Source organism: Scyliorhinus torazame, chromosome 1 (genome assembly GCF_047496885.1).
Source record: "Scyliorhinus torazame isolate Kashiwa2021f chromosome 1, sScyTor2.1, whole genome shotgun sequence".
Taxonomy (NCBI): domain Eukaryota; kingdom Metazoa; phylum Chordata; class Chondrichthyes; order Carcharhiniformes; family Scyliorhinidae; genus Scyliorhinus; species Scyliorhinus torazame.
In genome coordinates this window covers 81631398-82208113 of record NC_092707.1, presented here as the reverse complement: position 1 = coordinate 82208113, position 576716 = coordinate 81631398, and the positions used below count along the sequence as shown (strand labels likewise).

At 49.4% G+C, this 576716-nt stretch overlaps 1 protein-coding gene across 2 annotated transcripts; it reads right to left on the bottom strand.

The window, feature by feature from the left end:
- Positions 1-186426: 186426 nt before the first annotated feature.
- On the bottom strand, positions 186427-519128 carry znrf3 (zinc and ring finger 3). Of its 2 annotated transcripts, none has more exons than XM_072497116.1 (9): positions 518365-519128; positions 339523-339648; positions 262861-262935; positions 231091-231222; positions 213992-214099; positions 209680-209847; positions 207442-207544; positions 197877-199565; positions 186427-186860 (listed from the first exon to the last, which is right to left on the bottom strand). In XM_072497116.1, the coding sequence occupies exons 1-9, from the start codon at positions 518581-518583 to the stop codon at positions 186805-186807; spliced, it is 2676 nt and encodes an 891-aa protein (XP_072353217.1). In that variant the 5' UTR covers positions 518584-519128; the 3' UTR covers positions 186427-186804. The 2 variants fall into 2 exon arrangements, with proteins under 2 accessions (XP_072353217.1, XP_072353207.1); XM_072497106.1 differs by having other exon boundaries at positions 213992-214102; positions 518365-519127.
- Between the last annotated feature and the right edge of the window lie 57588 nt (positions 519129-576716).

Genomic DNA, 576716 nt, shown 5'->3' with positions numbered 1-576716 from the left:
CCTTTGAAATAAAGGCCAACATTCTATTTGCCATCCAGATTACCTGCTGAACTTACATGCTAGCTTTTTGTGATTTATGCTCAAGGACCCCCAAATTCCTCTGTGTTGCAGCTATTTGAAGTATTTCTCTATTTAAATAATATTCAGTTCCTTTATTCACCATCCTGACTTGGAACTATGGGCGAAATTCTCCCCCAACGGCGCGATGTCCGCCGACTGGCGCTAAACACGGCGCCAATCAGACGGGCATCGCGCCGGCCCAAAGGTGCGGAATGCTCCGCATCTTTGGGGGCCGAGCCCCAACATTGAGGGTCTAGGCCGACGCCGGAGGGATTTCCGCCCTGCCAGCTGGCGGAAATGGCGTTTGTTGCCCCGCCAGCTGGCGCGGAAATGCGGTGCATGCACGGGAGCGTCAGCGGCCGCCGACAGTTTCTCGCGCATGCGCAGTGGGGAGAGTCTCTTCCGCCTCCGCCATGGTGGAGGCCGTGGCGGAGGCGGAAGGGAAAGAGTGCCCCCACGGGACAGGCCCGCCCGCGGATCGGTGGGCCCCGATCGCAGGCCAGGCCACCGTGGGCGGCACCCCCCGGGGTCAGATCGCCCCGCGCCCCCCCCCAGGACCCCGGAGCCCGCCCACGCTGCCTGGTCCTGCCGGTAAATACCAGCTTTGATTTACGCCGGCGGGACAGGCAATTTCTGGGCGGGACTTCGGCCCATTCGGGCCGGAGAATTGAGCGGGGGGTCCCGCCAACCGGCGCGGCCCGATTCCAGCCCCCGCCCAATCTCCGGTACCGGAGACTTCGGCGGAGGCGGGGGCGGGATTCACGGCGGCCAACGGCCATTCTCCGACCCGGCGGGGGGTCGGAGAATGACGACATATATTGCCGTTCCTTCTCTGTGGCTGGGTCAAAGCCCTGGAACTCCGTCTCTCACAGTAACATCCCATGAACGAATAAAAACAATTTTGAAAATGACAGCGCCAATACAATGCTTTATTAAGCAAATACAGCAAGTTACACATGTGAGAAATTAAACTTTGCATGTGAAATTTGGCCGGTTTTTTAGCTTTCTATCTTGTATTATACTCACACATTATTACCCGCCTTTATTTTGATTCAGAGTAAATTCAAAAGCAAAGGGATTATAAAAGCAGAAATTCTGGAAGAACTTTTCCATGGTTCACAGGGCAGAGATCCTTGCTGACCCATGAAAAAAACATCAGTTTCATTTTGGTCCCATGTTATTAAAGTTTTTTTTTACTTGAAACAGAAGAACAGAAATGGTTTGGTATATTTTCAGGAAAATTGAGCATGAGGGTTCAATGGGGAAGGTTGTCATCACGTTGGGTAGTTCGCAGCAAGATAACATTCCTGGACAATCAAAGAATTCACACAAAGGGTAAAGACATGTGGAATAAATTACAGGGGTGGTCATTGAAACAGACTACCTAAAGGGTTCAAGAGGCCACACTGTGAAGGCTCATGACCATAAATCCCACAATTTTATTAAAAACATTAAGATCCCCTCGCGAATTACTCTGTTTCTAGCTTCTTGCATGGGGTGCATGGGGCCCATCGTGTCTGCACCGGCTCTCCAAACGAGCACCATGACTTAGTGCCATCCCCCTGCTTTTTCCCTGTACCCCTGCACATTGTTCCAATTAAAGTAATCATCCAATGTCCTCTTGCGTGCCTCGATTGAACCTGCCTCCACCACACTTCCAGGCAGCGCAGTCCAGACCCGAACCACTCGTGTGAGAACGGGTTTTCTCTCATCCCACTTGTTTCTTTTGCAAATCACTTTAAATCTGCACCCTCTTGTTCCCGATCCTTTTATGAGTGGGAACACTTTCTCCCGATCTGCTCCGCGCACCTCATGATTCCCCCTAAAATGTAGATTTTTCAATAAGCCGTTCCCATTGACGGTGGACAGGATTTCAGGTGTTGGTTTTCCAATGCCAACACTGACCCTGCCCGCCCAATCGAGAAAGGTAGGCCTTGGGAGTTGGGGAGCAGGATTTTCTCTGCAGACTTCAGGGCCCCGTTGTCAGGCGCAAATTGGGCTCAGGAATCACATACATGGTGAACAGTCACTCAACCCTGATTTTCCTGATTTGCGTGATAAGTGGTCAGAGGTTGACCATGGGATCCAATTAAGGGCAGTGGACTGTCAAAGTTGGAGGGCCTCGAGCACTGAAGGAGTAGAAGCTGGCCTTTTAAGGAAAGTGAGGGAGAGAGTGTCTCAAGATAGAGGCAGACTCTCTCCAACGTTCTGAATTGTGAAATAAAAAATCTACTTGGGGTTGGGGGAGAGGAGCGAGGCGGGGTTTTGGGCAAGGGGAGGATTTGCGGCTGAAATGAAGCAGGCAGGGAGGCCTGCCTGGAGCTCTGCCCTCTCTGGGAGCTGCGACCAGACAACTACACTGCCCTCCACTCCCTCTGGGGACCAGTTGGCCTTAATAGGTCCATAACAAGGTAAATTGTGCTATCTGTCACCTGCTCATAATAGCCCTTCTGCCACAATGCTACCACACTACTCCCCCCAACCATCCCCCAAACTTACCTCCGTAAAATATCTGTGATATTGCCCCTAAAACATTTCAGTTATACCCCAACTCCATGTTCTTTTAAGTCAACCTGCAAACCTCTGCCAAAATAGGCTCAATCTCCATTGCTGTGTAGTCTTGCCCACTTGTACCTACTTGCCTTTGCATGTGTTTGTATGTATTGTGCAATTTTTAAATGAGCTATCGTAATACATAGGGTGGATTCTCCCTCTCGCCGCACCCATTTTTTGGTGCGACTCACCCCCACCGGCAGCGGGATTCTCCATCCGCGGCAGCCGGTCAATGGGGTTTCCCATTATGGGCACCCCCAACCCGTTGAGAAATCCACGGGCGTGAGTGTGCTGCCAGCGAAACGGAGGATCCTGCCAACGGAGAATCCAGCCCATAAACTCTCTCAGATTATGTTTGCTTTTTTTTCCTACTTCTGCCAAATGACCAGTCTTGTGTTGTGAAGATGTTGCCTTTCTTGGAGGAAAATAGCTCCAGAGGCACCATAAGACCATAAGTCCATAAGACCATAAGACATAGGAGCAGAATTAGGCCACTCGGCCCATCGAGTCTGCTCCGCCATTCAATCATGGTTGATATTTTCTCATCCCCATTCTCCTGCCTTCTCCCCATAACCCCTGATTCCCTTATTAATCAAGAACCTATCTATCTCTGTCTTAAAGACACTTAGTGATTTGGCCTCCATAGCCTTCTGCGGCAGAGTTCCACAGATTCACCACCCTCTGGCTGAAAGATCCATCCTTATCTCTGTTTTAAAGGATCGTCCCTTTAGTCTGAGATAATGTCCTCTGGTTCTAGTTTTTCCTACAAGTGGAAACATTCTCTCCACGTCCACTCTCTCCAGGCCTTGCGGTATCCTGTAAGATCCCCCTCATCCTTTCTAAACTCCAAACAGTACAGACCCAGAGTCCTCAACCGTTCCTCATACGACAAGTTCTTCATTCCAGGGATCATTCTTGTGAACCTCCTCTGGACCCTTTCCAAGGCCAGCACATCCTTCCTTAGATACAGGGCCCACAACTGCTCAGAATACTCCAAATGGGGTCTGACCAGAGCCTTATGCAGCCTCAGAAGTATATTCCTGGTCTTGTATTCTAGCCCTCTTGACAAGCATCCAGCAGAGGGCAGTAGAGCGGAGCTGCTGATTGGCTATTGCGGGGGAAATTTGCATACGTCCGTGTGCTCACCCTAACTTGAAGGTGGTTTGTGGAGGAGCTGTTGTCAAGTGACACTTAAACCCAAAACACTTCTTCAGTGTTTCCCTCCCTACCCCTCCTCTAACCAAAAAAAAACCCAACCACTGTAAAGATCAAGAGGAAGGCTCGACGGCAGGTAGAAATAAAAAGAAGTTGAACCGTGACGTCACAGCCTGCAGGTAAGGGATTGGCTGGTGACTGGTAAGTACTTTTTCTTTGATTTTCCCTCAGGTGTTATCGTGCGGGGTGCAGTGGTTGCTGAGTGATAGCTTGCTGAGAAGGGGAGTGAATAACAGGTAAGCTCTTTCTTTCTTTTTCTTTCTTTATCTAGAGGGGATGGCAATGTTCCTCCTGCAGAATGTTTGAGGTGAGGGACGCCGTCAGTGTCCCTGCTGATTTCATCTGTGGGAAGTGCACCCATCTCCAGCTCCTCAGAAACCGCATCAGGGAACTGGAGCTGGAGCTGGATGAACTTCGGATCATTCGGGAGGCAGAGGTGGTCATAGATAGAAGCTTCAGGGATGTCGTTACTCCAAAGAATAAAGATAGATGTGTGACGGTGAAAGGGGCTGGGAGGAAGCAGTCAGTACAGGAATCCCCTGTGGTCATTCCCCTTAGTAACAAGTATACTGCTTTGGATACTGTTGGGGGGGGGGGGGGACTTACCAGGGGTAAGCCATGGGGTACAGGTATCTGGCACAGAGTCTGTCCCTGTTGCTCAGAAGGGAAGGGGGGAGAGGAGTAGAGCATTAGTCATTGGAGACTCCATAGTTAGGGGGATAGATAGGAGATTCTGTGGGAACGAGAGAGATTCGTTGAACCGTGACGTCACAGGTTGGTGTGTTGCCTCCCAGGTGCCAGGGTGCGTGATGTCTCGGATCATGTTTTTGGGATCCTTAAGGAGAGGGGGAGCAGCCCCAAGTCGTGGTCCACATAGGTACCAACGACATAGGTAGGAAAAAGGATAGGGATGTAAAGCAGGAATTCAGGGAGCTAGGGTGGAAACTTAGATCTAGGACAAACAGAGTTATTATCTCTGGGTTGTTACCCGTGCCACATGATAGCGAGACGAGGAATAGGGAGAGAGAGGAGTTGAACACGTGGCTACAGGGATGGTGCAGGAGGGAGGGTTTCAGATTTCTGGATAATTGGGGCTCATTCTGGGGTCGGTGGGACCTCTACAAACGGGATGGTCTACACCTGGACCAGAGGGGTACCAATATCCTGGGGGGGAAATTTGCTAATGCTCTTCGGGAGGGTTTAAACTAGTTCAGCAGGGGCTTGCGAACCTGAATTGTAGCTCCAGTATACAGGAGGTTGAGAGTAGTGAGGTCATGAGTAAGGTTTCAAAGTTGCAGGAGTGTACCGGCAGGCAGGAAGGTGATTTAAAGTGTGTCTTCTTCAATGCCAAGAGCATCCAAAATAAGGTGAGTGAACTTGCGGCATGGGTTGGTACCTGGGACTTCGACATTATGGCCATTTCGGAAACATGGATAGAGTATGGACAGGAATGGTTGTTGCAGGTGCCAGGGTTTAAATATTTCTGTAAGCTCAGGGAAGGTGGTAAAAGAGGGGGAGGTGTGGCATTGTTAGTCAAGGACAGTATTACGGTGGCAGAAAGGACGTTTGATGAGGACTCGTCTACTGAGGTAGTATGTGCTGAGGTTAGAAACAGGAAAGGAGAGGTCACCCTGATAGGGGTTTTCTATAGGCCTCTGAAAAGTTCCAGAGATGTAGAGGAAAGGATTGCAAAGATGATTCTGGATAGGAGCGAAAGCAACAGGGTAGTTGTTATGGGGGACTTTAACTTCCCAAATATTGACTGGAAACGCGATAGTTCGAGCACTTTAGATGGGTCCGTTTTTGTCCAATATGTGCAGGAGGGTTTCCTGACACAGTATGTAGATAGGCCAACGAGAGGCGAGGCCATATTGGATTTGGTACTGGGTAATGAACCAGGACAGGTGTTAGATTTGGAGGTAGGTGAGCACTTTGGTGATAGTGACCACAATTCGATTACGTTTACTTTAGTGATGGAAAGGGATAGGTATATACCGCAGGGCAAGAGTTATATCTGGGGGAAAGGCAATGATGATGCGATGAGGCAAGACTTAGGATGCACCGGATGGAGAGGAAAACTGCAGGGGATGGGCACAATGGAAATGTGGAGCTTGTTCAAGGAACAGCTACTGCGTGTCCTTGATACGTATGTACCTGTCAGGCAGGGAGGAAGTGGTCGAGCAAGGGAACCGTGGTTTACTAAAGCAGTCGAAACACTTGTCAAGAGGAAGAAGGAGGCTTATGTAAAGATGAGACATGAAGGTTCAGTTAGGTTGCTCGAGAGTTACAAGTTAGCTAGGAAGGACCTAAAGAGAGAGCTAAGAAGAGCCAGGAGGGGACATGAGAAGTCTTTGGCAGGTAGGATCAAGGATAACCCTAAAGCTTTCTGTAGATATGTCAGGAATAAACAAATGACTAGGGTAAGAGTAGGGCCAGTCAAAGACAGTAGTGGGAAATTGTGCTTGGAGTCCGAGGAGATAGGAGAGGTGCTAAATGAATATTTTTCATCAGCATTCACACAGGAAAAAGACAATGTTGTTGAGGAGAATACTGAGATTCAGGCTACTGGACCAGAAGGGCTTGAGGTTCATAAGGAGGAGGTTTTAGCAATTCTGGAAAGTTTGAAAATAGATAAGGCCCCTGGGCCGGATGGGATTTGTCCTAGGATTCTCTGGGAAGCTAGGGAGGAGATTGCTGAGCCTTTGGCTTTGATCTTTAAGTCATCTTTGTCGACAGGAATAGTGCCAGAAGACCGGAGAATAACAAATGTTGTCCCCTTGTTCAAGAAGGGGAGTAGAGACAACCACGGTAACTATAGACCAGTGAGCCTTACTTCTATTGTGGGCAAAATCTTGGAAAGGTTTATAAGAGATAGGATGTATAACCATCTGGAAAGGAATAATTTGATTAGAGATAGTCAACACGGTTTTGTGAAGGGTAGGTCGTGCCTCACAAACCTTATTGAGTTCTTTGAGAAGGAGACCAAACAGGTGGATGAGGGTAAAGCAGTTGATGTGGTGTATATGGATTTCAGTAAAGCATTTGATAAGGTTCCCCACGGTAGGCTACTGCAAAAAATACGGAGGCATGGGATTAAGGGTGATTTAGCAGTTTGGATCAGAAATTGGCTAGCTGGAAGAAGACAAAGGGTCGTGGTTGATGGGAAATGTTCAGAATGGAGTCCAGTTACTCGTGGTGTACCACAAGGATCTGTTTTGGGGCCACTGCTGTTTGTCATTTTTATAAATGACCTGGAGGAGGGCGTAGAAGGATGGGTGAGTAAATTTGCAGATGACACTAAAGTCGGTGGAGTTGTGAACGGTGCGGAAGGATGTTACAAGTTACAGAGGGACATAGATAAGCTGCAGCGCTGGGCTGAGAGGTGGCAAATGGAGTTTAATGCAGCAAAGTGTGAGGTGATTCATTTTGGAAGGAATAACAGGAAGACAGAGTCCTGGGCTAACGGTAAGATTCTTGGCAGTGTGGATGAGCAGAAAGATCTCAGTGTCCATGTACATAGATCCCTGAAAGTTGCCACCCAGGTTGAGAGGATTGGTAAGAAGGCGTACGGTGTGTTAGCTTTTATTGGTAGAGGGATTGAGTTTCGGAGCCATGAGGTCATGTTGCAGCTGTACAAAACTCTGGTGCGGCCACATTTGGAGTATTGCGTGCAATTCTGGTCGCCGCATTATAGGAAGGATGTAGAAGCATTGGAAAGGGTGCAGAGGAGATTTACCAGAATGTTGCCTGGTATGGAGGGAAGATCTTATGAGGTAAGGTTGAGGGACTTCAGGCTGTTTTCGTTAGAGAGAAGGAGGTTAAGAGGTGACTTAATTGAGGCATACAAGATGATCAGAGGATTGGATAGGGTGGACAGTGAGAGCCTTTTTCCTCGGATGGTGATGTCTAGCATGATATAGCTTTAAATTGAGGGGAGATAGATATACAGATGTCAGAGGTAGGTTCTTTACTCAGAGAGTAGTAAGGGCGTGGAATGCCCTGCCTGCAACAGTAGTGGACTCGCCAACATTAAGGGCATTCAAATGGTCATTGGATAGAAAAATGGACGATAAGGGAATAGTGTAGATGGGCTTTAGAGTGGTTTCACAGGTCGACGCAACATCGAGGGCTGAAGGGCCTGTACTGCGCTGTAATGTTCTATGTTCTATGAATGCTAACATTGTATTTGCCTTCTTAATTGCCAACTGAACCTGCACATTAACCTTGAGAGAATCGTGAACAAGGACTCCCAAGTCCTTTTGTGCTTCTGATTTCCTGAGCATTTCCCCATTTAGAAAATAGTTCCATGCCTAAATTCCTCCTTCCAAAGTGCATAACCTCATACTTTTCCACATTGTATTTCATTTGCCACTTCATTGCCCACTCTCCTAGTTTATCCAAGTCCTTCTGCAGCCCCCTTGCTTCCTCAATACTTCCTGTCCCTCTACAGATCTTTGTATCATCTGCAAACTTAGCAACCGTGCCTTCAGTTCCTTCTTCCAGATCATTAATGTATATTGTGAAAAGTTGTGGTCCCAGCACAGACCCCTGAGGCACACCACTAGTCACCGGCTGCCATCCCGAAAAAGACCCCTTTATCCCCACTCTCTGCCTTCTGCCAGTCAGCCAATCCTCTATCCATGCCAGGATCTTACCCTGAACACCATGAGCTCTTAACTTATTTAACAGTCTCCTATGCAGCACCTTGTCAAAGGCCTTCTGGAAATCTAAATAAATCACGTCCACTGGTTCTCCTTTGTCAAAGTTCCTTGTTACCTCCTCAAAGAACTCTAACAGATTTGTCAGACATGACTTCCCTTTGACAAAGCCGTGCTGACTCAGTCCTATTTTATCATGCACTTCCAAGTACTTAGCGATCTCATCTTTAATAACAGACTCTTAAATCTTACCAATGACCGAAGTCAGGCTTACCGGCCCATAATTTCCCGTCTTCTGCCTCCCTCCCTTCTTAAACAGTGGTGTTACATTGGCCACTTTCCAGTCCTCTGGGACCATTCCTGCCTCCGGTGATTCCTGAAAGATCATTACCAATGCCTCCACAATCTCCTCAGCTATCTCTTTTCGGACCCTGGGGTGTGGTCCATCCGGTCCAGGTGACTTATCCACCTTCAGATCTTTCAGTTTCCCCAGAACCTTCTCCTTAATAATGGTCACTGCACTCACCTCTGCCCCCTTGTTCTCCTGGAGCTCTGGCATCCCACTGGTGTCTTCCACCGTGAAGACTGATGCAAAGTAACTATTCAGTTCGTCTGCCATTTCTTTGTTTCCTATTGTTACTTCTCCAGCCACATTTTCTAGTGGTCCAATGTTTATTTTTACCTCTCTCTTCCCTTTTATATATTGAAAAAAACTCTTCCTATATTCCTTTATATTGCTAGCTAGCTTACACTCATACTTCATCTTCTCCCCACTTATTGCTTTTTTAGTTGTCCTCTACTCGCTTTTAAAGGCTTCCCAATCCACTAGCTTCCCACTAATCCTTGCCACTTTGTATGCCTTTTCTTTAGCTTTTATGCTGTCCTTGACAACCCTCGTCAGCCATGGATGCCTTGTCCTCCCCTTAGCATGTTTCCTCCTCCTTGGGATGAATTTCTGTTGTGCCTCTCTAACAACCCCCAAAAAACCCTGATATTGCTGTTCCACTGTCTTCCCTGCTCGGCCCCTTTTCCAATGAACTCTGGCCAGTTCCTCCCTCATGTCTTTGTAGTTACCCTTATTTAATTGTAACACTGTTACATCTGATTGCAGCGTCTCCCTCTCAAACTGCAGGGTAAATTCTATCATATTGTGATCACTGCTGCCTAAGGGTTCCTTCACCTTAAGTTCCCTAATCAAGTCTGCCTCATTACCAGACAGTCGTTAGTATCTTCCTCGTGTAACTATTCTTCTGTCTTGATTTAAGACAGATGATATCACCAGGCAATGTGGCCGGACTGGGTATTGGGACGGAGCACAGCCCTGTCCAACAATGCACCAAACTCCAGCTGCAGGAACACCGATGGCTTCCAAAGCCCCCCTTTTCTCCCTGCCATCCCCCACCCTACTCCCACCCCACCCCTCTCCCACCACCACGATGAAGCTCTGAAGTCAGTGCAGGAAATCAAATCCTATGGGCTACTCAATGACTCCAACAGCAGAGCCATAGAGAATCGAAATTCAATTTTCACCTAAAATCTGTCCTGATGGACAAGTCGAGGAACTGGCCAAATGTGGAATCACTTGGGCAAAATGGAGTTCTACTATTCTGTACCACACAGCATTAGTCCATCAGTCCATACAGAGGTGGGCCTAAATATCAATCCAAAAATATGGCTAGGCTTTTCATTAAAGTTTGCGTTAAAATATTGTTGAGATTTGTTTTCAGCAATCCTGTTGTCTTTTGAAACAGCTTTAATGAGATCAGTGGAACTTGCCTGAAGAGACGGTACAGCAATACACTGCTCTTAGATAATAATCAAGAAAAGGTTAGTAAACAATTGAAAGCTTGAGGCTCTTTCCACTGAATCCTAAACACAGTTGAGAAAACATTCCCCCTTTTTTTTAAAAACTCGTTTAGTTTTGCCCGCAGCTTTGATCAGACATAAACAAATAGCATTTGTTGGCAATCTTTAAGAAACAGCATTCCCTGAGAAAATAAAACTCCATATTTGCAGTTTTATAGCATTTCACAGCATTACCCATGAATGTTATGTACCTGGGGCTTAGCAGGGAATGATCAAGATAATTTGTTCGAAGTTTATTTGAACGTTTTTGAGCATGGGTGAGCTCGATATCCTATGACGTGAATGAATTGAAATAAAGCTGTAGAATTGTAATTACTAATGCATTCCAGTGAAATTTCTTTCTCTGCCGTTTTAGCTCAAAGAACTTAATAGCACCTTATCAAAGTGCTTAACTGTTTGGATTTGTTTTGAAGCAATATGTCATCAAATGCAATAAATGACAAGCTAATCTATTTTCTGGTGGTCTGGGTTACGGCATACATTTGGGCTAGGAAAGGTGGGACAGTTCTAAGCTCTTCTTGAAACAGTGCCGTGGCATCGATCATGCCATGTTATTATAATGATATAAAGGCATCGTTTGCTCATAAGGGATTGTGTAAACACATGGGGTGCGATTCTCCCCCCCCACGCCGGGTGGGAGAATCGCCGGGGCGCCGCGCGAATCGCGCCACGCCGCCCCGACCCCCGCATGTGATTCTCCCACCGCCCCCCCCCCCGAAACCAGTGCCGCGTGATTCGCGCCGGGCCGCTCAGAGAATCACCGCAAGCATCGAGCGGCGATTCTCCGGCCTGAATGGGCCGTGCGGCCGCTACGACACGACAGGTTCCTGCCGGCGCCGTCCACCCCTGGTCGCTGCCGGCGGGTACTCTGCGGGAACGCTGGAGGGGGGGGCGGCCTGTGGGGGTGGGAGGGGGGCCCCTTCACCGGGGGGGCCTCCAATGCGGTCTGGCCCGCGATCAGGGCCCACTGATCGGCGGGCCGGCCTCCCCCCCCCCCCCCCCCCGCCCCCCGAGCCTACCTCCTTCTGCACGTGGCCCCAGAACACAGGCGCATGTTGGTGAGGGGCCAGCGCACGTAAGAAGTTCCCCGTGCATGCGCAGGATGGCGTGGCCCAACTGCGCATGCGCAGGTTGGTGCGGCGCCCATTTGGCGCCGTGTAAGGATGCTGGAGTGGCGTGAGCCGCTCCAGCGCCATGCTGGCCCCCTGTGGGGGCCAGAATAGGTCGTGCCCGGGCCCTGTTCGCAGGCACTTAGTCCCGGGAGCGGAGAATCCCGCCCATGGTGAGTTCATTTCTTTCAAGACTAGGCTCGTGAGAGCAGATATACATGGATACAAAGCTTGTGTGTATACGCTCTGCTCAAAGGCAAACATGAGAGTGAATTGTGTGACACACTTCCTTTCTAGTGATGTCATGCTGCTAGCGCTCAAAGGCATATTACAACAGGTTATCAATCTGTGCAAACAGGGCCTCAGTTTAATGTCTCATCTGAAACAGGGCACCTTCAATAATGCAGTGCACCCCCAGCAATAACACAAATGTCAACAAAGGTGATACGCTCGGATTCTGAAGTGGAACTTGCACCCATGACATTCTAAATCAAGCAAGAGTGTTACCAATGGAACCAAGTTGACAATATTAATCTTGTTCATTTAAATGATCTAATATCTTTATTAAAATAGTGAGGAGAGAAAGTTCTTAACCATGTGTTGATGGTTGCATTACTAATTTCCCACTGTAGAAAGTCAACCTCAATCTGAGAGACCTTAGCACTGTCCGGTAACACTGTCTTCCTCAGAGTTGCAAAATGGAGAACCTTGCATTCTATTTCCCTCCCCCAATTATCACTCCTGCTCTTCTGGAGGCATTGTTGTCGATTTTAGTTCTCAGTAAAGGCAGAAAATGAAAGTTCGATCACAAAATCAGCAAAAAGAAAATTTGAAGCGGCTGCATAACAGGCGGACTGTCCACGACCACCTGCTTTCTGACCAAACCTCAGGTTACAATCTACCCCAATGACTCTTGCTAGGGTACTGTCCCACAGGTTCCCCTCTCTACTTGTTAAAGCATGTTGGCTGCTTTCCTGGCCGAGATTGAGGTGAACTGAGGTGATCAAGAACCAAATCATCATCTGCTTGGAATTATTCTCTCTCTAGTATATGGTGTCACTGGAACACTCTCTGATTGCTCGTCTGCACCACGCAGTGTAAATCACTCCCAGAATCTTCTGAGTTTTGTCTATTCTACCCTGCTTTCCTGTCTGCTCTCAATTAGGTCTAGGTTTTTGAATTACAATTGAATTCTAATTTTAGAAAGAAAGAACTTGCAATAGAAAGAATGCTTCATTTCCTGAAGCATCCCAAAGCATTTTTTTAAATTTAAAGTACCCAATTCCTTTCTTTTTCAATTAAGGATCAATTTAGCGTGTCCAATCCACCTACCCTGCACATATTTGGGTTGTGGGGGTGAGACCCATGCAGACACAGGGAGAATATGCAAATTCCACACAGACAGTGACCCGGGGCCAGGATCGAATCTAGGCCCTCAGCGCCGTCAGACAGAGTGCTAACCACTGTGTCACCACGCCGCCCAGTCCCAAATCATTTAACATAGATTTCATAATAATGATAACAGTAATCTTCATTAGTGCCGCAATTTAGGCTCATTTGAAAAAAAAAATTATTTTAGCGTACCCAACAATTTTTTCCCAATTAAGGGCCAATTTAATATGGCCAATCCACCCAGCCAGCTCATCTTTGGGCTCTGGGGATGAAACACACGCAGACACGGGGAGAATGTGCAAACTTCACACAGGCAGTGACCCGGGGCCGGGATCGAACACGGGTCCTCAGCACCGTAAGCAACAGTGCTAACCACTGCACCATGCAGAGTAAATCACTCCCAGAATCTTCAGAATTTTGTCTATTCTACCTTGCTTTCCTAACTGCTCTCAATTAGGTCTAGCAAGTAGACTCATAGCATGTACAGCACAGAAACAGGCCCATGTGGCCTGGTCCATACCTGAGTTTATCCTCCCACCCTATTTCATCAAACCGTATCTGCATATCCTTTGTCCCTCCTGTACTTGTATAGCTTCCCATTAAAAGCAGTTATGTCAGAAGTCTTCACCATTCCATATCGGACAAAGTTCGATTCTTAAATCTAATTTTGAAGTGCATATATTGTGGTTACAAGAATCTGGGGCGTCATTCTCCGACCCCCCGCCGGGTCGGAGAATGGCCGTTGGCCGCCGTGAATCCCGCCCCCGCCCCCGCCGAAGTCTCCGAAGGGAGAAAAGTCGGCGGGGCGTTAATGGCGCCGCTGCCGCGGAGAATGTCACGGGTCTGCGCAAGGCAGCCGATTTTCGGCCTGCCGATATTCTCCCTTCCGGATGGGCCGAAGTCCCGTCGACGTGATGACCGTTCACGTCGACGTCAATCAAGCCTCCTTTTCATCGGCGTGACCCGGTGCTCCAGGCTCACGCTGACCAGCGAGGAGGTGAGTGACGGCCTGGGGGTTGGCTCTGGGCAGGAAATGGCGTGGCCGCAGACTGATTGCGTGAGGAGAGGTGTGTCTCGGCTTGTGTGTGTGTGTGTGCGGCGGGGGGGGGGGGGGGGGAGGGGCGGGGGGGTGGGTGGTTAGAGTGGGCTGGGCTCCGGGGGAGTGCCGGGAGGGGGTCCGTGCCGGGGTGGAGGTTGGGGGGGGGGTCCGTGCCGGGGTGGAGGTTGGGGGGGGGGGTCCGTGCCGGGGTGGAGGTTGGGGGTTGGGGAGGGGGTCCGTGCCGGGGTGGAGGTTGGGGAGGGGGTCCGTGCCGGGGTGGAGGTTGGGGAGGGGGTCCGTGCCGGGGTGGAGGTTGGGGGGGGGGTCCGTGCCGGGGTGGAGGTTGGGGGTTGGGGCGGGGTCCGTGCTGGGGTGGAGGTTGGGGAGGGGGTCCGTGCCGGGGTGGAGGTTGGGGAGGGGGTCCGTGCCGGGGTGGAGGTTGGGGGGGGGGTCCGTGCCGGGGTGGAGGTTGGGGAGGGGGTCCGTGCCGGGGTGGAGGTTGGGGGGGGGGGTCCGTGCCGGGGTGGAGGTTGGGGAGGGGGTCCGTGCCGGGGTGGGTGATGGGAGGGCAAATGAGTTGGTCCACCTGGCCAGGTGCCAGCCTCCAACAGTTGGACCCATGCGGTCCATGCCACCTGGCTGGGGGGAGGAGGGGATATGGGCAATGATGACATGTCGTCGTTCCCCTCCCCCCACCAGGCCGTCATGTTTTCAGACCATCCAGCGATGTTGGCCGCCGTGGTGGCAGCCGCTCATGTCTATGTTGCCCTGGATGAGGAGGAGGAGGAGGAGCGTGCCAGAGAGGCGGCGCAGGCTGCCGCAGAGGGACAGGCGGCAGCCGCACAGGCTGGAGGGACACCTGACCGACAGGACGAGGAGGGGGAGGAGGACGTCGCGGCCCCACGGCAACGGAGGCACCCGAGGGCGCCCCGTGTGTACCGGCCCCGGCAGTCATACCAGGACCTCACGGACCGGGAATGCAGGAGGAGACTCCGGATGAGCCGGGAAACCGTGGCACACATCTGCCACCTGCTGGCACACCTGTCACCGCGTGGCACTGGCGGGGGACACCCTCTCCCCGTGTCCGTCAAGGTTACGGTGGCCCTGAACTTTTACGCAACGGGGTCATTCCAGGCACCGAGTGGGGACCTGTCCGGCATATCGCAGACATCGGTGCATCGGTGCATCCGGGCAGTGACAGATGCCCTTTATGCCATGGCGCACCGCTACATCCGCTTCCCCGTGGACCGGGCCAGCCAAGATGCCCGGGCCGTGGGCTTCTCTGCCGTTGCCGGGTTCCCCATGGTCCAGGGCGCGATCGATGGGATGCACGTCACCGTGCGGCCACCTGCAGAGAACAGGGCCGTGTTCACTAATAGGAAGGGGACCTATTCAATGAACGTACAGGTGGTCTGCGACCACCGCATGATGATCCTGCACGTCTGCGCCCGTCACCCAGGCAGTGTACACGACTCATTCGTGTTGTCGCGGTCATCCATCCCCGGCATGTACGAGGGACGCCATCCCCGGCTGAGGGGCTGGTTGCTGGGCGACAGGGGCTACCCATTGCGATCGTGGCTGATGACGCCTATACGGAGGTCACGCAATGAGGCGGAGAACCGCTACAATGATGCCCATGTAGCGACAAGGGGAGTGATCGAGAGGTGCTTTGGCGCGCTGAAGATGCGTTTCAGGTGCCTGGACCTCTCTGGGGGCGCCCTCCAGTATCGGTCAGATAGGGTCGGCCGCATCATTGTGGTGTGCTGCGTCCTGCACAACATAGCCCAGCAGAGGGGCGATGTGCCGCAGGCAGAGGAGGGCGGAGTGGAGGAGCAGCAGGAAGAGGCCCAGTCCTCCCCAGATGAGGGGGATGGGGGGCAATGGTCAGGGCAGACGGGGTAGACACAGGCGGGTGGCTGTCCACCGTTACCGGCTGGCCCAGCGGGCACGGGACAGACTGATAGACGCCCGCTTCACTGACTAGATGGGCGTGGGAATCGGGTAGTATGGCCACAGACCGCACACCATGACAACAGCCGGCCACCCACACCCCCCACCCATCCACCCACCCAGCACCCTCACCCCCCTCCCCAACCCCACACACCCCACCCGCATACACACCACCCCCCCACCCCCAATTGCCGATCCACCGGCGGCACAACGGGCCGGGCTCACCCAGTTGCGGGTGGACGCGTGTCTATCGCAGGCCATGGAGAATGATGACAACCCGCCTCCGATGAGCTCCTGGCTCTACATCGTTGGACTATGTCTGACCCATGGCCACAGTACCACCATCCACCCGGACCATCCCTGCATGCGGCTGTGACACTGCAGCGCACTGTCCCGTCCTCTGCCCGGGGGATGTTGGTGGCGGCCCAGGGGGAAGGGGGCAGACTCACCTGGGGCTGAGGTAAGACCACCCCTCACACACACACTTGCGCTCAACGTACATGACACCCCCGCACACTTTGGACAGAGCACAAAGGCAGCTTCGGTAGGTGTAACATTGACTTTAATAACCAAAGGAGTTCATGCACGTGCCCTAGCCCCTAAAACTCATCTGTGCCCTGCACCCGTGCCAACTTACTCAGTGTCTAATTGTTTGGCCTTACGGGCCCTTTGACTACGTCTACGTGGTTCCCCAGACGGTACAGCAGAACTGGAGGTGGACTCCTGTGATTCCTGCCCTCTGACACTGGATCCCTTTGGCGGCCGTTTCCTGGGGTGTCCTGGCCTAGATGGGCCAGGCTGCGGCCCGGGCGACTGGGATGGCGAGCTGCCAGCCTGTCCTGCCCGTTGCCCACCCGATGCACCTGGGACGGAAGGGGGGGAGTCCGAGGTGTCGCGGTGTACCGGGACCTCCCCTACAGAGGGAGCCGGGACGGACCACACCACCTCCTCCTCCCTCGGGGTGCCCGATGGCCCCCAGGCCTCTACATGGGTGGGGGATGCGAACGGACTGGCCATCCGACGCGCCCCCGACATCTGGCGCTGCCAGTCCTGGAGGCCCGTGCTGGTATCGACAGGGGTCTGCAGGTTTGCAGCCATGGAGCCCAGGGGGTTGTCGAACCCTGTCTGCGACAGTGCGACGCCAGCTCGCACATGGCCACTGGCGCCGATGCCCTCAGCGATGGCCTGCTGAGACTGGGCCATGGCCTGCTGAGACTGGGCTATGGCGTTGAGCGCCTCTGCCATCTGGCGCTGGCACTGGCTCATGGCCTCCTGTGAGAGGGCAGCCATTTCCTGGGCCACAGACGCCGCCTGCACGGAAGGCCCCAGGCCTCGCAAACCGTTCCCCATGTCTGACACCGTCGCACCCATTGCCTCCACCGCGGACGCCACCCGTGCGGTGTCAGCCTGGGTGGCACGCATGACAGGGACCACTCCCAGCTCCTGGACGCGGGTGGACTCTTCCACCTGCGACCGCAACCGCCGCAAGCCACCCGTCACCCTATTCGCTCGTCTCCGTGTCGGTGGTTGCATCGGATCTATGTGTGGGTGTGGTAACTGCAGGAACCCGGGATCCATCTGGGCGGCAGATGTTCGCTTGGCCTGGGCTGCCCTCCGACCGCCCGGTCCCTCTGCTGCTCCTACCTCCACCTGCTGTACCGGGACGGCTGTGTTGTGCGCACCAGTGAGTGTACCAGACGCCTCATCACTAAAGTGCCCAACCGTGGTGAGTGTTTCTGCGATGGTGGAGGGTGTTGGTGACAGCAGTGGCGTTGTGTCGTGCTCTTCGTCCCACTCTGAGTCCATGGCACTTTGGGGTGGGGGTTCGTCTCCACCCATCCACTCTGAGTCACTGTCCGGTATTTCGTCTTCCCGGGTAGGGGTGTCCTGGGTAGTGCTGTCCCGGGTAGTGCTGTCCCGGGTAGTGCTGTCCCGGCTAGTGCTGTCCCGGGTAGTGCTGTCCCGGGTAGTGGTGTCCCGGGTAGGGGTGTCCTGGGTAGTGGTGTCCCGGGTAGGGGTGTCCTGGATAGTGGTGTCCTGGGTAGTGGTGTCCTGGCTCGGATGTGACGGGGGCCTGTGGCTGCCCCCCTCATCGCTGTGTGGTCGCTCCCGCACGTGACGGGGGTGTCGTCTCCCTGTTGCTCCAGGTCTCTCCGTCTCCCGTGGTGTGCGAGGGGCATCCTGCGGGCGTCGCATGCTGGAGGGTCCGGGTCTCTCCGTCTCCCGTGGTCTCCGAGGGGCATCCTGCGGGCGTCGCATGCTGGAGGGTTCGGGTCTCTCCGTCTCCCGTGGTCTCCGAGGGGCATCCTGCGGGCGTCGCATGCTGGAGGGTGCGGGTCTCTCCGTCTCCTGTGGTCTCCGAGGGGCATCCTGCGGGCGTCGCATGCTGGAGGGTGCGGGTCTCTCCGTCTCCTGTGGTCTCCGAGGGGCATCCTGCGGGCGTCGCGTGCTGGAGGGTGCGGGTCTCTCCGTCTCCTGTGGTCTCCGAGGGGCATCCTGCGGGCGTCGCGTGCTGGAGGGTGCGGGTCTCTCCGTCTCCTGTGGTCTCCGAGGGGCATCCTGCGGGCGGTCTGCATCTGCGGGGATGGGTGCCTGGACGTTTGGTCCTGCGATACACAATGAAGCATGCATGGTTAGACATCAGGCAGTGATCAGGTGATACGGGGGAGGGGGATATAGGGGAGGGGGGATATGGGGACGGGCTGTTGGTGGCTCACTTGCTCGTGGGGCCCCGACCTCTGCATCAGTAACCTCCCTCAGGTCCGCCAGCCAGTTCCAGGGCCCTTTCCTCGTGTACGGTCAGTGGCCTCTCATCAGCGGGCCCTCCTCCAGTCCTCACATGCTCCCTATTGTTGTGTGCGCACTTCTCCTGGGGGGGGGGGGGGGGGGTGGTGGCAGGGGTAAAAGGCAACAGTGTTAGGCAGGTATATGAATGCACGCCATCGGTTGCGTGTGCATTGCAGAGGTTAAGGTTAGGGCTGGATTCACTTGGGGATATGGGGGATATGGGGGAGGGGGGATATGGGGGAGGGGGGATATGGGGGAGGGGGGGATATGGGGGAGGGGGGATATGGGGGATATGGGGGAGGGGGATATGGGGGAGGGGGGGATATGGGGGAGGGGGGATATGGGGGATATGGGGGAGGGGGGATATGGGGGAGGGGGGAATATGGGGGATATGGGGAGGGGGGATATGGGGGATATGGGGAGGGGGGATATGGGGGAGGGGGGAATATGGGGGATATGGGGGAGGGGGGATATGGGGGAGGGGGGATATGGGGGAGCGGGATATGGGGGAGGGGGGATATGGGGGAGGGGGGGATATGGGGGAGGGGGGAATATGGGGATATGGGGGAGGGGGGATATGGGGGAGGGGGGGATATGGGGGATATGGGGGAGGGGGATATGGGGGATATGGGGGATATGGGGGAGGGGGGGATATGGAGAGGGGGGGATATGGGGGATATGGGGGAGGGGGGATATGGGGGATATGGGGGAGGGGGGATATGGGGGAGGGGGGATATGGGGGATATGGGGGAGGGGGGATATGGGGGATATGGGGGAGGGGGATATGGGGGATATGGGGGAGGGGGGATATGGGGGAGGGGGGATATGGGGGATATGGGGGAGGGGGGATATGGGGGATATGGGGAGGGGGATATGGGGATATGGGGGAGGGGGGATATGGGGGAGGGGGGAATATGGGGGATATGGGGAGGGGGGATATGGGGGATATGGGGGAGGGGGGATATGGGGGATATGGGGGAGGGGGGATATGGGGGATATGGGGGAGGGGGGATATGGGGGACGGGGGATATGGGGGAGGGGGGATATGGGGGATATGGGGGAGGGGGGATATGGGGGAGGGGGGATATGGGGGAGGGGGGATATGGGGAATATGGGGGAGGGGGGATATGGGGGAGGGGGGATATGGGGGAGGGGGGATATGGGGGATATGGGGGAGGGGGGATATGGGGGAGGGGGGATATGGGGGAGGGGGATATGGGGGAGGGGGATATGGGGGAGGGGGGATATGGGGGAGGGGGGATATGGGGGAGGGGGGAATATGGGGGATATAGGGGGAGGGGTGATATGGGTGATATGGGGGAGGGGGGATATGGGGGAGGGGGGATATGGGGGATATGGGGGATATGGGGGAGGGGGGATATGGGGAGGGGGGGATATGGGGGATATGGGGGAGGGGGGGATATGGGGGATATGGGGGAGGGGGGATATGGGGGAGGGGGGATATGGGGGATATGGGGGAGGGGGGATATGGGGGATATGGGGGAGGGGGGATATGGGGGATATGGGGGAGGGGGGATATGGGGGAGGGGGGGATATGGGGGATATGGGGGAGGGGGGATATGGGGGATATGGGGGATATGGGGGAGGGGGGATATGGGGGATATGGGGGAGGGGGGATATGGGGAGGGGGGAATATGGGGGATATGGGGAGGGTAATATGGGGGATATGGGGGAGGGGGGATATGGGGGATATGGGGGAGGGGGGATATGGGGGATATGGGGGAGGGGGGATATGGGGGATATGGGGGAGGGGGGATATGGGGGATATGGGGGAGGGGGGATATGGGGGAGGGGGGATATGGGGGAGGGGGGATATGGGGGATATGGGGGAGGGGGGATATGGGGGAGGGGGGATATGGGGGAGGGGGGATATGGGGAATATGGGGGAGGGGGGATATGGGGGAGGGGGATATGGGGGAGGGGGGGATATGGGGGATATGGGGGATATGGGGGAGGGGGGATATGGGGGAGGGGGGATATGGGGGATATGGGGGAGGGGGGATATGGGGGAGGGGGGATATGGGGATATGGGGAGGGGGGATATGGGGGATATGGGGGAGGGGGGATATGGGGGAGGGGGGATATGGGGGAGGGGGGGATTTGGGGGAGGGGGGATATGGGGGATATGGGGGAGGCTCACCCTGCCTGCTCTGACGAGGTCGTTCACCTTCTTGTGGCACTGGGTGCCTGTCCGTGGTGTTAGGGCCACAGCGGTGACGGCCTCTGCCACCTCCCTCCACAGATGCCGGCTGTGGCGTGGGGCAACTCTGCGGCCGTGCCCGGGATACAGGGCGTCCCTCCTCTGCTCCACCGCGTCCAGGAGCGCCTCCACATCGCGTGACTCGAACCTCGGGGCTGAGCGACGGCCAGCCATCAAGTCGGGTGTTGCGGTCGGCTGTTCCGGTCGGGTGGGGGGGAGCTGCGCGGCCTTATGAGCCGTCACGCCGTGCAGCGCGTATGACGCTGCACGGCGTGAACCACTGCGCAAGCGCGGATCCCGTTACGTCGCTGCTAGCCCATTTCGGGCCGCAGACTATCGGCCCATTTTTATGACGTGACGCAAGTGGGATTTGCGCCGTTTTTTGCGCCGATCGGCAGACTTTCCGCCGATAATGGAGAATTTCGCCCCAGGTCAGAGACTCCGAATTCTGCAGAGAGTAACTCACTTCCTGACTCGCTAAAGCCTGACAACCATCCACAAGGCACAAGTCAGGAATGTCATGGAGTACTCTCCACTTGACTGATTGAGTGCAGCTCCGACAACACTCAAGAAGCTTGACGCCATCCAGGGCAAAGCAGCCCACTTGATGGGCACCCCATCCATTACCTTCAATACCCGCACCACTGACATACCATGGCAGCTGTGAGTACCATCTACAAGATGCACTGCAGTAACTCGCCAAGGCTCCTCAGACAGCACCTTCTGAACCCGCAACTGCTCCCACTAGAAGGTCAAGGGCAGCGAATACATGGGAACACCACCACCTGGATGTTCCCCTCCAGGTTACTCACCATCCTGTCTTGGAAATATATCGCTGTTTCTTCACTTTCGCTGGGTCAAACTCCTGAAACTCCTTCCTAACAGCACAGTGGGTGTACCCACACCACATGAACTGCAGCGGTTCAAGAAGGCAGCTCACCACCACCTTCTCAAGGACAATGAAGGATGGTTAACAGATGCTCACACAAGCAGCAGTGTGATAATGACCACAGATCTGTATGTAGGTTTTGCTTAAGGGATTGGCCAGGAGAGATCTAGAACAGGCAGCGGCAGATCTCAATATTGCCTGTGTCATACTGTTGCCAAAAGTTAAAATTGCCACGTACTTTTAAGTGCTTATATTTAAAAAACACTTTCCATGACCTAGGGCATCTGAAAACACTTTACAGTTAATGAAGTGCTTTTGAAATCTAGTCAATGTGCTAATGTAAGGAAACGAGGCCGTCGGTCCTCACAGCAAGGAATGAAATAAATAGGGATGGATTAAATGGCTAATTATACTGTTTTAATTATTCTTCCTCTTAAGCAGTCCATCAGGGTTGAGGATGATTTGCCTCCACACTAAAAATGTGTTCTCAGGTGACTGAGGAGTCCATGTATGATGTACAGCCTCCGTCACAGGTGAGGCGCAGGGTGGTTGGAGAAGTGGGTGAGTGGGTTGCCCGGGTTACCACATGCTCCTGTTTTAATTATGCAGGCTGGGGGATACATTTTTTAAAGAATTTCCAATTAAGGGGAAATTAAGTGTGGCCAATCCACCTGCCCTGCACATATTTTGAGTTGTCAGGTGAGACCCACGCAGACACGGGGCCGGGATTGAACCCGGGTCCTCGGCGCCGTGAGGCAACAGTAGTTACCACTGTGCCACTATGGCCGCCCTCGGTTGGGGGATACATGTGGGCTGCAACAAAAGAACTCGGCTTTCAAATTGCAGCAAATTACTTGCCCCAAGTCATGATTTGAAGAGTGTCACAAAATCTACGATGTACCTTAAAGTGCACAATTCATCTAATTTTCTTTTTATCAAGCTGCCCAGATGAAGATCGTTCCCCTGGCAAAACTTCTTCTTTAACTTTGGAGAGGAAGATGGCTGGATAATGTCGTAACGAACAAAAGGAAACACCCATTAATCAAGCAACTACTAAACTGAATCATTGAACAGAAATCACTTAATCTGGAAAAAAGGTGTTGCCAGGTAAGCCGATGTGTTGTCGGGGGTGGGGGGGGGGGGGTTAAATCTTAATTTTGTTCGGATTGAATTTTAAATTTGTGCATTAGCGAATGCTTGTTTTTTATTTATTGTTCATTAGTGAACCGGATGGGTTTTTACGACAATCAACAATGGTTTCATAGCTATCATTGGACTTTTAATTCCAGATTTTTTTTCTTGAATTCAAATTCCACCAACTGCCATGGTGGGATTCGAACCCTGGTACCCAGAGCATTACCCTGGGTCTCTGGATTACTAGTCCAGTGCCAATACCACTATGCCACTGCAACGAAAAGGGTTTCCTTTACTCCACAGCAGGTTGGTGTTGGGTGTCACAGGTAACTGTGGGTGTCTCTCTCCTGCAGGTGTTGAAACCACAGCCCAGAAGTGTCGCACTGGGACAGCTTCACAAGAGAGAGGGGACAAGTCTCACTGTTTATACCTAACCAGTGGGATCGTCCTTATGCCACACCAGTTACCTTGACTGCCACCTATGCCTGCGTGAGTCTCTCTCCTGTGATGGTGAAATGTCACACGGAATTACCCCACTAGTGCAACTTCACAAGAAAGAGAGAAATAGGGACCACTGTTTATTCCTAACCAGTAGCCTCTCTTGAGTGAGTGTGTTCGAAGCGCTCAAATTCCTTTTGGGTCCTCGACTACGGAATTATGTTCTGGCAATTATTGTGACTCAACCAGAGCAGACAGTGAAAGAAAGATGAGACTACAACAATGATAGATTTAAAATTAAATAATTTATTCAAGAGAATTATGTCCTCGACAACTCAGACTATAACACACAAACAACAGTTATGAAATACTATGTATAAAGCAAGAGACTAAACGGCATATCGAAAATTCTTACTTTTACACAAATTTACTTTAACGCCCGCCAACATAGATACATATATATCCACTCACCCATCCCAAACCTCAACAATCTACACTAATTGGGAGTTTCTGTGGGCTGAGGGTGTATACTCACCGTTCCCAGGAAGAATAGTTAAAACTGACACGGATGTCTCTGGCTCGTCCTCAAAACTGGCTGATCCGTGTGGTTGCTGGGCCGTGAGCCTGGTGTCCCTTACGGTCTTGGTGGTCTGTTCGCAGCAAGTGAAGAGTGCACCAAACAGGACAGAGCGAGAGAGTTCCTGAGTCCCGTATTTCTAAGGGCAAAAGCCTGAATGGAGCTGACAGACCCTTCCCTAGGGTAAGTTCCAGGTTTAAAGGCCTGCTAGTTGCTGACAGGATGACATTGATACGATCAGTGTCCCCCCCAAAAGGTTCCAGAATGTCTCTGGAGACTGCTGATCGCTTGAAAATGGTTCAGGTGGATGCTGGGAACAACTTGAATCGTTTTCCCATTTGGGTAATGTGATTTTGTCTGGCCAGGGCAACAATTGAGTTGCATTCCATAGTTTCTCTTGGAGTGAGTTTGGGCAGTTTTAATCTTCCCGCATAATTGTCCTGTTGGCTCTGTCATGACTCATGGCCCTGTTCTGAGATGACTGTCAGGATGTATATTCCGCTGTCTGCCTGCAGACATGATGGCCTGTACAGTTTGTCCTTTTAAAATGGAATATATCCTTTTCCAACTTTGTCCAGTTCATTTTTGTTCCAAATTAATTTCTGTAACTTACCACACTGCATCCCCGTGCATCCAGAGGCCTAATTAAAGATGCATTTCCAGCCATGGCCAAGTGATAGGTGTTGTATTTCTCTTCTCAGGGTTCAAACGTTGCTGAACAGGTGATTGCCAAATTCTTGGAAGGCACTTCACCTGTCCATCACTTCACTCATCCTCAGCTGCACTTCTCTGCTGCCAGCCCTCTCGTGGTATGAGAGCAACTTACACAGCTCCAACTTCCACCTCTGCTGCAGCAACAACAACACCAATAGCAGCAGCAGCAGCAACTGCCTTCTCCTCTGCTGCACGCCTGCCACAGGGTAGGTGGGGGGTGAATATCGAGGTGCAGCTGGGAGGAGGTGAGACACCAATACACGGGGGCAACAGGCTCTCCTGGCAGCTCACTGCTAATGCCTTCAGCCTCCTGGAACCCAACTCCCCTCCCCAATGGAGCAGGTTGGGATGCATTTCCACAAGCTGACAAGGGCCACCCTGCCCCTTCACCATCCCCGAATATCTGTGCCCTGTCAGGTAATGTGCTCCCTTCTTGTGCGAGGAGAGAAGGCCGAGAGGTGTGAATGTGGAGAGGAGGGAAGTATAAATCTGAAGAAGGTGACTATGAGGCATGGGTGCAAGAGGGCATTGGGTTAAGGGTGAGTGTATGTTATTCAGATGGGAATGTAGGGTGCCTATAGAGAGGGGAATGAGTGGAACTGCAAGGTGTGTTGGCCTGAGGGCTGCTGCTCAGGAGAATGCTGGGGAAGTCAGAGTGTGACACCTGAAAGTACAATGCCACTTACCATTCCCACCCTCCTGAGCTTCTGGGTCCTCTTGACGCCATGTGGTTGGAGGAATCACAATCCTGCTACTGACTATATTGGTCACCCCCTTCCTCCTGTCCTTGGGAAAGATAACCTCAGCCCAGCCCCTCAGATTCCACAACAGGTCCTCCAAGTAAGAGTGAAAGACCTGGAGGAGGCAGGCTCCAAGGTCAGCTCACCATTCTGGTGGTTGCTGCAACATCTAACATCCAAGTGCTGGTGAGGTTTCATAGGATCATAAGAATTAGGAGCAGAATAGGCAATTCAGCCCTTCGAGCCTGCTTTGCCATTCAATCAGATCATGGCTGATCTCTTCCTGGTCTCAAATCCACTTCCCCACCTGTTGCCGATATTTCTTTAACCCATTTTTTAAAATCAAAAATATCTATCTCTTTCTTGAAAACATTTAATGACTCAGATTCCACCGCACTTTGGGGCGGCAAGTTCCACAAATTCGCAACCCTCTGCGAGAAGTAGTTCCTCCTCATCTCAGTTCAAAATCTACCACCTCTCAATCTATCTCCGCGACCTCTCATTCTAGATTTCCCCACAAGGAAGAACATTGGTCTACGTTTACTTTATCAATCCATTTAGTATTTTATTTTATTTTCCTGACCCATACTGTTGCCCCTTGAGTTGGAAACCTTTGACAGAACAGATGCATCATTCCGATCACCCTTCCTAATTGTCCAGGGGCCCTGGAGGGCGGATAACAATTGATTTGCTCTAGTACACAGAGCAAGTGTTGAACACACAATTCAGAGAGTTGGGTTCTCCATCCAGAATGGGCCTGTCCTTCCCCTTAGGGACTAAGATGGTAAGATTTCCTGTAATGTTCCCATGTCTTCATTCAGCATCCAGGCATTCATTTGTTAACCAATGGCATTAGCGGAGAGTGAAACGGCAATGAATTCAGGTCTAGTCTTTCCCTGCTGGACCCATAAATCACTAAACTTGGTGAACTAAAAAAAAATACATCAATTAAGGAGAAAGATCAGTGATTCTTTCTCATTTTTATATCAGATTTCATGTCCCATTTGTGGTATTGCGAAGATATTTTGGGATTACAGTTGTGGTTGCTATTTGGGAAATGTTGATTATAATATTCTTCCCTTTTATTTTGGGCTGTACAATCTGAAATTAATTTTGTCTGCTGCTGCAGAATTATTGTAATTTCCATTGTGGAGGGGCCCATTTGGCCCATTGTGCCTCAATGCAGACAGCTCCATATTGGACTGATCTATTCTAATCCCAATTCCTTGCTCTTCCCTTTGATATTTTTTCCAGTGTTTCCCTAATTCCTCCTTAAATATCATGATTGCTTCAGCATTTGCACACAGGCATTTCCTATTCTAAACGATATTTGTGTGCGAAATTACCCTCCATCTTCCTCCTCTTTGAGCCCGTCGCTAATGATTGTGAGGAGTCGGGATAATATTCACTACTTACCTTCACAAATTCTTTAAAAGAATGTGAACAGTATGAGTATATATTTTACCCCCAAGGTGGAAGGTGGGAGGGTTAAAAAAAATGTTTAAAGGGATACTGACCCGACCCATTCACTTCTAGTTTTAAAAGAGGTGGGTTGTGGGTGGGGGTTGGGAACCAATAAGCTCGCTGTCAAGAGATTGGTATGTCACTAAAACATCTTTCGGATGTCGCATGCCTCCATTTTAAATCAGGTTTTATTCTTACGGTGTGTAGGCTGGGGCCATGAGGTAATTGTCTTTATTGAACTGCTTGTGGGTCAAGAACAATCGTGGCATTTACATTAAATCATAAAACATCTGTGAGGAAAGTAATAAAGATGCATTCCATGGCTCTTGCAATTCCCAAAATATACAAATTATCGATGCCTTGGAGACATAGTCATGAACTGATTAAGTGAAGAAAATAGCATTTTTGTGAATTCCTGTTTTGCTTTTAAAAAGAATGTCAAAGCAAAGGTTTATTCATGTGGCTTCCATGAATAGAGGGAGCTGTCCCGGAGGCAGAGGCAAGGTCAGGGCAGAAGTGTCCCTTTCCGAACATTGTAACTTTTTTTTAGAGCTAACTGATCTCCCACAGTCCAAAGATGTGCCGGGTAGGTGGATTGGCCATGATAAATTGCCCTTAGTGTCCAAAATTGCCCTTGGTGTTGGGTGGAGGTGTTGAGTTTGGGTAGGGTGCTCTTTCCAAGAGCCAGTGCAGACTCAGGGGGCCGAATGGCCTCCTTCTGCACTGTAAATTCAATGATAATCTATGATTAATCTAGGACAAAAGTTCGGCACAACATCGTGTGCCGAAGGGCCTGTTCTGTGCTGTATTTTCTATGTTCTATGTTGTATGTTCTATGTTCTATGATCTGAATGAGTGTGTGAAGGTGGTTTGTTAAAGCTTCAAATGATTGGACGATCTTGACTAAACAATAGTCAACTCAAGCATGTTCAGGTCACATACTGTGCATCACTCTCATGATACAGAATGATATCCTCCTGATGTGACCATCAATTCACGCGAGACGGAGAGTTGAAGTGAACAGTGGTTTTAATCAGCTAGAACTGTGCCTGCCTGCGACTGCTCTGTACTGAGAGCCGCCTGCAGGCAGCAGATCTATATACCTCCACTGAGGGGGCGGAGCCCATGAGGGCACCAGCATGATACAATGTGATGTAATGCAATACAATGGTCTATAGGTGGAGCCCACAAGGGCATCAACATAGTACAATGTAATGTAATACAGTCGTGAATGGTTGCCGTAATACATTCACCACACCTCCATTAATATAGAAGGTGCCTTTTCCTCCTCCCAGAGACAAACTTAAAATTAATCCTATCGTACCTATGCACAGGGTTCCGACCAATGGGGGCATCCCCTGCAGGCCAGTGGCTTTAGGGGCAACAACCAGAGCCTGATAGTTCTAAATTTGCTGAAAGGCTCATCTTCAGCCCACCAACAGGCAATGCAGAGCAACATTGGGCTCTGATTGGTCAAGACACCTTCGAGAGGGAAAACAATGCCTAAGATCACTGAGAGGCGATGGTGACTTAAAGGCAGAGCGAGCAGTAATGAGGATCTCTGAAAACGTTTTTTTTTTAAAGCACAGTAAGACGTCTTTACAACACCAGGTTAAAGTCCAACATGTTTGTTTCAAACACTAGCTTTCGGAGCGCTGCTCCTTCCTCAGGTGAATGAAGAGGTATGTACCAGAAACATATATATAGACAAATTCAAAGATGCCAGGCAATGCTTAGAATGCGAGCATTAGCAGGTGATTAAATCTTTACAGATCCAGAGATAGGGGTAATCCCAGGTTAAAGAGGTGTGAATTGTATCAAGCCAGGACAGTTGGTAGGATTTTGCAAGCCCAGGCCAGATGGAGGGGGAATGTAATGCGACATGAATCCCGGTTGAGGCCGCACTCATGTGTGCGGAACGTGGCTATAAGTTTCTTCTCGGCTATTCTGCATTGTCGCGCGTCTTGAAGAACGCTTACCCGGAGATCAGATGCTGAATGCCCTTGACTGCTGAAGTGTTCCCCGACTGGAAGGGAACATTCCTGCCTGGTGATTGTCGCGCGATGTCCGTTCATTCGTTGTCGCAGCATCTGTATGGTCTCGCCAATGTACCACGCCTCGGGACATCCTTTCCTGCAGCTTATGAGGTAGACAACGTTTGCAGAACCGCACGAGTATGTACCGCGTACCTGGTGGGTGGTGTTCTCACGTGTAATGGTGGTATCCATGTCGATGATCTGGCACGTCTTGCAGAGATTGCCATGGCAGGGTTGTGTGGTGTTGTGGTCACTGTTCTGAAGGCTGGGTAGTTTGCTGCAAACAATGGTTTGTTTGAGGTTGCGCGGTTGTTTGAAGGCAAGTAGTGGGTGTGTGGGGCTGACCTTGGCAAGATGTTTATCTTCATCGAAGACGTGTTGAAGGCTGCGAAGAAGTGGTCGTAGTTTCGTCGCTCCGGGGAAGTACTGGACGACGAAGGGTATGCTATTGGTTGTGTCCGTGTTTGTCTTCTGAGGAGGTTGGTGCGGTTTTTTGCTGTGGAGCGTTGGAACTGTCGATCGATGAGTCGAGCGCCATATCCCGTTCGTACGAGGGCATCTTTCAGTGTCTGTGGATGTCTGTTACGCTCCTCTTCGTCTGAGCAGATCCTGTGTATACAGAGGACTTGTTCAGAGGGGATGGCTTCTTTAATGTGGAAGGTGGAGAAGTGGAGCACTTTGAGGTTATCCGTGGGCTTGCGGTAAAGCGAAGTGCTGAGGTGACCGTCCTTCAATATGACCAGTTGAGGCCGCACACATGAGTGCGACCTCAACCGGGACCTGGGATTCATGTCGCATTACATTCATCCCCCACCATCTGGCCTGGGCTTGCGAAATCCTACCAACTGTCCTGGCTTGACACAATTCACACCTCTTTAACCTGGGGTTACCCATATCTCTGGATCTGTAAAAATTTAATCACCTGCTAATGCTCGCATTCTAAGCATTGTCTGGCATCTTTGAATTTGTCTACACACATGTTCTGGAACATCCCTCTTCATTCACCTGAGGAAGGAGCAGCGCTCCGAAAGCTAGTGTTTGAAACAAACCTGTTGGACTTTAACCTGGTGTTGTAAGACGTCTTACTGTGCTCACCCCAGTCCAACGCCGGCATCTCCACATCATTTTAAAAAAGCAGCAGCCAGATTTCTGATCCAGGATTAAGGAGGCCAGATGTGCCAGGCAGGCAGCCTGAGCCAACAAAGGGATCATTGAGCTTGCCTTGGGGGGTGCGAGACTGTGAGGGCCAAGCGAGGATGCAGGCGCTGGCCAGCAGGTCAACTCCCAATTCCCAGGCCAGGACTGAGGAGGGTGGATGGGCAACCTAAAAATATAGCAAAAGCAGCAACAATTTCTGACCCAGTGCCAGGGGACTGAGAAAGCCAAAAAGCCAGGCGGACAGCCAGTGAGCCAGCACAACTCCCGAGGACATTGCTTGAGTGTTGAACGACTATTTCACATCCATCTTCGGTCAAGAGAATGAGAATGTAGGTATTGGACTTCCGGTGATGGGGATGTGCTAAGCGGACGCAGAAAAGGTGGCACTTCTCCTGGCAGTTTGAATTTGGCACTTTTAGCCCCAAAATAGACTAACTATGTGTATGAAATCACCCCCACCCCCTCCCATCCTTCTTCAAGACCACCACAGTTACTGAAAAATGCCTGCAATTCATTCTAGGGGCTGAAAAGACGGCAGGGTCAGTAAGAGCCTGGAAAGGAAAGGCAGTCTGATGACGAGCTTGCGGAGTGGGACGGTGCTACTTGTATCCGAACAGGCCGAGTCGCCGAGGCACATGCCGGACTCCGATAAGCGAGTGGATGGGCCTCCTAATGCAGGAGCTCCTCAAGCACAGAGACACCATCAAACTAAAGATGATGGCAATGGTGATGGCAGAAGGTGCAGACCTCCTGTCCCCCTTCAAGGTGGCACTGGAAAAGACTGGAGGTGCAAGTGGCAACCATCAGGGAGCTGGAGAAGGCAACAACCGACCAGAGCGATCGGATTGCCTAATTGTATATGGTGATGGCAAGGTTGATGGCGACCCACGGGATGCTGAAAGGGAAGATCGCGTGCCAGGAGAACCGTACGCGGTGTCAGAATTTCCACAGTGTGGGTCTAACAGAGGGTATTGAGGACAGGTGCCCCATGGAGTAAGTGGCCCAGATGCTGGGGAAACTGGTTGGGGTGGGGTGGGGGAGAACGTCCCCAAATCCCCAGAGGTAGACAGAGCCCACAGATCACTCCGGCCGAGACCCAAAACGGGGGGAGCAGCCCTGGGCCATCATCACAAGGCCGCACCAGTACCAAGACAGGGAGAAAATCCTGAACTGGACAAGGCACACACTGTCCTGTAAATGGGAAGGATGGTTGATCAGTATGTACAAGGACATTGATGCAGACTTTGGCCAAGCACCGGGCTGAATTCAGAACAACCAAGGCAGCTTTATACAAAAACAAGGTGCCGTTTGGGATGTTGTACCTGGCTAAGCTCTGGGTAACCCTCCAGGGGAAGAAGCATTACTTCACCATGCCAGCTGAAGCAGACAAATTTGTGCACAGGCACAAACGGGGAAGGCAGCAGCAACAGCACTGACTATGAACTTTCAATAAAAGGACAATTGCGCGGGATAGAACCTCCACGTTTTCGATCTGCTATGAATCCCAGGAAGGAGGGGGTGAGAGGGGTGAGGTGCAGAAATGGGAGAATAGAAAGAGGAGAGGCGGAGGAACACAGCGGGTATGGGAAGGTAAAGATCGCTCCCGGGGGGGCACCACACTAACGAGCAAGCTAGCGCAGGGAAGGACGGGAGGAAGGGAGGCCGTGGCACAGCTCCCAATGGGAGAGAGTGCCTGGCAGAGAGGGGAGGAGAAGACTCTCGATAGGGAGTGATGTGTTGGGTGTTCTGGATCACATACAGGTCACCAACACTTGAAGTAGTGCAGCACTATTTTATTAAAAGGTTAACTATTTTCACATACTTGAACTGTGGGTAAATACGATACTAGCTTTAACTAAAGATCTTTGCCTTGTCCTAACCAGTTGATGCACTCAGCACATGGTGAATGTCTGTGTTGCAGGCTGTGAGCTCTGTGCTCCTAGCTAGCTGCTACTCGAATGAGCGGGAACTCTGATGCCCCCTGTCTTTATAGTGTGTGTGCTCTCACAGATGATTGGCTGCGGTGTTGTGTATGTTGATTGGTTCCACTGTGTGTCCATCAGTGTGTGTCTGCACCATGATATACTGGTGTATATTATGACAGGGGGGAGGAAGGGGGGAAAGATTCAGTGGGGAAAGGGGACAAGGCACACAAGGCGGGGGGAAAGGGGGTTAGACAAGCCTGGGGGGGAACCGGGGAGTAGGAGGGTGGGTGGGGGTGTGTGGGTGGAACGCTGACTATGACAGGGCGCACATGGCAACAACAGAAACAAGGGTGGCACAGTGGCACAATGGTTAGCACTGCTGCCTCACAGCACCAGGGCCCGGGTTCAAATCCAACCTTGGGTGACCGTCTGTGTGCAGTTTGCACATTCTCCCCATGTCTGCGTGGGTTTCCTCCCGTTTCCTCCCACAGTCTCAAACAATGATGAGTCAGAGTACAGGAGGGAGATAGAGAACTTAGTGGAATGGTGCAATGACAACAATCTCTCCCTCAATGTCAGCAAAACTAAGGAGCTGGTCATTGACTTCAGGAAATGAAGTATCGTACATACCCCTGTCTGTATCAACGGGGTCGAGGGGGAGATGGTTGACAGCTTCAAATTCCGAGGTGTGCGCATCACCAACAATCTGTCCTGCTCACGTCGACGCTGCGACGAAGAAAGCACAACAGCGCCCATACATCCTCAGGAAATTAAGGAAATTCGGCTGTCCACATTGATTCTTACCAACTTTTACAAATATACCACAGAAAGCATCGTATCTGGCTGCATCACAGCCTGGTATGGCAACTGCTCGGCCCAGGACCGTAAGAAACTACAGAGAGCCGTGAACACGGCCCAGAACATCACGCAAGCCCGCCTCCCATCCATTGACTCTGTCTACACCTTCCTCTGCCTTGGGAAAGCAGGCGACATGATCAAAGACCCCCCCCCCCACCCCACCCCCCACCCCCCCACCGCCCCACCCAGGTTATTCTCTCTTCCAACCTTTTCCATTGGGCAGAAAATACAAAAGTTTGAGAACACACACCAATAGATTCAAAACAGCTTCTTTCCCACTATTACCAGACTCCTGAATGGCCCTCTTATGGACTAAACTGATCTTTCTGCGAATCTTCTCTAAAGTTGTAGCACTACACCCTGTATGCTGCACCTGATATCTGTGTCTATGTGTTTACATTGGGTATTTATTTTATGCTCTATGTTTATTATTCATGCATGGGTCCTCTGCTATTTGTTATTTTTATCAATGACTAGGAGGAGGGGGCTGAAGGGTGGGTCAGTAAATTTGCTGATGACACCAAGATTGGTGGAGTAGTGGATGAGGTGGAGGGCTGTTGTAGGCTGCAAAGAGACATTGATAGGATGCAGAGCTGGGCCGAAAAATGGCAGATGGAGCTTAACCCTGATAAGTGCGAGATGATTCATTTTGGGAGAAAAAAATTGAATGCGGATTACAGGGTCAACGGCAGGGTTCTGAGGAATGTGGAGGAACAGAGAGATCTTGGGGTTCATGTCCACAGATCTCTGAAGGTTGCCACTCAAATGGATAGAGCTGTGAAGAATGCTTATAGTGTGTTAGCGTTTATTAACAGGGGGCTTGAGTTTAAGAGCCACGGGGTTATGCTGCAACTGTACAGGACCCTGGTGAGACCACATTTGGAGTATTGTGTGCAGTTCTGGTCACCTCATTATCGGAAGGATGTGGAAGCATTGGAGAGGGTGTAAAGGAGATTTACCAGGATGCTGCCTGGTTTGCAGGATCGGTCTTATGAGGAAAGGTTGAGGGAGTTAGGGCTTTGCTCTTTGGAGCGGAGGAGGATGAGAGGCGACTTAATAGAGGTTTATAAGATAATAAGGGGGATAGATAGAGTGGACGCGGTCCTCCTTGCTGACAAGGCATTCTGTGAACAGATACCACAAGCCATAGACGGATACAGAGGGCCGGTATGTCAAGGTTAGTGGTGTCCTGGAAGGGGCAACAGTGGAACTCGTAAACAATGAGAGGTCTCACCCTCCACGTTTTGGGAGGCACTGAGGGCAGTGATAGGGACATAAATGATTGCATACAAGACATTTAAAGATAGGAAGGAGAGGGCGGCTAGGCAACAGCTGGTCGACTTCATACTGGAGGTGGACCAGCAGTACTCCTTGGTGATCCTTGGCCCCAACCATGGAACTACTGACGGAGAGGAAAAAGCTACAAGTGGACTTTGACCTGCTCGCCACTGGGAAAGCAGTGCATCAGCTCTGCCAGACACAGGGGGCCTATTACGAGCACAAAGACAAAACTAGCAGCCTGTTGGCCCACCAGCTGAGAAAGCAGGCAGCAATGAGGGAAATAGCCCAGGGAAAAGACAGGAGCGCCAGATCAATGAAGTCTTTGCAACCTTCTACCTGGAGCTATATACCTCCGAGCCCCCGGAGGGGGACTCAAAGATGAAGCAGTTCCTCGACGGACTGAGCATGCCTGTCGTTTGGGAAGATAGGGGACGGGACCTGGAAACACAATTAGAACTGAGGAAATTCATGGACAGCATTAACTCCATGCAGGTGGGGAAGGCGCCGGTGCTGGGTGGATTCCCAGTGGAATTCTATAAAGAATTCACGCCAGCACTGGACCACACCTGTGGGCGATGTACGCAGACTCACCAGCAAGCGCTACCCTGCCACCAACGTTGACTCTGGCCTCAATATCGCCGATCTCCCAAAAAGACAAAGACCCGACGGAGTGCAGGTCCTACAAACCCATCTCACCCCTTAACACCGACGCTAAAATCCCGCCGGAAGCCCTGGATAGGCGACTGGAGAGCTGCATGCCAGAGCTAGTCGCGGAAGACCAGACACGCTTTGTCAAGGGCAGGCAGCTAACAGCAAACATCAGGCATCGGCTGAACATGATCATGACCCAATCCGGGGAGAGAACACCAGAAGTGATCATTTTCATAGAGGTACAGAGAGAGTTTGGGTTTGGACCAGGTTTCACCATCTGAGTGGAACTACTTTACAGCGCTCCTATGGGAAGTATATGGACAAACACCACCTGTTCTGGATACTTCTGATTGCACAGAGGCACGAGGCAGGGATACCCGCTGTCCCCTTGCTGTTTGCCCTGATGATCGAGCCACTGACGATCACCCTTAGAGCGGCGAGGAGACAAAGCATAGAGTCTCACTCTATGCAGATTACCTGCTCCTCTACATCGCAAACACCCTGACCAGCATGGAAAGAATAATGAAACTCCTTTTTTGATTTGATTTGATTTATTATTGTCACATGTATTAGTATTAATACAGTGAAAAGTATTGTTTCCTGCATGCTGTACAAACAATGCATACCGTACATAGGGAAGGAAGGAGAGACTGCAGAATATAATAGTTATAGCAAGGTGTAGAGAAAAGATCAACTTAATACAAGGTAGGTCCATTCAAAAGTCTGATGGCAGTAGGGAAGAAGCTGTTCTTGAGTCGGTTGGCACGTGACCTCAAACTTTGGTATCTTTTTCCTAACGGGAGAAGGTGGAATAGAGTATGTCCGGGGTGCGTGGGGTCCTTAATTATGCTGGCTGCCTTTCTGAGGCAGCGGGAATTGTCGCAGAGTCAATGGATGGGAGGCTGGTTTGCGTGATGGACTGGGCTACATTCACAACCTTTTGTAGTTTCCTGCAGTCTTGGGCAGAGCAGGCTCCATACCAAGCTGTAATACAGCCAGAAAGAATGCTTTCTATGGTGCATCTGTAGAAGTCGGTGAGGGTCGTAGCTGACATGCCAAATTTCCTTCGTCTTCTGAAAAAGTAGAGTCGTTGGTGGGCTTTCTTAACTATAGTGTCGGCATGGGGGGACCAGGACAGGCTGTTGGTGATCCGTATACCTTAAAACTTGAAGCTCTCGACCATTTCTACTTCGTTCCCATTGATGTAGACAGGGGCATGTTCTCCACTACGCTTCCTGAAATCGATGACAATCTCCTTCGTTTTGTTGACATTGAGGGAGAGATTATTGTCGTCGCACCAGTTCACCAGATTCTCTATCTCATTCCTGTACTCTGTCTCGTCATTGTTTGAAATCTGACCCACTACGGTGGTGTCATCAGCAAATTTGAAAATCGAGTTGGAGGGGAATTTGGCCACACAGTCACAGGTGTATAAGGAGTAGGGGGCTGAGGACACAGCCTTGTGGGGCACCGATGTTGAGGATGATCGTGGAGGAGTTGTTGCCTATCTTTACTGATTGTGGACTGTGGGTTAGAAAGTTCAGGATCCAGTCGCAGAGGGAGGAGCCGAGGCCAAGGCCAAGGCCATGGAGTTTGGAGATGAGTTTCATAGGAATAATGGTGTTGAAGGCTGAGCTGTAGTCGATACATAGGTGTCTTTGCTATCTAGGTGTTCCAGGGTAGATTGCAAGCCGTGGAGATGGCGTCTGCTGTGGACCTGTTGCAGCGGTATGCGAACTGTAGTGGATCAAGGCAATCCGGGAGGCTGGAGTTGATTCGTGCCATGACTAACCTTTCAAAGCACTTCATGATGATGGATGTCAGAGCCACTGGACGATAGTCAGTAAGGCACGCTGCTTGACTTTTTTTTGGTTCAGGAATGATGGTCATCTTCTTGAAGCAGATAGGGACCTCAGATTGTTATAAAGAGAGGACCTTAAAGGGTTCGGAGCCTTTTCAGGTTAAGCTTAACCTGAGTAAGAGCAAATACCTCCCTGTGAACCCGCAGGGGGGAGGAGCAGAGTTTTGGGAATGCCGCTCAAGCTGGCCCAGACCAAATTCCGTAACCTGGGGAACCAAATCGCCCATGACTGGACATGGATTCACAAGTGAAATTGACCAGTCTGGTGGAGGAAGTTAAGAAGGACCTGCAGATGTGGGGCTCATTCCCACTCTTCCTTGCAGGGAGAGTGCAGAGATCAAAATGAACATGCTGCCCAGGTTCCCCTTTCTGTTCATATCCCTCACAATCTAAATCCCCAATGCCTTTTTCTAGTTTAATATGGCGTTTTTGTGGCGGGGTGGGGGAGGACAATGGAGGAAGAGTGGAGTGGGTGAGAACGGAGGAAGATTCCTGTGCAGGGATGTCCCTCTGAGCCACAACCGCACTCCCATCCCCCCGGCCAGATACTCAAAAAGCCCAGTGGTAATAGTCATGCTCCGAACGTGGAATCAAATCAGGCAGCACTTTGAACTAACCAAAATGTTCACCACGCCCCCATCTGCAATAATCACAAGTTCATTCCTGCAACAATGGACGCTGCCTTCAAAAGGTGGAGACAGGACAAGGGGACACTGACGGGTAGGGACATGTACGCGGATGGTATAATAGTAACCCTGGGGGAACTCACGGAGAAGTTTCAGCTCCAGAGAGGGAATGACCTGAGGTACATACAGATCAAAACTTTCCTCCACAAGGAAACAACACCATACCCACAAATACCAGGACATTCACTATTAGAAATATTACTGACCGCGGGTAACCTAGGTGAGGGGAGCAGGGCGGACATGTCTGTGAGCAGAGGTACGCTCACCCCTGGGCGAGACAAAGAAAAGGAGAGGAAGAGCTAGGCAGGGAGATAGGGGGGAGGGCTCTGGATCGATGCACTGCACAGGGCAAACCTCACCTCAACATGCGCAGAGCTGAGCCTAACCCAACTAAAGGTGGTGCACAGTGCGCACCTAACCAGAACACGGATGAGTGAGTTCTTTCAGGAGGTGGAGGACAAATGCAAATGGTGCCAGGCATGCCCCAGGCTTATCAGGTACTGGACGTCCTTCTTTGAGGTCATGCCCAAGGTTGTGGGAGTGAGGGTGGAATCGTGCCCGCTAGTGGTGGTCTTCAAGGTATCAGAACAGCCAGAGCTCTTCACGTGGAGGGGGCCGACGCCCTTGATTTTGCTTACCTGATCGCCCGACGGAGACTCCTGCTTGGCTGGCGATCGGCAGCAGCAGGAATTTCTCAGGCTGCAAACAATAAAGTTCACCATCCGTGAGTCGGAAGAAGGCTTTCACAGGACGTGGAGGCCGTACACCAACTAGTTTCAAGACATGTTTGTGGCCAGCAACCAATAAAATAGGGGGATGGGGAGTGGGAGTGACAGGGGAGGGGGCGGGGGGAGGAAGCACAGAGCAAGTCAGGGAGCAAGGAAGCGAAAGAAAGGCCGGGGGGAGGGCATGGGGCAGAGTGGGGGGAGGGTAATAAGTGCACCCAACAGAAACACGGGAGGCAGGCAGAAGAGAGAGAATCTATAAGAGACCGGTTTGCTGGTAAATTAATTCCTGAACCACAATGTACATAAACCATTGTAAATATGTGTTTTAGCCAAGTCTGGCAATGTAAAGTCTGCAAGAGAAATATTTTAGTTAAGAGAGGCTATTGTTACAGTTGTCACCTGGAACTTCTCCTTTTGCTGATATATGTGTTGGTCTTATTTGGCCCTGTGAATTTGTGATACAAAATATGAAAAGCTCAATAAAAATATTTTTTATATAAGTGAATGAGGAGCTAGATATGGAACTCAAGGACAGGTAGATGGGCAAAGGGAGCGGGGTTGCATTGTTGGTAAGGAATGAAGTTAAATCGGTAGCAAGGAGCGATATAGAATCATAAGGCATAGAACCTCTGTGGGTAGAGTTGAGGAATCGCAAAGGTAAAAACACCCTGATGGGAGTTATGTACAGGCCCCCTAGCAGTAGTCAGGATGTAGGGCAGAAAATAAATCAGGATATAGAGAAAGCATGTAAAAAAGGCAATATTACAATAATCATGGGGTACTTTAATATGCACGTGGACTGCAAAAATCAGGTTGGTAGTAGATCCCAAGAAAAGGAATTTGTGGAATGTCTAAGATTGTTTTTGGAGCAGCTTGTGACAGAGCTGACTAGGGAACAGGCAATTCTGGATTTGGTGATGTGTAATGAGGCAGATTTGGTTAGGAAACTTAAGGTGAAGGAACCCTTCGGGAGCAGTGATCACAATATGAATTTACCTTTGATGCTCAATCAATTGCACAAAGACCAAAGTTGGGTACAACTGTGGCTTTATTACAGTCAGATGCGTGGCCTCCTGCTGCAGCTGGCGAAATGGCAGAGCACTGGAGGTCATGCATATTTATACAGTTCTCCTTAGGCGGAGCCAGCCAGAAGGAGCTTCCGGCGAACCTGTAGTGCAGGTCCTACCTTACATCTCCTATTACAGTGGTTCACCACATTCACCCCCTGTTAAAAATGAGTCCAGCAGGGGTGATGTAAAACTATATACAATTAGTGCAATTATGTGCAGTGGTAGGGAAAGAAAAGTCCATGTTGACGGTCTGGAGTCCGTCAAAGGTTCAGCCGGTCCAGTGCTTTGGTGCTTCATTGGGAGCGATGTAACGGTGGCGGCGAAGTCGGTGCTGGCGGTGGTGGAGGTGGCGCCGATGGCAGTGGTGGCGGTGCTGATGCTGGCCAGTCATCGGGGAACTCCGGGAGCGTGACAAAGTCGTCTTCGTCCTCTTGTGCAGAAAAGGGGAGGGGGGTGGTCTGGTGGGGTCAATATTGGCAGTGCGGTGGGAGGTGGGGGGCGCATTGGTGGGGGGGGGGGGTGTTTTGGGGTGGAACCTGATGGTGCCAGGTCCCTGAGTGAGACAGTATCTTGGCAGCCGTCGGGGAACTCAACGTAGGCATATTGAGGGTTGGCGTGGAGCAGGTGAACCCTGTCCACCAAGGGGTCCGCCTTGTGGAGTCGGACGTGCCTACGGAGAAGGACTGGTCCTGGAGCAGTGAGCCAAGTTGGGAGCGACACCCCGGATGTGGACTTCCTGGGGAAGGTAAAAACACGTTCATGGGGTGTTTTATTAGTGGCGGTGCACAATAGTGATCGGATGGAGTGTAGAGCGTCAGGGAGGACGTCCTGCCAGCAAGAGGCTGGGAGGTTCCTGGACCGTAGGGCCAGCTGGACGGCCCTCCAAACCATCCCATTCTCCCGTTCTACTTACCCGTTTCCCCGGGGGTTGTAGCTGGTCGTCCTGCTGGAGGCTATATCCCTGCTGAGCAGGAACTGACGCAACTCATCGCTCATGAATGAGGATCCCCTGTCACTGTGGATGTAGGCAGGGAAACCGAATAGAGCGAAAATGGTGCTGAGGGCCTTGATGACGGTGGCAGACGTCATATCGGGGCATGGGATGGCGAAGGGGAATCTGGAGTACTCATCGACCACACTGAGAATGTATGTGTTACGGTCGGTGGAGGGCAGGGGCCCTTTGAAATCCACGCTGAGGCGTTCAAAGAGGTGGGAAGCCTTCACCGGGCGCACACGGTCTGGCTGGTAGAAGTGCGGCTTCCACTCTGCACAGACCTGGCAGTCCCTGGTGACTGTCCTTACTTCCTCGACTGAGTAGGGCAGGTTGCGAGCTTTGACCAGATGGTACAATCGAGTGACCCCCGGGTGACAAAGGCTATCGTGTAGGGCCCGGAGTTCGTCCACTTGTGCGCTGGCACATGTACCTCGGGAGAGGGCGTCTGGGGGCTCGCTGAGTTTACCGGGGCGATACAAGATCTCGTTATTATAGGTGGAGAGCTCAATTCTCCACCGCAAGATTTGATCATTTTTGATCTTGCCCCGCTGTGTGTTATTGAACATGAAGGCTACCGATCGTTGGTCCGTAAGGAGAGTGAATCTCTTACCGGCCAGGTAATGCCTCCAATGCCGCACAGCTTCAACGATAGCTTGGGCCTCCTTTTCGACGGATGAGTGTCGAATTTCAGAGGCATGAAGGGTGCGGGAAATAAATCCCACGGGTCTGCCTGCCTGGTTTAGAGTGGCGGCAAGGGCGACGTCTGAAGCGTCGCTTTCTACTTGGAAACGCAGTGACTCGTCCATTGCGCGCATCCCGGCCTTGGCGATGTCTGCTCTGATGCGGGCGAAAGCGTGTTGTGCCTCGGCCGCGAGGGGGAATTGGGTGGACTGAATGAGTGGGCGGGCCTTGTCCGCATAGTTTGGGACCCACTGAGCGTAGTAGGAAAAGAACCCCAGGCAGCGTTTGAGGGCCTTGGGGCAGTGGGGGAGGGGAAGTTCCATGGGGGGGGGGGCGCATGCGGTCGGGGTCGGGCCCAAGAAGTCCGTTTTGGACTATGTAGCCGAGAATGGCTAACCGGGTCGTGCTGAACACACACTTCTCTTTGTTATAGGTCAGGTTGAGCAGAGTGGCGGTCGGAGGAATTTATTGAGGTTGGCATCGTGGTCCTGCTGGTCATGGCCGCAGATGGTGACATTATCTAAGTACGGAAAGGTGGCCCGCAAACGGTACAGGTCGACCATTCGGTCCATCTCTCTTTGGAAGACAGAGACCCCATTTATGACACCGAAAGGGACCCTAAGGAAGTGGTAGAGACGACCGTCCGCCTCGAAGGCAGTGTATGGCCGGTCCGACTTCTGGATGGGGAGCTGGTGGTGGGTGGATTTCAGGTCAATTGTTGAGAAGACCCGGTATTGCGCAATCTGATTGACCATATCAGATATGCGTGGGAGGGGGTACGCGTTGAGCTGCGTGTACCGATTGCTGGTCTGGCTGTAGTCCACGACTATCCTGTGTTTCTCCCCAGTTTTAACCACTACCACTTGGGCTCTCCAGGGGCTGTTGCTGGCCTCGATATTACCCTCCTTAAGCAGCCGCTGGACTTTGGACCTGATGAAGGTCTTGTCCTGGATGCTGTACTGTCTGCTCCTAGTGGCCCTTTTTACTGCAGGCTTTACAAACTGCAGTGCGGGCCGGGCAGTGTTGGCGGGGGTGCTTCTGCTGACCGCAGAAGTAGCAGCGGGGACCCCCGGGGTGCGCGGATCGGCGTGCGGCGCAGGCGTATTGGGAAGGCAGGGCCCTGGCTGAGGAGGTCGTCGACGGGGTCCAGGAGGGGTAGGAAGGAATAGAAGGGTGGGCAGCGTGGCGGGAGGGGTACGATTGTACGTTACGGGATGCGACCGTCATGGAGAGCGCCAAGGTTTTCATCTCCGCCAGTTCAAGCGTAGCCCCGTCCAGTAATCGTTCTCGGATGCGGTCCGACGCAATCCCCGTCACGAAGGCATTGCGCATGAGTAGATTTGCGTGTTCGGCGGCCGTAACGGCCTGACAGTCACAGTCCCGGACGAGTGGAATTAGGGCCCGCCAGAAGTCTTTGATGGACTCACCAGGTAGTTGCGAGCAGGTGGCGATACATGCCTGGCGAAGAGTGTGTTCGCCTTCTGCGCATAGGGTTCCTTAAGGAGTTCCATTGCTTTTGTGTAATTCGTGGCGTCTTGGATCAACGGGAACATGCTGGAGCTCAGTCTGGAGTACAGGACGTTTATCTTCTGAGTCTCCGTTGGCGCGGGGTCCGCCGCGTTGATGTAGGCCTCAAAACATGCTAGCCAGTGAGTAAAGTCTTTTCTGGCGTCGGGCGAGTGCGGATCCAGCTGCAGGCGATCGGGCTTAATTCTGATATCCATTCTGTGGAAAATCTGACTGTAATAAATTGATGCACGATCAATTGCACAAAGACTAAAGTTGGGTACAACTGTGGCTTTATTACAGTGGCCTCCTGCTGCAGCTGGCGAAATAGCAGGGCACTGGAGATCATGCATATTTATACAGTTCTCCGTGGGCAGAGCCAGCCGGCAGGAGCTACCGGCGAACCTGTAGTGCAGGTCCTACCTTACATCTCCTATTACAGTGGTTCACCACAACATTGCAGTTTGAAAGGGAGACTCTGGAGTCAGATGTAACGGTATTATAATTAAATAAGGGTAACTCCAAAGACATAAGGCAGGAGCTGGCCAGAGTTGATTGGAGAAGAAGCCTAGCAGGGACGTCAATGGAAAAGCAATGGTCAGGGTTTTTGGGAGGCACAGCAGAAATTTATCACAAGGAGGAGGAAACATGATGAGGGGAGGTCAAGGCATCCATGGCTGACGAGGGAAGTCAAGGACGGCATAAAGGCTAAAGAAAAAGCATACAAAGTGGTGAGAATTAGTGGGAAGCTAGAGGACTGGGAAGCCTTTTAAAGTGAGCAAAGGACAATTAAAAAAGCAAGAAGTGGGGAGAAGATGAAATATGAGTGCAAACTGGCTAGTAATATGAAAGAAGATAGGAAGAATTTTTTTGCAATACATAAAAGGCAAGAGAGAGGCAAAAATAGACATTGGACCACTGGAAAAATGTGGCTGGAGAAGTAATAATAGGAAACAAAGAAATGGCAGACAAATTGAATAGTTACTTTGCATCAGTCTTCACGGTGAAAGACACCAGTGGGATGCCAGAGCTCCAGGAGAATCAGGGAGCACAGGTGAGTGCAGTGGCCATTAAGGAGATGTTTCTGGGGAAACTGCAAGGTCTGAAGGTGGATAAATCACCTGGCCCGGATGGACTACACCCCAGGGTCCTAAAAGAGATAGCTGAGGAAATTGTGAAGGCACTGGTGATGATCTTTCAGGAATCACTGGAGGCAGGAAGGGTCCCGGGGACTGGAAAGGATGAGGGGGGATCTTATTGAAACTTACAGGATACTGCGAGGCCTGGATAGAGTGGACGTGGGGAGGATGTTTCCACCTGTAGGAAAAACTAGAACCAGAGGACACAATCTCAGACTAAAGGGACGATCCTTTAAAACAGAGATGAGGAGGTATTTCTTCAGTCAGAGGGTGGTGAATCTGTGGAACTCTTTGCCTCAGAAGGCTGTGGAGGCCAAATCACTGAGTGTCTTTAAGACAGAGACAAATAGGTTTTTGATTAATAAGGGGGAGAAGGCAGGAGGAAAATATCAGCCATGATTGAATGGCAGAGCAGACTCAATGGGCCAAATCGCCTAATTCTGCTCCTCTGTCTTATCGTCTTATGGTCTTTTGGTGAAGTACATTGAGTCAGGAACATCTGCAAGTTCAACAATATTGACGATTGAAAGTGCGCCTCTACAAGATTTTACCTCTGATGATGCAATTGATGATTTTGTGATGAAAAAGTGTGGAAGAAAAGCTATTTAAATTGCCTTGTCAACAAAAGATGAAGCAAGAAAATCATAAAAATGAGTCCCTCTTCCATATTCTGATTTTGAAAAGGGACCACTATTATCTGGTCTGATATAATGGCTATTGGTCACATATAGATAGTTCTAATCAGCATCCACCATTGCTCTCAAGACTGGCCTTTAGAAAGTCTCTTCTAGGACAAAGAACGGGACCCTGCCAAGACAAAGCCATGCCACTGATATTGGACTTGGACTCGCTGGGCTCCACTTGATTGGAGTATTTGCTTCTGCACTGGGCTTTTTCTGGCTCATTCTGTCCTACACTGGCCTGTTCTGCAGTCATGCCGTTGACTGATGTTTCTATCTCATTTCTCCTCAGCCAGTTCCATGTTTGCTCGTTTCGAGACGCACAGATCACAAAATTGACCATCTTCGCCATCATTCTGAGAACAGGTAGGCTTGGAATTCAATTCACCAATTACAGACGTGCTTTAATAAGTTAAAAAGCACTAAAGCAGTTCAGCATTGATCAATGGCTTGCATTCTGTGGGGTGAGGGTGGGCAGGGTCCGGAATGCTTTGATGTCATTGGGATGGAGCATTTCATCACTGGTGGTGGAGCATTGCATCATTGGGGCGGGGCATCACTCCACTGGGGAGCGGGATGCAATGCCATGGGGGGATGTGGATCCAGAAATGAAGGTGAGCTCGTGGCCCCCCCCCCCACCACAAAGTATAATTCCACCTCTGCCAACTACTCAGAAGGTTTAGCCGCAACATCTGGAGAGTTTGGGGGTTTGTCAGCAATGTTTCCATTTTCTTCTCTGGTACCATGTTCTGCTTCTCAGTCCTACAGAACCTCTTCAAGGCAGAAATGACAGCGATAGTTCACAAAAATGTTTTTCACCCGGACCACTGCTTCATTGTTAATTGCATTCAAAGTAGTTTGAAAATCCCGGCCATATTCCCTTATCCCCTACAAATCTAGTAGTTGCTTTTCAGTTGTCCAACCAGCGTTAATTTTCTGATTTGCCTCAGATTTGCCACAGAGGGATATAGATAAGCTGCAGAGCTGGGCTGAGAGGTGGCAAATGGAGTTTAATGTAGAGAAGTGTGAGGTGATTCACTTTGGAAGGAATAACAGGAATGCGGAATATTTGGCTAATGGTAAAGTTCTTGAAAGTGTGGATGAGCAGAGGGATCTAGGTGTCCATGTACATAGATCCCTGAAAGTTGCCACCCAGGTTGATAGGGTTGTGAAGAAGGCCTATGGAGTGTTGGCCTTTATTGGTAGAGGGATTGAGTTCCGGAGTCGGGAGGTCATGTTGCAGCTGTACAGAACTCTGGTACGGCCGCATTTGGAGTATTGCGTACAGTTCTGGTCACCGCATTATAGGAAGGACTTGGAGGCTTTGGAGCGGGTGCAGAGGAGATTTACCAGGATGTTGCCTGGTATGGAGGGAAAATCTTATGAGGAAAGGCTGATGGACTTGAGGTTGTTTTCGTTGGAGAGAAGAAGGTTAAGAGGAGTCTTAATAGAGGCATACAAAATGATCAGGGGGTTGGATAGGGTGGACAGTGAGAGCCTTCTCCCGCGGATGGATATGGCTGGCACGAGGGGACATAACTTTAAACTGAGGGGTAATAGATATAGGACAGAGGTCAGAGGTAGGTTCTTTACGCAAAGAGTAGTGAGGCCGTGGAATGCCCTACCTGCTACAGTAGTGAACTCGCCAACATTGAGGGCATTTAAAAGTTTATTGGATAAACATATGGATGATAATGGCATAGTGTAGGTTAGATGGCTTTTGTTTCGGTGCAACATCGTGGGCCGAAGGGCCTGTACTGCGCTGTATTGTTCTATGTTCTATGTTCTATGTAGATGGCTAGAATTCCTCCAACCCACCATCTAGTTTTTGTTTGATAGCACCAAGAAGTTCCTCCCTCCCTGAATTCCAACATAAATCACCATGCTGACCACAATAGGACATTCCTGTGAAGCATCCTCGTGCTTTTTCGGCACTAAAAAGCATTACATAAATTTGAATTGTTGTTGGTGGAGTAAAATTAGTAGATTTGCTCAGGAGCGAGTTCCAACAGCTTGGTGCATCAAGGAGAAAATCCCTGCCAATTTCATTATTTGGAATGTATCAGATGGATTTGAGTCAGTACTTATTATGTTCAGCTGCTGAGCCAAACATCAACAGATTTGATAGTTATTTTGGGAAGTATGTCAAAAATCAGTGTAACTGTGGAGAACTTCATGTCACCTAATCTATGCCTTTCTCTCTTCCCTTCCTTCCAGAACCTTCTGGTTTCTAAACACAAGCCTGCAGTCTCCAAATTGCCGCATTGTGATGAATCTCACCTTTACTTACCCTGGTGTCCCACACTCTTTTTCCTTCGATTTCTCAATTATCATAGCAGTTTTTAAAAGAGGTAGAAACCAAGATGTTATCTTAAGCAATGCAGATTGATGCAATTTCTACTCGCAGTCTAGTTGTTCACCTGTTGAGATCCAACTACCCTTCGTATGCCAGCTCCCCGTCTTGAATCCCATATTGCTCTCTAAACACCATCTGGCTCTTTACAGATCTCGGTTAGTCAATCAAATGGCTGTTGATCAGATCTGCTGGAGCATTGTTCTTCGAGAAGCTCAGAGCTACAGAGGGCAAACCTCTAGAGAACCATAATCCAGTCCAATAATGCCTGTTGAAAGTTATACATGAAAAAAGAATGCACCTCTGCTGCTCAAGCTCAGGACCCGCATACAGGTTCCCTTTGGAAAACTGCCTCCAGTGAATTAGCGTTCGACTTGGATTCACTCTGTGAAGGGAAATAGAATGCCGCATTCTGCATTAGAATGCTCCCTTGCGCTGATGAGATCATGCCAGCCTTATTTTGACATTGGAGTTGTAGGTGATTGTCAGATCTGTGGCTGGATGCTGCAACAAGGATGGTAGTGTTTGTTACCATGTAACCAACTCCTGAAATGAAAACCCCCTCATCCTGCAGCATGAACAGCTCTCGCTTTCATAACGTGTAGAACTGGAGTCAATGGGAATCAGGGGGATCAACGTTCCAACGAGTCAAAGCTAGCACAAAGGGAGATGGTTGCGATGGTTGGACGTCAATCATCTCAGTTCCAGGACATCACTGCAGGATTCCTTTGGTTAGTGTCCTAGGTCTGCCCCTTGGACCAGAATGAACAGATATTCAGAAACCGACTACAGGAGGTAAGACAAAAGCCTCAAACGAAAACTCAAATTCCTCATCTACGAGCAGGAATGTTTTCAGGAGGAGTTGGGAAAAGCCCAGAAAAAGCTGCTGAAAATCTCTGGGACAAAAGCGACTGGCTTGCTGGGCGGTGAGAGCCGCTGGGAAGGTCAGGACCAGTTCGGTGGCGGCGTGGCCTTGGGCTGCAGCCCAGGCGGTACATGACAGGGAGAGGCCGCTGGAAGCTGTGCGGATCAGCGAGTGGTGTGAGGCCTGCGTGATGTGGTAGCAGGTCAGCCTGACCTGGCCTGGGCTGGGCAGCAGGAGCAAGGAGATCAGAGGCTTGACCGAGCATTCGTCCAAACAGCAATATCGAGCCAAGGACGTTAACTACATGGGCATCGGACCAGCTCTTCCTCTTCCCGACTGACATTAGACAGAAAAAAACAACAACAAGCTAGTGCCCCAGCGTGGCGACACTCTGCGGGCTCTCCTCGACAGATCCTCTTCCTACATCTTTATAATCATTACTATAGTATGTTGTATGTTCTACGTATTCATGTATGGAGTGATCTGCGTGGACTGTAACCAGAACAATACTTTTCACTGTACTTTGGTACACGTGACAATAAATAAACCAAATTAAATCTTCAGCTGCTTCATCAATGACCTTTCTTCCATCATGAGGTCGGAAGTAGGGATGTTCACTGATGATTGCACAATGTTCAGCACAATTTGCAACTCCTCAGATACTGAAGCATTCCGTGTCCTTACGCAGCAAGACCTGGACAATATTCAGGATTGGGCTGATAAATGGCAAGTAACATTCATGCCACACAAGTGCCAGGCAATGACCATCTTCAACAAGAGATAATCTAACCATCGCCCCTTGACATTCAATGGCATCGTCATCCCTGAATCCCCCACCATCAACATCCTGGGGGTTAACATTGACCAGAAACTGAACTGAACTGAATTAATACTGTGGCTACAAGAACAGGTGAGGGACTGGAATTTTTGCAGAGAATAACTCATCTTCTGATGCCCCCAAGCCTGCCCATCAACTTAAGGCACAAGTCAGGAATGTGATGAAATGCACTGAACTTGCCTGGAGGAGTGCAGCTCCAACAACACTCAAGAAGCTCGACAACTTCCAAGACAAAGCAGCCTTCTTGATGGGCACACATTCGCCATCTTAAACATTCACTCCCTCCACTGCAGACGTGGAGTGTTAGCTGTGTGTACCATCAACAAAATGCATTGCAGCAACTCACCAAGCCTCCTTCAACAGCACCTTCTAAACCCATGACCCCTACCATCTAGAAGGACAAGGGCAGCAGACACATGGGAACACCGTCACCTGCAAGTTCCCCTTCAACCCACCCACCATCCTGACTTGGAAATATATCGCTGCTCCTTCACTATCGCTGGATCAAAATCCTGGAACTCCCTCCCTAACAGCACTGTGGGTGTACCTACACCACATGGACTGTAGCAGTTCAAGAAGACAGCTCATCACCACCTTCTGAAGGGCAACCAGGAATGGGCTATAAATGCTGGCCTAGCCGGTGACACCCACATCCCATAAATGAATTTTAAAAAAACAAAATACAACCAAACTGCAAATTCCTCATTTTAGTCAAACCCTGATGCAATTCATTTCATGCAGTTTAAACCAAGACCTGTCTGCTAAATGAAAGTATCTATTCCTGGCTCATTGCGTGAAATAAGTGAAGGAAAGAAAGAGTTTGCATTTATATAGCTCCTTTAATATGTCAGAGCATCCCAAAGTGCTTTGACAGCCAATGAATTACTTTTTGAAACATAGTTACCACTGTTACGTGGGATATGCAGCAGTCAATTTACACGCATCACAGTTCCACAAGTAGCAATACAATTGTGATCAGAGATTGTGTTTGCAGCTGAGGGGTTCATTTTGGGCTAAAACAAGGTTGAACTCTGTTCTGTGTGCAGGAGAGCCTAGAGGTCAATCTGTCCACAAATGGACACTGGGTTGACTGATGTGGCAAATTCAAGTATCATTTAAGAGATGTTTTCCTGATATGGGGAGAGAGCACGTTGTTATAGAGCAGAAGACAGTACGGGGTGAAATTCACCTTGCACAGAGACAAAAATGGCGTAATATTACCTACGCTTCTTCATTTAATAAGTTCTACTGACTTCCTGCCCTCGTCACAATTCAACCTCAGTGCGTTATATCTCATTTTGTGGAGAGAGAGAAGGGAGCTAACATTTTGAGGCTTTGTCAAAGCTTCGTCAAGGCCAGCATTTGTTGTCCATTCCTAGTTGCCCTTGAACTCAGTGGCTCGCTTGGCCACCACAGGGAGCAGTTAAGAATCAACCATAATTCTGCTGGTCTGGACTCACAAGCGCGAGTCTGGTGATATGGTAGCACAGTGGTTAGCACGACTGTTTCACAGCACCAGGGACCCGGGTTCGATTCCGGCTTGAGTCACTGTCTGTGCGGAGTCTGAACATTCTTCCCGTGTCTGCTGGGTGTCCTCCAGGTGCTCCGGTTTCCTCCCACAAGTCCCGAAAGACGTGTTTGTTAGGTGAATTGGAGATTCTGAATTCTCCCTCAGTGTACCCGAACAGGCGGCGGAATGTGGCGACTAGGGGCTTTGCGCAGTAACTTAATTGCAGTATTAATGTCAGCCTACTTGTGATACTAATTAAGATTATTATTATTAAATAGGCCAGACTGGGTAAGGATGGCAGATTTCTTTCCCTGAAGGGACACTAGTGAACCCAGATGGGTTTTCACAACGATCGATGAAAGTTGTCATGCGCCATCATTACTGAGACTAGCTTTTAATTCCAGAGTTGTCAATTGAGTGTGATTTGAACCCATGTCCCCAGAGCATTAGCCTGGGCTACTGGATTACCAGTCCAGTCACATTACCACTACACCACCAACTCCCCATGTTGCTTGTGGGAGCCTGCTGTGCTCACAAATTGGCTGTCGTGCCCGCTATATTATAACAGTGAATACACTTCCAAGTGTATTTTGTAAAGCACTTTGGGGCATCCTGAAAATGTGAAATATGCTATACAAATGCAAATCTTTTGTTGACTTATTTATTCACACACAATTGAGACTTCATAGCTATTTATAGAATGAAGAATTGTTATTTAGCTGCCTTTCTTGGTTAATTAAAGTCTAACTGATTGCTTCTCTAGTGTTGTTGGCCTATTCTGCATGCAATGTCATTCCCCGCCTTAGAGGTGACTGAACCTCTGCGCAGAAGCTCAAGCCTCACTGAAATGCTAAATCATTCAAAGCTAGCACATGCCAAATAATATGATGAACGTCAACCCACGCACTCAGTCTTTTTTCAGGATGACATTCAGTTGTTTGGATTGCAAGTCAGGTCACTCAGAGCTGTAGTTAATCCGCCATAGAGTAGCAATAGCAGGTCTCGGTGGAGGCAAAGGATTCTGGAGAACAGCGATCTGGAGATCATCTTGCTGCTCAACTAATATATGTAAAGGTAATTAGGATATCCCTCGGAGAGTGTTTTTTTTGTGATTCAGAAATTATACTCCGGCATCTCCAGGGACTCTGACTTTGCTGTTCCTCTGTGATCTAATGTTTATTCATTTTTTGATACTTGATATTGATTCTGCGATATCACAGGGGGAACCAAGATACCTCAGTGGTTGAGGATATAAATAAAAGATGCTGCTAATATTTGGGTAGAACAGTCCTGACATTCATGGAATGGATATTAATGCCTTTGGCACCTCTGGACTGGACTATTCCAAAACATCAATCTCCCATACCCTACCTTCCATAACACTGGCCATTTAAAACTCTACTGCATGGTCTTACTCAGATCAGATCCTGTTTACCCATTACCCATCTACTTGCTGATCTACATTCGTAAACAAAAACTCCGTTTTAACATTTTCATCCTGTTTTCAAATCCCTCCTTGTCTTTCCATAATCTATAATCTCCACCCCCGGCTTACAAATCTCTGAGATATTTGTACTCCTACAAATTTGGCCTCCTGAGCATCTCTAATTTTAATCGTTATGTCCCATTGGTGGCTGTGCCTTTGACTGATGAAGTGGGCGGCACAGTGGCACAGTGGTTAGCCTCCGAGCGCCAGGGACTCAGGTTCAACTCTGGCCTTGGGTGACTGTGTCGCATTTGTACTTTCTCCCCATGTCTGCATGGGTTTCCTCCGGAAGCTCCGGTTTCCTCCCACAGTCCAAAGATGTGCAGGTTAGCTGGATTGGCCATGCTAAATTGTCCAAAGCTGTGAAAGTTAGATGGGGTTATGGGGTTATAGGGATAGGGCGGAGAAGTGGGCCTAGTAGGGTCGGTGCAGACCCGATGGACTGAATGGCCTCCTTGTATATGTAGCAATTCCATGTTTCTATGGTTCTATGGACCTAAGCTCTGGACATTTCTCCTTCAATCCCTTTACTTCTCTTTCCTCCTTTCACACACTCCTTCAAACCTACCACTTTGACCAAGTTTTTGGTCATCTGCCTTAACAGCTCCTTTAGCATTTCGGTGTCAAATTGTATTTGATAGCTCTCCTGTGAAGTGCCTTTACTATGTTAAAGGCAATATATAAATGGAATTGCAACCACTGTGTCTTCAGATAAACACTAGAAAAGAACATTTTTCTGAGCTTTGGCGAAATAGCAGGGAGAGTAGGACTAATGGGATTGCCCTTCCCAAGAGTTAGCACAGGCACGACGGGCTGAAGAACTGCCCGTGTGTTTCTAGAATTCGAATATAGAATTGCCTTTAACAAAAGTAATGCTTTGTCTGCAGAAGATCAGAAATGAGGGAGGAAACTGCGTGAAGAAAATAATTTGATCTTTTTTCAAAATGTTTTCTTCATTTCTCAGCCTCTTCTGTTGTGTTCTTTCCTTCTGTGAGAGGGCAGAATAGACATTTTCTCCCAAACCTTTGTCAGACGTTTTGATGAAAAGCAAAAGGCCGGCTCTCCAGTTTTCCTTCTCCCTTGTGGAGAAGGATAGTAACACAGTCATTTGCAGTGAACAATGTTCAGGGATCGCAAAGGATAGTCTGAGCATATGTTTAAACTGCCATTGCGACCTGACCTGTGGTAACTGGATTTTACAATTTCCCTGTATTTCTGTTCTCTTATTTTTATTTCTTGAAGGTATTTTATTCCAAACATATGTAACATCAATAAAACACACAGTCCGTGAAATCACAATCCACAGTTTCTACATTTTTCCCCTTATATTCCCTTCCCTCCCCCTCCCCCCATGATGAACAACGCCTCAAATAATGTCATGAACAACCTCCAGTGCATCTCAAAGCCCTCCTCCGACCCCTCAGCTCAAACTTAATTTTCTCCAACCGGAGAAAGTCGTACAGATCCCCCAGCCATGCTGCCAACCCTAACGGCGTATCTGACCTCCAATTTAACAGGATCCATCGCTGACCAATCAGAGAAGTGGAGGCCACGACCTCCGCCCCCTTCCCCTCCAGCAGCTGCGAGACGTCCGATGCCCCAAAAATCGCAACCATAGGGTCGGCCTGACCTCCACCCCCACTATTTTGGATAGCCTCCCAAACACCGCCTCCCAATAGCTCTTCACCTTCTCACAGCCCCAGAATATGTGCGCAAGATTCGCCAGCTCCCTGCCCACACTTCTCGCACCCCATCAGCCACCCCCTGGAAGAATCCACTTATCCTCGCCCGAGTCATATGTACCCTGTGCACCACTTTGAACTGAATCAAGCTCATCCTTGCGCAGGACGAGGTTGTGTTCACTCAAGGCGTCGCCTCACACCAGAGCCCCCACCTATTTCCCTTCCCAGCTCCTCCTCCCATTTACTCTTGATCCTCACCACCTGTTCCCTGTCCTGCTCCCCCAACCACCCGTATATATCTCCAATCCTGCCCTCTCCCAAGTTGCTCCAACAGCGTGTTCTCTGTCTCATGGGGAACGTCCTCCACTCCTTTTGCACAAAGTCCCGCATCTGCATATACCTAAACTCGCTGCCCCTCGGCAGCTCAAACCCCTCCCACAGTTCGTCCAGTCCCACAGATTTCCCCTCCGAGAACATGTCCTTAACCCGCTCAAGCCCCGCCTCCCTCCACCTCCCATACATCTCCCTGGCTTAAACCTGTCCTTCCCACACAATGCCGTCAGCACCGACCATTCTTTCCAACTTAAAATGCCTCCTCAACAGGTTCCATAGCCTGATCGTCGACTGCACCACCGGGCTCCCCGTATACTTCCCCGGAGCTAACGGTAGTCACCAGGACCCTCAGACTGGAACACCTGCAGGACTCCTCTTCCAACCTGACCCACTCCACCACCTTCCCATCCCCTCTTTAGCAAAGCCCTCTTCACCCTCGATACCTTCCCTGCCCATATAAATTCCGAGATCAATGCCTCCGCCCTCTGGAATAAGGCCTTTGGTAGAAAGTAAACAGCAACCTTGGCAGCACATGGTTTAGGGTTGGTTTAGCTCAGTGGGCTAGACAGCTGGTTTGTGATGCAGAACAAGGCCAGCAGCGCGGGTTCAATTCCGGTACCAGCTGAGAATTTAGAATTCTCCCTCTGTGTACCTGGACAGGCACCGGAATGTGGCGACTAGGGGCTTTTTAAAGTAACTTCATTGCAGTGTTAATGTAAGCCTACTTGTGACAATAAAGATAATTTACATTTACATTCATCTTTACCACCAGCCAGCGTCAAGTGCAAAGTCCCACCTCTTAAAATCCCTCTAAACCTCCTCCACTAACGCTGTCAAATTGTGCATTGTAGGCCACTCACGCATCACCGGAATCCCCAAATATCTAAACCTCTGTCCAGCTCCCTTAAATGTGGGCGTCTGTAAATTGGCCCCTGCGCCCCACCGCATTCACCAGAAACACCTCAGTCTTCCCAGTGTTCAGCGTATACCCGGAAAAGGCTCCAAACCTCTCCAACAGGTCCATGATCCTGCCCATACTCTCCAGCGAAGCCAACCCAAACAATAACAGGTCGTCTGTGCACAGTGACACCCGGTGCTCCCTGCCCCCTTCACAATCCCTCACCACTCAGCTGACCCCCGAAGGGCCATCGCCAAGGGTGCAAAAACCCAAGATCACTTGACCAATCCAGTTAGTCCCCGGACGTTCCACGTCATGACTCTTACCGGAGGCTTACGCCTCCATTCCCCCCTATTGTCTGCCGTCATCCCCCAACAGTTCTGTCTCACTCAATCCCACTCTGAACCAGGCCCTTCCAAGATGGCCCACCTCTCCGCCCATGACCACACTCAACCTCCAAACTAAACCAGTCACGTCGCATTCCCCCCCCCCCACCACTCCCCTCTCTTCCCCTCCCCCCACCTTCTCCCACCACCACCCTGCATTTGGCCACCCCTCACGACCTCTTCCCCACCTTGCTTCCATTCACTAGCATTGCTTGTTAGCGTGGCAACGCTGCCCATAGGCGCCCCTTGCACACCCTCCCACCCCTCCCCATCAGTCCCCCCTTACCCTGCACAACTGGCCCCTAACACCCCTGAATAACAGCAAAACCAACAACACCCCCCAGAGGGGCCTGTCATACACCCCCTTCCATTGAAAAAAACACCCAAATTCACAAATAGCTTCCTCCCAAAAACAAAACAAAAAGTGGGAGGGGGGAGCATTCACCCCCCCCTTACAAACACGCAACTCCCCATAAAATCCCCCCTTCGGCAACACAAAACAGCCATAACACCCAACTTCTGCAGACTTAACCTCTCCTCCCACACCTCTGCTCTATTCTCCCCCAACATCACGGTCCCTTATCAAGTCATTTGCCTTCTCTGGCATCTCAAGGTGGTACTCCCAGTCGTCAAAAGTTACCCAAAGATGGGCCGGGCACATCACCCCAAAATTAATCTTCCATCTATACAACACAGCCTTGGCCTTGTTGAATCCCACATGCCTCTTTGCCAGCTCTGCGCCAATATTGCAGTAAATCCGGACTCGATTACCCTCCCACTCACAGACTCCCTTTGCCCTGGCCCACCTCAGGATATTCTCCTTGTCCACAAACTTGTGCAACCTCATAATCACCGCTCACGGCAGCTCCCCTGCTCAGCTTCTTCCTCAAGGGTCTATGGGCCCGGTCCACCTCTGGGGCCTTGTCCAGCATGTTCTCCTCCTCCAACCCAGCCAGCATCCTCGAAACATACATTGTGGTGCTCGTTTCATCCACACACTCTGGCAGACCCACAATCCACAAGTTCTGCCACCTGGACCTGTTCTTCTGCTCCTCCACCTTCACCAGCAGTGACTTGCATAGATCCCCAGACTCCCCACCTCTGCCTCTAAAGGCACGATACAATCGCTCAGGTCATACACCACCTTCTCCACCTCATGTGTTGTCACCCCTTGCACCTCGAGGCACTTCTCCATCTGATTCAACGACCCCGCCAAGGTGCCAGTGCTCCCTCAATCGCCTTCGACCAGTCACCGTGCATCTCCTTCCTCTGTTGCCAAATTCCTCCTTGATGAAGCTCATCAATTGCTCCATTTGAAGCTTTCCCACCAATGACGACCCTTCCCCCTCCGCCATTCCTGAAATTGTTGCTGTGCCACAGGTCCCCACCAATTTCTTAGCCAGGTCCTTAACCGTCTTCTGCTGGGCCTGATAGCCAGTAGAGATGCCAATCCTGGGGAGACCCTCTTCTTACACCTTCCGCTCCCCTTGACTGCTAAAACAACCCCACTAACAGGTAAAAAGTACCAAAACCAACACCCTTTAGCCGGAGCTGCCTTGTGTACGCCCACTAACACCATGCCCACCACCGGATGTCCCTGCTCTCTTATTCCTACAGCTAAGTCTCTCTCGGCTGTTTATAGACATCGTAATGGAGAGACCACTGGCATTGGCGATGTTTAATGCATGACTTATAATATATTGAACTGGGCTTCTGAAGAACTTGCAGCCCAAACCTGAATTCCATCACTCAGTGATTTGCGATACCTGTTGTTTGGGAGAAGAAAACCGTAATCGTTGTTAAAGACCAGCTATGGCCACCCGAAGACAAGTTCAAGTATCTCTCCCACAGATAAGTCACCACTTAGCGCAGCACACGTCCATCAGGCAGTTCAAGATGGAGTTCTTATTGGGGAAGTACAGCCCAGCAAGAATTTTAACATACAACAGTCCAGTTAAAAAACTGGAAGTGGAGGGCAGCACGGTGGCGCAGTGGTAGCACTGCAGTCTCATGGCGCCGAGGTCCCAGGTTCGATCCCGGCTCTGGGTCACTGTCCGTGTGGAGTTTGCACATTCTCCCCGTGTTTGCTTGGGTTTCGCCCCCACAACCCAAAAGATGTGCAGGTAGGTGGATTGAACACGCTAAATTGTCCCTTAATTGGAAAAAATGAATTGGGTACTCTAAATTTTTTTTTAAACTGGAAGTGGGAAGAATTTTGGAAAAAAAGATTGTTGAGGTAATGAAATTGCAACAACATACCATTTTTGCCTTTAAATTCACTGTATAAACACAGGTTACCAAGGAGCCCACAGTTAAAATGTAATGGCATGATCAATATGTATCACTTTTATAAAATTGAACATAGTGTTGGACAAACTGGGTGTCCGTGTTAATATATTTAGATGTGTAATATTTTCAAAACTGTTTAAAATAATATTTCACAAATTAACAGGGGACAGCTCATATTCTTTAGTCAGTGACATTGCTCAACTGGTTATTTTCAATTGAAATGGTACTCTGTGATCGTTGGAAACTGAGTTTGCCAGCTTGCAAGGCAAAAATTCCTTCAACGTGACTAAAATAGGCACTGCTAATGATTTGCCAAATTTACATAATATTGCAAGTGGCTTTGAAAGCAGTGGAATAGGGCACTTGAAAAGATAAGCGATTTCATTAGGGATGTGATCTAGTGTGCAAAGAATTGACAATTGATTTGAAATGAGGATATGGTCAAGCCCAGCTGCAAGCAGCTTGCTTTTGTATAAATTGCATTTGTGAGTTAATATGATTTTCTTTTTGAATTGCAAAATCATTCCAATCAGCTACCAATGGATTTGAGATGGATAGAAATGAGCAGATCCCTATTCTTAAGCAAGTGGCTTCTGAGTGTGATCATGAAGTGCCTTAGAGTTTGATGACATGATTGAGGTACGGGATGTCATATTGCACCATTTTACGTAGGCGCCACTCGGAAAAAGCCCCCCTTCACCCATCAGCCTTGTGCTCACTGACCTATGATGGCTGCCTGTCCATCAATGCCTGTGGTCTCACCAAACCCTGTAACCTCCTCGTCAGAACCCAGCAGCCCTTGAATTCTGACTGTCTGTACATCCCCAACTTCTTGCAACTTTGTCAATTTTGCATTAAGTTACCTGATCACTGCAATTCAGTACCTAGAGAATCATGGAATCCCTACAGTGCAGAAGGAGGTCATTTGGCCCATCGAGTCTGCACCGACCCTTTGAAAGAGCACTCCCCCCAAACCCACTCCCCTACCTAACCTGCACAACCTAACCTGGGCACAAAGTGGCAATTTTAGCATGGCCAATCCAGCTCACCTGCACCATCTTTGGACTGTGGGAAACCGGGGCACCTGGAGGAAACCCACACAGACACAGGGAGAACATGCAAACTCTACACAGGCAGTTACCCGAGGCCAGAGTTGAATCCAGGTCTCTGGCGCTGTGATGCAGCTGTGCTAACCACCTGCGGTCACACCTAAACATCTCCATCTCTCTCTCGCCCTTTAAGATGCTGATTAAAACCTACTTCTTTGACTAAGCTTTCAGACCATAAGCCCACAAGATATAAGAGCAGAATTAGGCCATTTGGCCCATCGAGCCTGTTTTCCTGCCGTTTGACACCTGTCTGAATGGCAACTTCTTTAGCCCATGTCAATGTTTATCCAAGTATATTCCTGTGAATCAGCTTGAGACACTTTATTACTTTACTATCTCTGCGTTATTGGAGCATTTGACCAGTTTACTGTATTTTAGAATTTAGCAAGTTAACGACGTTTGCAGAAAAGGCCAGTTATCAAAATTTTATGACAGGCCATTTTCAAATCATAATAGAATTAAACAAAATCAGTCAGAATAAGGCTGAAAAATACCCAAAGCCAAACATTTTTGCTGTTCCACTGTCAATGATGCAGGTTTGACGATGGCCAGTTCATACCAAGTAAATAAGTGTGAAGTAAATCAGTACTTTTAAAGAAGGTGAATGATGGAATTGAAATATGACCAAGAAATAAAAACAAATAATAAGACAACCACTCTTACTCAAACATTCCTCAGGAGCAAAATCCCAGATCCAAGCAGTGGACTTGACATCAAGCAATATGGAGAAATGAAAGGACAGGTGGGACGATGAAGCAGCGATGTCTCACAGAAGCTTCTAGAGGCAAAGTGGATGGAGATGGAGCAGCGGGAGAGCAGTTTGATAGAGTATTTCCAGAGTGGCTGAAGGAGCAATCGTGGATGATGGAAAATATTGTGTAAGGGAGTGAGGAGTAGTTTAGGAGCTCTTTCAAAGGGTACATTCAAGGATTTATGGTTGTAAGAGATCATTGAGGTCAGGCAGGCCAAGACCATGGACATACTTAATTGAGATTCATCTATTTGTTCTAAGGTGAAGAAAATTGATGACAAAGTATAAAGAAGAGGTAGACAAGGAGTCTCAGAAACCAGTTAAGAAGATACTGAATGGGTACTGTAAAGGGTTAAATATAGCAGAAGTCCTGAACAATAGGACAAATATTTCCTAATTTCCTTACAGCAGAAGAACAGTCAGTAGAAGTTGAATTTTAAAGAGCTAAATGTGGCAGACCATGAGAAAATCTTTGGTTCAAAAAGCTTGAAAATGACCATTCTAGTGACAGAATAACCAGTTCAGCCTTCTTATTTGGCAACGGTGGTCTCTTGATAGCTGAGCCAAGCTGTTTTTTCCTACTGTAGGATACTGGCAATGAGTGACCAGCCAACCCAGCTTTTCAATGGAGCAGGAAAGGATAGACCAATCAATCAGGGCTACAATTCATTGCACTCCGCTTCGGAGAAAACTGGAAGGCAATCTACTGTAGCACCAGCGAGACTAAAAAGAGAAAAACTATTGGTGCTCCTCGCTGGTAGGCTGCACGGCTTTACCAGTTTGAGTTCAATATTACACCTTAGCACACATGCAAGTCCTTAAGCCTTGGCTCTGATCAAAGTATGTGGGTTTGGGTAAATGGACACTGTATATCAGGCAAGCTGAAGGTCTACCTACCTGTGTGGACCTCTCAGCACCTTGGTTTGCAATTTCAAGCTTGCCAGTAGTTTTCTGTATTTGGCAAGTTTGGCTGACAAAAGACAATGGATAAGATAGTTAAAGTGAATGGCACAGTAATCCTCCAGGAGGGGTCATTTGTTCTTCAATTCTTGTAGTACCCTTCATATCCTACAGGAGTGATAAACGAGTATATGTCAGCTCCTTGGTATTTTTCCTGGGGCCAAATTGCACAAACTTTGAGACAGGGTAGGAGACCAGAGAAGGAGCACAGGACATGATGCAAGCCAAGCAAAGGCTGGATTTTCACTTCAGCAGTGGGAAACAGAAGTTGAAACAGTTTCCGTGTACTGAACCCAACACTTCGGTGGTGATGGTGCGGGGTGGGCGGGGGGGGGTTCTGTGTTGGCAACTCTAGGGATTTCCACAGGGTTGGGGGGCTGCCCCCTTACATGTTATGGAGAGAGGTGCTCTGTCCAAGTAAAGGTGCCAGGTGGGCGGGAGGGCCAACCAGAGGCCTGACAGCTTGAGAGGAGCAGCAGTATCTAAGAGATCAGCACTTTAACAAGGAGACACTGTCTTGCCTACTTCAAAGTATAAAGAAAGAAACATAGATAACAGCCAGGCCACCGCTGTTGCAAATAATAATAATCTTTGTCAGTGTCACAGGTAGGCTTACATTAACACTACGATGAAGTTACTGTGAAAATCCCCAAGTCGCCACATTCCAGTGCCTGTTCAGAATGTCCAATTCACCTAACAAGCACGTCTTTCAGGAAACCGGAGTACCCGGAGGAACCCCACGCAGACAGGGGGAGAACGTGCAGACTCCGCACAGACAGTGACCGAAGCCGGAATCGAACCCGGGACCCTGGCGCTGTGAAGGGGAAGCTCATGGGGGAATATCCATGGACAGTCTTTACCTAGCACCCAGAACCAGGCAATAAGACCCCGCTCCAGGAGTGCTAGCCCCATGCCGTCTTGTCGCTGTGTGCCTGCCAGCAGGCAGTTAAACTGTCTGCCAGTTGGCTGCCCAAACACAGGAATAATGGCCGGAGCCGGCAATGGGGTTAGGAAACTGGCACGTTATCTGGTGCTGGTATTTCTGGGCACTGGCTGCCTTAATTCCCACCTCTGGCCCACAAATCCTGCCCTTTGTACCTATATTTTAAAAAGGCCAACACACCTGACCCAGAGAATTGCAGACGCTTCAGTATTAGTAACAGCTAAAGTAATGGAGCATAAGAACAAGACCATCCAGCCCTTCAAAACTGTTACTCCATTCAGCTACATCATGGAGGGTCTCCATCTACCTGCCTTGGTTCTACTGGTCTTCCGATTTTTGACTGATACAAATATCAGTTTTGACATTTTCTTTTTTTTAATAAATATTTTATTGAAAATTTTTGGTCAACCAACACAGTACATTGTGCATCCTTTACACAATATTATAACAACACAAATAACAATGACCTATTTTATAAACAAAAAATGAATAAATAATAAATAACAAAAATGAAAACTAACCCTAATTGGCAACTGCCTTATCACAAGTAACACTCTCCAAAAATATAATTTAACAGTCCAATATATAATTATCTGTCGCAACGACCTATACATATTATACAGTATATATTAACAACCCTGAGAGTCCTTCTGGTTCCTCCTCCTCCCCCCCCCCCCCCCCCCCCCCCCCACCGCCGCCCCCCCCCCCCCCCCCCCCCCCCCCCCCCCCGATCCTGGGCTGCTGCTGCTGCTGCCTTCTTTTTTCCATTCCATCTATCTTTCTGCGAGGTATTCGACGAACGGTTGCCACCGCCTGGTGAACCCTTGAGCCGACCCCCTTAGAACGAACTTAATCCGCTCTAGCTTTATAAACCCTGCCATGTCATTTATCCAGGTCTCCACCCCCGGGGGCTTGGCTTCTTTCCACATTAACAATATCCTGTGCCGGGCTACTAGGGACGCAAAGGCCAAAACATCGGCCTCTCTCGCCTCCTGCACTCCCGGCTCTTGTGCAACCCCAAATATAGCCAACCCCCAGCTTGGTTCGACCCGGACCCCCACTACTTTTGAAAGCACCTTTGTCACCCCCATCCAAAACCCCTGTAGTGCCGGGCATGACCAAAACATATGGGTATGATTCGCTGGGCTTCTCGAGCACCTCGCACACCTATCCTCCACCCCAAAAAATTTACTGAGCCGTGCTCCAGTCATATGCGCCCTGTGTAATACCTTAAACTGAATCAGGCTTAGCCTGGCACACGAGGACGACGAGTTTACCCTGCTTAGGGCATCTGCCCACAGCCCCTCCTCGATCTCCTCCCCCAGCTCTTCTTCCCATTTCCCTTTTAGTTCATCTACCATAGTCTCCCCTTCGTCCCTCATTTCCCTATATATATCTGACACCTTACCATCCCCCACCCATGTCTTTGAGATCACTCTGTCCTGCACCTCCTGTTGCCTCGCAAAAGCCCTCAGTTGCATATACCTGAATGCATTCCCTTGGGGCAACCCATATATCTCGGTCAGCGCTCCCAGACTCGCGGACTTCCCATCCACAAACAGATCTTTCAGTTGCGTTATTCCTGCTCTTTGCCACATTCCATATCCCCCATCCATTCCCCCCGGGGCAAACCTATGGTTGTTTCTTATCGGGGACCCCCCCAAGGCTCCAGTCTTTTCCCTATGCCGTCTCCACTGTCCCCAAAGTCTTCAGTGTAGCCACCACCACCGGGCTTGTGGTGTAGTTCCTTGGTGAGAACGGCAATGGGGCTGTCACCATAGCCTGTAGGCTAGTCCCCCTACAGGACGCCCTCTCTAATCTCTTCCACGCCGCTCCCTCCTCCTCTCCCATCCACTTACTCACCATTGAAATATTAGCGGCCCAATAATACTCACTTAGGCTCGGTAGTGCCAGCCCCCCCCTATCCCTGCTACGCTGTAAGAATCCCTTCCACACTCTCGGGGTCTTCCCGGCCCACACAAAACCCATGATGCTCTTTTCAATCCTTTTTAAAAAAGCCTTCGTGATCACCACCGGGAGGCACTGAAACACAAAGAGGAATCTCGGGAGGACCACCATCTTAACCGCCTGCACCCTCCCTGCCAGTGACAGGGATACCATATCCCATCTCTTGAAATCCTCCTCCATTTGTTCCACCAACCGCGTTAAATTTAACCTATGCAATGTGCCCCAATTCTTGGCTATCTGGATCCCCAGGTAACGAAAGTCCCTTGTTACCTTCCTCAACGGTAGGTCCTCTATTTCTCTACACTGCTCCCCTGGATGCACCACAAACAACTCACTTTTCCCCATGTTCAATTTATACCCTGAAAAATCCCCAAACTCCCCAAGTATCCACATTATTTCTGGCATCCCCTCCGCCGGGTCTGCCACGTATAGCAGCAAATCGTCCGCATACAAAGATACCCGGTGTTCTTCTCCTTCTCTAAGTACTCCCCTCCACTTCTTGGAACCCCTCAACGCTATCGCCAGGGGCTCAATCGCCAGTGCAAACAATAATGGGGACAGAGGGCATCCCTGCCTTGTCCCTCTATGGAGCCGAAAATATGCAGATCCCCGTCCATTCGTGACCACGCTCGCCATCGGGGCCCTATACAACAGCTGCACCCATCTAACATACCCCTCTCCAAAACCAAATCTCCTCAACACCTCCCACAAATAATCCCACTCCACTCTATCAAATGCTTTCTCGGCATCCATCGCCACTACTATCTCCGTTTCCCCCTCTGGTGGGGCCATCATCATTACCCCTAACAGCCTCCGTATATTCGTGTTCAGCTGTCTCCCCTTCACAAACCCAGTTTGGTCCTCGTGGACCACCCCCGGGACACATTCGTCTATTCTCATTGCCATTACCTTGGCCAGGATCTTGGCATCTACATTTAGGAGGGAAATAGGTCTATAGGACCCGCATTTTAGCGGGTCCTTTTCCTTCTTTAAGAGAAGCAATATCGTTGCTTCAGACATAGTCGGGGGCAGTTGTCCCCTTTCCTTTGCCTCATTAAAGGTCCTCGTCAATACCGGGGCGAGCAAGTCCACATATTTTCTATAGAATTCGACTGGGAATCCATCCGGTCCTGGGGCCTTTCCCGCCTGCATACTCCTAATTCCTTTTACCACTTCTTCTCCCTCGATCTGTGCTCCCAGTCCCACCCTTTCCTGCTCTTCCACCTTGGGAAATTCCAGCCGATCCAAGAAGCCCATCATTCTCTCCCTCCCATCCGGGGGTTGAGCTTCATATAATTTTTTATAAAATGTCTTGAACACTCCATTCACTCTCTCCGCTCCCCGCTCCATCTCTCCTTCCTCATCCCTCACTCCCCCTATTTCCCTCGCTGCTCCCCTTTTCCTCAATTGGTGTGCCAGCAACCTGCTCGCCTTCTCCCCATATTCGTACTGTACACCCTGTGCCTTCCTCCAATGTGCCTCTGCAGTGCCCGTAGTCAGCAAGTCAAATTCTACATGTAGCCTTTGCCTTTCCCTGTACAGTCCCTCCTCCGGTGCTTCCGCATATTGTCTGTCCACCCTGTAAAGTTCTTGCAGCAACCACTCCTGTTCCTTACTCTCCTGCTTCCCTTTATGTGCCCTTATTGATATCAGCTCCCCTCTAACCACCGCCTTCAACGCCTCCCAGACCACTCCCACCTGGACCTCCCCATTATCATTGAGTTCCAAGTACTTTTCAATGCACCCCCTCACCCTTAGACACACACCCTCATCTGCCATTAGTCCCATGTCCATTCTCCAGGGTGGGCGCCCTCCTGTTTCCTCCCCTATCTCCAAGTCTACCCAGTGTGGAGCGTGATCCGAAATGGCTATAGCCGTATAGTCCGTTCCCCTCACCTTCGGGATCAACGCCCTTCCCAGCACAAAAAAGTCTATTCGCGAGTAGACTTTATGGACATAGGAGAAAAACGAGAACTCCTTACCCCTAGGTCTGCTAAATCTCCACGGGTCTACACCTCCCATCTGCTCCATAAAATCTTTAAGTACCTTGGCTGCTGCCGGCCTCCTTCCAGTCCTTGACTTCGACCTATCCAGCCCTGGTTCCAACACCGTATTAAAATCTCCCCCCATTATCAGCTTTCCCATCTCTCGGTCCGGAATGCGTCCTAGCATCCGCCTCATAAAACTGGCATCATCCCAGTTCGGGGTATATACGTTTACCAAAACCACCATCTCCCCCTGTAGTTTGCCACTCACCATCACGTATCTGCCCCCGTTATCCGCCACTATAGTCTTTGCCTCGAACATTACCCACTTCCCCACTAATATAGCCACCCCCCTGTTTTTCGCATCTAGCCCCGAATGGAACACCTGCCCCACCCATCCTTTGCGTAGCCTAACCTGGTCTATCAGTTTCAGGTGCGTTTCCTGTAACATAACCACATCTGCCTTAAGTTTCTTAAGGTGTGCGAGTACCCGTGCCCTCTTTATCGGCCCGTTCAGCCCTCTCACGTTCCACGTGATCAGCCGGGTTGGGGGGCTTCCTACCCCCCCCCCCTTGTCGATTAGCCATCCCCTTTTTCCAGCTCCTCACCTGGTTCCCACGCAGCTGTATCTCCCCCAGGCGGTGCCCCCCCCCGCCCATCCCCTCCCATACCAGCTCCCCCCTCTCCCCAGCAGCAGCAACCCAGTAATTCCCCCCTCCCACCCCCCCCCGCTAGATCCCCCGCTAGCGTAATTACTCCCCCCATGTTGCTCCCAGAAGTCAGCAAACTCTGGCCGACCTCGGCTTCCCCCCGTGACCTCGGCTCGCACCGTGCGACCCCCCTCCTTCCTGCTTCTCTATTCCCACCATGATTATCATAGCGCGGGAACCAAGCCCGCGCTTCTCCCTTGGCCCCGCCCCCAATGGCCAACGCCCCATCTCCTCCACCGCCCCATCTCCTCCACCTCCCCTCCTCCCCCCATCACCACCTGTGGAAGAGAGAAAAGTTACCACATCGCAGGATTAGTACATAAAACTCCTCTTTCCCCCCTTTTTAACCCCCCTCTTCGCCCCCCCACATTCGCCCCACCACTTTGTTCAAACGTTCTTTTTAATAACCCGCTCATTCCAGTTTTTCTTCCACAATAAAAGTCCACGCTTCATCCGCCGTCTCAAAGTAGTGGTGCCTCCCTCGATATGTGACCCACAGTCTTGCCGGTTGCAGCATTCCAAATTTTATCTTCTTTTTATGAAGCACCGCCTTGGCCCGATTAAAGCTCGCCCTCCTCCTCGCCACCTCCGCACTCCAGTCTTGATAAACGCGGATCACCGCGTTCTCCCATTTACTGCTCCGAGTTTTCTTTGCCCATCTAAGGACCATTTCTCTATCCTTAAAACGGAGGAATCTCACCACTGTGGCTCTGGGAATTTCTCCTGCTCTCGGTCCTCGCGCCATCACTCGGTATGCTCCCTCCACCTCCAACGGACCCGCCGGGGCCTCCGCTCCCATTAACGAGTGCAGCATCGTGCTCACATATGCCCCGACGTCCGCTCCCTCCGCACCTTCAGGAAGACCAAGAATCCTCAGGTTGTTCCTCCTTGCGTTGTTCTCCTGTGCCTCCAACCTTTCCACACATCGTTTCTGATGTGCCTCATGCATCTCCGTCTTCACCACCAGGCCCTGTATGTCGTCCTCATTCTCGGCTGCCTTTGCCTGCACGACCCGAAGCTCCCGCTCCTGGGTCTTTTGTTCCTCCTTTAGCCCTTCGATCGCCTGTAGTATCGGGGCCAACAGCTCTTTCTTCATTTCCTTTTTGAGCTCTTCCACACAGCATTTCAAGAACTCTTGCTGTTCAGGGCCCCATGTTAAACTGCCACCTTCCGACGCCATCTTGGTTTTTGCTTGCCTTCCTTGCCGCTGTTCTAAAGGATCCACTGCAATCCGGCCACTTTCTCCTCCTTTTTTCATCCGTATCCAGGGGGGATTCCCTTCTGGTTTACCGCACAGTGTTTTTAGCCGTCACAATTGCCGTTGGGGCTCCTATCAAGAGCCCAAAAGTCCGTTTCACCGGGAGCTGCTGAAACGTGCAACTCAGCTGGTCATCGCCGCACCCGGAAGTCCAGTTTTGACATTTTCAATTGATCAAGCCTCTACAGCCTCAACCCTAAACAGTCAACACTGTAATTTTAAGGTTTACCCACTTATCCCACTTAACCCCCAACTGCAGGTAATAGTTACTCCCAATCTCCTTAAGCACCTCAATTTGACCATTCCATAATCAAGAGAATATAAGATTAGCCTAAGCAGCCTGGACTCATAATTCACCCCCCTTAGCAACTCATGCTATCATTCTGGTTAATCTGCGCTGCACCATCTCCAAGGCTAAGATATCCTGCTCGAGGTACAATGCCCAAGCCTGAAAGTAATACACTAAATGGGATCTAATCAAAGTTTCATGGAAGCCATTATAGGGGGCAGGTTGTCAGAACACTTTAAGAAGTAACAATCAGCGATGATGTAGAGAATGCAGACCACTGCTTCAGAATCTCTCTGGTTTCCTAGAGCTATCGTAGACAGGAAGCTCGCTGCAGGGTGGATTTTATGGGGAGAGGTATTCCCTGCTGTTGTAGCATGAGGCGAAGTGACGGGGAAGTGTTAAATCACAACGGAGATTTATTTAACAAAGAAGAACTTTATATGCAGGACAGTGCAACATCAACATAGGACTCGTCCCCTCGACTGCCAAGCTTACTCTGACCAAACTCCAGTGGCCAGGGCCATACCGAGGCACCCGATAGGCTCAAGTTCACGAGCTCCCAGAAGTTTAAATATTTGATGGACAATTTCCCTGCTCCCCAGAACCCTCTGGAAAGTACTCCAACACTGAGTGAGAGTCGGCAACTTCAGAAGTTCTACTTATCTGAATAGTTACCCAGGAAGTAATTGACTGGAAAAAAAACAGTCTATCTACTGGGTAGCTGTCCAAATAACGCCCCCCCCCACTCCCCACTGAGCCTCCTGCATTCCCCACTTTCTCCTCCAACTCCCCACTGACTCCGCCTCGACTCCCCACTGACCCCCCCAACTCCCCATTGAGACACCTGCACACACCGCTGACTCCGCCTTGACTCCCCACTGACCCTCCTGCATTCCCGACTGACTCCTCCAACTCCCCACTGACCCCCCCAACTCCCCACTGAGACACCTGCACACTCCGCTGACTCCGCCTTGACTCCCCACTGACCCTCCTGCATTCCCGACTGACTCCTCCAACTCCCCACTGACTCTGCCTCGACTCCCCACTGACCCTCCTGCATTCCCGACTGACTCCTCCAACTCCCCACTGACCCCCCCAACTCCCCACTGACCCTCCTGCATTCCCACTGTCTCCTCGAACTCCCCACTGACTCTGCCTCGATTCCCCACTGACCCCCCCAATTCCCCACTGAGACACCTGCACACTCCGCTGACTCCGCCTTGACTCCCCACTGACCCTCCTGCATTCCCCACTGACTCCTCGAACTCCCCACTGGCTCTGCCTCGACTCCCCACTGACCCCCCCCCCAACTCCCCACTGAGACACCTGCATACTCCACTGACTCTGCCTTGACTCCCCACTGACCCCCCCAACTCCCCACTTAGATTCCTGCATTCCCCACTGACTTCTCCAACGCCCCACTGACTTCTCCAACTCCCCACTGACTCCGCCTCGCCTCCCCACTGACCCGCCCAACTCAACACTGACCCTCCTGCATTCCCCACTGTCTCCTCCAACTCCCCACTGACTCACGCCTCGACTCCCCACTGACCCCCCAACTCCCCACTGAGACACCTTCACACTCCGCTGACTCCGCCTTGACTCCCCACTGACCCTCCTGCATTCCCGACTGACTCCTCGAACTCCCCACTGACTCTGCCTCGACTCCCCACTGACCCCCCCCCCCCCAACTCCCCACTGAGACACCTGCACACTCCGCTGACTCCGCCTTGACTCCCCACTGACCCTCCTGCATTCCCCACTGACTCCTCGAACTCCCCACTGACTCCGTCTTGACCCGCCACTGATCCTCCTGCATTCCCGACTGACTCCTCCAACTCCCTACTGGCTCTGCCTCGACTCCCCACTGACCCCCCCAACTCCCCACTTAGATTCCTGCATTCCCAACTGACTCCTCCAACTCCCCACTGACTCCGCCTCGACTCCCCACTGGCCCCCCCCAACTCCCCACTGAGACACCTGCATTCCCCACTGACTCCCGGACTCCCCACTGACCCTCCTGCATTCCCCACTGACTCTTCCAACTCCCCACTGACTCCGCCTCGACTCCCCACTGACCCCCCCAACTCCCCACTGAGACACCTTCACACTCCGCTGACTCCGCCTTGACTCCCCACTGACCCTCCTGCATTCCCGACTGACTCCTCGAACTCCCCACTGACTCTGCCTCGACTCCCCACTGACCCCCCCCCCAACTCCCCACTGAGACACCTGCACACTCCGCTGACTCCGCCTTGACTCCCCACTGACCCTCCTGCATTCCCCACTGACTCCTCCAACTCCCCACTGACTCCGTCTTGACCCGCCATTGATCCTCCTGCATTCCCGACTGACTCCTCCAACTCCCTACTGGCTCTGCCTCGACTCCCCACTGACCCCCCCCAACTCCCCACTTAGATTCCTGCATTCCCCACTGACTCCTCCAACTCCCCACTGACTCCGCCTCGACTCCCCACTGACCCCCCCAACTCCCCACTGAGACACCTGCATTCCCGACTGACTCCCCGACTCCCCACTGACCCCCCCCCAACTCCCCACTGAGACATCTGCATACTCCACTGACTCTGCCTTGACTCCCCACTGACCCCCCCAACTCCCCACTTAGATTCCTGCATTCCCCACTGACTTCTCCAACTCCCCACTGACTTCTCCAACTCCCCACTGACTCCGCCTCGCCTCCCCACTGACCCGCCCAACTCAACACTGACCCTCCTGCATTCCCCACTGTCTCCTCCAACTCCCCACTGACTCACGCCTCGACTCCCCACTGACCCCCCCAACTCCCCACTGAGACACCTTCACACTCCGCTGACTCCGCCTTGACTCCCCACTGACCCTCCTGCATTCCCGACTGACTCCTCGAACTCCCCACTGACTCTGCCTCGACTCCCCACTGACCCCCCCCCCCAACTCCCCACTGAGACACCTGCACACTCCGCTGACTCCGCCTTGACTCCCCACTGACCCTCCTGCATTCCCCACTGACTCCTCGAACTCCCCACTGACTCCGTCTTGACCCGCCACTGATCCTCCTGCATTCCCGACTGACTCCTCCAACTCCCTACTGGCTCTGCCTCGACTCCCCACTGACCCCCCCAACTCCCCACTTAGATTCCTGCATTCCCAACTGACTCCTCCAACTCCCCACTGACTCCGCCTCGACTCCCCACTGGCCCCCCCCAACTCCCCACTGAGACACCTGCATTCCCCACTGACTCCCCGACTCCCCACTGACCCTCCTGCATTCCCCACTGACTCCTCCAACTCCCCACTGACTCCGCCTCGACTCCCCACTGACCCCCCCAACTCCCCACTGAGACACCTTCACACTCCGCTGACTCCGCCTTGACTCCCCACTGACCCTCCTGCATTCCCGACTGACTCCTCGAACTCCCCACTGACTCTGCCTCGACTCCCCACTGACCCCCCCCCCAACTCCCCACTGAGACACCTGCACACTCCGCTGACTCCGCCTTGACTCCCCACTGACCCTCCTGCATTCCCCACTGACTCCTCCAACTCCCCACTGACTCCGTCTTGACCCGCCATTGATCCTCCTGCATTCCCGACTGACTCCTCCAACTCCCTACTGGCTCTGCCTCGACTCCCCACTGACCCCCCCCAACTCCCCACTTAGATTCCTGCATTCCCCACTGACTCCTCCAACTCCCCACTGACTCCGCCTCGACTCCCCACTGACCCCCCCAACTCCCCACTGAGACACCTGCATTCCCGACTGACTCCCCGACTCCCCACTGACTCACCCCGACTACCCACTGACCCCCCCAACTCCCCACGTAGACACCTGCATTCCCCACTGTGGCGCACAAAGACTCCGTGAGACAAACAGAGTGAAGTCGATGAGGCTTTATTAAGCGTGTCTGTTCCCCAGCAGCCCGATAGTAAACTGGCATGCGGGGGAAGGCACCGGCTTCTTATACTTCGCCTTCAGGGCGGAGTATGAGGTCAACGGCCAACCAGGACCCGGGATCTGTCAGCCAATGACATTAGGGCTTCCAGTCCCACATGACCCCCAATACATACTACCACATTCACCCCTTGTCAAAATGAACCCGGCGGGGTGATGCTTCGTATGGTGGTAAGGGTTTACAGTACTGGTCCTGGGAGGAGAGAACAGTTACATGGTAGGACCGTATTGGACAGTATCGTCCTGTTACAACTATTTACAGAGGATATATGAAAACAAAATGTTCATTGGACAGTCCATCTTTGTTTTACATCGACGCCACGAGTCGGTCGGGCGGTCTGGTCGTCCGTGTCGATCGCCTCGGCCCCGGCGGTGGTGGTGGTGCTTGTACCAGCGTTGTCGCCTCCGGGAACCGCACGGTTTTAGCTGTCGGTGCAAAGGGGAGGGGGGCTGATCCTCCTGGGAAGGGGGCGGTCGCGGGGTGCGGCGGTGGCAGGAAGGGGGGCGGTTGGGTTGATGGTGCCGGGGGGGTGTGCGTGGTGCCGGCGGGCGCCAGATCCCGCAGGGAGACCGTGTCCTGTCGGCCGTCGGGGTACTCCACGTAGGCGTACTGGGGGTTTGCGTGGAGGAGGTGAACCCTTTCGACCAACGGGTCCGCCTTATGTGCCCGCACGTGCTTTCGGAGCAGGATGGGTCCTGGGGCCGCCAGCCAGGTCGGCAGCGACGTTCCAGAGGAGGACCTCCTAGGGAAAACAAGGAGACGCTCGTGAGGCGTTTGATTAGTGCTCGTACATAATAACGACCGGATGGAATGGAGAGCGTCCGGGAGGACCTCCTGCCACCGTGAAACTGGGAGATCCCTGGACCGTAGAGCCAGTAGGACGGCCTTCCAGACCGTGCCGTTCTCCCTTTCTACTTGCCCGTTCCCCCGGGGGTTGTAGCTGGTCGTCCTGCTTGAAGCTATACCCTTGCTGAGCAGGAACTGGCGCAGCTCGTCACTCATGAAAGAGGACCCCCTGTCGCTGTGGACGTATGCGGGGTAACCGAACAGTGTGAATATGCTGTTCAGGGCTTTAATGACTGTGGCCGCGGTCATGTCGGAGCAGGGAATGGCAAAAGGGAAGCGGGAGTATTCGTCCACTACATTAAGGAAATACGCGTTGCGGTCGGTGGAGGGGAGGGGCCCTTTGAAATCGAGACTGAGGCGTTCAAAGGGACGGGAAGCCTTAATCAGGTGCGCTCCATCTGGCCTGAAAAAATGCGGTTTGCATTCTGCGCAGATGTGGCAGTCTCTTGTGACTGTACGGACCTCCTCTAAGGAGTAGGGGAGATTGCGGGACTTGATGAAGTGGTAAAACCGAGTGACCCCCGGGTGGCAGAGGTCCTCGTGGAGGGCTTGGAGGCGGTCAATTTGTGCGTTGGCACATGTCCCGCGGGATAGGGCATCAGACGGCTCGTTCAGCTTTCCGGGCCGGTACAAGATCTCATAGTTGAAGGTGGAGAGTTCGATCCTCCACCGAAAGATCTTGTCGTTCTTGATCTTGCCCCGCTGTGCATTATCGAACATGAAGGCAACCGACCGTTGGTCAGTGAGGAGAGTGAATCTCCTGCCGGCCAGGTAATGCCTCCAATGTCGCACAGCCTCCACTATGGCTTGGGCTTCCTTTTCCACTGAGGAGTGGCGGATTTCTGAGGCGTGGAGGGTTCGGGAGAAAAAGGCCACGGGTCTGCCCGCTTGGTTAAGGGTAGCCGCGAGAGCTACGTCAGAGGCGTCGCTCTCGACCTGGAAGGGGAGGGACTCGTCGATGGCGCGCATCGTGGCCTTTGCGATGTCCGCTTTGATGCGGCTGAAAGCCTGGCAAGCCTCTGTCGACAGCGGGAAAGCCGTGGTCTGTATTAGGGGGCGGGCCTTGTCTGCGTACTGGGGGACCCACTGGGCGTAGTATGAAAAGAACCCCAGGCAGCGTTTCAGGGCTTTTGGGCAGTGCGGGAGGGGAAATTCCATGAGTGCGCGCATACGTTCGGGGTCGGGGCCTATTATCCCATTGCGCACTATGTAGCCCAGAATGGCTAGCCGATCGGTGCTAAAAACGCACTTGTCCTCATTGTACGTGAGGTTCAAGGCTTTGGCAGTCTGGAGGAATTTTTGGAGGTTGGCGTCGTGGTCCTGCTGATCGTGGCCGCAGATGGTTACATTGTCGAGGTACGGGAACGTGGCCCGTAACCCATGTTGATCAACCATTCGGTCCATTTCCCGTTGGAAGACCGAGACGCCGTTTGTGACGCCAAAAGGGACCCTTAGGAAGTGGTATAATCGCCCGTCTGCCTCGAAGGCTGTGTACTTGCGGTCACTTGGGCGGATGGGGAGCTGATGATAGGCGGACTTGAGGTCCACGGTGGAGAAGACTTTATACTGGGCAATCCGATTGACCATGTCGGATATGCGGGGGAGAGGGTACGCGTCTAGTTGTGTGTACCTGTTGATGGTCTGGCTATAGTCAATGACCATCCTTTGTTTCTCCCCTGTCTTCACTACTACCACCTGCGCTCTCCAGGGACTATTGCTGGCCTGGATTATGCCCTCCTTTAGTAGCCGCTGGACTTCGGAGCGAATGAAGGTCCGGTCCTGGGCGCTGTACCGTCTGCTCCTAGTGGCGACGGGTTTGCAATCCGGGGTGAGGTTCGCAAACAAGGACGGGGGTTGCACCTTGAGGGTGGCGAGGCCGCAGATAGTGAGTGGGGGTATTGGGCCGCCGAATTTAAACGTAAGGCTCTGTAGGTTACATTGAAAATCTAAGCCCAGCAAGGTGGGGGCACAGAGTTGGGGAAGGACGTTAAGTTTGTAGTTTTTGAATTCCCTCCCCTGTACCGTTAGGGTAACTATGCAGAATCCCTGGATCTGTACGGAGTGGGATCCTGCGGCTAGGCAAATCTTTTGTGCGCTGGGGTAGGTAGTTAAGGAACAGCGTCTTACCGTGTCGGGATGTATAAAACTTTCCGTGCTCCCGGAGTCGACTAGGCATGGCGTCTCGTGGCCGTTAATTAGGACCGTTGTCGTCGTCGTCTGGAGAGTCCGGGGCCGAGCCTGATCGAGCGTAACCGAAGCGAGCCGTGGTTGTAGTAGTGGGGTGGGGTCCGTTGTTGCCGTCCAAGAGGACGTCGGGGATGGATAAAATGGCCGCCCCCATACCTCGCCCGTAGATGAGGGGTCACAAGATGGCGTCGGGGGTGGACAAAATGGCCGCCCCCATGCGTCGTACTGGTCGGGGGCGGTCCAAGATGGCGGGGCCCCTCCTCCCCTCGTGGTGGTCGGGACCCAAAATGGCGGCGTCTGCGGGTCGCACATTGAGTGCTGGGGGGTCTGGGGGGCGCTAGGACCGCGCGGAGTTCCCGGGCCGCGGGCGCTAGGACCGCGCGGAGTTCCTTTGGTGCGAGCTCCAGGGCCGCGGGCGCTAGGACCGCGCGGAGCTCCCTCGCTGGGGACCGGCAGGTCAGTGCAAGCGCTGGGACAGTGAGGAGGTCCCTTGCCGGGGACGGAGGTCGGGGTCCAGGTGAGTTGTATTGCCGGCGGGTCAGGCGTGGGGCGCGGGACGGGGGTGAGGGACCAGGTCGGCGGCGTTGGCGGGTCAGGCGTGGGGCGCGGGACGGGGGCGAGGGCCCAGGTCGGCGGGTCAGGCGTGGGGCGCGGGACGGGGGCGAGGGCCCAGGTCGGCGGCTCCGGCGGGTCAGGCGTGGGGCGCGGGACGGGGGCGAGGGCCCAGGTCGGCGGGTCAGGCGTGGGGCCGCGAGCGCTGGCACCGCGCGGGGCTCCCTCGCCGGGGACAGCGGTGGTCGGGGTCAAGGTAGGTGGCGCCGGCGGGTCAGGCGTGGGGCGCGGGACGGAGGTGAGGGTGGCGTTCGGGATACGGAAAACCCCCTCCTCTCCGTGGAGAGTGTTGGCTGGCACCCAAATCGGGAGCGCCGGCGGCGGGTCATACATGGGCTGCGGGGAGGGGGGTTGGGGAGCGTAGGCGGCGTGCAGGGCTCCCAGTTCTCCCGGGGCCGCGGTGGTCGGGACCCAAAATGGCGGCGCCTGGGGGTCGCCCACGCTTAATAAATTGTGGCGCACAAAGACTCCGTGAGACAAACAGAGTGAAGTCGATGAGGCTTTATTAAGCGTGTCTGTTCCCCAGCAGCCCGATAGTAAACTGGCATGCGGGGGAAGGCACCGGCTTCTTATACTTCGCCTTCAGGGCGGAGTATGAGGTCAACGGCCAACCAGGACCCGGGATCTGTCAGCCAATGACATTAGGGCTTCCAGTCCCACATGACCCCCAATACATACTACCACACCCACTGACTCCTCGAACTCCCCACAGACTCTCCCCGACTCCCCACTGACCCCCCTGATTCCCCACTTAGACACCTGCATTCCCCACTGACTCCTCCAACTCCCCACTGACTCACCCAACTCCCCACTGACCCCCCCCCAACTCCCCACTTAGACACCTGCATTCCCCACTGACTCCTCCAACTCCCCACTGACTCCGCCCTGATTCCCCACTGACCCTCCTGCATTCCCCACTGACTCCTCGAACTCCCCACTGACTCACCCCGACTCCCCACTGACCCCCTGACTCCCCACGTAGACACCTGCATTCCCCACTGACTCCCCGACTCCCCACTGACTCTCCCTGACTCCCCACTGACCCCCCCAACTCCCCACTTAGACACCTGCATTCCCCACTGACTCCTCCAACTCCCCACTGACTCCGCCCTGATTCCCCACTGACCCTCCTGCATTCCCCACTGACTCCTCAAACTCCCCACTGACTCACCCCGACTCCCCACTGACCCCCTGAGTCCCCACTTAGACACCTGCATTCCCCACTGACTCCCCGACTCCCCACTGACTCACCCCATTGAATCACCACTGACCCCCCTGACTCCCCACTAACCCCCTCTCATCTCCCCGCTGACTCCCCCGACACCCCACTGACTTCCCCTGACTCCCCACATACTCCCCAACTCCCCACTGACTCCCCGACTCCCCACTGAACCTTCAACTCCCCCCAACACTCTGACTCCCACCTGAAGCTCAGCGTGTCCCTACTCTCTGACTCCCTCTCAGACATCTCACAACCACCGACCGTCTGAATCCCCCTGACCCAACCTCACCTCTCCACCCACTCTGCCACCTACCACCCTACCCACCATGTAACCCTACCCACCCTGCCACCTACCCTCTCTGCCATGCCACCCCACCCTGCCACCCCACCCACCCTGTCACCCTACCCACCCTGCCACCTTGCCTCCCACTACCCACCCTGCCACCCTGTGCAGCTGGTGTTCTGCCATCCTACCGTTACCCACTCATCTCACATACACTCACGAACACACAGAAATGTTATTTGAATGCCCCAAAGTCTTTCAATGTGTTAGTGAATGAAGTCTGACCAAAATACAGCTTGTAGTGCTGTATAAAGGGGGCGTGACTTGGCTTTCCCGATGATTCTGCCCTCGGGGGAAGGACTTCCAGATTGGGTACACTCCGCATTTCTGAAGAGGCTGGGTTCAGACATCTGGGCCAGAAATGTGGAGCCCCAGCACTATGTAAAACAAAATAGGGGCGGTGTGTCAATCTGACTACGATTGTCATTCTTCAGAAGATTCGTCACAAAATTCATGTGAGAAATTTCCTATTAGACTTGGGGTCAGCGAAAGAGAATGGCATTGGAAGGAGTTCCACAGGAATCAGAGTTTGGACTCCAGTTGATCTGAATATTGAAACTATCTGTAAGATTGTGCACCTTGCCACTGACACAAAAATAGGGAGCGTAGCGGAGACTGAAAGTGCAGCAAAGTATTGTTGAAAATATTTTATTGAGAAGGTGCACTGAAATGTAATCATATTTACATTAAATTATTGTCTATTGATTGAAAAATGGAGATACAGTGACAGGAATTAAATTGGTCTTCGTTCTCCCTGTCTCTTGCACTGTCCTACACAGTTTTAACTTTTCTTACAGGCACTGGTATTTGCTCTGTGCCTTTTTGTGGGGTTCTTTCTCTCCCCCCCCCGCCCCCCCCCGCCACCCTCTCTCTCTCTCTCTCTCCCTCAGTTCTGCATGTGCCTTTTCTTTCTCTCTCCACCTCGTGTGCTTTCACACTCTGTCTCTCTCCGTCTTTGCTCTCCAGACCAGGACCTTGAAGTGAACAAGTGGGATGTGTGTGTCGCTGTTGAACCCACCTGTTCGTGCTGCTTCCCCAGGACATGTCCCATGTGGGAGTCTCAGCAATCTGAAACGGGCTGTCCAGACCATGGCACTGGAAATCAAAACACCAGCAAGAACAGCTGAAAGATACAGGGAGGAACTGCTGTGCCTGTATTTCTGGCAAGAATGCAGCCTGTTCCACTCTCCTGGGAACTTCTGTAACGTTCACCATCACAGAAAGCATATTGTACACGGCAAGTTTGTACAGCACTGGATGACATTCCAATTACCACTTTACTCTGAATGTCTGCACAATACTGACTATCTCAATCAAAGGCGGGCGGCCCAGTGACACAGTGCTGCTGCCTCACGGCGCTGAGGACCCAGCTTCGAGCCTGGCCCCGGGTCACTGTCCGTGTGGAGTTTGCACATTCTCCTCGTGTCTGCGTGGGTCTCACTCCCACAACCCAAAGATGTGCAGGGTAGGTGGATTGGCCATGCTAAATTGCCCCTTAACTGGAATTTCTTTTTTTTAAATTTTAAGTATCTCGATCAAAGATAATATTCAACAGATTGCCCTTCTTTTGTTCAAGTGCAGTCAATGGAGGACATTTGTGATCCTCTTGTGGTGCCTTCTGTTGCTAACTTTCTCCTTGGTTCAATTGCTCTGTTTTATTACCTTTGCTCTCGAGTCGCCAGGTTACTTTATGATACCGCCACGAGGTTCAAGTCCGAGTAATGATCAACAACCCAATACACCGATTAGTAAGGTTCAAATCAAAGCACATTTATTATACACAGTAATCGCTACTCATGCACAAATTCTACGTCTAAGCTACTTCTACAACTAACAGGCCTATACTTAACTTCGGACTGGCCCACCAGGTCAGGGGATCAAATGGCCTTTCGTTCGGGTTCTGAGCCTGCGGGATTCGAAGTTGGTACGGATTGGTAGCTAGGAGCGTCTATCTCGTAGCGAGCATTGAATTAAGACTTCGTTCGGCAGTCACTGCACCGGTCACGGTCAATGTTGGTTCGTGTTGCTGGGTGACCCGGGCAGGACGCAGAGGTGAAGAGAGCGATTTAAACTTGGGGCTTAACTCTTATAGTCCCCAGGGGCTTCCCGCCTTTCGGGGAGGACCCTGTACCTGGTCCCAAGTGATTGGACTTTGTCCCAATCACTTGGTTCGATTTCTCCAATACTGGAGTGGTTCCCTGATCGATGGGCGGTCTTGAGGTGCTCGTTCACCTCCTTTGTGTTGGCTCCTGCTGGCGCCGGGGAGTCTGGCTTTGCTTTGTGTGTCCAAAATGTTACTTATTGTTCCCGGGGATTGCTCATCAGTATGCAGATGGCTGCTACATTGCCATGCTGATGGTCGCTGGTATTGATGTTGTCAATACCTCTGCCTTTGCAGAGGTAAATACACAGCAAACCTGCAACTGCTGGTTTCTGTCTATGTTGGCTGACTTTCCCATCAGCCTTTGCCGTTCACCATTTTGAATCGGGAGTTGGCCAATTTAGGTGGCTACACTTCTCAGGGCAATCCAACCTATCTGGAACTGTCTCCATTGTGGACCTTCCTGTTCCAGTAAAATAAATGCAGGGGGCTGGGTGATCGGTCGGTGAGAAGGGGGGGTTGTCAGTCTCCGCATTTTATACTCTCCAGTAATCAGGCCTTTGCATTATACAATGGAGCTCAAAGTATTATTGAAACCAGGCCCCAATAGTGAACCACAGCAATGAATGGCATTTGGAAGTTGCTCACCTGTGATGTATTTTCAACATCAGTTGAGCAGGATCTTTAATTATTGGCCTAAACTTCTCTGCCTCTCTCGCCCCCTTTAAGAGGCTCCTTAAAACCTACAATCATAGAATCATAGAATTCCTACAGTGCAGAAGGAAGCCATTCAACCCATTGAGTCTGCACACACCCTCTGAAAGAGCACCCCACCCCATCCCAATAATCCCACCTAAACTTGAGACATTAAGGGGCAATTTAGCATGCCAGTCCACCTAACCTGCACATCTTTGGACTGTGGGAGGAAACCGGAGCACCCGGAGGAAACTCACACCGTTTGGTCACCTGTCCTATCCCGCCCCCGCTGGTTGCCGAATTCTCCGGCACCGGATATTTGGCAGGGGAGGGAATCGCGCCGCGCCGGTTGGCGGGCAACCCCTTCCGCGATTCTCCGGCCCGGATGGGCCGAAGTCCCGCTGCTAGGATGCCTGTCCCGCCGGCGTAGATTAAACCACCTATCTTACCGGCGGGACAAGGCAACGCGGGCGGGCTCCGGGGTCCTGGGGGAGGCGCGGGGCGATCTGGCCCCGGGGGGTGCCCCCACGGTGGCCTGGCCCGCGATCGGGGCGCACCAATCCGCGGGCGGGCCTGTGCCGTGGGGGCACTCTTTAACTTCCGCCTTCGCCACGGTCTCCATCATGGCGGAGGCGTAAGAGACTCCCTCCACTGCGCATGCGCGGGGATGCCGTGAGCGGCCGCTAACGCTCCCGCGCATGCGCCGCCCGGCAATGTCATTTCCGCGCCAGCTGGCGGGGCACCAAAGGTCTTTTCCGCCAGCTGGCGTGGCGGAAATTAGTCCGGCGCGGGCCTAGCCCCTTAAGGTTGGGGCTCGGCCCCCTAAGATGCGGAAGATTCCGCACCTTTGCGGCGGCGCGATGCCTGACTGATTTGCTCCGTTTTGGGCGCCGGTCGGCGGACATCGCGCCGATACCGGAGAATTTCACCCCAGATGTCCTTATCTGGCTCAGTGTCAGACTGTGTTGGGAAATGTTCCGGTCTCTGCCATGGGATGTTTTACTATGTTAAAGATGCTATATAAATGCTGTTGTTGAATTCTACGTCTTTATGAAGATTTTTCACTGTGTTGCGATATTACACATGGGTCAATGCAGAAAATGACATGCGCCTTTAAGAAGCTCATCGTGACATCATTAAGACATCATTGTGTGTAAGGCTGGAGGTAAAAGGTAAAGCCTCCATGTTATATGTTCACTATTGCCAGTGATCTCCACTGCAGATGTCCACTACTTTGTGACTCTGGGCGCGATTTAACTAAAAACAGAGTCAATTCTGGGTGGGAATCGAGGGGTCGTTCCCGGCACTTGTAGCCCCATGGAGGCCTCACTTAGATGCATACCCTGAACTGAGGCGCTCCGATGAGCAGATCTTCTCACTCCAGGAAGAGATTGGGGGCGCCATATTTAAATAGCACCCTGAACCCTCGACCACCTGAGCTGACCCCTGCAACCCCCATGTCCAACTCACCCATTAGGGGGTCTTGAGGCCACTTCGCATCCCACCTTATATGGGCAGGGCACCCCCAGGCCCGATCCCCGCTGTAGGCAAACTGCCAGCCTGGCATCGGCCCTTCCATCCTGGAAGGGCCATCTGGGCATGCTGGCAGTGCAAGGAGATGGCACTGTTAAGATGCCCAGGTGGCATTACCAGGGTGCCTGGATCATGGTGGCATCAGCAGTGGTAGGCTGTTACACTTCCCAGAGGTCAATGGCCCGGGGGCTTCGGATCGCCTGGGGGACACTACCCGGGGGGCTTCGGATCACCTGGGGGACCCCCCCCCCTGTGCTTCTCAGTGGCGCGCCATTCGCTGGTGGCAGGGATTCTATCTTCCCGCTATTCTTCGTCAATAGGATTTCCCATTGAAGCCATCCCACATTGTGGGGACCCATGCAGGCAAGGGTGCGCTGCCAGTGGGAAAATAGAATCCCGATGACTGGAGAATTTTGTTTTTTAAAATTTGGAGTAACCAATTAATTTTTTCCAATCAAGGAGCAGTTTAGTGTGGTCAATCCACCTACCCTGCACATCTTTGGGTTGTGGGGGGGAAACCAACGCAAATACGGGGGAACTCCACACGGACAGTGACCCAGAGCCAGGATTGAACCTGGGACCTCAGCGCCGTGGGACAGCAGTGCTAACCACTGTGCCACCGTGCTGCCCTGGAGAATTCCTGATGAGTCAGGCATGTATTCACGGCTATGTAGCTGTTAGGACCCAGGCTGGGTCAAGGCCTGTTCAGAGCTGCATGTAGTTGTTGACAGTAATAAACTTCATGGCTGGAATTCTCCGATATCCTGGCCAAGTGTTGATGCCGGCGTAAAAACTGGAGCGATCCACGCCGGCGTCAACAGGTCCAAAAATGCGCCTATTCTGCACAACGGAAGGGGCTAGCACGGGCATCACGGGAAGCGCGGTCCAGAACAGCGTCACAGACGCGCGGCACAATTGACGCTGCACAAGGTTCCAGGACATCCGAGTAATTGTCTTCAAAAAGAACCCTCGTCAGTCTCATAGAATCCCATAATTTACAGTGCAGAAGGAGGCCATTCGGCCCATCAAGTTTTCACTGGCCCTTGGGAAGAGCTCCCCATTCAAGCCCACACCCCCACCCGATCCCCATAACACCACCTGACCTTTTTTATTTGGACACCAAGGGCAATTTAGCATGGCCAATCCACCTAACCTGCACATCTTTGAACTGTGGGAGGAAACCGGAGCACCTGGAGGAAACCCACGCAGACACGGGAGAACATGCAAACTCCACACAGACAGTGATCCAAGCCGTGAAGCAACACTGCTAACCACTGTGCTACCGTGCCGCCCTCAATATCTTGCTTAGCCGAGTTGGCATAGGGACAGATCCCTTAATATCTCAAGAGATCTATATCAAGACCCTCAACATATATGGTGGCAGCAGATTGCAAGAGACCATGCCAGCGTTGCACGTTCTTAAGTGAGAACTCCTCATAAAGGCTGAGAGGTAAAAGTTGGTCACAACCAACGTTAAATCAGTTATTGCACCAGCGACAGAGATCTGTGCTCCGAAAAAGACACTTTAGCCTGTGCCATCTCTCTTGACCACCATTCAACCCCTCAGGCACGGGTGATACGGGCCTCCGAAGAGTTTCGGAAATGGGATATAGCTCCATGTGCATTACTGTCCAAAGAGTCAGATTCTTGTGTTTAAAATAAAATTGTAAAAATAGCTAAACACCGAACAGATTCCAAGGATAAATATTTACTGCCAAAGTATTTTGTACCGAAGTACAGGGTAGCACGGTAGCATAGTGGGTAGCACAATTGCTTCACAGCACCAGGGTCCCAGGTTCGATTCCGGCTTGGGTCACTGTCTGTGCGGAGTCTGTACGTCCTCCCTGTGTGTGCGTGGGTTTCCTCCCACAGTCCAAAGATGCGCAGGTTAGGTGGATTGGCCGTGATAAATTGCCCTTAGTGTCCAACATTGCTCTTAGTGTTGGGTTGGGTTGCTGGGTTATGGGGATAGGGTGGAGGTGTTGACCTTGGGTAGGGTGCTCTTTCCAAGAGCCGGTGCAGACTCGATGGGCCGAATGGCCTCCTTCTGCACTGTAAATTCTATGCTATGTTAAAACTGTTTTATTTATTTTTTATTGTAATGTTGAATCCGGCTGGCAGACCACTCTCTTTCAATAAAATTGTACTCAATGATTTATAAACAGTTAAAGTTTTATTAACAAGAGGAGCTTCTGGTCATAGGTCATCACTCAGAAAATTGATTGAATTTGTCTAAACATTCTCTGATCTGGGGCCATGGTAAAGTGAAACTGCCCGAAACATTGCTGCTTGCGATTTGAAGTTAGCCTTATAGCCTCCAGGAATTGGTGCACGGAATGATTTTTTTCCCCTCTGAACCAGCTGTGGGATTTACAACAGCTGCTGGGAATTGGCTGCATGTGGATCTTACATCTGCTCACTATCGCAGATAATGAGCTGGAATGCACTTACTGTAAGATTAAAATTCTTCCCCAAATTGCACCACATCTCCGAATATGCGGCCAGGAGAAAAGAAAGGAAGAGGCTCATGAAATGGCTTCACTGTCCCTCGCACCACGGCCACTTTATTGGAATCTGAAATTGCTGGTGAAGTTGGTGAACCAGGTGCCACAGTCCGTGGGCAGAAGGTAACTCCCGGGGGGCTACCAAGAATTTTGGCACAGCGGTGATGGGGAGCCACAATTATATACCTCAGTCAAGAATGGGGAGAAGCTTGGAGGTGATGGGGCCGAACTCCACCTGCTGAGCTTGTCCTTCTCCATGGCGGAGGCCATGGGTTTGGGCGCTGCTGCCAAAGGAGCCTTAACAAGTTGCTGCAGTGCATTCTATGGGCACGGCGCACCAATGGTGGAGAGAATGAACTCCATCCAGGTTCATACCGAAGAGCTGCCTCATTGCATAGCAACACAGGATGAGCCAGGGGCCGCAGAGAGAGGAAGGAAAAAAGTATTGGACTTTTTAAAAAACGGAGATGAATCAGTAGCTGTTGATTGCCATGAATAACTAGCAAGGGCTGTTTACGAGAGGAACCAGAGCCTATTTAATGGACTCAAGTACGTTATGTACTGACAGTAGTGATATAACACTGGCCATCTACTTGTGAAATTGGTAGTGCATATTTCGCGGTTGTAAACCTTTCAGAATGTACGTCATCAAGGTCACTGAACTGACTGGTTCGTTTTTTACATTTTGGCATTGTCAGCAAATAGACCACCCAAATCAGAATTAGACAGTCATTATGACAGTCAAACTGAACAGTGTATAGCAATAACAGGCCACCTAGGCCAGTGAGTGGGCCACATGAGTGTCCCTCCTTCATCTCAGTGGGCTGCAAGATTGAAATTGGGCCTGTTCACCAACCATGACCCCATGAATAAGATTAAATACATTTAATACATGCCAAATATGTCATAACGAGTTAGAGAAAATGCTTAATCATTTATATATTAATAGACAAGTCATCAACTTCAAATGTAAAACAAAATAAATATTCACACATTGGACACGGAGGGAGTGCACGGCTCTCACAGTCAATGTTGTGAGCAATCAGCATGCACCTCACTTCGCTGGCCCTTGCTTTACATGAGAATCACTTCAGTCGTACCGGTAGGAAAAAAACTACGCAGCTGGAAATCAGCGGAATCTGGCAACCCTGCGCATAGGCAACGGTCAACAAAATGCCTCATGGGCCGCACTCAGAGCCCAGATGGGCCACAGGTTGCCTACCACTGGGGTATATGGTTATAACAAACATGGATAGGTATGTAATTTCAAAGTCAGAATTTTTTTCTGGGGTTGAAATTCTGGGGGTGATTTTTTAGCTCGCTATTGCCGTCAGAGAGAACACTCCGGAGACATCGCATTTCCCGATTTTCCCCACTCCTCGCCGGCGATGTCTCAACGTCCATGCCAACAACGAGTGGGAACCTCATTTAAATGGATCTAAATCAATTTTTATATTATTAGCGGGTCTCCCTGTCGCCCAAACCCCCTCACTAAATATTCCTACCTCACCGGCATGACGTCACGTTGGCTACACCTTTTCATAAAATGAGAAACAGTCGAGAGGTTTCCTCCAGGGGTGCAAATGTAACTAGAGCCTGTGGGGGAGGGGGACATGCCCTGGCACTGCCTCTGGCACTGGCCTGGCACAGTTTGGTACTGGCAGGTTGACACTGGCAGGTTGGCAGTGCCAAATTGCAGTACCAAAATGGTGGTGCCAATCTGTGCCCACTGGCACTGCCAAGCGGCAGTGCCTGGCCCAGTAGTGGGCCTATGTGTGCACCCGATGGGAGAGGTTTCCATTAATGTGCGGTGGGGGCTGGAGAGCGGGCTGTGAGGGGGGCGGGGGGGACTTCAAGGTATGAGGGGAGCGCACACTGATGGGGGGAGGGGCGGGGGGAACCGGCGATACCTCTGCAATCGGGGTAGGGAGTGGTCAGCCCCCGGTGATTGTCTGGGGGGGGGGGGAGGGTGAGCCCCTGAGCACTGTCCGGGGTGGGCGGAGTGGGGACTGGGGACTGTTCTATTTCAGTTCTGATTGGTGTAGTTAAACCCCTCCCACTCATTTATTTTCTTTAAGGAGGCGCAATATCTGTACAGTAAACTGTCCTGTGCGACTGGAGAGTTACCCACCAGGTTTCAGTCTGATCCTGACACTTTGCCAAATTCTGGCAATGTTCTGCCCTGTGTTGTTTTTCATCGGCATTCTTAAGTGGTGTTCCAGCTTTCTAGTCAGTCCCAGTTAGTCATTGAAATTTGCATTGTTGACCAATCATTCAGCAATATGGATGACCATCTCCTTAGTGCTGTGAAGGAGTTCCATCCTCAAGAAAACACAGGACTCTTAATTGGCCTCGAAATTGGATTGCGAGGTATCAGTTTTTTGGGGAAATAACTGGCACTGAAAGCTCCGTGTAGCGTGCCAAGTATGTCCAGTCGGAGAAGCACATGCCAAACTGGTTCGGATTCCCCAGAGTTGATGTAAACAGCTCCTCCCAATTTACTCTATCAAAACCCTTCAAAATTTAGAACATCTCTATTAAATCCCCCTTTACCCTTTCTGCTGGAGGGAAAACAATTCTAGCTTCTCCAGTCTCTCGTACTTCAAATGCTGAGGAATTATTTGATTTCCTTTTAATCTACAAGTACTCAGTTTAACAGTTGCTCCTGTGAAACCAAGGAGAGCATGATTTTTCAGTTGTTTTCCAATCAGCTCAGCCTCTAATCAACCTTTCACACACCTTCATACTTCGTTTACACTTTTACATGAAATTCCAGTGCGTTTTCTAAATGATGCCAATTAATTCCAATTAAGGTTAACTTGATTTGTTTTTTGAAAATGCGCTCCATTTAATAAAGTGCATAATTGAGTTGCTCAAAGTTGAAAGTGAAATTTAGATTTTCCCATCATGCACTAAATTATTGACTGGGAAAACCACTTGACTGCGTTCGATGCTGCAACTTGCTTCCATTTATCTTTCTTGACACCGCCTTATTCAATTACACTTTGGGAATGCCAATCCCTCCCTCTCTCTCCACCCCTTCACCCTCCAAGAACACTGCACTCCTCCAATTCTGGCCCACATGTCTTCAGTTCTCTGGGCTCAGCTTTGGAATTTGCTGCCTAAACCTTTTTGCCTCTTCCCCATTCTTTTAAAATGCTTCTTAAAACCTATGGACAAAATGTTAGCCCCCAAAATGGGGGGAGAGGTGAGGGTAAAATAGCTCTTCCCGCCCGCCCTGAGTGCTGTGCAATTTTACACTGGGGCAAGTGAGGCCTTAGCCAGCCAGCCAACCCTTGCCCCAATTGAAGTCCTTAAGGGGCCAATAAGGGTTGTTCCTGACCAGCCTCAATTTTCACTTTCGGGCTGGCGAGAGGAATTCCGGGGTTTGAGTGAAGCCCGAAAATAAATTGCGTTCAGGCCTCATATGGAAGGTTTGAGGGATGCCTCCATCACCAGCCCCCTTTTATCATAGGGCACCCCCACCACCACTTTAAGGTCTAATAGCCACAGGATCACCCTCTCCTCCTCAACCTCTCTGCCAACACCTCAATCCCTTCCTGACAACTACACCCTCCCTGCCTCCTCCCCCAACCCTGAGACCCCAAAATGTCCAGTTCCCGGAATCCTGGAATATAGTCTCTGGGGGCTGATTACAACCTCAATCCTGTCTACTGCAATCTCTGCTGCTGCATAGGCTCAAGTGCTGCTGGTCAATCAGACAGTTCTCTAAGGCGGAATTTCCTCCTGAATGAGGGGTGGAAGCCCCACCTCCAGCCAATTAACACTCGTTGGAGCATGAAATCATGGCGGGGTAGGAATACCACCGACTCTTCAGATGGTGGGAAGGAAATCTCTGCCATCCTAAAATTCCTGGCCTGGGGCCTGGCTCCTCCAGTTCCCCAGCTGCATGTTTCTGGGCAGCGCGCCATTCGCTGGCAGTGAGATTCTCTACTCCTGCCGCTTGTCAATGGGATTTCCCATTGAAGCAACCCCACGCTGCCTGGGAACCCATGGGTGGATGGGTGGGCGTGCACTGCTGGCGGGAACAGAGAATTCCAACGGCCGGAGAATTCTGACCTATGACTTTGACCAAACGTTTGGTTAACTTTCTTATTGGACAGAATCTTGGCACCTTGGTTTTCCTTGGTGTGGTGAAGGGGTCGGGGTGGTATAATTTCTGTGACTGTAGTTTAATTCCCAGCGTAAGACTTCCGGTTGCGGCTATGCAGAGCTAAGTCGCACGTTCAGCAGGTCCCGCTTGGAACAGAATTTTGGGCTCTTTTCAGGGCCCCCAACGGCATGTTTTCGACATTTCCCAGTGTGGGAAGAAGACTGCAACATTCCCCCGACAATATATGGCTTGGACCAGGAGCGGGCCAACTAAAAAAGTGGTGGTGAAGCCAAAGAAAGTGCGAGGGAAGAAGAGCAAGATGGCGGCGGGCGGGGACCAGGCAGCGTGGATGCAGTGGGCGCAGGAGCAGCAGGAGGTTATCCAGCGCTGCTTCAGAGAGCTCAAAGCGGACCTGCTGGAGCCGATGAAGGCTTCTATTGATAAGCTGCTGGAGACCCAGACGGCCCAGGAGGAGGCGATCTGCGAAGTCCGACAAAAGATCTCAGATAACAAGGACGAGATCTTGGGCCTAGCAGTAAAGGTGGAGGCGCACGAGGCGCTCCACAAGAAATAGCAGGAACGGTTCGAGGAGATGGAGAATCGGTCGAGGCGGAAGAATCTGCGGATCATGGGCCTCCCGGAGGGGCTGTAGGAGTCGGACGTGGGCGCCTATGTGGTCACCATGTTAAACTCGCTGATGGGAGCGGGGTCCTTCCAGGGGCCCCTGGAGCTAGAAGGGGCCCATAGAGTGCTGGCGAGGAGGCCCAAGGCTAACGAGCCGCCGCGGGCGGTGTTGGTGCGGTTTCATCGGTTCGCTGATCGGGAGTGCTTACTCAGGTGGGCCAAGAAAGAGAGGAGCAGCAGGTGGGAGAATGCGGAGGTTCGAGTATATCAGGACTGGAGCGCGGAGATGGCGAAGAGGAGGGCCGAGTACAACCGGGCGAAGGCGGTGCTGCACAGGAAGGGGGTGAAGTTTGGCATGCTGCAGCCGGCACGTCGGTGGGTCACCTACAAGGACCGCACCATTATTTTGAGTCCCCAGAGGAGGTGTGGGCCTTTGTTCAGGCCGAGAAGCTGGACACAAACTGAGGTCGGATGGGGGGGTGGAGCGTGGAGATGGTCGTGGATTGCTGTTGTTGTGTTACATTTTGAGGGGGGGTTCTTTGTTCTTGTTCAGTTTTGGTTCGGTGTGGGTTGTTAGGGTGGGTTGGGCACTGTTTTGGTTGGGTCTGTCGGGGGAGATCTTGGAGGGGGGCAAGTAAACGGAGTAGGGGGTGGATGGCCAGTATGGGGATGGGGCCCCGCGGGGGAGGGGGAGGCCCGAGTCGGGGGTGAGGGGACTGGGCCTGTAAAAGGAGCTGCGACAGAGGAGGTGGGGCCGGGTAGGTGGAAAGCGCGGGCTTTTTCCCGCGCTGAAGGCTGGAGGAGGAGGGGCCAGAGTGGGGATGCTCAGGTTGGAGAGGGGAAGATCTCAGCAACATACCAGGTGATCGAAGTCGGGCCACCTGTGCGCTGGCACATGTACCTCGGGATAGGGCATCTGGGGGCTCGTTGAGCTTGCCGGGGCGATACAAAATCTCGTAGTTGTAGGTGGAGAGCTCGATCCTCCATCTCAAGATTTTAGCATTTTTGATCTTACCCCGCTGTGTGTTATTGAACATGAAGGCTACCGACCGGTGGTGGTGGTAGTGGGGCGGAGTTGGAAGACCTGCCCACTGACTCCACCATGGCTCCGTTCAGATGCAATGATCGCCAATGTGGAAAGAAGTGTGCATTTGCATTGAATCATAGAATGATACAGCACAGAAAGATGTCTGTGCCATCTCTTTGAAAGAACTAAGCAATTAGATTCAGTCTCATGTCCCACATTACAACAGTGGCTTCACTCCAAGACTATTTAATTGGAGGTAAAACACTTTGAGATGTTCAAAGGTCATGAAATATAAATAGAAGGCTGTTTTTCTTCTTTTCTTTCATACAATAATTACTTTGAACTGCAAAATAAACACGCAAAGCAACATTTTAAATCAATATTTTTAAACACTCAAATTCTGCTTTTGTCCTCCCTTTGCTCTCCATTACAGAATCAGAATAACAGAAAAGTACAGTGCATAGAACATAGAAAATACAGCACAGAACAGGCCCTTCGGCCCACGATGTTGTGCCGAATCTTTGTCCTCGATTAATCATAGATTATCATTGAATTTACAGTGCAGAAGGAGGCCATTCGGCCCTTTGAGTCTGCACTGGCTCTTGGAAAGAGCACCCTACCCAAACTCAATACCTCCACCCAACACCAAGGGCAATTTTGGACACTGAGGGCAATTTATCATGGCCAATCCACCTAACCTGCACATCTTTGGACTGTGGGAGGAAACCGGAGCACCCGGAGGAAACCCACGCAGACACGGGGAGGATGTGCAGACTCCGCACAGACAGTGATCCAAGCCGGAATAGAACCTGGGACCCTGGAGCTGTGAAGCAATTGTGCTATCCACAATGCTACCGTGCTGCCCTTAAGAACAAATAAATCTACACTATATCATTTTACCGTAATCCATGTACCTATCCAATAGCTGTTTGAAGGTCCCTAATGTTTCCGACTCAACTACTTCCACAGGCAGTGCATTCCATGCCCCCACTACTCTCTGGGTAAAGAACCTACTTCTGATATCCCTCCTATATCTTCCACCTTTCACCTTAAATTTGTGTCCCCTTGTAATGGTTTGTTCCACCCGGGGAAAAAGTCTCTGACTGTCTACTCTATCTATTCCCCTTATCTTCTTATAAACCTCTATCAAGTCGCCCCTCATCCTTCTCCGTTCTAATGAGAAAAGGCCTAGCACCCTCAACCTTTCCTCGTAAGACCTACTCTCCATTCCAGGCAACATCCTGGTAAATCTCCTTTGCACCTTTTCCAAAGCTTCCACACCCTTCCTAAAATGAGGCGACCAGAACTGTACACAGTACTCCAAATGTGGCCTTACCAAAGTTTTGTACAGCTGCATCATCACCTCACGGCTCTTAAATTCAATCCCTCTGTTAATGAACGCGAGCACACCATAGGCCTTCTTCACAGCTCTATCCACTTGAGTGGCAACTTTCAAAGATGTATGAACATAGACCCCAAGATCTCTCTGCTCCTCCACATTGCCAAGAACTCTACTGTTAACCCTGTATTCCGCATTCATATTTGTCCTTCCAAAATGGACAACCTCACACTTTTCAGGGTTAAACTCCATCTGCCACTTCTCAGCCCAGCTCTGCATCCTATCTATGTCTCTTTGCAGCTGACAACAGCCCTCCTCACTATCCACAACTCCACCAATCTTCGTATTGGCTGCAAATTTACTGACCCACCCTTCAACTCCCTCATCCAACTCATGAATGAAAATCACAAACAGCAGAGGACCCAGAACTGATCCCTGCGGTACGCCACTGGTAATTGGGATCCAGGCTGAATATTTGCCATCCACCACCACTCTCTGACTTCTATCGGTTAGCCAGCTTGTTATCCAACTAGCCAGATTTCCCACTATCCCATGCCTCCTTACTTTCTGCAAAAGCCTACCATGGGGAACCTTATCAAATGCCTTACTAAAATCCATGTACACTACATCCACTGCTTTACCTTCATCCACATGCTTGGTCACCTCCTCAAAGAATTCAATAAGACTTGTAAGGCAAGACCTACCCCTCACAAACCGTGCTGACTATCCCTAATCAAGCAGTGTCTTTCCAGATGCTCAGAAATCCTATCCTTCAGTACCCTTTCCATTACTTTGCCTACCACCGAAGTAAGACTAACTGGCCTGTAATTCCCAGGGTTATCCCTAGTCCCTTTTTTGAACAGGGGCACGACATTCGCCACTCTCCAATCCCCTGGTACCACCCCTGTTGACAGTGAGGACGAAAAGATCATTGCCAACGGCTCTGCAATTTCATCTCTTGCTTCCCATAGAATCCTTGGATATATCCCGTCAGGCCCGGAGGGACTTGTCTATCCTCAAGTTTTTCAAAATGCCCAACACATCTTCCTTCCTAACAAGTATTTCCTCGAGCTTACCAATCTGTTTCACACTGTCCTCCTCCTGCAATCCGCGGATTGCAGAAAAGGCCCTTCGGCCCATTGATTCAGCACCTCCGCATGAAAGGCACCAGATCTGCCAATCCTAATGCTATTTGCCAGCCCTTGGCCCATAGCCTCAAATGTTAAGATGTGCCAAGTGCTCATCTAGGTACTTAACATTTTGTTCCCATCTCTCATTAAACTGCTGCTATTTATTCTAACCTAACCTATAATTTTAATTATTTATTTGATTTAAAATGATGAGGAAGCACACATTTCTATCTGTTTCCTGATTGTTGGCTCCCCACTGTTCATCCTGGGGACCACAGCATCAGCCAGAAAGTTGGATTTTGATTGGATAAGAACCAGGGCGGGATTCTCCGAAACGGCGGCTAAGTGTTGACGCCGGCGTAAACACCGGAGCGTTTCACGGCGGTGTCAACAGGCCCCTTGGCCCAGCGATTCACTTACCTGAAGGGAGCCAGCAGAGTGCCGGAGTGCTCCGCGCAGCTCCGGCTGCCGATACCGGGTCCTGCACTTCCGGCCGGGGGTCCGCGCAACATGGCGGACCCACACAACAGACCAGCTCCCACAAAATAGCCCCCCCCCCCCCGAGATCGCGCACACCCGCCGATCGGTGGCCCCCGTTCGCGAGCCTGGGAGTCCTGGAGGCCCCCCTTGGTGAAGGATCCCCCCCCGCTCCCCACCAGGGCGGCCGCGGACTCAGCCTGCAGCCACCACTCCAAATACCCGCCGAGTGGAACCACGTTAGAACCACGCCGGCGGGAGCTCGGCCAGTTGTCGGCAGAGAATTGCCGCGGGGGCCTCTTTCAATGGCCCCCACCAGCGCCACGTCGACTGCTCGCATGATAGGTGCCGATTCTCCGATGTCTGGAGAAACGTGGGAGCGACGTCGTGCTGGATTTCGGCGTCGACGCCAATTCTCCGCCCCCGTGCCGAGTGCAATTTCGGTACGGAGGCTCGGAGAATCCTGCCCCAGGTATTTTTCCCCCGAAATCATTTGAGAGTTGGGGGTTGACCCGGTCAACTGAGAACCTGAGTACATCTTTCTTTAAAACTCCCCCCCCCCCCCCCCCACAAACCCCCATCCCCCAACCAGAAGAGATGCCACTAATCCTGCAGCCACAGAACCCGGGGGGCATGGTAGCACAGTGGTTAGCATTGTTGCTTTTCAGCTCCAGTGTCCCAGGTTCGATTCCTGCCTTGGGTCACTGTCTGTGCGGAGTCTGCAAGTTCTCCTCGTATCTGCGTGGTTTCCTCCGGGTGCTCCGGTTTCCTCCAAAGGTGTGCAGGTTAGGTGGATTGGCCATGCTAAATTGCCCCTTAGTTTCCAAAAAAAAGGTTAGGTAGGATTACTGGGTTACGGGGATAGGGTGGAGGTGTGGGCTTAAGTAGGGTGCTCTTTCTAAGGGCTGGTGCAGACTCGATGGGCCGAATGGCCTCCTTCTGCAATGTAAATTCTATGATTCTATGACCCAGTGATGGCCGTACATGTCGCATTGTGTGTGGCAAAATAAGGGTTAAAAGTATTGTTGAATCTTCAAATCTTTGTTATGCACTTGGGGTTTTGCTAATAATCATGGACTGCTCCTTCTTGGCTCTGGTTTCTCCCTTGAGTGAGCTGTTCAATGGCATTTGTCCACTCAGCTGCTATCCTTCTATACTGAGATCAGTGAGCACAGTGCACTCGCCATCTCATCACTGCCAATCAATATGGAAACACATGCTTCGTTCTAATCTCATTTGTGAATGCATTTACCATTTAAAGGATTGAAATAATGTTTTCAATGGTGCAGCTGTCTATTATGTAGGTGCAGCAATACACCTGCATGGGCTATCTGCTTCTTCCTGAGTATTTGCATGTAGTATTTATTTGTCGAAACGTTTGTTTTTGTTCGCTCAGGTCTCTTTCAGTCAGGAAATTACAATGGCTGAGCTAATGGGGAGGGTGTCAGGGAATGTGGCCGTCACTGCCTCTATTCACATTGCTCGAACCGTATTTTTGGTGGGGAATGTTCTCAAGGTGAATGGAGAAAAGACAGGGAGATGAATCTGAGGTTCCAGTCCACCGTGACCTGATTAAACAGCAAGTTGGAGGGGGTGAATGGCTGCTGTACCATCTACATTGTTCAAACATTGCTTGTTGCTGGCGCTCTGCCTGGGTTATCGAGTCAGAATCTCCTGGCTCTCCAGCGTTCCACTTGGGGACACCCCTCTTGGGAGTTCCCAGGTAAGGGTTTACCTGGCAATTGTCCAAAAGTGCTATCTTCCCCTGGACGATTGTGCATGGCTGGGTACCATCCGGCCAAGCGATTTAAATTGCCAGTTTCGGATGGTTCTGCCAATTTTACTCTGATGGTTACTTTGAAAGAGTTAGAAAGAAAAGAAAAACACTCCTCTAACTCCAGAGTAACTCCAGATAAACGACCAGCCTGAGCCCTGTACGGGACACAGCACACATCCCGGACTCCCCAGGTAACCCCCCACATCAGCCCCACCACACCAACCCCCCCAGGGGACCCCCCATCCCCACACCACCCTCATTCCTGACCCCCCCCCCCACACACACACCCTCATCCCAACCAAGCACCCCTGCGAGTGCTGTAAAAAGGGGGCATGTCCTCCTTCGCTGCACCCTATTTACACCTCGCTGCTGGAGTCCCAGAGTTGCTCTGCTGTTCCTGCCTCACCCAGCCTGAGGGAGGAATGCGGGCCGAGACAGGAGCTATGGAATTCCAATGACGGTAAGTCAGTACGAAGTGGTAATCTGCCAGTGATTGCCACTCCGAGGAATTTCCAGTCCACTGTCTCTCCCAACCTATTGTGTGTGAAACTGCACATCTCCATTGTCCCCCCACTCGGGCAGCAGATGGACTTGGGAGTTAAGTGAAGTGAAGAATTAGCTCACACAGGCTGAGCTACCCTGGTAACTCAATGAGAATCCATCAGTGTGAATAGGAAATTCAAAGTCCATGCGGAGTTGATAACTGCATCCAGGGTTAAGAAATGAAGAATTGGCCATTGAACCCAGCTTCTGATCAATTTCTAATAATCCTGCTGGATGAGGTTGTGGGTGGACATGAACTGAGTACTGTAAACCAGCAGTGACTTATTCAATGTTGGCTGAATGAGAAATTGGTTCCGACATCAATAAGTGCAATTCTTTCCCATTTATCATTCAAAGCTGGGTTACCAGGGCCAACAATTGCATATAACAGGGGCAATTCTCCCCAAAAAATGACTAAGGGTGCAATCTACGTGCTGCGTCCCGCCAAAATCGGAGGGGTTGCAGCCGGTAGATCCCGGGAGAGGCGGTCCCGGGGCTCCGGATGGCCGTTGTACTTTGCGAGATCTAACCAGATCTTATGAAATATTGTGGGCAGGACGCAGGTTCAAACGGCTAAGTGAATTCATAAACCCTGTTAGCCATGCTGACACTGGATCTATTGGCCACCCAGCATCTATCGGCCTCCCTGTACAGTACTAGTCCCCACAAATGGGGACCAGGCAGAATGGCAAAGGGAGGGGGGGTCTCTCAGGTGATCGGAGGCCCTCGGGTGGTCGTCCTCCAGGCAGGATAACACCCTGGCACTGCTGGTGCTATCTGGGTACTTTAGCTGGCATTGTGCCTGCACCAGGGATTGGGCCCGGGTTGCCCTGCTTGTATGTGGTGAGATGCGGGGGGGGAGGGGGGGGGGGGCGCTCAAGGACCCCCAACAGCTTAGTTGGGGCATTGGGGGGTACGGGGCTTGCATTAAGGGTCAAGTGATTGGGACGCCATTTAAAAATGGCATCCTGATCTCTTCCTGCGGAGCTGCTCAGTGCAGGATATGACACTAAGTGCGGCATCGGGAGGCATTCCCCGCTGGGTTACGAATATAAGACAGAGTGCCATTAGATAGCGGAATAATTTCCAGCAAGACAAACAATGGGAACAAATCCGCTAATCCCGCCCAGAACGGACCCTGTTTTATTTTGGTTAGATCGTGCCCTACACGTCATTTTGCGTGGAATCGCGGGGTGATGTCTGCTGCATACAGGGGCAATCCAGTTGGCAATTCACCCACATGGCCATTTAATTTGGAGTTTTAGGAGATTCTCACTGAAATATCCCAGACATAGTGTGCGCGATTCTCCGGCCTCGTTGTGCTCTTGCTCAAGTGAAACGCTGCCGGTGAATAGCGGGAGAGGCTGAAAACAAGAACCAGGCACCAAACAGTTTGCAAAGCAACCGGCCGCTCCCGTAAGCGAAATCGCATCTCACCGAAGCGTGGCGAGAAACCAATTATCACCACTTGGGCCCTATTTTGATACAATTAATGAGAGCGATCCCATACCCAACGGCCTCCAGTCATTCTCAGTCTTCCCCAGCAAGTGGTCACGTTGGCGCTGATTGACTCATTTTGAAAAACTTTAACCTGGCGGAAGGGCTTCTGCAGGGAGCCGAGGAGGTGAGTAGCCATCTTTCCTCACGAGCAAAGAGCCCGGAGGCACTGGGCTTGCCACCCCAGTGCTCGGCGGGAGATGGGGGGACCCTCGGGTGGGGGAGGTGTGTGTGAAGGGAGGGTTGGAGGGCGTTGAAGGGAGAGAGAGGGGATGGAGGGAGGGTTGGAGGGTTAAGGGAGAGTGGTGAAGGCAGGTTGGGGGGCACATGGAAAGTTGGGGGGGGTGAATGCTCGCCTGTGGCAGATAGGTCTCAGTCGGGAGGGGCGTTGGTGTGCACTCACTCGTGCTGCCCGGCGAGGGTTGGTGACCGTTTTCTGGCACTGGAGGCCAGTCCTCCTGGTCACATTCCCAGCGCTGACGGCTGCCACGATCTCCTCTCAGGCAGCACTGGCTGCCCTGTGGCTGACCCTCTAGAACCCTCGGGGGAACAGGACTTCCCTCCTGGTCTCCACTGCATCCAGGATCCTCCCCAGATCTTGGGGCCCGTCTCCTGGGCATCATTATTGCGAGCTGGCTGGGGTTGGCTGAGCAAGTGCTGCTTAAATGCAGCTCGAGCTTGGTAGCGGGGGGCTGGCGAACGCAATGCCAATGTATCGGCTGGCGAGCCTTCATTTGCGACGAGAAGCCGTGGGGCCTCATTAAGTGGACCAATTAACATTGAATCGTGTTGCCAACCTCGCTGGGCTGAGCACCGGGAAGCTCGCGGCAGTTCCCACTTGCTACCACACTTAGAATGCTTTGCGGAGAATCGCGCTCACAGAATCTTTTCTGCAGTGGGGAACTAAAAACGCCGGCAGGACCGGCTCTTCAGAGATATGGGCACACTTTTTAAATGGCCCCTAATCTCAAAGTTAAGTTGAGGGCCACCCATAACCCCCCCCCCCCACCCATGGACAGCGTGACCCCCCACAGACATGGGCAATACTCCTCTCAGCCACGGAGGGGTAACCTCCCCACCATCACAACCCCCCCACACCACCCAGGCATGAGGGTGACCCCGCCCCACCCGATCTATCCTCGTCACATCTGGGATTCGCCCCCTCGCCTCCCAAGTGAGCATAGCCCGCTTAGGGGTTGCTGAGGACCCCTCACCTTTAAGGCCACCTCCCCTTTCAGGCCCCCCACCCGCCTGCTTCAGCCACTCCCCCCTTCCGCCCGCCCTGCTCATACCCCCCCTTTACTTCCCCTTCATGGCCGCCCTTCAAACCATCCTTCAGACCTTCCCCCTTCAGGCACCCCACTTATCCACACCCTTCATACCACCCTTCATCGTCATCAACTTCCTTTTATGATCATGGTCCCCCTTGGGCCCTGTCCCTTGGCAGAGACCCTAAGCACTCTAGAAGTGCCCCTTGACACTGCCACCAGCACCCTGGAATTTCCAACCTGGTGCCCAGTTGGCACTGCCAGGTTGGCACTGCCAGGGTGTCAGGGTGCCACATTGGCACTGCCCAGGTGCCAGGGGAAGTACCAGTGCGCTTCCCTGCCCAGTCAATACCCACCCGAGGACTCCAATGGCCTCCATGTTGAGGAGCTCCCCTACTATTCACCAGGAATAGCGGAATCGGCACCGGGCGCAACAGAACTACAGTAAAACAGTTAAGAGATGTGTCCAAAATTGTGATTGAAGAAATAGGATCAAATTGAACTGGGCTGTGATACATTCATCGTCAAATTCACCATTCACATCATCAAAGCCCACACATGAATAATCATTACTTTGTCAAAGCCTTGAGTCAACCTGGTTCACTGGTAGCAAACGGTTATGGGTTCAACCCCACTGCAGGACTTTGGCATAAAATCAGACTGACATTTCAGTACATAATCCAGGGAATTGTTTTTGAATGAAATGTTAGAGTGAGGTTGAGTCTGTGAGATGTAAAAGATCTCCTGGCACTATTTTGAAAAACAAGAAGTTCTCTGAGTGCCCCCGCTAATGCTCACCCCTCAAGCGATACCACTAGAACTGATTGGTTGTCACTCATTTCATTGTGGTCTGGACATTGGCTGAATAACAACAGCGACTGTTTAACTCACTGATCAGGAAGTGCTTCAGGGGTGTCCTGAGGATGTGGGAAAATGCCCCATAAGTTCATCTTTCTTCTTTCTGGCCCCAGTGTCGATCAAAATTCTTGTGAGCTGAACCACTGACTGGATCTTACTTGAAGTGCAAATGGGACTTTGGTCAAATGTCTGATGAAGTAACGGTGGTAGAATTGGAACAGCAGAGAGGATTTTCCTGGCTGTTGAGACACATCCAAATTCCTTACACATTATACCCTCCTCTCATTGAAAGGGATTTAGAAATAGTTACCTTTTTTAAGTTCTCTCATTCGGTATTTAATTTAATTGAACTCTGATCTCGCTGATCTAGCTGATCCCAGTTAAGGACCTGATGGTCACCTCCTATTGGTGAATATTTCCAAAGTGCCTAACAATTCAGGTAACACAGCAAGTGGGATATGAGCTGCTTTATGAGGTGATTATTATCAATTGATATTCTGGGGGGAAGAATCACAAAGTCGCAACATAAACACATTTGTTTTGAATGTTGGATTTTTAATGTTAATAATTCTGCCACAAGGAACAGCACTTGGGGTATATATTTCCCTCTGCATCTGGTGAAGAAATGCAGGGACTCTCTGGCTTTTGAAGTTTGTAGCTGTTGAGCAGATGAATGCCCACAGACTTGTACACTGCGACCCAAGTGCAGGCATCAATCTGTAATGTATAAACTGTCTGTATATGGAATCAATAATATTGTGCTAACAAAGGCATTTTTCAAACAAGTTAATTAGGATCAGATTAGTTCAATCTTGAGGGTCATGTTACCTGGCATAAATTCAGTTCTGCTTTATGTTATCTCATTATCTCTCATTTTATGTTGCCCATATAGACACCCATTATTTTATGCACTCTATTTGACCAAGTTCAACTCAACTCCACTGATGATTACTCCTCAGCCTATTCTGCTTCCTGCCCACATCACAGACTTGACTATGGGCTGGATTCTCCGGTCCACCAGCCATGTGTTTCTCGATGGCATGCTGTTCACTGGTGGCGGGATTCTATATTCCTGCAGCTTGTCAATGGGATTTTCCATTGAAGCCGCCACCCCATGGGCTGGATTCTCCGAAAATGGGGCTCTGTCCCCACGCCTGGGTAAAAACGCTGGCGCTGCACTCCCCAGTTTCCCTACGCAGAGAGCTCACTTGCCTGGCATATTCTGGTGGTGGTGTCCAGCGTGAGGTTGTCTTCCCTCAACAATCGTTCTCGTAGCGCAACATCCGAGATCCCATAAACGATTTGATCACGGATCTTTGACGACTGCAACTGTCCAAAATTGCACCACTGGGCCTTTAATCTAAAATCTGTTGCAAAGTTGTCGTAGGATTCCTGGGCCGGGATTCTCTGAAATCCCGGCCAAGTGTTGACTCCGGCTTAAACACCGGAGTGGTGTACGCCGGCATCAATGGGCCTTCTGGCCCAGCAATTCACCGGTCTTCTGAGGGCTAGCACGGCGGCGGAGTGCTGCGCGCTGCTCTGGCACCGAAAGGCCGCCCAGCACGGCCGGAGCGGGTCCGTGCAAGCGCGCAGCAGTCGTCTTCGTGCCAGCGCATGTGCGTGGTTGCCGTCTCGCTACAGCGTGGAGCAACATGTCGGGGACCTTACAGCGGGCCACACGGAAGGAGGTAGAACATAGAACATCGAAAATACAGCACAGAACAGGCCCTTCGGCCCACGATGTTGTGCCAAACCTTTGTCCTAGATTAATCATAGATTATCATTGAATTTACAGTGCAGAAGGAGGCCACCCGGCCCCCCCGAGCCCGCACCGGCTCCCGGAAAGAGCACCCCACCCAAACCCAACACCCCCACCCAACACCAAGGGCAATTTTGGACATTAATGGCAATTTATCATTGGCCAATTCACCTAACCTGCACATCTTTGGACTGTGGGAGGAAACCGGAGCACCCGGAGGAAACCCACGCAGACACGGGGAGGACGTGCAGACTCCGCACAGACAGTGACCCAAGCCGGAATCGAACCTGGGACCCTGGAGCTGTGAAGCAATTGTGCTATCCACAATGCTACCGTGCTGCCCTTAAGAACAAATAAATCTACACTATATCATTTTACCGTAATCCATGTACCTATCCAATAGCTGCTTGAAGGTCCCTAATGTTTCCGACTCAACTACTTCCACAGGCAGTGCATTCCATGCCCCCACTACTCTCTGGGTAAAGAACCTACCTCTGATATCCCTCCTATATCTTCCACCTTTCACCTTAAATTTATGTCCCCTTGTAATGATTTGTTCCACCCGGGGAAAAAGTCTCTGACTGTCTACTCTATCTATTCCCCTGATCATCTTATAAACCTCTATCAAGTCGCCCCTCATCCTTCTCCGTTCTAATGAGAAAAGGCCTAGCACCCTCAACCTTTCCTCGTAAGACCTACTCTCCATTCCAGGCAACATCCTGGTAAATCTTCTTTGCACCTTTTCCAAAGCTTCCACATCCTTCCTAAAATGAGGCGACCAGAACTGTACACAGTACTCCAAATGTGGCCTTACCAAAGTTTTGTACAGCTGCATCATCACCTCACGGCTCTTAAATTCAATCCCTCTGTTAATGAACGCGAGCACACCATAGGCCTTCTTCACAGCTCTATCCACTTGAGTGGCAACTTTCAAAGATGTATGAACATAGACCCCAAGATCTCTCTGCTCCTCCACATTGCCAAGAACTCTACCGTTATCCCTGTATTCCGCATTCATATTTGTCCTTCCAAAATGGACAACTTCACACTTTTCAGGGTTAAACTCCATCTGCCACTTCTCAGGACCCCCTCCAGATCGCGAGCGCCCGCCGATCGGAAACCCCTGACTGTGGGCCTGTACCCCGTGGAGGCCCCTCCCGGAGTCAGATCCCCCCGCCCACCAGGAGGTCCACCGTGGCCGCAGGTCCTAGCTACCAGCGGGTGGTACCAGGTTGGAACCATGCCGGCGGGACTCGGCGGGAGTTTGGCCCGTCGCCCGTGGATAATCGCCGCGGGGGGGGCTATTTCAGCGGCCTCCGACCGCGTGGGCACGATTGCCGCCGATTCTCCAGTCGCCGGAGATTCGCGTCCCGGCGTCGGAGCGGCATGGTGGGTATTTCCCACGCCCCCAGCGACTCTCCGACCCAGCGCGGCCTTGGAGAATCCCGCCCCTTGTCTTTTTTGGCATGGGAACGGAACACGTATCGTTCAAAAGTCTAATTTTTCTTAGGAGAACAATGAAGATCAAAGTGGAAAATCCCCTCATCGTAGCTCTATTCTTCATGATCAAGACCAAAAGTTCAAGTTCAAGTGCTTGAAGACCTGCTGTCTTCAGCAGCAACGCAATGTCACTGGCCAAAAGATAAAGTTCAACATGTTGTTTAAAACCGTGCCAGTTTGTGTCCAGATTGCCCGAGACTACCATGAACACCATTTGCATATCATTAGAGGGCCGACCCGGTATTCTCCGGTGCCTCCGGGATCCGCCAGGGCAATGCCGCCGACCTTCCCAGCCATGGCCTGCTGTGACTGGGCCCCGCTGAGGAGTGCCGCTGCAATGACCAGGTGGTTCTGGCACATGGCTGCCTGTGAGAGGGCAGCCCTGTCCCGGCCTCGGACACTACCTGCACAGAATGCCCCAGGCCGTCGCCCCCAATGCCACCACTGCGGACGCCACCCATGCGGTGTCGACCTGGGTGGCACGCATGACCGGCACCACCCCCTGCTCCTGCGCACAGATGGACCCCTCCACCTGCGGCTGCAGGTGCTGGATGCTTGCCGTCATCCCCTCTTGTAGCCCCTGGCTCTCTGGTTGCATCTGCACTGTGGCTGGGACTGGATGGCCCAGAAGCCGGGACCCGTCTCTACGGCAGCTGGTTCCTGGGGCTGGCATGACCTCCGACCGTTCGGCCCCTCGGGTGCCCCTACCTCCACCTGCTGTACCGGATCAGCTGTGTGGTGCACACCAGTTAGTGTCCCAGAAGCCTCTTCACTGATGTGCCCAACCGAGGAGACGGTCTCTGGGATGATGGAGGGTGTAGGAGTCAGCTGTGACGGAAAGTCAGTGTCCTCCTCCGACCCGAGCTCTGGGGTGTCCTGAGTCGCGGGCGGAGGGCTGGTATTCCGGCTGCTCTTCCCATCAGTGCCCGGCCGTCTGGTGGGGTTCCAGCTCTGGCACTGGCTGGGGGTGGGGGACATCGGATGGACCAGCTTCATCTCCGGCAGGTCCTGTAAGACACAAGACGACATGTGTGATTAGACACTGGGCCAGGGGGAGTGGAGGGGGAGGGAGGGTGCGGGGGTGTGCGGGATTTTTCTGTCATAAAATGGCACACTTCCTCCGCTGGCATCAACACTTAGCCTCAGAAACGCAGAAACCAGCCCATATATTTGTTAAACCAGTTTTTTTAATTTTAAAGACAAAAAATAATACTGTTAGACTTACAGGCTAATGATATCAGATGTAAATAAATATACTGATGATAATGTATTAATTTATTCCTTCCAGGGATGTAGTGATAGCATGGTTGTGTTGTAATTCATCGACTGACCACTAGGAGTTTCATTAGTATATAAGTGAATGTTTGAGTCAGGGGACTTCAAACTGACTAGGGAGAGAGGTTGCTTGCACAGGTTCATACTGTTATTCATCTGTTGTTTTGTATATATTTGACCCACAGTTAATGTTAATAAATTGTTTATAGCTTTAGCTACAAGTGTTCTTGTATTATAAATCAGGCCATCCGACAAGAACATTACACCGTCTTTTAGTGTTGGCGGGCAAGCCGATTGGTCAGGCGACATAGACATAGAACATACAGTGCAGAAGGAGGCCATTCGGCTCATCGCGTCTGCACCGACCCACTTAAGACCTCACTTCCACCCTATCCCGTAACCTAATAACCCCTCCTAACCTTTTTTTTTTGGTCACGAAGGGCAATTTATCATGGCCAATCCATCTAACCTGCACGTATTTGGACTGTGGGAGGAAACCGGAGCACCCGGAGGAAACCCACGCAGACATGGGGAAAATGTCCAGACTCCGCACAGACAGTGACCCAGCGGGGAATCGAACCTGGGACTCTGGTGCTGTGAAACCACAGTGCTATCCACTTGTGCTACCGTGCGACCTTTACGTTTTAGCTGTAACCTTGATTCAGGGTGGGGTGAAATGGCAGGGCTGAAATACAATCTTCAAAGGGGTCAGTGCCTGAGGTTTGTGTTTGAATGTGCTGCCCAGACATTGTGTGCAGAGAATTTTGGGGATTTATTTTGTTCAAGTCTGCACGACCTGAGGTAGCTCTGCAGCGGCTGTCCTTTTGAGGGGACACATTACCAGCGCTAGCCTCCATCCTCCGAGTTCTCAGCGCCCGCCCTCTACCCTCCCTCTGCCCATTAATTGGCCAGCCAGTTTGAAACTGCATTCCAGGGCTCAGGCGGCCAGAAGCACTACAGGGCCTGCTTAGTGCGCGCGCTTGACGAGCGCACATTTCAGGCCCAGATCTCAGTACCCTGTTTAAACATTGTGGGCGGATCCTTCCGCTGGAGTGCAGGCTGAGCCGAAAAAAAAGTTGTGTTACTCTCCAGCTGCAGAGCCGAGCTTTGTCTCCACATCTTGGTGCACTCAGTACAAAACAAATCTGGGGACATGGTTTTCATCATCATTGTGGAGAGTTGAGACCTGACAGACCCGGCTAGGCCTGCCCAAAACAGATTGCGGCACCATCTTTATAGAGTGCCACGATCTGCGGTAAAAATAAACTCCCTACCACCCACCCATGGACATGGGTTCCCCTCACAAGCATCGGAGAGACCCACCCCTACCCCCCCCCCCCCACCCCCACAAAGGCATCGGGACCCCCCCCACTGTGACCGAGGCACTGCCCCCTGGCACTATCCCTGACACTGCCATCCTGGCACAGGGTGACACTGTCAAGTTGGCAATGCCAGGGCAGGGACAGGGTGCAGTGCCAGAGTGCTGGGGGCACTGTCAGTCATGACCCCTCTCCAGGACACTATACTTACCTTGGCACCTCCAGCGGGTTACTGTCGACTGTTTCCTGCTTTTACATACCTGTTGTAAACCTCGCCGACGTGACCAAAACTGCACTCGATACTCCAGTTGTGGCCTAACCAGCATTTTATACAGTTCCAGCATGACCTCTCTGCTCTTGTATTCTATGCCTTGGCTGATAAATAATGGGCGGCACGGTTGTACAGAGGTTAGCACTGTTGCTTCACAGTGCCAGGGTCACAGGTTCAATTCCCGGCTTGGGTCACTGTCTGTGCGGAGTCGGCACGTTCTCCCTGTGTCTGCGTGGGTTTCCTCCGGGTGCTCCGGTTTCCTCCCACAAGTCCCAAAAGACGTGCTGTTAGGTAATTTGGACATTCTGAATTCTCCCTCTGTGTACCCGAACAGGAGCTGGAATGTGGCGACTAGGGGCTTTTCACGGAAACTTCATTGAAGTGGTAATGTAAGCCTACTTGCGACAATAATTTTTTTTATTATTACAAAGGTAAGTTTACCATATACCTTCTTAACCACCTTATCTATCTTCCCTACCACCTTCAGGGATCTGTGGATGTGGATTCCAAGATCCCTCAGTACTTTCCAGGGTCCTTCCATTCACCGTGTAATCCTTTGCCTTGTTAGCCCTTCTCAAGTGCATTGCCCCACACTTTTCTTGATTGAATTCCATTTGCCACTGCTCAGCCTAGCTGACCAGAGCGTTGATATTGTCAGCTGAGAGATTAGTGTAGTGGCAAGGGGAGGAAAGGGGAGGTGAGTAAAGCCTCACTTGGGCAATTTTCTACAGTGCGCTGATGTTGCATGAGTATCATACTCTGCCAATGCATGTTCTTTCCCCACTGAAATTTTGAAGGGGGTTTAATGCTATGGTATGGAATCCCTTACCCAAAGGTGGGTGATGGAGTGGGAGTAATAATAATCTTTATTAGTGTCGCAAGGAAGGTTACATTAACACTGCAATGAAGTTACTGTGAAAATCCCCTAGATGCCCTGTTTGGGTACACTGAGGGAGAATTCAGAATGTCCCAATTCACATCCCCACTCTCTGCCTTCTGCCAGTCAGCCAATCTTCTATCCTTGCCAATACCTTACCCTTAACACTATGGACTCTTAACTTATATGGCACCTTGTCAAAGGCATTCTGGACATCTAAATAGATTACATCCACTGGCTCTCCTTTGTCTAACTTCCTTTCGAACACCAACTGTCAGAAAGAATGTGATTCAGTCCTGGATGTGGTTACCCACAGCAAAAGCAGCAGAATCGAACCCCAGTAATTACTTGTGAATTCGGTGTTTCTGCAGGTGGGATGAATTTCGGAATCCTTTCCCACACACGGAGCAGGTAAAGGGCTTCTCCCAGTCTGAACCCACTGGTGTGTCAGCAGGTTGTATAAACAACCAAATTCCTTCCCACACACGGAGCAAGTGAATGGTCTCTCCCCATTGTGAACTCACTGGTGCCTCAACAGGCTGGATAACTGAGTGAATCCCTTCCCACAGTCAGAACAGGTGAACAGCTTCTCCCCAGTCTGAACATGCCAGTGTGTGAGCAGGCTGGACGAATCTCTGAATCCCTTCCCACACACGGAGCCGGTAAATGGCTTCCCCCCAATGTGAACTCACTGGTGTGCGAGTAGGCTGGATGAATTAGTTAATCCCTTCCCACACCGAGAGCAGGTGAATGGTCTCTGTGTGTGCGTCGATGAGTTTCCAGCTCAGACTGGGATCCGAATCCCTTCCCACAATCCGCACATTTCCACTGTACTGGGCATCATTGGCTTGCACCTGGAAACAGCCTGAAAATGATGGGGCCTACGGGAAACATATAGATGAGAGAAAACGGCATGGAGAAGGGAAGTCAAACCAGCTTTGAAGATCAATTGGCTTACAGTCAGGTAGGTCGGAATCAAACCAAACAACTGGACGATGGAGGAGAAGCATTGGGTCAGAAAGACAGGAGGGCACGATCAACTCCGTCGAAAGTAAAAATAGAACGATGAGAAGAGATGGTGCATCATAGTTATAGAGTCATTCCTGGGTTTGATTAGGGCTGCTTAAGCAAAAAAGCCATATTGGAAGAATTTGAATAGGGAATTACAGCAAAGATAGGAAATGATGTTGTAAGCATCTTAGAAAGAGGAGAGGTGTCGGAGGTCATTGCTGTAAAAACAGAGAGGTCAGTGGGGGGTTTTCTTTGAGAAAGGAGGGTAAAAAGAGAGCAGGATGTTGCCCGAGGAGAGAGGAACCCATTGATGATTTCAGCTAATATGCAAAGCAGGAAGAGAATTTGGGGTGGCTAAGAGTTGAGTGGGAAGAGCACTGAGGGAAAAGGAAGTGCCTCACTGCAGCGAGATAGTGAAGTTCGGAGCAAGAGTGGGTGCGAGCTCCTCACAATCATTGTTCAAGTTGAAGTGGAGGGGCAAAGGAGAGGAGATTAAGGAGGTGGTTGTTAGCTAAAAACAAAGGAATTTTGCTTTGTTCGTGCCTCCAAAAAAAGCCTAAACTTATCATAGAACTTACAGTGCAGAAGGAGGCCATTCAGCCCATGGAGTCTGCACCGGCCCTTGGAAAGAGCACCCCACCTAAGCCCGCACCTCCACCCCATCCCCGTAACCCAACATCACCTTTTTTGGACACTGAGAGCAATTTAGCAGGGCCAATCCACCTAACCTGCACATCTTTGGACTGTGGGAGGAAACCGGAGCACCGCAGGAAACCCACGCAGACACGGGGAGAACGTGCCGACTCCGCACAGACAGTGACCCAAGCCACTGGGACCTGGGACCCTGGAGCTCCGAAGCAATTGTGCTAACCACTGTGCTATCGTGCCGCCCACCTTTTGTTTGAGGACAGCAAATCACAACAGTACTCAAAACGTTCACGCATAATTGCTGATGGATGTTTCAGGCAATTTGCGCTCAACATGAGGGAGCAAAGTTGGGCTTGCACTATAGGAATGGCAGAAGCTGGGGACATTTGCTGGGATCCTGAAAATAGAGGTGCGGGAGCAGTTAAAGAGGTTGACTATGGCAGAGAACCTAAAATGGGGGGTTGGGGAGTTAATGAGGGTGCTTGTAAGGATATGGAGGCAGTATTTTTTCAATGAATAGGAGGGATGCACATGAATGTGGGTAGAATAGAAGATAAGAAAAAAAGTACTGCCAGCCATGGTCTTGTCAGAGTCTGAGGCCGCAAGGAATAATGAGGTCATGGAGGTGGATCGAGCAATTTACACGAAGAGCAAGACTGAAGAAAGAAAGAACACAAAAGGGATTCAGAGAAAGGGCAGCTAGGGGAATTGAGGTGAAGACTGAAATGGCCAAGGACAAGAAGTTGTTGTCGGGAGATTTTTCTTTCTCAGAGGGTCACTAATATCTGAAACAGTTGCCAGCTCTTAGAGGGAGAACTTAACTCTCAAGAAGTGCATGATGCGGGATGGCTGGAAAGACGAGAGGCTGAGATAATTATGGTTGTCACCCCAAAAGAGGTGACAATTACTGTTGTACAATGCCTTTAAAGGATATCAGCATGACATCACTAAAGGGGAAATGTGATCCAGTCTTAGTTTAACTTTTGTTTTGAGCAGAGCGGCTCACACACTCACACAGCTTTGATGTCTTCAAACTTTATACCCATGTATAACTGTTCTCTTGTACCTAGTCTTCATAAATAAACACACATGTTTATTCAATCCCTTATGACCGATTGGTGCCTTGTGTTTTATATAGCAAATAAGCTCAAGGGCTGATATCCACCTCTGATGTGCCTAGATGTGGGACACACATAGATGTATCAGTAGACCACGAAAGATCGAGAAGAGAGAGGATCACTGAGTGGGAACTGGGAGGTGAGGGCGGCACGATCTGTAGCTAGGGGGAATGGAAATATCCAATGTTCACTATTAAAATATGGTACACCTGCTATATGTGAAATCTCTGTCACATTAATCTTCACAGTGGGCCACCCCCTGTTGCGCTTTGCTCCCCCTAGCCCCCACCCCCTGGGCTCAATGGTCCAAGATCAAATGCCCCCGGTGCAGACCCCGTTCAGAGGATGGGTGTGAGCGCGCTGTCGGCACGAAGTTCGGATATGGGCAGGGTGCGAGGTGTCAGCCAGTGGATTTTGATGGGGTTGGGGGGGGTGGTGGGTTGGGAATTTGAGGAGTGGCAAGCGGAACTGCTGCCAGGAGCGAGGTAGTAACTTATCCTTGCAGCTCGGTGGAGGTCGTTGATCTTCGTCCGACATTGGATGGCGGTCCTCCTTGTCATGATGAACTGATAGCTGGTGCCACTGAGTCCCAGGCGACATTGGTGACCCAGCTGCTGGGCCTCTGATCTCCTTGGGGGAACAGGTCGTCCCATCTCGCATCTACAGTGTCGAGAAGCCTGGCCATGTCGGCATCCCCTCAGGGAGGAGCAGGTTTGCGCGCTGCCATGCTTGTGTGTTGACTGGGAGTGAGTGGTGAGGGAGTGTTTAAAAGCAGCTCCTCTTGTTAGTGGCAGGACACTGAGAGGCTAGTCTGGCAAATCAGATGGCGAGACAGATAGTACTGGCGAGAAGCTCATGGGGGCTTATTTCTGGCACTAAGTGCCGTTTAATATGGGCCGCGATCTCGCAATGTGGCTGTCGAGAAACACCCTGCCAACCGCGGCCAAAATGACACCGAGAAATGTTTCCATTTAATCGTGCCCCACATTTCATATGGTAAGTTCAGGCAGCTTGCTTCCAAAGGGCTGTGCTATGCACCTTTTGAAGATAAACGTATGTGAAGTTCAATTGCTTTGATCTAAACTATACGTTCTCCTGCATGGTACAACAAGTAGCGTATCAGAAGCATGTAATTGTTTAGGCTCCTCTGTCAAGGCAATTACAATAGTGGTGAACAATGCCTGTCAGTAAACCTGGAAAGACAGCTGACTCCACGATGAATGTACCTTTGTTTGTTCCAATCATGATGCTCTCCCAAGGGTTCGATGCCAAACCAATGTTCCATTCTACCAAATTCCTGATCTTAACAAAATTTCTTAATTCTCTCCAATTTCCTTCTTTACTTAAAGCAGACTATTTGACCCACCAGGCTCTGCTGGTGTTTTTTTTTCCCCTGGGCATGAGCCTTCGAGTCTAACCCCATATTTCAGTCTATTCCCTGGAAAATTAAGTACTTCTCTTTGCCAGTCCATTTAGAAGGGATTGCTAGCTGCTTCTACCGTGAACTATGATGGACAATTCCACATTCTGCTCACTGCTGAATTTCCTTTTCCCCTCTTCCCCTTTAAACCATACTGGAGTAATATTCCATGGGCCTCACTGTGGGTGGCCTGGTAGTAATTTTCACTGCTTCCAGTTCCTGCCTTTCAGTTCAAGACCTACGCTGCGCTGAAACGTTACATCCCTCAAACAATGTCCGCATCGAGGAAAGACTCCAGTTGCACATTATCTCAACGCAGTCGGGGATGTTTCTCGAAAACCTCTCAAAGTCAAAAAATAAATAAAAATTGGCTCTTTTCCTGGCTGGGACCAAATGATTGCCTTCACCCTCACATGTGCTGGGAATTATAAGTTCAGGCCTGTGATGACGGAGAGTGAATTTCAGTTTATGTTTACTGCCAGTCAGCAAGCATTAGCCCAGGTGGATGCCCTGCTTGTGGCAAGGCCCAAATACACCACAGTCGGCAATGGGCCTTCAAGGGTATCGCACAAAATACAGTCAGTCTGATGACCACATTCCTGACTGCTTCGTTGCCCACCTGCCACTTGAGCCATGGTACAACAAGGAAAATGAGACCTAGCTTTTGTTTGTGGCTTTGCCCCACTGGAGGGATGGGTTGGGCTCTCTTGGTCGCTGGTAGGCTCAGTGATTCATCCTGCCGACCCCTCTCCAGCCTGATGCTGCAGGATCCAGCAATGAGAAACAATTTAAATCTTTCACCGCGCTCATTGGACCAGTAAAAACATTTCCCTGTCAGCCTGTTACTGGGTCTTGCAATGTAAACTGAATGGATTTCACCACACTGGAGCCCCGCTGATTAATTTTAAGAAGCAGAGTCTTTTTTTTTTGCTGTCAATTTTCCTCTGCTAATGATTACCCTCCTCTGCTGAAGGCATGAGTTTCTCGCTGTTGTCGGATTCCATAGGGACTGGGTGCATTTCCTAGTACTTTGCCTGATTTAGCACACTGGGCTAAATCGCTGGCTTTTACCAGTGGTCCCGTACCAGCCTCCCCGAACAGGCGCCGGAATGTGGCGACTAGGGGCTTTTCACAATAACTTCATTGAAGCCTACTTGTGACAATAAGCGATTTTCATTTCATTTCAATTACCAATCCAGGAATGTGAACCAAGAACAAGGGACTAATTTGCATCTGCTTGGGCCGCACACTGCATCCACGGGCTCTGTACGTTGGCTGAGGCCCGCCCTGTGATGCTCCGTCCCCGACCGGCCGAGTTCCCAACAGCATGGGACACGTGTGGTCTCACCCGTCGTGAACTTAGCGCGGCCGCTGCGGACTCAGTCCTGCGCCGCCACAGTTGGGGGAGGGCCGATCCGCGGGCTGGGAGGGCTTCATTCGGGGGCTGGGGGCACTGTGGACGGGTGGCCTGGGTCACGAAGGGGGTTCCACGGCCGCTGCACGGACCCGGAAATGCTCAGGGCCGTATCGGCAGCTAGAGGTGGGAGCTCTACGCTGCCTCCCTGCTAGCCCCCAGCAAAATGTCAAATCGGTGGCTGTTTTGCGCCAGTTTTCCTGGTGTAAAACACCACCGTTTTCACGCCGGCGTGGGGACTTCGCCTCCCACCCAAACGGAGAATCCAGCCAGGATCTTCAGGGACTAGATACCCACAAGACAAGATTGGCATCAGTGGGGCTACCTCGAAGCAGGTCTGTAACATTAATACGCCCTTAGAATGTTGCTGTTGATGCAAAATCAGTGCTTGCAGTTAATCAAGGCTGAGTTACAGGCTGATGCTTTGAGTAAGATGTTTGCAAAAGTTTGTAAATCGAATGACGTATTTAGTGTTTACAGCCGCTTTGATCCAAGCAAAATGCTTCTGACCAAATTAGGATTCAAACTGGATAACGTTTGGCAAATAGTTGATCCTTTTAATCCTAATCTTGTAAAGGAAAATGTATAGACCACAATAATGACAATTGGCACCAATGGGAGGAATTCAAGGCCTGGGAATGACCAACCTTCACAGTAGCTCTGGGTTGAAATTTAGAGTAATTTTTTTGTGAGTTTCAGTAAGTTCAATTCAGTAAGTTTTAAAGTACTGGTGGACAAGGATAAGAGTGGTCCGAGGATGAATGTGCTAAATTGGGGGAAGGCTAATTATAACAATATTAGGCGGGAACTGAAGAACATAGATTGGGGGCGGATGTTTGAGGGCAAATCAACATCTGACATGTGGGAGGCTTTCAAGTGGCAGTTGAAAGGAATACAGGACCGGCATGTTCCTGTGAGGAAGAAAGATAAATACGGCAATTTTCGGGAACCTTGGATGACGAGTGATATTGTAGGCCTCGTCAAAAAGAAAAAGGAGGTATTTGTCAGGGCTAAAAGGCTGGGAACAGACGAAGCTTGTGTGGCATATAAGGAAAGTAGGAAGGAACTTAAGCAAGGAGTCAGGAGGGCTAGAAGGGGTCATGAAAAGTCATTGGCAAATAGGGTTAAGGAAAATCCCAAGGCTTTTTACACTTACATAAAAAGCAAGAGGGTAGCCAGGGAAAGGGTTGGCCCACTGAAGGATAGGCAAGGGAATCTATGTGTGGAGCCAGAGGAAATGGGCGAGGTACTAAATGAATACTTTGCATCAGTATTCACCAAAGAGAAGGAATTGGTAGATGTTGAGTCTGGAGAAGGGGGTGTAGATAGCCTGGGTCACATTGTGATCCAAAAAGACGAGGTGTTGGGTGTCTTAAAAAATATTAAGGTAGATAAGTCCCCAGGGCCGGATGGGATCTACCCCAGAATACTGAAGGAGGCTGGAGAGGAAATTGCTGAGGCCTTGACAGAAATCTTTGGATCCTCGCTGTCTTCAGGGGATGTCCCGGAGGACTGGAGAATAGCCAATGTTGTTCCTCTGTTTAAGAAGGGTGGCAGGGATAATCCCGGGAACTACAGGCCGGTGAGCCTTACTTCAGTGGTAGGGAAATTACTGGAGAGAATTCTTCGAGACAGGATCTACTCCCATTTGGAAGCAAATGGACGTATTAGTGAGAGGCAGCACGGTTTTGTGAAGGGGAGGTCGTGTCTCACTAACTTGATAGAGTTTTTCGAGGAGGTCACTAAGATGATTGATGCAGGTAGGGCAGTAGATGTTGTCTATATGGACTTCAGTAAGGCCTTTGACAAGGTCCCTCATGGTAGACTAGTACAAAAGGTGAAGTCACACGGGATCAGGGGTGAACTGGCAAGGTGGATACAGAACTGGCTAGACCATAGAAGGCAGAGGGTAGCAATGGAGGGATGCTTTTCTAATTGGAGGGCTGTGACCAGTGGTGTTCCACAGGGATCAGTGCTGGGACCTTTGCTCTTTGTAGTATATATAAATGATTTGGAGGAAAATGTAACTGGTCTGATTAGTAAGTTTGCAGACGACACAAAGGTTGGTGGAATTGCGGATAGCGATGAGGACTGTCTGAGGATACAGCAGGATTTAGATTGTCTGGAGACTTGGGCGGAGAGATGGCAGATGGAGTTTAACCTGGACAAATGTGAGGTAATGCATTTTGGAAGGGCTAATGCAGGTAGGGAATATACAGTGAATGGTAAAACCCTCAAGAGTATTGAAAGTCAAAGAGATCTAGGAGTACAGGTCCACAGATCACTGAAAGGGGCTACACAGGTGGAGAAGGTAGTCAAGAAGGCATACGGCATGCTTGCCTTCATTGGCCGGGGCATTGAGTATAAGAATTGGCAAGTCATGTTGCAGCTGTATAGAACCTTAGTTAGGCCACACTTGGAGTATAGTGTTCAATTCTGGTCGCCACACTACCAGAAGGATGTGGAGGCTTTAGAGAGGGTGCAGAAGAGATTTACCAGAATGTTGCCTGGTATGGAGGGCATAAGCTATGAGGAGCGATTGAATAAACTCGGTTTGTTCTCACTGGAACGAAGGAGGTTGAGGGGCGACCTGATAGAGGTATACAAAATTATGAGGGGCATAGACAGAGTGGATAGTCAGAGGCTTTTCCCCAGGGTAGAGGGGTCAATTACTAGGGGGCATAGGTTTAAGGTGAGAGGGGCAAAGTTTAGAGTAGATGTACGAGGCAAGTTTTTTACGCAGAGGGTAGTGGGTGCCTGGAACTCACTACCGGAGGAGGTAGTGGAGGCAGGGACGATAGGGACATTTAAGGGGCATCTTGACAAATATATGAATAGGATGGGAATAGAAGGATACGGACCCAGGAAGTGTAGAAGATTGTAGTTTAGTCGGGCAGTATGGTCGGCACGGGCTTGGAGGGCCGAAGGGCCTGTTCCTGTGCTGTACATTTCTTTGTTCTTTGTTTGTTCTTTGAGGCAAATGCTTCTGAGATAAACAGGAAACTGGAGCAGATTGCCACAATTGGACAAATCACTTTAATTTCAGCTCAGCGTCATTAAAGCAGTTGTTTGTCAGCCTCAATGCTAAGATGAGAAGCAAAGCGGCAGAGCAGGAATCGAACCAGCAAGAGAATTTGCAGCAGATTTGTGTTTATGGAATGTTTGCAATGCAGAAAAATCTCCTGAGGTGCTTCACAGAAACATAACCAGACAAAATCTTTCAGAAGCCAGCACAGGAGTATTGGAGGACTGTCCCTCAGTGTGGTTTAGAAATGGACATGGACTGTCAGAGCTGAAATGTATAGAGGGTAGAAGATTGGGCGTCTGCCTAGAGAGCACTGGAATCGATGCATCTGGAGGTAACAAAGCATAGATACAGATGTCAGCAGCAGGCAGACTGAGGCAGAGATGGAGGCGGACAACGTTATGAAGGTGGAAATAGCTGGTCTTTGTGTTAGGGAGGATATGGAGCCAGAAGCCCACCTCAGGGCGAAGTAGGACGTCGTGGTTTAGAACAATCCGGTCCCGCCTGACTGAGCGGCCAGCAAAGGGGGTGGAATCAGGGGCAGGAGAACAACATTGGTATGGGTTGGGGAGATGGAGACGGGTGTCATGGGGAAATTAAGGCAATGGCTTTGGTTTTCCCGATGATTACATGGAGAAATTGTGGCTCATCCCGGACTGGATGTTAGACTAGATGGCTAACAACACCAAGGCAATGGAGGGGTCAACAGAGGTGTTGGGGAGGTGCAGAATTCATGTGGTACATGATGCCACATCATCCAAAGATGTTGCTAAAGTCCAGCACATAAATGAAGAATAGGAGGAGGCCATAGATTGATCCTTTGTTGAACTCAGACTTAACAATTTCGGGGAGGGAAGAGTCCACTCATCCACTCCACAAGTTGTGCAGTGGAAGAGAGGCATTGAAGGAGAATGATCAACGATGATAAAGGCTGCAAACAGCTTTAGAAGGACATGGAGAGGTAGCTGACCATTGTCACCATGCACTTCCTGGGCACTCGAGCAGGAGACGGCTCAGGGCACAGACCTCATTGCCAGCCACTCAGACATTCACCATGTGCTGAGTACCAGACTACCAACTATGTTAATAGTTGATTGAAATAAAACTGCGTTGTACCATTCGCAACCGTGTTGGTTCGTCTGTGTGTCAGAGTACCCAACACTTCATGATACCAGGAGTGATTTGATACCTACCCACAAATCTGCCATCCTGCGCCATGGACACCGTCAGCACGCCACAGCCGTTGCAAGTCGCTGGAAACCTCGGCGTCAATTGGAAGCTGTTCAAACAGCGCTTCCAGCTCTTTCTGGAAGCCAATGAAAAAGAGAGCGCCTCGGACACCAGAAAGATCGCCATCCTCCTCACCACCGCAGGGCAGCACGCCATCCATGTCTACAACTCCCTGGTGTTCGCGGAAAGTGAGGACAAATCCAAATACAAGACGGTCCACCTCAAGCTCGACCAACACTTCAACGTCGAGGTCAACGAGAGCTTCGAGAGATATGTCTTCAGGCAGCACCTGCAAGGTAAGGATGAGCTCTTTCAGTCATTCCTTACGCATCTTCGCATCCTCGCGCAGTCCTGCGGTTACAACACCACCTCAAATTCTATGATTCGGGACCATATTGTTTTTGGGGTCACCTCGGGCGCCCTACGCCAGCAACTTTTAAAAATAAAAGGCCTCACCTTAGCCTCCGCAATCGAAGCCTGTATCCTGCACGAAAACGCGACTAGACGCAATGCCCAATTTCAGGTGACTGAATCGGCGTGGCAGGGGTCCTACGCGGCCGGATCGGTGAGCCAGGTGCCCCACGAGGCCGAACGGGTCCAGGCGATCGAGTTCCTCCCGGCCCGCGGCCCGGACGAGGGCGGCCATTTCGTGCGCTTTTCGAGGCCTCCCGCGCTTGTGCGCGCCAAAACCTACGGCGACACTGAGGGACGTGATGCGCAGGCGCGCTCGATGCAAGACCGAACCGCGCATGCGCAGTGGCGCAACGAACGCCATGACGTCACGATGTGCGGCAACTGTGGAGCTGCACATTTAAAGCGGCAATGTCCCGCAAGAACCCGACAATGCCTACGCTGTGGCAAGGTGGGCCAGTACGCTGCTTACTGTCGAGCAGCTCAACCTGTCAATCTTCCACAACTCCGAAAACCTCGCAGGGACGTGCGGACCATTCAGCCTCCCCATTACGAATTGTGCCCAGACGACATCCAGACCGGTGACACAGATGACCGAGACGTCTTCCGTGTTGCGGTCATTGATGGGAACCGAGTTAACACGATCAATCCGGGTGATTTCGGCGGCGTGAGAACAGCTGGTGAGTCAGTTTCAGCGGGAGCATTGCGGAAGGAGGTTGCTGGGAGGTAAGTCAACCTTTAAAAGCACTTGTCTTTGCAGGGGCAGGCCAGTCGATTTCGGCGTGTGAGAACAGCTGGCTGGTTAGTCAATTTCAGCAGGAGCTGAGAATTTTTCTTATTTTTTATTTTAAATTAGTTTTTTAGGCGGGAACAGGAAGTCGACCCGCGGACGTCTGGGAAGACCCTCACCAATAAATTCTGGTGGAGAGGAAACCCGAGACACTACACGTGTAGTGTCTCCCACCCGCCCTCCTCCTCTAACCTAATAATAAAACCCATTGGTCTGAGGTAAGTACCATATTTTATTATATTATTATTATTTTTTATAAAAATTTAATTTAGTTGTTAGCCAGATCTTGGTAGAAAGTTAGAGGAATGGCAGGGAAGGGAGTGCAATGTTCCTCCTGCAGGATGTTTGAGGTGAGGGATGCAGTTAGTGTCCCTGCTGATTTTACCTGCAGGAAGTGCTGCCATCTCCAGCTCCTCCAAGACCGAGTTAGGGAACTGGAGCTGGAGTTGGAAGAACTTCGGATCATTCGGGAGGCAGAAGGGGTCATAGATAGCAGCTTCAGGGAATTAGTTACACCAAAGATTGGAGATAGGTGGGTAACTGTAAGAGGGACTGGGAAAAAACAGTCAGTGCAGGGATCCCCTGCGGTCGTTCCCCTGAGAAACAAGTATACCGCTTTGGATACTTGTGGGGGGGACGACTTACCAGGGGTAAGCCATGGGGTACGGGCCTCTGGCACGGAGTCTGTCCCTGTTGCTCAGAAGGGAAGGGGGGAGAGGAGCAGAGCATTAGTAATTGGGGACTCTATAGTCAGGGGCACAGATAGGAGATTTTGTGGGAGCGTGAGAGACTCACGTTTGGTATGTTGCCTCCCAGGTGCAAGGGTACGTGATGTCTCGGATCGTGTTTTCCGGGTCCTTAGGGGGGAGGGGGAGCAGCCCCAAATCGTGGTCCACATTGGCACCAACGACATAGGTAGGAAAGGGGACAAGGATGTCAGGCAGGCTTTCAGGGAGCTAGGATGGAAGCTCAGAACTAGAATAAACAGAGTTGTTATCTCTGGGTTGTTGCCCGTGCCACGTGATAGTGAGATGAGGAATAAGGAGAGAGAGCATTTAAACACGTGGCTACAGGGATGGTGCAGGCGGGAGGGATTCAGATTTTTGGATAACTGGGGCTCTTTCTGGGGAAGGTGGGACCTCTACAGACAGGATGGTCTACATCTGAACCTGAGGGGCACAAATATCCTGGGGGGGAGATTTGTTAGTGCTCTTTGGGGGGGTTTAAACTAATGCAGCAGGGGCATGGGAACCTGGATTGTAGTTTTAGGGTAAGGGAGAATGAGAGTATAGAGGTCAGGAGCACAGATTTGACGTCGCAGGAGGGGGCCAGTGTTCAGGTAGGTGGTTTGAAGTGTGTCTACTTCAATGCCAGGAGTATACGAAACAAGGTAGGGGAACTGGCAGCGTGGGTTGGTACCTGGGACTTCGATGTTGTGGCCATTTCGGAGACATGGATAGAGCAGGGACAGGAATAGATGTTGCAGGTTCCGGGATTTAGGTGTTTTAGTAAGCTCAGAGAAGGAGGCAAAAGAGGGGGCGGTGTGGCGCTGCTAGTCAAGAGCAGTATTACGGTGGCGGAGAGGATGCTAGATGGGGACTCTTCTTCCGAGGTAGTATGGGCTGAAGTTAGAAACAGGAAAGGAGAGGTCACCCTGTTGGGAGTTTTTTATAGGCCTCCTAATAGTTCTAGGGATGTAGAGGAAAGGATGGCGAAGATGATTCTGGATATGAGCGAAAGTAACAGGGTAGTTATTATGGGAGACTTTAACTTTCCAAATATTGACTGGAAAAGATATAGTTCGAGTACAATAGATGGGTCGTTTTTTGTACAGTGTGTGCAGGAGGGTTTCCTGAAACAATATGTTGACAGGCCAACAAGAGGCGAGGCCACGTTGGATTTGGTTTTGGGTAATGAACCAGGCCAGGTGTTGGATTTGGAGGTAGGAGAGCACTTTGGGGACAGTGACCACAATTCGGTGACGTTTACGTTAATGATGGAAAGGGATAAGTATACACCGCAGGGCAAGAGTTATAGCTGGGGGAAGGGCAATTATGATGCCATTAGACGTGACTTGGGGGGGATAAGGTGGAGAAGTAGGCTGCAAGTGTTGGGCACACTGGATAAGTGGGGCTTGTTCAAGGATCAGCTACTGCGTGTTCTTGATAAGTATGTACCGGTCAGACAGGGAGGAAGGCGTCGAGCGAGGGAACCGTGGTTTACCAGGGAAGTGGAATCTCTTGTTAAGAGGAAGAAGGAGGCCTATGTGAAGATGAAGTGTGAAGTTTCGGTTGGGGCGATGGATAGTTACAAGGTAGTGAGGAAGGATCTAAAGAGAGAGCTAAGACGAGCAAGGAGGGGACATGAGAAGTATTTGGCAGGAAGGATCAAGGAAAACCCAAAAGCTTTCTATAGGTATGTCAGGAATAAGCGAATGACTAGGGAAAGAGTAGGACCAGTCAAGGACAGGGATGGGAAATTGTGTGTGGAGTCTGAAGAGATAGGCGAGATACTAAATGAATATTTTTCGTCAGTATTCACTCAGGAAAAAGATAATGTTGTGGAGGAGAATGCTGAGCCCCAGGCTAATAGAATAGATGGCATTGAGGTACGTAGGGAAGAGGTGTTGGCAATTCTGGACAGGCTGAAAATAGATAAGTCCCCGGGACCTGATGGGATTTATCCTAGGATTCTATGGGAGGCCAGGGAAGAGATTGCTGGACCTTTGGCTTTGATTTTTATGTCATCATTGGCTACAGGAATAGTGCCAGAGGACTGGAGGACAGCAAATGTGGTCCCTTTGTTCAAAAAGGGGAGCAGAGACAACCCCGGCAACTATAGACCGGTGAGCCTCACGTCTGTAGTGGGTAAAGTCTTGGAGGGGATTATAAGAGACAAGATTTATAATCATCTAGATAGGAATAATATGATCAGGGATAGTCAGCATGGCTTTGTGAAGGGTAGGTCATGCCTCACAAACCTTATTGAGTTCTTTGAGAAGGTGACTGAACAGGTAGACGAAGGTAGAGCAGTTGATGTGGTGTATATGGATTTCAGCAAAGCGTTTGATAAGGTTCCCCACGGTAGGCTATTGCAAAAAATACGGAGGCTGGGGATTGAGGGTGATTTCGAGATGTGGATCAGAAATTGGCTAGCTGAAAGAAGACAGAGGGTGGTGGTTGATGGGAAATGTTCAGAATGGAGTACAGTCACAAGTGGAGTACCACAAGGATCTGTTCTGGGGCCGTTGCTGTTTGTCATTTTTATCAATGACCTCGAGGAAGGCGCAGAAGGGTGGGTGAGTAAATTTGCAGACGATACTAAAGTCGGTGGTGTTGTCGATAGTGTGGAAGGATGTAGCAGGTTACAGAGGGATATAGATAAGCTGCAGAGCTGGGCCGAGAGGTGGCAAATGGAGTTTGCCCCCCCCACACACACACTGCCCCCCCCACACACACACTGCCCCCCACACACACACACTGCCCCCCCACACACACACTGCCCCCCCACACACACACTGCCCCCCCACACGCACACTGCCCCCCCCACACGCACACTGCGTACAGTTCTGGTCACCGCATTATAGGAAGGACGTGGAGGCTTTGGAGCGGGTGCAGAGGAGATTTACCAGGCTGTTGCCTGGTATGGAGGGAAAATCTTATGAGGAAAGGCTGATGGACTTGAGGTTGTTTTCGTTGGAGAGAAGAAGGTTAAGAGGAGACTTAATAGAGGCATACAAAATGATCAGGGGGTTGGATAGGGTGGACAGTGAGAGCCTTCTCCCGCGGATGGATATGGCTGGCACGAGGGGACATAACTTTAAACTGAGGGGTAATAGATATAGGACAGAGGTCGGAGGTAGGTTCTTTACGCAAAGAGTAGTGAGGCCGTGGAATGCCCTACCTGCTACAGTAGTGAACTCGCCAACATTGAGGGCATTTAAAAGTTTATTGGATAAACATATGGATGATAATGGCATAGTGTAGGTTAGATGGCTTTTGTTTCGGTGCAACATCGTGGGCCGAAGGGCCTGTACTGCGCTGTATTGTTCTATGTTCTATGTTCTATGTTCTATGATGAATGGTGTGCCACCCTGACGGTCAACCCAAATTCATCGCCCACCTACTAGACTGGACTTATGAGACTGTTTATACATTGAACTCATGCAACCACTGTGTTAATATGTTTATGTTCTTATCGTTACAGGAATTAGTTTTATCGTTCAACATTTCCCCGTTCTTTGTTTATGGTACAACCTCGTTATTGTGTCACACCCGACATCGCCCCTTATATATAGTTAAGCCCCATGTACATGCTGTAAATATTACACACACATACATTCAGCTACACTCAGTACACATCTCTATTTATAACCACGTAGGCATATAATCTTGTAAAAAGGGGGGATGTCATGATATTCTGGTGAACATCATAGCACATAGATACATACATAATGATGGACAGATCAACGGACCAATCAACACACACAACACGACAGCCAATCACAGACAAGAGCATACGCAGGACAAAACAGGGAACACAACACTTCCTGGGCACTCGAGCAGGAGACGGCTCAGGGCACAGACCTCATTGCCAGCCACTCAGACATTCACCACGTGCTGAGTACCAGAGTTTACTATGTTAATAGTTGATTGAAATAAAACTGCGTTGTACCATTCGCAACCGTGTTGGTTCGTCTGTGTATCAGAGTACCCAACGCTTCAGGTGGCACAGTGCTTTTTCCCTGGACTAGTAATCCAGAGACCCAGGGTAATGCTCTGGGGACCCAGGTTCAAATCCTGCCACTGCAGGTGATGAAATTTGAATTCAATGGGCTGGATTCTCCCAAAATGAGACTATATCCCCACGCCGGCGTAAAAACGGTGGTGTTTTACTCCTGAAATTCCTTGAAAAAAGTTAGACGAATTCACTGCCCTGCAGGGGGCTATCGGGGACTCGGAGTGAATCTTGCAGCTTTTGCTGCAGATACGGGCCCCTGCACGTCCGGGGTCAGAGGCCGCGCATGCGCACAGCGGCGACCTCCGGCGGCCGCGCCGTGCCCGATGGCGGGCTCGGACCCTGGAGCCATACCGAGGAAAGAGATCCCCCCGATCGGCTGTGCGCCCGAGCCTCAACCCCCGCACATTTAATCCCCGGCCGCCTATAAGGCCCCCCTGGTCTCCGACCCGCCCGACCCGACCAGGGCGGCCACGGATTGAGTCCGCGAGCATCCCGACCGGCAACAGGTGGTTAGTTCCACGCCATCGGGAACTCGGCCAGTCGGGAGCGGAGGGTTGATGAGCAGGCCTCTGGCAATGGACCCCTGGCGGCGCAGCGTACTCCACGGTGACGGTGATTTTTGGCGCCCGGAGAATGACTGGACGGGGCCAGGCCTGATTGTGGCGTTGGTCTGCAGAGAATCCAGCCCAATGTAAATCTGGAATTAGACTCTAATAATGACCATGAAACCCATCTGGTTCACCAGTATCTATTGGAGAAGGAAACCCGCCATCCTTACCTGGTCTGGCCTACAAGTGACTCCAGGCCCATAGCTTTGTGGTTGACTCTTAACTACCCTTTGAAATGGCCGAGAAAGCTATTCATTTCAGGGGTAATTAGGGGTGGGCAATAAATGCTGGCCAACAATTTTTAAAAGCCACAAAAATACCTTGGCCGGGATTTCCCCCCCCCCCCCCCCCCAGCCACGTGTTTCTCGGCTGCGCGCCGTGCACTGGCGGCGATATTCTACACCCTCCTGCCGCTTGTCAGTGGGATTTTCCATTGAAATCACCCATCCCGCCGGGGCAGTGCTGGCTGGGGTGCATGGTCGGCGGGAAAAGTGAATCCCGAAAACCGGAGAATTCTGGCCCATGTTTCACTTTGATTGGGACTTTTTCATAGCTGCGCCAGAGGCAGAAATGACATTTAACGTGCTCACACTAAACAATTGAATTCAACACAGTTGTTTGTCAGGTGGCAGCATTCAATGCCCCAATGGATTCATAGAAAATGCTGACACCTAGTGGATTACAGAGGGACTGTGGTTGGAGGCGGAAAGCTTTCAAAAACCGAGACAGGCCACAGACAAAATACTGGAGGCCTTTTTCTTTTTCACATTCTTAGCTTTGACATCGAAAGTTCAAAGAAGCAACATTAGCTCGGATGATTGAGATTGACTGGTGTGAATCATCTAGAATAAACTGTGGACAGCAACATTTAAAGGTTTCTGACTCCATTCATGGGCAGCAAGCGATTTAATGCATTGATAACATTTTTAAATATTACCATTTGCACATGAACCCCGAACAGAGAATGCTGAAAAACTCGGCAGGTCAGGCTTCTGCAGTATTTTGTTTATTTTTGCTTGATTTTATTGCATTCGAATCATGTTTGATCAAATTGTTTGAGGTAAATGTTCTGAGGTGATTGACGTTTTGCTGCCTTGATGTGGCCAGAATGACACAGGATAAAATTGGGAAGCACTTAGATAATCTAGGTTAACAGGTCGCTCGGAGAATTGAGCAGAATAGCTGGGACTGAGCAACATGGTGAGACTGCGATACTTCTAACTTGTGACATTTTAATTCAGCTCACACTAAAGATGAAACTGCCACCAAACCGCCCCCCCCCCACTGCCCCCCCACACACACACACATATTGTCTCCCCCCCACACCCCACACTCCCCCACACACACACTCCCCCCCCCCCCCCCACACACACACACTGCCCACCCAACACACACACACTGCCCCCCCCACACACACACACTGCCCCCCCCACACACAAACACTGCACCCCCACACATACACTGCCCCCCCCACACACACACTGCCGGCCCCACACACACACACTGCACCCCCCCACACACACACTGCCCCCCCCACACACACACACTGCACGCCCCCACACACACACTGCCCCCCCACACACACAGACTGCCCCCCCCACACACACACTGCCGCCCACACACACACTGCCCCCCACACACACACACTGCCCCCCCCACACACACACTGCACCCCCCCCACACACACACTGCCCCCCCACACACACTGCCCCTCCACACACACTGCCCCCCCCCCAGACACTGCCCCCCACACACACTGCCCCCCCACACACACTGTTCCCCCCACACACACTGACCCCCCACACACACACACTGCCCCACACATACACTGCCCCCCACACACACACGCTGCCCCCCCCCACACACACACTGACCCCCCCCACACACACACACACACTGCCACCCACACACACGCACTGCCCCCCCCACACACGCACTGCCCCCCCCACACACACACTGCCCCCCCCACACACACACTGCCCCCCCACACACACTGCCCCCCCACACACACTGCCCCCCCCACACACACACCACACTGACCCCCTACACATACACATTGCCCCACACACACACACACTGACCTCCCACACACACTGCCCCCCCACACACACACTGCCCCCCCCACACACACACACACTGCCCCCCCACACACACAAGCACTGCCCTCCTCCACACACACAAACACTGCCCCCCTCCACACACACACACTGCCCCCCCCACACACACACACTGCCCCACACACACACACACTCTCACTGCCCCACACACACACTGCCCCCCCACACACACACACACACTGCCACCCCACACACACAAACACTGCCCCCCCCACACACACACACTGACCTCCCACACACACTACCCTCCCCCACACCCCCACCACACACACACACTGCCCCCCCCCACACACACACACTGCCCCCCCCACACACACTGCCCCCCCCACTCACACAAACACTGCCCCCACACACACACACACACTGACCTCCCACACACACTGCCCCCCCACACACACACTGCCCCCCCCACACACACACACACTGCCCCCCCACACACACAAACACTGCCTCCCTCCACACACACACACTGCCCCCCCACACACACACACTGCCCCACACACACACACACACTCACTGCCCCACACACACACTGCCCCCCCCCCACACACACACACACACTGCCACCCCACACACACAAACACTGCCTCCCCCCCACACACACACTGACCTCCCACACACACTACCCTCCCCCACACCCCCACCACACACACACACTGCCCCCCCCACACACACACACACTGCCCCCCACCCCACACACACTGCCCCCCCACTCACACAAACACTGCCCCCACACACACACACACTGACCTCCCACACACACTGCCCCCCCACACACACACACTGCCCCCCCACACACACACACACTGCCCCCCCACACACACAAACACTGCCCCCCCACACACACACACACACTGACCTCTCACACACACTGCCCCCCCACACACACTGCCCCCCCACACACACTGCCCCCCCACACACACTGCCCCCCCACACACAAACACTGCCCCCCACACACACACACACTGACCTCTCACACACACTGCCCCCCCACACACACTGCCCCCCCACACACAAACACTGCCCCCCTCCAGACACACACACTGCCCCCCCACACACACTGCCCCCCCACACACAAACACTGCCCCCCTCCAGACACACACACTGCCCCACACACACACACACTCTCACTGCCCCACACACACACTGCCCCCCCACACACATAAAACACTGCCCCCCACGCACACACACAAACTGCCCCCCCACACATACACACTGCCCCACACACACACTCTCAATGCCCCCCACACACACTGCCCCCCGCCCCCCCCACACACACACACTGACCCCGCACACACACACATTGCCCCACACACACACACACACTGACCTCCCACACACACTGCCCCCCCACACACACACTGCCCCCCCACACACACACACACTGCCCCCCACACACACAAACACTGCCCCCCTCCACACACACAAACACTGCTCCCCTCCACACACACACACTGCCCCCCCCCACACACACACACTGCCCCACACACACACACACTCTCACTGCCCCACACACACATTGCCCCCCCCACACACACACACACTGCCCCCCACACACACAAACACTGCCCCCCCCACACACACACACTGACCTCCCACACACACTACCCCCCCTCACCCCCCCACACACAGACACTGCCCCCCCCACACACACACACTGCCCCCCCCACACACACACTGCCCCCCCACACACACAAACACTGCCCCCCCCACACACACACACTGACCTCCCACACACACTGCCCCCCCCACACACACTGCCCCCCCACACACACACACACTGCCCCCCCACACACACAAACACTGCCCCCCCCCACACACACACACTGACCTCTCACACACACTGCCCCCCCACACACACTGCCCCCCCCCCACACACACTGCCCCCCCACACACACACTGCCCCCACACACAAACACTGCCCCCCACACACACACACACTGACCTCTCACACACACTGCCCCCCCCACACACACTGCCCCCCACACACAAACACTGCCCCCCTCCAGACACACACACTGCCCCCCCACACACACTGCCCCCCCACATACTCACACTGCCCCCCACACACACACACTGCCCCCCACCCCCCCACACACACTGCCCCCTACCCCCCCACACACCCCACACACACACTGCCTACCCCCCGCACACACACTGCCCCCCCACACACACACAATGCCCCCCCCACACACACTGCCCCCCCACACACACACTGCCCCCCCCACACACACACTGCCCCCCCAAATACACACGGCCCCCCCCGCACACACTGCCCCCGCACACACACACTCCCCCCACACTCACAAACACTGCCCCCCCACACACACACTGCCCCCCCCACACACACAAACACTGCCCCCCACACACACACACTGCCCCCCCCACACACACACACTGCCCCCCCCACACACACACACTGCCCCCCCCACACACACTCACTGCCCCCCCACACAAACACTGCCCCCCCCACACACACACACTGCCCCCACACACACACACTGCCCCCCATACACACACTGCCCCCCCCACACACACACTGCCCCCCCCCCACACACACACACACTGACCCCCCCACACACACACACACTGCCCCCCCACACACAAACACTGTCCCCCCACACACACACACTGCCCCCCGCACACACACACTGCCCCCCACACACAAACACTGCCCCCCCACACACACACACACTGCCCCCCACACACACAAACACTGCCCCCCCACACACACAGCCCCCCCACACACACACTCCCCCCCACACACACACTGCCCCCCCAAACACACACTGCCCCCCCCACACACACACACACTGCCCCCCCACACACTCACTGCCCCCCCACACACAAACACTGCCCCCCCACACACACACACACTGACCCCCCCCACACACACAGCCCCCCCACACACACACTGCCCCCCCACACACACACTTCCCCCCCACACACACACACTGCCCCCCCACACACTCACACACAATGCCCCCCCACACACACACTGCCCCCCACACACACACACTGCCCCCCACACACACACACTGCCCCCCCCCCACACAGACACACTTCCCCCCCCACACACACACACTGCCCCCCCCCCACACACACACTGCCCCCCCACACACACACACACACTGCCCCCCCCACACACACACAGTCCCCCCTCACACACACTGCCCCCCCCACACACACACTGCCCCCCCACACACACACTGCCCCCCCACACACACACTGCCCCCCACACACACACACTGCCCCCCCCCCCACACACACACTGACTCCCCCACACACACACACACTGCCCCCCCCACACACACACACAGCCCCCCACACACAAACACTGCCCCCCCCCACACACACACACTGCCCCCCCACACACACACACGCTGCCCCCCCACACACACACACAGCCCCCCCCACACACAAACACTGCCCCCCCCCACACACACACTGCCCCCCCATACACACACACACTTCCCCCCCCCACACACACAGCCCCCCCACACACACACTCCCCCCCACACACACACTGCCCCCCACACACACACTGCCCCCCCCACACACACACACACTGCCCCCCACACACACACACTGCCCCCCACACACCAACACTGCCCCCCCACACACACACTGGCCCCCCCACACACACAGCCCCCCCCCACACACACTGCCCCCCCACACACACACACTGCCCCCCACACACACACTGCCCCCACACACACACACACACTGCCCCCCACACACACACTTCCCCCACACACACACACACTGCCACCCCCACACACACACACACTGCCCCCCCACACACACTGCCCCCCACACACACACTGCCCCCCCCACACACACTGCCCCCCCCACACACACACTGCCTCCCCCACTCACACACACTGCCCCCCACACACACACACTGCCCCCCCACACACACTGCCCCCCACACACACACTGACCTCTCACACACACTGCCCCACCACACACACTGCCCCCCCCACACACACTGCCCCCCCCACACACACTGCCCCCCCACACACAAACACTGCCCCCCCACACACACACACTGACCTCTCACACACACTGCCCCCCCCCCACACACACTGCCCCCCCACACACAAACACTGCCCCCCTCCAGACACACACACTGCCCCACACACACACACACTCTCACTGCCCCACACACACACTGCCCCCCCACACACATAAAACACTGCCCCCCACACACACACACACACTGCCCCCCACACACACACACTGCCCCACATACACACACTCTCACTGCCCCCCACACACAATGCCTGTCATGATATTCAAACACACACATCATGATAGACACACCAACAGACAAATCAGAACACACAACACCAGAACCAATGACAGAAAGATATAAAAGCACAGACACGACCCCCGGTGGTCAGTATTAGCTGCAGAGGAGAACCAGGACACATCTATTGCCAAACACACTCAGGGAGACAGCACGTGCAGAGTATCCAGAACGAACTGTATTATAAGAGTTATAATAAAATAGAGTTGTACCACATACAACTGTGTTGGCTCATCTGTGCACCAGAGCACCCAACACCACATGGTACAGGAGTGGATCGATACCTGCCGGCATACCTCAGTGTACACAGACAACCAGCAGTGCCCAGGCATGATGTACGAGCTCCCGGTTCCGCAGGCGCTCCAGTGCCACGGCGACCTCCACGAAAACTGGCGGCGATTCCGGCAAATGTTCGAATTGTTCCTGGTGGCAGCTGAACTCAAAGACCTGGATGATAGGGAAAAAATTGAATTTCTCCTCACCATCGCCGGTGCAAGGGCAAGAGAAATATTCAGAAGGTTCAGGTTCTTCAGGAGGCAGCAAAGGTACGATTACCAGGCAGTCCTGGGCAAATTCTCCAAGTACTGTGAAGAAAACGCAATCCAATCGGCACATAAAGGTAAGAAAAGCGGCAGTACTCACCTCGTGGCTGGGATCCCGGAGCCCGAATTCCCAGAGGCCGAAATCCCGGGCCTGAGAAAAGGCTGGGTCGAGGTCGGCGGCCATCTTGCTAAAGGTATAACGCTAGCACAGTTGCGCGAGAAGTGCGCAGAACCGGAAGTTTCGTTTGCGCATGCGCGAGATGCTGCGCATGCGCAGTCAAGAAAACGGCCATCGGTAAAGGAACAGCGATCTGAGCATGCGCAGTCGCTTCCTACGTGCTACATACCGAGCGTCAGGATGTCAGAGGCCCCAGACTGCACCAATTTAAAAGGGAAACGTCCCAAATCCAATTTAAAAGGGAAATGTCCCAAATCAAAAAAACAAAAATCTGTTAAAGCTGTAAAACAACCTTCCCTCACCTGGAATGACAGCACAGTGCCGCAAATTGACCCAGGAGATGAATTTGACCTCCGAAGAACCCTCCGACAAGCAGTTACCTACGCACAAGCCGATGATTCCGACCTTGAATACTTCGATGACGATTTTTACAGTGTTTCCGGACCTCGCGAGCCCAATGATAGCTCCGTGGTCCTATATGACTATGACTCGGACGAACCTTTCGTGTTGCACATTGGCGGCCCCCACATTGAATCCGACGCAGATGCGGATTCATTTTTCGGATTTGAGGATCTTCAATCCAGCAGATATGACGTTCCAATTTATCAGTACCGGATGATGCTGCAGCCTGACATTAACAGACAGGGAGCGGTGCAAGCACACGGAGAGTGCCCTGCTGCCACACAGAGCGTGGTCCACGTCCCGCTCAACGTTCCCGACTCTATGAAAGAAGACATGCAAGACTCCAGAGTGCAGTCCTCGCATGAACCAGAAGTGACTCCAGTGTCACAAGCTTCCACAGCAAGCTCGTGGACAGACTCCACAATTGCAGAAATGCAAGACTCCAGAGCGCAGTCCTTGCACGGACAAGAAGTGACTCCAGTGTCACAAGCCTCCACAGAGAGCTCGTGGACAGCCTCCACGATAGAAGCAACGCAAGACTCCAGAGCGCAGTCCTTGCACGAACAAGAAGTGACTCCAGTGTCACAAGTCTCCACAGAGAGCTCGTGGACAGCCTCCACGATAGAAGCAACGCAAGACTCCAGAGCGCAGTCCTTGCACGAACAAGAAGTGACTCCAGTGTCACAAGCCTCCACAGAGAGCTCGTGGACGGACTCCACGATGGAAGGAACGCAAGACTCCAGAGCGCAGTCCTTGCAGGAACAAGACCATGAGGGTCTAGCAACCTCTCCTGACCAACCAGCGGCAGACGATGCAAGTCTGCCATGCTCACGTGAACAGCAAGAAGGCTATAACAGCCTACCATGCTCCACTACACAGCAGCATGACCATGACGGTCTCTCATGCTACAATGAAGGGCACAGCGCTGAAGACTGTTCAAGCCCAACTGAAGACAAGCCAAAGGAATCGCCTCGTCCAAGCCCGAAGAATAAAGGTTTATGCGCTGACCTTCAGGATCATTATAGCCGAACAGAGATTAATAATGCTGCACGGCCACAGAAGGATGCTGAGGATTTGCTAACGAAATTAATTGAATGTTTAACTTGCAAGGAGCAGACTGAGAATTGCCAGTGTTTTAGTACGGATCGAAAAAATGGACAAGACATTGATCCTCAGGTAATGGAAATAACACAACCTGAATCATATCTACAGCAGGGACAAATGTCTCCCTTCAACACAATGCCGCAAAATCCCAACTTCGGAGACCAGCAGTTAGTCAGTAATGACTCTTCAAACCTTGAGGAGAATATTAATTGCATTGAACCTATACACACTCCACTGATTATTGAGCAGAACATTGGAGCAAGAATCCTGAGGACACCGACATCGAGTAGCCAGATAACGAATTTAAAACCCACAGCAGTTTCAAGTGAACCAAGTGTGCTTTCCACTAATGGTGAAGATGCAGATAAGGTCGACCCGATTATCCATTGTACCACACTAACCCCAGTGATTAAGCAGTTATGTATGGGGAGTATAATGTGGGCAATTGAGAACAGTAAAAGAGAGACTGTGACCATGCCAGTCCCAGCAAAATCAGACCCAGAGACCATGAAGGCATGTACATTAGACAAAGTTACATATGAGGTACCTGAGAAGAAAAGTGAAACGGAATGTTCTTTGGAAAATGGTACAATGTCGATAGGAACATTGGATCCTATATTCGAGACCATACATATGGGAGAATTTGGGGGTAATAAACAAGGTTCTGCAATGTCTGGGGGAAGATTTAAAATTCCAAAGAAGAAAAGCCCAAATGAAGGACAACGGCAAGACAATGACAGTCCACCGACATGGTGTGCACCACCAGATGAAAACTCTGACAATTTACCCAACCCTAGTGAACAGCAAGCTGCTAATGAGGATCTATCCACGGGATGTGAGACGAGTGACGACAGCATCCCACTTCCCATGCAAAAGGTGCAAGGTGACAGACCTCGCCTAGTGCGTACCGAGGCACTCGACGATCACGGTGGGACCACTGACGACTGCGGTGGCGGCGCACCGTTTCCACCCTCGATGGCTCGAGCCTCTCCACTGGTTGGTGCATTCCTGCATGTTCCGACTCCAGAAGTGCAGCTTCAGGGAATCTCGGCTGCCTCCAGTGAACCTGTTGGGACTCCGGACGGGGGGCATCGACGGAAGGCAGACCGGACTCCAGATGGGGAGCAGCCAAGCGCCGACTCTGATTTCCGCACGCCAGACCTTGCTCCGGACGGGCGGTGTCGCGGCCTCGGTGATGGCACGCTCAGGGTGACGGCGGATGCCACGGCGACAGGGAATGGATCGCGTGGCAGTCCCACTGGGTCGGCAGTGGCAACCAGCACCGGCGGTCCAAGATGGACACACCAATTCGCACCATCGCCAGACGTTGATGCGAGCAACAATTCTCTCTCCAAGGCGACATGCTTCGACGTTTCTCTGCGGAGTCGCCCTTCCGGCACAGCAGGTGGCCGGAACCAGCGTACACGGTCTCGGCCAACTTCCACATCTGGCACAGTCATCGCCTTGCATGATATTAGTGATGGTGCTACTTCGATGGCAACGACCCATCGGCTACAAGATGCCGTCCACCACAAACATAAAAAGAAAACAGACTCCACCTTGTTCCTGGCATGCAGGGCAGATGGATTGGTGCGTAGGCGCAATCAGCGGGCTTTGTGCCGCCTTCCACGCTCGCAACTGAACCGTACGCACACGCCGGATCCTCCACTGGTTCCCAAGGATGACTTCGTGGAGATGCCACGGATCATGCCCCTTCCATCGCCACCAGAACCAAACCACAGCCAGGGCACCACTAACAAAGATGTTGAATGTTATATTTGCACGAATGAAAAAACCAAGCACTGCACGAAGTACAACAAATGGTAAAGTAGAGACTTCGGCAACAGCATCACCTCCAACAGTCCAAGGTGAACCAGTGTGACCCCAAATCTCCACAGCTGAACCGGCTTGAGGACCAGCCCATTCTTGAGGCGGTCACCCATTAGACTGGACTTATAACGCTGTTCATACGTTCAAAAAGTCAAACACTTCTGTATTATAACCTGTTGTTGTTTATTGTTCCAGATATCGTCTGACCGGACCAATGTTCAAGTTTTTTTTTTTCTCTCGCATCCAAGTTTTGTTATGGTACAACCTTGTTAGTGTGACGCACCCGACATCGCCCCATGTAAATAGTTACGTCATAAACACACGCTGTACACAACACACACTCTTAGATGCACTCACGACACAATTATATTTATAACCACGTAGGCACTTATCTTTGTAAAAAGGGGGATGTCATGATATTCAAACACACACATCATGATAGACACACCAACAGACAAATCAGAACACACAACACCACAACCAATGACAGAAAGATATAAAAGCACAGACACGACCCCCGGTGGTCAGTATTAGCTGCAGAGGAGAACCAGGACACATCTATTGCCAAACACACTCAGGGAGACAGCACGTGCAGAGTATCCAGAACGAACTGTATTATAAGAGTTATAATAAAATAGAGTTGTACCACATACAACTGTGTTGGCTCATCTGTGCACCAGAGCACCCAACACCACAATGCCCACACACACTCTCACTGCCCCACACACACATTGCCCCCCCCACACACATTGCACCCCCCACACACACTGCCCCCCCAAACAAACACTGCCCCCCCACACACACACACTGCCCCCCACGCACACACACTGCCCCCCCCACGCACTCACACTGCCCCCCCCACACACACACACAGCCCCACCACACACACACTCCCCCCCCCACACACACACTGCCCCCCCACACACACACTGCCCCCCCCACACACACACACTGCCCCCCCACACACACACACTGCCCCCCACACACCAACACTGCGCCCCCACACACACACTGCCCTCCCACACACACACACGCTGCCCCCCCACACACACACTGACCCCCCACACACACACACTGCCCCCCCACACACACGCACTGCCCCCCCCCACACACGCACTCCCCCCCCACACGCGCACTTCCCCCCCCCACACACACACTGCCCCCCCCCACACGCGCACTGCCCCCCCCCACACACACACTGCCCCCCACACACACTGCCCACCCCACACACACACACATTGCCCCCCACACACACACACTGACCTCCCACACACACTGCCCCCCCCCACACACACACTGCCCCCCCACACACACACACACTGCCCCCCCACACACACAAACACTGCCCCCCCACACACACACACACTGCCCCCCTCCACACACACAAACACTGCTCCCCTCCACACACACACACTGCCCCCCCCACACGCACACTGCCCCACACACACACACACTCTCACTGCCCCACACACACACTGCCTCCCCCACACACACACACACTGCCCCCCACACACACACACACACTGCCCCCCACACACACACACACTGCCCCCCCCCACACACACACTGCCCCCCCACACACACAAACACTGCCCCCCCACACACACACACTGACCTCCCACACACACTGCCCCCCCCCACACAAACACTGCCCCCCCACACACACACACACTGTCCCCCCCACACACAAACACTGCCCCCCCCCACACACACACACACACTGACCTCTCACACACACTGCCCCCCCCCACACACACTGCCCCCCCCCCACACACACTGCCCCCCCACACACACTGCCCCCCCACACACAAACACTGCCCCCCACACACACACACACTGACCTCTCACACACACTGCCCCCCCACACACACTGCCCCCCCACACACAAACACTGCCCCCCTCCAGACACACACACTGCCCCCCCCACACACACTGCCCCCCACACACAAACACTGCCCCCCTCCAGACACACACACTGCCCCACACACACACACACTCTCACTGCCCCACACACACACTGCCCCCCCACACACATAAAACACTGCCCCCCACGCACACACACAAACTGCCCCCCCACACATACACACTGCCCCACACACACACTCTCAATGCCCCCCACACACACTGCCCCCCGCCCCCCCCACACACACACACTGACCCCGCACACACACACATTGCCCCACACACACACACACACTGACCTCCCACACACACTGCCCCCCCACACACACACTGCCCCCCCACACACACACACACTGCCCCCCCACACACACAAACACTGCCCCCCTCCACACACACAAACACTGCTCCCCTCCACACACACACACTGCCCCCCCCCCACACACACACACTGCCCCACACACACACACACTCTCACTGCCCCACACACACACTGCCCCCCCCACACACACACACACTGCCCCCCACACACACAAACACTGCCCCCCCCACACACACACACTGACCTCCCACACACACTACCCCCCCTCACCCCCCCACACACAGACACTGCCCCCCCCCCACACACACACACTGCCCCCCCCACACACACACTGCCCCCCCACACACACAAACACTGCCCCCCCCCACACACACACACTGACCTCCCACACACACTGCCCCCCCCACACACACTGCCCCCCCACACACACACACACTGCCCCCCCACACACACAAACACTGCCCCCCCCCACACACACACACTGACCTTTCACACACACTGCCCCCCCCACACACACTGCCCCCCCCACACACACTGCCCCCCCCACACACACACTGCCCCCACACACAAACACTGCCCCCCACACACACACACACTGACCTCTCACACACACTGCCCCCCCCACACACACTGCCCCCCACACACAAACACTGCCCCCCTCCAGACACACACACTGCCCCCCCACACACACTGCCCCCCCACATACTCACACTGCCCCCCACACACACACACTGCCCCCCACCCCCCCACACACACTGCCTCCTACCCCCCCACACACCCCACATACACACAGCCTACCCCCCGCACACATACTGCCCCCCCACACACACACAATGCCCCCCCCCACACACACTGCCCCCCCCACACACACACTGCCCCCCCCCACACACACACTGCCCCCCCAAATACACACTGCCCCCCCCGCACACACTGCCCCCGCACACACACACTCCCCCCACACTCACAAACACTGCCCCCCCACACACACACTGCCCCCCCCACACACACAAACACTGCCCCCCACACACACACTGCCCCCCCCACACACACACACTGCCCCCCCCACACACACACACTGCCCCCCCACACACACTCACTGCCCCCCCACACAAACACTGCCCCCCCCACACACACACACTGCCCCCACACACACACACTGCCCCCCATACACACACTGCCCCCCCCACACACACACACTGCCCCCCCCCACACACACACACACTGACCCCCCCACACACACACACACTGCCCCCCCACACACAAACACTGTCCCCCCACACACACACACTGCCCCCCGCCCACACACACTGCCCCCCACCCACAAACACTGCCCCCCCACACACACACACACTGCCCCCCACACACACAAACACTGCCCCCCCACACACACAGCCCCCCCACACACACACTCCCCCCCACACACACACTGCCCCCCCAAACACACACTGCCCCCCCCACACACACACACACTGCCCCCCCACACACTCACTGCCCCCCCACACACAAACACTGCCCCCCCCCACACACACACACACTGACCCCCCCCACACACACAGCCCCCCCACACACACACTGCCCCCCCACACACACACTTCCCCCCCCACACACACACACTGCCCCCCCCACACACTCACACACAATGCCCCCCCACACACACACTGCCCCCCACACACACACACTGCCCCCCACACACACACACTGCCCCCCCCACACAGACACACTTCCCCCCCCACACACACACACTGCCCCCCCCCCACACACACACTGCCCCCCCACACACACACACACACTGCCCCCCCACACACACACAGTCCCCCCTCACACACACTGCCCCCCCCACACACACACTGCCCCCCCACACACACACTGCCCCCCCACACACACACTGCCCCCCCACACACACACACTGCCCCCCCCACACACACACTGACTCCCCCACACACACACACACTGCCCCCCCCACACACACACACAGCCCCCCCACACACAAACACTGCCCCCCCCCACACACACACACTGCCCCCCCACACACACACACGCTGCCCCCCCCCCCACACACACACAGCCCCCCCCCACACACAAACACTGCCCCCCCACACACACACACTGCCCCCCCATACACACACACACTTCCCCCCCCCACACACACAGCCCCCCCACACACACACTCCCCCCCACACACACACTGCCCCCCACACACACACTGCCCCCCCCACACACACACACACTGCCCCCCACACACACACACTGCCCCCCACACACCAACACTGCCCCCCCCACACACACACTGGCCCCCCCACACACACAGCCCCCCCCACACACACTGCCCCCCCACACACACACTGCTCCCCACACACACACTGCCCCCCACACACACACACTGCCCCCCACACACACACACACTGCCCCCCACACACACACACTGCCCCCCCACACACACACACTGCCCCCCCCACACACACACTGCCCCCCCACACACACACACTGCCCCCCCACACACACACACTGCCCCCCCCCACACACACACACTGCCCCCCACACACACACACTGCCCCCCCCACACACACACACACTGCCCCCCCACACACACACTCACTGCCCCCCACACACACTGCCCACACACACTCTCACTGCACCACACACACACTGCCCCCCCACACACACATTGCACCCCCCACACACACACTGCCCCCCACACACACTGCCCCCCACACACACTGCCCCCCACACACACATACTACCCCCCCCCCCCACACACGCTGCCCCCTGTGGTAGTATGTATTGGGGGTCATGTGGGACTGGAAGCCCTAATGTCATTGGCTGACAGATCCCGGGTCCTGGTTGGCCGTTGACCTCAAGCTCCGCCCTGACGGCGGAGTATAAGAAGACGGAGTCTTCCCCCGCAGGCCAGTTTACTATCGAGCTGCGGGGGAACAGACACGCTTAATAAAGCCTCATCGACTTCACTCTATTCGTCTCACGGAGTCTTTGTGTGCTACACCCCCCACACACACACTGCCCCCCCACACACACATTGCCCCCCCACACACACACACTGCCACCTGTGGTAAACCACATTATTGTGTTCATTGTATTATATTCACTGTGCTGTGTTGTACATGCCTGGGCTTGTCCAGGCTGGCTCCGCCTATGGCTCCTCCCCTCGGGGCTTCTGTATAAAAGTGGCAAGTCTTCGCCTCCGGACCCAGTTCGTGTCCAGAGGCTGGAGGCTGCTGTTTAGTGTATTAAAGCCTCAGTTACGTTTATCACTCGTCGACTATTATTGATGGTGTATCAATTTAATACACTAAACTTCTAAAAATGGACTCTTCACTCAAGATGAACTCCTCACTCAACCCTGATCGCTTGCACCTGGACCTACAAGCAGCTGACTCTACAGAGACTTTTGAACATTGGCTAAGCTGCTTCGAGGTGTACCTTGCATCTTTCAACAAAGCCTTCATGGACCTCCAGAAGAAGCAGGTCCTCCACGCACGGGTGAGCCCAAGAGTCTTTAACCGCATCAGGGACGCCCCCTCGTACGCGGAGGCGATACCGCTGCTAAAAGGACATTGTGCGAAATCCGTAAACCTGGTATATGCTAGGCACCTCCTCGGCTCGAGACGCCAACATCCTGGGCGTCTTGCATATCCTCTGTCGAAACTGTGACTGCCGGGCGATATCGGCTACCCAGCGCGCGGAGCTGCTGATCAGGGACGCTTATGTCGCGGGCATGAACTCTAACTATACCCGCCGACGATTATTAGAAGGGGGACACTCGGCCTCCCAGAGACAGTGCAACTCGCTGGAGGTAGCCTCCCAGAACATGGGGACCTATACCTCCGACGGCGCGGCACCCTCGTGGGCCTCGTGTGCGCAGCCATCAACCGACCCGGGCGCGACGCAAGCCTGCGCCGCACAGCGGCCCGCCAACGCTGGAGGCCCGAAGTGCTACTTCTGCTGCCAGGGTACTCATCCCCGACAACGCTGCCCAGTACAGAATGCTACTTGTAATGGCTGTGGGAAGAAGGGCCACTTCGCAAAAGCCTGCCAGGCCCGAGCCTACCCTAAAACATCTAGGCCCAGCAGCGCTGCCTGCTGCTGATCGGGGCCTCCCCCAGCTGCCGCGCCACCTGCTATGTGCGACCCGTGGGCGCCACCTTCTTTAATCTCAGCCGACACGTGCGACCCATGGGGGCCGCCATCTTGGATGCCATCTTGTACCTTGCCCGCCACGTGCGACTCATGGGGGCCGCCGTCTTGGGACCCCTCCGCTGCCTCCCGGGAACCCAGCTCACCCGACCGTACGCTGACCGGTCTGCTGACTGTCTTCCGTCACTCGCCTCCGTCACACTGGACCAGTCCCGGCCGCACCACCTCGCAAAGTCTACAATGACCATCCGGATCAACGGGCTCAAGACAGCGTGCCTTTTAGACTCCAGGAGCAGGGACAGCTTCATACACCCAGATACGGTAAGGCACTGCTCCCTCCCCATCCTACCCGCGACCCTGAAAATCTCCCTGGCTTCCGGATCCCACGAAGTGGAGATCTGGGGGTACTGTGTCGCGACCCTCACTGTGCAAGGCGTAGAATACACCAACTTTAGGCTCTACGTCCTCCCCCCATCTCTGCGCTGCCCTATTACTGGGGCTCGATTTCCAGTGCCACCTCCAGAGCCTTACCCTAAAGTTCGGTGGACCCCTGCCCCCCCTCACCGTCAGTAGCCTCACGATCCTTAAGGTCGCCCCACCCTCCCCCTTCGCAAACCTCACCCCGGACTGTAAGCCCGTCGCTACCAGAAGCAGACGCTACAGTGCCCAGGACAGGGCCTTCATCAGGTCAGAGGTCCAGCGCCTCCTGCGAGAGGGGATCATTGAGGCTACGAACAGCCCTGGAGAGCCCAAGTGGTGGTCGTCAAGACTGGGGAGAAGCACCGGATGGTCATCGATTATAGCCAGACCATCAACCGGTACACGCAGCTCGATGCGTACCCCCTTCCCCGCATACCTGACATGGTCAATCAGATTGCGCAGTATCGAGTCTTCTCGACAGTCGACTTGAAGTCGACCAGCTCCCTATCCGCCCGGAGGACCACCAATACACTGCCTTCGAGGCAGACGGCCACCTCTATCACTTCCTTAGGGTTCCCTTTGGCGTCACCAATGGGGTCTCGGTCTTCCAAAGGGAAATGGACCGAATGGTTGACAAGTACGGCTGCGGGCCACATTCCCGTACCTAGACAACGTCACCATCAGCAGCCGTGACCAGCAGGACCATGACAAGAACCTCCGGCGCTTCCTCCACACCGCTAAACTCCTGAACCTCATTTATAATAGAGAAATGCGTCTTTCGCACAACCCGCCTGGCCATCCTCGGCTACGTCGTGGAACACGGAGTCCTAGGGTCCGACCCCGACCACATGCGCCCCCTCCTGGAACTCCCCCTTCCCCACTGCCCCAAGGCCCTGAAGAGATGCCTGGGGTTCTTCTCGTACTACGCCCAGTGGGTCCCCAACTATGCGGACAAGGCCCGCCCACTGATCAAGTCCACCACGTTTCCCCTGGCGACTGAGGCCCGACTGGCCTTCGATCGCATCAAGGCAGATATTGCCAAAGCCGCGATGCACGCTGTGGACGAGTCCATTCCGTTCCAGGTGGAGAGCGATGCGTCGGACTTTGCTCTGGCCGCTACATCAACCAGGCGAGCAGGCCCGTGGCTTTCTCCTCCCGCACCCTCCATGCCTACGAAATTCGACACTCCTCCGTCGAAAAAGAGGCCCAAGCCATAGTAGAAGCTGTGCGACATTGGAGGCATTACCTGGCTGGCAGGCGATTCACTCTCCGCACTGACCAACAGTCGGTTGCCTTCATGTTTAACAATACACAGCGGGGCAGGATCAAGAATGACAAGATCCTGAGGTGGAGGATCGAGCTCTCCACCTACAGATATGACATCTTGTATCGGCCCGGGAAGCTCAATGAGCCCCCAGATGACCTCTCCCGCGGTACATGTGACAGCGCAGAAGTAGACCGACTCAGGGCCCTCCACACCGACCTCTGTCATCTGGGGGTCACCCGCGTTTTCCACTTTATCAAGGCTCATAACCTGTCCTACTCAATCGAGGAGGTCAGGCCCGTGATCAGGGACTGCCAGGTCTGCGCGGAGTGCAACCGCACTTCTATCGGCCAGACCGAGCACATCTGGTAAAGACTTCCCGCCCTTCTGAGTGCCTCAGCATGGACTTCAAAGGGCCCCTCCCCTCCACTGACCGTAACGTGTACTTCCTCAACATCGTTGATGAGTACTCCAGATTCCCCTTCGCCATCCCCTGCTCTGACATGACCTCTGCCTCCTTTATCAAGGCCCTGCACAGCCTTTTCACCCTGTTCGGGTTCCCCGCCTAAATCCACAGTGATCGGGGCTCCTCCTTTATGAGCGACGAGTTGCGTCAGTTCCTGCTCAGCAAAGGCATCGCCTCCAGCAGGACAACCAGCTGTAACCTTCGGGGAAACGGACAGGTGGAAAAGTCTCCCAGTCTCCCGCTGGCAGGAGGTCCTCCGCAATGCGCTCCACTCTATCCGGTCGCTTCTATGTACGGCCACTAACCAGACTCCTCATGAGCGTATGTTCGCCTTCCCCAGGAAGTCCACCTCCGGGGTCTCGCTTCCGTCCTGGCTGACAGTCCCGGGGCCCGTCCTTCTCCGGAAGCATGCGAGGAGCCATAAAACCGACCCCCTCGTTGAGAAGGTCCTGCTGCTCCATGCGAACCCCCAATATGCCTACGTGACACACCAGGACAGGCGGCAGGACATGGTCTCCCTTCGGGATTTGGCTCCTGCAGGCTCCCCGGCGACAATCACCACCATACCCTACCCTACGCCGTCTCCCCCCACCTCCGCCCACCTCCCTCAGGAACTGACTCCCGCAGGCCCACCGAGGACAAGCACCACCACCCCCGCCCATACACCGCCCCCCTCTTCGCCGACTCAACATCTGGGTGAAGAAGATGACAACACGCCCCCGGATGCACAGTCTCGACGGCGGCGTCAACACCACAGCCGGGATTGAGGCGGTCACAGTGGAAGGTCAAGGCCCCCGACAGACTTGACCTTTAACACCACTTCACCCCTGCCGGACTTTTTTAAACAGGGGGTGAATGTGGTAAACCACGTCATTGTGTTCATTGTATTATATTCACTGTGCTGTGTTGTACATGCCTGGGCTTGTCCAGGCTGGCTCCGCCTGTGGCTCCTCCCCTCGGGGCTTCTGTATAAAACTGGCAAATCTTTGCCTCCGGACCCAGTTCGGGTCCAGAGGCAGGAGGCTTGCTGTTTAGTGTATTAAAGCCTCAGTTACGTTCATCACTCGTCGTCTATTATTGATGGTGTATCGCCTCCCCCACACACACACACACAGAGCCCCCCCCCCACACACAGCCCCCCCCCGCACACAGCCCCCCCACACACAACCCCTCCTTCCTATACACACACACACGCACTGCCCCGCCCCACACACACACACTGTACCACCCACAACTCACTACCTCTTCCACACACACACACTGTACCCCCCCCCCCCACACACACTGCCCCTCCCATACTGATGCACCGTCAATTACCACAAGACGAGAATAGTGGAACAATCGAGGCTTTATTGAGCAAAGATGTTGTGCCTCCTGTAGCTGGAACCAGAATGGCTGCAGCACCGGCGAGCACACACATTTATACACCGCCTACTGGGCGGAGCCAGCAGGCAGGGATTTACCCATGTACCTCTACTATAGGGGCCTTACCGTAATACATATAATATGCCACTAGTGGTGACTACCGCATTCACCCCTGTTAAAAAAAGAGTCCGGCGGGGGTGGCGGAAATCATGACAAGTTAAGTCTGTCGGGGGCCTTGACCCTCCTCTGCGATCGCCTCAGTCCTGGTGGTGATGTGGGCGCCGACTTGGTCACCTGTGACTCCGGGAGCCTGTTGTCCTCATCTTCGTCAGCCCTGAGTGGAACCAGTGGGAGGACGGATCCTACTGGGGCGGGGGCTGCGGTGAGGTTCGCTGGAGGGAGGATGAGTGACACAGGGGTGAATGAGGCAACCGGGGGGTGGGGGTTGGGGGGGGGGGGGGGGGGGAGCTGTGTCAGGTCGGGGGTCGTGGGTGGGGATCCTGCGAGTGCCAGGTCCCAGAGGCAGACTCTGTCCTGGCGCCCGTCGGGGTGTGCCACGTAGGCGTACTGCGGGTGCACACGTAGGAGGTGGACCTTTTCGACCAAGGGGTCCGACTTATGGGTCCGTACATGCTTCCGCAGGAGGACGGGTCCAGGAACTGTCAGCCATATTGGGAGCGAGACCCCAGAGGTGGTCTTCCTGGGGAAGGCAAACAAACGTTCGTGAGGGGTCTCATTAGTGGCGGTGCAGAGGAGCGACCAGATGGAGTGGAGCGTGTCGGGGAAGACCTCCTGCCAGCGGGAGACCAAGAGATTTTTAGACCGTAGGGCCAGTAGGACGGCTTTCCAGACCGTCCCGTTCTCCCTCGCTACCTGCCCGTTTCCCCGGGGGTTGTAGCTGGTCGTCCTGCTCGAGGCGATGCCCTTGCTGAGCAGGAACTGACGCAGCTCATCGCTCATCCCCGATCGCTGTGGATGTAGGTGGAGAAACCGAACAGAGTGAAGATGCTGTGCAGGGCTTTGATTACCATGGCAGAAGTCATATCGGGGCATGGAATGGCGAAAGGGAACCGGGAGTACTCATCAATCACATTCAGAAAGTACGTGTTGCGGTCGGTGGAGGGGGGGCCCTTTGAAGTCCACGCTGAGGCATTCAAAGGGGCTGGAGGCCTTCACCAGGTGCGCTCTATCTGGCTGGTAGTAGTGCGGCTTGCGCTCTGCGCAGACTTGGCAGTCTCTGGTTACGGTCTTGATCTCCTCAATGGAGTAGGGCAGGTTGCGGGCCTTGATAAAATGGAAGAACTGGGTGACCCCCGGGTGGCAGAGGTCATAGTGGAGAGCCCGGAGTCGGTCCACTTGTGCGCTGGCACATGCACCGCGGGATAGGGCGTCAGGGGGCTCGTTGAGCTTACCCGGGCGATACAAGATCTAATAATTATAGGTGGAGAGCTCGATCCTCCACTTCAAGATCTTGTCAATTTTGATCTTGCCCCGCTGTGTGTTATTGAACATGAAGGCAACCAACCATTGGTCAGTGAGGAGAGTGAATCTCCTGCCGGCCAGGTAACGCCTCCAATGTTGCACAGCTTCCACAATGGCTTGGGCCTCCTTTTCGACAGCGGAGTCCCGAATTTTGGAGGCATGGAGGGTGCGGGAAAAGAAGGCCACGGGCCTGCCCGCCTGGTTGAGGGTAGCGGCCAGGGCTGCGTCCGATGCATCGCTCTCCACCTGAAAGGGGACGGACTCGTCGACTGCATCCATCGTGGCCTTGGCGATATCAGCCTTGATGCGGTTGAAGGCCTGGCTGGCCTCAGCCGCCAGGGGGAAAACTGTGGACTGAATGAGTGGGCCTTGTCCGCATAATTAGGAACGCACTGGGCGTAATAGGAGAAAAACCCCAGGCATCGTTTCAGGGCCTTGGGGCAGTGGGGGAGAGGGAGTTCCAGGAGGGGGCGCATGTGGTCAGGGTCGGGCCCTAGGACTCCATTTTCCACTACGTAGCTAGGATGGCTAAGCGGTTGGTGCGGAACACGCATTTCTCCTTATTGTATGTGAGATTAAGGAGTTTGGTGGTCTGGAGGAATTTTTGGAGGTTTGCGTCGTGGTCCTGCTGATCGTGGCCTTAGATGGTGACGTTATCTAGGTACGGGGAGGTGGCCCGCAGTTCGTGCCGGTCAACCATTCGGTCCATCTCTCGCTGGAAGACTGAGACCCCATTAGTGACGCCGAAGGGAACCCTAAGGAAGTGATAGAGGCGGCCATCAGCTTCGAACGCAGTGTATTGGCGGTCCTCCGGGCGGATTGGGAGCTGGTGGTAGGCGGACTTCAGGTCCACTGTGGAAAAGACCCGATACTGCACAATCTGATTGACCATGTCAGATATGCGTGGGAGGGGTACGCGTCGAGCTGTGTGTCATGATTGATGGTCTGACTGTAGTCAATGACCATCCTGTGCTTTTCCACAGTCTTCACTACCACCACTTGAGCTCTCCAGGGGCTGTTGCTGGCCCCAATGACCCCTTCCCGCAGAAGCCGTTGGACCTCTGACCTGATGAAGGTCCTGTCCTGGGCGATGTACCATCTGCTCCTTGTGGCAGCGGGATTACAATTTGGGGTGAGGTTCGCAAACAGGGAAGGTGGATCGACCTTAAGGGTCGTGAGGTTGCAGACTGTGAGGGGGGTAGGGGTCCGCCGAATTTTGAAGTTAGGCTTTGGAGATGGCACTGAAAATCCAGGCCGAGTAACAGGGCAGCGCAGAGGTGGGGGAGGACGCAGAGCCGGAGGTTGCTGAACTCTACGCCTTGGACGGTGAGGGTCGCAATGCAGTACCCCCGGATTTCCACGGAATGGGATCTGGAGGCCAGGGAGATTTTCTGGGTGACGGTGTGTACCGGGAGGGAGCATCGCCTTACCGTAGTGGGGTGGATGAAGCTCTCTGTGATCCCGGAGTCAAAGAGGCAGGTCTTCTTGTGTCGATCGATCTTCACCGTCGTCGTCGCGGTCGCAAGGTTGTGGGGCCGGGACTATTCCAGGATGATAGAGGCGAGCTGCGGCAGATGCTGGGAGGTCCCGGGCTGGTCAGCAGTGGCTGAGGTAGCGGCAGGTGATGAACGGCCAGATGGGCAGGGGTCCTGAGTCGCGGTCCAAAATGGCGCCGAAGATGGCGGCGCCCATGGGGCGCACATGGCGGGCGGCATCAAAGATGGTGGCGCCTACGGGCCGCACGTGGCTTGCGAAGGGGAAAATGGTGGCGCCCCAGGGTCGTACGTGGGGGGTGTAGGAACGCCAGGCCTGGAAACAGCGGTGACCAACCGTGCCTCGCAAACAGCAGCGAAGTGTCCTTTCTTCCCACACCCGTTGCAGGTCGCGCTCTGCGCTGGGCAGCGCTGCCTGGGGTGTTTGTTTTGCCCGCAAAAATAGCACTTGGGGCCCCCAGGGTTGGCTGGCTGCCGCGCGGCGCAGGCTTGCGGTGAGCTGGAGTCGGCAGCTGGTGGGGCCCACGATGCCCACGAGGGTGCCGCGAGGTCGGGGGCGTAGGACTGGACGTTACGGGAGGCCACTTCTAATGAATTAGCGAGCTGCCTAGTTCCCGCAAGATCGAGCGTACCACTTTCCAGTAGCCGCTGGCGGACGTATGCAGACTTCATGCCCGTGACGTAAGCGTCTCTAATTAAAGGTTCTGTGTGCTGGACTGCTGAAACTGCCTGCCAGTCACAGTTCCTACCTAGGATGTGCAGGGCACGCCAGAAATCGTCCAGAGTCTCGTCGGGGAATTGCTGTCTCATGGCCAGGAGGTGCCTGACGTACACTTGGTTCATCGGTCAAATGTAATGTTCCTTCAGGAGCTCCATCGCTTCGGAGTAGGTGGGCGCATCCTAGATGAGGGGAAAAATGTCAGGGCTCACCCGTGAATAGAGGACTTGGAGCTTCTGCGAGTCCGAGGGTTCTTCAGCGTCTGTTCTGAGGTAGCTTTCGAAGCAGGCTAGCCAGTGGTCAAAGGTGGACGTAACGTTGTCTGCTTGAGGGCTCAGCTGCTGGCGATCAGGCTTGATGCAGAGATCCATCGTTTAAAACATCTTGCTCAATAAATTGATGCACCGTCAGTTACCACAAGACGAGAATGGTGGAACAATCGAGGCTTTATTGAGCAAGATGTTGTGCCTCCTGTAGCTGGAACCAGAATGGCTGCATCATTGGAGAGCACACACTTTTATACGCCGCCTGCTGGGCGGAGCCAGCAGGCAGGGATTAACCGTTATACCCCTAATATACGGGCAGTGCTGTAATACATATAATATGCCACTAGTGTGACTACCACACATACACACACTGCCCCTCCCACACACACACAAACACTGTACCCCCCCCACCCACACACAGACTGCCCCTCCACACACACACAGCCCCCCCACACACACACAGACTGCCTCTCCACCCACACACATTCACTGTCCCTACCCCCCACACACAAACACTGCCACTCCCCCACACACTGCCCTTCTCTCTGCACACACAATGCCTCGACCCCCCCACAAACACTGCCCGCCCCACAAACACTGCCCCTCCTCACACACACACTGCCCCTCCCCCCACACACACTGCCCCTCCCCCCACACACACTGCCCCTCCCCCACACACACTGCCCCTCTCCCCGCACACACAATGCCTCTCACCCCCTCCTCCCCCCCCCCCCACCCACAAAAAAAGTAGTTAAGAGTCAACCACATTGCTGTGGATCTGGAATCAGATGTAGGCCAGACCAAGTAAGGATGGTAGATTTCCTTCCTTAAAAGACATTTTGTGAATCAGCTGGGGTTAGCTCAGTTGGCTGGACAGTTGGTTTGTGGTGCAGAGCGAAGCCAGCAGCGTGGGTTCATTTCCTGGACCGGCTGCGGTTATTCATGAAGGCCTTGCCCCTCGCCTGAGGTGTGGTGATCCACAGGTTAAACCACCACCAGTCAGCTCTCCCCCTCAAAGGGGAAAGCAGCCTATTGTCATCTGGGACTCTGGCGACTTTACCTTTATTACTTTGGAAAAACCCAAACTGCCAAATGTAATGTATTCCATTTGTGATCCAAAACTACAAGAGGGGGAGCTCATTTTAAGCTTGAGTTTGTAAATGAGCCAGAAACCAGATGGCAAGTAGCATCATGGTTTGTTGACAACATGATTGCTGATACGCACACTGCAAAATCTCAGTCACTTCGGAAGAAGCACCATTTGGATGGAATATGGGAAGCCTTACATTGGGCGGGATGTTAGGATCCCTAATGCACTCCACTACCGCTGCGAGCAAGAATGGGGATTTTGGTGCTTAGCCAAAACTCCGATTTAGTGCAGAGGGACTGGAGAATCCCACTGACGTGAAGTAAATGAGAATCCTGCCCATTATGTTGTATCTTGACTTTCAGAAGTATTTGTTTGCCATAAAAGGCTTTAGATAAACTCAAGGCTTTGGGAATTTTAAGTACATCGAGGAATTGGATTTTAAGAAGCCTGGCTGGGGAATAGAAAACTGTAGGATCTGGGATGTGGGTGTCTCTGTCTCGGCCAGCAATTATTGTCTAACCCTAATTGCCCTCGAGAAGGTGGTGGTGAGCTGTCTTCTTGAACCGCTGCACTCCATGTGTTGTAGGACCACCCACAGGGTGGTGTCCTAGGCCCAGCCATCTTCAGCTGCTTCATCAATGACCTCTCTTCCATCATAAAGTCAGAAGTGGGGATTGTCATGATATTCAAACACACACATCATGATAGACACACCAACAGACAAATCAGAACACACAACACCACAACCAATGACAGAAAGATATAAAAGCACAGACACGACCCCTGGTGGTTAGTAAGAGCTGCAGAGGAGAACCAGGACAGAGCTATTGCCAAAGACACTCAGGGAGACAGCACGTGCAGAGTATCCAGAACGAACTGTATTATAAGAGTTATAATAAAATAGAGTTGTACCACATACAACTGTGTTGGCTCATCTGTGCACCAGAGCACCCAACACCACATGGTACAGGAGTGGATCGATACCTGCCGGCATACCTCAGTGTACACAGACAACCAGCAGTGCCCAGGCATGATGTACGAGCTCCCGGTTCCGCAGGCGCTCCAGTGCGACGGCGACCTCCACGAAAACTGGCGGCGATTCCGGCAAATGTTCGAGTTGTTCCTGGCGGCAGCTGAACTCAAGGACCTGGATGATAAGGAAAAAATTGAATTTCTCCTCGTCGTCGCCGGTGCAAGGGCAAGAGCAATGTTCAGAAGGTTCAGGTTCTTCAGGAGGCAGCAAAGGCACGATTACCAGGCAGTCATGGGCAAATTCGCCAAGTACTGTGAAGAATACGCAATCCAATGGGGACTTAAAGGTAAGAAAAGCTGCAGTACTCACCTCGTGGCTGGGATCCCGGAGCCCGAAATCCCGGGCCTGAGAAAAGGCTGGGTCGAGGTCGGCGGCCATCTTGCTAAAGGTATAACGCTAGCACAGTTGCGCGAGAAGTGCGCAGAACCGGAAGTTTCGTTTGCGCATGCGCAATATGGTGCGCATGCGCAGTTAAGAAAACGGCCATCGGTAAAGGAACAGCGATCTGAGCATGCGCAGTCGCTTCCTACGTGCTACATACCGAGCGTCAGGATGTCAGAGGCCCAAGACTGGATCAATTTAAAAAGGAAATGTCCCAAATCCAATTTAAAAGGGAAACGTCCCAAATCAAAAAAACAAAAATCTGTTAAAGCTGTAAAACAACCTTCCTTCACCTGGAATGACAGCACAGTGCCGCAAATTGACCCAGGAGATGAATTTTACCTCCGAAGAACCCTCCGACAAGCAGTTACCTACGCACAAGCCGATGATTCCGACCTTGAATACTTCGATGACGATTTTTACAGTGTTTCCGGACCTCGCGAGCCCAATGATAGCTCCGTGGTCCTATATGACTATGACTCGGACGAACCTTTCGTGTTGCACATTGGCGGCCCCCACATTGAATCCGACGCAGATGCGGATTCATTTTTCGGATTTGAGGATCTTCAACCCAGCAGATATGACGTTCCAACTTATCAGTACCGGATGATGCTGCAGCCTGACATTAACAGACAGGGAGCGGTGCAAGCACACGGAGAGTGCCCTGCTGACACACAGAGCGTGGTCCACGTCCCGCTCAACGTTCCCGACTCTATGAAAGACGACATGCAAGACTCCAGAGTGCAGTCCTCGCATGAACCAGAAGTGACTCCAGTGTCACAAGCTTCCACAGCAAGCTCGTGGACAGCCTCCACGATAGAAGCAACGCAAGACTCCAGAGCGCAGTCCTTGCACGAACAAGAAGTGACTCCAGTGTCACAATTCTCCACAGAGAGCTCGTGGACAGCCTCCACGATAGAAGCAACGCAAGGCTCCAGAGCGCAGTCCTTGCACGAACAAGAAGTGACTCCAGTGTCACAAGCCTCCACAGAGAGCTCGTGGACGGACTCCACGATGGAAGGAACGCAAGACTCCAGAGCGCAGTCCTTGCAGGAACAAGACCATGAGGGTCTAGCAACCTCTCCTGACCAACCAGCGGCAGACGATGCAAGTCTGCCATGCTCCCGTGAACAGCAAGAAGGCTATAACAGCCTACCATGCTCCACTACACAGCAGCATGACCATGACGGTCTCTCATGCTACAATAAAGGGCACAGCGCTGAAGACTGTTCAAGCCCAACTGAAGACAAGCCAAAGGAATCGCCTCGTCCAAGCCCGAAGAAAAAAGGTTTATGCGCTGACCTTCAGGATCATTGTAGCCGAACAGAGATTAATAATGCAGCACGGCCACAGAAGGATGCTGAGGATTTGCTAACGAAATTAATTGAATGTTTAGCTTGCAAGGAGCAGACTGAGAATTGCCAGTGTTTTAGTACGGATCGAAAAAATGGACAAGACATTGATCCTCAGGTAATGGAAATAACACAACCTGAATCATATCTACAGCAGGGACAAATGTCTCCCTTCAACACAATGCCGCAAAATCCCAACTTCGGAGACCAGCAGTTCGTCAGTAATGACTCTTCAAACCTGGAGGGGAACATTAATTGCATTGAACCTATACACACTCCACTGATTATTGAGCAGAACATTGGAGCAAGAATCCTGAGGACACCGACATCGAGTAGCCAGATAACGAATTTAAAACCCACGCAGTTTCAAGTGAACCAAGTGTGCTTTCCACTAATGGTGAAGATGCAGATAAGGTCGACCCGATTATCCATTGTACCACACTAACCCCAGTGATTAAGCAGTTATGTATGGGGAGTATAATGTGGGCAATTGAGAACAGTAAAAGAGAGACTGTGACCATGCCAGTCCCAGCAAAATCAGACCCAGAGACCATGAAGGCATGTACATTAAACAAAGTTACATATGAGGTACCTGAGAAGAAAAGTGAAACGGAATGTTCTTTGGAAAATGGTATAATGTCGATAGAAACAGTGGATCCTGTATTCGAGACCATACATATGGGAGAATTTGGGGGTAACAAACAAGGTTCTGCAATGTCTGGGGGAAGATTTAAAGTTCCAAAGAAGAAAAGCCCAAATGAAGGACAATGGCAAGACAATGACAGTCCACCGACATGGTGTGCACCGCCAGATGAAAACTCTGACAATCTACCCAACCCTAGTGAACAGCAAGCTGCTAATGACGATCTATCCACGGGATGTGAGACGAGTGACGACAGCATCCTACTTCCCATGCAAAAGGTGCAAGGTGACAGACCTCGCCTAGTGCGTACCGAGGCACTCAACGATCACGGTGGGACCACTGACGACTGCGGTGGCGGCGCACCGCTTCCACCCTCGATGGCTCGAGCCTCTCCACTGGTTGGTGCATTCCTGCATGTTCCGACTCCAGAAGTGCAGCTTCAGGGAATCTCGGCTGCCTCCAGTGAACCTGTTGGGACTCCGGACGGGGGGCATCGACGGAAGGCAGACCGGACTCCAGATGGGGAGCAGCCAAGCGCCGACTCTGATCTGCGCACGCCAGACCTTGCTCCGGACGGGCGGTGTCGCGGCCTCGGTGATGGCACGCTCAGGGTGACGGCAGATGCCACGGCGACAGGGAATGGATCGCGTGGCAGTCCCACTGGGTCGGCAGTGGCAACCAGCACCGGCGGTCCAAGATGGACACACCAACTCGCGCCATCGCCAGACGTTGATACGAGCAACAATTCTCTCTCCAAGGCGACATGCTTCGACGTTTCTCTGCGGAGTCGCCCTTCCGGCACTGCAGGTGGCCGGAACCAGCGTACACGGTCTTGGCCAACTTCCACATCTGGCACAGTCATCGCCTTGCATGATATTAGTGATGGTGCTACTTCGATGGCAACGACCCATCGGCTACAAGATGCCGTCCACCACAAACATAAAAAGAAAACAGACTCCACCTTGTTCCTGGCATGCAGGGCGGATGGATTGGTGCGTAGGCGCAATCAGCGGGCTTTGTGCCGCCTTCCACGCTCGCAACTGCACCGTACGCACACGCCGGATCCTCCACTGGTTCCCAAGGATGACTTCGTGGAGATGCCACGGATCATGCCCCTTCCATCGCCACCAGAACCAAACCACAGCCAGGGCACCACTAACAAAGATGTTGAATGTTATATTTGCAAGAATGAAAAAAACCAAGCACTGCATGAAGTACAACAAATGGTAAAGTAGAGACTTCGGCAACAGCATCACCTCCAACAGTCCAAGGTGAACCAGTGTGACCCCAAATCTCCACAGCTGAACCGGCTTGAGGACCAGCCCATTCTTGAGGCGGTCACCCATTAGACTGGACTTATAACGCTGTTAATACGTTCAAAAAGTCAAACACTTCTGTATTATAACCTGTTGTTGTTTATTGTTCCAGATATCGTCTGACCGGACCAATGTTCAAGTTTTTTTTTTCTCTCACATCCAAGTTTTGTTATGGTACAACCTTGTTAGTGTGACGCACCCGACATCGCCCCATGTAAATAGTTACGTCATAAACACACGCTGTACACAACACAAACGCACACTCTTAGATGCACTCACGACACAATTATATTTATAACCACGTAGGCACTTGTCTTTGTAAAAAGGGGGGATGTCATGATATTCAAACACACACATCATGATAGACACACCAACAGACAAATCAGAACACACAACACCACAACCAATGACAGAAAGATATAAAAGCACAGACACGACCCCTGGTGGTTAGTAAGAGCTGCAGAGGAGAACCAGGACAGAGCTATTGCCAAAGACACTCAGGGAGACAGCACGTACAGAGTATCCAGAACGAACTGTATTATAAGAGTTATAATAAAATAGAGTTGTACCACATACAACTGTGTTGGCTCATCTGTGCACCAGAGCACCCAACACCACAGGGATGTTTGCGGATGACTGCACAATGTTCAGCACCATTCACTGCTCCTCACACACTGAAGCAATCCATGTCCAAATGCAGCAAGACCTGGATAATATCCAGTCTTGGGCTGACAAGTGGTAAGTTACATTCGCGCCACACAAGTGCCAGGCAATGCCCATCGCCTACAAAAGAGGATCTAATTGTCGCCCCTTGAGATTCAATGGCATTACCATCGCTGAATCCACCACAATCAACATCCTTGGGCATACCATTGATCATAAACTGAACTGGACTAGCTACATTAATACTGTGGCTACCAGAGCAGGTCAAAGACTAGGAATCCTACAGTGAGTAACACACCTCTGGATCCCCCAAAGCCTGCCCATCTATAAGGCACAAGTCAGGAGTGTCGTGGAATACTCTCCACTTGTCTGGATGAGTGCAGCTCCAACAATACTCAAGAAACTCAACACCATCCAGGACAAAGCACCCCGTTTGATTGTTACCCCTTTCACACACAAACATTCAAACCTTCCACCACCGACGAACAGTGGCGGCCGTGTGTACCATGTACAAGATGCACTGCAGTAATTTACCAAGGCTCCTGAGACAACACCTTCCAAACCCACGACCACTACCATCTAAAATGACAAGAGCAGCAGATACCTGGGAACCCCACCACCTGGAGGTTTCCCTCCAAGTCACTCATCACCCTGACTTGGAAATATATCACCTCTCCTTCGCTGTCGCTGGGACAACATCCTGGAGCTCCTTCCCTAACAGCACAGTGGGTGTACCTACACCTCAGAGACTGCAGCGGTTCACGAAGGCAACTCGCCACCACCTCCTGAAGGGCAACTAGAGCTGGGCAATAAATGCTGGCCAAGCCAGCGACGCCCACATCCCGTAAATTCATTTTTAAAATCAAAAATGTCAGGGAGGGAGTTCCAGGATTTTGACCAGGCGACAGTGAATGAACAGTGATTATTTCCAATTGAGGAAGGTGAATGACTTGGAGGAAAACTTGCAGGTGGTGGTGTTCCCATATGTCTGCTAGGTGGTTGTGGTTATGGGTTTGGAAGGTGCTGCCTAAGGAGCCTGGGTGAGTTGCTGCAGTGCATCTTGCAGATGGTACACATGGCTGCCACTGTGCATCAATGGTGGAGGGAGTCAATGTTTAAGATCCTGGATGGTGTCGAGCTTCCTGAGTGTTGTTGCTGCTCCCATGCAGGCAAGTGGGGAGTGTTTTATCACACTCCGGATTGGGGCTTTGCAGATGTGGACAGGCTTTGGGGATTCGGGCAGTGAGTTACTCACCACAGAATTCCCAGCCTCTGACTTACCCTTGTAGCCACAGTATTGATGTGGCTGATCCGGTTCAGTTTCTGCTCAATGAAAACCCTCCGGGGATGTTGATAGTGGCAGATTCAGCGATGGTAATGCTATTGAATGTTATGGGGAGATGGTTAGATTCCCTCTGGTTGGAGATGGTCATTGCCTGGCACTGTGTTCCATGTAATCCCTACAGTGCAAATAGAAACCATTTGGCCCACTGAGTCTCACCAACCCTCTGAAAGAGCACCCTATCTAGGCCCACTCCCCTGCCCTATCCCAGCAATCCCACCTAACCTACACATCCCTTGGACACCAAGCGTGGCCAATCCATCTAACCTGCCCATCATTGGACTGTGGGAGGAAATCGCAGCACCCGAAGGATACACATGCAGACACAGGGAGAAAGTGCTAACTCCACAAAGACCGTAACCCAAAGCCGGAATCGAACCTAGGTCTCTGGCACTGCTGGTAGCAGTGCTAACCACTGTACCAATGTGGCACCCTTTGCTCATATGTCACTTGTCCCTTATGAGCCTAAGCCTGAATCCTGTCTTGCTGAATATGGACGCAGACTACTTCAGCATCTGAGGAGTCACGAGTGATGGATAGTATGCAACCATCCGAGGACACCCCCACCTCTGACCTTATCATGGAGGGAAGGCCATTGATGAAAGATGGTTTGGCCTACGACACTACTCCTAGGAACTCCTGCAACAAAGGAGCTATGTTGGGATGGGGGGGGGGGAAGTACCCAGTGGGATTGTCCAGAGATTGGTGTTGTTCGCTACTCGTGCAAATTGTGTTAATGGTTTGAACTCAGAAACTCAATGCAAACTGCTAGATTTGCAGATTAGACAAAAGTTAGCGGGGCACTGCGATCTAAACTGATAGTTTAGAAATTACAGGTTGAGCTGAACAAAGTATGTAAATCGGAAGACAAATGTGAGATATATTTTAATACAGGCAAATGTAAAGTTCTACAAATAGGAATGAAAAATGGTCAACTCATATACGTGTTTAGTGTTGAACTAGCTGAGGAAGCATTTGAAAAGACTTAGGAAATAAATAGATTTGTCACTAAACAGGTCAAAACAATGCAGAACAGCAGTCAACAAAGCTAATAGAAGGTTGATCTGTTTAGTCAAAACAGTGGGATACAAGTTAGTTTACTTTGATATTCATCCATGAGATGTGGGTGTCAGTGGCTATGCCAGCATTTATTGCCCAGCCCTTATTATTCTTGCTGATGAGCTTCCTTCTTTAACTGCTACATTTAGTGAAGGATTGGCAATATATTTCCAAGTCAGGATGGTGAGTGACTTGGAGGGGAACATCCAGGTGGTGGGGTTCCCATGTGTCTGCCGCCCTTGTCCTTCTAGATGATAGCAGTTAAGGCTTTGGAAGGTGCTACCTAAAGAGCCTTGGTGCGTTGCTGCAGTGCATCTTGTAGATGGTACACACGGCTGTCACTGGTGGATGGAGTAAATGTTTGTTAATGGGATGTCACTCAGGTGGGCTGCTTTGCCTGGATGGTGTGGAGCTTCTAAAGTGTTCATAGAATCCCTATAGTGCAGAAGGAGGTCATTCGGCCCATTGAGTCTGCACCGATCCCCCCGAAAGAGCATCCTATCCAGGCAGTCACCCAAGGCCGGAATTGAACCCGGGTCCCTGGCGATGTGAGGCAGCAGTGCTAACCACTGTGCTGCACCACGCTGTTGCAGCTGCACTAATCCAGGCAAGTGTTACTCTTACCCAGTGCAAAACACAACAGAAAGCTGACAATGATGATCGGATAAAATTCTATTTTGTATTTTCGAGAGAAATTAAGGACTGAAGAAGATTGCGTCACATTTTTTGAAGCTGCTAACTTTTTTAGGATGTTTGAGCAATTCGAAAGATTGTTTTTGTATGCACATCGTATTCTGGTACACAGTGAGTCAGTATGGTGCATAACTGAAAAAAATGACACTGAAGGCACATTTGGGTGTAATGGAGGAATCCAACCCGAACAAAAAGGACTAGTTGTAATTACACACATGGCTGCGATGAGTGCAATAAAATAGAGGATGACAAGAAAGCAAATGCTTTCCTCACCATGATGGGGGCAGATGGTTTTGAGGTTATGTCTAACCAATGTTGGTTGAGAGACCCCGGTGCTATGGAATTTGTTGAAGCTCATGAGATCCTAGACTCATATTATGACACAACTACAAAATAAATTGCACTGAGAGTTGCATTCCATCAAAGGAAGCAGTTGCCAAGTGAGACTATTACAGATCACATTCTCGAATTAAAGAACCTTTCTCACCACACGGATGTGGTCGGAACTTGGAAATAAACCTCAGAGACAAGTTGATAGGAAGGCGGCCTGCGATGAGGCCTCTGGCCCCGTGGCAGAAAGAGACAGTTGCAAATTGCAAGAGTTCATGTTGTGAGCCAGCAGGGGAGCAACACCAGTTTTCAGGGGGACCCATGCCACAGCATCCAAGTTCACAGTCTCAGAATCAGATTCTACCATTGCCATGGTAGCCAGCAACCATTCAAGTTCCCCCAATTCCAGCCAACGCCTGTGGGAAAGTCGGTCATATCCGGGTGGCATGTCAGAATAGAGGAATCACTAATGCTGCATTTTGTGGTAAGGCTCCAGGTCGTAGCCATGCACCAGTTTGTGGTCATGGTGGGTCTCAAGCAAGTTTAGACACCTGAAAATCCTTGAATGTACATAGGATAGATATGGAAATAGAAGCTGATGTTATCAAGCAGGAAGATCAAGAGTTGTATCCAGGTCAGACGGCAAGAAAAAAAAACCACATGGACGATGAGTGCAATTGAAGTCAGAGATTCGCAATTCACGTTCATCATTCATACAGTTACAGCAGTGCCTGTTATCTCAGGACAGTGCAAGAAATCCCCGTCATATTCCCTTGATGGATGTGAGAATGATTATTTATTCCGATAACATTCTACCAGTGTTAGGTAAAAGTTAGTATTAGAGTGTAATATTATGGTGAATCCTTTTTCTTAAGGGGCAGCACGGGGCAGCACGGTAGCCTTGTGGATAGCACAATTGCTTCACAGCTCCAGGGTCCCAGGTTCGATTCTGGCTTGGGTCACTGTCTGTGCGGAGTCTGCACATCCTCCCCGTGTGTGCGTGGGTTTCCTCCGGGTGCTCCGGTTTCCTCCTACAGTCCAAAGATGTGCAGGTTAGGTGGATTGGCCATGATAAATTGCCCTTAGTGTCCAAAATTACCCTTAGTATTGGGTGGGGTTATTGGGTTATGGGGATAGGGTGGAGGTGTTGACCTTGGGTAGGGTGCTCTTTCCAAGAGCCGGTGCCGACTCGATGGGCTGAATGGCCTCCTTCTGCACTGTAAATTCTATGAGAATTAAGGGGTAGTCCCATTCATATTCTCTTCCCACACCTAGTGGTGCACTAAGGCTGACTTCTGTCCATTTCCATAGCTAGTAATTCCCGGAACAAGTCGTTAGCCTGTTGCCAGAGAGCTTGAGGGGGGAAACAAGCATGGTTGACCAAGCGTCTCTCCCGCTCTTACCACAGGCCATTGGCATGTTTGGAAGGATTTTCATGTTTGACACACTCAGCCTGCTTGACTGTATTATAAACGCACCTACCTTGGCCTAGGGTGGAGCTTGGACAATGAGCTCCAGGCTCAGAGGCCCTCCGCAGGGGTGGGCCAGCATGGGAGGGTAGGGGGAGGCACTGTGGGGGCAACTGGGGGGGGCAATCATCACAGCACCCACCATGCCAACCCCTAGATACCAACCCCATTCTGGGGGCAACTCCTGTCCCTGCCCGTCTGCCCCACCGATCACCCATACCCCCATCAAGTGCTGAGGCCTTTGGTTGCGCGGCTGAAGGCATCACGAATAAGGAATTGGCAATCGTGGTTAAGTGAGCACTTGACACATGCCAGTGGGTTCCTGTGGATAGGCGGGCCAGATAGCATGTGGGAGTCATTGCCTAGCATTCTGATGCCTGGAAACTGTGTGGGAGACAACACCACACATACAGCAGCCTACATCGTAGAACCCAGGGGATGGGACACAGCTCTGTGACATTATGATAAATGTACAGAACTGTAAGGGTTAATGTCATGTCCAAATCAACCACTAGAGGGAGCTAGATGTAGAACTACATAAAATATCGATTCTTAGCCTTCTGGGAGAGTGTTGAGGAGAAGGCTAGAAGACAGGCTGTAGGAAAGATATTGTGAATGAGAGCAGATCATAATTATTGTATTAGTGTAGAGATTAGTAGTAGATGAGTGTGGATTATATGTTTATTATCAACTGTTTATTATATGGGAGTAAGTGTCAAATCCAATTAAGTAGTGTAAATAAATCTTTAGCTTTGTTCAATATAAAAGCTAGTTGTAGTCTTTGTGAACACTACCCCAACCATCCTCGGATTAGAACCACAAAGAACACCACAAACTCCTGGGACATGGCCACGGCCGGACGGTGGGCGGGGGCTGCAGAGAGGGGGGATTGCCTGGAGAGAAGGGCAAAGGTCCAGGGGTCAACCCATATTGCAGAAAAAAGTGACTGAGGCATTATAATGGCTGTGCAAAGAGTTGTTTAATGTGCCGTACAATACCCCATTCCCGATAGTGCCGCCCCCCCCCCCCCAACACCGCGGCCCCCAACTCTACCCCCTCCCCACCCCCTACCTAACCCCTCCCCCCTATCCCGGTTCCCTCAGTGATGCTCGACGTGCCTGGCCCTCTTAGGTCTACCATTACGTCTTGCTGTTTTCCCAGGATGCAGCCAGATGCTTACCTCGTCCCATGGCCATCGATGCCCTGGCGGGCATCCTATGGGGGTTCTGGGGCCAGAGGGCCCTGGCTCACTTGTCAACAGCACATGCACAGCCCTGTCCCGTGTGCTGACCCCGAGACGCAGCCTCGTCAGGGGGATGGCACCCGGGAGTGCTGGTGACCACCATCGCCGCCCCATGGGACGTGCCCATGTTGGCACTCTCCTACCTGTCAGTGCCCATGAGGTTCCTGGGCTTTACCATGGGATGGAGGGGTAGTTCGTTTGAGCCCCGGCTACCCCTGCATCATCTGGCTCTGCCAGCCCTGCTGATTCCCCACAGCCTCACCATCATGTCGACGTCTTCGGCGATGCTCCTCAGTGGCCAGGACACATCCCCCAGTGACCAGGCCATACTCTGCAGTGCCTCAGCCATGCCCACCTGTACCTGGGACGAGCAGTGCAGCACCTTGGCTATTCCCATCTGAGAGCGGGACATGTTCCGCAGAATCCCATTAAAGGTCGGCTTGGTACTGGGTGTCACCCCCCAGTGTAGCAGACATACTGCCGACACCCTCAGTCATGGCCATCACCAACTGTGTGACCCTTTGGACACCTTCACTAATGGTGCCGATGTCGTGCACCAGGCTCTCCACTGCAGTCGCCAGTGTTGGCCTCGGTGGCAGCCATTGCCGGCGCCATCTTCTGTAGAACTCCTCCAGTCGACTATGAATCTGCTGGAGTGACGCTGACATCTCCTTCTGAGCGTCCTGGCCGCTCCCTATTGTTTCCATCAGCCCCCGGTAGCTCTGTTCCAGAGGCTCAGCATCAGGCTGGGACCCAGTTGGGTCCAGGGATCCAGCAGACCTCCAACTGCTTTCTCTCCTGGGGGTTCCTGCCTCCACCAGATGTACATCAGCAGCAGTGTGGTGCTCACCAAAGAAGCCTGACCACTAACATTTCCCACTAAGGTGTGTGTATCTGCGCTGATGGCGGGTGAGGTGACAGCTGTGCCTCGGCTATAACAGTTGCATCCTCGGAGCTATCCTCCAAGATATTCTCCTCGGAGTCAGGAGAGGGGGTCATCCGGGATGTGCTGACGCTGTTGGCTGCTGGACCTGCGGGACAATGGAGATGTGGTCAGTGGGAGAGATGGGTCAGTCAGTAAGGCAATCACTACTCACATTTGACAGGTCCTCCGATGGGGCCCGGTGGCCCTTAGCACTGCGGCGTCCGCCAGCCTCCGCGTTGGTGACCACCCTGTCGTCGGTCACCCCAGTCATCTCCAGGGCCCGCTCCTCAAAGGAGATGAGGATTCTCAAGTCTGGCACCCGACCGCCAGTCTGGGCCCTCTCCCGCCAGTTATGGGAGAGCTTTTCCTGAGGGGATACAGAGAGGGCATCGTTAGCCACACGCATGGTTCACAGTTGTGAGGGCGGGTGTGAAGGGAAGGTTGTGGTGGAGGGAGGGTTGAAAGGGTGGGTGGATTGAGTGCTGAAGGGGGAGGGGGATGGAGGTGGGTTGGGGGGTCGCCTGTGAAGATGCTTCCTTGGCGGGTTAGGGGGTGGGACATTGGTGTCAACTCACCCGTGCTGCCCGGTGTAGGTCATTCACCTTCTTCCGACACTGGAGGCCGGTCCTCCTGGTCACACTGCCCGAGCTGACTGCTGCCGCCACCTCGTCCCAGGCAGCACTGGCTGCCCTGTGACTCACCCATCGGGACCCCCGGGGAAACAGGGCACTCCTCATGGCCTCCACCGCATCGAGGAGCCTCCCCAGGTCAGCATCCCCGAATCTTGGGGCAGGTCTCCTCTGCGCCATTGTTGGGCGCTGGCTGGGGTTGGCTGAGCAAGTGCAGCTTAAGCGGGGGGGGGCTGGCGAGCGCGGTCCCGGCGAATCAGCTGGCGAGCTGGCATTCAAGGCGGGAAACCCATGAGGCCTCGTCAAGTGGACTAATTAACATTGAATAATGTTGCCGGCCTCGCTGGGCCGAGGGCTGGGAAACTCGTGGCAATTCCCACTCGCTACAGCACTTGGAAATTTTTCAGACAATCGCGCCCTCGATTTTCAATAGGTGTCAATTTGGGCTTCTTTCCCCATGACAAGCAGATCGCAAGGCCCTATCTCTGGACAGTGGTTTAGTATGACTTCTATCCCCCCCTATCCAGAACATTCTGTTTCACCTGAAGTCAAAGAAAAACATTTAAAATGAACATTCTTGCTATAAAAGTGACCAGACTTCAAAATGATTTTGTTAATTCTGAATACATTGGATCATTCTGAGGAAATGAAAGACATTTTATTAAAGTGTGGTTGTCCTTTTGATTTGACTGTGAGGGATATTGGAGGGAAGGCCAATCCTATCATTGTCTAATGTTCCAACAGGGGAGACTGGATGGAGATTAGGAATAAGGGATTCTGTAAACTCTCATTTATTCTCAATGGCAGTCTCTCTTCTTAAAAGTTCGACCTTGACTGATGTCAGATTGATTTGCAATCTGTTACTGCTTTCTAAATATGTTTAACTGCTTCCTCTAATGATGCAATGAGATTTTCCAAAGAGGAACTACATGGACCGAGATGGCCCTTGACGTGTTGCTGGTCTCTGCCAAGTTAGATGGCTGGCACACTGTTACCTGCCACAACCGACCTGCAATGACTGGGTAGGACTCCTTTCCCTGACCATCATCCAGTGACGAACGCTAGATGTGAATATGTGTGGCTGCTGGACTCACCAGTGTCAAATAGCTCATTGACCATCCCTTTCAATGTCCACACATGAATGGCAGACAATTGGCTGAGCTCTCACAGAGTGAATTTCATAGTGTTGTATCTGACTGAACAAAGATAGGGAAGAACATTTGAACCATTCGTAAAGGAAAATGAATGATGCATTTAGAGGGAAGAAAGATAAGTACATAGTGAGGAGTGGGGTGGGGGTGGGGGCGGAGAGGGAGGAATAATGGGAAAGGGGACAATGAAAGAGGAAGGAAGGTACAAAATTGGCATAGCATCCTTGCACTGAGATGGCATAAAAGCCAGTCAGCATGAGCAGCCAGAGTTCAGAGGGAGGGAAGAGGGTCAGGAAGAAAAGAAAGCGCCACATCCAACAGCAAGGAGGACTGAGAGAGGCAGGACAACGAGGTTCTGTTATATTACACTTTGTGGTAGTATGTCATTACTCTTTGCCTCGTGAGCCAGAGTGATCTGATGGTGTGATGAAGTCTGTTAAACTATAATCTATGATTAAGTATTAACTAATGAAGTCCACGTGCTAATTCTCCCTAACCTAACTAGTCCTTGAATTGCGATCTCTCTCTCTCCTCTGCTAACACTACCCAAGATTCCCTGAGCTTTGATATTTATACTGGGAAGTGGTGGTGCCCTCTAGTGTTTACATTAAACTGAGATGTAATAATTAACCCTTTAGTGTCATGCCTATATACATATCATTACAGGCACTACCCTGTGGGAAAGGGATACAGACCAAAGACATCCTACCTCAATGTTATGAAGAACCAAAGATGACAGAGGCTATGCTGTGAGGTGCGGACAGACATGTGTCACATGGTCCAACAACAACTCAACCCACAATCCATCCAGCGCTCCCACACTCTGCCAGTGGCTGCAAAGATCACCATCACTCTCAATGTTTATGCCTCGGGCTCTTTCCAGGCTCATTTATCCCCAGTCGACAACACCCAGTTGCTTTAATGCTGTAATTAATGCTCTGTTTGCCCTTGTGGCCAAGTACATTAATTTCCTTATAGATTTGGCATCTCAGAAGCAGAGAGCTATGGCTTGCGCCCAATTAGTAGGCTTCCTTCAGGTGCAGGTTGTTAATGATTGTACCCATGTTGCCACAACGGCCCTTGCTCAACAAACAGACACCTCTGGCAACCTGAGGTTCTTCCGCTCAATCAATGTGTAGGTGGTTTGTGACCACAACAAGGTTTTCCTTCATGTGTTTGCAAGGTTCCCTGGTAGCTGCCACAACTGGGTAGTCATACTAAGGAGTTCCCAACTCTCTCGGCTATTCCAGTCACCTTCACAGATCTGTGGTTGGTTTCTAGTTGTCAAGAACTTGGCTAATGGCCCACTTTATGGCTCCTCAAACTGAGGCCGAGTACACCCACAACAACAGACATGTTGTGACAGGAGTACACTCGCGCAGGCCACTGGCATTTCAAAAATGCTCTTCAGGTGCCACCATCGCTCAGGTGGAGCTCTATCCCAGAAAGGGTATCAGGAATGGTACCAGTGTGTTGCATGCTGCACAACGTTGCACAGCGGATGGTCTCGAAATCGATGATGGCCATGGCATGGGGAGAGCTCCAACCTCTGAGGAGGATGCAGAAGATGAGGAGGAGAAGAAGCCCCTGTCTATTTGGACGATTTTGAAATGTGTGGTGAGTCCGCCAACGGCAGACCCGCTGGTAGACCGGGGACTGGATTCTCGCAAAATGGGGCTATGGGCCCACGCCGGCATAAAGACACAAACAAGCATTGCACTCCCGAGTTTCCTGAAGAAAATACCAGCCGATTCACTGACCTTCAGGGGGCGAGCAGGGACCTGGAGTGCTTCACGCAGCTTCGGCTGTGGATACGAGCTCCCGCACTTCCGGTTCCGAGTCCGAGGATGCGCACGAAGGCGGCCTCAAGCGGCCGTGCCAAGCGCCATGGCGGACTCAAACTGCGGAGGCATCTGAAAGCTGTAGGCCCCCCCAATCGGCCGCTAGCCCGAGGATCCTTCCGGCCCGATCTCTCCCCCAGCCGCCCATAAGGCCACGGACTGAGTCCGCAACCGCCACACGTGAGTCCAGACCAGCCATAGCATGTTAGCTCCACGCCATCAGGAACTCGGCCGGTCAGGAGCAGAGGTTTGCTCCGCTGGCCTCTGGCAATGGCACCCCAGCCGCGCGGCGTAATTTGCGAACGCGCTGAATTCGGGGCCCGGAGAATCGCCGGAGTGGCGCCGGGCCCAATTCCGTTGTGAAATTTGATTCTCCGCCCCCGCGCCTAACATGATTCTGCGGAGAACCCAGCCCATGGTTGTGTAGTCAGGGCTGACTGTGCAGGAGTGTCCTTGCGCAAAATTGATTCACATAAGGTCCTTTTATCTCAAACTAACCTTCAGCCAGTACCTGGTGGACACCTTCCAAGTAAGCAACATTTTACATTGATGTCACAATTACTCAGGAGAGTGCCCATCCCCACAAGGGAGAGAATCACCATCAATCAGTTTGACTCAGTTACAACCTCTGCCTCCTGCAAGGTAAAGTATGCCAAAGTGGTGAACAGAGAAGATGAGAAATATTTCCTGGAGCATACACGGCGTATTGAGCTGAGATGCCAGCACCTAGGCCAATGCCCCAAATAATGAGATAGAAGAACATATAAGTAGACAGATTTCTGCCTGTAAGAATAGGAGGACAATAATAGAACATATAACACAGAAGGAGGCCATCCGGCCCATCGAGTCTGCACCGATCCACTTAAGCCCTCACTTTCACCCTATTCCCGTAACCCAATAGCCCCATCTAACCTTTTTGGTCACTAAGGGCACTTTAGCATGGTCAATCCACATATCCTACACGTCTTTGGACTGTGAGAGGAAACCGAAGCAGACTCCGCACACTCAGTGACTCAGTGGGGAATTGAACCTGGAACCCTGGCACTGTGAAGCCACAGTGTTATCCACTTGTGCTACCGTGCTGCCCATAATGGCAGGAGACTTTAACTACCCGAATATCAACTGGGTTTCAAACAATATAAGGGGCATTGAGGGTGAAAAATTAATATACTGTGTCCAGGAATTTTCTTTTAATAACTCACTGGCCAATTTAAATGAGTATGCCACCTCTGTTACAGACTCCATCAGCAAATGTGTGGACGACTGCATGCCAAAGAAAGCAATACATATGTTGCCCAACTGGAAACCATGGCTTAATCAGGAGATTGACTCCCTACTGAAGGACTGGTCTGAGGCTTTCAAGTCAGGCAACCCTGACCGATACGAGAAATTCAGGTACAACCTCTGCAAAGCCATCCGGATGCCAAGAGAGAATATCAGACCAAGCTGGAGTCACAGATTAGCATTACAGACTCTCGTTGGTTGTGGCAAGGCCTAAACAATATAATGGGCTACAAAGCGAAGCCAAGCAGTATCTCCGGAGCAGCGCATCCCTTCCCGATGAACTCAATGCATTCTATGCTCAGTTCGAGCAGGAATCCATTGATCCGCTGTCGAGTGCCACAGCAGCCCAAAACACACCCATACCCACCGTCACAGCTTCCGAAGTCAGATCGGCCTTCCTGAAAGTGAGCCCTCGGAAGGTGACGGGACGGATGGGAACCTGGTTGTGCACTCAGATCCTGCGCGGACCAGCTGGCAGATGAGTTTGCAGATATCTTCAACCTGTTCCTAATCCGCTCCGAGGTCCCCACCTGCTTCAAGAAGACCACCATCATGCCGGTGCCAAAGAAGAACCAGGCAACGTGCCTCATTGACTACTGTCCAGTGGACCTGACATCAATCGTAATAAAGCGCTTCGAGAGGTTGGTCATGAAGGGCATCAACTCCATACTCCCAGAATGCCTTGATCCACTGCAATTCGCATACCGCCTCAACCTGTCCACAGCAGACGCCATCTCCCTGGCCCTACACTCATTCCCAGAGCATCTCGACAAGAAGGATTCCTACATCAGACTCCTATTGATTGATTACAGCCTTCAACACCATAATCCCAGCCAAGCTCATAGCAAGGCCCCAAAACCTAGGACTTGGCTCCCCACTCTGCAACTGGATCCTTGACTTTCTGACCCACAGACCACAATCAGTAAGAATAAACAACAACACCTCCTCCTCAATAGTCCTCAATACCGGGGCCCCGCAAGGCTGCATACTTTTCTCTCTACTGTACGCCCTGTACACAGACGACTGCGTGGCAAAATGTGGTTCCAACTCCATCTGCAAGTTTGCTGATGACACAACCATAGTGGGTTGGATCTCGAATAACGATGAATCAGAATACAGGAGGGAGATAGAGAACCTAGTGGAGTGGTGCAACGAGAACAATCTAACCCTCAATGCCAGCAAAACTAAAGAGTTGATCATTGACTTCATAGATTATCATAGAATTTACAGTGTGGAAGGAGGCCATTCGGCCCATCGAGTCTGCACCGGCTCTTGGAAAGAGCACCCTACCCAAGGTCAACACCGCCACCCTATCCCCATAACCCAGTAACCCCACCCAACACTAAGGGCAATTTTGGACACTTAAGGGCAATTTATCATGGCCAATCCACCTAACCTGCACATCTTTGGACTGTGGGAGGAAACCGGAGCACCCGGAGGAAACCCACGCACACACGAGGAAGATGTGCAGACTCCGCACAGACAGTGACCCAAGCTGGAATCGAACCTGGGACCCTGTAGCTGTGATGCAATTGTGCTATCCACAAGGCTACCGTGCTGCCGTGCTTCAGGAAGCAAAGTACTGTACACATGCCTGTCTGCATCAACAGGGCCGAGGTGGAGATGTTTAACAGCTTCAAATTCCGAGGGTGCACATCACCAAAAATCTGTCCTGGTCCACCCACGTCGATGCTACCACCAAGAAAGCACAACAGCACCTACACTTCCTCAGGAAACTATGGAAATTTGGCATGTCCACACTGACTCTGACCAACTTTTACAGATGCACGATCGAAAGCATTCTATCTGGCTGCATCACAGCCTGGTATGGCAACTGCTTGGCCCAGGACCGCAAGAAACTTCAGAGAGTCATGAACACAGCCCAGTCCATCACACAAACCTGCCTCCCATCCATTGACTCCATCTACACCTCCCGCTGCCTGGGGAAAGTGGGCAGCATTATCAACAACTCCTCCCACCCGGTTTACTCACTCTTCCAACTTCTTTCATCGGGCAGGAGATACAAAAGTCTGAGAATACGCATGAACAGATTCAAAACAGCTTCTTCCTCGCTGTTACCAGACTCCTAAACGACCCTTTTATGGACTGACCTGATTAATACTACACTCTTGTATGCTTCACCCGTACTGTCATGGTCATTTAGAAAAATATAGGGGAAGATTCAACAGAAAAAGAAAGTGTATGATAGTCACAAAAACCTGAACACTGCAGAAAGCCTCGAGGACTATGGAAAGTACAGATATCAAGTAAAAAAGGAAATAAGGAAATTAAGGAGAGGGCATTGAAAAAATATTAGCAAGCAAGATTAAGGAAAACACAAAAATGTTTTACCAGAACAGAAAAAGCAAAAATATAGTTCAGGGAAAAGTGGGACCTCGCAGAGATGAAGAAGGGAACTTGTGTGAAGATGCAGGGGATTTGGGAAAAGATTCAAACGATTTTTTTGTCTCCGCATTCACAAAGGAAAGGAATGAGGCGGATATAGTAGCTAGCCCAAGCATGTCAATCAGAAATACTGGGCAGCACGGTATCACAGTGGTTCGCACAGTTGCTTCACAGCTCCAGGGTCCCAGGTTTGATTCCCGGCTTGGGTCACTGTCTGTGCGGAGTCTGCATGGTCTTCCATTGTCTGCGTAGGTTTCCCCCGGGAGCCCTGGTTTCCTCCCACAGTCCAAAGATGTGCAGGTTGGGTGGATTGGCCATGATAAATTGCCCTTAATGTCCAAAAAAAGGTTAGGTGGGATTATGGGGATAGGGTGGAGGTGTGGGCTTAAGTAGGGTGCTCTTTCCAAAAGCCGGTGCAGACACGATGGGCCGAATGGCCTCCTTCTGCACTATAAATTCTATGAAAATAATCATAACAAGAGAGGGAGTGTTAACGGTGTTGGAATCCATGAAAGTGGATAACTCGCCAGGGCTTCTTTCGAAGGAGGTCATGGAGGAAAAAGCAGATGTTCTGAGGATTATTTTCCGATCTTCACCAAACACAGGGGGAGTGCCAGAGGACTGGAGGATTGCAAATGTGGTTCTGGTGTTTTAAAAGGGTACAAAAGGAAGCCCAAACAATTCTAGGCCTGTTAGTCTTACTTCGGCAGCAGGCAAATAGTTAGAATTAATCCTGAGAGATCAGATATACTGTCACTTAGAAAGGCATAGATTAGTCAGGGATAGTCAGCTTGGCTTTGCTAAGGGGAGATCATGCCTTGCAAATTTGATTGAATTCATTGAGGAAGTGGCAAGGAGGACCGATGAGGGTAGTGTAGTGGATGTTGTCTACATGGATTTGAGTCAGGTATTTGACAAGGTCCCACATGGCAGACTGGTCAAAACAGTAAAAGCCCATGGGATACTGGGTAATGTGAAAAACTGGATCCAAAGTTAGCTTTGTAACAGGAAACAAAGATTAATGGTGAATGGCTGCCCTTGCGAATGGAAAGTTGTTTCAAGTGGTGTTTCTTGATTAATAAGGGGATCAGGGGTTATGGGGACAAGGCAGGAGAATGGAGATGAGAAAATATCAGCCATGATTGAATGGCGGAGCAGACACGATGGGCTGAGTGGCCTAATTCTTCTCCTATGTCTTATGGTCTTATGGTGTTCCACAAGGCTCAGTGTTGGGACCCCTGCTGTTTGTTTTATATATTCATAATTTGGACTTGAACATGGGGGACACGATTGGGAAATTTGCAGACGACACAAAAGGACTTTATTATAGTGATTATCTGAGGTCCATTTGTGTAATGGATAGTGTAGAGGATAGCTGTAAGCTCCAAAATGATATATCTGGGTTGACGGAGTGGGCAGGAAAGTGGCAGATGGAGTTCAACTCGGATAAGTGTGAGGTAATGCATTTAGGGAGGTCAAACAGTAAAAGGGACTGACCTGAATAATAAAGGAGTACACAATAAATGGGATAGACTGAGAGGAGTAGATGAAGTAGGAGATCTTGGCCTTCACAGGTCCCTAAAGGTAGCAGTACAGATAGATAAACTTGTAAAGAAGGCAAATGGAATGCTCTCCTTCATTGGCAGAGATATAGAATATAAAAGTATGCGCAGTTCTGGTCACCCACATTACAGGAAGGACGTAATTGCTCTGGAGAAAGTGCAGAGAAGATTTACTAGAATTATGCCAGGGCTGGAGAATTGTAGCTACAAGGAGAGAATGGAGAGGTTGGGGTTGTTTTCCTTGGAAAAGCGAAGGCCGAGGGGTGAGATGTTGAGGTATGCAAAATTGTGAGGGGTCAAGATAAGAGTAAACAGGAGGAACCTGTTTCCCTTGGCAGAGGGTTCAAAATGGTAGAAGGATTAGAGGGGATAAACTGTTTTATGCAGAGGCTGTTGGGTGTCTGGAATTTGCTGCCTGAGTTGGTGGTGAAAGCAGAGACCCAAAACTCACATAAAGCACCTGGATCTGCATATTGAATGCTGTAAGCTGCAGGACTATGGACCATGTGCAGGAAGATGTGATTAGAAAGGGCAACTGGGTGTCTTTGGGTCAACATGGTCAAGATGGGCCAAATGGTCCCCTTATGTGCTGTATCTTTTCTCTGGTTCTATGATTCTAATGCGTGGCAGTGTCTTGCACCCAGAATGTATACTTGCATTATCCCTGCTGCCCAGCAACTATCGGTCGAATATAATCACTGAGCCTCCCTTAAAGCCTAGACAATGAACGATACAAGGGGTATCTCAGAGCTTGAGCCATTGAACATTAGAGACAGCAGAGAGGGAAGATGTCATCCAAAGAATCACAAATATGGTTATACCCTTGCTCCTGATGACTTCACCTCAAGATGGACCTCAGATAATCACTATAATAAAGTCCTTTTATAAGAATTTTTTTTCCCAGAAAGGCTTTTCATTATAACAAGGTAAAACAAAACAGTAACATTCAGCAAACAACATTTCAAAATAAACCCACCACATTGACCCCCCCATGAACAAACAAAACTTAACACTACACCCTCCAGCAACTGACGGTGACCAAATCCCTGAAAAGGGAAATGAAAGACTGCCACCTCAAGTAGAACCCTTCCACCGACCCCCTCTTGGTATACCTGACCTTCTCAAGATATAAAAGTTCCATTCGGTCACTCAGCCTGACTGAGGCACTGGGCGGTACCGAAGAATGTATTTTATAACGATGCCATTTATTTGGAGTTCGATAATGTACAAACGCACACTGAGTCATCTACGAGTGTATGTAAATATTTTCAAAACGTTCTCAAATGCGCTATATTCAGTGTGGAAGGTGTAACCACGGTGAACCCATTAGTGCTCAAGCTGAGGCAGCTGTGCTCATGCACAGTCCTACAATGTGAGCCCTGTTTTCCCTTGCAGAAGTTGGAGGCAGGTTGCCCACTTCTTGGTCAATATGGCAATAAGGAGCATGGTGGCTGGCCTTGGTAGTGCAGGCACCCATCGGATGCCATCTTTAGACTGCAGGGTCTGCATGGGCAGCCATAGCCACTGGCACATGTGGAGTAAATGAGGAATCTGGCCTGCACCCTTTTCTGACCAAGTCAGCGCTCCTGCATTCACTCGCGAGTGCTGTTGAATGTGTCTCTCCACGAGATAGGCCAATCCCACGTCAAACCTCGTGCGGCTGAGCCCCCGGAACAATGATGATGGTGATCCTCTGGGAACTCAGCCAGAAGTTCACACATCTGCTCCTGAATGGACAAATACTGTTCTCCAAAAGATGACTCCTAAAGTTCCACGTTCTTGCCCACTGGAGCATCATTGTGACTTTCCTCCCTCCTCCCAGGAGGTCTGTGTACAATTATCTCTGACTCGGACACCCCCTCCTGCAACAGTGCGATGATTTTCGCCCTGTGTCACAATGCGCTACATTGCTCTGGTGTCTGCGTTGGTGCAGTGCGGATTAGTCACATGTGACACTGCCACCTCGGACATCTCTTTCTGCTTGTGATGTCCAAGGGGTGATCTGGCCTGGGGAGCGGTGTGGGAGAGCTGGGCTGGGATCTGTGTGAAATACAAAAGGCATTGTTTAGGTTTGGCTCTTCTCATTGTGAAAGCTCTCTCCGATGTACGCTCATCATGCTCGGCGCTGCCAATATGATGTGAACCCATCCTTGCACACCCTCAGAGGCAAACGTCTCCTTGTGCTCAGTGAGTTGAGTTGATGGGCGGGATTGTCCAGCGGCCAACGGCAGAATTGGGAAATGCGAATGGACGGGGAATCTGTTCCAAAGCCGAAATCGTGGCGGGTGTGCTGGTTTCACGCCAAATTACAATTCTCCGTCGCCTCGACAGCAGCATCAATACCTTCCAGAACTCATGTACAGTAAACGCCGTTGCCGTATCATTGGTGGATTGACCTGAGGGCAGCACGGTGATTAGCACTGCTGCCTCATGGCGCCGAGGACTCAGGTTCGATTCCCGGCCCCGGACCACTGTCCGTATGGAGTTTGCACATTCTCCCTGTGTCTGCATGGGTCTCATCCCCACAGCCCAGAAAAGATGTGCCGGGTAGGTTGTTTGGCCAGGGTAAATTGTCCCTTAATTGGAAAAAAGAAATGAGTATTCTAAATTTATTTCTAAAACATTATCAGCCTGACCTGGTATTATCCGGGGCCTTCGCGATTCTCCGCCTCCAATGGACCAAATTCCTGACGGCGAGGTTTATTTGTGCTTTCAAAAATCGTGAAACAGGCGGCATGGCTGATGTGGGAGAGAGATGGGGTACGGAAAGTGTCCATCATCACCATAGTTTGCTGACAGTTGTGCCGCTGGCCGGGGAGTAGCGGGGGATGGCCAGGAGGTGGGCTGTGGGATCAGGGTGAACGGGCACCATTGCCGCAGCCTGCAAGGCAGCCATGCAGCTGCACACGCCGCTGACTGCCCACAGTGAACGTAGGGCCACGCGTCATAAGGGTGTCCCCCCATGGCACCCCCTCAGGTGCCCTCTGGCCCCCGCCGACCCATCAGCCATATGGGTGTGCTCCAGCGCAACGAGTGCCATCTTGTTGGCTGGGACGCTGTGTGTGATTGGTGCAGTGTTTATATGCGGCTGCAGCCTGTCAGCCTCCTGAGTGTCAATCACGAATCCGGAGAATCCGGCACCGTTTCTCATTGGAATCGATTGTGTTCCATGGGGCACCAGTGGTAGCCTCTTAACAGTCGCTGAATCGGTTCAGGTTTGGCACCAGTTCTGCTGTTGTGGAAGTCCACAAATCCTGCCCTGCCGTCAACACTTAGTCTCAGGAACGGAGAATCCTGTTGCATGGCCTACACCATTACCAACATGTTCCATGATGATTTTAACCTCACTTTTATTAACAGGTTTGTTTTGATGTCACTAGCTTTCGGAGCGCTGCTCCTTCCTCAGGTGAATGAAGAGGTCTGTTCACTGAAACGACTACACAATGACATTAATAAGTTCCATCCAACCATCAGACTCACCATGGACTACTCTCCAAAATCAGTTGCATTCTTGGACACACTCGTCTCCATCAAGGACGGTCACCTCAGCACTTCGCTTTACCGCAAACCCACGGATAACCTCATGATGCTCCACTTCTCCAGCTTCCACCCTAAACACATTAAAGAAGCCATCCCCTATGGACAAGCACTCCGTATACACAGGATCTGCTCAGACGAGGAGGAGCGTAACAGACATCTACAGACATTGAAAGATGCCCTCGTACGAATGGGATTATGGCACTCGACTCATCGATCGACAGTTCCAACGCGCCACAGCGAAAAACCGGACCGACCTCCTCAGAAGACAAACATGGGACACAACCGACAGAATACCCTTCGTCGTCCAGTACTTCCCCGGAGCGGAGAAACGACGTCATCTTCTTCACAGCCTTCAACACGTCATTGATGACGATGAACATCTTGCCAAGGTCATCCCCACACCCCCACTACTTGCCTTCAAACAACCGCGCAACCTCAAATGAACCATTGTTTGCAGCAAACTACCCAGTCTTCAGAACAGTGACCACGACACCACACAACCCTGTCATGGTAATCTCTGCAAGACGTGCCAGATCATCGACATGGATACCACTATTACACATGAGAACACCACCCACCAGGTACGCGGTACATACTCGTGCGACTCGGCCAACTTTGTCTACCTCATACGCTGCAGGAAAGGATGTCCCGAAGCGTGGTACATTGGCGAGACCATGCAGACGCTGCGACAACGAATGAACGGACATCGCGCAACAATCACCAGGCAGGAATGTTCCCTTCCAGTCGGGGAACACTTCAGCAGTCAAGGGCATTCAGCCTCTGATCTCCGGGTAAGCGTTCTCCAAGGCGGCCTTCAGGACCCGCGACAACGCAGAATCGCCGAGCAGAAACTTATAGCCAAGTTCCGCACACATGAGTGCGGCCTCAACCGGGACCTGGGATTCATGTCACATTACATTCATCCCCCACCATCTGGCCTGCAAAATCCTACCAACTGTCCTGGCTTGAGACAATTCACACCTCTTTAACCTGGGGTTACCCATCTCTGGATCTGTAAAGATTTAATCACCTGCTAATGCTCGCATTCCTAGCATTGTTTGGCATCTTTGAATTTGTCTATATATGTGTTTCTGGAACAGACCTCTTCATTCACCTGAGGAAGGAGCAGCGCTCCGAAAGCTAGTGACATCGAAACAAACCTGTTGGACTTTAACCTGTTGTTGTAAGACTTCGTACTGTGCTCACCCCAGTCCAACGCCGGCATCTCCACATCATGACTTTTATTAACATTCACCAACAAACAGCTGTTCCGGCACTCTTCGAATCTCAAAGGCTATTTGTTCAACTGAGGGAATCCTTCTCAGCCCAGGCTGACCCACCCCCAGCACGGCCCAATTCCTTAGCATTCTTCACCCTTTTCGACTGCAATGATAGAATAATTTTTCCGTTAGCCTGACATGGTGCATGCTGCAATAGTTCTCTTCATGGTGCATCACAGTGCTCATTCACATCTGTTTTGTGTACACCTACATGAACAAACAACACATACAAGCCTGAATGCTGAAACAGCGGGATGTGTCAGGCCTTCCATCTTAGCTACAGCACATAGATATGACCCTTCCCATGGTCATTGTACCTTTTCCTGCACCGAATCCATGAGTGCTGATGGCCTGCTGCCACAGTTTGGATCCAGGTCTTCTTGGTGGTTGCAGGTGGGGGGTAGAGGACTGATCTCCTCTCCTGGACATCTGCCACCAATTTGTGAAGGTCATGATCAGAAAAACATGGGGCAGGTAGACCCATCCTCTCACATCCCCTCTGTGTGACATTCTATCAATACAAATGTAAGGCAAAAAGGGCCATGTGTCATTCAGATTACAATGCTCCCATTCACTTTTGTGTGCTTACATGCACTATCCATTTTCACCATATCATCAATGATTACTTGTAAGATGTAATAGAGAAAATGGCTCAATACAAATGCTTTGTGCCATGTGTGTTGCGACTGTGACTCCAATGTAGCATGCTGTACTCCGAGTCTGGGCAGCACGGTAGCATAGTGGTTAGCATAGTTGCTTCACAGCTCTAGAGTCCCAGGTTCGATTCCCAGCTGGGTCACTGTCTGTGCGGAGTCTGCACGTTCTCCCCGTATCTGTGTGGGTTTCCTCCGGGTGCTCCGATTTCCTCCCACAGTCCAAAGATGTGCGGGTTAGGTGGATTGGCCACGCTAAATTGCCCTTAGTGTCCAAAAAATGTTAAGTGGGGGTTGCTGGGATAGGGTAGATGCATGGGCTTCGGTGGGGTGCTCTTTGTAAGGGCTGGTGCAGACTCGATGGGCCGAATGGCCTCCTTCTGCACTGTAAATTCTATGATTCTATGACCACTGATTGCCATTCTGGTTTCCCCACTCTTAGTTACACTGTTATGCTGTGAGAGTGTGCGACTGTGATGGACCTGGCCAAGGGTCAACAGTGTGGGTACATCCTGAAAGATGAGTGGCACGAGGGCAAATGGATGGAATACTGAACATGGCACTGTTCATCATTCATCCACTGTGTCTTGGCAGCGAGCTACATGACTGCAAAATATCTGTACCAGCTAGTGGTGCAAAGACGCTGCAATCTTCGCGGGTGTGTTTTGTGAATCCACCCCATGCTTTCAGTGCTTCAGTACTTCAGCACAGTACACTGTGAATAGGCAGCAACAATGACATTCTAATACCAGGGAAAACCCATGATGGGCCATTATGTTCCAGGATCAGCTGACAGTTGGGAGAACAGAACTCTCTCCCACCTGAGAAGTCAAAGACATCTCTTCCGAAGCAAAAGAACTTCACCATGGGCGACCAGCCTCTCAAATGGGCCTTCTCAAGGACCCTCATTTTATCTGTAGCTGAATTGCCCAACCTATGCCTCCAACCCCTCACCGGTTTCAGAGGTCGTCTGCCCATGACTCCTAATATAGCCAATCCCCCAAAATTCGATATTCCGTCAGACATTTGTACGAGTCAGATTCCGGGAGCCAGGAATTCTCCCGGCTCTTTGCTCCTGATTTGGGGACAAAAGTGAAGCCATGTTCACTTACTGCAAGGGTCACTGGACATAGCTTCAGAAGGGAGATTTCAATTGTAATCGGTAATCCCACTGAAGGAGTGAACCGCAGCTGCATAAGTGATGTACTGAAACATCGTTGAATAAAAAAATCTAATGGTATGATGCTCACTTGAAAATATATTCCTCAGTCAGTGGGTAACTCATCTGTTTTTATTATCCCAGTCAGTCTGTAAGCCCAGACCCATCTCACTTGAGTTGCCTTTACTGACTCGAGATTAGAACAAGCCTGTGATCCTTTAATGTCTCCCAGGCAACAAAGTTCACAAACGTGTTGCTCATCTCCAGGACTGAGTTTGCTTCCTGGAAAAAGCTAGCGAGTTATTTTTCTCCTGCCATCTCTCTGTCTTCATAGTTAGACTAATCCCATGGATTCTCTGGCACTCCTTGGTTTCTTCGACACCACGTGCCAGTGAGACTAGAAATAGGAGGATAGTGCAGCTAAATACGTGGCTAAACTGGTGGTAGAGGAGGGAGGGTTTCAAATTTCTGGAGCACTGGGACCTCATCCGGGGCAGGTGGGACCTGTACAAGAAGGATGGGTTACATCTAAACTGGAGGGGCACCGATATCCTGGCTGCGAGGTTTGCGAGTGTCACTCGGGAGGATTTAAACTAGTATGGCAGGGGGGTGGGAACCAGAGCATGAACTTAGAAGGGGTAATAACTGAAGGGGAAATAGAGAACAAAAATCAGAGAACAACATCACTCTCAGGCAGAGCAAAAAAGGTGACGAGTATGAGAAGGGAGGTGGTCTATGCAGGACTGAGGGTGTTGTACCTTAATGCACGCAGTATACGGAACAAGGTAAATGATCTTGTTGCGCATATTGAAATTGGCCGGTACGATATTGCGGGCATCACAGAGACGTGGCTGCAAGTGGATCGAGGGCTGGGTTCTAAACCCAGGGGGCGGGATTGCATTGCTAGTAAGGATTGAAGTTAAATCAATAGCAAGGAGAGATATAGGGGGCGGGATTCCCCAATAATGGGGCTATGACATACGCCGGCGTGAAAAGCGGCGCCATCCACTCCGGCATCAACGGACCCCGATAATAGGGAATGCTCCCCTTCCTAAGGGGCGAGGTTGGCGCCGGAGTGGTCCCCGCAGCTCTAACTGGTGCAAAACGGCCGGCGTGAGTCCCCTCTCCGCACCAGCCCTCAGGCAATATGGCGGAGCCCTACAGGGGCCCGGCACGGAGTAAAATAGGCCCCCAAGGAACCAGCCCGCCCGCCGATCGGGTAGGCCCCAATTGCGGGCAAGGCCACCGTGGGGGCCCCCCTGCGGTCGGACTCCCCGCTCTCCCCTCCAGGATGGCCCCCGCAAACTCACCTTCCATGTCCTGCCGTGTGGGACCTGAGTAACCCACGCCGGCGGAACTCGGCCAAACTCGTCAGCCACTCAGCCCATCAGGGCCTGGAAAATCGCCGGGAGGGCCGCTGTCAACGGCCCCTGACCGATGCGGCGGGAATCCCGCAGGCGCCCGAGAATCGGCCCCGTAAAATGGGGAAGCCGGCGTCGGGGCACGATTCTCGCGTGCCCCCGGCCATCAGATGGCATGGGGGGTGGAATTCGCTGCCAACCGGTGGGGCGGGCCCTACTGGCGCCGAGGAGTGGCATTGAATCCTCCGCACCTCAGCGGATAGGCCAGCACCGAAGTGCTTGGCGCTGCGCCAACCGCCGCCGAAGGGCCTCTGCTGGCAGGCACGAGTTGGCGCATGCACGGGAGCGTGTGCTGGCGTCATCCCAGTGCATGCGCAGGTGGGTTCTTCTCCGCTCCGGCCATGGCGGACAGGGATAGAGTGTACCACGGCACTGGCCAGCCGGCAGATCGGTGGGCCCTGATCGCGGGCCAGCCCACCGTGGGAGCACCCCTCTGGGGCCAGATCCCCCCCTGCCCCCCCGAGGACTCCGCAGGCCGCCCGCAGAGCCAGGTCCCGCTGGTACGCCGGCGGGTCCCGGCGAAAACGGGTGGCCACTCGGCCCATCGCGGGCCGGAGAATCGCCGGGGGGGCCGCTGCCAACGGCCGTGATTCACGCCACCCCACTGCCCCCCCCCCCCCGATGAATCTCCGGCCCGGCGGGGGGGGTCGGAGAATCCCGTTCAGGATCTCTGTGGGTAGAGTTGAGGGATTGCAAAGGTAAAAAGACCCTGATGGGAGTTATGTACAGGCCCCCTAGCAGTAGTCAGGATGTAGGGCAGAAAATAAATCAGGAGATAGAAAAGGCATGTAAAAATAACAATATCACGATAATCATAGGGGACTTCAATATGCAGGTGGACTGGGAAAATCAGGTTGGTAGTGGATCCCAAGAAACGGAATTTGTGGAATGTCGAAGAGATGTTTTTTTGGAGCAGCTTGTGACAGAGCCTACGAGGGAACAGGCAATTCTGGATTTGGTGATGTGGAATGAGGCAGACTTGATTAGGGATCATAAGGTGAAGGAACCCTGAGGGAGCAGTGACCACAATATGATGGAATTTACCCTGCAGTTTGAGAGGGAGAAGCTGGAGTCAGATTTAACGGTATTACAATTAAATAAGGGTAACTACAAAGACATGAGGGAGGAGCTGGCCTGAGTTGATTTGAAAAGGAGCTGAGCAGGGAAGACAGTGGAACAGCAATATTAGGGGTTTTTGGGGGTTATTCGGAGACACAGCAGAAATTCACCCCAAGGAAGAGGAAACATGCTGAGGGGAGGATGAGGCATCCGTGGCGGACGAGGAAAGTCAAGGACAGCATAAAAACAAAAGAAAAAGCATACAAAGTGGCGAGCATTTGTGGGAAGCCAGAGGATTGGGAAGCCTTCAAAAGCGAGCAGAGGACAATCGAAAAGGCAATAAGGAGGGAAAAGATGAAGTATGAGTGCAAGCTAGCTAGTAATATAAAAGAAGATAGGAAGAGTTTTTTTCAATATATAAAAGGTAAGAGAGAGGCAAAAATAGACATTGGACTACTGGAAGATGAGGCTAGAGAAGTAATAATAAGAAACAAAGAAATGGTGGAGGAACTGAACAATTACTTTGCATCAGTCTTCATGATGGAAGACACCAGTGTGATGCCAGAGCTCCAGGAGAACCAGGGGGCAGAGGTGAGTGTAGTGGCCATCACTAAGGAGAAGGCTCTGGGGAAACGGAAAGGTCTGAAGGTAGATAAATCACCTGGCCCGGATGGACTACACTCCAGGGTTCTAAAAGAGATAGCTGAGGAAATTGTGGAGGCATTGGTGGTTGTCTTTCAGGAATCACTGGAGGCAAGAAGGGTCCTAGAGGACTTGAAAGTGGCTAATGTAACACCGCTGTTTAAGAAGGGAGGGAGGCAGAAGATGGGAAGTTATAGGCCGGTTAGCCTGACTTCGGTCATTGGTAAGAATTTAGAATCCATTATTAAAGATGAGATCGCGGAGTACTTGGAAGTGCATGATAGAATAGGACTGAGTCAGCACGGCTTCATCAAGGGGAGGTCATGTGTGACAAATCTGTTAGAGTTCTTTGAGGAGGTAACAAGGAAGTTAAACAAAGCAGAACCAGTGGACGTGATTTATTTAGATTTCCGGAAGGCCTTCGACAAGGAGACTGTTGAATAAGTTAAGACCTCATGGTGTTAAGGGGAAGATCCCAGCATGGATAGAGGATTGGCTGACTGGCAGAAGGCTGACAGTGGGGATAAAGGGGTCTTTTTCAGGTTGTAGCCGGTGACTAGTGGTGTGCCTCAGGGGTTGGTGCTGGGACCACAACTTTTCACAATATACATTAATGATCTGGAAGAAGGAACTGAAGGCACTGTTGCTAAGTTTGCAGATGATACAAAGATATGTAGAGGGACAGGTAGTTTTGAGGAAGCAGGGGGGCTGCAGAAGGACTTGGACAGGTAAGAAGAGTGGGCAATGAAGTGGCAGATGGAATGCAATGTGGATTTCATTGAAACTTACAGGATACTGTGAGGCCTGGATAGAATGGACATGCAAAGGACTTCTCCACTTGTAGAAAGAAGTAGAACCAGAAGACACAATCTGAGACGAAAGGGACGATCCTTTAAAACAGAGAGGAGGAATTTCTTCAGCCAGAGGCTGGTGGATCTGTGGAACTCTTTGCCGCAGAAGGCTGTGGAGTGGCCTAATTCTGCTTCTATGTCTTATGGTCTTATGAACAGAACGTGAAACTATCGGGAGGTTTCAAATAACATCAAAGGCATAATTCAATGGGAAACTGCCCAACCAGCTTTAGTGTTGGGAACTGGAAACAATCCTGCAGTAAGTCAGGAAAAAGAGGGGAAGTTTGCTGGGGAATAGCACAAAGAGTTCTTTGAGTAAAATCATGGAGGGAGATGTCACACATTGCAGGTGCCATCTCTGGGATTCCCTCCGTCAACTGTTTAGTATCACATGGCCACTGCGGATAGGCAATGCAAACATATATACTTGAAATATTAATGTGCGTGTTGACTCCCCCACTACCCCAACCATTGGACCCTGATTCTTGAATCATCCTGAAATGATCTATAAATCTGCGGAATTCTTTACCGCAGAGGGCTGTAGAGGCTAGGCCGTTAAGTATGTTCAAAGGTGAGATAGACAGATTTTTACTCAGTAAGGAAATTAAGGGTTATGGGGACAAGGTGGGAAAGTGGAGTTGAGGATTGTCTGATCAGTCATGATCTCATTAAATGGCGGAGCAGATTTGAAGGGCTGAATGGCCTACTTCTGCTCCTATGTTTTACCTCACCTTACCAGTTCCCCATTAACTTGTCTCCCATCCGAACCCCATTTTATCCATTGCCTTACAGACATTTTGCTATCGATCTTCTTCACCAGTGTCTGACTACAAATATCTTAATTCATTTTGACAATTCCAATGCAGCACTCATTGGAATGAGACACCGTTATGCTTCATACTTCCTATATTGTCCCTGCCAGAAGAAGGTAGCCCACGGCCTGGGAGAGGGAAAGGCTCAGATGGGTATGTGGCCCCCCTCTGAACTTTAACTATTCTATGAACTGGCGGTGGGCAGGTGAAGCGGCAGTTTCCTTCACGCTTTCTGGAGGAGAGCTGAAAGACTCTGGGGAAGGTCAGTGGCTGAATGTATAGGAAATGGCAGAATGGGAGGGCAGCGTTGTCAAGTTTCTGCTGGGGTCTTCACTACTTCGCTACTTATATATGGATCCCAGCAAGATTTAGCTCTTCTATTCTCAGCAGATTAATTTCCCGACCAGACTAATGAGCCAATTGTTTGTTTCTGGGACCTTGCTGTTCTCAAAATGCTTGCGGTGTAGGTATGATAGCGACAGTACTTTCAATTCATTATTTGAATGTGAGCCACTTTGGAACTTTTCTGAGAGAGGCCATAACATGCCGCATAATTGAAAGTCTGCCTTTTCATTCATTCAATGAGAGATGCCTGGTACTATTTGTACTGGAGCTGGAACCTATTTCAAAAATTGTTTTCCATGCAAAGCTCTCTGTTAATCGACAGCAGATGATTGCTTTGATCGCGTAGCTTTCTATTCCCTCTCTAATCCTCCACAGCTTAGGGGTTTTATCAAAGAATAGGGTGGGGAATTTCCTTGGACCTGCGTCTGCTCTGCTGGGTTTCTGCTGCCCTTCCGGTAGGTGGAGTGTTACAGTTTTGCATCTTTGGAGCCTTTTAATCATGTTACCTCAGCTCTTGTAACTTATATGAATGTCATGAGTGAATTCCAACTCAGTTCATTGAGGACTATCTATCCTTGGTTTGAGACCCAAGTAAACTTTCAGATAATGAACAATGTCTGGTTAGTTGCTTTCAAACTATTGCACTTATTTAATGTTTTCATAAGATTTATCTTGTGTGTTCAAAAGTAACAGCGCATCACATCCAACCTTGTTTTCCATTTAAAATAGCAAGCAAATTTATTTGACAAAATAATGTACAAAAAGAGCAGAAACATTCATGTTATGTTGATGCAGGGTCATAATAGACAGCCTTTAACCCATCTCTTTAAATAGGTGTTAACCATGGCTCGTTGGGGTCCTACATTTACATTTTTAAAAATGTATTGCCATTTTCAAAATTTATAAACAATTATTATGTACATTGTTGGCCGTGTTTATTTACTGAACAATACAGAAAGGTCTGTCTTTTCCTTCCCTTAACTTCTCCTATTTACACTCTGCCGCCATGCCCTGTCAGTTGAATGTAAAAACTTTTATGACGCTGATCAAAGAGAAGGAAACTTCTTCCAGTGTCCTGGCTAAAATTCATCCCGTCAACCAACACAAATAAAAAAGATTGGTCTTTTGATTCATTGCAGTTTGTGGGATGATATGTGCACAAATTGGCTGCCACGTCTCCTTAGATTAAAACAGTAGATGCATTATAAAATAATTAATTGGCTGTGAAGGACCTTGGGACATGATGTGAAAGCTGATATACAGGTTTGAACTTTTTTTTTAACCCTCAGCTTGTATTTACATTGGAGCATCCTTTCCTGAAGTATTCTAGACACCATAAGACCATAAGACATAGGAGCAGAATTAGGCCACTCGGCCCATCGAGTCTGCTCCGCATTCAATCGTGGCTGATATTTTTCTCATCCCCATTCTCCTGCCTTCTCTCCATAACCCCTGATCCCCTTATTAATCAAAAACCTATCTATCTCTGCCTTAAAGACACTCAGTGATTTGGCCTCCACAGCCTTCTGCGGCAGAGTTCCACAGATTCACCACCCTCTGGCTGAAGAAATTCCTCCTCATCTCTGTTTTAAAGGATCATCCCTTTAGTCTGAGATTGTGTTCTCTGGTTCTAGTTTTTCCTACAAGTGGAAACATCCTCTCCACGTCCAGTCTATCCAGGCCTCGCAGCATCCTGTAAGTTTCAGTAAGATCCCCCCTCATCCTTCTAAACTCCAACGAGTACAGACCCAGAGTCCTCAACCCTTCCTCATACGACAAGCTGTTCATTCCAGAGATCATTCTTGTGAACCCTTTCCAAGGCCAGCATATCCTTCCTTAGATGCGGGGCCCAAAACTGCTCACAATACTCCAAATGGGGTCTGACCAGAGCCTTATACAGCCTCAGAAGTACATCCCTGCTCTTGTATTCTAGCCCTCTTGACATGAATGTTAACATTGCATTTGCCTTCCTAACTGCTGACTGAACCTGCACATTAACATTAAGAGAATCGGGAACAAGGACTCCCAAGTCCCTTTGTGTTTCTGATTTCCAGCTCTCAATTCCTACTTGCCAGGATCTGAATGCCACCTTCAAATCAATCATAAAGGTCCAGGACCCTTTTTGTAAAGCCCCTATATGAATGTAAGCGAAAAGTCTAGATTGGCATCTCAAATTTCCCTCAGTTTGTGATCCATGGCATCAATCTAATGAACCTACGCTGTGCGCTCCCTATGGCTTTATTCGTGTTTATATATTGAGGCCCAGAAAAATTTGCACATAATGTAACCAATGTTTGACCATACTCAGATTGCTGAGGTGGTTGGCCTGGTGTTCAGGCCAATGTTTATCCCTCAATCAGTGTCACTAAGAAAGAAAAACTGGCTATAACCACAATTGCTGTTTCTGGGGCTTGTGCTGAAAATTGCTGCTCCATTAGCTGCAAGTCTGACTGTAGTTCAAAAGTGTTTCATTGGTTGTAAGACACTTTGAGAAGTCTGGTGATCATGTAAAGTGCTACACAAATGCAAGTCTTTGTTTTTTTTTCTTTCTCAAATAACAACTCTGTACATAATAGGACCCCAAAGTGCATATTAAAAGGGCGAGAAGACCTACATCTTGAAATCGGCAAGCACGCCAGCTGCCAGTGATACACCTCTGCAAGTAGCAGAGATCGATCAATAGATCGATCAATGGCCACAACTGGGCAGTAAGTATACTGACTCCACTTCGATTCTGTCACATTCCTATTAACACTACTTTCGCTAAGTGCTGGTGGAGATCTTAAAGACTGGGGGCGGGATTCTCTTCGTAATTGGCCATTGGGCGGTGAACCCCTTTTTACGATGGAATCAAGGGCAGATTTTGGATGCTCCACCCCCTCCAAAACGGCGTCATCGAGGAGCACACCGCACGTCGTTATGACGGCCTCAGGACATTTGTTACCTGTAGGCCCTCATCCGATGCTCCAACCCCCGATGGGCCGAGTTCCCGACCGCGCGGTTGACTCATGGTCTCAGCGGTCAGGATTCAGTGTGGCGGCTGCGGACCAGCGCCACCAACAGTCAAGCAGGAGCCGTGCAGCTGGCCGGGGGGACTTCGGCGAGGGCTGGCGGGACTGGTGGGGGTGACCAGGAGGTGGCACAGGGATGTCGAGGGTGACACTAGCTGGCAGGTCGGGTCCGCACACAGCCGGCGCCATGTTGTACGTCGCGCCCGCTGCAGGTCATCGCCGTATGCATGCGCAGCCACGGACCCAACAATGATCCAGTTGTTTTTATCGGGAAGGCTGTGCGCTTTACGTGGTGCGGCTGCTAGCCCCTCATCGGTAGCAGCATCTGTGAGGGGTTGGTGCCGATTTTTCCCACATAAAACACCACGGATCCTCCAGACATAGCCCCAAAATCGGAGAATCCAGCCCTGGCTGTTTTTTTCCGCCAGGATGTGCATTAATTTAATACCATAGCCACCAAAGGTAGAGAAGCGATAGGTAGAAATCACCTTCATATTCATTAAAAGGAAGTGGGTACCATTGAACATTGTTTCCCCAGCATGGTTAGAGATAGTAACAGTGGAACAGAAACCAACTGGAAGTTTTATTGAAGAAAGGGAATCATGAGCACTAAATGTGAATACATATGTGGAGTTGAGGAAAGGCCAGTAGGAGCAGGCCGGTAGAGCAGTAAGGGAAACTCTTCATCAACTCTCACCACAGGGTGGACTTGCCCATTAGGCGAGCGGTTCCAGGGACTACGAGTAGGTTGGCGGGGGGGGGGTCTTGAAAGGTGTGTTGGGCGGGGGTTACAAAGATCAGGGCAGCCGGTCAAAATGACGTCCGATGTACGAGGAGCCGGTCCTGCTGGCGAGCTCAGCTTGCCAGTGCAGGAAATTGACTGAAGTGTGGTCTCAGTTGGGAGAAACTCCTGAGGCCCAAAAAACGGCAAAGTGCCGGTGAATAGCGGGCTGAATCTTGGCACTGCAGCTGCTGAGAAACACCCCGCCAAACATGCCTGAAAGCGGGCTTTGGGTGCGATCTTCCCAAAAGGGAACAAAGTTCCCAAGCGAGGAGCCACGTGTTTCCCGGCACTCGCAGTGCCAAGAAATGCATGGCTATTCAACGCGACTCGCTTTGAATAAGGAGCCAGAAGGGGGAACGCGCAGCCGAGGCCACACATAGTCCCGCTTTTTACAACAGGGAACTCCGCTCGCCGGAACTCCCCATTGTAACGAGAGATCGGGACGCCATTTTTAAATGCTGCCCTAATGTCCCACAAAAAAAATCCTGATCATCCTCAGCCCAAACACAACATGGGGTGGTCCCCCAGCCTGATCGCGCACATGCAAAAATTGCCAGCTTGGCACCTTGACAATCCCAACCTGGCACCACCCATGCCAGCTAGCAGCACCATCTGGGTACCAACCTGGCACTGCCAGGGACCCAGGTGGCACCAGCAGTGCCAGGGCACCATCTTGTTCAAAGTGCATGCAGCTGGGGGCCTCTGATCCCCTTGGAGAACCCCACAAGAGCCGTTCCATCTGGTTCCTATTTGTAGGGACCAGTACCAAACGGCGCTCACCCGAGGTCTCTGAGACGAATGGTTTGAATCCCAAAGCCTCAGGTTTCATGGGAAACTGCACATTAGAGTAAGGCTTACTGCCTCACTCTAATATGCAGATTTTCCAAAAACTTATTGTGGTATTATAGGTATTACGGTACCTGATAGGCTAAAGCACCATGGGTGGAAACTGTATACTTGCTATTGGTTCGAGTGTATGATAGCTCCGCCCTGATAGGCGGGGTATAAGAACCCATGCCGCCCCAGCAGCCCTCATTCTGTACCTGAGCTGCTGGGGGAAACATCTAGCTTATTAATGCCTTCAGTTGGACTACAAACTCGCTTTAGTGGTCATTGATCGTGCATCACTTATCCCGCCCATTGTTGGCGGGATTTCCCTTGTAACGTCTCATAAGGCATTGCGAGCCAGGTAGATCCCAGGAACGGGGTCTCCCAGCTTTCGTGGGCCACGCTGCACCGCGTGCGGCAAGATGCTTTTCTGGCACAGCGTGGCCGGACGATCTCGTCCTTAGTTTCAAGTCTGTTGAATCATGCCCTATATATACTACGGACCTTTGGAAAGCTACACCATCAGAAAGCAGTGCCTACCTGTATGTTCTGTAAATCTTCCATTTCAGAGCTATCTGGGTGTGTGCCGATAGTCACAGAGTTGCCTCAGGGTTGCGATGAAATCCTCCTGCCCCAGTTGTTGACTGTTTTTCCAGCCCTGCCCGCTGTGCTTCATTTTGTAACACCAAATGTACATGTTCTTTCTTCTCCTTTTGCCATTGCACTGCTCGTCTACTCATACTCGCTACTCTTGTTTATTGACAGCAACAAGCAGAGGAAGAATACAGCAAGAGTAACTTGGCTTCTCTGCTCTAGCCCACCTTCCTACATAGAAAATATCAATATTGGCCAAGAATCTGGACAAGAACTCCCATGCTCTTTTCAGAATATGATGTGGAGATGCCGGCGTTGGACTGGGGTGAGCACAGTAAGACGTCTTACAACACCAGGTTAAAGTCCAACAGGTTTGTTTCAAATCGCTAGCTTTCGGAGCGCTGCTCCTTCAGTTTGAAACAAACCTGTTGGACTTTAACCTGGTGTTGTAAGACTTCTTACTTTTCAGAATAGTACAGCGAGGTCTTTCGACGTTGATCTGAGAGGACAACAGGGCCATAGTTTAGCATCTCTTCTATAAGATGGGATTTCCGACTGTGAAGCATGTCCTCAGTACTGTCCTGAAGTGTCAACGGTGAGAGTGTTACCTTTGAGACGAGGTTGAAATCCTGAGAGGGAGAACTTTCTGCTTTGCCAGCTGTAGCAAAGCTGCTCAAGTAATATCCATTGATTAAAAGAAAGACATTGATGTATACTATTCATGACCTCAAGACCCCCCCTCCACATTGTGCTGGAATGTCAGTTTAAATTTCCAGGTCCTGGGGTGGGACTTGGTATGCTGAATCTTCCGATTCAGAGGCAGGAGTGCTACCGCCTAAGCCATGGTCAACACGTGAAACACATCGACAATTTAGCTACAGAATTGCAGAGCAGAAATCACACCCATTTGTGACCTCAGATAAATAACTAGCGGCACAGTGGTTAGCACGGCTGCCTCACAGCGCCAGGGGCCCGGCTTCGATTCCGGCCTTGGGTGGCTGTCTGTGTGGAGTTTGCACTTTCTCCCCATGTCTGTGTGGGTTTCCAGCAGTTTCCTTTCTGTCCAAAAATGTGCAGGTTAGGTGGGGTTTCGGGGATAGGACCGGTGAGTGGGCCTGGGTCGGGTACTCTTTTGGAGGGTTGCTGCAGATTCAATGGGCCAAGTGGCCTCCCTCTGAACTGCAGGGATTCGATAGAATAAAACAATGAAGAGTCACAACAAGAAAGCATCAGGAAAGTTTTACTTGATAAAACTGTATTTTTCACAGACATTTGTACATATTTTGTTACAAAACTGTATAGTACTAAAATTTAAAATCAGTTTTTGGTCAGAGAATATTTAATCTTTGTGTGCAATTATCATGTATTTACAAGGTCCCACGTTAGTGATTTTCCAATGATTATTTCATAATGTCATACACTCTCCACATAAGACATGGCTTAAGATAAATATATTAGTAAATAAATATTCTGAGAACATATTTCCATAAATGAAATGTGCCACTATACATATACAGAATATACACAGACAATTTCTAGCCTTTTAACACATTAGAAAAAATGGTAATGACGGAGAGAACTCTTGACCATTTTATAATTCTTTACAAGAAATTTCAGACATATCTTTTTAAGTGCTACAAATGTAAAATAGTGCCTTAAGTACCCAACAAAATTGTTACTTTGCATGGATCATCAGGCAGTAAAGGCATTATTGTGTACATAAAACTCTACCTTGGTGCCTTTCAAAATGGATGTACAAAACATGCACTCAATTGTTGCAGTGTCACTCTACTTGTCCCATGGTTGCCATGAGTGCTTGTTATAGCCAATCTGCTTCTCCTGTGGTGACACAGAGAACAACATTCAGTCACAGCCATACTAGGGCTGTTGCTTCATTTCCCATCCCTTACCCACTTTCCCCCCCAACTCCCCCCCGCCTTTCCCCACATCCTCCCCCCATCCCCCTTTCCCCCACTTCTCTTATGATTCGTATTGCTCTCTTACTAAGGCGGCCATAACCCTGAGCATGCGGAAGGCTCAAAAATCCCTCGGACTATGGATCAAAGTTTATTCCTGACGTTCCTGGACAACAGTAGTATCGTTGCCTTGCGATGAAGGGCAGCAGGGTTTTAAATAACAGCAGAACGTGGTCTCAAAAAATCACAAGACAAGAAGCACGCACTGAGTTGTGGGAAGATGCATCAGATTTGGTGTTTTCCTCCACATTACCACTTTTGTGTGTTTTGTCAAAGCTAAAACAGTCGCACAGGGACTGAGTTTGGAGTCTTATTGATCGCTTCCCGTATCTCCGTACTTATATACACATATATATTTATTTAAAAAATCAGATGTCCTGCTCAGTGGAACAGTCCTGTTTCAGAATTAGAGATGATCTGGACCCTAGGGAAAAACAAAAGAAAAACAGGATTACTGAGGAAGAATGTGTCAACAAACCCCACAACCAAATTCAGATTTAAAATTCAGGCACATTAAGTGAATTCCTTCATTTCGAAAGTTTAGGTTCAATTATCATTGTCTGTCATACAATGTCGCTTTTGAACTGTAAAAATATTCTACAACAGAAATATGGCCGGGGCCAAGTGACAAAAAGACCAGTTTGTAGTTACAATTCTGCGCACAGTTAAATTTGGCTGATCTGAGCCCATGCTGATCTCTGTTGGAATGGTGCTGCGAACACTACACATGCAACTCAAACTCCCTGGGATAGAGAGGGGCAACATGAGCCCAAGGGCCCTCGCCCCTGCTCGCTGCTTGATGGCTATTGCTGAAAAACGCATGTGGCCGATTATGGATCCAATTTGGCTGTGATTCCCTCCCCCTCACTGTCACAGAACTTGTTGGCAATGAAGGCTGAGATTCACCTTTGAAGATTGAAATACGAGGGGGTTATTGGCACCGGTGCTACAACATTGCAGCAGAGTTGGCACCTTTGGGAAAGAGAGAGGGAATAAAACTGGAGAAATACCAAATGTGATGCGATGGTAGCGAATGGTTCTATACAATAGGATTAATGTGCATCATGTTTCATGTGTTGTTTATTTAAAGCCAACTGCGGTATATTAATGAGCTGTTGCTCTACTTTGGCTCCATTCATAAGTTAACATTTTTTCTTGATTTAAATAAAATAAATACATATTTAACTTGACTAGCTCTTCTTTCCAGACTGCTCAAGGGCAATCTTAGCTCTGTTCCCAATTACAGGCTCCAATCTTCAAAAGCAGAGAGTTCACTAAACACTAATGTTTCACAAATGTGCTGAGCACTGCCACGCAAAACAGAGCCGGTGATAACCCACCGTCCCAAAAGTATTAACGACATTAAATGTACTGTTCATTCATAGGGGGCGATAGTGCTACCCAACTTTGAATGTGATCAGCAGGTCACGAGCTGACACCCTGCTGCAGTTTCTTTTAGCCAAAACAGATAATTTAGTTTTCAACTTAATTTTCCTGGCAGTTGTCAAAAACAATAGACAAGTAGTGATAATGATGGAGCATTAAGCGAAGTGCGTGCTAATGTCCAATGTCAAAGCCAAAGGATAACATGGCATGATCCTTAAAATTATTGTGGTAATTTCAAGGGTGTCACGCGACACAATTGGTTGGATTGTAATCGTGCCAATAGATCCTGCACAGTGCAACATCTTGTCACAAAACTTCTGAATCGTAGACTTCAGAACTTGCATTTATAAAGCACCCTCTGCATTCCAAAGCCCTGCACAGCCAATCAATGACTTTTGAATTGCATTCACTATTGTCATGTGAGCGAACCCGGCAGCCACATTGCCCCACCACACAGCAATAACAAAAATGCCCAGATTCATCTGCTTTTCAGTGATCTTAGTTTGAGAGATAAATGTTGTCCAAGGCACGCTTGATGCACTGGTGATGTGCTGCTTGGTATCACAATTTTGTACAAAGAAAGTCACGGTGGCAATAAAAGAGGAGACAAGTTTGACTTGTTGGAACTCGAATGGTCCGGTGTTGCGGGTTTTCTGACAATGCACCACAGAAAGTTCTAATCGGTATTTGTGTTGGAACAGTTCTGCTCAATGATATTGGCCAGTGCAGGCATATTCCTGCCTGAAAGATGCTTACACCGCTTACAGGAGTGACCAGCACTATAATAGCTGAGAACTTGTAATGGCTCCCTTGTAATGGTAGAACTTGTAATGACCCCCTACCCAGAATAGTGATTCCACCCCACCCCCCCCCCCCCACCCCCCAACCCCATGCCTTCCACAATGGATCCGTTGACAGGTCCTACTATGGAATTGGGACATCCATACCGGGAAGATCTTCTATTCTGGCTTAGAATAAAGAGAGAGTGGAGAAGGAAATGATTTCTGCTGTTTATCTGGCTGTAAAGTGCCCATCCATGCTTGCATATCAGTGCAATGCGGGTGCTGGTCCGTGTCCCGCATGAAGACAGGCCACTTGGCAAGGTACCAAAGGGCAGCTGATACCCACAGAATCTGGACACAGTAAACAAGATGAATATCTGATGGAGGAAGCAGGTTGGCAGGCCAGATAGAACCTCTGGCTAGCTCTGCTGAAAGGCTTTGATTTTTTTTTGCTAATTTTCTGTACCAATTGTATCTCTCTCAGTTCTCGCTACTCGCTATATGATGTGGTTCCAATTGGTCACCCACAAAATGTTCAGTGCCCATTGCCTGAATGCAATGGTGAGTGACAGGAATTTGTTCAATATCAGGGAAGTCAAAGCTGAACTTGATCCTTAACCCAAGATCGCTTCTGGAAGGGTTGGTTGGATAGCAATCAAGAACAATGACCTTCTCCAATTTTCTCCCCTTAGCTTGGGGGCCCTAAGACCAACTTTAGAGCCCTGTGACTGACCTGACTGATATTAGTCAACTTTAAACAGATCAGAGCTTCAACTTGCTATAACTTTTGGTATGACTCAGTTAGTCGCTGGATAAAATCACCGAGCCATCATAAAAGATTAACAGTTCAGATTCAACTCATAATTCTCTCCTGGTTATTGTTTGATCTTCGGCAATGTGTTTGAAAGTCTGCAGTGAAGCACTATTCGCCCATCAAGCTCACTCCAGCCTGGACCCGTGTATGTTTACTGTATCACAGATCCTTCTCCCCCAACCTGTTGTGTTCATTCCTTTGTAGTGAGCCACCAAATTCTTCCCTTGATCTCTCCCACGTAAATATATCACTGTTAATATCTCGCTGTTAACATCTCTTTGTTTCTCAATGCCCTTTCCAGCACTCGTGGCGTTTTATAAGCTGTACTCACAGGCTAGGATCTTCAGGGCATGGTAGCCTTAGGGCTATGGCACTAGCCTCGTGACCCAAAGGTCATGAGTTCAAATCCCAAGATGTGCAATTGATCTCAATACATCTGCTCACTTGTGGACTGGTTCTAGTACGTGAGTGCTAATGGATTGTTCTAAAGTCCCAGTCAGCCCGACAAGTGAGTCTGCTTCCACGTTACTTAGTGAAGTTGTAAAACAATTAGAACTGGCAATAAATATTGCATTACCAGTGCTCCACATCCCAAGAACAAATAAGGGAAGAAAATAATTTAACTTTGAATAAATTGTTGGTCTAACACGTCACATCAAGCACATGCTGCATATTAAAATATTATTTTCCCCCTGTAGCATTGGTGCAAACCAGCTGAATCTGTGCTAAAATTAAAGATCCTTTAGCTTTTATTGATGTGTCTGCTTCAGTATACTATTATCCTGTTAAAAGGCAACATCGCCGAGGCTCTCAAGTTTTCTTTATCATTCTGCCAAGCCTTAAATCTGACACTGAGGATGTTCACAGAAAGCGTACTAGAGACCTGCTTTATACCAAAAGTCCCAATGTGTCTAGACAGCAGTAAATTAAAAAGTGAAGTGCATTTTGGGTTTCAGGCACGCCACTGCTCGTTATTTATGAGGACTTAAAAATAGCAGGTGCTGGCATCTTGAGAGACGCTGCACATATTCTGGGTTAATTCATCGATATTATTCTAGCTTCTGTTCCTCTTTGAACTGGTTTTCACGCTGTTTGGGGCCAAAGGAAATCTTCTGGTTTAAATGTTCCAGAGCATTTTGCGGCCAATAGATTGCTTTTGAAGTGTAGTCAGTGTAACATCGGGAGACAACAAACTTTGCTTCTTACTGCATTTCATCACTGCTCCCAGGATTGTGGATAGTTACAAAATATTACTCAAACTGTTTGATAAATCAATCGTATTTTTCTGAGGGCAATTAACTCGTTACCCAAATGACCATTTGAAATGTATAATAAATCATCTGGGTAACTCATAAGTCTTCATCAATGCTATTCCACTAGATGGTGCACTAGAGGGCTGCAGGATGATTCATATATAGCTTATGATCCACACGGGGCTGGTTTGCCTCAGTTGGCTGGGCAGCTGGTTCAATGCAGACCGAAGTCAACAGCTTGGGTTCAATTCCCGTACCAGCTGAGGTTATTCATGAAGGTCCGCCTTCTCAACCTTGCCCCTCACCTGAGGTGTGGTGACCCTCAGGTTACATCACCATCATACGCTCTCCCCCTCAAAGTGGAAAGCGGCCTACGGTCTTCTGGGACGATGGCGACTTTATGATCAATGACCCCCCTTTAGTCACAAGGCTGAGATCAGACTTACTTTACGCATGGTTATTGTTTGAAATGCATCTTCATAAAATGAATAGCACAGAAGTCACTAGGGCAGGAGTAAAGAACTGGAGTTGCTGCTCAAATATTCAAATAAATCGCCCTTAAACGGCTGTTTTCAGAAATTATTTTCTCATGTTAAAATTCAATCCTGTGTCAGAGTGATTTAATCCCATTCAAAAGATCACAAAAGAAATCTCGAGTGAGTTATTAAAACAAGATTCTTCAATTCAGGCCATGGTTGGGATTTGGTGTCCATTGGTTCTTCCAATATCCCTTCCAGGTACCAGGCCCTAAGAGGATAGTGGCAACCATGGACTTCCATTGGATCGGTCCATGATAATGCCAGGCAAAGTGCTGCTGTGGATGGCCATTTCCTTCTGCAATATGGCTGACCAGAAAACCCTTGCACTTTTTACAGCTCCCACCTGGTGTATCGAAGGAATTTACAGGCTGATAATCAACCTCTTGATTGCACCTTCCATGGCCATCAAGTTCGGAAGTGGGGTTATAACCCAGAGCTTCTGGCTTAGAAGAAGGGACACTACCAATGCGCCATGAGACCTCTGCCCATTGGTTAGGGAGGAGAAAGTTATCAATTCCTTTGGATTGCTATCTCTGTGACACTTGTAAGAAACGGTAAATGTCTCACCTTCCCCTCACCTCTTCATGGTAGAACAGACTGGCAACATGCACTGTCTGCCTCACACATGAAGAACATCCATTTGGGTGAGGGACTCGAGGACTGCCAGCTCCTATGGAACCACCTCAGCAAGAGATGACAGACACCTTAATACTTATGGGATGAGAGAAGAAACTGCAATGGGGGGAAGGAGGGGCAAATTGATCGTAATTCGGCTGTATTTCACACTGATATCCAGATAACAAGATTATAGATAGGGGCTGGATTCTCCTTAGCACCGCGCCAAAATCGCATTTGGCACTGGGGCGGAGAATCAAAGTTACTGACCGAATCGGGCCCGGCGCCGCTCCGACGAGAATCGCTCATCCGCAATTTACAACGGGGGCCATTGCCAGAGGCCCTCCCAGCGATTCTCCACTCCCAGCAGGCCGAGTTCCTGACGGCATGGTTCTAACCACGTATGGCTCATCGGGAACCTCGTGTGGTGGCTGCGGGCTCAGTCCGCGGCCGCCCTGGTGGGGGCCGGGGAATCCAGCACGGGGGGGGGGGGGGCCTTGTGGGCGGCCGGGGCAGATCGGGCCGGTTCGATGCAGGGGCGCGGGGCTGATCGGGGGGACCTTGTTTCTTTGTGATGGTCCGCGATCTGCGTCCGCCATGGCGCTCGGCATGGCTTCTGGAGGCCGCCACCATGCGCACGCGAGGACTCTGAACCGGAAGTGCGGGGGCCCGTATCCACAGCCAAAGCTGCGTGAATTACTCTGGGTCCCTGCCAGCCCCCTGAAGGTAAGTGAATCGCTCTTTATTTTTTGCAGGAAACTGGGGGGTGAAACGGCAGCGCTTTTACGCGGCTTGGGGACATGGCCCGATTTTTGGAGAATCCAGCCCAAGTTCTTGATTAATAAGGGGATATGGGGTTCTGGGGAGAAAGCAGGAGAATGAGGATGAGAAACATATCAGCCATGAACAAATGGCGGAGCAGATGGGTGATGGGCCGAATGGTCTAATTCTGCTCCTATATCTTATAAGAAAGCATTTTAAAATTAACCGGTTTTACCTCCTTCTCCTGCTAAGCCTGGAGAAAACTTGGCTAAAATACGTAAAATGAAGGCAGTGATTCTTCCCACCCTCCATTTAATTAGGCATTGCCTTCCAAACCCACAACCACCACTATCTAGAAGGACAAGGGTAGCTGATACCTGGGAACACTACCACCGGGGGTTCCCTTCCAAGTGACCAACATCCTGACATTCCTTCAATGTCACTGGATTAAAATCCTGGGACTCCCTCCCTCGCATTAACCAGAAGGCCTATCTTGTGGGGAGGGAATTTGGGTTAGGTTCAAGTGGGAGCCGGAATTATTTGTGGGAAGGCCTAATTCTTATGCTCAGTGGGGAATCCCAACATTTCCTGATTCACCAGCTCCATTGCCTGGCACAGGGCCAGTGAGGGCAGTACCTTTCTTGCCCTTACCCACCCTTCAAAATTGGGGCCAGTGAATCAGGTTTGAATTTGTGGCTGGTGGCGGGATCACTGACGTGGAGCCGTCCAGCTTTAAGAGTCAAAAGCACTCCAAAACATTAAGGGCGGGATTCTCCGACCCCCCGCCGGGCCGGAGAATCGCCAGGGGGCGGCGTGAATCCCGCCCCCGCCGGCTGCCGAATTCTCCAGCCCCGTGGTTTTGGCGGGGGCGGGAATCGCGCTGCGCCGGTCGGGAGCCGTTGGCAGCGGCCGCCCCCGCTGATTCTCCAGCCCGCGATGGGCCGAGTAGCCGCCCGTTTTTCACCCGGTCCCGCCGGCGTAAATAACAACAGGTCCTTACCGGCGGGGCCTGGCTCCACGGGCGGCCTGCAGTGTCCTCGGGGGGGCGCGGGGGGATCTGGCCCCGGGAGGTGCCCCCACGGTGGCCTGGCCGGCGATCGGGTCCATTGATCCACGGGCGGGCCTGTGCGGTCGGGGCATTCTTTCCCTCCGCACCAGCCGCTGTCAACCTCCGCCATGGCCAGTGTGGAAAAGAACCCCCCTGCGCATGCGCTGGGATGACGCCAACACACGCTGGCGCTCCCGCACATGCGCCAACTCACGGCGGCCGGCAGAGGCCCTTCAGCTCCGGTTGCCGTGGTGCCAAGCCCTTCCGCGCCGGCTGGCGTGGCGCCAAACACTCCGCCGCCGGCCTAGCCCCTGAAGGCGCGGAGGATTCCGCACCTTCGGGACGGCCCGACGCAGGAATGGTTCACGCCACCCCTCGGCGCCGGAGTGGCTGTCCCGCCGGTTCGCGGAGAATCCTGCCCTAAATCTCCGCTTGAAGTAGATCAGGTTGTTAATGTTTAATGTCCAGCCTTTGAAGAATAATATTACTTTCCTTGCAATGCTTTATCCTTTTACAGAAAAATGTCACAGCAACTCATTTTTCATTTTTTAAAGGTACTGTCTGTTTTGAGTTTGGCAGGCAGGTTAAGAGAGGTCATTGTCTGGGAAGTGAACATAAGGTAATTTAAAGTGAGGGGAGAAGCAAGGCTCTTTCTAGACTGCACATCCATCTTAGCTTTGGAGGGATATACATGGTTACTGTGTACACTTGCCACTTCTAACAGATTATAATAGTAATCTTTATTGTCACAAGTAGGCTTACATTATCACTGCAGTGATGTTACTGTGAAAAGCCCCTGGTATAAAGCTGCTGAATTAGTGCCAATTAATGCATGAATTGGGGAGGTAGTGGCCTCGTGGTATTGTCATTGGAAGCGTATTCCAGAGATCCAGTTTCGAATCCCACCACTGCAGGTGGTGAAATTTGAATTCAATAAAAATCTGGAATTTGAAGTCTAACGATGACCATGAAACTATCATCGATTGCTGTAAACCCCCCATCTGGTTCACTATGTCCTCGAGGGGAGGAAATCCAACATCCTTACCTGGTCTGACCTACAAGTGACTCCAGATCCACAGCAATGTGGTTGACTCTTAAAATGCCCTCAGTTCAAGGGCAATAAGGGGTGGGAAATAAATGCTGACCCAGCCAGCGACTCCCACATCTCAGGAATCAATAAAAGAGTATTTGTTGTGGAAATAAGATTATCAACTGGTTACTGTGTTGAATGGTAGCCAGAGTCAGGAGACTTCCATTCTACTGATGATAGACTCAAAAGTGAAAGGACCATCACAAGATAGATGTGGGTAAGAGAGGTGATTGGTCCATTCTAGCTCATTGTCCAGAAATACGTTTCGAGATATATTCACCATCTGTCCCCTTCCCCACACCCTAACAGCAACCAACTCCTCCCTGAAATATTCCATGGCTTTTGCATTCTCTATCCCACCCAGAAGCCTCCTCTTGCTTTTCTCACTATTTATTTAAAGAATGACTTCTTGGCATCAGACTTAAGTTGGTCTTTTCCCAGTTTGACCTTGTGCTTCCCTGGCCCAGGAGTCGTAATGCCCTAATGCACCACACAGACCTTTCAATAGATGTGATCTTGCAATGTGCCTGACACTGGAAAGGCAGTATTTGTTGCACATCCCTCATTGCTCTGACGTTATTGGAAGTCATCCGCAAGAGATTGGAATTGAGTAACAGGTAGACCTAACGAAGGAGAGGTAACAAGTTCACCTCCCTGAAGGACATTAGTGGACCAAGTAAATTTCAATGACAATCCAGCAACCTCACCCGATTTATTAAATTCAATTTCAAAAGCCCAGCCTTGGGTTTCTCATCCAGCACGATAAACACCAGGCTACCAGGCCTGTCTCCTGCCATTGTCTGCAAGTACGCGCAAGTATCAGGCATTTGCAAGTTGCCAACTCATGACTGTTCACCTCTGAATGGCCAAGCAGATAATGGAGCTGATGCTCATTGTATTGTGATAGGATCTGATGACCAGACACCCATTTTCGGAGCTAACTAATCTCATTGAGACAAGCGGCCTCGGTATCTCAGGGTCATAGATGGAAAGGTCAGTGGGATCACAGGCCCTTATTGCTATGCTACCTGAAGTGCCCACACAAAGGCAAAGACAGGACTAGGATCAGCTGTGACTCTTCCTGTAGTGCATTAACCTTCCTACACAGACAACTGAGGCACAGGTGGGTGGCATGGTGGCACAGTGGTTAGCACTGCTGCCTCACAGCGGCAGGAACCCGGGTTCAATTCCAGCCTCGGGTGACTGCCTGTGCGGAGTTTGTACGTTCTCCCTGTGGGTTTCCTCTGGGTGCTCCGGTCTCCTCCCACAGTCCAAAGATGTACCAGTTAGGTGGATTGGCTATGCTAAAATTGCCACTTAGTGTCCAAAAAAGGAGATGTTGGGTTACGGGGATAAGGTGGGTGTGTTGCCCGAGGTAGGGTGCTCTTTCAGATGGTCGGTTCAGACTCGATGGGCCGAATGGCCACCCTTCTGCATTGTCGGGTTTCTACAGATCGGATTAATGGCCCTTCAGGCAAGGTGACACTGGGTAGCCAATATCTACATTACTACACCCAGTAAATGGTCAACAACTTCAAGAGAGGTTAAAGTAAACCAGTGAGAGATGGAAAGAATATTTAATGAGAAGCATAGATTTCAGTGGTTTGGAATAATGCACAGATGCAGGCTAAAGACTAACCATGTCCTTGGACGTTTCCAGTGTCTGCGTAGAGCTTGTTCAACCCCTTAACCACAGAGATGTCATGTAGCCAATCTTGCGAAATAGCAAAGTTGACTGGTTGCCTTGAAAGGTCAACACTCTGAAAATTAACCTACGATAGCATGAAATCAAACGGTTGCATGGCCTTTTATATCTTCAGCTCACATGTGGCCAGCATTTCAGCCAAAGGAGGAAAATACAAAAGTGAAAGGGATAAGGTTGGTGCTGTGTCTCTGCAGGAAAGTGTGTCTGCTCGCCTGGAAAACGTTGAGGTTTTAAAACATCAAAAATGTTGCTGTTAAACTTTAAGCACTTTTGTATCTCACAACTGATATGGGGCTGCATTCTCTGCCGGTGGGATGCTCCGTTTTGTTGGCAGCCCGGAGGTTTCCCGACAGCGTAGGGTTGTCCCACAATGGGAAACCCCACTGACCAGCCGGCGTAACGGAGCATCCCACTGGCGGGGTGAAACGGAAATGTGGCCCGGCGGGGCGGAGAATCCAGCCCCTGATCTTTAATCTAAGAACAAAGTGATGTTTCAATGAACTAACAGTTATTCAAAATTGGCCTTGATACTCACTCTCTCACGTCAGCATTGTCACCCTGGTTGACACTTGAGCATTGTGGCCCATTCATTTTAGCACCCTCACCCCCTTTCCAACCCTCGCAAATCCATCCCGGCATAGTCTCCCTTAACCTCACCCCCCACCTCAAATTCAATCCAGCACTTTCCTCCACTGCTGTCTAGTCAAAGTAGTCTTCTTCGCTTCATTCCCAACCCCTTGCTTGGAAAGGCTGGGTGAGGAAATGGGGGCATGGGGAGGTTTGGGGGGGGGGGGTGCGGGTGTAGGGGGTAGGGGTTTGGTTGGGGGAGGAATGGGTGGTGGGAAACTCCCACTCTTATCTTCCTGGTGCCATAATTGTAGCTGAGGGGGAAGTGGCCACTTCAGGGGAGAGGATGGGCAGGCTGCCCATCACACACACCCTCCTCTCCCCTCCCCCCCACCACCACCATACAATTTCACACAGGTGACGGAGCAGGCAGGTAGGAATTTTGTACCTGAGGAATTTTACAGGTGCCCTCTGCCCACCCCTGCAAACCTGCCGGCATGGGCCCGTAAAATTCTGCTCTGTGTTTTCGATTCCAAAGTTTAAACATTGATATAAATTATCTATCCTTCATGAGCATTGACACCTCCTCCGTTAATTTGTGACTTCCACGTTTCAGGGGAAGGCCCGTGGAACAGGGAAAATGTGACCTGTTTGAACTCAGCACTAATTTCAGATTGGCCCGGCTGAGAGTGGATTCTCCACGTGTGGGCCTCTCCCCACCCCCCACTCCTTCCAGAAATGGGACTGGGGTCCCCCCGCCCCACTTCCATTTGCAATTGCCTCTGGAGTTAGTCTGACTCTGAAAATCCAGCATCCTGTCCTCCATGCACCCCCTGCCAATCAACTCTACATAAGGAGCAGTGTGTGAATGTTGCTTACCTGCCGAGTTACGTTTCATGGTGGACTCATGCAACCCGGAGCAAATGTCCTGAAATGCATCCGTTTGCTCCGGGGGGCTGCTGAAAGGTGACGAGCAAACAACTTGCCCCCTCCGCTCCTGTGCCGTGCCCTCTGGCTCTGAAGGTGCAGCCTCTGGCCCGCACAGCCTGGTGGCCTCACAGTCTTCCGCCACGGCCAGGTCGCTGTCCGTGTCCTCGGGGATGATGGGGATGCGCTGGCTCAGCTCGCAGCAGCCGGGGGTAGCGGGGCCCTGCAGGCGGTTGTGAAGAGCCTCGTCGGCCAGGGTGTACTGCACGCTCACTGCGTAGTCCTCAGTGAAACAGCTGCTGCCGTGATGAACCTGTTTCTCCTCGTAAAAGCAGCAGGACAGGCCCTCGTATTTTCCCGCACTGGTTCGACAGAGGGAGCCTGCGTTAATACTGTATAATATCTGTGGCGCAGTCCGAGAGTCAGAACCTCTCCCACACTTGTTACAACAGGGCACATTCAACAATGAAAAGTGACTGTCCGTTTTGCTGTCATCAACCTCTTTGCAGTCCAAGGGATGGATTTCGAAGCAACAGGCACAAGCCTGCTCAGGCACTGCTTCTGCTGACCCCGATGACTCACGTCCACGCCAGCTGTTACTGTCCACAGGAGACCCAGAAGAGCACTCGGGCCTACCTTCTGAGGTAGTAGCATTCGAATCCTTGTACTCCAGTGAGGAATTGCTGCTATAGTTCATGTCCATGCTACAGTTTGAAAGTTGGTCCCCTGGGGGTGGGGCCGGCAGCAGCCTGCTGTCACCACCGGGAGAGGTGCAGCGGTACGCCGGAAGCTCATCCTCCTGCGGTCCCACCATCAGCAGGCCCGCACCCCGCCCCAAACCCGACTCGCCGGTTCTGCAGGGGCTCCGGCTCCGGTAGATATAAGGGTCGTAGTCGCTGCTCAGGGAGCTGCGGAAGGTCGAGCAGCTGCCATAGACGCCCTGGTTACTGACCTCGGTGCAGTCCAGCATGGAGTCGCTGGAGGAGCATTGGCACTGCCCTGAGCTGCTGCTGCTGCTACTGCTGTCACTGCCAGGGCAGTCAGCCAGGTAACCACTGCACACCGACCGGTGACCATGGTAACAGCTGAAGCTCGAGGTGCTAGCTCCATCCAGGTGGGAGGACGGGGGGATGTGAACCACTGTGGGATATAGCATGCTCCCGTTGGTCTGAAATGGACGGGAGGGCCCCTTATGATTAATAATCCCTGTCTGGGACTCTGTCTGTGGGTAGCTTAGTCCTTGAATGTAATAATGTTGATACATAGTTTCGTACTGAGAAAAACAAGTAGCCCTTGGATAGTTTCGCCCACTAAATTTAGGCCTCCTGAAATTATGAGTCTGTGGGTAGGCCCGATGTTCTAAGTTACAATGGTGGGCAGTCAAACTGTGAACAGGTGGGTAACTCCTGACATAGGCACTTGACTGTGCGGGGTACAGTCCCTGCTCACTGTGCTGGTCCACAGTGAGCACAGTGACGGGATTCCCACGTGGGTCCATACTCGTCCTGGTGGGATACGTAGTCAGTTGGCTGGTCCTGTGAACACGCCCGGGATAGTGTACGGGAAGCACCACCCGCTGCCGGCTGCGTCCTTGGCTGTCGGCCTCTACGCAGATGGGGCCACTGCTTTCTTTCTTTCGCTCTGCGGAGAGAAAGAAGGCGTAAGTAATGTTTAACAAGGCAGAAATCAGTATAGGGTTGAACCTCAATTACCTGTGCTGATACGATCTGGTGTATGGCTTTCTCTTGTCAGTTGTGTCTCTGCTTTAATATTGCCGTTCAGACACAGATTGTATTTCTTGCAGGTTGTGCTTGTGGTGATTTTTAAAATATATATATTTTGGGAGTGGTGGTAAGGGAGGAGTGTCTTTTGGGCTTCTCACGGCTTCTGCTGGTCAGGATTGGCCGAATGGCCTCCTTGTATGCTCTAAATGAATCTCTGGCGGGGATTTACCAGCCCTGCTGTAGCAGGACCCGCTACGGTGGAGGGGGTCAGCCAATGGTCCATTAACACGTGGCAGCGCCGGCAAATCCCAGCTATGTGCAGGGCCAGCAACCCTGCCCTTTGACTAACTATAGGATGACAATGATCCATTTCCCTGGTGCTAATATTGGGTGTGTCATGGACAAATATCTCTCCTCTTCGTCATGCGTTGGGCATAATGTCACAGCTAGTGGGTGCAGAATATTGGACTCAGCCCTCACCCCCTCCTGCACCCCACAGTGCACCTGGTGTATAAAACGTCACTCAGTCAGACACGTCAATTTAGTATGGAGGGCGTGCTGCACTATTGGAGCTGTTGTCTTTCAGTTGAGACATTGAATCAAAGCCCAGTATCCTGCCCAAAATATATCCCTGAACCAACACCACTAAACCTGTCCCACTTAAGAACATAAGACCATGACACATAGGAGCACTTGGCCCATCGAGTCTGCTCCGCCATTCAATCATGGCTGATAATTTTTTCATCCCCATTCTCCTGCCTTCTCCCATAACCCCTGATCCCCTTATTAATCAAGAACCTATCTATCTCTGTCTTAAAGACACTCAGTGATTTGGCCTCCACAGCCTTCTGCGGCAGAGTTCCACAGATTCACCACCCTCTGGCTGAAGAAATTCCTCCTCATCTCTGTTTTAAAGGATCGTTCCTTTAGTCTGAGATTGTGTTCTCTGCTTCTAGTTTTTCCTACAAGTGGAAACATCCTCTCCACGCCCACTCTATCCAGGCCTCACAGTATCCTGCAAGTTTCAATAAGATCCCCCCACATCCTTTTAAACTCCAATGTGTACAGACCTAGAGTCCTCAACAGTTCCTCATATGACAAGCTCTTCATTCCAGGGATCATTCTTGTGAACCTCCTCTGGACCATCTCCAAGGCCAGCACATCCTTCCTTACATACAGGGCCCAAAACTGATCACAATACTCCAAATGGGATCTGACCAGAGCCCTATACAGCTTCAGAAATACATCCCTGCTCTTGTATTCTAACCCTCTCGACATGAATGCTAACACTGCATTTGCCTTCCTAACTGCCGACTGCACCTGCACGTTAACCTTAAGAGAATCTTGAACAAGGACTCCCAAGTCCCTTTGTGCTTCTGATTTCCTAAGTTTTGCAGGGCCTTGTCAATGTAAATAGCCTGCCGTGTTTCACAACATTACAACAGTGACAACAATCCAGCGGACATGGAAGTCGGGCAAGGTGTAAAAAAAGCGGCTTTCCATATTCACCAGCAATGCACTACTGCCCAAAATAAACTTCACCGAAGTTCTTGCTTTGGGGGGGCTTTATTATTACCCAATACCTAACTATATGACTGTGTAACTCAGGTTTAGCAATAGCAATTCCTTGTGATCTGAAATAGACCTTATTGGCGTTCACAAAATGCTTCTTCAGTCTCTTTAAAGAGACCTTGGTGAAACTAAAAGCACAGGCCTGGATTTTTTCTGGCTCTTCACGCGGGTGGGACTTTGCAGTCCGCCGAAGAAAACCGCCAACTGCCACCCACCCCCCGCCCCCTGCAGCGGGTTCCCTGACGGCACTGCCAACAAGCAACAGAAGTGGTGCTTTGGCTTCGGCAGGACAGGAAGGTCTTGCCTGCGGCCAATGGTGAGCTGCCTGCACTGCCTAAACACCTATGACGGGTGTGGGGGGGCGCAGTAAACCCCAGCCATAATAATGTTGAGCTGACTTCAATTCACAGTGAGCGAATGCACAGATACAAACAGATTTGACCTCGTGTGATGAGAAGAAATAGTAAATACGCTGCACTTCCCCACATGGTTGAGTCATCTTAATGAAATAAAGCAAAGTAACTTCTAAGTATTTTGCTCCATTTGCCTTCTGAAGTTGGCCAAAGCTTGTATGGGCAAATCTCAGCATTAAAATCTGACATCACGGCCCTTTATAGACCTGACTGCTCATATGGAGCTCAAGGGTGGGATTTCCTGGCCCCCTCCCAATGGCGGATCTCACAGCAGACAATCCCCCCCCCCCCCACAGTGTGGTCCACAGCCACAGCATGAGTGAGCCAAGCAAAATGCTGTAGACATTGGCGGAAGGGGGGGGGGGGGTCTCTCCCGCCCAGTATCTTTGTCAAGATCAGCCAATGCTGGGCCTTATTTGTTGCGGGAAAACCATTCACGGGGGCGGATCGGACAATCCCAGCCCTAGTCTCGGCTATTTGATATGTAACTTTCATGATCTATAATGAACCGAAACTTTGCAAAACAATGAGCCTGAGACATCGGATGATTGCTGAGGTAAACAACTGAATTGGTTGTTGGGAAATATACCAGCAGCATAAATTCCTTATTTGTCCGAGTGCTTTATTGGCTCGATTTTCACTGAGTTGGGATGACTTGAGAGCCCTTTAAAATGGCAGCTTACCGATCTCACACCTGGGGATTCTAATTTTTGGGAGTGCCCTTTAAGGGTGCGGGCTGGTTCATGTCGTGTGTCTGCACCTTGCACTCCCAACTGACCAGCTGCATTGCAATGATAGGCATGTCCTAGTCCCCCACAATTATCATGGAGTCTAGCTAGGTTTACAAAATAATATGGTTCACTGTTCCTCAGAGGTGTCATGCACCAAAGTCTGCACAAGGAGACCTTTAGAAAGTTCAATAAGTTCTCCTCATGCCTCCAGCATTGGGGCCTCCCATGCTGAGATGTGCCCCTTTCCCCAAATACCCCGCTATGTCTCCTCCTTTTTCCTTCAGCTACGGTAGCACAGTGGTTAGCACAGTTGTTTCACAGGTCCATGGTCCCAGATTTGATTCCCGGCTTGGGTCACTGTCTGTGCAGAGTCTGCACTTTCTCCCTGTGCCTGCGTGGGTTTCCTCCGGGTGCTCCAGTTTCCTCCCATTGGCCAAAGATGTGCACATTAGGTGGATTGGACATGCTAAATTGCCCTTAGTGTCCAAAAAGGTTGGGTGGGGTTACTGGGTTACAGGGATAGGGTGGAGGTGTGGGCCTGGGCAGGGTGCTCTTTCCAAGGGCCAGTACAGACTTGATGGGTTGAATGGCCTCCTTCTGCACTGTAAATTCTATGATTCTATGAAATAAAAGTGTCAATCATGTAGATCAATTTGAATTATCAAAAGTAGAAACTGCAAGCACTTGAAACCTCTTTAACCTGTGTAAATAAACTTTGCGAAATTGATAGAAGAGATCAGAGGACCATGGTTGTCAATAAAACAATGTTTTTCTTTCTGGATTCTTGTGTTTTGGAGCTCTATTGGATATCTGGGGCGTCATTCTCCGACTCCCCGCCGGGTAGGAGAATGGCCGTTGGCCGCCGTGAATCCCGCCCCCGCCGAAGTCTCCGGTACCGGAGATTGGGCGGGGGCGGGAATCGGGCCGCGCCGGTTGGCGGGACCCCCCGCTCAATTCTCCGGCCCGGATGGGCCGAAGTCCCGCCCAGAAATTGCCTCTCCCGCCGGCGTAAATTAAACCTGGTATTTACCGGCGGGACCAGGCGGCGTGGGCGGGCTCCGGGGTCCTGGGGGGGGCGCGGGGCGATCTGACCCCGGGGGGTGCACCCACGGTGGCCTGGCCCGCGATCGGGGCCCACCGATCCGCGGGCGGGCCTGTGCCGTGGGGGCACTCTTTCCCTTCCGCCTCCGCCACGGCCTCCACCATGGCGGAGGCAGAAGTGACTCTCCCCACTGCGCATGCGCGGGAAACTTTCAGCGGCCGCTGACGCTCCCGCGCATGCGCCGCATTTCCGCGCCAGCTGGCGGGGCAACAAACGCCATTTCCGCCAGCTGGCGGGGCGGAAATCCCTCCGGTGCCGGCCTAGCCCCTCAATGTTGGGGCTAGGCCGCCAAAGAGCACCTTTGGGGCGGCGCGATGCCCGTCTGATTGGTGTTGATTTGGGCGCCAGTCGGCGGACATCGCGCCGTTGGGGGAGCATTTCGCCCCTGGACTCTCACCGAAGAGTACAAAATGGAGGACTGGCTAAGATACCAGAAATCCATTCGCGTTTTGAAGCACCTGAGTTCTACAGAAAGCGTTGCTTAATTATAACTCTGGCTCTCCAATCTCCGCTATGACTTTCATTATGTTTATTTAGAGGTGGAAGAGATGTCAAGTGCTAGCAGTTTCAACTCGTGATAGTTTAAATAGCCAGGATGACCAACACTTTTATTTGGCTGCAGTAAAAATAAGTTTTTGTTCCAGAAAATTGGAAGTTATCAATATTTCACAGTAACTTAATTGCGGTGTTAATGTCAGCCAACTTGTGACAATAATAAAAATTATAAATGACTTTTGAAAAGTTTCTTTAACATCCTATTTTCGCTATAGGGTTAATTGGATTTATATATTGTACAGTGGGTCAATGGGTATGGATGTCCAACAGTTTGGCATGAGGGCACAAGAGGTCATAGGGATGTTTGGGGGCATAGCTTGGTGTGGTGGTGGTGGTGAGGGGAGGGGGGGTTGGATGATGGTGTGAGGGCTGGGGACCTATCTTTTCCTTTAATTGGGATACCAAGCTATGGTCCCATAACAACCCCTATGGCCCGTCATGCTAGAGCAAAATAGAATCATTATACCCAATACTGTCAGTAGGATGTGTAAACAAAGCTTTAAAAAAGTCCTTCATTGATAACTTTTTCCTCAGCCCACCTCCGCATCTGCTAGTCCCTGTGGCTGCCTCCAAACTTTTTCCCAGGTCAGCTGGTCCAACTCCAGCCTGCATCCACCGTGCGCTCACAATGAAAATCATGGGCGAAATTCTCCCCCAACGGCGCGATGTCCGCCGATTGGCGCCAAAAATGGCGCCAATCAGACGGGCATCGCGCCGGCCCAAAGGTGCGGAATGCTCCGCATCTTTGGGGGCCGAGCCCCAACATTGAGGGGCTAGGCCGGCGCGGAGGGATTTCCGCCCCGCCAGCTGGCGGAAATGGTGTTTGTTGCCCCGCCAGCTGGCGCGGAAATGCGGCGCATGCGCGGGAGCGTCAGCGGCCGCCGACAGTTTCCCGCGCATGCGCAGTGGGGAGAGTCTCTTCCGCCTCCGCCATGGTGGAGGCCGTGGCGGAGGCGGAAGGGAAAGAGTGCCCCCACGGCACAGGCCCGCCCGCGGATCGGTGGGCCCCGATCGTGGGCCAGGCCACCGTGGGGGCACCCCCCGGGGTCAGATCGCTCCGCGCCCCAGGACCCCGGAGCCCGCCCACGCCGCCTGGTCCCACCGGTAAATACCAGCTTTGATTTACGCCGGCGGGACAGGCAATATCTGGGCGGGACTTCGGCCCATCCGGGCTGGAGAATTGTGCGGGGGGTCCCGCCAACCAGCGTGGCCCGATTCCCGCCCCCGCCCAATCTCCGGTACCGGAGACTTCGGTGGGGGCGTGGGCGGGATACACGGCGGCCAACGGCCATTCTCCGACCCGGCGGGGGGTCGGCGAATGACGCCCCATGTCCTTGTGGGCACTTTCTCCGAGGCGGGCAGACCGCAAATTTTCCCGCCTTCCGCTACCCACCTCATGGATGAAAGTCCAACCCCACACTTTCGCTCTTTTCTCAAAACCTTTCTCTGGAAAACTGGTCAAAATAATTCCAATTTATTGATCACATTTGTCACTGATTGAATTTCAGTGAGGTTCTTGGAAGTTTATGAACTGGCCGAGTCAGGCCCAGCGCAAATTCTCCTTTTGTCATTTGGAACAAATTAAATATTGTGATACGTTTGTGTCTACTGTGTTGAAGGATAGGTACCAGAGAATGGAAAGCTGGCATGTCGGAAACAGTGAAGGATCAGGGATAGCATTCGGATGTGGCACTAAAAAGGTTCCCCAATTGTGGCCTAATCCCGGTCTCATGCGTACAAGTGAATAAAGCAGACATGTTAATTCTGCTGAATCACCAGTTATTAGGCTGTACTGTTACTTTGTTTTAAAATAGATGATGTGTACGGCATTTAGTTGAATGAGGACTTTTAACAGGAGAGGTATTTCCTGCCTGTCTGTGGTTAACCAGTAGCATTCTAACAATGTACTTTCTGGTCTTCTTTTTCGGTGTGTGCAAAGATGATTTTGCCTGAAGCATTTCAAATGCATGGTGTTAAATATTCAGGTGCTCCTCTGCTCTGTTGCCCTTTCACTTTAACTAGAGCTGAAGGGTCACACATTGACCGGGATTTTCTGGCTCCGCTGTGGTGGGACCAGCTATGGGTGATTCGGTGGCCCAGTTAGCCCATTGACTTGTGGCAGGACCAGAAGATCCCATGGGTGGGCGAGGTTGGAAAATCCCACCGTTTGAAATGCTGGGTCACTGCCCATTGTCGAGAGTTCTTGATGACGTGTGAGGTGTGGAGCCTTCATCCGCTCCAAACAAGGTCACCAGTGTAAATTCTAGTCTGGGAGTGTCCTCGGGTCTATTAACTCCGAGCCAGATCCTTGGTCACTGTTCTGTCTGGTCAGACTAGGTGTGCCAGCCTGAGGTTCTCCCGTCAATTCTGCATCCCCAAAGGTGGGATGCTGCATGGTTACCAAACAACATCCACCCTCCTAAACCGACTCTACCACACAAAGCCGCATTTTCCAGTCTGTCTACCTTGCTGAGCACACCCTCGGAACTGCAAATGCCTACCAGATCATTGAACCTAAAGTGTACCTTGTTCCTCGCCCCAAAATTCCTGCCAAGGTCAGAGGAAGGAGGTTCTTCGTAGACAGACCAAGGGGGGGATTCTCAACCCCCCGCCTGGTCGGAGAAATGCCGGGGGTTGGCGTGAATCCCGCCCCCGCCGGCCGCCGAATTCTCCGGCACCGAAAATTCGGCAGGGGCGGGAATCGGCCGCGCCAGTCGGCGGGCCCCATCCCCCACCAATTCTCCGGCCCGTGATGTGTCGAAGTCCCGCTGCTGCCATGCAAGTCCCGCCGGCGTGAATCAAACCACCTACCTTACCGGCGGGACTAGCGGCGCGGGCAGGCTCCGGGGTGATCTGGCCCCGGGGGTGCCCCCACGGTGGCCTGGCCCGCGATTGGGCCCACCGATCCGCGGGCGGGCCTGTGCCGTGAGGGCACTCTTTTCCTTCCGCCTCGGCCATAGCCTCCGTGATGGCCAATGCAGAAGTGACCCCCCCCCCCCCGCGCATGCGCGGGGATGACGTCAGCTCCCGCGCATGTGCGGACTTCCGCCGGCCGGCGGAGTCCCTTCGGCCCCGACTAGCATAGCGCCAAAGGCCTTTCCCGCCGGCCGGCGGCGCACCAACCACTCTAGCGCGGGCCTAGCCCCTCAAGGTGAGGGCTTGGCCCCTAAAGGAGTGGAGAAATCCGCACCTTTGGGGCGGCCCGACACCGGAGTGATTCATGCCACTCCCTCCCGCCGGGTAGGGGAGAATCCCGGCCCTTCTCACTGTTGCCGGGTTTCCCCTCCTGTCAGTTTTTGACCTCTTGTTTTCTTTATTTTATTGTTAGAAATTCAAGGCTCGAATTGCGAGACAGTCAAGCCCCGACCCGATTGGAACTGCCCATGAAGTTCGGCTAGGTTTTAATGAGGAGGGACTTACCGATGATATTATGTCTGCAGTGTGGACAGGTATGATGCTGGAGAAGCCAGGGATCCACACACTTCTTGTGGAACCGGTGTGTGCACGGGATCACTCGCAGTTCCTGCCAACAAGAATGTCGTCATTTACAAAAGAGGCCAGGAGATGTTTTAAAACATAAAATTCAAAGTGCTAACAAGTGCCAACGTTTGACCAATTAAGAAAGATGGGAACCTCTGTCCATGCAGTGACCACAATTAGGAAACTGTGAACACCTTTGGTCCCCTTAACTAAGGAAAGATATACTGGCATTGGAGGCAGTCGAGAGAAAGTTCATGAGGTTGATCCCAGGTATGGGGGGATTTTCTTATGAGGGGAGATGGAGTAGGTTGGGCCTGTACTCATTGGAGTTAGGAGAATGAGGGATGACCAAATTGAGACAAACATGGTTCTCACAGGTCTTGACAGGGTAGATGCTGAGAGGATGTTTCCTCTTGTGGGAGAGTCTAGGACCAGGGGACGTAATCTCAGAGTAAGGGGTCGCCCATTTCGGACCGGGATGAGAAGGCATTTCATCTCTCAGTGGGTGGAGAATCTGTGAAATTCTTTCCAGCTGAGGTCTGTAGAGGCTGGGTGGTTAAGTATGTTCAAGGCTGAGAGAGACAGATTCTGAATCAGTAAGGGAATCAAGCGTTGTGAGGATAAATGGAGTTGAGGATTATCAGATCAGATATGATCTCATTAAATGGCAGAGCAGACTTGATGGGCCAAATGGCCTACTTCTGCTCCAGTTTCTGGTCTTATGATCATGGAATTTAAGAACGATAACTGGAAGTACAATACTAAAGTGCTTCTTATCACATTCATGACTTGAGAAAGTACTTGTGGAGAAATACGAATGGAATACATTTTTTGGCTTCCTGGAAATCTGGAGTAAAAAATGTCACCGCTAAATAATTCTTAAAAAAGGAAATTTTCCAGGATCAAATCAAATTATGTTTCAGGGCAAGGAAATGGAACTGATAAGTGCCCAAAGAATGGAGGAAGTTAGAATTGCATCCTGGCCGACTTCAATCCTCCCATCCAGACAAACAAAAGTTGACACAAAAGATAACAAATTCTGTTCCTTCCGCCACCGCCCCTTTCCACAATGAGAAGATATAGCAAGCAGCTCACACTACTCAATAGCTGATAAACCTCTTGTACAGCTGACTTTCTAGGTCACAGACCATAGCTCGCATGCAAATGATCTTAGCTGCACACCCACGCTGGATGTCCTCCCCTCCATGTGTTTCTGTCCCTTGTTTACTCTTTGTTTAAAATTTGCAAGCCGAAGGTTTCATTTTGAGTTCAGAGGTTTCAGTGAATGCATTTCCCACGGCTGTATGCCGTGAAAGAAAAATAGCTGGGGACCCTCACCTGGTCCTCTTTGATTTCTATAATTTGTTCTATTCATCTCGTTTTGTTCTTCCAACCCATAGTACTGCTGAAGCCCCGTCACATGATCATTCCCCGATTGGTATGGCTATATGCCTAACATTGACCTCTGACCCAAGATGGAAAACCTGCCGCACAAGCTGCACTGACTTGTGAGCATGTGTAGCAACTGAGGACAGAATATTGATTGTCAAATTATACGACTTTCAAAGTCATGGCATGAAGTCCAAGCGTACCATCAACAGCAATCAATACATAAACGCAATGCAATATTGCCATTGTTCCTTGGGACTCACACTCACATCAGATAAATAGCAGGAAAAGCTTGGCACAATTGATACTGGACCTTGATTCACATGAACAGTTAATAAAATTATTTTCTATATATGAAAAAAAACTTGGGCCCTCTTTAGATTCTAAAATTTTCTGGCAAACTAACTGAAAATGAAGAACTTCCATAGTTGCTACATTTTGATCATAAAAAAAGTCCACACAATTTTTCCTTTGAAAGATCCTGATGCTAATCAAGCTCCTGTCTTGTGGTTCCCAGAAGTTTGGAATAATCACACCATTTTACACAGGTACAGGAGCCGCCATCAAACTTGTTTCTCAGATCTCACCATGTGCTCAGGACTAAAATATTGTTGTTGGACATCTGATGGCAGTGCCTCTGTGAATGTGGCATCCTGGGCCCATGAACATATACAGACCCCTGAATCCCAAGGGAGCACAGCGTGATAACACCAAATGTAATGAAGCCAGCATTTCTCAAACTGTCTGAATCAAACAAAAACAGTTTTAAATAAGAAAATGTTTCTCCACCTCTCCATCAACGTATCTCTCCAAGCAGATAGCACAGTCTGAGGTGGAGCTGCTACTAATCGTGTCTGAAGCACCACAGCTGCCTTCTCGAGGAACTTTGCCTTTTGATTTGAATTTTCTTGTCTCCATCTTCTCGAGGGCTTGGATTGCCATTCTATTCATAGAGCTCTGTAGCAAGATAGAAACATTTGAATGAATTACACCAGCCAAGCTTTGTTGCAGATATTTCCTATGCCATAAGCTCAAAATAGAGCAGAACTTCTTCATCCTTGGATTTTCCGAATGCTCCTCCAATCTAGAGACTTTGAAAACCCGAGCTCTTAACATTATTACCTCATCTGCATCACCTTTTCTTCCCATTCAACTCTGGTGCTGTCAAAGGCCTTAACCCTTCATTTGCCATTTTAAACAAAGCTGCTGATCTTTGTTGACAATAATTTGCTGTCAGGCGGCATTTAGTTTTTGCACTAATAGATATTTAACCACAGCACGTGTTTATAACTAGTCTTTCATGCATCAGGTATTCCACCAACTGCACCCTTGCTGGGGCACAATCTAGAGGGACCAGAGATGCAAGGTTACCTTGCCCAAGGGCAGCACGGTAGCATAGTGGGTAGCACTGTTGCTTCACAGCTCCAGGGTCCCAGGTTCAATTCCCAGCTTGGGTCACTGTGTGGAATCTGCACATTCTCCCCATGTCTGCGTGGGTTTCCTACGGGTGCTCCAGTTTCCTCCCACAGGTCCTAAAAGAAGTGCTGTTAGGTAATTTGGACATTCTGAATTCTCTCTCTGTGTACCCGAACAGATGCCGGAATGTGGCGACTAGGGGCTTTTCACAATAACTTCATTACAGTGTTAATGTAAGCCTACTTGTGACAATAAAAGATGACTATTAAGTGCCCTTAATCTTGTGTCAGCCATAATCACAGATGTTAAAGTGCTTTTAGCTATCGATATACGTAACACCAGTGTTCACACTGCTCACTACCCGATGTCCACACATGTACATTTCCACACTTCCAGCAGTGGCAGGGGTAGACGAGTCACGGAATACCATAAATATAAATGTTGCCACAATCCCAGAGGACCATAGGCTGCTCTCCCCCTGTGAGAGTTGACTGGTGATGATTTAACCTGAGGGTCACCACACCTCAGGCGAGGGGAAGTTTGAGAATTACCTCAGCCGGTCTGGGAATCGAACCTACACTTTTGGCATCTCTCCACATTACGAGCCAGCTGTCCAGCCAACTGAGCTAACTGACCCCCACTGAATACCAATTAGTAGTTGTTTCCACTACTCCCAAGCCAGGGACAGCAAGGTTAACTGCGGCAGCTCTACACTCCCCTGCCTAAAGTCAGGGAGCAACAACAGCTCCATAGTGGCAAACATGCTTTAGCCTCGAATGGCCTTATTTCCAGGACACAGAAAATCTCACTGTAACGATTTGACTTGGAGAAAATAAATTTAAATCTACTACTTGCAACAGAATCGTAAACCTAGGGCTGGATTCTCCGATTTAGGGGCTATGTCCGGAGAATCCGTGGTATTTTACGTGTGAAAGATCGGTGCGGTCCCAGCCGATCCTCCGACCGGTGAGGGGCTAGCAGCCATGCCACGTAAAACAAACGGCCTGCCCGATATAAACGCCTGGAGAATTGCCTGGTCCGTGGCCGCGCATGCGCACAGTGAAGACCTGCAGTGATCACGCCATACAACATGGTGCCGGTCGTGCGTGGACCCGATCTGCCAGACATTGCCCTCCTGGACACCCCCTCGCTACCCCGGACCACCCCCCACCAGACCCCCCGGACAGCAGCACGGCTCCAGCCTGACTGTTGGCGGTGGTGCACACAGTCCGCAGCCGCCACGCCGGGTTCCCGACTGCTGAGATCATCAGTCAACCGCATGGTTTGGAACTCGGCCCAACGGGGTGGAGCATCGGGGGAAGGGCCTTCAGGTGACGTCCTGAGGCGTGCTCCTCGATGATGCTGTTTTGGAGGGGGCGGGGCCTATGAAAATAGGCACCGCCCCCGATTTCACCATTAAAAAGGGATTCTCCGCCAGATCGCTGATTACGAAATCGGCATCGGGAAACAGAGAATCCCGCCCCTGTTCTTTCTTAAAAGGTTTGTTTTCTCCAGTTCGAATCCCTGCAGTGAAATGTTCTGTGTCCAACTTCATAAAGTGAAGCATTTGTTCTCAGAATTGAAGTGAGCTGTCAGCTCACTTTATCGCAGGGTTTTACAAAGTATGGGTCGCAACCCACTGGTGGGTCAGGGGCGAGTGTCGGGAGGATCGTGGAGCGATCGGTCGCAGTGTTCCCATAGTGGTCACAATTGTGTGAGATGCGCCCAATGGCTGCTACCAACATTAAATTGAGAATGGTGGCCGCTGACACCTTTTAAATGAGAACAAAATGAAGCTGTGTGCAGTCTTTTGGCCAGAAGTGACAGCAGTGAGCAGGTCACGCACCCTGCACGTACACTTGACGTCAAGCATCCTGTATATACCTGCCTTTGGTACAAAATCACAGTGGAGAGCTTCTTCAATTTTCTAGCTGCTAGTAAGAAAGTCATGAGCACTGTGAAGATGGATTGTATTGTTACAAGGAAGAGATGTCCAGGAACACAAATACGCAGTGTACCTACTGGCCAGGATCTCACATCTGAATCTGCTGGAGAGTGCTGCTCAAGAGAGTCCATGGCAGGACAGAGCAGTGCTAATGTTAGCTATGTACAGAGCTCCCGGGCCTCTGGTAAATAACCTACAAAGAATAAACTTAACTCAGGAATAAAGCAGTATAAAGATGATTTCTTGAAGTATGGTTTAGTAAATTGTGCCTATGCAAATAAGGATGCAGGCAAAAATGAGAGGAGACATTTCATGTTTTGAAGTTGGGTGAAACATTTATTTTGAGATTGAGACCCCAGAGTCAGTTACTAACTTAAAGCTGACTCCAATGAAAAGACTAAGCTGCTGCACATGACCTGTGACAGCACACTACACACACCAAAATTCCACGAGGCTGTCAGCATTCTGGGGTAGCATCTCCCACGAGTATTCAGTGCTGAGTAAAACAAGCATTTTGTTGCTATTCCCCTTCACAATGACCTGCATGTGTGAGGTTGGGTTTTCCGTTCTCACAAAGATGAAGACGGCACAAAGGAACTGGCTGAACTCTGCACCCTGTATGCGCTTTGCCCTCTCCTTCTGTGAACCTGATTGGCGTGAGATCATGGGGGCCAAGCACGCTCCCCTTGCACATTAAAGGTAAGCGAGCGTTGCTTGGGTTGCAACGGTCAGCCGGCATGGGTCTCGAAAGCCAGCCGGTGTGTGTCGCGAAGGTTGGTTGGCTGGCAAAGTGGGTCCCGGGGAAAAAGAGTTTGAAAAACACTGCTTTATAGAGATGCATAGCTGCCATAATAGACGCACTGCAAACATATACAAAACAGCGAAGAAACGTATAATGTATCATGCATGTGTGTGAATTACATGCTTACTTATGTAATGGTGATGCAAGATTCCCCTCAGGCCCTTTGCATCACTCTTTTTGACACTGCAGGCAAACAGACATATTTACCCCAGTAAAGCTAAACTTTGAATCAGTTATTGCATTTATGAAGGAAGGAGGTAAGGATTCTTTCTAAGGTCAAGACCAACAACTACAATTGTATGTGTTTCTTTGGATGGTTAACGATAGGTTTTTACTCTTGGTGTTGTGTTACGGTTTTAGCCCATGAATATTTCAGCAATTTTAATGTCTGTGCCCAAAGCAATTCTCAAATCTATTAAATTAGCAATCAAATGGCTGCCAGTACCAAAGTTCAGAGAAAAACATGGGGGTCGGGGACAATAGCATAAATTGGGCAAAATGGATCAGCTGCCTGTAATATGTCTCTCCTGATGTTCACTTCTGTTGTAGTTAATAGAAATAAATTTGAGGAGACATGCAGAATGTCTATTCTGAGCTATTCTAACCTCATCTGTTTTACATTAATGCCCAAAGTCAAAGGTACACCTCCCACATGTACTCCTCCAAATCGCAATTCCCTCAATCCCTTTATCCTCCAAATATCTGTCCAGATCCATGCTTGAACTTATTGACACTATCCAATTTTACCGCCATGTTAAGTATATTTACCTTCTTTATAAAGTGGTTCAATCAAAACTGCCTGATCATTTGCAACTTTCTAAGCTTGAGTTTATGCTACATTGCAGAAGTTGTGATTATCCAGGTTTGGGAGTTTCCAAAGTCATTATAATCTGTTCTGATTGAGCCGAATTAGTGCATTAAAAAAGTTTGTCTCTTACCTGACTCCTGCGTTGTTTGAGTTTGATCTTAATGAGTAGAACCAGACAGACGAGAGACACCACCACAAAGAAAGCCAAGAAGATCCCCATGTCAAAGTATTCCGTGGGCTGCTGGTGAGGCAGAAGGGAAGAAAAATTTTAATCACTGCTGTTAATTACACGGATTGTTGACAGAACTATAATATTGTAAAAGTAAGCAGTTTCAGCCACAGAAATTGTCATAAATGGTGTGGCACAAAACAAATAGTGAGCATTGTCCAAAACGCTTCACCTTTGCTGTCACGCAAGTCCTTAATGCTGTGCTAATATGCTTTCTGTGTTGTGAAGTTGCTGATTCCCTCTCCCATCACTAGTTGCTGCCCAGTCATGGTCAGTGCACAGACAATATAACTATTAGGTTCCCCAATACAGTTAGCGCAGTTGGCTGGAAGGCTGGTTTGTGATGCGGAGTGACGTCAACTGTGCAGGTTCATTTCATGTTCCAGCTGAGGCTATTCATGAAGGCACCACCTTCTCTGTTTTGCCCCTCGCCTGAGGTGTAGTGACCCTCACCACCAGTTAGCTCTCCCCCTCAAAGGGACAAGTGACCTATGTTCATCTGGGCTACAGTGACTTTACTTTACAAAAGCAAAATACTGCAGAGGCTGGAAATCTGAAATAAGAACAGAAAATATTAGAAATACTTAGCAGCGTCATTGGAGAGAGAAACCGTTAATATTTCAGGGTGAGAATAGTTATGGAATATGATCCAAAGGAATTCTTAGAGTCCTGGAAATCCCTAATTTCATGTAATAACAAAGAGAATATAACATGTTAAGTCACCGATGATAGGCAGTGAAGTTGAAAATTACCCCCTGCATTCTTATCATTTCTCAGGGAGCGGCAAACGTCTGCATTGATTTTTTTGCATATGTATATATGGAATTTCTAGATACAGCCACTTTTGGCTCCCTTCTCAACACAGAAACAACAGAATTACCTTTCGAAAATGGTCCATCATTCACTTAGTCCTTTAATGAATGACTCCCACAAATGATTTCTGAATGGATGTGTGGTGCTCAATGATGGGATTTCATCGTGCAGAGAGCAATATTCCAATGCTGACTGCCTTTCTGGCTGTTAGTGAATGCACGGCCCAATATGGAACTGAACCAACAGACCAGGAATGTTGCAAATCTGACCATTGGTCACCACTGCTAATGTATTATTAAGGGGAACAAAACCAGCTAAGGCTCTTGTGCCCCCTCAAGAGGCCGGTCACATAATGGTAATGTTACTGGGCTAGCATCCCAGATTAATCATTCATTCAAATCCTGTTACATCAGCTGGGGGAATTTAAATCCAATTACTTGATTTTTTTTAATGACTACAATCCTAGACTCATTAATAATTTAAAAAAAATAAATTTAGAGTACCCAATTCGTTTTTTCAAATTAGGGGGCAATTTAGCGTGTTCAATCCACCTACCTTGCTTATCTTTGGGTTGTGTGGAACCAGGCTAATCTGTTGCGCTCCACACACCCTTTTTTGTAGCTGGAAAGCCTGGTCAAGCATCACTCCCATCACATGGACAATACTCTGGAGATTGGGCAACGGATGCCAAAATCCTCTACTGACATGGAGCCTGCAAACTCTTATTAAAAGGAAATTAGATCGAAATTAGATTGAAAGAAAAAGAGGAAAGTTTTTTATACAATAATCTTTATTGTCACAAGTAGGCTTACATTAACACTGCAACACCACATTCCGGCGCCTGTTCGGGTACACAGAGGGAGAATTCAGAATGTCCAAATTACCTAACAGCACATCTTTCGGGACTTGTGGGAGGAAACCGGAGCACCCGGAGGAAACCCACGCAGACACAGGGAGAACGTGCAGACTCCGCACCGACAGTGACCCAAGCCGGGAATCGAACCTGGGACCCCGGAGCTGTGAAGCAACAGTGATAACCACTGTGCTACCGTGCCGCCCTTTAAGGTGAAAGTTAACGGTGATGGGGACCAAGCAAGAATCTAGGAGGCACACATATGGGCCGTATTTTTTTCTGCCGTATCATATTATGGCGAGATGATAACATTCAAGTCAGCCCATTCAATGGGGAGAAAAGCAACAAAAAAATATTTTCTAGGGTGGGCCGCTCAATGAAACAAGCATTGCATCATAAGAATGCACCGTTGAAAGGATCAATCAGTGCAGTGGTCACTAGTTGGCCTTCAACCTATTCAAACAAACAAGAAAACTCCAGTCTTGAGTTATAAATAGAAAAGATAATTAATAAAGTACGTTCGGTGCAGCTTTGAAGAGTAAAAGTGGCCATATATAGAAGCAAGTATTTTTAAAAAATCTAGCCACACAAATGCTTAACAACATTGAACTATTTAACAGAAGAGAATGATGTAGAATTACATTGGCCAGCAGGTGGAGGCCTATCCACACAGTGAAGCCTCAGCCAGCGTTATTCATCATACTGAGAAGCATATTTCAAAGGCATTCTCTTGTCATGAACTCATCATTTATGTCAGCCCCTATGGATTTTAATTTCGCAAAAAGCTTTGGCAGGCAAAGTGTCAAATTAATTTTTCAGTTACACTTCTGTTTAGTTGGTTCCTGGAGGACTGGAGACATCATCGAGGAGGTTTTTTTTTTGACTATCAGCAAAAGGAACAAAAATTTAGGTCAAAGGCACAGGATACTTCAGTGATATCAGTGCAGCAGTCTTCCACATTTTATTTTCTGAAACTCTTTGTCACAGTGCAGCGTCCTTCAACTCGGGTGGCTAGACGATAAAGGCAACAGATTTCATTCAAATAATGGCAATTCCTGTTCATAATGGAACACACAACTGTATTTTGCCCAATTTGTCAGATTGACTATATCTAACTAAAGTGGTGCCTCCTCCATGAATAAAAGCTGTAGGCCTTTTCTTGTTCATGGTAAGAAAAGTGACAGGACATAGGTTGTTTATGGCGTTTTGGTCTAATTATATGTTATGATATAATTTACACCGTTGATTATAAATGAATGGAAAATTAATTGCCAAATTTTTTCATTAACTTTTTCTGTAATCCCCTCATGAGAATGAAAAAGAGATGTATTGATTTCCCTCAAATCCCAAAACTAATCCCGCTAAACTGCAGGATATCAATATAATGCCGCAGCCTACATTTCTCAGCCATAACGAGTCACATTCCACAGATGCCATTCCCATAGTGGCAGCAGCGTGGGCCCATCAGTAGTACATTTAATCATCTGTGTATGTATTTGCTGTGATAATCTTCAGCGCCCATTGTCAACTAGTTGATTATCCAGCTTTCCATAAAAGGGAGCTGGTCAACGTAGATGAAAACTGACTTTGCTGGACGTTTATGCCAGGCAGCTTCCAAGCTTTGGTACTGGAAGAAGCAAATTTCTTCCAATCCCACTTGGGGTTTGTTCATTTTTGCATCATGGTGGGGGATTGGTTGGGGGTAGGGGAAGGCGGGTGGCGGCGGCAGGGGAAGGGTGATGGGAGGCTATCAAGTGTTTGCAAAACCTTTGACGAAATTATTATTCTTCAGTCATGGTGGAATGAACATGACAACTCCATCTGTGGGCCAACTGTGGAAAGTTGGTAAGCTTGTGCAACTTGTGTGGTCAATATTGGAGCAATTGCTTTTCAAACAAATGCTACTTTGTGTTCTCATTTCTGAGGCGACCAGTGCCAGTTCTGGTCTTATTTCTGATCTTGATTTGTCTCTGAAAAGCACAATGCAGATACAGCTGAGGTAAAAGACCGACCAGAAAGGCGAAGTCGGCACTACAACAATAGGGGTCTGTAATTAGAGCATAACTGAAATCAACAGGGACCAGCAGAGGAGAATAATGATCAAAGGCCAGATAGTTGCACACATTGCATGGAGAACTGAGAAATGACTGAAAAATTAGCAACATCCACTCTCAGCTATTCACACAATGGAGTCTTTTGTTTTCTTTCTTGGGATGTGGGTAATGCTGAAAAGGCGAAATTTATTGCCCATCCTGGAATGTCTTGAGAAGGTGGTTGTGAGCATTCTCCTTGAACCATTGCTGCCCTTGTGGTGATAGCACCTTCCATAATGTTGTTCCAACTGTCATGATGATGGGATATATGTCCAAGGAAGGATGGTGTGTGACCAGATGGGAAAGTTCCCATAATATTTTTGTTCTTGATGGTAGAAACCAAATGCCCTGACTGAATTCAGTTCATCTTGATCATCATACATGTTGCAGCCAGGCGTTTTACAATGTTGAAGGCAGTATATCAATGCAAGTTGTTGTCAAGCCGATACTGGAGGCAGTGGATATGGGGCTGTTCATTTAACAAATTATTCATTCAGTATCTGTTGAGTTTCTTGAATGCTGTTCTGGCTGCATCTATCTAATCAAGTAGTGCATTTTCCATCACACTCCTGTAAATTGCCTTGTAAATGTGGCGGGATACAATGCTGCTGCTGCTAATGACCCACAGCGCCTCAAGGATGCCCAGTCTTGGGTCGCTTGATGTATCCTTTGTCTGCCCTACTTAATAGGGTGATAGTGTCACACTACATAATGGAAAATATGTTCGTGGTGGGGAGACAAATTTGTCTTTACAAGGTCTATTTCTACCTATGCTATTGTGGACAGACATATTTTGACAGGTAAGGTGATGAAGAGGTGGTCAAGTACTTCATTCCTTGTTCTGGTTCGCTCACCATCTGATGCAGTCCCAGTCTGGCAGCTGTGTTTTCCAGGACTCAACTAGTTTGGTTAGAGTCACTGTGTACATTGTATGCCCTCCAAGTAATGCTCAATATAGGGGAGTGCTGATTTATCATTTGTGGGTGTGGGTGCGGAGTGGTTGAACAGTATATAAGATGGAAATTAGCAACACTTTGTTTTAACTGACTCTGAACATATGTGAGCTCTCAATGTGTAGGATTCCCAGGGATACAGTTTGTCCTCATATTTGTCTTGCCATAATCACTGCAAAGGAATCTGGGATATTGGCTGATAATGGTTCTGTAAAGCAAGTTGTTGCGGGACTAATCTGCAGGATTGTTTTCCCAGCTGGGGCATCAATCTGTAAGGTGGAGAGTCTGCAGAGTTAATGTGGCCAAAGTTGTTGTCTTAAAAGGGCCTCCTGAATGGTCTAAAAGCCATCGTCACATAAATAAATCATTCTAGGAGATTTGGAAAACTCACTATTTGGTCAAATTCAATGTGACCATCTCATTTCTGCCAGGTTATGCCTGAAGAATAGTTAAAGACCATTTTCATCTAAATGACCATTTTCATCTAAATGTGGTCAACAGACAAGCAACAAGATTTTGACACCAATTGGTAAGCTAGCTAGCTGTGTTGGGGGAGATGGTGGGTAATGATAATTGTAACTGCGCTAATAATCCTGAAACCCAGGCTAATGGGCCAGGGGACATGGATCAAAATCCCACCAAGGCAGCTGGTGAAATTTAAATTTACTGAATACATCTGGAATTTAAAACTACTGCCATGATGGTGAGCATTAAACTATCAAGTGTAGTAAAGAACCATCCAGCTCGCTAAAGATCTTTAGCAAGGAAATCTGCAGCCCTCACCTGGGCTAGATGTGACTCTAGACCAGGCATTGTCAAACTCGGGGCCGTGACCCGCGGGTGGGTCGGGAGGGTCGCGGAGCTGTCCGTCGTGGCGTTCTCGATCACGCAGTAGCCGGCTGTTAATAACGCCGGCTGCAAGCGGCCTTCAAAATGGCGGCGAACATGTAAAAAAAATGCAGCCGCGCTGTGCATGCATGCCAGATCATCGGTGCGCATGCGCAAAACTATGTGCATGCACGCCGATGATCGGGCACGCATGCGCAGTGCGGCTGCTTATTTATTTAAATAGTCGCAGCTTTTGTTTTACAAGTTCATGGGGGTTTTATTCATTTATTTTATTCATTTAATTTTTATTTTATTCATTAATTTTTTTTGTTACAAGATCGGGGGGGGTGATTTATTTGATAAAATTTTACAGGAAAAAATGCAGAACTTTGAACAGATGGAGACTCCATACTTTCCGACACCAGAAGGCTTCACGTTCATCCAACAGGTTCCACTGGAGGAGCGTGTACGAGGGCCAAAGGGACCCAAAACCATTTCCTCCATTTTGTCAGCAGCAAACAAGATAAGAGAAAATGGTGGGTCACGCAGGTCGGCCGGCGTGGGTCACGAAGGTCGGCCGGCGTGGGTCGCGAAGGTCGGCCGGCGTGGGTCGCGAAGGTCGGCCGGTTGGTAAAAATGGGTCCCCAGAACAAAGGTTTCACCTGAGGAAGGAGCAGCGCTCTGATAGCTAGTGACATCGAAACAAACCTGTTGGACTTTAACCTGGTGTTGTAAGACTTCGTATTGTGCTCACCCCAGTCCAACGCCGGCATCTCCACATCAAAGGTTTGAAGAACACTGCTCTAGACCACAGCGATGTGATGACTCTTAACTGCCTTCTCAAAAGGCCAAGGGCCAAAGTTCAAGAGCGATTGAGACTCAGTAAGAAACGCTGGCCTTTCCCCACATCTCATGAAAGAATTGAGAAAATGTCCCCAAATGGCAACTGAAATGGGTGATCAGTCAGAAAAGGACCAAAGCTATACTATCATTACCAAACCCGTTTTCTGGTTTCATGTCATTTTTGTCATTATCTCTCCTGCCTTCTTAACCGCGACCGTCTTTTTTGCCCCACCTACCACCTTTCCCCTTTTTCAACAGCATAAAACCCTTTTCGTGTCCTTCTTCTTTAGCTCTGTCTGAAGAAGAATCATGTTGGACTCAAAACGTTAACTCTATTTTTCTCTCCACAGATGCTGCCAGACCTGCCGAGTTTTTTCAGCATTTTCTGTTTTTATTTCCAACCTTTAATTGTTTCCTGGCAGACCACTGACCCCCTCCCTTACAGTGAACTGGCTGTTCATCAGATCTATGTTTGATACATCCAGACACTGCAGCCTCATTTGCATCGGAGCTGCTCTCTATCTGATCACTCACCTTGTGTTTTCTTTATAGTTGCCGCAGAAAGACCATGTCATCAGAAACACAAGAAAAGCTAATGCTGTGTGGTGTCCAAAGTGTTTGTAGATAATTGAGAGATAAGAGAACCTCTGGTAATATGATTTTCAACTAATTGCCTTTCAGCTGGCTTGCAGAGTTTTATAAATACCAGCTGTCGATTAATCTGTGCCCAAGCCTCCATAGGAATGTTAAATATGATATTATGCATAAGCGTCCGAAGCCCAATGGATTTCCTTTGAAGTTCACTTAAACTAAATCATGGTCCCTGGGTTCAATCTCTGGTCTGTGCTGAGTTAGCTGATCGCTCTGTGGGGTTGCTACAACTGAGTTCGGTATCCCTTTGGCTAAGGATGCTAGGTTCCTGCTGCTGATCGCTATCCAGTGACCCTCGCTGGAGGTGGTCTCGTGACTTAATTGGGGGAGGACAGGGTCAGGTTTGGTTGTGACAAATGTCCGCAGGTCGCGGGTGGGATATGTTTTTTCCTTTGGGGGAGCAGACTGACGTATGTGGTTCACTGTAGCAACTGATCCATCTCTACGAGCAATCGTGGGCCGGCAGTGCTGGTGGTCGGGGTGCGGGGGGGGGGGGGGGGGGGGGGTGCATTGGTGGTGGCTACTATGTGTGGAGATGGGCCAGGTTTGAAAAATGACTGCTTCTTATTCTGTCAGGAATGTCGTAGTCAAGTTATTAGAAAAGCCTGGCATTTTCACTCGAGGTGGAGGTAGGGCTTTATGGTATATTTTTTATGAGCAAACAATTTTCATTTGTGTACTATCTTTGACATAGCGAACTGCCCCAAGGCGTTTCACAGGGACAAAGGTGCAGCTCCGAACACTGCATAAAACAATGGGTGCTTTGTGAATTTGGGAGGGTGGCATATAGAGACGACACTGGGTGCCAATGGGGCGGTCGCAGACGTTCCACACCCCGTGCATATTCCAGCAGACACAAAAACATAATGCAAGGGATCCTGGAAATAGGAATTAGAAGTATGAAAATGTACAACAAGTCAGTCAGCTTATGTGGAAAGTGTAACAGAGTGAACTTTTCAATGTGATGACCTTTCATTAGAACTAGAGAAAATTAAGAGAGGTGTCAAGTTTTAAACAAGTTCAGAGGCTGGGACCGGGCGGGGGGGGGGGGGGGGGGGGGGGGGGGAAGAACGGAAGGCAACATCGGTGAAAGGATCGGAGGCAAGAGAGATTCCAGCAGTCCTGATCTAGCCATTGGTGATTAACAAGGGAGTTTGAAGCAACAACATTTTTTGGAGGGTGTGCTACTGGATAATCAACTGACAATAACTATGAGCCTTTTATGGCTGATCCAGAATTGTTGATGCGTGGCTCGCTGCAAGATGTATGATCCCTGACAGTGAGTCTTTGTGTCGTTCCAGTTCTATTCGCAACAGACATCCCGGCAACCCGTCTGTGCAGTGCGTGGAACTTGGAAGTAGCCCACTCTTTTCAATCTTGCTAATGAGCGGCACAGTGGTTAGCACCACTGCCTCATGGCGGCGAGGACCCAGGTTCGATCCCGGTTCTGGGTCACTGTCCATATGGAGGTTGCATATTCTCCCCGTGCCTGCATGGGTGTCACCCCCACAACTCAAAAAGATGTGCAGGGTAGGTGAATTGGCAATGCTAAATTGTCCCTTAATTGGAGAAAAAAGAAGTGGGTACTCTAAATTTATTTCTTTTTCTAATCTGGTTAACAAGCATGGCCTTAAACTGTCTCGAGTCCAGAAGAAGATGGGCTTTGACTGTGGCTGCTAAGTAGGTTCAGATGGTTTGTCACTGGACTGTTGCAGCGTTTAAACAGAGAAGGTATTGGCAGTGACAAGTGCGGCTGGGCTTTCTTGGCCATTCCATTTTGTTCAGCCATTTTACCTTTAACAAAACAGTGCAGCGGACAGGAGAAAAAGAGCTGAATGTATAGCAGCGGAGCGGCGGGATTCTCTGCGAACCGGCGGGACGGGCCACTCCGGCGCCGAGGAGTGGCGTGAACCACTCCGGCGTCAAGCTGCCCCGAAGGTGCGGAATCCTCTGCACCTTCAGGGGCTAGGCCGGTGGCGGAGTGTTTGGCACCGCGTAAGCCGGCGTGGAAGGGCTTGGCGGCACGCCAACTGGCACCGAAGGGCCTCCGCCAGCCGGAGCGAGTTGGCGAATGCGGGGAGCGCCAGCGTGTGCTGGCGTCATCCCAGCGCATGCGCAGGGGGGTTCTTCTCCGCACCGGCCATGGCGGAGGTTGACAGTGGCCGTTGCGGAGGGAAAGAGTGCCCCCACGGCACAGGCCCGCCCGCGGATCGGTGGGCTCTGATCACGGGCCAGGCCACGGTGGGTTCACCCCCCTGGGGCCAGATCCTCCCCGGCCACCCCCGAGGACTCTGCAGGCTACCCGTGAAGCCAGGTCCCGCCGGTAAGGACCTGTTGTGATTTACGCCGGCAGGACCGGCCGAAAACGGGTGGCCACTCGGCCCATCATGGGCTAATGAATCGTCGGGGGGCCGCTGCCAACGGCCCCCGACCGGCGCGGCGTGATTCCCGCCCCCGCCAAAAGTCCGGCGCCAGAGAATTCGGCAGCCGGCGGGGTTCACGCAGCCCACCAGCGCTTCTCCGACCCAGCGGGGAGTCGGTGAATCCAAACTTTCCAAATGAGGAGGTAGAAGGCAGTGTTAGGCAGTTGACATTCGGTCTCTGCTCAGTAAATTGCGGCACACCCGATGATAGCAAGGTCACAGACAGACCTGAAACATTGGGCCAGATTTTCACCTCCCCATGTGGAGGCTGGAACGGGGTCAGGAATGGCAAAAAACATGGGGTGGAATTACTGATCCTGAGGCTGAGGGTTGACGCCATCGGAAACACTGTCGCGTATCTCGAAGGCGTCAACACGGCCTCAGGATCAGCAATTCTGGCCCCTCCAGGGGGCCAGCACAGCACTGGAGTGGCCCATGCCGCTCCAGCTGCTGATCCCGCCGTTAACTGGGGTCCGTGCATGCGCAGTGTCACCGGCGCCAACGCGCGCATGCGCAGTGGCTCCCTTCTCTGCGCCGGCCCCAACGCAACATGGCATAGGGCTAAAGGGGCCGGCGTGGAAGAAAGGAGGCCCCCAGCCCGAGAGACGGCCCACCAATCGGTGGGCCCCGATTGCGGGCCAGGCTACAATGGAGGCCCCCCCCCGGGGTTGATCCCCCCCCTCACCCCCCACAGCCCGCCCCCGGACCCTTCCACGCCGAGGTCCCGCCGGCTGAGAGCAAGTTAGAACGGCACCGGGGGGACTCAGGATTTGTGCGACGGCCGCTCGGCCCATCCCGGGCCGAGAATCGGCAGGGGGGGCCACTCTGGCGCCGCGCCGATCATGCCGGCGCCAATGGCATCGATTCCCCGCTCTGCGGAGAATCACGTCCCGGCGTCAGGGTGGCGTGGCGTAATTCGCCCCGGTCGCGGGGATTCTCCGGCCGAGCCCCGCCCGCCCATGGTTTCTTTTTGCTAGAATTTTGCATTTGCTGTGCCCTCCTGACCCCCATGACATTTCCATATGGCCATTTCACAGGTAAGGAACAGCTCAGGTTGCGACCCTGCACACTTGTCCACTAACATCGGTCACTGAGCCTGAAGTGAATTTTGCTTTTCCTGTCCCACAGTATTTTCGTAGCGTCGGGCCCATTTTGGAAGGCTCCTGAAAACCCGCCTTTTTTGACTGACACAATCGGCGGGGGCATGGAAAATGGAGCCCAATATCTCTCCCAACCCTTAACACAGCCTTATTCAGTTTTATTCCTAACCTTCACTCTTGTGCAGTGGCACAGAATTTAATACATTTGGACTGTTGCCATAGGCTCCATCATTCCAAAATTGGCTATCCATAATACAAACACTTTGCTTCCAGATTTAAATGGGATGTGTTTGTAGTTTTCACTCTGATGAATGTTTAATTTCTATTCTCCAAAGACTAAGATGAAAAGCTGCAATTATCCTTTCTTTGTGAATATACTGCTTCATCTTCCAGTTGTTTAACTTTTGGGACACATTGATAGATACAAAACCTGTCGGGCTATTAAATGGAAGTTGGTTAAAATGACACATAATAACGCTAAACATAGCCAAGCTGGGACAGTCTCGATATATATGAGAACCGCTAACGGTCGGTCATGTTGTATACTTTTAATTCTTTTCGGTCCAATTTCACATGGAATTTGTTTCAATTTAAAACTAGTTTCCCTGATACACAGAAACAAACTTGGAAAATAGGAGCAGGAGGAGGCCATTCGGCCCTTCGAGCCTGCTCCGCCATTCATTATGATCATGGCTGATCATCAAATTCAATATTCTGATCCCACCTTCTCCCCATATCCCTTGATCCCTTTAACCCCAAGAGCTATATCTAATTCCTTCTTGAAATTACACAATGCTTTGGCCACAACTACTTTATGTGGTAGCGAATTCCACAGTTTCACCACTCTCTAGGTGAAAAATGTTCTCCTCACCTCAATCCTAAAAGGTTTACCCCATAACCTCAAACTATGACCCCATTTCAGGACTCAAAAGAACAATGAACAAAACAGCACAAGAACAGGCCCTTCGGCCATCCAAGTCTGTGCCAACTATGGGACCTGCCTAAACTAAAACTGTCTGCACTTACGGAGTCCGTATCTTCCATTCTCACCCTATTCATATATTTGTCCAGATGTCCCTTAAATGCCACTATCGTATCTGATCCCACCACCTCCCCAGGCAGCGCGTTCCATATATTTACCACCCTCTGTATAAAAACCTTTCCTCGCACATCAGTTCTAAACTTTTCCCCATGCACTTTAAACCTATGTCACCTCGTACTTGAGTCTCCTATCCTAGGAAAGAGCATCTGACTATCCACTCTGTCCATGCCACTCATAATCTTGTAGACCTCTATCAGGTTGCCTCTCAACCTCAGTTGTTCCAGTGAGAACAGACCGAGTTTATCTAACCTCTCCTCATAGCTAATGCCCTCCATACCAGGCAACATCCCAGTAAACCGCTTCTGTCCCCTCTCCAAAGCATCCACATTCTTCTGGTAGTGTGCTGACCAGAGTTGTACACAATATTCCAAATGAGGTCGAACTAAGGTCTTGTACAGCTGCAACATGACTTGCCAATTTTTATATTCAATGCCCCGACCGATGAAGGCCAGCATTCCGTATACCTTCTTGACCACCTTATCCCCATGCGTTGCCACTTTCAGTGATCGGTGGAAATGCACGCCCACATCTCCCTGCCTGTCAGTACTCGCAAGAGTTTTACCATTTATTGTGTAATTCCTACATACATTGGACCTTCCAAAGTGCATTACCTCACACTTGTCCGGATTAAACTCCATCTGGTATTTCTCCACCCAAGACTCCAACCAGTTTATATCCTGCTGTATCCGCTAACAGTCCTCTTCACTAAACGCAACTCCACCAATTTTTGTATCGTCTGCAAACATACTAATAAGACCAGCTACATTTCCTTCAAATCATTTATAAACACCACGAACAACAAAGACGTCAGAACTGATCCCTGTGGAACACCGTTATTCACAGTCTTCCATTCTGAAAAGTACCCTTCGACTGCTACCCTCTGTCTTCTGTGCCCAAGCCAGTTCTGTATCCAACTTGCCAGCTTTCCTCTGATCCCATGTGACTTCACCTTTTGTACCAGTCTACCATGAGGTACCTTGTCAAAGGCTTTACTGAAGTCCATGTTTAATGTTTTTTTTTTGATTTTATGGACTTACATTCTTGAAGTTCAGGACACCAATGGTGACATTGCTTCCCCCCGCCCAGGCCAGGTACTTCATGGGTTCCTATCAGAATGAAGCTTCCTTGTTCTGTCTCGACCATGTGTCTCGATTTGAGTCTCAGAACAGCATTGTGTGACTTTCTTTATTGCCACACCAGCTACCTTGGTGATCCCCTTTGGGCAGGTTTGCCAATTATGTCTTTGAGTTGCAGCCAGCTTTCCCAGCAGATTAAAGCCCAATTTCGAGTTGGGTTCAAACCATTCAAACGTTTCTGAGCTGCCTGTACAGGGATGAGAAAGAAGGTAACTCTAAGCTGGATTCCAAAATCAGATCTCGAAATGGAAAGGACGGTATTCTCGTCCACCATACTCCACGGTCCCCCTCGATGCAACATTGTATGAAGCGTTGCTCACTATCACACCTGGGTGGCAGCATTCAACTCCATTTTGTAGAATTATATCATTTGCAGGTTATGAGCTGTGGCCTTGGAAAAATGATGGGGTACTGCACCTTTTTCGAATGCTCAAAGTGGTTTAGATAAGAGCTGTAAACGAACAAGCGTTTGTCAACGTAAATTGGATCAACTAAGTGCATTACAATAGCTTGCATTCACGATTTGAGATCTCAGGAGACAGCCTAAATCTAGATACTTTCTGCTATAGTTGATTAAACAATTTTAAGCCATGGACATAATTACATTTTGACATTAAAAAAACCCTCTGCATTTATTATTTTAAAGTTGTGACCAGGAAGAGTCCTGACTGTAGCCTATAGCCAGTTGGTGGTACGGTGCCACTACCCAGTGAAAATATTCTTTTGATCTTTAATTTAACTGATCAATCAAGCCTGGAGTTAAGCCTGTGGCAAAACAGTACAGAGGCAAAACCAGCGCCTCAGCAACAGCAGACAAAGAAATAAAACCAGTGCACAAATATTTTCAAACCTCCCGTTTCGGAGGGAAAGAGAAAGGTGAAATGATCCCTTCTATGGAAAGAATGAAAAACATCTCCCAGACGAAAAAAAAAGGCATAAAGCAGAGTAATCCAAACCAAAAGAATTTTTTTGTCAGAAATAAAGAATGGAGCCAAAAGGCTAGCATTGAAAAAAGTAAGAAAGCTGTAAGCTCAATTCTGACACAGCTATTGGCAAAGTTGGAATCACAAAAGGCATGAAATTAAATCTGAGTAAAAGCATTCTTACAAAAGCATTGAACTATAAATAATTCACAATAGGAACTGGTAAGATTAATGAGCTGTCATTTCTCATAAGTTGAGGGTGTTAGCTGAATATCGAGGGACCTTATTCTCTTACCTCATCTATTTAATGTGGCCTGTAAGGCTCCAACATCTGAAGAAACGCAATGCAAAATGGTCATTGTGATCCACAATTTGGTCCTGTAATCCCCTCACCGTACCCCCGCCACCCCTTTGCGGGTTACAGGATACCTTACGACTGACTTTGTCTCAATACTTCAATCTTTAGCTTCAAAATGTTCACCTTTCGTGATGACACTTAAGCAAAAATCAAACGTTTATCCCCAGTTATTTCTTTAGAGAAGAAACGGTGGGACCCACAAAAAAGAAAGTTGAATGGGACTCTGGTGAACTTTATCAATCATGTTTCTGTATATTCCTGATGAATTTCTTTGGTGCGTCTAATAGTCACCGATTTACTCATTTGAGGAACAAAGTAAATATTGGAAATCTTTCTTGGCACCTTTATAATTGTCTCCAATCTACAGTAACCACAGGAAACCCGTGTTCTAAGGAAGAGTTAAGAAACTGAATTGATACACACACAAACCCTCCATAGCACTATAAGTGGCCACCTTTAAATGTTTAAGCCAGCAGCAAAACACCAAACAGTTTTGATACCTTGCAAGTCATTTTCACCCGAGGAAGTCACTAGTGCCCATCATTTAATGAGTGTTTTTATAGTGTAAGGATCCATCCTGTTGAATCCCTTATTTCCCCTTTCTTTATTTTCGCTGTTATCATTTTTGATCCATGGATGCTAATGGACATGTATCTTTAAGTGAAGCAGCAGGGAGAAGGAGGAATTCAAGAAGTTGCAACATAGTAAATGGTGCTGCTAGCTTTGGACAGCAAGACCCAGACCACTCAGCACCCGAGTGATGGGGTGGGACTCGGTTGGACTGATTGGCTGGTGGCCAAAGAATTGGCCGAAAGGTGGTATTCTGCCCGGTAACAGGTGGTGATTGGATCTTGCCTGAGTGGGATGATTTCCAGAGATCTGTGGAAAGCAGAGTTCGAATCCTGGCACTCAGGGGAAGGACCTCCTCTACTTCTCCCTCTCTCCTGAATGGCTGTGAGTTACTGTATTTCTGAATCGATAATAAAGTAGTCACCATAGTCCTAGATGACCATAGGCTGCTTTCCTCCTTAAAGGGGACAGTTGACTAGTGGTAATTTAACCTGAGGATAACCACACCTAAGGCAAGGTAAGGGGCAAGGCTGAGAAGATGGGCCTTCATGAATATCCACAGCTGGTACAGGGATTGAATCCATGCTGTTGGCCTCGCTCTGCATCATCAACTAGCTATCCAGCCAACTGAGCTTAACCGGCCCCTACAGAGGACCTACAATGATCTGAATGAATCTTGAGTGAAAACCTTGAACTGAAAGCAAAGTTTGAAGAGGAGAAAGGTGCTAGGAGCAACCATCTGAAACAAAGACTTTATCTTTTTACTTTCATCCTTATTATTTTCACCCCCCTCCTCCTCCTGTGGTTGTCTGTCTTGTGTGTATGTATGTGTATATATACAGGATCGGGGAAAGTCAAAGTGGGGATTAGGAATTAGATAATAGTTAACCAGTTGTTTTTGCTGCATATTTCATTGTAGTTCTTGTTATAAATAAAACGTACGTGTGTTTAAATTTACAAACCTGGTGAATGTAATTATTGGGCAGCCAAGGGCCAAAGACTTTGGGTAATTTTCTAAGAATTATTGGTTAATTCAAACGTTTGCAACTCTGGGTCAAGTGGGGCAGGAATTGACTGCACACTAGCCCAGGGTATCAGAACAATATGTGCTGTAAGTGTCATTGCAATCCAGCTCTACATAACAACAAGATGAAGACAGTTTGAAAAATGGCTCCACGGGTGGGGAAATGGAGTCCTGGTGCAGTGGGCAGTTGAGCTGGGACAGCCCGGTTCGACTTGGCTGCATAATCTACAATAATCTTCATTATTGTCACAAGTAGGCTTACATTAACACTGCAATGAAGTTACTGTGAAAATCAACTGCAGTTCAAGGGTGTAAAATGCACCATTCATCCCCCGTTTCCCAGATTGGTTCTTCAGCTAACACTGGGCATGTGAGCGTGTGGCCTAGGAGATCAGAGGTACTGCGTTGAAGCTGTTCAGCAAGGGGCTTTTGGGCTGGAATATCTCAGTCCAAGAGCAGATTGGGCCAGCAAAAGTGAGCAATCTCCTTGGCCTGGAGCTTTTTGGTAGCGCAGGGATAGCAGGATATTAAGGATGCCAAGCACTGCTGATGAATTGTGACTTGCTGCGATCTGACAGCTTCCTAAAGCCCCATATTTGCCTCGGCTCCATTCTCCTCAATATGCTGGTGATGCCTGGTACAGAAGACAGTTTGGAGGATACAGCCGTACCAGCAATTTAGGTATAGTTAACAAATGTACCTGTGTTGGGGAGGGAGTATGAAGACTTCAGACTCTTTTTCTCTATCTTTATCTTTTTTATTCTCATTGGCTATGTTCTTGTTGCTGCACTGTTGTGACACGGCTATGTAATCTCTTCTTCCTCGTTGGCTATGCACAAGCAATTGAATCCACAACAAGTTTCCATAAGGGCAATGAAGTGTAGAGAATTAAATTGAATTTGTGCTGTCTATACAATACTGTATGCCAAGGTGTGGTGTTGAGGAGGGGAAGGGAGGATGCTACTGCTTTGAATGTGGGCAGTCACAGGCCCAAGTTGGAGCTGTGGGGGTGGAGATGATTCTGTAGTTTTGTGAGTCAGGCAGTATTTATGTGGGATAAAATAGATAGGGCAAAGTGTGTGATGGGGCAAGTTTAATGCTGTACAGAAAATGCAGACTTGACAGTTTTTCCCCCTGCGAACTAATGTGCACACTGATTGAGACAATGTTTGTTTTTAATTCTGATATGCAATGGTGCCTTGATTGGAGATGTGGAATTATTTTCATCGGCACCTTGCACCCAGAGAACTCCTCATTCAGATTCAGGCAGAATTGGCAGCACTGAAGAGGAATACAATGATGGAAATTCGGGTGTTGTATTTACCCTTACCCGTGGTGGACGATGTTGGATTCGTGCTCGTGCCACCTTCTGCTTGTTAACAATGTTCATTAATCTCACTGCATCAATGCCTTTGACATAAACAACAGGCCGTTTCAGTGGGTCTTCTGAGCCTTGATTCAACTGCAAAACAGAATATAGCAACATCAGTATGGTCAACATAGAACTATTTGGGATTGACAGCACAGAAAAAGACCATTTACCACAACAGGTTGCTGCCAAGGTTGATGCTCCCCATAACCTTCCTCTCAGTCTCCTTCAGTCAACCACTATCAGCATAAACCTCTATTCAAGGAATTGTCTACAATGCAACTAGGGTGTTGCCATATATGTAGCATTGGCTCGACAATTGTGGTGTAAATGCATCCTGAAATTCCAGGCCCCAAATGACTCCATGGGATCGAATAGAATGAGTGTGAATGTGATTCTGAAATTCTCGATTATTTTAGTTGAGACATTCATCCATTTATTTCCTTGGATTGAGGAGTAATATTATCAGGATGTGTTCAGTTTGGAATGCCATTCACATCAAACTAGAAGGTGAGCTAATACTGACCGCACTTAAACTGACGACTGACCAATAGCCTTGACTATAAGCTTATGATATGTACCTCTTCAGGCTTTGCACTTAAGGTTGCCAACTCATGTTGGATGTACTCCTGGAGGTTTAATTACATGACCTCCAACAACCCTGCCCCCACACTCATGTTATTGTTGATGCTTGCAGTGCACCAATTGAATGATTCTCGACTGTCGGTCAAGCAGATTTTTATCCCATTGCCAATTTTTTTTTAACTATCTAACAAAACACGACAGGAACTTTTTCAGGGGGCACACAAATTTTTTTTTATTGCCCTGTGATTTTTCTCCAAGTTTGCTGGCAATTGTGAATTAAAAATTAGTTTTTGATTCCTGAAGACTCCAGAACAATTATGTGTGTACTTAAAAATTTGAGAGAGGAACTCCATATTCCTTACTCCGATGTTGGCGAAGATAAAAACATGGATGGAAGTTGGTGGTGTAATTCCAAGGAATGTCTGGGAGACTTTTGAGTTTCTATATTAAGAGCGGCGCATTCTGCTTACGTTCAGCAATTTCAGATTTCAGAACTGTGAGATTGTTTACATTAAATGGAACTTATTGTCAATTGGGTTTCTACAGACCATCAGTTTGCTCCGCCTGCAAAGGTTACGTCAAAGGTCACGATCTGACATTGAATTACCCCCAGTCCATCATTTCCCACCCACAAATGAACCAAACACTATCCTACTCCCCACCCATCTGCGGCGACACTCGCCCCATCTCTAACTCCTCCACATCACCGTCGTACTCATCTACCTCTTCCCCTTTGAATACAACCAATCTCTCTTCTCCCCAAGTCTGGTATCATTCAAAAGCGTCCAGTCATTCCCCACACATTCAAATTGGGAGCTTCCCTCTCCACTCAACACCGCCCTCTCCCCCAAAAACCCCGCTAACTTCCATCATCTGATCACATTACATCATTCCTGGCATCTGTTCTCTTTCCTTTCCTCCTTCCAGTTTCTCCCATTCTCCCTCCCTCCAGTGCCATTCTTACCCAAGTTCTATTGCCAACTGAAAGTTATTCTGACGACTTCAATCCATAAGTATGAATTCCTGTGCTCCCTTCTAAGGTGTGCGACAGTCAGGATTGCTTCAAAGGACTTCCGGTGGCGGCCATGGAGGAGTAGGTCGCACATTTGATAGCTCCCGCCTGTGATGGACTTTTGGACCTTTTTCCCCCGTTTCTTTCCGGATTTTATGGGATAAATCGGTGAAGAGTGAGACAGTGAGGGGAAATCCCCCTCCAGTGTATGGAGAATTGGACCAGAAGTGGCTGTGTGAGAAGACAAAGTCCTACAAGGAAGACGCAAGCAGAGCCGGCAACGCGGGAAAGCATGACGGAGAGCAAGGGCCGCGAGGAGACGGCACAGTGGTCGACGGGGCAGCTGGTGGAAGTTTTTGAAGATTGCTTCGCTAAGCTCAAGAAGGACAAGCTGGACCCAATTAAGGCTTTGATTGACCGGGTTGTTCAGATTCAGGAGACCCACAGGAGAGTGATCTAGGAAGTCGAGAAATAGGTGTCTGAGCACGAGGAGTACATAACCGTGCTGGAGACGAAGGTGGAGATGATGAACGACCGCCAGAAAAGAATGCAGGAGAAGCTGGAGGACCTGGAGAACAGGTCCAGGAGACAGAATGTTAGAATTGTCGGCCTCCCCTCTTTGTGTTTCAGTGTCTCCCGGTGGTGATCACGAAGGCTTTTTTCAAAAGGATAGAAAAGAGTATCATGGGTTTTGTTTGGGCTGGGAAGACTCCGAGAGTGAGGAAGGGATTCTTACAGCGTAGTAGGGATAGGGGGGGGCTGGCACTACCGAGCCTAAGTGAGTATTATTGGGCCGCTAATATTTCAATGGTGAGTAAGTGGATGGGAGAGGAGGAAGGAGCGGCGTGGAAGAGATTAGAGAGGGCGTCCTGTAGGGGGACCAGCCTGCAGGCTATGGTGACAGCCCCATTGCCGTTCTCACCAAGGAACTATACCACGAGTCCGGTGGTGGTAGCTACACTGAAGATTTGGGGACAGTGGAGACGACATAGGGGAAAGACCGGAGCACTGGGGGGGTCCCCGATAAGAAACAACCATAGGTTTGCCCCGGGGGGAATGGATGGGGGATATGGAATGTGGCAAAGAGCAGGTATAACGCAATTGAAAGATCTATTTGTGGATGGGAAGTTTGCGAGTCTGGGAGCGCTGACCGAGAAATATGGGTTGCCCCAAGGGAATGCATTCAGGTACATGCAATTGAGGGCTTTTGCGAGGCAACAGGTGAGGGAATTCCCGCAGCTCCCGACACAAGAGGTGCAGGACAGAGTCATCTCAAAGAAATGGGTGGGGGACGGTAAGGTGTCGGATATATATAGGGAAATGAGAGACGAAGGGGAGACTATGATGGACGAACTAAAAGGGAAATGGGAAGAAGAGCTAGGGGAGGAGATTGAGGAGGGGATGTGGGCAGATGCCCTAAACAGGGTAAACTCGTCGTCCTCGTGCGCCAGGCTAAGCCTGATTCAGTTTAAGGTATTACACAGGGCACATATGACTGGAACACGGCTCAGTAAATTTTTTGGGGTGGAGGATAGGTGTGCGAGGTGCTCGAGAAGCCCAGCGAATCATACCCATATGTTTTGGTCATGCCCGGCACTACAGGGGTTTTGGATGGGGGTGACAAAGGTGCTTTCGAAAGTAGTAGGAGTCCGGGTCGAACCAAGCTGGGGGTTGGCTATATTTGGGGTTGCACAAGAGCCGGGAGTGCAGGAGGCGAAAGAGGCCGATGTTTTGGCCTTTGCGTCCCTAGTAGCCCGGCGCAGAATATTGCTAATGTGGAAAGAAGCCAAGCCCCCGGGGGTGGAGACCTGGATAAATGATATGGCGGGGTTCATAAAGTTAGAGCGGATTAAGTTCGTCCTAAGGGGGTCGGCTCAAGGGTTTACTAGGCGGTGGCAACCGTTCGTCGAATATCTTGCGGAAAGATAGATAGGGGAGAACAAAGAAGGCAGCAGCAGCGGCCCAGGACTTGGGGGGGGGGGGGGGGGGGGGGGGAGGGATGGGGGGGGATGGGGGGGGGGTGTGGCCTGAGACAAGGCAGTTGCCAATTAGGGCTAGTTTTTATTTTTTGTTATTTAATATTTATTGATTTGTTGTTGTTTTTGTTTAAATTTAAAAAGGTCATTATTATCTGTATTGTTACAATGTTGTGTAAAGGATGTACAATGTACTGTGTTGGTTGACCAAAAATTTTCAATAAAATATTATTTATAAAAAAAAAAGAATTGTCGGCCTCCCTGAGGGCAGTGAGGGATCGGATGCGAGAACTGATGTGACGGACATGTTGGAGAAGTTGATGGGGGCTGAGGCGTTCCCTCGGCCCCTGGAAGTGGATAGAGTGCACAGAGCCCTCGCGAAGAAGCTCCGAGCGAATGAGCCGCCCAGGGCGATAGTGGTACGCTTTCACCGATTCCTGGACAAGGAACACGTTCTGCGGTGGGCCAAGAAGAAACGGAGCAGCAAGTGGGATAATTGTGAGCTGCGCATTTATCAGGACCTGGGCGCGGATCTGGCCAAGAGGCGAGCTGGATTTAATCGGGCAAAGACGGCCTCCTTAAGAAGGGGGTGAAGTTTGGGATGCTGTACCCAGCCTGTCTGTGGCTCACACATGAGGAACGGGACTTCTACTTTGAAACAACAGACAAAGTATGGACTTTTATTAAAGAAAAGAGGCTGGAGGTGAATTAAAAGACACTGAAGCCTTGGAGAAGTACTGTGGCGGCGAATTGTTTAGCTGGGTTGTATAAGTATAAGCAGTGCTATGTGTAATAAGGGGCTGTTTGGATGGCTAAAGGTAACTTTGTCTTGCAGGGAGTTGGTTAGAGGGGGGGGATGGGCTTTGGGGTTGGTTCTGTTTTTTGGGTGTTTTTTTTCTCAAGAGGCTGTTTCTTCACTGTTTTTTTTCTGATGTTTGTTTACTGGGGAATGTGATGCTCTTAATATGTTTGGCCAAGTGGGGGGGAGAGTGGAGAGAACAATGGGGAGACAGACTGCTTGGTGCCAGGGACGGGCGCTATCAAGTCAGCATAGGTCAGCTGAGTCTCGGAAGCGCAGTGCGGGGTGAGCAGGTGTTAAGCTGGAGCTTGACTGGGGGGGGTTGGGTTTCTAGTGTTGTTGCTAGGGGGGGAAGGAGAGGGGGGAGGGAGCTGCTTTGCTGACAGGGGAGGAACTGTTACTACGGGACAAATAGGAGGGCGGGACCAGCGAATGCCCAAGGGAGGGCTCGAGGAGGCAGAGGGCACGAGCTAGAGGCTGGCCTAAAATGAGTGATGGCGAGTCGGCAGAGGGAGGGGGGGGGCACTGGAAGCACCCCGACCAAGCTGATTACATGGTACGTTAGAGGGCTGAATGGGCCGGTCAAGAGGGCGCGCATGTTTGCGCATTTGAGGGGGCTGAAGGCGGACGTGGCAATGCTACAAGAGACACTCCTAAAGGTTACAGACCAGACGAGATTGAGAAAGGGGTGGGTGAGCTAAGTATTCCACTGCGGGCTGGACTCAAAGACCAGGGCGGTAGCGACCTTGATCAACAAACGAGTGGCATTCGAGGCAGGGAGAATCGTGTCAGACAAGTGGGGTAGGTACATAATTGTGAGTAGGAACCTGGAGGGGGTGTGGGTGGTACTCGTGAACATATATGGTCCGAATTGGGACGATGTGGAACTTATGAGGCGGGTTTTAGGTAGGATCCCAGACTTAGGGTCACATAACCTGATCATGGGAGGAGACTTTAACACAGTCACTGATCCGGAATTGGACCGGTCAAAATCCAGTACAGGGAGGAAGCCGGCTGCGGCAAAGGAATTGAAGGGGCTTATGGAACAGATGGGGGGAGTAGACCCAAGGAGGTTTGCATGGCCAAGGACGAAAGGGTTTTCCTTTTTCTCACATGCCACAAGGTATACTCTCGCATCGACTTTTTTGTTCTGAGTAGGGAACTAATACTCAGTGTTACCCACCGGTGGTGGATACCCACCGGTGGTGGATACGGAGTACTCGGCAATCATAGTGTCGGTTCATGCCCCGCATTGGGTGGATCTACAGGTTAGTGTGGAGAGAGGGCAATGCCTGCTGTGGAGACTGGATGTGTGGTTGCTAGCGGATGAAGCGCTCTGTGGGCGGGTTAACAAGGCCATCCAGAACTACCTGGAAATAAATGATACGGGAGGAGGTTTCCTCAGCGACGGTATGGGAATCACTGAAGGCAGTGGTAAGAAGGGAATTAATCTCGCTACGGGCCCACAGGGAAAAGGCGGAACGGGCTGAGAGGGAGAGGGTAGTGGAGGAGCCAGGTGGACAGGAGATACTCGGAGGCCCTGGACGCGGGGCCACTGAGGGAGTGGCGGAGGTTACAGGCGGAGTTTGGGCTGTCGAACACAGGGAAAGCGGTGGAACAGTTGAGGAAGGCAAGGGGGGCGATTTATGAGTACGGGGAAAAGGCAAGCAGAGTAATGGCGCACCAGCTCAGGAAAAGGGAGGCGGCCAGGGAGAAAAGGTAAAGTAAAGAGTAGAGGCGGTAATACTGCCCTGGACTCAGCAGGGGTGAATGAGGTGTTTAAGGGCTTCAATAGTAAATTATATGAGTCGGAACCCCCGGCTGGGGCGGAGGGGATGAGGCAGTTTTTGGATCAGTTGAGGTTTCTGAGGATAGATCAGGATCTAGTAGAAGGGCTGGGAGCCCCAATTGAGATTGAGGAAATAATCAAGGGGCTGGAGGGCATGCAGTCAGGCAAGGCCCCGGGGCCTGACGGCTACCCGGTGGAATTCTATAAGAGGTTTTCAGAGATATTGAGCCCACTGCTGGTGAGGACATTTAATGAAGCAAGAGAGAAGGGAGTACTCCTCCCAACAATGTCTCAGGCCTCAATTTCATTGATTCTGAAACGGGAGAAGGATCCGGAACAATGTGGGTTATACAGGCCAATTTCTCTCCTGAATGTGGACGCCAAACTGCTGGCTAAGATACTGGCCACAAGGATAGAGGACTGAGTCCCGGGGGTGATAAGGGAAGACTAGACGGGATTTGTAAAGGGCAGGCAACTCAAGGCCAATGTTCGAGGGCTTTTGAATGTTATTATGATGCCCTCAGAAGGAGGGGAGGTGGAGGTGGTGATAGCGATGGATGCGGGAAGGCTTTTGATCGGGTGGAGTGGAATTACCTGTGGGAGAAAAAAACAAAGAACAAAGAACAAAGAAAATTACAGCACAGGAACAGGCCGTTCGGCCCTCCCAGCCTGCGCCGATCCAGATCCTTTATCGAAACCTGTTGCCTATTTTCCAAGGATCTACTTCCCTCTGTTCCCCATCCGTTCATATATCTGCCTAGATGCATCTTAAATTATGCTATCGTGCCTACCTCTACCACCTCCGCTGTCAAAGCGTTCCAGGCACCCACTACTACCCTCTGCGTAAAACACTTTCCACACACATCTTCTTGAAACTTACTCCCTCTGTGGTAATCTGTGTTAGGAGGATTACGGTACCTGGTAATGCCGGAATACCATTGGTGGAGAATGTACTTGTTCCCATTGGTTAAGCTTGTATGTTAGCTCCGCCCTGCAAGGCGGGGTATAAGAGCCCGTGCCGCCCCAGCAGCTTTCTTCTGTACCTGCACTGCTGGGGGAAACATCTAGCGTATTAAAGCCTTCAATTGTCTCCAATCTCGTTTCTGGGGCTATTGATCGTGCATCAATTTAAAACGCTAGATTAAAGAATGAAGCTCCGAATCAAGCCGGAGTGTCTGCAACTCAGCCCCCACGTGGCAAACTCAGCGGCATCCTTCAAGCACTGGCTGGCGTGCTTCAATGGCTATCTCGGAACGGTCGAAAACACCCACACGGGAGAACAGAAACTACAGGTTCTGCACTCGAGGGTGAGCCCAAAAATCTACACCCTCATCAAGGACGCGGACGATTTCGATGCAGCAATGGAGCTGCTGAAAGGACATTATATTCGCCCTGTAAACCAGTCTACACCCGACATCTATTAGTGATGAGGCGACAAATCCCTGGAGAATCACTGGAAGAATTTTACAGTGTGCTCCTGGTGTTGGGGAGAAATTACAGCTGCCCGCAAGTTTCGGCGAACGACCACACAGAACTTTTGATCCGGGACGCTTTCGTTGCAGGTATGCTGTCCTCCCAAATCCGCCAGCAATTGCTGGAGAAAGAGACACTAGGCCTCAAGGAGGCACGGGCCCTTGCCGGCTCCCTGGATGTGGCCTCCCGAAACGCCCGCACCTACGTCCCCGACCGCGCGGCAGCCCCCTGGGCAGCGTAGAACCCCCCGCGGCCGACCCCGAGGCATATCCCATCCCTCCACAAGCTTGTGCTGCAAGATGGCCTGGCAACCCCGGGGGGGCCCGCTGCTATTTTTGCGGGCAAGCCAAGCTCTTCCGACAGCGCTGTCCGGCCCGTTCATCTACCTGCAAAGGATGCGGTAAAAAGGGCCACTTTGTGGCGGTGTGCCAGGCTCGGGCTGTCGCTGCGGTCTCCGGTGACGAATACAGACCGCCACCATAACCCTCTCCACGGTCCCCGTGCGGCCAGCGGGTGCCGCCATCTTCCTCCTCCAGGGCCACGTGCGACCTCCGGGCGCCGCTATCTTGTCCCGCGGATGCCACGTGCGATGGATGGGCGCCGCCATTTTGTGCACCCCAGCCATGTGCGACCAATGGGCGCCGCCATCTTGGATGGACTCCCAGGACCCCAGTTCGGCTGACCACATACCGGCCGAAGAAAACATTCATCTGCTGCCACGAGTAGCCTCGCTGACCCTGGACCAGTCTCGGCCCCGAACACTCTCGACTGCTACGACGACGGTGCTTATCAATGGGCATGAAACGTCCTGCCTAATCGACTCTGGGAGCACAGAGAGCTTCATACACCCCGACACGGTAAGACGCTGTTCTCTCCCCGTCCACCCCGTTAATCAAAAAATCTCCCTGGCCTCCAGATCTCACTCAGTCGAGATCAAGGGGTTTTGTGTAGCTAACCTCACGGTCCAGGGAAGGGAGTTCAAAAACTACCGACTCTACGTCCTTCCCCACCTCTGCGCGGCCACACTCCTAGGGTTGGACTTTCAGTGCAACCTCCAAAGTCTAACTTTCAAATTTGGCGGCCCTATACCCCCCCTCACTGTCTGCAGCCTCGCGATCCTCAAGGTCGATCCGCCTTCCCTGTTTGTGAACCTCACCCCGGATTCCAAACCAGTCGCCACCAGGAACAGATGGTACAGTGCCCAGGACCGGATCTTTATTAGGTCAGAAGTCTAACGGTTACTGAGGGAAGGTGTCATTGAGGCTAGCAACAGCCCCTGGAGAGCTCAAGTAGTGGTTGTAAAGACCGGGGAGAAGCATAGGATGGTCATCGACTACAGACAGACCATCAACAGGTTTATGCAGCTTGAAGCGTACCCTCTCCCCCGCATATCCAAACTGGTCAACAGGATCGTGCAATACAAGATCTTTTCCACGGTGGATCTTAAGTCCGCCAACCACCAGTACCCCATCCGTACTAGTGACCGCAAATATACTGCCTTCGAAGCAGATGGGTGGCTCTACGACTTCTTAAGGGTTCCCTTCAGTGTCACTAATGGGGTCTCGGTCTTCCAACGAGAGATGGACCGAATGGTTAACCGGTACGGTTTACGGGCCACATTCCCGTATCTCGATAATGTCACCATCTGCAGCCATGACCAGCAGGACCACGACACCAACCTCCGAAAATTCCTCGTGACCGCAAAAATCCTTAACCTCACGTATAACAAAGATAAATGCGTGTTTAGCACCGATCGCCTAGCCATCCTCGGCTGCACAGTGCGTAATGGAGTTATAGGCCCCAACCCTGAACGCATGCGCCCCCTTATGGAGTTCCCCCTCACGCACTGCTCCAAGGCCCTGAAGCGCTGCCTAGGTTTTTTTTCCCGAGTTGGGTCTCCAACTATGCGGACAAGGCCCGTCCACTGATCCAATCCACAGTTTTTCCCCTGTCAATAGAGGCCCGTCAGGTCTTCAGCCGCATCAAAGCAGACATTGCAAAGGCCACGATGCACGCCATCGACGAGTCCCTGCCCTTCCAGGTCGAGTGCGCCGCGTCCGACGTAGCTCTGGCGGCCACCCTCAACCAAGCGGGCAGACCCGTGGCCTTCTTCTCACGCACCCTCCACGCCTCCAAAATCCTCCATTCCTCAGTCGAAAAGGAGGCCCAGGCCATAGTAGAAGCTGTGTGACATTGGAGGCATTACCTGGCCGGCAGGAGATTCACTCTCCTCACTGACCAACGGTCAGTTGCTTTCATGTTCGATAATGCACAGCGGGGCAAGATAAAAAACGACAAGATCTTACGGTGGAGGATCGAACTCTCCACCGACAACTATGAGATCTTGTCTCGCCCCGGGAAGCTAAACGAGTGTCCTGATGCCCTATCCCGCGGCACATGTGCCAACGCACAAGTGGACCGCATCCGAGTTCTCTATGAGGACCTCTGCCACACGGGGGTCACTCGATTTTTCCACTTCATCAAGACCCGCAACCTGCCCTACTCCATCGAGGAAGTCAGGACAGCCACCAGGAATTGCCAAATCTGCGCGGAGTGCAAGCCGCACATCTACAGGCCAGAGAAAGCGCACCTGATAAAGGCTTCCTGTCCCTTTGAACGCCTCAGTCTGGATTTCAAAGGCCCCCTCCTCTCCACCGACCGCAACACGTACTTCCTGAACGTGATTGACGAGAACTCCCAGTTCCCATTCGCCATCCCCTGCCCTGACATGACCGCAACCACCGTCATAAAAGCCCTCCATAGTATCTTTACGCTGTTCAGTTTCCCCGCTTACATACACAGTGACAGGGGGTCCTCCTTTATGAGTGGCGAACTGCGTCAATTCCTGCTCAGCAAGGGCATTGCCTCGAGCAGGACGACCAGTTACAACCCCCGGGGAAACGGACAGGTAGAGAGGGAGAACGGAACGTTCTGGAAGACCGTCCTACTGGTCCTGCGGTCCAGGAATCTCCCGGTCTCCCGCTGGCAGGAGGTCCTCCGGATGCCCTCCACTCCATCCGGTCACTGCTCTGTACCATGACCAACCAAACACCTCACGGACGTCTCCTTGTCTTCCCCAGGAAGTCCGCCTCTGGGACCTCGCTCCCGACCTGGCTGGCAGCTCCCGGACCCGTCCTGCTCCGAAAACACGTGCGGCCGATCGCCGAATGCGATTTCGGCGTTGGAGAACGGAGAATCCCGCCCACTATGGGCACGATTCTCCCAGCCCCGCGCTGGACCAGAGAATCGCCGCAACCGCGCCACGCCGCCCCGACGCTGGCGCGCGATTCACCGTGGTGCGGAGAATCGGTGCCATTTGTGCCGGCGCGTTTGGTGCGGCACAGGTCGCGGGCCGCTGTCCGCGGTCAGGCTACCGATTCTCCAGCCCGAATGGGCCAAGCAGCCGCGCGGAAACGGCAGAGTCCCGCCGACGCCGTTCACCCCTGGTCGCTGCTGGCGGCAACTCTGCGCGAAGGGTCGGGGGTAGCCTGTGTGGGGGGAGGGGGGCTCCATCCCCAGGGGGGGCCTCTGATGGGGTCTGGCCCGCAATTGGGGCCCACCGATCGGTGGGCCAGCCTCTTCCCTCCGAGCCTACTTTGTTGCGCGGCCGGCCCCTGAACCCCCACGCCATGTTGAAGAAGTCCCCCGCGCATGCGCGGGTTGGCGCGGCGGCCATTTGGCGCCAGGAAGGGAGGCTGGAGCGGCCTGAACCACTCCAGCGCTGTGCTGGCCCCCTGTGGGGCCAGTATCGGTTGTCCCCACGCCGTTTCGCGCCGTCGTGTTTCACGATGGCGCGGACACTTAGTCTCCATTTCGGAGAATCGCGCCCTATATTCTGGAATTATTATTTACGTTTCTGTACTCTGAGAAATGTCCCTTGTCTTAAAACAATCATCCTATACAATATAACTATAGCCACCCGCACCACACGGACATATGACGGTGACCCACCCCCTTCCCCAAGCCCCCCACCCAAATCAGCCCTCCCTCAGTGACCCCGCCCTCCCTTCAGAGATCCCCCTCAACAACCCCTGCCTTAAAGCTGAAGAACAGTCCAGGCAAAACAGTGAAATGTCACTGCATTTTCACTTACCCTTCCCTAACATCTGCTGCCTTTGACAAAAGTGTTTAAAGCAGATGTTACCGATGTCAGAGGCGTCCTTGAAAGCCACGTACACCTGAAAGGGCTTCAAATCCCTTCATAGCCTTTGAAATACAAAACTCCCATTCAATTTCACACAGTAATACATTTCACTAGCCAGTGATTGACAGTTTTACTAGTCCAGAGACAGGTGCTTGGTGGATTGCTTATCTTTTCTTCACACATGAATGCAACCCCATTACCCTGCTTTGATGCTAACCACAATGTTTATAAACACTCTTGCCATGATTGACAGCTCCTCACCACATCAAAACGAGCTAAATGGTTTCACTTTCTCTTTTCACAGCAGAAAGCACTTAGATGCCCGGCGCCAACCACGCTTTTTGGGGGACGCTCCGTTCTCGCCTGATTGGCAATCCCGATCGCGGCGTCAGCCAATTGAAAATCCACCCCTCTGGAGAATTCAACAAATAGTTACCACCCCAGATTATCTTTATATTTAGGAAACATTCTTTGGTTCAGCATAATGGGCGAAATTCTCCCGAAACGGCGCGATGTCCGCTGACTGGCGCCAAAACGGCGCCAATCAGACAGGCATCGCGCCGCCCCAAAGGTGCGGAATGCTCCGCATCTTTGGGGGCCGAGCCCCAACATTGAGGGGCTAGGCCGATGCCGGAGGAATTTCCGCGGAAATGACATCTCGGGGTGGCGCATGAGCGGGAGCGACAGCGGCCGCTGACAGTTTCCCACGCATGCGCAGTGGAGGGAGTCTCTTCCGCCTCCGCCATGGTGGAGACCGTGGCGGAGACGGAAGGGAAAGAGTGCCCCCACGGCACAGGCCCGCCCGCGGATCGGTGGGCCCTGATCACGGGCCAGGCCACCGTGGGGGCACCCCCCGGGGCCAGATCGCCCCGCGGCCCCCCCAGGACCACGGAGCCCACCCACGCCGCCTTGTCCCGCCGTTCAAAAGGTGGTTTAATCCACGAAGGCGGGACAGGGAATTTATCTCCGGGCCGGAGAATCGAGCGGGGGGGCCCGCCAACTGGCGCGGCCCGATTCCTGCCCCCGCCGAATATCCGGTACCGGAGACTTCGGCAACCGGCGGGGGCGGGATTCACGGCATCCCCCGGTGATTCTCCAACCCGGCGGGGGGTCGGAGAATGACGCCCAATGTTTCTTAGAGATTTTCAAATCAGCAGCTTTTAGCCTAGAATTCCGCTTTCCAGCTGGGCGTGGCTGTGATCATAACTGCTTTTCAGGCTTTTCCTCTTCATTCTCCTTTCCACATCTCCTGTCAGTAGAGATCTACACAGCTACTGATATACCATATTTCCCTTTTGATCTCGTACTTCAACGACACACTTTAAAATCCAGGCTTTTTGCACGTACATGTAGATTGTATCCTCATGTCTCCACTTTAAACTTAATTCTTCTGCAGCTTTAACACCTAAAATTATATCAGTCCATTGTTTCCCACTTCACTTATCTATTTTCCTTTATTCTAAGCTAATTCGCCCCATTTTTAAAACGTTATTTTATCCAAACTTCTTTCATCTTTATTGTGACCCATTCTTAAATCTTTATTTTATTCAAGCTTTTGACAAAATAAGGCTACGTTTCTACTGAGAATGCGCTGTAATTGGGCTGCTGCCGGACGAGGCGGTGTGTGAGAGGCTGAGGAAATGCATGCATAATTACCTGCAGGTAAATGGTACTGGAGAAGTCTCAGGAGCGGTGCTCTGGGAGGCGCTGAAGGCAGTGGTGAGAGGGGAGCTGATTTCAATCTGAACCCATAGGGACAGGACAGACAGGGCAGAAATGGACCAATTGGTTAGGGAAACTTTACGGACGGACAGGAGCTATGCGGAGTCCCCGAGGCCAGAGTTACTTAGGAAACGACAGAGGCTGCAGATCGAGTTTGGGGTGTTGTCTCCAGGGAAGGCCATAGATCAGCTTAGAAGGGCAAAGGGTGCAATATACGAGCATGGGGAGAAGGCCAGCAGAATGCTTGCACAACAACTAAGAAAGAGAGAAGCGGCTAGGGAAATAGGAAAGGTAGTCGACGGGGAGGGAAACCTGGTGGGGGACCCGGTAGGACTGAACAAGGTGTTTAGGGACTTCTATAGCAAGCTGTACACCTCGGAACCCCCCACGGGACCGGAGAGGATGAGGTGCTTTTTGGACGGACTGACCTTCCCAAGAGTAGGAGGGGGTTGGTAGACCAGCTGGGGGCCCCGATCAGGACCGAAGAAGTACTGGGGGGCCTGAAGGTCATGCAGTCGGGTAAAGCCCCGGGGCTGGACAGATACCTGGTGGAGTTTTATAAAAAGTTCTCCAAGATAGTGGGGCCAGTGATGGTCAGGGTGTTCAACGAGGCAAGAGACAGAGGGGTCTTACCCCCGACGATGTCGCAGGCCACTATCTCGCTTATACTGAAACGGGATAAAGACCCAGAGGCATGTGGGTCCTATCGGCCGATCTCTTTGATTAACGTAGACCCTAAGTTACTGGCCAAGATCTTGGCGTCTAGAATTGAGGACTGTGGACTGGACGCGATTGCAGAGACCAAATCGGGTTCGTAAAGGGCAGGCAACTGGTGGCCAATCTAAGGAGGCTGCTCAATGTGATTATGATGCCCCCGGAGGGCAGGGAGGCAGAGGTAGTGGTAGCAATGGATGCCGAAAACGCTTTCGACCAGGTTGAGTGGGACTATTTATGGGAGGTGCTGGGACGTTTTGGGTTCGGGGTGGGATTCATTGACTGGGCTAGGCTGCTATATCAGGCCCCAGAGGTTAGTGTGAGGACGACATCTGACCACTTCAGACTGCACCGCGGGACTAGACAGGGATGCCCCCTCTCCCCACTGCTGTTTGCGCTGGCTATCGAGCCGCTGGCAATTGCTCTGAGAGCTTCAAGGGACTGGAAAGGGCTGGTCCGGGGGGTGTGGAACATAAAGTCTTGTTATATGCGGATGACCTGCTGTTATACGTGCCAGACCCAATGGCGGGGATGGACGGAATCATGGAAACCCTGAGGGAATTTGGTCGGTTCTCAGGATATAAATTGAACATGGCAAAGAGCGAGATGCGGGTAGTGCAGGTGAGAGGACAGGAGAGTAGGCTGAGTGGCTGCCGTTCAGGCTGGTAGGGGAAAGCTTCAGATATTTGGGGATACAAGTAGAGTGAGACTGGGGTAAGTTGCATAAGCTAAACTTGTCCCGGTTGGTGGAGCAAGTGAGGGACGAGTTCCGGAGATGGGATGCGCACCCGCTGTCATTGGCGGGGAGAGTGCAGACGGTGAAGATGTCGATTCTCCCGAGATTCTTGTTCATATTTCAGTGTCTCCCCATTTTTATTCTGCGGTCCTTTTTTAAGAGGCTAGATAAAATTATCCTGGGATTTGTTTGGGCGGGAAAGTCCACACGGGTGAGGAAGGCGATCTCGAGAGGAACCGAGGGGATGGGGGGCTGGCGTTGCCGAACTTTAGCAACTACTACTGGACAGCCAACATAGCCATGGTAAGGAAATGGATGTTGGGTACGGGTTTGGTTTGGGAGCGGATGGAGGCTGCTTCGTGCAAAGGCACCAGTTTGGCAGCCCTGGTTATGGTGCCTCTGCCGCTCCCGCCGGCGCAGTACTCCACCAGCCCTATAGTGGTGGCGGCTCTATGGATCTGGGGCCAGTGGAGGAGGCATATAGGGGAAGTGAGAGCATCGGTTTTGTCCCCAATCTACGTTAACCACCGATTTGCCCCGGGGAATATGGACGGTGGGTTCCAATTATGGCGGAGGGCGGGGATTGCAAGGATGGGCGATCTGTTCCTGGAAGGGAGCTTTCCGAGCATGAGGGTGTTGGAGGAGAAGTTCGGGCTGGCGAGAGGGAATGATTTCAGGTACTTGGGATTTCGTACGCAAATTGGTACCATCCTTCCCACGCCTCCCACCAAGGGGGATCCAGGACAGAGTAGTTTCCAAAGGAGAGGTGGGAGAGGGGAGAGTTTCCGACATTTATAAAGAACTAATGGGAGCAGAGGAGGCACAGACCAAAGAATTGAAGCTTAAGTGGGAGGAGGAGCTCGTGGGGGAGATAGAGGACGGCATATGGGCAGACGCTATGAGTAGAGTAAACACGACTGCAACATGCGCGAGGCTCAGTCTGATCCAGTTCAAGGTCGTACATCGGGCCCACATGACGGTGGCCCGGATGAGCAAATTCTTTGGGCTGGAGGACAAATGTGCTAGATGTGCCGGAGGACCAGCGAACCATGTACACATGTTCTGGGCGTGTCCTAAATTAAGGGGGTACTTACTGGCACGGATTCGCGGACGTCATGTCCCGGGTATTGAAAACTAGGGTAGCAATGAGTCCTGAGGTGACAATGTTTGGGGTTTCGGAGGACCCGGGAGTCCAGGAGGAGAAAGAGGCCGACGTCTTGGCCTTTGCTTCCCTGGTAGCACGGCGACGAATACTGGTGGCATGGAGGGACTCAAAGCCCCCGAAGTCTGAAGTATGGCTTTCGGACATGGCGAGCTTTCTCGGGCTGGAGAAAATTAAGTTCGCCCTGAGAGGATCGCTGTCAGGGTTCGCCCGGAGGTGGCAGCCATTCGTTGACTTCTTCACGGAGAATTAATCGTCAGCGGGGGTATTATAAAAGAGAGACTGCGCCGTAATGTACCAACTTGCTGTGGGGTTTTCAGTTGTGTGAATTAGTTACTGGAGAATACCTTTTCTGTAATTCAGTGGTATTTGTTGCCATCTGAGGAGCTATTTAGGTGGACTCTGAGTCACTGTGAAACCTGCCACTGCGTGTTGGCCAATGCACTTCACACCTTCAGTGGAAGCGGATATGTGGAGTCCACATATTCTGCTGCATAAATATTTTGTGTACAGCTAAGAGGAGGGTGAGGCGGATGTTCACAGCTACTGCTCCAGATAAATGCCCTGAAAATAGCATTTCCTCACTTGCTGTCGTACCTTAGCTCGTGCTCCAGCCACTGATGGGGAGACTTCAGCTGGGTGGCCAGATGCCCCCTCACGCACCCTTCCCACCACAGATTCTCTGTAAACGATTTTATATAGGTTTTAGCACGGAGTAGCAGAAACACACTAATATTCACACGGTGTACTCTCGATATTCAAAACGCATATTCTGAGCATTCCCCTAACTCAGTTTAAAGTGTATGAGCCAATGCATAAGGAGCCGACAATACACTTGCCCATTTAGAGGAATTCAATTGGCCTTCACAAAGAAAGGCTGAATCTTTGAAATCCTGTGTAAACTGACTTAAATTTCAGCAATCGACATTCTATAGTGACCAGTTATGTATTAACATAGTAACAAAACCAATGAGCCTTATGTATCACTTCCCTTTCATCGCAACTTAATGCACTTTTCCCATCCGCAACACCAAAGAAGCTCTGGAGTTAATGACAGTCCTTGGGCCCAGCTATAAATCTTGTATTAATTTTCAATTGCTCATTGTAGATTTAGCCCTGAGACTTTGACTAGTTCAAACTGTTCCCTTCAACGTTTACCATTCCTGCCCAGACAGCAATACCAGTGTTTACCTGGAGGGGTGGAGGGCTTTTCAATGCTGGGACTTACAAAGAAGCTAAAGAAGTGTACAGAGGAATGTGCAGACTCCAGGGTTTCTTGCAGCCCTGTACATTCCAGGACAGAGATCGAGGGGGTCTGAGAGACAAGAGTAGTGTTTGGTCTTTTCTTTCATCTTTTGTGATTGGCGGGGCAGACAGCTCTAGCCTCTTTTCAGTGCTGCACATTCCTATTTAATATCTTTAAGAAACACAAAAGGGAAAGGTTTGCAAATGTAATAGATGTTTGCTTTCTGGGGCGTTCATTTTATGTAAAAACCAGTCAAGAATCTTCAAATTGTGAAGTACTTCTGGAAGCTAAAAACAGCGATAAGATCCCTTGCCTCGATCCCTGCTCGGTGCTGGGTTTGGGAGCAGTCGGTCCTAGTGTCACGTGGTGGAGCCAAGAAAATTTAGTCAGGGATGGCCCTCGTTGTTCTCCAGCTCTGTCTCGCTGTTCAGTAAGCCTTGCTACATGCGGACACCAGGCGAGGACTGTGACAGTGACGCTACCTCAAATTTTCCGTCAGGATGCCACATTGCTCAGGTTCAGGCTTGAGGAAAGCCATTTCAGTGAGTTACCGAGTATGGGCCAGCGCTTGGCGAACTGTACCCCTGCATGGGTTTGTTTTGGGAGAAGAGCAGCGACAATTAGGGGGCAAAAAAGTTCAGAAGCGATTTAGCCACTTCTGCTTCAGCCGGGAGCAGAAACATTGGTCCAGATCCTGGTAGAGAACCTAATTTTGAGGGCCACCCTTCATTCCCTCGGTTTAATATTATAAATAACTTGGATTCACTTGTACAGTTTTGTCATGTATCAGAGTAACAACATTGGCTGGTGTAATGTCACATGTCAAGCAACGACGCCATCAGAACATTTTGTGGGCTTTTGTGGAGGTCACCACTGACCCTTGTTTGAGGAGCATCTTGTAAATAAACCGCTTGCACTTTGTTATCCAAAATCAACCTGTGCCGTCTCAGATTCGCTCTCTTTACGGCTACAACAAAGAACATCTCAAGTTTGTTCTGCTTTTCGTTGATGGATACATAAAATTCAGCTACTAGATTACTATAACTAATTTACCCCAATCATGATGTTGGGTCAGTTCTTCCTTTGAGCAATAGCAGTAGAGCATTCATCCAGAGGTTGACCCTGTGCGATGATGTCGGACGAATGATCGCAAGTTAGCACCCTCTTTTACATACCTCCTGATTTGTTGAAGTCTGTGCAGCTTGTGTCCAGCTGCCAGTTATTTAACCACGTCAACTAACCGATTGCACTACACTCACTGACACACTCCCTCTCTCTTCTAGAACAAGATGGAGCACAGCTTTGTGCAGCAGAGACTTACAGGAGAAGGGCAGCCTTGTGCACATGGCCTGATACCCATGAAGGAGAAAGTGCTGCCCAGTATTGGGCCTCTCATTGGCAAGGCCATGGGCAGGAGAAGGGCGGAAACCACTGAAGATGAACCCATTCTTGTACATTATCGTTCTTCTCACGTCCCACGCAACCCCCCCCCCCCCCCCCCCCCCACCCCCCGGCCTCATTTCACAATCTTATCTGACTTTCAAGCTGTAAATATGAGTTTCTTTCTTTCCCGCCCCTCACCACAACCCTGCTTTGTGCCTTTTACCTTTCAAATACTCAGAGGTGCAACCTGGCTAGGCAACAGAGGACCATCAAGAAGAAACACGCAGTCATTTTGGTTTTCATTCGAGGTGCAAGCTCAGAAACTAACGTGGCATGTAGCGGAGAGGCGAGCGTAAATGCAGGGTCTTCAAGTGGTGCAACACTGGGCATGTGTGAGCTGCAGCCAGGACCAAGGGTCAAGGATAATGCAGATGCCAGCACACTGGAGGGTGAGGTTGCACTCGGGTTCTGCTGCAGATGACTCAACCGAGGACTTTTAATGGGTCACCTCCAGAAGAAGGCTGCTAGATTTACAAAAAAGAAATATTTGGTGGATTAGGAAGCCTGCCACAAAGCCTGTTTGCAAAATCCATGAGCATGGAGTGCTTAACTGCATGAGAACATTTCTGGGACCAACCATAATGCAGTGTTTGATTGGCCGAAGTCTTAATTTTCCATTACGGCATCCATCCACTAGGGTAGCTGCTGCGGTGGAAGTTCAGGCTGCTGCCATCATGGTATCACAGCATTCATGCACTAAAGGATCTGTTCCCTTGAAACACTCTGCGGATATGACCATTTGGATTGGATTTGTTTATTGTCACGTGTACCGAGGTACAGTGAAAAGTGAAGACTTGTCGTCTTCCCATCCTCCCACTTGCTCTTCCAGCAGCTTGTCCTGCTTAGCATAGCCTCACTTCTCCCTGTTATGCTGATTGCCATCAGTCTGGGAGCAGTTGCCGTGTGAGAACCCTAGAAGTCAGCAAAAAGCTTTCAGTGCTTGCCACACCACTCCCTCTGATGTTCTGGAATGTGAAATGTACCAAACATTTACTGACAATCACTCTTCAGAAATAAGGGGCTGGAAATAACACAGGGCTAAATCGCTGGCTTTGAAAGCAGACCAAGGCAGGCCTGCAGCACGGTTCAATTCCCGTACCAGCCTCCCCGAATAGGCACCGGAAAGTGGCGACTAGGGGCTTTTCACAACTTAATTTGAAGCCTACTTGTGACAATAAGCGATTGTCATTTCATTTTTCATTTCAAGAGGCCTTGATACTTGCAGAATCATAGAATTGGACAGCACAGGAGGCCATTCAGCCCACAGAATCTGTTTGGTTCTTTCAAAGAGCAATCCAGTTTGTCCCAGTCCTCCAGCTCTTTCCCCAGGTAAATGCAAGTTTTTTCTCCTTCTAGTATTTATCCACATCAGGCAAGGACCCTGGTCATGAAATCAGACCTAAAATGTCACATTAGACAGGAAATTAAGCAGCTTTTATATCTGCCTTGTTGTCAATTTGGATTCAAGGCAACCTTTCCATGAGCGCTTGCCCATATTTATCCTGTTAAATCTGCCATCTTTATCCTGACTGACGGACCCTTGGCGAGATCTTTCAGCTGTTCACTCAGGCGGGATCATCAGGTCCTGCTGATGAAGTACCCCCATCGTGGGTTTCCTGGTGGCATAGGGTGGATTCAATGAGAAGTCTCATTGGCAGCAGCGGGACCAGAGGATCTCACCACCGGCCAATGGCAGGCCACCTCCCGCCGCCAAGAAACACACTGCGGGGAGGCTAATCCATCTCGTCTTTAGTGGGTCTCCAGCAATCTAAGGACATTTAAGGTTATAGAAATAATTGGAGATAATATGTAGATCAGCCATAATCATACTGAAAGGCAGAATAGACTCAAGTGGTTGAACGGCCTACTCCTGTTCCTTTGTTCCTGTTTTCATGCTTGCGTTATTTGCTGCTATGGGCAAACGGAAGAAAGTATAGCCAGACATGATGCACACCTCTGAATATGCAATATTCCTTTGGAGAAAAGGAGCTTCAATAAAATCCAGCACCCTTAAATAATCCTTTACTGAAGCTCTGCATTTTCAAAGGATTGCACAATTTTAATTTCATCTCAACAATAAAATTCTTTGAAAAAGGGGTCAATCTCTGCATAACACTCTGGGTTGAGGGGGTGGGCATGCGAGTGGGGTGACAGCAAGGTTATTATTCCCTTGTGGAGTTGAAAAACTCTTGTGTGTGTTATGAGTTGGTTGATGCTAATCTGTGCTTTAATTTGCAGGGTTCCAATGGCATAGTAAGTCAGGGGATGTGTTTTTTGTAGCCTCAAGAGTATTATTCCATGAAACGAACAATGTGTGCTGTTGCTAGGGTACAGATGCGCTTAAATTGGTGGATCCTTCAATAGGCCCCAAAGTCCCCAGTTTCAGATCAGAAGAAACTCGTTTTGTGATGAGAGGCTTTTTTCCCCATTTGTTAATACATTTGACACCTTGCAGCAAGAGACTCCCAATGTTCATTGCTTTGTATGTATCATGCGCAAAATAATCAGAAGTGGCTCCATGGGACTTCTTGACGATGCTTTCCTCTTGGGTGCCGACCATGACAACCTGCAGTCTGAAGAGTTAATTTAAACTAATATTGGCAATAAGGAAGCAAGATATTGACAGTGCTGTTTGTACTTGGCTTTACAACTTCAAAGATGATAAATAAATAAGCAGTGTGTGCACAACTTTCTAAATAGGCCGAGGCTGTATGAAAGTAATTCTTTATAAACTAAGACTTTTCAAAATTACCCAAAGATTTAAAAGATAAAACTCTGTTCTGAATGAATTAAATCAGTGAAGCACTTCCCAGTGAAGCATTTGCCAGAAAGTTACCTGGGCTAAAACGATTAGGCATTGACTAGGCCAGTTAGACATTGACTAGGCCAGCTGGTGTTGACTAGGCCGGTTAGACGTTGACTAGGCTTGCGTTCCTTCTCATGGATATAAAGGGACGATTTATTTGAGATTCTTCAGATATCAAAGGCGTTCAGAAGATGGATAGAAAGAGAAATCACTTCCTCTGGAATTAGTGGACTCCAGAACAAAGAGGCATAACCTTCAAATTAGAGCTAGGCTCCTTAGGGGTGGTGTCAAAAGGCGCTTCTTCACACAAAGGGTGTTGAATATCTTAATCGTTTCCCCCCCGAAGCTGATGTGGGTTGATGGCGGGGATGGTGGGGGGGAATCAAGATTTTAAATTAGAGATTGCAAAATTTCTGTAGGGTACCACTATCGAGGGTTTGGGAACCAAATCAGGGAAATTGAGTTAAGATACAGATTAACCATGCCCTAATAGAATGCCAGAGGTTCCAAAGTGTCTACTGTTGTTCCTGAGCCAAGCAAACCAAAAAGGTCTCCAAATTGAACCCTAGCTTTTATTGTGTTGGGAATTCTAAACAAGGTTAGTGGTAGGAGCTGCTATCGGGGAGGTTCTTTGGGGAGGAGGACTGCAATTTATTATGGGTTTTTTTACGATCACCTCCTCCCAGAGAGATTCACAATGCCACACTTGAAATCCAACATGACTTAAACAGTGAGGGATTGGGGCAGGATAAAATCAAATATTTTGTGCACAAGGCAAAAACGTAGAACAGCACCTCCAGAACCAGAAAGACAGAAAGAAAAATAATTTAAAGATCATCTCTGTTCCTTTGCGTAAGAATTCCTCTGGTTGCTACATATAGTGACATGATAAAGGTGAATAGAGAAAGGTAGTTTTCAATGGCCAGCATTGACAACAGAATATAAAGTCAGGGTTATCACTAAACATGATTGTCTTTTCCCTCCCACAAGGGAATATTTGAACATGGGATTATTTACTACGAGTGACTATTGAGTAGGAGACTGTAAGATAATTTACAAGGTAGCTGGAGAAACATATGAAAAAGCAGTAATATAAGGGATATAGAACATAGAACATAGAACAATACAGCGCAGTACAGGCCCTTCGGCCCACGATGTTGCACCGAAACAAAAGCCATCTAACCTACACTATGCCATTATCATCCATATGTTTATCCAATAAACTTTTAAATGCCCTCAATGTTGGCGAGTTCACTACTGTAGCAGGTAGGGCATTCCACGGCCTCACTACTCTTTGCGTAAAGAACCTACCTCTGACCTCTGTCCTATATCTATTACCCCTCAGTTTAAAGTTTTGTCCCCTCGTGCCAGCCATTTCCTTCCGCGGGAGAAGGCTCTCACTGTCCACCCTATCCAACCCCCTGATCATTTTGTATGCCTCTATTAAGTCTCCTCTTAACCTTCTTCTCTCCAACGAAAACAACCTCAAGTCCATCAGCCTTTCCTCATAAGATTTTCCCTCCATAACAGGCAACATCCTGGTAAATCTCCTCTGCACCCGCTCCAAAGCCTCCACGTCCTTCCTATAATGCGGTGACCAGAACTGTACGCAATACTCCAAATGCGGCCGTACCAGAGTTCTGTACAGCTGCAACATGACCTCCCGACTCCGGAACTCAATCCCTCTACCAATAAAGGCCAACACTCCATTGGCCTTCTTCACAACCCTATCAACCTGGGTGGCAACTTTCAGGGATCTATGTACATGGACACCTAGATCCCTCTGCTCATCCACACTTTCAAGAACTTTACCATTAGCCAAATATTCCGCATTCCTGTTATTCCTTCCAAAGTGAATCACCTCACACTTCTCTACATTAAACTCCATTTGCCACCTTTCAGCCCAGCTCTGCAGCTTATCTATATCCCTCTGTAACCTGCTACATCCTTCCACACTATCGACAACACCACCGACTTTAGTATCGTCTGCAAATTTACTCACCCACCCTTCTGCGCCTTCCTCTAGGTCATTGATAAAAATGACAAACAGCAACGGCCCCAGAACAGATCCTTGTGGTACTCCACTTGTGACTGTACTCCATTCTGAACATTTCCCATCAACCACCACCCTCTGTCTTCTTTCAGCTAGCCAATTTCTGATCCACATCTCTAAATCACCCTCAATCCCCAGCCTCCGTATTTTCTGCAACAGCCTACCGTGGGGAACCTTATCAAACGTTTTGCTGAAATCCATATACACCACATCAACTGCTCTACCCTCATCTACCTGTTCAGTCACCTTCTCAAAGAACTCGATAAGGTTTGTGAGGCATGACCTACCCTTCACAAAGCCATGCTGACTATCCCTGATCATATTATTCCTATCTAGATGATTATAAATCTTGTCTCTTATAATCCCCTCCAAGACTTTACCCACTACAGACGTGAGGCTCACCGGTCTATAGTTGCCGGGGTTGTCTCTGCTCCCCTTTTTGAACAAAGGGACCACATTTGCTGTCCTCCAGTCCTCTGGCACTATTCCTGTAGCCAATGATGACATAAAAATCAAAGCCAAAGGTCCAGCAATCTCTTCCCTGGCCTCCCAGAGAATCCTAGGATAAATCCCATCAGGTCCTGGGGACTTATCTATTTTAAGCCTGTCCAGAATTGCCAACACCTCTTCCCTACGTACCTCAATGCCATCTATTCTATTAGCCTGGGGCTCAGCATTCTCCTCCACAACATTATCTTTTTCCTGAGTGAATACTGACGAAAAATATTCATTTAGTATCTCGCCTATCTCTTCAGACTCCACACACAATTTCCCATCCCTGTCCTTGACTGGTCCTACTCTTTCTCTAGTCATTCGCTTATTCCTGACATACCTATAGAAAGCTTTTGGGTTTTCCTTGATCCTTCCTGCCAAATACTTCTCATGTCCCCTCCTTGCTCGTCTTAGCTCTCTCTTTAGATGCTTCCTCGCTACCTCGTAACTATCCATCACCCCAACTGAAACTTCACACCTCATCTTCACATAGGCCTCCTTCTTCCTCTTAACAAGAGATTCCACTTCCTTGGTAAACCACGGTTCCCTCGCGCGACACCTTCCTCCCTGCCTGACTGGTACATACTTATCAAGAACACACAGTAGCTGATCCTTGAACAAGCCCCACTTATCCAGTGTGCCCAACACTTGCAGCCTACTTCTCCACCTTATCCCCCCAAGTCACGTCTAATGGCATCATAATTGCCCTTCCCCCAGCTATAACTCTTGCCCTGCGGTGTATACTTATCCCTTTCCATCATTAACGTAAACGTCACCGAATTGTGGTCACTGTCCCCAAAGATACGGGGAATAAGATTAGAGCTGACCAGTGGTGGGCAGCCTGCTGCCCGGTAACCACCTGTGGTCCATCAGGCTTCTGAGTGTGGCACACAAGACATTATGTTGACTGTTGCCCACATGCTGGGTTGCCAGATTACGTTGGGTTGCCAGATTGCACTGGTTTCCATCCGCATGGCTTTTTTCCTACCAGTATGAATGAAGTGATAAGTATGCAAAGTAAGGGCATGCAAAGTGAGGTGTGGGCTAATTGTACACAACAATGATTGTGAGAGTCACGCGCTCCCTCTGCATCCAATCAAAGCGTAAATATTTCATTTGCTTTTACCACTTGAAGCTGATGACGGTTCTATTAATACATGAATGATTATCTTAGCATTTTCTATAACTCGGTGTGTATTAAATGTATTTAACCTTATTTGAGCATTATGGTTAGTGAAGAAGCCTGATTTCAATCTTGCGGCCCACTGGGGTCACTCAGGAGGCCCACTCACGAGCCTAGGTTGCCCGTTACTGGAGTAGACAGCTTCAGAACTAGCAGTGGCTATAGGCCAAATGGACTCTTTTCTGCGCTGCAATGTTCTGATTCTATCAATACACTCGTCCTCTGGCGTTTCTTGTAAAACCGTGGGCGAGATTCTCCGACCCCCCCGCCGGGTCGGAGAATCACCGGGGGCTGGCGTGGTTCCCGCCCCCGCCGGTTGCCGAATTCTCCGCCACCGGATATTCGGCGGGGGCGGGAATAGCGCCGCGCCGGTTGGCACCCCCCCCCCCCTGCGATTCTCCGTCCCGGATGGGCCGAAGTCCTGCCGCTAAAATGCCTGTCCCGCCGGCATAGATTAAACCACATCCTTACCGACGGGACAAGGCGGCGCGGGCGGGCTCCAGGGTCCTGGGGGGGGGGGGGCGCGGGGCGATCTGGCCCCAGGGGGTGCCCCCACGGTGGCCTGGCCCGCGATCGGGGCCCACCGATCCGCGGGCGGGCCTGTGCCGTGGGGGCACTCTTTCCCTTCCGCCTTCACCACGGTCTCCACCATGGCGGAGGCGGAAGAGACTCCCTCCACTGCGCATGCGCGGGAATGCCGTCAGCGGCCGCTGACGCTCCCGCGCATGCGCCGCCCGGAGATGTCATTTCCGCGCCAGCTGGCGGGGCACCAAAGGCCTTTTCCGCCAGCTGGTGGGGCGGAGATTCGTCCGGCGCAGGCCTAGCCCCTTAAGGTTGGTGCTTCGCCCCAAAGATGCGGAGCATTCCGCACCTTTGGGGTGACGCGATGCCCGACTGATTTGCGCCGTTTTGGGCGCCAGTCGGCGGACATCGCGCCGTTTCCGGAGAATTTCGCCCCATATTACCATTCCATATTAAGGTAGCGATGTGTTGGCTGTTCTGGATCACAAACAGGTCACCAACACTGGAAGTGGTGCAACTCTATTTTATTATAAGGTTAACTATATTAACATACTTGAAATGTGGGTAAATGCAATACCAGCTTTAACTGTTGACCCTTGCCTAGTCCTAACCAGGTGATGCACTCAGCACATGGTGAATGTCTGTGTTGCAGGCTGTGAGCCCTGTGCTCCGAGCTGGCTGCTACTAGAATGAACGGGAACTCTCCTGTCCCCTGTCTTTATAGTGCGTGTGCTCTCACTGGTGATTGGCTGCGGTGTTGTGTATGCTGATTGGTCCCACTGCATGTCCATCAGTGTGTGTGTGTGTGTCTGCACCATAATATACTGGTGTATATTATGACATCCGTCCTTTTATACAAAGAACATGTGCCTGCGTGACAATAAATATCATGTAGTGAATGTACCTTACTATGTGTGTGCATGTTATTTACATGACTATGTACATGAGGCTAATCTATTTATACGGGAAGGTGCCTGTTGCAGAGAAATAGGGTGTCACACCAACAACGAAATGAACATTATATGCAAACTACTGGAACGATGAAACAGGATAACAGAACAGATCAAAGAGTCCAACATTGTAAAACTCATAAGTCAAGTCTCTGAGGTGGGCGACGAATTCTGGTTGACCGCCTCAATGGTGGGTCAGGAGCCACTGGCTGAGGAACGGGCTGGGCCACGGCAGAGTGAGGAGGATGCAGAGTATTTGAATCTCCACATTGTCCAGGTTGGGGACAACAGGAGGGCGTGGCACCGGTGGAGGATCACGTAGCGAGCGTGGAACGAGACGAAGGGCACGCCGATTGCGGTGGCGAATGGAACCATCTGGCAGACGAACCAGGAACGAGCAGGGAGACACCTGCCGAAGAACCACAGCAGTTGCAGACCAGCCACCCTCCGGAAGATGGATGCGGACGTTGTCATCCGGCGCCAGAGCAGGGAGATCAGTCGCCCGAGCGTCATGCGCCGCCTTGTGTTGTGCACGAGACTGTTGCATCCGCTGAAGGACCGGAACGTGGTCGAGGTCTGGGACGTGAATGGACGGCACCGTGGTCCTGAGGGTGCGACCCATGAGCAGCTGGGCTGGCGACAGGCCCGTGGAGAGTGGGGCCGAACGATAGGCCAGCAAGGCGAGGTAGAAGTCGGATCCTGCAACGGCAGCCTTGCAGAGGAGCCGTTTGATGATGTGGGCACCCTTTTCCGCTTTGCCATTGGGTTGGGGACTGGATGTCACATGCACAAAGCTGTACCTGCTGGCAAAGTTGGACCATTCCTGGCTCGCGAAGCAGGGGCCATTGTCCGACATCACAGTGAGTGGAATGCCGTGATGAGCAAAGGTCTCCTTGCAGGCACGGATGACCGCCGATGATGAGATGTCGTGCAGGCGTACGACCTCCGGGTAGTTCGAACAATAGTCTACGATCAGAACATAGTCCCTGCCGAGCGCATGGAACAGGTCAACGCCTACCTTAGACCAAGGGGACGTGACCAACTCATGGGGCTGTAGGGTCTCACGTGGTTGGGCCGGCTGGAACCGCTGACAGGTGGGACAGTTGAGCACTGTGTTGGCGATGTCCTCATTGATGCCGGGCCAGTACACAGCCTCTCAGGCCCTTAGTCGGCACTTCTCCACGCCAAGATGGCCCTCGTGTAGCTGTTCCAAAACGAGCTGGCGCATGCTGTGCGGGATCACGATGTGGTCCAGCTTCAGGAGGACACCACCGACTACTGCCAGATGGTCTCTGATATTGTAGAACTGCGGGCATTGGCCCTTGAGCCACCTGTCTGTCATGTGGCGCATGACATGCTGTAGTAGGGGGTCAGCCGCAGTCTCGCGGCGAATGTGGATAAGGCGTTCATCCGTGGCCGGCAGATTGGAGGCCGTGAAGGCCACATGGGCGTCAACCTGGCAGACGAACCCCTCTGGGTCACACGGGGTGTTGACTGCCCTGGACAGAGCGTCGGCTATGATCAGGTCCTTGCCCGGGGTATGTAGGAGCTGGAAATCGTACCACCGAAGTTTAAACAGAATGCGCTGGAGGCGACGGGTCATATCATTCAGGTCTTTTTGTATAATGTTGACCAGCGGGCGATGGTCGGTCTCGACAGTGAATTGGGGGAGGCCGTACACGTAATCATGAAATTTGTCGACCCCAGTCAACAGGCCCAGGCACTCCTCTTCGATCTGCGTGTAGCGCAGTTCCGTGCGGGTCACGGCACGTGACGCAACGGGGGCCCATGATGAGGCCTCATCGCGTTGCAGGAGCACCTCCCCAATGCCGGATTGGCTGGCATCCGTTGAAATTTTTGTTTCCTTCATGGGATCAAAAATGCCAATACCGGATATGCTTGGTCTTAAGCTCCTCCCATTCGCGCTCGTGGGCGGGAAGCCATTGGAAGTCTGTCGTCTTCCTGACCAGGTTCCGGAGAGCTGTGGTATGGGAGGCGAGGTTGGGGATGAACTTCCCCAGGAAGTTGGCCATGCCCAAAAATCAGAGGACCGCCTTCTTATCCGCTGGCTTCTGCATGGCCGTGATGGCTGCCACCTTGTCCACATCCGGCCGCACACCCAACCGGGAGATGTGGTCCCCTAGGAACTTGAGTTCCGTCTGGCCGAAGGAACATTTGGCTCTGTTGAGGCGAAGGCCTTGGCCCCGTATTCATTTGAAAACGCGCTGGAGGCGACTGATATGCTCCTGCGGGGTGGTCGACCAAATGATGATGTAATCAACATAGATAGACGCGCACACCCTCAATGCCCTCCATCAGTTGCTCCATGATCCGGTGGAATGCTTCTGATGCCGATATAATCCCAAACGGCATCCTGTTGTAGCAATATCTGCCAAACGGGGTATTAAAGGTACACAGCTTTCTGCTGGACCTGTCTAGTTGAATTTGCCAGAATCCTTCCGAGGCGTCAAGTTTGGTGAAGATGTTGGCCCGAGCCATCTCGCACGTGATCTCCTCGCGCTTGGGGATAGGGTAATGCTCCCTCATTATGTTGCGATTCAGATCCTTTGGGTCAATGCAGATCCGGAGCTCGCCGGAAGGCTTCTTTACGCACACCATGGAACTGACCCAGTCGGTTGGTTCCGTCACTCTGGAGAGCAGTCCTTGGTCCTGGAGGTCCTGCAGCTGCTGCTTGAGGCAGTCCTTGAGGGGTGCTGGGACTCTGCGAGGTGCATGAACCACAGGCTTGTTTGAGCAGGATTTTGTAAGTGTATGGAAGCATGCCCATGCCTTCGAAAACATTGCGGTGCTGGTCGATGATGGCATTGAGTTGCGCCCTGAAGTCCGCATCCTGGAAGGCAGACGTGTCCTCTGGAGAGAGAGAGTGTACTCATTGAAAGAGGTTTAGGAGTTTGCACGCCTGTGCACCTAGCAGAGAGTCCTTCGAGGAGCCCACGATCTCGAAGGGAAGGATGGCTTTTCGCGAGTTGTGCGTCACTTCGAGTTGGCATGAACCGGTAGCAGGAATGATATTGCCATTGTAGTCCACTAGTTGGCAGGTCGACGGAAGAATGGTTGGTTTAACCCCAAGGGTCTGAAAGTCTGACCATGCTAGGAGATTAGCGGAAGCACCAGTGTCCAGGCGGAATCGTATCTGGGATCGGTTGACCATCAGGGTGGCACACCACTCGTCGTCTGGATCAATGCTGTGCACCGACAGCGGCTGGTGGTTTTGATTCGGTGACAGCCTGTTCTTTGTTATAACAGCGACTCGAAAAGGCTCCCTCGGGTCGTCGGTGTCACTGATCTGCGGGAAGTCGGAATCGGACTCGGTGAACGTGGGTTGAATTACCCGAACGTTCCTGCGAGGCTGGCTGAAGCGATGTGAATTGGCAGGTTGAGCTGCTCGACAGCAGGCAGCATAGTGGCCAAGTCTGCCACATCGTAGGCATTGTCGCGATTTTGCAGGACATTGCCGCTTTAAATGAGCGGAGCCACAGTTGCCGCACATCGTGACGTCAGTACGCTCGTTGCGCCACCGCGCATGCGCGGTGCGGTCCTGCATGGTGCGCGCCTCGCATCACGTTCCTCCACGTCACCGTCCCCTCGTTTGGCGGGTACTAGCGCGGGAGGCCGCGAAAAGCGCGCGAAATGGCCGCCCTCATCCAGGCTGCAGCCTTGGAGGTGTTCAATTGTTTGGACCCGTTCTGCCTCGTGGGGACCTTGCACCGCCGTTTCAGCCGCCTGTATGTGGGAGTACCGGCTGGTGGCATTTTCATGCAGGACACAGGTCTCGATGGCAGCCGCTAGGGTGAGTTGCTTAATTTTGAGAAGCTGCTGACGCAGGGGGTCCGACAGAACACCAAATACGATCTGGTCGCATATCATGGAGTCGGAGGTGGGCCCGTAGCCGCAGGACTGCGCAAGGATGCGGAGGTGTGTTAAAAAGGATTGGAAAGGCCCGTCCTTACCCTGCAAGCGCTGCTGGAACAGGTATCTTTCAAAGCTTTCATTGACCTCTATGCTGAAGTGGGTATCGAGTTTGAGGAGAACCTTCTTGTACTTTGTCTTGTCCTCGTCATCTGCGAATGTGAGGGAGTTGAAGATGTGGATGGCGTGTTGCCCGGCCGTGGAGAGGAGCAGAGCAATCTTCCTGGTATCCGAGGCGTTCTCCCTGTCCGTGGCTTCGAGGAAGAGCTGGAAGCGCTGTTTTAAAATCTTCCAATTGACCCCGAGATTGCCGGCGATGCGGAGCGGCGGCGGCGGGTTGATGTTCTCCATACTTCAGGATGCCGGAATGCTGATTAGTTGCAGGTGGGTCTCAGAATTGCTAGTATGCAACCACTCCTTGTACCATGATGTGTTGGGTGTTCTGGATCACAAACAGGTCACCAACACTGGAAGTGGTGCAACTCTATTTTATTATTAGGTTAACTATATTAACATACTTGAACTGTGGGTAAATGCAATACCAGCTTTAACTGTTGACCCTTGCCTAGTCCTAACCAGGTGATGCACTCAGCACATGGTGAATGTCTGTGTTGCAGGCTGTGAGCAATGTGCTCCGAGCTGGCTGCCACTAGAATGAGCGGGAACTCTCCTGTCCCCTGTCTTTATAGTGCGTGTGCTCTCACTGGTGATTGGCTGCGGTGTTGTGTATGCTGATTGGTTCCACTGCATGTCAATCAGTGTGTGTGTGTGTGTCTGCACCATAATGTACTGGTGTATGTTATGACAGGTAGATTTTCACTTCAATAGGAATGTAAGTAACCAGAGTTGTAGAAGATGCTGCTGATTCTCTTGTATCCGTTTCACAATACTGCACAAAGTCCATAGTGACAGAACAATTGGTACCACTGTCCAGGCTCTATAATGGCCTGGTAAACTCTGTACAGGTGGTCTACACTGAGAATCTACTCCATACCTGGTCGATGGCATCCGGGTTTTCAGATACATCAAAGATGACAGCTGTTGCTCCTCTCTGGACTGCCCGCTTAGCCTGCAAAGACAAGTGCAAGATTCTTAAGCACAAAGAGCATTTTAAACAAACAAAAACAGTTTAACTACAGTCAGCAACATAAGTGATATTGTTTTCTCCAATACAATGCAGAGCACACTCAGTAATATTTTACTAGGCAAGAGCACTTTTCAGGGAATACAGGTTGCAGAAGGTAAATAATTATGCCCTTTCCCTCTCCCACTGGCCTTCCCAAGTAGTTCACACATCTCGAGTTGGTTCAGTAGAATGGAGGATTAAATGTGGTGCAATCTATTACCAATGTGATACAATGTTGGGGTTTTAACAGGAACACACCGTCATTAAATCAGAATTGTTACGTCTCAGAAAAATGAAAATCGCTTCTTGTCACAAGTAGTCTTCAAATGAAGTTACTGTGAAAAGCCCCAAGTCGCCACATTCCGGCGCCTGTTCCGGGAGGCTGGTACGGGAATCGAACCGTGCTGCTGGCCCTACTTGGTCTGCTTTAAAAGCCAGCTCTTTAGCCCTGTGCTAAACCAGCCCCTGGAAGGAGGCCATTTGACCCGTTGTGTCTGCACCGGCTCTCCAAATGAGCACCTTGACTTAGTGCCATTCACCCTGACTTTTCCCCGTACCCCTGCACATTGTTTCTATTCAGGTAATCATCCGATGTCCTCTTCCATGCCTCGATTCAACCTGCCTCCACCACAATTCCAGGCAGCGCATTCCAGACCCAAACCACTCGTTGTGTGAAAAGGATTTTTTCTCACATCACAATTGGTTCTTTTGCAACTCGAGTTGAATCTGTGCCCTCTTGTTCTTGATCCTTTTACGAGGGAGAACAATTTCTCCTAATCTACTCTGTCCAGCCCCCTCATGATTTTGAACATGAATGTTTCTCACTGCCTGCCCTGTAACACAGATCATGCACGGTGGAATAGCTAAGTGAGTGATCTGTTGGCTGGTCTTCTGAATGGTGCTTTGAAACTGGATGCCAGGACACACACACAATAAGGGTACCGGGGTACTTTGCAATCCATCTTCTTTCTCCTTTCTGTGAGGGAACACTAGACCCCCATGTTCAGTTATTCTACATATGATCAACATTTACATTTAAAAACATGCCTGGTTGGCAGAATGGAGATTGTGAACTTTAACTCTGCTGGCCCGTGGGACAAATTGGTGCCCTATTCCTACCCTCATCCTCCCACCAAGCGTTGCCCCTTTTAGGTTTCTGCTGGCTTCTGATCCCATGGAAACCAATAGCCCTCTGATTCCTTTCCATCCTCCTGTGTACCTCGACAAGAAGTGACATTGAGGAAATCCAATCATGTCTTCATGTTTACACAAATATACATTTGTCTATGCAATAACACATCACAGCAATACATTTTACAAAGTGCTTTGGTATGGTTCTGAGAAACGTTCCAAATTTTATTAAATTTTCCTTTCATTGGGTTTCACTCGATAGTAGGCAGAGTGGAAGACATTTGCAGGCAATTTCCAGCCTCGCTAAGGCGGGTTCCACAATGGCACTCGAATATCCCTCGACTTCGGCAGCACCGGAAGATGCTGCCGGTGGGAAGGACTGGAAAATTCAGGCCCCTGTTTAATGCTCCTCGCCCCCCACCCCCCTTATCAATGGGATACTGTGGCCAATGTGTGTTGGCTGAGATAGAACCCACAGAACCAAAGAATTCTTGCAGAAGGAGGCCATTGAGCTCATCAGGTCTGCACCGACCCTCTGAAACAGCCCCCGAGCTCGACCCACTCCCTGCTCTATCCCCGTAACCCCATCTAACCGGCACATCTTTCTACACTCAGGGGCAATTTTAGTATGACCAATGCACCTCACCTGCACATCTTAGGACTGTGGGAGGAAACCTACGCAGACATGGGGAGAACGTGCAAACTCCACACAGCCACCCATGGCCGGAATTGGGAGGCAGCAATGAAAACCACTATGCCACCATGCCGTCCTCAGTTCAACTAGATCAACTAGTTCAGTATAAACCCAGGATAGGTCCAGTCTCTGACTCAATTTCACACTGCGCACTGCATGTACCAAGTGAGAATATGGGAAGCTCAAAGATAAAAGTATTTAATCAGCATTGAACTGCAGCCAAGGATAAACCATTGGTTTGTGACATCTTTTGCTCATCAAACACTGGAATTTGTTTTTTTTTCACAGTTACTCTAAAGTCTAGAAACCATTTCAGTGTGAGGTCTGCAACTCCCCAGAACTATGGAAAGAACTGTTTCCTCCTATAAAAGCTAAGACATCCTAGTGGGGCTGCTTATCTCAAACAGGCTTGTCATCGGGCATTAAGCATTTGAAAAATCAAAAAAATCTGCTCACAGATTCTGACAAGACAAGGCACCACTCAGTCTGGTCATATCAAAATGGCATCATAAAATGAAGGAAAGTATTGGTGGTTTTCTCAAGGTATCATGCGGGTAGGTCCCACTAAGTGTGTACACTTGTAATTCGAATGCCATCGCGCCTTCTAATTCAACACAGAGCATGCACCATGTTATTTGAAAATGCCTGTGGAAATACTCCTTCCTGTTCAGATGAAATTGTCAGAAGAATGTTTTCCCAGCCTCAGCCATCCTGGTTATTTGTGATGGCCCTTTGCATGTATCTGCTCTCCAGAGGGATTGATGGTTTATTTCTAGCAACATGGGACCCAGAAGAGTCAACGGGAGAAAGAATTATACCTCACTATCTCTTTTTTTCCTTGGTTGAGAACTCTCATTTTCTCACGCCGAATACAATCTTTGTCCCATCAGTCCCACCCCTGCTGCACTGCATTCCAAATTCTCCCTTATCTTGGGGTTTAAGGAACTTATTAAACTTCCTGAAGAAAATGTTTCCTTGCTGTCTCCTCTCCAAAGAAAAGCCAATTAAAATTCCAATGGACCGTATTCACCAATATATCTCCTGCACCAGTTGCAGTCCTCGTTATAGCCCTTTCATACACCCAGCAGTTTAGGGAACTTTGGGTTCCACCTAGCATTTCGCGAGTTCCGTCTGTACCTTTCCATGTAACCTGCAGCCTGGTTGCTAACCAAATGTTCATCTAGACCCTTTTTATCGAATAGGGTGGAAATACTGCCGACCCACCTTCAGAAGTAGGTTGCAATACCAGTGGGCGGAGGTTGTTTGCAGGGACTGTTGGGGCACATCATTCAGCAACTATAGAAGAACTATAGAATTACTACAATGCAGAAGGAGGTCATTCAGCCCATTGAGTCTGCACCAAACCTCTGAACAAGCACCCCACCTAGACCCACTCTCCTGCCCTATCCCCGTAACCCCACCTAACCGACACATCCTTTGGACACCAAGGGCAACTTAACATGGCCAATCCACCTAACCTACATATTTTTGGATTGTGGAAGGAAATCGGAGCACCCGGTGGAAACCCACGGAGAAAGTGCAAAAAGCATGGGGCGGCATGGTGGCACAGTGGCTAGCACTGCTGTCACACAGCGCCAGGGACCCACGTTCAATTTTGGCCGTGGTTGACTGTGTGGAGTTTGCACTTTCTCCCCATGTCTGCGTGTGTTTCCTCCAGGGGCTCCAGTTTCCTTCCACTGTCCAAAAATGTGCAAGTTAGGTAGCTTGGCCATGCTAAGTTGCCCCTTAGTGTTCAGAGATGTGCGCGTTAAGTGGAGTTACGTGATTGCAGGGGTAGGGTGGGAGCCTGATTAGGGTGTTCTTTCAGAGGGTAGGTGCAGATGCGATGGGCCGAATGGCATCCTTCTGCACTGTAGGGATTCTATGATTGATCCCACACAGTCACCCAAGTTCGGAATCGAACCCAGGTCCCTGGCGCTGTGAGGCAGCAGTGCTAACCGCTATGCCACCATGCCATCCATTAGCAAAATGACAAATAGGCCTTATCTAGTCAGCCTGTTGGTTCCAATATAAGCCAAGTGTAATTTTATGTTGCTTTATTACATTGCTGTCACTGGCAGGACGACCAGCAGTAAAACTTGGCAGAACAAACAAAGTCGCCTTGCAGTTGTGAAAGGTGTCACGTAAATGCATGCTTCTCTTTATGACAATGGTTGTCCATCGCTTAAAATGTACTAGTGTAAATCAGGAAACCACATCCAAAAAGTAACTACCATTTATCCACTTACATTAAAGCTAATTTCAGAGTTGCTCCAAGTACTCTAAGTGGTCCATTTCCAGCAACAATGGTGCTCACTCATCAGGAATCTTCGATCCTACATGCTGAGTTCACAGGAAAACCTAGAGTGCTTCAGCTTTAATCACAAGCAGGATGTTTTTTAGTCTTTTCCCTTATCCAAATTATTTCTTTTTTCAATCAACCCTCCAAGAAAATGAAGCACGTAACAGCTGCTTTTGAGTTAAAGTAAAAAGCTTTGGCAGCTGACTTTAAAGAGCGTTATCTTAATTTATGGTTGTTTCCAAATACCTTGTTGCTCCGTGTTGTATTGGGGCTGTAATGAGTGAGTGAGATACTCTTCAGAAACATAAAAAGATGTCATCATCTGAACAGAAATTGAACCAAATTATTCTGGCCAAAATAATGTAATTCGATGTACTGTTTTTAAATCAACTGCTTGCAGCTTGCTTATGTTTATTGGTCGAGGAATCCCATATCGGTAGGCTTAGGAGGATTAATGAAAGTGCTTGTTATTGTTAAAAATTCATTCATTGGATGTGAGCTGGGCCAGCATTTATTGTCCATTCCTAATTCCCTTAAACTGAGTGGCTTGCTGGGCCATTTCTGAGGGCATTTTTTAAGAGTCAACCATATTGCAGTGGGTCTGGAGTCACATGTAGGCCAAAGCAGGTAAGGACAACCGATTTCCTTCCCTAACGGACAGGAGTGAGCCAGATGGTTTTTACAACAATGGACAATGATTTAATGGTCATCGTTAGGCTTTCAATTCCAGATCATACTGACATGCATGTTTAGCAGGCACCACATTCATCTTAATATGTCTATATTAATTAGTAATCACTTATTGTCACAAGTTGGCTTCAATGAAGTTACTGTGAAAAGCCCCTAGTCGCCACATTACGGCACCTGTTCGGAGAGGCTGGTATATTAAACAGAGGGGACTGTTGGTGCAGGACTAACTGTTATAGCTTTGATTCCATATATCCGTTGACTCTGGGGACAAGCGTTCCCAATGTCTAAAAACCTTACCTAAAATGTATTAAATCTTTTTGCCTACATACATGAGGGAGAGGAATAGACGGAACCAGAGTGCGGGGTATGAAGGTGCAATGAGCTAACTCGAGTAGCTGGAGATTTCGGTGAATTCGAAACACCGAATGGCCGGCTGATATGATGTAGCTTCAAGGCAATTTGATGCAACACTTCCACCCGTTTTGCTTTGAGTTTCCATGTCAGATAACCCGCTTTCATCGACATTGCTCACAACTCTTTGGCTTAATGCTCTGAATCATGCCGCAATCTCAATTAATGTTGCAACTGAAATCTTTGCTTGTGGATTGTTCTTGATGATCCTTCACGGTGCGAGTTCCTGATCTCAGCCAGGCTGTGTGCAGCTGTGGGATTGTGTGTGTGTGTGTGGTGGTGGGGAGGGGGAGAGGGTGGGGGGGGGGGGGGGGGCGAAGACCAGGAAATCCTTCTGACTGGTGGGGGAAAATGTTTAAAACTGTATTCGTAAAAAGAAAAGGAGCCACTCCAAAGAGTTTGCGTGCCTCTCGTAAAATATCACAGATATTCTTCAGATATCACAACCTTTCCTTTTCTTTACTGATGCACATCTACCATTGCCTGTTATTACTTTTAATGGAGGATAAAGAGCACCCGGTTATTATCTCATCACCAAAATCGCAAAACAATGGCCGACTTCCCCTGAAGAAAGTGGTGGGAAGGTAAAATGGGAGTTGGGAGATTGTGTGTGGCGGGGTGGGGGTGAAGAAGAGAGGCATGAAGTTATTCCCCCTCAAAAAGCAGTATTTCTTTTAGAAGAGACCGTTGCTGGATGCTGTAGCAACTGCAAAAAAAGAAGGAAACATCAGAGGCCTCTTAGAATAAGGTGGGAGTCGACACTTTATATTTCTGAACATCAAAGAGTTGGACATGAAGGCCATGTCCCTCACAGCTATAGAGGAGCGAATTTATGGATGGTGTGCAGTGTACTGGAGCTGTTAAATGGGAACTGAGCTGTGATAATGCAGCTGCTGTAAACTTTATTGATTTATTGCGGTGTTTATTTCATTCAAAGGAACAAACTTACCCAGCAACATTCCAAGTGAGGCTTTAACCCTTTGACTGCAGCAACCCATGTTCAGCTTTGCAAAATTCCCATGGCAGACATTCTTCCAGTCGGTTTCTGCTTCAAATTATGCGAGGACCAAACACTGCATGGAGGGCTGCCCACGCCCACCCCGAACCCCTCTAATTCCTCTCCATAAACTGCCAACTCATGCTGTGATGTGGGCTTCACGCAAGCCGCCATTAGCCATGAGTTGGGACAAAAAGAGGGCTCGTCTGAGCCAAACACAATCGGCCCTTGTCACATACACGAGGAGACACAACGTCCATCTCGGAGAACTGTGGTGATCAGAATTACGAAACCAACTCACCTTTCCCTCCCACCCTAACCCCAGAGGCCATGAATGGCAACTCTGCTGTTTCTACTGCAATCCTGGCTGTGATACGTTAACTCAGTATGGATTTGAACTGGTCTTTGGTTCCTGGCCTTGATGGATGTTGGTTTCCGTTCCAGGGAATTTGCAGGGAATTTCCGTTGAACAGGGAGTTTACCATGGGAGGATCCCTGGGAGTTCACCCAAGGAGACTTCTGTACGATTCCCAGTACGATTCCCAGAAGAAGTGATACTTTTTTTTTTTTTAATTCTTTATTCTCCTCCTTTTTCGCATTTTCTAGAAGAAGTGATACTTAATGGTCCTTTCAGTTTTGATGCCAGAGAGTTAGAAGGATCATCACATGGCACACGCCTCTTTTCCTATCCCAACCAAACTGGGGCCAGTTTGACTTTTAGTTGGATTGGCTTGACAGCAAAATGGAATGGGAGCCAGAATGTAAGGGCATGCAAGCCACTAGAGAAAGGGAATCACAGAGGACCACCCTACAACTGCTCTCCAGTCTCTGACTTCAAACAGATAAGAATGAGCTGGGCAATAAAACGGCATTGCTTCCTTCAACTTTTAATCCAGATACAAAAGCCCAGCTCAACTGGCTTGGGTGTCAGCAGGTCAACATGGGAATATTCCACACACGCTTTTGGGGCAGCTGGCTTTACGGGCTCAAAACAATCACGATTCCCCCAGATTTCATTCTCCGTTGCAAAGTTTCAGTTTAATGAGCTTGGAGGCTGATCCTGGAATTAGAGAGGGACGGACTGTCAGAAATGACTGGAATAACAAGCCTCTCCAGTCTTGACAAGACGTGCCTAACAGGGCAGCACATAGAGGTATACAAGATACTTCAGGAGCTGGATTCACCATGTCAATGGGATTGAATTTAACCCTGGACAACACATTAAAATAATCCAAAGCTGACACACAAGGTAGGTCTATGGTTTTAAGAGCAAGCCTATTATATGTAGTATACAGGCAGGATTTCTTTATAAAAGGCAGTGATCAACCGCTGTAATGGGTCACGGGCCACCAAGGGTGGCTGACATGTGAGGCTTGGAATACAGGATTCAAAACAGCTGGAAGCTGTAATGAAAAGATGACAGCATGACTATTCTGAAGGATGAGATCAAAACAAGTGGAAGGGCTTTCTTCATCCGAAGTGATCCCGCAATGTGGAACTTTTCTGTCTCTTCTCTCCCATCCCTGGCCTGGTGGACCCTTCATAAGGTTTAAACAATAAGAACATGGAGCAAATGGCCATGTTTTGTGGCACTCCCACTGTGCGATGAGAGAGAATCAGATCTAGCAGGTCACAATTGGACATCCATCAGACACAGTGGGCCATCAGCAGAATTGTATCAATAATCTGTAACCTCATATTCCTCCTTGTACCAATATCATCAAGCCAGGGGATCAACCCTGCTTCGGGGAGGCATGTTGAAAAACATGCCAAGAGTAGCAGCGGGCATACCTAAAAATGAGGTACCTATGGTTGGCAAAGCAAGATCTACATGCATTCTAAACAATGGAAGCAGTACACTATAGACAAGGCTAAGCTATCCCACAAACAACAGATCAGATCAAAGCTCTTTAGTCCTGCCACATCCAGTCATGAATGGCAGTGTCAAAGTAAATATACAACTGGAGGAGGAGGCTTCAAAAATATCCCCATTCGTAATGCTGGAGGAGCCCAGTGCAAACGAGTGTTCCCTAAGCCGGGGCGATGGCTGACTAACCGTGGTCGGGTTCCCTGGAGACCTTGCCTCAGAAGGGGGTGAAAGTTCACTCGACCCCCAATCTACAATTATCCCACTCACTCACTTTGACGGGGGAAGGCATGGATTGACAGGCATTTCAGTGGAATTCCTACCCCTTGCTATTTGGATGATTACTAGCCTGCCTAACATGCAAAAGGTTCAGTAGAACAGTTGAAACTCTGAACGTTCTCCCCTTGTCTGTGTGGGTTTCCACCGGGTGCTCCGGTTTCCTCCCACAGTCCAAAGATGTGCAGGTTAGATGGACTGACCATGATAAATTGCCCTGAGTGTCCAAAAAAAAGGTTAGCTGGGGTTACTGGGTTACGGGGATAGGGTGGAGGCGTGGGCTTATGTAGGGTGCTCTTCACAAGAGAATGGCCTCCCTTCTGCATTGTAAATTCTATGATCAGTGGAAAAGACATGTTTACAATTTTGCTACAAAGCACTGAACACAGAACTTAAGTTGTTTATGACTTAGAAAGGTCATTCAGTTCCTTGTACTCCCTCTTTCCTGGTCTGTTTTTTTCTCTTTATTTATTTATGAGATGTGACCGTCACTGACTGGGCCAGCATTTATTGCCCATCCCTGAGAACATTTAAGAGTCAACCACATTGCTGTGGGTCTGGAGGCACATGTAGGCCAGACCAGGTAAGGATGGCAGATTTCCTTCCCTAAAGGACATTAATAAACCAGATGGGTTTTTACAATTGACAATAGTTTCATGGTCATCTTTTGACTTGTAATTCCAGATTCTTTTTATTGAATTCCAATGTCATCCTCTGCCCTGGTGGAATTCAAACCCAAGTCCCCAGAGCATTATCCTGGGTCTGTGGATTGCTAGTCCACCATCACTACGCCACTGCCTCCCCTAATGCCTGCCCTTGTTCTCCCAATATCCCTGTATCACCTTCTGCCTGAAGATTTGATCCAGTTTTCCTGAGAATGATATGACAGTTTTTACCACTTCATCCACTTGCTTCGGGCAATGCATTCTACATTCAAACAGCTCTGCTTCAAGCCACTTTTCTGAACGTCTCTTCCGGTTTTATTTTCAATTTTAAATCGCGCCACTCAACACGGACTGTCGAACATGAGGAAATATTCTTTCCCTATTCACCCGATCAAAATCCGTTTCAACTCAGAGTCTTTGATTCAGAACATAACGAAAAGAAGCAGAAGAAGGCCTTACAGCCCCTAAACCTGCCCCTCATAGCCTTTTGAGCTAAAACAGGTTCAGCTCCCGTGTCTCACGTCTCCTCAGAAATGTAGTCTTGGAGGGTGCGAGATTGGAAACAAACCCTTGGCATTCAAGTCATCGGAATCTTGCAGAACATTGAAATTTCAACCCGATAAAGTATTTGTTTTGTCTTTTACGTTGGGCCCTGCCAGATCTCAGTAGGACAGAAATGTTTTTGGCCATTGTGGTACTTTTAGATTTGAATTTATTTGCAGCGTAACCATCATCCTTCTTGCCGAGGGAACAATGCTGACAAATGGGAGTGCGGAGCTCAGGGTGCAGAGTGCTGGCTGTCCAGTAGGCGGCACTCTGTTCCCTCTTATGAGTAGGACACTGCCCGAGATCAGGAGCCAACAGAAACCTCTGCTGTTACTGGTACTGCTGCTGATGTTAAATACCGAGAATCCCTCCAACCTCTTTACATCTGAAATCCCTCTCACATCGCAGATTCCAATTTAGACTACATTGACTACTGAGAATGTACATTGAACCCATTTGAAGCTGACGACATAGAAGTGTGCACAAGCAGCACAAATCTTTAAAAAGGCTTCCAATACTAATTGCTAAAGTAAAGTAGATGCACATATAACTGGTTTGACTCTTATCGCCGGAAACCAGGACATCAGAATACAAGTTGCATACTGCATAACATTGCTGTAAAGACAACCCACCTCCTGCATTTGTGGGACAAAGTGAACTCATGTCTCCGCGAGATTATCACCTTCATGACATTCCACACAAGCAGGTGACCTGTCTCAAAACAGTTAATGTCTGATATTGTAAAGTGCAGCTGCTCAGTGTTAACAACAACCTCTATTTATCTTGCACCCTTAACACCTTCCAAGGTGCTTTACTTGACCATTACTAGACAAAACTTTACACTGAGCCACATAGGGTATTTTAGGGCGTGTAACCAAAAGCCTGTGTGAAAGTGGTAGGTTTTAAAGGAGAGAGGCGGAGGGGTTTAGGGTGGAGGTTCCAGCGCTTCGGGCCCAGGTAGCCGACCAGTGATTCAGAAAAGGTGAGGATTGGAGGAGCCGCAGATTTCTGGCAGGGCTGAAGGAGGTTCAAGATAACAGGGCAGGTACCTGGATCTATAAAGACATTCCTATCCTGGTTTCAGTTGAGCTTCAATTCCAGAAAAGCAGTGTATGAGCTGGCTGCCACTGTTCATGCGGTCAACTCTGGCCCCCTCATCCCAGTGCTGGGGCCATACCCAGTGTTCCCCCACTGCATTTTTCCACTGTTCAACTCAACTCCAACCTGTGCCGCTCCCAAAGTAAACTCTTCGGTTGATCAAAGGTTGCAGCTGAGAAGATTCCCGATTACTTTCCTTCATTTGGAGCCTCCAGAAAGATCAGCCCTGTCAAATCCAGCAAGGTTTTAGTTTGGTGCCACTGGTAGTTGGCTCCATATGAAAGCAGCTTGCTGGATTTTACTAGTTTCAATTTAGTGCTGTGAATGTAGGGAGAGGCAGATTGGTCCCCAGAAAACACAGTAACCTAACATCTAGTGTAACAGCAGCACAAACAGACCATCATCACTGGGATCCGGAGTGAAACTCTAGAGGTGTGCAATGCCCCTTTTTACGGTATAGCATGCCCACTTGAACAGGAGTATGATAAAGTTTACCCTCTCAGATCTTGCGCCTGGACATTATTCCGAGCACGACAATGGAAAAGTGAAGTACTGGTGAGTATCAGTGGTCCTAGCGATGCCGATAGTGCAACCTGAGAGCATGAATACAGATTGTGGCCCCCATTAAAATGTGATTTGTGGCCAATAGTCACCCCTCAACCACCAACACTTAAAAAACAGATTTAAAAATATCAAGGAGGTACAGGCATTCAAATAAGCATCCTGCCATTTGAGGTTTCAAAGGAGGAGTGTAGGCGTTTCACAGGGCTTCAGGGCTAGAGGTGGGCCACAGAGATAGAGAAGGGTGATGACATTGAGGGATTAAAACGTACATTCTCTTGCCATCCATCATGAACTGGGGGTACGGGAAGCAAAAGAAGAACTATTATGAACAAAAACAGAGAAAGCTGAAACACTCAGCAGGTCTGGCAGCTTGCGTAGGGGGACGAAACAGAAGTTTACATTGCGAGGCCGCATTACCCTTCTCCAGAACGGGACAGAGGGAAAAGTGTGATTATATAAGAGACTAATGACTGACTGGGTGACTGTCGCGTGCCATTTTAACTCAGCACCTTGTTCTCATACCCACTTGTCTGTACTTTGGCCTGCTGCAATGCTCCAGTGAAGCCCAGAGCAGCTGGAAGAGTAGCATCTCATCTTCGACATTGAGTTATTTAAACCAATATTTTTAATCAAGGCTTTTTTTCATATGTACACAAAATATCAGAAGAACACATCAACCGAATCAAACAAACACAAACAACCCCAATACCAAATCCCATCAAGTCCTGCCTTCCCCATTTTAACCCCCATACCCACCCCTGCAACCCACCCCACTCCTTGCTGAACCCTCAATCCTTGAAGCAACCAATGAATGGTTTCCACCTCCGTGTGGCCTAATTCTACTCCTTTGTCTTATGGTCTTTTACTGACCCCCGCAGAGTGAACTTGATCTTCTCTAACCTCAGGAACTCTGCCAGGTCGTTCACCCACCCACCTGCCTTCGGTGGCTCCGAGTCCCACCAACACAACAAAATCCGTCTCCAGGCTATCAAGGAGGGAAAGGCCAATACATCAGCCTCTCTGCCCTTCTGGACTCCGGGTCTTCTGACACACCAAATATCACCAATTCGGGACTCGGCGCCACACCCACACCCAGAACCTCGGGCATAACATCCGAGAACCCCTGCCAGACCCCCCTCAGCCTTGGACGCACCCAGAACATGTGGACGTGAATCGTGGGCTCCCCCGCGCACCACCCACACACCTGTCTTCCAACCCCACAAAGAACCTGTTCATCCTCGCCACCATCATGTGGGGCCTATGCACCACTTTAAACTGGATGAGGACAAACCTCGCACATGGCGAGGATGCGATCACCCTCCGCAAGGCCTCCGTCCACGTGATTCAACATTGAGTTAACAGCACTAGACTGCAACCTTTCTCCTCCACCTTTTCTTTTTTTAGATATCCCAAACATTTTTTTCTGCTCCTGTACAAACTCTCCCCCCTTCCCCCTCCCCCACTGGACCACCTGTCACTTGTTCTTAAGTTTTGCTACATGTTTGTTGCAATGCCTCCCAGCTCCCACTCATCACTGTTTCAGCTGTTCCACCGCCTCTTCTATATAATCGCACATGCCCCTCTCTTTAGCTCTGAAGGAGAGCCATATGGACCAAACCATTACCTCTGACTTCTCTCCCTCAGGATGCTGCCGGAACTGCTGAGCTTTTCCAGCACCCTCTATCTTAGTTTCAGATTCCAGCATCTGCAGTAGTTGAGCATATATTACCAATCAAGTCTAAATGGCGATCATCTCTCATTCTACAAGATTTGGAATCATGCTGGCCCTTTTAAACCCAACTGCGCGAACCAGCCTACAGAGATACAGTGACATTATCAGTCAGTGCCATTGCAAAGGTGTCGTGAAAAGGTTTGCGGTGCAGCCTTGTTCTGAAAACTTTTGACCAGAAGCCCCAAATTTGTAACCAACCTTGGGGGTTTAACGGGGGGGTTGCCAATTCTGGTTGAACCTATGACAGTGGTTTCATCACATGTCGACCTGCCCCAGTCAAACAGCTAGGTCCCCCCCCCCACCCCCCATCTCTAATCTATTAAAAGGAAGTTTTCAAAGACATTTTAAAAAATGATCTTGGGAGTTTCCTCCTGGGTTACCCGCAGCAGAGTCTGTCTGATCAGCCTTCAATTTCTGGAGTTTCCAGGACAATCTTGGGCACATGACAACTCTACCCCCCCCCCCCCTCCCCCCCACGTGTGTTTGACAATAAAAGGCCAGCAAAGACTTCTCCAGGCCTCAAATACAAGGCCCCTCCATATTAGGCTGCACCAAGCATTTTTGCAGTCTGATTCTTTTTCTTGACCTCCTTAAACTTTGATGATCAACTTCCTGATCAAAAGGAGAGAGGGAGGAGGTTTCATCACCGAAGCGTTTCCATCGCAGCCCAGTGAGCACAGCTAACATATTTCTGCCCCTTTTGATGTCTGCAAACTCTGTTAATAATTAACGGCTTTAAGTAAAGGGCGAAAAGAATCTCCATTAGGACGATCCCTCTGGTGCGGGGGGGAGGGGGGTGACTACAAAAGGGGAAGAGGAGGTGAGTGGAGTGGAGATTGGGTGGGGGTGTTGGGGAAGACTATGCCCTTCAGGCATATCCTAGGCCCAATGCATTAGTTCCTTCCACATCTCCTGGGTCTGAAAGAATGAAAGCCTCAAGTCTTTAATTTTTACAGTTTGTATTACCTGCCTTTAATTACACAATTGTTTCTTGTAGGTGCATTAAACGTGGGAGTGGAAATGGGTGCCATTAACTCTTTCTGTGTCAAAGTTTAAATACTGATCTGGATTGAAGGGTCTTGTTTCTCGGTTCCTTTCTGTCACCCTTGGCAAGGCAATGTAGCCCTCAATCAGGTTAAGTTATTCAGCAATTCAAATTAAGAACACAAACTAACAACAAGATTACATAGAAATATATGGAAGTTGGCACATGGAAACAGGCCACTTGGTTTAACCAGTCCATTTTTCATTTTGCCTGTCATGCACGGACATAAGTCTAATCATCCCATATTCCGTCAACACCTCTTCCTTCATCCAACTATCCAATCCCTTATTGAACGCGGATGTGGGCCCAGAATTCCCTCGGCCATTCCGATATTGCGCTGCCTATGGCGGAAAACCCCAATACACGCGTCAATAAAAAGAGGATGCCCGTTGGTCAAGCTCTGACAGCACAGCGGCAGCAAGATATTCTGGGCCACAGTTTCTACCTCAACTGCCAACCCTGAAAGCGAATTCAACAAGCCTCAACTCGCTGTGTTTCTTTTATAAATTTAGAGTACCCAATTGAATTTTCCAATTAAGGGGCAATTTAGTGTGTTCAACCTGCACATCTTTGGCTTGTGGGGGCGAGATGCACGCAGACACAGGGCGAATGTGCAAACTCCACACGGACAGTGACCTACGGCCAGGATCGAACGTGGGTCATCAGCGCCGTAGGCAGCAGTGCTAACCACTGCGCCACAGTGCTGCACCTCAACTCACAATGTTAAAAAGGTTTCCCCTTCCCCTGTCCCCAGTCAAATTCAGCAACATCAAAGTCAGCGTATACTCTTTATTGGAACTATGAATTGGCCTTTTAATCTGATGGCAAAGCATCATCCGAGCAAATTACCAGAAGTGTACCAACTGATTATCCCAAGTGAGGAATCCTCCTCCCACCCAAGCTATGAATTGTTTTCACACATTGGACGTGCTTGTATGAGACAAATAAGGAAAGGCGACAGCCTAACGTTATTAGTCCTCTGCCCGCAGGGCAAACAGTCTCACCGAGCCCCTTGCCTACTAAAATGTCACTCATGATAGTAGCTCAGTCCAATTCACACTTTTCCCTCTCTTCAAACCAAGCCTTTCTAACATGCATTGAAACTGAGCACTTTTATATCAAATGATATCCAGAGGGCAGGCCATGTACCATTGGCTGTGTGCCAACAGAAGACGAGAGAGAGGTTGGATAAGGTGTGGTGACCTATTTCTAGTGGATCTTCCACAGCGCTAGCCTTAGTGAGTGCCAGCGGTTTTCCATTTGGCTTCCAGCCTCGCATTATGAATGCCCATATGGGTGAAATGCCCCGCGACCAGAACTGAGATGTGGGAGCCTCCCTTTTACTCGCATTTGCGGGAACGGATCTCAAAACTAGAATCATTAAGCACCCGTGTACATGTGTGAATCTGCCAAATTCCCTAACCCTTCAGTTGCGACCTCCCCAGTTTCATTCTATCTTAGTAGCCAGTGCTCACTGAGGGCAATGCAATATTCGCGGAAGGTTTTTAAAAGGTTTTTGAGGCACAATGAGCAAAAGCTCAAATAGTTCAGAAAGCTGACGTTGCTATTTGTCTCTAAAATAGCCATGACTTGCCTCTGATTCAGATCCAGAGACGTGAGCACAACATCTAGGCTGACTCTCTAGTACAGGATTGAAAGTGTGCTTCATTGTTGCCGAGGTGCCATCTTTTGGATGGGTTGTTAATATGAGACCCCACCTTCTCTTCCAGACATTAACAGTTCCCACAACACTTTGTCTTCTTAGACAGTGCTCCGGGATCGAGGAGAATTTGCTTCTACTCCGGTTTGATGGTTTCTGAGACGGTTGATAAGTCTAACGTGCAATCTACAGAACTCAGCCACTTGTGGAGCAGGTGGTGCTTGAAGAGATGGGTAGATGGGTTGTTTTAGAGGTTTGTGCGCTCCCTCTGACATCTCAACCTCGCCTCTGAACGTTCCCAACAAAGACTCTCTATGTTTTCAGTGCCTTCCCAAATGAGCCGTCTCCATTTTGGTCAGTCACAAGTCAGGGACGGCCATGAGTTATTTGACCCCTGCAGAGATACTCGAGGACATCCCTGAAACGTTTCTATAATAAACGTAAAATACTGTGGATGCTGGAAATCGGAAATGAAAACAAAAACTGGGAAAACCCAGCAGGCCTGGCAGCATACGTGGAGAGAAAAACAGAGCTAATGTTTTGAGTCTCTGAAGGAGCGCCTTATAGACTCGAAACATTAACTCGGTTTCTCACTCCAGAGATGCTGTCAGACCTGCTGAGTTTTTCCAGAATTTTCTGGTTTTATCCAAAAGCGTTTCTGTTGTCTTTTTGGCAGTTTCCTGTCGGAACAGAGTTCTGAGTAGAACACTTGCATCCGGAGTCTGGTGACAGGCATATGAATGACATATCCCACCCAAAAGTGCAGGTTTTGGGTGATTAGCATCTTGATGCTGGGAATTGGATGTCACTGGATTTGGAGCATCTTGCGAAGGCAGTGCTTTGAGGTGCCTGCTGTGGGCTGTTAAAGTTTCTGAGACATAAAGGACCCTGAGGATCACTGCTTCCCAGTAAACCTTGACCTTCTGTTTGGGTTTGAGATCCTGATCCTTGAATATTCTTTTCCTCAGTTGGCTAAAGGTTTGCGCTGTGGCACTATGTTTCCCATGATACTAGTTTGAAGAAGAGCTGGTGAGTTCTGGACAATATTTATCCGTCAACCAAGATCATTAAAACAGATTATTATCTTGTTGTCATTGCTGTTCGTGGGACCTTACTGTGCACAATTTGGCTGCGGCATTTCCTGTGACTACACTTCAAAAGGATTTCATTGGACGTGAAGTGCTTTGGAACATCCTGTAGCCATGAAAAGCTATGTAAATTCTCTTTCAATTAATGTGAATGAAAAAGTACACAATCCTTCCCCCTCCTCCTCTGGACAAAAGGGTTGACCCAACGCTTTTCCTGAAGAAAAGTGCCCCTTTAAAAGTGAGCAGTCATTGCAGGAGAGTACTAATTTGTGTAGTTTAAGAGCTGTAAGGAATATCCGGCATTTAAAGAGCTGGTACACAGTGGCAGTACCGTACACAATATATGGTTTCTCATTTCCCATTCTGCCTTTTGTTCCATTCCTGATTTCATTATTTGCATAAGCTCAAAAAAGTCAGATAGGGGGCAGTACATTGGAAATAATTTACAGCGTTAAGTATTTTTATAGTGCCGAATAAATTGCTACCACCTGTGGCCCACTTGCCACGCTTCTTGCCGAGTGTGACCTGCACAATAGTTTATTACCACTCAAATATCTGGAAAAGAGGCAGTGAGAGAAGGGAGATTGCTTTAGAAAGCAATGATCTTGCTCTCCGGTGCTCAAAACTATTGCGCCTGCTGACGTGAAAGCCACCACAGTGTGACAGCCACATCTGTGTCACAGCTGCCTGGGAACTAGGGCCTGCTTACCGATGGCTGATATGGTGCGCAAAGTGATGAGTATTTAGCATCTCACACTGCCACTGATCCCACCCCTTCTGACCCTTATGAAATAGTGCTGCTTAAACGCAACAGGAAATCGGAATGCCTCCACACTACTCCCCACAAGTTCCTTTCTCCCCAGGTTCCTCTCTTCACTTGTGTCCCATGGGAGTCCTCCATCACTGCACCCCAGATGGCTATTTGGAATACAAAAGCTTGGATAGTGAATGCCTTCTGATCCTGTTTTCAACTGTTGCCCATGCTTTCTGGCAAAGTGAGGGGCAGTGATGGGGCAGTGTGGGGGCATTACTGATGACCAGGAGCATTTTCCGTTTGAAACCCTGCTTCCCTAGTGTCCCACAGGCTATTTGTAACTCAGCATTGACAAGAGAACTGAACTCGAACCTCTGGTTGGAATGGTTTAGTGCAGTTCTGTTTCTTTAACCAATAGACCATAGAAGGGGCAGCAATATTTTCTAGTATCTTAATTCGCCTATGTTTTGGGCATTCCCCATACCTGAGCCAAGAGTATGGGCAGGAAGCATGTTCTCAATGTATGCCAGTTTCCTGTACTATGGACCACTAGGCAAGCAAATTGCAGCAACTGAGGGAGGCATTCCCTCTGCTCCTCATGCCCACTGACGAAGGTTTCTCCATGGTGGCATGTTTGCAGTTGTCACCACATGGCATGGCAAGGCTGTATAAATGTATCACACTGCTCTCACTGGCAGGAATTTCAAGGTGGACTTCCGGTTGCGGCTATGCGGAGCTAAGTCGCACATTCGGCAGTTCCCACTAAAAATGGACTTTTGGGCTCTTTTCAGGGCCCCCAACGGCATTTTTCCGACGTTTCCCGGTGTAGGAAGGAGATTGCAATAGTTCTCCGACAGTGTATGGCTTGGACCAGGAGCGGGGCGACTAAAAAAGTGGTGGTGAACCCAAAGAAGGTGCGAGGGAAGAAGAGCAAGATGGCGGCGGGCGGGGACCAGGCAGTGTGGATGCAGTGGGCGCAGGAGCAGCAGGAGGTTATCCAGCGCTGCTTTTGGGAGATCAAAGCGGACCTGCTGGAGCCGATGAAGGCTTCTATCGACAAGCTGCTGGAGACCCAGACGGCCCAGAGGGTGGCGATCCGCGAGGTCCGACAAAAGATCTCCGACAACGAGGACGAGATCTTAGGCCTTGCGGTAAAGGTGGAGGCGCACGAGGCGCTCCACAAGAAATGGCAGGAACGGTTCGAGGAGATGGAGAATCGGTCGAGGCGGAGAAATTTGCAGATTCTGGGCCTCCCGGAGGGGCTGGAGGGGTCGGACGTGGGGGCCTATGTGGTCACCATGTTAAACTCGCAGATGGGAGCGGGGTCCTTCCAGGGGCCCCTGGAGCTGGAAAGGGCCCATAGAGTGCTGGCGAGGAGGCCCAAGGCCGCGGGTGGTGCTGGTGCGGTTTCATCGGTCCGCTGATTGGGAGTGCGTGCTCAGGTGGGCCAAGAAAGAGAGGAGCAGCAGGTGGGAGAACGCGGAGGTTCGAATATACCAGGACTGGAGTGCGGAGGTGGCGAAGAAGAGGGCTGGGTACAATCGGGCGAAGGCGGTGCTGCACAGGAAGGGGGTGAAGTTTGGCATGCTGCAGCCGGCGTGACTGTGGGTCACCTACAAGACCGGCACCATTATTTTGAGTCTCCGGAGGAGGCGTGGGCCTTTGTCCAGGCCGAGAAGCTGGACACAAACTGAGGGTCGGGGTGGGTGGTCGGGGATTGCTGTTGGGGTGTTACACTTTGAGGGGAGGTTCTTTGCTCTTATTTCTTTTTGGTTCGGTGAGGCTGGTTAGGGTGGGTTGGGCACTGTTTTGGTTGGGTCTGTTGGGTGGGCTCGTGGAGGGGGGTAAGTAAATGGTGTAGGGGTGGATGGCCGGTAGGGGGATGGGGCCCCGCGGGGGAGGGGGAGGCCTGAGCCGGGGGTGAGGGGACTGGGCATGTAAAAGGAGCTGCGGCAGAGGTGGCGGGGCCGGGCAGGTGGAAAGCGCAGGGTTGTTTCCTGTGCTTGGGATGGAAGGGGGAGGCGGAGAGCCTGTGGATGGGTAATGGAGGAGGAGGGTATGTCCCACAATGGGAGGAGTCGAAGGAGAGGCGGGAGTAGCTGGGGTCAGCAGGAGTCAGCTGACTTGCGGGAGTGTAATGGGAGGGAGTAAAGCAGCTAGGAGGGGTCCTAGCTGGGCGGGGACGGGGGGTGGGGGGGGGGGGGGGGGGGGACTGGACCGGGTTGATGCTGCTATGGTCAAGGGGGAGCTGGAGCGAGTAGAGGGGGTTGGGATGGGGGTCTGCCGTCGTGGGGAACAGGCCGGGAGTGGAGTGCGGGCGCGTGGCTGGCCAAGGAGGGGCTTTGGCTAGTCGGCGGGGGAGGGGGGCGTGTAGCCCCCTGATCCGGCTGATAACCTGGAATGTAAGGGGACTGAACGGGCCGGTCAAGCGGGCCCGGGTGTTCGTGCACCTGAAGGGGCTGAAGGCGGATGTGGTCATGCTTGAGGAGACACACCTGAAAGTGGCAGACCAGGTAAGATTGAGGAAGGGGTGGGTAGGTCAGGTGTTTCATTCGGGGCTGGATGCCAAAAATCAGGGAGGGGTGATCTTGGTGGGAAAGAGGGTGTCGTTCGAGGCGTCGAGCATTGTGACAGACAATGGCGGCAGGTACGTAATGGTATGTGGTAAGCTGCAAGGGGAGAGGGTGGTGCTGGTCAATATGTACGCCCCGAACTGGAACGATGCGGGTTTCATGTGGCGCATGTTGGGTCGGATCCCGGACTTGGAAGTGGGGGGCCTGATAATGGGGGGAGACTTTAACACGGTGTTGGATCCGGCACTGGATGGCTCCAGGTCTAGGACGGGTAGGAAGCCGGCGGCAGCTAAGTTGCTGAGGGGGTTTATGGACCAGATGGGAGGGGTGGACCCTTGGAGATTTGCAAGGCCGGGGGCTAGGGAATTTTCATTCTTCTCACATGTTCAGAAGGCTTATTCCCGGATCGACTTTTTTATTATGAGTAGGGTGCTGATAGCGAGAGTAGAGGATACCGGGTACTCGGCGATAGCCATTTCGGATCACGCCCCGCATTGGGTAGACCTAGAGCTGGGGGAGGAGAGGGACCAGCGCCCGTTGTGGCGCTTGGAGGTGGGGCTGTTGGCGGACGAGGAGGTGAGCGAGCGGGTCCGAGGAAGCATAGAGAGATACCTGGAGGCTAACGATAATGGGGAGGTCCGAGTGGGGATGGTATGGGAGGCGCTGAAGGCGGTGGTTAGGAGAGAGCTGATCTCCATTAGGGCCCACAAGGAGAGGAGAGATGATGTCCCGGGCACTGATCTCCTTGATCCTGAAGCGGGACAAAGATCCCCTGCAATGTGGGTCTTACAGGCCGATTTTGTTGTTAAATGTAGATGCCAAGGTGCTGGCGAAGGTCTTAGCCATGAGAATTGAGGATTGTGTGTCGCAGGTGATCCACGAAGACCAGACGGGGTTCGTGAAGGGGAGACAGTTGAACGTGAATGTGCGGAGGCTCCTGAACGTTATTATGATGCCGGCGAGGGAGGGGGAGGCGGAGATAGTGGTGGCGATGGACGCTGAGAAGGCCTTCGATAGGGTAGAGTGGGGGTTCTTGTGGGAGGTGCTGAAGAGGTTCGGGTTTGGGGAGGGGTTTGTCAGGTGGGTTAGGCTGTTGTACGAGTCCCGATGGCGAGTGTGGCCACGAACAAGAGGTCTGAGTACTTTCGGTTGCATCGAGGGACGAGGCAGGGGTGTCCCCTGTTCCCCCTGCTCTTCGCACTGACGATTGAACCCCTGGCTATGGCACTGAGAGAGTCGAGGAACTGGAGGGGGTTGGTGCGGGGTGGGGAGGAGCATAGGGTGTCGCTCTATGCGGACGACTTGCTGCTATATGTGGCGGACCCGGTGGGGGGAATGCCGGAGGTAATGAGGATCCTCAGGGAGTTCGGGGATTTCTCAGGGTACAAGCTCAACATGGGGAAGAGCGAGTTGTTCGTGGTTCACCCAGGGGCCCAGGAGAGGGGGATTGGCGAGCTCCATTAAAAAGGGCGGAGAGGAGCTTCAGGTATTTGGGGGTCCAGGTGGCCAGGAGCTGGGGGGCCCTGCATAGACTTAATTACACGAGGCTGGTGAGCAAATGGAGGAGGAGTTCAAGAGGTGGGACGCGTTGCCGCTGTCCCTGGCGGGTAGGGTGCAGTCAGTTAAGATGATGGTGCTCCCAAGATTTTTGTTCCTGTTCATTGCCTCCCCATGTTTAGCCCGAATGCCTTCTTTAGGCGGGTCAACAGGAGCATAACGGGGTTTGTGTGGGCGCGAGGGACTCCGAAGGTGAGAAGGGTGTTGCTGGAGCGGAGTAGGGATGGGGGGGGGTGGGGGTGGGGGGGGGGGGGGGGTGGCGCTGCCCAACCTCTGTGGGTACTAATGGGCCGCTAATGCGGCGATGGTGCGCAAGTGGGTGATGGAGGGGGAGGGGGCTGCATGGAAGAGGCTGGAAACGGCGTCTTGTGAGGGTACGAGTCTGGAGGCGCTGGCAACGGCGCCGCTGCCGCTCCCTCCAATGAGGTATACCACAAGCCCGGTAGTGGCGGCTACCCTCAAAATCTGGGGGCAGTGGAGGCGGCACAGGGGGGAAGTTGGGGCCTCGGTGTGGACCCCAATACGGGGGAACCACCGGTTTGTCCCAGGGAGAATAGATGGAGGGTTTTCGGGGTGGCACAGGGCAGGGACAAGAAGGTTGGGTACCTTTGTGTCGACGGGAAGTTTGCGAGCCTGGGTGAGCTGGAGGAGAGGTCTGGGCTCCCCCCCGGGGAACACCTTTAGATATTTACAGGTAAGGGCGTTTACCAGGTGGCAAGTGGTGGAATTCCCGCGGCTGCTGCCACACACAGTACAGGACAGGGTGCTCTCTGGGGGGTGGGTTAGAGTGGGGAAACTTACTAGGTGATGCAGGAGGAGGAGGAGGCCTCGGTGATGGAGTTGAAAGGTAAGTGGGAGGAGGAGTTGGGAGAGGAGATCGAAGAGGGGATGTGGGCAGATGCCCTAGGGAGGGTGATCTCTTCCTCTTCGTGCGCGAGGCTCAGCCTCATACAGTTTAAGGTGCTGCACAGGGCACACATGACCGGGACAAGGATGAGGTTGGGTCTGTTGGGTGGGCTCGTGGAGGGGGATAAGTAAATGGTGTAGGGGTGGATGGCCGGTAGGGGGATGGGGCCCCGTGGGGGAGGGGGAGGCCCGAGTCGGGGGTGAGGGGACTGGGAGAGGGTGAAATTCGCCTTAAGGGGATCGGTACAAGGGTTCTTTAGGCGGTGGCAACCGTTCTTGGACTTCCTGGCAGAACGGTAGACAATGGTCAGCAGCAGCAGCAACCCGGGAGGGGGGGGGGTTCTATTTTATTTTTGTTTGTTTACCCTGGGGAATCTGAGGGGGTGTATATATTTGCTATGTTTGCTTTGTGTTAACTCGGGGTGTTAATTTATTATTTATGTATAGGGGGAGGGGGGCATGGGGGTTGTTTCACTTTGTTCTGAATTTAATTCTATTGGGTTCCTTTTTCATTCTGTTGTTGATATTTTGTGAAAACCCCAATAAAACATTATTTTGGAAAAAAAAGGAATTTCAAGGTGGCATCACTAGCATCTTTGTAACTATAAAACTCTTGAAAATAGAACTTGGAGGACGGGAGGGTGGGGGGGGAGCGGCTTCCAGGTTCAGATTCTAAGAGCTTCACTTGTTCCAACCAATGCTGAATGGAAGTTTCCAAAGTTAATGAATGTTTGCTTGCTGCTCTTTTCCAAGCATACATTGTACTAGAAATATATTGACATGTGATTGACCACTAGATCATGTCCCTCAAATTGTTCACTGGATATTTTTCAATTAAGATTGAGAAAGAGCAATCTTTCATCACTTTGATTGATTGAGAAATGAAGGCATTGCTGTTGCAAAAGACAGGCTATTGTGACTAGACCTCTGGGCTGCCTCCACAATATTGCTGGACTCAAACACTTACATTAATATAAACTGTGGCCCATCCGTTCTACACCCCCCCCCCCCCCACTCCCCCCACTCCCCCCACACACCTCCCCAAACACACACTCCTCAATTTCCTCAAACAATTAAGTGCAACAAAGTTATTTTTGTGTCAAGGCTGACAATTGAGAAATTTTTGATTATCAAGAGGCCATTCTTGGGAGGGGGAAGGGGGAGCGGGAAGGACAGCAGCAAGGAGTTAACAAGATCAGAATGGCCATGTATGCATCTTGCCGGTTACTTTCTTCACAGTGAGTGGTTTATAAATTTGTTTCAAAATGATGACACAACTTGAAAACACTTCAACAGCATCATTCGTGCAGAGCCACAAGCTTGATCTGAGTTTTGTGTGCTTTGACTGGTCTAAGTGTAGGCATAAACAATAACCAGTTTTCTGTTAAGCTAGACGTTTATGCTTTATGTAGAATTCCAGTTTGAGTTAAGAAATTCCAGGGCGACAATGTGCCTTTAAGTTATGAGCTTTAGCGGCAAGTGTTTTAAGTGCTGCTGTTGGTAAAGGATAGAGGGTTTTAGGGCTGCTGCGAGGCCTGAATCCTATGATCTACATATGTGTGAAGGAGTTGTATCATCATGGTGAAGAGTTGTCTATCACAGTTTGCAAATAGAGATGTGATGGTTCAATATGCATCTTATCAACAGTTAATTTTTAACTATGAAATATGTATATATAATAATTTTTAAAAATTGATTGTCGGTGAGCAAAGTGTTGATGGAGTGATCCTATCTGATGACAGCCAACTTCAGAACTTCAACACTTCCACTTCCGACATAGCTTTAGTCTGCTAAATTGACAATAAATTACCCCCTTCCCTCAAAACTGCCCCTAGTCTGCTGCCTGTCATAATATACACACAGGTATATGATGGTGCACAGACAGGCAGTGATTGATGTCATGATATTCAAACACACACATCGTGATAGACACACCAACAGACAAATCAGAACACACAACACCACAACCAATCACAGAAAGATATAAAAGCACAAACACGACACCTGGTGGTCAGTATTAGCTGGAGACGAGGACCATGACAGACCTGCTACACGACACACTCAGGGAGACAGCACGTGCAGAGTATCCAGAACGAACTGTATATAAGAGTTAAAATAAAATAGAGTTATACCACATACAACTGTGTTGGCTCATCTGTGCACCAGAGAACCCAACACCACAATTGACACACAGGATGACCAGTGAACACACAGAACACAGCAGCCAATCATCAGACAGGACAGGACCATTATAAAGCCAGAGGGCACTAGTTTTCCCGCTCTCTTGGGATCCAGCCTCTGAGACAGCCAGAGCCCGTGAGTAGCAACTAGAACATATACCATGTGGTAGTAAGATAGTCTGGTCAGGTTAACCTCAGGTCTCCAGTCAAGTCAGCATAGTGTCAACCCACAGTTAAAGTATGTATGATAGTTAAGAGTTCAATAAAATCGAGTTGCATTTCTTCAAGTGTTGGAAGCCTGTCTCCCTCACTGCTGCAGTAAACGCAGTCCTCGCAGACCCGGCATACCCAACACATCATTGCCCATTGACCATAATGCCATAAAACTATGGTCATTGCTCCCCCATTAAAGTGCTACCTCGTGCTGCAATACTCTTATAGCCCCCGCAGAGGTCATGGGGCGTGATCACTCTGTGCAGATTCTACAACTACATTCCTCCTTTAAAGAATTTCTGAAGTGTAGTGATTGTGAGTGGTTGTGAAGGATAAGGGGCACAACTCAGCCGAATTTTGTCCTCTGCCAGGAGTTCAGAGCAAACAACGGGACAGTCAGGTCTAAATGGTTTCACATCACATCACATGAGTTATTTTCTCACTGGCCTATCAGGAAGAGCCGGGGGACGGGGGGAACAGGGGGGCGTGGCGGGGGGCACAGGGATTAATCTCAACACTATATTTTAACTCCATTAGTCAATGGTTAAGTTGAAATAATTGCTCACAGACCACGCTTTACAACTAGGTTAGAAAAGAAGAGTTAACTGGTAGCACACTCACCTCAGGTCAGAAGCTGTGGGCCCAAGTCAACACATGAGTAACTAATACAGGCCAACAATTCAATGCAGTGCTGAGTGAATGCTGCATCATTGGAGGAACTGTCCTTCAGTGGAGTTTTCAGCTGGACTTTCTCTGTGGGCATCTGAACTCCACCATCAGATTCAAATGCGGCTCAGACTGTGTGGGAAACAGTCTCCCATGGTGATATTTTTTCGTCCCTTGGAGCAGCGAATTAATGGCCAGAGAATAGGATAGCCGTCCAATTAAAGACAATAAATGGACTCTCAAAGCAGAAGGGCCCATTAAAGGCTTCCTAGTTTGAAAGCAGCATTCCCACCCACCTCTGTTCCTATCCCTGGCGGGGGGTCTTAATGTCAAGCTTTAAGATCTCATCCACCTACTCAAGTGAGAAGTAGAGTATGTCCCTAGTGTCGTGGTCAATAATCACTCCCTTGACTAGCATCACCAATAAAGATAAAGTAACAACTCACTTTATGGGATCTTGCTGCTGTCAAGGTTCCATGTATAATGGCAGTCAATACAACTCAAAAGTTATAGCCCACCGCACCAATCACCCCACCAGATCTTCTCTTCCTCGCCCCCTGCAGTATTGTACACTCAAACTGCATAAAATAAGAGTCACATGTTTTTTTCTCTTCAATATCTATAAGCTTCTCAACAGATGCCTGATACATCTACATCTGGAGCATGCTTTCACAAACGCAAAGAGCAAGCCAGATATTGAAGCCAACGAGCAGGGTTTATTATTGAAAAGTTTAGACATGTACAAACAGGTCACTTGTTTCATGAAGAAAAAAGTTATAAACAAAACTGAAGGTATCGAGAGGACCAAGACTTGACAAGTCTACAATTATGCAGCAATTTTAACTTTGTGTCTTTGTGTGGAGTACACCTTCACTGCCGGATATTTTACAAATTGGTTGTTCAAAGAGCCTAGTAAACAAATGATGTGATATTGCTGGCAGTGATGAGGGGCCGTGCTTAATTCCCATTCCACATTCATGGGAACGGCAGTGGGTGGTCATGTTGCAGGGGAAAATCCCCACTAGCATCAGTGAAATTATCGAGCTGAGGGTACCACCAGGAGAAGGGGGATCCTGGATTTGAGCTATTCTGGTGCAGTTATTGAACCCATCCTCCTGGCCATATGGGGATGCACCAATTGGTCTCAGTGTTCTTGGCTTGAAGGTTGTAGATTAGGCTCCAGATTGCGATTCAGTTGACTAACCGTGCTGCCCCCTGGCACCCCACACCACCACTCCCAGATCCACCTGAGCCTATGAATAATGTGGATAAGGCAGCACAGGCTTCAGCTGTGATTGCACCACTCCCGTTCACACTCACTATCAGAATACTCAGGTGAAGCACCTGAAGGTATCTCCGATGCCTGAGAAACCTTGAAGTCAACAAGAGGAGCTTAACGAAAGAACCTAGTCAAGAATGCAGTCACGTAACTGCATTGGAACTTGGTAATTTGGTGCAGTGAGGTAATTCGGTGCAGAGTGGGAGAAGGTGCTTTTTCCCTACTGTTTTGTTCTCTCTCTTTCTTCTGGCCTGTAACTTTTATTCTGCAGGGAGAGAACCAGAGAGCACCTGAGAACCTGGGAAGGTAAGTGATTTTTATTCATTTTTATTTTTATTACCGTTTCAAATTGTGTGGGGTGGGGGGAAACTGAAGTGACATCACAGTAAAGCTGTGACCTGATTGGCTGGTTGGGAATCTACACTAAATTTAAAAATTAAGCATTGTTAAACTAATTAAACATAATTACTTAATTATAATTTAGAGGGGTATCTAAGCCAGAGATCGGAGAGCACTGAATTTAGCTTTCATATTTATCGTAGAAATCTAGTGCTAGAAAACATATAGTTAACAGTAACTTTAAAAAAAAAATTTAAATAATTTAATTTACTAATTAATTGACGCTATGTCAATTAGAGGGGTGCAGTGCTCTGACTGTGAGATGTGGCAGGTCCGGGAGGCTTCCAGCATCGTAGTTCGGTTGGTGCAGCAGTTGGATGGACTTAGGAGCATGCAAGTGGTGGAAAGCGTCATAGATAGCAATTATATAAATGTGATCACACCCAAGGTGCAGGCAGAGAAATGGGTGACCACCAGGAGGGGCAGGCAGGCAGTGCAAGAATCCCCTGTGGTTGTCCCCCTCTCAAATAGGGATACCCCTTTGGATACTGTCGGGGGGGATAGCCTATCAGATAGGGCAGCACGGGAGCATTGTGGATAGCACAATTACTTCACAGCTCCAGGGTCCCAGGTTCGATTCCGGCTTGGGTCACTGTCTGTGCGGAGTCTGCATGTCCTCCCCGTGTGTGCGTGGGTTTCATCCGGGTGCTCCGGTTTGCTCCCACAGTCCAAAGATGTGCTGGTTAGGTGGATTGGCCGTGATAAATTGCCCTTAGTGTCCAAAATTGCCCTTAGTGTTGGGTGGGGTTGCTGGGTTGTGGGGATAGGGTGGAGGTGTTGACCTTGGGTAGGGTGCTCTTTCCAAGAGCCGGTGCCGACTCGATGGGCCGAATGGCCTCCTTCTGCACTGTAAATTCTATGAATGAAAACAGCAGCAGCCAGAGCAGTGGCACCACGGCTGGCTCTGATGTTCAGTAGGAAGGGTCAAAGCGCAGAAGAGCAATAGTCACAGGGGACTCTATAGTCAGGGGTGCAGATAGGCAGATGTGGATGTGAAAGAGACTCCAGGATGGTATGTTGCCTCCCTGGTGCCAGGGTCCAGGATGTCTCCGAACGGGTAGCGGGCATCCTGAAGGGGGAGGGCAAACAGGCAGAGGTCTTTGTACATATTTGTACTAACGACATAGGCAGGAAGGGGCATGAGGTCCTGCAGCAGGAGTTCAGGGAGCTAGGCAGAAAGTTAAAAGACAGGACCTCGAGGGTTGTAATCTCGGGATTACTCCCTGTGCCACGTGCCAGTCAGGCTAGAAATAGGAAGATAGAGCAGCTAAACACATGGCTAAACAGCTGGTGTAGGAGGGAGGGTTTCCGTTATCTGGACCACTGGGAGCTCTTCCGGGGCAGGTGTGACCTGTATAAGAAGGACGGGTTGCATCTATACTGGAGTGGCATAAATATCCTGGCCGCGAGGTTTGCTAGTGTCACACGGGAGGGTTTAAATTAGTATGGCACGGGGGTGGGTACCGGAGCAATAGGTCAGAAGGTGAAAGCATTGACCGAGAACTAGGGAATAGGGCCAGTATGGCTCTGAGGAAGAGCAGACAGGGAGATGTTGCTGAAAACAGCTGGTCTGGTGGTCTGAAGTGCATATGTTTTCATGCAAGAGGTATTACGGGTAAGGCAGATGAACCTAGAGCTTGGATTAGTACTTGGAACTATGATGTTGTTGCCATTGCAGAGACCTGGTTGAGGGAAGGACAGGATTGGCAGCTCAACGTTCCAGGATTTAGATGTTTCAGGTGGGATAGAGGGGGATGTAAAATGGTCAAAGTTGCGCTACTGGTTAGGGAAAATATCACAGCTGTGTTACGGGACGACACCTCAGAGGGCAGCGAGGCTACATGGGTAGAGATTAGGGGCGCGATTCTCTGACCCCCCGCCGGTTGGAGAATCGCCGGGGGTTGGCGTGAATCCCGCCCCCGCCGTGTCCCGAATTCTCCGCCACCAGAGATTCGGCGGGGGCGGAAATCGCACCGCGCCGGTCGGCGGAAATCGCGCCGGTCGGCGGGCCCACCCCCAGCGATTCTCCGGTCCGCAATGGGCCGAAGTTCCGCCGCTGTCAACCCACGCCGGCCGGCGTGGATTGAACCACATTTCGAACGGTGGGACAAGGCGGCATGGGTGGGCTCCGGGGTCCTGGGGGGGGCGCGGGGCGATCTGGCCTCGGGGGGTGCCCCCACGGTGGCCTGGCCCGCGATCGGGGCCCACCGATCCGCGGGCGTGCCTGTGCCGTGGGGGCACTCTTTTCCTTCCGCCTTCGCCATGGTCTTCACTATGGCAGAGGCGGAAGAGACCCCCTCCACTGTGCATGCGCGGGGATGCCGTCAGCGGCCGCTGACGCTCCCGCGCATGCGTCGCACGGCAAAGTCATTTCCGTGCCAGCTGGCGGGGCGCCAAAGGCCTTTCCCGCCAGCCGGCGTGGCGGAAATCACTCTGGCGCGGGCCTAGCCCCTCAAGGTGAGGGCTCGGCCCCTCAAGATGCAGAGAATTCCGCACCTTTGGGGCGGCGCGATGCTGGACTGATTCGCACCGTTTTTGGCGCCTGTCGGTGGACATCGCGCCGATTGCGGAGAATCACGCCCCAGGAATAAGAAGGGTGCAGTCACAATGTTGGGGGTTTACTACAGGCCTCCCAACAGCCAGTGGGAGATAGAGGAACAGATAGGTAGACAGATTTTGGAAACGAGTAAAAACAACAGGGTTGTTGTGATGGGAGACTTCAACTTTCCCAATATTGGCTGGGAATCACTTAGTGCTAGGGGCCTGGATGGGGCAGAGTTTGTAAGGAGCATCCAGGAGGGCTTCTTAAAACAATATGTAGTCAGTCCAACTAGGGAAGGGGCTATCCTGGACCTGGTATTGGGGAATGACCACGGCCAGGCGGTAGAAGTTTCAGTTGGGGAGCATTTCGGGAACAGTGACCACAATTCAGTAAGTTTTAAAGTGCTGGTGGACAAGGATAAGAGTGGTCCTTGGGTGAATGTGCTAAATTGGAGGAAGGCTAATTTTAACAATATTAGGCAGGAACTGACGAACCTTGATTGGGGGCGGATGTTGGAGGGTAAATCAACAGCTGACATGTGGGAGGCTTTCAAATGTCAGTTAAAAGGAATTCAGGTCTGGCATGTTCCTGTGAGGAAGAAGGATAAATACGGCAAATTTCAGGAACCTTGGATAACGAGAGATACTGTAGGCCTCGTCAAAAAGAAAAAGGAGGTACTTGTCAGGGCTAGAAGACTGGGAACAGATGAAGCCTGTGTGGAATAGAAGGAAAGTAGGAAGGAACTTAAGCAAGGAGTCAGGAGGGCGAGAAGAGGTCACGAAAAGTCATTGGCAAATAGGGTTAAGGAAAATCCCAAGGCTTTTTACACATACATAAAAAACAAGAGGGTAGCCAGGGAAAGGGTTGGCCCACTGATGGATAGGCAAGGGAATCTATGTGTGGAGTCAGAGGAAATGGGCGAGGTACTAAATGAATACTTTGCATCAGTATTCACCAAAGAGAAGGAATTGGTGGGTGTGTAGATAGCCCGGGTCACATTGAGATTCAAAAATAAGAGGTGTTGGGCGACTTGAAAAGTATAAAGGTAGATAAGCCCCCAGGGCCGGATGGGATACTGAAGGAGGTTAGAGAGGAAATTGTTGAGGCCTTGACAGAAATCTTTGGATCCTCACTGTCTTCAGGTGATGTCCCGGAGGACTGGAGAATAGCCAATGTTGTTCCTCTGTTTCAGAAGGGTAGCAAGGATAATCCAGGGAACTACAGGCCGGTGAGCCTTACGTCAGGGGTAGGGAGATTACTGGAGAGAATTCTTCGAGACAGGATCTACTCCCATTTGGAAGCAAATGGACGTATTAGTGAGAGGCAGCATGGTTTTGTGAAGGGGAGGTCGGGTCTCACTAACTTGATAGAGTTTTTTGAAGAGGTCACAAAGATGATTGATGCAGGTAGGGCAGTGGATGTTGTCTATATGGACTTCAGTAAGACCTTTGACAAGGTCCCTCATGGTAGACTGGTACAAAAGGTGAAGTCACACGGGATCAGGGGTGAGCTGGCAAGGTGGATACAGAACTGGTTAGGTCATAGAAGGCAGAGAGTAGCAATGGAAGGGTGCTTTTCTGATTGGAGGGCTGTGTCTAGTGGTGTTCCGCAGGGATCAGTGCTGGGACCTTTGCTGTTCGTAGTATATATAAATGATTTGGAGGAAGATGTAACTGGTCTGATTAGTAAGTTTGAAGACGACACAAAGGTTGGTGGAATTGCGGATTGCGATGAGGACTGTCAGAGGATACAGCAGGATTTAGATCGTTTGGAGACTTGGGCGATGAGATGGCAGATGGAGTTTAATCCGGACAAATGTGAGGTAATGCATTTTGGAAGGTCTAATGCAGGTAGGGAATATACAGTGAATGGTAGAACCCTCAAGAATATTGAAAGTCAGAGAGATCTAGGTGTACAGGTCCACAGGTCACTGAAAGGGGCAACACAGATGGAGAAGGTAGTCAAAAAGGCATACGGCATGCTTGCCTTCATTGGCCGGGGCATTGAGTATAAGAATTGGCAAGTCATGTTGCAGCTGTATAGAACCTTAGTTAGGCCACACTTGGAGTATAGTGTTCAATTCTGGTCGCCACACTACCAGAAGGATATGGAGGCTTTAGAGAGGGTGCAGAAGAGATTTACCAGGATGTTGCCTGTTATGGAGGGCATTAGCTATGAGGACCGGTTGAATAAACTTGTTTTGTTCTCACTGGAACAACGGAGGTTGAGGGGCAACCTGATAGAGGTCTACAAAATTATGAGGGGCATAGACAGAGTGGATAGTCAGAGGCTTTTCCCCAGGGTAGAGGGGTCAATTACTAGGGGGCATAGGTTTAAGGTGCGAGGGGCAAGGTTTAGAGTCGATGTACGAGGCATGTTTTTTACACAGAGGGTAGTGGGTGCCTGGAACTCGCTGCCGGGGGAGGTGGTGGAAGCAGGGACGATAGTGACATTTAAGGGGCATCTCGACAAATACATGAATAGGATGGGAATAGAGGGCTACGGACCCAGGAAGTGTAGAAGATTGTAGTTTAGTCGGGCAGCATGGTTGGCACGGGCTTGGTGGGCCGAAGGGCCTGTTCCTGTGCTGTACTTTTTTTTGTTCTTTGTCATTTTGTATGACAAGGTTTTATAGTCTGCATTTTAATGTCCGCCTCATGAGGTATGAAATATTGCCAACTGTTCATTCTGCCGCAGTTAACGAACATCCTCATCTTCGTGTTGAGTCATGAGAGGAAATGGGAACTACAAGAGAGAAATATGCCACTTTCTTCCCGGAGTCTCCTTTTGTGATCCATTGTTGCAGCAGGGTTTCATTTTGTGCCTGTGTTGCTTTCCCGGTTTTCTCTCTCTCTCTGGCAAGGAGACAGGCTGGGTCTTCAAAGCACCGCTCCAAGAGACACTTCAGGGCACCTCCTGCCATCCCCGAGATGAAAAGGAGCAAACAGAAAGTGTTTATGCAGCAAGCTTGGGCTGGGAGCATTGCTTGCTGAAACGTGACCGGACTGAGGCACTGGGAGCTGGAAGAGGAAGAGAGCCTGCAGCCGGCTCACTGAGGAGGATCTATAAGGTGGGTTTTTTATCAAAAGGGAAAGAGGCTGCAGTCCTTTCTCAGAACCTACATCAGGCCGCAGCTGGTGGGGTATCAGAAAGTCTCGCTGGCTTTTATTAGCCTTTGAATAATTATGGTGAATTTAGTAAGCAGGAAAGAACAAATTCTAAAGGGAGATTTATATTGCCGTAATTCAAAAATGCAGTGTACCAAAATAAAAAATGTATTGGTGGGGTGGGCATGGTGCTCGGATATGTTGGGTCTTTTGGTTTAAAGAAAGTAAAAGTTCTTGTGTCCAATAGATTTTCAAGTGCTCGCTAAATGTTTAAAAATTGATTAATGAGATGTGGGCATCTCTGGTTAAGTCAGCATTTATTGCCCTGAGAAGGTGGCAGTTAGCTAGCTGCCTTCTTGAACCACTGCAGTCCATGTGGTGTAGGCACACCCACAATGCTGTTGAGAAGAGAGTTCTAGATTTTGACACAGCGACAGTGAAGGAACGATGATATATTTTCAAGTCTGTCCTGACTCCGCTCCGAGGTCCCCACCTGCTTCAAGAAGACCACCATCCTGCCGGTGCCAAAGACGAACCAGGCAACGTGCCTCAATGACTACCGTCCGGTGGCCTGGACTTCAGTCGTAATGAAGTGCTTCGAGATGTTGATCATGAAGCGCATCACCTCCATACTCCCAGAATGCCTTGATCCACTGCAATTCGCATACCGCTGCAACCGGTCCACAGCAGACGCCATTTCCCTGTCCCTACACTCATCCCTAGAGCATCTCGACAACAAGCACTCCTACATCAGACTCCTATTTATTGACTACAGCTCCGCCTTCAACACCATAATCCCAGCCAAGCTCATATCAAAGCTCCAAAACCTAGGACTTGGCTCCCCACTCTGCAACTGGATCCTCGATTTTCTGACCACAGACCACAATCAGTAAGAATGAACAACAACATCTCCTCCACAATAGTCCTCAATACCAGGGCCCCACAAGGCTGCGTACTTAGTCCCCTACTCTGCTCCCTATACACACACGACTGCGTGGCGCAATTTGGTTACAACTCCATCTACAAGTTTGCTGATTATACGACTATAGTGGACCGGATCGCGAATAATGATGAGTCAGAATACAGGAGGGAGATAGAGAATCTAGTGGAGTGGTGCAGCGACAACAATCTCTCCCTCAATGCCAGCAAAACTAAAGAGCTGGTCATTGACTCAGGAAGCAAAGTACTGTACATACCCCTGTCAGCATCAACGGGGCTGAGGTGGAGATGGTTAGCAGTTCCAAATTCCTAGGGGCGCACATCTCCAAAAATCTGTCCTGGTCCACCCACGTCGACGCTACCACCAAGAAGGCACAACAGCGCCTATACTTCCTCAGTAAACTAAGGAAATTCGGCATGTCCACATTAACCTTTACCAACTTTTACAGATGCGCCATAGAAAGCATCCTATCTGGCTGCATCACAGCCTGGTATGGCAACTGCTCGGCCCACGACCACAAGAAACTTCAGAGAGTCGTGAACACCGCCCAGTCCATCACACGAACCTGCCTCCCATCCATTGACTCCATCTACACCTCCCGCTGCCTGGGGAAAGCAGGCAGCATAATCAAAGACCCCTCCCACCCGGCTTACTCAGTCTTCCAACTTCTTCCATCGGGCAGGAGGTACAGAAGTCTGAGAACACGCATGAACAGACTCAAAAACAGCGTCTTCCCCGCTGTTACCAGACTCCTAAATGACCCTTTTATGCACTGACCTCATGAACACTACACCCTGTATGCTTCATCCGATGCCGGTGCTTATGTAGTTACATTGTATACCTTGTGTTGCCCTATTATGTATTTTCTTTTCTTCCGTTTTCTTCCCATGTACTTAATGATCTGTTGAGCTGCTCACAGAAAAATACTTTTCACTATACCTCGGTACACGTGACAATAAACAAATCCAATCCAATCCAGTCAGGATGGTGAGTGACTTGGAGGGGAACCTACAGGCGGTGATGTTCCCAGTTATCTGCTGCCCTTGCCCTTCTAGATGGTAGTGGTCATAGGTTTGAAAGATGCAGTCTGAGGAGTCTTGGAGAGTTCCTGCAGTGTATCTTGTAGATGGTACACACTGTTACCATTGACCAGAAACTGAACTGGACTTACAATATAAATACTGTATCTACATGAGCAGATCAGAGGCTAGGAATCCTGCAATGAGTGACTCATCTCCTGATGGTGTTGAGGCCATTGAGTGGTGTTGGAGCTGCACACATCTAGGCAAGTGGAGAGTATTCCATCACACTCCTGACTTGTGCCTTGTAGAGGGTGGACAGGTTTTGGGGAGTCAGGAGGGTGAATTACTCCCCCAAAGCCTGTCCACCCCCTACAAGGCACACGTCTGGAGTGTAGTGGAATATTCTCCACTTGACTGGATGAATGCAGCTCCAACATCACTAAGAAGCTCAACACCACCACCAGGACAAAACAGCCCGATTGATTAGCACCTCATCCACAAATGTTCATTCCCTCCACCACCGGTTCACAGTAGTAGCAGTGTGTACCATCAACAAGATGCACTGCAGGAATTCACCAAGGCTTCTCATACAGCACCTTCTAAACCCACAACCTATACCATCTAGAAGGACAAGGATTGCAGATATTGCGTAGGTCTTGCTGTATTTGGACATGGACTGCTTCAGTATCTGAAGAGTCACGAATGGTGCTGACCATTGAGCAGTCGTCAGTGAACATCCCCACCTCTGGCCTTACGATGGAACAAAGATCATTGAAGAAGTTGCTAAAGATGGTTGGGCCCAGAACACTAACCTGAGGAACTCCTGCAGTGATGTGCTGGAACTGAGACGTTTGACCTCCAACCACCACAACCATCTTCCTTTGTGTTTGATAGGAATTTCGGAAGGTTTACTGATATTCAAATTTATTCTATATTTCTTCATAGGAATAAATTACTTTATCTCCATTATTCTCTCACTTTCACCCCTCAAAAGACTATTTTCAGTTCAGTCAACACTGAGGAATTGTTACGGTACTGAAATGAAACAAGCCAGTGAGGATCAAGTTTAACTTGGCTCACTGGGTGCAAAACCCACAGGATTGGGGGAACACCAGGTTTACACCCCGCCCAATGTTCGACTATATTGACATCAATGGAGAGCAGAAAATATCAAAAGTGGGGCTTGGCTTTTACTTTGAGGCAGTGTGAGCCATGGCAGTGTGAGCCATGGCAGTGTGATAAACTTTGGACATGAGTTGTGATGATTTGAGATGTTTTCGAGTTAGTGGGTACCCGCTGGGAAAGCTGAAGAGAATTTGAATTGGGAAACAAAAGATATTAGTAAAGGTTTTGGAAGTGGGGGAGGAGTGTCAAGGTTTTGGGGAGGACGATATTTTAAAGTTAGCAATTGATCAGAGTCAGGGCTTCACACCTCTGGATTTAGTCTGAGGTGGCAAATTAGACTTGAGACTGGAGGTGTCCAAGTATTAGCAGGAACTGGAGAGGGTTGAATGAATCTTGCTGGCATTTAACTAAAAGAAAGTTTGGGTTAAATGGGTCCTCAATGTTGAACAGAGATTTGAAAGGAGAGCTAGCAAGACTGGAGAAAGAAAAGAGGCAGGCAGGTTGAGTCGAATGATGTCAGTCTGCACCGAAAAACTGACTCCCATGCTTCTAAATGACACCACCCAAAGGAGAGGGAAGAGGCAGACAATGGGTCCCCCAAATGTACAGTAGAAGCACTTTATATGGGTATGAGAGTGGAAGACATTGGAAGGGACAGGTGTCAGTGTGGAACCCTGAGACAGCATAACCCCTGACGTGCACAGTGATACAGAGATGCTCAGGGTGTTTGGGGCGGTTAAGACGTTGAAGATAGGAGAGGAACAGGAGAAATGATTGATCTGGGGACAACTATGTTTGTGACATTGGCCAACCTAGTTTCAGTTCGAGATGGGAAGTTGGTGAATTCCTGAAAGTTTGTGATGGTTGATTTGAAGGGTTTAGGGTTGGGCCAGTAGGTTGCATGTCGCAAGATTTCTTTCATATTTTGTGCCCAATAATATTTAGTCATAATTTATTTTGGATGTTTGATCAACCAGAATTTTATTTTTGGGGCGGCACGGTAGAACAGTGGTTAGCACTGTTGCTTCACAGCACCAGGTTCGATTCCTGCTTGGGTCACTGTCTGTGCGGAGTGTGCACCTTCTCCCCGTGTCTGCGTGGGTTTCCTCCGGGTGCTCCGGTTTCCTCCCACAAGTCCTGCTGTTAGGTGAATTGGACATTCTGAATTCTCCCTCAGTATACCCGAACAGGCATCAGGGTGTGGCAACTAGGGGATTTTCACAGTAACTTCATTGCAGTGTTAATGTAAGTCTACCAGTGTCCATAATAAAGATTATTATTACCAACCATCTTCAAAAGAAAAAAACACCGTATTGTTTTTGCTTCGATTAATGGGTTTTGCAACCAGTTTGTCAGAGGCCAGACTAATTAAGTGGCCGTGGCTCTTGCCAGATCTTGAAATACACGCACATTCATCTGATTTTGCTGCCTCAAAGAATTAACAAATGGGGATTGATCAAATAAGACCTGGCAACTGCAATGGCAAAAGCCAAGAGCACAATGCAAAATTGGCACGTTCAAGTCCCCACCAGGAGTGTCATTATCAAAGGGATCTCACATTTCACACCAGGGCCCATGGATGGATGGCCAAAGATGGAAGCAAAGCATTGTACACACCCCTGTCTACATCAACAGCGCCTAGATGGAGATGGTTGACAGCTTCAAATTCCTAGGTGTGCACATCACCAAAAATCTGTCCTGGTCCACCCACGTCGACGTTACGATCAAGAAAGCACAACAGCGCCTATACTTCCTCAGGAAACTAAGGAAATTCGGCATGTCCACACTAACTCTTACCAACTTTTACAGATGCACCACAGAAAGCATCCTATCTGGCTGCACCACAGTCTGATATGGCAACTCCTTGGCCCAAGATTGTACAAAACTAGAGAGAGTCGTGAACACAGCCCAGTCCATCACACAAACCCGCCTCCCATCCATTGGCTCTGTCTACACCTCCCGCTGCCTTGGGAAAGCGGGCAACATAATCAAAGACCCCTCCCACCCGGCTTACTCACTCTTCCAACTTCTTCCATCGGGTAGGAGATACAAAAGTCAGAGAACACGCACGAACAGACTCAAAAACAGCTTCTTCCCCACTGTTACCAGACTCTTATACGACCCTTCAATTGGACTGATCTGATCTCTTGACACATCTTCTCTACCGAGTAATACACTCCTATATGCTTCACCCGTTACCTGTGCCTTTGTATTTACATTGTGTTTTTTATGTTTGCCCGATTATGTATTTTCCTTCCATGTCCCAAATGATCTGTCTGAGCTGCACGCAGAACAATACTTTCCAGTGTACCTCAGTTCACATGACAATAAACAAATCCAAATCCAAATGCAAGTGCTCGATTTGTTCTTGAGCTAAACGGAACAGGGATAGGGAACGACCCAAGATAGAAAAAGACTTCAACTCATAAGACCCTGTGCTGTAAAAGAAAAAGTTAGTGGGCAATGGAAAATAGATCAAAATGGGAAAAAGCAAAAAAAAAGTTACCCACATTTTTGAACAAGTTAATTAGTGCCAAAAAAAATCAAACCGCATGAACTAATTTTGCCTCCAGGTGTAGGCCTGTAAATGTGATGGAGTTCTTGACTGTCTGGTCTTAACTGCAGCAGAAAATAAGGAAAACCTCCAGAGAAATGGTGTAAATGACTGTTTATTCAATTTCTCCAGCATTTCTGCAGGACTTTCGCTGATGTACGTCACAAGTGGAATTCCAGCGCTGGATTTTGATCATTTGGTTTTAAGCTGTTTTTTTACGGCCAGGTTGCCCTTGTGTGCCAACCGTTCTGTCTTGAGGCACCACAAAGATTCATACCTTGGAGCTGTGGGGGTCAGAGTTCAAATTTCAATCGACCTTCCCATTAATCCACACATGACAGATTGCTGATGCTAACAGATTTTTATACCCTTGACAGGATTTACCCATGGGCAAGGCAACAGGGCTTATAGGAGCCAGCCCATCCCCCCAGGCCCACAAATTTCAAACAAGGCAAGCCGGCAATTAATAATTATAATTAGAGCTGAGCTGCCTTGGTTTTGAGGATCGCCAAGGCAAAAGGGGTCACTTGCAGCCTACAGGCTCTAGTCCAGACACCATTGCAGAATAGCATGGACTGCTCCAATTAACATCGGAATTATAGCTTCTTCAAAACAAAAATTGGAAACACACTGATTAAGATAATGGAACTGTTGTTCACAGAACTTGTTTCCATGTCACGTTTGTTCTGTGAAGAGCTGAATGAATACCCTTCCTCAGGCTGCCTTCCAGTCAGTTTGTCAGGAAACAAGAAATGGGTGAAGGGGTTAACTGGCTAAAGGCACTGGCAACAAACAGCATCTGCTCTACCCTTCCCAGCCCCTCAGAATGCTCTCACTGCAGCTCAAGCCCTCAGCTCGGAAGGGGCTGCTGCAATGCAATGCAACTTTCTCTTGAGGGTTTACTGTGCAAGAGAAGTAAGCTCCTGAATCCACCTTCTTGACCGGCTCCACTTCCACAGATTAGCAGTTGCCCGGCCCGAGATTCCAGGTTTCCTTGGCTGGAGATCAAAGTGGTGAGCCGCAAGCAACCTCCTCTCCTCCCCGCCCCCGCCCCCTCCCCTCCCCGCCCCGCCGCCGCTCCTCCACCACTGTCCCCCTTTCCCGGAGCTCGAGCTGGGCTCTTTTATCTCGTTGTGAGTCTTTCCCCTTGGATCGCAACTTGCAACCCAGGGGCCCAGGGAGTATAAACACACCTGCGGCATGGAGGGAAGGGGAGGGAAGAGGCGGCACCTTCTTTTCACGCCACAATAATGGGATACTTTTCAACAAAGTCACTCAGCGTTGCACTGAGAAAGCTCGCATTGGTATAATTAAAGCAATTATGCCTTCAAAAAGGTTCTTGCCTGCCATTATACTGTAATTTTATGTCCTTCATTGCCATCTGTTTATTAAAAAAAAAGGTAAGTACATACCCTTCTTACTTAAACCAGCTCTTATCTGTCAGTTCGACCTAACTCAATATTGCAGCCTGGAACAAGGTATTATTTACCCACAGGGACTGCAAATCAACAATGGCTGTGGAGTCAGGTTAACCTCTGCGACCTTGCCTCATACTTTTGTACAGTAACACTGGGATTAAAGCAAAAAGTAGAGGGGCGGGGGGGCGGGTTGGTTGGCATCTTGTGCAGCAGGGTTGTAAATTCCCATGACTTTCTCCTGGCAATTCCTCATTTAGAGGTGGTGTTGCAAATTGGGAAGCTTCCGGATAAGCGCATTTTTGCGAGTCACTGGTCTCTGGAAGCTTATCTTGATAGCATGGAAGTCCCGCATACCATTTCATCAAATCGTAGAATTTACAGCGCAGAAGTAGGCCATTCGGCCCATCGAGTCTGCACCGGCCCTTGGAAACAGCACCTTTCTTAAGCCCACGCCTCCACCCTATATCCATAACCCAGTAACCCCACCTAACCTTTTTGGACATTAAGGGGCAATTTATCATGGGCAATCCACCTAACTTGCACATCTTTGGACTGCGGGAGGAAACCCGAGCATCCGGAGGAAACCCACGCACACACGGGGAGAACGTGCAAACTCCGCACAGACAGTCACCTGAGGCCGGAATTGAACCCCTTTATTAATCTTCAATCTAAAGAAGGGAACTCAAATGTACTCATGGCCGGACTGGGCAGTACATTCCGCACTGGAAGAGAGGGAGGAGGTGGGGTATGTAAGCTAGGGCCTCATTCCAGGAAGCGGTGTTCAGGATTGAGGGAGAGGGGCGAGTAGCACGGCTCAGTAAATGTCTGTTCCCTCAACTATCCGAGAATATACTCCCGCTGGGGACACCTCCCTTTGATACTGCTGGAACGACTCCTTTGGACTGATACCTAACTTGTGTTGATTTAGAATTACCCTGAGTACTCATCAATTGGGCTTAGAGGCTGGGAAAGATTCCTCTTATCCCATTCTGATTACTGGTGGAATAATGTATCTGGAGCTGTCAACCAAGAACAGAACTGACCTTGGTTATGATGTCCTCCACAATTAGAAAGGCCCATCTAAGAATGGTCCACAAAACGTGGTTGCTTCTTTGAGGTATAGATTAGCTGGTACGAGCTATGGAACTGTACCCCAATATAAGAAATCTCCTTCAGAAGAGAGGCAAAAATAACTGGCAGAGTAAAAAAATATACATGCCAGGTTTGATCTCAGACCCAGTGTTCTCATTGCCAATCACTTTGTCACAGCTTCTCCTCAGTGTACAGCAGAGTTAGCCACTGGTCAACGACCGATCACTGCAGAAGTCAAACTATAGTCCAAGGGCAACATGAGCCCCAAGTACCTCGCCAGCAAAGTCCGAGGCTTAGAAGAGCAAGGAAGTTCTCCTGGTGTCCTGGGCTATATTTATCCCTCAACCAACTGATTAACAGATTTGAAGTTCATTTATCACATTGATCTGTGCGGCATCTTATGATGCTCGATTGGCTGCTAAGGTCTCTGCATTACAACCGGAACCACATTTTATAAAAACAAGTCCTTATTTGGTTGTAACGGTGCTATGCAAATGCAAGTTCATTCATTTCTTTGCTCTGCATTAATGTTCATCTTAATATAGCTTGGGAGAGCTGCCTTTACATGCATTTAATTATACAGAATTGTCGACTTGTCTATTGCTGAAAGAAAGATAATGTTGTATTTGTACAATGCCAGCACCTATGACAGTTGCAACAGTAATGTCTTCAAGATGAAAGCAAGAAATAATTTACACGCATGTGTCATTTTTCATGGCCCCAAGACTTTGCAAAGTTTTTCACAGCCAATGAATTACTTTTGAAGTGCAGTCAATGTAGGGAACCCCAGCAGCCCTCTTTGTGTTATTCAATAAATTATTCTTTGAATGTGTTGTTTGTTTTTATTATTGTCCCTCTGTGCTCTGGAGGCCACGCATTATAAAATGAGAACCATTTTTTTTACATTTAATGTATCATGGAAGAGCAAGAAATAAGAGACTCCACACTGGGATCAAAATCCACAAAAACCCACTCGAGCCATTTACAAAAGACAACGCAGGGCCTGGTTTGACAGCAAGTCTTTAAAAATGCACAGGCCTAATTTTCTGTTGAACTACTCCTTGGGTTGCCAACTCGAACCAGTTGGTATTTGAGTGGTTTCATCACATGGTTCACCACTCCTCAGACTGCCCTATCCAGCCAACAGTCCTCATTCCCCTTCTGCAATATTTTAATAACGAATAAATGAAACTACTCAACAAAAATGAAAATAACCCAGGGGGTGCTATTTAATGGAAATAAAACCAGGGCATGATTTAATAGAGTCACATGTTGGGTGCATTTAGCCGATGTTTCCTGGTGCTGGCAGGGCCGAGAATATCCCCGCTATTAAATGGGACTCTGCGTCATTTCTGGGCCTCGGCAAAAAAACGTCCCGCCGAGACCGCATTTAATCCAATTCCTGCACTAACAAACTGAACTTGCCAGTTTGGGAAGAGATTGGGACGGCATTTAACTCAATCCCCCTCCCCCATCCCTCCCCCCCCCCCCCCCAATTCCCCAAATTACCAATGAGGGGGTCCTTAAGCCCCCCCACATCCTACCTCATAAGGGCAGGGTACCCCAGGCCCAAAATCCTGCGTGGGCAAGATGGCACTCGGGCACCTTGGCACCGCCAGCCTTGCAGTGCCACTGCCAGTGCCACCTGGACACCCTGGCAGTGCCTGGGTGGCATCACTGTGCTCAGGTGGCACAGAGGTGCCAGGTAACCATACTGCCGAGAGCCGGACAATTCAGGGCCCCCAATCGCCAGAGAGATCTCCCCAAGTGCCAGTGCGCCTGGTCCACATTGGTGGAGACCAGTGCTAAATGGTACTCGCTCAGGGTCTCCAAGGCACGGGCGTTAGATCCCATGCTTTGGGTAACTCCAGCGCAAATATGTTTAAGTGAACCCGACTGCACACTTGATCTCGGTAGATCTTGTGAGGTGTAACAAGGGCGTTAAAGAGAGGCCTCTAGTGAGATTTAACGGCCTCATCGCGACCTGTGTCAGCATGGTAGTGCAATGGTTAGCACTGTTGGTTCACAGCTCCAGGGTCCCAGGTTCGACTCCCGGCTTGGGTCGCTGTCTGTGCGGAGTCTGCACGTTCTCCCCGTGTCTGCGTGGGTTTCCTCCGGGTGCTCCGGTTTCCTCCCACAGTCCAAAGATGTACACGTTAGGTGGATTGGCCATGCTAAATTGCCCTTAATGTTCAAAAAGGTTGGTGAGGTTACTGGGATAGGGTGGAGGTGTGGGCTTAGTGCTGTTTCCAAGGCTGGTGAAGATCCGATGGGCCGAATGGCCTCCTTCTGCACTGTAAATTCTATGGTTCTATGTGTCAAGCGTGACGAGGGCGGTAGACTGGCTAAAAACATTTATTGACTCGTTTTTCTTTTGCAGTAATGTCCAGGAGATCATTCTTTAATTCCTGGAGACTCCAGGTCAATCCTCAATGTATTTTCAAAAGATAATTCATGGTTTGAGTGAGAATTGCAGAACACTCATTACATTTCTGTTGTTGGCTGTTCTGAAATTAAAAAGATACAAATAGAACAGGAGAACCGTCTGTGCAAACCTCCTTGTTTAAAATATTTCCAAATATGATGCAATGCTGATTAACGTATAATGCAAGGAAATACAAAGATCTGGACTTCGAGTGTCCTTGGGCCCCAGTTAAAGTGCAATTAAACTGGCGAAAATATGAATGAGGCTGTACTGTTTAAATGTTTGACTCTGTTCTGTGGAACATCCTGTTAAAACTTTACTAGCAGTTGTACAGAGGCCAAGCCTGCCCCTGGTAATAACATCAGGAGAGCACAGGATTTATTTTATGGATCTATGGAGTTCAACTGGAGGGTGATTGGAGCCACTTACCCACCTCCACAGGTGTCAGTCGTGGTTCAGTGGTAGCACCTTCTGAGTTAGAAGTTGCGGCCTCCTAATCTCATTCCAGACACAAGAGTGCCAAATATAGGCTGACACTCCAGCTTGCCACTCAGCAAGTTCTGCAGCGACAGAGCTGCCGTGTTTTGAATGAGACATTAAATTAATGCCGTTTCTTTAAGTTGCTCTTTCAGGCTCCCCTTCAACTGGGTATCCTTGTCATGTAACTAGGTGGACAAGACTTTAGGCCAATTGTGGGGTTGGGGTTCGGGTGAATGGGGGTTTGGAGATCCAAAGAGAAAAATTGAGGCATCAGAACAGTATAGCACTGTGGGTAAAGACAAGCACAATGGGACAGGAAGGTAATGTACCATTGGTGGTATTGTACCATTGCAGGAAACAGAAGTAAAAAAAAATGAAATTAATGAAATGAATAACATGGTGAGCACTGCTGCCTCACAGCACCAGTGACCCAGGTTCAATTCCAACCTCGTGTGACTGTGTGGAGTCTGCACATTCTCCCCATGTCTGTGTGGGTTTCCTCCGGGTTCTCTGGTTTCCTCCCACAGTCACAAGATGTGCAGGTTAAGTGGATTGGCCATGCTAAATCGCTCCTTAGTGTCTAAAGGTTCGGTAGGGTTACTGGGATAGGGTGCGGGATTGGCCAAGATAGGGTGCTCTTTCAAAGGGTCAGTGCAGACTCATAGAACGTACAACAGTAAAGCACAGTACAGGCCCTTTGGCCCACGATGTTGTGCCGACCACTTATCCTAATCTAAGATCACCTAACCTACCCCTTCAATTTACTGCTGTCCATGTGCCTGTCCAAGAGTCGCTTAAATGTCGCGAATGACCCTAATGACTTCGACTCCACCACCCCAGCTGGCAGCGCATTCCACGCACCCATCACTCTCTGTGTAAGGAACCGACCTCTGACATCTCCCTCGATGGGCCAAATAGCCTCCTTCTGTATTGTAAGGATTCTATGATTCTATAAAAAGGGCTATTTAAATGCACAAAGCATCTGCAATAAGATCGGTGAATTAGTGGCACAAACAGAGATTTAGATCTAATTGTCATTACTGAGACATGGGAGGGCAGCATGGTGGCGCAGTGGTTAGCATTGCTGCCTCACGGCGCCGAGGTCCCAGGTTCGATCCCGGCTCTGGGTCACTGTCCGTGTGGAGTTTGCACATTCTCCCCGTGTTTGCGTGGGGTTCGCCCCCCCAACCCAAAGATGTGCAGGGTAGGTGGATTGGCCACGCTAAATTGCCCCTTAATTGGAAAATCACAACTGGGTACTCTAAATTTATTTTAAAATTACAGAGACATGGGGCTATATTCTCCAATCCCCTAGCCGCATAACAGCAGAATAACACTTGGGGGGGGCTCCCCAGGCGATTGGAGGCCCCAGGTGGTCGGCCTCCAGGCAGAGTGGCACACTGGTACTGATGCCACCTGCGAACCTTGGCACTGCCAGCCTGGGACCAGCACAACCGGATGCCAGCCTGGCACTCATAATTCAGTAACCCCATCTAACCTTTTTGGACACTAAGGGCAATTTATCATGGCCAATCCACCTAACCTGCACATCACTGGATTGTGGGAGGAAACCGGAGCACCCGGGGGAAACCCACGCAGACACGGGAAGAACGTTCAGACTCTGCACAGACAGTGACCCAAGCCGGGTATCAAAGCTGGGACCCTGGAGCTGTGAAGCAATTATGCTAACCACTGTGCTACCGTGCCCCTCAAAGGCTAGATGGGATCTAGCCTTAAAAGATCATGAAATAGAATCAGTCTGGGTAGAAATTAGGAATAGCAAGAATTACAAAACACTAGCGGGAGTAGTTTTGGGGCCCTTAACAGTCGTTATACTGTTGGGCGGAGCAGCCAACAAGAAATTATTGAAGCTTGTAACAAAATAATTACAATAACGTGTTGGACCTTAACCTTCATATAGACCGGGACAATAAAATTGGCAAAGAGTTTTGTTTTGACAAATTTGGAGTTTTTTTGAGGATGGAACTTTTCGGGTAGATAATGGGGAACCAGTAGACATAGCACACCTGGGTTTTCGATAAGGTGTCACATGAAAGGTTAGTAGACAAGATAAGGGCACATGGAGTTGAGGGTGATATTTTAGCATGGATGAAGGATTGGTTAACAGATAGAAAGTAGAAAATGGATCTCAAAAGAGTTTTTTCAAGGTGGAGGGCAGTGAATAGTGGAGCGCCACAAGGATCAATCCTTGATATAGATATACAATCGATATTACTGATTTAGATGAAGAGACAGAGAGTAAAGTATCAAAATTTGCTAACGATACCAAACTTGGCGAGAAGGTAAGCTGTGGACAGGACACAGAACGGCTGCAAAGAGATACAGGCAGCTTAAGTGGGTGGGCAAAAATATGGCAGACAGAGCATAATGTAGAGAAGTGTGAAGTTATTCACTTTGGTCATAAGAATAAAAAAAACACAATATTTTATTAAAGGTGTGAAAGTTGTGAGTGTTAGTCTTAAAAGAGACTTTGGTGTGCTTGTAAAAAGAATGCAGAACGTTCATGGGCAGGTGCAAAAAGTAATTAGGAGGACAAATGGCATGTTGGTCTTTATTGGAAGGAGACTGGAGTACAAGATCAAATAAGTCTTGCTACATTTATACAGGGTTTTGGTGAGACTGCATCTGCAGTACCCTGTACAGTTTTGGTCTCCACATTTAAGAAAGGATAAACTTGCATTGGAGGCGGCACAGCAAAGGCTCACTATATTAGTCCCTGGGATGGGAGGCTGAGCAAATTGGATTCATATTCTCTGGGGATGGAAGAATGAGTGGCAATCTCATTGCAGCCTTCAAAACTCCGAAGGGGCAGACACGGAGAGATTATTTCTGCTGGTCGGGGCAGTCACAGGATAAAGAGCCAAACATTGAGCACAGAGATGGTGAGAAATTTCTTCACTCAGAGAGGGTTGTGGATCATTGGAAAGTACATTTAAGGTTGAGATAGACAGACGTTTGGCCTCTCGGGGAATTGAGCAATATTGGGAGTGGTGGCAAATTGGAGTTGAAGACTGGGATTATCAATGGTTCTATTGAATGGCAGAGTAAGCTCAACGGGCCACATGGTACACTCCTGCTCCTACGTCTGGTATATGCAGAAGGGCATCAAGGGAGGTGTCCTGGGCAATACTTAACCCTTAATAAACAAATCTCTGATTTTAGTGATCTTCATTATCAGATTGCTGTTTGTGGGAGCTTGCTTGAGTAAATTGGTTTCTGCGTTTCCTAATTTATGATTCTGAAATTACACCTTGGCTACGTTTTGAAAATACTTCATTGGTTCGAAAAGGCTTTGAGATGCTTTGAGCTCATGAAAGGCCTGATATAATTATGCACCATTTCTTTCTTTCCTTACCCATATCAACTTTGAACCTCAATTGCTCTTAACCCATGCCCTCTGACTGGTTCCACCAGCTAAGACAGATATGTAACCAGCAGTACCTTACCACTGTTTCAGTGCGGTTATTGAATCCTATGACCTGGAAATTTAAACTTATGGGGCTGATGGCCAACTGGATTGGGGTCTCAATGCTCAGGCTGAAAGGTTACATGGCCAAATAAGACTAATGGTTTCTTCACAGACAGGGGGAGAGGTGGATTGGCCATGCTAAATTGCCCTTAGTGTCCATAATTGCCCTAAGTGTTGGGTGGGATTACTGGGTTATGGGGATAGGGTGGAGGTGTGGGTCTGGGTAGGGTGCTCTTTCCAAGAGCCGGTGCAGACTCGATGGGCCGAATGGCCTCCTTCTGCATTGTAACTTCTATGATTCATCTAAAGATGCCCTAACAAGCTCTTCTTATATCTTCAAAGCTGAATAGAATCATAGAATTCGTACAGTGCAGAAGGAGGCCTTTTGACCCATTGAGACAGCACTAACCCTCTGAAAAAGCACCCTACTGATACCATGCCCCTACTCTATCCCCAGAACCCAATACCCCACCTATCCTTTTAGACACAAAGGGGCAATTTAGCATGGTCAATCCACCTAACCTGCACATCTTTGGATTTTGGGAGGAAACCGGAGCACCCGGAGGAAACACAAGCAGACTCTTGAAAATGTACAAACTCAACACAGAGTGTGGGTCCCTGGCTCTGTGAGGCAGCAGTGCTAACCACTGTGCCACCCTGCCGCCCAGTGTGCAGATCTTCTGAGCAGTCCACATTCATTCATCAGGAAGAAATCCTGCTACAGACATTGTTGCTATGGTAATATTATCTTTCAGAAAAGCAATACTTTATTGTATCTGCTCTCCAACCCTTTATTCTCTCTGCTGCGACCTTCACCTTTGAGCCCCTACAGTGTGTGGGGTCAGCTTTTAAACCACAGTGGGCATCACAGCCAAGTCCATCGCTATCTTCTTTTGAAGTCCATCCATGTACTTGGAGGATATCCGGGATAGAGTCTGAGGTCGTGATCTTTCCTTGGGAGAGGTCAACACATACAGAAGGCTGGGCAAGCGGCAAACCCACAGCCTGCAGACCGGAGAGATTTTGGTTGTATTATGGAAACAACGAGGTCCCACATTGTCTCTTTGGGGGGAAGCCAATCAATTAACACATAACTGGACAGCAACGGGTGATCAAGGACAATGGGGGGGGGGGGGGCAGACCTCCTGTCTGCTGAGGGCTGCCAGCCAATCAGAGGTCGGCTGATCTTCATTGCTCAGCAGCACCACAGGGAGGCAGTGGATTTCATGGTACCACACTCAGCCAATGCCCCCCCCAACAGGTGAGTTGGGGTGTCAGGGGCATCTGAGGGTCGCTTGGGGGGGTGGGGTCGAGGGAGAGGGCGAGCGAAGCCCCTCAGTGCAGGAAATGCAACTGAGTGTGGTCCCGTTTGATAGCAGTCTTTTTCCCCTGTTGGATCGCGCCCCACATTTCCGACAGTGCAGCATTCAGTGAGGCTCAAGAGCGAGACTTGAACCCACAACCTTCTGACTCAGAGGTGAGCTCCACAGTCCCAATATTCCAAATAGCTTCCAATGTGACAAGGGTGTGGACTATGAAGATAGAAAAGTGGATTGCCTGAACATAACTGGGATCCACTTATATCTGCAGGCAGGAGTGTTAATTTGACTTGACGTGTATGTTAAAAATAATGCCCAAATGAATCTTCAAATGCAAAAGACATTCTTAACTGAGAAGACAGCATCCCTTTTGGGATTTTCTGTTGATCAATTGTAATAACCTTCAACTCCTCTGGACATGTCATTCTCTTCAGATCTGCCATGAGGCAGGATCTGTGTTATTTGTAAACAACTTTGAATTAAGGGCCGGACTCCTCAGAAAAGATTACCTGTTGTTCCTCTTTTAAAGTCAGATAACAGCAGAAGATAAAAAGCTTAAAGAAATTTCTAATTTCCTCAGGGTCTCGGGCTCTCTTTAATTAAAGTGCCTGGCGGCAAAATGGTGATGGTTACATTATCTGAATGCAAAAGCAATACAAACTAGACAGTAGTTTTCCTTTCAAAGAGACATTGTCTACCAAATGATCAGACCATTTCTCCTTGTTTTCCATCAGATAATATAGCACTGTCCCTGTGACCAATGTACTCCTCTGTTTACTAGAGACTCCACTCCCGATCACTGTGCTGTGAACCTTGCTGGGAAGGACAGAGGTGTGATGTCAGGTAAGACCAGGGTAAGGCTCGACTGTGAATCCAAATTCCCCTCTCCCAACAACAATATGCATTTACATAGCGCGAGAATGAAATAAAACATTCAAAACACTTTTAGTTCAAAGTTGTTTTACAGATAACACTTCAAAAGGAGCTTTATCCAACAAAACTTGACACCAAACCACAGAACAGGAAGAGTAGAACAGGTGACCAAAAAGATGGTCAATGAGGCAAGTTTTAAGCAGTGTCTTTAGGGGGAGGTTCAGAGAAGCGGAGATGTGTAGGTGTCCACCAGTCCATCACTTAGGCTCATGAGTGACCACTCGGGCAAGATAGCGGAGACCTGCCAATACTTTCAGAACAGCAAATAAGCAAGCATGGGCATTGCAGGCAGCACATTGGACAGTGAGAGGGAGGAGAACAACCTGAAATCCTCTCCCCTCTCTAGCTTGCGGCAGAGAAGTGCACTTCTCACAGGGCCCAACCTTTTAACAGATTGAGCTGGCCTTCCACACAAACAGACTTTGAAGCGATAGTTTACTTTCAGTAAGCATGCATCCCTGGTAACTGCAGAGCTTGTCGTCAACCAAAGAGTTCAGATCACTGAAAAGACACAGAGCTGCCATTTGAGGATTTTCAAGTGGGAAACGTGAATGTGATTTCCAGCTCAGCACATGTGTATAGACAGGTCATAGAATCCCTACAGTGCAGGAGGAGTCCATTTGGCCCCTTGAGTCTGCACCGACCCTCTGAAAGAGTACTTCACCCAAGCTCACTCCCCCGTCCTATCCCATTAAACCCTTAATCTAACCTACACATCTCTTTGGACACTAAGGGGTAATTGATCATGGCCAATCCACCTAACCTGCACATTCTTGGACTGTGGGCGGAAATCAGAGTACCCGGAGGAAACCCATGCAGGCATGGGGAGAAAGGCTGGAATTGAACCCAGGTCCCTGGCGCTGTGAGGCAGCAGTGCTAACCGCTGTGCCACCGTGCCGCCCGTGTTGCTGGTAAGACTCTTAACTATTCATCCACGAGGATAAGATTTCCAGTGCTTCATTTCCACTCCCCTGCCTTCTCCTCGTAATTCTGCACGTTCTTCCTTTTCAGATAATAATTCAATTCTTTCTTGAATATCTTGGTTGAACCTGCCTCCATCACACTCTCAGGGAGTGCGTTCCAGACTTTAACCACCCGCTACGTGAAATAATTTCTCCTCATGTCCACACTGCCAATAAGGAAAAGCTTCAACCATTTGTTCTCCAGAGGCTGAAAAAATGGCCTAACTGCAGCAGCAAGAACTCTTTGGACTGCATCATACTTGGCCCATTCCACTCTCTAATCAAGGTGACCCTTGGCACTGGATCAGTGTGTAAACACCCACAGCTGAAAACCTCTTTCACATGACTTTCTGATCACTCATCTTCATGGTTGAAAAACTTGGTCCGTGCTCGAGTTCCCAAAATGGACTCCAGTCGGCACAAGTACAACGCTGGGAGCACTAATTTGTAAAGTTCATCACTGAGTTTCTGATGTTGGAGATCTGGGTTTGCCAACTTGATTGCGGGGACTTTTTATCAGCTGACGCTTGTAGTGATATGCATCACTGTATATACACAAGGGGTTAATGTAAATACACTACAACTAAGTAACCACTAGAGGGAGCACCAAAGATGTCATGACATGCAGACATGCAACCAATGGGTCATTAGAACAGGACACAACCAATGGGTAATCAGGACACCCAGAGGTGGCATTAGCACAAGAGGGCACTACACGACCCATATAAAAAGGACAAGGCACACAGTCTCTGCCCCTTCCACCGGCAGAAACCAAGAGAGCAGGACAGGGTTGATTATCAGCAACATCACACCCCAGCACATGGTCGAGAGCAAGTTTGTATAGTTAGCAAAATAGACTGAGTTACTAGAGGCTGAATATTAGAGTATCGAACTCATTTAAGAGCATTGTTACTCGTTCAATAAATACGTTAAACTTATCTTCTGGAGCATCTTTCAGCAGAGTCTACATCAAGTGGCAGCTTATGTTACTAGCAATAACATAACACAACAACGCTCATCAGTGTTATGTACATGGGATCATTCTATAATTCTATGATGCCAGTTGGACTAATAATAATAATAATAATAATAATAATCGCTTATTGTCACATGTAGGCTTCAACAAAGTTACTGTGAAAAGCCCCTAGTCGCCACATTCCGGCGCCTGTTCGGGGAGGCCAGTACGGGAATTGAACCCGCGCTGCTGGCCTTGTTCTGCATTACAAGTCAGCATTTTAGCCCACTTGTGCTAAACCAGCCCCACAAAAGAACCTGCTGGCAGCTGAATATGTACACGGTCGGAATGACCTTAAAAGCTGTTTTACATTACAGGCGGCACGGTAGCTCAGTGGTTAGCACTGTTGCTTCACAGCACCAGGGTCCCTATTCTCGCTTGGGTCACTGTGTGTGCGGAGTCTGCATGTTCTCCCTGTGTCTGTGTGGGTTTCCTCCGGGTGCTCCGGTTTCCTCCCACAAGTCCCGAAAGACGTGCTGTTAGGTAATTTGGACATTCTGAATTCTCCCTCTGTGTACCCGAACAGGGACCAGAATGTGGCGACTAGGGGATTTTCACAGTATCATCTTTGCGGCATTAATGTCAGCCTACTTGTGACAAAGATTATTATGATTATTATTATTACATTAATAGCTCAATTTTAGCTGATTCACTGCTACTGCAGCAAAGGAGATGCTACACGGCATTGAAGAAGTGCACGTGAACTTTATACTGCAGAATGCCAGGAAAGAGTTAAAGATTTGAGTGTTCCAAAATCTGAAATTCCTAAGTTCACAATACATTCCCCCACTTACCACAATGTTAAAAGTTCAGCCTTATTCCTTATGCATGAATTAGTTCCTGAAATAAACACTTTCTTGAATAATTTACGTACGAGTGGCTGCGTCCACTGTTTTATTTATGTGTAAAGCATCCCACTTGCTCTTCTGCTGCTTTCATACACGAGAATAATGAAATGGGTTCTCAGATTCAGAAATAAAAAACCCTCCTAATCAGGCCTGAGACAACTAAATAACCACATAATTTACACAGGCTGCGAGGAAGTAGTCAGCAAGCAAGTGAGGAAACTAATTATGCTCTCTCGCTCATTGGCAACGTCTCAATTAGAACCTCTGCCGCCACACACTGCTCTTCCATACAGGAAATGAAGCACTCTTCCTGGGAATGATGAAAGATTTCTCCCTTTTCTTCCTCCTCTCTCTACCCTGTAACTGGTAGCTTTAGAAGTTTCTTTATACCAGATTTGAAGTGACTTGGCTGTTCTTCTGTTCCAATCAAAGTTAAATTCAATGAGCACAGTCATTTCATAGTCACTGGTTATCATCAAATCAAATCAGGAGCTTCACGGTTGGCCTAATTCTGCTTACCCTGCAGATATATTTGCATTTATTGATTTATATGTATTTTTAAAAATTAATATGGTTTAATTTTTCTGGTTGGGTGGGGAAAAGTGTAGGGAAGAGGTTGAGGGAGGGACTGAACCCAAGCCACAGGCAGACAAAGGCTGCAGAGGAGGACCATTTCATTATTAATGGCAAAGTGAACAATTGGCTGTGCTCCCAAGTGTCCTACCCAAACAACAATAACAGAACAAAAATAGAGTCTTGCACAGTGAACATCAAAGGGTGCGCCGAGGAGAAAGCTGGCTCAGGTCCAGCTCAAAGCAACGTCCGATTAGCCAGGAGTTTTTGGATCATTTCTACATGGTGTGCAGCCTTTGTAAAGGTTGGAGTTCTTTGATGGATCATGTGATAGCTTCACACATGGAATATCACAGAGGGATGCTAATAGATGTTGATAACTGTTTAACAGTTAGCCACGGAGGGGCTTTCAATAATACTCACCTCTGGGTTTCAGAACCTCGGTCGCACCAGGATCAGCAGAGTTACTCCTCACTGACATAATGGGAAAATGCACCGTTGGTCAACCAGCTCAGATCAGTAAGCTCAACATTGCCCAAAAAAGCTAGCTGACCAGAGTTGGGACTGCAGGAAGGTTAATAGTTAGTTTCCTGCTGCCGAATAGAGGAGGGAAATAAATTACGCCTGGACTCCCAACTTCTACATGATACCCCTCTCGCTGAACAAAAGCACAGCGCGAGGACAAGAAGGAGGAGCTCAGCTGCAATGCCCTCTTTCCAATGTCAATTCTGCTGGATTCATTTAAACCAAGATCCCCAAACAACAACCCCCACCTCCCCAATCGCTACACCCTGATCCCGATGGGATCAACCTCCCACTCACTCGATTTAGGCATGTGGATGAACTGATCCCGTCAGCTCCCTGATGGTCAGGTTACCTCCATCTCCCAGGCCCCTGATCCCCCTCAATCCTACCCCACTCCACCCCCCACCCCCAGCCCGGCCAGTCAACCACCTGGGCCCCTGTGAAGAAAAGGCGCTTGATATAGGAAAGGCTGGAGGCAGCCAAGACCCCAATGAACTCAACACTTAAACTGTGCCTTACTGTGAACTTACAAGAGCACCACCTCAGAGGGGTAGACAAAACAAATAGCAGAATCTACCTGACGTAATTGACAAAAGTTCAATTGAAAATCTAAAGCTGCAAATTCATGCAATGGAAACAATAGATATTTGAATTACATTGTCCCCTGTGAGGGGTAATGTTTTACAGTGAGGATTCTATGATTTGCAGTTTATATGGTGATTTAATATTTAACCTCTACATTCTTGAAGAGGTGGCAGAAGGACAATTTTTGTTTTACATGAGAGCTTTTCCTTCAGGCATTTGACATTTACCCAGCTGACCCACAAAGAGGGAGGTGGGGGTTGTTGTTTGGGGATCTTGGTTTAAATGAATCCAGCAGAATTGACATTGGAAAGAGGGCATTGCAGCTGAGCTCCTCCTTCTTGTCCTCGCGCTGTGCTTTTGTTCAGCGAGAGGGGTATCATGTAGAAGTTGGGAGTCCTTGCTGCATTATCTTTTTTTTTCTTCTGAACTATATTCGTGAGAGAGGTTAGTCATTAACAGTTCAGGAGACATCAGTCAGTTAATATAAAAGTCCTTTCTAACCACTCTAATCTCTGATGCATGCCCGAGATTACAGAACCAATATCTCCTCGGAAGCTGCTGCAAGCGAAAAAGAGGGTGGTTGGGAGGGGGGGTGATGGTCGTCAGGTCAAAAAAAATCTGAATCACATTCCCGATAAAATAGCAGGAGGAAAGGAACTGATCTGGAGTACTCTTTGGCTGCCCGTCCCCTTGAACTGCCCAGGAAAGGTGTCCTTCATAAGCAGTGAAGCCTTTCAGACAGGGTACAGGCAAAGGTTTCAGGTTGCCCTGCGTGGGGGTGGGATGTCTGCGCTTTGAGGTGGGAAGGGGTCATTGTGGGATAGATTTTTGTGCACAGAATCGGACCCCCACAGAGGAGAGCGACGAAAAAAATGGTTTTGATGCGGTCTGTCATGACAACCTGCTTACATTCTCAATGCTGCTTATTTTCACGAAGTGGCGATGCCGGCGTTGGACTGGAGTGAGCTCAGTAAGAAGTCTTACAACAGCAGGTTAAAGTCCAACAGGTTTGTTTCAAACCACTAGCTTTCTGAGCACTGCTTCACCTGAGGAAGGAGCAGTGCTCCGAAGGCTAGTGATTTGAAACAAACCTGTTGGACTTTATCCTGGTGTTGTAAGACTTCTTACTATTTTCACGAAGGAGGCGGGGGGGGGGGGGGGGGGGGGTCTGAGCGGGGGAATGGACCTTGTGATGGGAGGAACAGGAAAAGGAATTCGCTCGTACCGTTAATTAGAATCACATAATCTCTACAGTGCAGAAGGAGGCCATTTGTCCCATCGAGTCTGCACCAACCCTCTGAATGAGGACCCTATCTAGGCCCACGCCCTCACCCCACCCCCATAACCACACCTAACTGTTGGGACACTAATGGGGCAAGTTAGAATGGCCAATCCACCTAACCTGGACTGTGGGAGGAAACCGGAGCACCTGGAGGAAACCCACGCAGATACGGCACTGAGGACTCGGGTTCGATCTTGGCCCCGGGTCACTGTCTGTGTGGAGTTTGTACATTCTCTCCATGTCTGCGAGGTTCTCATCCCCACTACCTAAAGATGTGCAGGGTAGATGAATTGGCCACGCTAAATTGCCCCTTAATTGGAGATAAATAATTGGGTACTCTAAAAAAAATTTTAAATTGTAAATAAATCAAAGTCCTTTATTTTACTCGGTGTGGACTCCTGCCCTTCTTAAACGGATGCTGTCAGTTTTTCTGAAATTATGCACACTCCTCACCAGCCGCACATTAGCTGGTGATTGGAGGCAGAACATGCGCCTGGTGTCCCACCTCCGTCCCCCACCACCACCCCCCCGCCCCCACCCCCCCCGCCCCCCACTCCAACCCCCGCACTCCGGCCACTAATTCATTGTCAGTCCCAACCACTCACCAACCGATCCCATACCCTTACCAGAATTGAAACCCTGGCCCCGAGGAGTCTTCTAAAACATTGCTGAGCCAAGTCAGTCTGTCGAGGTTCTTATATGGTGCAGTGTCTCTACCAACCCTCCGGTTTTGAAGCTGAGATTTGGGGGGGGGGTCACGTAAAATCCTGTGGCTGGCTTTCCCACCACCTACCCTCCCGTCCCCGACCTGCCTGAAAAGTTACGGGCCAATTAATGGTGGTTTAAGGACCTCGTCCCACCACTGGTGGAATTTTACCTTCCACCTCATCCATCACATTACTTATCTTTGTCCCAAGATGCTCTGTGATCCTGGGAGCCCCCAGGCAGATTTTCTTTTGGCAATAGTCACGCCTTCCTCTGTAGCACTGCTGAGGGCATGAGCTGCGGCCTCTGATTGGCTAGATCCTGTGCTGCAGCCCCCCCCAGGACCTGATTGCAGAGGTAGGGCCACCGCTGGCCTCGCCGCTGCCTGGTTGCTTCATGGTTCAGCCGGCCTATCGAAATAGGGGGCAGCGCATGGTTTCTCGCCGGCTTTCCGACCGGCTGGGCCAGACTCACAACGCCTCAAAAAGATTCCGCCCCAGGCCTCAAAGTACCACCGACTTACTGGACTTGGTGCCCACTGAAGAATCAACAGGAACGATACGTGCGTTTTCTCGGTCGGCTTAAAATCGATGGAAACTGAAGCCTTGGGTGTTTCACAGAATTTTCAGATTATCATAGAATTTACAGTGCAGAAGGAGGCCATTCGGCCCATCGAGTCTGCACCGTCTCTTGGAAAGAGCACCCTACCCAAGGTCAACACCTCCACCATATCCCCATAACCCAGTAACCCCACCCAACACTAAGGGCAATTTTGGACACGAAGGGCAATTCATCATGGCCAATCCACCTAACCTGCACATCTTTGGACTGAGGTGTTGTCAGAGGCTTGGCCTGCAATACACTATCCAATGCCAATCAAGCTGTGTCCAAATATAAACTGAGGTGTAAATGGATTGGACACATGCTACATTGAGTGACCACACATTTTGCTATTAAATGCCCACCAGCTAGCTTCACATGAGGGCACATTTAATCTCGGAATACCAGGCATTGCCACCACTGACAAAGTTTGTTCAAAGAGCTCAGTGGCCTTGCTTCAACCATCTTCCTTTACACTTCACCTTCGATTGCCCACTCGCGTGGACAAATATTTCTTGCCGTCGATTTTAAAGTCACTAAGCTGGGAGTGCGCAGAGACCTGCCCCTTCCCCAGAGAAGAAACTACTAAAAGGTGGGGGAGTGAACACCGCACCTTATAGAACTCGTCGTCAATGTTCCCACAAAGTGTGTGCATGGAGCCCCACGGCAACCTGAAAGCTACTGTGCAGGCCATGTTGCATGTTAAACATCACACATGTGGTCATACAAAAAAATATTTTTTTTAAAAAAGAGAGAACGTTGCTTGTCATGGCTGATGATACAGCATTGCTGACAGATGCCTGAAAGAGAGTTGTCTCTCAAGCAGGGTGTGGTTTATAGGAGCAGACACAGGCCAGTGTTATGCACAGTGATGTCCTTAATAGACCATAGAGCCATCATGTTTTATGAGGGGAATTTGATGACCTCCCCAGTCACAATGGTTATAGACCGAGGCTGGAGCCAAGGTGTTAAAAAATACAAACCTCCGAACCCTGAAGAAACCCAGCTATAAATAAAAACATTTCGGTTTCCACCAGGGGCTACTGAAAGCAGGGAAGAGAAACCACAAAGTATTTGCTGTGGCTGTCTCCCAGAAAGAAGAGGGTCGTTTGCCATGTAACACAGAAGCAAATAACTGTGGCACATCGTCTTAATAAATTTCTAAATGGCTCCTTTTGACATTAAAAGCTGGGTTCAGTCCCCCGGGCCAGACTATGGCAAGTGGATAGGCCTGAATCACAACTCTGACACACTGAAGTTAATTAAGACCCAACCTTATTCCAGCCTGGGAGTGAAACTTCTGTCAGGCAATATGTTTCTTCATGTTGCTACATTCTGACACACCTTGGAAAGATATGCTTTTGAAGTCCATTATTCCGCACATAGCGAGGATTTAGGAGGAAGCTGCACATTGGGAATTGCAGACACATTTTCTCATGTTCCAGGTCCCTGGTGTTTTCCTGCATCAACTCCTCCGCCCCCATCCCTCCAATTTTTTCCGCTGTCTCTTCACTTGCTGGGTAGAGCTCCACAGCAGGTGGAGCACCTCACTCCCGTTGAGACGTTCTGCATGTGTAAGACTGGAAGGTGACTGTTTGACTGTGAGAAGCCTCACTGTCATGCCCTATCCTATCCTCATCTGGTACCCACACGCATTTTTTAACAGGGACTGCCATATAGCAACCTAGGGTGGAATTTACCGAAAGGGGGGGGGGCAGAGTTCCCTCCCCCATTCCCCACCCTCAAATAAGCCCAGAGAGGAAAGGTTCGTGGGTGGCCAGCCTTCCCTGCTGCCAACTGAAACCCAAGGGCAGAATTTGATGTAGGTGACGGGATCTTGTCTACCTTTTTTGGGGGAATGCCCACCGTGTGCCACTCAGGCACCTACCTGAACAAGGGCTCCGGTGGCAAAAGTCCCACCAGCTGAGAGCTGCCGGCCTCTTCATTGCTCGACAGTGCTACTAGGGAGGCAGTGGCCGATGCCGGTAATGCACTCAACTGAACCCAGGATTGCCGAGTGACCCAGGCCACAGGTGGGTGGTGGTGGGAGAAGACTCTTGGGGAAAGGAGAGTTGGGGGTCGGCACCAAGAGGAAGGGGTGACTTTCCGCAGGACCCCTCGACTGAAGCCAGGTCTCTTGGTGAGGCACTGAGTACCTTTGCCAGGGATCCACACAGCCCTAGGAATCCGGCAAACATCACTGACAGGTTTTCAGGCTTTTTGCAAAGCGAACACCCCACCTGTCACTGAGTGAAGATCACTGATGGCAGTGTGAGGCCATCTGCATGCTTTCCCAGCATGGTGTAATTGGGGCAGAGTTGAGAAGGCAGCAGGGGCCCCACCTGCCACCCTCCCTCCCAATTAAATACCCCCTACCAAACTCACCATGGAGGGCAATATTAAAACTTCTGGCCCTGAAATGGGCAATTAATTTCCCTTAAGGGCCTTTCTCATCCCTGTCTAAGTTTTATGTGGGTTTCCATAAGGGTCCCTCGATGTCAAGCACTCAATGCCTGTTAGAGGGACCCAGAATCAGATAGCAGGTAGCCAATGAGAACCACCTCCTGCCTATGCTGCTGACCCCCATTCCCCCTCCCACCATCACTGAGCTGTGGCCTGAATCGCTTGCTGATTCTAGGCCTTGCTGACTCTGGGCCTCGGGTGAGTGTATTACTGGCAGCAGCCACCATTTCCCTGCCGGCGCTGCTGAACAACGACAGCTGGCGGTTTCGGATTGGACAGCGCCTCGCAGGAGTGAGATTTCCACCCAGGGATTCTTGATTGCGGGGACGGCCGACCACTGCCCAGTTAAGAGGCAATTAATCTAACAGGCTTTCCTGAAAATAGGCAAGACCTCCCCCGATCCCTGCCACCCTCCCCATCGATTCCATCGTGCCTGCACTGACCCTCCGAAAGAGCACCCTACCATGCCTACTCCTCTGCCCTGTTCCCGTAACCCCGGTCCATTGACCATGGCCAATTAACCTAACCTGCACATTTTAGACCTTCCCCACCCACGATTAATCTGGGAGGTCAGTTAACTTAGTTGGCCGGACTGCTGGTTCGTCATGCGGAGCGACGCCAACAGCGCGAGTTCACTTTCCATACCAGCTGAGGTTACAATGAAAGCCCTGCCTTCTCAACCTTGCCCCTCGTCTGAGGTTTGGTGATCCTCAGGTTAAATCACCATCAGTCAGCTCTGCCACTCAAAAGGGAGAGCAATTTATGGTCCTCTGGGACGATGTGGCTTTCATTTCATTAATTAATCCCATGGTGTGGGTTTGCATGCAAGGAGTCCAAATCAACCATAGCTTTCAGGTGAACAAAGGGGACAGGAATCATTGTACCAGATCGTACAGATGTATTTCCATCTGCATTTGAAATTCATTCATTATTATGTCAATATTTTTAGTATTCTCTGTTTGCAAACTGGCTAAGCTGTGACTGCAATCTCTCATCCGCAGATGTGCAGCATTATCGTCACCGATAAATGGTGTAATTACAGCGTGACAAGTTCACACCGATAGTTTGCAGTAAAAATGCAGACCAAGGAACTTATAATGGGAAAAACTGACAAGAAAGGACCAATTTCAACTCTGCCTTTCCAAGCAGTAACCAGCCGCTGGGCAGTTAAAATGGCCGTTGTGACTCACCCCTCCACCCAGATTCCATGAACTTTTCAGGGGCTGCAATTTTAACCCACTCCTTTAACCGGTCGAGAGAGGCATGCTGAAAGGCAGCGAGATCTGAAAGATGAGGATCGGGCTCTGATGAAGGCACTGGGGTCTGCAGCGGGAAGCTATCACAGTTTCACAGCCATGTCAAGCTGGATGGGAAACAAAGCCAGGGCTAGAGAGGCCGGAAGAGCGAGTTCATTTTACATTTTCTTTTTGCTTTCCTATTGGCAAGGAGGAGCCCGATCGCAGCTCCGGGTTTCTCAAGGAAACTTCTCGGGCTTCGCCTACCCTGGACTTCACTCCATCCCTTTTCACTACAGTAATTGCCCAATTCCACTTCCCACCCCAACTCCCCTCAACCCCCCCCCCCCAACTCCCCCCTCCCACACACCAGTAATCGTCCAATTCCATTGCCAACCTGAACCCGACCCCCTCCAAACCCCATACTACGGTAATTGCCCTATTCCACTGTCCACCCCAACCCTAATACAATGCCCCCTCCCCCAATCATTTACCCATGTCCTGGTTCCTTCTTGTCCCTGCCATCGGCCTACTTGCCACCAGGAATTCCTCATCCAGTCGTAACTGCTCCACGCCGGGTCCGATGGGAGACTGGCACGGCTTATTATGCAGATGAGATCAGGGAACCAAGTCGGCCCGGGGGGGGGGGTGGTATCGGATGGCTCAGCATCTGCCCCAGTCCTCTTCTGCACCCCTCCACCACTCTTAACCCAGACCTTGAAGTTTGCAATCAGGTAACATATTCAAATGGCCAAAACCCATTACAAATGTGGATACAGGGATTTAGAATGGGAAGATCTTGATGCACAAAACGTGGGGGAAATATGACAACAAGAAGTTGAGTTGTGCATACGGGGAGTTGACATTAGGTTAGGTGGGGACGTATTTCAACTGGAAAACAAAAGATGGCAAATCAAGCATATCTCAATCAACAAGTAGGAGTCAAATTCAGTTTATTTATTTAAATTGATTTAATTGATTTATTTAATTGATGCTGTTCAGGATCTATGACAAACCATTATTAAAATAATAATGAGAGAAATGTTCATGAAACTTTTATGGTAACATTGCTGATGGTGTACTATTATTGGGCGGCGAACGCTGAGAAGGTGCGGGGTTGGAGCAGGGAGATGGAGGCTTTGTGGGTGAGGATGGAGGCAGGCTCTTGTAAGAGGCCGAGTTTGCAGGCGCTGGCAATGGCGGCGCTCCCGTTTGCACCAGGGAAGTACTCTGGAGTCTGGTGGTGGTGGCCACACTGAAAATATAGAGGCAATTTTGGCAGCACTTTAGGGTGGGTGCTTGGTTGAAGTTGATGCCGATTCAAGGGAACCATGGGTTTGAGCTGAGAGGATGGATATGAGGTTTCAGCGATGAGAGGGGCGAGGGGTGATGGAACTGAAGGACTTAATTTTCGAAGAACAGTTTGCAAGTTTGGAGGAGCTGGGGGAGAAGTTAGGGATCTCACGAGGGGTGGTTTTCAGGTACATGAAGGTGCAGGATTTCGCAAAAAAGCTTTGTCCGACTTTTCCGGTGGCATGCATGGTTCACGGAGGTAAATTAAGCTTTTCCCTTCTCCCCCTCCCCCACCCTAGCCGTTGCTGCACAAGTATGCAACAGGCAGAAGCTGGGATACCCCATATTTACCAGACCTTTTCAGCCACTCATCTCTGCAAAACATGGCGAGTTGCAGCTGTGACCATTGCCAGAAAGATTAGCATTTATTACCCGTCACTAATTACCCTTGAGAAAATGGTGATGAGCCACCTTCTTCTCGCTGAAGACACATGCAAGCAGGGTTTGTTTTTAATCCATGCAGCAGTACAATACAACTAAGTAGCATGTTAGGCCATTTCAGATGACAGGGAAGAGGCTACGACATTGCTGTGGACCAGTATTTATTTGTAGGCCACGCCTGGCAAACACAGCAGATTTCCTCACTTGAAAGACCTTCATGAACCAGCTGGATTTTTATGAAAATCCCAAGCTGCCTTGGCTGTGGTGATATCATGGTTGTGTTGTAATGCACCAACTGACCACTAGGAATCTCACCAGTATATAACTGAATGTTAGAATCAGGTGACCTCAGACTGACTGGAGAGCTGGAAGCGAGATTTTGCTTCTGTATGATCATAATGTTATTCATCTGTTGTTGGGTATATATTTGACCCACAATTAATATGAATAAATCGTTTATAGCTTTAGCTACAAGTGTTCTTGTAATATAAATCAGGCCATCTGACAAGAACTTTACAATGGCAGCACTTGAACCCATGTCAAGAGAGTTAGCCCAGACCTCTGGATTAGTGCAGAAACACTATCACTACACTGCCACACTCCTGCGCTCATGGGGCCTGCATCATGGGAATCAGTGACAGTTAGGCAATGTAAAGGAAGGTTCCCCCCACCCCATCCCCCATTTTCCACAACTTCCATTGGCAGGTCTTGCAGGACCTGCTGGGGGATAGTGATGTTAAACTTCAACTTGCCAAGTGAGGGGGATGTGCTGAGCAGACACACGAGAGGTGGCTCTCCTTCTGAGAATTTGGATTTTAGCACTTTTAATAAAAAATAGCCCACCAAAATCAGGAAGAAACATTCCCCCCTCACCCTCTTCGAACAACAGCAGAATAAACGATGCCGAGCAGTGATAGCTCCAAGGTCTGAAAAGAGGCGATAGGCAACAAAAGCCTGGGTAATTGAGCAGAGAAGATGGCGAACACAAGAGGCGGCGAGGAACCAACCACACCTGGCAGAGAGGGACCACCAGGCCCCGCGCATGGAGTTTCCACTCACTGGTGGGCAGCTGGAGGGAGTTCCTCACAAAGGAATTACAAGAACTCAAACATCAACCTGCCGAGTGAGCACAAGCCTGGCACCCAAGTCTAAACTGATGTCACGGATCAGGCTGCTCAGAATGTAAACCATCATCAGCAATGGAAGTGGAACCTGGGTGACTTCTGTGACCAGCGCGCAGTCCATCCATTTATACTTGAGAACTGGCACCAGCATCTCGGGAAAGAACGGAGTAGAGAGTCTGTAACCACCTCCACGGTCATGTGCTTCCTCTCTCTCTGTGGAACCCCCCCCCCCCCGCCGCCGCCGCCTCCCACTTTTCCCCACATCCCCCCTCTCCCAAACCACCACCATCAACACCAAATGGGATGGAATTTGAGGAGAAATGAAAGGAAATGGAATTGAACTTTGGACTGTTTGGCTGGGTGCTGGGTTTGTGGGGGATGGAGAAAAGAGGCAAGTGATTTAAATTTGATTCCTGCAACACAGTCAAGCCAAGTGGCTTGCTAATTATTAATATTTTAACTCGTGGCAGGAGCTTGGATGATGTGCAAATTAATCTGAATCAAAATATTTAAAGTTGCCCCAGCCAGCACAATCTAGATGTGATGTCATTTAAAAACAAGCTGTGCTTATTGCTCTTTGTACACATGCAAACCACCCATTTTCTCACTGACCCAGGTGTGTGAAACCAACTCCAAAACTATCTCTCAGCCCATTAGCTTAGGCTCATAGGTCACAGCTGGGCAGTTTGCTGTTCTGCATTACAATAACATGCTGGATAAATGCAGGCTCCCCCCCCCACCCCCCACCCCCAGCCAACCCCCCCAACATATAACCCCCCCACACACACAAACACACACACACACACACATACACATCCCTTCCCCTCTTCTCTGACCGAGTGCCTTGGACAAAAAAAAAGGCCAGCAACCACCAGGCCTCAGGATGAATAAGCAGGGCCTAGCACTGCAGGGCATCACAGCAAGAGAGCCGGGAGCAGGACAAAGCTCGGGCCACAGTGAAAGCATCTTCCGCGACAACTGAAGATTGATTAAACCCCCTGGTTTCCACATCAAAGCGACACCAACTCTCTGATATCATTTACCGCTATCCAATTCCCAGCTAGAGGCCCAGGGAATGCATCCATTCTGTTCAGACTGCTGATTCACACACAGATTTAAGTGCCGGGGGACTTTGCCCTGTGTTTTGAATACTTTATGTTTCAATCCTGCCTTTTCTTATCCGGAGCCTTGAGCTTCTTTCCCTCTCCTTTCGGGACAATTGAGCCGGATGAAGGGATCTCAGCCGCACCCCTCCGCAACCCCCCCCCCCCTTTTCCACTCCACCTTTGGCAAGAGCCTGTCCTTTGTGTCAGTTTTAACTGCTTATCCTGTGTTAACAGTTGGTGATTTTCATCAAAAGGAGCTGTGTGTTCAAACCTTACTCGCTAGAATCTTGGCGTTTTTTTTTTTGGCCTCTTAACATTATTGGCTTTGCAGTGGTACTATTTAGAAAAGGGTCCTGCTTTGATGCATGGGCAGTGAGGTATAATAATGCTCATTGTACTTCACTTTCAAAGCCAAGTCATTCTGTGAGGGAATAGCTCACTTGGAACCACATGGCATTGAAAGCTTCCCAGTGACCATGGCAACGGGCCCAGTGGGTTCCCATCCTGAGAGCTGATCTGTTCGTGGATGCTGGCGTGCAAAGTGGAATAGCAGAGGAAAGCTGGTCCTGGCCGAAAAGACAGGAAGCTCCCCACAAGGAAAATCCACTCAAGAATTCCAAGAGGTCTGCGCATACAAGACAAGAATAGGACAAAATGAGGCTGATGTGGAAAATCAGTATCTAAATGGAATATTGGAACATAGGGATCCAGGTGTATAAATTCACAGATTGCCAGAAGTAGCAACATGGCTTAAAAGGCCAAACGAGAAGAAAATAAAGCACTGGGATTCATATCTGGAGGAATACAATTGAAAAGCAGAGAAGTTATGTTAAATTCTCAAAGACAACCTTGCAATACAGTCCTGGCCTCCATATTATATAAAAGATAAAGAAGCATTGGAGAAAGTGTAACAAAGATGTACAAGAATTATAGTGGAACTGGGAGCACATACCTGTCAGGTAGAACTGAACAGGCAGAAACAGACCCCTTGTTCCAGCAATACAATTGTAAACTCATATTTTCCTGGGCCTAAATGCTGTTGCTTCTTGGAGCCTGGGTATGCTTATATTAATCAAACTGCTGAGGAACACCGGTGTGTTTGTCACTGACTACACTCTTGGGAGTATAAAAGCACCTATGAACCAACTGTGTTGTATCAGGTTGCCACCTAGTTCAGGCTTCGTAGTGTAACATGGGGAAAGGGAAAAGGGGGGAAAGAATAATTTTTTTAAAAACAACCTTTCAAAATCTCTGCGAGCTCCAATTCTGGCTCCCTTCGGCTTCCTCAATTTCCTTTGCTCCACCATTAGCGGCTATGCTTTCGGTTGCCTGGGTCCTAATCTCTGCAATTCCCTCCCTAAATCTCTCTGCCTCTTTCCTCCTTGAAGATACTCATTACAATTGACCTCTTTAGCTTTTGGCCATCTGTCCCAATAACTTATCGCATTTTGTTTGATAAAACTCCTGTGAAGAGCCTCAAGATGTTTTGACTGCGTTAAAGGGTGTTGTATAAATGCAAGTTGTTGTTGTAGTAGAGCCATCAAGTGTGAGGCTATTTGCTTTGGAGAAAGCGGCTGTTTGGCCTTCACTGAACAGTTTCTGAACTGCAGTTAAATCAACTCCCTTGGTTCCCATGACAATTTAAAATCCGGAACAGTTACCGAGGTGGAGATGTTCAGCGCTTAGGAACAAGAGGTGCATGGTGAAGAGATAAACCCGCACAAGCAGCCACATATGGGGGGGTGGGGGGGGGGGGGGCTCATTGTCGTAATCTATGTTAATCTGCCCAAAAATACAAAACTCTAGGTAGAGCTCGCCAGCCAGAAAGGCTTTGTCCACAGGGTAGTACGTGATCTACCAATTAACAGTGATTGATGTGACTCGCTGATGCCTTGCCTGCTCACTGACAAACACATAAATCCCCTAGAGCTTTAAATAACTATCCTTACAGCTGTCCGTGACAATATAAATTGATGTGGGAAAACCTGGGGACACCCACCCACACTGTCAGCCCCACCCCGCATCCTGAGATCCTCTGTCTCCATGGGTTACAAATTACACCAGCAACATCTGCCTCAACACGGACTGCAGCTGTTCAGAGAAGGGGATACCCGCTAGTTACCGGCTGCAGTTTTGGGAGCGTTGAAAGGCGTCATTAGTAGCAATGCAATGGCTGGGAGAGTGACCCAGTTAAAACAATTAATCAGCAACTGGAAATGCACCACAGGATTGGACTAAACTGTTGAGGATTGAGGGTCCAACATTTCAATGGTCTGCAGTTTATATAAATTCTCAACTTACACAGCCATAGAATATTGTGTTGAGTTTTGGGAAACATACAACAACTTGGACCTTGAACACAGTTTTCACAGCAGCATTATCAAGCATAATTTGACACCATATTAAGCAACTGTTAGGACAGGTGACCAAGGTCTGAAAGAGGCAAAATGTCTTGAAGGAGGAGAGAAGTTTGGAGAGGCTGAGAAGTTAAGAGGGGGAATGCTTGAAGAAGATGCCAAGGCCATGGAGATTGCAGGCATTTTTTATTAAGATGATATTCGAAATGCGAGACACCAGTTATGGGGAGAGATTTAAATAAATTCAGGCTTGCCACTGGTGAATGTGCGGGTCATTACCCTTGGAAATGACATTTAGGTCCAATTAGTGAAGTTTCCTTTGAAGTTTTGATTTTTTTTTGTTACAGTACCCCACTCCCTCTCATTTTTGATTTGTTGACTTTTGCTTTCTCAAAAGAGCATAAATGCCAGTTCGAAGTTCTCATATTCTTTTTTTAATATATAAATTTAGAGTACCCAATTCATTTTTCCAACTTAGGGGCGATTTAGCGTAGCCAATCCACCTAGCCTGCACATCTTTGGGTTGTAGGAGCAAAACCCAAGCAAAGACGGGGAGAATGTGCAACTCCACACAGACAGTGACCCAGAGCCGGGATCAAACCTAGGACCTTGGCGCTTTGAGGCAGCAATGCTAACCACTGCTCCACCCTGCCGCCCAAGTTCTCATATTCTTGGGCCTCTCCAGGTCCACCAATATAGATAAGGGACTAAGAACCTGGAGTCTGGACTGGAACTGGCAAGGGAAGGAACAGTCAACAGCTGAATCTATCCAGTTTTCCCTGAACCTCTGCTATAACTTTGAAGGATTAACTGAAGCCTTGGAGAAATGGCCATTTACAAAGCCATTTATGGCAATTTAGAGAAATCCGCTGGAGAGGTCGGGTCAGCTGGGAAATTTTACCCTGCCATCAACAATACCTTTGAGTGAAACATTGGCCCAACATAATGCTGTGAACTGTATTTTTAGATCGTCCATTCCAATTGGAGATGGCATATGTTGAATTATCCGACCCTTGCTGTTATCTAACTGTGCCTTGGTGCGGAGGGTGTGAGGTTTTGGACATTCAGTGTAGTACATTTCTCTTAAGCACCCATACACCCAGACCTTTGTGTGTTCTTTATGGTGAATAAACCACCAAGCTAACCGCAGATTCCGGAACATTGGGTGGGATTCTCCGCAAAGTGGCGTGATGTCCGCTACCCGGCGCCAAAAACGCGCGGATCACTCCGGCGTCGGGCTGCCCCAAAGGTGCGGAATTCTCCGCACCTTTAGGGGCCAAGCCCTCACCTTGAGGGGCTAGGCCCGCGCCGGAGTGATTTCCGCCCCGCCGGCTGGCGGGAAAGGCCCAGGTTCATGGCAGTCTACTGTGGGGAGTCCTATCAGTATAATTTCTCCAGGTTTCCCCCAACTACCAAGTTCAATTTTTAGCAGACATCTGCCTTTCTTGTTCCACTTTTCCCCGACTGTGTCGAAGCTCCTCACTCAATAGTACTCGTTGACAGGGGTAAAGGTGTCACTGAAATCCAAGGTGCTGCTGATTCAGTATTATCAAGGGCTGGTTTAGCACAGGGCTAAATCGCTGGCTTTGAAAGCAGACCAAGGCAGGCCAGCAACATGGTTCGATTCCTGTACCAGCCTCCCCAAACAGGTGCCGGAATGTGGCGACTAGGAGCTTTTCACAGTAACTTCATTTGAAGCCTACTTGTGACAATAAGCGATTTTCATTTCATTTCATTCATTTCATTATAGGTCACTTTCTCACACAGGTGCCTAGATGAATTCTTGGATTGTACACTAACTGACAAAGTACAATCCAGAGGTTTCTTAAGTGGTCTGTTTAAGTGGTTACATGAGATGCAACAACGTAGGAATATAGGACAATGCAGCCCCCTTGAGCTTGCTGAATGAGACATGTCTGATTGGTACCTCACCAGTAATTCTGAATACCCTTTGATGCAGCAGTAATATCTGTAATTGTTGATATGTGGTGCAGTTTGTGGCCCTGGTATTGTGATTTTGCACAGAAAATCCTGGTAAAATGCCAATTTTCTTGAGTGGATTCCAGAGATTTTTTTAAATCGCTTCTCTTGACTAGAATACATTAGCAAAATCTGGTTTGCAGACTCATGTTGGTGCGCCTTGCAGATTGAGAAAACTCCCAGTGGAGTAAATATGTGCCAATATTGGCACAGTAAATGCAATGTTAAACAGCTGGCTTGCCATGGTTTGCTGAAAATCTCATGCCTGTCAGATGTTTAATATCTCAGCATAAGTACTTGCCCCTATGGCCTCTTCCCCTGTCCTGGTGTTTTGGGTTAAAGATCTCATGGTAAACAGGGAGTTCTCGGGATACCCTGGCTTACCTTCCTCCCTCAATCAAGCCACCTCACCTTTTGTCTCGTGGCCAACTCTGCATGCAGAACAACCATCAGTGCCCTTCTCCAAGACATGACAGAGGTTGTTTTCTACATTTTTCACCACCAATATGACAAAGTGGGAAGTCATTCTAACTTGGAAGATATTGTAAAACAAGCGGCACTGATTCAATCACCCATTAATGCAATCTCTTGATTGATCACTCGCAATTTTCACTTCTATAAGATTAAACAGAAAAGATGCATTTTGGATGGCGTTGATTTTGCCTGTTTTCCACCATCACTGATAAGTTAAATTTACTCGGTGACTCGTCTATTCCCATTGTCCAGCCACAAATGCTTTTATTTCAGCGTCAATAGCAAAGTTTGCAGCTTTGGACAAAGGCAACGGAACTGGAATCACCTTCCGCCTTTACCCCTTTCGATTGAATACATTTTTCCAATAACACTTGGGAGCATCTTACGAAATGAGACTTGACATTTTCCTCCCCCTGAATGACACCGGGAGCTCAACACAACTGAGGTTATTGGTACACGTGGGCAACATGCCCATCCGATTCCTCAAGTGTTGTGGGCAAGTTGTGGTCCAGCCACAACTGGTAACATATTCACTTAAAGTGGCCAGAGATTCAGGGTTTCGCAGCTATCCATTGTATTTCAGTGAAAGACAAAGTAATAATTTAAATCCCTTGAACTGCAAATACACACAAGAGGCAGGTGTTTGATGTGCTTGAATATCAGCAATGAAAGAAGTGTCTGCTCATCATCTCTCCATTACTGCATTTGGTGACAGACAAGCACAATGCCAATTTGAGGAAAAACAGTTTGTAATAAAAGCACTACACTCTTTTACATAATGAGCCTAACATTCTTTGCATCAATCTATTCCTGCATGGTATCCAGGCACTGATGGTAAATAAAAAACCTTTTAGTTTATATCGTTAGGCCACATTAATTCTTCACAGTGCATAGGGACACTCAAGCGTCAGATAAACACCCCCATTCTCACTCAGCTAACATCTGCCATCAAAAAATACTTTCTGAAGAGCAAATAAGACGCATGATGAATGCAAGATGTCAACACCGCTCGCATGTTATTCTAAAACAAGTGACGATTCCAAACTCCCCCAGTGGATCAGAAGTCAAACAGACTGCTTTTGTGAACGGAAAATTCGTGATAGGCTCAAGTCTGGTCCTGTCCATGAATGGGTCAACCTCAGTTCATGTTCTACAACTGGGCCCAGTGCATCTACCACGAGTGAAGACCAGAAACAAAAATAACCATAGAACCGTAGAAATTTAGTGCAGAAGGAGACCACTTGGCCCATCGAGTCTGCACCCACCCAATTAAAGTGAAGATGAGTTTATTCAGCTTAAGTAATGGACCCAAGGTAATGAGATAGGTCCAGATAGATCTTGATTATATATGTTTGTATATACTTTGAAACAAGCAAAAACTAAATAATGACTGATGACTTGGTACTGTATTGATCTGAGAAGTTCTGCTTGACACTCAAGGGCAGATGTTGGAAAAGACTGTAGCGTACTTTGTAGATTAAGTAAATGACAATTACCTGTATATTACTGTATAATGAAATATACGTTTTGTAAGGGGGCCCACAAGTTTGCCTCCATATGTTTCACACCAAACCTCTTGTTCATGTTGTCCATGTAATCAATACAGAGAGGCTGAGATTAGGCGGGAATGAAGAGCCCTGAGAACTTCAATTCTTTCCTCAATTAGGTCTGAAGAGATTTGTGGTTCAGCTGTTTCAGTCCGCCTGGTATTGCACATATTCCAAATAACTTGCACATTGCTGAAGAATTTACTTGAAAAACAAACATCAGCGATTCTTTCTGATCTCTCCCACTTCTACAGCCTTTGCTGTGGCCTGATGTTAGTTTTGCTATTTTCACCAACCCCACCACATTTTCTTGCCTCTTTGTGCGTGTGAATTCCGATTCATACCAGGGGTCTTGCCAGGAGCAACAGTCATTCCACAGTAGGGCCACGTGGCCATTTTCCATACATTGTTCTGTTTCAGTAGGTTATTCGATCATAGGGAACAAAGCAGTTGAACCAGATTCATGGAGATAGCCTCCCCATAACATTCCAGTGGACTAGAGGAACCAGAGGTTCTCTGGTCCTCAGAAAAGGCTGCAGGTGGGCATGCCAGGCTCCTGCCACTCCACACTCCAATAATCGTCTTGGAGGGATGTTAGCACTTGGTCACCTTGAATTCATTTTAAAAATTCGTAATCTACCTGTCCCAAGACATCAAATATCTCCGGCCTCCTCGGAGTGCCTACTTTGCCTGGTGGCACTGCTGAGGCCTCAAGGTGCTGGCCCTCTGCTTGGGGAGGCAGTTTGTCAAGCTTACTCGCGGTTGTTAATTGGACAACGTTCTCCAAGGACTGGACGAGCAGGTCCTTCTGCTGGCCGGTGTGGACTTGGAACCCCCATCTTGTCCCAACATCACAGCCTTGACGAGACCCCGTCTGAAGTGCTGTTTAGAGCTTTTATCTCCTTATTTGAGAAAGGATACAATTGCATTAGAAGCAGTTCAGAGAAGGTTCGCTTGACTCATTACTGAGATGAAGGGCTTATCCTACGAAAAAATTATGAAAAGGTTTGGCCTATGCCCATTCGTTTTTAGAAGAACGAGATTGAAATATATAAGATCCTGAGGGAACTTGACAGGGTGGACGCTAGTCAGTGCCAATGCCAAATCCTGGATCTTGTTTCGGTCCAAGTAGCAGAGTGGAGCAGCAGCCTGGTGAAATGGAGCATTTGGGTACAATCTCCTTATCTCGGAGCCTACAGTCGCCATTACCCAATTGCTGCCAGGCCATTAAAGATAGTGCAGGAGTGCAGGGTCACAAATACAATCGTAAAGGAGTTAAATGTATGGTAGAAAAGCGATCTCCCTAAATTCCCCCCATGGCTTGTTTTCTAAGTGCACTATGCAATGTATTTTGGAGGTGTGCAGAATTGCAAGCTCCAAAGTTTTGTCTCGGCCCAATGTGCCACTGCACTACTGAGCCACACATGGATGAACTGATATTTGGTCCCAATCCTGGTCCTAGTTAGCAGCTCTCGGCTGAGATGACGGCTACACCACTACAACTGGCTTCAGTGTGTACACACCATAATGTGGAAAGATAAAAGATCACCAAGGTTCCCACACTTGCGGTGTGTGTTCTGGCGGACCAAGTGGCTCGCCACTGGCTGCCAGCAGGACCTTCCGGTCCCGTCGATATCTCTGCCATTACGTCTGACTCACCCGTCACGTGCCAGGGTAGGAGCATGGGATGGCTTGCAGAAGGTTCGCCTTCGGCAGGACTGGAAGATCTTTCCAGCGGGAAGGGCTGGAAATCCCTGCTTCTGGTTGCTGCCCAAAGACCCAGATTAGAAAGTGTCCCAAGCAGCCATGTCCCAAGTCAATTCCTTTCTTGTGTCACGTATATTTTGATCATATTTACATGGAAGCCAGAGCAGGCTTGATCCTGATTAAATGAATCAAAACGTCCAACAGCATCACTACTATATTTACATCCATCAAGTGCCCCAATCACATAGTTCTCAACGGGCATTTCGGATGAGATATCGAACCCAGCCCTTTCTGCTCGCTCAGCTGGATGCACAAGATTTTCGAAGAAGAGCAGGAGGGCAAACGTAGAGCAGTCTCAGTATAACAGGCCAGTCACCTAAGACTGAAATGAGGAGGAACTATTTCACTCAAAGGGTTGTGAATCTTTTGAATTCTCCTTCCTCGAGGGTTCTGAATGCTCCATCGTTCAACACATTTCGGACTGGGTTCAGCAGATTTTCACTCTCTCAGGGAATTGGGGATATGGAGAGTGCACGGGAAAATGGAGCTGAAGTCTCAAGATCAGCAAGATCGTATTCAGTGACGAGGCATGCTCATGGAAGCTGTATGGTCTACTACTGCTCCTATTTCTTATGTTTGTATGTTCTTGTGAGTTCTCACTGCTGTCCCTATCAATATTTACCACCCAACTCACATCATTGAAAACAGGTTAACTGGTCAGTATCAGCTCACTGTGCTCAAATTGGTGACCAGGTTTCCGCCATTACAGCAATGGCCATCCTTCAAAGATACCTCAATGGCTATGAAGCATTTTGTGACACTGTATAAAGACACGGGGCAGGATTCTACGTTTCTGCGCCTAAGTGCCGGCTCAAACGGAGAATCCGCGGGAGGTTTACTTGAAAACAATCGGCGGGAGCCCGTCACCGGTTCCGGTGAGGGGCTAGCACTGGCGCCGACCGAAACTCCCACCTCCCATGCCGAAAACGGACAGAGAATGGCCGGGACCCAGGCCGTACATGCGCACGGTTGACGACCTGCAACGGTCGCGCCTTACAACATAGCGCCAGCTGTGCGCAGATCGAACCCGCCATCCGCAACCCCACAGCCCACCCCCTGGCCTCCCCCACCAGCCCTCGCAGAAGCCCCCCTCGGCCAGCGGCACAGATCCCAGTCAAGTGTGGCGGTGCTGGGCACAGTCCGCAGCACACGCGTCCCGTGCCGTTGGGAACTTGGCCATCGGGGGCGGAGCATCGCAAGTAGTCCGGCCAATGAGGTGCCAATGGCATTGCGACTGCGCGTGGTGCGCGTCACGATGATGCCATTGCGGAGTGGGCGGAGCATGCTGACCGGCGTCAAACTGGCGCCAGCCGCGATTTCGGCGTCGGAGCCCATTCTCCAGCCGATCGCCAAACACGATTTTGGTGTCGGGCATCAGAGGATCGCGCCCAGGCTCTCTTTTTTATGACAATATTTCCTCATCCCTCCCAAACATGTTGACCCTCTGTTAGTGAATGGTTCCACAGCTGTTGGCTACTCTCCAATGCCTCACCCAAACAACAATGTAAATGCAATAAATGTCGGTGGATAACCTGACTGCTGATGCCATTCCAGTCGACCTCAACCCTGGGCCCTTCGGATGTTAACACACATGCACCCCAAGCAAGAGTCACTGGTTACTGATTAAGATGGAGGCATTTTCTAGTGACACCTCACGATATTTTGTGCAGAGTTGTGAGGAACACGTAACTCCTTATAATACTCACATGTTTGTCAGTCAAGACTTTGTCAAGCATAGACTGCATTCAGGGGGCTGGATTCTCCGCACCCTGATGCCGAAATTGCGGCTGCCTCGAGGGCGGAGAATCCATTTTCCAGCAAGGAATCAGGACCGGCATTGGTTCCCCGATTCTGCGGGCCCTGAGAAGCTGCGTACTCGGGGAGTACGCCGCGCCACCTGGGACCTACCTGGGGCCATTGCCAGAGGCCCGCTAGGCCATTCTCCACCCCCGACCAGCCGAAGTCCCGACGGCATAGATCTAATATGGTGCAGCCGGTCGGGATACTCGCGTGGCGGCTGCAAACTCAGTCCGCTGCTGCCTTAGTTGGGGGGCAGGCCGATCGGAGGGTGGGGGGGTGGGGCTTTATAGGCGGCCGGTAAATGCTTGTGCGGGCGTTGAGGGTCGGGCGCACGGCCGATCAGGGGGTTTCTTTTCTGGGTCCAACTCCGCGGTCCGAATCCGCCATGGAGCACGGCATGGCCACCACCATGTAACATGCGCGGCCTCTGACCCGGAAGTGCGAGGGCCCGTATCTGCAGCAAAAGCTGCAAGGTCTACTCCGGGTCTCTTCTAGCCCCCGGCAGGGCTAGGAATTGGCGGTCCTTTCATGCCAGGTTTTCTGCTGTGAAACTCCACCATTTTGATGCCGACGAGGGGACATAGTCCCAATAATGGAGAATCCAGCCCAGGATTTGCGCAGCAGTGTGGCACATACATTATATGGATTTGGCTGCCCCTTGGCACTTTTGAAGGTGAACACTGGGAGTATTTTGAGGGGAACCTGTGTACATTTACTGCAAGGCAAAGTCCCAAACAGAGGACAGAATGGAATACTGTCTCCTTGAATTTATTTTGTTGAAGTTCAAATAAATTGAAATGCAAGGATTAAGATTCTTTGAAGTCTGTCAGTTTACAGAATAAAGTTGAATTGGGGCTACACTTTAATTGAATCTGAATGTTACCAAGCTCTGTGTAATAGACAATCAACATGGTTTTAATTCAGACCCATTCTCCCACTCTCTACATGACTTGCATACAAATTTCTCCTGACTGGCCCTTTCGGCGCTCAGCATTTAATCAGGTTAGAAACATACATTTCCACATTACACAAAACACCTTTTTTTTTGACAGCCTTTTTATCCTGCTTCATAAGTAACAAGTAATTTTAAAGTAATACCATTCAATATTCTTAAAATACATTTTCTATTCACAGAATTGCAATTCTATTGGATAAAACACTTAGAAACTTGGTGGCGCATGAGTTCCTCAGGCAGAAGCAACAGTTCCAGGGAGCCGGGAATAATAAAATGTTGTGAAGTAAAATGCGATCACTTTGGGAAGCTGCCTGGCAAAAATGCAAGATGGCTTTGTTAACAGAGCCCCACCCTATGTGTGTGTGTGTGAGGCGGGGCGCACTCTCTTACCAACAGGCCCAGCCTACCACTCGGCCAACATACATCAGCAGCCAGGTTCCTCACTGTCCTGAGATCACCCCGCACTTGCTGAATTGCATTGCCTGAGTTTCTCCGGAGATAGGGTTGTGCAGAAAAAGCATGATAGGCAAAAACAAGAAAGACGGAAGGAAATGGAAGAAAGGAACTGGTGAAAGGGCAGAAATATTGAATACATAGATGTCACAGGGCCTTGACCGGAGGCCCATCATTAGATGCACTGTCGGTGACATAAAACTTTCTGACTAGAATTCATGAGGGACATGCCGCAACATTTTTTAAAAATTAGAATAGCACAAAGGACATCTTAACCTTCAAACAGATCAATATTCTGAAATACACATCCCAGTTTCAGGATTCATTCCTGGAGGAATCGTCACGTGACCTCCCACCTTTAACTGTCCCATTGGATCAAAGAGCCTTTTAACCCCAGCTCCAATATATTTTATAACTAATAAATAAAGACATTAAAAACTGCATTATTTATCTTCAATCTCCAATCCCTGGAGATTCCAGACCAGTCTTGGAGGGTGGCAACCTTAGGATCTCAGTGAAGCTATAAACAGCATCCAAGGTCAGTAAGCCATTGGGTTAAGATTTTAAACTAAGCTAGAGTGATAGCTGCTATTAATCCATTTCTTTGTTTTGTTTCATGATCCATAGGCATGTCAGCACAGGACGTTAATGTAGGTCGGGCCTCAAGATTCAGGCTTCAACTTGTGTTTCCTTGCCTTACCTTGCCCAGGACAGTGAGACAGGGCTTGGGGTCCAGCTCTGGTTGTTCCAACTTCACCACTCCTACCCATCCGTACTCGTATAGGTCCTCCTCATCATTGTTGTTGCATAGTCCTAAAGGGTGCATCTGGAAGAGTCAAAATCAAGAAGATATTAGTTGTTGCAAGATGATATCCATTAAAGCATTATGGGCAGACTAAACAACAGCAATGAGCGGCTTAATCAGATTCCACAGCACTAGAGGGCAAGAGTCCCAGTTTCTAATAAAACCAGTATTCTGTGCCATCTTATGAAATAATACAGGTATTATGCAATATTATAATATTTAGAAAGCAGGGCAGAATGGTGGCACAGTGGCAACCATGGATCAGATTAATCATAATTTTGCTGAATGGCAGAGCAGGCTCAAGGGGATCACATATACACGGGGAGAATGTGCAAATTCCACACCAACAGTGACTTAGGGCCGGAATTGAACCCGGGTCCTCGGTGCCGTGAGGCAGCAGTGCTAACCACTGTGCCACTGTGCCGCCCTTGCAGTGTCTACTCCTGCTCTTATTTGTTATGTTTTTAAATGTTTAAGGGCAGCACGGTGGTGCAGTGGTTAGCACTGCTGCCTACAGCACTGAGGACCTGGGTTTGAACCCAAAGATGAGCAGGGTAGGGAGATTGGCCACACTAAAATTGCCCCATAATTGGAAAAAAATAATTGGGTACACTAAACAAAAAATTTAAATGTTTTTAAATATTTATGTTCCTTTACAGACATTGGGCGGGATTCTCCGCAATCGGCGCGATGTCCGCCGACCGGCGCCAAAAACGGCGCGAATCAGTCCTGCATCGCGCCGCCCCAAAGGTGCGGAATCCTCCGCATCGTGAGGGGCCGAGCCCTCACCTTGAGGGGCTAGGCCCCCGCCGGACTGATTTCCGCCCCGCCAGCTGGCGGGAAAGGCCTTTGGTGCCCCGCCAGCTGGCGCAAAACTGACTTTGACGTGCGGCGCATGCGCGGGAGCGTCAGCGACCGCTCACGGCATCCCCGCGCATGCGCAGTGGAGGGGGTCTCTTCCGCCTCTGCCATAGTGGAGACCATGGCGAAGGTGTAAGGAAAATAGTGCCCCCATGGCACAGGCCCGCCCGCGGATCAGTGGGCCCCGATCACGGGCCAGGCCACCGTGGGGGCACCCCCAGGGGCCAGATCGCCCCGCCCCCCCCCCCCCCCCCCCCCAGGACCCCGGAGCCCGCCCGCACCGCCTTGTCCCGCCGGTAAGAGAGGTGGTTTGATTCTCGCCGGCGGGACAGGCATTCACCCCCGCCGAATATCCGGTGCCGGAGAATTCGGCAACTGGCGGAGGCGGGATTCACGATTCTCCGACCTGGTCGGGGGGGGGGGGTCGGAGAAGCCCGCCCATTATGTTCTTATACATATATCCTTTGTTTAAAACCAGTAAAATTTAAAGCAACAGATCTCTCCCCCCTGCTAAAAAATGTATTTGTTTCATTCGGCATTACCCTTTGAACAGATTAGAGGAAACCAGTAGTTACTTCTCCAATCTGATTGCCATGGTGACCACTTTGCGACGCCAGTTCCCAGCCTTTGGTTGCAAATGTCGGGTCATTTTTACGATCAGTGGATGAAGACACTTCACCTACTGCTGCCCTACCCTACATAATATCACCACAGTGCAGATACTGTGGGGAGAATGGAATGTTATCCACTTCCTTTACTCTCCATCCACACCTCCAGTTAGCCCATACATTAGCCTGCTTTCATATCAAAAAATATGGAAATTATTCACCACCCCACAATTGAGCACTGCAGACAGATAAAAGGCTTTGAAAACAGGATGCGCTAGAAAAGCATGGCTAAAATGTCGGGGGTTTGGAAGGGGGGAGGAGTGTAGGGAGGAGAGGAAGTGATAAATATAATCTGTGACAAATTCCTATCATAGTAGCTGCTGCTTCATGGATTCAAAATTCATGAAACTATTTGGCCTGATGGTGGATCAAGTCAGAAGTAACCAAAGTTCATCAGTGCAGCAGCAGAGGCTGTCCAAGGTCAAGTGGCAAAGGTCATTTGATGAATTGGTCGGCAGATGTGCAGGAAAATACTTCCCCATCATCCACCCTCCCCAAGAAAGCCACTTATTGATTAATGAATAACATCCAGGGCACACTATTCCTCCCCTTCCCTCCCCCACACCATTCTTCCAAGATTGCTTGTGGCCATGTTCTTGCTGTAAAGGGAGAACTGGGTGTTATTGATGACTTAAAAAGTGAGATGGGCAATCTGTCTGAACTTCAATGAATACACAAAAATTACAACCAGCTGGTCAACTATATAATAGGCCACGATGAAGACATCCCACATCATTGGATTTTTAAAATGTGGGATGTCTTCATCGTGGCCTATTATATAGTTGACCAGCTGGTTGTAATTTTTATAGCTGCAAGATCTCAAAACAAACAATCATCCCTTCTCTCCAAACATTGCACTTTTCCTGAAAGCCATGCTTATCGCTGAGGTACATACAGTTCCATAATTACAAGTTTCAATTGACAATTCCTCATTTGCAGGCCCAGACAGTGGGCGCAATTCTCTGTTTTTGAGATCAAGTGTGGTGACAGGCAGCTCTGGTGGCACCTTTCCCGCTGGCCACAATGGCAGGATCCTGTGCCAGATTCTGTGCTTGGAAGCTCATTAATTGTGCACAAATGAGTTTCCCGCCAATTCACCGGGTTGGCCAGCAGCTGATTCGTCTGCCCGCCGTCAACTGGCAGGTTAGAATGTCCTGCCGTCATATTTAAACACCAGTCCAGCACACTCAAAACACTCTCTCCAACCCACCTGTCTTCACCAGACCATTCAGGATGTCACAGCAACCCAGATGGTATAGGTGAGCAGATTCAATTCCTCGATTCAACCACCCGAGCCCAACACCTGTGAGGTGTTCATTTTCCACTTGGATCTCGACCCATCACATCTGGATTCTTCGTGCATCCCCTTCCAGTAAACAATGTGGTATCCATTTGACCCCTTTATTTGTGAACCCTCCTTCAACATTCCCCCCACTAGTCTTTGTCAGGCACCCCCACCCCAGCCTCACCTCGCAGCACAGTGCCGTCCAGATAGATACAGTGCCTGGATGGTATTAGCAGTGCCAGGGTGCCACCCTGCCCAGACGGCTTGCACCAGGGGGCCTCCGATCCCCTGGGAGACCCCCCGTGAGTGCTGTTCTGTCTGGTCCCCGTTTGTGGAGACCAGCACTGAACGGTGCTTGCCTGAGGTCTCCAGAGCAAAGGGGATAGATCCCAATGCTTTGGTTACATCAGCGAACTGCATGTTTAATAGAGTGAGACTAGCTGTCTCACTCTAATATGTAGATTTGCCAAAAAGTGATCCCACCCACAAAGGGTGAGCTTCACATCCCAACATCTCGCGTGATCGCATTAGATTTCGCGAGGCGTAATGATCTAGGTAGAACTCGGGAGCAGGGTCTCCTGTCATTTACCGGCCTTGTTGCGCCACGGCGCAGTGCTTTCCGGGTGTAGCGTGGCTGGTAGACTGGGCCTGAAGTATTTAACCATGGATAGCATTACTGCCTGAGCCCTATCTTCACCAGTAACTTTTACATATGAGCAATTTCCAACAGGGTCACGAAGAGAACAGTATTAGGATCCAAGTGTTTTCCCCACCATACACCCCCACCCCCACCCCCAACCAAGTGCTCACTCCCAAAGACAAAGCTACAGTTCTCAGTGGCCTTACCAGAGTGTGACAGGCCAGGGCTTTCCTATCAGACATGCCCCAGATCTTTTACTAATTCAGGCATTGGTTGACACTTGACACTGGAAGCAAAGGAGAAATGAAGTACCTCTCTCCACTTTCTACAACCAACTTAAATAAGCATCCCACAGCCTCTTAAACAGGATCTCATCGATTCAAATAGCAACCTTATCAATATCAAGTAATTCTAGACATAGATAAATGATACATACATACACACGTTCTATTCATACACAGACTGACTCAATGGCCGGAATTTTTAAACCCACCAACCGTGGAGCTGGCAGCAAACTATTGGGCGCTGGTGGGATCTTCTCGATCCCAAAGTCAATGGCAATCTGCATGGTTCGCTGAGCCCGCCGCTGGGGAAACCTATCATGGGGGGGTTTGACGTTGGCGGGGTGGGGGTGACAAGATACCTAACAGCAGGAAGGGCTGGAAAATTCCAGCCAATAACTTAGCCTTGGCTCACTTGGTAGCACTCTCACCTCTGAACCAGGAGGCTGAGGCCTCCATGCCCCACCCAGAGACTTGAGTACAAATCCTAGCCAGACGCCCCAGTGCAGTCATGAGGGAGTGCTATGTGGAGAGGTGCCAGTTATGGGTTGGACAGTAAACCAGGACTCCATTTGCACACCAGCATGCATACAAAAGATCCAATGGCACTACTGAGATTAGAACAGGAACAGAGATGTCTCCTCTCCTGTCTTCCCGGGGATGGATGACATCTTAAGATATGGCTTCCACACCTTGTGCAAATGCTCAGTCTTCAGCTGTGAAGAGGGAGACTATGGCCAAAATTTTCTGGCCCTTCCCACCGGTGGGATCTTCTAGTCCCGAAGGTGGCCCCCTGCAGCACCTTCCCCAGCAGCGGAAGGTGCGGGGCACACACAAGCCCACAAACATCAGCAGGACCAGAAGATCCTGCAGCTAGCCAATGGCAGGCCACCTCTGCTCACAGAAGATATGCCGCGCAGCATGGTGGGGAATCCCGCCCAAATCTCGCCCTATGTCATTTCATCCTTTTCTCCGTTACAGCTGAGCAGACATCCAAGAACCTCTGGCTTACTCGGGCCTAGTTGAGCACAAGTTGGCAAGTAGGATTTTGTCAGCTGTCTTGCAGAGCTGCAGTATGGATGCAATGGCCTTATTCTGGCCTTCTCATTTTCTGCATTATCGCAGCGACTGCATTTCAAAAATAACTTTGGCTGGAGGGTGTCTTCGGCTGTCCTGCACTCATGAAATGTGCTGTGAGAGTGCAGGTCTTCCTTGCACTGGTGTTGAAACCCAATGCAATTAATAAGACGTACAGTAGAGGGTGCGGGGGAAAAAATCACCTTAAAATCCCTTTGAAACCTTTAATATTACACTTCTACGAGAGTCTTAATTCAGCATCTCAATCTGTTAGTGCTGCATTATTCTCGAGGGCAGGCTTGTAATCTTCACTTCATGCTAAACATGCTGACTCCAGATTCTGAACGAGGCGAAACTCCGCATTGAGTAGCCGAGTGTTTTCTTCATAGTGCGAAGAGCGGCTGTTTCACAGGGCCACCCCTGCACTATTCTGAAGCTCGAGCGACAACACTGCATGTTGTCTTAAAAACAAAAAACACCACATGGAAACAGGATGGAGCACACTAAAAAAAAGAACACGGTCTTTTTATTTGGCCGCTGTAATTATGTTTATCGTTGCGGTAAACTTTGTGGAATTTGTTGACAGCACAGACATGCACTGCAGTACATGAAAGGACGAATGATTTTCTGATTGCTATTAAATATGGCTTATGAAGTCAGACAAAGGGGATACTGTCTATTTAACCACAGAATGTAACAATACTGCAGCCACCTCGAATAATGCTTGGCCTCGGTCACAAAGCAGGGGTTTGTGTGAGTTGGTTGGATTACAGCATTGGTCAACAGCCTCACTTATTAAACCTGCCCTAATGGTCCCCCTCAAAAATGTTTTGGACAATGATTCAGTTTTGATTTTGTTGCCTTAAAGCCCAAATATTTGGAGTCAGCTGCTCCAGTGTACATTAGTTGGTCCATGTTAGAACAACCTGGTGGATAATATCCCCCCACCTCCATGCCACTATTTTGAATAAGGGAGTTCTCGCCCCAGTGTCCTGGTCAATATTTATCCCTCAATCTTCTGTAGTCATTATTACAATGCTGCTAGTGGGAGCTTGCTGTGTGCTAATTGGCAGCGGCATTTGGCTCAAGTAGAGCACAAGGGCTAGCGTGAACGATTGGGCCAAATAGCCTGTTTCTGTGCCATGTATCCCACTGTATGATCATAGATTGCAATTCCAAAGTACTTCATTGGATGTAAAGGGATTTGGGACATCCTGAGGTCATGAAAGGTGCAATATAAATGTAAGCCTTCTTTCTTTATTTAACAAGGCATGGACAATCCCCCTCTTGTGTAGCCGTGCTCAATTTCACAAATTAAGCCTCTTTAAGATGTTGCATTTATGGGTTAGGTATTGGGAGTCTCAAATCTAATGCTTATTGGACAAAAAAATTGTTAAAAACCACAAATTGCACAAGTGCCCATCAAATCAGTTCAGGTAAAAACAGTTTAAAATGATGACTGATTTTCCAGTTAAAAATAAACATGCTGTATAATTGAAACCTCCACCGATCACAACAATCTGCTGGTTACAAATGGTTGAGTCTCAAAGGCACAAGAAGCAGACTGGCAACTGGTCAGTTAAATATCCTCTCCAAATCGGTCATGTTTTCATGTTCCCCGTGCCCACCACCCCTCCCCCTCCTCCTTTGTCTTACTGAAGATGGGCGAGATATCTAGGGGTATGGATTCCACACCTTGCCCAAGTGCTCAATCTTCAGCTGTGAATGGGGAGACTATGGGGCGATTCTACAATATTGGGCCCAAGAGTTTGCGCCGTCGTGAACGCCATCGCATTTCATGACGGCGCGAACCGGGCCCAGTTATGTACGATTCTGGCCCCCATATGGGGCTAGCACGGCGTTGCAGCGGTTCACGCCGCTCCAGCCTCCTATCATGGCACCAAATGGGCACCGCGCCAACCCACTCATGCGCAGTTTGGGCCAGCTGAATCCTGCGCGTGCGCAGTTGGGCCGCGCCATCCTGCGCATGCGCGGGGGACTTCTTTAGCGCGCCGGCCCCGACTCAAGATGGAGTCGGTGTTCAGGAGCCGGCCGCACCAGAAACTATGCCCGGGGGGGGGAGAAGAGGCCTGCCCGCCGATCGGTGGGCCCCGATCACGGGCCAGACCCCATCAGAGGCCCCTCTGGTGAAGGAGCCCCCTCTCCACCCCGACAGGCCGCCCTCCGACCGTTCCCGCCGGCAGTGACCAGGGGTGAACGGCGCCGGCGAGACTCTGTCGTATCGGCGCGGCCGCTCGGCCCATCCGGACTGAATCGACTTCAGGAAGCGTAGTGGAGAACATGCCCCTGTCTACATCAATGGGAACAAAGTAGAAAGGTTCGAGAGCTTCAAGTTTTTAGGTGTCCAGATCACCAACAACCTGTCCTGGTCCCCCCATGCCGACACTATAGTTAAGAAAGGCCACCAACGACTCTACTTTCATAGAAGACTAAGCATGTCATCTCGCCAACTTCTACAGATGCATCATAGAAAGCATTCTTTCTGGTTGTATCACAGCTTGGTATGGATCCTGGATCGCAGGAAATTACAAAAGGTTGTCCATCATGCAAACCAGCCTCCCATCCATTGAGATTTTTCAACATTTTCTCTTTTGCCTCCCATCCATTGTCTCTGTCTACAATTCCCGCTGCCTCAGAAAGGCAGGCAGCACGGGGGGGTCAAAGGGATGGCGGGTGTAGACGGGGTCAGCAGGTGTCAGCTGACTTACAGGAGTGATATGGGGGGAGCAAAAAAGCTAGACAGGGATCTAGCATGGGGGGGAAGGGTTGCTGCTGCACTGGCTGAAAGGGAATGGGACACAGAAGAGGTGGTCGGGACGGAGGTCCCCCGGCTGGGGGACTGGAGGGTGAGGGAGCTGCGGACACGGGATTTGCCCAGAAAAAGAGATGGCTAGTCGGGGGGGGGGGGTTATCCGGCTGATAACGTGGAAATCCGGCTGATAACGTGGAACGTGAGGTGCCTGAATGGGCCAGTGAAGAGGGCTCAAGTGTTCGCGCACTTGAAGGGACTGAAGGCAGACGTGGCTATGCTCCAAGAGACACACCTGAAGGTGGCGGACCAGGTTAGGTTAAGAAGCGGATGGGTAGGACAGGTATTTCACTCGGGACTGGACGCGAAAAATAGAGGGGTGGCAATTCTGGTGTGAAAGCATGTGTCATTTGAGGCTAAGACTATCGCAGTGGATAATGGAGGGAGATATGTGATGGTGAGTGGTAGGTTGCAAGGGACGTGGGTGGTGTTGGTAAATGTATACGCCCCGAACTGGGATGATGCTGGATTCGTGAAGCGCATGTTGGGGCGCATTCCGGACCTGGAGGTAGGAGGACTGATAATGGGAGGGGACTTCAATACAGTGCTGGACCCACGGTTCAGAGTGCAACAAAAATAAACAAGATATTCAAGGCCTTCTATGAAGAGCTGTACAGATCTCAGCCCCCAGGGGGGGAAGAGGGGATGAGACGATTCCTAGACCAACTGCGGTTCCTGACGGTGGAGGAGCAAGAGGCGGCTGGTTTGGGGGCACCAATCGGGTTGGAGGAGCTGAGTAAGGGTCTGGGGAGTATGCAGGCGGGGAAGGCCCCGGGGCCGGACGGGTTCCCGGTGGAGTTCTATAGAAAGTATGTGGACCTGTTGGCCCCGCTACTAGTGAGGACCTTTAACGAGGCAAGAGAGGAGGGGACCCTGCCCCCGACAATGTCGGAGGTGACAATTTCCTTGATTCTGAAGCGAGACAAGGACCCACTGCAATGTGGATCGTACAGGCCGATTTCGCTCCTCAATGTGGACGCTAAGTTATTGGCAAAAGTGCTGGCCACGAGGATTGAGGACTGTGTCCCGGGGGTGATTCATGAGGACCAGACGGGATTCGTAAAGGGCAGGCAATTAAATACTAATGTGCGGCGGCTCTTAAACGTGATAATGATGACATCGGAGGAGGGAGAGGCGGAGATAGTGGCAGCTATGGACGCGGAAAAGGCCTTTGACCGAGTAGAGTGGGAGTACCTCTGGGAGGTGTTGCGTAGGTTTGGGTTCGGGGGACGGTTTATTAGCTGGGTTAAGCTCCTTTACAGCGCCACGGTGGCGAGTGTGGTGACGAACCGGCGGAGGTCCGAGTACTTTCGGCTGTACCGAGGAACGAGGCAGGGGTGCCCCATGTCCCCCCTGTTGTTTGCATTGGCGATCGAACCCTTGGCCATATCACTGAGGGAGTCTAATAAATGGAGGGGAGTGGTCTGCAGGAGAGAAGAGCATCTGGTGTCGCTATACGCGGATGACCTGCTGCTGTACGTGGCGGACCCAATGGAGGGGATGGTGGAGGCCATGCAGACTCTGAGGGAGTTTGGGGAGTTCTCGGGCTATAAGCTCAATGTAGGGAAGAGTGAGCTTTTTGTATTACAGGCAGGGGACCAAGAAAGAGGGATAGGGGACCTACCGCTGAGGAGGGCGGTGGGGAGTTTTCGGTATCTGGGGATCCAGATAGCCAGGAGTTGGGGGGCCCTACACAAATTGAATCTGACGAGGTTGGTGCACCAAATGGAGGTGGACTTCAAAAGATGGGACATGTTGCCGCTTTCGTTGGCAGGTAGAGTGCAGTCGGTCAAAATGGTAATCCTTCCGAGGTTTTTGTTTGTGTTTCAGTGCCTTCCCATCGTGATCACCAAGGGCTTTTTTAAGAGAGTAGGTAGGAGTATTATGGGGTTTGTGTGGGCGAATAGGACCCCGAGAGTAAGGAGAGGGTTCCTGGAATGCAGTAGGGACCGAGGAGGGCTGGCGCTGCCAAACCTAGGGAGCTACTACTGGGCAGCAAATGTGGCGATGATCCGCAAGTGGGTTATGGAGGGAGAGGGGGCGGCATGGCGTCGTGTAAAGGAACGAGCTTGGGGGCGTTGGTGACGGCACCGCTGCCGTTCTCGCCATCAAAGTATACCACGAGCCCGGTGGTGGCGGCAATGTTAAGGATCTGGGGCCAGTGGAGACGGCACAGGGATGCAGTGGGAGCCTCGGTGTGGTCCCCGATCAGGGGTAACCACCGGTTTGTCCCGGGGAAGATGGACGGGGGGTTCCAGGGCTGGCATCGGGCGGGGATTAGAAGAATGGGGGACCTGTTCATTGACGGGACATTTGCGAGCCATGGGGCACTGGAGGAGAAGTTTGAGTTACCCCCGGGAAATGCATTTAGATATATGCAGGTGAGGGCTTTTGTGAGGCAACAGGTCAGGGAATTCTCGTTGCTCCCGGCACAAGAAATTCAAGACAGGGTGATCTCAGGTGTATGGGTCGGGGAGGGCAAGGTGTCGGCAATACACCAGGAGATGAAAGAAGAGGGGGAAGCCCTAGCAGAAGAGTTGAAGGGTAAATGGGAGGAGGAGCTGGGGGAGGAGATCGAGGAAGGTTTGTGGGCTGATGCCCTGGGTAGGGTTAATTCCTCCTCCTCATGTGCCAGGCTCAGCCTGATACAATTTAAGGTGGTCCACAGAGCGCACTTGACGGGGGCGAGGTTGAGTAGGTTCTTTGGGGTAGAGGACAGATGTGGAAGGTGTTCAGGGAGTCCGGTGAACCATGTCCACATGTTTTGGTCATGCCCGGCACTGGATGGGTTCTGGAGAGGAGTGGCGGGAGCAATATCTCAGGTGGTGAAAGTCCGGGTCAAGCCAAGCTGGGGGCTAGCAATATTCGGAGTAGTGGATGAGCCGGGAGTGCAGGAGGCGAAAGAGGCCGGCATTCTGGCCTTTGCGTCCCTAGTAGCCCGGCGAAGGATCTTACTATTGTGGAAGGAGGCAAAGCCCCCCAGCCTGGAGGCCTGGATAAACAACATGGCTGGGTTCACAAAGCTGGAGAGGATTAAGTTTGCCTTGAGAGGGTCTGCGCAGGGGTTCTACAGGCGGTGGCAACCGTTCCTAGACTACCCCGCGGAGCGTTAGAGGAAGGTTGGTCAGAAGCAGCAGCAACCCTGGGAGGGGGGGGGGGGGGGGCGGAGGGGCGTGAGGGGGGAACGGGAGATTGTTTGAGGGGATGGATGAGCGGGAGATAACATGGAGGGTGGGGGGAAACTGGCAGGTGCGGGCGAGAGCCAGTGTATAAAGCTATGTAAGTATACCATTTTGCCATGTATATATCTTGCTCAGTGAGATTTTGTGTTGTTTTGTTACGGGGGGTGAGGGTTATTGTTTGTAAGGGGAAAAAGTTGTGTTGTTAAAAAACTTTAATAAATATTTTTTTTTTAAAAAGAAAGGCAGCCAGCATAATTAAGGACCCCACGCACCCCGGACATACTCTCTTCCACCTTCTCCCGTCAGGAAAAAGATACCAAAGCCTGAGGTCACATACCAACCGACTCAAGAACAGCTTCTTCCCTGCTGCTATCAGACGTTTGAATGGACCTACCTCGTATTAAGTTGATCTTTTCTCTACACTTTGCTATAACTGTAACATTATATTCCGCAGTCTCTCCTTCCTTCCCTATGTACGGTATGCATTGTTTGCACAGCAGGCAAGAAACAATACTTTTCACTGTATACTAATACATGTGACAATAATAAATCAAATCAAATCAAATCAAAGAGGAGTATTTGCCGACTATGGGGAAAGAGCAGGGGACTAATTGGACACCTCTTACAAAGGGCTGGTGAAGGCATGATGTGATGAATGGCCTCCATCTGCATGGAAAACTTCTACAACTCTTCTATGACTTCAAGACGTCGAAAGCACTTCATTGTAAATCATGGCAGTGGATTCGCATGTAGCAACATCTCTCAGGCAACAATTAGAGAAATAACCAGATAAACTGTTTTAATAATGTTGGTCGAGGAGCGGATATTGACCGGAACATTGGAAAAACTTTCCTGCTCTTCTTTGAATAGTGGCAGGGGATCTTTTAGGAGGGTAAATGGGGCCTCGCATTAAAATCTCATCCTAAAGATGGCACCTCCAACAGTGGGGCACTCCCTCAGCACTGCACTGGAATGTTAGCTTAGCCCTGTCCTGCTCAATACATAAGAACTAGGAGCAGGAGATCTGGTCCTTCGAGCCTGCTCCGCCATTCAATGAGATCATGGTTGATCTTTTGTGGACTCAGCTCCACTTTCCCGCCCGAACACCATAACCCTTTATTCTTCAAAAAAAACTATCTATCTTTACCTTGAAAACATTTGATGAAGGAGCCTCAACTGCTTCACTGGGCATGGAATTCGATAGATTCACAACCCTTTGGTTGAAGAAGTTCCTCCTAAACTCAGTCCTAAATCTACTTCCCCTTATTTTCAGGCTTTCCCCCCTAGTTCTGCTTCTATTCTCTTCATAATTTTATATGTTTCTATAAGATCCCCCCAGCCCCGCATCCTTCTAAATTCCAACGAGTACAGTCCCAGTCTATTCAACGTCTCCTCATAATCCAACCCCCTCAACTCTGGGATTAACCTAGTGAATCTCCTCTGCACACTCTTCAGCGCCAGGACATCCTTTCTCAAGTAAGGAGACCAAAACTGAACACAATACTCCAGGTGTGACCTCACTAACACTTTCTACAGTTGCAGCATAACCTCCCTAGTCTTAAACTCTATCCCTCTAGCAATGAAGGTCAAAACTCCATTCGCCTTCTTAATCACCTGTTGCACCTGAAAACCAACTTTTTGCGACTCATGCACAAGAACACCCAGGTCTCTCTGCACAGCAGCATGTTTTAATATTTTATAATTTAAATAATAATCCCTTTTGCTGTTATTCCTACCAAAATGGAGAACCTCACATTTGTCAACATTGTATTCCATCTGCCAGACCCTAGCCCACTCACTTAACCTATCAAAATCCCTCTGCAGACTCAGTATCCTCTGCACTTTTTGCTTTACCACTCATCTTAGTGTCGGCTGCAAACTTGGACACATTGCGCTTGGTCCCCAACTCCAAATCATCTATGTAAATTGTGAACAATTGTGGGCCCAACACTGATCCCTGAGGGACACCACTAGCTATTGATTGCCAGCCATCAATTATTACATTAGCCATTTACCACGTGTGGCTAAATGGGAATTTAAAGAATCATGGAATGCATACAGTGCAGAAGGAGACCATTCGGCCCATCAGGTCTGCACCAACCCTCTGAAAAAGTATCCATTCCCTTGTCCTACCCCTGTCACGCCACCTAACCTACTCATCTCTTTGTGACCATCAAGTTTATTCAAAAAATTGAACCACTGAATATATTTGAACCCCCCCCATCCTTCAGACACCCCTACCCTCCCCTTCACAAGGCCCGTGTCACTTACCTTCACTCTAGCTCCCTGCCCTCAGTTCCAGGCATGTTGCTGCCCCACCTCCTCCAGGCACTGCAGCGCTCTGCCTGGCACTGCAGCGCTGTGCCTGGAGGGGTCGGAAGAGATAACGGCCAAGTGAGAATAAAAGTGCCGCCTTCTGCCAATCAGCGCTCATTAGAGTATGAAATGGCAGCGGGCCTGACGGAATTGGCGGGGTTGCGGTTAGACCCTGATGCCCCGTCCTAGCGAACCAAACTCCGCATTAGAAGTGCAAGTCTATGAATGTCTGCTGTAGCGGACATGTTATTCACCACCCACAATTTCAAATGCAAGGAGCACATTGTTACTGAACAATAAAAAAACTCTCTGTCCAGGGGCAATGCCCCTTTTGTTGGTGATGAGGAGAAGTTTTGGTTGTGTTCGTGTTTAAATAGCCTGTGACTGACCACGTATCAATCGTGATAAAAAGATTTGAACAAAACAGTAAAACAAAGTTTACAAATCATGACGTGAAAAGAGTACCTCGGTACAAGAATGGTGTAAGCAGGCTGCTGTCAATTCTGAGCATGTTGTTGTGAGCCAGACAGAAATAGTGGAAAGCAACTGGATGTTAACAGGCTTGTACATACTTTTGCTTTTAAAAAAGCCCAAACTGGCACATGTATATAACCTTCTCAGAACTTCAGGCATTGCCAAAGCACTTGAATGGCAATGGATGTATTTTAAAATGTAGTCAATTGCTCTTTGAGAAAACATGATAGCTGATTTTTGCATAGCAAGATTCTGCAAATAGCAAACAAGTGCATGATCAGGTCATTGTTGGTTGTGGGTAGAATGTTGACCAAGAAACCCTGTCCCTCTTTGAATGGTATCATGGGATCTTTTAGATTTGCCTGAATAGGCAAGTGAGCCTCGGTTTGACCCTTCAAATGAAAGATGGCACATCCGACAAAGTGCCAGCCCATGCACTGATGTCCACAGTGGAATTTTAATCCACACCCTTGTGTCAGAAGTATGAATGCCACCAACTGAACCAAGCTGACAGGGATTTATTAGTTTTGTATTGGCGCCCCAGCTGTTCCTGCAATTGCACTGGCATTTGTAATACATTTCAAATTACCAAACTGAAAGATAACACGCTATTCTTGTCTGAAATATGTTTACTTGGATCGAACTGATGGAGTGAGCGTTAGAGTTCACATCAGGAGCTAACCGGATAATCCTGAGTCAACCTGCTGTCCACAGCTGCTAGTGTGCTTTGAAGTGCGCTTCCTGCTTTCCTTCTCTGGGTTCTGTCCCAGCTGTTGACCACTCTCACCCATTCCTGGCCCATGCTGTGTTCCTAAATGACAAATGTCAATGGGCACATTTGACTTCAGAGAGCATCATGGCCAGGCCAGGTCACAATCTCACCAGCAATTTTCCAAAGGAAGATACTTGCTTAGTGATTGTGGCCTCAGATGATTGTGGGGTCAAATCTCACACCCAGAAAATTGAACGCAAAATCTAGGCTGACTTCCTTGTGCAATGGTGATGGCCACTGCGGAGGTGTCACATTTTGGATGAGAAGATGAACGAAAGGACCCTTCGGCCCTCCCAGGTGGACAAAACAAAAATTATACGGCTCCTCAGAGAGGCTGTTTGGAGAAAAGCGGAATTCTATTGCACTTTCTGTAAATTTTCCATCTGAAATATAGGGCTGGATTCTTCCGCCCCGCCTGCCGCAACATTGCCACGGGCGGAACGCGAACAATGGAAAAGTCCATTGACCTCGGACGGGATTCTCAGGTCGCTCGGCAGGCGCGGCCAGAGAATCCCGCCCATAGGCTTTATGCCTGACATGGAATGTATGTTGTCAACGTCAAGTTACATGCACTTGTATAAACGTACCAAAGAGTGAACATACCGTATTGCAAATTCTGTAATTTTCAAGTAGAAATGTTTTGTCATGTACGCATACAAATTTTATTAATAAAGTTAAATACAAACCCCATGTCACCATGTGGAAAAGAGAATGGAAGTCCTTCCCGGTGTCCTGGTCAATATTTACCCCTCAAACAATATTCCTTACAAACGCCTGACTTGGTAATTCTTCTTCAGCGATCGCTCGCTAACGAGTATGGTTGTCCACTGGCCAAGGGTTCTGTAGGCCCTTATGTATCTGGTGAGTCCGATCCTAGAGCTGTATCTTTGACTGCACACTTAGCAGGTGTTTCTGGGAGGTGGGATCGGTCTTTGGACTCTAGATCGCTGGTATTTCTTTCTCAGGCTCCTTTTCGGGGCCTCTACTTGCCGGGGCTCCTTTACCGGGCCTCTTCTTGCTGCCGGGTGTCCTCGAAGAATTGTGTTCCTTCAATCAGGAGGTTCCTTCAAGTTGATCTCTTTTGAGCAAGTGTCGCCCAGGCATTGATGTCTGGGTTGCATTTCTTGAGGTAAACCTTCAGGGTGTCTTTGAAGCACTTCCTTTGTTCTCCTATCAAATTGCAGATTGTGGAATCTTGATCTATGTAAATTACAATTCCTACAGAACAATAATAACTACTGATTTGTTATGTTGTAGGTGTAACATAAGCGGCTTCCTTGTGGTGCACGTGACAAAGGAAGGTTCAGACGTGCAGATAACTTCAACACGTTTATTAAACTATTTACACTTCTATTACTCAGGTTCGACACTACTGCTAATCCTACTATAGCTACCCAGACTGACTAACCAGTTGCTGCAATCCACGTGGTGGGTGTAATATTGAATCAACCGTGTGTCTGTACTCACTGACTGACTCCACTGGAAAGAGGCAGATCATGGGCGAAATTCTCCGGAAACGGCGCGATGTCCGCCGACTGGCGCCCAAAACGGTGCAAATCAGTCGGGCATCGCGCCGCCCCAAAGGTGCGGAATGCTCCGCATCTTTGGGGGCCGAGCCCCAACCTTAAGGGGCTAGGTCGGCGCCGGACGAATTTCCGCCCCGCCAGCTGGCGGAAAAGGCCTTTGGTGCCCCGCCAGCTGGCGCGGAAATGTCATCTCCGGGCGGCGCATGCGCGGGAGCGTTAGCGGCCGCTGACGGCATTCCCGCGCATGCGCATTGGAGGGAGCCTCTTCTGCCTCCGCCATGGTGGAGACCGTGGCGGAGGCGGAAGGAAAAGAGTGCCCCCACGGCACAGGCCCGCACGCGGATCAGTGGGCCCCGATCGCGGGCCATGCCACCGGGGGGGCACCCCCCGGGGCCAGATCGCCCCGCACCCCCCTCAGGACCCCGGAGCCCGCCCGCGCCGCCTTGTCCCGCCGGTAAGGTAGGTGGTTTAATCTACGCCGGCGGGACAGGCATTTTAGCGGCGGGACTTCGGCCCATCCGGGCCGGAGAATCGCATGGGGGGGCCCGCCAACCGGCGCGGCGCCAGCGGGGGCGGGATTCATTCCAGCCCCCGGCGATTCTCCGACCCGGCGAGGGGTCGGAGAATCTCGCCCCATGTGTGTGTTGTCCTTTATATATGGGTTGGTATAATGCCCCCCTGTGGTCGTGTCACCTCCTTGTGTATCGTGAATGTCTATTGGTCATGTCCTATCTACTTGATCTATTGGTTGAGTGTCTGTGTGTGATGTTTCTAGTGCTCCCTCTAGTGTCTAGCTAGCCTACATGTATTTACATTGATGCACATCACCACAACTACAATTCAAAATGCGCATGTCCTGAAGTGGTGAAATGCGCTATAAATTTGCAAGTTCTTACTTTCATGTGGCTTCCATTGGGCAACATCTTTATCAATGAGCTCTCAGTGCAGGTCACTAGATCCTGTGGATGTATGACTTTTTCAAAAAATTTAGAGTACCCAATTATTTTTTTCCGCAATTAAGGAGCAATTTAGCGTGGCAATCCACCTACCCTGCTCATATATTTTGGATTGTGGGGGTGAGACCCACGCAGACACGGGGAGAATATGCAAATTCCACACAGACAGTGACCCAGGGCGGGATCGAACCGAGGTCCTCAGCACAGTGCGGCAGCAGTGCTAACCACTGCGCCACCGTGCCGCCCTATGTGCATGTATGACTAATATTAAAAAATGGCCCACTGTGATTTGCAGCACATCACAGCATGCAGTTAGGAGGACTTGAGGGTAGAGATGAAACCTGGTTGCCAGGGAAACAGAAACTGGTTTTCCCTCTGCGGATTGCACCGGTTCTCCATGACATTTATCTGCAAAGATGGGGCAAGTTTCACCCTATCAATTAAAATACAGCCCGTTAGCCTCTGATTCTAAGTTGTGTCTCAACATGACTGTACAGCACTAAACCGTACAATTATTTAATCAGAGGCGTTTAACCGCTGTTGCTGGAGCTGAGGTAAACCCTATTTCCAGGTCTAGAATTTAAAAACAGTGGTGTCACTTCCTTCATTATGTAAACATTTAGCAATGGTACTGGCACCGACACAATTCTGCCATTTAGTAGACAAACCCTGCCAGACAGTTAGTTAACTTTCAGGGGAGGAGGCAGAAAGAGGGGGAAAGAACTTTCAGAAAGAGGGGTTCAGTTTTTGTGGGCGGCACGGTAGCATAGTGGTAAGCACAGTCGCTTCACAGCTCCAGAGTCCCAGGTTCAATTTCTGACTTGGGTCACTGTGCGGAGTCTGCACGTTCTCCCCGTGTCTGCGTGGGTTTCCTCCGGGTGCTCCGGTTTCCTCCCACAGTCCAAAGATGTGCAGGTTAGGTGGATTGGCCATGCTAAATTGTGTCCAAAAAAAGGGTAGGTGGGGTTACTGGTTTACAGGGATAGTGTGGAGATGCGGGCTTAAGTAGGGTGCTCTTTCCATGGGCCAGTGCAGACTCGATGGGCCGAATGGCCTCCTTCTGCCCTGTAAATTCTATAATTAATACATCTAATAATTTGGCTCGTAAAGAAATTTTACCGGGAAATAGAGGAGGAACACAGAAAATGGTGGGAACATAGAAAATAGGAGCAGGAATAGGCCATTCGGCCCTTTGAACCTGCTCCGCCATTCAACGTGGCCATGGCTGATCCACTATCTCAGTGCCAAACACCAGCACTCTCCCCAAACATCACAAGTACATTTCCTCAGTTTTTCTCAGTTTTAATAAAGAGGGACGTATTGTGGCGCAGTGCTACTGTCCTCCTTGCATCTGAGCCAAAAGCTCTGGGTTGAAGCCCCACTTTGGGTAAGAAGCATTCGTAACAAAGTCAAACACGTCGTGTCGCAACCAGTAAATCTTCGAAAACCTGCAACAGCAGGGGATAAGAGCAGGAGGGATTCCTGGTCAGCTGAACGATGGTAAGGGAATTGAAGCCTCTGCCATCGCTATTCACAGCTTCGGACTACATTGTGCATGCAAAAGTTCAGGGTGCAATTGGCTGGACTGCCAGTGTGCATCATATTGGCACCAGCAAGCAGCACGGGGTTCAATCCCCGTTCATGCTGGGTGGATTCAGGCCCTACCTATTGAGTAGTCATCGGGTTGTGTGTTGGGCCTGTCAGAGGACCCAAGAAGATGATGATATACTGGATACAAGAGCAGTTCCACTGCAGTAGAAATTTGTCACGACTATCAATCATGATCGTGGCATTGCTTTCTCCCCACTGTGGCAAAGGAGCTTTAATCGATGGTTATGCTAGACTTTGACCCAGCTTAATGTTTTTTTTCAATTAAGGGGCAATTTAGCATGGCCTATCCACCTACCCTGCACATATTTTTGGGTTGTGGGGGTGGGACCCACACAGACACGGGGAGAATGTGCAAACTCCACATGGACAGTGACCCAGGAGCCGGGATCAAACCCCGGTCCTTGGTGCCGTGAGGCAGCAGTGCCCCAATCCTGCTTAACGTTTTGCACAAATAGATACGTGTACTTTTAAAAGCAGTGGTCACTCAGTTGTCTTTGCAAATTGTTTTACATGGAGCCAACTGCATTTAAAGGCATAGCATTTATTGCCCATCACTAACTCCCCTTGAGATAGAACGTTGGCACCTGCTACATAGTTATATTTGTTGTTTCAGGCCATTGAAAAAGAAAGATTTTAAAGACTGTATCACAAACAGCAACAAACGGCAGCACAGTGGTTAGCACTGTTGCTTCACAACGGCAGACACCTGGGTTCGATTCCTGGCTTGGGTCAGTGTCTGTGCGGAATCTGCATGTTCTCCCTCGTGTCTCTGTGGGTTTCCTCCGGGTACTCCGGTTTCCTCCCACAAGTCCCAAAAGATGTGCCATTAGGTGAATTGGACATTCTGAATTCTCCCTCCGTGTACCCGAACACGCACCGGAATGTGATGACTCGGGGATTTTCACAGTAACTTCATTGCAGTGTTAATTTAATCCTACTTGTGACACTAATAAAGATTATTATTGTTATAAAAACCTTGAATTATATTTATTCACATATCTTTTCTTAAATGCCTGTCTTAAATTAAGACTGCAGTCCATGTAGCATAGGTACACCCACAATGCTGTTAGGAAATCTTAATTAAAGACAACTTTGCAATCTTTCCGTCCTTGCGACAAATCAAAATCCCTTCCTCTGCCTTTCAAGTATGCTGGCACTAGGACAAAAATGAGGAGTTATTCTTCCGGCTGTGCGCCTTTCCCAAGTAAGGGCTGGTCAGCTCTTCCCTCCTTCGCCACCCTCTAAGAAGATGGCTTCCCTACAACAAATGCAGAGCCAACAACTGCCACACTCAACCTTATATTCTCAATATAAGAAACAAAGCAGGAAACTTCACAGTCATTTGAAAGAAGGAGTATGGTTGCAAGTGAAATACAACCGTACCAGGACAGCTTATCATGAAACATTTTAAGTGCCAATCCCAGAGTTACCAATACAAATGGCTGCATCATCAGCAAATGCCGCTTTAAAAATGTTAAAGAACAGTTTGTTTAATGGCCATAGATGTCCAGAGAAAAACTTTAGGGGCTGGATTCTCCGCATCCTGATGCCGAAGTCGCGTCCGCGCTGGGGTGGAGAACCACTTCCTCGCATGGAATCAGGGCCATTCTCCGGGCCCCGAAAACGCGTACTCAGAGAATACGCCGCTCATCTCCTACCTACGACCATTACTGGAGGCCTGCCCCGCCATTCTCTGTTCTGGACCGGTCGAAGTCCCGACAGCGTGGATCTAATGTGGTCCTGCCGTTTGAGATACTCGAGTGTCAGCTGCGGACGCACTCCACGGCCACCATGATCGGGGGTGGGCCGATCAGAGGGCTGGAGGGGCCTCATATGGGACTGGGCAATTTTTGGGCGGGCGGTCAGGGTTGGGCGCGCGGCTGATCGAGGGAACTACTTGGGAGGTTCAGCTCCGCGGTCTGAGTCTGCCATGGAGCACGGCCCGGCCGCTGGAGGCCACCGCGGTGCGCATGCGCGGCACCCACCCGGACGTGCGGGGGCTCGTATCTGCAGCTAAAGCTGCTCGATTCACAACTGGTCCCTGCTAGCTCCCTGCAGGGCTATGAATAAGTGGCCTTTTCACACCAGTTTTTCTGGCATGATAGGCCACAGTTTTTACGACAGCGTGGGGACATAGTCCCAAAAACGGATAATCCAGCCCTAGATCTATCTGCGTGTATTTTTATATGCAGATGGAAAATAGTATGCCCAATGTGCACAGGCAGCAAACTCCAGACATCACTGTTTGGAAAAGTAGATTATATTGAATAGGTGGATAACAGAGAGGGGTTGAAAAGTTATGGGAACAGATTGGCTAAATGTCACCAAAACTATTCAAGGAGGGCAAACAGCATAAATACATTGTTTAGGTTAAGTGCATATTTCCTTGTTATTATTAAGATACCTACACTTACAGAGATTTTAAATACACTGACACATATACACCAAAATATACATGCCGAGGATACACATGGTGTACCACGGGTGTACCAGTTTACTCAGCAGCACAATGAGGAGGAGTTGGGTTTAGCTGCGCTGTTGAGAGTGGTCGTGGATACTAGCAGCACTAAGTGGTCCGACCTGGCAGAAAGGCAGTGGGAATCTTATTATTCGGCAGAAAGAAAGTAGCGATGCTGTATCTTTGCAGCACTGGGACCATTTGACTTGGCATCACTTTAGGGGGAAAATCTGAAGATTACTATCGCAAGAACTTGGCAAATGGAATATAATGTGAGTAAGTCTGAAGTTATCCACTTGGGTGGAAACCCCCCCCCAGAAATGCAGAGTATGAATGAAACGGTAGGAGGTTGGGGATGTACGGGTATCCAAAGGGACCTGGGTATCCTTGTTCATGAGTCACTAAAAGCTAACATGCAGGTGCAGCAAGCAATTAGGACGGCAAATGCTATGTGCATTGAATGTATTAGAGATTGTTTCTTGAAGCAATATGTTGTGAACAAAGAGCAAAGAAAAGTACAGCACAGGGACAAGCCCTTCAGCCCTCCAAGTCTGAGCCGAACATGATGCCCTAACTAAAAAAAGCCTTGGTCCGTATCGTAAAGGAGAAAACAATGTGGAACCAACCAGGGAGAAGGTGATTCTATTGTGGACTGAGGAGAGATTAATTAATGGCCTCATAGTCAAGGATTCTGTTGGGAAGAATGATCATAGCATGATAGAATTTCAAATTCCGTATGAGGGCGAGAAACTGGAGTCCCACACTAGCATTCTGGAGTTTAAAAAAAAGTAATTCCATCGGCATGAGAACAGAATTGGCCTTAGTGGACTGGGCAGGAAGACTAAAAGGCAGAATAACAAGGGCAGCACAGTGGCGCAGCGGTTAGCATTGCTGCCTCACAATGCCGAGGTCCCAGGTTCGATCCCGGCTCTGGGTCACTGTCTGTGTGGAGTTTACACATTCTCCTCGTGTTTGCGTGGGTTTCGCCCCCACAATCCAAAGACGTGTAGGGTAGGTGAATTGGCCACGCTAAATTGCCCCTGAATTGGAAAAAAAATGAATTGGGTATTCTAAATTTATTTTTAAAAAGGCAGGACAACTGATGAACAGTGGCAGTTGTTTAAGGAGATCCTCAATTCCTCCCAGCTAAAATATATTCCAGAGAGGAAGAAAGATTGTAAGAAGGGGGGGAAAAAACATCGATGGCGAAGCAACAAAGTTAAAGACAAAAGCGAAGGCATACCATATTGCAAAGGCCAGTGGCAGGCTGGAAGATTGGGAAACTTTTAAAGGTCAGCAATGGGTTAATTAAAAAAATATAAAAAGAGCTAAAGTAAATTTGAAAGAAAACTAGACCAAATTATAAAAAAGGAGAGCAAAAACTTCTCTAAGTATATAAAAGGGAAGAGAGTAGTTAAAGTGAATGTTGGTCCCTTGGAGGCTGAGACCGGAGAGTTAATAGTGGGGAACACTATAGGTGGAGACACCAAATCAATATTTTGCCTCAGTTTTCACGGTGGAGGACACGAGAACCATCCCAATAGTAATAGGTAATGCAGAGGTAATAGAAAGGGAGGAACTTAGAACAATCATCATCAATTCTGAAAAAGTACCAATCAAGCTACTGGATTGAAGGCAGAAAAGTCCCCAGTGCCTGATGTCCTACATCCAAGGGCCTTAAAGAATGTGGCAGTGGGGATAGTGGATTAATTGGGTATAATGTTCCAAAATTCCCAGGATGCGAGAAAGGTTACAGTGGATTGGAAAAATGCTAATATAACGCCCTTATTCAAAAAGGGAGGGAGGCAGAAAGTAGGAAACTATAGACCATTTAGTTTAACATCTGTAGGGTGGCATGGTGGCACAGTGGTTAGGACCCAGGTTCAATCCCAGCCCCGGGTCACTGGGAGTGTGGAGTTTGCACATTCTCCCCGTGTCTGCGTGGGTCTCTCCCCCACAACCCAGAGTAGGCAGATTGGCCATGCTAAATTGCCTCTTGATTGGAATTTTTTTTTGAAGTTTAACACCTGTTATTGGGAAATCATTAGAATCCATTATTAAAGAAGTAATAACAGGACATTTGGAAAATCAAAACGCAATCCACCAGAGTCAGTATGGTTTTCTAAAGGGTAAATCGTGTTTGACGAATTTGCTAGAGTTCTTCGAAGATGTAACAAGTCAAGTGGATAATGAGGATAGTATATCTGGACTTCGAGAAGGCATTTGATAAGGTGCCGCACAGAAGGTTGATACACAAAGTAAAGAGCACATGAAATTAGGGGTAATTTATTTGCTTGGATAGGAGATTGGCTGCACAACAGAAGACAGAGAGTCAGAATAAATGGGTCTTTTTCTGGTTGGCAAGATAGAACACAGAACATACAGTGCAGAAGGAGGCCATTCGGCCCATCGAGTCTGCACCGACCCACTTAAGCCCTCACTTGCACCCTATCCCCGTAACCCAATAACCCCTCCTAACCTTTTTTGGTCATTAAGGGCAATTTATCATGGTCAATCCATCTAACCTGTACATCTTTCGACTGTGGGAGGAAACCGGTGCACCCGGAGGAAACCCACGCAGACACGGGGAGAATGTGCAGACTCCGCACAGACAGTGACCCAGTAAGGAATTGAACCTGGGACCCTGGTGCTGTGAAGCCACAGTGCTACTCACTTGTGCTACTGTGCTGCCCCTAAGATATAGCTAGTGGGGTGCCACAGGGTTTGGTCCTCAGGGTGGGGGGGGGGGGGGGGGGGGGGGGGCACAGGGGGAGGTGGGAAGCCTCACAAGAAGGGCTGGAAATCCCACCCTATCTTCCTATATGAGTGGAATATAGGGTTTTTCTCACTGGTTGATTCCGTCCGGCATATCAGCAGTGAGGAAAGGAGACAGGCATGAGCCAGTAGCATGGGGCCAAGAAATATCCTCAGGCCAGCAGCATAGGTTTCTAAGAGATTTCTAGAATCTGCAAAGTCATTGTTTTCTAATTAGTTGCTGAACCTTTCTCTCAGGGTCTTGGCTTCTCAATCTCATGTTTTACCTCTTTGCCTGTCACACAGCTCTGACTAATTGGTATGTTTGCATTCTCTGGCTGTGAGCGAAGTACATGGTGATCAGAAGCTTGCTGTTTGCATTTGAAAAACTATCAATATGCAATTAATTTGTTAAAAGTAGAACTCAAATTAGGATAAGGAATGGGATTCGATCTACTATGGGGAAAAAGTTAGACATTTGGTGAAAAACTGATCAACTTTATCATGTCCTCTGTTCTCAATTTAAAAAAATTTTTTAGAGTACCCAATTAATCTTTTCCAATTAAGGGGCAATTTAACATGGCCAATCCACCTACCCTGCACATCTTTGGGTTGTGGGGGCGAAACCCACGCATACGCGGGGAGAATGTGCAAACTGCACACGGACAGTGACCCAGAGCCGGGATCGAACCTGGGACTTTGGCGCCGTGAGGCAGCAGTGCTAACCACTCCTCCACCATGCTGCCCTCCTCTGTTCCCAATTAAGTCTCGATAACATATAAATTGAAAAACTATTATACACAGAGGCATAACTTGCCTTATGCAAGTTTCAAAATAGAATGATTACGATTTAATTATCAACAAAATCTGTATCTGGTGTGTAATCACTCCAATCTGTCACACAACTATCTCTTTTACATCTTTACATGGATAAATTCTCTTTTAAAAATAGTTAATATTAAAATGTCTCCTCTTTGCCATTTATTTTCTTTTATTCATTCACCGGATGTGGTTGGCACCCTTCCCTCCGCGAGGGATGATGGGAATGCTGCCTTGGAAAGTTGGTGCCCAGGATCTAGGCATTTCTGCCAAAACCCATCCCGAGTTAAGACCATAAGACATTGGAGCAGAATTAGGCCACTCGGCCCATCGAGTCTGCTCCGCCATCCAATCATGGCTGATATTTTTCTCATCCCCATTCTCCTGCCTTCTTCCTATAACCCCTGATCCCCTTAATAATCAAGAACCTATATATCTCAGTCTTAAAGACACTCAGTAATTTGGCCTCCACAGCCTTCTGCGGCAAAGAGTTCCATAGATTCACCACCCTCTGGCTGAAGAAATTCCTCCTCATCTCTGTTTTAAAGGATCGTCCCTTTAGTCTGAGATGGTGTCCTCTGGTTCTAGTTTTTCCTACAAGTTGAAACATCCTCTCCACGTCCACTCTATCCAGACCTCACAGTAGCCTGTACGTTGCCCCCAAAAAGGTTTTGGTGTGCCATCTGCAAGGATACATCTGACGGTAGACCTTTCAGAGGGGAATGACTACTCAGCCACATTGCTGTGGGTCTGGAGTCACATGCCCTCAAAGGTTATCAGTCAATTGGGCGGCACAGTGGTTCAATGGTTAGCACTGCTGCCTCAAGGCGCTGAGGACCCGGGTCTGATCCCAGCCCCAGGTCACTGTCCGTGTGCAGTTTGCACATTCTCCCTGTATTTGCGTGGGTCTGACCCCACAACCCAAAAATGTGCAGGCTAGGTGGATTGGTCACACTAAATTGCCCCTTAATTGCAAAAAAAAAAAAGAATTGGGTATTCTAAATTTATAAAAATGAAGGTTATCAGTGAATCTCATGTCCAAAGATGCGGAAGTCAGGTGAATTGGCCAGGCTAAATTGCCCCTCGGTGTCCAAAAAGGTTAGGTGGGGGTTACGGGATCGGGTGCTCCTTCGGAGGGTCGATGCGGACTCAAATGGGCTGAATGGCCTCCTAATGCACTTAGGGATTGGAAGATTCCAAATCAGCCAAACGGGTTGAGTGTGGACCTGCAAATTGTTCCAAAACGCCAATGGCTGGCGGTAAGTGCAGGAAAGATTCCTTGTTAGCCACGCTTGAAGTGGAGTGGAGTGGAGTGGTGCCCCCCCCCCGCCCCCCCCCCCCCAAGCCGTAAGCTTCTGGAGCAGTGATGGGCAATCTAGGCCTGTGAGTGGGCCACATGAATGGCCCTCCTTCATCTCAGTGGGCTGCAAGATTGAAATTGGGCTTTTTTACTACCTTGAATAAGATTGAATGCATTTAATATACACCGAATATTTAACAACAAGTTATAGAAAATACTTTATCATTTATACATTACTAGAACTGTCATCAACATCATGTGGTAAAACAAATGAGATATTTATACTTGAGTGGAATCAGAGTAAGCACACGGCTCTCACAGTCAATGTTGTGATCAATCAGCACGCACCTCACTTCACTTGCTCTTGTTTTACGTGCAAATCATTTCAGTCATACCCAAAGGAAAAAAGCTACGCGGACGGAAATAAGCAGAATGTGCCAACCCCGCGCGTGGGCAGCAGTCAACAAAATATCTTGTGGGCTGCTCTTAGATCCCAGATAGGCCACATGTGGCCCCCGGTGTAAAGGTTTTCCACCACGGCTCTGGAGACAGACTAGCAACCTGCTCCAGGAAAAAAGAGCTCCGAAAACAGATGAAAGTCTGCCATTAGACTTGGTGCAGGAAGAGAAACAACAACTGCGACCCTAAATAACTTCAATAGTTCTTCAAGAAAAGCAGTGGGCCTCCTAATTGCAAATGATACAATTAAAAACAGAAAATGCTGCAAATACAAAATCAGGCAGCATCTATGGAGAAAGAAACAAGAGTTAGCGTTTCTGGTCAATGACCTTTTCATCAGATCCTACCAATGCAGCCCGGGCAACTGCACAGTGCATAAACACAGGCTTCACAATGTTTCTTTATCCAAGAAGCGCAGCAATGATATTGGACTGAATTTTGCCATTGGTTCAGTGACACAGTCATAGAAACTGCAGAGTAAGGCCGGCATGTGGCGCAGTTGTTAGCACTGGGACTGCGGCGCTGAGGACACGGGTTCGAATCCCGGCCCTGGGTCACTGTCCATGTGGAGTTTGCACATTCTCCCATGTCTGCGTGGGTTTCACCCTCGCAACCCAAAAGATGTGCTGGTTAGGTGGATTGTCCATGCTAAATTGCCCCTTCATTGGAAAAAAAAGAAAAATAATTGGCTGCTGTCAATTTATTTAAAAAAAAGAAACTGCGCAGTAATGACCCCTATACCATTTGCAATGGTTTTTCGGAGTTTCTGCAACTCCTCTGGAGGCGGGATTCTGTCTTCCCGCCGCTTGTCAATGGGATTTCCCATTGAAGCAACCCCACGCTGCCGCAAAACCCATGGACGCTGCCAGCAGAAAAATGAGTCGCAATGGCCAGAGAATTCAAGCCATTATTTTGGACATATGGGGCGGGATTGTCCCCTACCTGGTCGGGGGGGGGGGGGGCGATCCCAGCGCCGAGCAGTGGCGTGAACCACTCCGGCGTCGGGCCACCCAGAGTCCTCCGCATCTTCAGGGGCTAGGCTGGCACCGGCGGGATTGGCGCCGCGCCAGCCGGCGTCAGAGGGCTTGGCGCCACGCCAACCGGCGGTGATGGGCCTCCGCCGGCCGGCACGAGTTGGCGCATGCGTGTGAGCGCCAGCGTGTGCTGGCGTCATCCCAGCGCATGCGTTTGGGGGTTCGTCTCTGCACGATGACGGATGTCCACAGCAGCCGGTGTGGAGGAAAAGAGTGCCCCCACGGCACAGGCTCGCCCACGGATCGCGGGCTAGGCCACCGTGGGGGCACCCCCCGGGGCCAGAACCCCTCGCGCCCCCACGAAGACCCCGGAGAGCTAGGTCTCGCCAGTAAGTACCTGGTCTAATTTACGCCGGCGGGTAGGCCTAAAACGGGTGGTCGCTCGGCCCATCGCAGGCCGGAGAATCACCGGGGGGGCGCTGTCAGCGGCCGGCAAACAGCGCAGCGCGATTCCCGCCCCCGCCAAAACCCCGGCGCCGGAGAATTTGGCAGCCCGTGGGGGCAGGATTCACGCCACCCCCCCCCCCGGCGATTCTCCAGCCCGGCGGGGGGGTCGGAGAATCCCGCCCATGAAATTTTGGCAGCTAATTATTTCAGCTCGATTGTCTTCACTAATCTTTTCCCGGTGGCAGCTTTCGAGCTACTTGCTTTCACTTTTAGTTTGTACTTTCTCTGCATCTTTGGTTCTTGTTTGTTGTTGCTTATCAACTGAGTGTGACAGCAGAAGTGTGGCAATACGAGTTGAGTGTGACAAAAAGAAAGTTGTATTAGAGACAAGGGGGCGATTCTCCGATATGGAGGCCAAGTGTTCGCGCCGTCGTGAACAGGGCCCGGGCACGACCTATTCTGGCCCCCACAGGGGCCAGCACGGCGCTGGAGCGGTTCACGCCGCTCCAGCATCCTTACGTGGTGCCAAATGGGCGCTGCGCCAACCCGCGCAAGAGGGGGGAATGTTTTATGCACGCCGGCCCCTCACCAACATGGCGCCGGTGTTCTGGGGCCGCGCGCGGGATGTAGGCCCGAGGGGGTTGGGGGGGGGGGAGGCCGGCCCGCCGATCAGTGGGCTCCGATCGCGGGCCAGACCCCATCGGAGGCCACCCCGGTGAAGGAGCCCCCCTCCCTCCCCCACAGGCCGCTCCCCCCAGCGTTCCCGCAGAGTTCCCACCGGCAGCGACCGGGTGGACGGCGCCGGCGGGAACCTGTCGTGTCGTAGCGGCCGCTCGCCCCATTCGGGCCGGAGAATCGCCGCTTGCCGGTTCCCCGAGCGGCCCGGTGCGAATCGCGCGCCGCTGGTTTCCGGGGGGTGGGAGAATTGCATGTGGGGGTCGGGGCAGCATGGCGCGATTCGCGCGGCACCCCGGCGATTCTCCCACCCGGCGTGGGGGTGGGGGGGGGGGGGGGAGAGAGAATAGCGCCCAAGACTTTAGGCTTACATCTATCATCGAGGCAGTATATTCCAGATCTCACACTTCAGATATTACATTTTGTTACAGATGCAAAACAAGCCAATTATTTCATGATGCATTCTTCCTGCTTGAAACCTATAATCTATAACTGAAGGTGACTGCAGGAGTTTAGAAGCAGCCTCTTATGGATATACCTATTTAGATCAGTTCCCTATAGGACATTCTTGTGCGGTGTCAGGTTAAACATGGTAAATGTCACATCCACGCTCCAAACTCCACAGGTAAATGCAAGCTGGTCTGATTTCTTATTTTATTCATTCATGAGATGTGAGCATTGCTGGCTAGGCCAGCATTTAATGCCCATTCCTAGCTGCACTTGAACAGAGTGTCTTGCTCGGTCATCTGGCATTTTTAAAGAGTCAGCCCCATTGCTGTGGGTCTGGAGTCACATGTAGGCCAGACCAGGTAAGGACGGCAGATTTCTTTCCCTAATGGACATAGTGAACCAAATGGGCTTTTACAACATTTGATAATGGTTTCATGACTGTGGCAGCAAAGGGGCACAGTGATTAACACTGCTGCCTCACAGCGCCAGGCACCCGGGTCAATTCCCACCTGGGTAACTGACTGTGTGGAGTTTCCATGTACTTCCCCATGTCTTTGCGGGTTTCCTCCAGGTGCTCAGGTTTCCTCCACAGTCCAAAGATGTGCAGGTTAGGTGGACTGGCCAGGCTAAATTGTTCCTTAATGTCTAAAAGATTTGTTGGGGGTTGTGGTGATAGGGTGGGAGTGTGGCCATGCTCGAATGCTCCTTTGGAGGGTCGGTGTAGATTCGGTGGGCTGAGTGGCCTTCTTCTGCACTGTAGGGATTCGATGATTTACTTTCAGATTGCTGTACAGCAATCTGTCTGCGTGTGCAAACAGGAGTTGGGGCTTGATTGTGATGTACTCTGATGTGGAACCGACTGTGGCAATTCACTGCCAAGGCCCACGGGTGAAGAAGTGCGATTTCAAGGAGGTACCAGAGAACCTAGTTATCAACAGATAGAACTGAACTCTAGTTGAGGGCATCAGTGGTATCTTCAGAAGAGGACAGAGGATCAGTAGTAAGCTGCACATTTTCTTTTCTCTATCGGGAATTAATTTTGGATTCTTCACACTTGCGTGCAATTCTTCCAAGTCGTCAGCACCCCCACAGTGGAGTTATTCGTACTGTTGAGATCCTTTAACAAGGCGGTGCATCCCACTGCCACTGTCGCTGGGACTGTAACATTTGTTGATGTCCGTCCCCTTCCATCAGTTGCAATTTCTTCAATCACTCAAATTACAATGCAACTAAGAAGAAATTCCTTCTGGTGCACGTACTTAACCTCGCCACAAAGAAAACCAAGGCTGGGTGCCATCGTAGAGCCTCATCTATCTGCCACAATCATTGCTTCAGCGACCAGAGCTTTTCAACATCCAAGCAGGACAAGGCATCCCAGTTCAGCTTACCCAGCACTCGCACTCGGTTGCATAACACAATTAAAAATTAACTGCACATCGGCACTCAATGTTCATGTTTTTTTACTCACTGGTGGAAGAAAAACAGAAAAACTCACACACTTGTTAAAAACACACTGATTCCCTCCCTCCCCCACATTCCCCCCAACCGCCCCCCCCCCCCCCCCCCCCCCGCCAACCCAACCTCACGAATCCTAGTTTAGTTGAGGTAAAATGCTACACAAAAGTAAGGAAACTTTGTCATCCCATGGAACAAATCGGATTAAATGCTCAGTTATTTAAAAAAGCAGATTAATGGATAAGCAGCCCCTCTGTTCTCAATCTCCCGATCTGGCTTAAGGACACAAAAGTTACCGCATTTGAGTGGAGGTCAGAAGGTTGCCCAGCCTCATTTATCCTATTAACCCAATGACCAAACAATGCCTACAAACCAGTTCTGCTGCGCTGGCGCCAACGCAACCCTATACCCTTGGGGCGGAGGTTGACTCTTAAAAGGTCCCTCTGGTGACCCATAGCAGCCCTAAACCCCACCTCAGCTTTCATTGAAGGCTTGCAGCCTGCAACAAAAGGGGTCAGCTTTAACTGGACCCAAAGGGTCCTTAAAGGAAAACTGATGCAATGGTTTCTAATAGGTGCTTATCCTCCTCCTTTTGTGAAGGAGTTTCAGCATTAAAACCTCACAAAGAAGCGCAGAATCCTCTCTTTAGAAACTAGCCCAAACCATTTCAGGAGTTAATCCACATGGTTTCTGAACGGAGGCGCTTTACCTCAAGGCTGAGAATTCTTTCATTAAGAGAGAAGAGAAAAAAAATAAATTAGCAGGAATTTTGCAGACAGAACCATAAATAAGCAAACTGAAACACAATCACTGTGTTAGATTGCAAGTGCCGAGTAAGAAACAACCAGAATGATTCAGCTAAAAATAAACTTATAAATGCAATTGTACTGTTATATAAATGTAATTAATTCAACCGAAGGAGAATAAAATAATGAGCCTGGGGGAAAAATATAGTCTACTTTGGGTTGTTGAAATCCAGTCTCCAAAATTGCAACGTAGAGTAAACTTTTTAATCTGGATGTTTATGCTTTCAGATTGTCTTGCTTCTTGTCCAACTGACTTTACTTTAAAAGGAGCAACACAAAGTTTTCATTAACATTGCCACAAACCCTTTCATCAAAAAAAAAGTTTTACAAGCTATTTTTCCTCGTATGTCCATGTAGCCACGACGCAAACGAGCACATCGCTGCATTCCTCGCTCACAGAGACGGAAATGGCAGGAGGCTCTTCCTCCTCCTCAAACAATTTTTAAATAACAGTCCTCTGCTATATTCTGTAGACAAAGTTGCATTTCCAACACCACAACAGTAACTTGGTTGAAAATGTTATTTGTTTATTTGTAAAGTGCTTTGGGAAGCCCTGAGGCCATGAAAGGTGTGACATAAATACAATTTATTTATTTTCCTCTTTCCATCCCATCTTTCCTTCCTTCTTCCTTTCGCATTTTGCTCAAAGTGTACATTTCAATGCAGTTTGTCAGAAGACAAACCTGCTTGTGAGGTTTCTGCATTTCTTCAACAACATAATAATAATAATACTCTTTATTGTCACCAGTAGGCTTACATTAACACTGCAATGAAGTTACTGTGAAAAGCCCCGGGCCGCCACACACCAGTGCCTGTTCGGGTACACTGAGGGAGAATTCAGGGGCGGGATTCTCTGACCCCCCGCCGGGTGGGAGAATCGCCAGGGGTCGGCGTGAATCCCACCCCCGCCGTCCTCCCAATTCTCCCGCCCCCCAAAAACCGGCGTCGCGTGAGTTGCGCCGCCCGCCTCGGAGAATGGCGGGTCCGGCGCGACTCAATGGGCCCCGGGGCTATCCGGATTCTCTGGCCCGCGATGGGCTGAAGTCCCGCCCGTTCTATGTCGGTCTCACCCGATTAAATTGGAGTTGGTCCCTTACCAGCGGGACCTGGCAGGCTCCGGGGTTCTTGGGGGGTTGCGGGGGATCTGGCACCGGGAGGTGCCCCCACAGTGGCCTGGCCCGCGGTAGGGGCCCACCGATCCGCGGGCGGGCCTGTGCTGTGGGGGCACTCTATTCCTTCCTCACCGGAGGCCGTGGTCATCGGCCATTCCCGGTGCGGAAGTGACTCCATGTGCGCATGCGCGGGGTTGACGCCAGCACATGCTGGCGCTCCCGCGCATGCACCAACTTGCGCCGGCCGGCGGAGGCCCTTCGGCGCCGGTTGCCGTGGCGCCAAGCCCCTTCCGCACCCTTGAGGCGGCCCGACGCCGGAGTGGTTCACGCCACTCCGTCCTGCCGGGACCCCCCGTCCCACCGGGTATGGGAGAATCCCGCCCCAGAATGTCCAATTCAGCTAACAGCACGTCTTTCGGGACTTGTGGGAGGAAAACGGAGCAACCCGAGGAATCCCACGCAGACACGAGGAGAACGTGCACACTCCCAAAACGGGAATCGAACCTGGGATCCTGATGCTGTGAAACAACAGTGCTAACCACTGTGCTGTCAAGCAACAGTGCTAATCACTGTGCTACCACGTCGCCCATCCCATAACTGAACAGGGAAGGACAGGGAGAACAATTAGAATCAGACCAGCCTTCAAGCAGATGGATCAATGGTTTGTTAATTTAAATGCTAGTTATTCTCTGTGCTGCCTTTTGCTCCTCATATCCCTGAGGTGCTCCTTCACTCTGGGTATGAACCCAAAGTGTCCTCCTGTATTTAGCCAGTCAATTTGGTTTGAGTGTGGGCTCTGGGTGTATCTATTGGCATTATTTCAACACGTGCAGTAACTTATTTAACGTGGGATAATGCCCATGTTCAGATAAACTTAGCTGGACATTCGAGCCGTGATGGGCACATCAAAGCGGAGCACAATTTTGCCCTCACCTGAAGTTCAATTATGGGTGGGATGTCAACATGCCTATCAAGAATTCCACAGCCCCCACTTTCTTCAATGGCTACATCCTGACGTTGTGAAAGACGCTATGTAAATACAAGTCTTTCTTTGATACGCTCAGGCCGCTGGAGTCAACACTCATGCTCCTCCTGTAACCTTGTGTGAGGTGAGTTAACCCTGCACAGACTGGGCATCTAATCTAGGTGGAGCCCCCAAGCCCACTCTGGCTCATTGTCACAATGGCTGCTGGGGGAGTTCATTATTTTAATCTTGAATTGATGAACAGCGAACATGGAGCCTTGAACCCCAGGAACGACCCTCGCTGCGCAGGGACCTTCTACGAAAAGATAACGGGCACTGCGTCAAATGTAAATGTAAAATACTGGTCAGAAGGGGCGTGGTTCCACCAGCTCGAGCTCCAACACAGGCAATACGCTCTGTTGTGCAGCTCCTATCTATTGTGAGCATGGTTTCAACTTGATGATATTAAGACAATGGACAGGACTGAAAAGGTTTGATACAGGAACCATGATATTAATATCAGATGCGGTAAGTCACCAGACAAAGCCTGGCTCACAGCCCTTTTCCATATCAGGAAAGGGCAGCTGCTGGCCCAAAGCCACAGGGTGATTATATGACTAGTTCGACAAAGAGAAATGTTAAAAAACAGGGGCGGGATTCTCCGCCCCCCCCCCCCCCCCCCCCCGGCCGGGTCGGAGAATCACGGGGGGGGGGGGGGGTGAATCCCGCCCCCGCCGGCTGACGAATTCCCCAGCCCCCCAAAAATCCCGCTGACGTGAATTGCGCCGCCCACCTCGGAGAATGGCGAGAACCGACGCGGCGCTATGGGCCCTGGGGCGCCCGAATTCTCCCGGCCGGATGGGCCGAAGTCCCGCCGACGTGACCCGTGGTAAATTAAACCACCTATTTAACGGCGTCAACCAGTTGTGATGGTTGACGCTGGTCAGCGCGGAGGTAGGTCTCGGCGTGGGGTGGCCGCAGGAGAAGTGACGGTGCGGCCGCAGTTGGTGGGGAGAGGGGGTGGGGATGGAGTAGGGGGGGGGGGGGAGTGGGGAGGGGGTGTGGAGTGGGGGGTGGCGTGGGGAGGATGTGGAGTGGGGGTGTGTGGAGTGGGGTTGTGTGTGGAGTGGGGTTGTGTGGAGTGGGAGGGGAATGTGTGGAGTGGGGGGGTGTGGAGTGGGGGGCTGGAGTGGGCGGGGTGGAGTGGGGGTGTGTGGAGTGGGGGTGCGGATTGGGGGGGTGGAGTGGGGGGGGTGGAGTGGGGGTGTGTGAAGTGGGAGGGGAATGTGTCGAGTTGGGGGGGTGGAGTGGGGGGGGGTGGAGTGGGGGGGTGGAGTCGGGGGGGGCTTGTGTGGAAGGGGGGGTGTGGAGGGGGGTGGAGGGGGAGGAGGGGAGGGGAGGGCGCTTGCCTGGGAGGAGAGGGCGAGTGCCGGGGAGGGAGGTCGAGTGCCGGGGAGGAGAGGGGGAGTGCTGGGGAGGAGAGGGCGAGTGCCGGGGCGGAGAGGGCGAGTGCCAGGTAGGGAGGTCGAGTGCCGGGGAGGAGAAGGCGAGTGCCGGGGAGGAGAGGGCCCGTGCCAGGGAGGGTGGCCGGGTGCCGAGGAGGAGAAGGCGATTGCCGGGGAGGGAGGCCGTGTGCCGTGGAGGAGAGGGCCCGTGCCGGGGAGGAGAGGGCGATTGCCGGGGAGGGAGGTCGAGTGCCGGGGAGGAGAAGGCGAGTGCCGGGGAGGAGAAGGCGAGTGCCGGGGAGGAGAAGGCGAGTGCCAGGGAGGAGAAGGCGAGTGCCGGGGAGGAGAAGGCGAGTGCCGGGGAGGAGAGGGCGAGTGCCAGGGAGAGTGGTCGGGTGCCGGGGAGAAGAGGGCGATTGCCGGGGAGGGAGGTCGAGTGCCGGGGAGGAGAAGGCGAGTGCCGGGGAGGAGAGGGCGAGTGCCAGGGAGCGGTGGGTTTGGGGAGGTTGTCCGCCTGGCCAGGTGCCAGCTTCCAACAGTCCATGGCACCCTGGTTGCGGGGAGGGGGGGCGGGGTACGGGCAATGATGACATATCGTCTATCCCCCCCGCCCCCACCCCCTGCAGGCCGTTATGTTTGGTCATCACCGAACGATGTTGGCCGCCGTGGCGAGAGCCGCACTTCTACATGTTGCTCTGGGGGAGCAGGAGCGTGCCAGGGAGGCAGAGGGCTGCCCGCATGACAGGATGAGGAGGAGGAGCACGAGGAGGAGGAGGAGGAGGTGGTGCCACGGCGACGAAGACTCCCGATGAGGCCCCGTGTGTACCGGCCCTGCTCGCCATACCAGGACCTCACGGACCGGGCATGCAGGAGGAGACTCCGGATGAGCCAGGAAATCGTCACCCATATCTGCCACCCTGATGGCACACCTGGCATCGCGTGGCACTGGGGGAGGACACCTTGTCCCCGTGGCAGTCAAGGTTACGGTGGCCCTGAACTTTTATGCCACGGGGTCATTCCAGGCGCCAAGTGTGGACCTGTCCGTCAACTCGCAGGCATCGGTGCACTAGTGCATCCGTGCAGTGACAGACGCCCTATATACCATTGCGGATCGCTACATCCAGTTCCCGGTGGACCGGGCCAGCCAGAATGCCCGGACAGTGGGCATTGTTGCAGCGGCCAGGATGCCCATAGTCCAGGGGGCGATCGATGGGATACACGTCGACGTGCGGCCACCTGCGGATAACAGGGCTGTGTTCACGAATAGGAAGGGGACCTATTCCATGAACATTCAGGTGGTCTGCGTCCACCGCATGATGATCCTGCACGTTTGCGCCCGGTACCCGGGCAGTGTACATGACTCATTCGTATTGGCGCAATCTTTCCTCCCCACCATGTTCGAGGGACGCCCCCCCCCGGCTGAGGGGCTGGTTGCTGGGCGACAGTGGTTACCCGTTGCGGTTGTGGCTGATGACGCCTATATGGAGGCCACAGACCGACGCGGAGAACCGCTACAACGATGCCCATGCAGCGACCAGTGGTGTGATAGAGAGGTGCTTTGGGCTACTGAAGATGCGTTTCAGGTGCCTGGACCGCTCTGGAGGGGCCCTCCAGTGCCCGTCAGATAGAGTTGGCCGCATTGTTGTGGTGTGCTGCGTCCTGCACAACATAGTCCAGCAGAGGGGCGATGTGCTGCAGGCAGAGGAGGGGGAAGGGGAGGAGCAGCAAGACGAGGTGCAGACCTCCCCAGATGAGGAGGATGGGGGCAATGGTCAGGACAGACAGGCTGGACATGGACCGGAGGCTGCCCACCATTACCGGCTGGGTCAGCGGGCACGGGACAGGCTGATAGCCTCCTGGTTCAGGGACTAGGGGGGCCGTAGGAATCGCCGAGTACGGGCACAGACTGCACACTACGGCACCAGCCTACCACCCTCACCCCACCCAGCCACCACCAACCACCCTCATCCCCCTCAACCCCCCACCCACCCACCAACCACCCTCACCCCCCCCTCCCACCCACCACCAACCAGCCTCACCCCGCCCACCCAACACCAACCGCCCTCACCCCACCCACCCAGCACCAACCACCCTCACCCCACCCACCCACCACCGACCACCCTCACCCCACCCGCATGCACACCACCCCTCCATTGCACATTCACCTGCGGCACGATGGGCCGGGCTCACACGGTCGCCGGTGGACGCGTGTCTATTGAAGGCCTTGGAGGATGATGACGACCCGTTCTGCGATGAGCACCTGGCTCCACATCGTTGGACAATGTCTGACCCATGGCCACAGTACCACCCTCCACCTGGACCGTCCCTGTCTGCGGCCGTGACACTGCAGCGCACGGTCCCGAAGTCTGCCTGGGGGGATGGCGAGGGCGACCCGGGGGGAGGGGGGGCACACTCACCTGAGGCCGATGTTCTATCACCCCTCACACACACACTGGCGCTCACCTCACACCACACCCCCGCACGCATCGGACAGAGTACAAAGGCAGCTTCTGTAGGTGTGAAATTGATTTTAATAACAAACAGTTCATACACGTGCCCTAGCCTCTATAACTAATCTGTGCCCTGCACCCATGCCAACTTACTCAGTGTCTAATTGTTTGGCCTTACGGACCCATGACTATGTCTAGGTGGTTCCCCAGACGGTACAGCAGAACTGGAGGTGGACTCCTGCGATTCCTGCCCTGTGACTCGGGATCCCTTTGGCGGCCGTGTCCCAGAGCGGCCCGGCCTAGATGGGCCAGGCTGCGGCTCGGACGACTGGGATGGCGAGCTGCCAGCCTGTCCTGCCTGTTGCCCACCAGATGCACCGAGGTGTCGGGGTGTTCCGGGGCCTCCACTACAGGTTGACCCGTAAAGGGCCCCAGCACCTCCTCCTCCCTCAGGTTGTCCGATGGCCCCCGGGCCTCTACATAGGTTGGGAGTTCGAACGGACCGAGCATCCGACGCTCCCCCGACACCTGGCGCTGCCAGTCCTGGAGGCCCGTGCTGGTATCGACAAGGGGCTGCATGTTTGCAGCCAAGGAGCTTAGGGAGTTGCCCATCCCTGTCTGTGGCTGGGCGACGCCAGCCAGCACCTGGTCAATGGCGCCGTGCCCTCAGCGATGGCCTGCAGAGACTGAGCCACGGCCTGCAGAGACTGGCCCATGGCCTGCTGGGACTGGGCCATCGCCTGCTGAGACTGGGCCACGGCATTGAGTGTCTCTGCCATCTGCCGCTGGCTCTGGCTCATGGCCTCCTGTGAGAGGGCAGCCATGTCCTGGGCTATGGCCGGCGCCCGCACGGAACGCCCCAGGCCTTGCATACTGCGACCCATGTCTGACACCGTCACACCCATTGCCTCCACCGCGGACGCCAGCCATGCGGTTTCGGCCTGGGCGGCACGCATGACCGGCACCACTCCCTGCTCCTGCATGCGGGTGGACTCCTCCACCTGCGTCTGCAGCTGCCGCAAGCCGGCCGTCACCCCCTTCGATCGTCCCTGGGTCCGTGACTACATCGGGTCTATGGGTGGATGTGGTAACTCCAGGAACCCGGGACCTGTCTGAGCAGCAGATGGTTGCATGCGCCGGGCTGCCCGCCGATCGTCCGGCCCCTCGGCTGCTCCTGCCTCCACCTGCTGTACCGGGACGGCTGTGTTGTGCGCACCAGTTAGTGTCCCAGATGCCTCATCGCTAAAGTGCCCAACCGAGGTGAGTGTCTCTGCGATGGTGGAGGGTGGAGGAGATAGCAGTGGCATAATGGCATGCTCCTCCTCCGACCCGAAGTCCGGGGTCTCCTGGAGTGGTGATTCCTGTCCATCCGTCCCCTGTGTGTGGGTGTCGTGTGCGTCAGTGTCCTGGGCGTCAGTGTCCTGTGTGTCGGTGTTCTGTGTGTGGGTGTCGTGTGCGTCAGTGTCCTGGGCGTCAGTGTCCTGTGTGTCGGTGTTCTGTGCGTCAGTGGCGTCTGCGTCAGTGGCCTCTGCGTCTGTGTCCTGGGTAGATGTGACCTGGGTCGGTGTGTCCTGGGTAGGTGTGTCCTGGATAGATGTGTCCTGGGTAGGTGTGTCCTGGGTAGGTGTGTCCTGGGTAGGTGTGTTCTGGGTAGATGTTTCCTGGGTAGGTGTGTTCTGGGTAGGTGTGTCCTGGGTAGTAGTGTCCTGGGTAGGTGTGTCCTGGGTAGGTGTGTCCTGGGTAGGTGTGTCCTGGGTAGGTGTGTCCTGGGTAGGTGTGTCCTGGGTAGGTGTGTCCTGGGTAGGTGTGTCCTGGGTAGGTGTGTCCTGGATAGATGTGTCCTGGGTAGGTGTGTGCTGGTTAGGTGTGTCCTGGGTAGGTGTGTTCTGGGTAGGTGTGTCCTGGGTAGTAGTGTACAGGGTAGGTGTGTCCTGGGTAGGTGTGTCCTGGGTAGGTGTGTTCTGGGTAGATGTGTCCTGGGTAGGTGTGTTCTGGGTAGGTGTGTCCTGGGTAGTAGTGTACTGGGTAGGTGTGTCCTGGGTAGGTGTGTCCTGGGTAGGTGTGTCCTGGGTAGGTGTGTCCTGGGTAGGTGTGCCCTGGGTAGGTGTGTCCTGGGTAGGTGTGACCTGGGTAGGTGTGTCCTGGGTAGGTGTGACCTGGGTAGGTGTGTCCTGGGTAGGTGTGTCCTGGGTAGATGTGTCCTGGGTAGGTGTGTCCTGAGTAGATGTGTCCTGGATAGATGTGTCCTGGGTAGGTGTGTCCTGGGTAGGTGTGTCCTGGGTAGGTGTGTCCTGGGTAGGTGTGTCTTGGGTAGGTGTGACCTGGGTAGGTGTGTCCTGGGTAGGTGTGTCCTGGGTAGGTGTGTCTTGGGTCGGTGTGACCTGGGTAGGTGTGTCCTGGGTAGGTGTGTCCTGGGTAGATGTGTCCTGGGTAGGTGTGTCCTGGGTAGGTGTGTCCTGGGTAGTAGTGTACTGGGTAGATGTGTCCTGGGTAGATGTGTCCTGGGTAGGTGTGTCCTGGGTAGGTGTGTCCTGGGTAGGTGTGTCTTGGGTCGGTGTGACCTGGGTAGGTGTGTCCTGGGTAGGTGTGTCCTGGGTAGATGTGTCCTGGGTAGGTGTGTCCTGGGTAGGTGTGTCCTGGGTAGGTGTGTTCTGGGTAGGTGTGTCCTGGGTAGGTGTGACCTGGGTAGATGTGACCTGGGTAGGTGTGTCCTGGGTAGGTGTGTCCTGGCTAGGTGTGTCCTGGGTAGATGTGACCTGGGTAGATGTGTCCTGGGTAGGTGTGTCCTGGGTAGATGTGTCCTGTGTAGGTGTGTCCTGGGTAGGTGTGTCCTGGGTAGGTGTGTCCTGGGTTGGTGTGTCCTGGGTAGGTGTGTCCTGGGTAGATGTGTCCTGGGTAGGTGTGTCCTGGGTAGGTGTGTCCTGGGTAGGTGTGTCCTGGGTAGGTGTGTCCTGGGTAGGTGTGTCCTGGGTAGGTGTGACCTGGGTAGATGTGTCCTGGGTCGGTGTGACCTGGGTAGGTGTGTCCTGGGTAGGTGTGTCCTGGGTAGGTGTGTCCTGGGTAGGTGTGTCCTGGGTAGGTGTGTCCTGGGTAGGTGTGTCCTGGGTAGGTGTGTCCTGGGTAGGTGTGTCCTGGGTAGGCGTGTCCTGGGTAGATGTGTTCTGGGTAGGTGTGTCCTGGGTAGGTGTGTCCTGGGTCGGTGTGTCCTGGGTAGGTGTGACCTGGGTAGGTGTGACCTGGGTAGGTGTGTCCTGGGTAGGTGTGTCCTGGGTCGGTGTGTCCTGGGTAGGTGTGTCCTGGGTAGGTGTGTCCTGGGTAGGTGTGTCTTGGGTCGGTGTGACCTGGGTAGGTGTGTCCTGGGTAGGTGTGTCCTGGGTAGGTGTGTCCTGGGTAGATGTGACCTGGGTAGGTGTGTCCTGGGTAGGTGTGTCCTGGGTAGGTGTGTCCTGGGTAGGTGTGTCCTGGGTAGGTGTGTCCTGGGTAGGTGTGTCGTGGGTAGGTGTGTCCTGGGTAGGTGTGTTCTGGGTAGGTGTGTCCTGGGTAGGTGTGTCCTGGGTAGGTGTGTCCTGGGTAGGTGTGTCCTGGGTAGGGGTGTCCTGGGTAGGGGTGACCTGGGTAGGGGTGTCCTGGGTAGGTGTGTTCTGGGTAGGTGTGTTCTGGGTCGGTGTGACCTGGGTCGGTGTGTCCTGGGTAGGTGTGTCCTGGGTAGGTGTGTCGTGGGTAGGTGTGTCCTGGGTAGGTGTGTCCTGGGTAGGAGTGTCCTGGGTAGGTGTGTCCAGGGTAGGTGTGTCCTGGGTAGGTGTGGCCTGGGTAGGTGTGTCCTGGGTAGGTGTGTCCTGGGTAGGTGTGTCGTGGGTAGGTGTGTCCTGGGTAGGTGTGTTCTGGGTAGGTGTGTCCTGGGTAGGTGTGTCCTGGGTAGGTGTGTCCTGGGTAGGTGTGTCCTGGGTAGGGGTGTCCTGGGTAGGTGTGACCTGGGTAGGTGTGTCCTGGGTCGGTGTGACCTGGGTCGGTGTGTCCTGGGTAGGTGTGTCCTGGGTAGGTGTGACCTGGGTAGGTGTGTCCTGGGTAGGTGTGACCTGGGTAGGTGTGGCCTGGGTAGGTGTGTCCTGGGTAGGTGTGTCCTGGGTAGGTGTGTCCTGGGTAGGTGTGACCTGGGTAGGTGTGTCCTGGGTCGGTGTGACCTGGGTAGGTGTGTCCTGGGTAGGTGTGTCCTGGGTAGGTGTGTCCTGGGTAGGTGTGTTCTGGGTAGGTGTGTTCTGGGTAGGTGTGTTCTGGGTAGGTGTGTTCTGGGTAGGTGTGTTCTGGGTCGGTGTGACCTGGGTCGGTGTGTCCTGGGTCGGTGTGTGCTGGGTAGGTGTGACCTGGGTAGGTGTGTCCTGGGTCGGTGTGACCTGGGTAGGTGTGTCCTGGGTAGGTGTGTCCTGGGTAGGTGTGTCCTGGGTAGGTGTGTCCTGGGTAGGTGTGTCCTGGGTAGGTGTGTTCTGGGTAGGTGTGTCCTGGGTAGATGTGTCCTGGGTAGGTGTGTCCTGGGTCGGTGTGTTCTGGGTAGGTGTGTCCTGGGTAGATGTGACCTGGGTAGATGTGTCCTGGGTAGATGTGACCTGGGTAGGTGTGTCCTGGGTAGATGTGACCTGGGTAGATGTGTCCTGGGTAGGTGTGACCTGGGTAGATGTGTCCTGGGTAGGTGTGTTCTGGGTAGATGTGACCTGGGTAGATGTGACCTGGGTAGGTGTGTCCTGGGTAGGTGTGTCCTGGGTAGGTGTGTCCTGGGTAGGTGTGTCCTGGGTAGGTGTGTCCTGGGTAGGTGTGTTCTGGGTAGGTGTGTCCTGGGTAGATGTGTCCTGGGTAGGTGTGTCCTGGGTCGGTGTGTTCTGGGTAGGTGTGTCCTGGGTAGATGTGACCTGGGTAGATGTGTCCTGGGTAGATGTGACCTGGGTAGGTGTGTCCTGGGTAGATGTGACCTGGGTAGATGTGTCCTGGGTAGGTGTGACCTGGGTAGATGTGTCCTGGGTAGGTGTGTTCTGGGTAGATGTGACCTGGGTAGATGTGTCCTGGGTAGGTGTGTCCTGGGTAGATGTGTCCTGGGTAGGTGTGTCCTGGGTAGGTGTGTCCTGGGTAGATGTGTCCTGGGTAGGTGTGTCCTGGGTAGATGTGACCTGGGTAGATGTGTCCTGGGTAGGTGTGTCCTGGGTAGGTGTGTCCTGGGTAGGTGTGTCCTGGGTGGGTGTGTCCTGGGTAGGTGTGTTCTGGGTAGGTGTGTCCTGGGTAGATGATGACCTGGGTAGATGTGACCTGGGTAGATGTGTCCTGGATAGGTGTGTCCTGGGTAGGTGTGTCCTGGGTAGGTGTGTCCTGGGTGGGTGTGTCCTGGGTAGGTGTGTTCTGGGTAGGTGTGACCTGGGTTGGTGTGTCCTGGGTAGGTGTGTCCTGGGTAGGTGTGTCCTGGGTAGGTGTGACCTGGGTAGGTGTGTCCTGGGTAGGTGTGTCCTGGGTAGGTGTGTCCTGGGTAGGTGTGTCCTGGGTAGGTGTGTCCTGGGTCGGCTGCGACAGGGGCCTGTTCCTGTGGCTGCCCCCCTCGTCGCTGGGTGTGGCCCGCCGGCGTCACCGCACTCGGACTAGATGGGGGCGTCGTCTCCCTGGTGCTACGGGTCTGTCCCTGGCTCGTGGCCGCTCTGGATCGTCCTGGGGGCATCGTATGCCTGATGGGCCGGGTCTGTCCCTGGCTCGTGGCCGCCCTGGATCGCCCTGGAGGCGGTTGGCATCCGCGGGGACGGGTGGATCGACGTTTGGTCCTGCAATACACAATACAGCATGCATGGTTAGACACGCAGATGGGGATAGGGGGCAAGGGGGGTATGGGGGAAGGGAGATATGGGGGAAGGGGGATATGGGGGATACGGGGGAAGGGGATAACGGAGAAGGGGGATATGGGGGAAGGGGGATGTGGGGGATATGGGAAAGGGGAATATGGGGGATATGGGGGAAGGGGAATATGGGGGAAGGGGGATATGGGGGAAGGGGATATGGGGGATACGGGGGAAGGGGATAAGGGGATATGGGAGAAGGGGATAAGGGGATATGGGAGAAGGGGATAAGGGGATATGGGAGAAGGGGGAAATGGGGGAAGGGGGATGTGGGGGATATGGGGGAAGGGGATATGGGGATATCTGGGACGGGGGATATGGGGGAAGGGGGAGGCTGTGGGGGGGCTCACTTGGTGGTGCCTCTGCATCCGCAACCTCCCGGTCCTCGGGTCCGCCTGCAAGTTCCAGGGCCAACTCCTCATGGATGGTGAGTGGCCGCAGTTTGGGTGGACCTCTCCGGTCCTCTCACGCTCCCGGTTGTTGTGAACGTGCTTCTCCTGTGGGGTGCTGGTGGCTGGCAGGGATAAAGGGCAACAGTGATAGGCAGCCATATACATGCGGACCAGTGGTTGTGTGTATGTTGGCAGAGGTTCACAACCCATCCTGACACTGCAGCCTGCATGGCTGGGTGCAGCCAAGTCGTTTGCACCTAGGGCTGTGCCGCACATCGGAGGTGGGGGGGGCGGAGGTTACTCATCCTGGCTGCCCTGACAAGGTCATTGATCTTCTTGTGACACTGGGCGCCTGTCCTTGCTGTCACGGCCACGGCACGGACAGCCTCTGCCACTTCCCTCCACAGGCGCTGGCTGAGGCATGGTGCGACCCTGCGGCCGTGTCCGGGGTACAGGGCCTCCCTCCTCTGCTCTACTGTGTCCAGGAGTGCCTCGATGTCCCGCTCCTGGAACCTCGGCGCCGCGCCGTGCCGCGGGCAGCCATTTTGATGGGTCTCCGGCCGGGGGGGGGGGGGGGGCGGGGGGCGTCTTTTGTGCTGCGACACCGCGTGGCGTCATTGACGGCGCGCGCGTCCGTGATGGGTCGCCGCCGTCGCAAACGGCGTCACGACGCTGCTAGCCCATTCCAGGCCGGAGAATTTGCGACGGTTCGGGGGGCCCGCGCCGGAGTGATTCGCACCGTTTTTGGAGCCGGGTTCGGGCCATCGCGCCGATTATCGGAGAATCCCGCCCCAGTTCTTTCCTGTGCCCCCTTCCCCCGTGTAGGAATTATTAGATACATTTTTTTAAAACCTTTGGGTTCTAGTCAAAACACTTTTAGTTCCTCTCCATGGGTAACTTAATTTACCGAATGTGATATCCTGTTTCCTGGATCTTTTCTCATTCTCTTTGGATTTGCAAAAATAAAAATAAGGTGGAGTTTAGGTTTTGCATTTGGTCAGTTTGATCACTCATCTATGGAAGTAATTGTTTGAATTTGACTGAACAGACTACCTGGAATGATTAGGTTGCTGTTGCCGTCCGGAGCAGAGTTGATCCAGAACACAACAGCAACTTTGGGTTTCAGTTGGTGGAATTGAACTGAAATTGATGATCAGCACTAAATTGGCATGGTGACTCCCATTCCTCAGTTTGGATTACATACTCTATTCTGCATTCTGTGAAACTGCCATGAGATAGTCTCCTGGAGGCAAGAGTGTGTGTGGAGTGGAGGGATGTGTGTGGGGAGGGGGTGGAGGATGTGTGAAGGAGTTGTGGGGGGTTGGGGGGTTTCTTCCTTGGGGCTATCGAGCCCGCAGCAGTCCCACCCATTTACACAAACACCGTTGTGTTGATGCACATTCAATTGTCACCCTAGATGATTGCAAAGGTGGCAGTGCAATTGCACCCAGAGGAAACTCATTCCACATCTGCGAGGAGGCACCAGTGCCAAATGGATTGTGAAATTTATCTGTTTGGGTTTTTGTTCACAGAGTACAACAGATGGGGTGGATCAGAAATTCTGCACCTTTCACGTAATCAAACCTCCCAAAAGGTGCTTCGCAAAAGTGTTATGAAGCAAAATATGACACCGAGCCACCAGAAGCAATATTAGGAGATGGCCAGAAAGCTGGTCGAAGAGATAGGCTTTGAGGAGAGTTTTGAAGGAAGAAAGTGAGGTGCAGAGGTTAAGCAGGGAATTTCAGAGTTTTGTAACAATCTTAGAAATGCGGATAAACACGGGGCGGACTTTTCCCAAAATTGCACAGAGTGCTGGACCAGGCAAGAAAGTTATGTGAAACTCACTGGCTTCACAGATGCCTCTCCTCACTGATTAAACAGCACTCTGTGCAATGTCAAAGTGCTGGCGAGGATCGCACAGTCAGCTGGTGGGGATGGGGGCGAGGCCGAGGCCTAAACATACCGGCAAAGTCTGGAATCTAGATCAGGGCGCTCTTTAAACAGGCGCACCAATTGTAAAGTTAGATGAAAGACCCCACCCCCATGTACATTGGTACCTGCCCCCACGGATATGCCCCCCCCAACCCTCCTCACATGCAGAAGGACTATCCCCCCCCACCCCACTCCCCACACACCACGCAAGCATCAGGCTGACCCCCCCCCCCCCTCTCTCCGGCATCAGGATACCCCCGCCCCCTCAATGGCATTGACCCCACCCACCTTTACATTCTCCGCCCCCCCCCACCCTAATGCATGCACAATTAACCGCACCCCCATCAACCGTGCTGCGCCCTCCCACCCCAGATATAGGGAATCTCCCCCATTGGGGCTCCCCAGAGGGCCCGGCCCAGCAGTGCCAACCTGGCAGTGCCGCGTGGCGCTGCCAGGGTGGTGTCCCTCACGACCTCTGCACCCCTGACATGGTCAGCACACTGGTCCTTGTTTTTGAAAACCAGTCGTCATTCGCGCAGGCGTGACATCACGTCGAGTGGGTGGGTGGATATGACGCGGATGGACGATACAACATCAAGACTGCTAAGTATATGTTATTGTATTTAGAATTATAGAAATCAGGTTCACAATAGAGGGTGAGGGGAAGGAAAATCTCAAATGAGATCTTGCCGGCGCAAATCACGGGATTTCACGGCCATGATGGGATTTCCGCCCACAGCGAATGGGCCCACTAAATCCCGAACACGATCTTGCTTCAGGGGTGAACGGAGAGCAGGTGATGCTCCTTTTTAAAAATATATATTTTTATTCTCCTCCTTTTTCACATTTTCTCCCAAATTTACACCCACCAACAATAACCAATAATCAGTAACAAATATGTCAATCCCCATATCAATAGCAACGATCCCATCCTCCCACCAAACTCCCAAACATTAGCCCGCATGTTCACATAAACAAATAACAAAAAGGAATCAGGAATCATCCATAGTCACCATTAACACATAACAGTCCCCCTCCCCACAACCCTCCCAACGGACCCCCCCCCTCCCACCCTCCCCGCCAATGTTCGATGTGATCCAATTCTCGAAAGTGCATAATGAATAACACACATGAATTGTAGAACACCTCCATCCTTCCCCTTAGTTCAAATTTGACCTTCTCAAGAGTCAAGAATTCCAGCAGGTACCCCCGCCACGCCAGGGCACAGGGTGGAGAGGTTGATCTTGATCCCAATAGGATCCGCCTTTGGGCGGTCACTGAGGCAAAGGCTACAACATCTGCCTCCACACCCGTTTTCAACCCCGGCTGATCCCGACACCCCGAATATGGCCTCCCAAGGGCCCGGGTCCAGTTTCACGTTCACCACTTTCGAGATTACCCTAAAATCTCCTTCCAGTAATCCTCCAGCTTTGGACAGGACCAAAACATATGAACGTGGTTTGCGGGCCCCCTCCCCGCATCGTTCACACACATTGTCTATCCCCTCAAAGAGCCGGCACATTCTTGCCCTTGTGAGGTGTGCTCTATATACCACCTTCAGCTGTTTTAGCTCCAACCTCACACACGAGGTGGAGACGTTCACCCTCCGGAGCAGGTCACACCAGGAACCCTCCTCCCTACCCTCTCACAACTCTTCCTCCCACTTTGCCTTGATCCCTTCCAGCAGTGCCTTCTCCTCTTCCAACATAGCCCCGTAAACTGCCGGCATGCCCCCTTCTGCAGGTGATGCTCCTTGAAAGAGTTGGATTTTCCCCGGCAAAGAAAGGGTTCTAGACCATGAATTGGATTCAATTTGAATTGGTTTTTTGGAGCAGGCGAGGAGCTGGATTAGGGGTTTGCCCCTGTCCACACTCTGAGCTCTGGCTTCGTCGCTCTGATGAAATAATATTAAAAAAATAATGAAAGGCTTCTGGACAGGAAGAGGATCCAAAGGGGAAAAGTGGAAACCAGTGCTTGTCCTGAACTATTAGTATCGCAATGAAACAATTGTGGACCATTAGAATGTCGTCTGCCACCTAATTTGGTAAATGTATGAAATGAAATGAAATGAAAATCACTTATTGTCACAAGTAGGCTTCAAATGAAGTTACTGTGAAAAGCCCCTAGTCGCCACATTCCTGCGCCTGTTCCGGGAGGCTGGTACGGGAATTGAACCATGCTGCTGGCCTGCCTTGGTCTGCTTTAAAAGCCAACTCTTTAGCCCTGTGCTAATTCGCCTGTTCAACATTTTGGACCTTCAAAGTTGGAAAGCGCAGCCTTCAATTTTTGAGCAATTAAAATCGGGTTCGCAAGGTCCAGAATTAGATGAAGGTAGACATCTCAAGTTTCTAGGCCTCCTGTAGTCTATGAATAACAATCATCACAACTGCACTGCACAAAATCTGACTTTGAGAGGCTTCCCTGCAAGCTGAAAGGGTTCTCTATGTATTTCACTAAAGAGAGAAATCAGACTCCTAAAAGTTGAGTTTAGCTCACCTCGTGGCTTATTCTTTCCAACTTGGTAGAATCTGGCCCAATAGGCCATGGCTGTGCTTCACACTGTATTGCGAGGCATTTTGCTCAAAGCAGTTGCAAGTGCTGATTATGCTGTAAATTTGTCAGCCAGTACTCAACCACTTTCTTTTATGGAGTCATGAATTACACGTCACCAATTTAGATTGGAATTACAGTCACTGTGGAAGCTTTTAATTTGTAGTTTCTTCAAATTTAGCAACTCTTGTTATTTCCTGAAGCTCAATTAAAGTTTAATTTAGACCGAATTGCACATCAAAAGCACACAACCAGAGACCTCTAAGTGGGTAAAATAAGCTAATTTTACACTTCTTTCCATGTAAGATCTACTCCTATTTGTAAAAAGACAGAACAGCAGGAGCCAGACAGATACAGTAGGTGTGACAAGACATCTACAGCTGTAACATCATTACAGCCTTCAGGAAAATCACAATAAGGTGAACTGTTTCCCTCTGAACGCATCTTGGCAACTGGAAGATAAGACAGAGAAATGTGTGGGGTGGGGGTGCAAATTGTAACTGGAAACGGGTTACTTAAAGTAATTCCCCCTCATCCAGTCCAGTTGCCCTGGATGAGGAGTGCAGCTCCAACGACACTCAAGCTCAACACCATCCAGGACAAAGCAACCCGTTTCACCCCTTCCACAAACATTCACACCCACCGTCACTGATGCAAAATGCTGCAACGTGCACCATGCACCATCTACAAGATGCACTGCCGTACCTCCCCAAGGGGTGTACCTACACCACATGGGCTGCAAAGGTTCTAGAAGGTTGCTCATCACCACCACCTCAAGGGCAATTAGGGATGGGCAATAAATGCCTGTGAAAGAATAAATATAAGTTTCCATTACGTCTGCTGTAACAGCCTTCAAAGGAACGTAGGTGGAGGTGAGTGTTGGAGAAGTGCAACAAATCAATGCAACAATATATTTGTATCTTTGTCTTTCCTTGGTTCATTTTCCATCTCCACAGAGTCTCAATCACCAACACCACCAGCGACCTGTAGACCAGACACCTGAACATAATCATAGAATCCCTACAGTGCAGAAGGAGCACCCTATCTTGGCCCATGCCCCCACCCCATCCCGTAACCCAGTAACCCAACCTAACCTTTTGGACATGAAGGGACAATTTGGCACGGCCAATCCACCTAAGCTGCACATGTTTGGACTGTGGGAGGAAACCAGAGCACCCGGACACCCGGAGGAAACTCACACAGACACGGGGAGAACTCACAAACTCCACACAGACAGTCACCCAAGGCTGCAATTGAACTTGGATCCTGGTTGAGACCGTGGCGGAGGCGGAAGGGAAAGAGTGCCCCCACGGCACAGGTGCTGTGAGGCAGCAGTGCTGTTTAATTTATTTTTAATTTTCCAATTAAGGTGCAATTTAGCGTGGCCAATCAATCTTTGGGGTGTGAGGGTGTGGCCCATGCAGATATGGGGAGAACACCACACGGACAGTGACCCGGGGCCGGAATCGAACCCGGGTCCTCGGCGCCATGAGGCAGCAGTGCTAACCACTGCACCACCGTGCCGCCCACATGAGTTACAATAGAAACTTGTCAAGTGTGCCTTTTCTAAAATAGCCAATGGAGATATAACAACTGTACTGTCTCAGGGATAGCAACTGATTACCAAACAAAAGATCTGGAAGGGTACACCTAAAAACAAACTCCATTAAATAAAAGCAGAAGCATTGGCGGTAAAGCGTTTGGGACAACATGAAAGACGCTGTATGAATTCAAATCTTTCCTTTCCAAGAAGGTGGGGCACATTTACCTGCTCAGATCAACAGGAGGTGGACATGAGGCAATGGACATTGTTTTGTAAAGTGAAAAATACCTTAAATGTGCAAGTAGATGTGAAGGCCTTTCTGACATAATCCCCAAATTTCTCTTTGAACCTCCCTCCCCGACTCCTGGTCTGCAGGTTTAATTTGGAAGTACGGTGTCGGATTTAGATTTCCTCTCGTGATGACAGTTTTAAGTACCCCTTAGAAGGCCACCTTTTCAGCTGCCTTCAAAGGAGCAACGGAAATGAGGGGAAAGAACCTGGTGTGTCACCGGGCATTTACGGTGAATCTGATTCTTCCCCACTTGATCACAGAACATACACAAAGCAGCACGGTAGCACAGTTAGTTAGCACAGTTGCTTCACAGCTCCAGGGTCCCAGGTTCGACTCCCGGCTTGGGTCACTCTCTGTGCGGAGTCTGCACGTTCTCCCCGTGTCTGCGTGGGTTTCCTCCGGGTGTTCCGGTTTTCTCCCACAGTCCAAAGATGTGCAGGTTAGGTGGATTGGCCATGCTAAATTGCCCTTAGTGTTGAAAAAGGTTGGGTGGGGTCACTGGGTTATGGGGTTACAGGGCTAAAATGGGGTGCTCTTTGCAAGGGCCGGTGAAGACTCGATGGGCCGAATGGCCTCCTGCTGCACTGTAAATTCTATGTCTAAAAACATTTTTTTTTACAGAGAAGCCGAAGCAGAAAGGCCACATTGTGGGAGAGGTCTCGTTTTAATGTTCAAACTTTTAGCGGCAGTTAATAAATTAGTCACAAAGGGGTGGCACGGTGGGGCAGTGGTTAGCACTGTTGGCTCACGGCACTGAGGACCCAGGTTCGATCCCGGCACCGGGTCACTGTCCGTGTGGAGTTTGCACCTTCTCCCCGTGACTGCTTGGGTGTCACCCCCACAACCCAATAATGTGCCTGGTCGGTGAATTGGCCACGCTAAATTGCCCCTTAATTGGGAAAAAAAAGAATTGGGTACTCTAATTTATTTTTAAAAAATTAGTCACAAAGTACTATTTTCTATCCTTGCCAAGCAGTGCTGACGGCACTGATATTAGTGCATGTCCCAAAAAATGGGCATGTCACGGGCCCATTTGTATTAAACAGTGATCTGCCCCTTAACAGTTAGGGGGAAGGAAGAGACACAGCTTCAAGAAGGGGGTGTGGGGAGAGGAGCCGGAGATTTGCCAGAAGATACCTACTATGGTTCCACAAACTCAAGTCAGGATCAATATGCCAAAAAGCCATCGGGCACAGCAAGTTAAACAAAGAGTCCTGCAGCAGATACGGGGCCAGGGAATGCTCCATCTTCCTGGTAGTCGCTGACTATCCTTAGAATGACAAATACCAGTAGTGCTGGATGTCAATTACATTACAAGACATATCTAAATCACTCCCACCCTCCCCCCCCCCCCGTTCCCTCCCACCAATGTCCTTGATCAATATTCACACATAGAAACCTTTGTGGAACCCATCCAGCTGTGGTTTGAACTAGAACAATATAAACAATACCGAATATCTCCAGAGAACAGCAGATACTCCCAAACCAGCCATCATTATTCATATATCACAGCAGCGACTACACTTCAAAAGTACTTAATTGGCTATAAGGCACTTTGGGAAGTCCTGCGAAAGGTGCTATGTAAATGCACTTGCTTTCGTTTTCAAATTTGCATTGGCCTTGGGTTGGGGGGGTGGGGGGGGGGCGGGGGGAGGGGGAAGGGGAGAGTTTGTGTGTGGAGGAGGAATCTGGGATATAACTAAGATTATCCCCGGTTCAGCCACTTAACGAGCCGGCATAAAGTGCCGGTGCTGCAGAGCAGGACAGTTGAGTGATCACCATAGACAATCTGACGCTGAGCCCCGGCAGTCAGATCCAAAATCAAAAAGCTGCTCAAAAGAAATGATAAAGGACGTCAGAACATAAATCATGCAAGCATGACAGTTAGCTGATGGGACCCAAGGGGACGTCTCCAGCTGGGTACTTCACGCATCATCTCGTTCAAGTCTTGTCTGGGCTTAACCAAAAATAATTACCAATAATACATGTGGTGCTTGCTCCAGAATCATAAAACAAGGCTCAACATATCCAACAGCATTCAGAAGCTACTCCTTAAATTCTTTATGAAATGTTCGATTCTGTCCCACTGAGGGTGGGGAAAGAAATCTGGTTGAAAATTAATCAATCTTACGGTGTGCAGCATTGAGGGCATTTAATACCTCGCACTGATACTTCACAAGAATGTAACTCCTCAAGCATAATTTTTTTTTTGAGGGGAGCGCTGGGTGGTGCAATGGGCGGCGAGGCAGGGCGGATGCAATGCTTCCGAGACTCCTCCATGTTTTACCCCTAGCTCCAGATACATGGCAGAACGTGCAGCAGATTAGTCTGTGCTGAATTGGAACCTCGGCTCCGGAGGTCAAAAGCCAATGGACAAACTAAGTATGACATAATCCAGTCCCTTTGACGGAAAATTTAACAGTAAATGGCGCCATTTATATTGATGATGGTCAGTGAGATGTGCTCCAGAGCTTTGTTTCCTGAAGCCATGTTTGAATATATATTGCAGGCATCGCAAACTACACAAAAGTCCAGCAGGAATGTTGTAACAACTGAATACTTGAAATAACTTTGGGGCGAAAGTGTTTAAATAGGCACCCTAATGGTTCAAATCCTTACTGTTCATGGAATTTGTTCCTCATGTATGAAGTTGGCGTTCACAGTAAAAATTATCCTGTTTGTTTCCTCTCCAATGATTGATTCGCATTCCCGATGGCTGAAAGAACTTTAAGTGACCGGTTGAACAATAGCGATCAGTGTGTCATATTGTGATTGCACCCTTTGGTGGCCAATTGTGTATGTCTGTATGTATATAAAGCCAAAATCAGATTAAACTTGATTCAATTGCCACTTGGTCTTTCCACGTGGCACACTTTCTGTCCTGGAAAAATATCACAGTTATTGAATGAGGATAGGATTTTGGATTCTCCAGCTGAACAAATTTGGTTAGAAGAGCTTCCAGCAAACCACGCGAGGAACTATGAAATTTCTTTGTTGCTGATAAATTGTTTTAAAAATCCAATCTTAGTAAAACAAAATGCTTTTGTATGTGTGGGTGGACTGATCGTTGCAGATGAAAATGAATGAAAATGAAAATCGTTATTGTCACGAGTAGGCTTCAATGAAGTTACTGTGAAAAGCCCCTAGTCGCCACATTCCGGTGCCTGTTCGGGGAGGCTGGTACGGGAATCGAACCGTGCTGCTGGCCTGCTTTAAAAGCCAGCTATTTAGCCCAGTGTGTTAAACCAGGTGTTATTGGTTGACTGGGAGAGTATTGTTATGACCATGAGACTTTTGGTAGATATATGGAATGGCCAGAGATCTATTTCACTATCCTTGATGTTCCCGATAATCCGTCTGTCAATCAGACAGTAGGGGAAAGAAAAAACACTCGGCGGGATTCTCCGCCCCGCCGCATCACATTTCTGTCTCGGCCCGCCGGCGGGATTCTCCGTTACGCCGGCTGGTCAATGGGGTTTCCCATTGTGGGGCAGCCCCACGCCGTCGGGAAACTCCCTGGCGCCGGCAAAAGGGAAAATCCCGCCGGCGGAGAATCCCGTCCATTATCTTTTCTGAAAAAAGCAGGCCCAGAAATGTATGAAACGTTCAAGAACTTGCTTTGATACAGCCAAAAGTCACACCGCTGTCAAGACATTTTGTGTATGCTGGAGCAGCACTATACTCCCAAACCGCTGCAGATTGCTGAATGCTATCAGTTGCCTCGGAGACATTGGAGACTTTACCGTAGCTTTGAAAAAGCTGTCCAATCATTGTAGTTTTGGAGAATGTCAAGAGCGAGCATTGCGGGACAGATCTCTGTTGAAAAAATGAATATATTTGCAGTAAGTTACTGACATAGCCAAACAGCATTGTCCATGGACATGGTAGAACTTGACCTCAGAGAAGTCAGAGGTAACAACTACCAGTCATCTGCTGAAGTGAATATGCTGCATCTGAGCAAGCAGAAAGCCCGAATGATGAAGTTATTCGGCGAAGAGGTACTAAAAACTCCTGTTACCCCTGCTTAGGCCAACATTGAGCACAGAATTGTCCATTTGTGAAGGCAAAGTGTCAACCTGCCTAGGCATGTTGAAAGAATGTACAAGGAGACAACGTTGGCTGGAGGAAACAGTGATCACTGCATACAGCGCCAGGCCAACGAGGGATCGGTTGTGTTCCATGTGACCCGAAGCATAAGGATATCAAGCGGAAATTCGCAGAGCATTGTGGTCCAAGTAATGCTGGATGGAGTAAACATGGAGGATGATGCGGGTGCATCGGTCAGCGTGATTACCAAGTCTGTGAAATGTTGAGTCATCGTCAACTTAAGAAGTCATGCATGGAATGCCAAAGTTATGGAGGTGAGAAAATCCCTACAATGGGAAGTGTGTCAGTTCTAAGCACAAACAAGGGGCAATGCGCAAAATCACCCATCATCAGTGTGAAGCGTGATAAACCAGCCTCGTTAGAAAGAAACTGGTTGACGGCGTTCAAGTTCAACTGGAACAAACTTTTTCTGAAAATTCACAACACAAGACTATGTGACCATTGACGTTCCCTCAGGTGTTTAATGAAACCAGCAAACCAATTCAAGGATATAAAGGCCAACGTACAGGTCCAGAGGAACACAAGGCCAGTTTATTGCAGACCTTGTCCAGTGTCCTATGCTGTAAAAGAGAACGTAGAGCAAGTACTGAAAAGGCTCACGACAGAGAACATTATCTGTAAAGTAGAACAGGGTAATTGGGCTACTACCAAAGTCAGATGGTAGTGGGCAGCACGGTAGCACAAGTGGATAGCACTGTGGCTTCACAGTGCCAGGGACCCAGGTTCAATTCCCCGCTGGTCACTGTCTGTGCGGAGTCTGTACGTTCTCCCCGTGTCTGCGTGGGTTTCCTCCGGGTGCTCTGATTTCCTCCCACAGTCCAAAGACGTGCAAGTTAGGTGGACTGGCCATGCTAAATTGCCCTTAGTGTCCAAAGAAAGGTTAGGAGGGGTTATTGGGTTACGGGGATAGGGTGGAAGTGAGGGCTTAAGTGGGTCGGTGCAGATTTGATGGGCCGAATGGCCTCCTTCTGCACTGTATTTCTATGTTCTATGTAAGGATAAGTGGGGATTTTAAGATCAAAGCCACTCACGGCTATTTTGAATCCAAAGTCTCAGTACTGGAACAAAATCCACCTGATATTTTGCCAAAAGTGGAGGATCTGTTCACAATGTTGTAAACAGGCCAGATTTTTTCAAAGTTAGATCCGACAAACACCTGTCTGCAACTTAGTTAGATGATGAGTCAAAGCCATTTTTGACCATTAATGTACACATGGGTCTATATCAGTTTCATAGGCTACCATTTGATGTTTCTTCAGTCGCAGAATTTTACACAGAGAAACCAAATTTTGCAAGGAATTCAGGGTGTAGTGCGCTATTTGGATGACGTGGTTATTTTAGCTTTAACAGGCAAACCCATGATGACAGACTGAATAAGCTACTCCAACATTAGGGAAAAAGCATGGAGTTCAGGCAAAGGTGGAATGTTTCAAAACTCTGTAGAGTATTTGGGTCACAGGGGAGGCAAAAGATAAGTCACATTAGATAATTTGAACATTCAGAATTCCCCCTCTGTGGACCAGAACAGACGCCGGAATGTGGCGACCAGGGGCTTTTCACAGTAACTTCATTGCAGTGTAAGCCTATTTGTGACAATAAAGATTATTATTATTATCCTACCAGAGGTAAGGTCCAAAAATAAGGAACGTGTCACACTCTCAGAACATCTCTGAACTCAGACTTGTTTTGGGAATGGTGAATTGTGATGGTAAATTCACACTAGATTTGGCAATTTTATTGCACCCATTGAATTAACTCTTGAGCGACAGTATTCTATGGAATTGGGCAAAGGGCAAAGACATCCCAGTTGTGCGAAAATTAATTGGTAGATGCTACAATGCTTGTACATAATGATGTGTCCAAAAAGATTAATCCAACATGGGGTGCCTCCATGCTGAGTAGGTGCTGTGATCTCTCATGTGCTGGATAATGGTGAGGAGAGACTGATTGAATTGCCTCATGCACCGTCATTGAACAGAATTATGCTCAGATAGAATGGGGAGGGTAGCCTATGACTTTTGAAGAAGATTTGGGGAACGATTCAGCAACCCCGTTGTGCCCGCCGCGGATCCGGGCGCACCAGGTTAACCATGGGCAAATCGCAAATCAGATTCTGCGCGGGGGGGGAGGCACAACACCTCACGCAAGTCACCTAACTTTCTCCGCCCAGCGCAATCTAGGTCTCGTCCCGGTCTGCATATTTGGCACCGTTGGGTGCCCAGGTGTCAGATTGCCAGGCGTGGATGGTGGGGGCTCCCGAGGGCCAAGGTTGGGGAGTGGGGGGTCAAAAGAAAGATGGGGGGAACCCTGAAAGGGAAAGGTTTGGGTCTGCCGATAAGGAAATCCCTCTCAGTGCGGCCTAGGAAGAGAGAATCTCCCCAAGGCCAAAAACACGGCAAAGTGCCGTTGGATTGCGGGACGTTTCTCAAAGCTGCAGCTGCCGAGAAACACCCCCCTAAACACGATGTTCAGCGGACTTTAAGTTGAGTGCACTGAATCGTGCACTTGATAAATACTTACATGGTCGCAGTTTCACAATCCTCAGTGATGAAAGCCACTCACGGCTATTTTGAACCCAAAGTCTCAGGGCCCATGTTAGCGGCAGGCCTAATACAAAGATGGGCTTTGATTCTGTCTGCTTGTCAGTAATGACACTAAGTATAGACAAGCAGAAGATCATCTTCATGCTGATGCGATGTCGAGCTTACCATCCCCATCAAAAGGAGGAACCCAATGGCGAAGATGCATTTTTTTTTTCACATCTAGTTGAGTTGCCAGACACAACAGGTGACATTGTTAAAATAACGCAAAGGGATCCTGCATTGACAAGGTCGTACGGCTATATTGCAAATGGGTGGCACAGATACTGGATTTGGAAATCAGACAATTTTTAACGCGTAAGAATGAGGTGTCAGTTGATAAATGGTTGTGTTATGTGAGAAGCCAGGGTTGGAATTCGTGAAAGCATTTGCTACGTGATCTTCATGACCAACACTTAGGGATGAGCTTGAGGAAGAATCTGGTGAGAAGCTATTTTTGTTGTCGGGTTAGATAAGGACATAGAAGACACAGGGAAACACGTGGATCATATCAAGCGTTAGAAAATAAGCTGTCATCGGTACCTTTGCAGCCATGAAAATGGCCAGCTAGAGTGTGGAAGAGGCTGCATATCGATTTTGCAGAGTTTGAAGAGCAAAGGCTATTCATTGTGATAGACAGCCATTCAAAGTGGGCTGAGAGGTTCCTGATGAATCAACGACAACTACCAAAACTCTAGATGGTTACTGAAATTTGTTTGCTGCTTATGGGTTCCCAGAGGAAATTGTGTCCAACAGTGGACCTCAGATTTGTTCAAAAGTGTTTTCTGATTTCATAAGGATGAATAAGGTAAAGCACATCAAGGTTCCACGGTATCCCTGTGCTGTAAATGGAGTACAGTAAGCTGTCTTACAACACCAGGTTAAAGTCCAACAGGTTTGTTTCGATGTCACTAGCTTTCAGAGCGCTGCTCCTTCCTCAGGTGAATGAAGAGGTATGTTCCAGAAACATATATATAGACAAAATCAAAGATGCCAGACAATGCTTGGAATGCGAGCATTAGCAGGTGATTAAATTTTTACAGATCCAGAGATGGGGTGACCCCAGGTTAAAGAGGTGTGAATTGTGTCAAGCCAGGACAGTTGGTAGGATTTTGCAGGCCAGATGGTGGGGGATGAATATAATGCGACATGAATCCCAGGTCCCGGTTGAGTGGTAGGGTGCACAGTACAAATTGTTAAGCATGTTCTTGTTAAGGATTTTCTAGACACAATTTGGAAGAATGGTCAGCATTCATGAATCAGAAGCTGGCAATATTTTTGTTTATTTAATGTCACACACATCACGCTACTACCAACAGATTGCCAGCTGAATGCCAGCCTTGAAGAGGGTTTGCACTGTCAAAGCCACATTTGGCACAATCGGCAGAAGAGAAACAATCCGGCAGAAAGTGGGTCCTGATAGAGAGAAGAAATTCTGAAGTTGAACCAGAGAGTTAAGGAAACATCGTCATAAATGGTTGAAGTGGTTGCCAGGAAGAGCTTTTACAGATGCACCATAAAAAGCATCCTATCTGGCTGAATCACAGCCTGGTGTGGCAACTGCTCAGCCCAAGACTGTAAGAAACTACAGAGTATTGTGAATACAGCCCAGTCAATCATGCAAACCCGCCTCCCATCCATTGACTCTGTCTACGCCTCCCGTTGCCTTGGGAAAGCAGGCAGCATAATCAAAGACCCCTCCCACCCAGGTTATTCTCACTTCTAATCTTTTGTATCGGGCAGAAGATACAAAAGTCTGAGAACACACACAAACAGATTCAAAATCAGCTTTTTCCCTGCTGTTACCGGATTCCTGAATGACCCTCTTATGGACTGAACTGGGGCGCGATTCTCTGACCCCCCCCCGCCGGGTCGGAGAATCGCCGGGGGCTGGTGTGAATCTCGCCCCCGCCGTATCCTGAATTCTCCGCCACCAGGGAATCGCGCCGCGCCGGTCGGCGGGCTCCCCCGGCGATTCTCCGGCCCGCGATGGGACGAAGTCCCGCTGCTAAAATGCCTGTCCCGCCGGCGTAGATTAAACCACCTACATTACCGGCGGGACAAGGTGGCGCGGGCGGGCTCCGGGGTCCTGGGGGGGGGGGGGGGGGGGCGCGGGGCGATCTGGCCCCGGGGGGTGCCCCCGCGGTGGCCTGGCCCGTGATCGGGGCCCACCAATCCGCGGGCGGGCCTGTGCCATAGGGGCACTCTTTCCCTTCCGCCTTCGCCACGGTCTCCACCATGGCGGAGGCAGAAGAGACTCCCTCCACTGCGCATGCGCGGGAATGCAGTCAGTGGCCGCTAACACTCCCGCGCCTGCGCCGCCCGGAGATGTCATTTCCCCGCCAGCTGGCGGGGCACCAAAGGCCTTTTCCACCAGCTGGCGGGGCGGAAATTAGTCCGGCACGGGCCTAGCCCCTTAAGGTTGGGGCTCGGCCCCCCAAGATGTGGAGCATTCTGCACCTTTGGGGTGGCGCGATGCCTGACTGTTTTGCGCCGTTTTGGGCGCCAGTCGGCGGACATCGCGCCGATACCGGAGAATTTCGCCCCTAAATCTGAATCTATATGTGTGACCCTTGCACATATTTGATCAAGATGCTTGGTAAAAGGTTAGATTTATGCACAAATATCATGTTTTATCTTCAGACGCTCATGAAGGCAGTTGGGAAGAATCGGATAGTTGGGATTCGATAGAGTACCAATAGTTTCATCAGGACACGTCATGCCTGAAGCTAGTTCAGAGACAATCAGACATGTTTGATGAAGTGGAAATTTTAATTGACGGGAAGAATCAGTCCTTGTTGGCGAAAAATTTGCCTTCGACTCAGGTCCAGATAGTTCAAGGTCCTTCCCCGAGTTCTGAAAGTTTGGAAAGGAGGTATCCTCTTAGGAAGAGGAACCAATGGTTAAGTTTTATTTGTAAATAAATGAAAAGGAAAATGTACAGAAGTTACATGGAAGCTGAACATTTTGTAATTTCTCATTAAGAAGGGAGCAGTGTAATTGTGTAACTGAGCTCTTTTATGGCCACTTGTGTATGTATGTATGTATGCATATGTAACCAAATTTTGATTAAACTAGTTTTGGTTGGTACTTGATTTTCAATGTAGAAGACTGTCTCATTTAATTCCTGTAAAGATATTACACAGAGAGCTCCTAGCTTTGATAGCTATCTGTGCTGCATTAACCGATTGAAGCCAGGTTCGTAATGATGTGTCAATTGGTATGAACTGAAATTGGGTCAGCTTCAACTATGATGCTCACACAGCAACATAGCTTATTGGCACTCACTGTGAAGTTTAGTTTTGAAATAACTGGGCAGCAGTGGGTTAGCCTTGTTGCCTCACGGCGCCGAGATCCCAAGTTCAATCCTGGCTCTGGGTCACTGTCCGTGTGGAGTTTGCACACTCTCCCCGTGTTTGCGTGGGTTTCGCCCCCACAACCCAAAGATGTGCAGGCTAGGTGGATTGGCCATGCTAAATTGCCCCTTAGTTGGAAAAAATGATTTGGGTACTCTAAATTTTTTTTTTTAAGTTTTGAAATAACAACCAGTTGGGTGATCAAGGAATCAATGTCTTCGGGAAAGGAGGAGAGAAACATGACATTGATGAACAAGTTAAAAAGCAGCAAGAAAAAAGATCTCTCGTCTCCACAAAAAATATTTAGTGAGTTTTGTTGCACCTGCAAATAATGCAATGGCGCCTCCCAATAGTCCCAAACTATATGGACAAGGGAGTTTCTGAGTCACTCAGTTTGGACCTCTTGGTGGGGTGATCGTGGGATGTCAGAAGGTGAATCTTACGATATGCAGTAAGCAGGAAGGCTCTGGGGAAAAAAATCAACTAAGTGCCCTTTCCTGATTAACGCTTGGAGCCTGCAGCCGGGCAGTGAACACATATTGGTTTGTGGAATGGTGGAGACAGGTTCAGGCTCCAAATCCTCAGATTTGAAGATTTAGACATCATTCTGGGCAGCAGCTCGGACTCATGAACCCATCTTCCAAAGCAAAGCTCAGAGACATACTTCAATGTAATTCGAATTATTATGTTTCAGTATAAAAAGGAGACGCTGACAAGCATAGTGGAAATCAAAATGTTGCATTACAGAAAATAATTCCCGTCTCTTCAGAAAAATAAGTTCAAGACTTTTGAATCCTGGACACAAAGCAGTCGGGATTGCAAAAAAAATATTTTTAGCACAAAAAACACAAAATCAACCACATTTCTATCCTTTTGAAAATTTAGTCCATTATTCTGTTTGGCAAGCAAAGATTCAACCCTACAAACCCTGTGGTCAACAAACGTTTGAACTTATTTTGAATTAGAGTACAAAAGAAAGAGACAAATAAACATTCTGACGCTTGGCAGCCAATAAGAAAGAAGAGGAAGTAAACAGTCCCATGACCTTTGGCATCAGAAATGACAGAATTTCAGCGCTCTCTCTGCGCTCCATAGTTTCTGAACACTAGATCTTTGTGATTGCCTCAGTGCCAGAGATTTTCCACAAATAAAAGGTCAGTACCATTTGTTTTCTGTTAAGTGACCAAGAGTCCTCCCTACTAGGCCTCAACCATAGATTTAAGTAAGGGCAGAGTAAATATCAAAGGTATGAGGTAAACAACTGCAAGACTTGGCCTGTCTATCATAATAACTGGCTGTAAAATGATATGAGGCCCCAATCTGTGTGCAAAAGGCACAATCAGATTACTAGCGGAAAACTGGATAAGCCTTTGATGCCATATCATAAATGCATAGTCCGATACCAAATGGTGTTCAAATTATACTTTATTCTGATCACATATATCACCAGCTTCAGAGGACACAGGGAATGCTGGCTTCAAACTCTACTATGCCACTGTAATCGTGCTGAAATAAAGAGGTTCAGGTTAACACACAAGACCAAGAAAGTGAACTCTTCAACACAAACACAACCGCTTTATTAAAAAACATAGGGCTGGATTCTCCGATTCTGTGGCTATGTCCGCAGGATCCGTCTGGTCTTACGACCAGAAAGTTGGCGCTACCCCACACCGATCTTCCCACCGGTGGGGGGGGGGAAGCAGGCACGCAGTGTAAAGCCCCCCAGCTTTACCTGCGGATATGGCTGGAGAAAGGCTGAGTCCGTGGCCGCGCATGCGCAGGGCGGCGGCTGCGCTGTGCAACATGGCGCCGGCCGCACGCGGACCCGGCCTGTCAAAAACTGTCCCCCTGTAACCAGCCTCGCCACCCCCTACCACCCCCACCAGCCGAAGCCCCCCTTGCCAGCGGAACGACTCCCCCCCCCCACCCCGATTGTGGCAGCGCTGTACTCAGTCCGCAGCGACCACACGAGGTCCCCGGATGGTGTGAGCACACGTGACCCACGCCATCGGGGACACGGCCCATCGAGGGCAGAGTATTGGAAGAAGACTCAGGTGGCGTCCTGAGGCAATCCATACCGCGTGCTCCATACTCGGGGGGGACCCATCGCAAAAACGGCACTGTCCCGATTCCGGCGTAAACGGTGATTCTCCGGCCGATCACCGAACGCGATTTCGGCTTCGCCGATCGGAGAATCCAACCCATAATGTTCTTTACTTCTTTGTGAACTTCCCATTCTAGTTCCATAATTACACTGTGGGCAGAATCTTAATATATCTTTTCGACGTGTCAGGCTGAAAACCAGTGTGTAGCTCTCCAGCTGTACAGGCCAATTGTTCTCCACTTGAGCCTCTCTGAGGAAAAAAGGGATGAGTGGACATGGGCTGTGCTGCCACTCTCATGGGGCGGAGCCTGATAGAGCCAGCAAGGCCGACTCCACAGAGACCTGGATGTCATCTTTAATGGGCGCCCCAATCAGCACCGCGGAAGTATCATCGGCATTCCCCCCACAGCCTGCTCCTCCCCAGGCCTATAAGTTCCCCTCACTGCCTGCTCTTCCCCCCCCCCCCACCCCCATAACTGGAAAACACACCCTCCCCCATAGGAATCCCATGAGTGTCAACCATTGGACCCCAACCCCAGTAGGATCCCCTCGACTGAATATCTCATTCAAAACCTGTTGTAAACCTCGCCGACGTGAGCTTGCATATTCAGTGAGGGGGGGACCATATGGTGGGAGGCTGGCTGGTGAAATTAAAATGTATTGAACTCTATTAAAATGAGGTTCTCACCCTTTGTGGGCGTGAACCTCGTGACATCACAGGCAGGGGGCGTGAAAAATCAGGAAACGCCATCTCTCCAGAGAGAATCCCATTTCTCAATTCGCTCTGGATTTCCCGCCCGTGTCGCCGTTCCCTCCGATGGTGAATGTGGGCTGAAAATTGGCGCCTGTGTGTGTGGCTACTGTTACTGATTTGCGTGAGAAATAGGTTTTGTTTGTGGAATACAAGATTGCAATGAACAAAGCTAGGGCTATGGAAGTCACAGCTGGCATCAAGTGTTATTTTAGAACTTGGTGCAAATTACAACAGCAAACCACGGCCTATAGAAATCAGCACGGCAAATAAAATTACCCCAAAACTCTGCTTTAGCATACACTCAGCATATAAATTAAACCCCCCCCCCCCCCGGGCACCCCGCCCCACCCCCGCACCGACTGCTTTCCAGCCATGACATGCTAATAGTCAGCCTCACTAAAAATGCAAAGTAGAACAGGAATCATGGCCAATCTTCTCTTTTCTAACCCCAGGGACAGGAAGAGTTGCCGGGGCGGGGAATGGCCCTGTTGACTTCACTCGACCACAGCACCCAGATGAGATTTGCTATGACTGAGCACAGTGAAGGAGGATCATACCCGAAAACATTCTGATCTTTCAAGACAGAGAAAACTGGCTAGATAAACTCAGCGAGCCATCAAAGATAACTTAGAATTGCTGAGGCTGGCAATACCATCAGTTGATTGCAGTCCCCTCCACATTTCAACCCGACTGGGAGCTTCACAAAGCAATGGCTGTGGATCTCCATTCAGGAGCCTAATTGCTTCCGCCAGCGGAGAATCGGGACTGGTCCCCATGGGGGTCCATTCCCGAGGTCCAACGGCAGTCCCCCCTCCTCCCCATAACGCTAATCCTGCCCACCCCTTGCTGACAAGCAGGGGTATCCTCCCCTCACACGGGAATAACAGGTCACTCCCCCTCCCCAACAATACGCACATGAGGGTGACCCAACCCCCTTCCCACCAGCCGCCCCATCAGATCTCCGCATCAGGCCTCACCCCCCCATCAGAAACTTCATCAGGACCCCCGTCAGAGACACCATTAGAATCCCTCCCCCCATTAGCCACCCCTGCCTGAAACCTGAAGAGCAGTCCGGTATTTTCATTTGTTCTTCTCTAACACCTGCTGCCTCAGACAAAGGTGTTTAATGCAGCAGCTGTTACAAGTGTCAGAGGCTTCCTCATAAGCCAAGTACACTTGAAAATGCTTCAAATCCTTTGACAGCCGTTGAAATGCAGAACTCTCATTCGATTTCTCAAAGCAATACATTTCACCAGCCAGTGATTAGTGGTTTTATTAGTCCAGAGACAGGTGCTTGGTGGTTTGTTTATCTATCTTGCCTTTCATGCTTTGCTGCAAAGCATAATGTTTATAAACACTCCTTCTGTGATTGACAGCTCCCCACCACATCAAAAGCAGCCAAGTGCTTTTACTTCCCCTTATTCAGAGCAGAAAGCTGACAAATTGGGGTGGATACTCCATTGCACGATGCCACAATCAGGGTTCCCAATCGGGCAGAGAATGGAGCATCCCCGGAAAACTGGTTTGGCTCTGATTTCCCGTTGGCGGCTTCAGCGAGCAATCCATCCTGCACCAGTAGGGGATCGGTGCCAAACTTGTTTTCCGGGGGAAGCTCCAGTCTCTGTCCCATCAAAAATCCCGATCACGGCATTGGGCAATGGAGAATCCACCCCAATTTGTCAGCTTGCAGCACTAATTGAACGGGTATTGAAAGCCACACATCTGCTTCTTAGATTAAGTGATACTATAATAATCTTTATTATAATAATTATTATTGTCACAAGTAGCCTGACATTAACACTGCAATGATGTTACTGTGAAAAATAACATTCCGGCACCTGTACACAGAGAGAGAATTCAGAATGTCCAATTAACCGAACAAGCAGGTCTTTTGGGACTTGTTGGAGAAGACCGGAGCGCCCGGAGGAATCCCTTGCAGACACGGGGAGAACGTGCAGACTCACGCTGTGCTCTAAAACTCTATAGAAAGTATAAAACTTGCAGCAGGAACCAGGATTTATTCTGCAGAATTGGAGCGTGAAGCCTTTCGTTATATTCACTGTAATGATGGCTGAAATGGTGTAAGGACTATGGGCGGGATTCTCCGCAATCGGCGTGATGTCCGCCGACCGGCGCCAAAACGGGCATGAATCAGTCCGGCATCGCGCCACCCCAAAGGTGCGGAATTCTCCGCATCTTGAGGGGCCGAGCCCTCACCTTGAGGGGCTAGGCCCGCGCCGGACTGATTTCCACCCCGCCAGCTGGCGGGAAAGGCCTTTGGTGCCCCGCCAGCTGGCGCGGAAATGACTTTGCCGTGTGACGCATGCGCGGGAGCATCAGCAGCCGCTCACGGCATCCCAACGCATGCGCAGTGGAGGGGGCCTCTTCCGCCTCCGCCATAGTGGAGACCATGGCGAAGGCGGAAGGAAAAGAGTGCCCCTACGGCACAGGCCCGCCCGCGGATCGGTGGGCCCCAATTGCGGGCCAGGCCACCATGGGGGCACCCCCGGGGCCAGATCGCCCCGCGCCCCCCCCCCAGGACCCCGGAGCCTGCCCGCGCCGCCTTGTCCTGCCGGTAAGAGAGATGGTTTGATTCTCGCCGGCAGGACAGGCATCCCAGCAGCGGGACTTCGGCCCATCACGTGCCGGAGAATCGCCGGGGGGGGCCCGCCAACCGGGCGCGGCCCGATTCCCACCCCCGCCGAATATCCGGTGCTGGAGAATTCGGCAACCGGCGGGGGCAGGATTCACGCCAGCCCCCGGCGATTCTCCGACCCGGCGGAGGGTCGGAGAATCCCGCCCCATATCTTTTAAGCACTTGTCAGTCATTAACAATATGGAACGTGTTGATGGAGGGCAACCATACTCTCCAAGAAAAAGGGCAAAATTACTCCGAGGGAAAGCAGGGTTGATTTTTGGAATGGTAATGGTGTGTCTGAGGATATAAAATCATCATGCATTGCACTCATCAAGTGAATGTTGGAGTAAAATAACACACTGTCTTAAATTTTATTCTCTCATGGGATGGATGGCACGGTGGCACAGTGGTTAGCACTGTTGCTTCACAGCACTAGGGTCCCAGGTTCGATTCCCACTTGGGTCACTGTCTGTGCAGAGTCTGCAAGTTCTCCTTCTGTCTGTGTGGGTTTCCTCCGGGTGCTCCGGTTTCCTCCCACAAGTTCCGAAGGACGTGCTTGTTAAGTGGATTGGACATGTTGAATTCTCCCTCTGTGTTCAGAGGTAGATTTCCATGTCAGTTTGTGTAAAGCTTGGAGGGGATCTTCCAGTTGCTGGTGTTCTCACGTAACTGCGGCCCTTGTTTAGAGCCAAATTGTTTAGAACATACAGTGCAGAAGGAGGCCATTTGGCCCATCGAGTCTGCACTGACCCACTTGAGCCCTCACTTCTACCCTATCCCCATAACACAATAACCCCTCCTAACCTTTTTTGGTCACCAAGGGCAATTTATCATGGCCAATCCACCTAACCTGCACGTCTTGGACTGTGGGAGGAAACTGGAGCACCTGGAGGAAACCCATGCACACACGGGGAGAACTTGCAGACTCCGCACAGACAGTGACCCAGCAGGGAATCGAACCTGGGACCCTGGCGCTGTGAAGCCACAGTGCTAATCACTTCTGCTACGGTGCAGCCCCATTTCTTTCCAGATGATTGCGGTCGTGGGTTTGGAAGGTGCTGCCTGAGGAGTTTGGTCAGTTCCTCCAGTGGATCTTGTAGATGGTACACACTGCTGCTACTGTGTCGGTGGTGGAGGCAGTGAATATTTGTGGATGGGGTGCCAATCAAGCGAGCTTCTACCTTCTTGTCTGTTGCTGGAGCTTCTCTTATCCAGGCAATGGCACAGCATTACATCACACACCTAACTTGTGCCTTGTAAACAGGTTCTGGGGAGTCAGGAGGCGAGTTACTCGCCACAGAATTCCTAGCCACTGACTTGCTTTTGTAGCCACGTTATTGATATGGCTAGTCCAGTACAGTTTCTGATCAATGGTAACCCCCAGGATGTTGATAGTGGGTGATTCAGCAATGGTAATGCCATTGAATGTTAAGTGGCAATGGCTAGATTCTCTCTTGTTGGATATGGTCAATGCCTGGCACTTGTGTGGCACAAATGTTGCTTGCCACTTGTTAGCCCAAGCCTGGATACTGTCTGGTTGTTGTTTCATTTTGAACATGGACTGCTTCAGTATCTGAGGAGTCGCGAACAATGCTGAACATTGTGCAGTGGGCTTCCCCACCCCCACCACGGCACAGCGAACAGGGCATCTTCCACCCCTCCACCCCATTCCCCCACCATCGGAGGCATCGGGGCCACTCCACTACCACCACCAGCATTGCAGTCTTGGGGGCATAGAGGCTGTCGAGAAGACTGGGGGAGGCCTCAACCTTGTCGGAAGGGAGAAGCTTCCACACTCTCCCCTGAACAGCCCAAGTTACACCCCCGTATTCTGGACTCTCGCTCGAGAAAATAGTTGCTCTCTATCTACCCTACCAAATCCTTTAATCATCTTGAACACCTCCATTAGATCACTCCTTCATCTCCTGACCTATACACAAGGGATTGCAAGCCTTGTACAACGTAGGGAGACATTCTTGAAGTTGGGGTGAGAACTATGCAACGTAACAGTTTGTAATTCACTCCCAGAGGGTGATCGCTTCCGGAGCTGAGCCTGAATGCATCTAAAACAAACTCCTCTGATGGTCAGGGTACAAATATACTCTGGAGTGATACGGAATTATCCAACGTTCAGTGCCCAGTCTGTACTCACTCGGCAGATTGTAAACTGCTCCAACCGCTAACCTAGGTTGTCTGGTAAAAATAAGCCAATTGCCACTGTGACCAATAGTCCCTCTAAGATGCCTGACCACAGCACAAAAACCTCCCACGCAAGTCACGCACAAGTTGGCCCCTTTATGTTACTGCCTGTGAGCAACAGCACAAAATAATCTAAAGGGACCACACACGTGAACACACCTGCACACTCCAAAACGATAAAGGGTGCGTTGCCTGCGACCATTGCTAGGCAGTGCACACAGGTGGATTGTGGATGATAATTGGACTGGATTTAGCATTTGATGTTTTACATGATGGAATAGCCTTCTAAATCTGTCTCTAGCAGAACAGTGGTGGCTAGGGCAATGTATAGCCGTAACGTGGCACATTGCCCCCATTAGAAGAGATTTGGACAAAGATTCCTGATTATACTTTTTAATACTTTTTATACTTCACAGCCAGCTCCAGGGTCCCAGGTTCGATCCCGGCTTGGGCCACTGTCTGTGCGGAGTCTGCACGTCCTCCCTGTGTGTGAATGGGTTTCCTCCGGGTGCTCTGGTTTCCTCCCACAGTCCAAAGATGTGCAGGTTAGGTGGATTGGCCATGATAAATTGCCCTTAGTGTCCAAAATTGCCCTTAGTGTTGGGTGGGGTTGCTGGGTTATGGGGATAGGGTGGAGGTGTGGACCTTGATCTTGGGTAGGGTGCTCTTTCCAAGAGCCGGTGCAGACTCGATGGGCTGAATGGCCTCCTTCTGCACTGTAAATTCTATGATAATTACTTGTAACAAGGCCACACTGCGAGGGCAACAACAATCTCCGCTGCCGCCAAATGCCTATGAAGATGATATCTTGGATAAGGAGCCTTTTGCCCAATTGTCGAGAAGGCAGTGTATGGTGTAGGAGTGAATTTTCTGATTTGGATGTCATTCGACCTTTCAGAAGTGGCTGCTTCACATTGAAAATGTATAATCCAATCCAGACAGGAAAGAGTTATTTGTAAACAGTTGCCCAGATCTCCAGCGATGTTTCTAGGTTAACATCTGGTCACTGAGTTCAGAGTAACTTGTGTCGTGCCCGGAGGGGTGAGCAACACAAATAACTTGCCAGAAAACTCTTTGAAGGGCCTTCGCTCTCTCTTTCAAGCAGATTTTTCACACTCTCTCTCCATTACCCCTCACAGAGATCTTCCCTCTACTCCCCTCAATGACAACCTCCACCCCGCCACATAACCACCCCCACCCCAGTTCAAAAAAAAAACAGTTTGAATTTTTGAAGTCCAGAGTTCCGCTACAAGGACATTTGGAAAGTTCCCAACAAGAGAAGGAATGTGGCAAAAGCCTCGGCTTCACCCGAGGAATGTGATTATCCCAGCGTACAGGAATCTGTGTGTTTGGAAGAACAGCTCAGCAGCACTAGCCCTGCTGAGGCCTACATTTCTGCATTGAGCCAAGTTAAACAGCAGGGTGAGCACTGTGAAGTTCGCAGCGAGCTTACAGGCAGTGCGCACTCTAAAATGTTTACTTTCAGTAATAATATATATTGTACACATCAAAGAGAGCAGCGGTAATATTTTGAAACGCCCCCTGCCCCTTAATTAACAGTGGTATGACTATTACAAAGCTGTGCATTAGAAAAAAGGAGATAATTTTTCTTCTCTTCAAATAAATTCATGTTTGATTGAAGTGCTGCATACCGTCTCAAAAGCTCTGAAGATCAATGAGATATTGCCTTGATTGAAATAGTGGAGAGACGAGCCTTAAATGAACAGCACCACAGCGATATCCCACAGAGTAATTTGAAGACCTGGAAGTGCAGGAATTGACCTTAAATTTATTCTCCTTCATTTCTCCTGAAGTCATCCAGTTTTTTTCTGGGGTTCAGTTCGGAACAGGAGCGCTTGAGAGAAATCCGCTGTTTCATTTGTTTATGGCTGGTCTGTTCCTCCACCCCTTAACATCAGACAGCCTCTGGTGCCTTGTCACTGTGTGCACGTCAACAGCCTGCTCAAGTCTAGGCCTAACATGGCCAACAGGTGCGTCTATACTCACAACTCATTTAGGAGAGCACCTTCAACAGGACTCGCTAGGTTAAGATCCGTGATAGAATCCAGGTTAATTTAATCCTCGCTAATCCCAGATATATAGAAGCCAATGAAGCCCCTCCTACTAAGAGCAAAGAATTTACATTTCCAACATCCCTTTCAAGGCCACAGGATATCCCAAAACGCTTTACAGCCAATGAATTATTATTGAAGTATAATCACTGGTTGTGATGAAAGAATGGCAGTTGATTTACACAGAGCAAGTTCCCTCATCAGCGGTGTGCTCATGACCAGATAATCTATTTTTAGTGGATGATGGAAATCCGTTGGTTTAGGGCTAGCTATTAGCGAGGACACCAGGAGGATTGCTCAGCTCTTCTTCAAGATAGTGCCACGGGATCTCCTGTGGCCACCAAGGGGCCAGGCCTTCTGAGATCAGCTAACTGAGCCAGGTCACTGGAATCAATCTGGTCTCTTTGCCCCAATTGTTCATCGTCAAACTGTTCAGTTCATCATTTCTTGTAGTTTACAGGAACATTTTGTTCCATTTAGCAAATTTATGAAAAGGCTGAAGACGTGGATTATTGCATTTTGTTTTTATAGGTGCACATTCATGCACCTCTGTTATGGGACCTGTTCAAAATTTAGCTTTGTAATGATTGCATCATTCTTCCCATTGTGTCAATGCTGGGTTAGCTGTTTGTAGGCTACAGCTTCAAGATGGAGACTCACAATGACGTATATCTGTCACGGGTGTATATTTGGATCTCTCCCAACCTGGTCTGACACTTACAACTGGGTTGGGGGGGGGGGGGGGGGGGGGGGGGGGGGGGGCGGTCAGCAGGTATGATAAAATTGCAAAAGAATATGAAGAACCCATTGAGAAAAGGTATGCTGCCCTTCGGCAAAATGTCTGAAGTGCGCTGCTTCATTAATAGGAATGCGCATTGCCAGAGGGGGAAATGGCTCAGAGCTGGTTCAGACAGAAATTAGCTCAATGTTTAAAGATTGACAAGATGGAGAACCTGGAGCAACATCGGCCGCTGCGCAGAGATTTCAGGTTTCACTGGAGGCCTAGTTCAGGAATGTGTAATTTTGTAATGCACTCCTTCTCCATTGGCCATGGGCACAGGCCCGATCATTGGCAGGGGCTTGAGGGCTGAGGAGCAGCAAGCCAACAACACCATGAGAACAATAAAACATCAGAAATACAGGGCAGTTACAAACAAGAAGGCATCCTTAGTGCTTAATTGCCCTCTGACTGCACAGCTCTGGAGCGGGACTGAAACACAACTGAAAACGTGACTGCTGGCAGGGACAAGTCAATATGGCTATTTATAAAGTAACAGCATCCTTGGATTTATTAACAGACGAATAGATACGAAAGCAAGGAAAAGTTATGTTAAGCCTTTATAAATCGTGGATTAGGCGTGAGCTGGGGTATTGTACCTAATTCTGGGCATCACACTTTCCAGGAGGATATTAATGCTTTGGAGTGGGCACAGAGGAGTCTCACTTGAATTGTACCTGCATCTTAAGTTAGGTGGGAAGCCGAGGAGCTGGGATAGCTTTTCTTGGAATGAAGACGGCTAAGGGAGAAACTGGCAGGGTGGGGTGGACTGTAGGGTGGTGGGGAGGTGCGGTCGATAACCAGAGGACTCTGATTTTAAGGTACTTGCTAAAAAGTTGGAGTGAGAGCACGGGAAGATGAGGAGAAATTCTTTTCAGCAGCAATTTGTTGTGATGTGGAATGCACTGCCCGAAAGAACGTTGAAGAGGAATTGGTATTTGTTTTCAAAATGGAATTGGATATATAGTTAAAAGCAGAGTAAAAATAACATTGCAGGGAAATGGGGAAAGAGGAAATGAATGGGACTAATTGGATCACTCTTGGGGCCAGCAGACTCAAACAAGCCCACTTATCTCTTCCAGGTAAAATTTGGTCAGCTCTGAAGCCATGTAATGGAAAATGCTGATTAGATGCTACTCCTTCCTTCAGTATTTTTTTTCTTTATAAGCAATTGGAAGGAAATCTACCTTTTATCCCACTCACACCCCTGCATCACATATGTCTATGGGGCCTGATGTTGAATGGAACTAATTTAGAAATGGGTCCGTACATTCTTCGGGGTTGCTTACCAGCCACCCAACTCTATGCCAAGACACTGGCGTTCCAGATAACTCCAGAAAAGGTGGAGCTACAGTTACACTGATTTCTGCCATTTCTGGAAGTGTCCAAACAGTTGCAACTAATGCCCCAAGACTGTCCTTTAAAACCCAGAGAAATGGTTAGGAGTTGGGATCGAGGACAAGAGATTCAGGGGCTCCAGGTCCTGCCCTTGGACGGGAACACAATGTCGCAGTGATTGCCAATATACATAGAGTGAAGTGAGGAATGCCATCTCCCTGGCTTGGATCCCTGAGGAAGAATATCACAAATTGTCTGCTTGCTTATTTTTTTATTCATTCAATGGACACGGACGTTGCTGGCTAGGCCAATATTCATTGCCCATCCCTGATTGCCCTCAAGAAGGTGGTCATGAGCTGTCTTCTTGAACCACTGCAGTCCATGTGCTGTTAGGGAGGGAGTTCCAGGAGTTTGACCCAGCGACAGTGAAAGAATGGCCATATATTTTGAGGTCAGGATAATGAGGGGAAATTTTAGATGGTGGTGTTCCCGTGTATTTTTTTCTCTTTGTTTTGAAATAATTATAGGGGCTGGTTTAGCACAGTGGGCTAAGACAGCTGGCTTGTAATGCAGAACAAGACTAGCAGCGCGGGTTCAGTTCCCATTCCAGCCTCCCCGAACAGGCGCCGGAATGTGGCGACTAGGGGTGTTTCACAGTAACTTCATTGAAGCCTACTTGTGACAATAAGCGATTATTATTATTATTATTACATTTAGAGTACCCAATTCCTTTTTTCCAATTCAGGGGTAATTTAGCATGGCCGATCCACCTACCCTGCACATCGTTTTGGGTTGTGGGAGTGAGACCCACGCTGACACGGGGAGAATGTGCAAACTCAACACGGACAGTGACCCGGGTCCGTGATCAAACCCGCATCCTTGATGCCGTGAGGCAGCAGTGCTAACCACTGCGCCACCATGCTGCCCTGTGTTCCCATAGATTTGCTGCTCTTGTCATAGCTTTGGAAGGTGCTGCAAATGGAGCCTCAGTGAGATCCTGCAGTGCATCTTGTAGATGGTACACATTGCTGCTACTGTGGGTTGGTGGTGGAGGAAGTGAATGTTTGTGGAAAGGCTGTCAATCAAGTGGGCTGGTTTGTCCAGTTGAACTTCTTTGACTGTTGTTGGAGCTTTACCCATCCAGAGAAGTGGAGTGGATTCCACCACAATCCTGACTTGGGCCTTGTTGATTGTTGTCAAGCTTTGGGGAGTCAGGAGGTGAGTTGCTCACCTGGATCAAAGCCGAGCCAGGGGATTGAAACCCTTGAGCATAGGGGGCAAGTTGGTGCCAATTCCATGCCTGAAGTGGTGCTTGAACCCAGCCTGCAACAGAGATGTCTTCCCACTGACCCCCTGTATTTTTGTGGTCGGCTCAATGCCCGAGGTCACCGGTCAGATTCCAACCAGTTAATTTGGAGGACCAAAATAAACCTGTTAAAATTAAATGAAAGTACATGGGTTTTTCATCACAAACTAGGCACGGAATTTAGTGACATTTCCGGCAATCCCCCACCCCCTCTCCCCATCTACCACATCTTCTAGGAATTCTCAATTACTACTGTTTGTAAATCATGGGAAGGCAAGGCAAAGGGGATTCGAAAGGTTAACCATAAAGGGATGTGTCACAATCCAATAAGAATAAAAACTCTGGCACAGCAACTCTCTCTGGGGAATTTTAAAGAGGAAATTGCACATCCCTGGCAGGCTGCACGTTCAGTCTGGAGCAAGCTACGAGTCTAATTATTGCACCGCTCGGATTTCAGGGATCCCAAGTTTGTTTTCTTTAGGAAACATTAACTGCCATTGGTATCGACTCAGAAGAGAAACTTCCACCTGCCCCCGACATCCAGCTCCACATTCGAGGTCAGCTCACATGTGGCATTCATAACCTGGCTGCCAGTAACACCCTCAATAAAAACACGCACTCACTCTTTGCTGTTTCTACAGGCTCAGTTACTCACATTTCACACGGGACAGGTTAAGATTCGTTCATCCATCTTTCTAGGACACCTCATAAAATTAGGCAAAGCAATAATGGATAAATCTAATGTAATTAAGATAAATAGTTCTTTTTTAAAAAAATTGTATTTTCTTTTAATCCTCCATTTGGATTGCATTTCATGGTCCAATGCTGCATGTGTTTTTGGCGAGGGAAGGCAGGTAAAATATGGGTGCCTGGCCCATCTCCTTCCTGCAGCAAGATGGCACAGTAGTTAACACTTTATATTTGGAGAAGTGGGTGAGCATAGAATCATAGAAACTACAGGGCAGCAGGATGCCATTCGGCCCATAGAGTCTGCACCGACTCTTGGAAAGAGCATCCCACTTAAGCCCACGCCTCCACCCTATCCCATGACTGCACCTAACCTTTTTGGACACCAAGAGCAATTTAGCATGGACAATCCACCTAACCCGCACATCTTTGGACTGTTGAGAGGAAACCGGAGCACCCGGAGGAAACACACGCAGACCCGGGGAGAATGAGCAGACTCCGCACAGACAGTGATCCAAGCCCATAGGTCAATGATAGGTCAGAGACCATCTACCCCACCACACCCCACCCCACCCCACCTCTCCAACTATATAATTCATCACATTTCTATCCCTCCCCTGTTTCTCTCTCCACAGGTGCTGCCAAGTGTGAGGCGTTTATCCAGCATTTTCTGCTTTTATTTCAGATATCCAGCATCTGCAAGATTTTGCTTATTTTGGGGGGAAAAGATCTTCTCCTTGGAGTTTTCATCAAGGTGGAAACCATGGCTTCAAAAGGAATTGAGTGAGACATCATTTGGGACATTTCTGAGAGAGGCGACAAACGTACTGGGCGCGATTCTCCGCTCCCGCGCCGGTTGGGAGAATCGCCTGGGTTGCCAAATTTTCCTGCGATGCCGGTCCCGACCCCCTCCCGCGATTCTCCCAAGCGGCGAGAACGGCCCCGTCGAGTTCCGCACGGCGTAGGCCGGAGAACCGCCCGAGACACCCAAAATAGCGATTCTCCGGCACCCCTGCTATTCTCAGGCCCGGATGGGCCAAGCGGCCAGCCCAAAACGGCGGGTTCCCCCCGGTGCCGTCCATATCTGGTCGCTGCTGGCGGGAACGCTGGGGAGGGGCGGCCTGCGGGGGGGGGGGGGGGGGGGGATCCTGCACAGGGGGGGGGGGGCTGAAATGGGGTGTGGCCCGCGATCGGTGCCCACCGATCATCGGGCCGTCCTCTCTGAAGGAGGACCTCCTTTCTTCCGCAGCCCCGCAAGATCCGTCTGACATCTTCTTATGCGGCGCCGGCCACGTCATGTATGCGGCCCCACCTTTACGCGGCGCCAAGGCCTGGCGTGTGTAAATGACGCGGCGCCGCTCCTAGCCCATTATCGGGACCTGAATCGGTCGGGATAGGGGCCGTTTCGCGCCGTTGTGAACCTCAACGGCGTTCACGATGGCGCAAACACTCTGCCTCCATTTCGGAGAATCACGCCCACTGTTTTTTATCTGCGAACTTCTTTTTTGAGTTGAAATTGGGGAGACAATCTTACAACTAGGGTTTGGAGGAGCACAGAGTTTCACTTTATTTCAACAGTGCATCACTTTAAACAAAAAGTGCAGACGTGACATGTCGGCACTCAGAAGTGCCATAGTCCTAAAATACATGTTAAAGAGTGGAAAACATAGAGGAATGGAAACACACGCCATGGAGCCAATTTCTGTCGTATCAGATCATATCCTTTATGTTATCCAAATCCTCATCTAAAGCACTCACCGCAGATTACATCGACTGCCATATGCCAATCAGGTGACCAACCGTGGTGCCAGAGCCTGACTAATGTCATGTTGAGAATATCACTGGGGCATGGGAAACTTCAACTGTTGGACATCAGGGGCGTCATTCTCCGCCGGCGGGAGTCTCCGTTTTGCCGGCGCCCGGGGGTTTCCCGACGGCGTGGGGCTGCCCCACAATGGGAAACCCCATTGACCGACCGGTGTTACGGAGACTCCCGCCGGCCGGTCAGGGCAGAAATGTGGCGGGGCGGGTAGGAGAATTTCGCCCCAGCTTTTCGTCATTTGGCACATGAGGACTTTATTAAGTGTGAAATTAAATCTGCCTTTCCATGAGTTCAGATTGCAATTCTCTTTTACTGTGAGAGGGCTTCTCTTACCCCAGCTTGTCCGGTCTTGGTTGGAAATAACCATAAAGATTCAGCCCTGGCTCAGTGGCCGTGTTCACGTTGAAGGTTTCCATTTTGAGTCCCATTGCAGAGCACGCGTATTCTAGCTTGAAACACCAGCCCTGCCTTTCAGGGAACGCTATCCTGTTGGATGTGCCGTGAAACCGAGAGACGGCTTTTCACCACCGAGGTGGGCATTTCAAATTGGGGAATTTCCGAACTCGGCAAGTCCGCCTCGATGTAAAGTCCCGGTCACATGGAATTTTCACTTCAGTGATAGGATTGAGTCCGTCCTGCTGACCCTACAAGCAGATCAGAGGCAGCTACGAGGGGGGCGAGTGCCGAGGTGGGCCAGTTAGGAGGCCTGGCTTGGTTGTCTTAATAATAATATTATTAATAATAATAATAATAATAGTGGCTTATTGTCACACGTAGGCTTCAATGAAGTTACTGTGAAAAGCCCCTAGTCGCCACATTCCGGCGCCTGTTCAGGGAGGCTGGTACGGGAATTGAACCCGCGCTGCTGGCGTTGTTCTGCATTACAAGCCAGCTATTTAGCCCACTGTGCTAAACCAGCCCCTTAGACGTAATCCTAATTGTTTTAAAAGCTCGTAGGCCCTCAAACCTCCAACCACTACCTATGCCTCCTCGATGCCATTGCTTAGACGCATGCCACCACATATGCCCCATGCCACCTCTAAAGGCCCTCATCCAGTATCCACTATGGACAGACGTCAGGAGCCATGTGGAGATGGACAAAAAATTAAACTTCCAATAATTTATGCGAACTCTCACCCATAGGTCTGGATATTCAACCTAGAGGCGGGTAGGGGAAGTTGGAAAACATCCAGGCCTGGAGAAGTTGCCCGCAATTGTTGGGCGTTGTGGGGGGGAAGAGGCAGAGAAGGGAGTGTCGGTTGGTGTGGGCTACAGTCCAGCTAGCCAACTGGTGGAGAAAATTCCGAGACCCATGTTTAATCCTTGGGCTGCACTGAGTTGATGTCAGAAGGGGTAGGACAAAGGGTGACCTGACTAATAATGGGCTCTAGAAATGGGCATGAATGAGGATGGGTTGGTGAAATCAGCCAGAGCTCCCTCTGCCAATCAATCACTCCTGTTTGGAAGTACATTGATGTGGATACCAAATTATAACAGGATTATAGTGTCAATGACAACACCCTTCATAAGAAAGAACAAGCTGACAGAGTGGATAGTCAGAGACTTTTTCCCAGGGTAGAGGGGTCAATTACTAGGGGGCATAGGTTTTAGGTGCGAGGGGCAAGGTTTAGAGGAGATGTACGAGGCAAGTATTTTACACAGAGGGTAGTGGGTGAACTCGCTGCTGGAGGAGGTGCTGGAAGCAGGGACGATAGTGATATTTAAGGGGCATCTTGACAAATACATGAATAGGGTGGGAATAGAGGGATACGGACCCCAGAAGTGCAGAAGATTGTAGTTTAGACGGGTAGCATGATCGGCACAGGCTTGGAGGGTCAAAAGGCATGTTCCTGTGCTGTACATTTCTTTGTTCTTTGTTCAAAAGACTATTTTGTAATTAATGAATTATTTCTGTAATTTAGCTATTGTTATGTAGATAAATATAGCAGCCAATCAATGAATGCCATGTTAATCAGTTTTATTATGATGTTAGTTGAGGGAGGAATCAGTCGGGACTCTTCATTGAATGATGTTGCATGGTCTTTTATATCCCAACACATGGAGCCTTGGGTTAATATTTCATCCGGGAGATAGCGCCTCTAACAGTGCAGCACGCCCTCAGTATTGCATTGCAGTGTCAGCCGAGATTATAGGCCCAGGTTTCTAGTGGGGCTACATCCCATTGCCTTGTTGACTTCAAGACAAGGAACTAACGAAGCTAAGTTAACTTTAGTAGTCTGCAAATTCTCCTCATCTAAGCTCACACAACAAGAATCTCAAGTTGGACGAGATATAAGAGAGGTCGGTGTCTGTTGAAGCCATCTGAACATGACACGGTGCCTTTCAGTACAGTGGGGAACTCACTTATCGGGCTGGGTTTTACAGGCCAATCGCGAGTGGAAAGGTAGGTGTAACCGCTGCCTGCTACCTACCCCGGGCCTCGCTGCAATTCTAAGAGCATTGGGGGAGGTGTTAGGTAGATCATGCATTCATGGCCCAATTTAACCCCTAAAGTGGGTTTTAACCCAATTTAACCCCTAAACGTCCACTATGGATCTCATGCCAGCACTGCTCAGATCTGATGGTAGACAGGACAGGCCTGTACCCAACGTGCAGCCAGGCAGCTTTGACCCTGCAGGCTACAGTGATGGTGGAGGGTTGTCATTGGAGGAGGGGTGTGTGCCTGGAGGAGTACCTCCTTTCAGGGTTCCCAGTGTCACTTAGCAGCCCATTCTCCCCTGCGCCACACTTCCCTTAATCTGGGCTCTCCATACTTGTTCTTCCTCCTGGGCCTCCTGCAATATCGGCACTGGGCACTGCTGGTGGTTCTGTCGATTCTGCAGAGCTGCTGGTCTCCAATTTGCCAGCAGCTCCATGAGGTGAGACTTCTTCCTGCAGGGAACCCACCTTCAGTGTACAGTCCTTGGCCATAGATACACAGCATAGTTATGATGGAGGAAGGAGCTGCGCTCCAAAAGCTAGTGATTCGAAACAAACCTGTTGGACTTTCACCTGGTGTTGTAAGACGTCTTATAATAAAAATGAAAATGAAAATGGCTTATTGTCACGAGTAGGCTTCAATGAAGTTCCTGTGAAAAGCCCCTAGTCACCACATTCCGGCACCTGTTTGGGGAGGCTGGTACAGGAATTGAACCGTGCTGCTGGCCTGCCTTGGTCTGCTTTCAAAGCCAGCGATTTAGCCCAGTGAGCTAAACCAGCCCCGCATTAGTTAGAAAGAAAACAAATCCATAACGAATATTATAGAGTGCACCAGGTAGGTGTATTGGGATTTATATGCATATGGACTTAATGGGTCAAACTAACTGGAAAGGTTTAATTTGACAAGCACTGGATATGTGCTGGACTGATGCAACAACGTAATCATAGGTACTTGAATCAAGTGTTCACACTGCCATTTTGATCAATTTAATTAGTTCTGCTGAGCAATAGGAGTGTCAGCTCCTAATACAGACGGAAACACCAAGCAAAACTTAACCTTAAACCATTTGATTTGAACCCATCAATTGTGTTCCAGTATACAGCTAATCTGATTAATATGATAATATAACACCGCATTTATAGTTACTTCCCATCGAGGAGCTTCTCAAAACTCTTCATGCAATTAATCACTTTTTTTTTTGAAGTGTGCTGACTATTCTGCAGGCAAACAAGGGCCGGCTATTCAAAAGGAGCTGCCTGATCGTTTAACCAGTTACCAAATCAGCTTCATTTCCCTAATGATATTTGAAGGCAATATAAATGTGCATAAACAGGTCCAAAGTGTTTCCTGGTGTTAAATATTGAGGAGGGAATAACAGTAACAGCAATCAGGGGCACCAGTAGTATCCCATGAAGGGAGAAGGCTGGCCTCCACTGGGAACGGGCTCCGGAAACTGTCGGAAGTGTTTCAGATCGGGAAGTCATGTAGCCTTTGGCAGGCTGATCAGAAAGCTTTGTGTCAGCGCATGTCCTGTGGGAGCTACTGGATTGTGCAGCCACGTAGTGGCAGCACAAGCAGGCTTCTGGTAATTATCAGCAGTAGGCCCAAAACCAACTATTAACTTAAGCTTGTAATGGCTGCATGATGAAGGGAAAAAGATAATAATTCAGTACCATCTGATAATCCTAGGTCCATACACTTCTTAAAATAACTTTTAAGGTGACGGTTGGCCTTAAATTTCCTCAGGACATTCTGTGCACTGTATCTTTGTCAAGAGGTGTCTTGTTAATGGAATCTTGGTCTCGTTTCTGGCAAAGTTAGAGAAGCAGATCAGGAAAAAAACATCTAAGGTAATTCCGAGAGTGCCGGGAAACACGCGGCTAAACACGCTCACTATGGGGCTTTTATAGGGCGGCACGGTAGCACAATGGTTAGTATTGTTGTTTCACAGCACCAGGGTCCCAGTTTCGATTCCCGGCTTGGGTCACTGTCTGTGTGGAGTCTGCACGTTCCTCCTGTGTCTGCGTGGGTTTCCCATGGGTGCTCTAGTTTCCTCCCACAAGTTCCGAATACATCACTGCTGCCTCACGGCGCCGAGGTCCCAGGTTCGATCCCGGCTCTGGGTCACTGTGCGTGTGGAGTTTGCACATTTTCCCCGTGTTTGCGTGGGTTTCGCCCCCACAACCCAAAGGTGTGCAGGGTAGGTGGATTGGCCACGCTAAATTGCCCCTTAATTGGAAAAAATGAATGAATTTAAAATAAAGAAGAAAAAAAGTTCCAAATACGCGCTGTTCGGTAATTTGGACATTCTGAATTCTCCCTCAGTGCACTGAGCAGTCGCCGGAATGTGGCGACTAGGGGCTTTTCACAGTAACTTATTGCAGTGTTAATGTAAGCCTACTGGGACAATAAAAATTATCATTATTATTATTTTGTTAAATTGTGTCCTCAGTTCAGAATGTAAAGTGAGTAGACTTGTTTTTAATAGACTTGTTTTTAATCTTTGAAACTGCTTCTTAAAAAATATCAACATTAACTTCACCACTTCCGTGCTGCAGGTCTGGATGAAAAATCTATAATTCTCTCAACAACTGGATCAAATTAGGTACCACTTTCCTGCACAAGGAGATAACGGTTTCATGAGAGGGGGGGAAAACTGAGGAAAAAGATAGTTAATTGTCTCTGGACAAAGCCCCCCTCACCACCCCCACCCCCCCACCCCCTGACCTTTTTTAACAGCCAGCACATTCCTACCTCTCTTCAGTCCTGAAGAAATGTCATACGGACTTGAAATGTGTACTCCATTTCTCTCTCCACAGATAGGTGCCAGACCTGCTGAGATTTTTCCAGTGCTTCCTGTTTATTATTTCAGATCTTCAGCATCTGCAGTATTTTGCCTTTATTAAAACAAGATCGATCTATTGGACAACTGGAACCCCACAAGTATCCAAGGAAAATCCCCGCTGACTGAGGCCACCGTTGCGGTTTCTATTCAAGGACAAAGAAGTAGGGGTAGTGACGTTAACAAACCCATTGATGACCCGGGAAGATCTGGACACACATACACTAATGTGCTGCTCTGTGTCAACAAAAGGGCTGCAGTTCAATTGCAAAGGACATGCTACATCAACACGTTAAGTTCCAAACCTTCAGTGCCCTCCTAACACTGGACCAGAGAGTGAAGTGATCAAACACCAACGCAAACTCTCTCTTGCCCTCCTCCCCCATTGAAGAGACTCACAGGTGCAAGAGAAAAGGGAGAATGGACTTGGATTGATATGGCATCAGTGCACCCAGTGTAAAGAGACTGAGATGCAGATCAACCCCAGTTGGATCAGAGTGTTGTAATCGGAGATAGCGCCTCTGAAGCAAATTCTCCACAGCTGCAGGATAAACAGATGATAGGAAATCCGATTTAAATACATCTGCTGGATTTGCTTTGCTTGAATAACATTACTGGACCCCAACTGCACTGGCTTAAGACGCTTCTCAACAATAACAATTCACATTTAGAAAGCTCTTTCAACATATTAAAATCTTCAATGGCATTTCACAGAAGTGGCATTAAACAAAATTTGACAGCAAGCCACAAAAGAATATGTTGGTGACTCAACGCTTGTCCAAAGAGGTGAGTTTTAAGAAGTATCTTAAAGAAGAGATACCAGAGTTGAGGGTGGTAGCCCATTCAAGGCAGAGCCACCTATGGTACATCAATCATTTTCATCATTAATTAAACATGACAATAGCCAACCTTGTTGCTGACGGTTATAATTCGATCCACATTTTCTCCACATCAATGGCAGATTAAACTGTTTTAAATTATGGTCACACAATTTGGTGGGGCCCCATCATAGACTGCAAGGAACATCTTGCACCTTATAAAGGCAGTGTAATACAGTTCGATGAGCCAGCTAAATGCCTTTTATGAAAACATGAATGTAACTAGACACTGTCACAATAAAACACTTCAAAGAAGTCCTTGCTAAATGCTCGCTTTCACAATACAGGAGTTGTCCAGATGAGAAGGTCTTTTAGCAGTATACACACTCCCTCAGCAGTGCACCCTCTCCCTCTGTGCTGGGGCCCAGTCTGTTCTCGGGCCTGTGAAGTAGGCTTTTGCTGCTGCTGCACTTTTTACTGGGGAAGGCAGCAACTCCAGCAAAACAGGCACCATTTCAAACTTTAAAGGATGTTGTGCCGACTAAGCTTCAAAATGGATTTGGCTGCTGTCGCGACATAATATAAACAAGGCCATTTCCACAGCAACAGAAGAGGCAGCCACTCATCAAGAATTGCTTCAGGAGTACACCGTCCAATACAAGTGCAGAAAAACTGGGATCAGCTGCTGCAAACAATTGGATGGTTTATAGGTGAGGGCGATGGCAGGGGTTTGGGAAGAAGAAGAAAAAAAATGCACCTTATCAGGATTGGTGCCTTGTTCCACTTGGATTGCTAAAACAATTACCCAATTCACTCCCTCGTACCAATCCCAATATTTCCAGCCGTTGGATGGAAAAGCCAGCTCTGCATGGAAACGCACGCACCTGCCATTCCTGGCTGCCAGGGGGAAGGTGTGGGAGGATCAAAGACATACTCTGGAGTCAGACTAGACCTGCATTTGTACACTTTTAATGCTGCCATATGGGTATGAGGCCCCCAGGGCCCAAGTGGGCAAAATGCTGACAGAATAAACTCGGCAGAGAATGTTGGCATGAAGCTGTCTGGCCAAGGAAGCTCTGGGACTAGTCATCAATTCGCCAGTTGGTCCATGGTGTCAATTGGCAGATGTCTGTGTTAAATTTGGCAAATCCATGGAGGTAACCGGGTGTTTGGACACTGGATACTGTAGCTCACTTATGTATGTATTTTTTCTTTTCCTTCTGTGCCTGGATGTAGCGCCCATCTTTTTCCGGAGAGCATAGATAACAAATGTAGCCACAATCCAAGTTAGCCACCATTTTCCAAACTGGCGGGTAGTATTACACGTGGCTGTAATAGTTAACAGCAGCTGCAGCAAGTTGCAGCACAAGCCAGTTTTTTCCCCTGAACTCCAGCCCATTGGCCCCTATCTCATCCAGCCGCCTCTTGTTCTAAAGCAAAGCATGCCTTTGATACTTGACTGGAAGGAATCTGTAGGCGTTAAATGTTTCTTCTGTACCCACAGCAAAGAGCCCTGTGTACATGTTTAACACTCAGAGCGTGTGCCAAAGCTTAGATTATTCTGAAATGAACCACTACAATGAGAACAACTCCTGGCCTTTCGTTTGAAGCTCCACTGAGCCGACAGTTGCAGCACCAAAAAAAAAGACCCAATTGTCCACTTTCTGTACGTCCGCCAATAAAGCATTAAATTTTGAACTGGGATGAAAGTGGTTGGTTGGGGCGGCGAGGGTGTGTGTGGGGAGGTGAGGTGGGAGGTGGTTCTAAATAAATAAGGTATAACAAAAGCAATCTTGTGGAGATGAATCACGCTCATGCAGCAATTTATTTTTCTCAAAAATGAAAGATAAAAGTGGGAGGACTCCCTGGACATTATGTAAGGGGTGGAGATGCACAAGGCAGCTCCCACCAGAGGACTGTGCTCTTAGATCTTTTCTTTTAGTTAAGGGGTATTTTCTTTTGAAAGCCCACATACTTAATGGGATAAGGCTCCTATATAGGTGAAATGCCCAGAAGGGTTGGGGGGAAAAAAGGCAAGATGGAGTCCATCGACAAGAGTCGGAGGCTTCTCGGAGCTCGTCAGTGGAAAATATGGCAGAGGCAGCCTCTGGGGCTCCGGCCACTCCACTAATGGCCGAGCACACTTGCGAAAGAATTTGACAAACAGTGGTGGGTTGTGTCGGGGGACCTCCAGAAATTGATGGAAGAGGCCTTGGCTGCCACCTGAATTGCTTTGGAGAGGGCCAACGAAACGGTGAAGGCCCATGGAACCATGACCAAAGGCATGGAGGTGGCCCTTTCGTGACACTATGACCAGATTGCCTCACTGGAAGTAGAGATATCTCTGGTGGTTGAAGCGAATAAATCACTGAAGGCCAAGGTGAATGATTTAGAGAATCGGTCCAGGAGGCAAAACTTCAAAATTTTAGGGCTGCCAGAGAGGATGGAAAGCCCAACTCCCACAGAGTATTTTGCAGGGATGTGCAGGAAGATGGTGGGGGAGAGTGAATTCACATCCTCTCCCGAGTTGAATCTAGTCCACCATGCACTCCGGCTGACGCCTCACCCTAAGGAACCACTGTCTGTGGTAATCGTGAAGTTTTATACCTTCAAAGAAATGGAGCAGGTCCTGAGATGGGCGAGGGAACATCCGAGACTACAAATGGGAAGGCCATGCCATCAGGTTCTATCAGGATATGGGAGCAGAGCTGGCGAAGAAGGGGGTTACATTCAACAAAGCCACGGCCGCCCTGTACAAAAGTGGAGTCCAGTTTTGGGTGGTGTACCCGGCATGGCTACGAGCGACTTGCGATGGAAAGGACTATTATTCTGATGCGCCAGTGGAGACGGACTTCTTTGCAAAGAAACAAGGGTTGGGCGTGGTATGATTTGAGTTTTGGAGATGGGCATGCTGAATTGTTGACCTGTTGGTGTTCCATACAACCTGTGCCATGCAACCTGAAGGCTTCTCAATTCACCGGGCGGACCACACCGTGTCATTAGGCAAAGCGAAGGGTGGAGGGGTTTGCCTCCTCATCAACACCTCCTGGTGCTTGGATGCGGCAACCCTGGTGACCTACTGCTCCCTGGACCTGGAATACCTGACCGTGAAGTGCCACCCATACTATCTTCCACATGAGTTCACTTCAGCCATTATCACAGCGGTCTACATCCCACCCCAGGCAGAAGTGAGGAAGGCCCTGGACGACCTGTACACAGTTATAAACAACTACGAAACAGAACACCCGGAGGCCTTGTTCATCGTGGCCGCAGACTTCAACAAGGCCAACCTCAAGAGTGTACTGCCAAAATTCCACCAGCATATCTCCTGTCCCACCAGTGGCAACAACACTCTTGACCACTGCTACTCAAAAATCAAGGGCGCCTACTGTTCCATCCCCCGACCGCACTTTGGGAAATCAGACCATAAGACGGTGCTCCTTCTCCCCGCATACAAGCAGAAACTCAAGCGGGAGAATCCCTAAGAAGGTCGTGCAGTGCTGGTCCGAGGAAACAGAAGAGCTCTTACGTGACTGCTTAGAGACAGTGGACTGGTCCATATTTAAGAACTCACCGACCAACTTAAACGAGTATGCCACCACCGTCACAGACTTCATCAGCAAATGCATGCCAAAGAAAGCAGTACGTACGTTCCCCAACCAGAAACCATGGCTCAATCACGAGATTGACTCCCTACCAAAGGACAGATCTGAGGCGTTCCAAGTCAGATGACCCTGACTTGTACAAGAAATCCAGATACGACCTCCGCAAAGCCATCCGAGATGCCAAGACAGAATATCAAACCAAGCTAGAGTCACAGACAGACTGTCGGCGGTTGTGGCAAGGACTAAACAACATAACGGGCTACAAAGCGAAGCCGAGCAGTATCTCCAGCAGCAGCGCACCCCTCCCCGATGAACTCAATGTATTCTATGCTCGGTTCGAGCAGGTAACCAACAATCCGCTGTCGAGTGCCCCAGCAGCCCATAACTCACCCATACCCACCATCACAGCTTCCGATAAGCCTTCTTGAAAGTGAACCCTCGGAAGGCGACAGGCCCGGACGGGATCCCTGGTCGTGCACTCAGATCCTGCGCAGACCAGCTGGCAGAGGTATTCGCGGACATCTTTAACCTATCCCTACTCCACTCCGAGGTCCCCACCTGCTTCAAGAAGACCACCATCATACACCGACCAGGCAACGTGCCTCAATGACTACCATCCGGTGGCCCTGACTTAAGTCGTAATGAAGTGCTTCGAGAGGTTGGTCATGAAGCGCATCACCTCCATACTCCCAGAATACCTTGATCCACTGCAATTCGCATACCATCGCAACCGGTCCACAGCAGTCGCTATTTCCCTGGCCCTACACTCATCCCTAGAGAATCTCGACAACAAGGATTCCTACATCAGACTCCTATTTATTGACTACAGCTCCGCCTTCAACACCATAATCCCAGCCAAGCTCATATCAAAGCTCCAAAGCCTGGGACTTGGCTCCCCACTCTGCAACTGGACTCGATTTTCTGACCAACAGACCACAATCAGTAAGAATGAACAACAACACCTCCTCCACAAAAGTCCTCAATACCGAGGCCCCACAAGGCTGCGTACCTAGCCCCCTACTCTACTCCCTGTACACACACGACTGTGTGGCAAAATTTGGTTCCAACTCCATCTACAAGTTTGCTGACGATACGACCACAGTGGGCCGGATCTCGAATAACGACGAGTCAGAATACAGGAGGGACATAGAGAACCTAATGGAGTGGTGCAGCGACAACAATCTCTCCCTCAATGCCAGCAAAACTAAAGAGCTGGTCATTGACTTCAGGAAGCAAAGTACTGTACACACCCCTGTCAGCATCAACGGGGCCGAGGTGGAGATGGTTAGCAGTTTCAAATTCCTAGACCCCTCACACCCCGGCTTACTCACTTTTCCAACTTCTTCCATCAGGAAGATACAGGAGATACAGAAGTCTGAGAACACGCACGAACAGACTCAGAAACAACTTCTTCCCCACTGTCACCAGACTCCTAAATGACCCTCTTATGGACTGACTTAATTAACACTACACCCTGTATGCTTCATCCGATGCCGGTGCTTATGTAGTTACATTGTATACCTTGTGTTGCCCTATTATGTATTTTCTTTTCTTCCCTTTTCTTCCCATGTACTTAATGATCTGTTGAACTGCTCGCAGAAAAATACTTTTCACTGTACCTCGGTACACGTGACAATAAACAAATCCAATCCAATCCAATCCATGTTTACATTTTCCTGTTATTGTAGGGGGTTGAATTTCTTACATTTTGGGCGTAGGTTTGGGGTATTGTTTTATGTGGGGTTCTGTTCAAATTGTTACGAAAATATATAGCACCCTGTTCGGGTACAATTTTTTAAGGGGGTTTATACTTTGTAATTATTTTTCTTTACTATCGAGGTGGAAGCTGCCCTGCTAATCCAGTGTTAGCTAACAGGAGCGATGTTAAGGGGTTGACTGCAGTTCATTATAGTAGTTCTGTTTTGGATAATGAGCTTAGTGTTCTTCTTTTGTTTAGGTATATTATAAGTAGATTTTAGTTGTTTATGTTCACCTTGCTGTTATCTGTTGTGTATCTGGTTGTGGCAGTGTCTGAGAGTGAGGACAGAGGGATGGGGATAGTTTGCTGATGGGGACTTTAGTTTTGTTTTGTTTAGTCTTTTGAGTGGGTTTGGCAGCCATCTTGGTTGATGTACCTTCTTTGTATCTGTTGGATAATCACACTTGCTGGAAATGGCTGACTCCAGATTGAGGTGGGGTGGGAAGTCCCCAATTCATTTGTCACCTTGAGTGTCAGGGGGTTGAATGGCCAAGTGAAAAGGTTGAGGGTATTTGCTCACCTTCAGAGTTTAAATGTGTTTCTGTAAGAATCTCACTTGCGGGTCAGAGACCAGACAAGGTTGCGGAAGGGGTGGATGGGACAAATTTTCATTCAGGCTTTGATGGTATGGCCCGGGACGGGCAATATTAACCAATAAAAGGATTCAGTTCTCTGCCGCTCAGGTCTTGGCTGACCCCAGTAGTGGACATGTTATTGTCTGTGGGTCTTTAGCGGGCACATTGGTGGCCTAGTTAAATGACGATAGATTTTATTAATAAGCCAGTAGCCTCCATCCCCGATTTGGATTAATATCAGCTTATTTTGGGTTTAAATTGTGTTCTGGACCCCACGATGGATCGGACCACGCCTAAATCTCTGACTCCATCAGGAGTGGCTAGGGTGTTGTGTTGTTTTTCATGGAACAGATAGGGAAGGCAGATCTGCTTTTTGCACCAGCTGATAAAGATTTTTTGTTTTTCTCCCATGTGCACCTGGTATATTTGCATTTTTGTGGTGGATAGGTCTCACCTCCCTTTGCTGGAGTGGGCAGGTTACTTGGCGATTGTGATTTCAGACCATGCCCCACATTTTATTGATTTGGCACGAGAGTCAGGTCCTTCCCAGCATCCGCCATTGAGGTTGGATACTGCATTATTAGCGGACAAGAGATTTTGTGAACGCTTGTCCACCACCATTGGGGAATATACCATTGGGGGGGGGATAATTTCATCCAAAGTGTACATGGTAAAGACAATGAGGGCAGTGCAGCAGAGATTGGTGAACTCCATTCTTGAGGTGGTCCACCAGTATTCTTTCGCCCCAACCCCAAGAGCTGTTGGTAAGTAGGAAAAAGCTGCTGATACAATTTGAACTATTGTCAACGGATAGGGCGATGGGCCAGTTGCAATGCTCGAAGGGTATGTTTTATGAATATGGGGAGAAGGCCAGTCACTTTTAGCTCGCCAGCTGAGGCAACAGATAGCTTTCTGGGAGATTGTACAGGTCCATGACTCGAGCGGTAGTCTGGATTCCATCCTGCCTCAGGTCAAATGCGACTTTTGAAACATTCTATCAGGATCTACATAGATTGGAGCCTCCAACTGGGGGTTTGGTCATGACTGATATTTTGGATAGATTATCCATCCCAGTTGTGGAGGGGGAGAGGCGTGAGGAATTGATGTCCCTGTTGGGCCCAGAGAAAATTATGAAATGCATTGGGTTGATGCAGACAGGTAAAGCTCCTGGCCCGGATGGTTTCCTCATGGAATCTTATAAGAAGTTTGTGGAGCAATTGGTACCCTAATTCTAGATATGTTTAATGATTCACTATCCCAGGGTTCGGTGTCCTCTACCCTTGCACAGGCCTCTATCTGCTATATCCCCAAGAAAGATAAAGACCCAACAGAGTGTGGGTCGTATTAACTGATTTCACTTTTAAATGCGGTTGTTAAGCTACTTCCCCCCCCCCCCCCCCCCCCCCCCCCCCCCCCCCCCCCCGGGAACCTTACTGTTTCGCCTCGCCAGACCTAGCTTTTGTTATCTGTGTGGCCCATTATTGGACCTCGTTTCATAAATTCAATTATATTAATCTGGTTAATGGTGTCAAATCTGACTTACAGAAGTGGGACAACTTCCCCCTATCTTAGGTGCTCCCAAGATTTTTTATTTCCTTTTCAATGTTTCCCCACTTTCCTCCCCAAGCTCTTCTTTGTCAACCTTAATAAATAAATATCCTCATACATTTGGGCGGGTAAGACTCAAAGGATCTGTGGGGTATTGCTCCAGAGAGGTAGACAGTCAGGAGGCTTGGACTACCCAATTTATTATTTTACTATTGGCCAGCCAATATTCAGAAGGTACTGTTGTGATACAGTGTAACAGGGTTCCAGAAGCGAACTCCTGCAATGTTTGTAGCTTTGGTGCAATAGTAACTACATCGTTCAGTAAGACTTTCCCTGAATCCGATAGTGGTGTCCACCCTGAGAATCTGGAAGCAGTTCAGGCAACATTTTACGCTCTGCTCCATGTCTTTGCCAGCTCCCCTCTCCAACAACCACCTTTTTGGGCCAGTGAGTTTGGACTCGACGTTTAAGTCATTGGAGGGGAAGGGCTTGAGGACCTGTTTGTGGAGGGAAGGTTTGCCAGTTTTAAGAAGCTGGTGGAGAAATGTCATCTGTCTTGTTCCAGTCTTTTTATATACTTTCAAATTCGCAATTATACGCGTAAGACTTTCCCCTCTTTTCCCATGGCTCCACCTTGTTGAAGAGGATTTGTCTTTGGCCGGGTTGGGGGGGGTGGGGGGGGGAATATTATTTTGTGCATATATGGCCAGATCATATCAGCGGAGTCAGCTCTGTTGAATGAGGTGACGGTGAAATGGGAGGGTGAATTGGCCCTACTCTGGATGTTGAGGTGTGGAGCGAGGTCCAACTCCACGTCTTCATGTGATCAGCTAAGGCTGATCCAATTCAAGGTGGGGCACAGGGTACATCTGACTAAAGTGAGGATGGGCGAATTCCTCTCTGGGGTGGAGGATAAATGTGAGCTCTGCTCTTGGGGACCGGCTATCCTAGTAAGCTTTTGAGTCGCTTTCTTCAACATCATGGGCGAGATTCTCCGACCCCCCTCCGGGTCGGAGAATCGGCGGGGGCTGGCGTGAATCCCGCCCCCGCCGGTTGCCGAATTCTCCGGCACCAGAGATTCGGTGGGGGCGGGAATCGCAGCGCGCCGGTTGGCGGGACCCCCCCTGCGATTCTCCGGCCCGCATGGGCCGAAGTCCCGCTGCTAGAATGCCTGTCCCGCCGGCGTGGATTAACCCACCTACCTTACCGGTGGGACAAGGTGGCGCGGGCAGGCTCCGGGGTCCTGGTGGGTGCACGGGGCGACCTGGCCCCGGTGGGTGCCCCCACGGTGGTCTGGCGCGCGATCGAGGCCCACCGATCCGCGGGCGGGCCTGTGCCGTTGGGGCACTCTTTTCATTCCGCCTTCGCCACGGTCTCCACCATGGCGGAGGCGGAAGAGACTCCCTCCACAGCGCATGCGCGGGGATGCCGTGAGCGGCCGCTAACGCTCCCGCGCATGCGCCGCCCGGCATTGTCATTTCCGCACCAGCTGGCGGAACACCTCTGCCAGCTGGGGCGGAAATCAGTCCAGCGCGGGCCTAGCCCCTCAAGGTTAGGGCTCGGCCCCCCACGATGCGGAGGATTCCGCACCTTTGGGGCGGCGCGATGCCCGACTGATTTGCGCCGTTTTGGGCGCCAGTCGGCGGACATCGCGCCGATACCGGAGAATTTCGCCCCATGTCATAGATACTCGATGTTGATTTGGAGCCATGTCCACTGGTGGCCATTTTCGGAGTGTCAGGCTCGCCGGTGCTTCACATGGAGGTGAAGGCAGATGGCCTCGCCTTTGCCTCATTTATAGCCCAGAGACAAGTGCAAAGGAATTGAGCAGAGATATAGAATGAGAGGAGGTTATAAAGAAGGTTCAAATTGACACCACGGAAGAATTTGGAGAAGAGGCGGTGGCACAGTGGTTAGCACTGCTGCCTTGGGTGACTGGCTGTGTGGAGTTTGCACATTCTCCCCGTGTCTGCGTGGGTTTCCTCCGGGTACTCCAGTTTCCTCCCACAGTCCAAAGATGTGGAGGTTAGGTGGATTGGCCATGCTAAATTGCCGTTAGTGTCCAGGGATGTGCAGGATAGGTGGTGTCATGGGATTGCGGCGATAGGGCGGGAGCCTGATTAGGTCGCTCTTTCAGAGGGTGGGTGCAGACTCGATGGGTCAAATGGCCTCTTTCTGCACTGTAGTGGTTCTATGAAGAGGATAAGAATTTTGATACGCATGAGCTCAGAGAAGAAGTCAGCGAATGTTGGCAAGGAGAATGCCAAAAAGCAAACAAGGCTTTGTATGGGATAAGGTATGAGTAGCAGAATTCAAGATAAGCTGGATAGGGGTGGAGGACATGAAGTAATGATGAATTACCCACACCCACCGCTGCCTCTAACTTTAAGAATGAATGCAATAGCAACAGGGAGGGACCCCGCTATTGGCCAGCAGCGGGATCTCCAATCCCGCCACTATCAATGGAGTTTCAGATTGTTTGCACCCTCCTCCGCTGCTGGGGAATACACTGCGGGAGAGGGATTGCCGTCAGCCGGACCAGAAAACCCCAGAGGCAGAATACCGGAAAATCCAGCCCACTATCTTTACAAACATGATAGTGTATCAAATACACAGGAGCCAGGGTTCAATAAAACATCATGGTTTGGTTCTTAGTGTAATTTCAGCTAGAACTGTGAAAAATACTCAAAAATGCAACTGTAGATTGTGTTCTTCCAAATCTGCTTTTCAGTTAGGTGGAATATTGTATTTTCTGTGCAGCCAAAGTGGCTCTAGGTCTATTAGTGGCTGCACTGGTTAACAGTGGGAGAGGCTAACTGAAATCAGAGCATCACAGAGATGTACCGCACAAAATAAACAGGTGAGGAAGGTCAGAGAAACAGTAATCCCTCACAGTGACATCCAATTGTCTCGTTAAAAAGTGCCAATGTTTTTTTGCCCCACTACCTTACCTTTACTTTGCATGAAGAAGAGCTTTGCTATGTTCAAGTAAGTTTGTCATGCATGTTTGAAATTTGCCCTTCATCCATTTTAACATATGACCCCTCTTGTACTGTTACAGTGAAGTCATTTTAGCTTTTTTTTACCCAACAATATGACAGGTAATATAAGCAGGTTGGAAAGGCTATTCAGACACATTCTGAAGAGAGAAGGGATTGAAGGGTCTGGAAAACAAGTCATGATGAAAAGGCAAACAGGAGATATTTAATTGAAGAGGGCAGATTTGTTCATCCCATTGGACGTTTCCATTTGCTAAAATCTCTCTAAAGCACCTTTGCCTACAGGAAATTGGCGCCAACAGGTATTGGTGCCGAGAGAATGAATACTATTCAGGACAAGGCTAATTGGATGAATGTACTGTCTCAAACGAGACAACTCCGCATTTGCAAATAAGTAAAAATTCACCACATAGTCTATTTACAAAAGCAATCCCTCCTTCTTGGGTGAAAATGCTGGCACAATCTGATAGCCTTGTAAGATACTCACTCCCACAGGATACACCTGCTGCTGTCTCATGCAAATCCCTCCCATACAGTCCAACTGTCATACAGGTAGCCAGAGTCCTTCCAATACCACTTATCCAGGAATCGAACTGTGACAAGAATCAAACGATACATTCCTCGGGAAGCCAGCCAGTTCCATCATCAAGTAAAAGGGTTGGATTAGCGAAGGTGTCAGATTATTAGTTAATACAGACTGCGCGTGTATGCTCTGGGCCAGTGCCTGTCAGTGGGGTGTCAAGGTGGCGAGATTAATGGGATGCGACTGGACTTCTAAAGCTCTGGCTGTCCCACAGCTCCCATGTGGAGGAGTGTATTTTATACAATTCGGGAGGATATCCGTACAGAGTAGAGCCGCCCAGAGTTTAAAGACGCAGAAGTCTTGTGAAATGCACTTTCTGCAAATTGGCTTAATGCTTGTGCGGAAATTTCCTTTGTCACATTACAAAATGACATGTGATTCAAATTAAACAGTTCGAAAGAAATAACAGGATTGTGTGCACCTTTGAACACCCCAAGCCCATCTGGGGGAGGAGGAGGAGAAAGGAAGCAAAGAAAGTGAGATAAGAAACACCTTTATACCCCTTTTCCTTACCTCAGGGTGCCCCAAAGTGCTTCACAACTTCACAACCAAAGGGGTATTTTTGGAATGTTGGGAGCGATTCAACTAATTGGGATCAAAGTCCTATAGCAAGCGCGTTTAGCCACATGTTTCCCGGCGCTCACAGCCATCTCCGAGGCCCCAGCCTGAATGCATTATGGGCGGGTCCCCAGGCCCCACCCCACACACATACCAACATCTGCACTTGCCACCTTCGGCCTGATTGAGAGTGCGCAAAAAATGCCAGTCTGGCACCTTGCCAGTGCCAACCTGGCACTCTGGAAGTGTGCATGCCAGCTGACAGTGCCAGGCTGGCACCCAGTTGGCACCATTAGGGTGCCAGGCTAGCACTGCCACAGTGCCCTGGTGGCACCAGCAGTGCCAGGGCACCATCCTGCCCAAAGGGAATGCACCTGGGGGCCTCCAATCCCCTGGGGGACCGCCACGAGTGCCGTTCCATCTGGTCCTCGTTTGTGGAGACCAGTACCAAACGGCGCTCACCCGAGGTCTCCAAGGCGAAGGGGATAGATCCCAAAGCCTCATGTACCTGGGGAATCTGCACACTATAGTGGGACTAGCTGTATCATTTTAATATGCAGATTTGCCTAAAAGTGAGGGCGGGTTTAGATCGCAACGTGCCACGAGATTGTATTGGATCTTACGGGCCATTGCGAGTCGGGTAGATCCCCAGAGCGAGATCTCCTGGCTTTTATCGGTCACGCTGCACCATGGCGATCTGACTTGCAGGCGCAGCGTGACAATTGGATCCCGCCCGTTGTAACATTAAAATCGTCAGCTAATTTAAGTACAGCAAGCTCCCACAAACAGCAACCAGAATAATCAGCAGATAATCCAGTTTTTCTACTGCAAATCCATTTAGTCATGCAATTCAGCCACAAACTCAGAATAAAATTAGACCTGAAGTCAAGGTGGGAATGGACACTGTGATCCATTGAAACAGAACTGGTGTTCTGTCACCTGGCCGTCATTCATTTTGTTCACTTCCAATTGATAATAGCACTGAAGTGGGTAATAAACCGACAGAGTAAGAGAGGGCAAGGCTGGGGGCCCTTTATTGTGCCAGACAAAGTGGTTCGAACCCATGGTTCCAATAACGGTAGTATGGTGGCCTGCACATTGACCCTTCCTGCCCTTTACACAGAGCAAGGCTCCCTTCCCTCGGGTTTCAGCACAGGTTCAATTCCTGTACCAGCGTCCCCGAACAGGCGCCGGAATGTGGCGACTAGGGGCTTTTCACAGTAATTTCATTTGAAGCCTACTTGTGACAATAAGCGATTCTCATTTCATTACATTTCATTAAGAGAAGCTAAGGGCCTCCAAGGCACGATAACTTTGAAGCTTCTAGGGCAGCACGGTGGCACAGTGGTGAGCATTGCTGCCTATGATGCTGAGGACCCGGGTTCGAATCCCAGCCCTGGGTCACTGTCCATGTGGAGTTTGCACATTCTCTCCATGTCTGCGTGGGTTTCGCCCCCAGAACCCAAAAAAGATGTGCCGGGTAGGTGGATTGGCCACGTTAAATTGGCCCTTAATTGGAAACAAAAATAATTGGATACTCTAAATTTATTTTAAAAAACAACTTTGAAGCTTCAGGTGTCACAAACTTGACAGCTGCAATTTGCTTTAATGTGCATTGCAACAGGGTGCGTTTCCCACAACACCAGGAGCAGCAGCCAGTACAAAGTCGCTTCAACGAGCCAACTATCTTATCAACTGTAAACCTGGCTCCAGTTGTCTGAGGTACAGCCACCCCTATTCATCCTTTGAGCTTTTCAGGGCCTCTGCCTGGATACTAAAGATACATGATATCGTCAAGGAAGTATTTACATTCAATCCAGTCCTTTGATACGGTAAAAAGAGAGTCCCAAGGGTACCATTCCTATTGTTTTAATAAGGGTGTTTGATGGCTTTAAATCCTGAGGAAAGGAGGATTATAGAAAGATTCATGTCCAACAGAACTGCCACTTTCTAAGCAGTTCAGAGGAACACTGTAATTTCAATTAAATTGTGCAGTTCCACACATGCCTGGATAACCGAGCTACATCCATTTGATATGCTTGGGGCGACACTGTGGTTAGCACTGCTGCCTCACAGCTTGAGGGTCCCGGTTCAATTCCGGCCTCGGGTGACAGTCTGTGTGGAGTTTGCACTTCTCCCCATGTCTGCGTGGGTTTGCTCTGCGTGCTCCAGTTTTCTCCCACAGTCCAAAGATTTGCAGGTTAGGTGGATTGGCCATGCTAAATTGCCCCAAAGGTTAGGTGGGGTTGTGGGAGAGTTCAGAGGGTCGGTGCAGATTTGATGGACTGATTGGCCTCTTTCTGCACGGTAGGGATTCCATGCTTCTATGATACGCTGCTCAAAATGGCAAGGGCAAAGTGCACAACCTTAATTAACATAGCACCTATCAAAGAATTGAGGTAAATAAACAGTGCAGATACTTTTGCATTGATATGTTTGCCTTCTGGCAAAAGTTTGCCTTCCCTTCTTATGGCAGAGCCTGTAACTAGGGAGCATAGCTTAAAACTAAAGGAGGCGGGATTCTCCGAGCCCCGCGCTGCGCCAGAGAATCGGCGCAACCGTGCCACGCCACCCCGGCGCCGGCACGCGATTCTCCGAGGAGTGGAGAATCGGCGCCATTTGCGCCGGCGCGCTTGGCATGGCGCCGGTCGTGGGCCTCTGCCCGCGGACGGGCCGCCGATTCTCTGGCCTTGATGGGCCGAGCGGCCTCGCGGAAATGGCAGAGTCCCGCCGGCGCTGTCCACACCTGCTCGCATCCGGCGGGAACTCTGTGGCAGGATCGGGGGGGTGGCCCGTGGGGTGGGAGAGGGGGGCTCCTTCACTGTGGGGGGGGGGGGTATGGCCCACGATCAGGGCCACCGATCGGCGGGCCGGCCTCTCCAGCCCCGGCCCTATTTTGTTACGCAGCCAGCCCCTGAACCCCCATTCCATGTTGCGTCGGGGCTGGCGCGTTGAGAAAGTCCCCCGCGCGTTGAGGAAGTCCCCCGCGCATGTGTGGGTTAGCGTGAATCCGGGGCCCAGAATCGGTAGCGCCCGTGCCCATCCTGCGCCGTCGTGAAACACAACGGCATTCACGACGGCACGGGCACTCTGCCTCCATTTCGGAGAATCCCGCCCGGAGTCTCCATTTTATGAATTTATTTTCTCAGGGTATCATAAGTCTTTGGAATTTTCTTCCATGGAGAGCAGTGGAGGCTGGGTCAGTGGAAGATATTCAATGCTGAGTTAAGGGATACAGAAGGCAGGCAGGAAAGTGGAGTTCTGGCCACAATCAGAACCAGCCATGATCGTATTGAATAGCGGAGCAGCGCTCAATGGGCTGATAGGTCTGCTCCTGTTCCCATTTCTCACAACCTTATGATCTGGGAGAATGGCACCTGTGACCCACCTCTTGGCAACCGCACAATTAAATCCTGCTCCTTTTTTGGACACATAGGGAAAGCCACATTTCATTTGGATTTTGCATGTGGCAGTGCAACAAGGGAGCTGGATTTCAGCAAACATCGACAATGACATGATTCGTGAATGCCAAACTGTCCAAACAAAGACCACACCCATTCAGAAGTGGCTTAATAGTCAGAAGCTCAATGATTGCCTTAAATTTACCCCAAATTGGTTTTGTGTTAGTGGACACGAGGGAGAGACAGCCAGAGTGGGCTGATTGCATCTGGATTGAGTAAATCCAGGTTTTCCCATGTAAACACGATTTTAAATGGTGATGGGCAAACCAGATCATGGGGGATTACTACCAGATTAATCAATGTTGACCATTCAGTAAGGGAGAGTGACAGGGAACAGCCAATTTACAGTGTTTTGAATGGTCGTCCTTTCCAAACCTCACAGGATTTCAAAGGGACAAGGTGGGGGGTTGCTGGGTGGTGGAGGGGAAAACAAAGACTAATGACTAGATTACAAGAAACAAAAGAGCATTCCTGTTGGCTGAGTCACCTTAATGGCTTCAAAATCAACCACTATAAGATCAGCCTCCCGTTGAGCCTTTTGGACCTATTGTGAGGTACAGTTAAAGTGACCTCTGTTTGTTTAAATTGCATCCTGTGCTTAAGGGTACAATTCAAGACAAACCATTCAAGCCATCAAACACATTCATGTGGTCCTACCAATGAAAGATCTTGTTCTCTGATTCTGTTAAGTTGATGGACCCCCCATCAACCCACCACACAGCACAATGAAAACTTCCTCTTCACACACTTGTTCATGGAGCATTCTCACATAAACAGGTCTGTACCTCACAAATATTTAACCAGCAGGGCACCCAAGCATTTATTTAATCTGTTGCTATTTGGTTCCCAAACAAGATAAAATACCTCGGCAATTTGAATAGTTTGTTTAAACGCTGCTGTAGAAGAGTGCCTCAATTTGAAGTGATTTGTAAATTCTCATTGTGGTTTTCAAATCCCTCCTCACCTCAAACCTTCCAACCTCTGTAACCTCTTCCAACCATGAAACCTTCCAATTCTTAGGCAAATCTGATTTTAACTGGTGGCCATGCCGTTATCTGCTTAGGTCCCAAGCTCTGAAATTTACACATAAGCCTCTCTCCTCCGTTCAGACAATCTCTACTTGTCTTAATGCATGGCTCATTCTCAGGTTGTATGTGCTAGCACGCCAGTGAAGCAGCTTGGTATATTTTCTTACGATAAAGGTGCAAAAGCAAGTTGTTGTTGTCGATGGGATGGGTTATGGTTGTTGTCGATGGAAAAGGTCTCAGCTGTTCTGATCTTCCTCATTCCCTTCCTCTGTTTTTTTGTAAACAAACTTAGTGAAGGGAAAATGTCTGTCATAGTTTCACAAGATGTGCTTCAGGCAACAGTTGCTTCTGCAGAAAATGGTCAAGTTGCACAGTGCAACGTGACATTTTTCAGGATCCTGGACCTGAATACTGTGCTTGGATTCAGACACGTACCAAAATACCTCAGGCTGCCTCCCTACCACTGAGAGTGAACAAGCCATTCTGTTGCAGCCTCATCTTATAACCCACCCTTTCATTCCCTGGCATACACAGACTCTGAACAGGCTTCAATGTATGAGAAATCAAAATTGGCTTCCCTGAAACTTGCCTATGTGTAAAAGGACAACTTACAAAAGAAACATCACCCAATAATTTAAGTTGATTTTTTAAAAAATTCTCAGAAAAATACAGTTTAAATTACAAGTATCTACAGGAGATTTTACTCATGAAGTCGAGATATTCCTCAGGATGATTTTGTATTTAGCAGATAACATTGGGTCTGAAGGTAATTTCTGCTGTGATTCCAGGTTAGCTCCCTGCCCAAGGTATGGTTCCAGTGTTATACACCTTTTTTTAAATCCTTTTTTATTGGCGTTTCTCATATTTATAAACAGTTGTTACTTACATCCATTACATTTTTCTTGCCCGCGCTAATTAGCTTTATTTTACAGGGAGGTTTGTTTGGTCCTTCATTTGATTAACTGTATGTACATTTTACTGCCCTCTGGATCGGTCTATGATATCCCCCCCTTCCTCCTCCTCCAGCCCCCCCCGCAACCCATTGGTTTCAGCACCCTTCCTCCGCTCTTGTGGTTTCCCCATTTTCTTTCCCCCCCGGGTTGCACAGTCCTTTGATTCTTCATCTTTTTTTTCCCTGGCTTACCCCTCGTTGCTGGCCTCAAACAGGTTTCGGAAAAGGCCGATGAACTGCCCCCAAGTATCCAGGAAGCCTTCCTCTGACCCTTGGGTGGCGTACTTAATCCTCTCCAGGTGGAGAAATTCCAAGAGGTCAGCGAGCTAGTCTGCAGCTGTGGGTGGTGCTGCCGATCGCCAGCCGAGCAGGATTCTCTGGCGTGAGATTAGGGAAGCGAAAGCAAGGGCGTTGGCCCCCTTGCCCATGTGCAGCTCTGGCTGCTCCGATACCCTGAGGTTTGCCACTATTGGGCATGGCTTCACCCTCACCCCCACAACCTTGGACATTGCCTCGGAGAAGGCTGTCCAGAACCCAGCAAGCTTGGGGCAAGCCCAAAACATGTGGAAGAACCTGCTCATTCGGGTTCTGGTCAGGTGCGCTCTGTGCACCACTTTGAGCTGCATTAGGCTTAGCCTTGCGCAGGAGGAGGTGGAGTTCACCCTGCTCAGTGCTTTGCTCCAAAGTCCCCATCCGACCTCTGTCCCCAGTTCATCTTCCCATTTTTGTCTGGTCCCGTCCAGTGGAGTCCGGGCTCTGTCCAGTAGCTGTCCGTATATTTTCCCACATAGCCCACCCCTCCTCGCTGCTTGTGCCTCTCAGGTCCTCTAGTAGTGTGCTTTCTGGGGCCCCGGGGTACCCCACTGTCTCTTTGCGGAGGAAGTGCTTTATTTGGAGGTGTCTCCATTCCTGTCCTCTTGATAGTTTCCACTTCCTCGGCAGTTCGTCCAGTGTTGCCAGTCTACGCCCTACGTAGAAGTCCCCGACCGTCAGTGTGCCCCCGTCCCGCCTCCATCTTTTGAAGGTGGTATCTTGCATGGCTGGGGGGAATCTGTGATTGCCGCAGATGGGGGCCATAAGGGACATTTTGGTTATCCCAAAGTGCTGTCTCAACTGGGTCCACGTTCCAGTGTTATACTCCTAATAGCCAGTTGGTGAAAGAAGAAACCAAAGCCAATATTTACTTGAAATAAATTTATTCGCAGAATCAAACATTGCAGGTGTATATCTTCTCACACCACCCGTTTGTCAGTAAGAGTCTCCTTATATGTGCTCAAGTAAATGTCAAACAATGCCCTCTGCCTGTATCTACTTAACCTCTGATACAATTAACACCCAATGAACTCCCCCACTTCAACCACCCAATCTTACATTTCCTATTTGTAGCACAATCAATCACTCACGAGACGAGATGAGAAGGAGTCAATCGATGGCTTTATTACGCAGACCTGTTCCCCAGCAGCACAGTTACAGAATGTGGCTGCTGGGAGAACCCGGGCTCTTATACTCCGCCTTACTGGGTGGAGCCAGTAGGCGGCTGATCCAATCGGGACCCGGCGTCTATCCACCAATAGCCTCTCGGCATCACAGGGTACCGTAATATCCCTAATGCATCCCACCACATTCACCACTTGTTAAAAAAGAACCCGGTGGGGGTAGGGGTTTACAGAATCGGTACCTGGGATGCCACTAACACAGCGGCTATGCTCCGCTATCAAACTACTAGCACTATTTACAATGCCGCTTTTACTGGGCAACTGAATTATTTACAGAGGCATTTCTTGCTTTGTTATAATAATTCAATGAGTCGAATGGGTGCCCTGGTCATCCTCCCCGATCGTCTCAGCCCCGGCGGTGATGCAGGCGCTGGCTCGGGCACCGTCGTCTCTGGGAGCGGAGCGATGTCTCTTCCTGCTTCACTCCCCTAGGCGGGGTCGGGGGAAGGACCGATCCACCCGGGAAAGGGGCGGCTGTGGGGCACGCCGGTGGGAGGGAGGGGGTGATTGGTGTTGGGGGGTGTGTGTAGATCCGGCGGGCACCAGGTCCCGCAGAGAGACCGTGTCCTGTCGGCCGTCGGCCTGCCCCGACAAGACCGCGGCCACGGTCATTAAAGCCCTCTGCACCATCTTTACACTGTTCGGTTTACCCACCTACATACATAGCGATAGGGCGTCCTCCTTCATGAGTGACGAACTGCGTCAATTCCTGCTCAGCGAGGGCATTGCCTCGAACAGGACGACCAGTTACAACCCCCGGGGTAACGGACAGATAGAGAGGGAGAACGGAACGGTCTGGAAGACCGTCCTACTGGCCCTACGGTCCAGAAATCTCCCAGTCCCCCGCTGGCAGGAAGTCCTCCCGGACGCCCTTCACTCCATCCGGTCGCTGCTGTGTACCACAACAAATCAAACACCTCACGAACGCCTCCTAGTCTTCCCCAAGAAGTCCTCCTCCAGAACGTCACTCCCGACCTGGCTGGCAGCCCCGGGACCCATCCTGCTCCGAAAACATGTGCGGGTACACAAATTGGACCCGTTGGTCGAGAGGGTTCACTACGTGGCGTACTGAGGGTTCGCGTGGAGGAGGTGAACCCTCTCGACCAACGGGTCCGATTTGTGTACCCGCACATGTTTTCGGAGGAGGATTGAACCCGGGTCCCTGGCGCTGTGAGGCAGCAGTGTTTACCGCTGTGCCACCATTACTGAACAATTATTAAAAATATCTTTTGGGGTAACCGTTCGGGTCTATGACCGTACTCTGCTTTAGTATGGCCTGACTGAGATCGGGAACTCAATGTTTCCAATTGGTCCATAGCATATTCCCCATAGCACATGCCTTTTATACACCCACATCAATTATATATTACAGCTTCTATTGATAGCAGAAAGACTTAAAGTGAGTATTGCAGGTAACAATTTGAGTTTCCTCAGAGATATGTCCTGTATATTTAGTAAAACATTTGGACCTTTCAGTGAAGAGTTTTACAAAGCGGCCCTTGCCAAAAATAATGGCTTAATATTAACAAATGGTACCACATTTGCAAGAAAATTTAGAAATAGTATTTTTTGCAAAAGAAAAGCAACATGACTGTGTAACCACTCAAAATGGCTGGCTCTATTAATAAAATGTCTAGTCAGTCACATCAATCTAAATTGGTGGGTGTTTTGTTTTCTTCAGATGAATTTCCTATATTTATTAGGAGTACTGTGCTTAATGTTGTTAATGCTTCCACAGCAACATACAGCTTCAATGATGATCGGAACTAGGTGTCTCCTAGCTGCTCCACTTGATGTTCACTTTTGTCACTAGTTGCCGTCGATTTCCCCTTGCTTTTGAGCAAAAAAATAAAACAAATTCTGCTCCACAGCTTCTGCTACCCCCACACCCCCACCAGAGCCTTTGGTCTCACTGCCAACTGAGCCATTCAAATATTACCTCAGCATGATCAAACAAGAACTGGCTAATCTGAAGCACAGCGAGCGGAGCGGGGAAAAGCTGGGAAAGTGGAGGCTGGCAGCGGCCAACAAACAAACACTGGACCTCATCCATAATATTAAAAGAGGAGACAACAGGAGGAACAGCAAGGGGTCATCATCAAAGCTCCTTGTTACCACAGTGAGAGAACATGGGCGTTAAGCATTCGAACATCAAACCTCGCAGCTGACAGCACACCGCCGAGGTGCTGCTCGTCACAGTGGGGTCAAAGATGCGGACAAAAAGCACCAGTGAGCAGCTGGGCACTGGAGAGTGAGCTAACTGGGATTGAGACTGCGGCCTAGCGACGGGCCTCCAACCTGGAACCCAGCCGGGTGCTGCTTTTGTTCCAGCACACCACACAGACAAATGACTCATCCACACCGTGTCAGCAGCTAGATAAAAGTGAGGAAGTTAACGATCTCAAAGGGTTTTTATTCAAATGCCCACATTTCAACAGCAACACCTAAGAAGGGGGCTTGGGCAGGTTATTGTGCAACCACAAGAGTTGTTCTGTACCTTGTGCTTCAGTGGGGATCCACCCCACACGCTTTCTCCTTGCACGTGGTTTAAGACACTTTTTAAAATATAACCTTTTCTCATTTACCTGCAAAAGCTTTTTCCACATGACGCAATTCTTACATTAAAAAAAATTAGGCACACAGATTATTACCAGCTACTAAGCTGAAGATCCAATCGGGATGTTCGGGAAGAATTTTATGATCTTGCAGGAATTAATATATTGAATTTCTCAGCTTTTAAAAAAATAAATTGAGAGTATCCAATTCTTTTTTTTCCAATTAAGGGGCAATTTGGCACGGCCAATCCACCTACCCTGCACATCTTTTTGGATTGTGGGGGTGAGACCCATGCAGGCACGGAGAGAATGTGCCAACTCCACATGGACAGTGACCCGGGGCCGGGATCGAACTCGGGTCCTTGGCGCTGTGAGGCACTGCGCCACTGTGCTGCCCTAATTTCTCAGCTTTTAATTCTAAATGTCTTTGTCATCTGTTCTTCCCATGAGGGAATTATGATTTTTTTTTAGGACTTCATGAAGGTTCAGTTAGTGGACATCCTGCCACATGTTTAAATGGAGCTTTATAACCCATAGGGTTCCATGTACAATAGTCATTCCGTACTAAATCTGATTGAATTGGGTGAGGACTGGCGACACTGGAATTGCTTCGGTGTAACCACGTTGTCGGTGGGAGGGATAGTGGGTGCAGTGAGAACCCTACAAGCAATAGGCTAGAGCTTCACCCCAGGCTCTGCAATCCCCCTCCTCCCCCCAAGCTAGTCCGCCTCTTTATTTCTCATTCCTCCTTAAAGCCTACTCGCTTAATCAAGCTTTTGGTCATCTGCCATAATAATCCTTGTGTGGCTCGGTGTCAAATAGTAGTTAAAAATACTAATTTTACTATGTTAAAGGCACTATATAAATGCCAGTGGTTACTGTTGTTATATCAGTGCTGCCTCACGGCGCCGAGGTCCCAGGTTCGATCCCAGCTCTGGGTCACTGTCCGTGTGGAGTTTGCACATTCTCTCCGTGCCTGCGTGGGTTTCACCCCCACAACCCAAAGATGTGCAGATTAGGTGGATTGGCCACGCGGAATTGCCCCTTAATTGGAAAAAATGAATTGGATACGCGAAATTTTAAAAAAATTGTTGTTATATCAGTCAAACACAACCCACCCATTCATGTGATTGTTACACCAAGCGTGCTCCAGAATTAGCACAAACTTGGAATGGAAGTTTTCACATACACTTCAACCTATCCCCACCAATAATCATTGCTGAAATCCTAGTAGCAACATGGTAGTAATAAAGGTGCATGCGGATAAGACACACTGGTGACAGTATAACTCCGATTTATGGTTTAGAGCAAGAAATAGGCCAATAACTCAGCCACAGCTGGTCAAACTGGTTCACAAATGCAGCCACTTAATGTACAAGACTGATCGCAGCACAAGCCAACCCCTCCCTTGCCAGTTAATCATTAAACTAATGGTTAAACTTCATATACCAGTGATTATTTCCCCCCTTCCCAGATATATATCAGTATGACAGCTTTATTTAGTGATCCGAGTGAATTTAGAACAAGCTAGTATATTAAATCTCCCTCTCTAGGGTCCTATTCAGCTGTCATATTTTTAAAGTACAGCAATAAAAGGATTCATATTTTATAACAAATGGAGAAGTAAGAAGGGATATCAAAGGCAGCCAGCCCCTATTTAAACAACAATATACTTGTGAAGGTCCCATGCTGTGCTAAATCAACTGGATTACACTGCAGTAAAAGTCGTTATTAATACTGTGGGTCTCAATCGACAACCACAGTTTAATTGTACATTTGATGGATTTTCAGACCTTGGGATTGTATTACTTTGCGATTTCACAAGTAAGAGTTCCCTTGGGTCTAGTGAGGTGAGAGTTTTCTGCGCCCATCCAGCTTTCCGCACAATTCTTGGAACTGGTATTCCTGGCCAGTCTGACGCTGAACCGTACTGCCTCAGGTTTGCACTGATTACCCTGAATTCAAAGATCAAACGACAGATATCAACGCGATTCCCCACACCTCATTGCCATCACAGTTTCCACTTTTAATTGTTGGGGGAAGTGGAACTATTGAAATGTAGACTTCGGGTCTCTTATTTATGAGGCGAAAAAAAACACCTTTGATTTATACAGTGCCCTCATGACCTCAGGATGTGCCAAAACGCTTTACAGTCAATGAAGTATTTCTTAAATGTAGTCACGGTTACAAAGTCGGAAACGCAGCAGCCAATTTGCACACTGGGTCCCTCAAACTGCAGTGTAATAAATAAGTGAGCCAACTGTTTTAGTTGCTGCTTGAGGGATAAATATTGGCCAGGGCACCAGGGAAGAACTCTCAAAGCTTTCGATTAGTGTTGTGCAGTCCTTAGCATTCTTCTGAGAGGACGGAGATGTGTCTCATCTGAAACCAACAGAGCAGCACTCCCTTGGCATTGCACTGAAGCGTCAACCTAGATTGTGGGTTCAAATTTCAGTTGTGGGATGTAAACCAACAATCCTTGGACTGAAAGTGGACTCCACTGAGCCACGACTACACATGGTCAGAATTGCCTTTCTGACGATCAAGATTAAATGACTTTGAGGAAGAAAACTAGGAGGAAAAATTATCCTTTAGACTTGGAAATCCCTACAGGCAAACTTCTAATAGCTATTGGATGATGTCGAGGTCTGAGCTTCCAAGACTTGAATAGAGTTTGTGCTGCCGTCTAGTGTTTCCAGTTAATTATGAGCTGAATCAATGTGGCGGATACTGCATGGAGCTCCATTTTAGAGTGGCGCCTCAGAGCTGGGCATCACTTAACTCTCACAAAACTTTTAAAAAAAGAAAAAGAAAAGGGCACATGATTTGAGAAGCCTAAAGCGACAGTGCCACTAGACTGGAGAGATTACAGACACAGGCCGAGTCCCGAAATTGACTGCTGCAAAAAGCTCAGCAAGCAAACACCTATCCTGTTAGCTGCAGTGGAAAGGTCATCCAGTAGCATCCCCAACTTTCCAGTTATGAGACTTAGGTTAAGTCTTCAAACAAGCATAAAACCAATGTTTTGTTGTCGCGGACAGACTCGCAGTGTGGTCCTGCCATTGTGTGGTAGATCATTGGCTGGAATCTCCGTTTTAGAGACTACGCCGGCGTGAATTAGAGGCCCAGATTGGATACATCAAATGTGCATTTTGAGATACTGTGAATGAAGGCCTCTGTTTTAATTATGATTATTAGCCTCCAATTTTCTCCTCGCACATTGCTTTGAACAATCACCATCCCAGGCAGCACCAACTTATCCCTTCCGAAACAACTCCCCTCTTGAAGGTGCTGACTTTTCCTCGGATACAGTTCCAGGGGCGCTCGTCACCTCTCAGTATCTTGCTCAATCGATCAGCCGTGTTACATGATCTTGGTCAATGCGGGGTGGGGGGGGGGTCCAATTTAGTTAATGGATCAACATTGTTGCAAATCCTATCATTACCACTGTCCACATATCTGCACATTCCAGCTGGGTCATTGGATAATGATCAGTGATAAGAATTCTGGCTGAATATTTTCCTGCCGAGGCTAATTGTAGTGCCTTTCCCCCACTCCAACAGTTAACCAGAGGAGAGGAAGGTAGTGTAGGGTAGGGGCCGTACAGGGAAGGATGGGGAAGGTAACAGAAAAGGAAGTGAAATACACAAACGGTGAAAGTGATTTTTCTTATCAAAAATTTTCAAGAGGAGGGTTGGGCAACTTAAAATGACCTTTTCAATGCTGCGCATCAGGAGGTTTTCAGTCCCTGCCATAATATGCCATTGATAATCTAGTATAAAGATGCTATACATCATCACACTACTAACAGGCTGGAAGGAACATGCTGGAGAATGCAGCCCTTCACCCATGCAACATTCCGCACAAAGGAAATGTGTTGCTGTGGCCCTGCGCTCAAAGAACCGTTTAAAAGGTTCTGTCAGAGTGTGGGAGGTGTATTTGTCCATGCGCAAGTGTCTGTCATCAGCGTGTGTGTCTGTGTGCCTGTATGTGTGTTTGCGTGTACTTGTATGTCTGTGTGTGTGCAGTAGTGACATGGGAACGCTCACAAAAGCTGACTGAACACATTAAACGTCTTTACCCAGAGTATGGGTAACGTGAAACTCACTACATTTACGAAGAGCGTTAGTAGGAAAATTATGAGACATTTAAGTAGCCAGGTAAGTAAATGGGGGAGAAAGAGATGGAAGGTGATATTGAAAGGGTGAGATAAAGTAAATAAGGTTGGGATGGGGCTAGTGTGCATAATAAATACGAGCATGCACTAGTTAAACTGGATGACTTGTGTCTATGCTGCAAATTCTATATAATTCTATGCAAAGTAAGATTATAATCTCGATGTAACCCATGTTGCACCATCCTACTACATCTTTTAATCTACACACTGCACATTTAATTTCTGAGTCAGTCCTTCGACCACTGGCTAGTGTTAGTTAATACTTCATCATATGGGAGAGGATGCGCTGAGATATCAGCACATGTTCAGAAGTGAGAGAATCATCAATTCAATTAAGAAAAAGTCCTGAAATGTCGAGGTTTTTGCAAAGTTTTTTTTCATCTTACAACTGCCTGTAGTTTCTCCAAGGAGAATATGCAATCCAAGTACAGCCTAAGTCACTAATAAATACCAATAACTTCATCCAACTTTAACATGACTGAAGGTCAACACTATCATCCATTGATAGCTGTGCAGCGTGCAGAGGAGAGGGGTGGGCAGAGTACTTAAATGCATTTCAATGCTTTTATCTCTCTCCTAACTCTATTGTTTAAAGAGACTCTTTGGGGTCTACCGAGGCTGCATATCAAACCAGACACCAAAACCCACAGAGGCCCGCAATATTTGCAGTATTAATACAATGTTATTTGATTGTCTTTCATTCAATTTACTTTGATCTTTTGGAGAGAATGAGTTTGGGGTAACAATGCTCCATTGATCAGGCGGTTGGTACATTGCTCACTTGGTTGGCTTTGGTACATTCTCCCTGTGTTTGCCAAGAACAAGCTTTGAATCAAACAGTTCAGGCAAATTCATATAGGCCTAGTCTCTAGTTCTGGTTCACAAGATTATGAAAGCCAGTTAGCCCATCTCAGTTCAGCTGTCCAGAAAGATCCAAGCCTATGTTTGATTGTTTCTCAAGTGATTCCAGAGTTTTTGCCTTGATTGCACAAGCTAGGAATCTATATTACACTTTTAATCACCTTTTGTTACAAATCCTGACACCAGTATCAAACTTACCTTTTTACCAGTTTGTATTCTACTTCAGTGATTAACTTGAAGTAAGAGTCCAGATTTACCGTCTCCATCTTCTTGGTTATAAACTTAAATGTGATTATCCCTCAGGTGCCTCCTTTCTGGGTTAAATAGCTCAAGCTTTTCCATGTTTTTTTCATAATTCAGATTTTTGATGCCAAGGATCAGTTTTATGGTTCTTCCCTGGACTATTTCCAACACTTGGATGTTTCCCATGTATCTAGATGACCAGAAGTAGATGCCAGAATGCTCCAGCTATGATCACTAGTTTCCCAGAGCGGTCATCTGGTTTGGCTGTGTCACTCAGCATTCTACTAGGTTTGTTAATTGTTGCCCTGCCTTGTTTGGATGCATTGACCTTTGACTCGACTAAGACACTAAGACCTCTTTCAACTCGACAGCTTTTTAAAACCATTTGGTTGCTTACAATTTGATCTTCTTATGCTCAGGACTTTATGATCATCTGTATTAAATTTCATCTAACATTTTTCCACTCACTTGCCTATTCTATCCACCTCATTCTATGATTCCCCCTCGAATTCCACTGCTCCTGCTAGTTTGAGGTCATCTGCAAATCTGGCCACTTTCCATTACTGTTAACTCATCATGGGTCGTCTTTTGGAGCACTACAGTCATGCCCACTACCCAACTGTGGTGGTGTCGTGGTAGCCAACTAGCAAGACTGCATTGCTCTTTAACTAAGCCAGAATGGGCATGTTGGGCTGAATGGCCAACTTCTACGCTGTATGATTCTATGAAATTCTTTGGCTATTCTCTCCCCTTATGCTCAGAAGATGGAATTGGTTCAGGAGCAGAACAATAATTTTTGTTGCATATCTATAATCTATAGCAGTGATGGACAATCTAGGCTTGTGAGTGGCCGCATGAGTGAGCCTCCTTCATCTCATTGGGTCGCAAGATTGAAATTGGGCTTGTTCACTAACCATGACGCCATGAATAAGTCTGAATACATTTAATACACGCCAAATATTTCATAACAAGTGATAGAAAATACTTAATCATGTATATATTGATATAACTGTCATCAACTTTAAGTGGTAACAACAAAATAATTATTTATGCTTTGGAAGCAGAGGGAGCGCATGGCTTTCACAGTCAGTGTTGTGGGTAATCAGCATGCAACTCACTTCACTTGCCCTCGGTTTACCCTGCGCGTGGGCAACAGTCAACGCAATGTCTCGTGGGCTGCGCTCAGAACGTCGAAGGGCTGCGTATGGGCCCCGGATCGCAGGTTGGCCACCGCTGATCAATTTAGTACACTGCAGCAATTTACCATTGGTTACTTCAGCTGTACCCCTCTGCCACTGTGATCACCGCCACAGAGAAGAGTTAGATCAGCAATGGCCTGGGATGATCAAACCTCCAGGTTCAATCTGAACCAGACACCATCCTGCCGTAGAAATTTATTATCAGTCCTTCATTCTTGCTTGGTCAAGATCCTGGAATTCCCTTTGCAACATCACTGTGGGAGCACCATCACGGCAAGAGGTTCAAGGAGAAGGCATCCCATCACAGGGAAACTAGAGATGGGTAGTAAGTGCAGTCTTACCAGCCTTGCACACATCCTGTGAATGATTTTGAGAAGCCTCTGGTTATATTCTGGTCACTAACCACAACATGTATTTGGATGTTGATGTGGCCAAGAGTAATTTTATACTATAAACAATATGAGTAAAGCTATTAAAAAGCTAGTCTGTCCCCCCCACGTACTGATTAGTTCACTGAATAAAACCTTTATAAATCTTTGTGGTGTTCCTGGAAAGTGTCTCAGCTAAAGTGCTAGTAGCTGTTTCAGTGAAGAGCCAGTCTATGTGGTGACATAGTTTGAAGCCATGAATATAATCGGCTGTTGTGCCCACATTTACCGTCCTCAGCCATTCCCCTATCAGGGGTGCACCATAGAAGGAGGCCATTTAACCCGAAATCCCTGAGTTGGGTTTTTGAAAGAGCTTTTCCAATTAGTCCCACTCCCTGCCCCATCCCCAGAGTCTGACAGATTTATCCTTTTAATCCTCATCTGAAAATTACTGCTCAATTTACTTGCACCACCCTATCAGGCACCTGTTTTTAAAAAAATAACTCCTCATCTCACATCTGCTACTTTTGCCAATGGCCTATCATCATTTTCATTAAACTGCAGTAAGCAGCGAGGGGCCGTGTAGATTGTGCACTCAGTGGTCATTTGGCATATGTAGGCGATGATTGATTGCACTGTGCCATACACTGAAGCAGAGTGAAAACAATTTTGCACCAGTTTGGCCAATATTTCTGCAGCTCAATTGTGCATCGCAGCCAAGGACCGGCCAAATCAGAAGATCTCAGCCCCAGTCCAGGGAGAAACAAATTGTAAACGTTTTTACATTTTGAAAAGGTAACTTCAAGGGGCAAAATAAAGTCCTCTTTTTAAAAAGCTTGTGGGGAGATGGAGCTTTGGCCTGTGTATGATCTTTTCATTCCCTTGTGGATTTGAAGGAAGAAAACTTTCTTTTCATGTTTCAGTTCCTGCCTGCCTGTGATATTCTCAAAGGGATGGGAGGGGAGGGGAAAGCACAAAAATATCCAGGGTATCCAAGGCATGTTTCCAAAGCTGATTTCCTAAGCAGATATGGCCCCTGCCTCTTGTGTGATCCTGCATTCACTCCCTCTGTTTTATCGCAAATCATTCCCATCTCTCCTTTTTGAGAATGTTGCCCTTCTTTCTGTTGCTCTTTGTTTTCTCACTCAGACTGGGCCAAAGAAATATCTATGCCTGAAACTCCGATCATGGATAACAGACGGAACAGAACCGGACGAGACTTGGCTTCTTTCGCTGCCCCTGTAATGCAGGGGGAGAACCGGGCAGTAGAGACCTGCAGCAACTCATGAGGTGCTTTGATCTTCCAGAAGGCTGCGTGCTCGTCGACACGTTCTCCTCTCCCGATAACATCAGTCTCAAGACAACCCGACACATGTGCAGCAATGTGATAATGAATAGCCAAGATTAGACCCGGGGCTGACAAAAGTTTAGGCAGGTCGGCAATTGGGAGCAGTCAGTCTCCTCAATGTATGGACTGAGATAAAAGTTGAACCAGTAGGCAAGCTCGACGGTGGTTACTGGAGATGACGCCCATTCTCCGCCCCCGCGCCAATCGCGACTTCAGTGCGGAGGCTCGGAGATTCCAGCCCATGGAGTAGGAATTCAGATACCAAACTGCAAAAGGTGACACCACTTCACAACTTTAAAGGTGGCACAGTGGTTAGCAATGCTGCCTCAGTGCCAGCGACCTGGGTTCAATTCCGGTCTTGGGTGACTGTGTGGAGTTTGCATGTTCTCCCAGTCTGTGCGTCTGTTTCCGCCAGATGCTCCAGTTACCTCCCAAGATATGCAGGTTAGGTGGATTGGTCATGCTAAACTGCCCTTTAGTGTCCAGGGGTGTGTGGATTAGGTGTCATGGGGTGTGTGGATTAGGTGGGGTTACAGGAGCTTTTTCAGAGGGTCGGTGCAGACTTAATGGGCTGAATGGCCTCCTTCTGCACTGTAAAGACTCTATGGGCGGGTTCTTGGGCCACATCCGCCCGGCGACCGTAGAATCCCGCCCAAGGTAAATGGACTTCTCCATTATCTGCGTCTCGTCCGTGGCGTTCTTGTGACAGGCGGGGCAGAAGAATCCAGTCCTATGACTATAATAAAAAGCACACAACCCCAACTTGCATGTAATACATTTCTTTGACAATAATTCCTCAAGTTATTCCTCAGATGGGTCATTTCCAATACTGCTCCCTGGCTCAGCATTCTCTCTCAAGATTTGTATCTGGAAAGCACAAGAAGCCAGTCTTCAAATCAACATTCAAAAGAAACAAAATCATGTCAGCCAAATGCTTGTATGCACCTGTCCTCCAGTTTTAACAGAAACATTAACCCATTAACAATAGAGTAATGCCTCATGTAAACCAGAGAACTGAAGAATGTCATAGGAATGCATTTATTTACCAGTCACCATAGTAACATCTAGGGGAACATCTCCACTGATAGTGGTAGATGTTTTCAACAGTTCCCAGCATCAACATTTTTTTCTGGTATTTTTATTATGTACCAAGTTTGGTTACTTTTACAAGGATGAAAGCATAGATGTGGAACATAGACAGGTTTTCTATGAGAATCAAAACCGCACAAACATCTGGTCGCATACAGCGGGGCAGTGTGAGGGGAGTGGGATCTATTTCCTTCCCCCAACAAGGGCCCTGTGGATGACCGACAGCTCACTATTCAGCCACATCTTGTCGGGCACACGCCTGCTCCATCCACCCAATGTCAGCTCCGTGCTTGCTTCCAAAAGGAAGGGCAAGGAGGGAGCAGCATATCTCTGTCCCATTAGCCCTTTAACAGCGCCAATCTCAAATTCATCCTACTGCCGTACCCTGTATAATGTCCATTCCCCTGGAATGCTTATTACATGAAAGGCACGATATATCAATTATCTTTAAAGGCAAGTGTGACCCTGCACCTCCTCCCTCCAGCCTCCAGGAGAGAAGCAGCTCAACGAAGCGGCGAATCATTTGATCTCGATACCATGCCAGGAGCGAGAAACATCGGAACATTTTTCAAGTTAAGAAAGAAAGATTTGCATTTCCGTAGCGCCTTTCATGAACTCAGGATGTCCCAAACCAGTTTATAAGCCAATGAGGTACTTGCTTGAAGTGTGGTCACTGTTTCAATGCAGGAAAGGCAGCAGCCTGCATTTCTGCACAGCAAGATCCCACAGCACAATGACCAGATCACCTGCCTCAGTGGCGGGAGTTCTCCTATCGCTTCGCCATGGCTCATAACTTCACCGAATGTTATTCCCGAAAGTGGTGCCTGAACAGGCGCCGTAGTGTGGCGATTAGGGGATTTGCACAGTAGCTTCATTGCAGTGTTAATGTAAGCCTACTTGTGACACTAATAAAGATTATTATTATGTCATGCACTGATACACAGAGAGAAGCAGACCTACCAGTTCTTAATGCGGTGATACCCCTTGAAGAACTGGCAAACGCACCATTCTTCAAAAAGGCCCCTGACTGCAAGCCCAGGAGCATCTCACCAAATTGGCTGCCAACAGTTTTGTTCTGCTAGCCGTTAGTTCTTTTCAAATTGCCAGGGCCAATTTATCGAAAATAAATGAGGCAATAAATAAATGAAATTAAAATTGCTACAGGAAATTATTGTAAAGGCCACTAGAGAGTATAAATGGAAATTCACCCTTTGCAGGTACAGTCCATCCCTCATAATTCAACGTTATTTCTGTGCCCCCCCCAACCAAATGGGTTTGGATATTAATACTGGACAGCATTGCTGCTCACTCATAAGAGCATATCTTGAGGGAGAGAGACTTGCATTGATAAAGTACTTTTTACAATCCCAAGATATCCCAAAGTCCTTTAGAGCCAATTAAGTACACAGAGAGAGGCAAACCTCCCAGTTCTTAGTGGCAGTGATACCCCTTTACTAACCAGCAAACACACCATTCTTCACAAAGGCCCCTTACTGCAAGTCCAGAAGTTTCTCACCAAATTTGTGGGACCAGTAGTCACTGTTGCAGCGTCGGAACGTAGAGTGTCAAGTCATTGTTACAGAAGAGTCAGGTATCATCATGTTGTGTTGGCTTGTCCTATTTCTGTCAACCTCCTCCGTGTAGGGTGACTGGACACAATAGTAATCCCTCCACGGGTCACAAACTGCATAGGATAGGTCTGGGGAAATCAAGTGGAAGGCAACACGTGCAAATAAAATGGCAAGCAGGAGCATTGCCCCATTGCCAATCCAACAAGATTTCCTGAGAACGAGATTATTGGTAGGCTGTCTTGCTAATATGAGCAGGAATAGGTGATAGTCGTGGTCCAGTGGTAGCATTCTTGCCTCTGGATCAGAAGGGCTATAGATTCAGTTCCCACTCCAGAAGCCAGAACATAAAAATCAAGACAGCAGGTCTATTGTGCTGGGGGAATGCTGCACTGTCAGAGGTGCCGTCTCTCAGTTAAGATGCTAAACTGTGAGACCCTGTGTACCTTCTTGATGCAATGGCAATATTTTGAGGAAGAGAGTTCTCCCTGATCAACATTTTGCTCGAGGGCAGCATGACTGTAACAGATCATATGACCATTATCACATTGCTGTTAGTGGGAGCTTGCTGTGCGGAGATTGACTGCCACATTTCCTGTCATAATATGCACCCATTCACATCATGAGGTAAAAACAGGCAGTGACAGACACCCAGGTTAGGCAATCAACATACTGGAAAGAACACAACCAATCACCAGACTGAACACCAGAGGGGGGCTTCCAACTATAAAACACACGAGGCATCAGCACTCCACCTCTTTCCAGTGGTGACAACTGTAGTAACAGTCAGGGTGTATATATCAGTCAGCACCTTCTACACGTGGATCAGAGCTAGCCTGGTCTAGTAAGTTAGAGTTAGTACACTTAGAGTAATAGAGTGTCAACCCACAGCCAGCTGTGTGCATTGTTACAGAAGTTCAATAATTCGTATTGAACCAACGCCTACATTTGGTGTATGCTTTACCGTTCATCTGCATCCTGTTGCAGTCCGTGTTACCCTAGGGTGAATAACACATTTCCCAAATTACAAAAGCGACTACGCTTCACAAGTACCTTGTTGAATGCAAAACACTTTGAGACATCCCGACATCTTGAAATTTGCTACATACATACAAGTCTCTTTGATTTTTTAAAAATCCACAGCAGTTAAAATCCCGAAGAATGCAAGTTCAACCTTCTTAAAATAAAATTATCAAAAGTGCGAACATAGGAGAGACACCAAACACCCTCTGGATGAATTTTCCCTAACAGTCCCGAAGGGAGCTGTATGGAAAAGGTTGCAGTAAACGGGGCACACTGCCGAATTGACAGACCAACAGGAAATATTCAGTTACTGTTAAGAATGTGCCTGTGAGAAGCTCAGGACTGTGACATACAAAGTGGTTGATTTATGGGTCTAAGTGATGCCGGTGAAGCTGCCAGCATTCACTAAAACTATCCAGCCATTCCATTCCAGCCAGATTTATTTTGTTGATATGGTAGAGAGAGAGAGAGAAAAGATGATCAGGATTGGGAAGCAGGGCTGAATTCATTCCTCAATCCCTTAGCAGCCCTATCAGAGGTCAGCAGATGAACTGGGAAGGGTATTTGTCAGTTGAGGTTTGCTAGATCTCACTGAGTGAAACAAGTGGGGCTGGTTTAGCACAGGGCTAATTCGCTGGCTTTGAAAGCAGACCAGCAGCACGGTTCAATTCCCGTACCAGCCTCCCCGAACAGGCAGTAACTTCATTTGAAGCCTACTTGTGACAATAAGCGAATTTCATTTCATTTTTTCAAGTGGCATTCGGGTGATGTCTTGGTCCTGAAGGATGAGAATGGCCAAGAAAGAGGTGCCAACTTGGGCCATGCGTTATCTACACACTTTGGTGCCTCTAAGCATTAATTCGTAAGAAACCGGCTCCTGAAGGGATGGATCTTCTTGCTGGCTGGCCGATGTGCACTAGTTGTCACATTAATATTGCAAACCAGCTCAATGGGTAAAGGCACTGCCCACAGTAGAACTGAATCAACCAGACCGGGAAAATCTCTAGTTCAATTCACTAATTAAAAATAAAATAAAAATTTAGAGTACCCAATTCATTTTTTCCAATTAAGGGGCAATTTAGCGTGTTCAATCCACCTACCCTGCACATCTTTTGGGTTGTGGGGGTAAAACCCATGCAAACACGGGGAGAATGTGCAAACTCCACAGTGACCCAGAGCCGGGATCGAATCTGGGACCTTGGCGCCGTGAGACTGCAGTGCTACCACTGCGCCACCTTGCTGCCCTTCAATCCATTAATTGAAGGCTGGAGAAACACTCCAAGTCCTGCACCAATGCCCTGGACTTGGGAAGAGGGGGGAAAATACAGTTATTCCTACTTGCTATTTAATGAGCCCTGTGGTTCGGTGGCGCAGTGGTTAGCATGCTACCTCACGGCGCCAAGGTCCCGGGTTCGATCCCAGCCCCGGGTCACCGTCTGTGTGGTGTTAGCACATTCTCCCAGTCTCTGCGTGGGTCTCACCCCCATTACCCAAAAAGATGTGCAGGGTAGGTGAATAGGCCATGCTAAATTGGCCCTTAATTGGTAAAAAAAAATTGGGTACTCTAAATTTATTTAAAAAAATAATGAGCCCGTGGTTAAGTAGGTGGGTGGACATTGGGCCAAGATGGATTTAGGTTCGGCTGTGATTTTCCCTCAGGTCATATAGTCTGCCAGAATTGAACGGTGAATGCTCGCATAAAGAATGGCTATTCGGAGGGGGTATCAGAGGATTTGGGGCATCCATGGAACATCATCCCCATGAGTTAGTAGCTTCCAGAATTGAGAAGAAAGAGTTATTTTTTATTCTCCATTTTCACATTTTTCTTCAAAATTTACACCCCACCCACAGACAGTAAATGGTAACAAATACAAAATCAATCCCCTTAACAATAACAAGGATCCCATCCTCCCACCACCCCAAACAACGGCCCACCTGTCAATATATGCATCCAATAAAACAAACCCTCCCACGGTGGAAACAAAAAACAAAGGAGAAAAAGAAAAAGGAGTCCGCGACCGCCCATGGTCACCATTGACCTATAGAGTCCACTCCCCCACCCCACTACACTCAACGCCATCCAACCTCTGAAAGAGTACCGTACATGATACCCAAGAGTTGTAAACACCCCCCCACCCCTCTCCAACTCCTCCCGTCCACTGCCTCCTGTAAAACATCTCCCCCCAACCTCGGTTCCTTCCCCCCAACTTTCCACCTTGGCTAGACCACTTGGACCCTGTTCTGCCAGGCTCCGATGGCCGCAGCCCCTCCCCCACCTCACTCACGTTCACTGGCCGGCTTAAACCGGCCAGCGTGGAGGCCCCCATCCGGGTCCCTTTCCCCCTTGCCCGGCCCTAGGAAAGCCCAGAAATCCCCTTTTAGCACATAAACCCCGCATATCCACCTATTCCCTAAAGAGCCCTCATTTCGAGTGAAAGTCCCATCACTTCCCTTGTCCAAATATACACAACATTGGCTCCTTTAGCCTCTACACCCGTGCGCAGTGAAACAAAAAAGAAGAAAATACAATCATGAGGTTACATCGGCACATGGCCATTTCTCAATTTCTCAGTTCTGCCACAGTCCTTCTGCCTTCGCAAACTCCTCCGCTGCTTCCGCCGTTCCAAAATAAAAGTCCTTGAGCTTGTAAGTCACCCTCAGCTTCGCTGGATATACAATGCCGCACTGCACCTTGCTAATGTACAGTGCCCTCTTCACCCGGTTGAAGGCAGCCCTCCTCCTCGCCAGCTCCACCATAAAGTCCTGGTATACACGTATACCAGCTCCAGCCCACTGCATCACCCGCTTCTGCTTGGCCCAGCTCAGGACCTTCTCCTTCACACTGTACCTACGGAAGCACAGAGTCACTACCCTTGGCGGCTCACTCGCCTTTGGTACAGGCCTCCACGACCGTTGAGCCCGATCCCGCTCATATCGAGAGGGATCCTCCCCCTCCCCCAATAGTTTCGCCAGCATCGCGGCAAAATACTCAGTCGGCCTCGGTCCTTCAACTCCTTCGGGCAGGCCCACAATCCTCAAATTCTGTCGCCTGGATCTGTTTTCCAGGTCTTCCATTTTTCCTCACGGATCCTTGTTAATCTCCATCGCCTTCCGCATCGAGGTAAGTTGATCACCGTGCTGCAATAATGTCTCCTCCACTTCCTTCAGCGCCTCCCCTTGCTCTCGGCACCTCCGCCACTGCGCTCGCCACCGCCGTCATCACCGGGGAAATCGCCTCCTCCACCAGCGCACTCAAAACCTCCCTCATCTCCTTCCTCATTGTCTCCATGTATTTTGTAAACTGCCTTTCGAATTCCGCAGCCATCGCCTTAGTTATTTTTCAGCCGTAAGCAATGCGGCCTCCCCTGGTGCTCCAGCCTCCATTTTCCTTGGTGACCCCGTGGTGACCTTTCCACTCCCCGACGGACCTTCAGCTGTTTTTGTTACGGCCGTTCTTTTGCTCACCCTCGACATTTTTCTTTACTGTGTCTTCACTGTGCCTCCTCTGTGCCTTCTCCCTGCTTTTGCCGCCTGCGTGGACCCTGGGACCGGGCTTAAAGCCCTGAAAATGCCGTTCCCGAACGGGAGCCCTCCATTTTGCCGCTGCCTCCCGCCCGCCATCACCGGAAGCCGAGGAGAAAGATTAAAGGGATGAGGGATGAAGGGGGAGTTAATGGTATCAAAGGTGAGGTAAGACACTTGCTGGGATATGTTGTAATTGTTCGCTATTGTGTTATCTTTCAGATAAGTGGCAAAGCTCTCCTACCGGCTTAGAAAAGTTCACTTTTAGCTCTTAATATCAGTTGATCTATTCCACTGATCCCTCAGGGAAATTTTAACTCGGAGATCAAAAGAAGGAGAGGCCAAAAGTTCACAAGTAAACTTTGAGTAATGGGTGATTAATACCTGAAGCTTTTAAAGAGTGGAGATTGAATCTGGTCCTATTGGAACAGCACCTCCAACAAAGGCCACCAGTATTCCTACAGTAAGGAGTCTTTCATGATACAATAGTGGGATGCTTGGCTTTGTGCAGGTTCTCTGATGCATGGCTACAAGACCTACATTCATCTGTGACCTATGGTATGTAAGCTCTATTTTGTTGCGTTCCTTAGATCAAATCTACATCTTTGGCGTTTGCCACACTGTTGCCATATTGCAACCTGAATGCGCGTGATCTGATAGGAGGGGACCGGCCCTCGTGTTGTGGGATTCCATTCATGTGTGTTCAGTGCAGGGGGCCTGTGAAGACTTGTGCATTCTTGTCAGGGGTCATTACACATGTGCACAAAAGTACATGGAGTATAATATCGAGGGGGCCATCCAACCTTCTGTGTGCTTGACAGCTGAAGTAAAATATTTTCGTTCTGTGTGTGTCTGAACTCTTTTTAAAAAGTGTGGAGGCAAAGAAAGTGAAAGAGAGAGAGATTACTTTTAAGGGTGTAAATATATTTCCTTCCTGGTTGCTGACTGAACTCTGCGTTTCATTTGAAAGTGTGGACAAAAGACTTTCACTTGTAGAACATCACCATGACCTCAGGCCATTCCAGCATGCCAAAGCAGTAGCAACCCCCAATGGATGAAGAGATCCCCATAATCTTCAACTACGTTGTATGGACTATCAGAAGGTTCATGTGAGATGGGCCTCTGGCCAAATGTCTCCCGACACCAGTCAGACGCTTATATCTTTGCTCCAAGCTGCACCTGAAAATTCTGTGAGAGAACTCCTTCCTGAAGAGTGGGGGTGGTAGTGGGGGGGGTGGGGGGGTTGCGGAGGATGGCACATTGAGTTTTAACCTCATGTTCTTGGGCATGTTATAGTAATAAGCAATGGTCCCTGATGTGTTGGGTACTCTGGATCTGTGGAGGCTGTGTTTACCTTAGCAGTAACATAGACAGGCTACCAACACTTGTAATAGTACAACACTATTTTATTAAGCTAGAAACTGTTGAACATACTTGCACTGTGGGTTAGCACGATGTTAGATTAAACTAAAGACCTAGGCCTGTCCTAACCAGTTTATGCACTCAGCACATGGTGAAGATCTGTGCTGTAAGCTCTGTCCTTCTGAGAGGCTGCATCCCGAATGAGCAGGAAAAACTGATGCCCTCTGTCTTTATAGATAGTGTGCTCTAACTGGTGATTGGCTGCGATGTTGCGTGTGTTGATTGGTCTTGCTGTTTGTCCATCAGTGTGTGTGCCTGCACCATGATGTGCTGGTGTATATTATGACAGTCCCAAAGGGGAAAAAAAAGTTAAAGCATATGCTCTGAATTCCCAATGTCGGAAAAGGACTGAAGAAAATTAGGTTGAATCACTCAAGATTCAATTGATCTAATGTCCAGCAGTTGTAGGACAATAAGACATAGAAGCAGAATTAAGTCACTCAGCTCACTGAGTCTGCTCCGCCATTCAATCATGGCTGATATTTTTCTCATCCCCATTCTCCCGCCTTTTCTCCATAACCCCTGAACCTCTTATTGATCAAGAACCTATCCATCTCTGTCTTAAAGACACTCAGTGATTTGGCCTCCACAGCCTTCTGCAGCAAAGAGTTCCACAGGTTCACCACCCTCTGGCTGAAGAAATTCCTCCTCATCTCTGTTTTAAAGGATCGCCCCTTTGTCTGAGATTTTGTCCTCTGCTTCTAGTTCTTCCTACAAGTGGAAACATCCTCTCCACATTCACTCTATCCAGGCCTCGCAGTATCTTGTAAGTTTCAATAAGATCCCCCCTCATCTTTCTACCAGAGTCCTCAACCGTTCCTCATACGACAAGCTCTTCATTCCAGGGATCATTCTTGGGAACCTCCTCTGGGCGCTTTCCAAGGCCAGCACATCCTTCCTTAGATACGGGGCCCAAAACTGCTCACAATACTCCAAATGGGGTCTGACCAGAACCTTATACAGCAGCTGTGTGGGAAGGGGTTGGGTTGGGCTTCATAGAGTTTGAAAAGTGAATATTATTAGAGCGGTGGAGGGGAAGGGTGATGGCAGGGGGTGGAGTGGGAGTTGGTGCTGCAGGGAAAGAAACACATTCAATTATTTCCATCATTTCCTTGTCTAATATAAACTTCCATTTCCAATTTTGGCAGAATATTTGGTGGAGAAACATGTTGCCTTAGTGCAGCCAATTAATATCAACTTCCTCAAAGCTGAAGAAAAAGGTTCAGTTCTTTTGTGTTGCACTTGTCCTTGTTCCTAAGTCTAGGGTATTGCTGCCTCATAAATCTGGCGCCACACTTTCAATTTCTATTTTCCATTAACCAGTAAAGTTTCCATACATGATGTTGGGTATTATGATGTTCCGCATATGACCCAAATGAGCCAATACTTGTTGTATATTGGAACTGAGCTTCTTCTTGGAAGGTCAATGATTCAACATTTGCAAAACGGTATCAAATAGGTGTCCATTTTCTTTTCTTTTTCCCTCCTCTGCCTCCCTCACCAGCGCCCCCCCCCCCCCCCCCCTTCCTGAAACTGTTTGGACTCACAGCACGAACTCCAGTGACACTGAAAAGGTCATTTTGCCGAGTCTTCCATATTCCCACTTTTCCTTGCAACATGCTGCCTTACAGTTTCCTCAACACATGCAACCTAATTGTGGCAATTCCCACCCATTGAAGTATGTGTAAAAGTAACATAACCAAAGAGATGACAAGATCACAGCCAAACATTTACTACTCCCTTGGTTGAACTGAAAGGAAACAGTTGTTGTTTTGTTATGTTTCCTTTGTAACATAAGCGGCTTCCTTGTGTTGCATTTGTCAAGGAAGGTCAAGACGTGTAAATAACTTCAACTCATTTATTTACACTATGTACACTTTTATAACTTGAGTTCGACACTACTGCTAATCCTATTGTAGCTACCTAAACTGACTAACCAGCTGCTGTCTTCCACGTGGTGGGTGTAATATTGAATCAACCCTGTGCCTCTCCTCACTGACTGTCTCCACTGGCAAAAGGGCTGATCATGTGTGTGGTGTCCTTTATGTATGGGTTGGTGTAATGCCCCCCTGTGGTCGTGTCACCTCCTTGTGTATCGTGAATATCCATTGGTCGCCTCCTATCTAACTTATCTATTGGTTGAGTGTGTGTGTGTGATGTTTCTGGTGCTCCCTCTAGTGTCTGTCTAGCTTACATGTATTTACAGTGATGCACATCACCACAGTTGTTATTCGAGGATTTCTTTGGCTGTGTCAGAATGAAGTTGAAAGTTCACAGCGCCATATCTACATTGAGGGAATTCACAAACCACTGTAGGCCCCACATTTGTGGCTCTTATTGCTAAGAACAATTGGGAGTGCTGTGTTAATTCCTTGAAGGCCTTATGTCAGAACATTATGGAGCTTTGAGCTGGAGCAGTTTACTGTCCAATTCTGACAGACAGCAATCACATTTGATATCAGCAACAGATCTGCATTATGATAAAGCTAGTATCCTCTGTTAAATTTGTCTGTTAAAATAAATATAGATGGCTTCATTGCCACCTATAAAACTCATTAAAATGTTTTAAGAAGTCTGACTGGGACACCTTTCAACTCTGGCTAATAAACCAGAAAATGCTGGAAAATATCAGAGGGCCTGACAGCATCTGTGGAGAGAGGACAGGGCTAACGTTTCAAGTCTGAATGACTCCTTGTCAAAGCTAATATAGTCATGCTGAGTCTCCACCAGTCACTCAATAGATAAAGACTTGCATTTCTTTTGAAACTCTCACAACCGAAGGAGATCCCAAAGGGCAAACAAAGTACTTTGGGAGCACAGTCACTGTAGCGGTGTAGGAAAGGCTCTGCCCAAAGTGATACTGAAACAAAAAGCATCAAAAGATCGCAGGTTGTTGCCTGGTATGCACCATGACAGGGTGCAGTGACTGACATTAGCTCCAGTTGCTAAAGGAAATGGGGGGTAAAAAATGTTCTTTATGGACTTTTATGGATTCTGCCTCCCCCTAGTAAAAGTGGTGGAGGTGAGAAATTGACTTGCTGATTGGCAAGAAAACAAACAGCCCGCAGCACAGGAGGACACTGACGTAGTCTTCCCTCAGCATGGCCTACATGCCAATCCTCAGTCTTTATGCAGCCTGCAGCTTTTAAGGAGTACAAAGAACAGCCTACTAAACCTTTGGCAACTTTGCGACTTTATGAGTTTTTATGTGGGCCAGCACGGTAGCACAGTGGTTAGCACAGTTGCTTCACAGCTCCCAGGGTCCCAGGTTCATTCCCGGCTTGGGTCACTGTCTGTGCGGATTTTGCACGTTCTCCTAGTGTCTGCGTGGGTTTCCTCCGGGTGCTCCGGTTTCCTCCCACAGTCCAAAGATGTGCAGGTTAGGTGGATTGGCTGTGCTAAATTGCCCTTAGTGTCCAAAAAGGTTCGGTGGGGTTACTGGGTTATGGGTGTGGGCTTAAGTGGGGTGCTATTTCCAAGGGCCGGTGCAGACTTGAAGGGCCGAATGGCCTCCTTCTGCACTGTAAATTTTATGATTACAAAAGTAATTTGAATTGAATGCCTGCAAAATATGCTTGCATACTGACATGGGACCTCAGTTACCAGTCTTCAGGGAGCATCACAACCCATTGAGTTTCCAACACAAATCCATGCTGAGCTCCAGACAAGTCTTTGCAGTGTTGAACTTTACTATTAGTATTGACCTTTACCTGACCCGTAGCTACTTGCCCACAGAGTGTGGTTACATTTCAGGCCTTCTACCACAGAGTCTAATACCTTGAGACAGAAAGGGAAAAATAATATAGGGAACAACAGTTGAAGAGCTTTTATAAGTTAGGTCCATAAGGATTGGAATTAAATTGTCCATAATAAATGGAATTTAAAGTGTATTCCATGAGTTCTGAACAATCGATCTTGTATCCAGCCAATTGATAAAGCACAAATTGCACTTATTAGCTTTACCACCCTACTATCTAAATCTCTGTGTGAGGAACACTGGTTTGTTGTTCCTCTCGGGTCAGACAAGGGTTAATGGTGGGCTGTATTTAAAGGAACACTGTCTTCATGAAAGAGTGTTTGGCAAACACTTTGTTTTGGGGGCAGGGAGAAGTGCTGTGCATTATGGTGTGACCAATATTTTTTTTTCCACAACAGACAATGCCCCCTTTAAAAAAAATAAGAAAGTCACACGCACTTGAGTTCAACATTTGGTGACCTCGAGGAGGGCGCCACTGCAGCGGCATATTTTGAATTGTAATGAAAAATCTCAGCGAAAGCTTTACCTGCCCTGGTACCTCTGATCCTGTTCAAATGCCGATAGTTACATTGTAAAACCCGAGAACAATGGTGCCTCTTTGAAATGTGACAACAGGTGTGTGCCGTTTCCTCATAGCTATAAACGCCAAGAAGTGTTGGGAGAGCAGCCTTTATCACAATGAACTCTCCAGCTGTCATCTGGGCAACTGAAATTACTTTGATCTTCTGCCTAAAACACTGATTCTGGAGCAGGAGGTTTGACTGCTCTGGGGGGCTGTGGGGGAGAGCACCTTCTGCCTGGAACACCTTTCCAGCTTGCCTGTGAAACACCTGCAGTCATGATCTGCCAGAAATTCTCAACCTTGAATCTTCATTAGAACATTTTCCAAGTAAATAATAGCTTGGCAGCCATTTTGAGGTGAGCTTTCAACAAGAATAAGTGCACACACATAAATCTTGGTTATTAAATATTCTGCACATAATGTCTCCAATTTATATGAATACAATAATAATAATATTTTATTGTCACAAGTATGAAGTTACTGTGAAAAAACCCTTGACCCCACATTCTGGCACCTGTTCTGCTAAGCTGGTACGGGAATTGAACCCGCGCTGCTGGCCTTGTTCTGTCTAGCCCACTGAGCTAAACCAGCTCATTGAGGCGTTATGGTAAGCTCTGCATTTTAACGTCTCACTCCAGGTCACTCCATGTAGGCTACAATGGGACAGAGGTTGGGGTTGTTTCCTGTGGCGAGCAGTCAGGAACCAGACTTTACTAGCCAGCACAATACGGAGTAAGAACCTGCAAGTGTGGAACTCTTGTAAGTCATGAATGAACTCGTTTTTTGCTGAGGAACCCAGGTACTCAGGTTAAAGATGGCAGCATGCGTGGGTTTCAAAAGCCTGTCTGTTGACTGTAGGGGTGGTGCAGGACACTGGAGAATCGGGGATGGGAGCAGAAGCAGGAGGTTGCTGGAGATGCATATGTGCTTTTTTCTCTGGAGGCTTTGCTCTCATCGATAAGCCATTGTCTCCTGGTTAATGTAGGTTGTGTTGACTTTTTGCTCTTGATAGACTTGTGGTAGGTGGGAGCCAACTGTAGACTGCCAATCAAGTGATTTAGTTCAGGTTACAGCTAATTAGCCCTAGCATTACATTACATACTTAGTCAGGTACAAGCCACAGTCCTGTTTCAGTGAAGAATGTGTCTAGATCAATGATTTGCAAATACAGCAACATCCGCTCCTGTATCACCTCGCATTGGCACAGGTATCAGTTTTGAAACAGGGACATTCCGACGCCTGTTCAGGGAGGCTGGTACGGGAATTGAACCGTGCTGCTGGTCTGCCTTGGCCTGTTTGAAAAGCCAGTGATTTACCCAGTGTGCTAAACCAGCCCCTTGAAATGCGGATTGCTTTTTTGTAAAAGGGACTTTACCTGGGCTGCTGGTTCTTATCGACGTGAAACACTGTCTATTCCTCTGAATTCAAAGGTGTTTAATCAAAATTATCCTTTAATTCAAACTTCTTTTCCCACTCTGGCACAGTATATTTCTTAAACCACGTGCTTTTTAGAAATCGACTGCACAAGCGCAAGCTCTGGAGAAAGTGCAGGTAAGTTTCACACCCACTTAATGACAAATCCATAAGACCAGAGAAGGCAGAGGAGCAGAAGTCGGCCATTCAGCCCTTTGAGTCTGCTCTGCGATTCAAAGAGATCATGGCTGATCTGATAATCTTGAACTCCACTTTCCCGCCTTATCCCCACAACCCTCGAATCCTTTACTAATGAAAAATCTGTCTATCTCAGCCTTGAACAGAAATTTTTTTATTCTACATTTTCACATTTTCCTTCAAATATTTACACCCCACCCACAAACAGTAAATGATAACAAATACAAAATCAATCCCCTTAACAATACCAATGATCCCATCCTCCCACCACCCCAAACAACGGCCCTGTCAATATATGCATCCAATATACCAAACCCTCCCATGGTGGAAACAAGAAACAAAGGAGAAAAAGAAAAAGGAGTCCGGGACTGCCCATGGTCACCATTGACCTATTGAGTCCAATCCCCCTCCCCCCCTACACTCAACGCCATTCAGCCTCTGAAAGAGTACCGTACATGATACCCAAGAGTTGTACCCCCACCCACCCACCCCCAAGTCTCCAGCTCCTCCCGTCCACTGCCTCTTGTAAAACTCCTCCTCCCAACCTCGGTTCCTTCCCCCCAACTTTCCACCCCGGCTAGACCTCTCGGACCCTGTTCTGCCAGGCTCCGATGGCCGCAGCCCCTCCCCCCCCACCTCACTCCCGTTCACTGGCCGGCTTAAACTGGCCAGCGTGGAGGCCCCCACCCGGGTCCCTTTACCCCTTGCCCAGCCCGAGGAAAGCCCACAGATCCCCTTTTAGCACACAAACCCCGCATATCCACCTACACCCCAAAGAGCCCTAATTTCGAGTGAAAGTCCCATCCCTTGTCCAAATATATACAACATTGGCTCCTTTAGCCCCCACACCCGCACGCAGTGAAACAAAAAAGAAAAAAATACAGTCATGAGGTTACATCGGCACATGGCCATTTCTCAATTTCTCAGTTCTGCCACAGTCCTTCTGCCTTCGCAAACTCGTCCGCTGCTTCCGCCGTTCCAAAATAAAGGTCTCTGAGCTTATAAGTCACCCTCAGCTTCGCTGGATATACAATGCCGCACTGCACCTTGCTGATGTACAGTGCCCTCTTCACCCAGTTGAAGGCAGCCCGCCTCCTCGCCAGCTCCACCGTAAAGTCCTGGTATACACGTTTACCAGCTCCAGCCCACTGCACCACCCGCTTCTGCTTGGCCCAGCTCAGGACCTTCTCCTTCACACTGTACCTACGGAAGCACAGAGTCACTACCCTTGGCGGCTCACTCGCCTTTGGTACAGGCCTCCACGACCGATGAGCCCGATCCAGTTCATATCGGGAGGGATCCTCCCCCTCCCCCAATAGTTTTGCCAGCATCGCGGCAAAATACTCAGTCGGCTTCGTTCTTCAACTCCTTCGGGCAGCCCCACAATCCTCAAATTCTGTCACCTGGATCTGTTTTCCAGGTCTTCCATTTTTCCTCGCAGATCCTTGTTAATGTCCATCACCTTCCGCATCTCCTTCCCCATCGAGGCAAGTTGATCACCGTGCTGCAATAACGTCTCCTCCACTTCCTTCAGCGCCTCCCTTTGCTCTCGCACCTCCGCCACTGCGCTCACCACTGCCGTCATCACCGGGGAAATCGCCTCCTCCACCAGCGCACTCAAAACCTCCCTCATCTCCTTCCTCATCGTCTCCATGCATTTTGCAAACTGCCTTTCGAATTCCGCAGCCATCACCTTAGTTATTTGTTCAGCCGTAAGCAGTGCGGCCTTCCCTGGTGCTCAGCCTCCATTTTCTTTACTGACCCCGCGGTGACCTTTCCACTCCCCGACGGACTTTCAGCTGCTTTTTTCACGGCCGTTTTTTTGTTGGTCTTCGACATTCCCCTCCTCTGTGCTGTCTCCCGACTTTTACTGCCTTTGCTGGACCTAGGACCGGGCGTTAACCCCCGACAATGCCGTTCCCGAACGGGAGCCCTCCAACGCGTGGCTGCCTCCCGCCCGCTGTCACCGGAAGTTCGCCTTGAACATACTTAACAGCCCAGCCTCTTCAGCCCTCTGCGGCAAAGAATTCCACAGATTCACTACCCACAGAGAGAAGGAATTTCCCTTTCCCTAACATCCCTGTTCTGGCTGACCAATATTGTCCCTCAGAGATGTCTTGCTTTTAAATGCTAAACCTAGTTTCCAAATCCCTCCATGGTTTCACCCCTCCCTATCTCTAAAACCTCCTCCAGCCCAATAACGTTTTTCAGATCTCTTTGCACTTCGCCTTCCGGCCTCCAGTTTATTGCTGATTTAAATTGTTCCAATATTGGTGGTCATGCTTCCATTTTCTAGGCCACGAGCTGTGGTATTCCCTCCCTGAACCTCTCCAACTTTCTCCTCCATTAAGACATTCCTTAAAATCTACCTATTTGACTAAACTATGGCCACCTGTCATAATATCCCCTTATTATGGCTCAGTGTCAAATTTGTCTCTGATAATGTTCCTGTGAAGCGTCTTAGGATGCTTTCAAAAGTTGTTACGTAACTGAAATTGTTGTTGCTTATTTCAATTTGTTGGCTGGTTCCTGAACATTAATGGCAAAACGTTTTAAAAAACCGTTGCAAACATTTTAACTTCCCCAATTAGTGAGTCATCTGTACAAGTCAACTATCCATAGAATGTCTACAGTGCAGAAGGAGGCCATTCAGCCCATCTTCTCTGCACCGACACTCTGGAAGAGCACCCTACCTAGGCCCACTTGGCCGCACTATCCCCATAACCCCAACTAACCAACACATCTTTGGACACTAAGGGGCAATTTTAGCATCGCCAATCCACTTAACCTGCACATCTTTGGACTGTGGGAGGAAACCGGAGCAGACACGGGGAGAATGTGCAAACTTCACACAGGCAGTCGCCCAAGGCTGGAATTGCACCTGTGTCCCTGGGTCTGTGAGGCCGCAATGCTAACCACTGTGCCACTGTTTTCTTCAGCCGGCTGGACAGACTACAGAATCACAGAATGCTGAAGGAGGCCATTCGGCCCATCGAGTCTGCACCGGCCCTTGGGAAGAGCACCCTACCCAAGCCCACACCTCCACCCTCCCCGTAACCCAGTAACCACACCCAAGACTAAATGCATAACTTGGGCGTGAGTTAAGAAGAGCGGTGGCACATGACACCAGGCACAGCCAGTGGCAGCCATTCCTATCTTTTGCCTTAAAAGTCAACCACGAGGAAAAGGGCAAGTGGGAGGGGGAGGGCACAAAAGGCAAACACTTCCTGGCAGCTGTAGTCCACATTGCCAAGAGCATGGGCACCACACCATTGACAGATAAAATGTGCCAGTGACAGTGCCTGCAGCACTGCTATAAAGGTGACGAGGTGCACTGGGAATCAACACATGACAATCCTGTGGCTCTCTTTATTCTGTTCTGTGGCAGGGACAAACCGATGCTCCTTCTAAAATCAATTTAGAATGAGGCGCATGTATGAATTATGCAGACGGCTTCTGAAGGAATTTTTGAAGAGAGGTTCTATTCAATGCTGCACAGTAAATGGTACAATAAACACATGCATTAAAAAAAAAAGCCTGTTAGCAGACATCCTGGCAAACAATGATCCAATTCGAATGTCACCACAAACACCTTCAGGTTTGGCGCTCCGATACTGCGGAAGAGTGACACACCCAGGATTACTCCTTTGTGCCTAAACTAAAGCAGTAAAGTGAGATTACACAGGGGTTAGTGTGTCGGAATATATCTCCCGTCACAATGAAGAGTTCTAGCTTAAGGGGCATATTTTAGATGAAATTGCATCTTGTGCATGGAACAGACATGATGCTGTCTCGCCATTGTCCGGTCAGGGGTAAAAAAAAGACAATAGAGTAATAACCTGTTCTACCAGACAGTGCTACCATGGATTAAGTATGCCATTTTCATGATTGAGCATATAGGTGCCGTGGCTCGTCTCTTGTCTTGGGAGCCCGAATATTGTGAGTTTAAGTCCCACTCCAGATATTTGTCCTTGTACAGTAGTGTAGAAGAGTGGCAATGACAGAGGTACCATCTTACAGGTGGGACGTTAAACCAAATGCCCCTCCGGCCCCCTCGGCTGGAGGTAGAAGATCCCTTTCCACCATTTCAAACAGCAGGGTAGTCCTACTGCCCTGACCCAGTCCTTATTCCTCAACTGACATCACGAAAAGACATTAACTGACCATTGTTGTTCGTGGGTACTTGCTGTGTACAAACTTGCTGCCTTCAACAGTGAGTACACTTCAGCAGTTTATTAGCTGTGGAGCACTTTGGGATCTCCTGAGGTTGTGAAAGGTGCTACAGAAATGCAATCTTTCATTGTTCATTCAAGGATTTCAGTCAAGTACAACAGGAAAGTTAAAATTGTGTATTACAGTGCTGTTAGTGTGAAAGCCAGCAGTGTAATTAAATCCTGACATTTTGTCCTTATGGACTTGGTATGGCATCTGGAGAATTTTACTGATATTCTATGAGCTAGTTTCTTGCTTTTCAATACTTTACATAGAGAGCAATGTGAATGTGCAACTTGCTCCCCTGTGGAGCAATTTAAGCAGACAGTACTGCCATGTTTTAGGGGTGGCTTTATGTACAATAATAATAATCTTTATTAGTGTCACAAGTAGGCTTACATTAACACTGCAATAAAGTTACTGTGAAAAGTCCCTCGTTGCCACATTCCAGCACCTGTTCGGGTACACAGAGGGAGAATTCAAAATGTCCAATACACCTAACAGCACGTCTTTCGGGACTTGTGGGAGGAAACCCACTCAGCCACAGGGAGAACGTGCAAACTCCGCAGAGACAGTGACCCAAGCCAGGAATCAAACCTGGGGCCCTGGAACTGTGAAGCAACAGTGCTACCCACTGTGCTACTGTGCCGCCCTACATGAGGGATATGGTAATTGAGGGAAGTAAGGGCAAGCTGGGAAAGAGGGAAAGGATTCTTGAGTCTCTTTCAACACTGGCGAAGACCAGTTGAGCTTGAAAGGCCTGCTTTGTGCTGTCGATTCTACGCCAAGACTCAGAAATCAAGGTTCCTTGCCTGTACTTCATAGAAATTACTTTAAACTGATGAGATCTTCATGAACATGTATTTTTCACAGGGCATTGGCATCCAGAAATGCACATTCTTTGTATTATGAAGTACAGATAATGGAGGGAAAGGCAAGCCGGAATTCCCAGTCCCCTTTCTCCCACTCTAACGCCCAGATGTGGGTTGTACCATGGCGGAGGCTGCTCACCATTGATCGCCGAAAGGATTTTCCAGTCCAGCCAAAGTCAATGTTAAACTGCATGCCTCCCCCATCCTGCCACCGGGATTTCACGGCGGGGGTCGACTTTGGTGGGGCCAGAAGATTCAGCCGGTGGGAAGGGCTGGAAATTCTGCCCGGATGTTCTCCTCTGTCTACATTCTTCACAGTGCAGAAGCATCTTACTGTGAGTGCGAATTACTATTTGTTGCAGGTCTGTCTCTGGCACTGGAAACAATTTGATGCGATGAATTGCGCAGATTGCATTAGCCTATAGGTACAGTGTTAAAATTGCTTTATTACTGCTATGATGTGTTCGTCTCAATTCCCAAAAATAAAAGGCTGATTATACTTTTCAAGGAGGTTAAAATTGACACAATACCAGTTTTGCTTGGGAGTCCAAGAGACTGGAGTGCGAATGGGATTACCAACCCAACAGGATTGGCCTGGACTCTCCAGGAAACTGCTGTGTGCAAACCTGGGGAAATAAAACTATTGCAACATTAAAAAAACATTGCTTTTTAAAATCATTTTCTTTGAAATTTCTCTTGCCTAGATATTGAAAACGGGGAAAGAACAGGCTCATTGGCCAACAGCCAGGCATCATCCAACCTGTTAAGAGTTTTTTGCTTCCCAGTTGTCTGAGGAAGGCAGTAGGTTTCTCACAAGGGTGAATATGTTGGCTGACGAATGGCTGGAGCATGAGGAAGGTGATGTGATGACTTGTCCAGGAAAACATTTAGCATCCCTAAGTGTGAAGCAGCTCCCAGTGGTCATTTTACCCAAGTGATGCAATTAGTTTATGATTCTATCCCTAGACAAGAGCATTGCTGAAGCTGTGGAAACAACAACATGTGGTGGTGACTCTCAGTCTCTCAGGATCGAACGATGAACAGGTTCTGGTGCAAAAGCAGCTTTTGTGCGGCCCTCATGCTGCCACCATTAACACAGTGGCCAAATCCAAGTAATAATATAAAATCTCCTCCTCACCATGTTGCAAGAGTCTCAATGCACAGTTCCAACCTAGTACACTGAACCAAGACAAACCTGCCAGGTTCTGGATTAGTGTACTATAGGGCAGGATTTCTCACAAACCACGGCATGTTTTGAGGTGACGGAGGCGGCTCGCCAACGGCAGACAGCGGGATCTTCCTGCCTGCCGCTGTGAACACTGTTTGCAAGCTCTGCCATCAGGGAACCCGGAGGGGAAGGGGGCGGTCACTATCGGGGGGAACGGCCAGAAAATACAACCCAGAGAGTGTTTTTGTGAGTCTGCGCCATGAGGAACTGGTCTGCAAATTCCAAACTCATTTCTCTTTGGCACCTTATAGCCAAGAGATGCTGAAGGCTTTTGTTCTGCCACTTGGGCTTGGATCTCTGCAGTGTTATTTTATGATTTATTCTTATTGCATCCATTTGCTAGAATACTGACTACACTCAAAGGTTCTTCAGTGACTGTTGAAACACTTTGAGCCAACCCGAGGGTGTAGATGGTGCTGGATAAATGCAGTTCTTTCTTTTATTTACAGGCGGGATTTGATATATTTGACCTATAAATTCTAACGTAAAATAAGGCGTGCTCCAAAAAGGCACCTCCAAGGCAGCCAAGCAAGTAAATACCGGTTCTGGATCTTCGAACCCAGGCTATACCCAAAACGAAAAGAAAATGTTCCAATGCATTGAAATGACACAGCGCACAGAATATGGTATTATTTATGCAAATGAGTTCAGGGAGTCAGCAGGAATTAAAAAAATACATTTACAGTCTTGTGCAAGGCTAGTTACGTTCCACAGGCCATCTGTGACTAACTGGTGGATTCCAGACTTCAGCAATCGTTGCACTGAGCAAGAACTTTGTTTGAAGTACTTTCAAAGAAAACGTTTCTGTAAAGCCTTGCCCAAAGCCAAATGCAAGAGATTTCCAATTTGAGATTAGTGCAGCACTGGCAAAGGGTCAACTTCCCCGCCAGCACAGACTGCAAATCATTTCTCTGTTTGACATCAGTGCAACGTGCATTTCAAGGAGGGAGGGTGCAAAATATCTTCAAAACTTCTCTGCAAAAGCAAGTTGGGAAGCTTTACTATTCATATTAACCCAGTAGAACGCTTCACACCTTAACTAGCCACTGCACCTCCTCTGTACCCTAAATGAGCATTGCGCCTCCCCTCTCGAGATCTCCTTTGAAGCTCTTCACCCACTCAGAAGCATTGCACTCTCCTCCAAGTCCCCTCAGAAGAATTGTACCCATTTGATATTCACAGTGAAACACTACACTCTTTAGAAATACTGTTTACACTTCTCCATGTATGTCTGGGGTAGAGTGTGATGATGCCAAACATTTGGATAAGTAGTGAAATGCGTCAGTGTTAGATCAGCACAATCAATGCATCTTCATTCTGTCAAATCGCCAGTTTTACTTTTTCCGATAAATTTAACATTAGAGCACCTAATGATAGTTCCAAGTGGCAACAAGTCTCGTGTGAACCACCCTCTGTGCTCAGACCAACCCTCGTCCCATTCCCAATGGGAGACCATCAGCTTCAAACTATTTAACTTTGATCACAGCTGAGTGCAAATTTGTGCAAAAGACAAGGTCATGCAAAACACACAAATTGTGGGGTCCACCAGTGAAAATCAGATGGTGACATCTGCATATCTGTACATCCAGTCTTGTTTCATCTCATAGAATCATAGAATTTACAGTGCAAACGGAGGCCATTCGGGCCATCGAGTCTGGGTCAGCCCTGGGAAAGAGCACCCAAATTAGGACCACACCTCCACTCTATCCCAGTAACCTCACCTAACCTTTTTGGACAACTAAGGGCAATTTAGCATAGCCAAGCCACCTAACCTGCATGTCTTTGGACTGTGGGAGGAAACCGGAGCATCCGGAGGAAACCCACGCAAACACGGGGAGAACGTGCACATTCTGGCACCTGTTCGGGTACATAGAGGGAGAATTCAGAATCCAATTCATCTAACAGCACTTCTTTCGGGACTTGTGGGAAGAAATCGGAGCACCCGGAGGAAACCCAGGCAGCCACAGGGAGAACGTCCAAACTCCCGCAGAAACAGGGACCCAAGCCAGGAATCGAACTTAGGACCCTGGAGCTGTGAAGCAACAGTGCTAACCACTGTGCTACCATGCTACTACTGTCTCAGAGCCATGCTGTCCGACTGGACGTACACTGCAACTAACACAGTCCTGCCTGTTGTTAATTCCCAGCCCTTTTAGGAGAACAAGGCACATATTGGAGGTGATTTCATTTAGAACAGAATTTGTGAAAGCGGGTGAGGTCATGCTGATTCAACAACAACATCTCTCATTTATAGAGTGTTCTGATGTAGAAAATGGATGAGGGGTGACCAAGTGGGTTTTCAGGAGGGTCTTAAAGATGGCAAGGAAGGCAAAGGGATTTTGACAGGGAATTTCAACAAGTGGGACCAGAGGTCGGCTGATGTCATTTGGGGGGACGGGGGAGGGGTTATTTTCTGTGCAATTCTTGGTAGTCAGTGCAATTCATCTAAAACAGAACTTGGGTTTCTCATCAGCTGGTTTGCACTGATGCAACACCCTTCTTTCCAAGGTTGAAAGGAGCTCAGTATTCAGAATCTCAACCATATCCTCCCCAAGGGCTCCTGCAGTAGGCAAACGGTTTGCATAAGCCATCTGAAAAGGTCAAGCGAGGTTAGGGAATTGTTCAGTGGTGTTTTTGTGATGTTAACGGCATGCGCTTTCGAATGGAGAATACCAAATTACAAGGCAGTAATCTAATCAAGGGGTTCTGATGATGCCACCTTTAGACCAAGAGTAAAACTCAAGGTGTTTAAAACATAATCCAAACGCGGAGATTGGATAATGAACACAAATGCATGTATTAACAAATATTTTAAATTCAAAATTTTAGAAGAGATGTTATTTTGTTTCAAAATCTTTCTTGGGCCTCATGCATCTTACATGGAGAACCCGATATTCCCTCCCCAAATCGGTCTTATTATCAGGGATGGTTAGAGGTTGTACAAACCTCCTGAGGCACTCCTCACCATCCAATTAGGGACTGTCCATAAAGAACTTTGAAATAAACACATGCATTTATTTAGCATTTTATTACATCTCTAAGCATGTCACACTCACAAAAAATGACTTTAAAATGCAGTCGCTGTTGTTTACTACGCACACACAGCAGCCATTTTGTGCAAAACAAGATCCACAGGTATCCAACGAGTTGAATCCATTTTTGGTGGTTTTGACTGTTGGTTAGAATAGGAGAACTCTCTGCTCACCTTTGGATACTGCTACAGGATCCTTGACACTCCCCCTCACTGCCAAACCCTCGGATATGCCTTCTGACGTCCCACCCAGACAGTGTAACATTCCTCTTAGTGCTCAGGCATTGCTGGACTTGGAGGCAAAAGTAAATCAGCGAGCGGATAGGCAATGAGTGAAATTAGGGTGCGGGCCTTCCATTTTACATGACCCTGGTCAGTGCTGGATTCCACCAACAACTCCACACCACTCCCACCCAACCCCCTCCAGTGACTCAAAATGCACCAACCCTCCACATTTACCTGCACAGAATGCAACAGGTCTCAGCATGGGCTGGCACCAAATACAGTCCCAGAACTTGTGTTCATATGTGGCTGCCGGTGATGGTTGGCTCAGTGCAGATGGACAAAATGCTGGGTATTGGGAGACACTGATGTTTGGCCGCTTCATAAAACCCAAAGCGAAGGGGCCTTGTATCCACAGGGTTGGCAATTGTGGAAATCTGCACAGTGGTACATTTAACTTGATGTAAAGAAAAACTGTTGGCAATGCATTCACCCTGTCTGTCCTGCAGTCTTTGCCGGATATATGCTACCGGATTCAATGACAAGACGGCCCTCTGAAGGGTTAAAACTAATATGGAGAGAAAAAGAAAATGTCACTTCAGTATTTATGATTAATCACAATGATTAGTGTCACTTTAAGCATGGTTCAGCCTTTGTGTACATATGCATTTTTAATAAGCCCCATCAGGCTGGAACCTATCATAAACAAGCTTTTGAGCTTAATAGGCTATCCTGTGAAAACAGCTTTTAATAAATAAACTGCTTAATGGGCTCTGAAATGACTGCACTTATCATTACTCAGGAGGTGGTGATGTATCCATACTTGTGTGTGATAATACAGGCACATTAGTAGCTATTATGTTGTATTTGGTGAGATCAGCGCCATCAGCTGAAAGTGCACTGGGGTTTGGGATACTGCAGGAGGTAAACATGCATTTTTTTTATTTCCTGTATTTTTCTGGAAACTTAAACTTGACAAGCTAACTGCAGAGTTGGCAATGGATGTTTCATAAACTGGTGATCCCATCACCTTATAAATTCATTCCTGGGAGCCGGGTATTTCTGGCAAGGCTGGCATTTGTTGCTAAGGCCTAGCTGCCTAGGGAATAATGACTCCTTCTTCTTGAATCCATGGATTAGGTTTCCACACAATATTGTTAGCCAGTGAGTTCCAGGATTTTGACCCAGCCAATGGCGATGGAGCAACAGCGATACATGCCAGAGTCAGGATAGTGTGAGGCGCAGAAGAAAGGTTGGGAGCTGGTGTTCCCCATCACATGCATCCTTGTCCTTCGCAGGTTTGAGATGAAATAGGGCCAAAAGAGTAGTAGTTCTCAGCACTAAAACAGTGGGGTTTCCGTGCCCTCGGCAACATTTTTAAGCAGTTACTCAGTGATGTCCCTCTTAATAAGCATCAGGAGAAAGCTCTTCTTTCTATGTGATTAGCAGCGAGACAAAGAAATAGAATTCTTGGAAATGGAGAGATTTCAGGCCCCAACCTCCCCAATACACCTCAATTGGCTTTTAGGAAATCGATAAATGGCTTTCACCTCCGGATGAACCCCTCCTCTGCCTCCCAAAGGCGAACTTGACTTTCTCCAAATGCAGGACCTCTGCCAAGTCACTCACCCACACCCCTGCCTTCGACGGCTCTGAGTCCTGCCAGCCCAACAAGATCTGTCTCTGGACTATCAGGAAGGCAAAGGCCAATACATCGGCCTCTCTCTCCGCCCGTACTCCCGGATCTTCCGACACACCAAATATCACCACCCCCGGACTCGGGGCCACCCCGACCCCCAGAATCTCACACATGACATCAGAGAACCTCTGCCAGAACGCCCTCAGCCTCAGACACGCCCAGAACATGTGAATCGCGGGCCGCCCCACACTCAGTCCACACCTATCTTCCACCCCAGCAGGGAAGCAACTCATCCTCGCAAACCTCTTCAGTTATACAACAACCTCTGAAAACCACCTTCAAAGGACAGACTGTTCCATACTGACCAGATCTCCTGGGTATCATTGTGTGAGTTGCAAGATATGATATTTCATAACAATACATTATGGGTAACTACATGCCATGGGGAAAGTATTACAGAACGTATGCATGACACTCAGCGGATGTGCGTGCCATCTGCAAAACTTTGGTTCATTAATAATTTGGCTGCTTTTTCTGTGGCTAATAAATGAACAGAAGCTTTCTTGCCAGATAGGACAATATTGAACCACACTGCTGTTATTGATAACTTCAGATTTACAAGCCAAAAAATTAGAGGGTTTTACATCATGTGTTCATCTGGTACTTTCCAACATATTCGGATTCTGCAGCTTTTCAAGAAACATTTTCTTCTCACTCTTACAGGATGGAGTTCAAACAATGTGATTGTCCCTTGTAAGTTTCCAAGCCAGACTGTTACCATTCCACGCAGTCAATAACCCAGCCTGATTGTCATTTCAGGCTAAGATCAGAGATATGGAGTCTTGGTCCATTGGTCAGTTGGCCTAACGCTGGTTAGGCCACAACTGGAGTACTGTGTGCCGTTCTGGTGGCCACACTACAGGAAAGATCTGATTGCACTGGAAAGGGTGCAGAGGAGATTCACCAGGATGTTGCTTGGGCTGGAACATTTCAGCCTTTAAAAAAAGCTGGGTAGGCTGAGGGTGTTTTCCTTGGAGCAGAGAAGGTCGAGGGGGGACCTGATTGAGGTATACACAATTATGAGGGATATAGGGTAGGTACGTGTGGGCGACGCAGTGGCACAGTGGTTAGCACTGCTGCCTCACAGCACCAGGGACCCCGTTTCAATTCCGACCTTCGATGACTGTGTGGAGTTTGCACGTTCGTGGGCCGAAGGGCCTGTACTGCGCTGTATTGTTCTATGTTCTATGTTCTATGTTCTCCCCATATCTGCGTGGGTTTCCTCCAAGTGCTCTGGTTTCCTCCCACGTCCCACAAGATGTGCAGGTTAGGTGGATTGGCCATGCTAAATTGCCCCGTCGTGTCCAGGGGTGTGTAGGTTATGTTAAGGGGGTTAATTGGAATATAGCAGGGATGTAGGCTTAGGTGGAATGCTCGGTGCAGACTCCATGCGCTAAATGGCCTCCTTCAGCACTCGAGGGATTCTATGATTCAACATGTAACAAACGCATCAAAGTAATGGTAAATAACATTGAAACCTTTCAACATGGTATGGTGCTACCTAAATGCATTGGAGTGAGGAGACATGTATAAATATACACACAGACTGTCGACTGTTGTGTAATAAATCCATCTTTAAAGTCTCAAAATGTCATTCCAAAAATGGAGCTCCACTTTAATGCCCAGTATAAAATGTGAGCTGCCGGTGTTGTTATAAGTGGTCACCATTTTGAAATGTGAAAAAAAATCTTCCTTTCCATCCAATGAACTGGATATTCTGCATTTTAAAAAACTGATCTGTTCTGTTCACAGGTTGTGCGTTAATGGCATTATATGATGACAAAACCCACTAAACATCAAAAAGGGCAGCACACACATTTTCACACTTTTATGAAGCACGTATCCAACTACGGGCGTTAGACATTCTCTCCCCCCCCCCCGCCCCCAAACCCGGTCTGACTGAAATTTGGGCATTATTTCTTCACAGGCCCCTCCCGATCGCAACATGTCCCACACAGTTGAGCTGCATTCTTTGCACAGACCACGAGGTCACCTATTCCACACTTGATCAATCAATCCACCACCTCACTCCATCCGACCATCGTCATAAGAACATAAGAACTAGGAGCAGGAGTAGGCCATCTGGCCCCTCGAGCCTGCTCCACCATTCAATTTGTGGACTCAGCTCCACTTTCCGGCCTGAACAACATAACCCTTAATCCCTTTATTCTTCAAAAAACTATCTATCTTTATCTTAAAAACATTTAATGAAGGAACCTCTACTGCTTCACTGGGCAAGGAATTCCATAGATTCACAACCCTTTGGGTGAAGAAGTTCCTCCTACACTCCGTCCTAAATCTACTTCCCCTTATTTTGAGGCTATGCCCCCTAGTTCTGCTTTCACCCGCCAGTGGAAACAACCTGCCTGCATCTATCCTATCTATTCCCTTCATAATCTTATATGTTTCTATAAGATCCCCCCTCATCCTTCTAAATTCCAATGAGTACAGTCCCAGTCTACTCAAACTCTCCTCGTAATCCAACCCCTTCAGCTCTGGGATTAACCTAGTGAATCTCCTCTGCACACCCTCCAGTGCCAGTACGTCCTTTCTCAAGTAAGGAGACCAAAATTGAACACAATACTCCAGGTGTGGCCTCACTAACACCTTATACAATTGCAGCAGAACCTCCCTAGTCTTAAACTCCATCCCTCTAGCAATGAAGGACAAAATTCCATTTGCCTTCTTAATCACCTGTTGTACCTGTAAACCAACTTTTTGCGACTCATGCACTAGCACACCCAGCACAGCACAGCAGCATGTTTTAATATTTTATCATTTAAATAATAATCCCTTTTGCTGTTATTCCTACCAAAATGGATAACCTCACATTTGTCAACATTGTATTCCATCTGCCAGACCCTAGCCCATTCACTTAGCCTATCCAAATCCCTCTGCAGACTTCCAGTATCCTCTGCACTTTTTGCTTTACCACTTATCTTAGTGTCGTCTGCAAACTTGGACACATTGCCCTTGGTCCCCAACTCCAAATCATCTATGTAAATTGTGAACAGTTGTGGGCCCAACACTGATCCCTGAGGGACACCACGAGCTACTGATTGCCAACCAGAGAAACACCCATTAATCCCCACTCTTTGCTTTCTATTAATTAACCAATCCTCTATCCATGCTACTACTTTCCCCTTAATGCCATGCATCTTTATCTTATGCAACAACTTTTTGTGTGGCACCTTGTCAAAGGCTTTCTGGAAATCCAGATATACCACATCCATTGGCTCCCCGTTATCTACCGCACTGTTAATGTCCTCAAAAAATTCCACTAAATTAGTTAGGCACGACCTGCCCTTTATGAACCCATGCTGCGTCTGCCCAATGGGACAATTTCCATCCAGATGCCTCGCTATTTCTTCCTTGATGATAAGATTCCAGCATCTTCCCTGCTACCGAAGTTAAGCTAACTGGCCTATAATTACCCGCTTTCTGCCTACCTCCTTTTTTAAACAGTGGTGTCACGTTTGTTAATTTCCAATCCACCGGGACCACCCCAGAGTCTAGTGAATTTTGGTAAATTATCACTAGTGCAATTTCCCTAGCCATCTCTTTCAGCACTCTGGGATGCATTCCATCAGGTCCAGGAGACTTGTCTACCTTTAGCCCCATTAGCTTGCCCATCACTACCTCCTTGGTGATAACAATCCTCTCAAGGTCCTCACCTGCCATAGCCTCATTTCCATCAGTCACTGGCATGTTATTTGTGTCTTCCACTGTGAAGACCGACCCAAAAAACCTGTTCAGTTCCTCAGCCATTTCCTCATCTCCCATTATTAAATTTCCCTTCTCATCCTCTAACGGACCAATATTTACCTTAGCCACTCTTTTTTGTTTTATGTATTTGTAGAAACTTGTACTATCTGTTTTTATATTCTGAGCAAGCTTACTCTCATAATCTATCTTACTCTTCTTTATAGCTTTTTTAGTAGCTTTCTGTTGCCCCCTAAAGATTTCCCAGTCCTCTAGTCTCCCACTGATCTTTGCTACTTTGTATGTTTTTTCCTTCAATTTGATACTCTCCCTTATTTCCTTAGATATCCACGGTCGATTTTCCCTCTTTTTACCGTCCTTCCTTTTTGTTGGTATAAACCTTTGCTGAGCACTGTGAAAAATCACTTGGAAGGTTCTCCACTGTTACTCAACTGTTTCACTATAAAGTCTTTGCTCCCAGTCTACCTTAGCTAGTTCTTCTCTCATCCCATTGTAATCTCCATTGTTTAAGCACAAAACACTAGTGCTTGATTTTACCTTCTCACCCTCCATCTGTATTTGAAATTCCACCATATTGTGATCGCTCCTTCCGAGAGGATCCCTAACTATGAGATTCTGAATCAATCCTGTCTCATTAGACAGGACCAGATCTAGGACCGCTTGTTCCCTCGTCGGTTCCATTACATACTGTTCTAGGAAACTATCGTGGATACATTCTATAAACTGCTCCTCAAGGCTGCCTTGACCGACCTGGTTAAACCAATCAACATGTAGATTAAAATCCCCCATGCTAACTGCTGTACCATTTCTACATGCATCTGTTATTTCTTTGTTTATTGCCTGCCCCACATTACTATTTGGTGGCCTATAGATTACTCCTATCAGTGACTTTTTCGCCTTACTATTCCTGATTTCCACCCAAATGGATTCAACCTTATCCTCCATTGCACCGATGTCATCCCTTACTGTTGCCCGGATGTCATCCTTAAATAACAGAGCTACACCACCTCCCTTACCATCCACTCTGTCCTTCCGAAAAATTTGATACCCTCGGATATTTAACTCCCAGTCGTGACCATCCTTTAACCATGTTTCAGTAATGGCCACTAAATCATAGTCATTCACGATGATTTGCGCCATCAACTCATTTACCTTATTCCGAATACTACGAGCATTCAGGTAAAGTACACTTATGTTGGCTTTTTTACCTCTGTTCTGAATCTTAACACCTCGATCAGTAACGTCTCCTAAGTTATATTTCCTCTTAACCTTTCTCCTAATTTTCCTTGTCGTTGAACGTCATAGAGACGCATAAACTATCCGGCAGAGAACATGCTTTTCGGCGTGGTTTTACGTTGGATAATTACCGTAGGCTTTAATTTCATTCTGTCGGTCATGCAGGCTCGTACCACCGTGAATTCTATCTTCTCATGTCCTGCAGTTTTCACTCGTACAGTTTCAGAGTCTCTTCACTGCACAGTTCGGTTGCTGGGCACATCCATGTTGCCGATGTGAACCAATGACTCTTCATTTTTCTGTCACTTACTGTCTGTTGGCGAACGGCTGGAAACTGGACATTTTGGCATTGAGGTCTTTTGATCATCTCAGAGGGTCCATGGTCTTCTGCCACAGCACTGGACAATTTTGTTGCACAAAAGTGGCTATACAAATTAGTTGTTGCTCTGAAATCTGAATTCAAGCTTTGATTTTGCCCACGTCTGTGAATTTCTGGAGATAATAATATTCAAGCATTCAAGCATGGTTGATTTTCAAGCACCCATTCCAATACATCCTTCTCAAGATTAGTTCAGTGGCAGGTCCCTCTTCCCCTCTTCTAATGCCACATTTAGTATGGGCATCTTACTTCTGCAGAGCGACTTCCTCCTCCTCCTCCTTCTCCCCGCCTCCAGTCTGCAGCAGTTATTGTGAGTGAGCCAATTTTTAGCTTGAAATCAGTTTTGTAATTATTTTGCTGACGAACCCATTTCTATTCATTGGCCTGCTCCAAATGAGTATCTTTTAAATTCCCGTGTATCTTCTTGGCAACACAGCCCGAATTACTTGCTTGATCGCCCGTGCTGAATTACAAGACGACTAAAAATTGGGGTTGTCCATGCATTACTGAGGTGAAAATTTGAGGCCTTCTCCTGAGGCAAGGAAGTAAATGGAGTTTTCTCATAAGTCAGGGCAAATTATACGCTGTGATCTATGATTATATATAATTTTATGTATATGGTAGTCTGTATTAGGGGTATTACAGTACCCAGGTTGAGGCTGTAAGATCATTGGTGTGGGAGATACCTGAGACAGGAAGATCATTGGTGAAGCCTGCCTGCTGGTTCCGCCCAGTAAGGCGGCGTATAAGAGTCTGTGTCTCCCTAGCAGCTGCATTCTGTACCTGCACTGCTGGAGGAAACATCTAGTCCAATAAAGCCTTCAATTGTCATCCAATCTCGCTTCTGGAGTTATTGATCGAGCATCAATTTATTGGACTAGATTTTAAAGAATGGAGCTCCGAATCATGCCAAAGTGTCTGCAACTCAGCCCCCACGCGGCAAACTCAGCGGCAACCTTCAAACACTGGCTGGCATGCTTCAAAGGATACCTCAGGACGGCCACGACTGCACCCACGGAGGACCAGACACTGCAAGTTCTCCACTCGAGGGTGAGCCCAGAGATCTAAACCCTCATCGAGGATGCGGACGATTTCGAGGCCGCGATGGCCCTGTTGAAAGGACACTACATTCGGCCAGTAAACCAAAAAATCTCCCTGGCCTCCGGGTCTCACTCTGAGAGATCAAGTGGTTCTGCGTAGCAAACCTCATGGTCCAGGGAAGAGAATTTTTAAAATTCCGACTCGACGTCCTCCCTCACCTCTGCGCTGCCATGCTCCTAGGATTGGACTTCCAATGCAACCTCCAGAGATTAACCTTTAATTTCTAAACCCTAGACACTACACTTGTAGTTTTCCCCCACCCTTCCACCTCCTTTAACCTAAGGGGTAGAGTGAATAACAGGTAAGCTCTTTCTTTCTTTTTCTTTTTTTATCTAGAGGGGATGGCAGGGAAGGTAGTGCAATGTTCCTCCTGCAGAATGTTTGTGGTGAGGGACGCCGTCAGTGTCCCTGCTGATTTCATCTGTGGGAAGTGCACCCATCTCCAGCTCCTCAGAAACCGCGTTAGGGAACTGGAGCTGGGGCTAGATGAACTTCGGATCATTTGGGAGGCAGAGGTGGTCATAGGTAGAAGCTTCAGGGATGTAGTTATTCCGAAGAATAAAGATAGATGGCTGACGGTGAGAGGGGCTGGGACGAAGCAGTCAGTACAGGGATCCCCTGTGGTCATTCCCCTTAGCAACAAGTATACCGCTTTGGATACTGTTGGGGGGGGGGGGGGGGTACTTACCAGGGGTAAGCCATACGGTACAGGCCTCTGGCACAGAGTCTGTCCCTGTTGCTCAGAAGGGAAGGGGGGAGAGGAGTAGAGCATTAGTCATTGGAGACTCCATAGTTAGGAGGATAGATAGGAAATTCTGTGGGAACAAGAGAGACTCGGGGTTGGTGTGTTGCCTCCCAGGTGCCAGGGTCCGTGATGTCTCGGATCGTGTTTTCGGGATCCTTAAGGGGGAGGGGGAGCAGCCCCAAGTCGTGGTCCACATAGGTACCAAAAGGGACAGGGATGTAAGGCAGGAATTCAGGGAGCTAGGGTGGAAACCTAGATCTAGGACAAACAGTTATTATCATAGCATAGTCATAGAATTTACAGTGCAGAAGGAGGCCATTCGGCCCATCGAGTCTGCCCCGGCTCTTGGAAAGAGCACCCTACCCAAGGTCAACACCTCCTCCACCCTATCCCCATAACCCAGTAACCCCACCCAACACTAAGGGCAATTTTGGACACTAAGGGCAATTTATCATGGCCAATCCACCTAACCTTATTATTTCTGGGTTGTTACCTGTGCCACGTGCTAGCGAGACGGGAATAGGGAGAGAGAGGAGTTTATAGATTTTATATAGAATTTACAGTGCAGAAGGAGGCCATTCGGCCCATCGAGTCTGCACCGGCTCTTGGAAAGATCACCCTACCCAAGGTCAACACCTCCACCCCATCCCCACAACCCAGCAACCCCACCGAACATTAAGGGCAATTTTGGACACTAAGGGCAATTTATCATGGCCAATCCATCCAACCTGCACATCTTTGGACTGTGGGAGGAAACCGGAGCACCCGGAGGAAACCCACGCACACACGGGGAGGATGTGCAGACTCCGCACAGACAGTGACCCAAGCCGGAATCGAACCTGGAACCCTGGAGCTGTGAAGCAATTGTGCTATCCACAATGCTACCGTGCTGCCCACTTGGCTACAGGGATGGGGCAGGAGGGAGGGTTTCAGATTTCTGGATAATTGGGGCTCATTCTAGGTTGGTGGGACCTCTACAAATGGGATGGTCTACACCTGGACCAGAGGGGTACCAATATCCTGGGGTGGGAAATTTGCTAATGCTCTTCGGGAGGGTTTAAACTAGTTCAGCAGGGGCTCGGGAACCTGAATTGTAGCTCCATTATACAGGAGGTTGAGAGTAGTGAGGTTATGAGTAAGGTTTCAAAGTTGCAGGAGTGTACCGGCAGGCAGGAAGGTGGTTTAAAATGTGTCTTCTTCAATGCCAGGAGCATCCGGAATAAGGTGGATGAACTTGCGGCATGGGTTGGGACTTGGGCAAATTCGATGTTGTGGCCATTTTGGAGACATGGATAGAACAGGGACAGGAATGGTTGTTGCAGGTGCCGGGGTTTAGATATTTCAGTAAGTTCAGGGACGGTGGTAAAAGAGGGGGAGGGGTGGCATTGTTGGTCAAGGACAGTATTACGGTGGCAGAAAGGATGTTTGATGAGGACTCGTCTACTGAGATAGTATGGGCTGCGGATAGAAACAGGAAAGGAGAGATCACCCTGTTAGGGGTTTTCTATAGGCCTCCGAAAAGTTCCAGAGATGTAGAGGAAAGGATTGCAAAGATGATTCTGGATAGGAGCGAAAGCAACAGGGTAGTTGTTATGGGTGACTTTAACTTTCCAAATATTGACTGGAAACGCTATAGTTCTGAGTACTTTAGATGGATCCGTTTTTGTCCAATGTGTGCAGGAGGGTTTCCTGACACAGTGGGCGAAATTCTCCCCCAACGGCGCGATGTCCGCCGACTGGCGCCAAAAACGGCGCCAATCAGACGGGCATCGCGCCAGCCCAAAGGTGCGGAATGCTCCGCATCTTTGGGGGCCGAGCCCCAACATTGAGGGGCTAGGCCGGCGCCGGAGGGATTTCCGCCCCGCCAGCTGGCGGAAATGGTGTTTGTTGCCCCGCCAGCTGGCGGAAATGGCATTTGGTGCCCCGCCAGCTGGCGCGGAAATGCGGCGCATGCGCGGGAGCGTCAGCGGCCGCCGACAGTTTCCCGCGCATGCCCAGTGGGGAGAGTCTCTTCCTCCTCCGCCATGGTGGAGGCCATGGCGGAGGCGGAAGGGAAAGAGTGCCCCCACGGCACAGGCCCGCCCGCGGATCGGTGGGCCCCGATCGCGGGCCAGGCCACCGTGGAGGCACCCCCCGGGGTCAGATCGCCCCGCGCCCCCCCCCCCCCCCCCAGGACCCCGGAGCCCACCCACGCCGCCTGGTCCCGCCGGTAAATACCAGCTTTGATTTACGCCGGTGGGACAGGCAATTTCTGGGCGGGACTTCGGCCCATCCGTGCCGGAGAATTGAGCGGGGGTCCCACCAACCGGCGCGGCCCGATTCCCGCCCCCGCCCAATCTCTGGTACAGGAGACTTCGGCGGGGGCGGGGGCGGGATTCACGGCGGCCAACGGCCATTCTCTGACCCGGCGGGGGGTCGAAGAATGACGCCCAGTATGTAGATAGGCCAACGAGAGGCGAGGCCATATTGGATTTGGTACTGGGTAATGAACCAGGACAGGTGTTAGATTTGGAGGTAGGTGAGCACTTTGGTGATAGTGACCACAATTCGATTACGTTTACTTTAGTGATGGAAAGGGATAGGTATATACCGCAGGGCAAGAGCTATATCTGGGGGAAAGGCAATTATGATGCGATGAGGCGAGACTTAGGATGCATCGGATGGAGAGGAAAACTACAGGGGATGGGCACAATGGAAATGTGGAGCTTGTTCAAGGAACAGCTACTGTGTGTCCTTGATAAGTATGTACCTGTCAGGCAGAGAGGAAGTGATCGAGCAAGGGAACCGTGGTTTACAAAAGCAGTCGAAACACTTGTCAAGAGGAAGAAGGAGGCTTATGTAAAGATGAGACATGAAGGTTCAGTTAGGGCGCTCGAGAGTTACAAGTTAGCTAGGAAGGTCCTAAAGAGAGAGCTAAGAAGAGCCAGGAGGGGACATGAGAAGTCTTTGGCAGGTAGGATCAAGGATAACCCTAAAGCTTTCTATAGATATGTCAGGAATAAAAGAATGACTAGGGTAAGAGTAGGGCCAGTCAAGTACAGTAGTGGGATGTTGTGCGTGGGGTCCGAGGAGATAGGAGAGGTGCTAAATGAATATTTTTCGTCAGTATTCACACAGTAAAAAGGCAATGTTGTCGAGGAGAATACTGAGATTCAGGCTACTAGACTAGAAGGGTTTGAGGTTCATAAGGAGGAGGTGTTCTGGAAAGTGTGAAAATAGATAAGTCCCCTGGGCCGTATGGGATTTTTCCTAGGATTCTCTGGGAAGCTAGGGAGGAGATTGCTGAGCCTTTGACTTTGATCTTTAAGTCATCTTTGTCTACAGGAATAGTGCCAGAAGACTGGAGGATAGCAAATGTTGTCCCCTTGTTCAAGAAGGGGAGTAGAGTCAACTATAGACCAGTGAGCCTTACTTCTGTTGTGGGCAAAATCTTGGACAGGTTTATAAGAGATAGGATGTATAATCATCTGGAAAGGAATTATTTGATTAGAGATAGTCAACACGGTTTTGTGAAGGGTAGGTCGTGCCTCACAAACCTTATTGAGTTCTTTGAGAAGGTGACCAAACAGGTGGATGAGAGTAAAGCAGTTGATGTGGTGTATATGGATTTCAGTAAAGCGTTTGATAAGGTTCCCCATGGTAGGCTACTGCAGAAAATATGGAGGCATGGAATTCAGGGTGATTTAGCAGTTTGGATCAGAAATTGACTAGCTGGAAGAAGACAAAGGGTGGTGGTTGAAGGGAAATGTTCAGACTGGAGTCCAGTTACTAGTGGTGTACCACAAGGATCTGTTTTGGGGCCACTGCTGTTTGTCATTTTTATAAATGACCTGGAGGATGGCGTAGAAGGATGGGTGAGTAAATTTGCAGATGACACTAAAGTCAGTGGAGTTGTGGACAGTGCGGAAGGATGTCACAAGTTACAGAGGGACATAGATAAGCTGAGAGGTGGCAAATGGAGTTTAATGCAGAAAAGTGTGAGGTGATTCATTTTGGAAGGAATAACAGGAAGACAGAGTACTGGGCTTATGGTAAGATTCTTGGTAGTGTGGATGAGCAGAGAGATCTCGGTGTCCATGTACATAGATCCCTGAAAGTTGCCACCCAGGTTGAGAGGGTTGTTAAGAAGGCGTACGGTGTGTTAGCTTTTATTGGTAGAGGGATTGAGTTTCGGAGCTATGAGGTCATGTTGCAGCTGTACAAAACTCTGGTGCGGCCGCATTTGGAGTATTGCGTGCAATTCTGGTCGCCGCATTATAGGAAGGATGTGGAAGCATTGGAAAGGGTGCAGAGGAGGTTTACCAGAATGTTGCCTGGTATGGAGGGAAGATCTTATGAGGAAAGGCTGAGGGACTTGAGGCTGTTTTCGTTAGAGAGAAGAAGGTTAAGAGGTGACATAATTGAGGCATACAAGATGATCAGAGGATTAGATAGAGTGGACAGTGAGAGCCTTTTTCCTCGGATGGTGATGTCTAGCACGAGGGGACATAACTTTAAATTGAGGGGAGATAGATATAGGATAGATGTCAGAGGTAGGTTCTTTACTCAGAGAGTAGTAGGGCGTGGAATGCCCTGCCTGCAACAGTAGTGGACTCGCCAACACTAAGGGCATTCAAATGGCCATTGGATAGACATATGGACGATAAGGGAATAGTGTAGATGGGCTTTAGAGTGGTTTCAAAGGTCCGCGCAACATCGGGGGCCGAAGGGCCTGTACTGCGCTGTAATGTTCTATGTTCTCGAGCCCCAAATCCGGCTCCACTATGGGCCGATCCAGATCTGAATATTCAAATGAGCACCTGGACGCAGGGTTCACACAGCCTTCGGGATTCAACGGCTGTGCCTGGGAGACCTCGCTCGGACACCATTTAATACTGGTCCACACAAATGTGGACAAGGCATAATGGCACCTGGGGAGGTCTCTCAGGACTTTGGAGACACCCAGGTGGCCAGGAACTGGGCAGGGTGATGTCCTGACACTCCCTGGCACCTGGGCACCAGCCTGGCAGTGCCACCCAGGTCCCTAGCAGTACCACGCTGACACTGCCAGGCTGGCATTGCCAGAGTGCCCGTGTGCCAGGTTTGCACTGGGGGGCCTTTCCACTTGTCGGGGGTGTTCCCGGTGGCCTCTCCAATGCCATGGGGCAATAAAGCAGGCGGATGGGCCTGAGGTGTGTGTGTGTGGGTGGGGGGGGGGATAATAGGGTCAGCCTGTCAAATTGGCAGCCAGATCAGTGAACAGCCTTTCCTGCTGGCGGGCCTTGAAATGCAGCCTCTGCTGAGAGAAACTCCCTGAGGCCGGAAAAAAACAGCAAAGTGCTGTTGGACGATGGGATGTATTTCGGCGCTGCAGTCACCGAGGAACACCTCGCTACACGCGCCCGACAGCGGACTTGTTTGTAATCCCTCTTTTGGCAACTCAGTGTCAAATCTCTTGAAGCATCTTGTGCCCTTAATTACTTTAAAGTCGCTGTACAAAAAAACAAACACCTCCATGTCATGTGTGGCCAAGACTGGCAGCATGATTAATTTCTGCCAATTGAAATGTTTACTCTGGTACATTTTTAAATCTGTTTGAAATCATTTCCATTAGATTATTGATTTGAAAACATAGAAAAGCTACATTTGGGCACTGGGACCAAGGTATTGTACAAATAAGGATTGTCTATGTATGATAATTCTTACCCTTTTGCATCAAGTACATTTGTGAATATACATGACAATGCATTAGGTGGGCATGTTGCATTGCAATAACTCACGATACATGCAGTTTCTATGAGTTGAAAGCTCATTTAATAAAAAAACAATGCAATTATTATATGTGACTTACCACTGATGGTTCAGTGAGGAAATACACCAGTTTGTAAGTGGACCAATGTACCAGGACTCACTCCCCCTCCTCATCGCTACACAGTGGCCCCTGTTGAAATGTGTATCCTTGCCTATTTTGTGAAGCGCCTCATTTTAAAAGGATGTCACAAAAAACCCTGTTGTTGGCTGTATGCACAGGCATTTTATGAAGAACACATTGGACTTGGATATGGATTCTATGTTGGTTTGTTTCCTGGAATTGAATAGTCCATCTATTATTATTGATTCTAAGATTGTCCACACATGGCAAATGCCAGCAGCATTGAGATGTGTCCTGGACTCAAGCTCCTCAGGAGTGCAGGGAGGAACTGAAAGGGAAAATAAACCGAAAGTGACACATTGAGGTCCAGAACGGACCCAGCCAACGACAGTAGCTCGTTCACTCATTGGGTAAATACTGAATCCAGACGGGCCCTCCACATCTGCTTACAATGTCACACATTGCCCATCTGATTTAAAGTGTACGCGGGTTGTATTTGTGTTACTGGAATAATATACAGCAAAGGGAGAAAGAGAACGTCAACAGCGCCCTGGTTTGGCATGACTAGCTCACTCACTGGATTGCTGTTGTCATGGTAGCACGGGGAGAGGAAGTGGAACACAACTGAAGTAATCCACAGAAGACTATCAGCACATTTATAAATTAATCTTGTGATCCATGTCTGTGGACTGGATTAAAACGCCTGTAAATAGCTTACCAAATGGATGTTATGCACCAAGGCATTAAATGAAATTGTCAGCAATATGCCACAAGATTCTGGGGATCGAAGCTTCTAAAATAGCCACCATACAGAAAGAATTCGCAACATTGAAAGGTAAGTCAAACAAAGCCATTATGGGGAACTAGTTTGAAAAGTTTCACATTCCTGGCCCTTCAGCCTTTTGCCCCAATTATTTTAATTGTGATCTCACTCATGTAGCCAATCAGAAAGATTAGATGATTAATCAGGTTAATCACACAGATGCTGCTGATTTTATGTCCAGACTGTTTCCTTTTTTTATGTTTCCGTCAAGTACATTTTTTCCAATTTATTAGAAATTTTGGGCTGCCTCTGTTGAACGAGCCATAATTCCAGTCATTTAAACACTTTGGGCACTAAAGGGCCTTGCTCGAGCTTTCAAACGCATCCTGAAAAACGTAACAGTGTTGGTCCGCAGGGAGGAGTTTCTGTTTGTTTCCAATGATGTTATACAAAGTGGAACTTGGGGAATTGACAGAAGGAACATTGCTTAAAACCATAAATAGGACGCCTGCAATTAAAGAAAGGATATTCATTTTATAGCACCTTATCATCCCCTCAGAATGTCTCAAAGTGTTTTACAACCTGTATAATATTTATCAATACAGCCACTCTGTGCACAACCAAGATGTACATTGACCTGATGAATTCATGATTACTTAATCTTTTCTTACATAAATCACATTTTGGAAAACAGTGAGCGGGATTCTCTCAGCCCGAGGCCGGGCCGGAGAATAGCAACGACCGGTGCGAAACGTGCCACACCGCCCCGACGCAATTCCCCACAGAGCGGGGAATCGGTGCCATTGGCGCCGGTGTGGTCGGCGCGACGCCAGTCGGGGCTGCTCTGACCCTCCCCCAGGGAGGGTCTCCATTGTAGCCTGGCCTGCGATCAGGACCCACCGATCGGCGGGCCAGCCTCTCGGGCTGGGGGCCTCCTTTCTTCCACGCCGGCCCCTGTAGCTCTATGCCATGCCGCGTCGGGGCCGGCGCGGAGGAGGGAGCCAATGCGGATGTGCGCGTTGGCGCCGGTGCCACTGTGCATGCACGGACGCCACGGTGCCCAGTTTACACCGGGATCAGCAGCTGGAGCGGTGAGGGTCGCTCCAGTGCCGTGCTGGCTCCCTGTAGGGGCTAGAATTGCTGATCCTGAGGCCATGTTGACGCCGTCGGGAAACGCGTCGACGTTTCCGACGGCGTCAACACTTAGCCTCAGCATCAAAGAATCCCGCCTAGTGTACGAACAGTATGAGACACAACATATGAGGCGGGATCTCCATTCCGGTGCGATGGCCCGGCGGCGCGGACCCCTCCGGCGTCGGGCCAATCGGAAGTTACGGACTTCACTGCACTTCCGGGGGCTAGACCGGTGCCGGAGGGGTTGCCGCCACGCCAGTCAGCGCCGAAGGGACTGCGCGACATAGCACATGCGCCGAACCGCCGGCGTGGTTCAGCGCATGTGCAGACCGGCCAGCGTATTCTAGTGCATGCGCAGGGGGGTGTCTTCTCCCTACAGGGGCTGGCGCGGAAGGAAGGAGTGCCCCCACGGCACAGGCCCGCCTGCAGATCGGTGGGCCCCTATCGCGGGCCAGGCCACCATGCCCCCCCCCCCCCCGAGGACCGCAATGTCCAATCCACGCTGGCGGGACTGGCCAGAAACCGACGGCCACTCGGCCCATCGGGGCCCGGCGAATTGCCGGGAAGGGGGAGGCGCTGCCAACGGCCCCCGACCAAAGCATCGTGATCCCCGCCCCTCCCGAAAACCAGCGCCGGAGAATACGGCAGCTGACGTCGGAACGGCGGGGCAGATTTCATGCCGCCCCCCCGGGGATTCTCCGACCCGGCGGGGGGTCAGAGAATCCAGCCCATGTTTTTTTGTTGTGCCTGGGAGGATATGGAGAATTCTGCACCTATTGGGCGGGATTCTCCGCCGGTAGGATTCTCCGTTTTGCCGGCGCCCGGGGGTTGACCTCATTGACCGGCCAGCGTAGCGGAGAATCCCGCCGGCAGGTTGTGGCGGCGGGCCGGAGAATCCTGCCCAAGGCACACAAAGCTCTCCATTACTGGAGTTTTCCTCATGTCATGTTTTGCATGTATCATGGACTAATTTATAGAGATTAGATTAGTCTGTTTAATGTGAGAAATATGAGAATGACTAGAGCGAGGGTAGGTCCGATCAAGGACAGTAGTGGGAGATTGTGTATTGAGTCTGAAGAGATAGGAGAGGTCTTGAACGAGTACTTTTCTTCTGTATTTACAAATGAGAGGGGCGATATTGTTGGAGAGGACAGTGTGAAACAGACTGGTAAGCTCGAGGAAATACTTGTTAGGAAGGAAGATGTGTTGGGCATTTTGAAAAACTTGAGGATAGACAAGTCCCCCGGGCCTGACGGGATATATCCAAGGGTTCTATGTGAAGCAAGAGATGAAATTGCAGAGCCGTTGGCAATGATCTTTTCGTCCTCACTGTCAACAGGGGTGGTACCAGGGGATTGGAGAGTGGCGAATGTCGTGCCCCTGTTCAAAAAAGGGACTAGGGATAACCCTGGGAATTACAGGCCAGTTAGTCTTACTTCGGTGGTAGGCAAAGTAATGGAAAGGGTACTGAAGGATAGGATTTCTGAGCATCTGGAAAGACACTGCTTGATTAGGAATAGTCAGCACGGATTTGTGAGGGGTAGGTCTTGCCTTACAAATCTTATTGAATTCTTTGAGGAGGTGACCAAGCATGTGGATGAAGGTAAAGCAGTGGATGTAGTGTACATGGATTTTAGTAAGGCATTTGATAAAGTTCCCCATGGTAGGCTTATGCAGAAAGTAAGGAGGCATGGGATAGTGGGAAATTTGGCCAGTTGGATAACGAACTGGCTAACCGATAGAAGTCAGAGAGTGGTGGTGGATGGCAAATATTCAGCCTGGATCCCAGTTACCAGTGGCGTACCGCAGGGATCAGTTCTGGGTCCTCTGCTGTTTGTGATTTTCATTAATGACTTGGATGAGGGAGTTGAAGGGTGGGTCAGTAAATTTGCAGACGATACGAAGATTGGTGGAGTTGTGGATAGTAAGGAGGGCTGTTGTCGGCTGCAAAGAGACATAGATAGGATGCAGAGCTGGGCTGAGAAGTGGCAGATGGAGTTTAACCCTGAAAAGTGTGAGGTTGTCCATTTTGGAAGGACAAATATGAATGCGGAATACAGGGTTAACGGTAGAGTTCTTGGCAATGTGGAGGAGCAGAGAGATCTTGGGGTCTATGTTCATACATCTTTGAAAGTTGCCACTCAAGTGGATAGAGCTGTGAAGAAGGCCTATGGTGTGCTCGCGTTCATTAACAGAGGGATTGAATTTAAGAGCCGTGAGGTGATGATGCAGCTGTACAAAACTTTGGTAAGGCCACATTTGGAGTACTGTGTACAGTTCTGGTCGCCTCATTTTAGGAAGGATGTGGAAGCTTTGGAAAAGGTGCAAAGAAGATTTACCAGGATGTTGCCTGGAATGGAGAGTAGGTCTTACGAGGAAAGGTTGAGGGTGCTAGGCCTTTTCTCATTAGAACGGAGAAGGATGAGGGGCGACTTGTTAGAGGTTTATAAGATGATCAGGGGAATAGATAGAGTAGACAGTCAGAGACTTTTTCCCCGGGTGGAACAAACCATTACAAGGGGACATAAATTTAAGGTGAAAGGTGGAAGATATAGGAGGGATATCAGAGGTAGGTTCTTTACCCAGAGAGTAGTGGGGGCATGGAATGCACTGCCTGTGGAAGTAGTTGAGTCGGAAACATTAGGGACCTTCAAGCAGCTATTGGATAGGTACATGGATTACGGTTAAATGATATAGTGTAGATTTATTTGTTCTCAAGGGCAGCACGGTAGCATTGTGGATAGCACAATTGCTTCACAGCTCCAGGGTCCCAGGTTCGATTCCGGCTTGGGTCACTGACTGTGCGGAGTCTGCACGTCCTCCCCGTGTCTGCGTGGGATTCCTCCGGGTGCTCCGGTTTCCTCCCACAATCCAAAGATGTGCGGGTTAGGTGAATTGGCCAATGATAAATTGCCCTTAATGTCCAAATTGCCCTTGGTGTTGGGTGAAGGTGCTGAGTTTGGGTAGGGTGCTCTTTCCAAGAGCCGGTGCAGACTCAAAGGGCCGAATGGCCTCCTTTTGCACTGTAAATTCAATGATAACCTATGATTAATCTCGGACAAAGGTTCGGCACAACATCGTGGGCCGAAGGGCCTGTTCTGTGCTGTATTTTCTATGTTCTATGTTCTGTCAACAACTCCATCATTTTACCTTGTGACGATCAGAATAGTGAAAGGCAGACTCGATGAACCGTGATTTTTGTTTAACATCACTCTGCTCTAGTCTTTTCGGTGGTGATGGTGAGGGAGGAATAGTCATTAGAACAGGAGGGAGCTGCCCTCTTCTTCTTCTTCCAGTAGTACAGTAAGACGCCTCAACCAAAAAACAGCGACTCCTACATGTAGCATGCCCTCGAGACTGTAGTGGAAAATCGGGCCAGGATTTGTATTGGGATTTCTGGAGCAGGGCTTGAACCTATAACCGTCTGATTCAAGGGGCAAGAGTGCGGCCACTGAGACACTTACCAAATAACAGAAATAAAAACCAGGAATCCTGGAACTGCACAACAGGTCAGTCCGCACCAGAAGGAGGAAAATGACACATAACGAACGCTAGTTGTTGCTAATAGGCCAATGTTTCGGCCTGGAGATTTTACTTGTTGTCCTTCTTCAGCTGCTCATAGGTCCAGCATGCATTGTTGTCATGTTCTATTTTGACTCCAAAATGAGCAGAATCTGATTTTAATGTGGAAGGGTTTGATTTTTTTTGGTATGCCAGCAAATGAAAGACTTCAGATGAACCCTGCAATCACTTCAATCACTTTGTTTATGGTTTTGAGATTATAATGAAAAGGCAGAGCTGACTGCAGTAGATTGTGGGGCAGGTGGCACTTCCAGAAGTGTGAAATAAAGTGAGTGACTGCCCTGTCTCAGCACGGTAGCATAGTGGTTAGCACAATTGCTTCACAGCTCCAGGGTCCCGGGTTTGATTCCTGGCTTGGGTCATTGTCTGTGTGGAGTCTGCACGTCCTCCCCGTGTGTGCGTGGATTTCCTCCGGGTGCTCCGAGTTTCCGCCCACGGTCGAAAGAACAAAGAACAAAGAAATGTACAGCACAGGAACAGGCCCTTCGGCCCTCCAAGCCCGTGCCGACCATGCTGCCCGACTAAACTACAATCTTCTACACTTCCTGGGTCCGTATCCCTCTATTCCCATCCTATTCATGTATTTGTCAAGATGCCCCTTAAATGTCACTATCGTCCCTGCTTCCACCACCTCCTCCGGTAGCGAGTTCCAGGCACCCACTACCCTCTGCGTAAAAAACTTGCCTCGTACATCTACTCTAAACCTTGCCCCTCTCACCTTAAACCTATGCCCCCTAGTAATTGACCCCTCTACCTTGGGGAAAAGCCTCTGACTATCCACTCTGTCTATGCCCCTCATAATTTTGTATACCTCTATCAGGTCTCCCCTCAACCTCCTTCGTTCCAGTGAGAACAAACCGAGTTTATTCAACCGCTCCTCATAGCTAATGCCCTCCATACCAGGCAACATTCTGGTAAATCTCTTCTGCACCCTCTCTAAAGCCTCCACATCCTTCTGGTAGTGTGGCGACCAGAATTGAACACTATACTCCAAGTGTGGCCTAACTAAGGTTCTATACAGCTGCAACATGACTTGCCAATTCTTATACTCAATGCCCCGGCCAATGAAGGCAAGCATGCCGTATGCCTTCTTGACTACCTTCTCCACCTGTGTTGCCCCTTTCAGTGACCTGTGGACCTGTACTACTAGATCTCTTTGACTTTCAATACTCTTGAGGGTTCTACCATTCACCGTATATTCCCTACCTGCATTAGACCTTCCAAAATGCATTACCTCGCATTTGTCCGGATTAAACTCCATCTGCCATCTCTCCGCCCAAGTCTCCAAACAATCTAAATCCTGCTGTATCCTCCGACAGTCCTCATCGCTATCCGCAATTCCACCAACCTTTGTGTCGTCTGCAAACTTACTAATCAGACCAGTTACATTTTCCTCCAAATCATTTATATATACTACAAAGAGCAAAGGCCCCAGCACTGATCCCTGTGGAACACCACTGGTCACAGCCCTCCAATTAGAAAAGCATCCTTCCATTGCTACTCTCTGCCTTCTATGGCCTAGCCAGTTCTGTATCCACCTTGCCAGCTCACCCCTGATCCCTTGTGACTTCACCTTTTGTACTAGTCTACCATGAGGGACCTTGTCAAAGGCCTTACTGAAGTCCATATAGACAACATCCACTGCCCTACCTGCATCAATCATCTTAGTGACCTCCTCGAAAAACTCTATCAAGTTAGTGAGACACGACCTCCCCTTCACAAAACCGTGCTGCCTCTCACTAATACGTCCATTTGCTTCCAAATGGGAGTAGATCCTGTCTCGAAGAATTCTCTCCAGTAATTTCCCTACCACTGAAGTAAGGCTCACTGGCCTGTAGTTCCCGGGATTATCCTTGCTACCCTTCTTAAACAGAGGAACAACATTGGCTATTCTCCAGTCCTCCGGGACATCCCCCGAAGACAGCGAGGATCCAAAGATTTCCGTCAAGGCCTCAGCAATTTCCTCTCCAGCCTCCTTCAGTATTCTGGGGTAGATCCCATCAGTCCCTGGGGACTTATCTACCTTAATATTTTTTAAGACACCCAACACCTCTTCTTTTTGGATCTCAATGTGACCCAGGCTATCTACACACCCTTCTCCAGACTCAACATCTACCAATTCCTTCTCTTTGGTGAATACTGATGCAAAGTATTCATTTAGTACCTCGCCCATTTCCTCTGGCTCCACACATAGAGATTCCCTTGCCTATCCTTCAGTGGGCCAACCCTTTCCCTGGCTAGCCTTTTGCTTTTTATGTACGTGTAAAAAGCCTTGGGATTTTCCTTAACCCTATTTGCCAATGACTTTTCGTGACCCCTTCTAGCCCTCCTGACTCCTTGCTTAAGTTCCTTCCTACTTTCCTTATATTCCACGCAGGCTTCGTCTGTTCCAGCCTTTTAGCCCTGATAAATGCCTCCTTTTTCTTTTTGACGAGGCCTACAATATCTCTCGTCATCCAAGGTTCCCGAAAATTGCCGTATTTATCCTTCTTCCTCACAGGAACATGCCAGTCCTGAATTCCTTTCAACTGCCACTTGAAAGCCTCCCACATGTCAGATGTTGATTTGCCCTCAAACATCCGCCCCAAATCTATGTTCTTCAGTTCCCGCCTAATATTGTTATAATTAGCCTTCCCCCAATTTAGCACATTCATCCTAGGACCACTCTTATCCTTGTCCACCAGTACTTTAAAACTTACTGAATTGTGGTCACTGTTACCGAAATGCTCCCCTACTGAAACATCTACCACCTGGCCGGGCTCATTCCCCAATACCAGGTCCAGTACCGCCCCTTCCCTAGTTGGACTGTCTACATATTGTTTTTTGAAGCCCTCCTGGATGCTCCTTACAAACTCCGCCCCATCTAAGCCCCTGGCACTAAGTGAGTCCCAGTCAATATTGGGGAAGTTGAAGTCTCCCATCACCACAACCCTGTTGTTTTTACTCTTTTCCAAAATCTGTCTACCTATCTGCTCCTCTATCTCCCGCTGGCTGTTGGGAGGCCTGTAGTAAACCCCCAACATTGTGACTGCACCCTTCTTATTCCTGATCTCTACCCATATAGCCTCACTGCCCTCTGAGGTGTCCTCTCGCAGTACAGCTGCGATATTCTCCCGAACCAGTAGCGCAACTCCGCCTCCCCTTTTACATCCCCCTCTATCCCGCCTGAAACATCTAAATCCTGGAATGTTTAGCTGCCAATCCTGCCCTTCCCTCAAGCAGGTCTCTGTAATGGCAACAATATCATAGTTCCAAGTACTAATCCAAGCTCTAAGTTCATCTGCCTTCCCCGTAATACTTCTTGCATTAAAACATACGCACTTCAGGCCACCAGATCCGCTGTGTTCAGCAACTTCTCCCTGTCTGCTCTGCCTCAGAGCCACACTGTTCCTATTCCCTAGTTCTCCCTCAATGCTCTCACCTTCTGACCTATTGCTCCCGTGCCCACCCCCCTGCCATACTAGTTTAAACCCTCCCGTGTGATACTAGAAAGACGTGCAGGTTAGGTGGATTGGCCATGCTAAATTGCCCTTAGTGTTGGGTGTGTTTACTGGATTATGGGGATAGGGTGGAGGTGTGGGCTTGGGTAGGGTGCTCTTTCAAAGAGCCGGCGCAGACTCGATGGGCCGAATGGCCTCCTTCTGCACTGTAAATTCTATGATGATACGTCATGGAAAATACAAGGTACTAAAAAAGAAACCCTATTCGCCAATTGAGATGAACAATTATAAATTCAAAATGAACAAAGCCATTATCATTACGTTTACGGGTTAGCTTAAGATTGCTAACTGGACTTTTCTTCAGAGCTTTCTTCCTACCCTTCTTGGAAACTGGTGCCTTCTTTCCATCTCCCAGATGATGGGAACAGCACCTCCATTATTCACATTCCAATTACTGAAGCCACCTTTCCCATTACTCATCAGGGTTTATGTAGGAAAGAGCAACATGAGGGACATAACTAAAGATCTGCCAAAACCAATCCTTCAACACTCATCCATAACCTCACCACTCAAAGATTATTATCTCCACAAAAGGGATCAAGCAGGCAGGGAAAAGCCTCAAGGAAGTGCTGTATAATAATAATACTGAGTTAACACAGCGCAGGGACGTATGTGCTCTACTGAGTGTCTTTTTCACCTGTTTGTACTGTACTTGTTTTACTTCCCTCGTCTCCAGTGTCATTTGGGGAATTGTGATCACCTGCGAAGGTTGGAGATGGGTCTTGTGAATTAGACAGTCGGAATTCAACGTTACATTAATAAATCCTGGCCATGATCAGATCGCTGTTTATAGGAGCTGGCTGTGTACAAACTGGTGGCTGCGTTTCCTTTTTTAAAATAAATTTAGAATACCCAATTATTTTTTCCCAATTAAAGGGCAATTTAGCGTGGCCAATCCACCTACCCGGCACACCTTTTGTGTTGTGGGGGTGAGACCCATACAAACACGAGGAGAATGTACAAACTCTACACGGACACTGGGATCGAACCTGGGACCTCGGTGCCATGAGATAGCAGCGCTAACCACTGCCCCACCATGACACCTTCAAGGTTGCTGCTTTCCTACACTACAACAGCAACTAAACTTCCAAACAAACACTTATCTGTCTGTAAAGCACTTTTTGAACATTGTGAGGTTATGAAAGATGCTTTATATTCACTCACAAACCTTATACACTGGATTGATGGAAAGTTCAAAAATGACACAACATCTGCTCAGCACAATATTATGCAACATATAAACCATAATAGCGTGCTGCCATTGCTCTGGCAGGCTGATAGTCAGCAGTGTTTTTTTTTTAAAAGGTTCTGTAAACAGGTGATGGAGATTATTCCCACTGAAGCAAGCAACATTATGCCTCATCATTTAGCTCCTCACAGCTGTTATTGTCTGGAAAGTAGTGAGCATTCACCATTAAAATACAAATGTAACAGACAACGTAGACAAGCCGTGTCCATTACAGAAAACAGGGTGGCCTAAAAGGTTGGTGAGCACAGTACTGCCTTGGTTACACACATACACGCACACACACACACAGAGGTGTCATTGTTTACACTGGATGCTGGCAGGGTCAGACTGATCCAGAGTCCAGGCTACAACCCAAAGAGGCACTCCGTTTTTTCCAGCCTGCCACTCAGTAAACTTCAAAGGGGGAATATATTTTTGTAGCAGCAAAGCTATGGGTTAAAGAATGCAAAATAAAGCTGGACAGCTGTGTTTAAAGTGAGAATCCCCTCCCCACACACATTTTCCTTGACCATTGTATGGCTGATATTTCAGATTGGTGAAATATGTATACAAACTGCGCCACAGACATCACGGAAAACTGTCTTCACAAAGTATCCCCTGTACTTCCTCCAACAGTGAGAGGATCAGATTAAACTGGCCATGCTCTTTACCATGGGTCGTTTGAAAGACATTTATTGAGCCATGCAAAGAAAAAGCTGCAGTGCACCATTTGAAACCCCAGAGTTATTTCGCGAATCTTGTTAATAATATGAAGCTGCTGTCAGTCACCTCGAGTCTATTATGGTTTCAGAGCTCACCGTTTGACTTTCTACAAACAGAGCATTAAGCTTCCTTTTCCCTGTTCATCTCTAACACCTGCCACTTCGGACGAAAGGTTAACAGCCTGAAACATCAACTCTGTTTCCTCTCTCCACAGATACTGCCACACCTGCTGAGTATCTTCGACATTTTTCGCTTTTATGTTATTTATCTTCCTTCTGGCTTTATTACCATTGGGTTTAAAAATGAATCTCAGACTCCCAAATTACTCTGCGGAGGAATCCATTTCACCTTGGCAAACCCGATGATTGCAGCATTTTAGAGTTTTATATATTTCCAGTCCTTTAACCTGTGAGGCGCATGGTCAACTCCTGTGAATGAAAATACACTTCACAAGGTGCGTGGGAAGCAGGGATCTGCAATCAGAGGACGGTGAGGTACTGGCAGTGCCACAAAAAACATATCCAATGAAAAAAGACATTGGAACATGTAAAGGTTCACGCTGATAGAGAAAATGACTGGGCAACTGAAAAGGTGAGTTTCTGACCACATCTGAGAGACAATGGGGGCGGCGGCACAGCAGTTAGCACTGCTGTCTCATGGTGCCAGGGACCCAATTTCGATTCTGGCTTTGGATCACTGTCTGTGTGGAGTTTGCACGTTCTCCCATTGTCTATGCGGGATTCCTCCGGGTGCTCCGATTTCCTCCCACAGTCCAGCGATGTGCAGGTTAGGTAGGGTTGTGGGGATAGGGCGGGGTATTGGACCTAGGTAGGGTGCTCAGCAGGTTGGTGCAGATTCAATGGGCCGAATGGCCTCCTTCTGCACCATGGAGATTATATGGATTTCCAAGGCAGAACATCAGCTGACCTGAATTTAATACCCCAATACAGACCCTGCTCTAGTCTAAAACAGAACAGTTGAAGAACTCGAGCCCACCTTTTACACACATGTTTATTTACAAAGTGAATCGTATACCCCTCCCCCCCCCCACCAACCCCAATAACCACAGATTCCACCCAACACCTGCACACAATTAAACACAACAAATGGACAATTACCACCATTTATACGAGCTCTAATTGGGTGGCACTTATTCCCCCATTCACAAGCCTGCTCAACATCGATCAAGTGACGGGGATTGACAGGGTGGATGTGGAGAGGATGTTCCCTCTCATGGGAGAATCTAGAATTAGGGATCACTGTTTAAAAATAACACGCCACCCATTCAAGTCAAGAGATGAAGAGAATTTGACCTCTCGGGATGGTGGTGAGTCTTTCGAGCTCTTTTTGCTCAAAAGACAGTCTTTGAATGTTTTTACGGCAGAGCTGGACAGATTTTTGATAAGCAAAGGAGTGAAAGTTTATCGGGGGTAGGCAGGAATGTGGCGTTGGGATTGCAATCAGATCAATCATGATCTCATTGAATGGCGGAAAAGGCTGGAGGGGCCGAGTTGCCTACTCCTGTTCTTAATGCGCTCGTTCATACATTGACCAAAATGACCCGAGTGTAACCCTGAGCATCTCCAGCAGCAGGTCTCCAATCACAGCTTCATGGGAGCTGACCCATTCCCTTCTGATCAAATGTAAAGAAACATCTTGTCCAGAAACATCTGCTGGAAAGCCCACAGACCGGACTTTCCTCAGAGCTACAGCCTTCCTCATTTTGACTACTCTGTAAAGTGTAATGGAAACCCATACGCACATGAACCTGGTCCCACAACAAGTTGTGGTAAAGTTATGGGGACAGAGCAGGAGCAGCTCCTGGAGTAATCCCAGCCTGCGGACAGCTGGTGAGAACCAGCCAGCCCTGGTTCTCAGGCAGCTCCATGACACTCGCCAGGTTATGAGAGGGTACACGGTTGCCAGTGTACTATGGGTTGGCACCTTTGGAGGGGGCTCCGAAAGGGTTGGAGCACAAGAAACAGGAGTAGACCATTCGGCCCTTTCAAGTTTTTTGCCGTCATTCAATTAGATTGTAGTTAGAAGAGGAAATGAAAAAACCCGATCAAAGAATTCCTCATGATTAGGGAACAGGGCAGCTCCATTCAATCTGGCTGTGCGCAGCAAGGGAGTCTGGACATAGTATAAACAGGGAGCAACACAGCATGAGATACAAACTTCCTTTCCTTCCCCTCCCTCGGAAAAAAAATATTTTAGTTCTGCAGAAGAGACAATGACTCTCTAATCTTTCCCTCTCACTGGAGACTTCCGACCAAAAACACCATTCACTTCAAAAGGAAGCTCCAGCAACTCTCAGCCAATCCTGCCACCAGTAAAAGGACTGGTCTCCTTTGCTAAACTAAACAGAAATTGAATTCAGTGTCTTTTTTAAAAAAAAACCTTTTCAGGAAAGAAATTGAGCACAGAAATGGATCCGCCCAGATTTCACTCTCCGATGTGATCACCTTCCAGTCCTGCCATCATCCCCTCTGACGGGGCACACATCATTCCAAACGCTCGTACGCATTGAAGACTTTGTGCCAAGGTAAATCTGGTATCGTTTACTCCAGGTACCGTCAAGATAAGGATCAAAGCAGCTCCATTTACACTACAAGCACATTGCAGCAGCAGCGGGAGATAAAGAAAGCTGCTGAACAGCCTGCTTGCAAGTGTGGGTAGACCCGAGCAACAAGGTGACCAGAACGACTTGCACCTTTAGTGTCAGAAACTGGCCTGAGGTACTTCGCACGGGCGTTATCAAATAAAATGTGACACCGAGCCACAGAAAGTGGTCATCTAAAAGATGGGTCAAAGAAGAAGACTTTGAGGAGTTTCTTTAAAGGAGGATAAGAGAGGTTTAGAGGAGGGAATGCCAGGGTTTCAGGTGTGGGCTGTGCAACAGCATAGTGAGAGATTCTGGACGCAGTAATGGACCTCAGTAATAAGCAAGGGAGCAACACTGCATGAGGTGCACATTCCCGTAACTGCTGCTGCCCTTCCCCCACCCTAGAAAGACATGTATTGTGTGGTCATGGTGGTTAGCCTGCCCTCACTTTCTCTTGGAAGGTGTTGCCAGGACTGCATTTATTGGCAAGTGACAGGTCGCCTGTGAACCTGCTGCCATGTTTGTGCTGGGTAAAAAGAGAGAGTTCTCTGCCAACGTTGAGCCAGGGAACATTATTTGGCAGTGTTCCCGTGGGAAATTTGGTTTCCTGTAGTTATTACTCTGGGAAGCGGTGTGTAAGAGGATAATGTCGAAAGCACCTGCAGTAAAGGAACACAATCCAAGATACACACTCTCGGAATTGCATAAACAAGACAGCATTTAGCAAATGGAAGAAAAGGCAGGCATACAGCAGAGAAAAAGAAACATGGTGTGAACAGAGAGTTAGTGAATCATTTGATGTGTGTGGGAAATGTTCCTTTTCTCTCCTCACATAGAGTCTTGTTCAACATAAATGTGGTCAGTGAGATTAGTTGCTGGACAGGTTACAGCAAACCCACATACCTTCAGTACACAAGTAAGTTTAATTGGGCCTTGTGCCCAATTTTCCGCAGTGGAGTGTTGCTCTTACTCAACCAGTACTTAAAGCTATGTTCGGTGCCTGTACCTTCCCATTCGACTTTGCTGCGGGTACTCAAACTGTTTTTTAAACATCGGCCTGGTTTTATAAGCGGCATTCTTCCCTCCAAGTCTGAAAGCTGAGAGTTCCAGATTTGTGGAATTGAATACCATATCTTCGCTGCCACTCCGGTGTAACACTGAAGGAGTGCCTCACTGTCACAGGTGCTCCCCTGCACTTGAGACATTCAGCCTACAGTCCTGCCTACCTGCCTGTCTGCTCAAATGTAAATGCCCCCCCCACTTCCGGCCCGCTCCAAAAGGCGAGCAGACGAGCTCTCCCCAGCAATATTTACCCCTCACACCACCATTGCCAGAAAGAGAGTAACTGGTCATTTATCTCATTTCTGGTTGTGGGGCCTGACTGCAGGCCGACTAACTGCTGCACCTGCCAACTTGACACGAGTGAGTGTGACTACATGTACTTGTTATGTCCCGAGGATATCAAAGGGCGTTGAATAAATTGAAGTTCGCACTTTCAAGGGATTTCCACGGTGGTCTTTTAATTGTCAGCCAGTTGTTAGGATATGTGCAGCAAAATCAGTTTTCCAGCAGTTAGAGGCAAAACTTGATCAAAGAGAGTCAAATCCAAAACGCATGACAAGAATTACTTCACAGGTGCTAGACCCCAGAATTTGAAAGCTCAGTCAATATAAATTCAGCTCTCCAGTGCAGGAGACATCCATTCACCACTGGTTTAGGTAAAAAATCTGGACCCTTCAGTTCGTGAAACGTTTTGATTGTTAGCAGCGTCTGAATGTGAATTCCCCAAGTATTAAGCAGCTTCTATCCCATGTAAAATGAGTATTTACTCTAAAGTCTCGCCAATGTGCTCTCTTGTGTTATTTCTCCAGGTGTGATGTAGTGGCAGGCTAGATCCCGGATTCAGTCCCCTGCCAGAGCAATGCTGAGGCAACACAACATAAGCAATAAATGCTGGTCTTGCCAGCAATACCCACAGAACAAATTAAATGAAATAAAAAAAGTTATGGCCCGAAAGCTCCTGGGTCAAGGAGGGATAGACAAAAACCTACCAGGTTTCTGACTTCTACGGCAGCACGGTAGCGCAGTGGTTGGCACTGGGACTGCGACGCTGAGGACCCGGGTTCGAATCCCAGCCCTGGGTCACTGTCAAAGAACAAAGAACAAAGAAATGTACAGCACAGGAACAGGCCCTTCGGCCCTCCAAGCCCGCGCCGACCATACTGCCCGACTAAACTACAATCTTCTACAGTTCCTGGGTCCGTATCCTTCTATTCCCATCCTATTCATATATTTGTCAAGATGCCCCTTAAATGTCCCTATCGTCCCTGCTTCCACTACCTCCTCCGGTAGCGAGTTCCAACTGTCCGTGTGGAGTTTGCACATTCTCCCCGTGTGGAGTTTGCACATTCTCCCCATTCACCCCACAACCCAAAAGATGTGCAGGTTAGGTGGATTGACCACACTAAATTGCCCCTTAATTGGAAAATAAATAAATAAATAATTGGGTACTCTAAATTTATTTTTTAAAATGTTTCTGACTTCTGCTGGCCACTTGATGAAACTTGTCTCATGGGGAGTGGGAGGGGGTAAGAGATGCATACACCTTGGTCAAGTCTGGCAGTGATGCCTCTTGCAGTTGAAAGGCTCAACATCCTAATTTGTACATGAGAAGCCAGCTCTCTCAGCAAGTCACTGGATGCCCAGGTGTACCTTTGCAGCTGTGCTCCAGTTAAGGCCTTCACAATTGAAGGGAGGAAATCGAGAAATATTACGACTAAACCGGCCCATATTACATCATTAATATGTTTTTCCTTCAGCTATCTCCTGAAACTGCTTATTCTGGATTGTAATTCTCCTCAGACAGTTCCCCCCTGTCTCCCCCCAAGGGGGGGGGGGGGGGGGGGCACATCAGCACAGTGGTTAGCACAGTTGCTTCACAGCTCCAGGGACCCAGGTTCGATTCCTGGTTTGGGTCACTGTCTGTGCTGAGCTTGCACTTCCTTTCCGTGTGTGCGTGGGTTTCCTCCGGGTGCTCCGGTTTACTCCCACAGTCCAAAGATGTGCAGGTTAGGTGGATTGGCCATGCTAAATTGCCCTTTTTGTCCAAAAAAAAAGGTTGGGTGGGGTTACTGGGTTAGAGTGGGGGGGGGGGGGGGGGGGGGGGGGTTTGGGTAGGGTGCTCTTTCCAAGGGCTGATGCAGACCCAATGGGCTGAATGGCCTCCTTCTGCACTGTAAATTCCTTGATTCTATGATAACCCAACCCAAAGGGTCAGCCATATGGCTGATCTTTCCAACCTCTTGAGACACCAAGTCCAATGGGGATACTGCGAACACGACCACCCCTGTCCTCACCCTAACTGAGATCAGCAACCTCAGCGCCGACCCGGGCTGAAGCATGAGGTCCGATTGATGGTTCTGTGCTGGGCAGCTGCTCTGTGGCTCTATGCTGGGTAGCATACTGCCTGACAGTTACTTACACTCAGAAGTATGGTGCCAATTCAACTTCACACTTGGGGGCGGCAGTGGTTAGCACTGCTGCCTCACGGCGCCGAGGACACGGGTTTGATCCCGGCCCCGGGTCACCGTCCGTGTGGAGTTTGCACATTCTCCCCATGTCTGCATGGGTCTCACCCCCACAACCCAAAGATGTGAAGGGTAGGTGGATTGGCCACGCCAAATTGACCCTTAATTGGGGAAAAAAAGGAATGGGATACTCTAAAATTAAAATGTAATTTTTTGAAAAAAACTTCACACTAACAGTGTGAACCAGCCTCAGCACAGGGCCCCAAAGGATGAGGGTGGGGCCCAGGGCAGGCACCAGGCACTAGAGCCTGATAAGTCTGCATTTGCTGAAACGAGCCTATCAGCAGGCAATGTAGAGCGACATCAGCCTTTGCTTGGTCGAGTCCCCTTAGGGGTAAAACAGATCAGTCCGAACATTGAGGAGCGTGCATTGGCGAGGATCAAGAGGCATCTAGGTGAGGAGGGAGAGAGGCAGGCGTAAAAGCTCCTGTGCTTTACTTTTGCAAAAACAAAAGGCTCAACCAGCCGGTAGGTTTCTCGACCCAGGCTGAAGGCAGGCCAGCCAACAACAGTGAGGTGAGTACGAAGTGCTGGCTGAAAGCCACGAGCCAAGGTGAGCGAGAGGTCAACAGCAAGGGGAGCAGGTGAAGGGTGACTGAGGAGGGCAGGCCAGCCAGCAAAAGCGAAGTGAGGTGCCGGACGAAAGCGAAGAGCCAAGGTGAGCCAGCCAATCAGCGGCCCTCGAGCAGCAAGGGTAGCAGCTGAGGGGCGACTCGATCCAGCCAGGGCTGAGGCAGACCAGCCAGCAACAGAGAGGCGCCGAATCGGGCTTTATCAATACGAGGAGACGACGAATGAAGACCCCAAGCAAGCGTGGTTGGTAAGATTGTGAGAATGGGAGAGTGTGAGGAGTGGGGGGAGACTGTGAGGGCATGGGGAAGAAAAGAGTTTGAGGGTGTGAGAGCAGGAAAGTGTATTGGGGGAGGGGGGGGGATAGCCAGGGTTACAGACTTAACAGTAAGGGAGAGTTTGTGAGAAGGAATGGACAGGGGAAGAATAGAGTGAATGTTATTTGAAATCCAGAGTCACAGCTTCAAAGTTAAGAGATAAATCCAATTTTTGCAGAACTTGAAGTGACGTGGGATTGACTATGCAAAAGCCTGCTGTTTCAGAAAATTCATTCAAATCAAGATCCGTTTCTTCAGCAATATAAAGAGACACTATCAATTTGCCTGTCAAAAATGCAGAGAATTGACGGTGAGGCAAGAGGACAATGCTGGACAAAAAGACAGTTTGTCATTTTACTTTTAAAAGTTTGAAGTATTGAACAGTGCACAAACTGCACATTCACCCTCATCCACCAAACGTACGGGTGAATTATCTGATGACTTTGACTTGCCGATTTCTGAAGATCCCACATCCCCTGAAAAAGTTGAACAAGAATTGGACTCTGAAATGAGAACGGAACTGCAATTTCTTCTGTTGAAGTGCGGGAAGAAACCAACCCTGAAATCATTGCCTTATGACCAAAATCTGTTTATCTGGGTATGGTGGAATATTTCACACTAAATAAATCAGAAAACATAGTTAAATGGAAAATTTGAGACAAGAGTTTAAAGTTGGATGCCGAAAGCAGATTAGAATTTTTCTTAAGTTCCATTTTCTTAGGGTGAAGAGGAATGGGATGACAGAAATTAGTCGATTTTCTCAGAAAAATGTCAGTCTGCTGTTAGGTTTCCAAATTATTCCCTGATCCCAGTAAAAGGAAACAATCATTTGGCAATGGGTACTCTAAATGGAGAAATATTAGAAGAGATGAAAATGAAATGAAAATCGCTTATTGTCACAAGTAGGCTTCAATGAAGTTACTGTGAAAAGCCCCTAGTCACCACATTCCGGCGCCTGTTCGGGGAGGCTGGTACGGGAATTGAACCGTGCTGCTGGCCTGCCTTGGTCTGCTTTCAAAGCCAGCGATTTAGCCCAGTGTGCTAAACCAGCCCCTAAAAATCATCAAGTCTGCTTAAGTCTGGCGCTTTAGACCACTCGGCCATCCTGACAACTTACTGTTGCTGATATTGCTGATCATGAAACTTTCAAAGCTATGTGTGCGTTCGTTCAGAGATCTTAATGATCTGGAAGAATTGATTCTGCGTTCTTGGCTCAGTTTGAAAAGGAGTGATTTACTGGAGGAAAATGCTAAGACCTTTGTTGCCATAGTCAAATTGCTGTCTTCTTTGGGACTACCTAGAAGAGGACCCGACGAGCCATCAGTGTCAAATCGAAGAGGTAATTTTTTGTAGCCTGCCTGGAATTTATCAATGAATTTGATGAGCTTCCACAAAGAACAATTGAAAAGTTATCAATATTGTGACTCAGGGAAGACCGACTTTTTTGATGTGCCAAACCTACGATTACATCATCACTACAATGGCAGAGCAGCTCAGAAACCAATTCACTAATGAAGTAAAAGATGCCAAATAATATTCCATAATAGTTGATTCAACATCAGATGTGAGTTGTGGGAACCAATTGACATTAATTTTAAGATAAGTGACTAGCGATGGTGAAGTTGTAGAGCAATTTCTTTGTTTAGCCCGGATACGGGCCCACATTTTGTCTGGTGACAACGGTTTTGGAAATGATTTCACATTTATGTTTGGACAAAAACTGTCATGGTCAGAGATTTGATAATGCCGCAAATATTGCATCAAAATATTCAGGTCTACAAGCAAGACTGAACAATGCAAGCCCCTGTGCATTATTCATCCCATGTTCCAGTCACTCCTTGAATTTAACCTGCAACGCTGCATCCTGTGAGGGAGCTATACATTCTTTTGGTTTTTTTCCCGGTTTCCATGCAGCAGTGGAATATGTTGCAATCAAGCTTGGAGCAGGCAAATAGAAAACATTTGACAGCCAGAAGATTCTGTGATGGGCGGCACAGTGGTGCAGTGGTTAGCACTGCTGCCTCACAGCGCCGAGGACCCGTGTTCGATCCTGTGTGGAGTTTGCACATTCTCCCTGTGTCTGCATGGGTCTCACCCCCACAACCCAAAGATGTGCAGGGTAGGTGGAATGGCCATACTAAATTGCCCCTTAATTGGAAAAAATTGTGACACCAGGTGGTCTGTTCATGCAGATGCTGATTTGGCTTTGAAAATGAACTTTGCTGAAATAAAAGAAAACTTTTCAGACATAGCCACATCAAATTCAAAAAAATCACGTGTGAAAATTGAAACTAAATACTCAGCAAAGAAGTTTCAAAAGTACAAAATTGCTGTTTTTACTCTGTGTGGAACTGTTTACGTCAATGAATTATGCCTTCAGCAAATCGCTTCAAAATGTTCATATAATTTTATTGAATGCTTCACAAGTGTTAGCCTCAGTTAAAGGTTTTGTCATGGAACTTCGAAATGGCTATAGCTCGGAAGCAGAGGCACCAACATTAACAGAAAATACAGGTCCCTCTGATGATGAGAAGCCTACAAGATGTAAGAAGTTGTTTTTCAATGAAACTAAAGGCAATGAAACCACTTTAAAAGGGAAAAAGATCATCGTTGAGACTGTCAATGTTATTTGTGACACAATAATGGTGCAATTGCAAAATAGAAGTAAATCTCTGAAGAAAATTGTTGATATATTTTACACGCTTTTAGACAGAAGTTTGGATGAGAATGCTAGAAGTCATTGCAGTAGGAAATTAAGTAGATTCTATGAGGGGAAATCTCCTTGAAGGTGAAGTGAAACAATTTGTTATTTATGTATTTTTGTGAATTGTGCCTTTGCGTTCTGTGCAGTGAGGATGGACAGAATCGGGGGGGCAGGACATCATGTGGGGGACCCAGAAATGAAGGTGAGCACGGGGCCCCACAAAGTGTTAATTGCCTCGGTGATGAACAAATCCATTTCAGAGCAAAATGCTCTGTTTGCATCTCTCTGCCCCTGACAAGGTGCAGACTCCTCATTAGGGTAAGGAGTGGCAGTCTGTGAGTGTCAAGCAATTCAGCCATGTATACCCTCACTGCACACCCTCCTCTTTCCTAATCCTGTTCAAGCAGTGGGATCACCACTTGGTGGTGATTTGAGGCTGATTTCTGCCCCCTCCCCTCATTAAGGTGCCGAAACTAATTGTGGCACTGTTACCACACACTACCTTCTCCTCGGTTGCCAACCTCCAGGATTGGCCAGGCAATTCCAGGGATTGAAGATCAATACCCCTGGTCACGGCTGCCAACAAGCCAGGCAAAAACAAATCACTGGAGCACGAAAAAAAAAGTGTGTCTTCATTTTGTTTAAACAATTTATTAAGTCATTAAAGCATAGTATTGTGAGAAACGGTTATGTGGGGCCATCAAAGGCAGGGGTCAGGAAATCTCCAGGGATACAACCCACCAGAGTTGGTAAGCCGATTAACTTGGGACTTAAAACCAATTAACTTAGGGCATGTGGGACCTTGGGACTTGGAGATATTACTCCACATTTCGGTTGGAGTAAGAGGGAGAAGAAAATGCAAGCAAGCTAGCCCCCTTTGGGGGCACGAAAAGCCACAAGTATGTTAACAGAATAATTTAAGAAGAAACTGAAGACATACAACCCCAGTTCAAAGGAGGGCATGCTATTCACTCCAGCTTTTTTGGAAATGAAACAGAAGGAGTGATTTGGACGTCCCTATAAATATTTGAAAAGCGCCATCAAAGCGGACCCTGTTAAATTAAAATGTTGTCACATTGGCACAGCTAGCCTCCAGCAATGCAAGCTCATTCTTGCACTCAGCACCACGAATCCCATTCAAATATAGAAAATATCAGACTGCACCCTGTTTGTTGGAAAAGCACTACATCACTGTGTGTGAAGGGCACAGTACTGCACTCCTGCAGCAGATCAGAATGGATTCCCAGCATTTGAAGAGTTTAAAAAAATAAATTTAGAGTACCCAATTCATTTTTTCCAATTAAGGGGCAATTTAGTGTGGCCAATCCACCTAGCCTGCACATCTTTGGGTTGTGGGGGCGAAACCCACGCAAACACGAGGAGAATGTGCAAACTCCACACAGACAGTGACACAGAGCCAGGATCGAACCTGGGACCTCAGCGCCGTGAGGCTGCAGAGCTAACCCACTGGGCCACCGTGCTGCCCTAGCATTTGAAGAGTTGGCTTTACTTCAACATTCTTCATTGCCCAAGTAATGATTGTCATTTGAAGTATTCAAAAAAAAAAAACCCTCCCATATTGCCATCAGAGAACCCACTTTAACTTCTCCTTCTGAAGTCCTACAATGACCAGGGCATGTTTCTTTCCCTGCATTGATCATCTGTCAACAACAGCAAATTTGCATTCATGTAGCACCTTCAACGTAACGCAAATGTCCCTGGCGTGTGCAGGCTTCTGCTACAGTATGGTATGCAGCAACACCAAGACTCTGGGACCTCACCTCAATGGCCCTTCTGTCTGTGGAAGTGCAGGTGATGAAGGAATGCTCTGTGACCATGAGGCAGAGCATCACAGCCGAGCCACCATCCTCTTCTCACTTGAAGCATAATTTACAGTCAGGTGACTGGGGTGTTTACCATGAATAGAACGAAGGCCACTGAGCCCGAGTGAGGATTAAATCAAGACTCGACCTGGTCTGTCTGGCACAGTACCAACCGAGCCTTTGTAAAAGCCACATATACATGTGCGTCTTTAAAAATGCTGTATCATCTTTATTGCAGCAATACAAACGGAGACTAAGCAGAAGTCTTTCGCATATTCAGGGCATATCATGAGATTCTGTTTACCTTCAGCAAACGTGACAATCAACTGGAATATTTTCACCCATTAACTGAGGCACCCCATGCACCTTTCCTGCTGCTAAACAGCGAGAAGCGTATTTATGAAATATCGTTCAAATATTTCTATAACATATGCACACATGCATACCGTACAAATACCTCATGAGACAAAAGCTATAACATACCATCAATGGGGTTCAGCTAGCGTCAATAAAATATTTGAGTATTTCTTTTTTTTTTTTTAATTTAGTGTACCCAATTCATTTTTTCCAATTAAGGGACAATTTAGTGTGTTCAATCCACCTACCTTGCACATCTTTTGGGTTGTGGGGGCGAAACCCACGCAAACACGGGAAGAATGTGCGAACTCCACACGGACAGTGACCCAGAGCCGAGATCGAACCTGGGACCTCGGCGCCGTGAGACTGCAGTGCTACCACTGTGCCACCGTGCTGCCCTATATTTGAGTATTTCTCTCAATTTATTAGGTTTATGATATCAAACGTCCAATGGCCATCCCCCATAAGGTGTATACAAAGGCAACCAACCAGTAAACATGTCCTCACTCTACGTTGAGTTAGCTACCACAGATGTCCTAGGTGCTCCAATTTGAGGATGATGGGACAATGGAGATAAAAATAAACTTCACCCAGAGGGTGGTGGGAATCTGGAATACACAGCCTGGGAGGGTAGTTGAGGCAGGAAACCTCACAATCTTTAAAAAGTACTGGTTTGGATGAGAACTTGAAATGCTATAACGTTCAAGGCTATGTGCAACTGCTGGGAAGTGGGATTAAAATAGATTTAGAGTAGTTTTTTGTTGTTGCAGGCTTGATGGACCAAGGGTCCCCTTCTGTACTGTTTGATTCTATGAACTGTAAACCAGGATTCAACCAATCTGGGATTACATTGGAATGTGTCCTGGGATAAGACCTTGATGCACTCCAAGATAAAACAGACTTTCTGATGCACTCAGTGCCATATTTGAAGGATGGACTCCTGAATGAGTGGAAGTCCACTCCACTGAGTATTGGAAGCTTCAGAAGAGGAGCGATTTTAAAAAGTTAATCCCACGAATGTAGCTGTCGTTGGAGAGGCCAACATTCATTTTCCATCCGAATTTCCCTTGAGATGGTGGAAGCGCGCTGCTTCATGAAGACTGCAGTTCATGTGGTCTAGGTAAACCCACAGTGCTGTCAGGGTGGGATCTCCAGGATTTTGAACAATTGAAGAGAAGAGTAGATTATTGATGGAATTGCAGCCCTTAACTCACACCTAGATATGCATGCTCGACACTGAACATCAACTCACACATAGATATCCTACTCTACACTGAACATCAACTCACACATAGATATCATACTCTAAACTGAACAACAACTCACACATAGATATCCTACTCTACACTGAACATCAACTCACACCTAGACATCCTACTCTACATTGAACATCAACTCACACCTAGATATCCATATAGTACACTGAACATCAACTTGCAACTAGATATCCATACCCTACACTGAATTTAACTCACTCCGAGATGCCCATACTACACTCAAGTCAGCAGAGGCTGTCAAACTTAAAATGCAACTTGCATTTCCGTAATTGCTGCAGCATAGGAAAATATCCCACAGAACTGTAATCAGAAGAAAGATTGACCGAATAAAACAGAGAGTATTAGGTCAAGGGACCAAAATCTTGTTTAAAAGATGCAGGTTCTTAAAGGAGGGAATTGCAGAGCTCAGGGCATGACCCAGCTGAAAGTTCAGCTGTCAGTGGTGGGGATGAAAGAAGTTGAGGAGGCACAAATGCCGGAATTGGAAGAGATCTGCAGGTTGTAGTTGGGCTGGAGCAGGTTACAGAGATAGGCCAGTAAAACAAAAGTAAAATCACCATAGTCCCAGATGCTTTGCCCCTTTGAGGCGGAGAGTTGACTGCTGGTGATTTAACCTGAGGATCACCACACCTCAGGTGAGGGGAAAGGTTGAGAAGGCGGAGCCTTCATGAATAACCTCAGCCTGTACGGGAATTGAGCCTGTGCTGTTGGCCTCATTTTGCATCATGAACCAGGTCATGTATAGCATGGAATGTAAGTGTAAGACAGTTGCAGTGACGGTCAGATATGAAATGGCAAATGGCCTTTCATCCGTTTTCCCGAATTGAGCCAAAGAACTTGAATACTGCCCTTAGGATTTAAAAAGAAAATCAAATAATTTTTTAAAAAGCAATTCACAAAGGGAAAGTGTATGGGGCTACAATCACTTATGACCAATGGTTTAGGCCATCTACTGAAATGGCACCTTTCAACTCTGCAACATTTAAAGTCTGAATGAACACTCTTTTAACATTACTTTGTGAAGCAAAACAATATTCACAAAACACTCCTGAAATGTATGAGCACATCGTAATGTGAGACTTTATTCAGGGCAGCCATGCATGCAATATCTATGGACCTGTGACTGCACAGATACTTCCACTCAAAAGATAACTTTACATAGAAAAGGCTTTTGAAAGGTGTGCAGTGAAATGTAAAAGCTATAGCTTCAGGCCAAAATTCACCCCCCACCTTCCGACCCAACACACAGAAAAGAAAAATGTAATAAAAGCAGACACACACATTTGATTTCCAGTCTTCTTCCTAAGAAAAGGAGCCAAATGTTTTTGCGGAGAGATGCAAATTATTACCCAATGAAGCCAGCTGAAGGTGGGGAGATAGCCATCTAAAGAGTGCTTCAAAGGAAAATAAAAGAACAGAAGTGGAAAGGGTTTGGGTCTGAGTATAAATGCAGCTATTGTTGACTGATAACAAGAGCCCAGCTAGCTGGTGAATACATGTACTGTCGTTTATATGATCACATTTCCCACATGTCTCTACACAACAGGTTACTTTGGTCATGTTGGACCCACTGAATTTTCCCATAACATGCGATTTGCTGTACAGCCACTGAATGAACCCCCATCCTCCAAAACAGAGTTTCATCGCAAGGGGGAGAAATAATACAAAAGGCCACATTTCAAATCTTTAACTAAAGATGTGGTGCACGATTTTAAGTGAACTATTTTGTTTTAAACACGAATGATTGGCTTGGATGATCAATGACATCAAAAGGTTTGGAATGACTTGGGGACCAGGAGCAAATGTATAACATCTTCCACCCACTAAAGTTACTGACCATTGATTGAGTCTTGGAAAGAGTCTGCTTGGGGGAGTGGGGGGCAGCAGATTCACACAGACTGAAGTTGGTGTTCTGCAGCTGCACCCCGGCAAGAATATCTATTTGCTCTGGGGGGGTGTAAATCATGGATTTAATTTTCTACAACGCACTTCGACTCAAACCTTTCAGCTTCTCAACTGGTTCCACTGAACTACTGAGGAAGGGGCTGCCTGTGGCATTTCCAACAATTCTGCTCATTTAATAACTTTGTTTATGTAAGTTATGAACCATTGTGTAGAAACCCAGTACCTCTATAATAAAACAATCTTAGATGTCTCCCCTTTCGCATTGGGTTTTATTAAGTTACGCTTTACACCGTCCAACGATAATAACCTAATAATTCAGCCCTAAATCATCAAAAAGAAAACCACTCTCGAGGTAATACAGGTCACATGGAAGAAACAAAACAGGCCTATTAATAATTTACTTCAGACAACTTTTTAAAAAACTATCCGTTCCTCACTTCGGCATTGTTGATCAGAGAGCACTTTTTGAGTGTGATAAGCGAGTTTGGAATTGAACTTTGGTCGGGAACCTAGGGAAAATCGAGATTGCCAAATTTGAACATTTAAAACTGCAAATCCTCCACTGTGAGCAGAAGGGACCCAAGTGGCTGTAAATGAGCGGATTATTCAAATAGGTAACATATATTAAGCTTTAGGGTACTTAGGTAGCGAGCTGACCTTGAAAGTCCCCCAACTCCTAAACCCTTGTACTTGATGCAGCGCACGTTCAGCAGTTAACAATCCAACTTTTATCTCGTAGACAAACGCTTTTGTGAAAGATAGTCGCTCTTGGCACTAATCATTGCCGACATACACATTTTTCCCAACACAAACTTTTCCGAGGACTGGGGGGTTTTGAGGGGGGCGGGGGTGCAGTCTATTACGACCTATAAACACAATCGTGGAAAGCAACAGACGTTTGTTTTTTTGGGCGAATAAAAGAGTATGTTCTTGAGCATGGGCTAGTGAAGCGCAGAGCAACTCTGCGGAGGCTTTCTATGTGTGTGTGTGTGTGTGTGTGTGGAAATCTTCCTTTGATGTTTGAATTGGGATTACTTTGATGTGCGTCTAGACAAACCGGATTTAACTAGTAGCTTTGAAGGCGGAGGCAGTTTTAACGTCGCTATGACAGTTATTAAATCGTAGCCAGAAGGGGAAAAAAAATATGAGCTCTGTCACACTCCCCCCCTCCCCTCCCCCCGGGGGTTTGGGGTGGGGGTCTCTAAATCGCTTTATAATTTAAAGTCTCCTTGTTCCATTCTCACTGAAATGTGCTTGTGGATTTCAGGTCAGTTTCACTGTCTTCCCAGGATCAGTCACAGCCACCCCCCGGGCCACCCCTCCAGATTCAGATACTACCCAGTGATATCGTAACCTAGGTCTCCACAACATCGTGAATATCTTATTAACAATTCGGATAGGGGGGGGGGGGGGGAAAGAGAGAGAAAACACATTTTCCCTCCTTAACCAGTTTTAAGAATCCCTGCAGTGCAGGCCGGCGGTACAAAAATGCAAATCCATAAAAACAGCCTCGCCAAGTACCCCCCCCCCCCCCCCCCGCCTCTCATGGTAAAAATCAGGGTATGTTTTCCGCTTGATCAATAGGCGAATTTCTCTCACACTCTGCAGCTGCAACAAAGCACAAACGTAGTCTCTCTCTCTCCCGATCCCAGAGAGGATTGAGTTACAAAGGACCTAACAAGAGCTACTTATTTACTGACGGAGCACATTGTCACACACACTGTGGAACGAGCTTCTTTGATCAAGCGAGGGAAATTCTTCCTCCCGTTTCACAACACCTAGCTGTTTTTTTTTCCAGTATCTAAATTTGTGTGAGAGAGAGAGGAATTGCTGGCTGCAAGCACATCGGAGGCTATTGCAAACAAGCCAACCCATTGCAACTGCACTCACCTCCCACCACCCCCCCCCCCCCCCCGAAAGAACAAATGATTTATGCAGGAGATTACTGCGATGTTTGGATACATGTTCTCCAGCGATCATAGTACTAAATCGCGCACACCCTCTGTTCGAGAGACGACCAGGAATAGGATACCATTCACAAAGCAGAAGTGAAATGAAAATCGCTCATTGTCACAAGTAGGCTTCAAATTAAGTTACTGTGAAAAGCCCCTAGTCGCCACATTCCGGTGCCTGTTGTAGGTATTTCGCATTTTGGGGGGATATCCCCCTGGTTAATAATAGTTAACCAGTTGTCATGGTAATCTGCTGCTGTGAAGGTCTCAAATCTGCGTAACTCGAGCGAATCTCTTCATGATCCCAAGCACGCCGTGATTGACCCAAAGGGTCTGATCTGCAATCGGATCCCGTGAAATGTCTTTCATTTCAAATATATATATTTTAAAAATAGCATTGAAAAATAACAATTTAAAATGCCCATGACATGACAACCGGCAAGCTGTATTCGTGTCAAAGTCACCACACTCTCACCCTCCACACGTGCAATTTGCAGATACTGCTCATCCGCGGGGCTCAGACCCAATGAAATGATAGGTGTTGAAAACACACACAATAACCATCGCAAAACACAAATTGCAAATTAAACATCAGGAAAACTGTAACACCCGCAGCTGCAATCTCACAACGAAAAAATAAACCCTCCTCTGGGGTGATGGGGGCATGCAGCAAGGGTGCCCCCCGCTGCAGCTCGATGCGGAGGGATCTCCCTAGTTTACAACAAAACTTTGCAACAAACTTTGTAAACTCGGTCCCATGAACGTTTCTACCCCACCACCACCGGACCGGCTTTGACAGAGGGGCTGTTGACAGCAGGACAGCAGAGATAAGCGATGTTCTTTATGTATTTGAGCCCCCCACCACTGTTCAAAATCTGCTCCAGCAGCGGCCAAGATCGGAGCCATCTTGTTGAGTGAGTGAACTTAACTCCCAGCAAAACTTTTTTAAAAACACACTTGTATGGGGGAGGAGGGGGGGTTCCTCTTTTATTTTTGACATGGGGGGGGGGGGGGTCTGCCCGGAGCACTGCCGGTCTGGCGGAAGGAGGAAGATACGATTTGGTGTTCTTATTATTTTTTACCTGCACTATCTCTCCCTCGGCGCTGATGGTGGCTCCAGCCCGGGAGAAACGTCCTTGTAAGTCGGTTGTGAAAGTTGTATATTCACCATTGGCACTGGACTCGAAAAGCACCACTTCCACAAAGGCAGTCTCCTTGGCACAGGCAGATCCCAAACTTGCCACCAGCACCACTACCCCCAAGAGCAGCAGCCACTCACCAATACCCCTCCTCAACATCATCTTGCCGGTTGTATCAGCGCTGGCCCGGACATAATTTCCGATTTAATTCTGGCTTGGACTCTTGTTTCCCCCCCTCTCCACACTTTTGTTTTTCCTTTCACAGATACATATCCGCACAGATGTAACTTTCTCTCTCTTTCGCGATGTTGTTTGAAGTAGAAGCGACACAAAATAACACGAGGTGTCTTGGGTAGCCGGTTGTACGTTCCTTGCGCTGGGCGAGCTCTATCACCATGCTAGCCTTGTCAATGACATGGCTCAGCTCTCCTCTCTCTCTCTCTCCCACTCTCTCTCTCTCTCTTCCCAGCTCCCACAAGGCGGCACCCGGCTTTGATCCACGGCACGTGATCCGTGCAGGGTTATCCCCACCCACACAATGTTTCTGACCCCTTCACTTCTCCACACGGCTAAAACCCGACCATTTCACCGCATATGTACAGGCTTTAAAAAATAAACTGTGAGAGAGGAGCTGGGGTGTCCTTTTCGGGCAGTCGCGGTCATTTCGGAGCAGCTTGGAGTGTGTGCTCCGCAGTGCAGCCTGCCCAGGCTGGGCTCCCGCAAGGGGGAGAGTCACACAGGCGCCGCAGCTAAAAGCGTCAGGGTGGATTTTTGGTCCCAGGATGGATATTGTGCCGCCCGCCCGCTGGCTCTAACTTTTAAAGCGCCACTGACGTGTTTCATCAAACTTTGTGAGCCGCGCAACAGTTTGTCTGAAAGATCAGGCTGGGGAAAGCCAGCTTCAATGTTAACTTTCCGCAAGGATCCGAATCTGAAAAAAAAAGCCAAGGATTACAGGCTCCCAGGTTTGGGGGTGGGGGTGCTCGGTAGGGCGTTTGAACCGCGCATTCAGAGAGAGATAGACAGCAGCACGATGGGCTAAATGGACTTTTTTCCTCATCTGGATAATTTTGGGAGGTTATCTTCAAAAGTGTCAAACAGACGGCAGGTTTCATAGAATCCCAACAGCGCAGAAGGAGGCCATTCGGCCCATCGAGTCTGCACCCCGATTCTCTGAAAGAGTGCCCCACCTAAACCCACCCTCTCCCCGTAAACTCACCTAACCTGCAAATCTTTGGACTGTGGGAGGAAACCGGAGCACGCAGAGGAAACCCACGCAGACACTGGGAGAAGGCACTAACTCCTCACAGTCACCCAAGGTCGGAATCGAACCCAGGTCCCTGGCGCTGTGAGGCAACAGTGCTAACCACTGTGCCGCCCGGGTTCTGGTGTCACTTTATGCGCATAGAGTCATGCGTTTTTAAAATATATATATATATTGCTTTAAAAATTATAAAAGTACATTCCAAAATATTTCAAATTAAATATTACAGAAAGTGCAATAAAATTCAACTTTTCTCCATTCCCACATGTTCGCATTTTGAGGTGCCTTTGTACAATTGCAGTACACTTGACATTTGCTGACATTCCATGTCAAATATACAGCCTGAGGGTACCAGGCAATTTCCAATCTTGGACAGTGGTGGCTGCCCCAAGCTTTAGTGCATCTCTCAGCACATAGTCCTGTGCCAGTTTACAACTCTCAGCCATTGACAATTCTTTGTCCAGAAAGACCAACAGCATCTTTCACTGAGATGATGGTCCTCCAGCCACAGTAAAAGTTTTATCCCGGTGTGTCTCCCTGGGAACAGCCCGTAGTGCACAGAGTCCTCCATTATTCCATTACTCAGGATAACCTCAACAAAAACCACTGCATCTCTTCCCAGACCTCCTTTGCAAATGCATCCCCCCCACCCCAAAACAATATTGGGACGGATACTTCATGACAAAAAACACAACCTGCATTTATATAGCACCTTTAAAATAGTAGAAACATTCCAAGGCACTTCACAGCAAGATTGTCAAACAAAAATTACATTGAGTCACAAATTAGTTTGGAGGTTTAAAAACATTGTCTGAGATGGTTTTAAGGATTCACATTAGGCATCTTAGAGCCTTCTGGACTCAACATTAAGTTCATCAACTTCAGACCATGAACACTGTCCTCCATGTTGTATTATTCCCCCAGTGCAGGTCTGTATATTGTTCTCATGTCCTGCTTTCAGACTGTGCTGACCTTCAGTCTACTATTGACACATTCTGCTATTTTGCTTTCACACAGTGCTGACCTTTATTTTTATTAACACCTGCGCTGGACCAATGCTTTGTTCCTTTATTACTACCATTCCCATTCTCTTTGCCTTTTGTTTCCTTTACATCTTTGTAATTTAATCTCCCACGCTCTGTAACCTATCCCCGACCTTCCCTTTTTGCTCTACCCCACCCTCCCCCCTTTCTCAACGGCATAAAACCCATTACTTTTCTACCCCTCTTCAGTTCCAAAGAAGAATCATATCGGACTCGGAACAGTAACTCTGTTCCTCTCTCCACAGATGCTGCTGAGTTTTTTGCAACATTTTCTGTTTTCATTCCAGCTTGCTAGCATTCGCAGTATTTTGCTTTTATTTTAGGTTTTAAGGAGCATCTTATGGGGCAGTGAGGTGGAGAGATTTAGTGAGGGACTACCAGACCTTTGAGCCTTGGCAGCTGAAGGCATGGCTACCAATAGTGGAGGCCCTAATTAGAGGAGATATCTCAGAGGATTATAGGGTTGGAGGAGATGACAGTGATAGAGTGCGGCGGGAACACAGTGAAGAGAATAGAAATGTTAAAATCAAGACGTTGCCTAACCATGAGCCAATGGATGTCAGCAAGCACAGGGCTGATGGGTGAATGGAACTTGGTGTGAGCTGGGACATGGGCATTTTGATTACTTTAATTTTACGGAAGGTAGAATGCACAAAGTGGGCCGGGAATGAATTGGAATCGGCAAGTCTTGGGGCACAGATAATGGTTTCAATTGGGCAACACAGTAGCTCAGTGGTTAGCACAGTCCCTTCACAGCTCCAAGGTCCCAGGTTCGATTCCGGCTTGGGTCACTATCTGTGCGGAGTCTGCACTTTCTCCCTGTGTCTGCGTGGATTTCGTCCGGGTGCTCCGGTTTCCTCCCACAGTCCAAAGATGTGCAGGTTAGGTGGATTGGTCATGCTAAATTTTCCTAAGTGTCCAAAACAGGGTTGAGTGGGGTTGCTGGGTTGTGGGGGTGGGTTGGAGGTGTGGGTTTAAATGGGGTGCTCTTTCCAGGGGCCAGTGCAGACTCGATGGGCCGAATGGCCTCCTTCTGCACTGTAAATTCTATGAATTAGAATTAACTTGGAATAACGGGAGATTTAGTCACATATTTAAACTTATCCAGGATTGGTAATCATTGAACAATTGTCCTCCCCGCCACGGCCGTTCAAAGGTTCATAAGACCATAAGACATAGGAGCGGAAGTAAGGCCATTCGGCCCATCGAGTCCACTCCACCATTCAATCATGGCTGATTTCAACTCCATTTACTCGCTCTCTCTCCATAGCCCTTAATTCCTCGAGAAATCAAGAATTTATCAACTTCTGCCTTAAAGACACTCAACAGCCCGGCCTCCACCGCCCTCTGTGGCAATGAATTCCACAGACCCACCACTCTCTGGCTGAAGAAATTTCTCCTCATCTCTGTTCTAAAGTGACTCCCTTTTATTCTAAGGCTGTGCCCCTGGATCCTAGCCTCCCCTTCTAATGGAAACAACTTATCTACGCCCACCCTATCTAAGCCATTCATTATCTTGTAGATTTCTATTAGATCTCCCCTCAACCTCCTAAACTCCAATGAATATAATCCCAGGATCCTCAGACGTTACAATAACAACTTGTATTGATATGGCACCTTTAATATGATAAAATATTCCAAGGCAATTCGTGGGGGCAGCTGCTTGTTACTTTCAGTGGCTGGTGTATAAGGACACCAAGGTTTTGTTGCACATTCCCTTCTCTCAATCTATAGCCTTTCAGAAAATAATCTGCCTTCCTGTTTTTGCTACCAAAGTGATAACCTTACATTTATCCAGATTATAGTGGATAATCCACATGCAACTGGCCACTCACTCAATTTATCCAAATCACTCTGAAACATCTCTGCATCCTCCTCACAACTTATTCTCGTACCAAGCTTTGCATCATCTGAAAATTTGGAGATATTACATTTAGTTCCCTCATCTAAATCATTAATATATATTGTGGATAGCTGGGCCTCAAACTGATCCCTGCAGCACCCCATTAGTCACTGCCTGCCATTTAGAAAAATACCTTATTCCTAGTCTTTGGTTCCTGCCTGCCAACCATTATTTTATCCATCTGAATGCACTGACTCCAATCCCATGCACTTTAATTTTACACGCTAATCTCTTTTATGGGACCTTGTCGAAAATATTCTGAAAGTCCAAATAAACCATATCCACTGGTTCCCCTTATCAACTCTAATAGTTACATCCTCGAAGAAATCCAGTAGATTTTGCAAGCATGATTTCGCTTTTGTAAATCCATGCTGATTCTGTCTGATCCTGCCACTGTTTTCCAATTGTTCTGCTATTAAATCTTTTATGTACAATGGACTCAAGCATTTTCCCCACAACTAGCGTCAGACGGACTGGTGTAAAATGTTCTGTTTTCTCTCTTGCTCCCTTTTTAAATAGTGCAGTTTCATTAGCTACCCTTCAATCCATAGGAACTGCTCCAGAGCCAATAGAATCTTGGAAGATCACCACCGTATGCATCCACTATTTTAGGGCCACTTCCTTAACTACTCTGGGGATATAGATTATCAGGCCCTGAGGATTTATCGTCCTTCAATGCTTTCAATTTCCCCAACACCATTTCCTTACTAATCCTGATTTCCTCCAACTCCTCCCTCTCATTAAACCCTGTGTTCCCGAACATTACTGGTACGTTTTATCTGTCCTTCTTTGTGAAGACTGAACCAAAGTATGCATTTAGTTGGTCAGCTATTTCTTTGACCCCCACTAAAAATTCCCCTATTTCTGAGACCTACATTCATCTTCACCAATCTTTTTCTCTTCACATTCCTATATCACGTTCCTATATCCTTATTGTCACGAGTAGGCTTCAATGAAGTTACTGTGAAAAGCCCCTAGTCGCCACATTCCGGCGCCTGTTCGGGGAGGCTGGTACGGGAATTGAACCGTGCTGCTGGCCTGCCTTGGTCTGCTTTAAATAGTTGACCCCGATCGCGGGCCAGGCCACCGTGAGGGCACCCCCCCGGGGTCAGATCGCCGCGTACCCCCCCCCCCCCGCAAGGACCCTGGAGCCCGCCCGCGCCGCCTAGTCCCGCTGGGAAGAGAGGTGGTTTGATTCTCGCCGGCGGGACAGGCATTCCAGCAGCGGGACTTTGGCCCAGAATCGCCGGGGGGGTGTGGGGGGGGGGGGGGGGCACCAACCGGCGCGGCGCGATTCCCGCCCCCGCCGAATATCCGGTGCCAGAGAATTCGGCAACTGGCGGGGGCGGGATTCACGCCAGGCCCCGGCGATTCTCCAACCCGGCAGGTGGTCGGAGAATCCCGCCCCTGTTGTTTTTCTTGGCCAATTTGTATGGCTCTTCTGTGGATCTAATACCATCTCTAATGCTCCTTGTAAGCCATGATTTGGCCACCTTTCCCATTTTATTTTTGCTCCAGGCAGGAATGAACAATTGTCCCAGTTCACCCATGTAGTCTTTGAATGTTTGCCATTGCCTATCCACCATCGTCCCTTTAAGTAACATTACCCAATCTATCATGGCAAACCCGGGCCTCATGCCATCATAGTTTTGTTTATTTACATTCATGACCCTAGTCTCACAATCAATCCAATGGTGGAGCGATTCAAATCATGGGTGTTCAAACGGCCAGAATAAGATGAGAACAGAGATCTCAGAGGACTGTGGGCTCAGAGGTGATTGTAGAGGTCGGGGAGGGTGAGGCCACAGAGGGATTTGAAAACACAGGTGAAAAGTTTAAAATCAAGACATTGCTTGACCAGGGGCCAATGTAAGTCATGCCGCCCAGAGGAGAATGTGGTTTGCTGCAAGTTAGAACACAAGAAGTTTTGGATGATCTCAAGGGTGATGGTGGGGGCGGGGGGGGGGGGGGGGGGGGGGTTGTAGAGCATTGGAGTCCAGCCAGGATTATGTTGGAAGAGTGAGGGCTACAGCCAACAAAGGCCTGGATGATGCTCTCGTAGCAAATGACCTGAGACGGAGTGAAGTCAGAGGATGTTACAGAGGTGGAAATCTATGGGCAGCACAGTGGCACAGTGGTTAGTACAGTTGCTTCACAGCTCCAGGGTCTCAGGTTCAATTCCCGGCTTGGGTCACTGTCTGTGCGGAGTCTGCACATTCTCTGTGTCTGCATGGGTTTCCTTTGGGTGCTCCGGTTTCCTCCCACAGCCCAAAGATGTGCAGGTTAGGTGGATTGGCCATGCTAAATTGCCCTTAGTGTCCAAAAAGGTGGGGTGGGGTGGGGTTACTGGGTTACAGGGATAGTGTGGAGGTGTGGGCTTAGGTGGGGCCAAGGGCCAGTGCAGACTCGATGGGCTGAATGGCCTCCTTCTGCACTGTAATTTCTATAATTCTATAATGATGGCAGGAATATGCGGTAAGAAGCACATCTTGGGGTCCAATGTGACACTGAGATTGCAAACAGATTGGTTTAGTATCGGACAGTTGTGAGGGATCTAGTCTATAACCAGGGAATGGATATATTCTGCCAACTTATCCTTCTATTCCTTTTCCCCTGTCTGTTTATCAGAAACACCTAACAAACGGATGACTGTCTATGTCGAGTTTGCATGTTCTCCCCGTGTCTGCGTGGGTTTCCTCCGGATGCTCCGGTTTCCTCCCACATTCCAAAGATGTGCAGGTTAGGTGGATTGGCCATGCTAAATTTCTCCTTAGTGTCCAAATGGTTAGGTGGTGTTACTGGGTTACAGGGATAGAGTGGAGGTGTGGCCGTAAGACGGGAGCTCTGAGCAGCACGGTGGTGCAGTGGGTTAGCCCAGTTGCCTCACGGCGCCGAGGTCCCAAGTTCGATCCCGGCTCTGGGTCACTGCCCGTGTGGAGTTTGCACATTCTCCCCGTGTTTGCCTCCACAACCCAAAAGATGTGTAGGCTAGATGGACTGGCCTCACTAAAGTGCCCCTTAATTGGAAAAATGAAATGGGTACTCAAAATAAAAAAAGGACGGGATTTCTTTCCAAGGGCCGGTGCAGACTCGATGGGTTGAATGGCCTCCTTCTGTATTGTAAATTCTATGAAAAATGTACACATTGCCCTGTAACATTATTGGAAGTGGGAGTAGGAGGCTCTCTAAACCTTCTAAGTTAAAATGTACAAGATCAGGAAAATAGTTCGGACAGCACAATTGCACCTGTGAGGTACCCTCAATAATGATGCTTAGAGATTAAACTGTAAAGAAGGCTTTATTAGGCTAAAAACTATGCTACAGATTTGGACGAGAGCTGACTGCTATACAGACCATGAGGCAGGCCTTTATGTATGGCTCCCAGATGGGCGGAGCCAGAGGCGGAGTCCCCAGGGTTCCAAGCCTGGTCTTAAAGGGGACATCACCTTACATGATGATAAGGCAGTAACCGTTCATCACAACCTATTTTCTGAAAACTAAGCACAAGGGCAAATGTATAGTTCTCAATAATAGCATGCCTGTAAGACACTCATTAACATACAAGTCGAGTGTGTTGCCTGTACCAGCCAGTCACAGCCCGCAGCAAGCATAACACATCCCCAATATTGCCTGGACAAACGATCTTTCATCAAATACAATTTGGGAACTTTCTTTGCCCTCATACATTATACCCTTTCCTTGAATCGTCGCGCTTAATGTGTTAGGACACAAATTGAATGAGAAGCAATTGGCCTGTAACCTCCTCGAACCCTCTTTGAACTCTTTTCTGAAACGAGCCAGCACAAATATTGTTTTATGGCGACATTAACACCACCTCTTGCTAACTGCTCATGGCGTGGAGCATTACCATATTACACGGCCACATGCTCAAGCGGGTGCAGACTACTCGTCGGTCTTTTCCTCCTGAGAATGTTAAAGGCGCAGAATTGCTACTTTTACGCCATCGCCACTTCACAAGAACGTGGAACGAAAGCTTTCGCCTGCAGTGTAACTTTTAGCACTGTTTTTAAACTGTTAAAAAAAACAGTTAATTCGCACTGCCAACCATGGAGTGGTTACTGAGCGTGTTGTCCAGTGTTTTCATGTTGCAACTGCCCCGTGTTTGCCTATTTATTCGTGGTTCCTGTGTGACACCAGGCACAAAACAAGTTGCAATGCTCGCGGCCACTCGCACTGTGGCAGAAGTCCACTGGTTTTCGAAAAAAGTGAATTTTGCAGACTAAATAAAATAACTTCCAAACGGGGCATGTTAAAAGCAGCGTTTTATTCCCCCCTGCTAAAAACGTTTTGAAGTTACATCCAGGCGGTTTAGTTGTCTCTGCTGATTACAGGGGGTGAGAGCTGATCGTGCGGCGCTTCCCTTTGTTCTGACCTCTGATTCAGTGCGTTTCTCGCCCCTCCCACTGGCCACCAGCATCCTTCATTGTTCTGTCAGTTAGGACATACACATTAACGAGTATCCCAATTGTGTTTAGTTTTTTTGAAAAATGCGGAAACTAATTTATTTTTAAGCAAATTATGTTAAATTTAAATCCAGAGTCCTCTCACGTCCTCTCACACTTTAAAGTGGTTTTAAGGGCACAGTGGTTAGTGCTGCTGATCTCAATGCGTCAGGGACCTGGGTTCGATTCTGAACTTGGGTGACTGTGGAGTTTATACTTTCTCCCCAAGTCTGCCTGGGTTTACTCCAGGTGCTCAGTTTTCCTCCCACGGTCCAAAGATATGTAAATTAGGTGGATTGACCAAGCTAAATTGTCCCTTACTGTCCAAAAGGTTAGGTGGGATTGCAGGATTACGATGGGGCGTGGGCCTCAGTGGGATGGCTCTTATGGCAGACCCAATGGGCCGAATGCCTTCCTCTGCACTGGAGGGATTCTATAGTTGGTGTTTGGAGTGCCACAATGGCACTCCAAATTATATGTTGATGCCATATGAGTGACCAATTATGTTGCCAGTTTCTGTAATTCCATTGTTAACGTTTTGGGTCTGTTTAATCTACTGCCCTGAGATAACCAGCTCCTTCAAACGTGTATCTCCCCCTCCCCCCAAGCTTTGTTTAAAATGTTGCCTTTTCTGCTGTTGTGTTGATGTTGGGCTGACCCGGAATTGGTTGAGTTCAGCGAGTGGGTGTTAGACGTGGTGGTGATGGCTACAAGTGGCAACGTGTGCTCCAAAACTGGGAATGAAATGTATTTGGAGGCTGCCATTGCTGATCACCATCCAGTGACTCCTGCTGGTTGGAAAGATGTGCTTCTCAGCATCCAGAGGACACAGGATCTGTGTTCAGCTGTGCTTGATGTTGCCAGTTGAATCCCCGCCTTTCAGATGAGACAAATGCCCCACCTGCTCTTTTAGATAGACTTAGGTACAGAAAACAAAATCCAATGGTACTATTTGGATGTCGAATCCCATGAGTTCTCCCTGATGTCCTGGTCAGTAGTTAATCCCTTGGCCAACATTACTAAAATAGACAATCCGGTGGTCGCCCACTTTGATGATAGGCCATCGACCTTAAGCGTTCACTCTGTTTCTCTCTCTACAGATGCTGCTCAACCTGTATGCTGAGTAGTTCCAGCATTTTCTTTGGTTGCTATTATCTGGTAACTGATTTCATAAGTATTTGTGTGAAAATTGGCAATCACATTTCCCTACATTAGGCTTCAAAAATCTTTTATTGGCTGTGAAACACTTTGTGACCTCCAGAGATCATGAAAGGTTCTATATAAATGCAAGTTCTTTCTTCCCACCAACTTTTATTCTTTTGGTTCTCTAGGTTGAGGTTGCCCTCTGGGCCCTGGCTCCTCAGCCGCACACAGCCGTGGCACATGATATCGGTGAGGCACTTACTCTGACAGAGACTCAGTGAGAAAACCACTTGTGAATGGTCCAGGCTCAATTTCAGCTTTTTCCTTGCTGTTACCAGACTCCTGAATTACCCTCTTATGGACTGAACTGATCTCTTCACACATCTTTTTACTGAGTTGTACTACATCCCGTATGCTTCACGCGCTGCCTGTACCTATGTATTCACATTGTGTATTCATTCATGTCTTCTGTTTTTCATGTATGAAACCATCTGTCTGGACTGTACATGGAATAAGACTTTTCACTGTACCTCGGTACACGTGACAATAAATCAAATCAACATTCTCCTCTTTTCCATGTGTATGTATGGTATTATAGGTATTACGCTACCTGATAGGCTAGAGCACCATTGGTGGAAACTGTATGCATTCTATTGGTAGAATGTATGATAGCTCCGCCCTGCTAGGCGGGGTATAAGAACCCGTGCCGCCCCAGCAGCCTTCATTCTGTACCTGAGCTGCTGGGGGAAACATCTAGCTTATTAAAGCCTTCAGTTGGACGACAACCTCGCTTTAGTGGTCATTGATCGTGCATCAATTTAATAAGCACGTTTTTTTAAGAAGAAAGGATGGAGCTGCGAATCAAGCCGGAGTGTCTGCAACTTAGCCCCCACGCGGCCAACTCAGCGGTAATCTTTAAGCACTGGCTGGCGTGCTTTAAAGGGTATCTCGAGATGGCCGAAAACGCACCCACGGGAGAGCAGAAACTGCACGTCCTGCACTCAAGGATGAGCCCGGAGATTTACACCCTCATCGAGGAAGCGGAAGACTTCGATGCAGCAATAGAGCTGCTAAATGGACACTATATTCGCCCGGTAAACCAGGTCTACGCCCGGCACCAGCTCGCAACAAGGCGACAAACCCCTGGGGAATCGCTGGAGGAATTCTACCGTGCACTCCTGGTGTTGGGCAGAAGCTGCGGCTGCCCGCACGTTTCGGCGAGTGAACACACGGAACTCTTAGTCCGGGACGCTTTCGTGGCAGGTATGCTATCATCACAAATCTGGCAACGCCTGTTAGAAAAGGCCACCCTGGGTCTCAGGGAGGCACGGGACCTTGCAGGCTCCCTGGACGTGGCCTCCAGAAACGCCCGCGCTTACGTTCCCTACCGTGCGGCAGCCCCCTGGGCAGTGTGGAACCCCTCCGCGGCTGACCCCGAGACTCCCCCCATTCCCCCACAGGCCTGCGCTGCAAGGCGGCCTGGCAACCCCGAGGGTCTCCGCTGCTACTTTTGTGGGCAGGCCAAGCACCCCCGCCAGCTCTGCCCGGCCCGCGCATCCACCTGCAAGGGATGCGGCAAAAAGGGCCATTTCGTGGGGCTATGCCAGGCCCGGGCGGTTGCCGCGGTCTCCACGGGTGAATGCGGACCGCAACCACAAACATCTCCACGGGCCCCGTGCGGCCAGCAGTTGCCGCCATCTTCATATCCCAGGGCCACGTGCAGACCCCGGGCGCTGCCACCTTGTTACACGGCCGCCACTTTGGAGGGATGGGTGCCGCCATTTTGTGCACCCCCAGCCATGTGCGACCAATGGGAGACGCCATCTTGGATGAACCCCCAGGACCCCAGCTCGGCTGACCACACACTGCCCGAACAGAACTCTCAACTGCTGCGATTAGCTTCGGTGACTCTGGATCAGTCTCGGCCTCGAACACTCTCAACCGCTACGACGACCGTATTCATGTCACGAGCACGAGACGTCCTGCCTAATCGACTCTGGGAGCACGGAGAGCTTCCTAAACCCTGACACGGTAAGGCGCTGCTCTCTCCTCATCCACCCCATTAATCAAAAAATCTCCCTGGCTTCCTGTTCACACTCAGTGGAGATAAAGGGGTTTTGTGAAGCAAACCTCACAGTCCAGGGAAGGGAGTTCAAAAATTTCCGTCTCTACATCCTTCCCCACCTCTGCGCGGCTACACTCCTGAGTTTAGACTTCCAGTGTAACCTTCAAACTCTGACCTTCCAATTCAGCCGCCCTATACCCCCCCCTTACTGTCTGCGGCCTTGCGACCCTTAAGGTTGACCCACCTTCCCTGTTTGTGAACCTCACCCCGGATTGCAAACCCGTCGCCACCAGGAGCAGACGCTACAGTGCCCAGGACCAGATCTTTATTAGGTCAGAGGTCCAAAGGCTACTGAAGGAAGGGGTCATTGAATCCAGCAACAGCCCCTGGAGAACTCAAGTAGTGGTGGTAAAGACCGGGGAGAAGCATAGGATGGTCATCGACTACAGTTGGACCATCAACAGGTTTACGCAGCTGGACGCGTACCCTCGCCCCCGCATATCCGACCTGGTAAACAGGATCGCGCATTATAAGGTCTTCTCCACAGTGGATCTCAAGTCCGCCTACAACCAGCTCCCCATCCGTACTAGTGAACGCAAATACACTGCCTTCGAGGCAGATGGGCGGCTCTATCACTTCTTAAGGGTTCCCTTCGGTATCACCAATGGAGTCTCGGTCTTCTAGCGCGAGATGGACCGAATGGTTGACCGGTACGGCTTACGGGCAACATTCCTGTATCTTGATAATGTCACCGTCTGCGGCCATGACCAGCAGGACCACGACACCAACCTCCGAAAATTTCTCCAGACCGCTAAAATCCTTAACCTTACATACAACAAGGATAAATGCGTGTTTAGCACCGACCGTCTAGCCATCCTCGGCTATGTAGTGAGAAATGGAGTTATAGGCCCCGACCCTGAATGCATGCACCCCCTTATGGAGTTCACCCTCCCTCACTGCTCCAAGGCCCTGAAACGCTGCCTAGGGTTATTTAGCTACTACGCCCAGTGGGTCCCCAACTACGCGGACAAGGCCCGTCCCCTGATCCAACCCACAGTTTTTCCTCTGTCGATAGAGGCCCGCCAGGCCTTCAGCCGCATCAAAGCAGACATTGCAAAGGCCTCGATGCATGCCATGGACGAGTCCCTCCCCTTCCAGGTCGAGAGCGATGCGTCCGACGTAGCTCTGGCGGCCACCCTCAACCAAGCGGGCAGACCCGTGGCCTTCTTCTCTCGTACCCTCCAAGCTTCCGAAATCCGCCACTCCTCAGTCAAAAAGGAGGCCCAGGCCATAGTAGAAGCTGTGCGACACTGGAGGCATTACCTGGCTGACAGGAGATTCACTCTCCTCATTGACCAACGGTCGGTTGCTTTCATGTTTGATAATGCACAGCGGGGCAAGATAAAAAACGGCAAGATCTTGCGGTGGAGGATCGAACTCTCCACCTACAACTACGAGATCTTGTATCATCCCGGGAAGCTAATCGAGCCTCCTGATGCCCTGTCCCGCGGCACATGTGCCACCACGCAAGCGGACCACCACCGAGCCCTCCACGAGGGCCTCTGCCACCCGGGGGTCACTCGCTTTTTCCACTTTATCAAGACCCACAACCTGCCCTACTCCATCGAGGAGGCCATGACAGCCACCAGGGACTGCCAAATCTGCGCGGAGTGCAAACCATACTTCTACAGGCCAGAGAGGGTGCACCTGATAAAGGCTTCCCGTCCCTTTGAACGCCTCAGCAAAGGCCCCCTCCCCTCCACCGACCACAACACATACTTCCTGAACGTGATTGACGAGTTCTCCCGGTTCCCATTCGCCATCCCCTGCCCCGACATGACCGCAACCACCGTCATCAAGACCCTCCATAGCACCTTTGCACTGTTTGGGTTCCCCGCTTACATACACAGTGATAGGTGGTCCTCCTTTATGAGCAACGGACTGCGTCAATTCCTGCTCAGCAAGGGCATCGCCTCGAGCAGGACGACAAGTTACAACCCCCGGGGTAACGGACAGGTAGAGAGGGAGAACGGAATGATCTGGAAGACCATCCTACTGGCCCTACGGTCCTGGAACCTCCCAGTCTTCCGCTGACAAGAAGTCCTCCCGGATGTCCTCCACTCCATCCGGTCACTGCTTTGTACGACCACCAATCAGACACCTCACGAACGTCTCCTTGTCTTCCCTAGGAAGTCCTCCTTTGGGACCTCGCTCCCGACCTGGCTGGCAGCACCCGGACCCATACTGCTCCGAAAACACGTGCGGGCGCACAAGTCGGACCCGTTGGTCGAGAGGGTCCATCTGCTCCATGCTAACCCCCTGTACGCTTACATGGCGTACCCCGACGGCCAACAAGATACGGTCTCCCTATGGGACCTTGCACCCGTCGGAACCCCACGCACATTCCAGCCACCAGTCCCACCCTTCCCTCCACCGCAGCACCTTACAGGGGGATCGGTCCTTCTGCCATCCCGTCTAGGCCCCCCCCACCCACCGATGCCCCCCGCAGGCGCTCCCTTCCCAGGTCAGCCGTTTTCCCCACCAGCGCCGTCTAGGGGTGACGAAGCTGCCATGGAGATCAAAGCCACGCTCCCGGAGTCACAGACACCCGAGCCTCCACCGGAGTCACCACCGAAGCTCTGACAATCACAGAGGACGACCAGGGCCCCCGATCGACTGATTGCTTCATTTTAACTGTAATCTGTAAATATAAACCATCAAATGTACATAGTTACCAGACTTGTAAATAGTTACTAAACACTGTACGGAGGTATTACGATACCTCCATAACTAATTATACCATGTTGCTATGTTTTGTAGTTTCAGGCCACCCCCCCCGCCGGACTCTATTTTTTAACAGGGGGTGAATGTGGTATTATAGGTATTACGGTACCTGACAGGCTAAAGCACCATTGGTGGAAATTGTATGCTTTCTATTGGTAGAATGTATGATAGCTCCGCTCTGATAGGCGGGATATAAGAACCCGTGCCGCCCCAGCAGCCTTCATTCTGTACCTGAGCTGCTGGGGAAACATCTAGCTTATTAAAGCCTTCAGTTGGACTACAGCCTCGCCTTAGTGGTCATTGATCGTGCATCAGTATGTATTTGGCCACTCTCTGGCATCCCACACAACATGGTACTCAGCCACGTGCAAAGTAATCTGTGTGCCACCAATCCCCATTGGCACCCCTATGAGCACTGGCTCCTTATTTTGCTGTTGAAACCGAAAAGCAAAGCACTAAGAGTCACATCTTATCTGTATAACTCCTACAAGAGTGTTGAGATAAGAACGGCTGTTACATAGATATCACAGGTACAGAGCCATGTGAAGCAAATTAATTTAGATTTTGATTGCAGCGACAATAACACTGATTACTCATGTTAAATTGGGCACTTCGGCACATCAACATTTATGTGCTGCATTGTAACCTTGTGCCATGTTTTAAAGGATATAATAAAGATGCAGTTGTTTCATTCTAGCATGTTCCGATGCCCTAATCTAACATTGAACTACTGAACATGGGAAGGAAACCAACAAAGAAAACGAGACAAAAGGTTTGCAAAGTCACATGGTCAGGACTTCCAAAGGCAGACCAGAAATAATGATTTCCCTTTTTGAAATCCAATCACTGTTATTTCGACTGAGACAACATGCACACTGAGATCCTGCAATTAAGAGTGAGATAGTTGGTCAGTCAATCTGTCTTGGTTGGTTGAGGGACGTATGTTAGCCAGGAAATTGGAAATAAACTATTTTTAATAAACTGACATGTAGAGTTTGCATTCTCTTCCTGTGTGTGTTTGAAGATGTTGTTTTCATTAGCACAGGTAGAGGTTTGGACATGCGAAAAAGAAGGGCAGGACTTTAATCTGTATACTGCTTTTCAGGACCAGAGATTATCCCAAAAAGCACCGAGCATCCAACAATGTACTTCCGAAATGTTGTCTCTGTTATAATGTGGGAAGCCATACTCATTCCCAACCCTCTGGGCGCATAGGAAGTTTATCCCTTGAGTATTTCATTTTATTCTTTCATCGCCTGGGAAACACGTTCCCGCTGACTCTGACAGATCCGCTGCCATTTTACGGTCTGATGAACGTTGATTCGCAGCAGACGTGACTTCCATCCGCTCTTGAATGGAAATCCTGCCTTGGTGACTGTCAGTCAATTCGATCGGCCCATCGCTCTCCAGCCCATTCAGGCACAGTGCTGCAGTGGCGGGAAGCGGTACTGCAGTGCCTGAGGCTAAGACCCGGGAACCGCATTGATGGTAAATAGCAGGGGTCCCGGGGAGGCAAGGGTAGGAGGTGGGGAGAGGGGGGCTCACAAAGGAGAGGAGGGATAGGCCAGGCGGGAGGGAAGGAGGGCCAGAGGACTCTGCTCGGTGAAGAGACGGCACCCTCAGTCTGAAGGGCCCTTCTGATAGATGCCTAGCCCTCTTCCCACCTTGATCCAAGGGTGAGAATGTTTTCTGTTGGACTGGAGTGGGCACAGTAAAAAGTCTTACAACACAAGGTGTAAGTCCAACAGGTTTGCTTGGAATCACTAGCTTTCAGAGCGCAGTTCCTTCATCAGGCACAGCTCCTTCATCAGGCCTGAGTGAATGTTTAACGTGCTGGATAATGTGCAGATGAAGTGAGCTGCTTTGCCCTGAATGGTGTCTAGCTTCATGGGTGTTGTTGGAGCAGCACTCATCCAAGAAAGTGGAGAGAATTCCGTCACACTCCTGACTTGTGCCTTGAAGATGGCAAACACCAATCTAGAAACGTAATAAAAGCTGACGAACAGCTTCACAAAAAAAGCTGACATAGTCGTCCCAAAAAACTGCCAGCTGAAGAATGATCCAGACTTCTAATCCTAGAATGTGTGAGAATGAGTGGTGCTCTAGGTGGGGTATTGAGAGGAAACCAAAATATACAAAATCACTAAATGGGACAATGAAATGAATGCATAAAATTGATGGGGCAATTGGTTGGACAGAGAGTGATGCAATAGCAAGCTTAAATTTAGAGCTTTTGCATTTAAAAAAGTTACATCCTGGTTAATTATAAGTACATTTTAAGTAAACAATTAATAGATTTCCAGACTTAAAAAATGAGCAGTGTCAGGTCTGCAGATTTTTTATTTGTCAGCAACTGGTGTCAGCCCCAAAATAATGACGGTCAGCACAATTCACTGACGATTGGCTTACTGTAGCCATCTCAGATGACCACCTGCAAAGGATCATGGGAATTATGGCCAACCCAGGACCCAGACAGACTCAGAGCTTGTTTGTGTATTTGCAATCCAGATAGCTAGACGCGATCGAAACTCCCACTCGTTTGCATTCTACTGGCCCATTTCCCCAGAACAAAAAACTACTCAGGTAACCGATACAGATACAGACTAATCGGCGCCACTCCCTTTGCTCAGGGAGCCCAAACAGCCAAGTTCAATGACCGCTAAGGACACGCCCAGCCATCAAGGCACCTGCCCCTTTATTGGCAAAATCGAAGGCAGTGATCGAAGCCTGTCAAAATATTGGGTCCAAGTTAAGGACCACCCCAAAGAGCACAAAATCCCACGGGAATAAGAAGAGACACAGCCATGTGCTCGGTCTCTCTTGGATCCGGCCTATGCCAACCCAAGTGCAGCATAACGACCAGACAGACAAGTTCAAGACCAACGATCGCTACCAGACGGATGAGCCCAGCAGAAACAGGGCCAGTTCTTCCACCCAGCCACGCAAGATCCGGACAAAGGCCTTGTCCATCTGCATTGAGCCGGTTGCCCTGATGTTAAGTATAGGTTATTGTAATTGTTAAGTGTAGTTTAACTTGTAGTGTTTTGTGTTGCATGTCAAAGTAATCCTTGTGTGTAAATACACCATCTTTGAACTTGAACTGACTAACTAGTTGTGTGGGCCTTTGATCGCTATCCGGTAAAGCCTTGTGGTGGTATCATTTGATACCTGGCGACTCCAAAGAGCATCATTATTAATTGGCAACATTATTGGTGACTGGTGGTGATTGGCAACATTACACAGAGTACAGAAGATTACAGGTACGGCCCGTGTCCCGTTCTATGTTAGCTGATTTCATCTCTGTTGTTGGCAAAGATGCTGTAATTGGATGTCACAACTTCTCAGGGTTAAGGATGGGGGAAAATAAAGTCAAGTTCCTGCTCCTGAACCCTCTTCCGGAAAGGTACCCTCGGCTGTCCAAGGACAACATCAGTCACTGGGATCTGTTTTAACCTTTTGGGTGACTGACTAGTTTACCTGCTTGTTCCAGCAACGAGGATGTGGAATCACTTCGAAGCCCGATCCTTAATTTAATAATGCTTGTGAACTGTGGGCACCAGACAGGCATCCCGAAGTAGCTTGCCGCGTTCACTCTTGTGCAATATAGGGAATCCCAGAGAATGCCTACCTATCGGCAAGCAAAGTCTGGGAGGGAGATAGAGTTCCCTCATTCAATACTAAATGTCAGTCAGGACACATGTATGTCTCAGGAGCCCAATTGCATATTAAAAGCAGCCTTTTGTCTGAAACAGTCAGATGCTTCCACTGCCCAAGCATTAAAGCCCTAAAATAGAACTGGACACAGCTTTTCATAACCACCGGGTGTCTCAAAGCACTTTACAACCTATGCACATTTGAAGTGTGGTCACTGTCGCAATGTAGGAAATACAGCAGCCAGTTTTTAGCCAGCAAACTCCCATAACCAGCAGTGTGACTCGATAATCTTTATTTTTTGTGATGCTGATTGAGTGATAAGTATTGGCCAGAAAATCAGGGACAACTCCCCTGCTCTTCTTCAAAATAGCACCATGGGATCTTCTACATCCATCCAACCAGGCAGATGGGGCCTTGGTTTAACATTTCACCCAAAGGACAACACCTCTGACAGGGCAGCATTCCCTCACTACAGCACTGCAATGTCAGCTTTGACCTTTATGTTTAAGGGCCACAGTAGGTCTTGAATCCAGCACATTATGACTCAGGAATAGGAACCTCACTAATTGTGCCCCAGCAGTGAATGGGTAGCAAGTCCACCAACCCCAATTTGAGACTATCCAGTTTGGTAGATTAAAATCTTGTCTCATGCATAAAGACTGGCCATATGTGTGGAGTAACTGAGGTCTGCTAGTAACTATAAAGCCAGGCCTCAATGTGAGTGGACGAACATGCAACTAAAGGAAGTTAATAACATGTCCCTAACACATGAAAAAGATGATAAACTATGTAAATCAAATTTTATTCTTTTTTGCTTATTTAAAAATGAACTTGGCTGAGCCAAAAGATGACCACGAGAAGTCACCAGATGTTTGAAATTGTCATAGAGTCATAGTCATAGAGTTTTACAGCACAGAACAAGGCCCTTTTGCCCATCGTGTAAGGTGACTACCAAGACATTATATGGATTGCACTGGAGACATGCCCTGAGATGTTGTTCAAAGAATGTCAATGTCCATTTCAAAAGGGAAGGAAATGAATGTCATTTCCATCTTTATAAGCTTATCCCCCTAGCGGAGTCTGTCGGTCTACTAAGGCAATAGCTACCCAGAGCAAATATGAATAATGATTCTTTCAAAGGCTAATGACGGGGTCGTTACAAAGCACAAAGAAAAGTCAAATCCAGACACTGGACAAACATCCCTTTGTGAAATCATTGTGGAGGAAGGAGGTCAAATGGCTTGAGTGACTTCTGAAATCTCTCCATACAGTTGAGAACTCAGAAAGTAGGCAATGTATTCCTTTAACTCCAATCTGCAAACATCTGACAGCAGGACTCCCGGGTGACCAAGCGACCTGCAACAAGCCCTCCACAATGCCTGTTTACCTGGAAGCCACTGGCCACCGCATGCCAAGCAGGCTACATCTCTAAATAGCAACCTCATCCCACTGTGGCGCCATCATCTTTAAAGGAATGTGCACTTCTGCCTTCAGCCAGGAACCTGCCTGAACTGGAATGTCTCCATGTGGGAGACCCATCTCAATTTGGACTTTCCCGGCTCTACTCATCATATATACATTCCTGTGGCTCTTTTTACTGTTCAGTTATTCATAGTTCTAAAGCCCTCTTGAGTGTGCATGCGCATGAAGTTGTGATCGTCACCACCTCTGGGTTTGAATGTACGAATGAACCAAGCTTCTGATTTAGTCCAAAGAGAATTTGCTGCAAGTCATTTTAAAAATTGACTACACACTTGAAGGTGGTATACAGAGCACACCTCACGAGGGCGAGGATGAGCCGATTCTTTGAAGGAGTTGAAGATGTGTGTGAACATTGCGGGGGGCCCCCCCCGCTAATCACGTTCATATGTTTTGGTCCTGTCCAAAGCTAGAGGATTACTGGAAGGAGGTTTTTATGTAATTTCTAAAGTGGTGCACATGAAACTGGACCCGGGAGGCCATATTTGGGGTGTCGGACCGGCCAGGGTTGGAAACGGGTGCGGAGGCAGATGTTGTAGCTTTCGCCTCATTGATCACCCGAAGACGGATCCTGATGGGTTGGAGAGCAGCCTCTCCATCCTGTGCCCTGGCGTGGCGGGGGGATCTGTCGGAATTCTTGACTCTTGAACTGAGGGGAAGGATGGAGGGGTTCTACAATTCATGGGCATTATTCATTATGCACTTTCAAGAACTGGATGACATTGAACATCAAGGGAGGGCTGGGTGGGGGAGGGGGGCGATGGGTGCTAATGGGGGCTATGGGGGATTCCTGATTCCTTTTTGTCAGTTGCTAATGTGAACATGTGGGCGAATGTTTTGGGTTTGGTGGGAAGATGGGATCGTTGTTATTGATATGGGGATTGACATATTTGTTACTGATTATTGTTTATTGTTGGTGGGTGTAAATTTGGGAGAAAATGCAAAAAAGGAGGAGAATAAAGAATTTTTTTTTTTTAAATTGACTACACACACAAAGGAGTTTTTGGAATAAGCTCCACAGGCTATTTTTAAATTTAAAAAAAAACCTCTGCTTCTGGACCTCCTGTCTGTAACATTAGTCAAATATGTAACTTTTCATTAATGACAAAAGAAAGCCAGTGAAGGCTGGTTTAAGAATAAATGTCGGGGGAATCTATTTGGTTCAGACAATCTGAATGAACTCACAGGATCCCAGCTCATGAATCCAGTGTCATGGCTGTCAGCAGTATGGATCACCATTGAATCATTCTTGTAGTGCTCAGGCATGTATTGACATTATATTCAGGGTAAAGAAAATACAACTCTGCCACTTGCTCAAACATGCTGCAGACATCAGGTTGTGTAACAAATATTAGAATTTTATCTGTTGCTTAAGGAGGAAGCAATGACGACTTGGAGCTATGTGGTTCCCAATCACTTTTGTTGAAATACGCCTCAGGGCATTTCAAATTTGTGATTTGTTTTGAACATTAGCGATATCTCTTGTTGGCGAGAAACACACCAGCCATTTTGCACACAGTATGATCCCACAAATCGCAATGAGAAGAATGAGATATTGTTTTTATTTGTTCAGGGGATGTGGGCATCGTCGGTATTTCTAAAAAGAAAATATTTCTTTATTCTCCTTTTTCACATTTTCCACCAAATTTACACCCACCAACAATAACCAATAATCAGCAACAAATATGTCAATCCCCATATCAATAACAACAATCCCATCCTCCCACCAAACCCCAAACCATAGCCTGCATTTTCACATAAACAAATGTTATGGGTGAGGCTTTTTCAGAACCCCAAAATGTATCATGGAGTTCAACCAACCCCACCTTTGAATGGATTTGTTGCTTTTTCCCTGGGTGTGGGATTACAATTATGGACACGTGGGTTTTTAAACACAAAACACTGTTTATTCCACGAACTCAACTTAATATCTTAAATGAACATTGGATCTCTTAACACCCCTTACTTCAAAGATAACTCAGAAAATATTGCAACATTAAATACTTCCTTAAAATGTTCCTTCAAACTTCCAAGAGACTTAACACCTTTAAACAGTATCACATCAGGTTAAAGGATATATATTTTTTTGATATATTAGCTTGGTTGACTTCAGCTCCAGCAAAACAGCCAGGCACTTTTATACTGCTCTCAGCAAAACCAGGTATGAATATGGGGAAAAGGCTAGTCGCCTGTTGGCCCATCAGCTGCGAAAGAGGACAGTGGCGAGGGAGATAGGGGGAATTAGAGATGAAAAGGGAGCTACGGTGCGGAGAGCAGGGAAGATAAACGAGGTGTTTAAGACCTTTTACGAAAGACTTTATAGGTCCCAACCCCCGGAGGGAAAAGAGGAGATGCGGCAGTTTTTGGACCAATTAAGGTTCCCGAGGGTGGAGGAGCAGGAGGTGGAAGGCCTGGGGGCACCAATTGGGGTGGACGAGGTTACCAAGGGGCTGGGGAACATACAGGCAGGGAAGGCCACGGGACCAGATGGGTTCCCGGTGGAATTTTATAGAAAATATGTGGACTTGCTGGCCCCGCTGTTGGTAAGGACTTTTAACAAGGCCAGAGAAGGGGGGACCCTACCCCCGACAATGTCGGAGGCGACGATATCGCTAATTTTGAAGCGGGATAAAGATCCGCTGCAGTGCGGGTCCTATAGGCCTATCTCACTGCTAAATGTGGACGCCAAGTTGCTAGCAAAGGTGCTGGCAACGAGGATAGAGGATTGTCTCCCAGGGGTGCTGCACGAAGACCAGACAGGATTCGTAAAGGGGAGACAACTAAATGTCAACGTGCGACGGCTATTAGAGGTGATAATGATGCCCCCAGTAGAGGGGGAGGCAGAGATAGTGGCGGCAATGGATGCAGAGAAGGCATTTGATAGGGTGGAGTGGGAGTATCTATGGGAGGTGCTGAGGAGGTTCGGGTTCGGGGACGGGTTTGTTAGCTGGGTCAAACTCCTCTATGGGGCCCCAACGGCAAGTGTGGTCACGGGTCGGCAAAGGTCGGAGTATTTTCGACTATACAGGGGAACAAGACAGGGATGCCCGCTATCCCCATTACTGTCCGCGTTGGCAATTGAACCACTGGCCATAGCGCTGAGAGACTCCAGAAAATGGAGAGGGGTGATTAGAGGGGGAGAGGAACACCGAGTGGCACTCTATGCGGATGACCTACTGCTGTATGTGACGGACCCAGTGGGGGGGATGACAGAGGTCATGCAGATATTGACGGAGTTCGGAGATTTCTCGGGATTTAGGCTTAACATGGGAAAGAGTGAACTTTTTGTGATACACCCTGGGGACCAGAGTAGAGGGATAGATGGCCCACCGCTAAGGAGAGTGGAAAGAAACTTTCGATACCTGGGGATTCAGATAGCCAGGAGCTGGGGAACCTTACACAGACTTAATCTGACACGACTGGTGGAACAAATGGAAGAGGATTTCAAAAGGTGGGACATGCAGCCGATGTCACTGGCGGGCAGAGTGCAGGCAATTAAGATGATGGTCCTCCCGAGGTTCCTATTTGTGTTCTAATGTCTCCCTATACTGATCACTAAGGCCTTTTAAAAAAAAATCGACAGGAGCATCACGAGCTTCGTGTGGGCAGGGAAGGTCCCGAGGGTAAGGAGGGGGTTCTTACAACGTAGTAGAGACAGAGAGGGACTGGCGCTGCCGAATTTGGGCGACTACTACTGGGCCGCCAATGTGGCGATGATTCGTAAATGGATGATAGAGGGAGAGGGAGCGGCGTGGAAAAGACTAGAGATGAAGCCCTGCAAAGGGACGAGTCTAGAAGCGCTGGTGACGGCGCCACTACCGCTCTCACCAAAATAATTTACCACAAACCCAGTGGTGGCGGCAACATTAAGTATCTGGGGCAATGGAGGCGACAGAGAGGTGTGTTGGGAGCCTTGGTGGGGTCCCCAATTAGGAACAACCATAGGTTTGACCCAGGGAGGCTGGATGGAGGATTCCAGAGCTGGCACCAGTTGGGAATCAGGAGAGTGGGAGATTTATTTATAGACGGGACGTTTGCGAGCTTGGGAGCGTTGGAGGAAAAGTATAAGCTGCACCGGGGAAATTTCTTTAGGTATATGCAGGTGAAGGCGTTCACAAAGCAACAGGTGAGGGAATTTCCGCTGCTCCCGACACAGGAGATCCAGGATAGAGTGCTTTCGGGGGTGTGGGTCGGGGAGGGCAAGGTGTCAGAGATATACCGGGAGATGAGAGAAGAGGGGGAGGAGCTGGTGGGCGAACTGAAGGGAAAATGGGAAGAAGAGCTCGGGGAGGAGATTGAGGCGGGTTTGTGGGCTGATGCCCTAAGCAGGGTAAATCCCTTTTCCTCGTGTGCTAGGCTTAGCCTGATCCAATTTAAGGTGCTGCATAGAGCACACATAACGGGAGCAAGGTTGAGCAGGTTCTTCGGAGTGGAGGACAAGTGTGGGAGGTGCGGCGGAAGCCCGGCAAACCACACACATATGTTTTGGTTGTGCCCGGCACTGGAGGGGTATTGGAGGGGAGTGACGGGAGTGATATCGAAGGTGGTGAAGGTCCGGGTCAAACCAGGCTGGGGGTTAGCTTTATTTGGAGTTGCGGATGAGCCGGGAGTGCAGGAGGCGAAAGAGGCCGATGTCGTGGCCTTTGCGTCCCTCGTAGCCCGGCGTAGGATTTTACTCATGTGGAAGGAAGCAAAACCCCCCGGACTGGAGGCCTGGATAAACGATATGGCGGGGTTCATAAAACTGGAGCAGATTAAGTTTGCGCTAAGAGGATCGGCTCAAGGGTTCACCAGGCGGTGGCAACCGTTCCTCGACTACCTAGCGGAACGTTAGAGGGAAGATAGATGACCAGCAGCAGCAACCCAGGGGGGAGGGGGGGGGGAAGGGAGGGAGGGGGGGTAAGATGTTTGGGTTCTGGGAGGGGGAGGGGGGACGGGGGGGGGGGGGGAGTATCACTTTATGTTATTTGGTTAGTTTACCATGTTAGTTACTCAGTGTTAGATTGTAGTTATCATGTTACTTGTACTTTTAATTTCTCTCTTTTGATTTGGAAGGGGAAAGAAAATTGTGATTGAAAAACTTTAATAAAATATTTTTTTTTAAAAAAGCTATCCATAACTTCTTTGAATAACTTTGATATAAAATTTGATCCTTGATCCGATTGAATTTCTGTGGGTAGTCCATATCTAGTAAAGAATTTAAGTAACTCCTCCACAATCCTTTCAGCTGTAATATTACATACTGGAATGGCCTCTGGAAACCTAGTAGGCACATCCATTATAGTCAAAAAATATTGACTCCCATTTTTGGTTTTGGGAAGCGGTCCTACGCAATCGATTAAGACCCTTGTAAAAGGTTTCTCAAATGCTGGAATGGGTATTAAGGGCACTGGTTTTATCACTGCTTGAGGTTTCCCTATCACTTGACATGTGTGATTTAATTGACAAAATGTAACTACATCTTTATGTAGTCCAGTCCAATAAAAATGTTTCTGGATTTTAGCTTGAGTTTTCCTTATTCCCAAATGACCTCCCACTGGTACCTCATGTGCAACTCGCAACACCTCCTTTCTATACCCTACCGGCAATACTACTTGATGAACTTCTGCCCAGTTTTCATCCGCCTGCATATGTACAGGTCTCCATTTTCTCATCAAGACATTATTTTTACGGTAATAACACTCTGGGATACTCTCAGATTCCTCTTCCGTATATGCTTTCTGATATATCCGTTTTATTTCTACATCTTTCTGTTGTAACTCCGCCAATTTTCCTGAACTAAAAATATCCGCCTCATCCTCCACCTGTTCTTGTTCTTTTTCAACCATCTGATCAAAAATCGTTTCTGATAATTGCACTTCAACTTCACCTTCACTCTTTGATTTCTCCTCTTGTCTTAACCTGTGACTTTGCGACCTTGTTACTACACAATCTGGAAAAATCCCAGGATATTCGTCCTTCAACACTTCAGTTGACTGATTTTCCACTGGCTTATCAACCAGAGTAGGCATTACTCCCACCTGTGATCCTGCTACATCATTACCCAAGATAAACTGTATTCCTGGACAAGATAGTTTATCTATTACTCCTACTACCACTTCACCACTCTTCACTTTACTTTCCAACCTTACCTTATATAATGGAACGCTACTCCTCTCACCCTGAATTCCACATATCACCACCTTTTCTGGCAACATTCTTCCCAAACTACATAATTCCTCATCTTTTACCATTAAAGATTGACTAGCCCCTGTATCTCTTAAAATTGTAACTTCTTTACCTGCTCCTCCTGATACACATGAGTAAACTTTACCCACACAAGTAAATTCTTTAAAGACATCTGGCACCTTCTTAACAATTACTTCTTGATCAGGCTGTACAATCATTTGTACCTCCTTCGCTTCCCTTGGGCTTTCCTTTGCCACTCTAACAAACCCCACTGTCTTATCCTGTTTTACCACATCAGCCTTCCCAGTGTTTTTCTTCAACCAGCAACACTGTGACTTTACATGGCCTAGTTTATTACAGTGAAAACATCTGAAACTTTTCATTTCTTTTCCACCCTCCTGGATTTCTTTTTTAATCTGAGGTACACTCTCCTTATTATCTCCCATCAGATCGCTTTTACCTTTACCATTTGAGTATTCCTCATGTCCCCAGTTTCTATCCCTCACTGGCTGAAACTGATGTCGGAAACCAAGCTTTGATTTCTGAACTAATTCATAATCATCTGCCATTTCCGCTGCTAATCTCGCAATTTTAACCCTCTGTTCTTCCACATGAGTTCTCACTACATCAGGAATTGAATTTTTAAACTCCTCCAAAAGTATAATTTTTCTGAGAGCTTCATACGTTTGGTCTATTTTCAAAGCCCTTATCCACCTATCAAAATTACTCTGTTTGAGCCTTTCAAACTCCATGTATGTTTGACCAAATTCTTTCCTTAAATTTCTAAACCTTTGTCTGTAAGCTTCAGGCACTAGCTCATATGCACTTAAGATGGATTTCTTCACCTCCTCATACGTTCCAGATACCTCCTCCGGTAGTGATGCAAATACTTCACTAGTTCTACGTACCAGCTTTGTTTGAATCGATAATACTCACATGTCCTGTGGCCATTTCATTTGTTTAGCTACCTTCTCAAATGAAATGAAAAAGGCTCCCACCTCCTTCTCGTCAAACCTTGGCAATGCTTGGACATATTTAAATAGATTCCCACAAAGCCTTCGACTATGACGCTCTTTCTCACTATCCTCATCACGATCCTCCAACTGTACGTTTCCCTTTATGTCTACCAATTTTAACTGATTGTCATATTTCATGGTCATTTTCTGAAGTTCAAACTCCCTCTCTTTATCTTTTTCGCTGATCTGTATCTCCCTTTCTTTTTCTTTTTGTTCTGCTAGGACTATTCTTTCTTTTCACCTTTCTTCTCTCTCCTTTTCTTTTTCCTCTCTCTCTCTTTCTCTTTCTTTATCCTCTCTCTCACTCTCGTATGCAAGCCGCTTTAAATCTTTGTCATGTTCCATTTGTTTAATTTGCAACTGAATTTTTGCCATTTCCAATGAGTCAAACTCTATCTCAGGCAATTTTAAATGCTTAACCACCGCCATAATTACCTCATCTTATCGCATTTTGTCAGGTAATGTTAACTGCAATGTTCTTGCCAAATCTAACAGACTGCTTTTTGTTTCTGTCCGTAAGGTACTCCGTATGACCTTCTCCACCCCCAAAAATGCCCGAGCCTCTGAAAGAGCCATTGTTCACAACACCCTCCCCACTTAAACTAAAATACCACACTGGAAAAGCAACAATCCTTCACTGTCTTTAAGTTCACAAAAGCCAATCCAATAGATAGACTTTTATCCTGGACGAGCCCCCAATTGTTATGGGCGAGGCTTTTTCAGAACCCCAAAATGTATCATGGAGTTCAACCAACCTCACCCTTTAATGGATTTGTTGCTTTTCCGAGCACACGGCTTTTTCCCTAGGTGTGGGATTACAATTATGGACACGTGGGTTTTTAGCACAAAACACTGTTTATTCCATGAACTCAACTTAACATCTTAAATAAACATTGGATCTCTGAACACCCCTTACTTCAAAGGTAACTCAGAAAATATTGCAACAGTAAATACTTCCTCAAAATGTTCCTTCAAACTTCCAAGAGACTTAACACCTTTAAACAGTATCACATCAGGTTAAAGGATATATATTTTTTTGTAGAATGGCAGAGATATATTAGCTTGGTTGACTTCAGCTCCAGCAAAACAGCCAGGCACTTTCAAACTGCTCTCAGCAAAACCAGCCAGGCACTTTTTAAGCTGCAAAACCAAACTGCAAAACTTGCAGCTCTCTGGAAACACACACACACACAAACAATGCTTTTAAACTGAAACTAAAAACCTGCAAAATGCCTGAACTGAGCTGAGCTCCACCCACTCTATGACATCACTGTTTTCTGAAAGGTACATTGCTTAAACATCCATTGCTTAAAGGCACTCTCGCAAGACACAAATAACAAAAAGGAATCGGGAATCACCCATAGTCACCATTAACACACACAGTCCCCCTCCCCGCCAACCCTTCCAACCACCGCCCCCCCCAACTAATGTTCGATGTTATCCAGTTCTTGAAAGTGCATGATGAATAATGCCCATGAATTGTAGAACCCCTCCATCCTTCCCCTCAGTTCAAACATAACCTTCTCAAGAGTCAAGAATTCCAACAAGTCCCCCTGCCATGCCAGAGGACAGGGTGGAGAGGCTGCCCTCCATCCTATCAGGATCCGCCTTCAGGCGATCAAAGAGGCGAAGGCTACAACATCTGCCTCCGCACCCGTTTCCAACCCTGGCTGGTCCGACACCCCGAATATGGCCACCCGGGGGCCCGGGTCCAGTTTCACGTGCGCCACTTTAGAAATTACCCTAAAAACCTCCTTCCAGTAATCCTCTAGCTTTGGACAGGACCAAAACATATGAACGTGATTAGCGGGGGGCCCCCACAACGTTCACACACATGTTCTACTCCTTCAAAGAATCGGTTCATCCTCGCCCTCGTGAGGTGTGCGCTATACACCACCTTCAGCTGTATCAGTCCCAACCTCGCGCACGAGGTGGAGGCATTCACTCTTCTCCCACTTTGCTTTGATCCCTTCCAATGGTGCCTTCTCCTCTTCCAAAATAGCTCCATAAACCGCTGACACTACACCCTTCTCCAATCCCCCTGTCGTCAGCACCTCCTCCAGCAGTGTGGAGGCCGGCTCCTCCGGGAAGTTCTGTATCTCCTTTCTGGCAAAATCTCAAACCTGCATGTATCTAAACATTTCCCCCTGCTCCAGTCCATACTTCGCTTCCAACTCCTTCAATCCTGCAAACCGACCCCTGAGAAACAAATCTTTCAGTGTCTTAATCCCCTTCTCCTCCCATTTCCGAAAATTTCTATCCCACCTCCCTGTCTCAAATCTGTGGTTCCCCCAAATCGGCATTTCCCTTGACCCTGCCCCCAACCCGAAGTGTTGGCGAAACTGCCTCCAAATTCTCAATGAAGCTATTATTACCGGACTCCCTGAGTACTTCCCCGGGGCTATCGGGAGCGGCGCTGTTGTTAGTGCTTTCAATCCTGACCCCCTGCACAAACACTCCTCCATTCTGACCCACTGGGAATCTACCCCTCTGACCCAGCTCCGCACCTTCAACACATTCGCCGCCCAGTAGTAATACATCAGGTTCGGAAGACCCAAATCCCCTGCCTGCCTTCCCCTCTGTAGCAGCACCTTTCTAACTCTGGCCATCTTCCCTCCCCATATGAACGACGTAATCCTTCCCTCAATCTCCCTGAAAAAAGCCTTTGGCAGGAAAATCGGCAAGCATTGAAAAATAAACAAAAATCGCAGCAACACATTCACTTTAACCGCCTGCACCCGACCCGCCAGTGACAGAGGGAGACTGTCCCACCTTGCCAGATCAGCTTTCACTCTCCCCACCAAACTAGAAAAGTTGTACCTGCGGAGAATATAATATTCCACCGGAAACCCATCCGGCCCTGCCACCTTCCCCAATTGCATCCTCCCAATCACACCCTTTATCTCCTGCTCCACTATTGCTCCTTCTCCTTCTACCACCAACTTCCCTGCCCTGTCCCTCACCTGCACAATTTTAACCTTGCCGCTGCTTCCCTCCGGAACTGACCTGCTAATATTGTAGCCACTTAAAATGGCCAACTCCCGATTCAAAATGGCGAACGGCAAAGGCTGATGGGAAAGTCAGCCAACAAGACAAAAATGAGCAGCTGCAGGTTGGCTGTGTGTTTACCTCTGGAAAGGCCAGACAAGATCGATACCAGCAACCATCAGCATAACAAAACACCAGCCATCTGCAGACTAATGAGCAATCCCCTGAAACAATAAGCAACATTTAGACACACAAAGCAAAACCAGACTCTTCGGCGCCAGCAGGAGCCTACACAAAAGGAGGTGAACGAGCACCTCAAGGCCGCCCATCGATCAGGGAACTGCTCCAGCATTGGAGAAAATCGAACCAAGCGATTGGGACAAAGTCCAATCACTTGGGACCAGGTACAGGGTCCGCCCCAAAAGGCGGGAAGCCCCTGGGAACTATAAGAATTGAGCCCCAAGTTCAAATTGCTCTCTTCTCCACCGCTTCTCCAGCTCTTCACTCTTCAGCAGCGGGTCGAAACTGTAAGTCTTACATCAACGCTCGCTACGAGATAGGCGCTCCTAGCTACCAATCTGTACCAACTTCGAATCCCGCAGACTCAGAACCCGAACGAAAGGCCATTTGTTTCCCTGACCAGGTGGGCCAGTTCCAAGTTAAGTATAGGCCTGTTAGTTGTAGAAGTAGCTTAGATGTAGAATTTGTGCATGAGTAGCGATTACTGTGTATAATAAATGTGCTTTGATTTAAATCTTACTAATCGGTGTATTGGATTGTTGATCATTACTCGGACGTGAACCACGTGGCGGGATCATAAAGATACCTGGCGACTCAAGAGCAAAGGTAATAAAACAGAGCAATTGAACTAAGGCAAAGTTAGCAACATTATTTGGCGACATCCTGACGGGACCCGATCTAGAAGTGGAAAACCACTCCGGGAGAACCCAGAATTTGAATTAGAGGTCCAATTGGAAACAGAAAACCACAAGTGTTCAAGCAGTTCTGATCAATACTCATAATTCGGAAGTGTGTGTATGCATGCGTAACTAACAGGGCGATAAGGTAAAACTGATAGATTTTTTTGTTGCAAGAAAACTGTCGGAAATTTGTATTTCGGAAAGTAGAGAAAGCCGTACCCGTATTTACAGCACCGCCTTAATACCCCTGTCCCAAATTTGAAGAGCAGCATCCGGATTAAAACCCCTGTCCCAAATTTGAAGAGCAGCATTCGGATAGGAAAGATGGCAATGCAGGCAATGCAGCGCCTAATGAACCCAGAGGAATTTGCGGTCACAGCTACCAGCAGCAGTAGAGTGGGACAATGTCCCATCTGGGAGGAAGAGATCAGGAAATATCTCAAAGGGAAAGGATGACCCCATTTGGGAGGAAGAGATCAGGAAATATCTCAAAGGGAAAGGATGGCCCCTTTGGAATGAATTCTGTGACAACGATGAATCAGGCCCCGGGAGTGTAGGACATACTTGGTGGGAGACCCTGAGCAAGATCCAAAAAAAGAGCTTAGGGAAAGCTCGCAAGCTGATGGCAATTGTGTCCTGCTTGGCACAATTGCGAGGCACAGAGGAGGTCGTTAGGATGCTCCGGAAAGAAGTTGAGGGCATACATCGAATGAGTAAGGTCGATGTAAGCGAGGTAGAAAAGGAGAATTTGGAATTGAGGAGGAAGTTGGCAGCAAAAGATGGAGAGGTGGATGGCGCCAAAAGGGCTCACCGGTCTTGTCTGGCGCACTTAAGCAGCTTCCAGTCTCAATATGAAAAGGCCTATCAGGACACGCAACATGCAGTCCTGGTACGTGAGGAAACGGAAAAACAGGTAGAAGCATTACAGAGACAGTGTGGTGACCTCAAGGCAGCATTAAGAGCACTCCATGCTGTTACTACAGAAGCAAGATCACGCAATGTGCCGGAAGCAGTTTGCAGATCTGCAATCGCTACTTTCAGTTCAGAAAGGTTTCCAGGAAACCTTTGGAGACAAATTAAATCAGGAAGACAGCCCTGATTGGGAAGAATTGAACAAAACAGCGTAGAGACATGTTCAGGGAACATGTGCGCAGGGAAAGCCACAAAAGAGGAAAGCGCCCCAACCTCCCACACAGCAGATAGATCAAGCTCCAATGAACCCAGTCACCACCCACCGCACAGCCACAAGGAACGATGCAGAATTTCTATACTCCACCCCCTTAACAGTGACCCAATTACGGGACGCGTGCGAGAAGATCACACCGTTCCTCCCCACCTCAGACCCCCACCATTTCTTTGCCACAGTAAAGCATCAGGCGACCATGTACAGCCTGGATGAGCGAGAGCATGTAAAGCTCACAGTTTTAAGTTTAGACCCTTCAGTAGCAGCAGCCCTTCCCGACCCACAGAATGTAGGAGGAGGCACCCTTGCAGAAATGCATACCGCGATCCTGGATGCGATCAGGTATAACCGGGGTGACCCCGTAGATGGCCTCAACAAATGTAGGCAAAATAAATCCGAGCACCCCACAGCGTTCGCTGGACGCCTGTGGATCCACTTTGCAGCAGTCATTGGAGACTCCGACCGTGCCCATTTGTCCCCAGACAACATGGCCAAATGGACCCGCATCCTTATCTCCCATGCCACAGAAACAGGACAGAAAGCTTGCACGAGTTATGATACCTCAGAGGAGGCCCATAATGAGAAGTGGGTAGTGAAAAAATTGTCCCGCACTTGGGAGCAATCTATACAAAGTACACGCGCAGTTAAGAATACCGAGGAAAAGCATGCCGGCGCAGATATGCAGGCAGTAAAGACAAAACACCAGAACCCCGCATGGGTGAATGAGGGAAAGAACAGCCCCCCACCCAAGCCACAGGAGTGTTACAACTGCGGACAGTTGGGACACTTCGCAAGAGAGTGCAATGCCCCTAAAAAGCCACAGAGAGCCCAGCAGATGGGCACTCTGAGTAAGAAAAAGACAGAACCCATTCATAGCGTTAGCGCCCGTTCAGATCAGACGGACTTGACCGGAACGGACTGACGGTGTACGGGCTCCCCCAGTTGGGTCTGCGACACCCTTTGGGATTTGGGTCTGCGACACCCTTTGGGATAGGTCCGGACGACCGGTAGTTACAGCGAAAATTTGGGGACAGCCTATCGAGTTTCTTTGGGACACAGGAGGGTCCTGCACCACAATAAATTCCTCCACCCTGTTTCAAAAAGACATATGGCCCACTACAGCCACTATCACCCTCAGCGGCTTTACAGGCCACTCACAGCAGGGACACATCACAGCCCCGGTACCCATTCAAATCGGTAACATCACCACCAAGCACCCCGTAGTCTTAGTCGATCTGCCCCACACAGCAGAACACATTCTGGGAATCGATTTCATGAATTCCCATAATCTTTCATTCGATCCAGTCACCCAGTGTGTCTGGAAGACGGCAAAATCCGCAAGAGCCCCCGCAACGCTCAACATAGGAGAGTATGCAAACAAAATTAGCACCGTAGGCGAATTTTGGTTCAACCCGACCACGCTTAGTATGGACAAGCAGGTTAGGGCAGTTCTGCAAAAGAACAGGGCAGCATTCAAGACCCACAAACACGACTGTGGACGGATGACTGGCTCCGTACATATAACAGGACCTGACCCTAGACCCCCAAAACAGTATGGATTTCCCCAAGTGGCAGAGGGAGAAATTTCCAAGGTAATAGAAAGCTTATTAGAGCAGGACGTTCTTAGATCAGTAGCCTCCACTGATAATGCCCCGATTTGGCCAGTGAGAAAGCCTGATGGATCATGGCGACTGACCATCAATTACCGGGAACTCAACAAAGTCACCCCCGCAGCAGCCCTCACAGTAGCAACAAGTCCCGAGACCATGCTCAAGCAGGGACTCAATACCCGATTCTTTACGGTTTTGGATGTCAGTAATGGATTCTGGTCCATTCCATTGGCAAAGGCGTGCCAGTACAAATTTACCTTCACCTTTAAAGCACAGCAGTACACGTGGACATGTCTGCCACAAGGATTCCACAACTCCCCCTCCATTTTCCACCGACAGCTGGCAAATGGCTTAGCCAAATTCTCTCGCCCCGAGTGTCTGGTTCAGTACGGAGACGGCCTACTACTGCAGACAGACACCAAGGAAGAGCACATTGAGCTTCTGCCCAAACTCCTGGAACTATTACACTCAATTGGTTGTAAAGTCAACCCCAAAAAGGCCCAGATTTTGGAAGAAAACGTGATATATTTGGGAACAATTATCACACATGGGAAACGCGAGATCGAGCATAAAAGGATTGACTCGATTATTAAATTGCCCCTTCCCCAGAACGTTTCAGCCCTCCGGTCGTTTTTAGGACTGGTTGGCTACTGCCGAAACCACATTGACAGTTTCGCCAGCAAGGCAGCACCCCTCTCAGACCTCCTAAAGAAAGGAGCCCCCTGGGAATGGCTTCCGCAGTATCCAGATGCTGCGCACTCCTTAAAACAGGCACTCATAGCAGCCCCCGCACTACAAGTTCCAGACCCGCTTTCCCCTTACGCCATAGAGGTAGCGACCACAGACCGCACCCTTTCGGCCGTGCTCCTGCAGGAACAGCACGACCAGTTAAGACCCATAGCTTATGCCTCCAGAATTTTAGATGCTGTGGAGCAGGGATTTTCAGCCTGTGAGAGGCAATTGCTCGCAGTATTTTGGGCAGTACAGTACCCCATCACAATTCTCACCGAACACACCCCCACACAACTTTTACTGGACGGACGACTCAAGGACGGTACAGTCAGCCAGATTAGAGCAGCGAGATGGACCCTTCTCTTGCAGGGACGGGACATCACTGTTAAACGGACAAAGACGCACACCTTTTTAGCCGACAACTTACAGTACCCCGGAACCCCCCATGAATGCGAAATTATCTCTCCACACCACAACACAGGCCCCTGTATTGCTAAGACCCACACCCCCAGAATGATAGGTAGTTCAACCCATAGCCCCCAGCACACAGACACGTGTGAGCCCATAAAGATCTATTTAAAAAAATATATATTTTATTCAAATTTTTTTGCCAAACATAACAGTACAAAGTTTTTCCTTTTTAACAACAATAAAGCAATATAAATAACAGTGGCCAGTTTTTAACAAATAAATAAATATATAAACAAAAAACTAAATGGCAACTGCCTTATCAAAAATAATTACTCTCCAAAAATACAATCCAACAGTCCAATATACATTACCTAGTACAAATTACAAATATCTATACATATACAGAGACATCCCTGAGAACCCGCCCGAGTCCTCCTCCCCCACCCAGCCGTGCTCCAGTCATATGCGCCCTGTGTAGAACCTTGAATTGTATCAGGCTTAGCCTGGCACAAGAGGACGATGAGTTTACCCTACGTAGGGCATCAGCCCACAGCCCCTCCTCAATCTCTTCCCCCAGCTCTTCCCATTTCCCTGTCAGCTCATCTACCATGATCTCCCCCTCGTCCCTCATTTCCTTGTATATATCCGACACCCTACCATCCCCCACCCATGTCTCTGAGATCACTCTATCCTGCACCTCCCGCGTCGGGAGCTGTGGGAATTCCCTCACCTGTTGCCTCGCAAAAGCCCTTAGTTGCATATACCGAAATGCATTCCCTTGGGGCAACCCATATTTTTCCGTCAGCGCTCCCAGACTCGCAAACGTCCCATCTACGAACAGATCCCTCAGTTGCACTACCCCTGCTCTTTGCCATGCTCCAAATCCCCCATCCATTCTCCCCGGGACAAACCTATGGTTATTTCTTATCGGGGACCGCACCGAGGCTCCCGTCCTTCCCCTATGCCGTCTCCACTGCCCCCAAATTTTTAATGTTGCCACCACCACTGGGCTTGTGGTGTATTTCTTCGGGGAGAACGGCAACGGCGCCGTCACCATTGCTTGTAGGCTGGTCCCCTTACAGGACGCCATCTCCAATCTCTACCATGCCGCTCCCTCCCCTTCTCCCATCCACTTACACACCATTGAGATATTGGCGGCCCAGTAATAATCACTTAGGCTCGGTAGTGCCAGCCCCCCCCTATCCCTACTACGCTGCAAGAACCCCCTCCTCACTCTAGGGGTCTTCCCGGCCCACACAAAACTCATAACACCTTTCTCAATTCTCTTGAAAAAAGCCTTCGTGACCATCACCGGGAGGCACTCAAACACAAAGAGGAATCTCGGGAGGACTACCATTTTAACCGCCTGCACCCTACCTGCCAGTGACAGGGACACCATGTCCCATCTCTTGAAATCCTCCTCCATCTGTTCCACCAATCGTGTTAAATTAAGCCGGTGTAAGGTTCCCCAATTCCTAGCTAACTGAATCCCTAAGTACCGGAAATCTCTTGTTACCTTCCTCAGCGGTAAATCATCTATTCCCCTGCTCTGCTCCCTCGGATGCACCACAAACAACTCACTTTTCCCCATGTTCAATTTGTACCCCGAAAAATCCCCAAACTCCCTAAGTATCTGCATTATCTCTGGCATCCCCTCCACTGGGTCCGCAACATACAGCAATAAATCATCTGCATACAAAGATACCCGGTGTTCTTCTCCTCCCCTAAGCACTCCCCTCCACTTCCTGGAACCCCTCAGTGCTATGGCCAGCGGCTCAATCGCCAATGCAAACAGTAACGGAGACAGGGGACACCCCTGCCTCGTCCCTCTATGAAGACGGAAGTAATCAGACCTCTGTCTATTCGTGACCACACTCGCCACCGGGGCCCTATACAGCAGCTGTACCCATCCGATATACCCTTCTCCAAAACCAAATCTCCTCAGCACCTCCCACAGATAATCCCACTCCACTCTGTCGAATGCTTTCTCGGCATCCATCGCCACCACTATCTCCGCCTCCCCCTCTGGCGGGGGCACCATCATTACCCCGAGCAATCTCCGTATGTTCGTGTTCAGCTGTCTCCCCTTCACGAACCCGGTTTGGTCCTCATGGACCACCCCTGGGACACAGTCCTCTACCCTCATCGCCATCACCTTGGCCAGAATCTTAGCATCTACATTTGAGAGGGAAATGGGCCTGTAGGACCCGTATTGCAGCGGGTCTTTTTCCTTCTTTAAAAGGAGCAATATCGTTGCCTCCGACATAGTCGGGGGCAGCTGCCCCCTTTCCCTAGCCTCATTAAAGGTTCTTGTCAAAAGCGGGGCCAGCAAGTCCATATACTTCCTATAAAATTCCACTGGGAAACCGTCTGGTCCCGGGGCCCTCCCCGCCTGCATGCTCCCAATCCCTTTCACTACCTCCTCCATCTCAATCTGTGCTCCCAGTCCCGCCCTCTCCTGCTCCTCCACCTTAGGGAATTCCAGCTGATCCAAGAAACACATCATTCTCGCCTTCCCTTCCGGGGGCTGAGCCTTATATAACCTTTCATAGAATGCCTTGAACACCCCGTTCACTCTCTCTGCTCCCCGTTCCATCTCTCCCTCCTCATCTCTCACCCCCCCATCTCCCTCGCTGCTCCCCTATTCCTCAGTTGGTGGGCCAGTAACCGACTCGCTTTCTCTCCATATTCATACTGTACACCCTGTGCCCTCCTCCATTGTACCTCTGCATTACCCGTGGTCAACAGGTCAAATTCTACGTGTAGCCTTTGTCTTTCCCTGTACAGTCCCTCCTCCGGTGCCTCCGCATATTGCCTGTCCACCCTCAAAAGTTCTTTCAGCAACCGCTCCCTTTCCTTACCCTCCTGCTTTCCTTTATATGCCCTGATGGATATCAGTTCCCCTCTAACCACTGCCTTCAACGCCTCCCAGACCACTCCCACCTGAACCTCCCATTGTCATTCAGTTCCAAGTACCTTTCAATACACCCCCTCACCCTTCAACATACCCCCTTATCCGCCAATAATCCCATATCCATTCTCCAGAGTGGATGCTGTTCTTTTCCCTCTCCTACCTCCAGGTGCACCCAATGTGGAGCATGGTCCGCGATAGCTATGGCCGTGTATTCCGTCCCTGTCACCTTCGGAATCAGTGCCCTTCCCAAAACAAAAAAGTCTATCCGTGAGTATACTTTGTGGACATAGGAGAAAAACGAGAACTCCTTACTCCTAGGCCTACTAAATCTCCAGGGGTCTACTCCTCCCATCTGCTCCATGAAGTCCTTGAGCACCCTGGCCGCTGCCGGCCTCCTCCCGGTCCTGGACCTCGATCTGTCCAGCCCTGGGTCCAGCACCGTATTAAAGTCTCCCCCATTACCAACTTTCCCGCCTCCAGGTCCGGGATACGTCCCAACATACGCCTCATAAAATTTGCATCATCCCAGTTCGGGGCATATACGTTCACCAGAACCACCGCCTCCCCTTGCAATCTGCCACTCACCATCACGTATCTACCCCCACTATCCGCCACTGTGGTCTTTGCCTCAAACAGTACCCGTTTCCCCACTAAGATAGCCACCCCCCTGTTCTTCGCATCTAAACCCAAATGAAACACCTGCCCCACCCATCCTTTACGTAGTCTGACCTGGTCTGTCAGTTTCAGATGCGTCTCCTGCAACATAACCACATCTGCCTTTAATTTCTTTAGGTGTGCGAGTATCCGTGCCCTTTTAATCGGCCCGTTCAGCCGTCTCACGTTCCACGTGATCAGCCGGGTTGGGGGGCTCTTTACCCCCCCGCTTGTCGACTAGCCATCCCCTTTTTTAACCCAGCTCCTCACCCGGTTCCCACGTACCCGTATATCCCCCCGACGGCGCCCTCCCGCCTCGACCACCCCACCCCATACCAGCTCCCCCTTCTCCTTAGCAGCAGCAACCCAGATAAACCAACCCCCCCTCCGCTAGATCCCTTTCTAGCGTAGTTGCACCACCCATGTTGCTCCCAGAAGTCAGCAAACTCTGGCTGACCTTGGCTTCCCCCCATGTCCTCGGCCCCCACTGGGCGAGGCCCCCTCCTTCCTGCGTCCCTGTTCCCGCCATAATTACCATAGCGCGGGAACAAAGCCCGCGTTTCCCACTTGGCCCCGCCCCTAATAACCGGCGCCCACAGTTCCTCATCCTCCCGCCCCCCTCCCCCACAACATGGGGAAGAGAGAAAAGTTACAGGGTCGCAAGATTAACAACTTGAAAAATCATCCCGTCCCCCTTTACCCCCCTCACCCCACATAATCACCCCACCACTTTGTCCCAAACGTTCTTTTTCTCGCCCGCCTATTCCAGTTTCTCGTCCACAATAAATGTCCACGCCTCTTCTGCCGTCTCAAAGTAGTGGTGCTTCCCTTGGTGTGTGACCCACAGTCTTGCCGGCTGCAACATTCCGAATTTGACCTTCTTTTTGTGAAGCACCGCCTTTGCCCGATTAAAACTTGCCCTCCTTCTCGCCACCTCCGCACTCCAATCCTGGTATACGCGGATCACCGCGTTCTCCCACCTACAGCTCCGAGTTTTCTTCGCCCATCTGAGGACCATCTCTCTGTCATTATAGCGGAGAAACCTCACCACTATAGCTCGAGGTATTTCTCCAGCCCTCGGTCTTCGCGCCATAACCCGATAAGCTCCCTCCACCTCCAAAGGTCCCGCCGGGGCCTCCGATCCCATTAGCGAATGAAGCATCGTGCTCACATATGCCCCGACGTCCGCCCCCTCTGCGCCTTCGGGAAGACCCAGAACCCTTAAATTCTTCCTCCTCGAATTATTCTCCAGCACATCCAGCCTTTCCACACACCTTTTGTGCTGTGCCTTGTGCATCTCTGTCTTCACCACCAGGCCCTGTATTTCGTCTTCATTTTCAGCAGGCTTTGCCTTCACGACCCGAAGCTCCTGCTCCTGGGTCTTTTGCTCCTCCTTTAGCCCTTCAATCGCCTGTAATATCGGGGCCAGTAGCTCCTTCTTCATCTCCTTTTTCAGTTCTTCCACACAGCGCCGCAGGAACTCTTGTTGGTCCGGGCCCCATACCAAACGGCCACCTTCCGACGCCATCTTGCTTTGAGCTTGCCTTCCTTGCCGCTTCTCTAGAGGATCCTCCGCAATCCGGCCGCTTTCCTCTCCCTTTTCCATACGTGTCCGGGGGGGGATTCCCTTCTGGTTTACCGCACAGTGTTTTTAGCCGTTAAAATTGCCGCTGGGGCTCGTATTAAGAGCCCAAAAGTCCGTTCCACCGGGAGCTGCCAAGACGTGCGACTTAGCTGGTCATCGCCGCACCCGGATGCCGCCCATAAAGATCTATGTGGATGGATCTTCCACAGTCTTGGATGGGAAGCGCATAACAGGTTGCGGTATCTATGTCGAGGACGCGCAGGCACACGCCCTTGAGGAAATATCATTAAAACTTCCAGGTCACTTAGGCGCGCAGGCAGCAGAGTTCGCGGCCATCGCGTATATAGTGGATACCCAGATTCCTTCCCCAGCCCAGCAGACATATACTCGGACAGCCTCTATGTCTGCAACAGCCTCACAGAATTTCTGCTCCTGTGGAAAGCAAGAGGATTTGTTTCCGCAGATGGAAAACCCCTCCCCCCCAGCCCCATTGCTCCGTCATATTTTACAGAGAGCCCAGAACAGGACTTTTGGGATAATCAAAGTTCGCAGTCACCATCGTTCCTCCCCCCTGGAAATGTAAACGCCGACGCACTGGCCAAAGCAGGTTCAAGGCATGGACATTTTTGGACACCCCCCGAAAGCGCACCAGTGAATGCAGTTCAGGTCTCACAGACAAAGATCGAGGATCTAGTAGAGGCCCAGAAGCAGGACAGCAATCTCAGGGAGATTGTAAAAGGGAAATATCCAGCTCCCTATGAGAGGTTCAATAATGCACTGACCACACATGACGGTGTGGTGTTAAAAGACACCCTTTATGTGGTTCCTGAACAGGACAGGAATCAACTGATTTGTTTGTTCCATGACGGTCATGGACATCAGGGAATCGATCCCACTACAGCCCACCTCAAGCAGCTTTGTTGGTGGCCGAATTTAAAGGAAGATATAAACCATTACATTGAGAATTGTCTTATCTGTGCCCAGAATAATCCGGACAGATATGCCAAAAAAGCTCAACTCAGCTACACCATACCCGTTAATGGCCCCTGGACTAACCTCCAGATCGATTTTATAGGACCATTGCCCCCTTGCAGGAATGGCTATAAATATGTACTTGTGGTAATTGACACATTTACAAAATGGGTGGAAGCATTCCCAGCCCGCACAAACACGGCAAAAACCACAGCCAAGATTTTGACCCACCACATCTTTACAAGATGGGGACTCCCCCGCAGCATTGAATCAGACCAAGGTTCCCATTTTACGGGACATGTCATGCAGAACGTCCTCACGATATTTGGCATCACCCAAAAATTCCACATAGCATACCACCCACAGTCGAGTGGTATTGTGGAGCGCATGAATCGGACCCGAAAATCCACCCTCAGAAAAATGGTCCAGCAGAACAACACCACTTGGGACTCAGTCCTCCCTTTTGCGCTGATGTTTTTGCGTAACACAATTTCTACTTCCACAGGTTACACCCCACACACCCTCATGACCGGACGCCCCATGAATGAGGCACAGAATATTTATTAGGTTTAGACTTGACCAGCCCCGAAGTGACGGCCCTCACACACGAGAAAGCAGTACAGCAATTAGTTGAAAATGTTAAAACGGCTCAGCTAGCAGCCACAGTAAAATTGGGCACCAGAAAGAAACAGAGCAAGGCTTGCTTCGACAAGACAGTGCATGCGACTGAGTACAGTATAGGACAGCAAGTTATGCTCTCTGTATATAACCCCAGCACATTCCTGTCACCAAAATACTCGGGTCCGTACTCCATTGTGGATAAAGTAAGCCCTTCCGTATATAAAATAAAGTACCCCAACGGTAAGACTGCGTGGTTCCATATCAACCAGCTGAAGGCATGTGGAACACAGTCTAACCACGCACACCACGTCATGCTCGATGCAACATACCACACCCCGCCCACAGCCAACGTAACCCTACCATCCCCCACCACGTCCAGCCCAGCCACGGACTCGACCTTGACTCCACCCCCGAAATATACACTCCGCCCCGGCATGCCCACCGACTGCAGCAGCAGAGACAGCGACTATGACTCGGACGATAGCCACAGCACGCCTCCCTACTATCCCCATGCAACAGGACCCACACACAACGATTCCGACTACGATCCGAGTGATCCCTTCATGATCACTTTCCTAAATAAACCCCACCACCGACCACCGAACTACACTGACGACCCCGATTCCGTCCCCACACAGCTAGACACTAACTATTGGCACCGAGATAACTCGTTCCGACTCGTCTGCAAATACGAGAGCGACCCCACCTCACACCATGCAGCCCTTTCAGCCCTGATACACTCAAGAGTTTGGCACCCGGGAGAAGATGACGACCTTGGGTCTGACCCCCAAACCGAGAACCCCTTTGCGACCCTGTTCGCAACCGAGAACTGAGGTGTCCAGACGATGTTTTAAAGGAACCACCTGGGAGAAGTGGTGTCCTTTCTGATAGAACCTGCAGCATGTTTTATGTTGTTTGGAAGTTTGTTAAATGTTGTTTGTCAGACAGGAACATTTTTTTCACGGCCCCATGCCTTTTCGGCCGAAACCTCTGAGGACTTGCCTACAGAGACTCACTATTGCCGGACACTAGTTCAGCGGAACTAGCTTGTCTGCAGACACTGGTTAAGGAACCAGACACCCGTTCGTAACTGCCCTTCAGATCCGAAGGAACGAACCACTGTGGCAGCCCCAGCATGATGACTACATTTTTTGCCCATTCTTGTCGGTTGCTCAGGCAGTGGAGAAACGGCTTGGGACCCGCCCTGCCTGGGAACTCCCCCTCTGGTCAGCTACGCTCGGGTAGGAGAGACACGGCATTAGTAGCCATCCTACCCAGGGACTCCATCCAACTCTTACCCGTCGCGGCCCAAATGCACCTCAGTTTGGCACTTTTCAGTTCAACAAGTTTTGTTTTGTTTCAGGTAACCCTGAGGTTGCCAACCATATGCTATTTACATCCTGAAACATTTGGATGGTAAATTGCGCAGTCTGCGAGACGGCTCGCACTGGTTCATTATTGGGAAGTGTGTATTGTCCTAAAATTCGATTTTTTGAAAAAAGAAATGAGGGAGTCACACATAGTGACCAATTATAAAGGGAGTAATTGGCACTAAAGAACTGACAGACTATCGTACGAGATATTAAACAAAGATAGTTACAGACACTATGCTTGTTTCCACAGAAGTCCAGAAGCTCCAGGACCGGAGAAGAGAAGAAAAGAAAAGGAAAGAGAAGAGCCATGAGGACTTCCTTCACATGGATCATCATCTTTATGGACATTTGGTTGCGAATGAATGCGAACCCCATGACTTTAAGCCCCCCAGCCGTTAATGTTTCACTTCCCCGCAGTACCAAGAGCCCAGTCACCAGCGACACCACATCATCTTGGTGTGCCAGGTTTATAACCTGGTACTCCCTGTCCTATGTAATAGAAACCTTACTGGTATTGGTGATACTTTGCTGTATTGTGCAGACTATGCATCTAAGGAATTGGAGAAGGAGAGCCTACCACGCTCGAAGCCTGGTATATAGGATCAGAGCCCCTATTTTCGGATTCCACCAGACCCCCGACCCCCGCGATCTATAATAAAGAGCATTCATTTGCGGTTTTATTGTAAATAAAGAAATGTAAAGAACTGTTCATGAGCAAATTGTACGATCCTGAGCTTGACTGCCAAGCCAGGAAAACTGTGTATAAACTGCTATGATTTTGTTTGTATGGTTGAGGAAGCTAGGATAATGAAATGTTTAAGTGAGTGTAGTGTATTAAGAATAGTTAGAGGTTCCCAGTTTATTGTTTTGTAATGCATGTCCCTGTTTGACATAGCGCCCTTAGAATTGTCAGTTAAAAATCTTTTGCATAGCTATGGTCAGTGCAGAGGCCATGCAAGAAGTGCCCCCCCCGCCAGGTCAGGGAATGGAAAGCAACATAGTTATGTGATCCTTCACGCTTCGCGTTAGGATCACAAGGAGGGTTTGTAGCCACTTAAAATGGCCAACTCCCGATTCAAAATGGCGAACGGCAAAGGCTGATGGGAAAGTCAGCCAACAAGACAAAAATAAGCAGCTGCAGGTAGGCTGTGTATTTACCTCTGGAAAGGCCAGACAAGATCGATACCAGCAACCATCAGCATAACAAAACACCAGCCATCTGCAGACTAATGAGCAATCCCCGGGAACAATAAGCAACATTTAGACACACAAAGCAAAACCAGACTCTTCGGCGCCTGCAGGAGCCTACACAAAAGGAGGTGAACGAGCACCTCAAGACCGCACATCGATCAGGGAACCGCTCCAGCATTGGAGTCCAATCACTTGGGACCAGGTACAGGGTCCGCCCCGAAAAGCAGGAAGCCCCTGGGAACTATAAGAATTGAGCCCCAAGTTCAAATTGCTCTCTCTACCACCGCTTCTCCAGCTCTTCACTCTTCAGCAGCTGGTCGAAACTGTAAGTCTTACTTCAACGAACGCTACGAGATAGGCGCTCCTAGCTATCAATCTGTACCAACTTCGAATCCCGCAGGCTCAGAACCCGAATGAAAGGCCATTTGTTTCCCTGACCTGTTGGGCCAGTTCCAAGTTAAGTATAGGCCTGTTAGTTGTAGAAGTAGCTTAGACGTAGAAATTGTGCATGAGTAGCGATTACTGTGTACAATAAATGTGCTTTGATTTAAACCTTACTAATCGGTGTATTGGATTATTGATCATTACTCGGACTTGAACCACGTGGCGGTATCATAAACATACCTGGCGACTCAAAAGCAAAGGTAATAAAACAGAGCAATTAAACTAAGGCAAAGTTAGCAACAACATACTTATCTCCATGTTCGTAAACTGCACCCGTTGCTCGTCTCAGTTGGCGCACCGCCTTCCTGGTAGATAGTCAGTCAAAGCTCGCCTGTAGTTCCTTCCTCTTTTCCAGCTTTGCTGGGTCCCCATCCTCTGCATAACTCCTATCTACCTCCAACATCTCATCTATTACCCTTTGCCGCTCCAATCTCTCCTCTTTGTCCACCCTGGCCTTAAACAAAATCACCTCCCTCTCAATCGTTGGCATTTAATGCCCACCCCGAATTGCCCTTGAACTGAGTGGCACGCTAGGCCATTTGAGAAGGCATTTAAGAGTCAACCACATTACTTTAGGTCACGTTTTGTCCAGACCAGGTAAGGATAGTTTCCTTCCCTAAAAGACATTAGTGAACCAGATGGGTTTCTATGACAATCAACAATGGTTTCATGGTCATTATGAGACTTTTAATTCTAGATTTTAATTGAATTCACATTTCACCATTTGCCATGATTGGATTCAAACCTTGGTTCCCAGAGTCTGGGTCTCTGGATTACTAGTCCACTGAAAATACCACTACACCGCCCTCTCCACTGTCCCTTAATATGGTTCTTCTCATTTTGGTTGAGGGAGCGATATTGGCTGGGGCACCTGGTGAATGTCCTGCTCCTCTTGAGATTGTGCTAGGGGATCAGGTAAAGTAGGTCGGTTCACTGTCTAATGTCTTGTCTGAAGGATGTAGCCTCACAAACTTTGACTATCGCGTCAATTTTCTTGTTCATCATTGTTAAACGTCTTTTGTTTTTCTCCTGCCTGATTGATTATTTTCTACTTTTGTTAAAGACGAATAATGTTGCATGAAAACCTTTCTCTCCACTTAACATGTCCTCCACCAATCACCTCCTACCCAATTACGTTCCTGCAAGAAATCTCCAAGATCCCACACCATGGCAGCTCCTTGCCAATCCATTTATCTAGGTAAAAATAAGATCTGTGACAGCAAACATGAAATAATAGATCACACTGAGACACACTAATACCAGCTTGGGCAACCCTTCTTACACCCGCTTCAATGTTAAGTAAATTTGGGACTTCAGGTGGGGTCAGATATACAGGTCACCAATGGGGCGACACATTCTCCCCGCGTCTGCATGGGTTCCATCCACACAACCCAAACAGATGTGCAGGGTAGGTGGATTGGTCACGCGAAGTTGCCCCTTAATTGGAAAAAAATAATTGGGTACCCCAAATTTATTTTAAAAATCCCAAAGGGGCCACGATTCCCCACCTGCCATCATCATGATGGCAGACCAGGTAGGCAGATTCCAAGCTACTTGTACCTGACGGGGTGTGTAATAGCACTTTTGGTGTACCTACCCCACACATGTTACAAAGGCTCAAGAAGGTGAGCTTTGCGCACAAGCAGTGGGAGAGGTCACATCCGGAGTGAGGCACAGCCACAGTGAGTTTTAAACTTGGGAATTTGAAACAGAGTGGGAATTGATTCCCTCTCCTAAATTTTATTTAACAAATTTTCAACATTTTCACAAGACAACAACCAACCCCAAATACATAAAACCCCGCCCCCTCCCCCCCTCCCCCAAATCCCCCTCAACAGTCAACGGTAATCAACTCCTGACAGTGTATGATGAACAAACCCCAACAATTGTAGAATGCCCTTTTTCATCTCCCTCAGCTCAAACTTCACCTTTTCCAGGGTCAAAAACTCCAGTACATCTCCCCACCACACTGAGGCACAGGGTGGAGAAGCTGACCTCCACCCAACAAGACCTGCCTATGAGCGTTCAGTGACGCGAAGGCTAAGCCATCCACCCCGCACACGCCTGGAGCTTGGACTGGTCCGACACCCCGAATATGGTTTCCAGGGGACCGGGCTCCACATCCACATGTAAGACCCCCAAAATTGTACTAAACACCGTCCTCCAAAACTTCCCCAGCTTTGGGCCTGCCCAAAACATATGAACATGGTTCGCGGTCCCCACCCACATCGCTCACAGACATCCTCCACCCCCTCGAACAGTTGGTTCATCCTTGATTTTGTGAGGTGCATCCTGTACATTACCTTCAGCTGTATCAGCCCTAATCTCGCACATGAAGTTGAGGTATTCACTCTCAGCAGCGCCTCACACCTCAGCCCCTCTTCCAGTGCCACCCCAAGCTCTTCCTCCCACTTCGAATTGCTCCCCTCCATGGACACCTTATCCTCCTTCAGAATCCTCCCGTAAATCGCGGGAACAACCTCCGTTTCCAACCCTTGCTGACAGCACCACCTCCAACAACGAGGAGGCCGGCGCTATTGGGAAGGTCGGGAAACATTTCATCGCAAAGTCCTGCACCTGCATACACCTAAACACTTCCCCCCGCGCCACCCTGGACAGTTTCCCCTCCAGCCAAACGAACAAGGAGATCAGCCTGTCAACCCCCCTGAAGAAGGACATAGGCAAAAAGACCGGGAGACATTGGAACAGAAACAGGAATCGCGGCGAAACATTCATTTTAACTGCCTGCACCCTGCCCGCCAACGACAGAGGGAGATTGTCCCAGCTCGACAGATCGAACTTCTCCCTCCCCACCAAACTCCTGAAGTTAAACTTCTGAAGCCCTGCCCAATCCCGGGCCATCTGCACCCCCAAGTACCTAAGGTGGGTTGCTGCCAAGCGGAATGGCAGCCTGCCCATCCCCGGTGGGTTGACCATAACATACTCGCTTTCCCCTAAATTGAATATATACACCGAAAAAGTCCCGAATCTCTGGAGCCGTTCCATTACATTCCCAAACGACACACTCAGTCACGAATCTCTGGAGCTATTCCATTATACTCCCAATCGACACGCTCGGTCTGGAATGTCTGGAGCTGTTCCATTATATTCCCAACCGACACACTAGGTCCCGAATCTCTGGAGCTGTTCCATTATATTCCCTGTCGACACACTCGGTCCGGAATCTCTGGAGCTGTTCCATTATACTCCCAATCGACACACTCGGTCCGGAATCTCTGGAGCTGTTCCATTATATTCGCAATCGACACACTCGGACGGAATCTCTGGAGCTGTTCCATTATATTCACAACCGACACACTCGGTTCCGAATCTCTGGAGCCGTTCCATTATACTCCAAATCGACACACTCAGTCCGGAATCTCTGGAGCTATTCCATTATATTCCCAATCGACACACTCGGTCCCGAATCTCTGGAGCTGTTCCATTATACTCCCAATCGACACACTTGGTTCCAAATCTCTGGAGCTGTTCCATTATATTCCCAATCGACACACTCGGTCCAGAATCTCTGGAGATGCTCCATTATATTCCCAATCGACACGCTCGGTCCCGAATCTCTGGAGCTGTTCCATTATACTCCCAATCGACACACTCAGTCCCGAATCTCTGGAGCAGTTCCATTATACTCCCAATCGACACACTCGGTCCCGAATCTCTGGACCTGTTCCATTATACTCCCAATCGACACACTCAGTCCCGAATCTCTGGAGCTGTTCCATTATACTCCCAATCGACACACTGGGTTCCGAATTTCTGGAGCTATTCCATTCTATTCCCTATCGACACACTCGGTCCGGAATCTCTGGAGCTGTTCCATTATATTCCCAATCGACACATCGGTCCGGAATCTCTGGAGCTGTTCCATTATATTCCCAATCGACACACTCGGTACGGAATCTCTGGAGCTGTTCCATTATATTCCCAATCGACACGCTCGGTCCCGAATCTGTGGAGCTGTTCCATTATACTCCCAATCGACACACTCAGTCTCGAATCTCTGGAGCTGTTCCATTATATTCCCAATCGACACACTCAGTCCCGAAACTCTGGAGCAGTTCCATTATACTCCCAATCGAGACACTCGGTCGCGAATCTCTGGAGCTGTTCCATTACACTCCCAATCGACACACTCAGTTCCGAATCTCTGGAGCTGTTCCATTGTACTCCCAATCGACACACTCAGTCCCGAATCTCTGGAGCTGTTCCATTACACTCCCAATCGACACACTCAGTTCTGAATCTCTGGAGCTGTTCCATTGTACTCCCAATCGACACATTCAGTCCCGAATCTCTGGAGCTGTTCCATTACACTCCCAATCGACACACTCGGTTCCGAATCTCTGGAGCTGTTCCATTACACTCCCAATCGACACACTCGGTTCCGAATCGCTGGAGCTGTTCCATTATACTCCCAATCGACACACTCAGTTCCGAATCTCTGGAGCTGTTCCATTATACTCCCAACCGACACACTCGGACGGAATCTCTGGAGCTGTTCCATTATACTCCCAATCGACACACTCGGTCTCAAAACTCTGGAGCTGTTCCATTATACTCCCAATCGACACACTCGGTCCGGAATCGCTGGAGCTGTTCCATTATACTACCAACTGACACACTCGGACGGAATCTCAGGAGCTGTTCCATTACACTCCCAACCGACACACTCGGACGGAATCTCTGGAGCTGTTCCATTACACTCCCAACCGACACACTCGGTCCGGAATCTCTGGAGCTGTTCCATTATACTCCCAATCGACACACACAGTCCGGAATCTCTGGAGCTGTTCCATTATACTCCCAACCGACACACTCAGTCCCGAATCTCTGGAGCTATTCCATTATATTCCCTATCGACACACTCGGTCCCGAATCTCTGGAGCTGTTCCATTACACTCCCAACCGACACACTCGGATGGAATCTCTGGAGCTGTTCCATTACACTCCCAACCGACACACTCGGTCCCGAATCTCTGAAGCTGCTCCATTATACTCCCAATCGACACGCTCGGCCCGGAATCTCTGGAGCAGTTCCATTACACTCCCAACCGACACACTCGGTCCGGAATCTCTGGAGCTGTTCCATTACACTCCCAATCGACACGCTCAGTCCGGAATCTCTGGAGCTGTTCCATTATACTCCCAATCAACACACTCAGTCCCGAATCTCTGGAGCTGTTCCATTACACTCCCAATCGATACACTCGGTCCCGAATCTCTGGAGCTGTTCCATTACACTCCCAATCGACACACTCGGTCCGGAATCTCTGGAGCTGTTCCATTATACTCCCAATCGACACACTCAGTACCGAATCTCTGGAGCTGTTCCATTATATTCCCAATCGACACACTTGGTCCTGAATTTCTGGAGCTGTTCCATTACACTCCCAATCGACACACTCAGTTCCGAATCTCTGGAGCTGTTCCATTACACTCCCAATCGACACACTCGGTCCGGAATCTCTGGAGCTGTTCCATTATTTTCCCAACCGACACGCTCGGTTCCGAATCTCTGGAGCTGTTCCATTACACTCCCAATCGACACACTCGGTTCCGAATCTCTGGAGCTGTTCCATTATATTCCCAATCGACACACTCGGTCCGGAATCTCTGGAGCTGTTCCATTACACTCCCAATCGACACACTCGGTTCCGTATCTCTGGAGCTGTTCCATTACACTCCCAATCGACACACGCGGTCCGGAATCTCTGGAGCTGTTCCATTACACTCCCAATCGACACACTCGGTTCCGTATCTCTGGAGCTGTTCCATTACACTCCCAATCGACACACGCGGTCCGGAATCTCTGGAGCTGTTCCATTACACTCCCAATCGACACACTCGGTTCCGAATTTCTGGAGCTATTCCATTATATTCCCTATCGACACACTCGGTCCGGAATCTCTGGAGCTGTTCCATTATATTCCCAATCGACACCTCCGTCCCGAATCTCTGGAGCTGTTCCATTATATTCCCAATCGACACACTCGGTTCCATATCTCTGGAGCTGTTCCATTATATTCACAACCGACACACTCGTTCCTGAATCTCTGGAGCTGTTCCTTTACACTCCCAATCGACACACTCGGTCCCGAATCTCTGGAGCTGTTCCATTACACTCCCAATCGATACACTCGGTCCCGAATCTCTGGAGCTGTTCCATTACACTCCCAATCGACACACTCGGTCCGGAATCTCTGGAGCTGTTCCATTATACTCCCAATCGACACACTCGGTCCCGAATCTCTGGAGCTGTTCCATTATATTTCCAATCGACACACTTGGTCCTGAATCTCTGGAGCTGTTCCATTACACTCCCAATCGACACACTCAGTTCCGAATCTCTGGAGCTGTTCCATTACACTCCCAATCGACGCACTCGGTCCGGAATCTCTGGAGCTGTTCCATTATACTCCCAATCGACACACACAGTCCGGAATCTCTGGAGCTGTTCCATTATACTCCCAACCGACACACTCAGTCCCGAATCTCTGGAGCTATTCAATTATATTCCCTATCGACACACTCGGTCCCGAATCTCTGGAGCTGTTCCATTACACTCCCAACCGACACACTCGGGTGGAATCTCTGGAGCTGTTCCATTACACTCCCAACCGACACACTCGGTCCCGAATCTCTGAAGCTGCTCCATTATACTCCCAATCGACACGCTCGGTCCGGAATCTCTGGAGCTGTTCCATTCCACTCCCAACCGACACACTCGGTCCGGAATCTCTGGAGCTGTTCCATTACACTCCCAATCGACACGCTCAGTCCGGAATCTCTGGAGCTGTTCCATTACACTCCCAATCGACACACTAGGTCTGGAATCTCTGGAGCTGTTCCATTGCACTCCCAAACGACACAATCGGCCCTGAATCGCTGGAGCTGTTCCATTATACTCCCAAACGACACACTCAGTCTGGAATCTCTGGAGCTGTTCCATTATACTCCCAATCGACACACTCGATCCGGAATCTTGGGAGTTCTTCCATTACACTCCCAACCGACATGCTCGGTTCCGTATTTCTGGAGCTGTTCCATCATACTCCCAACCGACACACTCTGTTCCGAATCTCTGGAGCTCTTCCATTACACTCCGAACCGACATGTTCGGTTCCGTATCTCTGGAGCCGTTCCATCATACTCCCAACCGACACACTCAGTCTGGAATCTCTAGAGCTGCTCCATTATCCTCCCAATCGACACACTCGGTCCCGAATCTCTGGAGCCGTTCCATTACACTCCCAATCGACACACTCGGTCCCGAATCTCTGGAGCCGTTCCATTACACTCCCAAACGACACAATCAGTCCTGAATCTCTGGAGCTGTTCCATTATACTCCCAATCGACACACTCAGTCCCGAATCTCTGGAGCCATTACATTATGCTCCCAATCGACACTGTCAGTCTCGAATCTCTGGAGCTGTTCCATTACACTCCCAATCGACACACTCGGTCCGGAATCTCTGGAGCTGTTCCATTATACTCCCAATCGACACACTCAGTACCGAATCTCTGGAGCTGTTCCATTATATTCCCAATCGACACACTTGGTCCTGAATTTCTGGAGCTGTTCCATTACACTCCCAATCGACACATTCAGTTCCGAATCTCTGGAGCTGTTCCATTACACTCCCAATCGACACACTCGGTCCGGAATCTCTGGAGCTGTTCCATTATTTTCCCAACCGACACGCTCGGTTCCGAATCTCTGGAGCTGTTCCATTACACTCCCAATCGACACACTCGGTTCCGAATCTCTGGAGCTGTTCCATTATATTCCCAATCGACACACTCGGTCCGGAATCTCTGGAGCTGTTCCATTACACTCCCAATCGACACACTCGGTTCCGTATCTCTGGAGCTGTTCCATTACACTCCCAATCGACACACGCGGTCCGGAATCTCTGGAGCTGTTCCATTACACTCCCAATCGACACACTCGGTTCCGTATCTCTGGAGCTGTTCCATTACACTCCCAATCGACACACGCGGTCCGGAATCTCTGGAGCTGTTCCATTACACTCCCAATCGACACACTCGGTTCCGAATTTCTGGAGCTATTCCATTATATTCCCTATCGACACACTCGGTCCGGAATCTCTGGAGCTGTTCCATTATATTCCCAATCGACACCTCCGTCCCGAATCTCTGGAGCTGTTCCATTATATTCCCAATCGACACACTCGGTTCCATATCTCTGGAGCTGTTCCATTATATTCACAACCGACACACTCGTTCCTGAATCTCTGGAGCTGTTCCTTTACACTCCCAATCGACACACTCGGTCCCGAATCTCTGGAGCTGTTCCATTACACTCCCAATCGATACACTCGGTCCCGAATCTCTGGAGCTGTTCCATTACACTCCCAATCGACACACTCGGTCCGGAATCTCTGGAGCTGTTCCATTATACTCCCAATCGACACACTCGGTCCCGAATCTCTGGAGCTGTTCCATTATATTTCCAATCGACACACTTGGTCCTGAATCTCTGGAGCTGTTCCATTACACTCCCAATCGACACACTCAGTTCCGAATCTCTGGAGCTGTTCCATTACACTCCCAATCGACGCACTCGGTCCGGAATCTCTGGAGCTGTTCCATTATACTCCCAATCGACACACACAGTCCGGAATCTCTGGAGCTGTTCCATTATACTCCCAACCGACACACTCAGTCCCGAATCTCTGGAGCTATTCAATTATATTCCCTATCGACACACTCGGTCCCGAATCTCTGGAGCTGTTCCATTACACTCCCAACCGACACACTCGGGTGGAATCTCTGGAGCTGTTCCATTACACTCCCAACCGACACACTCGGTCCCGAATCTCTGAAGCTGCTCCATTATACTCCCAATCGACACGCTCGGTCCGGAATCTCTGGAGCTGTTCCATTACACTCCCAACCGACACACTCGGTCCGGAATCTCTGGAGCTGTTCCATTACACTCCCAATCGACACGCTCAGTCCGGAATCTCTGGAGCTGTTCCATTACACTCCCAATCGACACACTAGGTCTGGAATCTCTGGAGCTGTTCCATTGCACTCCCAAACGACACAATCGGCCCTGAATCGCTGGAGCTGTTCCATTATACTCCCAATCGACACACTCAGTCTGGAATCTCTGGAGCTGTTCCATTATACTCCCAATCGACACACTCGATCCGGAATCTTGGGAGTTCTTCCATTACACTCCCAACCGACATGCTCGGTTCCGTATTTCTGGAGCTGTTCCATCATACTCCCAACCGACACACTCTGTTCCGAATCTCTGGAGCTCTTCCATTACACTCCGAACCGACATGTTCGGTTCCGTATCTCTGGAGCCGTTCCATCATACTCCCAACCGACACACTCAGTCTGGAATCTCTAGAGCTGCTCCATTATCCTCCCAATCGACACACTCGGTCCCGAATCTCTGGAGCCGTTCCATTACACTCCCAATCGACACACTCGGTCCCGAATCTCTGGAGCCGTTCCATTACACTCCCAAACGACACAATCAGTCCTGAATCTCTGGAGCTGTTCCATTATACTCCCAATCGACACACTCAGTCCCGAATCTCTGGAGCCATTACATTATGCTCCCAATCGACACTGTCAGTCTCGAATCTCTGGAGATGTTCCATTATACTCCCAATCGACACACTCAGTCTCGAATCTCTGGAGCTGTTCCATTATACTCCCAATCGACACACTCGGTCCCGAAGCTCTGGAGCTGTCCCATTTTATTCCCAATCGACACACTCGGTTCCGAATCTCTGGAGTAGTTCCATTATACTCCCAATCGACACACTCAGTCTCGAATCTCTGGAGCCGTTCCATTATACTCCCAATCGACACACTCGGTTCCGAATCTCTGGAGCTGTTCCATTACACTCCCAATCGACACACTCGGTTCCGAATCTCTGGAGCTGTTCCATTATACTCCCAATCGACACACACGGTTCCGTATCTCTGGAGCTGTTCCATTACACTCCCAATCGACACACGCGGTCCGGAATCTCTGGAGCTGTTCCATTACACTCCCAATCGACACACTCGGTTCCGAATCTCTGGAGCTGTTCCATTATATTCCCAATCGACACACTCGGTCCGGAATCTCTGTAGCTGTTCCATTACACTCCCAATCGACACACTCGGTTCCGTATCTCTGGAGCTGTTCCATTACACTCCCAATCGACACACGCGGTCCGGAATCTCTGGAGCTGTTCCATTACACTCCCAATCGACACACTCGGTTCCGTATCTCTGGAGCTGTTCCATTACACTCCCAATCGACACACGCGGTCCGGAATCTCTGGAGCTGTTCCATTACACTCCCAATCGACACACTCGGTTCCGAATTTCTGGAGCTATTCCATTATATTCCCTATCGACACACTCGGTCCGGAATCTCTGGAGCTGTTCCATTATATTCCCAATCGACACCTCCGTCCCGAATCTCTGGAGCTGTTCCATTTTATTCCCAATCGACACACTCGGTTCCATATCTCTGGAGCTGTTCCATTATATTCACAACCGACACACTCGTTCCTGAATCTCTGGAGCTGTTCCTTTACACTCCCAATCGACACACTCGGTCCCGAATCTCTGGAGCTGTTCCATTACACTCCCAATCGATACACTCGGTCCCGAATCTCTGGAGCTGTTCCATTACACTCCCAATCGACACACTCGGTCCGGAATCTCTGGAGCTGTTCCATTATACTCCCAATCGACACACTCGGTCCCGAATCTCTGGAGCTGTTCCATTATATTTCCAATCGACACACTTGGTCCTGAATCTCTGGAGCTGTTCCATTACACTCCCAATCGACACACTCAGTTCCGAATCTCTGGAGCTGTTCCATTACACTCCCAATCGACGCACTCGGTCCGGAATCTCTGGAGCTGTTCCATTATACTCCCAATCGACACACACAGTCCGGAATCTCTGGAGCTGTTCCATTATACTCCCAACCGACACACTCAGTCCCGAATCTCTGGAGCTATTCAATTATATTCCCTATCGACACACTCGGTCCCGAATCTCTGGAGCTGTTCCATTACACTCCCAACCGACACACTCGGGTGGAATCTCTGGAGCTGTTCCATTACACTCCCAACCGACACACTCGGTCCCGAATCTCTGAAGCTGCTCCATTATACTCCCAATCGACACGCTCGGTCCGGAATCTCTGGAGCTGTTCCATTACACTCCCAACCGACACACTCGGTCCGGAATCTCTGGAGCTGTTCCATTACACTCCCAATCGACACGCTCAGTCCGGAATCTCTGGAGCTGTTCCATTACACTCCCAATCGACACACTAGGTCTGGAATCTCTGGAGCTGTTCCATTGCACTCCCAAACGACACAATCGGCCCTGAATCGCTGGAGCTGTTCCATTATACTCCCAATCGACACACTCAGTCTGGAATCTCTGGAGCTGTTCCATTATACTCCCAATCGACACACTCGATCCGGAATCTTGGGAGTTCTTCCATTACACTCCCAACCGACATGCTCGGTTCCGTATTTCTGGAGCTGTTCCATCATACTCCCAACCGACACACTCTGTTCCGAATCTCTGGAGCTCTTCCATTACACTCCGAACCGACATGTTCGGTTCCGTATCTCTGGAGCCGTTCCATCATACTCCCAACCGACACACTCAGTCTGGAATCTCTAGAGCTGCTCCATTATCCTCCCAATCGACACACTCGGTCCCGAATCTCTGGAGCCGTTCCATTACACTCCCAATCGACACACTCGGTCCCGAATCTCTGGAGCCGTTCCATTACACTCCCAAACGACACAATCAGTCCTGAATCTCTGGAGCTGTTCCATTATACTCCCAATCGACACACTCAGTCCCGAATCTCTGGAGCCATTACATTATGCTCCCAATCGACACTGTCAGTCTCGAATCTCTGGAGATGTTCCATTATACTCCCAATCGACACACTCAGTCTCGAATCTCTGGAGCTGTTCCATTATACTCCCAATCGACACACTCGGTCCCGAAGCTCTGGAGCTGTCCCATTTTATTCCCAATCGACACACTCGGTTCCGAATCTCTGGAGTAGTTCCATTATACTCCCAATCGACACACTCAGTCTCGAATCTCTGGAGCCGTTCCATTATACTCCCAATCGACACACTCGGTTCCGAATCTCTGGAGCTGTTCCATTACACTCCCAATCGACACACTCGGTTCCGAATCTCTGGAGCTGTTCCATTATACTCCCAATCGACACTCTCAGTCTCGAATCTCTGGAGCTGTTCCATTAAACTCCCAATCGACACACTCGGTTCCGAATCTCTGGAGCTGTTCTATTACACTCCCAACCAACACACTCAGTACCGAATCTCTGGAGCTGTTCCATTACACTCCCAATCGACACGCTCCGTTCCGAATCTCTTGAGCTGTTCCATTATAATCCCAATCGACACACTCGGTTCCAAATCTCTGGAGCTGTTCCATTATACTCCCAATTGACACTCTCGGTCCCGAATCTCGGGAGCTGTTCCATTAAATTCCCATTAGACACACTCGGTTCCGAATTTATGGAGCTGTTCCATTACACTCCCAATCGACACACTTGGTTCCAAATCTCTGGAGCTGTTCCATTATACTCACAATTGACACACTCGGTCTGGAATCTCTAGTGCTGTTCCATTACACTCCCAATCGACACACTAGGTCTGGAATCTCTGGAGCTATTCCATTGCACTCCCAATCGACACACTCGGCCCTGAATCGCTGGAGCTGTTCCATTATAATCCCAATCGACACACTCAGTCTGGAATCTCTGGAGCTGTTCAATTATACTCCCAATCGACACACTCGATCCGGAATCTTGGGAGCTCTTCCATTACACTCCCAACCGACATGCTCGGTTCCGTATTTCTGGAGCTGTTCCATCATACTCCCAACCGACACACTCTGTTCCGAATCTCTGGAGCTCTTCCATTACACTCCGAACTGACATGTTCGGTTCCGTATCGCTGGAGCCGTTCCATCATGCTCCCAACCGACACACTCAGTCTGGAATCTCTGGAGCTGCTCCATTATCCTCCCAATCGACACACTCGGTCCCGAATCTCTGGAGCCGTTCCATTACACTCCCAAACGACACAATCAGTCCTGAATCTCTGGAGCTGTTCCATTATACTCCCAATCGACACACTCAGTCCCGAATCTCTGGAGCCTTTACATTATACTCCCAATCGACACTCTCAGTCTTGAATCTCTGGAGATGTTCCATTATACTCCTAATCGACACACTCAGTCTCGAATCTCTGGAGCTGTTCCATTATACTCCCAATCGACACACTCGGTCCCGAATCTCTGGAGCTGTCCCATTATATTCCCAATCGACACACTCGGTTCCGAATCTCTGGAGCTGTTCCATTATACTCCCAATCGACACACTCGGTTCCGAATCTCTGGAGCTGTTCCATTATACTCCCAATTGACACACTCGGTCCAGAATCTCTGGAGCTGTTCCATTATATTCCCAATCGACACACTCGGTTCCGTATCTCTGGAGCTGCTCCATTACACTCCCAATCGACACACTCGGTCCCGAATCTCTGGAGCTGTTCCATTATACTCCCAATCGACACACTCAGTTCCAAATCTCTGGAGCTGTTCCATTATACTCCCAACCGAAACACTCGGACGGAATCTCTGGAG

Bases quoted from the DNA above. Each gene is read 5' to 3' on its own strand.
- znrf3 (XM_072497106.1), bottom strand. From the start codon at position 518,583: ATGATGTTGAGGAGGGGTATTGGTGAGTGGCTGCTGCTCTTGGGGGTA. The intron at 207,545-209,679 runs GTGGAGAAACAT...TCTTGTTGGCAG, and splicing joins AGAGATACGTTGATGGAGAG to GAACTGCGAGTGATCCCGTG. The intron at 186,861-197,876 runs GTAAGCAACATT...GTTTTTCCCTAG, and splicing joins CATGAAACGTAACTCGGCAG to GGTCCAGATCATCTCTAATT.